Below are 557,456 nucleotides of genomic sequence, written 5' to 3' on the forward strand. Positions count from 1 at the left end.
CGGGAGAAGAGAGGAAACATGGCTGCATCAAACATCTGTTCTAAGAAAAGGGATTTGACTTATTCAGTGTGGCCCAAAATCACACACAAGGAGCAATAAATAGAAATGACAAAAGATGGAGGTTTTGCCATGTGGTACACGGCATACTCTCTTTCCCTATGTTCTCCTGAAATCGTCAGTAAAATTATTTTACTGAATATTGTGTCAGTGCTTCTGGGGTTGTATTTGTGGAGATTGGTAGGAGGGCATGTGATATGGTGACACTTGTCTTAAGGAAGCAGCATATTAGGCCAGAGAGCTGGGTCCCCTCCAGTTGACCCAACCCTTCTGGGTGTGTCCCAGATGCCCGGAGGCCATTCCCATCCTGCCAACCCATCGAAGTCTTTAAAAGCATGATGGCTGAACACGGTTACGTAGTCTAACTAACACTCAATAGGATTCCCAAGGCTCAGCTATTATACGTGTGGGAATATTCCAGGAGGCAAATAATTCCTGAGCTTTGGGATTTTCCTGAGATGGTCCAAATTGGTAAAAACTTCATACAAGTTGTCCACATTTTTGGTAGAGAAACCAAGAGTAAACTGTAATATAGACTATGGATTTGGGGTGACTATGAGGTATCAATGTAGGTTTGTCAATTGTAACAAACGTGCCACTATGATGGGGGGGGGAGTGTCAGTAATTGGGGAGGCATGGAGCTGGGAATTAAGGGAAATCGCTATTCCTTCCTCTTGATTTTGCTGTGAACCTAAAACTGTGTTTAAAAAAAAAAAAAAAAAAAAGTCTTGCAACATTTTTTTCATAGACGTTTCAAACAAAAAAGGACACTGAGGACACAAGCCAGCTCTGGGTTGGATCCTAGGAACTCATGAATCTCCCCCAGATGGGACATGCGCACTGCACATGCTCACCCCCTCGTGGGCTATCTCCATGGCACCCAAAACTGAGGAGCTTTGGCCACAGCAATTTATTATTTCTCATGATTCTACGAGTTGGCTGGGCATTTCCTCTGCCGCCCGCCCCCACCCCGGCACACTTGTGTGGCTACACAGAGCTGAGGGCACAGCTGCACTGGAAGGTCAACGATGCCTCAGGCGTATGCCTGGCAGTGGGTGCTGGCTGTTGGCTGGGGAACCTGATTTTCCTCCATGAGCCTCTTGCCCTCCAGGGGGGCCCCCCTGTCCGCACGGCCCCTGGAACAGGCCAGCCAGGGCTTGCCCAGAGAGCCAAATAAGGGGAGCTACAAGGGCTCGCAAGGCCTAGGGCTGAAACTCGGACACCATCACTCTGACCACATCCATTGGTCAGAGCAAGTCGTCGGCCAGCCCGGAGTTGAGGGGAGAGAAACAAACTCCACCTCTTCATGGAAGGATTCACAGTCACCCTGCAAAGGGCATTTGTGGGATGTTTCACTCATCTTGGAAACTCCCTAACACACACACACACCCCTGTATATGCAACCCTCCATCCAGGTGCATCCACTGCCATCCAGAACCTAAACTTGACAGTAAATGGAAGAAAGAAATTAGAGGATCTGCCTGCCAGTTCTCTTCTTGCTTCAGCGTCATCATAAGCCACCCCGATCAGTTTCATTTCTTGGGAAGCGTTGTCATTGATCTTCGGATCAATCAATAAGTATCAGAATCCATAACAACAGGCTATGCATAGGAAATGTTTGGCTAATTGTAGTTTTTTCCCTTCTGCTAAATCGTGCTGAGAGAACCATCACGAAACTTTATATTCAAAAGAAATGTTTAAGCCCCAGTAACGAACACGCTTCACAGAATGCATCTCCTAATCGTTTCCTTTCATCACAGACATCTATGGTTTTTGTCAGCCTACCACTTCTCCCTTCTGTTGCGAATTGTACCCTTTCCTACTCCAGTCTTGTGGCTCTAGTGGGGCCTACATTTATTCCTACATGACTCCGTGCCCGCTCCAGCCACAGTTGATTGGTCCAGGCATGTGACCCGAACAAGCCAATCAGAGCTCTTCTCTTAGATATTTCTGTCCTAACTAGACTGAAAAAAATATAACCCTTCTCTGTGATAACAGGAACTGTGGAGAGAGAAAAGAAACAGGAGCTTTTGTGACCACATTCCTCACTTTATGGAGAAAACCAGTCCTGAGTGAGAGAAAATGCTGATACGCAGAAAAAGGCAGACATACAGATGCAGAGAGAAATCTGGTGGTGTGTGAGTCCCTGGGCCCTGGAGTCCAGCTTTATCCCTGCCTTTCTGCGGAAGGACTTCAGGTACACTTCCCACAGCTGCGAATACTCATCATTCTAGTTACATGCACCGAAGATGGAAGCACCTTGGTTTGGTCTCCTTCCCTTCCTTGAATCACTTCCCTACTCCCTTATTGGTGCCCCCTGGGATCATCTCCCAAATAAACCACTTGCACGCCCATCCTTGTTTCAGGGTCTGTTTCGGGGGGAAACTAGACCAGAACACGGTCCCTTTTCTTACCTACACTACTAAGATGTAGCTTTCTGTCATTGCAACCAAGAGTCCTGACCATTACCTCCAGCTGGGATGCTCCCTAAAATGCTTGGAATTTCCCCACCTCCACTCCCATGCCTGTGTCATAAATATTTAGACTTCTTAACAAAGGTTAATGGTATTCTTTGACCAATCTTAAATGTCACAAACTCACTGCACTTCTATAACGGATTGATATAGCGGCCTTGCAAACAAAGGTAAGAGTCAGCGAAGGCTCTTCTGGGCTTGCAAGGAAGAGTCTAGTTCAGGATGGCACTATTGGGAGATGCTTTGGGAACTGGGGGACCGTCAAGCCTGCATGCCCCATAGCTGAATACTAGGACAGCTGGAAAACATAGTGGCAGGAAGAGATTTACTCTCCTCCATAGTTCATCCTCCACGCCATCCACACTGCTCAGTCACTATGTGCTAAGCAAACAATGGATTTTTGGCTTCCAAACCAGAACTCACCAAAGAGAACCCAAGACAAACCACAAGGCAGTGACCGTGATAAGCATCGCAGTGACTGTCACGACAATTGTCTCCAGCCAGCTACCTCCATTCAGCTCTGCTGATTACACCAAATGTTGCACTTCAGGGAAGTTCCATTGGGCTTGGCGGATCGTTGCATGATGCCTGCTGTTGTTTCTGTGTTTCCAGAATATAGAGATGTATGTGGATTGTCCCTAAAAAAGACTTGTAACTGATTACTATACAATTCCCAAAGAGCCACATCACATAGTACCAATATTCGTATTCCCTCCGAGAAGCTATGCCCCAGGGATTCGAGGTTCCCTCCAGACCAAAGACCGTTTGGCCTTGGGCAGTCCCAACCCTGGTTTGAACACCAGCTCTCCTCTGGGCCCGGATGTCTCTGAGCAGCACACATTGTTCACTGCCACCAAGGGTACCTAGGGACACAAACTAGAGATAATGAGCCTTCTTTATTGGCCCTCAATCGTCCGTCCCTCCCACGTGCTGGAAGGAGTGCCAAGTCCAATTTGTCCAAGCACAAAAGAGCACCATTGGCCTCATCAGATCAGATAATGACACTATCAGTGGCGATTCATCATCACACTAAAAGTAACGAACATCTGCTGGGCGCTTCCCGTTACGAGGGACCTGTCAGTGTTTCCCACGCTGCACTAGCCAGGACAGACGAGGTTATATCGCAGCAACAAATTAACCCCCAAAACTCAGTGGCTTGGCAACAGAGGTTGACTCCTCACGTTCACGTCCACTGGGGGTTGGCTGGGGACTCTGCTTCATATGGTCACTCAGAGACGCAGAATGATGGAAATTCTCCCGTCTCAACTCAAGGCTTACTGCAGTTACTGCAGATGGGATCAAAGAGTGGGATGGTTATGCACCAGCCCCTGAAAGCTTTGGGCTCAAGTGATGGACGGGGCTTCCAGTCACAGCACATTGGCCATAAATTACCAGGGGGCTAAGAAATAAGGGGGAGCACACAGGTATCTCATGAGCAGTAAGCGTTCCCACTGACATGCATTATCTCATTGGGGCCTCATACCCTCAGGAAATACACCAATTTTCCTTCTTACAGAGAAGGAAACAGAGTCAAAGAGAGGTTCTGGAACTTACCCCCAGGTATCATGGATTCCAAGATGCGAATGCAGGCCTGGCAAGCTTCAAAACAAGCTCCCCCATGATGCTGCATACTCATCACAAAAGTCTATGAAACTCCCTCATATAGCAAAACACAGTGCTAATTAATTATAGCTAAACACCGTGCTAACAAGCCAAGTTATGCAAATACAAAATGGAGCTCCCCTGACATACCACCTCCTCACCCCAAAGATTCAACCTAAGCAAAAGCCTGGAACAGATTTCTCAGGCAATTTCTGCAAGCGGGAAATGGGTCATCTCATCTGAGTCTGATATCCAGCCTTCCGTGCACCATGTCAAGACAAAAACTTTCCAAAAACTTCCCCTGAAAACCTGGGCAGACTATCACCAGAAAACCCACTGGTGACATCTTTATACAATTCACAGAATTTTCTAAAAGTGCAAAGGTAAGTGTCATCCATGCACCCGAAGGAAGAGGCCAACGGCAAGGGGATCTGTTAGGACACTGTTGTCATATCCAAATGAGCGGCTGAGTGAAGGTGCCTCTAAGAGGCTAACTCCTCCCAGCCTGCAAAACTAGCGCCACCTCCTCCAGGAAGCCCTCCCTGCCGAGATTCTCAGGGTTATGACCCACTGTCTCTGCTCCTGCATCACTTCCCACACATTCTTCCAGCAGGACCCTCCCACTGCATGTAACGCTTGTCACCTGGACTCTGAGCTACACACAGGCCACCTCTCTATCTGTACTTCTGTGTCTCCTGCACCTAGCACATAGTATGTGCTCAATACATGTGAAGTGGATGGGCAGATGCTTCTGCTGTTCAAATCAGTTTGTCCCCGTAGGGAATTTAAACCCCTGTGCCCAGCAAACATGCAGCCAAGTATTAAAACTACGGTCCTGACCTCACTTGTGCTGTGTGACCTTGAACTGGTCCCATAGCCTCTAGGAGCTGTTTACTCAGCTAAAAAGTAAAAAACTACCTCATAGGTACACTGCAAAATTTAAGTGGAAAGCAGGAGTTATTCAAACCAAAGCCTGTACACAAACGTTCACAGCAGCATTATTCAAAATAGCCAAAGGCAGAAACAACTCGAGTGTGTATCAGCTGGGGAGTGGGTATACAAAATGTAGATATCCACACGTGGGAATATGAGCCATAAAAAGGCAGGAAGCAGTGAGTCATGCTACGACCTGGATGAACCTTGAAAACATTATGCGGGGGGAGGCTGGATGGCTCAGTTGGTTAGAGCACGAGCTCTGAACAATAGGGTTGCCGGTTCGATTCCCACATGGGCCAGTGAGCTGCACCCTCCACAACTAGATTGAAGGACAGCGACTTGGAGCTGACGGGCCCTGGAGAAACACAATATTCCCCAATAAAATCTTTAAAAAGAAATAAAAATAAAAACATTATACTCGGTGAAAGAAGTCAGGCACAAAAGACTACCTGTTGTATGATTCCACTTATATGAAAAGTCCAAAATAGGTAAATGTGAACAGATAGAAAGCAGATTAGTGGTTGCTTGGGGTGGAGGAGAGAGGAATGAGGAATGACTGCTGACAGGTACAGGGTTTCTTTTCTGGGTGATGAAAATATTCTGGAACTAGATAGTGGTGATGGCTGCACAGTGCTATGAACATACTAAATAGCACTGAATTTGTACACTTGCAAGTGGTTAAAATGGTCAATTTTATCTTAGGTGTATTTGACCACAATCATTTTGTTAAATTCTTATGGCGCATTTTCAACAAATAACCTTCCTAGGTTTTAAAAACTCACAATGAAATGGGGTAAAAAATGTGTATACGGTTCCCAGCCCCCACAGTCACGTAACCCTTGCTGGCTGCTTTCCTAATCGTAACAAATGATCATTTGCTCTCCCTAGAAAAACAGGATCTACTGAGCAAAGGAAAGCAACGATCCCATTTGTTCTCCAAGTCTTCACAACGGTGGAACTAGTATGAGAGTCCAAAATATGTCACACACTTTGATTTTTCTTATTGGGGTAAAACACATATCACATACAATTGACCATTTTGACCATTTTAAAGGGTGCAATTCCATGGCATGAAGTACATTCACAATGTTGGTGAGCCTCTATCCATTCCCAGAACTGTTTCATCACGTAAAACGTGCCGTCTTCTGATACTCCAAGTATTTTGATCCTCAGCGGAGCTGGGGCAGAGAATTATCAATGTGGACTTTGTTCGACCGCAGATAAAAAAGGGAGAAAACGGGAGCGGGCCCGTGAACTCTGCAATGTGTGCGTGGGAGGCACACGCGGCATGAAGGGGTTTGGGGTGCTGGGGCTGCTGCTGCCGGTCCTGCTGAGCTGGGCCAGCAGCCACCCCGTCCCCGGGAGGAAGGGCTTCAACAAGCTGCTGCTGATCTCCTTTGATGGCTTCCGCTGGAACTACGACCAGGATGTGGACACCCCCAACATGGACCGCCTGGCCCGGGAGGGCGTGAAGGCCAAGTACCTCACCCCACCCTTCGTGACAATGACGTCCCCATCCCACTTCACCACCATCTCAGGTAAGCTATGCTCCGGGAGGCTGGTGAAAGCCCCTGGCCTCTGTCATTCCCTGAGACACACTGCATTCTGGGTCAGCTCTGGGGAGACCGGAGCAGCTCAGGTGGCTGGTTTCTCCTGGAAGAAACACTGACTTAGAATTCCCTGGGATCTCAGGGCTATTCCTAGAATCCCGTGGGTCACAGACAGAATCGGGACCGGGACTGTGGCCTCCTAAGGGATCTCCCTGCTCCCCAGGCCCACCCGCCCTCCACGCGTCCTTTCATAGGGTGGGTGGTAATCTTTTGTAAAAGGAAATCATTCAAAAGAATTTTATATAAATAATAGAACCTTAACGATGAAAGCACTCAATTAAATCAAGTAACTCCCTGCTAAACACTGGTGAGTTGGAGGGACAATGACGCTCTTCAAAGAGAATACAAACTCTGTCCTCCTGTGGCCCAGAAGGTCCCCACGGCCTGGCCCGATCTGCTCTCTCCTGGCCTCGCCATCTCTCTTCCCCTCAAGTGTTCTCCTCCTGATCACAAAAGCCTCCCACCTGTGCCTCCACTCAGCCCCCGCCTCCCGCCTCAGGGCCCTTGCTCATGCTGGTCCCCCCAGCTCACTTCAAGTGCGTAGTCCACCAGGGCAGACAGACCTTAGACAAGCAAATACGCTAACAGATCTCAGGACAACTCAGAGGCACCAAGAAGAAAGAGAGTTTCTCCAGAAAGTGGCCAGAGTGAGTTGGTTTGAAATGGAGAGGCGGGGAAGGGGCGAGATGGGCAGCTGAGCTGCGAGTGAGAGAGACCTCAAGCAACAAGAGGCAGAGGGAACAGCATGTGTGAGGTCTCTGTGAAAGGAAGGAACAGGGTTGTTCCAGAATCCCAGGGCAAAGGACTCCACTATAATAACAATTGCTTCCGTTTCTCCGACACGGACACTGTGCTTTGCCTTCATTATCTCTCATAAGATACTGCAAAGCAGTGTTGTCCCCATTCCACAGACAAGAAAACTAAGGCTCAGAAAGGCTGACCAGTAAGTGGGCAGCCAGGCCCGGAACCAGGAATTGGTTCTGCCCAGTTCTGAGCCAAGGATCCTCAGAGCCCTGTCACGGGGTGGGAAGAGGTGGCTGGCAGCCCAAGGTTCACCCCTATCCTGAGAGCCACTCCCTAGGGGTCCAAAGAACCTCTGAAATGACACACACACTGCTGGTGCCTTTTCTCCGGGAGAGGGTTTCATGGCTTCCATCAGCCTCTCAAAGGCGCTGGAGTCAGAAAACTTAAAAAATAAAGCTGAACAACCACTCAGAGGGAGATTTGCTGAGAGAGATTTTCCTACATGTAAACTCTATGAGAGGCGAGTCATTTGGGAACTATTAGCGCCAGGAAGCAGGAACTAAACAGCCCTTTTCTGGAGAAAGCAAAAGCCAGTTCCCTGAGGCTTTAACTCCGTAACACTCAAAAGACCTCCCACGGGCAGATGCTGGATCCCTGGACACCGAGAACGCAATGGGCACAAAATATTATAAGGCTCGCCCACATTTTATTTATTCTCAGAAGGGTTTTGATGAGAAGATATAAACAGTGAAAGCCAATTTTAAAAATTACAAAATCACCCCAATTCCTCTCCTACGTTCACTGTCAGCGGGGAATGGAAAGGGAACAGCTCCAGTGGAGGATAATTTTGCAACTTCCAACACCATCACGAACCACAAACTTTCTTATTTGGTAATTCCACTTGTAGGACTTTATCCTCCTGATACATTATTGGTGTGGTGGAAAGAATGTATGCACAAAGTTACTTGTTGCACTGGTGTTTGTAACTGCAAAAGAAGATACCCATCCAGAGGGGAGTGGCTAAATCTATCTACGCACAGAATGGCCTACTCTGTCACCTTTACAAGAAAGCCGGGAAGGCCTTGGTGCCTGATAGGAACTTATCTCCAAGGTGGATGAAGTGAGACAAAAGTGAGATGCAAAGAATGTGTGTAGCATACATATATATATATATATATGTGCATATATGTATGTGTGTGTGTGCATACAATTGCTTCTAGATGCATAGAGGACTTCTGAACACATAAACAAGGACTTGGGAACACCGGAAAAGGGCGGGGTGGGAGGGAGACTTTGCACTGTACACCCTCTGTACCTTTCAGATCTTGGACCATGTGAACGTATTGAAAAAAAAAAAAAAAGTGTTATAACACAAAATAATCTTTTTAATCCACCCACTGTGGAAAAATCATGTCCCTATGTCCCTCTCATTTATAAGCAGATTTATTGAGCAGGTGAACATTCAGTTTCAACTTTAAAACAGGTCTCTCTACTGACATTTGGGACCAGCTCACTGTCTGTGGGGGGGGTTGTCCTGCCTACGACGGGATGTTGAGCAGCCTCCACCCCCCAGATGTCAGACGCACCCCCTCCGCTCATGGTGAACAACCAAAAATGTCTCCAGATATTGCCCAATGCCCCCCGGGGAAAAGCCACTGCCATCAGTGCTTTGAGCACAGGACCTGGCTTATGAAAACGCCCCGCTGGGACCACACTCCTTCCACTCTCATAACAGTGGCATGAAGTCAGGACAGTTATCCTTTACAGGTGAGACAGCTGAGGCTTGAGGGACACACAAATCTCCCCCGGGGCAGAATCAGAATTCGGACTCAGCCCTGATTGGTTCCAGACACGCTCCTCAATCGCTACCGCCCTCCGAAATCTTTGCCGTAGTTAAGTAACCATTCAAAACCCCTCTAAACATTGCCCATCCTCTGAGCTCCCAGGCAATGGGGATATATCCTGAATATGTCGTATTAATAAGGAAAAGGCCGCCTGGACCCAGAAAACCACTGGTATTCGTCTTCCTGAGCTGGGCTCAAGCCGACCTCTGTCTGACTCCCATGTAGAAAAGAATCATCCATAATAGAAAAAATAATGGATAAAAACTGGTGCTGCCAGCACCACAGACCTCATCAGATCTCAGAGGGTAGGACTGACACAGACTATGAGAAAAGTGGCTCTCGGGGCCCAGTGAGTAATTAACTGGTGTTCTTACGAACCCCTCTGGGCGATTTCACACGGGACAAGGTGATGATGGGGAGCGTGGGCCAACGGCTTCACATCTCAGCTGCGAAGTCGGATGGCACGGCTCTGACAAGGGCTCAGGACCGAGGAGCCACGTGGCTGCCCCTCCGAGCATCTAGACAGAGTCCCAGCAACCGGGGCCAAGTGGTCCCAGCAGAGGGCAAAGCCAGAAAGGCCGTGCAGCAGGCACAGGGCCCGTGAGTGAGCCCTCCTAAGTGCAGCGGACTTGGCTGCCGGGTCAGAGCCCTGGGCCTCCCGGGGCATGTCCACGTCTGGGCAGCAGGATCTCCTTGTGCCTGGGAGCTATCAGGTGTGCAGATATCTCCGCCCTCCCCACCATCCCACCCTCAGCCAGGATCACATAACCCCCATCAGCTTTCCCTGCTGCTGGTGCGGGGAGCCTTCCCAGAGATCTTTTAACTGGCGCCTGCTGTATGCATTCTTTCATTCAAAGGTTATTGTTTGAGCATCTCCATTGGGCCAGACAGAGGGGACGGTGGCAACTAAACACTTATGTCCAGGGTCTTGCCATCTTTCCAGGGCTTGTCCCACAACACGGACTCACGTCCCCTCTGCTCCCAGATCCCATACACCTTTGGGGGGAGGTGTTGCTTCTGTTTCTCTAGTTTCACCAGGGAGGAGAACAAAGAGCCCCTTTCCTGGGGATCCTTCCGCCTCTTTGCTTCCTCTCTCTAACAGCTCGGGGCATCAGACAGGAGAACTTTGTTCTTACTCACCTGTGTCCCCCCAAACCCTTCTCTGCACCTACGCTCCCCTATGGCTCCCATAAGGAGCTGAGCTTGTGACCCTCCAAAGCCAGAGGAGTGTCTGCTTTCTCCACTTTCGCCCGTGGCATCCCTTCCTTGAAGCACAGAGGACAGAAGTCCTGGCTGTTCGAGAAAAAGCCTCCGGGACAGAGGATTTTTTTTTTTTAATTGGATATTTCATCAAAATATACCACCTTACATCTTTCCACTCAAAAAAATGTTCGCATCCATACAAAGAGTGTGTGTGTTTCCGCCAAGTATCTGCCACCCAGCACCGCCTGCCAGATGGGGAAGTGGGACCTCTGTTTAGGATCAAGGTCCCCAAGTCCTCGCTGTGGGGCTATAGTCTCCCTCCAGCTCCCCGAGGCTGGGCCCTGGGCAGGTCTGTGTGTTCGTCAAGCCTCTCCCCTCACTGGAGGGGCCATGACTTCCTCCAGGATAGTTCTCTTCTCCCCACCTGGCTCCATCCTCCCCACCCATCCACCCCCTCACACACAAAAGGGGGGGCTTGGCCACAGCACCTGGAAGCTCCTTAAGATAGAAAGATGCATTCATTTTCTATGGCTGCGTAACTGATTAGCACACACTTCGAACAATCTCTCAGTTTCCATAGGTCAGGAGTCTGAACGTGACTGAGTTTGGTCCTCTGCTCAGGGTCTCACAAGGTGGCCATCAAGGTGTCGGCTGGGCTGGGGTCCTCGCCCAAGCTCCCGTGGTTATTGGAGGAAGTAATTTCCCTGCAGCTGAGTGCTCATGGCAGCTTCCTTCTTCGAGGCCAGCGGGGGAGTGTCTGCCTCCTCTAGACCCGCTTCCGACTGCTCGCCTGACTAGGCCAGGCCCATCTTGGATAATCTCCCTTCTGAGTAACTCAAAGCGAAACTATTAGGGGGCCTCAGTTACAACTGCAAAATCCCTTCCGCTTTCCCATGTTCTATTGGTTAGAAGCAAGCCCAGGTCCCACCCACGCGCAAGGAGACAGAATTAAACAAGATGTGTATATTGGGGGGGCAGGTATCTTGGGGATCGTCTTAGAATTCTGCCTACCACAAATAAGTCCTTGATGGGGCTCTGGATAACCCGGGGGTGAGCATTAGCCTTTGTTTAAAGGCACCAGGTAGCAGGAGATGGTGCCCCGGAGTGGAGCTCCAGAAAACCCCCAGAATTGGGGTCGAACGTCAGAGCCCCAGGGGCCGATGCAAGAGGAGGAAAGAGCAGCCATGGGAGTTGGACTCCCCACATCAGTGTGAGGCTCTTTCTGTAACGTAGGCGGAAATGATGAGGATGAGAAGGATGGTTTTGAAGAAGAGGAAGAAACAGGAGAAAGAGAAGGAAAGGAAGGAGGAGAAAGAATATTATTATCTCAAACTCCTCATGTGCATTTCCCAAGGCAGCCATAACAGAATCCCGCAACCTGCACGGCTTAAAACAACAGGATTTACTGCCTCACAGGCCTGGAGGCCAGAAGTTGGAAATCCAGGTGCTGACAGAGCCACGCTCCACCTGAAGCCTTCTTTGTCTCTTCCTAGCTTCCTGTGGTTCCCTGGCAATCTTGGGGTCCCTTGGCCTGTAGACCCATCACTCTAATCCTCCATTCAATCCATGGTCTTCTCCTTGTGTCTCTGTCTTTGCATCTTCTTCCAAGGACACCAGTCATTTGGATTAGGGACCCACCCTACTCCCGTATAATCTCATCTCCGCACAGGAAACATCTCCTATTTGCAAATGAGGTCACATTCGGAGGTCCACACGGCCCCATCCCACACAACGGATAGCTTCAAGTATGACCACTTCCAGGTCCTCAAATGATGTCATCAGAATAATCGGTCTATCTCTCTCCTTCTCTATTTCTCTTTCCTAAGAGGGACCAAAAAATTCCAAGAATTTTGGTGCTGGGTATTCTCATTGGGCCAGTTTGCTTTTCATAACCAGTTGCGTGGCCAAGGGGGATGGAATGATGCTGAACACCCAAGCTGGGACCACATGCCCACCCTGAGGTTAGGGTGGAGGGGTGGCGAGCCCCACACAAACTATATGGGCTGCAAGTGGTGGGCTGGTGGGCGCCCAGAGGAAAATCAGAGACTGTTATAAGAGGGCGGAGCGATGGAAGGACTGGCAGAAACCACAGAGTCCCGTCACGCCAGCCTGGGGGTCTGTAGTCCAGTGACCCAGTACTCAATCCCAAGACATCACAACTCCATCCACGGGGCTGCCCACAGAGCATGGACTCCCTGAGGACTCAGTGACCACACAAGCAAAGGGCCACCTCCCAGAAGCCGATGGCGATTCCCCTCAGATCTCACCGAAATGAAAAGCCATTCTCTGAGGGTCAGCAGCTCATTCTGCGAACACCTGAAAACACCTGATTCCCTCTCTCCCTCCAGAAGCCTGCACTTACTGCTCCATCGCTGGTAATGACAATGAACATTTCTGCAATCTCAGTTTTTATTGCAAAATGACTGAGGATCAGTAAGAATAATTTATGCCACTGAAATGAAAGAAATCCCGCCAAGCAAATGGTGGGCAGATAGGAAGTCTGATGGTGGCAGCATATATTTTCTCCCCCAAAGGAACTGACTGAAATTAAAAAGTGATCACATGTTTCAGACAAAAGCTATCAAAAGCATAAGCCATAATATCATAATTTGACAATTTTAGATCTAGTCAAATGGACATGGCCCCGGGGTGCAGAGGAGACGCTCCCTAACTAGATGATGGCCAAGGATAATAAAAGTAAGGTCCTCTTTGCTTAATATTTTCTCCTTCCCTGATGGTAGCTTCAGTCCCCTACTGGCCAGAAATTAACTCTCTCCCAGTTCCAGAACCCCACCCCCAGGGCAACCCCAAAACTGGAACAACCACTTACAGCCATGTAGATTGTGTAGAACACAATTCTGCGGAGGGCGGGAGGGGCCCATGAATACCATGTGGGTGGCGCCCCCTGGAGGTGTGCAGGGCACAACTTGCACAAACGATCAGTCACTTACATTCTATCCCGAAAGCAACCTATGGGAGGTAAAAGTTGTCAGCGGTCATCAGTGCACCTCACCTTTGACAGGAGACAGACAGGAGCAAAGGAAGAGACAGGCCAAACGTACTGGGATGAGCGTTAGGACAAAATCAGAATTTCTCAACCGTGGCGTGATCGACTTTTCGGGCCAGATCATGCTTTGTCTCAGGGGGCGCCATCCTGTGCATTGTAGAGCGTTTGCTGCATCCCCGGCCTCTACTCACTAGATGCCAGCAGCATCCCTCCCCAGCTGTGACAACCAAAATTGGCTCCAGACATTGCCAAATGTTCCTTGGGGGGCAAAATCACCCCTTGGTTGAGAACACCCCGGACTACATGAAGAATATGCAAACCACATGTAAATCAGAGCGCCGGAGGTCACGCATGTGACACTCTAGCCAGTGGGGGGGGAAAGTCTGAAAGAGGTAAGGGAGGGAAGGAAAGAGAAAGGAAATGAAATTCCTGCTGGCCGTAACAATATGAGCCCAGCAGATGCTGGAAACCTAGTAAGAAGATGCTGTAAAGCTTAATCAGCTCCCATCCTACTGCCCCAGCAACAGCTCTCTGTTGAAAAGGAAGTCAACAAAGCCCCAAACACAGGCAAACAGAGCAAAGAAAACCACAGAGACAAAAATAGATGTCCCCACCCCCGACGCCAGTCATTTCCACAAAGGGAGAAAAAAGGGATTCGTGAAAAAAAAAAAAAAAGGAAAATAAGGAAGGCTGGGAAACCAGGATATCGCTGAACTTTTCATTATGGAAAAGTCTGCAGGAAAAACAGAGAAGATTGCGCAGTGAACCACCGTGTACCCAGCACTAAGCTGCAAGAATGTGTCTGCATTTGGCCAGTCTTGTTTCACTGTCCCCACCCAACACCCTTTCCTTCCTTTCTTCCTTCTTTCCTTCCTGGAATCTTTTAAAGCAAATTCCAGACATCATGTTGTTGCATCCATAATACATCAGTATGTATTTCTAACCTAAGGGTTTGGTTTGGTTTTTACATAACCTCCCTGCCGCGTTCAACAGATTTAACACGCAGAAAGTAGAATTCTGGCAGGTGGAGGAAAGATCTAATTGTCACCTCAGAGTTTTCCCGACTCGCACTAGTCAAAGGTGAACATGTGTACGAACCACTTGGGGATCTGGGGAAACGTGGATGCTGGTTCAGCAGGTCTGGGCTGAGCCTGAGAATCTGCATTTCTACCAAACTCCCAGGTGACACTGATGCTAAGGGTTCATGCATCACACAAGAGGAAGGGTCAACCCAAAACACCGCAGCAACCAAGCAAAACATGATGACTGCTCTGGATTCCAAGGCCTTGAGGGAGAACAGTTTCCTGTGGCTGCTGTCACAAAGTACCATAAGCCAGTGGCTTAAAGCAACAAAGTGTCTAGAGGCCAGGAGTCCAAACTCCAGGTGCCACCAGGGCCGTGCTCCCTCCAGCGGTCCCAGGGGAGAGTTCTCCTTTGCCTACTCTGGCGGCTGCCAGCACTCCTGGGATTGTGGCAGCATCACTCCAGCCTCTGCGTCCCTGGTCACATTACCTCCTCCTGTCTGTGTCCTCCCTACTTCCTCCTCTTAGGACACTTGTCTTTGGATTTCGAGCCCACACAGATAATCCAGAATGATCTCCTCTCAAGATCCTTAACTTCATGACGTCTGCAAAGACCATTTCTAAATAAGGCAACATTCACAGTATATGGGTGCATCTTTGGCAGGGAGAGGGGCACCATTCAACCCACTACGATAAGAGTTAAAAACGCTGTGAGAAAAACAATGCAGAAGAGAGGACAGATTCTGCTTCTGTGACAGGGTCAGTAAGTCAGGCCAAGGGAGGAAGAACAGTGTGGCAGGAAGGTTCCCAGATGGAGCGCAAGGGCAGCCGTCTGCTTCCAGCTCCTTAAAAAAAGAGCGTTTCTGTTTCTGACAGCAGATTAAAGGAAGAGGTGGGGGGTGAGAAAGCCCATTCTCCCTCGGCCTACTTCCTAAGGAATCCTGTCTCTGCCTGAGGGTCATTCTCAAGTCTTGTTCAAGGATAAAATGATTTATTAATGGCCATAATTAAAAAGCAATGTCAAAAAGAAGCAGCGTCAGCATTTCTCATTTGCATTTGCACAGGAGCAGGAGCAGCTTCATAAAATCGGCACGCCAGGGTTTTATTTTCACGGTCTGGAAAAGGGTTCCCATTATCAGGTGCTGGGGTTGAGTCAAGCCTCGTTTCTATAGCAGGAGTTGATAAGGTGTTGCGTTTCAGTTGGTGCCCTGGGGGACCTGTTTTCATTTCAGTCGCTTTGTTTTGGGTCCAGTGGATTATCAATGGGGTGCAGACTGAACGTGGTTTTGAGCCCCAGTAAGGGCCACCAGTGTCTTGGCTGTACATCCGAATGAGCTTCTGAGTTGACTTAAAGTGATAGGTCGACTTGCTTTGGCAGCTGCTCTTCCTTGCTAATTTCCTACTAGCTGGTTAATAAGACATTTTCTTCTCTGATTGTGGGAATGGGAAGTTAAAGAAGCACTGGACCTCACAAATCGGAAGGAAAGTGAAGATATGTTTATAGCTTATATGGTAGGAATTAGTGAGTGACACATAGTAGGTCCTCAAATTACTGGTTACATAAGTGAATGCATGAAAGTGTATCTATGCCCAAATGGACTATTTGCAAATATATATTGCGCCACCTGAAAATTATTAGTAGGTAGGAACAGAGCAAATGTTTGGGGGGGGGGGTGCTCTTACTGAGTTACTAAATTGTAGCATGGTTTATTTTAATCCCACTAGTGTTTTTTTCCAAATTGACTTTGGATTAAATCAAGTTCTGCTTCCTACCTGTTCAGGTCCTACCTGGCCATCTACAAATGGGGCAGAGTCGGGGGAGTTTGTTCAATGAAAGTCAATAAACCCTTGTTGACTGCCTCCTAAGAGTAAAGCCCTATGCTTTGTGCCACGGAGACACCAAAAGAAATGAGGCACAGCCCTACTCTCAGCCCTGTCAGGGAACAACGGTTGTAAGGAACAGAAATCCACCCATGCTAGCTGACGGAAAAAGACTGCACACAAGGCTCTCACAGGCAAACTCACGCATACGGGAACCAAATTAGACACCATTGGGGAATGGAAAAGTCCTCTTTCTGGCTCTCAGACGCCCTGGGGTCTTTCTTATCAGCCCCATGGGCGTTCTTATCTCTGATTCTCTTACTTGTAACCATCTTCCTCTTTGCACTCATGGGCCCCCCCTGGAAGACAGCCCCACCAGCTGCTTAGCTACTGTGTCTCTCGATTCAAGTCTTGAGAGAGAAAGAGAGAGAGAACTGGGTTTCTCACCAACCAATGAAATAGAGGGAGGAGACATCACATGGTACAAACGTGGTGCCTAGACCTGCATTTCAGCAGGGCGTCTGAGTAGGTGGATTCTAAGAAAAGGTACCTACCTGTAAGCTCTGCAGGGACTCAGAACATGATCTTCCTATTTCTAATTCTCTCGCTCTCCCCTGCCCCCTAAATTGTAAAAACCATGAGACAATCTAGGAGAGCACTTGGCTCAAAATATTTGAGAAAGGGAGGGAGAAAGGACCAGTTGGACCCAACTCTGGCCTTCACAATTTGAAAAAAAATAAAAATCGGATGAAAAAAAAAAAAAAAAAAAGCTGACTCTATCTGGGCTCGATCCTAGACCTGAAATGCTCTGCTGGGTGAATTGACCACCACCTTGCCACTGATGATACGGTGTAGGAGTCACTGCTGCACTCTGATGAAAGCGTAAGCAAGCAGCAGCAGGAGCATCAAGCAGCAGCAGAGCTCATCCTACTTCCTGTCCAACTTAAATTATTACCACCACCACACCACACAATGACATGATGGATGATGACTCATGATGACAGAAGAGAGAGAGAAGGAGGAAGAGAGGGCCCTGGGTTGTTTTACAAGAGAGAGAGAGAGAGAGAGAGAGAGAGAGAGAGAGAGAGAGAGAGAGAGAGAGAGGAGATGAGAGGTGTCCTGCCTCTAAGTCCCCCCCTCCTTATACAGCCCCCTAGTGCAGTGAGGCAGCACCCTGCTGACTGCATTGAAACCAGCTCCTTTACAGCTTCTAGAACTCCCAGCCAGGTCCCTGGTTGTCTCCAGAGTAGAAAATGCAATTAAAAAAAAACCATGAATGCTGCTGCCTGCTGCTGTTCTTCCTTTTTTCCTCTCCTTCTCCTTCCTTCTTCTTTCACATTCCAGCCCTAGCCCAGGAGCAAGAAGAAGAAGCAGCAGCAGCAGCAGAAGGGAATCAAAGGGGTGTGGGACACTGGGCTGTGGTCATAGGTGGGTCCTAGCCGCTGGTTGGATTTAGAATGGGCATGGAAGTGGCATGATGGAAATAAGCCAAACACCACACACACGGTTCCCTTTGTGCAATTACTGGGACCAGCCGTGCCACCGAATGGAAGGGTCATGCTCCCTGAGCTCATTTTAGCTTAGTTGTTTAAAACTTGAGTAATATCACTTTGAGGGAAAATGGATTCCATGGGTGGTTCCCAGGCTAGTCTACTTAACCAAAATAATAACCGAACCGTGGGCCCCAGGGCAAGCGAGCAGCATCCTTAAGGTGTAAGAGGGGAAATCTCTATGTCTATGGCACCCTTTGTTTCTGCCAATCCCTCCTGCCAAGTCCTCCCAGTGGCTCCCCCCCCAAAATTTCCCAGATACCACAGTGATCCAGATTTTGATTGCTACCTGCCCCCCCCCCCCCCCCCCAATCTCTTGGGAGGTCTGCTGTCAACCTGGGTTTTGGAGTCCTGGACAATCTGTTGGAATTAATGTGTGTGTGTTAACAAATAATGTGTGAATGGCTAGCAGTCTCCCAACCAGTGTGCACGGAAACCACTGGAGAGCTTGTTAAAATGCAGGCTCCCACCCCCCCCCCCAGAGGTACAGAATCAGCAAAGGCTAAAATGGGCACCAGGGAATCCGTGTTGGGGGTTTTTTTTTTTAACTTTTATTTATTTTAAGTGTGTTTTCCAGGACCCATCAGCTCCAAGTCAAGTAGTTGTTTCAATCTAGTTGTGGAGGGCGCAGCTCACAGGGGCCCATGGGGATCGAACCAACAAACCTTGTTGTTGTTAGCGTGCTCTAAACAGCTGAGCTAACTGACTATACCCAGAATCTGTGTTTTTACAAGCAACTCAATTGTAATGCTGGTGGTACATAATACCATGGAGAAACACTAGGATAGGTGAAATGGCAGGTGTGGGTAATTCCAGGGTGATTTTCTTTTACATGGGCAGGAAGACAGAACAGAAGCCAGGTATATTGCAGCTTTAAAAAAAAAAAAGGCAAAGTCTAGCTGCTCCCTGGATAAATTATCTCTGGCTTCCATCTCATCTGCTAGGATGTGACATGGCCCAGGCATGGGAAAGCTCAGGCTCTATAACAGGAAGAGTTCTCACTGTAGATTCCAGAAGGCTTCCTTAATTCATTTGTGAAGCTGAAAAGGTTCTTGCCTATTACAGCCTCTACTTACTCGTCCCAGAGTACTCCCACTGGAGGAATGCGCCCCCTGCTCCTGAGAGACAGTGTAGCAGAGAGGTTAAGAACACCAGCTGTACACGTCCCACGTCATCAGACATTGCGAAACGCAAGTCAGAGCCACAACGAGACACCACTTCACACCCACTCAGTTGGCCATAATCAAAAAAAAGAAACTAAAAAGTGATGGCAAGGATGTGGAGAAATTCGAACCCTTGTACATCGCTGGTGGGACTGTAAAATCGTGCAGCCACAGTGGAAAGTAGTTTGGCGGTTCCTCAAAAACTTAAACAGAGTTACCATATGGCCCAGCAATTCTACTCCCAGGTGTGTACCCAAAAGAATTAAAAGCAGAGATTCAAACAGATAGCTATACACAAATTTCATAGCAGCATTACTCACAGTAACCAGAAAAATTGAAATAACCCAAATGTCCATGAGCTGATAAATGGAGAGACAAATTCTGACCTATCCAGATATGGAATATTATTCGACCACACCGGCCTCCCCAGCCCAGAGTACTGGTGCCGGGAAGAGCCCCCACAACATCTGGCTGTGAAAACCAGTGGGGATTCTGACCATCCGGGCGGGACAGACGACAGCAGGAAACCCAGGCGTTCTCTTAAATGGCCCGTGAACAGACTCTCTCGCTCGCAGGCACTCATCTTGGGCTTCAGCGAAGGGACGGTGACTCGTGCTGTCAAACATCTGGAGGGCAGACTCAGTTGTGTTGCTTCGTGTTGAGGGCTGGAGGGCAGTCGACATTTCCCTGTGAGGGTTCCTCCTCCCATGCAGCCAGCAGGTGGCCTCCATCTTTCCTGTGTTGATCCCACCCTCTACACTTGCTGCCAGATCTGAATCTGATTGGCCTGGTGAGCTCTGCAGCTCCGCCCTGCTGACTCACTGAGACCACGCCCCACCCAACTCCCCCAAGACAGGTCTTGGCAGTTCTCTGAGAGCTGCCAGCCCCGCCCACATGTCACTTGTGCTTGGAAAACTATGGGAGTCCATGAGCCCCAGGCGGATGGCAGCTGGCCTCTTTGTGCTCTGAGACTTTTGCTGAGTAGCTCCAGGCTCAGTACTGGCACCAAACCACAGTCTACATTAACCTGTGATCACATCTCTTCCCGCTCTAATTACTCCCTGAGACCCGCCCTCACCCAACTCGTGTACCACGTGAAGCTGAGCCTTAAGGCAACCAGCAGGTGGCAGGTGGCAGCAGGCCTCAGGGTATTCTGGCATTTTGTGGAGCTACCCCAGGCCCGGTACTGGTGGCAAAAGTCCTCATTTCTTAGCGTGGCCTCTCCCACATGCTTCCAGGGTTAACAAGCAGCGAACAACTGCAGATCGCTTTGTAGCTAATACTAGGTAATCCCTGGCTGGTCAGAGGCAGTGGCTGACCTGGGCCTGCACCAGAGCCCCTCCCAAGAAGCCCCAGAACCAACATACTTAGAGGTTGGCTTCAGACCACAGCAGAGCACCACCCAATTAGCCCCGTAAGCAGCACACCCAAAGGGTAGTCTCAACAGGCACCAGAGCCCACTGGGGGAATCCCACTCAGTGGGATAAGCCCCCAATATAGCAGCCCGTAAGCTGTGGATGTGGCCAAACCCCACAGCCAGGCAGCCTGAGGGTAAATCCCACCCATTGATGTGCCAATAGCAATCAAGGCTCAACTATATGTAACAGGAGGGCCCACACAGTCCACATAACGGACACTCCTGGAGCACCCAGAGCAGGTGAACAGGGGGACTGTGCCAGGGCCCCACAGGGTACCTACTATATAATGCCACTCGGCCAAGACTGGCACACATAACAGATCTACCTAATACATAGAAACAAAGAGAGAGGCAGCCAAAATAGGAGACAAAATACATCCCAAATGAAAGAACATAACAAAGCTCCAGAAAAAACTAAACCAAATGGAGGCAAGCAACCTATCACATGAAGAGTTCAAAACAATGGTTATAAGGAAGCATCCTTATAGGAACTTAAATGACAACTTCAACAAAGAGATAACAAGCATAAAAAAGGACATAGAAATCATAAAAAAAGAACCAATTAGAAGTGAAGAGTACAAATACTCAAATGAAGAATGCACTAGAAGAAATTACCAGCCGACTAGATGAAGCAGAGGATCAAATTCACGATTTGGAAGACAAGGTAGCATAAAACACCCAATCGGAACCCCAAAAAGAAAAGAATCCAAAAAATAAGGATGGTTTAAGAGACCCTATTCCAACATCAAACATTCGCATCATAGGGGTACCAGAAGGAGAAGAGAGAAAGCAAGGGATTGAGAAACTATTTGGAGAAATAATGACTGAAAACTTTCCTAACCTGGTGAAGGAAATAGACATACAAGTCCAGGAAGCACAGAGAGTCCCAAACAAGATGAACCCAAACTGGCCCACACCAAGACACACTATAATTAGAATGGCAAAGGTTAAAGACAAAGAGAGAATCATAACAGCAGCAAGAGAAAGGCAAGGAAACTCCCATAAGATTGTCAGCTGATTTCTCAACAGAAACTTCGCAGGCCACAAGGGATTGGTACAAAATATCTAATGTGATGAAAAGCAAGGACCTACAACCAAGATTACTCTACTCAGCAAAGCTATCATTTAGAATTGAAGGACATAGAAGGAATTTCCCAGACAAGAAAAAGCTAAAGGAATTCATCACCCTTAATGAGGGACTTCTTTAAGATAGAAAAAAAAAAAAGAGCAAAATTGTGAACAATAAAATGGCAATAGCTACATATCTATCAACAATTACTTTCAATTACTCCACTCAAAAGACATAGGAGGGCTGAATGGATACGAAAACAAAACCCTTACATACACTGCTTACAAGAGAATCACTTCAGATTGAAAGACACACAGAGACGGAAAGTAGAAGGGATGGAGAAATAGTTCATGAAAGTGGAAACAATTTAAAAAAAAAACTGGGGTAGAAATACTTATACCAGACAAAACAGATTTTAAAACAAAGACTGTAACAAGAGACAAAGAAGGACCCAGTAATCCCACTTCTGGGTATTTATCTGAAGAAACCCAAAACACTACGTAGAGGGTTACGTGTGCATCCGTATGTTCATTGCAGCAGTGTTTACAATAGCCAAGATGTGGAGGCAGCTTGGGTGTTCATCAAGGAATGAATGGATAAAGAGGAGGTTGTACGTATATGCAATGGAATATTGCTCGGCCAGGGAAGGGAATGGGCTCTTGCCATCTGCGGCAGCATGGATGGACCTGGAGGGTATTGTGCTGAGTGGAGTGTCAGACAGAGAAAGACAGAGGCAATGTGATTTCACTTATATGTGAAATCTAAAGAACAAAATTAACAAACAAAAGAGAAACAAACTCAGAGATAGAGAGAACATATGGTTGTCACATGGGAGGGGGGTTGGGGGTGAGTGAGAAAGGGGAAGGGGTTAAGAAGTACAAATTGGTTCTTACACAGTTGTCATGGGGATGTAGGTTATAGCATAAGGAATATAGTCAATAATATTATAATAACTAGGTATGGTGTCATACTGGTACTAGATTTACTGGGGTGATAGATGGGAGAGGGTTGGGGAGCAGGGTGAAAAAGCTGAAGAGATTAAGAAGTACAAACAGGTAATTACAAAATGGTCATGGGGATGTAAAGTAAAGCATAGGAAATATAGTCAATGACACGGTAATAACTGTGTATAGTGCCAGGTGGGTACTAAACTAGTCAGGGGGATCACTTCTTAAATTATACAAATGTCTAACCACTATGCTGTACACCTGAAATTAATATAAAATAATATTGAATGTGCACTGTAATTGAAAATTTTAAAATGGGGGGAAGGTGAAGGGGAATAAGAGGTTCAAATTTCCAGGTATAAAACAAGTAAGTCATAGGGATGTAATGTACAGCACAGGGAATATAGTCAGTGATATCATGACAGCGTGGTACGGTATCAGATGGTTGATGGACTTATCATGGTGATCACTTCTTTAGGTATAAAAATGTTGAATAACTATGGTGTACCCCTGAAACTAATATAATATTTTATGTTAGCTATATTTGAACAAAAGTCTTTAAAAATAAAAAACAAATTGAAAAAAATGTTAACGGTTAAACAAAGAAAAAAATATATATTTTTAAATGTTCATGGTTAACTTTATGTTACATGAATTTTATCTGAATAAAACAACAAAAAAGCACAGGCTGTAATCAAACCTCCCAGGTTCAAAGCCCAGCTCTGCCACGTGACTTGAGCAAACTCTGTGCCTCAATTTCCTGTAACGGGGGAAATCCCTAAAGGGGATTATAATAATACCCACTTGCAGGACTGTTGAAAGGATTACATGAATTAATGTCCCTAAAAGAACTTGGGAGAGGTGTTGGCATGTGGTGTGATGTGCCATGATTTCCTCACACAATCCCTCCCCCTATTACATAGGCAAACCAATGCCAGGAGAATTAGGGGCTAGTTCAAGATCACACAGCAATTTCAGGAGCCAAGTCGGGGTTGGCACCCAGCTCTCGTGGGCTCTAGGTCCCTGCTCTTCTGTCGACCATCTGATTTGATCCCTGACCAGGAATCTTGACACGCCCCAACCCCTGGCAGCAGCACAATGTCTTTCCAGTGACCCACTGTGCGACTGGCTGCCTGTCCTACCCACAAGGTGGAAACAACTGTATAAAGCTTTGCAGAACGACTGTTTTTGCTTCTTCCCAGTTGAAAACCTTGGCCACTCTAAGGGGACTTTACCCACCAGCAGCCTGGTAGCAATTCTGACCCAGCAGAGAGCTTTTCCCATCTCTGTTCCCATGACCATTGGCGTCCTGCCTCGGTTTACCTTGGACATAAGAAAAATCATCACTATCTTATTATAGTCAGTAGGGTCATCCAGAGTCTCTCCTCCCAGGAAGCGGGGGGAGTAGAGGCTCAGCTCTCCCCTGAGACGGACCCCCACACGCACTCCCCTCTGCCCTGCTTCAATGTAAGGTCATAGGGCTTTTTCATATTTGGTTCGACGCCTATGTTTTCGGGAATGATCTAGCGTATTCACATTCCCCAAAATCCACCTTCCACCCTCAAGTAGAGAGAAATAAGTCTACACCCATCTATGTCTAGAGATGCTTCTGGATTCCATTGGTCCCCTCGAGCAGCACAGCCCGTGGGAGTCCTCGGAGAAACCTTGGGAGGTTTGCTGAGAATCGGGCCCACTGGGTGTTCAATAATGAATCAGATCATCACAAGCAGAAGATAAAGAAAGTAATCCCACAGGAAGTACCCAAATCCCAGGCTCTTAGCTTCTGGACACAGAATAACCCACGGAACCCGGCCTCCGTATGCCCTGCCTTTCTTCCTGCTTCATCAGCTTTCATAGCCAACATCAGCTCCCCCCGAGGCTGTGAGGTCTGTTCCAGGGAGCAGATCCAACCTGGCAGGTGTGAGATGTCCTTAGCCCTTCCTTTGTGGCTACCAACACTTGTACTCCAGAGAAACAAGTGAAGCCCCGGGCTGGCCGCCTGGAGTGACCATCCACCAGAAGACCGGGCTACGCAGAAGGGTGTTGGGGGAGGAAGTCTTAGGGCCACATTAATAACCGTGGCAGCATCTGTCCGTAGACTAACCAGTACCTTCCCTCCTGTATCCCCAAGGGCGCTGGATTGAAGATCACGGAGTCATTCACAACATGATGTTTAACACGGAGACGGGCTGGAAGTACTCCTTCAAGACCACCCAGAACAAGACGGAGTGGTGGGACAACGGTGTCCTCCCGCTCTGGATCACAGCCCAGAGACAGGTACTGTCAGAAACCCTGGGCCGGCTTCCGGGGGTGTGGCCTCTCACGCCTAGGCCTGTGCAACGGGGTTAGAAGCTGCGTGACCTTGGGCAAGCGACAGAACCTCTCTAAGCATCTGTTTACATAAATGGGTACTAGGGATCATGGCGGGGGTCTTCATTGATTTGATGTAAGGATTAAACGAGATGCGTGAAAGCCAACGAGCACGGAGGAAATAAATACCTGTTACATTTTCGTGGTTATCTATGGACAAGTGTCCATGAGAGCAGAGCTGGCTTACTCCTGACTGTACCTCCAGGGCTCACCACAGGGTCCGGACCCAGCAGCTCTTTGATAAATATCTGCTTATACTCCTGCCTCAGACTCAGGCATAAAAGCCCTTAGGAAAGAAGCTGACTATTTAATGCATCGTCAGACCCTGAAAAGCTCTGATGAGAACATTTGCTTGAGAGGATTCCAGTAGCCATTCATTAGTGCTTTGAAAAGGCAGAAATCAGAGATGTGTGTTTAACTCCCAGCCCCTAAACCTGTTGCCAGATTTGCATTTTCTTCTCAATGAGCTTCCAAAGTCGTCACTTCAGAATAGGACCTCTTTCGTCTTCCCCAAGACACCAGCCTTTGCTCCCAAGCTGTCCTGGGTGCTGGCATTTTGTCTTTGTGCACCAAGCCCACCCTAGGTGCGTCACGTTGTCAGACCGTGTAATGCAACCACTCAGAACACGGGCTGTGGACTTAGCAGGAGCTCAGCCAACTCCACCCTTCTCCAGCTGCGTGACCTTGGGCAATGACCTCCTCAGAATGAAGATGGTCGAGTCCCTGCTTCATGGGTCATTGGTAGGATTAACTGAGATAAGGCTTGTAAGGTGCTGAGAACTAAATGCTCAAAAATCATCTGTCATGCTTCTCCATGGAGGCTGAATCATTGTAGCACTTCTGCAGCGTGTGTCACTACAGCTCCAGGCCAGAACTGTCCAATGGGACATTCTGGGATGAGGGACGCGTTCAATGGTGCACTGTCCAATATGGAAGTTACTAACTACACACAGTTACTGGGCCTTTGAAATATAGCTAGCGAGACTAAGGAACTGAATTTTAATTGTATTTAATTCCAATTCATTTCCATTTAAATCTAAATACCCCACGTAGCTAGGGGCTACCATATGAGACAATGCAGCAGCTCTAGAAGAATCACAGGGGATGGTCAATGATCCCTTTCAGGTTCATTTTTCCCCTAACTATTGGGCTTTATATCCCTTCCTCGTGTCACATTTTTAAACTCTGAGGCACAGACCACACAAATAAATTCTGCCCTGCCAAGAAAATAACACTGACAACACCTACTATGAGCCAGCCACTGATTTCAGTGCTTTACATATATTAATGTATAACAATTCTGAAGTGGGTGCTATGATTATACCCATTTAACAGATGAGTAAACTGAGGCAGAGAACAGGGCCATAACTTCTCAAAGTCACAAAGCTAGTGAGAGGCAGAACTGGAACTTAATCTCACTCTGGAAATCAGCAACTCTTAACTCTTAACCATGACATACTATTACTTACGCGGCCAAAACAGTCAGCCATGGATTTCACAGTGAATCTTGCATTTGCCTCGCTACTGGCCAGGTCTGGATAGTCTCCCTTCATTCACTATTCAAAACCCACGACCTCTGTGGTCTCTTGCTGTGGTATTTGTCCACTGGCATGAGGCCTCCGGTAGCATTTTCCTTTCCTGTCCTTTCTCTTACTCGTGGTTCTTGTCTCATTGCCAGCTATTTGCAGGACTTTGTTTCCTTCTGCTCAATTCATAATCAGAGTGTTTTTCCCCTTTGCTGAATTCATAAGTGGATGTGCAAAAACGACGAGCTGGTGCCGGGCCAGGTAACTGACAACACGCCACTCATTTGGCAAGTGAATGTCAAAGTGGTGTATTTCGTTCTGCCCCTGGCACTCTGGCCACGGAACAGGGCCATCAGCCAGCTCCCTGGGGGGCTGGCAGAAAAGCTGCAGCAATGAGAGCAAACCCCAGGCCAGCACCCCAGGAACAGCACTGCAGCTGGTCCCAAGGGCCATTCGGGGGCATATTGGCATTGCCAGGCAGGGCTGTGGGAGGGCGGGAACATCCATCCTTCTCCCCAGACTCTTCCAGGTGAGCTTGGTGGAGATGGGTGCATGAACCTGGAATACGACTAAAATGTTTTCCTTCAGGGACACTATGCTGCAGAGTCCATCAGGATATACAGGAATTGACCTGCCTCGGTGGGCAATGCCTAAAAGATGGGGGCCCTGGCCAGCTTGGTGTCTGTTATTCACAGCCCACGAGCATATCCACATTCCAGCAGGTCGTCACTGATGGGCAGGGTATAAACTCAGAGGCTCCATTCAGAGCAGGGTCGGATTGAACAGGATCAAAAGCTAAGGTATTTCACTGAGTTCAGAAGCCCTACTCTCAGGGAAAGGCAAGTAGCCAAGACAGTAAAACCCAGGAAAACCCACAGGCATGCTTTGTCTCTCTCTGGAGAAGGGATAGAACGCATTAAGGAGTGGGATGACAGAGGAAGTGAGATCTTCACGATGCCAAGCGTCTGTGACAGGACCCTAGTAGGCGACTACCAGGAGGGGATTTGGGAAGAGGGTAGGGGAGGCAGCTCCGGTTTTCGAATGTAAGCCAGGTCTCCTAGACAATAACTTCCAAACTCGGAAGAACTGTGAACAAAATGGTGCCAGCATCTGCCTAGAAAAGCATTAATAATAAGATAACGCATCCCAATATTGGCCCAAACATTGTCTTTAAGATGCATCATAAAGGCTCTAAGAATAACAATCTGACCTCTGAAAGAGCTGAGAGGGGGAAAAACAGAACCTTGGACATCTAGCTGCCTTCTGTTCAGTGAATCCCGCTAAGTACTGAGAGCAAGGGAAACACCCTGCACCAACTGTACCTTCTGAATTTCAAATGCAAGGAGTCCATCTCTTTCCACTCAGTCCCTCCCTAGAATGAGTAACTAGCTCTTTTCCCTAAGCCACACAGACTCACCCCCCACCAAAGCACAACCCAATGAGCTATGCACGGGCCTTCCTAAAATGTGTGGCTTATGACATACATTCTGTCACCTAAAGGAAGAGACAAGACAAAATGCAAAACCAAACGGCAACTTTCCCTCCAATGATTGCTTCTGAAGAGGTTGGTGGACGCTGTACAAAACCCAATGGCCAGGATTTGCCCGTAGGAAGTACCAACTCTTGTTTTAAAGAAGCAACTTAAGGGTAATAACCACATTGACGCAACACTACACTAAAGCAGAGTAATGAACCTAATAAAACTAGCGATTTTCCAATTGCTATTGCTACTGGAAACACTGATTATGCTAATTAAAGGGTAGAATAGTAAATACCAACTCTTTTACATCCAATTAAGTCCTCAGATTATTTCTAGGATGTATCTATTGAAAATAGCACTTTTGATTATCATGGGTCCCAAATACAGAGTCAAGTGTGTGTGTGTGTGTGTTGTCACATGTGTGTGTACACATGCCCACACGCCCATTTCTTTCTGGAGCTTATTTCACAGAGCAGCACACATCCTAAAATTCCCATGGGACCAAGTGAGAATAATCATAGTTTCCTAAGACTACCGCTTGGGATATCCTTAAAGAAGGTGTCTGTTGAGAATACAGAACGAGAAAACAATTCAGTTTCAAGTTGGGAACATCTGAGATTTAACGTGCAAACATCATCAGGAGCTCAGCTGGATATGCAAAGCTGCCTAGCTCCCTCAGAATATCAATATCAGCTTCCACTAAATAATAAAATAGCCAAACTACATTCTACAAAATGTTAGACGTCTCATCCTTCTAGTCAATTCCATACTTCAGAGCAAAGTCAATTTATATGTAAGTTAAACAAAGTACCATCGCTGAAACCTGAGAATTATGTCAATTGCCAATCAGAAATGCAATAAATAAATATTAGAGGACGTGGAAGTTAAAGCAACCATAGAAATTCTATTATCAGAAAGGAAAATGTGTTACCTGTGGAGGCTACAAATAAGATGCTAGAATCCAAAAGAGACAGAGTTTCTGTAACTATTTCCATAAGTTAATAAGCAGTGAGAATAGGATGGGTTTTGCACCCACACAAGGAGATATGGCTCATGCATTCATTCAACATGCATTTAATCAGCAGTTAGCACTTACTCTGAACCGGGACTGTCCTAGGTCCCAGGAAGAGTGTAGTCAATAAGATCAATACGGCCCCTGATCTCCTTGAGCGTACATTCTAGAGGAGAGAAACAGACAGTAAATAAGTGAACAAATGAAGATACTTTCAGATTGGACACAGCACTTTAGAGAAAGCAAAACTGGATCATCTAATAGAAAATGAATGCTGGAGGGCAGAAGGGGCAATATTTCACCTCTAGCTATGGATAGCAGAGCTCCTGGAGCCTTCCAAAGTATGTAGCATTAATTAAGGCCAAGTCTTAGGTCAAGTTTACTAAAAGCAGAGCCTGAGGCAGGGATTCCGTGCATGTAATGCACTGAGGGAGAGCTCTCGGGAGATGGAAGTGAGAAAAGCTAACAGGACAGAGGAAAGAGCTAAGGGAAGTGTGGTCCCAGATGGAGACCAGCTTCAGCCTGACCCCTCGGGAGCTCTGGAGCATGAAATGCACCCTGATGTTATCCTACCCAGAGGCCAGAGGGCTGGTCTTTTGTCTTCCCGTCATCAATCGCTGGCCATGGTCAGCTAGGTGTGGAGAAGCAATATGGGACTCTTCCTCAGTGAGGCAGGACTTAGCCACTTAGGTGAGAGTAATGTTCCAGAACATGGGGCAGCTGAGTCATTAGCAGCCACCCTCACAGAAGTGGGTGTAGGTGTATTGGCCAAGTAAGAGGATCTTCCAAAATGCTTTCCTACTTCTCTCTCAAACATACATGGGAAGTTTTGCCGTTACTTTTCGTTATAGTTTTCTGCTCATTTGTTGACCAAATAGCCACAACCCAGGGGCCATTATCCCAAAATCCTCCCAGTTATTTATTCCCCATACAGAATCAACACAGTCACACGACCACCGTGTCTTAGTTCTACTGAAGCCAATGAACTTTAGAGTGTTTTTCAGAACATCCAAATCTTGGACGAGCCAGGAAATATAACAAAACAGCCCTCAAGGTAATAGCTTCGCTGAGACCAAGGAAAGTACTTCCTCCCCAAATAAACAGGCCATTCATTCACTAAACCAAAAATCTACTGAGTACCTACTATGTGCCCATTCCTAGCTGAGGAGCTACTTTATAAAAACAGAACCTACTTAGTGAGATGTGTCCATCTTATTGTGAACTCGTTGGTGAGCATACAGAAAACTATTTTATTTTCCTAACCATTTTACCAACCTTTGTCCAAAACCACCTTTCTGCTGGGAGCAGATCACTTAAGAATAGTTTCATGACTTTGCAGTCACTTGTGTTGTTAAAATAGCCCCATTTCTGAAGGTCAGTCCTGCTCATCTTGTATGCAAGTCCAAGCCCAACTCCCCAGACACCTCCCCTGCCACAGACCCTCCCTGGTGGCCCCAGCAGCCTGGCATCGAAGGAGCATGGCCTGTGGTCTACTCTCTCAGACACACACACCCCTTCCCTAGTTTACCCCCTGGAGACAAAGAGAAGCAAGAGATATCAGGTCAGATTGTATCCCATGACAGATTGTGGGCCAGCCCTGGCTCTTTTCCTGTTGACTATAATTTGTTGTCCTGCCTAGTTGCCTATGGCCTGACACAGAGGTGTGAAGGTCACCAGGCCCCAATGACAAGGGTCTCAGTGTCCAGCAGCAACCCCAGGCCCTGCTGGAGCCTTGCACGACAGCCACATTTCACAGCTGACCCACCCATTCCTCTAATGTAAGAACCCAATGCCCCATGCTGCAGCCATTTCTGGAACCCAGAATCTCATCTTCCCGTTGCAGCCCCCTAGTCAACTTCAGTACCCTGCAGGAGACAAAACCGAGAGGAAATAATCATTGCCCCCTCTTCACCTGACCATGCCACCTTGCCCAATACTCTTTCTCCCTGTCCAGGAAATACATAAGCTCATGAGGAACCTGAGGTGAAAGGCATTTGAGTAACGAGCATCCAAGTCGTAGAGAAAAGATACAACCAGGCAATCCAGCCTCAGAGCACACTTTTAACCGCCATATTGTTCTGCCTCTGGGTAGGTCGTCAGACCCAGTGGTTAAGCAGACATCTACATAGGGGACCAGATGGCAGTCTCCCCTTCTGGCAAACACCCCCAAATTTTATAAACATTAGATATGGAAACAAGAAGGGCAGCGTCTCCCGTCTCCCACAATCCCAGAGGAAGGCCCAAGATTGCCTCTCATTGGCTTTGACATGGGCCCAAGGCTAAACCAATGACAATAGCCAGAGGATGCAGTGTCCTCTGTGACCAGGCTAGAGCTACATCCACCTCTGGAGCCTGATGTGGAGCCAGCCCATCCTGAACCCGACATGGAGCAGCGGCAGAGAGGAGACTCTCCAGGGAAAGTGAGGGGCTCTGAACCAGCAAACAGGGGAGTGGGTGCTGGGCAAACAAACATATTACCTGTCCACTGCACACACTGGGGAAGGCTTGTGGTGGCTTGTTATATCTGGAGGCAAACAGGGCCTACTACGTGCTAACACACAATGCCCAACACTTTATCTTCAAGTTATTGGGCTCAATCCTCACAAAACATCCTGTGAACTTTTTTGGCACTTTACATGTAGAAACACTGAAGCATAAGGGATGAAAGAACTCACTCACCATCACCAACTTAGAAAGTCCCATTTCTCCTCCATTCTAAGGAACTTTTTTCTTTTTTTCCTTTTGCCATCTCTGAATTTGGAGTGCATCTTCCGATCACTGGATTGTTGTGGTCCAATTGGCTGCATCTTCCGTCCTATTAGCCCATAATATAATAGCACACTTTGCAAGTCATGCTGTTTTAGATTCGATGAGATCCCGGTGAAGCCAGGCATGAGACCCAACTCCATCTGACTCCAAAGCCCAAGGGCATGGATGTAAACATGTGGGTCTTTGCTTATTGTGAGAATGGTTATGAAAACTGGCCCTGATGGAATTTTCTTCTTGTGCTTGCAGGGGAGGAAGACGGCGTCATTCCACTATCCCGGGGGAGGCGCTAAGTACAAAGGCGAAGCCGTGCAGAGGTCCCTGGTGGAGTCTTACAGTCACCCAGACAGCAACGAGACGGAGTGGAGGGAGAACATTGATATTGTCATGGACTGGTTCACGAAGGAAAACTTTGACTTTGTGACGCTGTACTATGGAGAGCCAGATAACGTGGGCCACAAATACGGGCCCGAGACGGAAAACAGAAAGGTGATTATTCAGCAAATCGACAGAACCATTGGGTACCTGGTGGAAGCCATCGAGAGGCACAGCTTGACTGAGCATCTTAATGTCATCATCACATCAGACCATGGCATGACCACCATAAAAAAGAAGCCCAATGTCACCGAGATCCTCTTGACCAACTATATCAAGTTCAGAGACTTGGTCAAGTTTCATATTGTGGACTACGGAGGCTTTGGGATGCTCTTGCCCAAACCAGGCCAAAAAGAAGCCCTTTACCAAGCGCTGAAGGACGCACACCCACACCTCCACGTCTACAAGAAAGAGGACTTTCCAGAACGCTTTCATTTTGCTAAGCACGAGCGGGTCCTGCCAATCGTGTTGTACGCTGACCCTGGTTATAACATCAACGCGGTGAGTTGATTCTAAAAGGCATACAGTCATCTTGGATCTGGCAGGCAGCCTCCAGGGAGGAACATTTCTGAAAAACATTGCAACAGAAGCGAATGCACAATGAGTGGTAACCTGATGTTTTCTAAGTGTTCCCCACCCGTACCCCCAATCCTACATCCCACTGAACCACCCCTGCCCCACGTTACCATCATGCAGTAATAATGACAACCATCCCTGGCCAAAGCTAGGTGTCGAGCAGTGCGCTCAAAACTTCACCTGAGTAATTTCATTTTGGTCTTCCCTACAACCCAAAAGATAGATGCTTTTATCTCCCCCATTTTAACAAGGAAGAAACCAGAGTTAGCGAGAAATGATTGGGATTAGAAGAGGAAGGCTGAGGTCTGAACCCAAGTCTGCATGCTTGATTATTTTTGCACAGATCACCAGGAGAGTCACCCAAAAAAAAAAAAAATGTTCTCCTTTGTACATATCAAAAAAAGGCAATCCTGTTCACACAAAAATTTATACACAAATCCTCATAGCAATATTGTTTATAATAACCAAAAGGTAGAAACACCCCAAATGCCCATGAACTTATGGACAAATAAATATGGTATATCTGTACAATGGAGTACTATGTAGCCATTAAAAAGGAATGAAGAATACATTCTACAACTTACATGAACCTTGAGAATGTTATCCCCAGTGAAGTAAGTTAGATACAAAGGACCACATATTGCATGATTCCATTTAAATGAAATGTCCAGAAGAGGCAAAGCTACAGAGGTAGAGCATAATAGTGCCCTCACTGGAAGGGTAAGAGAAGTTCACATCTATGTATAAAGCACTCAGAACAATTCACGGTACCTAATAAGTGCTTGATGTGGGAGCTATTGTCACTATTATCATCTTCCTGCTATTTCTGATGCATATGCTTTCTTTATTCTCTCTTAAAGACCTTTCATTCCTTGCTCTTCTCTCGGCCACGGCAGACAGCAACGTCCTTCTTTGTCGTTTACATTTGCAAAGATTTCACGGATTTGAGAAGCATGAGATTCACTAAGGGGCAGTTTTCTGCCGGTAAGAACCTAACGTGGCTTTTTTTATATTATTCCCTTTCAGCAACTTATCATATATTTCAACAAAGGAGATCATAGCTTCGATAATGTCGACATGGATATGAAGACCATCTTCAGAGCTTTCGGGCCAGATTTCAAGAAGAATCACCTGGCAGAGCCTTTTGACAGCATCCACATCTATCCACTCATGTGTAAGCTCCTGGGGGTTACTCCCGAACCCCACAACGGCTCCCTGGCGGTCACCCAGGAAATGCTTGTGGACTCTTATGACCAGCAGCAAGGTGAGATACAAAAGTAACCACCAGGAAATTGGTGGTGTGGTCTGTTCTGTCCTGAGCTAGAAAAGATTCATAATGGGGGGGCGGGGTCTCCTGGATGGGGGAGGGGCAGGAATCACACAGAATAATCCTGTTTCTCAGCAGCTTCAGCCCTCCCTTCGCCCCCACGCACAAGATATCAGCAGCTCTAAAAAAGATAGCAGAGAAAGTAGGGAACCCCTGGACACGCTGGTGACATTTAATATAGTGCCCCAGGGGCTAAGGGAAGGCTCTCCACACAGGAAGTCAGACAATAATCCTTCTGATTCGCAGCAACAGTGTGCAGTCTGCCCCCAGATGCCCCTTGTAGATACCGACGATCAGACTTCCTTCAGCAACTCCATGCTTGCTGGTACCTGGATAAAAGCTGCTCATAGGGCAATCACAAAGCCTTACCATTCCTCTCATTGTGAAAAAGGGGCAGGGATTCCCACAAATGACATTCCTAATTCTCAAGATTTCAAAATCCTAAATCTGGGCAATATCAAGGAAGAAAGGCATCATGTCGAGAAAGTCAGTCGTTTGCAAACACTGGGCAGCTTTTCTTCTGCCGGGAGAGACTTAGATACTGCCCTGTGATTTATCGAGTGCTGAGAGCAACCACACTCAGTCAAAATGGGGTACAAACAGTTTCCTGCGCCCTTCTTCCAAGCCACTGCCCACAATCTTCTCGGGAACTTACAAGGAAGCCCTCCATTTTACAGAAAACGAACTGAATGACCCACTCACCAAATCATTGAGAATTTTTTTTTTTAAGTTTTAGAGTTTTGCAGCAACTACTTGGGCCCTACTCCTGTCCCCAAAGCACTTTGGGAGTCTGGAGTGAGGTGTATTTGACCATCAGTTATTGATAAGCAGGATATGCCACCAACTGATTTGCAGCGAATTGGCTCTTAGCAGATTGGTCATTTGACAAAGTGGTCATTAGGTAAATGGATCATTTGGCGAATAGGTCGTTTAGTAAATCGGCTTTCAACGACTTGCCCTGCGAGATTTCTCTACAGTGAGCACTTTCTTGGGTTAAATGTGCATTTCATTTCCATAATTAATATTCACTCACGCCTGGATGGGAAACTTCCCAGGGACCCAGGAGCAACCAGCACAGCCTCTTAATAATTGGACAATTAAAAAACTCTCTGATTTTTTTTTACCAGGAGCACAGATGCAGAGGGCTGCTCTCCAAAAAGCAGCGCTGGGTCTCGGGATTGTCACGGGCATTCTTGCAGTTCTGTTTGTCACTATCGTGACATACATAGCTATTCGTCGGAAAAAGAAGTAAGTGGCCTTTGGGTTACCCGGGGTTGATGGGTGCACACTGTAATGATCCATTTCAACCACTTCCTGCAGGCCATGGGGGCGGGGGGTCCAGCACTTTTAAGAACCCAGCAACCAGAGCCAACTTCACAGGCTTGCGACCTGGAAAATCGCACAGGGCCCAGAGCTCAGAAGAACCCTCAGCTTGGTTTAATAACCTACTGTCACTATCTCGAAATACTTGATTTTTTTAACAAGGTCCCTGCATCTTCATTTTGTACCGGATCCCCAAAATTATGCACCAGTTGTAGTGCAGGGTGCCAGATGGGGTCTCATCTTCCACTCCCCACATAAGAATACAGGACACGGTGAGGCCAAAAAGGAACACCCACGGAGCCACAGGCAGGGGAGTCATACTCCTATATTCTCGCTGGCGGCTGGGTTGGAGAAACAGGAAGCAGGAGCCACACTGTTCGCAACCCTCACTGCACCTGTTGCAGGTTCAGCCACCATCTTCTTGCTCGCCCCCATTTTTTCTGCTAGCATAGCCACGGCAGTTATATTAGTGGCCAATGGCTCACTGGTTACAGCTGACGGCCATCCAATCACAGTTGATGGCCATTTACTACCTGAACCACCACCTTTCCATGTGAGGCCGGGAGCCTGGAAACTGCTTTCTGGGGCTCTGTCCCCACACAGTTGTATTAGTTTTCTACAGCTGCCATAACGAACTATACAACAAACAAGGTGGCTTAAGACAGAAATGTATTATCTCACAGGTCTGGAGGCCAGATGTCCAAAATCAAGGAGTCAGCCGGGTCATGCTCCCTCTGAAACCCGAAGGGGAGGATCCTTTCTTGCCTATTCTGGAGGTTGCCAGCAATCCTTGGTGTTCTTTCTCCAGTCTCTGCCTCCACTATCACACAACTGTCTTCTCCATGTGTCTCTGCCTTCACATGGTTTTCTAAGGACACCAACCATGGAATGTAGGGTCCCATAATAAGATGAGTACGACCTCATCTTAATTACATCTGCAAATACCCTACTTCCAAATAAGGCCATATTCCTAGGGACCAGAAGTGAGGGTTTCCAACATGCTTTTTGGGAACACAATTCAACCCATAAGGGTCCTGCCACCAGCCAAAGCGTTACTATAGGAATTTGGTATACAGGGCCCAGAGCTCTGTGCATTATACGAGCCTCTTTCTACATCAAAATAGTTTGTCATTGGACTAAGCCTTCTGTATTCCTTACTACACCCAATTCTGACCATTCTTCTATTTTAACGTAGCACAGGGACCTCCTGAACACCATCAACTAAGGAAAGTCAGAAATTTACTTAACATTAACTCCATTACAAAGCCACATTTAATGTAGTTTATATTTGAATTGTGAAATTTTCCTATAAATTGAAACATGACCTATACAGGTCTCTATACCCTGAAGCAGCATTTTAGAAAGAAATCAATTGGTCCCTTTTTTTACAGAAACCATTAGCCATAGGAGAGATCCAGGAAAATCTTCAATGTACTCACTGAATTGCCAGGCCCACAGCATAACTTCTAAAAAGCAACCATTCCATACGGTTAAAATACATTAGGTTATTGTCGTGCAGGGGACCCGGCGGGGTCTCTGGTCCCGCTCCCCACATAACGCAGGATATGGTAAGGCCAAAAAGGAACACCCATGGAGCCATAGGCAGGGGAGTCATACCATTATATTCTTTCTGGCGGCACTATACTCTCACTGGAGGCTGGATCCACACTGTCCGCAAACCGCCATCCACGCTTGCCAGCCCAGCCGCCATCTTCCTGCTAGCCCCATTCTTTCTCTTCTCCTAGCGTAGCCACAGCAGTTATATTAGTGGCCAATGGCTCACTGGTTACAGCTGACGGCCAACTAGCCACAGCTGATGGCCATCCAATCACATTGATGGCCATTTACTACCTGAGCCAGCACCTGTCTATGTGAGGCCGAGAGCCTGGAAACTGCTTTCTGGGGCTCTGTCCCCACAATAATTATTATTATTAAAGAAAGCCTCAAGTCCAGAAGTTCAATCTTTAATATAGTATGTGCACACCCCCTCTTACCATTGGAAGGACCCCCGTGATATGTCCTAATGCTTCTTTCTACATCAACACCACCTGGAATATTTACTTGATGTGTTCAGCAGTTGTCCTAACCTTCACTTACACCTGAATACATCACACCTGTGAGGTCTGTGGGATGTTAAAAACCCTTCAGTGTCTCGCTCCTTCCAGATTCATTATCTGAGCTGTATGACCTTATGACCTTTGTCCCTCCTGAGAGCCCACACACAACGATAAAGGTTTCTTCTGTGTGCAGATCAACGCCGTGGCCCACTCAGTGTCCTTCCCCAAGCTGCTTCCCATCTATGGCACCAGGAAAGGCTGGACCAGCCTACGTTTCTTAATATCTTAGGATCACGTCATATAGCATTACTATGGCATTGACTGTACATGCCCTTTTGCTCCTCAGAGGAAAGGTAACAGCTATTATGTGTGTTCATAGAACAAGCTCTATATTTATGAGTTTAACCGACCCACTCCCATTGGTTTTGTCTACTGCAGGGAGAGAGCTGAGCAAACCAGCAACAGTGAACCGACTCGCCGGACCCAGTTCTGAAGCATCATTCCTTTAGGACCAAAACACAAACTATAGTTAAGACTCATTGTTGCATCACAGGTGATTCTGTCTTAACACACTGTGACTAAGAGGATTTATGCGACATCTCGGACCCAGAAACCATTAATTCCGTGTAAAAACACAGCAATAACCACAGAGCACTTTATTTAAATCAACAGTGTTCCGGGAATAAAAGATGAACAGTTTTTGTGTCAGAGCCTTTGCTCACTTGGTTGTAGCAGAAGCACAACAGATAGGAGAGAATAAATGCATTCAATTAGAATTAATTCTCCTCTCTTGGTCTCATAGCTGAGCAGGGCTCCAGTGTTCTCATCCGAAAGGGGTAGTAAGATTTAATCTATCCCCTCATCTACCTTCTGGCAAGTATATTTAACAAATTAGTTCTCAAGACGCTTCTAAATGAAGCTTTATGAGAGGTTTGTGAGGGGAACCGTGTTAGACTTTGAACACAGTTCAAACTCCAGAGGCAGCACGGGTGGGTTGGGAACTGTCTGCCCTTCCTTTCACTCAAGACATAATAACGTCGAACAGAAATAATTATTTTTTTTCTCTTCCTCCCCATCCCCACCTCTGTACCACCTCACAACCACCAGGAGCCCTCTTAGTCTTTTTCCCGATTCCTTTTTCCTGCACAGTGAGAACTCCCACTTACAGTTCCACGTGCTCGCCTGCATGGCATATAATGGCAGCATCCTTCCGGCATTTATCTGTGTGACGATTAGTTCAACGTCTCCTTCCCCAGGAGACCCTGAGCTCCGGGAGGGCAGGGACCTCTCCTGCTTTTTTTCACTGCTGCATCACCTGTGCTTGACAGTGTCAAGCACATAGTAGGTGCTTCCCAAGTATTTGGTCAACAAAAGTCCCCATGGGTTCAGGATAGATAGACCCAAAGGCTGCAGGAGTGAGATCTCCGCCTTCTGTTGGAGGAGGTCCGAGGAGGTCCTCGAAAGGACCGACCACAGGGTCACCTGCAATCTGGCCTGGGCGCCTGGAGGCTCCTCACCCCCTCTCCTGCCCTCCATTCCCACAGTGGGAGCTGTTTCTAGGACGCAGCCTTAAGAGCACTATGGTGTTGAGGTCGCCTGGATTGGGTACGTGACTGAGCCGGGTTAAGGCCTCTACAAAAACTTGTAGGATTCTGGCGTGTAGAGCGAGGCCTACTGGTCTTGAAGCGCCCAAGACAGGCCTCCTAAGTAAGAGCCCTTGTTAAACCTGCCACCTACCGATCTGCAGGGGCCTGCGTCTCGGCGGTTTCTCCTTGCCCGCCGTGTACCGACCAGTTTGGGAACCAACTCCTTGACCTGAATGTCCTTTTCCAAGGAGAGAAAGGGCGGCCATGGCCGGAGTCCACGCACGCTGGGCCTGAGGCACCCCCACACCCGCCCTGGGCATGAGGGCGGTCAGGGTCCCTCCTGGCCACTCTCAGAGGGGTGGCGCTGATGAGCAGTGGGGTAGGATAAGGCCGCAGGGGCAGCCCCGAATAAGAACACAGCAATAACCACAGAGCACTTTATTTAAATCAAAAAGGTGCAAAAACAGTGCGAATGGTTACCCGGCCCTGAGCCTCACAGGACGCTCCTAGGGAGCGCTCGCTGCTCTGCGCAGCTCGAATCTGGCGTCAAACCCTGACTCCGCCCCGCCCATGCCTGGCCCCGCCCCCTCCGACCCTGGCCGGTCTCCCAGACCCCAAACTTCGCCCTAAAACCCTCCTCCAGGACCCGCCTCGACCCTTCCTCAAGTCCCGCCACCCAGAACCCCCGGACGCCTCGACTCCCTCCCCAACACCACACCCCCGGACCGAGCACCGCCTGGCCCCGCCTCCATGCCCCAAGCCTCGCCTCCCAGGGCCCGAGCAAGGGCTGATCTCGCCCCAAGCCCCGCCCCCAGAGCCCATGCACCTCCTCCGGCCTGTCTCAAGCCCCGCCCCTCAGCCTGCGCACGGCCTGGGCCCCGCCTCCTCTGGGCCCCGCCCCGCTCCCGCCCCATCTCCGGAGCAACGCCCCGGCCCCGCCCCGCCATGGCGCCCGAGGAGAGCACGGAAACCACGCGCCTTCTGCAGAGTTTCGAGCGCCGCTTCCTGGCGGCGCGTGCACTGCGCTCCTTCCCCTGGCAGGTGGGCGGCGGGGCTCGCGGAGGGCAGGCGAGGGGCGGCTGGGGACGAGTGAGGGCGAGGATCCGGGCTCCCACCCCCGCCCTCCCCGCGGAGTGACGGCCTTGGGTCCCTCGCGCGTCGGGGCAGCGCCTACGCTTCTTGTCCCCAGGTAGCGCCGAGGACCGCGAAGGCTGGTGGTGGGAGGTGCACCTGTGCGCACGTGGGATGCCCGCCCTGCATCAGGCCATCCCTCCTCCCCTGGGCCCTTCCTGGGCTGCCTTTCCGGACTTGACTCCCATGAATTGAAGGACTGCAGGGTTTCCTTCCAACTCCCTTTTCACTCGTGTTTTTAATGTCATGGACAGTTCACAATAATTTTCATGACTTTTTTTATTTAGCCAGTTATCTTCCTGGCCATTGAGTGACAGCTACTGCTGCCCATTTAAACAGTCAACATCCTCAGGACAGCAGGAGACCACATTGTAATGAGCACAGTGACCAGGTCACAGACACACGCCACCACCACCATCCACGCCCAGGCCTGGGTGTTCTCATCTGTATCATCAGCATTGGACAGAATCGTCTCAGAGGCAGCTTGAGGCTCTTAAGCCTCTAATGGAAGAGACAGGAAGTTACAAAGCTGGCCAGAAAAGGGATGAAAGGTTTCACCACCCCTTCCCTGGGGACCTGTCATTGTCACACAGGCCAATGACCATGGCAGCAGTTTTATTCTGCCAACGCAGGGGCTCTAATGACACTGCCTCCTTTATAATTCATGTGTGGTGAGCTCACTGGGGTGACTCAGTTTGGATATGTATTCCTCTTTGGAATGTGAAGGAGGGGTGGTTAGTGGTTAGTCATCTGTATTTCATTGACAGCAACCATTTTGCATTCTGAGAGTTCATTTCTGGACAGAAAAGAATATGTACATTTTTTAACCCAAAATGTAAACTTTCACAACAGCCTCTGTAGGTGCCAATTCCATAATGACTAGAATTGTTCCCATGAAATGAGTGCTTACTCTGTAGCAGGCACATGCTAAGCTGTACTTAGGCTGGCCCACAACAGCCGTGTGGTGGGCACTATTACTATCACTGTGTTTGACCACAAATGTTGTTTGACTAGAAAAGAAGTAGAGTGCAGTAGTGGAGAGCCCAGACCTGAGAGACAGCCTGCCTGCTTGAATCCTGGCTCAATCCCATACAAGCTGTGTGACCTTGGGCAAGTGACTGCACCTCTCTGTGCCCTTGTATTCTTATTAGTAAAACAGGAAATGTAAGGATGCTTACCTCATAGGACTGTTGTCAGGAGTACATAAGTATGAAGCACCTGAGGCAGTGCCTGGCTCGTGGTAAGTTAATGTAAGTGTCAGCTAGTAGTTTTAGTCTGTCACCGAATATTTACTGAATGCTTTTCATGAGCCAGGGTCAGCAGCATACAGATGAGGCTCTGTTCAAATGGGAGAGCCAGAGAATAAACAAGTAAATGAATAAACAAGAAAACACCAGGAGATGACAGTGGCTATAAAGACAATAAAACAGGGACAAGTATCATCAAAGCAGGGGAGTCGGGGAAAGCCTCCCAGAAGGGGATACTTGAGCCAGGACCTGAACAGTGAAGCAGCCAGCAGCCGTGGAAGGTCTTGGAGAGCAGGGAGAGCAAAGGCTCTCCAGTGGGAGGAAGCTGGGGCAAGGAAGCCAGTGTGCCTGGACTGGAATGAGCAGGGATGGGATGGTGGTGGTGGCCGATAAGGTCAGAGAGACAGGCCAGGGCCAGGTAGGTGTTTTATGGCGTAATACGTTACTCTGGAGGAATGAAGTAATTTTTCGGTGTCACGCACCAGCTGGGCAGTCTGCCTGATTCCGGAGCCTGAGCTCACTGCCAGGCTGGAGTCCCGTGCAGGAGAGGACAATTGAGCTGGGCCGGGCAGCTATACATTCTGTATGTCCATTTTAACTCAGATGTCAAGTCCAAGGTGAGCCCATCGGGCACTGATGTCGTCGTAGCTAACTGTAATTCCTAGCTGACCAGTGCAGCCACAGAGCTGGTCTGTGACCCAGGCAAGGCTAAGCAGCCGGGGGTCATGCAAACCAAGAGTCTGTCTCCTGACATTCTTTCTCTGACTCATCCAGGTGTAACCCTGGAATTGTCAAGGTCAGGCTTTCAGCCGCCTGTGACTTCCACTTCCAATTGGCCCAGGTCCCTGGGGAGAGATCACTTAGCGAGTTGCCAACATGTCCTATTGCATGTTTAATGTTCCTGTGAAAATGCCCTTGAGATCTCTCTCTCTCTCTCTCCCCCTCTGTCTCTGAATAGAGCCTCGAAGAGAAATTAAGGGACTCTGGTTCTGAGCTGCTGCTGGATATTTTGCAGAAGGTAAGGATCACAGAAGCACTGAGGTGCATCACCAGCCTTGTGACCTTCCCATGAGGACAGGACGGAAGTGCAGGGGGTGCACTTGTAACCTTTAAAAAGAAAGACACTGCATTTGGTTGGAAGCACCTCAGAGAATTCTGGCTCTTGTTTCCTTAGATGAAGATATCAGAATATACAAAAATCTTCTTGAGAGGAGGGAATCTAGGGGACGTTTTTTAAACTGTCTACAGAGACAACAGAGATGACAGCTGTGGGAACATCTAGCATCTGCTAGCTGTTCAGAGACTTTCTTCTTACATTTAAGGAAAAAATAAGGAGGCGAGTCTTGCCCATTTATATCTCTTCTAGACGTAGACGGGCCCCTGCTTTTTGGAGGTGGGCTTTGGATTGTACGGTGCATGTGAGTAAGGGTATATGTGGAACCACCACTCTGCTTAGCCCGGCTCCACCTGCCCCAGGCCATGTGGATTGAGTGCAGGTCACATTGCATCCTGGCTCGCAACCCTCTGAAGGGTCGTGAAGCCTCAAAACCCACAGCTATGGACTCTCCCCTGCCAAAAAAAAAAAAAAACAAATGCACCAGAATATATTCTGCGTACACGTTCAGAGGAGTCACACACACTCCTCCAACCACAGGGCCCATCCAGGGAGCCCAGGTTAGGAATTGCTGTGTGAGTGTGAACCCGGAGTAGCCATCTGATCCCACGTGGAGAAGGGGTGGCCAGAGCTAGGGAGGCCTCCAGGGCAGCCAGTGTTCAGGACTGTGGGCTCAGAGATGTCCAAGGTCATTGTCTTGCAGCCTGCTCTGATTCTCACCCCACACACCACCGGCCAACTAGGAAGCCCTTGAAGGGCTGTGTGGGTATTTTGTTACCATGAGTAAAATCATGTCCCTCCAGCCAACAGGCCCCATGTGACCGAGTCCCCACCCTCACTGCTGCTGTTGTCCTGCTCTCCTTCCCAAAATGCCAGGCTGTGCCATCTTGGAGCGTACACAACTGCCCCCTCTGCCTGGATCTTGCTCCCCTGCTCGTTGCTCTCTAGGTTTCCATTGAAGTACGGCCCCTGAAAGCCCCCTTCCCTTCACCACATTCCAGGCAGAGCCGTTCATCTTCTGTCCCAGCCATCACAGCACTTAGCACGGTCTGGCTCCCGCCCGTCTCCTCGGCCTGGCCTGTGAGCTCCAGAACAGGTGCCAAACTGCCTCATTCCCACTGAGCTCTTGCTTCTTCCAGGGAGCCAGATGATCCCATCCCACACTTGCCCTCACTGAAAACTAATTCATGCTGACTGCCCTGGGAAGCGGTGTGTCTTCGTCCGTTCCAGCTGCTATAACAGAATAGTATAGACGGGGTGGCTTATAAACAATAGGGATTCATTTCTCACAGTCTGGAGGCGGGAAGTCCAAGGTCAAGGTGCCAGCAGATTCAGTGTCCTGTACGGGTCTGCTTCCTTGTTCAAAGGGCCGTCTTCTCACTGTGTCCTCATATGGTGGAAAGGGCCAGGGAGCTCTGTGCCGTCTTTCTTCTAAGGGCACTAACCCCATTCATGGGGGCTGCACCCTCATCACCTGTTCACCACCTCATAGAATCACACTGGGGCTTAGATTTAACATATCAATTTGGGATGGGGGACACATAGACATTCCGTCTATAGCAGGGTGTTAGTTTGGGTCCATATGCCTCATGTTCCTGCCCAGAAGGGGCGTTAGAAACACTGCCACAGCCTGTTCTACTGTACAGAGAGTTTTGTTTAGGAAAGGGCTTATTCTAAGACTCTTTCAGATGCATGAGCGTCATCTGAGGCCAGACCCTTTGTGTCTGTACGTGTCTGCTGAGGGATTAGGTAACAGGTTTGCCCTGTGTTCAACTAAAGCTCATGGAAGACATGTGTCCTTTGTCCCAGACCGTGAAACATCCTCTGTGCACAAAGCATCCACCGTCGGTAAAGTACACCCGGTGCTTTCTCTCGGAGCTCATCAGAAAGGTAAGTAGTGGGCACTGTCCATCCAGTAGCCAAATAGCATCTGGGACTTGGCTGGCTCTCCAGAGATGCGTCCTCTGCCCAACGTGGCCTGTTGGAGCTCAGACCCATCCCAAACCCTTTGCCTGCCTACAACCCCCCCCCCCCATGGCAGGGGGCCCCTTGGGCAACTGGCTACCAATCAGAGGCCGTGGCGGGCAGAAGGAAAGGAGAGGCCAGGGTACTTCTCCCACTCTGCTTCGAGGGGTCTCTGGCAGCAGCTGCATCTCGTCTGTGGTCCCCCATGAGGGTTCTCATTCCTATTATGTAGCCCTGAGCGCTGGAAACCCTTCTCTTTCTGTCCTGCTAGCCGTAGGGCTTTTGACAGTTTCCTGCTGTTACCAGTCTCTGAATTGCCACACTGTCCCCATTGGAGGTTTGAGGTCTTGCAATGCCTTTATAACTAATTCCCCTTACGGCCTTCTCCTCAGTGAACTAACTACCTGGAGTGGATCTTTTCCTGACTGATACAGGATGGATTTTAAGGACACCCAAACCTGCTCGGTTTCACATTAGACTGGACTTCAGGGTGGCGGGACCTCATGGTCAGCAGCAGGCCGACGTGGTTAGGCCCTGAACATAAGGGCCATGCCTCACCCAGGCTTAGCACATGGAACGATCCCGGCTTCTCCACTATCTTCCTCCCCGGTTCCCACCAACATGGCGCTCCAGCATCACCAGCAGGTTTCCCGGCACTTTCAGGAGAAGTGTGGCCACCTGATGCTACCCCGCCCCACCCCACCCCCAGGTGTATCGCACATGGGACGGGTGCCCCCTGATGAAGCCACACCCTGTGATGTGTAGTGCCCGTCCTTGTGGCTTTTGCCTGCTCCCAGTTCAAAGCGCTGTTTTCTCCATCCAGGATGTCATGAGAGCAGGGTAGAGCTCTCTGTCCCTGCCACATGGCAGCTCTCCCGCAATCCCATTTCTGCTGCCTTAGACTACACCTCTCTGAGATATCCCAGGTCCCCCCACCTGGTGGCCTATATTAAGTCAGTCCATCCCAAACCACTCCTCCAAAAATCCTCCAGGCATTTTTGGAAGTCAGAGTAAAAGCAAATAGGCAGGGGGACCTGTGTTTGATTCATGTGGGTCAGTTTAGTGCTCTTGCTGAAACTCTCGCTCCACCCACCCGCAGCATGAAGCTGTCCACGCAGAGCCATTGGACGAGCTGTACGAGGCACTGGCGGAGGTCCTGACAGCCAGGGAGCCCACCCAGTGCCATCGGAGCTATCTGCTGGTAGGAAATGTGTGCCCTCATCCCCACACAAGCCAGACGGCCCCTCTACACAGAGTTAAAACTCAGGCTCTGCTCAGCCTCCCATGGGCTCAAATCCTGCCTCATCAGTTCTGTGGTCTTACATGGGGTCAGTTAACCTCCATGAGCCTCAGTTTCTCAACCTGTAAACCAAGCACTTCCGCACCTAACAGTACCTATCTTATGGGGTGTCTGGGGGTTAAATTGGGAAATGCACAGTAATTGCACGGAAGGGACCTCATGCTCAGTCCCCAATAAGGAGTAGATGGGTGGGTATCATAGGACGGCAGTCGCTTCCCACTCTCCCCAGCCACCATCCTCACCGGCCTGACCCAATACCTCCGCCTTCGGACTGACCTTCCGGCTTCTTGCCCCACGAAAATCCATTCTGCAAACAACAGCCAGAGGAAGCTTGGATGTTTTTGTTTGTTTGTTTTTAACCTTTTACTATAAAAATAAAATAAGACATAGATACAGAAAAGCACACAAAAGAAATATACAGCTTATTGAATCATCGCAAGGCGGCCATCGTGGTCACCACCACTCCAGTCAAGGGGCAGAATTTGGCAGCCAGCCCACAAGGCCCCCCATCTGACCTATCCCCATCCTAGCCCTCCCTCCCTTTCACTGATACCACTCTAATGTTTTCTTTTTTTTTTTTTAAAGATTTTATTGGAGAAGGGGAACACGACTTTATTGGGGAACAGTGTGTACTTTCAGGCCTTTATTCCAAGTCAAGTTGGTGTCCTTTCAATCTTAGTTGTGGAGGGTGCAGCTCAGCTCCAGGTCCAGTTGCTGTTGCTAGTTGCAGGGGGCAGAGCCCACCATCCCTTGCGGGACTGGAACCAGCAACCTTGTGGTTGAGAGGACGCACTCCAACCAACTGAGCCATCCGGGAGCTCAGTGGCAGCTCAGCTCAAGGTGCCGTGTTCAATCTTAGTTGCAAGGGGTGCTGCCCACCATCCCTTGTGGGACTCGAGGAATCAAACAGGCAGCCTTGTGGTTGAGCGCACACTGGCCCATGTGGGAATCGAACCGGCAGCCTTCGGCGTTAGGAGCACGGAGCTCCAACCGCCTGAGCCACCGGGCCGGCCCCACCACTCTACTGTTTTGTCACTGCCCTGTCCACCTCTGGACACTAGTGTTTTGTCTTGACCATGGACTCGGTCAGGCCTGTGTACATCTCCCTTCATCCGCAGGTACCCCCCACCCCAGCTCTTTCTCTTCCAGGCAATGCTTCTGGTGAACAGCCCTGGTGGTTTGTCCTGCACAGCTTTTCGCACCTGGCTTTTGGTTGCACACACGTGGTGCTGTTCAACGTGTTCCTCCATCCTCTGTTTCCCAACAATTGGTGTCTGGATTCCAAGACCCGCTCAGAGTCATGTCCATTTGATCCCCTTGGCAGGAACACAATATGGGGTCCTAGGCAGTACATCGGATCTGTTTCTCACCCTCTCAATGACAGTGGTTATGGATGCCCACACTTTACGCTCACTAATCCATTGGAGGATGGAAAGGGGTGACTTTCTGACTGTATCCTTTTGTTTTCATTCATGAACTGGAAAAGTTGTATAAGGAGATGCCTTCTTTCATCCACTATTTGGTTGCCCACTGGTACAGCTCACGGAGGAAAGGAGGATACAGGCTTGACCTTTCCTTTTCAACGCAGGGAATTGGTTTCTTATCCGCCCCAGAAGGGGTACATTTCATTGCAAATTGTGTGCTTATTGAACCTCAAAGTGCGCTATTGTCTCTCCTTGAGTCTCTTAAATACGTTTCTCCATTTTCTTCTGCATAAAGCGTTGCTGTGGAAAAGCGGTGATAATCTAATTTTCCTTCCCGTTCATGCCCCACGCCCTTTTCTCTTAGGCGGCTACAGGATTCTTTTCTTGGGGTTGATTGCTCTGGGCCCGTGAGCTCAGGTACAGTGTGTACGCCTTCCATATTTATTTCACATCTCTGCTTTGTCAGGAATGCTTTCCTGAGTTATCATTTTTACTACTTGTTCTTTGCTTTCGTTTTCCATAACAAAGTACCTAAAAAATGGGTGGCTTAAACAAAAGAAAGTTATCATCTCACAGTTTGGGATCTGTAAGTCCAAAATCAAAGCCGTCATTAGAGTCGGTTCCTTCTCGGGGCTGCAGGGAAAGGATGTGTCCCAGGCCTCCCTCCTGGGTCTTCTGTGTCTCTTCACTTGGTCTTCCCTCAGGCTTGTCTGTGTCCTAATTTCCTCTTCTTCTGAGGGCACAGTCATACTGGGTTGGGGCCCACCCTAATGACCTCCTATTAACTTGATTCCCCCTATAAAGACCCCCTTCTCCAAATAAGGTCACATTCAGCAATACTAGGGGTTAGGATTTCGCATATGAATTGGGGGATGGGGGGGGGGGGCACAGGCCATAGCAATCTCTTTCTTAATTTCTTTTTGATTTTTAAAAATCACTCCTTTTCACCTCCTACCGTGTTTCCCTGAAAATAAGACCTCACCGGAAAATGAGCCCTAGCAGGACTTTACAGGATGACACCCACTGAACATAAGCTTTTGGAGCAAAAATTAATGTAAGACCCGGCCTTCTTGTCAGGGAAACACAGTATCTCTCTTGAGTTTATTTTTCGTTTTGTTTCTATTCTCGTGTACCCTCGCGTAGTCTTTTATTTCTGAAATGATGTTTTTTTTCTGTTATCCTCACACATTTCTGAGTGTTTCTAGTTGCCATTCAGCCCTTGCCCGGGGTCCCTCCTTCTCCTCCGGACTGGGATGGGCAGGTTCCTGCCCACGTGTTCTCACTCTTCTTGGCCAGCCCGTGCGTTTCCCGTGAGTGCGTGTTGGCTCTGGGTTCCTCTGTCCGCAGGTCCCCCACGCGCCCCCATGCTTCTCTCTTCTATATCCACAGACAACGTTGAGCATGAGGGTTGTGTCTGTTGGTGGTTTGCTCTCATTGTTGGCATTTTTCAGGTTCCCAGAGTTCCCTGTCACCCAGTTTTGTTGTAACTGTTGTCCATATCTCTCTGCTCTGTCTGTTCTTATGTGAGGATTCAGGAAAATTCAGAACTACACTGCAGCAGTGCCGGCCCGGTGGCTCAGGCAGTTGGAGCTCCATGCTCCTAACTCCGAAGGCTGCCAGTTCGATTCCCACATGGGCCAGTGGGCTCTCAACCACAAGGTTGCCAGTTCAACTAGAGTCCCGCAAGGGGTGGTGGGCTCCGCCCCCTGCAACTAAGATTGAACACGGCACCTTGAGCTGAGCTGCCGCTGAGCTCCCAGATGGCTCCGTTGGTTGGAGCCTGTCCTCTCAACCACACGGTTGCCAGTTCGACTCCCGCAAGGGATGGTGGGCTGTGCCCCCCGCAACTAGAAATGGCAACTGGACCTGGAGCTGAGCTGTGCCCTCCACAACTAAGACTGAAAGTACAACAACTTGACTTGGAAAAAAAGGCCTGGAAGTACACGCTGCTCCCCAATAATAATAAAAAAAAATAAGAATCAAGGAGTGCCATAAATAAAAAAAAAAAAAAAAAAAACTACACTGCAGCCCTCTTCCTCGAGCTCCCTGAAAGGGATCCCCCAGATTTAAGAGGTGAATTGGATCATGTCACTCACCTGCTCAGAACCCACCAATGGCGTCCCTTTGTGCTTAGACACCAATCCTCATTCCTGACGTGGCCCACGAGGCCCCGCGTGCCCTGCCCAGGCCTTTCTGTCTTATCTGGGTCCTCCTGCTCAGCCTGTGCCCCAGCCCCCCAATCTTTCTCTTCCTCGAACTCACCGAGCACAGTGCTGCCTCAGGGCCTATGCACGTGCGCTGCTGGAATCCTCTGCCCCTAGAACCTCACATGCTTCCCTTCTCCTTTCCCCCGGATCTCAGGTCACATGTCACCTCCAAGAAACTGTCCCTGACCCCCCCACACCCCCAATCTCCTACTATCGTGTGGTCCTTTTTATTTTCTTCACAGCACTAGAAAACTGTGTAAAATTATCTCATTTGTGTATTGTGGTTGGCATCCCCGACTGGCATGTAAGTTCCATGAGAACAGGGAATGAGTTCATCTGGTCATGGCTGAATCCCCAGCACCCAGACTGGATGCTCAGGGGTAAAAAATGAGTGAGTGAACAAATGAATACTCACAAACTGCAGAGACCTGAACGCCCTGAGCTCAGAGACAGCCAGGAAACCACCCCTGGGTGATTGCATGTGGGGTTACCATTCTCAGCGGGCCCCAGGTTGGAGAACATTTTTTCAGGACTGCATGTTCCATGGAGCACGTGCCAGCGAGCCAAGTGTGGGGTCCCCCATCTGTTTTGGGAGCAACAGGAAAGTCCAAAGACCAGAGAATCCCCAGCCCCAAATATTGAACTCAGGCCCCACACACGGAGACTTTTCACATATAGTAGTTCATGATACCAGAGTTACGACTTTTTTGTTAATAATTATAGATTCACAGAAAGCTGCAAAAATAGTACAGAGAGGTCCCATGTGGCCGTCCCCAGCTTCCCCCAGTGTGAACATGTGACACTTGTGGAGCATCATAGCCAGGACGCTGACACTGGTACAGTGCATGTGTCATTCGACGTCATGTGTCACACATGGCGATCTGCACAGGGACCACCGCAGTCAAGATACAGAATGGTTCCATCACCACAGGCGCCTCCCCAGGCCACCCCTGTAGAGTCAGACCCACCCACTATCCCTACCATCCCTACGACTGGCAACCGCTGGTTTATTCTCTGTCTCCACAATCTGTCACGTGACATTGTTAGATAAATGGGATCACTCAGTCGGTGACCTTCTGAGACCAGTTTTTTGCGCTCAGCATAACACCCTTGCGATCCATCCAGGCTGGTGCCATGTCACTAGTTTGTTCCTTTTCGTTGCTGTGTAGTATTTCATGCATGGATTTACCGGTTTGTTTAACTGCTGTCTACCTGTTGTGATTTTTTTTTCTTTTTAACACCAGCTCCATATCTTCTGGTAGCTGGATTAATTCTCTGTCCCTGTCTCCATCCAGCCTTCCGGAGACTCGGTCACGCTCTCTGAGAGCACAGCCATCATTTCCCATGGCACCACCGGCCTGGTCACGTGGAACGCAGCTCTCTACCTTGCAGAATGGGCCATAGAGAACCCAGTGGCCTTCACTCACAGGTGACCTTGGGGCACAGGGCAGGGCACCAAGGTGGCTTTGCCCTGGCACAGTTGCAGACACACGTCCCCTCCTCCCACCCAGGACTGTCTTAGAGCTCGGCAGTGGAGCTGGCCTCACAGGCCTGGCCATTTGCAAGATGTGCCGTCCCAGAGCGTATGTCTTCAGCGACTGTCACAGTCGTGTCCTCGAGCAGCTCCGAGGGAATGTCCTTCTCAACCACATCTCATTGGAGCCAGACGCCACCACCCCTGTGGAGCACCCAGGACACGACACCCACCATTCAGAGATCCCCAGGGTGACAGTGGCCCAGCTGGACTGGGACACTGTGACAACCCCTCAGCTCGCTGCCTTCCAACCAGACGTGGTCATTGCAGCAGGTACGACCTTGCCCGGGCCACTGGAGCGAGCAGCGTCCCTGCGGCTCCACCCAGCTCTTAGCTCAGGGGCACAGACAGTGGACAGACACCTCAAGGGGCAGAGGCGGGTCATGATGAGACTTCCAGAAGGGTCATCGTGGGCCTCCAGGTGACATCAAAGCACAGGGTGTTCCTCCTGGGTGCTCTAAAGCCACAGTCCCCCTGTTTGAGAAAATGGTCACACACGCTCCTATTGAAACGGTTCCATCAGGTAAATGAGCCTGGCTCTTCCCAGCAAGGCCTGGAATAAACAGAACAGGCCCCAGGGCTCTAAGCCAGGCTGACCTATTAGCCAGGCCACATCCGAGGACACAGACTTTTATGTCCCTCTCCAGGCTGAGGGCAGCTTCCTGGTTGCCATCTAGAACCGAAATGAAATGGCTAGAGCAGCCCCATCTTCAAACTTGGGGGCGGGAACGGAAATGGCCATGGCAGCCTGGTCTTCAGGGCCACAAAGAACAGCACAATTTCCCCGGGACCATCTCTGATTCCTCTGTGTGTCATGAGAACCCACAAGCCTTGGGTCTGACCATCATGGAGTCAGTCAGGAAAGGAGCCCTGAGTGTCCTCCCACCCACCCCCGTCAGCCCTGGCTTCCCTCACTGCGTGGATACCATATGTCTGTGCATCCGCGAGGAGAAGGGCTCCAGCATGTCTGTCCTTGTGACACTGTGTCCAATGTCTGTCAGACGAGCCCCCCACGGAGGGGACTACCCACTTCTAGTGCAAGAACAGGGTCCTTGAGAAAAGGGGCATCTGCCTTGCTTACCCTGTGCCAAGCTTGCCCAGTCCCGTCTGGCTGATAGCACTGTGCCTCTGGACCACAGCCCTGAGCCCCACAGGCCCACAGTGGCCGGAACACAGAGCCTGAGCAGCACCCCCACGGTAGCACCTCCCCGCAAGCCCGGCTTGTCCCGCCACACCACAGAGAGGAAAGCGGCAAGCTGCTGAAACAAGCAGTCTCAGGCAGAGTCAGGGTTTGCTTTATTAAGTATCTTCTAAATAGGCCATAGGCAAAGAATTGATTTTTTTTTTTTTTTTAAAGAACAGCCGTGATATTTTTCGGTTGTTGCGGTGTCTTTCAGCAGCTTTTTCTTCTCTCCTAAGGATTTTCTTTTTTTACCTGCATGATTTTCTTTCCATCTAATACTAGAATAGCTGCTTTCCAGGCCCTCGCCCTGCTGCCGAAGTTGGCACGACCCAGAGCCCTCCATTCTGGGGTCCCCCATCCTAGAGGGAGTTTCTGTCAGTAACCAGGGGTTTTTCATCGCAGACGTGCTGTATTGCCCAGAAACGGTCCTCTCCCTGGTTGGGGTCCTGCAGAGGCTCTCAGCATGCCGGAAGGACGAGCAAGCTCCTGCCGCCTATGTTGCTTTCACTGTCCGCAACCCAGAGACGTGCCAGCTGTTCACCACGGAGATGGGTGAGCCCCAGGCCCCGGGACGGGCTGCTGGCTCTGAGAGGCCACCCAGCGTGCAGGGCCACTGCCAGCCCCACATGGGACTCCAGGGAGGCAGAAATCAGGGACATAAAAGAATGGGCCCTGAAGACCAACCAGGAAGCCCCAGATCACATGACATGCTGGGCTGACCACCCCCACCCTGGAGGTCAGCAAAGGAGGCAGGATTGGAGAGTGGGTTATGGGGCGGCTCGTACCATGATTCCACAGGTCTGAGACCAGTGGCCCTACTGTGTGTTTATAGCAAGTTTTGCGAGCCTTTGGGCCTGTTACCTTGTCTGTGAAGTAGAAGGGATGGCAGATGCCAGTGGGTGTCAGGGTGGATGAGGTTTGGCCACATGGGTGGGCCCCAGCCTCTAAAGGCAGATCCCATCACCTGTGGGCTGGGCTGTCACTACCTCCAGGTCACCTGTACCGTGGAAACATCCTCCTGGGAGGCGGCACAGGACCTGGCATGCAGAGAGCACTGGGGAAGGCAGTAACTGCTATTATTGGATTAAGCACCCAGTAATTAGAAGAGCAAGGGGTGACTTTAGGAAATGGGGAGGGGTCTGCCACTTACAGCTCTGAATTGGCACTGCCATAGGCCGGGCACTATCCTCAGATCCCCTAGCAGCTGGGAGGGGTGTGCTGTCATCTTGCATCTCACCCATGGAACACTGGGGTACAGGGACGCTAAGTGACTGCCCAGGCTCCAAGGAATGGAGCCAGGCAGCTGGCTCCTGCTCTCCACTCTGCCCCTCACCCCACCAGCACCACCCTGCAATTCCCGCCACATAACAGGAAGCAGTGCAGGACCCTGTTTGCCCCAACCTCCCCCCGCTAAGCGAAGCCCCGCCTACAGCAGCCTCTGCTAACAAACACAGGTACACAGACACCTGAACACCCACCCACGTCTGCCCATGTCCCATTAGGGGAGTGCTATGCAGCCTCAAAGAAAGTAAAGTCTTCCAGATACTTACGGGAAAAAATATCTACAATATATTTTAAGTGAAGAAAACAAAATGTCAAACAGCATGTATAAGCACATTTTTATTTAAAAAAATAATCATCTTCATATTAATATTCATATGGGGGGAAATCTGGAAGACTATACACTGGTTAGCGGTTGTTATACTTGGACAGCAGGGTTGTAGAGGCTTCTACATTTTTGTCTATTTCATATTTTTTCATTCGTAAAAAATTGATGACAAAATGATCCTCTAACAGCTCTTCAGACATCTGTGCTCATGAAGAGGACAGGAGCCCTTTTGGAAGTGCATCCTGCTTTTGCAAGGAGGCCCCAAGCTAAGCAGTCAGGCAGAGCGGGTTCAAATCTTGGCTCTTCCCCAGCGGCTCCCGGTGGCAGGGTGGGGGCGAGTACAGAGAGCAACTGGGAACCCTGACAGGCTGGCACCTTCCAGGGATGGGCATGGCCCGCTGAGCAGAGGCAGGAAACCTGGCTGCCATTTCAAAACTCCATTCCTGGTCCCACCCCTGGAGGCTGAGTCCAGGTGTCTGGATGGGGCCTGGAGACCTGCGTTTTGTACACCCCCCTCACCCCCAGGCTTGTCCTGTAGCCCCACACCGATAGGGGTGGTGTCCTGTCCCCAAACCCCACCATCCTGAGATGTGTGCTCTGTTTCCAGGCCGGGTTGGGATCTCATGGGAAGCACTGCCTCGTCACGACCAGAAACTGTTTCCCTACGAAGAGCATTCAGAGACAGACATTCTGAAACTAATGCTGTAGGTTTACACACGTTTTCAAAGAGTACCATAAAAGTTAAATCGCTATCCTGGAAAGAATTTTTGTGGGAAACTGATAAAACTTTCACCGGACTTGAATGTTTGAAGAATGTTAAATTCAGGGTCAGGAACTACAAACTGTTCTAATAAACTATAAACTGTTCGTGTGTGGAGCCCCTCTTAGCATTTCCGGTTCTGAGGCAAACTACCATCAGAGATGAAAACTTTGGCTCAGAGATAAGCATTTCATTTTTGCAAGTAAAAACACACATATCAAGTATATTTTCCCCCATCCTGGACACACATCCCTCACGAAGCCAAGCCCACGGCACACGTGACACGTCTCTGCTCTGAATACAGTGCAGCGGGCTGGCTGTGTTTAAGGCAGGAATCAAAACAGGGACACAACAGGGCAGATGCTGGGAAAGGCAGATACCAGGAGACAAAAGCGGGTGATGTTGAACGTGCCCAGGCAAATAGAGTAATAAACTGGGGGAAAGAAAGCACTCAAACAAGAGGAGAGGAAAGGAGAGGTGGTTCAGGGCCTCCAAAGAAGAAACCAAGCAGACCAGATTCCTGGGCCAGAGAAACTCCGCCACATTAAATAACTTCATTCCCCAGGCTACATGCGCTGCTGTCCTTTCAGCTGCTGTCCACCGGGAGGCGCTGCTCGAAAGAGTTGGTCCAGGGACTGGGCAGCAGCTGGAAGAGGCTGAAAGGGAAGTGTCCCTGGCTCCTAAAGGGGAGGAGAGGAGAGCAGGGAGGGGTTCGCGTCAGCCTGAGGGGCTTCCTTCCCCGACATCCAGCACCAGGATACGCTCAGTGGGGTTCAGTCTTTGGTCCGAGGGGTCATGTCCATAAGCAAAGGGAGAACCGTCTGCTTCCAGCTCTCGTCCCAACGAAGCTGCCTGGACTCCTGGAGGTTCTTCCGGAACTGGTTCAGTTTGCCAGCAGGATCAGGAAACTTTGAGAAAAGCATCTAGGAAAAAAAAAATGACCAGAACTTCCCTCGTTGCGCTTCCCGCCAGCCTGGACTCCCGCCCCCCCACAAACACCAGCTGCCAGGCCAGTGATTCTCCTGAAACCCTCCCTCACGGCCGCACTACCACCACCAGCGTCCTGGAGCCTCCAGTGGCCTCCCTGCACCTGCACTGGCAGGCCCGGCTTCCACACTCAGCCCGATGAACCGCTCTCAAACAGCTCGGACCCCCAAGTCCCCGACCCAACAAGCCCCCTCACTGGGCAGACGAGAGCCCTCACGGCCAGACATGCTCCATGTCCCGGACAGAGCAGCCAAGCTGCCGTATCCACCACCCACTCACCGTGCCCTGCAACAGCTCCCAGCCTCTGTCATGCTGTTCCTTCCACCCAGAGCACCCACCCCTCAGCCTCTGCCCAGCACCATCCAGCCCACGTGCTAGGAACAAGACAATTCGTGTCCTTTCCAGTTTTGCTAAACTAAGTCACGTGTCTGCAAACTACAGCCTGTGGGCCGCATGCAGCCCTCCATGGGTCTCTGTAAATAAAGTTTTATTGGAATGCAGCCACATCCTGCACTCACAGACACTTCTATCTGGGCCTTTCCACGAAGTGTGCTGCTCTTGGTCTCAACTGTCAAAAATGATGTATTCCTTTTTGTCATAAGAAGTAAGTGCCCCTTGAAGACTCCCACCCATCTTCCAGGAGGCTCCCTTCCCTCCGCACTCTCCTTCCAGTGTGTGGGTGCCCCCTTCTGTCAGCATTTCTGGTTCTTGAGCAAATCACCATAAATCAGAAATGAAAATCACTCCCTCAGTGGCACACACATTCTGCCTGTGCATCAGCTGTACGGTGACAGCTCCATAACCCCCGACTGCAGGTGGGGCATGCCCTAATTCCCCAACTACTGAGGCCTGGCCATGCTCCCTCCCACTGCCCACCACAGGCCCACTGGGCTGCAGAAGGACGGAATTCAGGAGCACGGCTCGGCCAGCCTCCAAACCCCACAAGCCCTAGCATGGGAGCAGACACAGCTACCTGCAGCTGAGCTGCCAGTTCGTCCGAGTCCTTGAAGACCAGGCCGTTTTCCTCATGTTTCACAAGCTCGTGTAAGCTGCAGAGAGAATCGAGGGAGACCTGAAAGGGGCCTGCAGAAGAAACCGAACCCCCGTGGTGCCCAGGCCACCACTGCCCACCCAAAGGGAAAGCTACAGGTCAGGAATAGTCAGTCTGGTTTTAGTGACTCTGTTCTTAGATTTGGCGTCTGAAAAGAAAAACGACCTGGAAAGATACACATCAAAAACCCAAACCAATGCAGGGATGGAGGGACGGTGAACTGGGATTTGGACCTTCTCTGTTACATGGCTCTTTTCAGTGAGAACAGGCTCAGTGGGTTCTGTGGTGTGTTTTTCCCTTAAGTGCACCCCCCACCCCACCCCGGAGGTAGGCCTGGCACATTAAGGGTGACTTTTCTGGGTCACCAGGTGGTTGACCCAACATGCAGAGCTCAGCTCACGAGGGTCTAACATCCAGGATTTCCCCTTCAGAGACTGGCTCCTGAGCCTGTGGCCGGGAAACTGTTTCTAGAACCTGTTCTAACACTGCCCTCTCCAAATGCCTATCTCTGCCAGGAGGAGTGGAGACATAGAATTAAACTCATTTAACTGATTAGAATCCAAGTAAATGAGCTGACAAAAGGGACAGAGAGAGAAAGGGGGGGGGGAAACCCATGTAAATTGTGCAGGCAATTCCAGCCACCATTCTATCCTTTGAGCACAAGGCCCGAGTCGAGATTTTAGGACACGTATTTTTCATCCAACATGAGCTCTAAGTGGAAGCCAACTCCTATAGTGGGACTTGGCCCCCCCACAGGACCATGAGGACTCCTGCTTCCCAGGACCCCCTGGCTGAGCTGCACGGAGGCGGCGCCTTTCCAGGGGTAGGTCTGACCACACTGGGCCCCCCCAGCTGCTGATAGGGGAACCTAACCGCTAACTCCAGGAAGATTCCATTTCCACTCCTACCATTGGAAGGTCACGGCGCACACAGGCAGGCAGCACCCAAACATGTCTACCACCTTCATGGGCAGGTCTAGGCCGCTGGAGGACTTGTGCAGACAGACGCCCAGGTCCGCTGACCCTGCAGGGTGATGGGGCCGTCAGATCGCTGACCACACATCCCATAAGGGCTGTGGATCACGCCTCTGGTGGGGAATGCAAAGTGGAAAGCGCTCCCAACCCCACATCCAATAGCTGAACTTGGCCAAGCAGCCAGGTGAGGGGTGGGGGCACGGCAGGGCTTCCCAGCTGCCCACCACTAACATTTTTAATTAAACTGACCCCCTTTTTCTACTTAACCACGATTTATTTTAAAAGCACCCATCGCAATTACGCTTAACGGTGCAGAGTTTTTGCTCGGGGAGATGAAAATGTTTTAGAAATAGTGGTGATGATTGCAAGACCCTGTGAATGTAATTCATGCCACTGAGTTGCATGTACACTTAAAAATAGAAAAATGGTAAAAATGGCAACCTTTGTTATATGTATTTTATCCCAGTAACTAGGAAAAACCCCCATAGCAGATGCAACAGAAAAGCAGCTGTCACGACGAAAATACAGCCAAATAACTCCCTAACACTCAATACTGGCTGGAAGTGCCTGCCTACCAACAGCTGTCTGCCCAGGACAGCTTACGACTGGCTGCTGGAAGATGAGGCATCAGAACAGTACAGGCAGCAAGCCAGCTGACTCTTCCTGTCTGTCTCCCCAGAGTAATAAGACGAGAAGAGACAGAGGAAGGGAATTCTCAATGGGAGTCAACACTGACTCACTGTGTTTCACCCAACATCGTGTCTGCAACGGCCCTCCCACACTTGGGGAAAGGTGAGCCCCACCCAAGCCCAGGCCCAGCCTCTGCCTGAATCAAAAATCAGGACCAAATGGAGGGCATGGGGGCTGAGAGGACATAACCCTCTCTGAATCCCTCGGCAAACAGATCCCAGGCCCACCAGGCAGGGAGGAGCTGGCACATCAGATGAGGCAATGGCCTCATCTCCTGGAGTTCAGCCAGAGCTCTTCCGACAGGTTCTTGGCAGATGGTATCTCCCTGTCCCAGGTGGCCCCTGGAGCAGGGCCCAAGGCAGGGCCCAGACCAGCCTGAGGCCTGTGTATATGGCCCTTGAGCTGAGAACGGATTTTAATTTTTAAAGGGTTGTAAAAACAAAGACTATGAGATAGAGGCTGGTAAAATATTTACAATCTGGCCCTTTTCAGAAAGTCTGTCCCCTGCCCTAGAGTATTATTCCCTTTTAAACCGCAGCCCTCTCCCTGCAGGCCTCCTGCCAGGCATTCTTACCTAGAAGCAGGGGGTAATCCTCAGCCTCCAGCCATGGGGTACAGACCTGGATGTGCTGGAAATGCTTCTGGCCAATGAGACGGCTGTAATACTCCTTCAGAGGCCCTTTGCCTTGCAGAGAAAATCAGTCACTGCACTGGGCCCATCTCTGGCCCATCCCAGGCCTGAGACACCCCAGCTCCAATCAGATCCCCATTCAGCCCCTTCCAGAAATGACCCCCCAGGGGTATGCAAGCTTCCCCCAAGGGGCTGGGAACGTGGCCAGGACAAACTCTGGCTGGGCACCAGTGTCAACTAGACACAGCTTCTCACATGGACTGCCCCTGTGCCCGGCAGCCGTCTCAGGTGGCACAGCACATCCAGTGGGCTCTGCCACCCCGAGTGCACAAGCTGGGGCAGCTGGCCCAGGCCCCGCCTCCTCCAACCACAGCTTTCTGCTTCTCTCCCCACTGGGCTACTCTGGAAGCAATTTTATGTCAGACAGTGGCCTCTTTCGTTTAAGGGGGGGGGGGGGGGGGGGGAAGGGTGCCTGGAAACCACTGGAAGTGGACAGCTCAGTATCTCTGAAATTATGCTGAGATTCAAATCTAGACTCCATGCCCTGCTGTGAGGACCTTCTGAGCCTCAGTTTCACCCTCTGCCAAGTGGGTGTAGAAAACCCTATGTCAGAGAGCTGCCGTGAGGATTAGCGACAAGGAATGTCACGTGCCTCATGTGGAGAAGGTCACAAGAAAGGCAGGTGACTGCCGCCCCCTCTACTGCCCCCAAGCTAAATACAGGAACATGGAGGGTCCCAGGCGTACCAGTTATCACACAGACCAGAGAGGGAAGGCTTTCTCCATCCAGGATCAGCTGTTCAAACTCTGTGTTTAAGAAAATAAATGTGTTATAACCTGGCTCATCCAGTCAGGTGAAGGAGGAGGTAAAGTAGAGGTGTGGTGACAGACAACTCCCAGACACAAGGTCACTCTCTCAGGTGGCACTTCAGATCTAGGGCCTGGTCACTCAATGACCCAAATGCAGCCTCAGGGCCACCACCTCCACCACCCAGGTGCTCAGGCAGCCCACCCAGCAGCCCTGGGGACAGGAACACTCTGCAGAGGACACCACACAAGGCCAAGCGGGCACCTCGCAATTCAACAGCCCCCAAGTTCAGCTCCTGATCGCAGCCACACACCTACTTTCTAATGCTGCCAGCAAGATGGAGAAGTCTTCGTCCTCTACAAGAAAAGAGAACTGAATGTCACAGGTGGTTTCTAGCTGCCTCCCCGCCCAGCTCAATGCCCTCCCCTTTCCCATCAGGGCCTCGGGGATCCCTGGAGACATGTGGGGCACAGGCCCGGCAGGGATCAGAACGCAGGCTCAGCCAGGCCCTCTTCCAACCCAAGTGCCCAGGAGGGTCGAGACCTGTCCAGCTCGTGCTGCTGACCAACAGGGCCGGCCGCCCGTGAAGACATGTCACCATCCCGCTCCCAGCGTCCCGCTCCGTGAAGGCTGACCTCTCCGTGGCTGGGTCTGAGGGTTCTGAGCTGACGGAGCAGAGACAGAGCCTGTCAGATGCCAGAACGGCGTCTCCCACCAGGGCAAGGTCCCGAAGGTCGGGTGTGGCCACATCAGACCCACTGAGCCCACCCTATTAGCTGACGCCTGGGCCCAGACATGCACTTGCTTTCTTTATCAATAATATTTGTTGCAAGGTGCTGACGTCAAAACAGCAGATAAGACCGCCTCAGCCCTTGCCTTCACCAGCTTACTGTTCTTATTCCCTCAACTTAAGACGAGGATGCTGTGACATCCCAGCTGGCTCCCAGGTGACTGAAAGGAACAAACAACTGGTGTGAAGAGCTGCTCAAAGGACCTTTCCTTAGCCCCAGTGACACCCCAGAGAACACACAGATCCACAGACTCCGCCATGGGGTCAGGAACACTTGGGCAGGAGGGTAAAGATGCCCACAGCCTATCACTTTCCTTAAATGGCCAGAGACTACAATACTTCAGGCTTTGGGGACCATATGATCTCTAGTACAAAATTTGGCTCCACTGTTGCAATGTGAAAGCAGCCATGGACAATACATGAATAAATAAATGGGCTGCGTTCCAGTAAAAGTTTTTTTATGAACAGGCAGTGGGCTGGCAGCCATCATTGGCCAAGCCCTGGATTAGTGGATTCCCAGGTCTGCAGCAAGGAGACGGGGCAGAGGCCAGGACAGCAATAAGCACAAGAGAAGGCAGCTGAAGACGGGAGACGGGAGACAGGGGATGGGAGACGGGGGATGGGGGATGGGATGTGAGTCGGGGGATGGGGGATGAGAGATGGGGGACAGGGGACGGGAGACGGGGGCTGGGGACCTACCTGGCCCTGAACGCAGAGTAGGTGCGGCCCAGCTTCATAAAGAGCTGGTGCTGTAGGTCCAAGGGCGTCTCTTTAAAGAAAGATGCGGGCTTGTCGTAGACAGTCACAGCTCTGCAATGAGATCATTGGGGGGCTCTCAGAGGAGTGGAGAAAGGCCTAAGGAACAGAAGACCCAGGAGAATCCAGAAAAAGAAGGGTGCTTGGGGGATCCAAGTCTCAGACAATAAGAAGCTTTGCAGTGAAGTAGGGGAAAATAGTACATTGCTTTATATTCACACACAAAATATAAAACATTGTTTTATATTCACACACACACACACACACACACACACACACAAGCTTTGAATTACTTGGGAAAGCACAGAGAAAAGTTCTAACATCAGAGCTGCCTGGGCCATCTGGCTGGCTGGAAAAGAAACCCCAGCCTCCCAGTAACTATCTCCCAGGCCCTCGGGATATCCAGATGCCTCGCCAACATGACAGCAGGCACTGCAGCTGGGACCAACTGTGCTGGGACCCCTCGCCTCTCCAGACCCCTACTTGATGCCCCAGTTCTCTGCCAGGTCTTCCCGCATTGCGTTGGTCACACATAGGTTCAGGTGGGACAGGCGGCCGCAGAGCTTCTCGTACCTGAAAAGATGTATCACTGGTCAGCCAGGAGCCCTGGCCAGGCGCCACCACCACAAGCGCCAGGTGACTCAACACCTTCCAACATAAAAGAGGCGGCAACCCTGGGGTCTCCAAAATCGGGAGCACACAGGGTCGCTAACGAGGCACCTACCAGAGTTTGTACTGAATTCCACCTGAACTATTATTTCTTTCACACACCTTTCTTTTCGTCACATTGCTTTTCGGCTTAAATACAATCATCCCCAAGGGAAACTGCCATAAAAAGAAGAACTAAAATAAAGCCCCATTATTAAATTTGAGCCACATTGCGCTGTTCCCTGCAAAGGCTGTGGGGCTGACGTTTGCTCTAAATCAGGGGTGTCCAAACTTTTTTCAACGTTTTTCACCAAGGGCCATATGCGGAAAAATACACAAACAGCCGGGCCACTCACTCGAGGTGAAGTACGTATTGCCTCACCTGGTTTATTTAAGTAAACTAAATATATTTTTGGAATTTGCAGCGGGCCAATTAACAATGGATCGCGGGCCGCAGTTGGCCCGCGGGCCGCAGTACAGACACCCCTGCTCTAAATGTATTACAAAGGGAGTTGTACAAATGTTAGAAAGATGTTAAGAACAAATTAGCTCCAAACTGAGACTTGTGCCCTGATGCCAGGGCAGAACTGAAAAGGGGTAATGAGTGACTGCAGGTTGTTAAACACCGTTGGTGCGTCACGGTCTGCTCCTCACACAGGACACAGAGAAAGCTCCAGAGTTGGACGGCCCTAGAACTGAATTTCGGTCCTCACACTTCTGTGTGGCAAGCGGCAAAATAGCTCTCAGCCTTGTTTTCCTGGCTTGTGAAAGGAGAGCTACTCACAGGGCATCCTCAGCGGGGGGTGGTACAGACTGAATGGGATACTGGCCTTGGCCGGAGCTGGGAATGCAGCAAGCACCCAGATTGCTGCTGCCGCTGCCAACACTGTTACTGCCATCAAGGAATGACCCATCAGGGCAAAGGCCGCAGCTGTCAGTGGCCTGAGGCTGCAAGTCCCCACCAAGGCAGATGTTATATACTTAATGTTATATGCAGAACACGACCAACTCTTCCTGTTCCAAGTCCAACCTGCTCCCACAGGCCCTTCTTCCCTCTCCCTGTCTCATCAGCTGCAGAAGACTGGAACCCGTATCTCCATCTTCCAGCAGCAGCCCCTGGTCTTTACTTGGGGATCTGGTCTGGGTGCACCTGGGACCCCAGCTCTCGCAGTGGAATACCTGTCCCAAGCCTGAGGCAACAGGGTACGGAAGCACCTCAGCCTCTGTGGGGGTCGGAGGATGGCAGGTGAGCAGGAGGCAAGCAGAGGCTCGCTCTCTCCACTGAGTCTGACAGGGTGGGAAGGAGAGCAAGGGGAGCTCCCAAAACCTGAGAAAACCTCCAGGAGGGCGTGTGGAGAGAGAGAGGAGAGGGGTCCTGATGACACCCTTTTTGAGCTCCAAGTCAGCCATTGCTTTGGACGTTTCAGTTTCATGGGCCAACAAATGCCCTCCTTTACTTAGACCTGTTTCCATCACTTGTATCCAGCAGCAGCCCAATTCCCAAGCCTTGCCCTCCCCCCACTGCACACAGGGAACCAACCGGCTTCACCAGGTGTCACACTGGCCCTTCTTCCTACCCCAGTTTGGGGAATAAGGTGTCTGTATCCTCCTCCTGCCAGACCCTCACCACTTGGCCAGCAGAACGAGGCGGTGATTGGGGCCGTGCACCAAACCCATAATGGAGTAGCCATAGTTGTGCCAGTCAATGACGAGCTTGCTCCCACAGAGGCAGCCCACAAACCAGCAGACAGCAATGGCAGGCAGGCCCGGGGGGTTCTGGGAAAGAGAGAAACATGAATAAAGAGGAGGAAACCAGACCATCATCAACAACAGACCGAGTGCAATGTACATGATCGATAAGCAGAAGACCCTCTTCCTCACTAAACAAGGTATAAAAGTCATAAAAGAAGCAAAACCGATCAACCTGAAAAGTCTATCATCGAAAATCAAGGAGACAAAAAATGGAACAGGTGGTGCATTTTTCACCCATCAGAATGGAAACTCTAAAACACTTAACAACAGCCATCCAGGAGCACAGCACATTTATTTTAAAGTGCATGAGTTTGGACCAAGCTCTTCTACCCCCTAGGAATTTATCCCAAGGAAAAAGCTGGATCTGTGCAAATCATGTTCACTGATGCTCTCTGCCACATTATTTGTAAAAGTAGAAAAAATTAGGATGGATCTGAGTGTCCAGTGAGACTAAATAAATCATACATTAATGCACATCACATATTGGGATACAATGCAGCCAATTAAAAGGTGCTTCTACGTGTTAAAAAGCAGTGAATGGGAGCTGAGTGGAGACGCGGCCGGCATCAGCAGCTGCAGAAACGCAGGGGATCCCAGGACAGAACAGAGAACACAAAAGCCAGGAGGTGGGCTCTTTCCCTGCGTCCCACAGCTGATCTCTCCCGCCCAGGAGGCAGCCAGTTGGGCCCTAGGTCGGACAAAGGACACAAACTCCATACCTGGGCCCCTCTCCCCGCTCTTCCAATTCTACCCCCACCCTTCCAGAGATTGAAACTGGCCCCTGAACTGAGGGGTTGTGTCCCATTACAGCGGAGCCTTAGTGCTCAGGCTCTGGGAAGACCGGGCGTGCAGCTCTGACCCAGGGAAGAGGCTGCGAAGAGCGTGATTTTTGCTGGGCTGGGAGAGAACAGACCCCTCCACCCCCAGCCACCACCTTTTCTGGCCTGCCTAGGGCAGGGCAATTACAACTGCGGAGGCACTCCCAGGGATCAGTGGCTGACATAGCTCTGGGCTTTCAGCAGCTCAGAAATCTCCCGCCCGCCACACACACACACACACACACACACACACACACACACACGGAAGAAGTGCCCTAAGACTCAGGAGAACTGGACTCAGGGCTGGTGGTGCTACTCTCAGTGCGCACAGGTGCAGGCAAAGGCAGAAACTGCACTGACTTTGTAGAAACTATCACCCATACCCCTCAGCCCCACGCATCTAAATCTGCAGTCCCAACATCACTCTGGGCAGCAGGTGACCGGCTCTGCCTGCACAATACACAAAGGACTCTTTGGTACAGCAGAGGACAACCTGGAGATTACTTGGTGGGCTTAAGCCAAGACTGGCGCTGCTTTTTGTTTTTTGTTTTGTTTTCTCTTTATATCTTTGATATCTTTGCCTGTGTTGAGTGTGGGTTGTCGGTTGTTTTTACATGTGAATGTATTTGATTTTTTATTTGTTGTTGTTGTGCTTGGTGATTTGCTTTGTTCTGAAATTGCCCTACACCAGAGCCCAGCTTAAGAGGCACAAGATTCAACACACCCAGAGGCCAACTCTAGACCAAACCAGAGTATTACCAGGTTTGACCTACAAGTGACACACCCAGAGGGCATTCTCTACAGGCACAAGAGACCACAGAGGCCAAACCTCATTTAAGTGGTCAACCCTTACGCAGCAGAATATCCTGCAGGGGGAAGAGCCAAGTCTCACAACTAGTCAGCCTAGGAGTTAACCCCACCTACTCACAAGCAAAAAGCAATTAAAGATCTTCTTTAACAGGACAATATACACAACACAAGAATCACCTTTGAGTACATGCAGAGGAGAAGAACGAAGTAGTGCAAGTCAAATATAAAGGACACATACTACATAAGATAACCCAGCAAGAACTAAGAACTCTAGGGGATCTACCTAATACATCGAAGCAAACACAGAGAGTCAGCCAGAATGGGGAAACAAAGAAACATGTCCCAAATAAAAGAACGGAAGAAACCTCCAGAAATGGAACCAAATGAAACAGAGGTAACCAACCTATCAGAGACAGAGTTCAGAACACTGATGATAAGAATGTTTAAGGAGCTTAGAGACGATATAAAGAAGGATAGAGAAATCATAATGAACAACCAGTTAGAACTAAAGAACACAATTACTGAAATAAAGAACACACTTGAAGGAATTAACAGCAGGTTAGATGAAGCAGAGGATCGAATCAGTGACTTAGAAGACAAGTTAGCAGAGATCACCCAAACTGAACAACAGAAAGAAAAAAGAATATAAAACAATGAAGATGGTTTAAGAGACCTCTGGGATAACATCAAGCACAACAACATGCGCATCATAGGAATACCGGAAGGTGAAGAGAGGGAGCAAGGGATTGAGAGCATATTTGAAGTAATAATGTCCGAAAACTTCCCTAACCTGATGAAGGAAACCAACGTACAAGCCCAGGAAGTGTAGAGAGTTCCAACCAGGATAAACCTAAACAGGTCCACACTAAGACACATTATAGTTAAAATGGCAAAGGTTAAAGACAAAGAGAGAATCCTAAAAGCAGCAAGAGAAAGACAAAGGGTGACATACAAGGGAATTCCTATAAGTCTATCAAATGACTTTTCTACATTGAAGGCCAGGAGGGAGTGACAGGACATACTCAAAGGAATGCAAAAACCCGCCTACAACCTAGATTGTTTATCCAGCAAGGCTATTATTTAAAGTTGATGGAGAGATAAATATCTTCCCAGGAAAGAATAAGCTAAAGGAATGTATTCCCACCAAGCCTGCATTGCAAGAAATACTAAAAGGACTTCTGTAAATAGAAGAAAGATGAAAACAATCTAACTACAAATTTAAAAATGGCAATAACTGTGTACCTATCAATAATCACTTTAAATGTAAACGGATTAAATGCTCCAATCAAGAGACATAGGGTGGCTGAGTGGATAAGAAAGCAAGACCCTTGTATATGCTGTATACAAGAGACTCACCTCAGATCAAAAGACACACACAGGCTGAAAGTGAAGGGTTGGAGTAAGATATTTCATGCAAATGGAAATGAGAAAAAAGCTGGAGTTGCAATACTTATATCTGACAAAATAGACTTTAAAATGAAGAATATATTAAAAGACAAAAATGGGCACTATATAATAATAAAGGGATCGATTCGAAAAGAGGACATAACCCTAGTAAACATTTATGCACCCAACATAGGAGCATCTAAATATATAAAACAGATATTGACTGACATAAAGACAGAGATCAACAGTAACACTATCATAGTAGGGGACTTCAACACACCTCTGACAACAAGGGACAGGTCTTCCAGACAGAAAATCAATATGAAAACAACAGCCTTAAATGACACATTGGACCACTTGGATTTAATCGATATTTTCAGAGCATTTCACCCCAAAGCTGCAGAATACACGTTCTTCTCAAGTGCACAAGGAACATTTTCCAAGATAGACCATATGTTAGGCCACAAAACAAGTCTTGATAAATTTAAGAAAATTGAAATCATACCAGTTGTCTTCTCCGACCACAGTGCTATGAAATTAGAAATGGACTACAGGAAAAAAACTGGAAGACACACCAATTCATGGAGGCTGAATAACCTGTTACTAAATTATGAATGGGTCAACCAGAAGATCAAGGAAGAAATCAAAAGATATCTCGAGACAAATGAAAATGAAAACACGACGACCCAAAATCTATGGGATGCTGCAAAAGCAGTCCTAAGAGGGAAATTCATAGCATTGCAGGCCTACCTAAAGAAACAAGAAAAATCACTAATCAACAGTTTATCTTCACACTTAAGGGATCTGGAAAAAGAACAGCAAAATAAGCCCAAAGGGAGTACAAGGAAGGAGATAATAAAGATCAGAGTGGAAATAAATGAAATAGAAACCAGAAAAATACAAAAGATCAATGAACCCAAGAGTTGGTTCTTAGAGAAGATAAACAAAATCGACAAACCTTTAGCCAGACTCATTTAAAAAAAGAGAGAGAGGACCCAAATTAATAAAATCAGAAATGAAAGAGGAGAAGTGACAACAGACACCACAGAAATACAAAAAATTTTAAGAAACTACTATGAGCAACTATATGTCAACAAATTTGACAATCTGTGAGAAATGGACAACCTTCCAAGGCTAACTCAAGAAGAAAAAGAAAACCTGAATAGACTGATTACCACCAGGGAAATTGAATCAGTAGTCAACAATCTCCCAACAAACAAAAGCCCTGGACCAGATGGCTTTACAGGTGAATTTTACAAAACGTTCAAAAAAGAATTATCACCTATTCTCCTCAAGCTCTTCCAAAAAAATCTAGAACGAGGGAAGACTCCCAAACACTTTTTATGAAGCCACTATCACCCTGATCCCAAAATCAGACAAAGACACCACAAAAAAAGAAAACTACAGGCCGATATCTCTAATGAACATAAATGCAAAAATCCTCAACAAAATATTAGCAAACAGAATTCAGCAATACATTAAAAAGATCATACACCATGATCAAGTGGGATTCATCCCTGGTGTGCAAAGGTGGTTCAACATCCGCAAATCAATTAATGTGATAACCACACTAACAAAATGAAAAATAAAAATTACATGATCATATCGATAGATGCAGAAAAAGCATTTGATAAAATCCAGCAGCCATTTATGATAAAAACCCTTAAGAAAGTGGGAATAGAGGGATCATATCTCAACATAATAAAGGCCATATATGATAAACCCACAGCTAACATCATACTCAATGGGGAAAAGCTAAAACCATTCCCCTTAAGATCAGGAACAAGGCAAGGTTGCCCACTTTCTCCACTTCTATTCAACATAGTGCTGGAAGTTCTAGCCACAGCAATCAGACAAGAAAAAGAAATAAAAGGCATCCAAATCGGTAAGGAGGAAGTAAAATTGTCATTATATGCAGATGACATACTATATATAGAGAACCCTAAAGACTCCACCAAGAAACTATTAGAGCTGATAGATGAATTTAGTAAAGTAGCAGGATACAAAATTAATATTCAGAAATCAGTTGCATTTGTATATACCAATAATAAAACATCAGAAGGAGAAATTTAAAAAAAAATCCCATTTACAATTGCTTCAAAGACTATAAAATACCTGGGAATAAATTTAACCAAAGAAGTAAAAGATCTGTACTCAGAAAATTATAAGACACTGAAGAAAGAAATGAAAGAAGACAGAAATAGATGGAAACACATACCATGTTCATGGATAGGAAGAATTAATATAGTTAAAATGTCCATACTGCCTAAGACAATATACATATTCAGCGCAATTCCTATCAAACTACCAACGACGTTTTTCACAGTAACAGAATATATAACCTAAAATTTATATGGGACCATAAAAGACCCCAGATAGCCTCAGCAATCTTGAGAAATAAGAACAAAGTGGGAGGTATAACGATACCTGACATCAAATTATACTACAAGGCTACAGTAATCAAAACAGCATGGTACTAGCATAAAAACAGACACATAGATCAATGGAACAGAATAGAAAGTCCAGAAATAAATCCATGCCTATATGGCCATTTAATCTACGACAATGGAAGCAAGAATGTACGGTGGGGTAAAGACAGTCTATTCAATAAATGGTGCTGGGAGACCTGGACAGACACATGCAAAAAAATGAAGTTGGACCACCTCCTTACACCATATACAAAAATAAATTCAAAATGTCTTAAAGACTTAAATGTAAGATCTGAAACCATAAAATTCCTAGAAGAAAATACAGGAAGAAACTTCACTGACATTGCCCAGAGTAAGATTTTTACTGATATATCTCCTCGCGCAAGGGAAGTAAGAAAAAAAATAAACATGTGGGATTACATCAAACTAAAAAGTTTTTTCACAGCAAAGGAAACCATCAATAAAACAAAAAGGGACCCTACTGAATGGGAAAAGATATTTGCCAATGATATATCTGATAAGGGGCCAGTATCACAAATTTATAAAAAACTCACTCAACTCAACTCCAAGAAAGCAAACAACCCAATTAAAAAATGGGCAGAGAACATGAAGAGACATTTTTCTAAAAAGTACATACAGGGCCAGCCCAGTGGCTCAGGCGGTTAGAGCTCCATGCTCCTAACTCCGAAGGCTGCCGGTTCGATTCCCACATGGGCCAGTGGGCTCTCAACCACAAGGTTGCCAGTTCAATTCCTTGAGTCCCGCAAGGGATGGTGGGCTCTGCCCCCTGCAACTAAGATTGAACACGGCACCTTGAGCTGAGCTGCCTCCCGGATGGCTCAGTTGGTTGGAGTGCGGGCTCTCAACCACAAGGTTGCCAGTTCAATTCCTTGACTCCCACAAGGGATGGTGGGCTGTGCCCCCTGCAACTAGCAATAGCAACTGGACCTGGAGCTGAGCTGTGCCTTCCACAACTAAGACTGAAAGAACAACAACTTGAAGCTGAACAGCACCCTCCACAACTGAGATTGAAAGGACAACAACTTGACTTGGAAAAAAGGCCTGGACGTACACACTGTTCCCCAATAAAGTCCTGTTCCCCTTCCCCAATAAAATCTTTAAAAAAAGAAAAAAAACGTACATACAGATGGCAAACAGTCATATGAAAAAATGCTCAAACTCACTAATCATTAGAGAAATGCAAATAAAAACCACAATGAGATACCACCTCACCCCAGTCAAATGGCTATCGTCAATAAATCAACAAACAACAAGTGTTGGCACGGATGTGGAGAAAAGGGAACCCTTGTGCACTGTTGGTGGGATTGCAGATTGGTGCAGCCACTATGGAAAACAGTATGGAGGTATCTGAAAATGGAACAACCTTATGATCTTGCAATTCCACTCCTAGGTATCTATCCGGAGAAATCCAAAACTCTAATTCAAAAAACTTTATGCACTCCCATGTTTATTGCAGCACTATACACAATAGCCAAGACATAGAAACAACCATGGAAACAATGCCCATCGGTAGACGACTGGATTAAGAAACTGTGGTACATTTATACAATGGAGTATTACTCAGCCATAAAGAAGAAAGAAATCTTACCATTTGCAACAACATGGATGGACCTAGAGAACATTATATTAAGTGAAATAAGTCAGACAGAGAAAGACAAATACCATATGATCTCACTTATATGTGGAATCTAAAGAAAAGAATAAGTGAATGAACTAATCAGAAACAGTTTTGGAGACATAGAGGAAAAACTGAGGGTTGCTAGATGGGTGGGGGGGTGGGGATAAGGGGGAAGGTGAGGGGATTAGAAAACAGTCGGTAACCACAAGATGGTCATGGGATTCTGAAAATTAATATGGGGAACGTAATCAATAATGTAAAGATTTTGTAGGGTATCTGATGGACACTTGTCTTGTTAGGGAGACCACCTCAGGGATGATGTAGATGCCTGATCACTGCACTGTACACCTGAAGCTGAAGTTGAACAGTAGTGAATGTCAACTACAAGTTTGTATGTATATGTATGTATGTATGTATATATATGTATATGATGTATGTATGTATATATATGTATATGTATATATATGTACATGTATATATGTGTATATGTATGTACTTAATACAAGAAGTGGAGTATAGCATTAGGAATAGAGACAGTGGAAATGTAATGGCTCTGTGTGATTTCAGAGGGTTAGTGGATGGGGGGAGGGGGGTTCACACAATGTGAAGGATATAAAAGATAAACATCTAAGTATTACTTTGTCTTCTGCACCTGAAACTAATAAAAAAAAAAAAAGCAGTGAATGGATGAGGATAAGAGTATTAACTCCAGAACCAGAGTGACTACCTAGTTCAAATCCTGCCTCCAGCACTTCCTTGCTGTGTGACAATGGGCTACTTCCACAACCTCTCTGAATCTAGGTCTCCTCAACTCTAAAATATAGGAAATACAAGAACCTACTCCTTAGGATTGTTGTGAGGGATTAAATGAGTTAATACATGTAAAACACTTAGATACGTAATAAGCACAATGTAAGACTTATCTGTGATGACATAGAAAAACAGGCTGGATGGGTACCATACCATAAATAGAATGGACACACACAATATAGGCTACCACTCATGTCCTCGAAAGTTTATACACACATCATATGCAATTTATTTTCCAACTTGTGCATTTTTAAAAGGCCGGACCAATATATGGTGATGGAAGGAGAACTGACTCTGGGTGGTGAACACACAATGGGATTTATAGATGATGTAATACAGAATTGTACACCTGAAATCTATGTAACTTTACTAACAATTGTCATCCCAATAAACTTTAATGTAAAAAAAAAAATCTTTCCATGGGAATAAGATATACTTTTATAGTGTTCAAAAAAAAAAAAAAGGGCTGGAAAGTAAACAGTTAACAGTGGTTCTCCCAGAAGGAAGCAGGGCTGAACATACCTGGAGAAAGATGTAGGCTGCCGACTCCCTGCACATTAACTTCCACAGCAAGTGCACGGCCTGAAATACAACTTTGACTCCATACTGAAGAATGTGCGGCCCAACTGCAAGTCAGAAAACGGCCGTCACTACCAAAGGAGTTTTTGACAATTTGCAGATTCTTCCCAACACACAGATTCAGAGAAATCTGGAGTTGACTATCCTACCTGCAAGTCTCTGGAGTTCTGTCAAACGCACAATCCGAATTCTGTCGTTTTGCAAGAGTTCATCGTGGGGTTTGGAGTCTGAAAAGAATGTCCCCTTTAATGTACCGGACAGGGCAATCTAATTTAAAGTCAGATGGTCCTCCAGCTCAGCCTGAAGAGTGGAGAGTGTTTTGGAAAAGAAGATTTTTCCAAACTGCTCTCTGTTCCTCAACAGCCAGAACAGAGAATGAGGGCAATTCCTGTCCAGATTCCACCAGACTGTCCACAGAGAGAGGGCCTGAATCTTACTCATCCTTACTTAACACAATGCCTGGCACATAGTAGGCCCTCAAACTTATCTAGATTCCCTGGATGGTGGAATTACCCCACCACAGAAAGACCCCTAGGAAGTCCCACTCCACCCACTCACCCCGGGATAGCAGACTTCAAATAGGGACCAAAGGCAACCAATGCTCTTCTTGCTTTTCCTTGATAGGGAGTTGAGCTGCCCTTCAGCTAAAGATGTCAACACCACAAGCTGCCTCCCTCCTCAGACACACCCTGGCAAGAGGAGCCTCAGAGACGTGGTTACCAGTACTGGCCGTGGAATCACACACACGTGGGTTCCAGTTCCTCTTTCCACTTACTAAGAGGATTAACTGAAAACTATGCAATGAGTTCGTTTGGCTTAGCACTGTCTTGGCATATGGCAGGCGCTCGATGAACCGCGGGCTGTTCCTAGAGACCCACTCGGCGGAGCGTGGGCAGAAACCTGGCAACCGCTGTCCAGGCCACAACTGGGCTCGCCCAGTCTCCGAAAGCTGCCCCAGGGAGGAAGAAGGAAAGGGGCGTCCTCGCCCCGGCCCCTCTGGGGCGATCCAAGCCTCAGGTGAAAGGCTCAGCCTCCCTCCCAGACCCCGGGGCACTCACTACAGAAGCCCAGGAGGGTCACGGAGAAGCCGCGCTTGGCCAACGACAGCGCGTGGTACTGCATTCGGGGGCTGCGGCCCACATCGCCCAGCACCACGACGAGCACGTGCCGGGCCGTGCGCCCCCGCTGCCTGCGCTTCCACGCGAGCAGCAGCAGCAGCGGCAGGGCTACGAGCAGCGCCAGCAGCACCACGTAGGGGGAAGCCATCTTGGCGCACTGGCTACAGTCACGTGACCGCGCTCCGCCGGCCGGGCGCGCTTTGCGCAGCCGCATATTGAGCCCCCTCACGTGGGTGGGGAGACGGAAGGCGCGGGCGTGGTTTTCTCAGTGGCCACACGGCCCACTTACAGGTGTGCCTGAGGGCCAAGAATTGATGGCATTTAAGGTAAAGCTGTTACACTATGTGTGGGTCTAAGAACATTTTATTTCAAAGTTTAAGATGATTTCAAAATATAGTGAGACAACAATTTGGGTGAATCTCATCAGCATAATGTTGAGAAAAGCGGCCAGGTGCCAAGTACCTACTGGCTGGTCCCATCTATATAAAATCAAAGCTAATCTTGGCTGTTAGAAGTCAGGGGAATGACTTGTTTGGAGGATTGGGGAGTGAGTGGGAGGGGCCACTGGGAGGTAGGAGTTAGGGGCCATCGATCCGGGTGCTGGTAACGTAGTATGTTCCCACTTGGGAGAATTCATCCAGCAGAAAACTTATTCATTTTTTCAGGGTATGTTTTGTGCTTGAGTAACACATTTAAGGGCCGGCCTGGTGGCTCAGGCGGTTGGAGCTCCATGCTCCTAACTGCAAAGGCTGCCTGTTCGATTCCCACATGGGCCAGTGGGCTCTCAACCACAAGGTTGCTGGTTCAATTCCTCGAGTCCCGCAGGGATGGTGGGCAGTGCCCCCTGCAACTAAGATTGAACACGGCACCTTGAGCTGAGCTGCCGCTGAGCTCCCGGATGGCTCAGTTGGTTGGAGTGCATCCTCTCAACCACAAGGTTGCCAGTTCGACTCCTGCAAGGGATGGTGGGCTCTGCCCCCTGCAACTGGCAACTGGACCTGGAGCTGAGCTGCGCCCTCCACAACTAAGACTGAAAGGACAACAACTTGACTTGGAAAAAAGGCCTGGAAGTACACACTGTTCCCCAATAAAGTCCTAAAAATAATAATAATAAATAAATAAATAAATAAATAAATAAATAAATAAATAAATAAAACATTTAAAAGAGAAAGGGAAGAGAAGAGGACAAAGAAGTATCCATAGTAGTGACGGACCGTTTCCCCCCTGACCCTCCAATTTCACTTCCCAAAGTAGCCACACTACAGTGTACTGTGTGTCCATGTGGCAGCCTTTTGACTTGGACAGGTGTCCCCTTGCTGAGAAACACTCCCACCTTTGTTGCTGCCCCAGAACCTGCAGAGCACCAGCCACCACCTGCCCTCGGACCTGCCTCACCCACTTATACATTTGACAAAGAAATGAACAGCACCACCCAGGATGAGAGCCAACGCCTTGGTGATTTGGCCTTATTGCTTAAGCAAGAGCCTCACTCAACACGGGGTTGCCCAATTGCCACATGGGCCAGTGAGCTGTACCTGTGGGCTTGTATTTGTCTCCTAGGGGTTTATGATCAGTGGACCTGGGCGGTCCAGATGGCGGCCTGGGTGCCCGGATGTGGAACCGGAGGGCTTGGTCATGCCCCAAAACCCTTTGCTGCGAGAGGCAATGCAGCAAAAAACCCCTGAAGCATTGAAGGGGGAACTCTCTTAAAACTCCATACCCGCTTTGTGCTCAGGGAGGTTATGGTCTTTTCTAACCTGACTTCCCACAGCTCAAACACACCAAATAAATTCTAATAGACCAATTTTAGTCTCCCGCAACGCATTCACTGGCGGGAATGTAAAATGGTGCAACCACTGTGGGAAATAGTTTGACAGTTCCTCAATAGTGAAACATAGATCATACCACATTGCCCAGCAATTGCATCCTAGGTGTATATATCCTAGAGAATTGAAGACAGGTTTTGAAACAAAAGTTTACGTCAGTATTATTCACAATAGCAGAAAGGTAGACCAACTCAAATGTCCATCAACTGATAATAAAATGTGATCCATCCACATAGGGAATATTATTCAGCCATAAAAAGGAATGAAGTACTGATGGCTTCAGCAGGAATGAACCTTGAAAATATTATGCTAAATGAAGTCAGACACAAAAGGTCACATAGTGTATGATTCTATTTCTGTGAAATGTCCAGAATAGGCTAATCCATAGAAATGGAAAGTACATGAGTGGTTGTGGGGGGTTGAAGGGCTGAGAGGAGTGGGGAGAGTGGGGAGTGACTGCTAATAAGCATGGGTTTCCTTTTGGGGTGATGAAAATATTCCCAAATCAGACAGTGGTGCTGGCTGCGCAACTTTGTGAATATACTTTAAAAGACACTGCCTGTACACTTTAAAAGGACAAACTTTATGGTATGTGAATTATATCTCAATAAAGCTGTTCTTTTTCAGTGTTCAGGGGGAAAAAATGTCTAAAAAGTCTGGGAGGTGTGAGGGCAGAGGTGCAGGGAAAGGCAAGAATGAAATTTAAAGGTTGAGAAACCTTAACCTAGAGCCTGCTGACAAGGAACGTCACGTGTACATTTCGGTGGTGGCATTTTTATTATTTTTATTATTCTCACAGATCTGTAGTCTGTTAACTGAAGCCCTGGGGCCAGGTATGTTTCTGAATTCAGAACTAGGAGCAAAATATTAGAAAGGAAATATGATGTGCATGCATATGACGGTCAGGCAAGGTTCAGGATAGAACCCAATAAACCAACACAGCTATTTCTGCCAGGAAACAGATGTACTGCACCCAAAGCGAGCTACTTGGGCTAACTCCTCACCATCCGATACAGAAGCACAAGTGGCCATCGGGCTCTTCTTGAAATGTGCCCTGAGTGTAAACACCCCTTACATTTCAAAGAGGAAATGTAAGGTATGAGAAAACTATTCCTTGGTATGAGGAACCTGTTTTTTAAAAGATGTGAAAATATAACCATTTTTTGACAAGTTGAAAAGGTAATTTTTTGGATCTACTGGTTCAAATAAAATAGGTCATTAAAATTCAGCTCACCTGCTTCTCTTCACTTTTTATTTTCACGTGGCTGCTAGAAAATTTGTAAGTTGTCCACATGGCTTATCTTTGTGGCTCATGTTCTGTTTTTTTATTTATTTATTTATTTTTTTTTACAGTTAGTAGGAATTTTTATTTTTTTATTTTCTTTTAGGAACTGGCTATTTATACATTTTGTTCATTTTTCTCTTTTCTCTATAAATTTGCATATTTTTCTTTTCCTGATTGATTTTTTTAAATTAAAGTTTATTGGGGTGACAATTGTTAGTAAAGTTACATAGATTTCAGGTGTACAATTCTGTAATACATCGTCTATAAATCCCATTGCATGTTCACCACCCAGAGTCAGTTCTCCTTCCATCACCATATATTTGATTCATGTTCTGTTTCTACTGGATGGGCACTGCTCTAAGAAATCTTCTGTCAGTTCAGGGCAAGTGTGCCCTCAAATGAGTGTATTCCAAACTTATTTTTAAAAAAAACAAAAAACTTTGCATTTCAATGCTTTTGGATTTCTGCATTGTAATTGCAATTGCTAGATGAGGGAAGGGAGGGCGCCCCTCTCCCCAGCCCCAGCTCCAAGGCCAGGCTGGGCCTGACCCTGGTCCCCCTGTAGTGAGTCCTCTGCAGGTGCCCTTCCTGGATCCCTCTGCCCAGGTCACCCCAGCTGCTGAGTCAGCCCTGCCCAGCCACTTGTGGCAGCTCTGCTGGAAGAAGGGGAGCAGGCAGGAGGTAGTGTGAGGGCGGTACCATAGCGGGTGTGGACTAAAGCGCCCAGGCCAGTTTAAACAGAAGCCAGCATGTCCAGCACGGGGCTCCTGCTTCTGCTTTTGCTCCTGGCACCACCGCTATGGCCCTTCTCGTTGCCACCGCCAGACACGCCAGAGGGCAAAGCCACCGTCTCAGACCTCATCCTCCCGGTGCTGGAGAGAGCCACCTCCTTCCTGAAGAAGAGGCTGCCTGAAATCAACCTGGATGGCGTGGTGGGCTTCCGGGTGTTGGAAGGTGGGTGCTCTTGTTCCGCTGGACCGGCCACTGGGAAAACGTTCTCAGCCTGTCCCCTGCCTTGCTCTCCACCTCTGGGACCTGGTCACCTTCTGGCCCCAAATAATCTGCTTTGACTATAAGGAAAGAGAGGTGGGGGTGGCTTGCTCCTTTTGGGTGTCTGAGGGCCCTGCTGTTATCCAATTTTTTAAACGTAGGAAGGATTCAAAAGCCACACGAGAAAAGATTTGGAAATTGTTATTTTCCCTGAAGGAAATGATCCCTTTGACAGTCCCTCCCTCCTGACATGCCACAAACAAGGTGGACAGAGGGAGTGTGCCCTTTGAAAGGGTATTTATGGGAGGGTGGCCATGGACAAAACCAGGGACCCCCAAGGTCAGTTGCAGCCTTGGCTCCCCCCACTTCCAGTCAAAGCTGGCTGGAGATTCCGAGAAAAGAGCCAAGTGTTTACTTGTTCCACTTTGAGAAATATAAGATCCCCAAAGAGGGGGTTGGAAACAGGCCAAGGCAAACAGGGAGCCCCCCCTCCACACACCGCTAGTTGCACAAAACCCGTCCCTTCAGGCACCTTAAGAACAGAAAACCGGTTTGGTGTGAGCCTGCGGCTCTAGCTGGCCCCCCTCCTCCACTACCCCTTCCCCCGGTCAGTGCAGCTTCTGGCCCACCAGGACTCCAGGTCCCAGCGGGAGGAGGCCCTCCCGGGACAGAGACATCTGCTTTCTCTCCAGCGCCACTATTCTCTCTCACCCCTGCAGGGCCGGCTGTAGGGTGCCTTTGTGAGAATTAGAAAGAAAAAAGGCAGCCCCTTCCTCAAGTCACTTGACTGCCATCTGCTGGAAAATTGTCTTAATACATATAAAAACCAATAATAGGAACCTGTGTGGCCATTGTGGTATGTAGTTTGTTCAGCTGTCACGGGAGTCTCTCCACCCAATCTGAATCCCTCCCTCATTTTTCTCTCCTGTGTAACAACCCTACGTATAACTACTAACAGCCATTTATTAAATGCTAACTTTGCACTATTGCCAAATATGCTAAGTCTTCTCTATGCATTAGCTCAACTAGTCCTTATGACCCCCTCCTCCAAGAAGTAAGGACAATCATTATCCCTGTATTACAGATGAAGAAAGGGAAGTGGAGAGAAATTACATGGCTTTCTGGTCACCCAGCAAGAAAGCCTTAGAGTCAGGATTTGAACCCAGGCCCACCTCCAGAAATCAAGCTCTTAGCCACCACCTTCCATCACTCCGGCCACACCCCCATCACCCAGCTGAGCCCCACACAGGCCTCCTTTCCAATAAGCTCAGCAAATTCTTTCCCCTCGGGAGCTGGAGGAGGCAGAGATTAATCATTGTATCTTGGGATTTTGTTTCCTGTCCACGTGACTTGTCAAATATGGTGGAGTGAGTGATCTCTGTCCCCTCCCAGTGAACCTACAAGGCGTTCAGAAGGAGTGGGCCCAGGACCCCCAGCTGCAGCCACAGAGCCTACGTGTGGGGAAGCTGCTGCAAAAGCTGGCGCCTCTCCTCCACGGATCCATTTTCTACCTCAAGCTGAACGACCCCCAGTACCTAAGAGGTAATGGCAGGGGGTGGAGTCCCATTTCTCCAGGAACACAGCCTCTAGGGACATTTACTAAAATAACCTCGTGTGGCCATCTGGTGCAAGGCAGGGTGCAGGACGGCCTATAACTGCATCCTGTGGGCCAAGCGTGCCACAGGCTGACCCTGGGGAATGTCTGCTCTTCCTTGACTTCAAATTGAGATGACTTCTCCCACCCACACAGAGGGGGTGGAAAGTAGGGAATGTGTCACCCCCCACGTGTTCAGCTCATGCCCAGTCTTGGGGACCTTCATCGTAGACAGGGAGAGGGGAGGAGAGGGTCTGTCCCAGATGGTGGGAATCTAAATGGTGGTTCAGCCCTTTTCACAGCAAATATTATGTATTGCTGCATCTTTTTTGTGCCTTATAAAGCTGAGTCTCTTCTTGTCAGCCCTGAGTTACCCTACCGAGGGCCCCATCCTATAAGCCTGGCCTGAGGTATTCCCAGGAGCGGGGAGGGATTTTAAACCATATCATCATGGTCACCTGACCCTGGCTCCCAGGCTCACCGCTCACATCAGGCCCCACTACATGCGACCACAGCCCCGCTGTCCCTAGCCCTGGCCTCCCTCTCTGCAGGGCAGGTCCACCCTCTCCCAGGCCTGGTCCCTAAGACCCTCCCAGCCCAATGTCGTCCTAAAGAAGCCCCTTGGCTGGACATCTCTGTTGTAGGAGCTCCACTTTCTAACTGAACCAAAGGAGTCAACTCACCCTTTTCATAAGTCTCAAGCTTCCACAGGTGCAGTAGATGTAGCCAAAGCCTGTCCCAACACTATTCTAGTGATTCTTTTAAAGGGTTTTTGTTTTTTTTTAGAAAAAGAGCCTCCTGAGTGTTTCAAACACAGTGCCCAACCAGCAGGCGAGGCTTAGAGCCCTGAGCAGACAGCAGTATGTGGTCAGGGCCGCCAGGGGAGGGACACCCATTTCCCAGGCTCTGAGCCACAGGAGCCTGGGGGGCCGGTAAGCACTGTGTGACCCACTGTGTGGCCCACTGCTCCTGGGTCTCTTCCCCACCCCCTCCTCTCTGCCAGAGTTCCAGCCAACCATCCAGCCCGGGTTTTGGAAGCTGCCACACGTCTGGACTCACATCAATGCCTCCATGGTGTACCCCACGTTTGAGCCCCAGGACTGCTTCTCAGAGGAACAGAGTGACTTGTGCCTGGTGCAGCTGCTGGGAACCGGGTGGGCGCCCTGCACGTGCCTCGCTTCCCAAAAATCCCCAAGTGCTTGCCCTCTGCCTGTCCTCCTGTTCCACTCACTCTCCGAGTCCACAAGGGTTTGTACAAAACCAGGAGCAGCTCCCCCAGAGCCACCCCGACCCGGCCCTCTCCCACCCCCATCACGTGTGAGTCTGCCCCACTCTCCACTCAAGGCCGCCACCCCCCCATAATGCCACCCCCACCTCCTGACTGGTGTCCCCACATCAGAGAGATCTTGTCCAAACCACAGCTAACACCCCACCCCCAGAGCGAAGCTGCCTGTTGTTCTGAGGAGATAGCCCTTCCCCAGGTTCCTCAGACCCTCAAAGGTACCATCTTCCTTCCACTCTAAGCCTTTTCCTCTGTGGGGCCCCCTGTCACCACCACCCCCGCCCCAGCCCTGGGCCTAAGTAACTGCTCACACTTCAGGGCCAGCTCCAGCATCCTTCCTCCAGAACCTTCCCTGACTCTACTACACGAGGCTGACCTCCCAGGGTGGGCTGCCTCTCCTGGCACCACCGGCAGCCACAGATGCAATAGTCATATACCTTTGTTTTATGGTTCCGTCTGGTCCACTGGGCTGTAGGTCTAGAAAGCAGGGCCAAGCCTAGTTTAGCTCCCCATTTTATCCTGCTGAGTGCTGGGCTCGGAGCACATCCCCTGGGGCAGTCCTGGATGCAGGGCACCCGTGGGCAAAGGGGCAGCAGGTGCTCGGGCCCCCACCTTCTCAGCATCTTTCGGAGAGGTGTTCGGAGAGGACACAGCTGGGCTCACAGAGGGTCTGTGCTCCAGCGAGGGACCCACACCCTGTTGCCCAATCACTTTTATGGGCCAGGCCTGACATCGGCAGAATTGGCACGCAGGGTCCACACCCACGATAACTCCAAGTCTCCTCCCTGTGCTGGGGTTCTGATTTAGCAATGAAACACGTGACTCCTGGTGCCCAGCTGGGTACCGGGGACCTATGGGGTTCTAATAACTAGTGGGGGGATCAGGACCAGGGAATCCTCCAGGCCTTTGGGCTTCCTTCCTAAAGGAACCCTTAGCAGCCTGGACCACCTCTCCCCCAGGACGGACAGCAGCCAGCCCTGCCAGCCCTCAGGCTTCTGCAAGACCCTCATGACCAAGCTCGGCTGCTCAGGCTACTGCCTGTCCCACCAGCTGCTCTTCTTCCTCTCTGCCAGGATGGTGAGTGCCAGTGCGGGCCCAGCCATGACCCTCCGAGGAGAAAAAGGGACCCATGGCCGTGTGGTTTTCTGTGCTACACACCGGGAAAAGAAGCAAGGTTTTGGACTTGGGCTTCGGACATCAGGAAAAAGTGAGAGTAGCCTGCCATCCATTGGCTGTGAAATCCAAGCAAACCAGTAAGAGTGGGGAGAACTGGGATTCTGTTGGACAGAGAGCTTTGCATCCTGAGTGGAGTAAGAGGGCATCAGAAAAACAAAAAGAGAGAGTCAAAGAGAAGCAGCAGGAAGAACTCAGTAAACAACAAATAGAAAAGGGCTTAGAACAAAGTCAGTGGATGGCCGCTTCCTGGAGACCAAACCAGGACCAAACCAACCCCACTCCCACCTTACCAGTGCTCGATGCTCTTCCAAGCCCAAGAGCTCACCTTTGCTAAATAATCTTTTTTTTTTTTTAAGATTTTTTTTTTTATTGGAGAAGGGGAACAGGACTTTATTGGGGAACAGTGTGTACTTCCAGGACTTTTTTCCAAGTTAAGTTGTCCTTTCAATCTTAGTTGTGGAGGGTGCAGCTCAGCTCCAGGTCCAGTTGCCATTGCTAGTTGCAGGGGGCACAGCCCACCATCCCTTGCGGGAGTCGAGGAATTGAACTGGCAACCTTGTGGTTGAGAGGACGCGCTCCAACAAACTGAGCCATCCGGAGGCAGCTCAGCTCAAGGTGCCGTGTTCAATTTTAGTTGCAGGAGGCAGAGCCCACCATCCCTTGCAGGACTCGAGGAATTGAACTGGCAACCTTGTGGTTGAGAGCCCACTGGCCCATGTGGGAATCGAATCAGCAGCCTTAGGAGTTAGGAGCATGGAGCTCTAACCGCCTGATCCACGGGGTCGGCCCTAAATAATCATTTTTAAACATATATTTCTTTATATAGAAAGGTAGGGCTTGTTATTTCTATTCAAAAATGTTCAGTGTCCAGAAATTCTTAGCCCAGAAGGGCCTTACTGGTTTTAACAATCTCTTATTATTTATTTGCAAGCCAACACAGTCCAATACTTTTGTAAATACAGGTAGAAAGTTACCCTGATACATTGCTATAGAAGTTTCTAAAGCCAAGTCTCATTCCCTGTCCTTCTCTCCACGGCCACCGGTCCTCAGCCCACACTTGGAGCAGTTCCGTTGCGGCCAGCCCTGTTAGTCTAGAATCAGAATGTGGTGGCTGCAGCTAGCGGCTATAGATCGCCCCCTAGTGTCAGGTACTGCCTAGTTACCGGTATCACCCACCTACAGCAGTACGCCTCTGCGCAGCTCCCAGTATTACCGCCCTTTCCCTGTGAAGACCTTGGAGGCGTAAAAAAGTGAATTTAGTGGGCCAAGGTCAACAGAGCTCCTAAATGGCAGAGCCGCGACTCAAAACCCAGCTCTCTCTGATGCCCCAGCAGGCTGGGAGCGTGGATGGGGAAGAAATTCTGGGAAAGGGGGAAAGACCTGGCCTAAAGGTAGGCCCCTTGCATTACCATCTCAGAACTGCAAGTCTTTTCCTGTAACCATACCATCAACTTCTTTTGTCCCCCTAGAAGGGATGCACAAGGGGGCTGTTCCACCAGAGCCAACGCTATATGAACCTCTTCTGTGCCAACATGATGAATCTGAACCGGAGAGCTGAGGCCATCGGATATGCCTACCCCACCCGGGATATCTTCATGGAAAACAGTGGGCATTCGCTCTAGGGACAAAGCAGCAGTGTGTCCCTGATTCTGATACACACACACACACACACACACACACACACACACTAGAGCTGCCAGATTTAGTAAATAAAAATACAGGATCCCCAGGTAAATTTAAACTTCACAAAAGCAATGAATACATTTTTGGTATAAATATGTCCCAAACATTGTATGAGCTATACTTGTACTTAAAATATTTTATTTGTGATTTATTGGAAACTCAAATTTAGTTGGGCATCCTGTATTTTATCTGCCACTGTTTTGACTGCTTCCTGCTCCCAGTGAGAGCTCTGCGTGGACTTACTGACTAGCTGGCTGGCAAAGAGACACGCAAAGCCTTACAAATGAGACCGAAAGGGGGTCCCTGGGTGGCTGCTCCTTGGCGTGGGTGTCCAGACCCCTCTCCTGACCACTCCTCTTGAGGGGCCCAGACCAAGGCCCTAAGTGGGAGCCCCTGCTCACTGAGGCAGAGCTCAGAGCTGCCTCCTTCCAGCCACTGCCTTGAGCGCCCACCTTCAGGTGCTGCCTGGAGGACACAAGTGGCACTCTGGTGGCCTTGGGAGTGGGAGGACGGGACCTGTGGGGGCAGGGCTACACAGGGTCCCCTGTCTTTGCTTCTAGTCATGTTCTGTGGAATTGGCGGGTTCTCCGACTTCTACAAGCTCCGGTGGCTGGAGGCCATTCTCAGTTGGCAGAAGCCACAGGAAGGATGCTTCGGGAAGCCTGGTGAGCTGCCCTTCCACGCTGGTGGGGCCTGTGTTCTCTAAGCCAGGAGGGGAAACGATACAGTGGTGTTAGGGGCACAGAGAGATTTGCAGCACCCCTGTGCATGCACATACATGAACACACACACACACACACACACACACACACACACACACACGTGGAAATGGGCTCAGAACTTTGGAAGCCAAAACTTGACAGGACGGGAGGCAGTCTTGTTGGAAGGTACATCTGCGTTTAACAAATTCATTCTTTCAACGACTATTCCCTGGGCGCCTACTGTATGCCAGACACTGCTCTAGGCTCCAGGTAAACTAGGGCACTGAGAAAAAGAGGCAGGAACCACCTAAACAAACCAATAAGTGAAATAATAGTGAGTTCTGAAAGGACTGAGAAGGTGACACAGGCTGAGAAAGAAAAGAACCACTGGGGGAGGTTCTTAGGCGGAGTGGTCAGGGGAGATGTCTGGGGGGGGGGGGGGCGCACAGAAGCAAGGGCGGAGGATGCAGCCCCTTCCCAGCTGTGGGACACCGGACAGCTGATCCTCATTGGAGTAAGTTGCTTCACCGTTCTGACTGCTGATTTCCCCATCTGTAAATAAATGGGCATAACAATCTCCTTCCTACACTGTGAGGAGCAGACATAATACCTGTGAAATCACCTGTCCTGTCCTGGGTACAGAGGAGGCTCCCAGTAAATGCTGGCACCCTAAATGAGAACGTTGGGATGCTCAAAGAGGCAAAGCTTTTTCTTCCCCCTTCCCCACTCCCAGCTCTGATTCACGTCGTTGTTCTCGGTCTAGTTGTGTAGGACGCAGCTCCCTGGCCCACGCTGGTATTATGAGCCTTGCGCTCCACCCGGCTGAGGCAGTTGGTCTCTGGCCATCGGTCAGCCACTCACAGCAGCTCATGGCAGCTCTCACCAGCTGTCAGCCGCTCACACTGGCCACCAGGCAGCTCACAGCAGCGCGTGTCAACTCATGGGGTCCTCTGCCTGCTGGTAGCAGCCCAGCTCCAGGTCGAGCCGTTGTTCACAATCTTAGCTGTAGAGGGCACAGCTCACTGGCCCACGTGGGAATCGAACCGGCGACCTTAGGAGCACAGTGCTCCAAGCACCTGAGCCACGAGGTCGCCCGAGGCAAAACTTTTTAAATAAGAGCGTCTGTTTTTGAAACAGAGAAGTTTATAAAAATAAAGGTTCTCAGGCCCCCAGACCTAGAGATTCAGCAGGTGGAGAGTGGGGCTGTGGAACCTGCATTTTTTTTTAAATTTATTTTTCAATTACAAGTTGACATACAATATCGTATTAGTTTCATGAACCTGCATTTTTAATGAGCTCCTCTGGCCATTCAGATGTGGGTGGTTGGGGGATCACAACTGGAGAAATATCAGTAGATGACAGATTTAGGCCGTGTGGAAGGCTCTGCAGCAGGGGCTGAAGGAAACTTCTGGAAGAGGCTACAGATTCAAGAGAAGACCAGAATTATTAGAGGTGTTGTGAAGGGGAGGTTTAGCAAATAACGTTTAACACTCCATCTTGAGAGTGTTCACTCTTCTTCCAGATGCTGAAGATGAAAAATTACCTGAAGACAGTCAACACCAACAGCATTATTTGAGAAGAGTAAGGAGGAGAGAAAAACAATTTACAGGTAATGAAAATGCCCAAGGGACCTTCTTGGAATGAAACCAAGACGCCCAAGAAAGACTATACACAGATCACCGTCAATTCATAACAGACCCCAGCATCACTGAAGGGCTGGAACAGAGGGCCCTTGTGTTGTGGGGGGGAGGGAAGGGTAGAGTCCCTGATATTCTCTTCTTAGAAAGTGGGGAGTCTGGAGATAATGTCTCCAGTGAAAGGAACACAAAAGAGAAGTTTCAGTGTATTATGGAAAATCACAGAAATAACCCCACTCTATCAAGTCTAGTCTGGAGAACAGAACCTCTGTGGAAGAATCAGGAAACGCCACAGAGGGCACTGAGTATACGGAACTCATCTCAGAATTGTTGCCCTCCCCGGAAGCAGAGCTGGAGGGACCAGGGGAGGAGGTGGTGTTAGCAGAATCTTCAGGGATGGACACAGAGGAGACAGAGAAGACCCCCGGCTTCTCCCCTTGCTCCACCTGTGCCTACTGTGGGCAAGACAGTCTGGGAAATGTAATTTGGAGGGGTCAGTGCACTGGGGTTTGGGGCAAAGAAGGTCAGGGAGGGGATATGAGAGCCAACAGGCAAATGACCAGTGCAATCCCAGTGGCCACACGTCCTGGGTCCCCAGCATAGTCCTATAGTCCTGGTGCCATTATGAATAGTGCCCCTTTTTCTCCCAAATATGTCCTGGTTGAAATGATAAATTATGTGGTCAGCGCACCCAGGCAGAGAGACTGAGAATAGGATAAAAGTATATTGGGATGGAAAGAAACGCAAGACATAATATGAGAGGAAAGAACGGAGGGAGAAAGAAGGAAGAGGGGAGTTGATTTCAATCTTTCTATTAATAAAAAATAAGTAACTGCAAGACGAAAGCAGGAAGGAGGGTAGAATAGCCAGCTCAGAGTAGATGTCCAACTTACGTGGGGGATGATTCCAGTAACTAAACATCTCACCATCAACCCCACCATGGCCTCATCATCTACCTGCAGAGAGGTGAGAGGAAGCACAAGAGAGGGGAGTGGAAGCACAGATCCAATGGGTCCATTTTGTAGCTGCCACCAGGGGCGGGGAAGGGGAAGGGAGAGACTTTCTCAGGCAACTCCTAGAGATCCCCTGCCCTGGAGAGGCCTGCCTTCCCCAGAATGGGCTGGGACTGTCATGGTGGGCGGTAGGGGGCCCGGTGTGCATACCATGGGAGACTGACAGCTGGAGAGGGAGCTGCAGAAATTCAGAAGTCAAGGCCCTTCCTGGGGCCCTGCAGGTTAACCAACAGCCTAGAAAAGTGCCCAGGATGGAGCAGCACGCACCTTCCTTCACTTATGACATGCACCCATGGATACTAAGAGCACAGGATTTGAAGCCAGGCTGTCTGAATTAGCATCTGCTTCTGCCCTTACTATGGGAGTCCCTCAACCCATCTGAGCCTCAGTTTTCTCATCTGTAAAATGGGAACCAAACAGTGCCTCCTTCATAGGGCTGTTGGGGTTAATATCTGATCATTGTGCCACGTGCTCCCCGTGGCATTTGGCATATGGTAGGCATAGACTGCCAGGGTGAGCAATTATGGTCCTTGAAATCTGCATTCTCTCTCCCTCCAAGGGGCCTGACTGGGGTCCTTCTCTTCTCCAAGTCTGTGAGGGGAGAGGAAAGTCTTGGCTCCCTCTACCTGCCCAGAGACTTTGACTTCAGAGAACTAAAAATCATCTAAGGGGTTCCTGTCTCAGGCAGGTGATCAGGGTCACATGGGACTGACAGACCCTGAGAGAGGTGTCAGGGTCAAGAAATGTGGAGTCATCAGGGCCTCAGTTTCCCCATCTATAAAATGGGGCAATGAGGTGCTTCCTAGAAGGTCTCACCACCTGCCCCTGAAAGCAGGGGAAACTGGGAGGAGCTAGACAAGGGTGTGGCCTCAGGTCAGATCCCTTGGGAGGGGGCCCCAGCGTGACAATCACCACATAGTCACCCTCCTGAGACAGGGGCCGGCTTCTATGGTGCTGTATGTGTTCCTGTAAATCATTGGGACGACATATCTCTGGAGAAGGGGACATTATCAGCCAACATCACGGCGGCTAGGGGATGGGTGTCTGGCCCAGCAAAGTGGATCCACCAGGCTGCCTGGGGGAATATCTGAAAAGCACTGATGATAAACTGTGGCCACCACCCAGCACTCACAGGGGAACTCTGTCTCTCCCCAGATGGCTGCTCCTCCCACAACACAGCCGTGGCTGTGGCGGCCCTGGGCGGCTTCCTGTATGCCCTGACACAGTACCCCCCAGCACACGGACAGCTGCGGCATGCCACACTGGCACCACCAATGGCCACTCACATGAATGGTTCCATGCCTGCCATCCACCAGGAAGATAAAACCCACGCCTTTGGTCCCTCCTTCTGAAATCCTGGGTCACACCCTGAGAAGGAGACACCCAGCTCCATCCCCTTGGGGAGCAGGGCCCAGGAAGCGGGGCTGGGATGGACCCAGGTGTGGCAGCAAATAAATTCAGAGTGCAGTTGAGTGGATTTGAGCCTTGTTTCTGAAAACTTTGGACAACTTCTAGGGCTTGTATTCCAAATCTTGAACCCCACTCAACACACATTCTGGAGAGACCTGTAAACTTGTGTCTTGAAGCTGATTTGTTCAGCTGTCAACTGTTGCATCTTCCCCAGTGGGAGAAATAAGGAACTTGAAAATAATAGTTTAGGTCACGACCTAGAACTTGAGAGAGGAACATGAACGGCAGCCCTTAAAATCTTTACAACCTCTCCAAAGAGCTCTATGTTATCATGAAGTCACATCAGGTCACGGTTATTTCATTTTACAAAAGACAATGCAGCATAATGGCAAACAGTGTGTTCTGTGCCCTGACGACCTGAGTCCAAATCCCAGTTACCCCACTAATTAGCTCAGTGTGCCTGGGCCAAGTCAGGTAGCCTTTCTGTGACTCCACTTCCTCATCAGTACAGTTGGGATAATTGGGATAATTAATTGGGGTAATTACAGCACCTACATCAGTATTAGCTCCACTGCTGTGAGAGTTATGTTTGTTGAGTACTGAGACTCGTACCTGTGATGTAGTAAGTGCCAGGTAAGTGTCATCTGCTACGATGGCAATGACGTCGAATTACATGGGGTCTTGTCCAGAAGCAGCAGGAAGGGGCAGCTGACTTGTCAATGTCCCTCTAATGCCCAGCTTGAGGTTCTTCCCTTGTGTTCTGTCTCAGTGTGCGTGTATCTTAATGTGTCCGCTGGAGCTCTAATCTAGTGTTTAAGACAAAACCTTCTGGAACCTTGTTATGGGTCCAGGTCCTGTCCGTGGTGCTGGTTTCAAGCTGCATACAGACCAGGCATCAAAATTAGACTCCAGGGTAGAAAAACCCAGTCCTGGGTCTGGAAGGCTCTTTAAGTCCATTATCTTGCTTTGCTTCCATGCAGAAAGTGGGAAATCACTACTGATCTTCCTTATGTGACAATCTAGTTGTATTTGAGAATGTGAATTAAAATACTCGGTGTGGGGAGAGGAGGGTCTTCTAAATCTTTCCTTTAGGAGTTAGTCTCCTATGTCTAATCCTCTTTGCCACTGCTCCTGGATGCTTTCCCAAAATTGCTCTTAGATTGTCAGACCCACAGGAACGTTCCTGGATTCTGTTGATGGATTTGACTTGCTTTTGAGATTATAGTTTTCTTGGGGAACCAGGGCCAGAACTTAATACCCACTTGGCACTCTTTACGTGTCAGGATGTCTTTCACATTGCCTCGCAAACAAAAGCTTACCAAGACAAACATACAACCGGATGAGGGGGGAGTTCTGCCTCTTACCCACCCCCGTCCCCTTCCTTCCTGAATTCGGTATAGATTAGCCACTGGAACCGAACACTGAATCTTTGTAGAAGGTTTAAGTTACCAAACCAGGGGGGGAAATGACTCTAGGAGAAACCTGAGCTTACAAGTCACTTTCCAGAAAAGGGGACATGAAAGACAGTTCAGGAAATGTAATCAATAATGTTGTAAAGATTTTGTAGGGTGTCAGATGGGCACATGTCTTATTAGGGAGACCACTTCAGAGACAGTGTAGCTCCGTGACCACTGCACTGTACACCTGACACTGAAGCTGAATAATATTTTATGTCAACTATAATTTAATATATATATATACTCACAAAATATGGAGTACAGCATAGGGAATAGTCAATGGAATTGTAATAGATACATACCATGCCAGAGGGCAATAGATTAGGGGATGGGGGTTATCACTTTGTGAGAGGTGAAATGTGTAACTATTACATTGTTTTGTACACCTGAAACTAATAATAAAAAAAAGAAAAGAAAAGGGAATCCCGATGCAAAATGGGAAAAGTCATGAGTTAAGACTTTCTCTGTCAAGTCAACTTAGTATGAATCAGTTTGTGGGAACAAGTCCTGCAGGACAGTTGCATGAGACCAGATATGAGAGAAGAGGGAAGGGAAGAAAAATCACAATTAGCAAGAGTCAAGGCGAGCTCAAGTGTCCAGTCTCCCGTTCTCTGTCTCAGCAATGAGGTGCCTTGACTTCCCTCTCACACACCACTGGGCAGGGAGACTGGACCAAACAGCATTTCACCAGGACCCCCTGCATCTCCCAGGTCTTAACTTATTCTCTTTCTTCCACTTGGATTACCTGTTCTGCTCCCAGCCCCCAATCCAGTTAAGAGTTTATTTGTCCTTTAAGATTCAACTGGGAGGGCCAGCCGAGTGGCTCTGGTGGTTGGAGCGCCCGTGCTCCTAACCGCGGAGGTCACCGGTTAGATTCCCACATGGGCCAGTGAGCTGCGCCCTCTACAGCTAAGATTGTGAACAACAGCTCTCCCTGGAGGGGCGTTGCTGTGAGCAGCCAGAGGTTGGCGTGAGCTGCTGAGGGCTGCTGTGGGCTGCTGTGGGCTACCGTGTGCTGCCATGAGCGGCTGGTGGCGAGCGAGAGCTGCTGTGAGCGGCTGACCGACGACCAGCACCGACTGCCTCAGCCAGAGGCGGAGCGCAAGGCTCGTAATACCAGCATGGGCCAGGGAGCTGCGCCCTACACAACCAGACTGAGACACGATTTGAACTGGAGGGGTGGGTGGAGACAGAAGGCGGGGAAAAAAGATTCAACTGGAATGTCACTTGTCCTATGAAATATTCTCCCATCCTCCCACCTGCCTCTCCTTCTATACATGGCCCTTTGGCACCTTCTTCTGGCAGTTATGTGTGTACTTCTTGATTCTATCATTAGACTGTAAACTGTACTGTAAACTAACTGCCTTAGGCATGGACGTGCCCAGCTCCTGCTAAACTTCCTGGAATATACAGGTAGAAGTGCTTAACTGTTTGCAGAATTAAATAGAGAGGGGTGGGTGTGAGGAAAGAAAAACCAGCCTCCTTGGATTGTTGTGTCCAAATCTTAGCTGGTGGAAGAGACCTTGGCCTGTGGGCACTGTTGAGTCCGGTCTGGCCAGCCGCCAACCCCCCAAGTCCACGCAGCATGAGGGAAGCCCCTAATGTCACCCCCCAGACATGGAGGGTACAACAGAACCTCTTGCCTCTCAAAACCTCAAAACCAGTTCTAGGCTATTGTAAATACCCTCACAGCAGTTTATATAATGGAAAGAGAACACAGCACAAACAGAAGAAAATGGACTTGGTTTATAATTTCTAAAAAGGTTTTATAAAAAGCAACTTTGATTTTCCAGACTCCAACATAAACATGCCTCCCCACTTGAGACAGAAGTTACTTCTAGGCAGGAAAGCAGAGCTCCTGCTTCAAAAACCAGCTGTCTCCCCCGCTTCCAGCTGTGTGACTGTGGGCCAGAGCCTGCCCTCTCTGTGCCTCCATTTCCTGTTCTATATGAGGGATAATTTAACACCCGCCTTGTAGGATTCATGAGGGCAGAGTAAAATGGTGCAGAGCAAGCCCCTTGAACAGTGCCTGAGGCTTAGCTCGTGGTTATCAGTGTTAGTTTTCTTAGAAAACCCAGCATCCATACCACCTCTGGGGTTTTATCAGTCACCTATTATTTACTAGCAAGTGACATCATCCCCATCCATTCATTCAATAAATATTGAATGAAGTAACAGTAAAATGCTTGGTCTCTGACTCCATCCTATACCCATGGCCTTCAGGCTAATAATTCCTGCTTTAGACATGTAATCATCAGAGAAATTCTGCTCAGGGCTTGAGATTTTACAAAAATCAGCCCCTCCCATTTCCCTTCCCTTGACATAAAAGAACCCTGAGCTCGGTACTTTCTTAAGATGGATTTGAGAAACCGTTCGGGCTCCCATCTTCTCTGTTGGCGCTTTCTAGATCGGAAAACCTTTTCTTACTCCAAACTCTGACGTTTGAGTTTCGGCCTTTCTGAGCGACGGGCACCCAGACTTGGCATTAGTCATACAGCCTGCTGCGTGCCACGCTTTGCTCTGGAATGGGCGACAGAGCAGAGAACACAAACAAGGACCCCATTCCCATCCATTTATTCAAGAAACATCCGGAAGCACCTACAAGCACATCCGGAAGTGCCTGTGTGCCAGGCACTGTGCAAAGTGCTGGGGGAAAGCAGTGAAAGGCAGACATTGGCTCTATCCTCCTAGAGATGGCAGTCAAGGCGGGAGGTGCACATCGGGAAAGTTATAATCAAGCAGATCAAGCTTATGGTAGGGAAAGATTGGGTGCACTGCTTAGCCATTTTACTCTTTTCCTCAATTGATAATTGATACCGATGCATAAACGTGGGTCAAGTTCTAGGTTCGTGGAGGAAACAGATATTTGCTACATTCCATGCCTAGTCAGAAAGCCTGCTAAATGCATGAAAAAGCTACACAGCAACAGAAGAGGTGTCTTCAGGAAATGTGTGCTCCACAGCTGAAGAGGACGGGTGAACTCTCAGAGGCTCCAAGAGGAGGCCACACCCCCAAAGCCCTAGCTGTCAGCCTCAGGCTTAAAACCCCTCTGGCGGTTTGCAATCACTCCGTTCCCACCCCCAGCCCCAGGCAGCCACTAATCTGCTTTCTGTCTCTGCAGATTTGCCTTTTCCTGACATTCAATACAAATAAAATGACTCCACAAAATTTTTTTTTTTTGGGGGGTGACTAAAATGTCCGGACAGTGGACTAAGGTGATGCTGAGATGTCTCTATACAGCCAAGTGTACACTTAAAACAGGTAAAGTTTATAGTATGTAAATTATACCTCAATAACATTGGGGTGTTGTTTTTTTTTGGGGGGAGGGGTTTGTTTGCTTTTAAACCTTCTAGTGGCTTCTTGTTTCCCTTGGGCTGAAATCCTAACTCATTTGCCTGGAGCCCTGAGGCCTCTGGCTTTGGCCTGGCCCTCCCACCCTCATCCTCTGCTCACTCTCGCTCTCCTCCCTGGCTGATTTCCTCCTCTCCTCAAGCTCTGCCTGCAAGGCTCTGGCCCCCATCTCCCCATAGCTGTCCCTTCCTAACTATCCTTTATGTCTTTGTCTAAATGGGCTTACAGAGGCCTTCCCTCCTACCCCCATGACACCATTCTCCCTCCATCCTGCTTCTTCCTGGCTCTCACCACACTTGGCCTATTTCGCCATTAAAATCTAAGTTCCAGGAAGGCAGGGCAGGTCTGTCTGTTTCATCAGTATTTAGCACATAGGAGGCCGTTCAAGCTGTTGAATCCACATATGATAGGGAAACCTGGATGAGGATACTAAGAGGGGCCCAAGGTCTTCCAAATGAAGAGTATGTGTGAGCGAAGCGGAAAGAAACCCTGAATCTAAGTTGGCTGGTTTTGACTGAAACGGTGGATTTGGGCTGTGAAAAGAAAACTGAGGCTTATTTAACAGTTTAAGAGTTTATTTGAGCAAAAATGTATTCAAATCAGGCAGCACCCAACTGGAAGTGGCTACCGTGTTTCCCCGAAAATAAGACCTAGTCAGACAACCAGCTCTAACGCATCTTTTGGAGCAAAAATTAATATAAGACCCAGTCTTATTTTACTATAAGACCAGGTATAATATAATATAATATATACCGGGTCTTATATTAATTTTTGCTTCAAAAGACGCATCAGAGCTGATTGTCCGGATAGGTCTATATTTTCTGGGAAACAGGGTAGAAGCACTCCCCCAAGAGCCAGAGGAAAGACTCCTATACAGACAGTGGGGAAGAAAAGAGAGAAAACTGATTGGCTATAGCTTAAAGCCTAGTTAGCTGTTTATGATTGGTTGTCCTTAGCATCTTGATTTCGCAACCTTGTGGCATTTACAGGTTAAGTTCTGGTTTGCTGACTTTACAGGCAGCCACAGCATTAGAGCCACATCAGTCGAAAGACTTCCTTGTTTAATTAACATAATAGGCTGCTCGGTTCAAATGAAGACCTTCCATGACACTTAACGTACTTAGAACAACTTGGCAAAGGAGTGACAAACATCGAAGTAGGGAAAAGACCAAATGTCAGAACTGGCCAAAGATAACTGCCTGCCACCCGCCAACTCCTTGCTGACAAAAAGGACTTCAGAAGCAGGGAAGGCAGGCCTTGGCTTGTTTGCTGGGTTTTGGCAGCATGAATATAAAAATCAAAAAGACATAATCCCTTCTCCTCATCATATTTGCGTCAGGCGGGGTTATTTAATCCCCAAGAGAAACAATCATTTTGAATGTGGTTAACTGAAGTGAACTAACTTCCCTCACAGGCCACAGAGCCACTCTTGGGGGCCCCATTTGAGGTCCCTGATGATATTAACTCAGAAATTAAGGCGTCAACGGGGCTGTGCGCTCTCTGAAGCCTTGAGGGAAGAATCTGTCCATGTCTTTCTCCTCGCTTCTGGTGTTTGCCAGCAAGCCCGGTGTTCCTTGGCATGTACATGCATCACTCTAGGCTCCGCCTCTGTCTACACATGGCTGTCTCCATCTGTATCTCTCTGTGTGTCTCTTCTCCAGTCAGACTGGATTTAGGACCCACCCTCTATCACCTCATCTTAACTAATCACATCTGCAAAGATCGTGTTGCAGAAAACGGCGAGGACCAAGAAACTCAAGCGGCACGCAGAGATCAGGGAGAACACAGCTTTAGTTCGCCGGCGGGCTCAGCGGGATTGTTCCCAAAGGCTAAGCACTCGCCGGGATTGGGCGTTTGGTTATATAGCATCGGACTTTCGGGTTTGGGAGGGTTTGTGTCATTGTTATTGCGGCGCTAGCTGGCCGGGGTGCTGGGAAGGTCTCTAACGGCGGTGATTGCCAGATACTGCTCTAACAATCATACTTCCAAAGGTCACATTCTGAGGTTCTGGAAAGGATGTGAATTTGGGGGGACACTATCCAACCCAGTAAGTATACTGACCGACTGGCTCTTAGGAACAATGGCTCAAAGGGAGACCCGAGTTCAAGCACTCATCATACTGACTGTGGACAGGAAGGTTCTGGCTTGGTCCCAAGTATCCATGGTACCAAAGGTCAATCAGACTCGTGCTGGCACTGGCACCAACAGGCTGCCTAACCCTGGACACTGGACCAGAGGCCAGAGAGGAAGTATCCTCTCAAAGGAAGGTTGAGCACGTGCTACAAAATAACAGGCCAGCTTTTTGGTCTTCCAAAGTGTGCAGGTACCCAGGGCCTGTGCACAGAGGGGACCCATGCTTGCTTTCACACTCTGCTCTCCCCATCTTTCAATTCTTAACATTTTAACAAGGATCCCTGCAAATTATGTAGCTGACCTGCCTGTCCACTTCCAAAATGTCAAGCTCATTAAAGACAAAGAAAGGCTGGGCAACTCTTCCAGATTCAGGGAGACCAAAGAGACGTGACAACTAAATGGAACTCCTGGATTGGCTCCTGAGTGTGGGGGAAATAGCTACAAAGGACTCTTAAAACCCAAAAGTCAACTGCCTACATTTGAGGGTCTCATTGGCTTTATTCAATGAGTCACGAATTGGGCAGCAGCCCATCTAGCAAAGTTGAAAGGAACTTGAGGAGCTGTGTAAAGTGGGAAGCTTTCAGAGGGAGAAAGGGGAAAAGAGTGCATCGTTTTAGGCACGATCACCTCAAGAGACGAAGGGGGTCTGTCAGGCACATGTCTATGTAAGAACGTCCAAACCTGTACAGGATGTTTATAGTAACTTATTTGAGCCCACGTTTATTTGAGGATATGCCTGGAAGCAAGATCCCAACAGACTGAGAAAAATGCTTCGGAGAATATCAGTTTGCAGTTTCTTTTATGCATTTGAGATTAAGAAGAGAACATAAGGAAGATTACATAAAAATGGGAGAAAGCAAGGTGGGAATTGTAGTACAGAATAGTTAAGATTCTGTAACAATGGATGGGGCTTGCTTAAGGCAAACATACGCCTTTTTACTAAAGGAGTTATATGCCTGGGGCATGACTGCTCACCACCCGTTAGGACTCAGATCACCCTGCGAGGTTACTTTCTGTAGGACCCGTTTTTGTCCACCCACCTCAGTAGTGCTAACCAGGAAATTCCAGACTGACTGGTTAAGATTACCTTCCTGGGAGATGCTGAAACTGCAACTAGGTTAGATATTAAATCTCCATTTGGTGACATAGGGCTTAGCACAAGTGACCCATTTGGGACCTGTTGTCTCTTTTTTAATGAGGGACAACTGGCAAAATTCAAATGTGAACTGTAGATTAATAGGACACTACCAATATGAAATGTCCTGATTTTACTTGGCTGTGGTTCCGTAAGAAAATGTCCTTGTTGGTAAATACATAGGGAAGTACTGAGGGGAAGACGCCTAACGTCTGCAACTTGGCAGCAAACAGTTCAGGAAAAATAAAATTGTATATGAATAAAGCACACACAATGGAGGAAATGCGGCAAACCTTAGCAACTGGTAAAGAGAAGTAAAAGGTACACAGGAGTTCTGGATGCTACACTTGCAACTTCTGTAGGTTTGAAATCACATCAACACAAAAAGTTCCCGCCACCTCCCCAGCACCTCGCCCCCCTCTCAAAAAACCCCAGTAACTTACAGGACCAGATCCCGCCTATCAGATTTCCGAAGGAAGGCAGCAATTCTGTCAGAACCGGAAGCGGCCACCAGAGGTCTCGAGTCACGTGGGTGAGGCCCACGTGACCGGAGGCCCACTCCAACATGGCGGCCTCCATGGGTCGCTGGCTTCTGTTTTTCCTTGCGTTGCTCAGCTTCTTCTGGGAGGCGTCCGGCGGCTTCGGTTGGGGGTGAGTACAACTCCCGGGGTGTGAGGTTGGTTTGGGGGTCCCTCCGCCCGGGACACAGCCCTCGGAGCTGACGGCCGCCCCCACCCCGCAGGGCCTCCCTGGACGACGACTTGCTGCTGCCCTACTCCCGCCTGCGCGCGCGGCCCGCCCGGGACTGCGCACGGGTGCGCGCCGGCAGCCGCGAGCACGAGAGCTGGCCGCCTTCCCCCGCGACCCCCGGCGCTGGCGGCCCGGCCGTGCGCACCTTCGTGTCGCACTTCGCGGGCCGCGCGGTGGCGGGCCACCTGACACGCGCCGCCCAGCCCCTGCGCACCTTCTCCGTGTTGGAGCCCGGCGGCCCGGGGGGCTGCGCCTCGAGGCGCCGCGCCACGGTGGAGGAGACGGCGCGGCCGGCCGGTTGCAGGGTCGCCCAGAACGGCGGCTTCTTCCGCATGGCCACCGGCGAGTGCCTGGGCAACGTGGTGAGCGACCGGCGGCGGGTGAGCAGCGCCGGGGGGCTGCAGAACGCGCAGTTCGGGATCCGCCGCGACGGGACCCTGGTCACCGGGTGAGGAGGCAGGGAGCCCCGTGGCTGTCGAGGGCAGCGGGCCTGAGCTTTGGGTCGGAGCTGTGCGGCTGTGTTCGAGTCACCTCCCCAAGCTGAGCCTCCGCTTCCTCTGCAGAATGAGGATAGTATAGGTTGGTACAAAAGTAATTGTGGTTTTTGCAAATTTTTTTTTTTTTTTTGGCCTTTTAAACCGCAGTTACTTTTGCACCAACCTAATAATACCCAGTTTATTGGTCATTCACTATCATTATTGGTCATTCACTATCATACTTTGTGTCAGGCAGTGTGCCACTGACTGGGGGTGTGTATAGCAGTGAACAGGCGCACACAGCCTCTACTTTCCCGGACCTTTCCCATTACTAGGAAAACTAACGAAAACCAGGGAAATACTTAAGATAAATTCAGATTGTGTATGTGCAGCGAATCAATGAACAGGGTGAACCGATTATAGAGTTCATCTTAGGGAGGGTGATCAGGAAAGGTTTGTTTGAGAAGGTGACCTTTGAGTTGAGACCTGAAGTTTAATCACAAGTCAGCCAGGGTCAGAACGGAAGGAAGAGCATTGCAGTCAGAAGGAACAGCGCGTGCTAAGGCTCAGAGGTGCATAGGGGCTTGGCGTGTGAGAGGGGCTGCAGGAAGGAGCGGTTTATCAGATGAGAGGACTGGCTTTGGTTATTTAAAAGCTTGCACTAACATTAGCTGGAGGCGCCTTACGTAGTAGAAGCAAGGAGGCCAGTTAAGGGCTGTTATGAACATCAGGTGGTAGGTAGTTTGGTCAGGATGACAACCTGGGAAATTGAGGGCCATAGATGAACTGGAGATCTGTTGGGGGTGGTGGTTTCTATTAAATGAAGTGTAGTCTGGACCTTGTAGACTGTTCATAAGGCTGCTCTCAGGATCAGGACCAGGCCGGTTCCTCGGGCAGGAGGAAGAATCAAGCAACCAGGCTGTTGGGGGTGGGGTGGGGAAGGAACCCCACTACCGGCAGCTGCCCCCTCACACCTCCCCTGTGTCCAGGTACCTGTCTGAAGAGGAGGTGCTGGACACTGAGAATCCATTCGTGCAGCTGCTGAGCGGGGTCGTGTGGCTTATTCGCAATGGAAGTGTCTACATCAACGAGAGCCAGGCAGCCGAGTGTGATGAGACACAGGAGACAGGTGGGGTGGGGTGGCAGCAGCCCTTCTGAGAACCAGGACCGGTGGGGTCATGTGGGAAGTCTTTCAGCAAGTGCACTGTAGGTCCTGGGATCGGGGATTAAGACACATCAAGTGCCTGCTCGAGATATAAGAGAGATAGGTATATAATGTGCTAAAAAGAAGGGGTAAGGGCTAAGAAAGAAAAATGAAGTTGAGGGATGGGGTAGGTGGAGGAAAGAAGCTACAGCAAAGGAATCGAGAAACGCTGCTAAACTGTTCGTGGATGAGCAGCATCTGTGTCACCCAGTAGCTTGACATAAATGCAGAGCTTGAGGCTCACCTCAAACCTGCAAGATCAGAATCTGGGGGGGTGAGGCCCACGCTTGTGTGTTTTAACGAGCCCCCTGGGTGATTTTGAGGGACACTCAAGTTTGAGAACCACTGGGATGTGGAATACTGGGGCGGGGAAGGGATACCATGGCCCTCCTGCTCATGGAAACAGGCTGTTTTAGAATGAGCAGTCAGGGATGGTCTCACGGAGGAAGTGACTTAGATGGGAAGGAGCAAGCCACAGGAAGAGCTGGAGTAAGCGCAGTCCACCCAGAGGAAACAGGAAGTGGCTGCAGGGTGGTGAGAGGGGAACCCAGGAGATGAGCCAGGAGGAGCGGGCCAGGATTGTCACGCCGGGCCTAGGGAAGGTGTCTGGATTGTGTTCTAAGAACAGTGGCAATCCTAAGAGGCTTTTCACCTGGAGGCTGACATTACTGGATTTAACACTTAAGAAGAACCCTTTGGCTGTTACATGGAGACTGACTGGTGGGGCAGTGGGGATGCAGGGAAACTCGGGGTCCTCTGGACTGGGAGGTGGTGCTGGACTGGCAGGAAGTGGTAGGCAGAGCCCAGAAGGCCTCCCGAAGGGCCAGTGATCAACCAGACTGCTTCTCCTTCAGGTTCCTTCAGCAAATTTGTGAACGTGATATCGGCCAGGACAGCTGTCGGCCATGACCGGAAGGGGCAGCTGGTGCTCTTCCATGCAGACGGGCAGACGGAGCAGCGGGGGTGAGTGCTGGAAACCAGGGCCTCGGCCTGGCCTGAGTCCTGCTGTGAAGAACTGGAACCCACCGACGGCTGCTCTTCTGACTCAACTGTCCCCTGAGGATGTTTACACCCATCTGTCCCCTGCCTTCCCACAGGAAGAGAGTCCCTAGATCTGTCCCACTTCCAAGAACTCACCATCCTCCCCATCCAACCTCTCAGCCTCCCCAACTTAGGTCTCTTCCTCCTGAGCCCCAGTTGGGGCAAAAGGACATGACCACAAAGTTAGCAGAGAGACAATCTCAGTTCCAGTCCCAGCTCGGCTAGCTGCTAGCTCTGTAGCCATAGAAAAGTCACTCAACCTTTCTGAGCCACAGTTGCCTCTATAAAGAGAATGTATTAACTTGCTATTGCTGTGTAACAAATTAGCATCCATTTGTTAGGTCATAGTTCTGTAGATCAGGAGTTTGGAGGGCTCACTGGGCTCTGCATTCAGGGAATCCCGTGGACAAATTCAAGCTGTTGTCCAGGCAGGGTGCTTAGCTGGAGCTTCTGGGAAAGAACCCTCTTCCCAGCTCGTTCAGGTTGCTAGCAGAAGGCAGATCCTTGCGGTTGTAGGACTGAGGTTCGTGTGTCCTTGTTGGTTGCCAGCTGTGCCATGTAATGTAACGTAATCACAGGAGTGACCTCATTCTAGTCACAGCTTCTAGGGATTGGAACAGGACGTCTTTGGGGGGCCATTTAGAAATTGGCCTGCCCCTGTGGGCATGATACCATCCACCCTGGAAAGTAAGAAGAACTAAACCGGAAGCAGTGGTAGGCACGGTCCACAGCCTTGCTCTTTTGCTGCAGCATCAACCTGTGGGAGATGGCAGAGTTCCTGCTGAAACAGGACGTGGTGAACGCCATCAACCTGGACGGAGGGGGCTCCGCCACCTTTGTGCTCAATGGGACCTTGGCCAGTTACCCATCAGATCACTGGTAAGCACACCAGAGCTCCCTTCCTGAGGTCCAAGTCCAGGCATGTCCCCGACGGTCTCATTCAACAAATATTGAGTACTTACTATGTGCCAGGCCCGGGGGATTCAGCAGTGGGCAGGAAGAGCTGAGATCCATGCTCGCACTGCTCACAGGAAGCGTCCAAGGTGTATCGACACTACCTACGCTGGTGAAAGGGAGTTGATAGGTCAGGAAAAACCTCTGAGGTTAATGAAGCATGAGTTGAGATCTGAAGGAAGAGAAAGTGGCTCAAGCAGGGAGGTGGGAGAGCCTTCTGGGCGGAAAGAGCAGGATGTGCAAAGGCCCTGGGTAGGAGGGATTGTGGGGTTGGGAAGAACCTGTAAAAGTCTGGAGATGGGACAATGGACAGAGAGGCGGCTCTCATGGGCTGCAGTAGTGGGGCTGGAGGGGCTGGCTGAGGGTGGCCAGCACCTCATCCTGTCTTCAAACATTGTCCCCTTGCAGCCAGGACAACATGTGGCGCTGTCCCCGAAGTGTGTCCACTGTGGTGTGTGTGCATGAGCCCCGCTGCCAGCCTCCTGACTGCAGCGGCCATGGGACCTGTGTGGAGGGGCGCTGCCAGTGCACGGGGCACTACTGGCAGGGCGCTGCCTGCGACAAGCTGGACTGTGGCCCCTCCAACTGCAGCCAGCATGGACTCTGCACAGAGAGTGAGTGAAGGCTCTGGGGAGTCAGCTCTGACCTGGGCTCACAGCTCTCCCTGCCCAGCCCTGCCTGGCCCCTCACCTGACCTTCTCGGTCTTGTCTTGGCAGCCGGCTGCCGCTGCGAAGCTGGATGGACAGGGTCCAACTGCAGTGAAGGTAAAAGCCACCAGGCCAGTCCCTCCCCAGCCCCTGGGCACACGGGGAGAGGGTGAGTGTGGCAGCTGCCTTCATCCTCGCCTCCTGGTCTGCACGTTGCTTGCCTCTCGTCTCTCGCTCTCACCGCACGTGTAAATCACTGCGTTAGTGTCCTGGGGCTGCTGCAACAAATTCCACAAACTCGGTGGCTTAAAGCAACGTCTTCTCTCACAGTTCTGGAAGCCAGAACTCCAAAGTCCAGTTGTCGACAGAGTCATGCTCCCTCTGAAACGTCTAGGGGAGGCTCCTTCCTGCATCTTCCAGCTCCTGGTGGCTCCCTGCATTCCTTGGCTTGTGGCCACATCACTCCAATCTCTGCCTCCATCTTTACATATCCTCCCTGTGTGTTTGGTCTCCCTCTCTGTTCTCTTAGAACAGGGGTGTCCAAACTTTTTTCAACATTTTTTACCATATGCGGTAAAATACACAAACAGCCGGGCCACTCACTCAAGGTGAAGTACGTATTGCCTCACCTGGTTTATTTAAGTAAACTAAATATATCTTTGGAATTTGCCGCGGGCAAATTAACAATGGATTGCGGACCACAGTTGGCCAGCAGGCCGCAGTTTGGACACCCCTGTCTTAGAAGAACCCCTGGTCACTGGACTTAGGGCCCATCTTAAATCCAAGATGATCTCATCTTGAGATCCTAACTTAATTGCATCTGCAAAGACCCTATTTCCAATTAAGGTTTCATTCACAGGTCCTAGGCATTGGGACGTATCTTTTGGGGGGGACACAATTCAACCCACTACAACCCAACTCACTGTAGTGGGTTCTCACAGCTTAAACCCTTGAGTGGCTTTCACATTTAGTGAAAAACCTGAGCTCCTCCCCAGTGTGACCTGCGGGCCCCATGTCTCTGGCCCTGCTCTGCTCCCCTCTGCAGTCTCTGCCTAATGTCACATCCTCAGAGACCTCCATGCTGCCACCCCCCACCCCCTCAGTGGTTTGCTGCTGCCATGAGGTCCCTGCGTGCTTGTCCTGACTTGTACTTTGACATTTGCTTTCCGGCTTGCTGGTCGCCTGCCCTCCTAGACTGGAAGCTCCATGAGGGCACAGCCTCAGGGCCTGGCACATTCTCAGTAACAATCTGTTGGGAGAATATGTGAGCCTAAAGGCTACTCAAGGTGACTGAGGTCCATTTGTAGCCCTGTTGGCCCCAGCCTGGGAGGGCCAGGGCCAGATTTTGCAAAGACCTCCCTTCCCCCATCCCAGCTTGCACCAATGGCTCCTTTGGGGAGAACTGTGCCAAGAAGTGCCAGTGTCAGAACGGAGCTGCCTGTGACCCGGCTCAGGGGACCTGCACCTGTCCCCCTGGCTTTACTGGAGACACCTGTGTGCAGGGTAAGCTGGATGGGCCCCTGGGTGCACCACCCAGGGCACCCCCAGGGTCTGGACTGGGGGAGCATGAGGGGGTTGCTTTTCCTTCAGCTGGGCTCTGCACATAGCTAGGGCCTATCCTGTCAGTGCAGAGAAGCCCTGCCACCGAGGGCCTCCACCTCTGTCTTCCTGCCTCCTTTCTACAGAGTGTCCCCTCGGCTGGCATGGGCCAGGCTGCCAGAGGCCTTGCGAATGTGAGCACCAGTGTCCCTGCGACCCTCAGACTGGCAACTGCAACCTCACCCAGGCGCCCACCCTGAACAACATCTTCTCCCGAGGTATAGCCCCTCCCAAGCTCCCTGGGGCAGGAGAGGGCATACCTGTGCCCTCCCGGCCCTCAGCCTCGCCCTGGTGTCTTGCAGTGAAGCAGTGTCTCCAGCCACCCGAGGTCACCCTGCGGACAGGAGAATTCTCCCTTCTCACCGGGTAGGTGCTTCGGTGTGACCTGGGGCAGGTCCCAGGACTCCCCCTTGCCTCCCCCTTTGAAGCATGGCCTCTGCTCAGGGACTGGGCAAGCCTAGCAGGTGGCAGCCGGGCACCCAGGTGACATCTCTTGGACGTCAGCACAAGGAGAGTCACAGCTGCTGCTCTCAGGGAGGTGGTAAGAAGGAGCCAGGTTACCACCCCAGCAGGAGTCCAGAAGGCCGTGTGTGGGCTTGACATTCATGACCTGCTTTCTCCTCCTGGTGCAGAGGCGGCAGGTCCTGAGGAACGCACGTCATTTCCCAGGCACCTCTGCGCTCAGGCCTTATGTTGAGGCTTCATTTTCTAATGCAGTGGGCTCAGACCTGACCTTTGAGAGGAGGGTGTATTGAAAGAGAGGGCTGGGCCCCACCCCAGGAGTTTCTGCCTCTGTAGGTCTGGGGTGGAGCCGAGCGTCTGCATTCCAGGTGGTGCAGACACTGATGGTCGGGGACCCGGCTTTGAGAGCCTCGCTTCTTGTGGTTCTCACCTCCCATAGCCCAGCCCTGGGTGCCCGGCCCGGCCTGCCCTACCCCAGCTCAGCCCCTCTGCAGGTGGCAACCAGGTGTGGGTGTGAATAAAGAGCCCCCCAGCCCTGTCCTAGAGGCAGCACTTGGGAGCTCAGTAATGCAGGTGCCAGGTCTTTCATGGAGGTCCTGACTCGGTGAGACCTAGAGAAAACTGGAAATGTGCTTTGGAAATGTACAGAGCAGAGATAGCGGCTCCGACACCCCCGCAGCCCTGAATCGGCCCAACGACCCCGTTGGGGGTTTCTCTCCTGCCCGCAGGACCTCCTGGCTGGCCCTCACCCTGGCCCTGGTTTTCCTTCTGCTGGTCAGCATGGTGGCGAACGTTTTCTTGTTCCTGGGCTCCAGAGCGGAGTGGAGCCGGCACCTGGACGGGGCTTACGTGTACCACCCGCTGCAGGAGATGAACGGGGAGCTGCTGGCCCCTGAGAAGGAGCAGCCGGGCGACGCCCGCAGCCCCTTCAAGGACTGAAGCCTCCAGCTGCCCGTCGTGGCCTGTTCAGGAAGCTTGTTTCGACATGGGCTGTCTTCTGCAGGGAAAAGTCCGAGGCACTGCCCATCCGGGTGGTGTCGGCCCTGCTGCCAAGCCGAGCTTCTGATAGCAGCTGTGCCTCAGCCCCCACGGCCTTCGGCCCTCACCTGGCTGCCTGCTGTGGCACGTGCACCTGAGCAATACAGTGCTCCCCGGAGAGAGACTGGCTCCTTCCACGCCTGCCTGTGTCTGCTGCCCACAAGGCCTGGCCCCCAAGGGGCCTGCACACCTGCCAAAGAGCCTCCAGCCTCCTGGGGCAGGGGCTGCTAGTGAGTGGAACTCACTGCATTTGGGCCAAGTGGCAGGGTCCGGCCGCCCCTTTGGACAGGAGTGGATGGAAGAGATGATGCCACCTCACGGACCCTTTTCTACAGACCTCGTCACTGCCTTTGCCAACTAGAATTCTATTTCCTGTTGCAGGAAGCTCCTTAGACGGGATGGGAGATGGAATCATGTTTACAGGCTGTCTATTTTGTCGTCCTGCCGCTGCGAGGGTTTTTCTACCACTTGAATAAATTGATATAATTACAGGAGCCCCCAGGTGGTGTCTGAATTCTGAATTGTGGGCTTCAGGGCGCTCCTGGGTCTTAACATAAGGTGGGGTCGCTTAACGTGAGTCGATTCTTGAATAGGCCGCCCAGGGCACCTCCAGCTCCCTGATGTGTTTTTAATCCGGGGCTTCTCACTTTAATGTGTACACGAGTCACCGGGAAATCTTATTAAAATACAGATTCTGGCCCTGGGCTGAGAGTTTAACGAGCTCCCAGGTGGGGCAGAGGCGGCAGGTGCCCGCAGCATGCTTGGAATGGGAAAGGGTGAGTGCTCACCACATTTTAATAGAATTCAAATTAGTTACCAGTGTTTAAAAGGCAAGAGATTCATTCTAGGTTTCTGGTTTCTCTTTAAAAGAGAGGTAGTGGCCCCAGCTGCCGCCCTCACCGGGCAATGACTTGCCAAAGCTGAGCATCTACGACCCCCGTCTGGCCCTCTCCCGTTCATCACTGCCCCAGCAACCTGCTCCCCTCCCGTGACCTGCCAGTCCTGTGAGTATCAGACTTGGTAACTTGGGGCCACCAAGGGTCTTCAGGAAGAGCCTGGCAGCTGTCCCGCTATAATAATGTCACACTGTGTGCTTAGCAGTTTTGGGAGGTGAGGTGGGGAGATGCCACAGCTTTTAACAGGTCCTCAAATAGACCAATGCATGTGAGAGACTGTTTATGTCCCCCTAAATCCATATGTTGAATCTGTCACCCTCAGTGTGGTGGTATTAGGAGGTGGGGGCCTTTGGTTTAGTTAAGTTGGGATTAGATGAAGTCATGGGGGTGGTACCCTCGTGATGGGATTAGCACCCTAATAACGAGAAAGACGAGGGCACCCTGTCCACGTACTCACTCAAAGAAGGGGCCATGAGAGCACATGGCGAGATGGCCGCTATCAGCACCCCTCACCAAGAACTGAAGGTGCCAGCACCTTGATCTTGTACTTCCAGCCTCCAGAACTGTGACAACTAAGTGCCAGCTATGTATAAGCCAAGCCACTCAGTTGGAGGTATTTGTCACAGCGGCCCAGGCAGACTAAGACATGGTGAACTGTAGTAGTCACCTAGTGCCGCCTAACAAACCAGCCCAAAACTTGGTGGCTTCAAACAACCACCAGTTATTGCTTCTCGTGAAGATTCTGTTGGTCTGGGCTGGCATCAGTGATGTCAGCGGGCTCACCTGTGTACCTGCCATCAGCTAACGTGCCAGCTGGGGACTGGGCTGGGACGGCCACGCCTGAGGAAGCAACTGTGTGTCACATGGTGTCGTCCTCCAGGAAGCTGGCTCAGGTGGGCTCCAGCTGGAGACAGGGATCCCCCGAGAGAAGCATGCAAAGCCTTTTGAAACCTCAGCTCAGAACTGGCGTAACCTTGCTTCCACCACGTTCTGTCAGCTAAAGTCCTCAGCCTGCTGGATTCAAGGAGAAAGGCAGGCAACAGTGTCCACTCCTTGATGAGAGGGGCTGTTGAGGAGGCTAAGCCAGCCCATCACTGCACTCGAGCTGCTACTGTAAAGCGAGTCGAGTTTCACTTTACAAAGGAGGAATTCGGTTCCGAGAAGTGCAATATCACAGGCCAGTTCCCGGCCCACAGTTCCTGCAAGGACGTGTCTCTGGGTCTGCGTGTCTTGCTGTCTGTCTCTGAAGATGAGGGTAGACACGTGGGGAGCCATTGTGCCAGCCTGTGATGTTCCCTCCTGGGTGCGACATTTCAGTCCTCCAGCTGGTGCCACAGGCCCAAGTCTGCCAGTGCCCGGTGAATGAGGAGGCCACAGCCCACGGCCCGCCAGGCCGCTAAAGGCTCCAGCTCCTCACTCAGCCCCTCCCCGGGTTTGTGACCCAGGTGGGAGGGAGGAGAGGGATGGCAGCAGGGTATTCTCAGCATGTCTGGGAGCTTAAGGGCAGCCACTTGTTCAAGGAACCAGCAAATGCTGCAAGTGTTATCTCCTCCTTTCGGCAATGGAAGCGACCAAGTTCACGTGTTCTCCCAGGGAGCTTGTGTTCAGTTCCACCTGGAAGGTTCAGTTTGTATTTTGCTCTTCGGATGTACCAAGAGGCCCCGGGCTGCCAGTGTTCAAGGGCAGGACGTACTCACAGAGCTTAGACAAGTTCCCAGGCAGCTGACCATCACTTTGGCATATTCCCAAGACAGTTCCTGAGCCTGGTGGCAGGTCAGGTGTATTCCCCAGGAATGTTCTATGATTGCAGACTTCCGGACCCCATCCCAGAGCCACGGAATCAGAATCTCAGGGTCAGAGGGGTCCAGGAACTAACAGGGAGGCCCCCGACCCAGGGGCTCTGAGACAACAGGCTGTGAAAACCCTTGTCCTGAAAGCCCCGACCTCTGCAGAGGACGTCTCTGAGCTGCAAGGTTGCAGTTCTGCACACGGGATTGCTGGATTCCAGGCCTGCCGAGCACGGCAGTGCCTGGAGAGGGCCTGTCATGGTGTCCAGAGGGGACCCTGGTTCAGCAACTGGGACACATTCGTCTTCCCTGTGATCCCAACCATTTTTTCTTTCTTTTTTTTTCTGGTTTGTCATAGAAGTATCTATGATCTTTTCCCAACATCCAGTCCTTTTAGTAACCACCCGTCTGAAACGGCTCTTCCCAGCAGCAGAACTGTTTCTGCAATCCTGTGCGCAGAACTGCGACCTTCCAGCTCAGAGACGTCCTCTGCAGAGGTCGGGGCTTTCAGGACAAGGGTTTTCTCAGAGTCCCTGGGTCAGGGGCCTCCCTGTTAGTTCCTTGTTTCCAGCAGAAACAAGGAAGGGAGGGCAAGTAGTATATTTGGGAGGTGACCCCAAGAAGCCCTGGATGGGGGACAGGGAAGAAGGGAAGGCGACCTGTACACGGGGCATTATTGAGCAGCTCCCCACTGTGGGCAGCCAGGCTTACCTGGCTGAGAACACCTGTGCCGCTGGGTGGGGAAGCTGGTGTGTTGATCAGCCTACACCCACTTCACCCTGGGTTGAGGGAGGCTCTGGGGCTTAAGTCTCTGGCACTTCCACCCTGCCCTACACAGGCCAGGTGTGCTCCAGGTAGCCATCGAGAGAAAAATTTCAGTTTCTTGCCTCCAGATGCCCTCCGTGGTAATGAGAGTGCCCAGGGAAGGTGGGCAGGGTCTCAAGGGCCTCAACCACGAGCCTCCATCGAGTTGCTTTTGGGGCACTGCCTCCTCCATCCTCCATCCTGGTGGTTTGGCTGGCACTATGCCCTCCCTCCAAGTCCAGGTGGTATCAGCGAATGGTTCAGAGATAGGCACGTGTCCCAGTTGGCCAGTCGGAGCCCCCTTGGAACTTCTGCTGGAACCGGGAGGAACTTGCCACTGGGATTGTCCAGCTTCCAGCATGAGGGCCACGTGGAGGAGGAGAGTGAAGCCACCATGGCAGATAACTGAACCAAGAGAGAAAGGGGGTATCATTTGATCCCCTGGATCGTTACCTGAAGCCAGCAGCATTCTTGGAGTTCCCAATTATGTGGACCAATAAATCCCCGTTCTTTGCGTGAGGCAGATCGTGTTGGATTTTGCGGTCTCGTGCAGCCCAGAGTCTGACACTCATAACGTGCCATTCTAGGACTCATGTTTTGGACTCAGGCATTTGCTGAGCTTAGATGGTACATACAACAGGAGGCAGAAAAATGTCCGAGATTCCAGTACCTACCTTTGGTGGTGGGACACATGTGACACAAATATACAAGAGCTAAAGTCATCAAACTTCAGTACTGTGGGTCAGAGATCAACGTGAGCCAGTTATGGCAGAGCAAGGGTCCCCTCCGCACCTCATGGTCATGATGGAAGACCCCCGGACACAGAATGTGGACCAGAAGTCGTGATGGCCTGACTTGGAACCCGGAGAGTTCTGTGTACTGGGCAGTTACCATGGCGACACATCGCAGCGGCTGGGATGCTTCTTTATAAAACTTTCAGAAAAAAATTCCAGTGTTGGGGTCGATGTGTGGGCTCTCAAGGGCTCTCAGGAGCCCTGAAGGGGAAACAATTCAAGTGTGATACCGACAGCTTTCGCCTCAAAGGAGTCTGTCTCAGAAAAATCTGGGCTCCAGAAAACTCTTCAGTCAGAGGTTTCAAACTGTGCTTTCTGGGGACTCATGTTCCTTAGAAATGCGTTGCCAGGGTCGGGGACACTGAAGGGGGCAGGGAAAATGGACTGAGGAAAAAGCCACAGCTGCCCCTGAGAGCTACTCAGCGCCTTTCCTTCTGGTTCTTTCCCTCTTTCCAGGCCCTGTCCATACGCCCCCTGCCAATGCCCTGAGACCCGCCTCCATGGGGGCCCACAGGTGTCTGCCTTGGACACGGCCCTGGCCTCAGAGTAAGAAGTGGTCCCACAGGCAGCTTCTGGGCCACAGGGAGCCCCGGTGTGTTCTGTTCTCTCCAGGCCCAAACCCCAGAGGGGCTTCCGGGGAGGTAGTTCTGCCGAGACAGACGTCAGCAGTGACCTAAGGGGCAGACCTGATCCCAGCTCGCTACCCCAGGGAACTCTTATCTTTCTCAACACCTGCCACACCCACGAGTCAGATGGCTATTCCTTTGGGAGTCTTCGCCCACAGTTCCAGAGAAACGCGTGGAACGGCCTTAGAGTGAGTGAGTGCACCGTACCAAGGCAGCCTCTCCTCAGTCAGATGTGTTGGGCAGGGCTGGGTAACAAGCTGGTGTAGACAGGTGGCTTTAACGCTGTCACACAAAGGAACCCCACCTCTTCTGCTCCCCGGGTGACAGCCTTTGGCCTCCTGCTCCAAAACCAGGTAGACTTTTCAGAAGCGTGTGGCAGCCAACACCCCTGCTGTGTCCGAAGGGAGCTTGCAGGAAGGGCAGGTGTTTCCCTGAACGAGACTTCTACCCTCTTGACTTCAGAATGGTGGCTGTCCTCTGACGCAACACTGGGACTTGGGGGGAAAACCCCGTGGGACAGGACAGAGTGGCCAGCAAGATGGACAGCAGGGCCCTCCTCACCTGGATACCTGGCAAGTAGAAGTCAGGAAGTCGTCCCCAAGATAATGGGTGGGCAGCACTAAGAGGGCCCCAGGTGTCTGGGTCTGATACCACCAAAAAAGTGCACACCCATCTGTGTACACGCTGTGTGCATATGCAGCAGGTTGGATAGTGTCCCCCAAAATCCACGTCCACCCAGAACCTCCTAATTTGGCCTTATTTGGAAGTAGGTCTTTGCAGATGTCATTAGTTAAGGACCTCGAGATGAAATCATCCTGGACTTGGGCTGGGCCCTAACTCCAATGAATGGCGTCTGAATAAAAAGGAGACACACGGGAGAGAAGGCTATGGGAAGATGGAGGCAGAGACAGCAGTCATGCAGCCACGAGCCCAGAATGCCAGGAGCCCCTGGAAGCTGGAAGGGGCAGGACGGATCCTCCCCTGAGCCTGCCACACCTTGACTTCAGGCATCTGGCCTCCAGAACTGGCAGAGAATGAATGTCTGTTGTGTTAAGCCACCACAATAAGTTTGTGGTATTTTGTTACGACAGCCCCAGGAAGCTGATACAGTATACCTGTGTTTTATATATACAAAAGTGTAATTTTTGTGTGTGTCCCTGTGGGGACAGAGCCAGGAGTGCAGTTTCCAGGCTCTTGGCCTCACGTGGAAAGGTGCTGGCTCGGGTAGTAGATGGCCATCAGCTGTGACTAGTTGGCCATCAGCTGTTACCGTTAGCCATTGGCCACTAATATAACTGCCGTGGCTGAGCTAGCAAGCGTGGATTGCAGTTAGCAAGTGGGGTCGGTTGGCAAAGAAGCGGAGGGTGGGTTGTGGACCATGTGGCTCCTGCTTCCTGTGTCTCCAACCCAGCCGCCAGCGAGACTATAGTGGTATGACTCCCTATCCATGGCTCCGTGGGTGTTCCTTTTTGGTCTCACCATGTCCTGCGTCATGTGGGGAGCGGGAGCTGAGACCCCACATGACACCCTGCATGACAGCCCCCAAGAGCCAATTTGCAACCCCTGAGGCTGATATCAGCCCTGTTGAGGAGGCTCTGGAGTCTTAGAAACAATAGCTGGGTGATTCTTGAACAAGCTGAGGGAAACCCCCAGGGTTTTAGGAAGTAGACCACAGAGGTGTGTCCAAATATAAAACGTTTAATGCTTCTGATTGGAGCAAACCATCAGGCTCACGGGAAACGCTGTGTTTTACTGACTGAAACAGACTGTGGAAAAGAATTACACTCTTTCATTGAACGAGTCATGTGATGGGCAGAAATTCCAGAGAGTGCAGGGTAGGAAAAGTCTCACACTCCCTTAATTTCAGCCTGTGGAGAGAACATTCTCTAGCGGTTTGAGGGAGACCCCACGCTGAATGGTGCGCTTCAGGTGAGTGGATTTGCCCAGAAAACAAGCAGTTTCAAAAAGAGAGTCAGAGGGAAGCAATATACTGACACCCACTTTTCTCCAGATGCATGCTGCGCCAAGCCTTCTGTCCCATGAAAAACAGTGACAGGCGTCCTCAAGGAGTCTGCAGTCTTTGAATGAGAAGCATTAAGCAACCGGAATAACTGCTGACTTATCCCATGCTTTCTGGGAGCTGGGTGCTGGGCTGCGGACTCTACAGCCGCTACGACCCAATGAATGAGGTAGGCACCGCTGTCCCCATTTCACAGATGAGGGAACTGAGGCACAGAGAGGCTAAGTCACTTGCTGGAGGTTACACAGCTAGGGAAAAGATGGCTGGGGTTTGAACCCCACCCCATCTAAAGTTTAAGACCCAGGCTCCTAAACCCAGGGCCTGGGCAGGCAGGTCCTGTTGCGAGTGGGTTGTTTCTGTCCTGGTCACAACAGGTGAATGAACAAGATGGAGAAAGAAGCCAAGCCAAGGAGCTTCCAGCCCTTGGGGTCCAGGGAAATTTAGAAGGCAAGAGCTCGGCAGCCCTTCCTTGGATTTTTAATTCCAAGCCTCACAGGTAAGAAGAATGGCATACTGATTGGTGATGTTCTAACACAGGCCCCCAAGACCCCCAGCACAGGAAGAGAACCATAGTAGATGCCACCGTGGCCATCCGCTGCGTCTGTGGCCCAGCTTCCCTCGTCCTTGGATGACTGACTGGCTCTCCTCCATCCCACTGTGGCTTCTGGAGGGGATGTTGATCACAGGGCCCTCAGCCCCTGGGCTAATATAGCCACAGGAGTGAGCATGTGACTTGTGCAGGGCCAATCAAAGCCTTCTATGGGATTTAAAATGGAAACGAGTCTCTCTCGGCCTTAGAGATGGTGAGCCCTGCGGTTGTAGGTAGAGGGTGCTGGCAGCCACTTCCCACTGGTTGGAGGAGAGGATGAGGCCAGTGTGCAAAGAGATACAGAGCCAAGAGGCCTGGGTGAGGCTGTGAGGATGAGCACATGAGGCTGAGGACACTGGGTTCCTGGATCCAGCCTTACCTGAAGAAAGCCCCAGTGACAGGAGTCAGGGAATTCCCTTTGTTGCTTAAGCCAGTTTGAGCTGGGGCTTTCCTGAGAAAGGGAGGGAGAGAGGGATATTGAGAGAGAGAGAGACAGAGAGAGAGAGAGAGATCTCAAGGAAAGAGCTGAGTAAGCCTGAGGCCCCTCATTCCTCCTGTAAAAGTGGGACTACTGATGGCAGACCCTCCTCTCTGGAATCAGCGGATCCAAGTTCCAGTTGTCAAAACGCATTTCTAACCCCAAATCAAGCAAAGGCTTCACTGGGTGCTAGTCCTAGACAATAAGAAAATTCTTCTAGGATAACATGTAGTTTTTAGAGGCAAAGTTAGAAATTCATCTAAAGCTAGTTGCCACGATTGCAAATTGCTCTCAGCAGTAAATGCCTGCTGACATGAGAGCAATTCATTTTGAGGATGTCTCCAATCTCCCTCTCCCTCTCTCTCTCCCCCTCACATGCATGTACACACACCTTGTTACAGGATGCACTTTGGGATTTTGTGCCTATACCTGAGAAGCCAAATGAAAACCACAGAGGTGGATGGGGCTCCATCCCTGCAGGAAGAAGGATATCTCCTTCCCGTGGCTCCGGGTTGGGGGTTGAGGCTGGTAGGAAAGTAAGCTTCCTCTCCTTGCCTCGTCATGACAAGCCTGAAGGTGGTGATCCCTGCGGTTGTAAACCCAGCCCTGGTGCAAGGCCCAGTGACTCGGTGTGAGCCAGAGACCACCCCCAACTGTAAGCGAGGCTATGAGATAAAAGTCATGCTGAGCCTCTCGGCCCCAGACTGAACTCAGGCTGCCTGCCAAACCATTTCAGTGTCGTCCCTCCCAGGCAGACAAGGCAGTGAGTGACATGGACCACGGATGGGTCCATAGAGAGGGGTGGGGCCTGGCATGGCCCCCATCCAGGGTGACAGCTGTGTTGGTAGCATTTATATGACATAGCCCTGTTTTGCCAACACTCCCAACTATCTAAGGGGAGCCAGAAATCTTGATTTCTGGATGAAATGCCCCAATTTTAAAATCCCTCTATAGGCAAAAAAAAAAAAAAAAAAAAAAAAAAACCTGAAAGGCAGGCCAGATCAAACTGCAGGCTGCAACTTGGTAACCTCTGGCCTATTACCTTTTTGGAGGCTCAGGGAAGGAAAAGAGAGAAATGTCCTCAGGCCCCAAGGAGACCCCAAATTCTCCCATGCAGGAACTCAGGGAAAGTCTGTCAGTATTGGAGCTGGTTCCGGAGATCAGATTGGACTCAGGGCAGATGCAACAAAGTGACAGCCTCCACCCCACAGGGGTGTCCTGATGCCATGTTGAGATCCTGGATCCAGCCTTACCTGAAGCAAGCCCTCCTAAACTGGCCAATTACGTGCACCCATGAATGGCTATCCTTTTATGTGGGTCTCTATGACTTAACAACCAAAAACGTCATAATGAAAGAGCTCCCAGGAGAGAAAGAGACCTCCAGAGGAGCATAAAGACAGCTGGAGCTTCATCATTGCCTGGAACTTAGCAGAAACCCTGTGTCTTCCCACCCTTTTCAAGTCAGGGGTGGTTAGGGTCAGACCTTCCCAGGCAAACGCTAGGAACCTGGATGTCAAGTCCAGGCCAGGCTGCTCCCTACAGAAAGCAGAGCCTGTAAATCATAGAAGTGTTCACCGTACCTGTCCTGGGACACAGGGCATCACTATAGAATCAGACGCTATGGTGAATTCCCCTCATTTCCGCCTGCCCAGTATTCTTTCCCCCTTCTTCGCGGGAGACCCCAATATTCCTGGAGACCCTTTGTGCTTTTCAGACCAGGTGGTTGGCGCCAGGGACAAGCATGTGGTCCTGGCTGGCCAATCACTGCATCCCCCTCCCTGCACAGTGATTGGTCCAAATTGGACGCCCTGCTAGCCAATCAGTGTTCTTTGTTCCCCTGACAACCGTGATTGGGTCAGGGACAGGCATGGGATCCAGGCAGGCTGATTTGACTCAGTTCTGGGAGGTTGGAGGAAATTTGGGACAAAGAAGTTCCCTTCTGCAGCTGAGCTGGGAGGAGAGAAAGAAGGAACCGCATGGCAATGCAGAAGGCACCTGAGAAGGAGGCCGTCACAGGGAGAGCAGGGGCTGAAGTGAAGGGGTGAGCCTGAGCCTGGTGAGACCCCTGAGTCCCCAGACGAGGCAGACCTGAGGTGGGCCACCCATTCCTGGGCTGTTCATTACAGGAAGCCCAAAGGCGATGGTTCTGACTGAGGTTCCCGCCACACAGGCCACGAGCTGGATCACTGCCCTCAGCTCCAGACATCCCGCCTTTGGGAGCGTCTGGACCCAGGCTGCAGCCCACACTGTCCAGGTCTCACGGCCAAGCTGGCTTCTGGTTCTAGACGCTTGTGGATGCGGGGGCACGCGGGCTGCCCTGCAGGGCCCAGTCCTGGCTATCTGGAGACCAGGGAGCTGCTGTGGGACTGGCCAGAGGAGGACGAGGTGGCCGCACTGAGCTGGGAGAAGCCACTGGTGCAGGATTCCAGGCTGGACATGGAGCCCCTGGGGAGGAAGGGTGCCACACAAACGTTACCCTCTGGAGGAGACCCAGCCCTGGGGCCCATGCACAGTGGTGGGAAAGCTGGCAGTGCTGTAAAGGAGGCCCCAGGGCTCTTTCCGTAAGGCTGGTAAACGCCCCGGGCTCAGGGGCAAGTGCAGAGAGCAAAGCAAGTGAGGCCATGATGAGAAATGAAGCTCTACCCATTTGCCTGCACCCCTGTCCCCCTAAGCAGAGCCCAGCCTGCCACAAACCATTCAGGGGCTTCCCTGACCTGGGACCTAGCATGGCCCAGAGGGCACCCCACAGCCCGTGAGTGCCCACCCCATCTCCAGCCTCACCTCAGCCACCTCCTTTTAACTCTCCGACACCCACCTCCCCTGTCCTGGGAGCCTTGCACGTCTGCGCTTCCTGCCAGAAACCTTTCTCCTGCCCGCTCCGTCTAGTTAACTAACTCCTACTCCAGACTTCAGAGCAGCACCATCCAGGGGAACTCTGCGATGGTGGACGCGTTCTCTGTCTGCGCTGTCCCTTGCAGCAGCCACTGGCCACGTGGGGCACTGGGCACTCCAGATGTGGCTAGTGCGACCGAAGAACGGAATTTTAAACTCGATTTAGTTCTAATAGCTAAGTTGAAAGCGCCACCTGTGGCTAGCAGCTACTGGGTTGGGCAGTGCGGCTTTAGGGCCTGGCTATTCAGAATGTGTTTCAGGGACCAGCACCACCAGCGTTTCCTGGAGCTTGTCAGAGCTGCACACTCTCGGGCTGCATTTTCATGAGCCCCTCCAGATGATCTGGGGTGCTCGAGTGCCCCTTCCCAGACACCTCCCCTGGGCTTCCCCTGCCCACCCTGTGCCAGGGCCGTTCTGTGTTCTGACACAGCTCCCTGTGTTAAGGCCTCTGGCACCTACCTCTTGTCTGTGTGCCATGCCTTTGATCAAGGGTGTCAGGCTGGAATACCTGCAGGGAAGCCATCACTGCCCATAATTACACACGGGTGTGACTCTGTGGTCTCCTGCTCCATGACAGGAAACGCTGTCTGTGATCCCCTCAGGGCCCAGCCTAGTGCCTGCCCACTGAAGGTGGCCCAGAAACAGCCCTTGAACTGGTTCTCTCACAAGGCTAGTGAAGGGCAGGGCAGCCTGGTTCCCCCATGCTGACCAGACCAGACATGCTGGCAAGCAGCCTCCAGCCCACCCCCCGGCCTCCACCTGCCTTCCCAGGAGCAGCAGCATCCAGATGTCTGAGGGCCTCAGCCTCTCCCCTGCACTGAGGCTAATGGCTCAAACTGGCTACCTCCCAATGAGGGGATCGCCAGCCCTCCAACATGCTACAGGGACTCTCTTTGGAGGAAAGATGCCAGCCCAGTATTTCTCACTCTAGGCAGCTCGTGCCCCTAGGATCATTGGAGCTCCGCCTGGGATGTGGGTCCAGATGCAACACCCTCCTGGAGCATCAATTTTACTCCACAGTAAGGAATTTAAAGCATTCTTTTTAATTTGATGTAGTGTCCCATTTATTTTTGCTTTTGTTTCCCTTGCCAGAGGTGACACATCCAAAAAGATTGGTAAAACCGACATCAAGGAGTTTACAATCTATGTTTTTTTATAGGAGTTTTATGGTTTCAGTCTTATATTTAAGTGTTTAATCCATTTTGAGTTTATTTTTGCATATAGTGTAAGAGAGTGGTCTTTTTTTTTTTTTTTTTTTTTTTTTTGCAGATATCTCTAATTTTCCCAATACCAATTATTGAAGAGACTGTCACTTTTCCATTTATATTCTTGCCTCTTTTGTCATAGATTAATTAACCATATAACTGAGTGTTTATTTCTGGGCTCTCTATTCTGTTCCATTGATCTATGGTATGTTTTTGTCCCAGTAACATCCTGTTTTGATTATTATAGACTTCAGTATAGTTTGAAATCAGGGAGTGTGATACCTCCAACTTTGTTCTTCTTTCTCAAGATTGCTTTGGCTATCCGGGGCCTTTTGTGGTTCCATGTAAATTTTAAGATGATTTGTTCTAGTTCTGAGGAGAATGCCATTGGCATTTTGATGGAGACTGCACTGAATCTGTAGATTACTTTGGGTGGTGTGGACATTTTAACAACCTATGAGCATGGTTATCGTCCCATTTATTTGTATCTTATTCAATGTCTTACAGTTTTCAGCATACACGTCTTTCACCTCCTTGGCTAAATTTATTCCCAGGTATTTTATACTCTTTGACACAATTGTAAATGGGATTGTTTTCTAATTTCTCCTTCTGATCGCTCGTTATTGTGTATAGACAGGCAATAGATTATTGTCTGTTAATTTTGTACCCTGCAACTTTACTGAATTCATTGACTCTCATAATTTTTTGGTGGCGTCTTTAGGGTTTTCTATATATAGTATCATGTCATCTGCAAATAGTGACAGTTTTACCTCTTCCTTTCTAATTGGGATGCCTTTTACTTCTTTGTCTTTTCTGATTGCCGTGGCTAGAACTTGTAATACTACACTGAATAAAAGTGGTGCGTATGGACCTTTTTGTCTTATTCCTGATATTAGAAGAAAGGCTTTCAGCTTTGCACCATCGAATATGACATTAGCTATGGGTTTGTCATATATAACCTTTATTATGTTGGACTGTATTACTTCTACACTCACTTTGTTGAGAGTTTTCATCATAAATATATGTTGAATTTTGACAAATGCTTTTTCTGCATCTATTGAGGTGATCATATGATTTTTTTCCTTGATTTTATTGATGTGGTGTATCACATTGATTGATTTGTGGATATTGAACCATCCTTGCTTCCCTGGAGTAAATCCCTCTTGATCATGGTGTATAACCCTTTTAATGTATTGTTGAATTTGGTTTGCTGATATTTTGTTGAGAATGTTTGTATTTTGGTCCATCAGGGATACTGGCTTGTAATTTTCTTCTTCTTGTCGTGTCTTTGTCTAGTTTTGGTATCAAGGTAATGCTGGCCTCGTAAGATGAGTTTGGAAGTATTCCTTCCTCTTCAATTTTTGGAATATTTTGAGAAAGACAGGTATTAATTCTTCTTTAAATGTTTGATAGAATTTACCTGTGAAGCTGTCTGGTCCTGGACTTTTGTTTGTTGGGAGTTTATCATTATTATTATTATTACTGCTTCAATTTGGTTGCTAGTAATTGGTCTATTGAGATTTTCTGTTTCTTCCTGGTTCAGTCTTGGCCTGGCAGCACCCTACTGATCCTGTTGTCCACAGCTGGAGTGGGGTCCAGGCTGGGCAGCCCAGTGCATGCGTGTCAAAGCCTCCTGTTCCTGCTTGAGCTAGCTCTGGGCGGGGTGGCCCAGTGTGCATGTAGCAGTGCCCTGTTAATCTGGTCGTGCATGCGTGCCACAGCACCCTGTTGGTCCTGTGGGAGGGAGCTCCAGGGCAGGGTGAGCCAGAATGCACTGCCTTGCAAGTCGGCTAGAGGACCTGGCTAGAACTCCCACCTGTGCTATCTAGATGGAGGGGGGACATAAACAATGGCGCTCACCAGAACCTCTGATCCCAAAGAGTTCCCTCAGATCCCAGACAGTTCTTGTGGTTCCCCAAACTTCTCTATGCAGCCTCTCTCTCTCTCTCTCTCTCTCTCTCTCTCTCTCTCTCTCTCTCTCTCTCTCATCGTGCAGAAGCTGTTCAATCAGCCTTCACTTTTCTCTTAGGAGGAATTGCTCTAAAGGTAGGTGATTTTCCACTGTGTTCATTGAGGGGGTGAGTTCAGCATCCTCCTACACTGTCATCTTGCACCCGCCTCTAAAACATTATTTTTAGATGGAGACTAACAGATACGCCACAAAGCAGAATGCAAAAATCACATTCATTTTTAAAAGATAAAATGCAAAACCTTAAAGAAACTGCCTGCTCCATCTCCTCACCTTCTGCTCTATTTCTGCTCTTGAGCACTTACTGTATGCCCAGGTGAAGGGCCAGCTTCCCCTAACCATTTCATCCTCGTGACAATCCCGCAACTTTGGGGCTCCAGTGGTCCCCATTGAACAGAGAGGAAGTCTGAGGCTCAGAGAGGTGAAGCGACTTGGCCAAGGTCACACAGCAACCAGGAAGTGCTGGAAGTCTTAGCCACTGTATTTTCCTGTCTCTCTGAAAGCATCATGTGGGAGAGTTGTCTGTGAGGCAGTATTCTAGACTGTTCTAGAACAGTCCAAACCCTGTTTTATGGAATTCTAGGAGGAGGGGAGGTCCAAACAGGAGGGCCTCAGGCTTCCCCCAACCAATCCATCTGGTATGTTGGGCTTCTGTCCAGGGTTTCATTTGAGGGGAAGTTTCTGCAGCTGCGGCAGAGTTTGGACATAGTGTCCGATTTCTCACACTAAAGTGCTGAGCCACTGGAAATTTTTAACAGTACCAGTGCCCCACCCTAGAGAAGCTCAGAGGCTGGTAGGGGAGATGAATGCCAGGCCCCCAGCCCGGCCTGGCCTGGCGGGAGCTGGGGGCCCTTCCTGCCCAGGCCCCCTCCCCAAACCCCCTACCTGAAGTCCTCCGATGCCAGCACCTCGTAGTAATACAGGAGTTTGCACCTGGGGCCAGGGCTGTGCAGGGCGGTCAGGACGTCCTCCACCACATTGCCGGGGGGGCTGTGCATTTGCCACTGGAGCAGGTAGGTGCCAGGCCACCGGGTCACGTGGGAGCCCTGAAACAGCGGGCACACCTGAGGCTCTGGGCCTCCTGGGGATGGCACCCCCTTCTCAACCAGCCCCCAGCAAGTCCTTCCTCTAAGCTTCCTGAAGCCATCCTTGCTTCCCATCTGCTGTCACCCCCATATCCCTGGCAGCTGAGAGCCTCCTTCTGAATCTGGGAGGGGTCAAGGCCTGGGGGGGTGGCTGCAGGACAGCGTGGGTGTGGTTTGGGTAACCGCCTGGCTTTTGTTGGGCTCTTGTTCCGCTGACCAGGCTTTGCACACTGAGGAGTTCTGGAGAGCGACTTGGGAGGGGGACCTCGCAGGTGGGTAGAGTTTGTTGAGAACAGAGAACGAGACGGGGGTGTGTTAGCTGTTATAAGAACAGCAACTGCTGGGAAGGGCTGGGCTGTGCAGGGGGACCCCGGGGGCGTTGCCGGTGTATAATGTGACAGCCATCTGCTCGACTTGCCATGGAACCTTCAGTAAGATCTGTAGTGCCCGCCAGCACTTGTGTGTGTGTGTGTGTGTGTGTGTGAGTGTGTGTGTGTGTGTGTGTGTGTGTGTGTGTTTGGGGCCAGTGATGTCCCACTTGCAAGCCCTGGCCTCCTGGAGGATGTGAAGGTCAGCACAGGGGCTCATGTTTGGCGTCCTGTCCGTGTTCCGTTCCCAGCCCTATAGTTTCTGTGCTGCGTGGGTTCTGGGACTTCACTGTGTATGAGAAATCAGCAGGAGAGGGTTGCCCATTCCAGGCCCCACACCCAGAGGTTCTGAATCCGCTGCTGTGCCTGGGGCCTGGAAACCTGCATCTTTGACACACGTCCAGGGGATTCTGAGGTTGGGGTCCTGAGGTCCCGGTCCTGGACCAGTCTTTGTCCCCCACTGTCCTGCAGGGTCCCGTTTGTCCACTGCTTGCCCCTCAATTCTGTCACCTACTGGACACTCAGTCCTGTGTGACGGATGCATAAATGAGCCAAGGAATTCGAACCTGGATGCTCTCCCCTTCCCGGCAGACGAGGGGGGCCTCCACACGACTGTAATCTGTGACTGGGGCCCAGCCTTTGTCCGTCAGCTGCCCGCCGGGCCTGGCCCCAGGCTCCCGTGGGCCCTTCTTGGGCATCTGTTTAGTGTGGTACAGGCTGAACACCACGTCCCCTCGCAGGATGTCGAAATCCCAGGTAATGACTGACTCCCCCTCCAGAATCTCCACTGTGACCTACGTGGGGACAGATGGGGTCTGAGAATGGACCCTCCCCCATCCCTCCATGCGAAATGCCTGGGAGATCCCACCATGCTGTGAGGGCTGCCTCACAGTCACTGACTGACTGACATGAGGGTACAAAACGCCAGCAGAGCCGCTCTACAGGGCTCTGCACATCCAGCGACCCCCAAGGGTCAGACAGGGCTAGACCGTGGCTGAAATGGCCCCTTAGCTTAGATTCTTGCCCACGTCCATCCTGCCCCGCCCCTGCTTACGGGTTTCTCCTGAGAGCTTGCCCTCAGCAAATCGCTGGTATGAGAACCCTCATTTCAGGCTGTGCTCTGGGGGACCCTAACCTATAATGACACCCCGTCCCTGTGGGCCCTCCCAGGCCGGGACCCCAGCACCTCGTGGGGGGCCCCGCGGAGCACGCTGGCCGACTGGTACGTCTCTCTCCACTGGTGCATCTGGTCTGCGTGCTCTTGCTGCTCTTCTGTCAGATAGAGTGACTTGGGGACCAGTCCTCCTTCGGGGACATTACACTGGGGCACAAAGACAAAGGTGGCAGGTCAGAGCCCAGCCAGGTTTCTGTGACCCCTGAAACCACACTTACAACAGCAACCCCTTAGTGAGCTGGGCACTGAGCTTTTATAGCACCATTTCACCCCCAGAACTACAACAAAATGCAGTGTGGACTATTATTCTTCCCATGTCACAGAGGAGGGAAATAGAGGCTCAGAGAGGTCAGGCAGGAGAGATCACAGAGTGGAAAGTGGCTGAGTCAGGGCATAGACCCGTGTTGTCAGGCCCCAGGCTCACGTCCCTTACCCTTATGCTTGGTCTAGTAGGCCCATTTGCTAAATATAAGTCATATATACATATCGCAACAAGTGGAGGAAACAAGCAAACTTGGCAAAATTCCTACAAAATGTTGTTTTTTCCCCCCCAAATTAGGCAAGGATACTGTTTGGTATTTCTGTTAGAGAAGAGAAAGGGTCCTGCCTTCCCACAGCCAGATGAGATAAGACAGCTGTGACAGCGTCACCCCTATCATCTCACCCCCCCGGGGGGGGTGGGCAGGTCAACAAAAGGGGGCTGGGACTGCCTCTCCTGGAAGCAGTTGCTCTGTCATCCCATGCCCTGTGGTTGTGGGTTAGGGATAAATCCTTTTGGGTACACCAGCTCCAGGCCTCTGGGACATTGGGGTCACCTCCCTCTACAGAAAAGGGTGCAAAGCCAACAGGTACACTCTGACTGTATTCTAGCGACCTACTCTTAGGTGGGGAATACAGGAGGGGCAAACCTTTGACTGGCCTGGTCTCTGGACTTCTGGAAACTTCTGTCTCGCTTACTATGTTTGAAAGAACCAAGGAAAGGCCCCTCCTTCTGAGAGGAGTCACCTGTCTTGGGGGCAGCTTCTAAAACCAGCCCAGCACTCCCCGGCTCCTCCCCTCCTGGCGCCCAAACCCCAGCGCCCTCACCACGCACTCTCCCCCAAGGAAGTCGGGGATCACGTCTTTATCCAGGTAGTCGGTGAGGCCTCCAGGGCCCTGGTAATGGCTGCCACTGCAGATGAGGAACTTCTGCCTGGTGTTCTCATTGATGAACGGGCTGATCTGAAATCGGGGCGAGGAGGCGAGGAGAAAAGCTGTTTTTTAATTGAGATGTAATTCACATAACGCAGAATTATAAGCATTTTAAAGTGAACGATTTCGTGGCTTTCAGTTATTCACCATGTTGTGCAACCATCACCTCTGTCTAATTCCAAGACATTTTCATCCTCCCAACAGGAAGCCCCACGCTCATTAGCACTCACTGCCCCTCCCCTCTCCTCTGGCAATCACTAATCTGCTTTCTGTCGCTATAGATTTGCCTATTCTGGACATTCCACATAAAGGGAATCATACGATATGTGTGGCCTTTCCTGTGTAGCGTTATCAGTGCTTCCTTTTTTATGGCTGAATAATGTTCCACTGTATGGATGACCATGGTTTGTTTCTCTGCAGCAAGTATTTCAACAGCAAGCTCTAAGATGCATGTCGATCTGATTTTTCAAGGCATCCTCAATACTGGAGTGGTGTCTGACTCAATAAATAGGTGGGGAGGGATGGAAGGGAGGAAGGAAAGAAGGGAGGAAGGGAGGGAGAGACTGAGGCACTTAACATGGCAGGGCACAAGCCAATTCAGCAAGGACTGCCACCAGCAAAAGGCAGACTGGGAACTGGGATCCCACTTGTGTAGTCACTCTTCTTCAGTCCGCACCCCGGGAGGCAGTCCCCTGCTCCATCAGGTGTGGCCACTGGTGGGGGGGGCAGCAGGAGACAGGAGGTGGTACTTCCCCATCTGCATGCCCTCCCCACCTGGAAGCTGCGGCCCCCACTGGCAGCCCTGCCCCCACTCCTGCCCCAGCTGTCACAGGCTCCACACCAAAGGCTATGCCCTCCTCTTGTCCCTCCAGCCCTGGGGTGGTCATGGCTTTACTGCAGCAACTACTCCCCGGGGCCTCTCCATCCCACCTACATCTCTGCAAGCAATTCCTTCCTGTCACCCCACCCCTCCACTTGTGCCATCAGAGTGAAGCCTCCTTCCAGCCCCATTGACGGGCGCCCACCCCCACCCAATGTATATCATAGGAAATTTCCAAACAGCAAAGGAACATAATGTTTGCAAAGATGAGGCTATTTCGGGATAAAAAGCTTCCGTGGCACATCCTGCCTGTCGCTCCTGCAGCTCCTGCTTCCCCGCCCAGCCTTGACGTCGCCACAGAAGCCAGAGAACGCCCTGCCCCCAGTCTACCCACGTCCTCTCCCGCTGGCGTCCTCCAGGGCCCCAGCAAGTGTCCGTCATCGCCACAGCCTGAGCTGTGTCCTGAGCATCTACCAGCTTCCTCGGGGCAGCCATCCTTTCCCCCCGTTTTCCTCCAGCCCCTGGATTGGTTTCGATGGTCCTGTAAAGTGGTCCTTCCTCTAGTCCTTTGCCCACGTCCAGGTCGCCTGCCAAGCCCTTCCCTGTGTGACTCTTGTGCCGTCCTCAGGTCTCAGTCACAAGCCACCTCCTAGGGGGACCTGCCTCAGTTCCCTCATGTAGATTCCCCCTTGCAACACCCCCTGCCTGGCTTAGTCGCTCCAAGAACCCTGAACGTCCTCATGCCATTGTCACAGGAAACCATGAAGCCTTTACTGGTGCCCCACTGTCATGGAGAGAGACACAGTGGCTGGCTTTGCACTCCAAATCCCCAGGGCCTGGAAAGGTGCCTGGCACATAGTAGGTGCTTAGTAAAACACTGAATCCATTTAAGCTTCAACTCTTAAATCTCTGTCTCGATTGACCCTCTACTTCCAGCAGCACTTCTCAGGCATTCGTGGACACCGATGACACCCCCGCCCCCCCAGGCCCTGAGTCTGAGTCTGTAGGACTGGGAGGGGCCTGACACTGCCCTGGCCTGAGGACCTCAGCAAGGCCGCAGGGCAGTGGTTTGCAACTGCGAATGACAACCTGTCGATGGTTTTGAAATCAATTTAGCACACCATGACCAGCCTATGTGTGTGTGTGTGTATGCCTGTGTGTGTACACACATGCGTGTGCCGGGTTGCAGCCTACAGTGTGTTTCTTACTATGGGTCATGGGCAAAATGTTTTAAAATCCCAATAGCACAGGACCCCAGCCGTCCTCAGAACCAGCTCACAGGAGTCCCAGGAGGCCTGTACAGTTCCGAGTGTGACTCTCGTGTGCACGAAGCAGGACAAAGGATACATAAAATGTGCTCCATCCATAGAGTGAAATATTACTCAGACATAAAAGGAGTGAAGTACTGACACGTGCTACAGAGTGGATGGATGAACCTGGAATCACGACGCTCAGGGAGAGAAGTCAGACGCAAAAAGACTCATTGTAGGATTCCATTTCTATGAAACCTGTCTAAGAGGCAAATCCACAGAGACACAAAGTAGGTTCACGGTTGCCAGGAGCTGAGGGGAGGGGGAAGGGAGGCCTGTTAGTAGGCACGGGGTTTCCTTTCAGAGTAATGGCAATGTTCTAGAATTAGGTGTGGTGATGGCGGCACAGCTCTGTGACTGTACTAAAAACCATGGACTTGTGCACTTTAAAAAGGGTGACCTTATGGTGTGTGAGTTAGAGGAAAGGACGCAGGACAAGCGGGCAGGACAGCTCACAGAGAGACCCCCTGCCATGTCAGGCTTGGGCTCTTACCAGCGTCCAGAGCACAGGGAAGACGCGGGGGGCACGCACGATGAGCAGCCGGCCCAGGGTCTCGGGGTAGTTGGCCTCCACCACCTCGATCATGCGCAGAAGGGCCTTCACCCCCGGCCGCCACAGGTGCCGCATGTTAAGCCCTTCCAGGTCCACCAGGCAGGTCCAGGAGCTGCGGAGGACATGGGCCCCCTCACTCCACACTCGGCCACCTCCCAGGGCCCCCAACACCCTCCGTGTGGACCCTGGTGCGGTGGGGAGGCCGACAGACAGGGATGGATGGAGCGGCTCAGTGAGGCAGGGCTGGGAACAGCAGGGGCAGGGGCCACAAGACACTCGTGGATCCTACCACCACGGAGAAACCACATGGCAAAGAGGCTCAGAGCATGGACTCTGAGGCTGAGTGCCTGAATTCAAGAGTCACCTTCACCCCTGAGAGTAGTGTGACATGGGCAATTTCCTCATCAGGGCAGCAGCAATGACAGTAAACAGGCCCCATCTCAAGCAATTGTTAGGGTGAAATGAGATAGTATATGTAAAGTTCTCTGCAAGAACAGGTACATAGCACACACTCAATAAAAGCTACGTATTCCTACTGATTGTTGAAAAGATGCTGAGGACGGAATAGAGTGTAAGTGCTAAGAGCACATGCTCCAGAGACAGATGCCCCGAGTTCAAATCCCAGCTCTGCCACCTGCTGTGTGGCCTCAACCAAGTTACTTAACCTCTCTGTGCCTCTATTTCAGTCATACTAATTCCTTAGGCAAAGCAATGCTGTTTTACTGCAGCGGCTCGCCCCTGGGAGCCTGTCCATCCCAGCCCAGCCTTGTTCCCTTCACACTGCCCACATCGCTGTAAGGAGCCCCTGTGTGACACCCTGTCATCTGAGCCATCTGCGGTGAATTCCACTTCTGGCCAGGACTCTGATTGATTGACTGATTCCCCACCTCGACCCCAGTGTATGTCCCTTTAGGAAAGCACCAAACAGCGAAGGAACATAATTTTCATAAAGATCGGGATATTTTGGGATAAAAAGCTTCCGTAGCAGACCCTGCCTCTTTTTCCTTTCTAGGGCTGTGAAAAGGACGTGAATCTTCTGAGCACCTATATATATGTTTGCATTATCTCTTATACAGTTACTGTTTTTGGTAATCCATAAAGAAACCCTGGGACTAGTGATATTATTCCCACTTTACAGAAGAGCTTGGAAGTTGCAGTGTCTTTGGGGGCGATGGCACGCTGAGTACTGGTGAGCTCAGGCATAGACGTTTGGGGAAGTCAGAGGGGGACAGTGGGTTACTGTATATTCTGTGACACCTGCGAGGTCCCCTGGCTGGAAGACAGAGTCAAGGTGGAACTTGGGGCGGGAGAGCTGGTCTGAAAAAGCCAATGCCAGGAGGCTATGTGGCCTGGCAGATAAAGTCCTTGAGCAACCTCGGATGAGCATCACCTCTCTGAGCCTCGGGGTCCCCCTCCATTCAGAACAGGGACAACCCAGTCCCTGCTTCATAGGCTCACTGTGAGAACTAGTGAGGACATTTGTGAGGCCCCTAGCACGCGCCTGGCACAGCGTCCATGCTCAGTGAACCTTGGCTGTTTTTACTGTTTGAAGGAATTCGTCCCCGGCGGGGTTCTTGCCTGATGGGGCGGCCAAACTGTTTGGTGTTCCCTTCACACCTCTTCTGTCCCTCCTCGCTGACAGAAAGAACCTGGAAGGTAGAGAATGGTGCTGGTGAACGTTCCTTTGGCTTCTCCACCTGCAGGCAGCCCTGGGGGTTCGGGAAGTGGGGACCCTGACTCACGTGCTGCAGCAGTGCCTCCTCCCCCACAGCCTTCATCAAGCCTTTGGTATCCATGTGGCCCAGGCGCAGGATGTACAGCGGGCGGCCATCTTGACAAAGACAGGGGGTGTTATGTAGGGGATGCCGGAAAGGGGGCAGGTCAGAGCCGCGATGAGGACTTAGCCTCCTCGGAGAAGGAGGTGCCGGGCTGCCGTTCACGGAGGCCCAGTGGGTCCATTATCTGCTGATACCCTGCCTCCTCCCCAGAGGGGCTGACACCATTCATGGTGAAAGAAACAACGCAAGTGTTAAAAAATACCGGTTTATACCATAAAGGAAACTGAGTGAGGGGCATATGGGAATGCTCTGTCTGCATGACCTTAGCAACTTTTCCGAAAACCTAAAACTGTTCTAACATTACAAGTTGATTTTTAAATGGTTTTGTAAAGAGGATATAGGCCAGGGGTGTCAAAACTGCAGCCCACGGGCCATCTGTGGTCCGCAATCCATTGTTAATTGGCCCGCAGCAAATTCCAAAAATATATTGAGTTTACTTAAATAAACCAGGTGAGGCAATACGTACTTCACCTCGAGTGAGTGGCCTGGCTGTTTGTGTATTTTACCGCATATGGCCCTTGGTAAAAAACGTTGAAAAAAGTTTGGACACCCCTGCTATACACCATGTGATGAAAGAATGTGGAGAGAGTGGATCAACGTTGGCTCTTAGCTTTCTGTCAGCCAAAGCAGAAAAGGAAAAATAAGGGATTCTGTACAATTACAGGTGGTTCTTTCAAGTCACCTCAAACATTGAATTGACAAATACTGAACCTCTACTTCTGGGAAAAATACGGGGTTTGTTAGGTTCTTGCAAGCCACTAGTCATACCATTTTTGGCTACCAGTCAATACAGAACCTTGTTTTATGTGTGTTGCTTTTTAAGGACACCTCAGTTAATATATATTGTTGATTGCTTAACACTGAACTCAGGGCCAGCGGCACCATATAACACGTACCCAAAGGAAACGGATGTAACACAGACATTTTCTGTGTGAGGCACATCACAGCCTTCTGGCATGTAGGAACATTAGGTCGTGATTCTGTACTACGCTTGCGAGGAGAGGGGCAGGCATTTTAAACTGCAGAATCACCAACAAAAAGCACAAAAAATGCGGCACTATGGAGACTGCAAAAAGGACACTTGTGTACAGTGCGAGAGCTGAAACTCGCTCAACCTCAGCGGGGCCGCTCAGGTTTTTTTGCCCCTCTGCACATGTCCGTGAATGATCGCAGAAGCATCCTGAGTTTTGATTTGGGCGCTATAAATAAATTTTAGTGAGTAAGCAAATTCTCAGATATGCAACATATGAATAATGAGGGTCAACTGTCTAGTAAAAGTGTCCCAACACTTGAGGGGTCAAGCATTTGCCCTGATCAATATACAGTTGGCCCTTGAACAACACGGTTTGAACTGTACGGGTCCACGTACATGTGGGTTTTTTTCAATCACTAGACAGTCGGCCCTCCATACCCCTGGGTTTCGCATCCGTGGATTCAACCAACCGCGGATCAGGATTGGCCGTTGAGAATCTGTGATGCAGAAGGCTGACTGCACCATTTTACATAAGGGACTTATGGGTTTTCCATGGGTTTTCAATCATGGGGGGTCCTGGAACCAATGCCCCGCAGATCCCAAGGGACTAGTGCAGTTAAGGTTTTGGGGAGTCAAAAGTTGTATGCAGGTTTTCCACTGCGTGGGGTGTCAGCACCCCTAACCCCCGCATTGTTCAAGGGTCAACCGCGTATGAAGTTTTACATAAAGGACGTTGAAAATCATAACAGGCATTGGCTTCAGTGGCCGTTTAATTTTTAAAAAAATCCAAAGATATTTGTAGTGGGTTGAATGACATTCCCCCCAAATTCCTGTCCCCCGATAACTTCAAAATGTGGCCTTATTTGGAAGTAGGGTCTTTGCAGGTGTTATCAGTTGAGGATCTCGAGGTGAGACCCTCCTAGATCAGTGTGGCCCTACATCCAATGCCCTGGGGTCTTTGTAAGAGGAGATGGGAACACAGAGAGGAAGGCCACGTGAAGACAGAGGCAGCCACTGAAGGGGTGCTGCCACGCCACGGCACCCTGGGGCCACCGGAAGCTGGGAAGCAAGGGGGGCCTCCCCTCCCATAGCCTTCAGGGGCATCACGGCCTTGCCGACACCTTCATTTCAGACTCCTGGCCTCCAAAACTGGGACAGAATAAAACTTACGTGGCTTTAAGCCACCCAGCTTGTGGTGGTTTGCTATGGCAGCCCCAGGACCCCGTTGCAGTATCCGCGGGAAGCCCAGCTCTGCCTTCATGGCTGGGCTGTCACCTCATGGGCATCTCCAGGTGCCCAGAAGGGTCAAAAGGAAACATAAGGGTGAAAGGTAGTGTCCAAAGCACGTTTGGCAGTGACCGAAGTGTGCCCTGTACGTTATGGAGGGCAAGGGACATACCTATGTCCTGGTAGTGCCAGCCCCCCGCATAGAACTCCTCCAGGAGGGCAGGGGGCCGCCAGGTCTGAAGCAGGAGGTCCACCTGGTGTTGCTCCCGCCAGCTCAAGGACTGGCACAGCATCTCACGGGCCTTGTCCAGATGGAAGTCACGAGCCCGCAGGAACCGAAGGAGGTGCTCATCTTTGGGAATCTGAGAAGAAGGAAGAGGAGAAGCCCCACAGAATGGGATTCCCTAACTCAGTAGATAAAATTATGGCAAAGGAGTCTGCGGTCTCCTCTAAAACTAGTTAGCTGGGGAAAGGACCATAGGTGTCCACAAGTCAAGGATTTCCGGCGGCCACCGGAAACCGAGGAGACAGACATGGAACAGATTCTGCCCTGGAGATTCCAGAAGGAACCGACCCTGCCAGCACCTCAACCTCAGACTTCTGGCCCCCAGAACTGGGAGAGAATAAAGTTCTGTTGTTTTAAGCCACCCAATTTGTGGCCTTTTGTTTCAACGACCCCAAGAAATGAATACACCCCCTCTTAACAGATTGTTATATGAGCTGATAAGTCACCCCCGTTTTTGTTTTCTGCCTTGTTGATTCAAGCTACGTTCCTGCCACATGCAACCCAAAGAGTCTAACTAATAGCTGAGGGGACAGGCTAAGGTCCCACCAGCTCTCCTTCTTTTCCTCAGGCAAATATCGACAGTTGAGAGAAAGCCAGCCCCAATCAAAAGCACCCTTTCTTGAATACTCATGCTGAGCCAGCTACGCTCTCAGCACCATATATGGACTGTCCCTTTAATTTGCTCTGGGAGGTCTATGGTAACATTATTTCCATTTTATAGATGAAGAAACAGGAGCAGAGACAGGTTATGTATGTCACAACCCAGTACTAACTCCCTTGTTTGCACAATGTGCAGAGGGGGTGCTGGGAAGGAAGGGCCAGCAACTCATGATGAAGCAGGAAATTCTTATTCAAGAGGATTGAAGGTCAAGTTCACAGTTGGGACCTACATGCTCGGTGGACATTCATGTTATGGGGCTTACAGTCTAAAGGCAAAATCCACGGGCACTCAAAAAATCAACCTGCTCAAGGCATTAAATCTCTTAGAAAAGAACCTGGTTTTGTGAACATAGGGCTATACAGCGGTAGTTCTCAACTGGGGATGACTGTGCCCCACAGGGGACATTTGGTGATGTCCAAACGTCTGGAGCCCTTTTTAGTTGTCACAACTAGGGGAGAACAGCTCATTGCATCTAGTGGGTAGAGGCCAGGAATGCTGCTCAGCACCCCAAGTGCACCGGACAGCCCCCACCATAAAGAATTGTCGGGACTCAAATGTCAATAGTGCCGACTCAGTGATATAGATACACGAGACAGTAGATGATGAAAGGAAGGCGAAATCTAAGTGTCTAGCATGCTAATTACACCATTATTGCCCTGGCGCATCCCCCAGTGCCTGAGGCTGGGCGGCGATGGCTGTGCGTCTGCGCCAGCAGGCCGCAGCCCGGCACCCACCTTGCCTTTGTGTGTCTCCTGCAACCAGTGCCGAAGCTGGATCAGGCAGCTCTCCTGCATAGGTGTGAGACGGCCCAGGCACCTCTCAATGTAGTCTGCATCCAGCTTGTCCCCTGGAGGAGGAGAAGCAGGCCTTCAGAACGAGAGTGAGATGCCGCGTCTCTTTACCACGTGGTCTACCCTTTCTGGGACCCTCACCTTACTGGCCACCTCGGATCTGAAATGTAGTTCCAAGCCACCTGGTGGCCCTTTCACCAGATGACAGCCACGTGAGCTCCAGATTCTCTCATCTTTCCAACCCATTTCCAGGATAGTTCTGAAAACTTGTGCCGGGGCAAACCTGGATCTCACGGTGACAAGTGATGTGTCCCCACTGACCCTCGGAAATGGAGGTAATCCCTACCCTCTGCAGCTGTCCCACCCTCTGAAGGATTTTTTCCATCCCTCACCCTCTCGCCTTTGGCAACCATCAGCTTGTTCTCTATATCTATGGGTCTGTTTCTGTTTAATATTGTTCATTTGTTTTTAGATTTCACATGTAAGTGAAATCATGCGATATTTGTCTTTCTCTGGCTTATTTCACTTAGCATGATACCCTCTAGGTCCATTCATAATGTCACAAATGGCAAGATTTCGTTCTTTTTTATTGCTGAATAACATGCCACTGTGTGTGTGTGTGTGTGTGTGTGTGTGTGTGTGTGTGTGTATACAGAGGGTGCCAAAAAAATGTACCCACATTTTAAGAAAGGAAAAAACTGTATTAAAATTGTAATACTCTGCACAGCAAAAGAAACCATCGACAAAATAAAGAGGCAACCAACCGAACGGGAGAAGATTTTTGCAAACAGTGCCTCCGATAAGGGGCTAATATCCAAAATATAGGTATAAGGAACTCATACAACTCAACAACAAAAAACAAACAAACAACCCAATTAAAAAATGGGCAAGGATCTGAACAGATATTTCTCCAAAGAAGACATACAAATGGCCAATAGACATGAAAAAATGTTCAACATCACTAATCATCAGAGAAATGCAAATAAAAACCACAATGAGGGATCACCTCACCCCAGTTAGAATGGCTATCATCAACAAGACAAATAGTAACAAGTGTTGGAGAGGCTGTGGAGAAAAAGGAACCCTCATACACTGTTGGTGGGAATGCAGACTGGTGCAGCCACTATGGAAGGCAGTGTGGGGGTTCCTCAAAAAATTAAGAATATAATTACCATGTGACCCAGCAATCCCTCTCCTGGGTATCTACCCAAAAACATTTATCCGTAAAGATATATGTGCTCCAAGGTTCATTGCACCTTTATTTATGGTGGCCAACACATGGAAACAACCAAAGTGTCCTTTGATAGATAAATGGATAAAGAAGTTGTGGTATATATACCCAATGGAATACTATTCAGTCATAAGAAAAGATGAAATAGTACCATTTGCAACAAATGGATGGATCTTGAGATTATTATGCTGAGCGAAATAAGTCAGACAGAAAAAGTTGAGAACCATATGATTTAACTGATATGTGGTATATAAAACAGAAAACAACAAAAAACAAATGCAGAAACGAAAACTCATAGACTCAGACAATAGTTTAGTGGTTACCAGAGGGTAAGTGGGGAGAGGGGTGGTAGATGAGGGTAAAGGGGATCCAATATACAGTGATGGAAAGAGAACTGACTCTGGGTGGTGAACACACAGCGTGATATATAGATAATGTATTACAGAATTGTACACCTGAAATCTGTGTAATTTTACTAACAATTGTCACCCCAATAAACTTTAATTTGAAAAAAATTATAATACTCAATATATACCAATAACAAAAGATAAATACAAGTCATGTGTATACATTTTTTGGCACCCTCAGTATATATCTATAGATACAGATGCAGATATAGATGTAGATATAGATATAGGTATAATCATATCTTTACCTACTCATCTGTTGGAGGAGATCTGGGTTACCTCCATATCTTGGCCATTGTAAATAATGCTGCAGTGAACATAGGGATGCATATATCTTTTCAAATTATATGCATCCAAATATATAAATAAATAGCCAGAAGTAGAATTGCTGGATCATATGGCAGCTCTTTTTTTAAATTTTTGAGGAAGCTCCATACTGTTTTCCATAGTGGCTGCACCAATTTACGTTCCCACCAACAGTGTACAAGGGTTCCCTTTTCTCCACATCCTTGCTAACACTTGTTATTTGTTGATTTATTGATGACAGGTGTGAGGTGGTGTCTCCTTAGGGTTTTAATTTGCATTTTTCTGATGATTAGTGATGTTGAGCATCTTTTCGTATGTCCATTGGCCATTTGTATGTCCTCTTGGGAGAAATGTCTATTTAGGTCCTTTGCCCATTGTTTCATTGGATTGTTTGGGGGTTTTTTGGCATTGAGTTGTATAAGTTCCTTATGTATTTTGGATATTAACCCCTTATCAGATGTATCACTGGCGAATATTTTGTCCCATTTAGTAGGTTTTCTCTGTGTTGTTGATGGTTTTCCTCACTGTGCCAGAACATTTTAGTTTGATATAATCCCATTTGTTTATTTTTTCTTTTGTTTCCTTTGCCTAAGGAGACATATCCAAAAAGGTATTGCTAAGATTGATGTCCATGAGTTTACTGCCTGTGTTTTCCTCCAGGAGTTTTATGGTTTCAGATCTTACGTTTAAGTCTTTAATCCATTTAGAGTGTATTTTGTGTATGGTGTAAAAAAATGGCCCAATTTCATTTTTTTGCATGTTATCTTTCCAGTTTTCCCACCGTCACTTATTGAGGAGACTGTCTTTACCCCATTGTATATCTTTGCCTCCTTTGTCAGAGTTGCCTGTATACGCAAGGATTAATTTCTGGTCTCTCTCTATTCTGTTCCATTGCTCTGTGTCTGTTTTTATGCCAGTATCATGCCGTTTTGATTATTGTAGCTTTGTAGTATAGTTTGATGTCATGGAGCATGATACCTCCTACTTTGTTCTTTCTCAATTTTTTTTCTGGGGTGGGGGCAATATTTGGGGTCTTTTGCGGTTCCATATAAATTTCAGGATTAGTTGTTCTAATTCTGAGAAGAATACCATTGGTATTTTAGTAGGGATTGCTTTGAATCTATATTACTTTAGGTAATAAGGACATTTTAACACTATTAATCCTTCCAATCCACGAGCAAGGTATATCCTTCCATTTATTTGTATCTTCTTCAATTTCTTTCTTCAGCATCGTACAGTTTTCAGAGTACAGGTCTTTCACCTCTTTGGTTAAATTTATTCCTAGGCATTTTATGCTTTTTGATGCACTTGTAAATGGTATTGTTTTCTTAATTTCTTCTTCTGATCATTCATTATTGGTGTCAAGATTATTTACAATATAACATGCGTCATCTCAGTGAGTTCTCCCAACACCCCTGTGAGGCAGGCATCACTATTGTTCCCACTTTAGAGAAGACACTACTGAGGCCAAGACTGGTTAAGTAACTCAAATAAGTAAATGTATGTAGTGTGCCCAGCATAATGGAGTCAGGTGATAAATACCAGTTCCTTTTGCCTTCCTACCTCCCCAGTCCCCTTTGGGGATGTGGGGCTTTGAGTAGACAGAGCCCCAAAATACAGCCTGAAGCTACCAGGATCATTCCCACTGTTCAATCCCATCTCCCACAATTGGGCTGTCCGGGGCCAGCATATGACGGCATTTAGAGGCTGGGCTCTAACCTGAGGTCCTGTTGCTGCCTACTCTTAACTGTTGGGGTAGCAGATGCTGGCATGGTGAGGCCTCTCAGCGTGTTAGCCTCTCCGCAGTGGGTGGAGACCCTCCACAGAGAGCAGCCTCCATGGGCATAACCCATTCTTTGCGTGCAGCTGGCACAGTAAGAAAACAAATGGAATGTCTGCATGTCCAGCAGGAGGATCCAGTGGTTCTCTCCAAAACAAACAAGAAAAGCCAGGGCTAGCGGTCATGCCAACTATGCCAGGAGGCATCTGGGTAAATAGAGGCAGGGGAGATGCTATGGGGGGGGGCGTCCAGACCCAGACATACTGCAGAGTGGTCAGAGGCGGAGATGCTGGGGACAGGGAGGGAGTGAGGAGGGGCTGAGGGGGAAACACAAGGGAGGCAGGAGATACCAGCATCCTTCCGGCCTCCGGGCAGCTGTGAAGGCCCCTTTCTCCTCTGAGAACAAAGGCTCAGTGATTCGGAGCAGAGTGGAAGGGGCAAGATTGTGCCTCCCACCAGCCACCCTGAGTACCAACCCTGCTAGTGGACGGCACAGACAGAGAAGGAAGGAAAGACCTGTGCAAAATGGGGAGGGCACAGGGCATGACCGGCAGAGTCTGTGCAGAAGTGCAGTGTTGTCAAAAGAATTTTTTTTAATATTTTAAAAGTGCATGTATAACGGCAGCCAGCTAGTGCACACAGTTGGTGCAGAATGAATATTTGCTGAACAGATAAATTTTGTTCTTCCTAAACACGGCCCCAGACGTATTAGGTTGGTGCAAAAGTAATTGCAGTTTTTGCTATTATTTTTAACCTTTTAAACCACAATTACTTTTGCACCAACCTAATATTTGTGGTTACTCGGTGTATCTCTGAGTCAGGCAAGTCCTGACTCAGTGGCCCCAAAGGGAAAACTGAATCGTCGTGAGCACAAGTACACGTGGTTTAAAACTGGATTCATGGGGTATGTGCAGTTTTATATACTTTTTTTCCCTTTAATGTCATATTCTGAACATTTCCCGTGTCAATAAAAGTCTGAAATATGACAAAGCGCTAATTGCCTTAATATGCAAAGAGCTCTTACAAAGCAATAAGAAATCGATGGGCAAATAGGAAAATGGACAAACGGACAAGAACAGAGAGATTCACAAAAATGTTAAATAGAGTCACTAGCGTGAAAAATTAATAGTTGACTTCACTCATCAGGAAAGGAGTGATAACTAATCTACCAATGGTCATTCTTTACCTTTCATAAGTTTAAAATGTTTCATAATAGTCTTGTGGGGAGCTGGGGTGAAGTCAGCTATAGATGCAGCTACACACTTTTGGTGGGAACATTGATTAGTCCAACCTCTGTGTAGGCCTAATTGGTAAATCTACCAAAATTTTAATTGCACATAACCTTTGACCCAGCGATTCAACTTTTAAAATTATATGATATATATATTCTCATGCAAATATTTTTTTAAAATTTAAGTACAAAGATTTACCACATCATTTATATTTTTTTTAAATGGAAATGACCGAAATGTCTATCAATAGGGCACTAGCTGAATAAGTTACTTAAAAATAAGTAATAAATGTTTATTAATAAGTTATGGTACAACCGCACCATGAAATACTGCAAAGTAATAAGACACATGCACTGATACAGAAAGCTGTTGAAGCAAAATATCAAATAGAATGTATAATATGCTCTCATAAGTATGTTCAACATAGGCTGTACATATATGTATGTGTGTATAAGCATATGTGTGTGTATACATATGACGTATGTATATATGCCTAGATAGTTGCAGCAAATATAAACACAAAACTATTGTTGCTTCCAGGGAGAGGAAAGGAGTCTTACTTCCTACGTGACATCTGAGCAATTGGAATGGTTTTTTTTCTACCGTGATCATCCATTATTCATAAAATTAAAAATAGTAATAAAACCAGAGAAAAGAGCCGCCCTGAGGCATCAGATCAGGTCCATTCCTTATCTAGAAAGAGACCAGTTTTGGGTCTTGGGCCTGAAGGGAGAGAAAGTGAAGCAGCTGAGAGAGGGAGGAGGCTGAGTCAGTCCAGGACCCAGACCTGTCCCCAAGGGGACCTGTGGCAATTCTCCCCCCACAAGTGGGCAAACCCACGCAGGTTTCCTAGGACTTTGGGCCTTGACCACAGTGACCTACCGTCAGTACCGACCATCTCAGAAGCGGGATCCTGGGCGCTGCTGGGCCTGTCAACCTCGGAGGAGCCGGAACCCCCCAGCACAGCCTGGGTGCAGGCATCGTCATCTCGGACCAGAGCAGGAGTCCACCGGGGAATGTGGGAGGTACCCTGGGAGATGAGCTCGTTCAGGTAATGCTCGATCACCTCCTTGCCCTGGAAGAAGCCAGAGAGCGCCGAGACATCAGCACGGGGGCAGGACCTCGCCAGCCTGGGAGTCACCCCCACCTGGTTCTGGTCCCAGCCCTGACGCGTGGTTGTTGAGCAGCTGAAGTGTGGCCAGGCTCAATGGAAATGTGCTGTGAGCATTAAATATGCACCGGATTTCCCAGACTGGGTACCAAACGAAGAGTATAAAATAGCTCCCGAGTAAGTTTTATATTGATAACACACTGGATAAAATATATTCAAATGGATTTCGTCTGTTTCATTACACGCAAAGGGCTCTACTCAGTGATGGGTCTGAGATCTTTACACCAAGCAGCAATAACTTGAACCAGGAAAAAGCACGGCACAGTGCCCCTCCTCTGTCCACAGAGTTCACAGGCCTGGGAGCATCAGGACAGTGATTACGGTGCCCCCATTATGGACTTGCTTTCCATCCATTACCTCCTGTGATATGGCCATTGTTAGCATACCCATTCTATGGATGAGGAAAGTTAAGGATCTTGCCCGAAGTCACATGGATTATCAGGTGGCAGAGCAGGCTTTGAACCAGGACTGGTGGCCCCCCGAGCTCTGTGTACTTTCCTCCCTGTGACCGACGGAGTTCCCTCTTACCCTGTTGACGTTGGCTGTGTATTGCTTCATGGCGATCTTCTCCAAGGCACTTTCGAAGCCAAAGAAGGACCGGATGTCGAGGGAGGCGGATTGCTCAAAGCAAGTCCACTCTTCATTCTCTGGATGGACCTGAAAGCCAGGTAGGGGTGATGATATGATCTCAGGGTGGGGGATGCCATGCCCTCCCCCGGCGACCTGGGCCCAGTCAGAGCATAAGGTGGACAGCATGTCACAGCTGGCAAAACCCTAGGGGGACAGCAGTGCCAAGGGGCCCCACCCAAAGCAAGGTCTGAAGTGTTAGCAAACAAAAAGCCTTTTCAGGAGGGGCCAGAAGAAAGTGGGCCTGATATCTGCACGCCTGTCCCTTAAAAATTATATGTGATAAATTATAATCATATATTATAGATTATATATGATAAAAAATTATAATGATATATAGAAATTGGTAATATATTTAATATAATGCATCATTATATGTAAGTAAATTATACATAAATATACATTTTAGTTACATATATTTAAAATATACAGAGGGTGCCAAAAAATTTTATACACATTTTAAGAAAGAAAAAAAACTGTATTAAAATTATAATACAATAGGGGCCAGCCCAGTGGCTCAGGCAGTTAGAACTCCGTGCTCCTAACTCCGAAGGCTGCCGGTTCAATTCCCACATGGGCCAGTGGGCTCTCAACCACAAGGTTGCCAGTTCAACTCCTCGAGTCCCGCAAGGGATGGTGGGCTCCGCCCCCTGCAACTAAGATTGAACAGGGTACCTTGAGCTGAGCTGCCGCTGAGCTCCTGGATGGCTCAATTGGTTGGAGTCGTCCTCTCAACCACAAGGTTGTCGGTTTGACTCCCGCAAGGGATGGTGGGCTGTGCCCCCTGCAACTAGCAACGGCAACTAGACCTGGAGCTGAGCTGCGCCCTCCACAACTAAGATTGAAAGGACAACAACTTGACTTGGAAAAAAGGCCTGGAAGTACACACTGTTCCCCAATAAAGTCCTGTTCCCCTTCCCCAATAAAATCTTTTAAAAAAAATTGTAATACAATGAATGACACTAGCATTCATTTGATTAACGCCATCTTTTGAGGGAACCTGATACCACACATCGCTACTGTAATTCAATTCAGCTTCGAAAAATAATACATAGATAACATCCCTTAAAATGTGTATTTTTGGCACCCCTGGTATATGTTATGTGTTTATATATAAATATATATATTTATTGTAAATAAATATTTATGTATACTTGTGAGCAAAGACAACTTCGTTGATAGAACTACCATGTCCACCCAGGCTTAGTCCCTCTCAAACTTCTGTGGGCAGAAGCATGACCAGGAGTCTGTTAAATATGCAGATGCCTGGGTAGAATAGGTCGAGGCAGAGGCCCAGGGATCTGCATTTCACCGGCAGCCTCCGTGATGCTGATTCAGCTGTTGGAGGAACTCACTGCGAGAAACAGGGATTTATAAAAACTTTTATAAAAGGGATTTATAAAAACTCTCACCCATACCTCCCCAGAGGTAAACATCTAAACATCCTAGGCCCAGTTTCCAGGAGGCCCCAAGAGGAGCTGGAGGTGTGCAAAGAAAACGCGATCAGCATTTATTGGACGCCTGCTGTATGAGGCACCACCAGATAGATGAACAAAGCGAGGTCCCTCCCTGGTGGGTCTGGGTGAAGACACACGCAAAACACCTGTAATCCGCCAACATAGCCACACAGAGTTATCATGAAAAATACCATTTGGGGTCTAGCGCAGCGACATTATCTCATTTGCTGCTCTAGCACCCAATGAGGTACGTGCTGCTGGCGGAAGTTCCCTCTTACAGATATGGGAGGATGGCCCGGGGAGGGGAAGCAACTTGCCCAGCGTCACTCAGCAAGAAAGTGGCAGAGCTGAGTTCCAAATGACTCCAGTTTCTTCACTGCAGCCTCGAGGCCAGCAGGGCCCGACCCCTGCCGCCCCTATTCCCATCCTCGGCCATCCACCTTGGAGTCTTTCACACACACACACACACACACACACGCACGCACACACACCGTTTCCTCCCCCCAGAACTCTGTTCCCAGCCCTCACATTCTTCAGCTCTCAGCTTCAATGGCACCTCCTCAGAGAGGCCCCAGGGGACACTCTTACCCAAGACAGCACCTCTCCTTTTACTCTCTGTAAGTCTCTATCTGCTGGGTCCCTTCTTAGCACTTGTGACAAGGTTGTAAATCTATACTGATTTGTTTGTTTTCTCATCTGTGCCTCCCACTGAATGGAAATACCATGAGGGCAATGGTCAGGCCAGTTGGTCCACTGCTAGGTCTTCAGCACTTGTCAGGGTGCCTGGCACATAGTTGGTGCTCAATCAGTATGTACTGGAGAATAATAATAATTATCCTTAATTATATTAAAAGGTCCAACACATATACAGGCCTTAGTGTGTGCCAGGCACTGGGCTAAGGGTTTGGGGATTTTATTTCCTTTAGTCTTCACAATAAACTACGTGGTAAGTAGGCTTCATTAACCCCATTTTACAGATAGATAAACTGAGGCACAATTTCATGAAGGCAGGAAAGAAGGCAAGTTGAAGGGTTAGCCAATAAAATGCAGGATGCCCAATCACATGTGAATTTAAGATAAACAGCAAATAACATTTTATAATAGTACGTCTCAAGCAATATTTGAGACGTACTTACTCTTAAAAAGAAAAGGTATTAGCTGTGTATTTGCACTGCAGGTGTGAGGAGCGTCCTGCGTCTTATCTGACCGGGTCCTGGGAGGGAAGGAGTTGGCAGCATGACCCAGACCTCAGGGCACAGCCCACGGGGCCCGGCGTGGAGGCCGGGTGGCGCCCAGCCTGCCTCACCGTGTAGCTGCAGTTTTCCTTGACCACCACGCGGCTGGCGAAGGTTTCATTGTGCGCTTCGATGTGCAGCGTTCTCTCTTTCCAGTTCAAGACGTTTCTCTGCAGGAAGACCACGTGCTCCACGCCGGCGATCTGCACGGGATAGGGCAGCCAGGGTGAGCAAGGGGCGAGGGGCTGGGGGTCCGAGCCCCGGGGCTGGCCCTGGTCACCCCTGGACACCAGGACCATACTTCCTACCAACCCCTTACCTGCCTAGGCCAGGATCCCGGACTCCATCCTGCCATTCCCGGACCCCGGCACCTCCCCAACCCCGCTAGTCCCAGCCCAGCCAGTCCCAGCCCAGCCTCGGTCCCCAGTTCCTCCAGGACCCTGTGGGCACTTCGACCTAGACCCCACCACCCACCCACCCCCATGCACCAACACACACACACATTGGCCCCTGCCTGGCCCTGACCCTGATCCCGCCCCTCCGCCATTCCCCACCACCCTGCCGAGTTCCCTGGGTTCCCACCTTCCGCAGCAGCCTCGGGGCCTCCACGCGCAGACGGCAGCTCCGCTCCACCACATGCACCGCGCCATCGGCGCTGCGGGACTCACGGAGGACCTCGCTGCCAAGGAAGACCGGGATCTGCGGGCAGGTAGGGAAGCGCTTCTCGTAGGCCTGGGGGCAGAGGGGTGTGAGCTGGAGGCGCTGGCGGCCAAGGTCCACTGGGCACAGCCATCCTCCTGCGGGGCTGTGGTCTCATTTACCAGAGGGCTTTGCAAGGCCAGAAGAGCCATCCCGGCCCAAGGGCAACTGCTGTTTTACCAACAAGACCATCACTTAACACCTGCTTTAGAGCAGTGACCCCTTGGCAGATCACTTTTTGGCTTTCCATTTGCGCTTTCCCCTCAGAAGAAAGAGTGGGCTTGCCTGGGACATTTTATTTGTTTTTATTTTTATCTCCAAGAAGGCCCCACTTTATTCAGATCACCAAAAATAACGCTTTACAGAATGGAAACCACAACATTACACAACCAAGTATTGCTGTAAAATCGCAAACAAGTCAGGCGACACTTTTTTTTTGCTTTTTTTTAGATCACCAAAAATAAGATTTTACAGAAAAGGAACTATAACAAGCAAATGTATAGCGGCAAATTTTCTTTTACCGTCAGTATCAATTTTGGGACTGCTTTGCAGTTTCCAAGCAAAACTAAAATTTGTTGGCTAGAGTTGGCTCAGTCTCATCGTAAGAATGAAAACAGTTTGCAGAATATTGCTTAGTGCTAACAAACAACTAAGAAATGTGGTTATTGCTAATAACTCCAACACCTACTGAAACAGCCTAACCTGCGCACGGTTCCATGAACTGGGAACACAGCTGTTCTTCTCCCGCCATCACAGATGACGTGTATAGTGGCTAGGGTCAGATGCTGGAGGCCCTTCAGGCACCAAGGAAGTACTCCTTAAGGAAGGACTGTAGTTATTACATACTGTAGCAATAACTACAGTATGTAACTCAAATAAAGGGGCCCGCCTCTGCCCACCTGGGCATCGCATCTGCTCTGTCTGTAAAGAAGGCCCCCCATCTCCCCAGTTCTCCACTGGGAACCTAGAGCGCAAAGCTAAAGAAGCTGTTCTTTTGGAGCCATCAAAACGTTAATAAATCTCCCTGGGGCTCTTACTGTGCCTCCCAGGTGGCGACATAGGCAGACTCTGGGAAGAAGTCAACATGGTATTTTGCTAAAAAACTAAGAAAGACATCAAAGTGCTTCAATAAAGCCTTCAGATTCTTATCAGAAAAGGACACTTTCCAAGGATTTCTGGAAGCTTCACAAACAGCTGCAGCAAGTGTTGTGCCCCGTAAATGTAAGAGGGTGGAGGTGGCTGGTTACCTGGGGGGTAACTGTCAAGTACAAGTTTCCAGGAGAACACCTCACTTATGTCATTAGTTCTTCTGCCTCCAAAGCCGGCAAACACCACACTCCCTTCCTTGCAAGGGGTCAGAGGAACAGGTGAGGATGACGTGCTATGCACAGGTGTCTTCTTTTCCAGGTGTAGGAACAGCTTGGGCATGTTGGCAGACGTGTCCGGCTGCCAGCGCTTGGACTGAGGTGAGGCGCTGCGCTCAGCCAGCCTGTCACAGTTGGCAGAGTGACGGGTGGACCGCCTTAGACACTGCAAGGCTTCTGGCTCAGCTTTGCATCTTTTGGGGGTGGCCGGTTCACCTGTGGTCAGCTGACTCTCCGTAGACAGCTGGATGGATGGAGTCAACAAAGGGGGACAGAAAGAGCTCACCCTGGTTCCTGTTAGTGCTTGTGGCACTTTCCTTAATCTGAAGAAAAAAATTGGATGAAGTCACCTTTTTATACTGAACTTGTTCATATGGGTAGAGCAAAACCAGTGGGAGAGTGTAACCAAAGGTGATTCTTAATCCATCCACTGTCTCCTTATAAAGGTCAACGTTCTTTTCTGCTGGGATGTAATGTGCATGCATGTTGGTGTGTGGCATAGCGTGATGATGACGAGACCTCTCATTGGCTGAAAAATCTGCATGGATAGCAAAATGCTTCGTGTGGGATTCCAAAATAGTTATTATGCTGATGGTCTGGCATGGAAGTTTCACTAACCGTTTCCTCCTGTTGATATAATAACAATCGTCTTCAAGCTTCTTTTTCAGAACTTTGGGGATTTCTACAGTTATTCTTTCTTCCATCTCCCTTTTTCTGTGCAGCTCTCATAATTTTCGTCCTTTTCTTCAGCGGAGAGGCTTTTTAAGATCGAGTCGCCACCAGGCAACCCACAGCACTTCTTTCTTCCTATGCTTCTCAGGCGAGCTACAGATTTTCTTGCCAGTTTATGCCCGGAATCTGCAATTTTCATCCGTGTCTCAGAGGACCGGATCTTCAGCTGCCCATCTATCCCTGCTTCTGTTCCAACCATTAAAATGGATCAAATATTCTGGGGGCTTTCTACCTTTTTCGTCTTTCCCAGCAATAACACCGACAATCTGAAGAGCTGCAGAGGTGACTCAGTCTCCCCGTGAGCCCTGGAAATATAGGTAGACCGGCAGAGGACGTGACTCCGGGATTGAAAAATGCCACCAGGCTCTGTGGTCAACCTTGCCCTCAGGCCTACCAGAGTGGTCGGGCTCAAACACAACTGGTGCCCCAGGAAAAGACATCTAAGTCCATGGCTAGTACTCTGGTGCGATGGATTAGGACCCGGGTTGGTCGGTCAGGGCACACGCAAGCCCACGTGACGTTGGACCACGCTGGGGGAGAAGAGATTTAACCCAAGGAAGAGGCGGTCAGTGAGTGGCCTCTGGGATGTGTGGCCCTCACTGAGGTTGCGTGTGCAAAAAAAAACAAAAGAACGACACCGTGGCCACAGCCTCGGGACACCGCAGGTGCAACGTTTCGGATGGTGCCTTGCCTGGGGCATTTTAAAAGAAGACGTCTTTCAGGAAAAAAAAAAAAACATTGAACAAAATCCACCATCTCCTCATGATAAAAAACATTCAGCAGAGAACTAGAAGAGAACTACCTCAGCCTGCAAAGGGCATCTACAGAAAGCCACAGCACACCTCACACTCAATGGCGAGAGACAACGCTTGCCGCAGGCTCTCGCTGCGTCTATTCAAAGTCCTGGAGGTTCTAGCTAAGGCAGGTAGGCAAGTAAATAAAAGGCACCCCATTGGAGGGTGAGTCTGTGCCCAGTTCCAGACGTGCAGGGTCAGAGCCACTGGGGGGCGTGCGGGCCTCCGTGGCTGGCGGCATTCAGGCCATGCACTCCGAGCGCCTGTTACAGCCCACATGCCCTGGAATCAGGATCAAAGCAAGCTCCAAAAATAGCGCAGGCAGCTGAGGACACACACCTCCTCCCCCATCCCTCAGCAGAGCCAGCACCCACCCAGCTCAGAGGGGCAGAGGTGGGGGAGGGCGAAGGAAGAAATGGAATCATGCCTGTTGCCCTTGGTGTCATCCTGTGCCCCACAAGGCCAGCCCAGCGCGTCTTCCGCCAGGGTCAGGAGGACAGGGCTGCCTCCCGCCGTATGGGAAGCAGGTTGCTTTGTACAAACATATCAGCATTAGAACATGGATTGTTCATCCCCCAGGGGAGAGTGCACTGGGGGGATCCTGGGCGTCTGGCTTTGGACGGCTGGCAAGGGAGGCCCCCTTGAATCTTCTTTCAAAAGAAGGTATTTCTTCACTGAGGAGGGAGCTGCACAGCCAAAGTGGGTGAGAGTTTGGGTGGAGTCAGACCACCTGGTTTGAAGCCCATCTCCATGGCCTCCCAGCAGAGAGGCAAGTCCCTTCCTTCTCGAAGCCTGTGTCATCACCTGGAAAAGGGGTGTATACCAAGCTTGTCTCCCAGAGGACGAAACCAGGTTGAATATCTAATGCAGACCCTGTCACATCGCAGGCACCCAGCATTTTCCTTCTCCAGGCAACAAGACTCAGATGGTGGCGCAGCACAGGCTCCCTCCCAGCCCTTTCTCAGAGCACTCTACTGGCATCAGATGCAGGAGGGAGCCTGCTGGGCCCCACCACTGTCATCGACAGACAGGTGCTGACATTTTTTAAAGCATAAGGAGGGAAAGGAGTACATGTTTCAGAACTGGTCAGGCTCAGTTTGAATCTCTGCTGCTTTCTCACTGGGTGACCTTGGGCAAATCACTTGCTTTCTCTGAGCCTCTGTTTCCTCATCTGTGAAATGGGGTGGTGGTGAGGATGTCACCAGATGGTGTCTCAGAGAAGTTGGCATACAGCAATCCTTGGCTCTGCTCCTCCAGTTGTTTGCTTTCTTCCATTTAATCCTCTGAATGGCACCCTCATTTGACAGTGAGGAAACCTGGGCCCAGAGAGGCTAAGTAACTTACCTAAGGTCACACAGTACAAAATGGTAAATCTGAATTTGAATCCCAGGCCGGCCCAGCCCCCACTCCCTCAGGAACCCCTTGCTCAGCAGCTGGGCTTGTTCTCATGAGCAACTCAGAAACAGAGTCAGGCATTGTCCTGTGTGGCCGCGTCGTCACGATTTCTCCTTTCTCCCTCAGTCCTTCAACTCTTGCCAGGCAGTGGCCACACTGCACCGGAGTATCTCCATTTCCTCTGACTGTTCTTCAGTCTCTCTCCTGTTCTCCAGATGAAACGACATGCTCAGAACAGGCCTGGATGCCCAGGACAAATCCCACACGCCAACATGTGGCCCCACCAAGCCCTGGGCAATCTGTCCCAATAGCCCACCTCCCACCTCCTTCACTCCGTTCCAGCCACTCCAGCCTCACTGTTTCTAGAATACATTATTATGAGTTGAATTGTGCCTCCCACCCCCCCAATAAAACTCAGGTGCTGAAGTCTTCACCACCACCACCACCCACCCCCGCAGGAGCTATGCATATGACCTTATTTGGAAACAGGGTCATTGCAGAGGCAATTAGTTAATATGAGGTCATACTGGAGTGGGGTGGCCCAATATGACTGTGTCCTTATAAAAGGGGAAATTTGGCCACAGACATGCACACAAGGAGAACGCCATGTGAAGATGAAGACACCGGTCGGGGTGATTCCTCTACAAGCCAAGGAACACCAGGGATTCTTGGAAACACCAGAAGCCAGGAGAGAGGCCTGGAACAGCTTGTCCCTCGTGGCCCTCAGAAGGACCCAACCCTCTCAACACCTTGATCTCAGACTTAATAGCCTCCAGACTGAGAGAAAGAATTTCTGCTGTCTAAGCTCCCCAGTTTGTGGTACTTTGTGATGTCAGCCACAGGAACAGGAAATGCACCCACCAAACTTGTTCCTTGCCCAGGGCCTTGGCACTGGCTGTTTCCTCTGCTTAAACACTTGACAGTGAAAGAGAAGGGAGCAGAAGTCACTAGGTCTCCCAGGCAGGTAGGAGACCTGGATGGGGGTGGGGGACTTGTCTGTCCCTGCTGGTCCTTTTTCCTAGGACATCCTCCCCCACCTTCTTCCCATCCTCTATCCTTTGGCCCATTCATTTCCATGCTAGCACTTAGGGCACCTTTTAACCACATACTTGCTTGCACAAGGCATGCTGAAGGCCTGGGCTACATGCTTTTCTGCAGTGCTGACTTCACATTTACATCCATCTCAGTTCTTGGCACACACTAGAAATGCCAACGAGCAGAGAAAGAAACAATATAAACGTGCTGAAGTCCCAAATAGCCCCAAGAAAGGTATCCAGGGAGGGGAAGGACAGGCCGTGGGCTTAGCACACAGCCAGCTGAGGTCACTGAGTTCCACGGGCTAACTTCCTGTCATAACAAATCTCTTGTTAGAAGAGCCCCGTCTGGAGCCCCCAGATAAGGGGTGAGGGTGGCCGGGGATGGGGTTGGGGGAGGGTGGTTGGTCAGCAGTTGATGGGTACTTGGGCACAACTTTCCCTGACTCCACAAGGGAAGGAAAGCTCTGACTTCTTCAAGTAAACAGTGGCTGCCCCGATGCATTCACCCCAGGCATTGGGGGGATCCTGGAGCTCAGGCTCCATCTGAAAAGCAGGGGCCCCAAAATAAAGAGTCCATCCCTGGGCCCATTCTCCAGTGTCAGAGGACTGCCATCTGGAGATTCCTTAAGTTGTGAGGTCTCATGTCCAATACTGTTGTTACTGACATTTACAGACTGTGAACTGCATCATTTCATCCCCAAACGCCCTGATGAGATGGGAACCAGTAGTTCCCCATTTTACAGATGAGCAAGTTGAGGCTTGGGAAGACATCATATGGACAGTAAATGGCAGGGTTGGAGCCAGGCCGGTCTGACCCAGACCCCAGCCCCAAACCACCCAGCCTTGCCTCTGGGGGGACATTGGCTACCTCACGAGTATCTGTGGTTGGGAAATGCTGAGTCTTGCTGACCGAAACCCACAAATCAGGGGCCTTTTGCCTTCAGCACGGTCACAGGGCCTATGGGATCAAAGAGTTCACAGGACCCTCCCTGTGTTGGAGACTAGCTCACACATAGCTAGTTTTGTCCCTGCCTAAAAGCCTCAGATGTTGACTACTCTCCACAAATCAGCTCTGATGGGCAAACACGTGGTTTGGCCACCTAAGGGATACAAGGCAGCAGAAGGATTGGGTTACAGCCCTTCTGCCAGGCAGCTGGAAAGGGACACTTTAGCCTGCCAGCTTAGAAAGGGAGCTGGTCCAAGTCCCAGAACCTGCCCATGCAGGGTCGAGGCTGGGGCAGGCAGGGGCCGATGGAAACTTCCTAGGATTGCCTCCCACATGGCCCCCGTTTCTTGCAAAAATCCACGTTGACACACTGAACATGTGGAGATGGGCTGGAGTTAGATAGCCATGGACTTCTAGTTAGGCTGGGTAACCTTGAGCACAGCGCGTCCTCGCTCCCCCTACAGGCCCATCTGGAAGGGAATAGTCATAGACACGCCCAATGAAGTCTCTCTTGTACCTTTTTCCTTCCTTTGTGCATCCCAACTGCTGAAGTAACACTCATTATTAGCACCCCTACAGTAGGTTGGTTCTCCTCCGAATCCCCAGTACTTGACAAAACGCCTAGTACATGGTAGATACTCTAAATAGACAATTATATGATGAATGTGTGAATGACAGCATAACATAGCTATGAAGGGAATGGACTCTGGGGCTTGGGTTCAAATCTCTGCATTGCCTCTGACCAGCTCTGTGGCCCTGACCAAGCCATCAAGCTCTCAAATTCCTTAAGTCATTCATTTGTTAAAAGGAGAATAAGGAAAGTAGCTACCTTGCTGGGTGGGGGGAGGGGAAGGATAAAGGAGTCTGGCTGAAGCGCTGAGAACAGAGCCTGGCACATGGTTTGTTCTCCAGAAGCATTTGTTAAATAAATTTCAATTTTAAAAAAGTGAGATTCTATAAAGTACAGGAAAGCTATTTCTGCTAATCACTTGACAGCTGCTCCCTCCTCCTCTCCCTCCTTCCTTCCTGCTCTTCCTCATGCAAATTCAAAGGAAGCTGGAACCAGTAGCCCAAACCTTCCACCACAAGTGTGGAAAGAATATCGCAACTGTACTAACGTATTCTAGCCCAATATCTCTTTCCCTCTTTGTGCTGCAGGCTGGATTCGGGGCAGTGACCACCATGTGACCACCTCAGGAGCCGGCCGTGTCCACCCCCAGCTTCCCCCTGCAAACCTGGAAGACCCCAGGACAGACAGGTATCAATCCTCTAGCTTTCCCAACTCTCCTTTTTCAGTTGATATGTAATTCTCAAACCATAAAATGCACCCTGAAAGTGTACAGTTCAGTGGGTTTTAGTACATTCACAAAGTTATACAACCATCACACTATCTAATTCCAGAACATTTCATCACCCCAAAAAGAAACCCTATACCTTATTCCCCCCACTCCAGCCCTAGGCAACCACTAATCTGCTTTCTATGGATTTGCTTTGTCTGGACATTTCATACAACTGGAATCATACAATATGCTGCTTTCACTTAGTGAGGTTCATATTTTTGAGGTTCACCCACGTTGTAGTAGCTGTAAGTGCGTCATCCCTTTTCAGGGCCGACTAATATGCCATTGGGCAGATCCCCCAACTCTTAGCCGAGCTGCTCAATCAGGGCACCGACGGCAGCAGTGTCATCCCGCTGATGAAGGGCATGGCAGAACCCCGGGTGGCGTTATTCTGAAGCCTTCTGAAAGACTGTTGTATACAATCTATAAAGACAGTTATACCCAGGTGACCGTATAGCTGAAAAAGCTCCTGCTATGCTAATCAAAGCCAGCTCAGGAGACACGAGGACAGGGTCAGACGGACCCTGCGGCCAGGGCACCTGGACAGGGTGAGTGGGCGAGCCTGGGGTGCGGTGGAGCAGCAGAGACAAAACACAGGGCTTAGACACTGCCTCCACCTCTTGCCACCTGTATGACCTTGACTTATCCTCTCTGAGACTCAGTTTCCTCAGAAAAAAGAGGCTGATGAGCGTGCTGATGACCTACTTCGTGATCATTGCTGTGAAGATTTCAGGGAGATCATATGTGTAAGGCATTTAGCACAGGGTCAGACACTACCTAGCAAACTGTTTAATGGACATAGGAGGGTCTTTTTAGGGCTGTAAACCAACAGGGACTTGAATGGGTATTTGTACACTCAAGTTCATAGCATTATTCAAGAGCCAAAAAGCAGAAACAAACCAAATGTTCATTGATGGACGACTGGATAAGTAAACAAAATGTGGCCTATCCATGCGGTGGAATATTCTTCAACCGTCAAAAAGGATGCAGTTCTGGGGCCGGCCTGGTGGCTCAGGAGGTTGGAGCTCTGTGCTGCTAAAGGCGAAGGCTGCCGGTTCGATTCCCACATGGGCCAGTGGGCTCTCAACCACAAGGTTGCCGGTTCAAGTCCCGCAAGGGATGGTGGGCTGCGCCCCCTGCAACTAGCAATAACTGGCCCTGGAGCTGAGCTGCACCCTCCACAACTAAGACTGAAAGGACAACAACTTGACCTGGAAAAAGTCCTGGAAGTACACACTGTTCCCCAATAAAAGTCCTGTTCCCCCTCCCCAATAAAATCTTTAAAAATAAAAAAAAAAGATGCAGTTCTGACACACGCTGCACATGGATGAAGCTCAAAAACGTGATGCTCAGTGAGAGCAGCCGGACACAAAGGCCCAGTATTGTATGATCCCACTTTACATGAGGTTCCTCGAGTTGTCAGACTCATAGAGACAGAAAGTAGAAAGTTGACTATCAGAGGGTGGGTGGGGAGGGAGGAACAGGGAATTAGGATCGAATGGGGACGGAGTTTCAATTTGGGAAGATGAAAAGGTTATGGAGGTGGACGGTGGGGATTTTTGCAAAACAATGTGGACATTCTTAATGCTGAGCTGAACTGTATACTGAACAGTACACTTAAAAGTGGTTTGAAATGGGACATTTTGTATTAAGTATTTTACCACAATTTTTAAGAAAGTAAACCATCTCCTGGGTGGTTTATTGTCCTGCCAGAAGCATTGATTGTGATTTGGGATCGGATATCACGTCTGTGTTTATTTGTTTATAGTCGATGCCTCTGTCTCTATGTCTGTTTTCTTCACCACTGGATTCCCCAGTGCCCTGTGCAACATCTGGACACTGTAGACACCCAGCCAGTATCTGTGGAAGGAAGGAAGGAAGGAGAGAGAGCGGGAAGGAAGGAAGAGAGGAAGGAAGGAAGGAAGGAAGGAAGGAAGGAAGGAAGGGAGGGAGGGAGGGAGGGAGGGAGGGAGGGAGGGAGGGAGGGAGGGAGGGAGGGAGGGGCAGGGCTAAGTTCTGGAAGGTGCTTCGTGCACAGGTGAATATGTAAATACCTGAGTAGTTCCGCTCTGGCCATGATATCAGTGCACCGCTGCCACTGTCCCGTGAATTATCCCAAACAATGCAGAGGAAGCTTCTGCCTGTTTTTCACAGGTTCTCAGGCCCTAGGCTGCAGCATGGGGCACAGTTAGTACAGCCCAGTGATTATTTGTTTCTGCTTCTGTCTCCTCCTCACATGATGGGACCTCCCTTTGCCTGGCTGGCACCGTGTCTCCTTCTGAGGTCATGCCATCAGAATGCCTGGTCTCTCCGGCATTGGGGGAGCATACAGCCCACCCCAGCAACTGCACAAAATCCTGCTGCGGATTCTCACCCACGGGTGGGGAGCGGGGCGGGGAATTCTCCTCTGAACACGCTCCCTGCCCACGGACTTCCAGAATCAGCTGGTCCCTCTGGTGGTTCAGGGAGGGACAAGGTGGTGGCAAGGCCAGCCCAGCACATCTTGACATTTAGCAGCATGTCAGGATCTTGATGGGAGGGAAATGCTATTTTAGACTTTCCAAGTGTCTGGAGAATGTGCCTGGCCTCCATCACCTCTGCTTCCCACCACCAGCACCCCCACACTGGCACACTTTTTGGTAGCCAGGGGACCCTCCTAAACCCCAAATCTGATCACGTCACTCCCCTGCTTAAAAGCCCCCAATGTCCTTGAAGAGACAAACTAACCCACCAGTCACTTTCTAACTCTCACTGGGTCCTGACTGAGCCACATCCATTGCTTCAGAGAGACAAGTGCTACCCCCAGGGGGCCTGCGCACAGCTGGCCCTCCTCTCCTCAGCTGTGCTCAACCTGGTGCCTTAAAGGCCCTATAGATTGGGGACCTGTTCTTCCACCTTTACAGGTCATTGGACAGGGCATTTGCCTGGCTTCTGTTGCTCATTCTCTCTCTCTCTCTCTCTCTCTCTCTCTCTCTCTCTCTCTCTCTCAATCACACACACACACACACACACACACACACACACACACGCACATCCCACACACACACGGCAAGCTCTATGCATGCAAGAAGGGATCACATCAGGAAAGCAAGGTCACAACAGAGCCAGAACAATACAGACATGGTCCCTCCCTTCCGAAAGCTTACATTCATGAAAAAGACCCATATAAACAAGTAAACAAGCAAATTCCGTATAAAATTCACGGAATAAGGATGCCTTCCAAAAAGAGCTAGGAATCAACCCTTTATCGCCCCTGCACCTAGCCCGGTGTTTGGCACACAGTGGACACTCAATAAATATTTGTGGAATGCATGCCCGCATGGATTAATGCATGCCTAAACTAATGAATGGGGACCTCAAGTTCATTTCCAGGGCCCTCTGAAATCAGAAGATCGCCTTGCTGGGTAGTGGACTGCCTCTGTTCTCTCAGCCTAAATCAGAGCGTGTCAGGGCCTTCTGTAACCAATCCAGGGTGGAAAATATTATTGCTTCTCTTAATCTGTTAGCAACGGGATCAGATGACACAGGCTCCAGGGAACTAATTTAAACTCATTTAAATAAGGCCCCTGCTGCTTTATTAAAACTACGTCCATAACAACAATTCCAGCTGGAACTGCCCCTAACCTAGGCTGCAAGGATTTACCTTCAGAGGCTGTTCCTTATTAATAACCCATTTGCTAAATTACAAGCTGTTTATCAATACAAAAGGACAGGTCTTTAAATATTTTAACACTTAATTGCTGACGACAGCCCTCACCTCCATAACCCTTCCGCCACATGAAAAGCTTATTGCCTTGGAAATTCTACTCCGTGCCCTGTACCTTCTTTAGGTTTGTAGAATCTGAGATGACCTGAAGACGTAGGGTTTTTGAACACCACAGGGGCCCCTGGGCAGGACAAGAGGTAGCCAGGTCATTCCTGAAGCCGCAGAGGCCACTAGTGCACAGCTATTTACTGAATATCAGAGCCAGAAGCTGGCTGTGAGCTCAGGCTATGGGGTCAGATTCCCTAAGTTCGAATCTCTGCCATTTACCAGTGATGCCATTCACTTCGTGTTATGGGCTGACTTGTGCCCCCCCACAAAAAAAGGTATGTTGGAGTCCTAACCCCAGGTACCTCAAGATGGGACCTTCTATGGAAATAGGGTCTTTACAGAGGGAATCAAGTTAAAATGAGGTCACTAGGGTGTCCTTATAAATCCAATACGACTGGCATCCTTCTAAGAGGGGAAATGTGGACACAGAGGCACACACACAGGGAAATGCCACGTGAAGATTGGAGTTATGCTGCCACAAGCCAAGAAACTACCAGAAGCCAGGAGAGAAGCCTGGAATAGGTCCTTCCTAGCACCTTAGAGGGAGCAAAGGGCTGCTGGCACCTTGAACTTGGACTTCTGTCCTCTAGGACCAAGACACTGAGCTACCCAGTTTAGTACTCTGTTGTTCTAAGCTACCCAGTTTAGTACTCTGATGTTCTAAGCTACCCAGTTGTAGTACTCTGTTACATAGCCCTAACAAATGAGGACCCTGACTAAGGACAGTCTCCTTAACCTCTCAAAGCCCCAGTTTCCTCTTCTGTGGCAGCTAGGGCTGCTATAATAGTACCTGCCTCTGAGCTGGCTTAAAGGGCTGGGGGCACAGAGGGCTCAGGAAATGCTCCCAGGCTCTGTGGGCATCAGCTGCCCATCGAGAGGCCCAGCTCTGCTGGTTTGGGCTGTGTTCCCCTTTGCTGGATCCTGATAAGATGCAGGCATTCTGGATATAGTCCTGAAGGTAACTGCCCCAGGGGGACCACTCACTTGGTCCAGATGCCACCCACATATCTTCAGATCCTCAGCTCTGAGAAAAGGCAGAGCTCATGGTTGGCAATGTAAATTCTAGAGCCGACTGCCTGCAGTTATATCCCCACCTGCCACATATTCGCTTTGTGGCCTTGGGTAATCCATCCATCCTTTCTGTGCCTCAGTCTCCTCACCTGTAGAATGGGACTACCCACCAAACCTATCTCATGGGGTGGTTGTAAGAAGTACATAAGTTAATATTTGAATGGGATCAGAACAGTGCCTGGGACGTAGAAAGTGCTGTGTACATATTTGTTCAATAAAATTTAAAATAGAATCTGCCGAATAATCATCACCATTCACAACAAGGATTTTTCTGGAAGAAATGTGTCCACACAAAAACCTGTGCATAAATGTTCATAGCCCAAACTTGGAAATACAATGTAAATGGTCCATCAACTGATGAATGGACAAACAAATGTGGTTTATCTATACGATGGAATATTGTTCAGCCATAAAAAGGAATGAAACACTGACACGTGCTACAACCTGGATCAACCTTGAAAATACTATTCTAAGTGAGAGAAGCCAGTCACAAAAGGCCACCTATTGTATGATTCCATTTATATAGAATTTCCAAAATAGGAGAATCCATAAAGACAAAGTAGATTATTGGTTGTCTACGACTGGGCAGAGTGAGCGAGATTAGGGGATGATGGCAGGGTTGCTTTTGGGGGTGACGCAAACATTTTTAAACATATGGTAGTGATGGCTGCACAACTCTAGGAATATACTAAAAACCACTGACTTTTACCCTCTATGTGGGTAAACTGGTATGGCATGTGAGTTATAGCTCAGTAAAGCTGTTGAAACAATAAATAACAATAATAAACCTAAGTAATATTTCACAAGCATTAACAATGTGCCAGGCCCCATCCAGGCATCTATGCCTCTTCATTGAATCCTCACTTCAACTCTCTGAGGAGCTGGGTCTTTATTATCTCCATTTTCCTAGTGAGAAACAGGAGCAGGGACCCAGCTGGTGGGTGTGGGCTCGTAAGCATTACCCTTTCGGGAGCAGAGCCCAGATGACCTGGAATCCATTCACGAAGGGCTGTAGGCTGACTACACTTAAATGGCCACAGTCCACAGTCCAAGGCAAGACCTTTGTGTTCTACACACGGAGATCTCTACAAAGAACCCCCCCCACCCCACACACACTTCCTGGTACCCACATTCAAAGGGACCAAGGACCCTCTCCAACCTTTGATAAGACAGCTATCTTCATTGTCTTAATTATTTTCCTCTGTTTACCAATATAATCCAAGCTCATTGTTTTGAACCAAACAATAAAGAGTGCTATCAAGAAAGAAGAAAGCGAAATTCCCCTGGAAACCCACCCCTCAGCAACAGAATTCATGTCAAAAGATTTGACCCAAAGAGAGAGATGCCCATTCATTGGATTAGTTACATTTCTGAAGCAAAAGAGAAAAAAATTTTTTTTTTTAATTTTAACCTGGGTCTTGACAGGTTGCCTCAGTGCTATTTTATAGACAATTCCACGAGCCCAATTTCAGTCTTTTGTGCATTCACTGGGGACTTTTGAAGAAGCAAGGGAGGCTTTGATTCTCAAGTCAGTTTTGTTAAACAGAAAAACCAAAAGGCCAGTTTGTCTGGACTCTCGGATGCGGTGAAAACAGCTGATTTCATCTGAAACTTCCCTGGCATCTGACCCCAACTGAGGGCAAGTGTTTAGCTGAGAAACAAAGATGGACATTAAGGACAGAGAACCCCTTTTGTGCCCAAGCAGCACACAAGTTATGTTGAGTTATGCAGCTATTTTGGGGACAATGGTGTTTTGTAAACAGTCGGCAAAGTGGCTTTGTCAGGGATGTTACAGCGGTTTAGAGCCCTTTCACTGACAAGGACTGTTTGGAAGATAAGGCCACATGGTATTTGAAAAATATGAATAACTTAAATTAGAGAAGATACAGACGCTAAGTAGCTGAAAAACCGTTGTCTCCTACTGTACCCACAAGCATCTATACATCAACACCCAGAGACTCTTAACAGCCAGGAGAGTAAATTGAGTCCTGCCTTCATTTATGGACTGTGAAGCTTACAAAATATATTTAACATATTCCAATCAAGGCAGCACAAGTACGTTACTAGGCCTATTATTACAGTCTTAAGTGCTACAGACACGTTTTATTTTAAAGTGCAATGATTGTAAATATTTTTGAGAATCTTAAACATGCTAAATTAAATTTATTAAGCTCATGCAATAATAAAAATTATTAGTTTTTCCATCTTATTGTTATTTGTCTCAGCTTTATGGCAGGAAACCACGGGTCCCTGCATTGTCCCAGTGGGGTAGGGACAGTGTCTCTTTTCTACCGAACGAATGAATGAATGAATGAGTCCTGGGGTTTTAGAATATGTAAACTGCCTGGAGCCTTAGATGGAGGATAATTATTTATATTTAGTTGCCATTTATTGTCTGCTTAGTATGGACCAGGCTCTGTACTGGGTCATACACGCACACACTTACCACCTTCAGTCCTCATGACAGCCTTCTGAGGTGTGTATAACCATCCCCATTTTACAAAGGAAGAAACCGAGACTCAGAAAAAGTCAGTGACTTCCTGAAGACACACAGCCAGAGCATGGTGGAGCAGCGACAGGGACCCAGGGCTTCTGACTGCTCGTCCCCAGATCTCTTCATCACATCCCGGTGTCCCACCCCCATAACAAATATAGGAGAGTCACATTGCCACAGGCAACAGACAGTAGCATTTGATCTGTGCCAGACCCTACACCTGGAGCTTTACATATATTGACTCATTTAATCCTCAGCACAATGTCTGGGTTTGGAAACCATGTAATCCTCATTTTAGAGATGACGAGTGAAGGCTCAGAGAGGCTCAGTAACTTGCTCAAGGTCCCCCAGTCAATCATTATGATCCCTGCTTCTTTCCTGACCTGGAACCATCCGCATGTAACAGCACAACATGGAAGGATGACGCAGGTCATGCTGCTTTTAATCCTTTATGTCACTATAAACACACATGTAGGTAGAATCATAGAATAAGATGGGGCAGGACATACACAGAGCAGGACACACACACACACACACACGGAGGGGGGTATATGAGTAGAAAGGGGATTCTGGGAGGTGTTGTGGTTAAAAATCACAGCTCTGAAAACCCCCTGTGTGGATCTGAGCTCTCCCTCTTCCGAGCCACAGAACTTGGGGCCCTCCTGTCACCTGTCCAAGCTTCAGTTTAGTAAAGATAAAATGAGCATAATGAGAGCTATTGGGGGTTAAATGCAAGAATGTGTGTAAAGATTTCGCACTGTACATCCTCAGTGAGTGGCTGCAATTATCATCCCCATTAGTGTATTTACTATTATCATTATTATCATTACATAAAATGACAGCAGTGGCTAAGCCCCTGGAATCCTTGTTTTCTGTCAGGACAGACGGACAAGAGAACAGGTAAACTTCAACAAGGCAAAGAAAGACTTTGTGTTTTGGTCAGTGGGCAAGGATTCCAGAAGTTGTGGTGAAACGTGGGATGGCCGGGAGAAGGGGTCACTGGTTAGAAGCTGGACCCACCAGGTCAGCAGAGTAGCTGAATAATTCCTTCTGATCCGGGGTCTGAGGGGCTCCCTTTCCTTTCCGTCATAACTGACCTCCTGTATCCCTCCAACTGTCACACAGGGGATGGAGAATCAGGGGGCACTCACCGCCATGACCAACTCGAATGGGTACTTGTAGATTCGGACAGGAGACTGGTACTTCTGCACCATGTTCTCGAAGGAGCGCCAGCAGAAGCCACCTAGGCAGGAGTGAGCACAGAGCCTTTGTGACAAGCGACTGGTGAGGTAGCACCTTCCACATGAAGCAAAAGCCCTGCCCACTGGTCCCCCATGCCCTCTGGCCCCACTCACACAGCTCCCCAGCCCTCAAAACAAGGGGGCAAATATGATCCCCAAATTACTCCAGGCCAGGCCCCAATACCTTCCCTGTCCATTACCCACTGCCCCAGGCCACACTCACCTCTTCAAGTACCATCAGTACCCCCAAACTTTCCCCACCCCATCACGTGGAGGCCCCCAGAAGCACCCCTCACTGCCACTCACATGGAAACACACATTCGCAATTCTTACACTCCCACAATTCACCCACGCACCCCACAGCTCACCACAAATGTTCTGACCCTATAGTACCCCCCTAAGAATCATTGCACCTGCCCTCCCATTTCCTCCAAGATATAAACACACACACACACACACAGTCTTCACCAAATTTCACATGCACTGTCTCTGTCAAGCACACACGCACGATTCTCCTCCCACATGGGACCGCCCTTGCACATGCACGGAACTTTGCACACATACTCAGCTCCCTGGAGCATGCACTTACCCAACTCCACGCACACACACAATTCCCCTGGTGCGCACAGACGTCCACACACACGCACACACACACATGCACATATGCACACACAAACACAGGCACGCACAGGCCCCCCCGCAATTTCCACTCACCCTCGCCCTAGGAGTCTTCGGGGACGCAACCCCGGGTCAGTGAGCAGCAGAGCCCTCCGGGGACCCCGTGGCCGCCTGGCCCGGAGCACAGCGCCTGAAGCGAGGTCTGACAGTAGCCGCCGAGCCTGGGGCGTCCGGTCCTGCGCACCCTGGGGCCCGGCGGGCCAGGTTGGGGCTTGCGGGTCTGGAGTAAGACCTCTCCCGCGGGAGCGCTCCAGGACCCGGGACAGCGGAGATCCCAGCCCTGCCCCGCCCCTGAACTGGCCCCGCCCAACGCGTCCCGCCATGGCCCCGCCTAGATTTTCCCTGCCCCCTGACTGGTCCTGCCCCGGCCTGGCCCCGCCCCATTTTAGCCCCCATCCCTTCATTTTGTCTTCTTGACCACGTCCCCAGCCTGGCTCTTCCCCCAGATTGGCCCCGCCTCATGTAGGTTCCTAACCCCTACTGGTTCCATCCCTAAAGCTCGCAGCCTCGAGAATGGCCCCGCCCCGCTCCAAGGCTCCACCCCCAGTCTAGTTCTGCCCCGCCCAACCCCGCCCTTCCTAGTACGGTTTACACTTGGCCTCTTCCCTAACTCGGATCAACCTGCTCCTCCTGGGCTCTGAGACCCCGCACTTCCCACTGGCCACGCCCCAGAGCTTCATGGCCCTGCCCCAAGTCCCGCCCATTCGTTCATTCACTTGACAAAAATTCACAGAGCACCTGCTAAGTGTCAAGTCCTTCCAGGCTCTGGAAAGTCATCAGTGAACAAAATACACAAAAACCCTTGTTCTCGTGGACTTTACATTCCGGGTGGGGGGAGACAGATGTTAAATAAATAAAGTAAATATATACTATGTGAGATGGCGGAAAATGCCAAGTTGAAAAAAATAAGTGGGGAAGGGGTTCAAGAAGCAAGTGGAGTGAGGGTACAATTTAAAACAGGGTGGACTGGGGCCTCCATGGGAGGGTGATATTTGCCCATCATCCTCATTTTAGCTGGCACCCAAACCCTTCCAGCCCTAACAGGATCCCCAGGGACCCAGGCTCCCTTCCATAAGCCCTCCCTTCCCGTTCCCCATCTGTTCGGCCTGGAGGAGCCAAGAAGCTCTGTCATCCGTGTATTCATTCATTCGACATTTACTGAACACGTACTTTGTGCCAGCACTGGGTGACTTCACCCATTTACAAGGGGGAATCAGACAGATGCGCGTGCCCTTGCGTGGCCCACAGTCCTGGGCAGGAGAGGACGTACAGGGAAACAGACAAGGCTCCATTTATCAGATGTATCTTTGCAGCCTGTAATACCCAGCCCGTTTCCTTCCCAGAGTGCATCAAACTCTATTATCATCTTATTTACTCATTAATTTTTTTGTGGGTTGTTGACTGCCTCTCCCAGGAAATGGTGAGCTCCACGAGGTCAGGGACCGTGTCTGTCTTGTTCACCTGCCCTCAGGTCCGCAGGATCTTACCTGGCACACAGTAGGTGTTAAATACGTTTTCTTGATTATCAAGGATGGAAGTGGAGTACAAAGTTCCCATCCAGGCCACAAGGTGGCAGCAAACGACAGTCCATTGCTCCAGAGTCTCCACACGAAGGGGAATTGTAGGGGGGAGGGGTCCAGGGGTGTTTTGCTGCACTCTGGGCTCATCCAGGAAACTAGCACGCTTTTCTTGACTGTCAGTGCTGTTGGTGCAGGTGCGTAGTGAGCATTAACACTTCGCTGTTGTTACAGCACAGAAGGCGTTAAGTTGGCACAAAGTAACCACAGAGAGGGATGTTTACACTTGGAAGGATGCGGCGGAAGTAGTCTGTCCCAAACTTTCCAACTCCTAAGACTCCCTTCAGCAGGGAGAATATTCAAATACAGATTCCCGGGGATCTCGGGAATGGATGCAGGGGATCCCAGGATGCTCGGAGTAAATGCCGGACCTGAAAAGGGAGGTGGTGCGCTCATAAGAGCGCCTCCCAGATGTGGGCGTGCTTCCGCTCCCATTCACTCTCTTCCGCCCAGGCAGAATCTTCCTGGCCACCGCAGCTCACACGTGCTTCCTTTGTCACAGGAGGTGACAGCTTGAGGGAGCAGCCGCGAGCGTGGGAGAGGCAGGGAGTGGACCAAGAAGAGCCAAAAGGAGTCGAGGAGAAGCCCTGAGACTGCGGAAGAAGGTCCAAATTTCCTGGTTCCATCAGCGCCAGCTCCCTACCCCAGCTGGTGAGGACGTGACTGCGGGTGAGGGGAGGGGTCTTACAGCGGGTGGGTAGAGAGCTCCAAGTGGAAAACGGGGCCCAGAGGAGAGTGAGAACCTAACTCCGCCTCCTCCAGCTCAAAGGCAGCGAATTAATACCACCACCCACCACGTGTTACCTGTATGGCCACTGTTGTAATTAGTTCTACCGTTTATTGAGCACTTATTGGCACTTGCTGTACCAAGCATCATTCCAAGCATTCACACATTTAATCCTCAAAAAAAAAAAAACCCTTGTAGTGATTAAAATGTACTCCATAGAGGTAGGTGGTGGTGGCACAATGTTGTGAATGCACTAAATGCCACCAAATTGCACACATCAAAATGGTTCATTTTATGTTACATGACTATCACCTAAATTTAAAAAAAACTAAGATCAAAACTATTTTAATCTTCATTTTAAAGACAAGGAAACTAAGGCACAGAGATGTTGAGTAACTTGCTCAAGGTCACACAGCTAATATGGAACTCAAACCAGGGCTCTGGTTCTCCAAAGCCTTCTTCCTCCAGGGCTGCAGCTGAACTACCCCAAAAATATGATTTCCTAGTCTGAGCTGAAATGATAGCCAGGCATCCTGGCCCCAGACTAAGAAGGTACCAGAAGGATGGGGTGATTCAATGGGAATGCTAGAGGCATGAAGTCGGTCCCAGGGGCAGGACCTCCAGCCTCTTCCTACTTGCTGCTTCCTACTTGCCCTGTGGGAATGACCAAGTCAAAGCTGCCGTTTGGTGATATAGATTTTGAAGACTCCAGAAATCACCCCAGGTCTTTGAATATCTCCCTACAGATAGGCCAACTGCTGCAGGAAATTCAACCATTAGTGATGCATTTATTTGAGTAAAACCCTGGGCCCAGTCCAAACACAGATGCCCCTGAAAGGGGTCCTGCAGGGAAATGTCCACAGTTGGGTAACTCAGTGTGACACCAAGAACAGGTGGGATGAAGAGAGGGGTGGAGTGAGAGGGCCCAGGGTCCAGACCTTTGTGGGCATAAATGGTCCTCCATCCCGGCCCTAGAATACATAATGGCTCTGCGATAGTACTGAAACTGGAGAGAGGAGGGCATTTTTTTATTGTGGTAAAATACACATAATACAAAAGTTACAATTTTAAGCATTTTTAAGTATACAATTCAGTAGCTGTTAGTACATTCACAGGGTTGTGCAACCAGCACCACTATCTAGTTCCAGGGCATTCCAAAAGGAAACTCAGTCCCATCAAGCAGTTACTCGTCCTTCCTCCCTCCCCCAGCCTCTGGCAACCCCCAGTCTGCTTTCTGCACCACATCTCATTTGTCCCAGGGGCTGCCTCTGGTTCCTTTTGCTCCCTTCTCAGATGGAGCTCAGAGGCCTCCAGGGGTTGGAAACCTGAAGGGAACCTGGAGGGCCCTAGGGGTCATTGGCAGGGCAGCTGTGTACAGGTGTGCAGGTTGTAGCCTGCACAATTCTATGCAAAGGTCCTGATCATTGGGCGGCTTTGATTGAACAGAGCTGGAGTCTGGGGGAGTCTGACCCAAGGGCTGCACAGCCAGACCCTGCCCATCTCCAAGTCTAGTCACTTCCACAAATGCTTTTCCGCTGTTTCCGGACTCCACCTGGAGCTGCATGTTCGGTCGGGGTCCAAAGGTGAGTAAAAGAGCCTCTGAGCCCTAGGAGCACTCAGTGAGGAGGGAAGGGGGCAGGAACAAAGGTAGGGTGGTGCAGGGGAGTCAGCATGGTGCTCAGGAGGTGGCTGGGTGCAGAGTGGTGAGCGGTGGGTGCTGGAGTCACACTGGCCTGGGTATGTGTTCTGGTCCTTCCACCTCCCAGTGTCTCTGCAGTGTATGTGGCCACAATGTACCCTTCTTTAAAATGGGGGCAACATGGAAATTTTTCAGCCTTAAAAAGGAAGGAAATTCTGACACCTGCTACAACATAGATGAACCTTGAGGACATTATGGTAAGTGAAAGAAGCCAGACACCACAGGACAAATATTGTACGGTTTCATTTATATGAGGTCCCTATGTCAAACTCATAGAAACAGAAAGTAGAAGGATGGTTGCCAGGAGCGGAAGAGGGGGAACAGGAGTTAATATTTAATGGGCCCTGAATTTCAGTTTTGCAAGATAAGATAGTGGTGGAGATGGATAGTGGTGCTGGTTGCACAACAATGTGAGTGTACTTAATGCCCCCGAATTGTACACCTAAAATGGTAAGTTTTATGTTATGTATATTTTACCACAATAATATTTAAAAATCACATTGGAAAAGTAAAGAAAAAAGAGTAAATAGGGCCACCTTGGAGGGAGGGACCAGCTCCCATGGGACTTTGTTGAGGGGTGGCATTTGAGATGGTACAGTGTAGGAAAGTGGTAACTCTGCTTTACTTATTTATTTTTTATTTTTTTTAAATATTTTATTGGGGAATGGGAATAGGACTTTACTGGGGAACAGTGTATATTTGCAGGACTTTTTCCAGGTCAAGTTGTTGTCCTTTCAGTCTTAATTGTGGAGGGCGCAGTTCAGCTCCAGGTCCAGTTGCTGTTGTTAGTTGCAGGAGGCACAGCCCACTATCCCTTGCGGGAGTCAAGGAATCGAACCGGCAACCTTGTGGTTGAGAGCCCGCGCTCCAACTGAGCCATCCGGGAGCTCAGCAGCAGCTCAGCTCAAGGTGCCGTGTTCAATCTTAGTTGCAGGGGGTGGAGCCCACCATCTCTTGCAGGACTCAAGGAATCAAACTGGCAACCTTGTGGTTGAGAGCCCAGTGGTCCATGTGGGAATCGAACCGGCAGCCTTTGGAGTTAGGAGCATGGAACTCCAACTGCCTGAGCCACCGGCCGGCCCAACTCTGCTTTATTAAAAGGTGATTTTGACACCATGCAGTCCACCCATTTATAGGGTACAAGTCTGTGATTTTCACTGTATTCACAGAACGCTGCAATCATTCCTGGGCTATGGCCTCTTCCTGGACCCTCAAACCGAGTCCCTCAAGATCTCTACCTCAGTCAATGGTCGCACCGCCTTCTCTTCTCCGTGTGTCTCAATTCTCCCTCAGCCTTTCTCTTACAAGGACACCTGTCATGGGATGCGGGGTCTACCCTAAATCCAGAAATCTCATCTTGAGATTCCTAACTTGATTACATCTGTAAAGACCTTTTTCCCAAATAAGGTCATATTCCCAGGTTGCAGGGAGGTCAGGACTTGGATTTATCTTTTGGGGGCCACCACCAGCCCACTGCAGGGCCCAGCTTGCAACTGCAGAGTTGGCTAGCCTACTCCCTCCCCACCCTGCTCTCTCTCCTGTGCCCCACTCCTGTGCCCTGGGCTTACTTCACAAGCCAAGTCCCTGTACCCAAGCTCATTCAGGAACAGCCTAGGGCAGCTGCAGACTCTGACTCCTGATTGGAAGGAGAATGTATCACCATTGCCTTGCAACAGATTAGATGTGCCACCAACCCCCACCCTCGGTCAGGTCTTCTGGGAGCTTTTGGAGTGGGGAGCAGCATCAGGGGAGTGGGAACCAGCAGAGGGAGAGGCAGGGCTGTAATCTAATCAGTCAGAGACCCGGGAAAATGAAGGAGGCTGTGTATAGTGCTGGAGCTGGGCATTCTAACAATAAGCGGTCAGCTCAGGCCATGATTCTGCCCACCAAACGGGTCAGACTAAGGGGCTGGGAAGGTCAGAATCTTGGGCACCCAAAGCTAAGCTTCGCCCCATCAACAGTGCTGACCCCAAGGGATCCCCCCCAGTCAGTCCCTGAGGCCTGAACTGTCCTACCAGCTCTCCGAGCTGCCTCTGCCCTGGGGCAGAGGCAAGGGTCCCAGGCTGCCCACTTGTCTTTCAAGCCTGGACCCAGGCTGACTTTCTGGAGCCTCTAGTACAATAGCCACCAACCACATGCAACAGTTTCAATTGATTAAATGAATTTGAACATATCATATATTTATGTAAACAATAGTAAATATAATACAGACAATAAAGTTAAAAATTCAGTTGCATGAGCCACAGTTTGTTGCTCAATAGCCATATGTGGGTAGTGGCTCCCAGATATATGCGGAATATTTCCATCGTCGCAGGAAGTTCCCTGGACAGGGCTGCTCTGGCGTTCCCTGGACCAGCAGAAGCTGGGCCCTTTGAGGGAACAGGATGGACTGGGAAGGGCCGGGGTGGAACAGGGACCTCAGGCCAGGAGGAGGGGTTGTTTCTCCAGAGCCAACTGGTGTTGACTCATCAGTCCCAGAGGCTGGGCCCAGGCCTGGGCGGGATTAAGCCTGAGCCAGTGACCAGAGAATGGCCTGGCAGGGCAGCCTGTGGGGGCTTGGCCACCCAGGTCCTAGGCAGGAATGTTTGACTTCAGCAGAGCGAGTGGACAAAGGGCCTGGGTAGACCGAGGCAGACAGTCATAGAGGGCAAAGTCACCGAGATACGGGGGCAGCTCTCTTTTAAATCACAAATGGCGAAAATACAGAGGGTGCCAAAAAATGTATACACATTTTAAGAAAGGAAAACTATTAAAATTGTAATACTCAATATATACCAATAACAAAAGATGAATACAAGTCACGTTTGACTTCTGCAATTACAAGAGATACTCACAGTGGTTACCATCAGCATCCAGATACTTCTGATTACGGCAAACTACTGCTTGAGCAACGTTGACTGAAGTGTCCACTTTTATACATTTTTTTGGCACCCCCAGTATAACACCCAATGCTGGGCTACTTTTATTTGCTACACCCCAGGCTTCCTTGCTTGTGAGGCCTACAGGTCCTCCTCACGTTCCTGACCCCTGTCCACCCTTCCAGACTATGGTGTTTCATCATTTATCAGTCACTCCCCCATTGATGGGCACTTAGGTTATTTCATTTCTTAAAAATGTGGTTGCTTGATTTTCTCTCCCCTTCCCAGACTGGGAATATGCAGCTGTAACTTGTTAGCTGCTGTATCCCCCAGGGTTAGGTATACAGTAAGTGCTCCATAAATGGATGAGTGAATGTGTGGGAGGCACTGTGGGGGCGAGAGGTGGAGATCCTCCCCTAGGGTGGTCAAGGAGCCTGATTCCCATGGAAATGTCAGTGATACTCAGGAGGGAGGATGATGAGGGAACTGGGGGTCCTTCTTTCCTTACCAGGGCGACAACCACCATCATCCTTGGATCTGGCTCCTTTCCTCAGTGTCCCTGGGCCCCTAGTCCACGACTTTTGTCTGCCTGCTCCATGACTCTGTCGTTGGGGACAGAGGTCAGGTGCCATTATCCATCCATAGGTGGCCTCAAACTTACACTGTCCCCCCATCCCTATCCCAGTCCTATACAGTAAGCTCCCTGAGGGCAGGAACCTGTGTCTCATACTCAACCTGTATCCCAAGTACCTAGAACAAGACTTGTCACATAGTAGGTGCTTAGTAAAGATCTGATGAATGAATGAATGAACCCCTTCTCTTCTACTGTAGTTCTGAGTCAGGACCTACTAACCCGTGGCTGGTTCTCCCCTGGAGACGTTCCCTGCGACCACCACTATATACTGACCCTCTCATTCATTCATTCATTAATTCATTCACTCATTCATTCATTTAACAATGACAGTAAGCACCTACTCTGTGCCAGGCACCCTGATGAATGGTGGCGAGGGTAGGGACAAGGGCACTGGCTCAGATGGTAGGGTTTAAATCTTGAGTCTCCTCCTGACTGCCTTGAGCAAACACGTAATGTCTTTTTGGTTTCCACATCTGAAAAATGGGGAGAGGAAGATGGCGAGTTCATTCATCTCCATTGTGGTAATGCTTTCACTCTTGGTTGCTTATGTCAAAACTCATCAGATGGTACACTTTAAATACATACACTTTATTGTATATCCATCATAGTTCAGTGCAGCTTGAAAACATAGTACCAACCCCCAAGCCAAGCACTTAGCACAGGGCCTAGCATGTAGTAAATGTTCAGTAAAAGTGGTTGAAGTCATTATTGCATGTCTGACTTCACTGAATCCTTTCAAGACCCTATTGAGCAGGTGCCAGAGTGTTCCCATTTTGCTGGAGGAGAAACCAAGGTTCTGAGAGGTGAAGACATTTCCCTAGGGTCACAGCCAGGAAATCTAGGAGCTGGGATTTGACATCATAGCTCCCTTGCTTTTCCCCAATTGACAGATGGAGAAACTGAGGTTCAGAGAGGTTAAGCCACCTGCCTAAGGTCACACAGCAGGATGCACAGCAGAGTCAGTATTCAAACCCATGTGGGCTTCAAGCTAAAACCTGATTTGATTGTGTGTTTTGCCCCTTGTCACCAGCTTTGTCCATCACTCAGGCCCCCAGGCTCAGGAAGGATTGGGATCCTGACCTCCTGACCTGGGCCATCCCCATGAGCTGTCACATCCTGGACACTGGCCCCAGAAATGCAGCCCCACTGGTCTGGGCAGACCTGGGGAGACGTGAGCCCTGGCAGGGCCCTGTGAGGTAGGCGGGGGTGGGAGGAAGTAGGCTTGGGCGTTGAGGGGAGCACAGAATTTTTGGGGTTGGGTTGGGCAGCCTGTCCTTGGGGAATCCCAGGCCTGGCAGAGCCTGTCTGGCTCCACTCTCTGCCCTTACAGTGTGACCTCCTTGCTGGGTGGCCCTCCCAGCCTGGTCTGAGAGGCCCAGGGACAGGCTTGAAATGAGGTGTCCAGAGATGTGGGACAGGTTGTGCTAGAAAGCAGTCCAGGGTTCGTGAGGCCTGGATCTACAAGATAGACTGATGGGGCAGTGTGGCTGGATCAGAGTGGGCGCCAGCCTGTGGGTGAGGCAGGGCTGGAGAGGCCCCCTGCTGAGCTGAGGCTTAACCCCTCAGGGGCTGGGTTCCGGGGAAAAGGCCAGGGCAGCCAGGGGCACCAGAGGCTGGGAGCAGCCACTGTTCAACCACTGGTGAGGAGCTGTTTCAGTATTTTGACAACAGACACAGCACTACAGGTGTACACCTGCATCCAAGAAGGGCTGGCAGGGCGTCATCAGAGTAGGGGCTGGGGCGGGGGGGAGGGGGGGGAGAAGGCTGCCTGGCAGGCAGTGGGAAAGTGGCCAAGATGGGGCAACCTGCCAAGGGCCCCCCCAGAGGGTAAACCTGGGGCACATTCTTGGGGCATGACTCAGGGGCAGGCAGAGTGATGACTCACCCTGGACCCTCTCCCTGCTGCCAGAGCCCAGCCTTCCCTCTGGCCCCAGGGAGGGCTGTGGGGAGCTCACCAGGCCCCCAGCCCAGGACTGTGAGTCAGCCCATCTGGGCTGGAGGGCCAGCATGATTTTCCATCCCTTGCATTGTTTTGCTAGAGAAGTAAACAAATGTTACAAAACTCGGGCTGAAGTTGGGCCAGGCCCCTGCTGTCTCCTTGGAGTGCAGGGAGGAGAGGGGCCTCCATGCCAGGTGTACTGGCTTGTCCCCATTTTACAGATGAGGAAACCAAGCTTCACAGAGGTTAAGCCACCCACCCAAGGCCACATAACTGGATGCATGGGAGAGCCAGGATTCAAACCAGGTTGCCTTCAAGTTATAGCCAATGGGCTCTTCCCAGGGGCCTGTATACCAGGGCCTGAGCTTGTGCCATATCTCTTCATGTTCACAACTGCTTCTCAGAGTGACCCAGAAACCACCAGTTTTAGCATCCAGGGGAGGGGGTTATGTGCTTGTTAATACGCAGATTCCTGGGCCCTACACAGACCTACCCACCGTCATCTCGGAGCAGGGACCCGGAATCTGCATTTGTAAATGCTCCCCAGGTAGGGTTGAGGCCATGCATTTGGAGTCAGGAGAATGGCTGTCCACAGGAGAGTAGGCCAGGCCTCCACCCTGGGAGGAGAAGGCTCTTTGGGAAAGGAACAGGCCACCCAGTCCTGCACACTCCCCTCTCTCCAGGGCTGGGGGAATGCTGCCCTTCTTGTTTCAAACTGGTTCACGGAAACACCCTAGCCAGCCCACGAGTGGGTGAGCAACTCTCCAGCTGCTGGGGAAACAATGACAGCAAACAAGGAGAGTGTGGGTGACCCTTCGGGAAAGTGGTAGCCTCCTGGGAGCCAGAATCCTGGCCCAGCTACAGAGAGAGGACAGGGTTCAGGGGCCCAGGCTGGCCTGGTTGCTAGGGAAACCGGATGGCTCTGGAGGTGCCATCTCCTTGGGGTTAAGCATCAAGCAAACACCAGGAAAGCAAACACCCTCCCTAAACCCCCATCCCAGGTCGGCAGAGGGATGAGTCACTTGGCATAAGAGGGGAACCAAACAAATCCCATCTGCCCAGAGGAGGATGCACAGGGCCAGAACACAGCTCCCACCCATCCTGCCTGCCCAGAGACGAGTGTCGTGCACACGTATGTATACATGTATGCACACAGCCACGCCAGCTCAAAGCCCAGCTTTTAAAGAATGAGGGAGGAGGGATGATGAGGCACAACTAGAATTCCTCCCTAAACCTGCTAATTCTCCCCTAAGCTCCTGGGCGGGGGCCCAGCTGAGTCAGCAGAGCCTGGCAGGGTGGAGAGGGTGGGGGCTCTGAGAGCTCCAGCTCTGGAGCAGGCTGACCAGGCTGATGGGGCACCAGCCCAGCTGACACAGACCTCTCAGGACCTCAGTGCCCTTCCCTGGAACATGAGATAAGAGCTCTTCCCCCCCCCCCCGTGGGGGGTTCTTTGGGGTCAATCAATCAGTTTAGGTGTGTCAAACACATGCCATGTTGCCTGGCACAGAATCACCTTCAATAAATGAGAAATGGCATTAATATCATCAATGTTATGGCTATTACTGAGCAGCTGAGCTATGAGCCTGCCAACCTGGAAGTCCCTGGTCTAATTCCTTCCCGTAAGCTGAACTTCAAGTTCCTAGGAGGTGGGGGAAAAGGAGATTTAGAAAGTTCTTGTAATTGCTTGTACCCCTCAACCCCCTAAGCATCGAACTTCCACCTACAGATGTAACCCTCTCCCCATTTGTTGGACTCTCACTAACTGCCAAGGGGGCATGCCAAGTGCTGAACAAATGGGAGCTCACCCTGTGACGGGGAGTGGGGGGGAAATGCTACAGTTGTGTCCATTTCACAGATGAGGAAAACTGAGGCTCTGGCAAAATGACTTGCCCACATTCACACAGCTGAAAGGGACTAAGTGAGGGCTCCGATCTAGGGCTCTCCCTCCCCATCTCTGGAGCCCTAACAAGGCTCTTCTTCCCAGACTTATCCCAGGGGACTCTGTAGTTGTATCTTTGTCTCAGGCTCTCAGCAACTGGACAATAGAGTGGCTTCCTTCCCCAGCGTGGGTTCTAGTTCCCCCAAATTTCATATCTTCCATAATCCTTATCCACCAGTATCTCCCAATACCTCTTCCAACAAGGATGGAAGTTACTAGCACCACAGAGTGTGGTGGGTACTGACAGAGGGGCACGAAGTTGAGGGGTGGCAGGGGAGGGAGCAGCAGGGAAGGCTCTGGGAAGAGGGAATGTCAGACTTGGGTCATTGTAAACTTTTAGTTATTTAAGTGTGTTTTTCCAGGACCCATCAGCTCCAAGTCAAGTAGTTGTTTCAATCTAGGTGTGAAGGGCACAGCTCACAGTGGCCCATGTGGGGATCGAACCGGCAACCTTGTTGTTAAAAGCGCCGTACTCTAACCAACTGACCTAACCAGCCACCATCAGACTTGGATCATTTTTAAGCGAGTTTTTTTAAGTAACTGTAAGAAGCCATTAAAAAAGCAATTCAAGCACATACCAAAAAAAAAAAAAAATAAATCCAAAAGAAATGTTTAAAAAATTCAAATAAATAAAAAATTAAATCCAAACAACTATAAAAAGGTGTGCAATGAAAAGTCAGATTTTTCTCGTCCCTCCCGAGGGGACTCCCGGCTAACAGTTTCTTGTGGATCCTTCCAGAAGTTTTCTGTGCATGTACACACGTATCTTCTCTCCCTCACCGTCTGTGTCCCTTGCACTTTGCTTCTGACGCCTGACTACAAGTGCCTCAGCAGTATTGCACAGCACCTCTCCTTTGCCACCGACAGGGTCTTCCCCGGGGTGGATGTGCCCTGCTGTTGTTTTTAAACCATCCTCTCCCATTGGCCATCACATAGCTTCCTCCTCAGCAACAGTGCTGCCCTGAGCATCCCCTGAGAGCCGATTAGCCCCACATGAGGAAAAGGTAATGGGAGTAAGGAAAGGGTTTCCAGGCAGAGTTGCCACAAGGGCAAAAGCAGAGGGGCCAACAAGTTTCCTTCCTGAGCCCCTGTCTGGAGCCCACATGAGGTGTGGGGCAGGGGTTCTGGGTACAAGCTCTCTGCTGAGTTGAGGCTTCTGCGGGTCCCAGGTGGGCCCCCCACCTGTGCTCTGAAACCTTGGCTCTTCCCTGACATCTGCCTTCAGTGTCAGCTAGCTGGAGGCTGACACTGAGGCCTGTCCTAACCTCAGACCTGGGAAAGGAATTCACTGCTGGATGGAGGCAATTGCTCAAGCCGTTCGCTGTCGGGTGGTTTAATTCCACGCCTGGGGATGAGGTGGGGGGGGGGGGGAGGGAGGAGCACCTGAGAGAGGAGCCAGGCACAGCCAAGTTCACGGGAAATGGCAGGGTTAGATCTGGCAGAAAGGTCTGTTAGGGCTCCCCACCTGAGCAGCTGGCGGGGAGGGGCTGCAGGCAGGATGCCTCCATGCTGGCTTCTCAGAGAGGGACTTGCCAAAAGTTCAGATTCCTGACCCCCCCACCCCCCACACTCTCTAGTTAGGAGCTCAGAGCCCTCGAATCTGCATTTTCACAAACTCCCCTGGGGATTCTGATGCACACCTCAGAGCCACTGGGTCTTGCAGGGCCCTGTATCCTTTTTAGTTTCCCAGACACTTGAAAAGTTAATTTAAGGGTCGTCAATTTTTAAAAATTATTAGTATGGCTGAATCTCCCTCCCCCTCCCCCAAGAGAAAGGCCCTTTGCTGTTTATGGGGTTTTCCCTTTTCTCATCAATGTAGCAGAACCAGGCAGCCAAGGCTGGGAGAGTGTTAGCAAGTATATGTTGGATTAGTAAATGAATGAATGAATCCATTGGGAGTGATAGACCCTCCCCCAGACAAGCGCACATATGGACACACACTTTGAAAGCAACTGTAGGGGATTCACAGACCCCCTTAAGCCCACCCACAGATGCCCCATTAAGAATAAGGTTTCCTAGAGTCTCTGTAACACTGAAACTGCAGTCCTTTGGTGGCAGAAATAAGAGAAGGCCCAAAGGACATTAGGTGTTTTCAAATGCTGCTGGGTCTGGGCAGGGTAAGCTCTTGGGAATCTACTTCCCCACCAACCTCCTTATTTTATCATTAAAAAACAGGTGGTGAAGGGACTGGCCTGAGGACTGTGGGTGCTCAGTGGGAGTTCCTGCCTCCCTCCCCCACAGACCTCCTTGCGCCCCTCTACGTCCTAATAGCTCCTTGGCCGTGATGTCTCGCTGCTTTCTGACATCTCCTTCTCAGAGGGTCTCAGAATTCCCAGTGCCCTCCAGCTGTCGGGGCCTCTTTCCGGCTCACAGTCGGACTGGGTTTAGTGTCTGTCCAACTGCAGCCTTCTCCACTGCACACACTGTGCCCTGGGTACACACTGGTTCCCCATCTACCCCAGGCGCACAGCAACACACAGTGTCACCCGGGCACATGCTGGCAGAATTGTGCAATGTGGCTATTCTGAACCGGAATCCAGCAGCTTTTATGACCAGCCATGAAATAGTTCTAGCCTGCCAGGGCCTGGAGTTATTAAAGTTTCAAAGGATTTTTTTGTCTGCCCTAGATGGCTCAATAATAATGATGGCAAAGCTTCCTGCAGACTTGGGCCAAGCACTGTGCTAAGTGCTTTGTGTGAGTTATCTACAAGAATCTCTTAATAACCCTGTGGGATGGGGGCGGTTGTCACTGTTTGACAAATAAGGAGACTGAGGCTGGGAGTGCTAAAGAAGACTTGCCAAGGAGTCAGCAGACCGTTTGTGGCGGCAGCATCTGAAGTTGGGCGGCACACTCCAAAGCCCTCTTTTCTCAATTGCCATCAACACGGCTACCACCTGAGTGTAATAATTCACTAGCTATCCGGGGCACAGAGACCCGTGTCCCGACTCTGCCACACCGATCTGGGCAGCCCACCTGAGTGTTAGCCAACAAGACGCAGCAGAGAGGCAGGTGATGTCCCTCAGCCAGGGGGCGCGCCAGGCCCTGGGGGAGAGGGTGGGGCTGAGAGTGCTAGGAAAAGCGGCCTGTGCGACCCCGCCCGGTGCCCAGCCATTGGAGTGCCCGGGCTGGGAACGGGGTGTCCGGACAAGACCCCGTATCCCCACCCCCGGCCCAGGCCGGGCACCCCACTCGCTCCCGCCGAACGCGCCTGGAAGCACCGCCCGTCCGGTGGCCCCTCCTCCGGGAAGGTAAGCACCACCTTCCCGGGAGCGCCCAGAGAGCCGGTGGCTGGCGGGCGCCCCGCCCCCCGCGAGTAGTGACTGGGTGCCGCAGTCGCGCCGCAGTCGGGCTCCGGAGCCGCCACTCACTCACCTGCGCCCGCTGCCGCCCCTGGGTGCGCGCAGGGCCTTCCCGCCGCCTACTGCCCAGCTGCCTGACCGCCCGCGCACCCCGACTGCCACCATGAACTCGCTCTTCAAGAAGAGAAACAAAGGCAAATACAGCCCCACGGTGCACACCCGGAGGTGAGGAGGCTGCGCCCAGACGTCCTCGCCAAACCCGCGAGCTGGGGGCGCACTGGGCCGGGATGCGCCGCCGGGGGACGTGGAGGGAACGGCCAGGCCCTGAGGGCTGCAGGGAGCCCCGCAAGCACGGTCCTGGGAGGCCCGGGGGCGCAGAACTGAGCCAGGAGTGCGCGACGCGCGGGAACGCGGGAACTGAACTGGGAAACCCCGCCGCGGTGGGGATGGGGATGGGCTGGGGTCGCCCGAGGGAACACCGCGTTTCTGGCATCTGAGAGTTCTAGAAACCCGAAGAGCACTGGCTTAGCGCCTAGAGGCTGGGGAACTGAGCTGGGGGCATAGGGGAGCACCTTGCCCTAGGGTCGCCCTTGCGCCGGGGGTGCTCTTGGGCAGGAACGAACCACCAGGGTGGGGAGCGGTGTATGCGGACAATACTACACATAAGGCGGGGGTAGAGGGTGGGCGCAGGGGCCCTAGGAAGCACCTTCTAGAAGGGAAAGGGGCGGGGAAATTGAGCTGGGGCGTGGCGGGGGGGCGTTCACCTGGCTTCTTGGAGAACGCGCGGGTGCTCCTGGTATTGGGGAGGCTGGAGGTGGGGAAGGCGCCTTGGGTGAGGGGATGCCACCTGCCACCCTGCCCTCGAGCCTCGCCAGAAGGAACCGGTGGGTGCGAGGTCGATTGGGTGTAGGGGCACAGGCTGAGGTACCTCCTGTTCCCACCTCCCGGGAATAGCAATGAGTGGGCGGTTCAGGACCTTTTCTGGCTGCACGATTTCTCAGGGGCGTGGCCCTCCCCCCACCAGCCCCGAAACTGGAAGCTTCTCTGAGCCCAGGGTTCCCAGGGCGGCCTGGGAAGGGAATGACATGTCTTGATGTGTTTGCGTTGAGAGGGCAGCCCACGTCCGTTTTGATAAGCCTAATGTAATCACTTAATAACCGGTTTAGGGGAGCCTCGTGGAGATGCTGAGATTGAGGCAGGGGATGGGACTTTGGCCCCTGTCATGTCCCCTCTCTAGGGAAAATGGGGTGGGACCTCCCATTTAGGAGGGAGCACTTGACCAAATTTCTCCTGACAAGGGGCTTCAGGCAGGCAGGGGACTTAGAGAATTGGACAGCCCACCTGCTTGAGTATCCACCCCAGGGCACCCTCACTCTGAGCTGGCGCCCCGTGCCCCTGAGCAGCTCCTAACTCCCTCCCAGGCCCCAGATGAAGGCGAGAAGACTCTGGCCAGGGCTCCCACCCCACCCGTGTGGTCCAGCCCAGGCCAACCTGTCCGACAGGTGCTTCGGGGCCTGGGTGCTGGCGCAGGGCGTGTGGGCACTCCATTCCCTTGAGTTCCAGCCCTTTCAGAAATTCCACTGTCGGGTCCCACCCGCCCCCACCTCTCCTTTGGGCTGTTTCTTGCTCAGTCATTTCTTCCTCTTCCCTCAGAGCCCCCCCCCCCCACCTCCTTGGTCTTTCACAATCCCAGAGATGGGGCAGGGCTCTGCATACTGTTCCTTTGTGGCTGGGTCCAGCTGGCTCTCAAACCCAGCTGGGGTCCTGTCCAGTCCCTGTGCTGTTCTCTCAGGCATTGCACAATTCCATGTTCTGTGCCAGCCACAGAAGACTGTACTGTTCTCCCCCCCATCAAAACTCCGGCCCCTCCAGTCCTTCACTCAGGCACACACCCACACACCAGGAGATGGGCCAGACCTCGCCCTGCGTCCAGTCCCCCAAGGCCTGGGCTTGGACCTAACAGAAGGTTATAATAAACCCAGAGAAGCTGAGAGGGACTCAGCCTTCCCAGCAGAGGGTAGGAAGGATTCCCGTCCTTTCTAGTTGCCTAGACTCTGAGGGCCTGGGATGGCAAGGACATGAGGTCCCGCCCCGTCCATACTCCTGGCCCAGGGCGGCCACCCTTGGCTGACTGATTGATATAATGGATCCCAGATCTCAGCTTAGAGGTGTCTTTCTCCAGGAAGCCTTCCCGATTCTCTCCCCAGCATAGAGTGAGACATCCTTCCTTTCAGCTCCCATGGCCTCACACAGTTACAGCCCTGAGTAGGCTCCAGATGCTCCCCTGTGTGTTCTCACCAGCCCAGTGCACCGCTCTGTTCCTAACCCTCCAGGGGGTCAAGTTCATGGACCAGATTGTGCGTGGAGGACAAGTGGGAGACAGGTTCTTGCCCCATTATCTAAACAAGAATCGTTTGTGTGTTACCTACTAGCCCTGTACTTGTAGCTCTGAGATGTGGTCATAAGTCATAGGACACTGAGCCAAGTTATTCTTTCACCCCGAGTTTCTGGGGGTCTCTCTCTGTTTTCTAGGGGAGGGTGGGGTTGTCACTGAGATTCAGCATGGTGTGGTGGACAGGAGCTCTGGCCCTGGGGCAGAATGCCTCGTTTCTGATCCTGGCTTTGCCACATCTGCTGTGGGCAAGTCAGGGAACCTCTCTGAGCCTCAGTTTCCTTGTCTTCAGAGCAGGGACGCTGTTCCTAGCTCCTGCATGGGGATGCTGGGAGGAGCAAATATGACAGTGGAGAGAATACCCCAGGCACATAGGAGGTACCCAGGCAGCATCACCGCCCCAGCTGAGGGTCCCCAGGAGCCAGGAGTTGTGACCATCACACCCAGACAGTCGCAGCTTTGACCTGCACAAACGTAAATTAGTGAACGGAGCACCCCCACAGAGAAAACTGCCCCTCCCTGTTTGTCAGCCTTTAGCAGCTGAAACTGGGGAGGGCTGGACAGGGTGTGAACCTCACTGCTCCTGTCGCCCTGGTTTCTAATGACACGTGTGGGAGCTGATGTTCACACCTGAGCTAATGACAGTGTCTGATGGTGCAGGTCACGGAGGACAGTGTCCAGCCCAGCGCGGGGGGGGGGGGGGGGCCTGCCCCCACCCTCCTGCTCTGTGGCTAAGAGTGCAGCCCCAGCCAGCCCTTACTTCCTGTGTGCAACCCGGGGTGAGCTGCTGGGCCTCTCTGTGCCTCTGTTTTCTCACCTGTAGATTGGGCACAGACATAGCACCTGCCTGGTAATATAGTTGGCTGAGGATTTAATGAAATAATGTAGGAAAGGGTTAAGAATTATAGGAGGTCTCAGTCCATGGCAGCTATAATGAATATAACTATTGAACGAATGCAGATAAGGCGCCTACTGTGTGCCTGAACTGGATGCCAATGGACAGGCTATGCACTGCATGACTCCAGGGTGCGATTCCTGGATATGGAAGAGGCATGGACAAGCTCCCTGCACTTGATGGCGTTCTGCTTAATTACGTCTCGGGGGTGGTTACGTCTCGGGGGTGGTTGTCGCCAGCGGGATGGAACTGGACAGAAGTCTCCAGCCCAGTGGCTCTGGTCCCTAACTGGTCTGAAGTGAGAGCTGTCAGGGTGGAGACCTGGGAGACCAGGGAGGACTTGCTGGGGAAGGTGTCCAACCTGTCGTGGGGAGGAGTGGAGTGGTTAAGATCCAGCTCTGGAGTTAGACTGAATTCTACCTGTTAGATTTTGGCAAAGAAATTTGGCCTCCCTGAGCCTCAGCCTTCCCATCTGTAAAATGGGACTAGTCTTGCTCTTCTACCCAAACCTGGGTCCCAGTAAGCACCCAGCAGCCTAGACTGGCCTCCCGACCTTGCATGGGCAGGGTGCTGTGAGAATGGCCCAGTTGTAATTGGGGAACTGGCGTGGGAGGTGGGCCCGAGGCTTTGGAGGCTAGTGTAAGGGACATGTACCCTCCTCAGGGTACCCTGAACCTCTTGGTGGCTAAGAGCATAGAGCTTGATGTAGCCAGGTGTGAGTTCAAGCCCCAGCTCTGCCTCTCTTAAGCTGTGTGGCCTTGGACAGGTCATTTAATATCTCTTGAGTCTCAGTTTCCTCATCTGTGAAATGGGAGTGTGATAGCAACTCCCCAGCTGGCGAGGTCGCTGAGTGGATCAAGCGAGAAAATGTGCGTGATGGGCCCAGCCCTAGGCCTGGTCCGTGGTGAGTGCTCGGTACACCATAGCGGCCAGTATTCGTAATCACACATGCTCTTAAAGATTGGGCTAAGCCCAGAGCTGACAAGGTAGCTGGTCTCCTTCCAGCTGTGGAGGCTGCAGCCTGGGTGGGGCATGGGATCAGCTGACTTGCATCCATCCATCCCAACATTCATGTGGATCACCTCCCCCATCCTTAGGTAGACACATGGAAACACACATGCACACGTCAATGACAGCTGGAAAGCCTGAACTGCTACCACGCTAGCCCACATCAGTGACAGCTGGAAAGGCTGAACAATTTGACAAGGAGGCTTTCCCTGTCAGCAAAGCCTACCTCTAACTATATGGGTGATTAGACTTCAGTAACCTGCCTAGCCATTTCTCAAGCACCTACTATGTGCCTGGCACAGCCTGGGTGTTACAGCATCTCATTCTGACACTGTGCCTGTCATTGGTATCCTATTTCACAGAGGGTAACGTTGAGACCAAGAGTAAAGGCACTCACCTCGGGCCCACAGCTCACAAATGGCTGATTCTGGGGGCCCTGGGGAGGGAAACTAGGTCTCCCCACCAGGACCTGGGGCTGGTGGCAGCTGTCTAGGGACTGGCCAGGGCCAGATGGTGGAGGCTTTGGCTTTTGTATTCACTGACTCCGCCCCAGAAACACTTTCTGCCTCCCCTCTCTCTGCCTTCGCCCTCACTTGCCCAGTCCTCTTGGCAGAGGGAATGAGACCTGATAAATTAGATTCAGAACAGAAACAGCTGAACCTTTAAGGATGGCTGCTAATGGTGGCATTTCAGGCCTTGTCAGGGGCAATCATCGGGGGACAGGGAGTTTTGGGGGAGAGGTTTAGTTCAATTCACACCACTTAGGCATTACCCTAAGTAGGGGGAGGGGAATCAGGAGGGTCCTGGGGGCTGGGGGAGAAGCTACCTTTGAGAGCGTTTCCAAGATTCCTTGTCAAGGGAGGACCCAGGATTCCCAGCGTGTCACCACAACCTGCCACCCTCCCAGTCTGCCTGCCCCGGCCTGCTGCAGCCTGTCTCAGAAGCAGGAAGAGGGAAATAGCCTCTGGTCTTCGCTCTCTCTGCTTTTGGTTGGTCTTCTGTGTTGCAGCCTCCTGAGCCTGGGAGGGAGGCCCCTGGCACCGCTCTCTGCCTCTAGGTAGGCTGGATCTATCTGCAGGTCGAGCCCTGCCCTTTCCCCAACTTCTCCCTGTCTCCAGAGCTAGCAGCCCTGGCTGGGCCACCAGCCCCTCTCACCAGGGCACTGCAGTAGCCTCATCACAGTTCCTGCTTCCACCCTAACACCCGAGTCCCTTCTCCCCATGGCAGCCAGGGAGCTCTTTGCAAGATGCAAATCTGATTCTGCCCCTGCTGCTTTATCCCTGCCCCAGGCTGCCCTTTGCTCTCAGGTCCTGGGAGCTGCTCCCTGCCCAGCATGGATGCAGACCATTCACCCTCGCCAGTCCCAATATATCCAGCCACTCGGCCTTTGCCCACTGTTCCCTGCCTGGAATGCTCTTTCTACCCCTCCTCACTTGCTTGCTTTTCCTTTTCCTCTTCCTCTTCCATGGTTCACTGCTGCTCCTCAAGGAATCCCTCCCTAACTTCACTGCTGGAGACTCCCGTCTCCTTTGTGGCTCTTATCTCAGCCATAGGACTGTGTGTGGTGGCCAGATCAGGATGAGTATCTGTCTCCCCCAGAGACTGGCTGCTGTGGCCCATGTGCTGAGTGAGTGAATGAGGGTAAGCCCTGGGGACTGCTTGCTAAGAGTCTCTCCATCCCTAAACATCTCCCAGTAACAAACACACTGGTGCGTGCTCACACACCCCGGCCAAGAAGCGGGGGCTGGGTTTTACCTGTAGACAGGAATGCGAGGGCCAGAGCAGAGGGTGCCCACTGACCCCCACCCCTGTCCGTTCACCTTCTGTGAGCTCAGTAAACAGACGGCAACTACCGTGTTTCCCCAAAAATAAGACCTAGCCGGACCATCAGCTCTAATGCGTCTTTTGGAGCAAAAATTAATATAAGACTGGGTCTTATATAGTTATATATATTATAATATAATATTACATATATTATATGTAATATTATATTACATATAATATAATATTGTGTATATTATATTATATCTTACATAAGACCTAGTCTTATATTAAATTTTGCTCCAAAAGACGCACTAGAGCTAATGGTCTGGCTAGGTCTTATTTTCGGGGAAACACAGTATGCAAGGTGACAAGCTGAGATAGTGGAGGCTAAGGGGCCCTGAGCCAGCCCGGTGGGCTTCTGGAGGAGGGGGCATCTAGGAGCAGAAGCGAAAGAGCACTGAAGAGCATGAGACGGCAAGGTGTGCATCCATGTGCATGAACCTGAGAAGGCATCATGTTGCAAGACCAAAGCAAGTTGATGGAGGGTGCAAAGAGCATGTTCGTGTACATTTTTAAAAACATACACACCATGCAATTCCATATAATGTTTCTAGATGCACGTACCGATACGTATTGAAAGTATAAAACAGGCTTAGGAAGAAACCAGTAGCTCCAAAATTACACTACCCCCAAGGAGGGGGTGAAGGGATAATGTACGATAGCATTTTATTTCTTTGTAAACAAAATCTGAAGTGCGTGCTCACACACCCTGGCCAAGAAGCGGGGGCTGGGTTCATATGGCAACATGGGAACATCAGCTAAATCGTGGTGGTAGGATTCTTTTCAGGTGGTAGGATGCTTCTCTGCATATTCGAGTTAGGTCATGCGTTTTCAATTTTTTTAAAGTGAGGGGTAGGATGGACAAGCAGAGCTGGCAGTGGGAGCTGGGAGGGTGCCCTGAATCTCAGCATCCAGTCAACAGGAAGATACAGGAAATGGGGGAGGAGCAGGAGGTAGCCTCAGGAGCGGAGGGTTACCCAAGGCCTGGGGAGCAAGAATGGAGCGCAGGTAGGAAGGTTGTGGAATGGGGAGACACAAATGGAAATTCTGGGTGTGAGGAAAGGACCTGGGGAAGGTGTAAACACGCAAGAGGCTCTGAGGCTGAGTCCTAGCTTGGAACGACTGCCCTAAATTATACTTAGGTTGTGTTCCTTAGATAGTACCCCCCTCGTTTCTCTTCCAGGTGAGGCTCGGAGTTTCAGTAACCTGCCCGAGGACTCTTAGGTGGTCTGACCTGGGCATTCTGAGCTGGGAGCAGGCAAGCTGGCTGGCAGGGTGTCCCAGCTTGCTGCCAGTCGTCCTTTTCCTGGGCAGAGGGGTTTTGTGAGATAAACACACGCCAGGCGGCTCGCTGGCTGGCAGCTCCACCCATGGCCTGCTGACCCTGGAAGAGTGTGGAGCTGCAGGAAACAGTTGTGTGCAGAATTCTTTGTTGTCCCAGCTGCCTGGGCTCAGATTTCAGACCCATACCTTTTAAGGTTTTCTCTGTCCAGGGCGTGGGGACTTCTGGTTTCCAGCTGAAGGTGGAAGAAGGTTTCTGAGTCTGTGCCACCGAAAACAGGGCTCCAGTTACTGTTGCTCCGGAAAAGGAATTTGACTTCCCAAGTATAAAATGGGCAGCCAAACCTCTATGTTACTGAGGCAGAAGCTCAGGCCCATGGGTAGCGATGGAGGGCAAGGTGGGGAGAGTAGGAAGAGCCTGGGTTTGGGAACTGAGAACCCACCCTCCAGGCCCAGTTGTGCCATTTGTCAACTGTGCCATGACCACATTCATGCCCCTTTTTGGGCTTTGTTCTTCATCACTAGAGTATAAGCTTCATGAAAGCAGGGACTTTGCATGCTGTGTGGTCGTTCCCGAACCCCCAGAATGGTGCTTAGCATGTAGTAGGTGCTCAGTAAACAGTGGTGGAAAATCTGTTTTGAATTTGTGAATTGGAGCATGTGGGATTGTGGAGAAGACTAGAGATGACGTGTGTATTTTATCAGGCACGTAGTGGGGGCTTGATAAACAGAGGCTAGTGCTCTTGGTTCAGGGATCTTAAACGTGGAATGCTGTCCTAACACCCAGGGTTCCGAGATCAGCTTGAGCCCCGTTTAAGCGTTGCAACAATCTTCAAGACGTGCCCTGGTGTCACCCAAAATGGCTTGGATGTCTGTGTGTGTCTGTAACAAGAGCCCAAAAGCACACACCTGACACGAGCCAGAGGCGGGGTGGCCTTCTCTAAGCGGAAACACATTAGGCCGTGAAAGGGAGCCATAGTTCCCATACCAACAACCCTCTCCGTTTAAGGACCTACTTCCCCAGGACTAATGCCTGGGTGTGGAGGAATTTACTACCTAATTACCGTGGAAGTTTCTGGTAGGGAGAGTATCAGTCAATTGACCAATCAATCTGGTATTTATTGGGTGCTTTCTCACACGACTTCCTTCCTGTAGAAATCTGGGCTCCTTCCTCAGTCTGCTTCCCCTAGTCCTGTAACTCATTGCCGTGGTTTGTTTCCTCATTCCCAGCCCTGGCTGCTGGTCAGTCATCTGAGGAGCTTTAAAATCACGGGCCAGGCCCTGTTGGAGACCAGTTAAGTCAGAATCTCTGAGGCGGGGCCCTGCCATCGGTCTTTTGTTGTGCAGCCACATAGCTACACTGATTGCCTCATTCCATCTTGTCTTAGAGTTACGTGCATCTCATTTTCCCCTTTCAGTAGCAGTTGCTCAGTCTGTCTCACTCTAGTCTTTCATTCTGAACCTTCCCATATCATTTCCTTTCAGGTATGTGTCTTATAAAATGGCCTAGAACTAGCTTTGGTTTTATTTTCGTATTCTTCTCTGGGTCTTTATCTTTTAACAGGCAAGTATAACTCATTCATATTTATTGTAATGACGGATGTGTTTGGACCTACTCCCGCTGTGTTGTTTTGTATTTCCTATTTATCATGCCGCTTTCTCTGTGTTTCCTTTGTGCTCTTTTCCTGCATTTTAGTGGACTGAGCTATAGGCTCACGATTAAAATTAAGACATAAGGCCTGAATGAACGGAGTAAATGAAAATACCCTGAGCCCGGTGATCTGCGTCTTTGTAATAATAGCTGTTGGGGTGCTGTTCTTAATCCTGCCTATTAAGCTGTAAACCTTTGGACAGTAAGGACTTACTCATCTTTTGGGGGAGCCCCTCTATAGCCCTTAATTCCGGGCCTTGCATAGGCTTCGGGCTCAGTAAAGAGGTTTTAAATTGAACAGATGTTTTATAGCACGTCTTCAGTAACTCCTGTCTATAGGAGTTTGGTAATGGACAAGGGCCTATCCCCAGGGGCTGTAAGAGGGGCAGAGATATTACAGGGAGTTAGGAGGTGAACATGAAAATTTATTCAGCAATATTGAATATCTAAAAATATCGGCCATCTAGAAAGCCAGCTGGGGTGGCAGCAGTCCCCAGCATAGGCGTTTGCTAACCCTGTGGCCCCTCCTCCCTGAGCTCAGTTTCTTCATCTGCAATGGGCACAATTATAGACCTGCCCTCAAGGGTTGTTGTGAGATCAAAGTGTGAACGTGTGTCAGGCACTGGGTAGGGTGTGACCCAGAGAGGTGTGCCTTCCCCCCTCCCCAAGGCTTGCTCAGAGGGAGGGACAGGCTGGGAGCCCCTTTTGGTGGCATCTTAGGAGAATGACTCCACCTCAGTTGCCATCACTGGTTGTTACCCAACCACTAGGAATAATGGTACCGACGAAGAGGTCAACAGGATGCAAATCGCTATGCCTTCCCTGGGCGGTGAACACCTTACTACACTATTCTCTCTCCCCTAGTCTCTCTGTTCATGGATCCGTATTGATGTTTCCTTGTTCTAAGGAGGTGACTCTGGAGCCTGTACAAATCCCGGCACCACTCCTTCCCAGCTGTGTGACCTTGGGCAGGTTTCTTAACCCCTCTGAGCCTCAGTTAGCTTCATCGAGAAAATGGGGAGACAGGAGTTGTGGATGTGCTATAAAATGTCTGCTCAATTCAGCACCTATTGATTGAGCCCCGAGCCTATGCAAGACCTGGAATTAAGGGCTAAAGACAGGCCCCCCCCAAATACAAGTACGTCCTTATTGTCCAAAAGTTTATAGCCTAATAGGCAGGATTAAGAAAGCACCCCAGTAACTATAAGGGTGCCTACCTCCTAGGGCTGCAAGATTTCAATGGGTGATGCATGAAAGGACTGAACAGGCGATAGGCACCTAGTAGGTGCTCTCTGTGTTGAGTTGTTCATATTCAGTAGTCATTTCCTGAGTGCCTACTGTGTGTGCCTTTGTGTTGGGGACAGGACAAATGTCCAAGAGTGAGAAGCCTTCGCAATCTCAGCCAGGTAGTGTTTAAAGAAGGTGGAGGTGAAGACCACCCAGCACCCAAGGTGAGCCTCCCACCAGGTCTGGAGGTTTCTACAATGCTGCTCAGGCTTGACTGGTCCTGGAGGCAGGTGGGACCCAGAAGAGGATGACGCTTGCCAGCGGAAGGCCAGGCCCCTTGTCTGGGCTCTGGGAGAGGCTTGGCTTGTTCTGGGAGAGGTGTGCCCTCCTATACATTCCAGACATTCCACGGCTGATGCCTTCTGGTCCTGCCTGCTTGTGCACACCCATTAGAGCAGAATTAACCCCCAAAGGGAAGAACTGTAGAAGTGATCAAGGGACAGAACATGGGGACTGACTCAGGCCGGGAAGGTGAGGTGGCTTTGACCACGGATGGAGGGCTGACCCCAGCAGAATGCCCTGGCTCTGCCAGTTCCCATCTCTTCACGCAGAAAAAGAGAGCAGGTTGGGCTGTGACCGACAGAGAAACAGAACAGTTTGGGGCACGAAGGAATAGCTGGGGCAGTCATTGGGGTGTGACCTGTTCCCCAGAGTGGCGGTTCAGGAAAGAGGCCATTCTCCCAGCCTGGAGGGAAGGATGGCTGGGGAGCAAGCCAAATGCCCCCGGCTCTGCCGCATGGCCTGTGGGTAAGGATGCTACAGCTCTGGGGCCCTGGCATAGGGTGTTAGGCCGTGGTCTGCGTGCCCTGGCACACCATACCCAGGCACCACGCTCTACTGGGCGCATTTGGGAGCCCTGGAGTGTTTTGAAGTCAGGCAGCCAGGGACCCATAGACAAGACCTGGTCATGGGCAGGTGTCTGGCCAGTCTGTGTGGGTCTGGTGGGAAAGTGGCCGGGAGCAGAGGGAATGATCATTTATTACGTGTCCCCAGGTACAGTGTTTCCCCGAAAATAGGACCTAGCCAGACCATCAGTTCTAAGGCGTCTTTTGGAGCAAAAATTAACATAAGACCCAGTATTGCATTATATTATGTTATGTTATATTATATTATATATTATGTTAAGACCCGGTCTTATGTTATAGTAAAATAAGACTGGGCCTTATATTAATTTTTGCTCCAAAAGACGCATTAGAGCTGATTGTCTGGATAGGTCTTATTTTTGGGGAAACACGGTACCAGGCACTGAGCAAGGCAGATAGATGTGCCAAACATCTGTCAGCTTCATTAGCGCAGAACTGATAGTCTCTATGGGCTCAGAGCAAAGTGGTCCAGAGGCCCCAGAATCACCCTGAGTTGCACCATCCTGCACAGTAACCACTAGCCACGTGACATGTGCTTAGAACACACTAGACGTGCTGCAAGTGAAAACTACATGCCAGGCTTTGAAGATTTCGTATGAGAAAAGGAATCTAAAATATCTCATGAATAATGTTGTTCTATTGCCTACCTGTCAAAATCATGTTTAGATAAGTTACGTTAAATAGAAAAATATATAAATATTAAGTTCACCTGTTTCTTTTGACTTTTTTATGTGGCAACTAGCAAAGTTTAAGCTGAAAATATGGGTCACATTCTATTTCTGTTGGACAGCGGGGCCTTAAACTGAAAATGACTTAATCCCCAAGCCCCCTCGGGGATGTTTCCCACCTGTTGAAGGTGTCTTTCTCTTTGCTACTTGGCTAGCAGACGCCATAACCCCATTGTATGGACGAGGACATTAAGGCCAGGCAGGTGAAATCATGTGCATCGTTACTCTGAATGCCAGCTTCAGCTCATGCTCCTGTTGCCGGGACGAGCTCTGTGCTGGGTGCTGTGGACATGGCAGTGAACAAAATAGACAAAAGCCCCAGCAATCCTGAGCCTTCGTGGTGTGACAGCCATGTCCGAAGTGCTTTATAAGGATCATCTCCTTGAATTGTCACAATCCTCTGAGGTGTGATCAGTTCTTATCCCCATTTCACAGACAAGAAAACTGAGGCACAGAGAGGCTAAGGAACCTGTCCAAGCCCACACTCAGGTTGGGGTGATACTGTCGTCTGTGTTCTTTCCCCATGCCAGGTTGACTCAGTTTCCCTCCCTGCAGGCAGGATAGAGAGGAGAATGGGCCAGTTGGTGAAACATGACTTGGATGGGGAGAGCTGATGGCAGCAAGCAAGGGAGGCTCTGTTGCGGGCTGGAGGGTTGGCCATGCATGGTGTCCTTGGAGGGCCTAGGTCTCTCCTGGGGCAGGGGGCTGGGAAGCAGATACTTCCCAGCTGGGAAGCTGCTGAGCCTGGGAAGGACATGGAGAGACCACGTGGGATAATTGAGCTTGTGGTCAGGAGACTGAGTCTCGGCCAGGGTGGTCCTAGAGGTGATCTATGAACAGACACACACAGAGGGCATGGCCAGTGCAAAGGCCCTGAGGCAGGAAAGAGCTCTGCCCAGCCGGGGATGAGGGCTGGGGATGGGGGTGGCGCTCTTCCTGGGGTGACTTGTGGGCCTGGGTGGCCCACTATTCTGAGAGCATTTGGGGGCACCAGCAAGTTTGAAGCCAGACAGTGGCGTGATCTGGTTGCATCGTTGAAAGGTCCCCCTCACAAATGTGCAGAAGTTGGCTCAGGAGGCAAGAGTTGGGTGCAGGGAGACAGCTGGGGTGGCCATTGCTTTGGTCCAGGTGAGAGCTGGTGACTGATGAGGTGGAGACCATACGGGCAGAGGGAGGATGGAAGCTCGGGGAGCAGTTCCCCGGTGGAACCAAGGGAGGGAGGGAGAGGCGGGGATCAGGGTGGGTCTTGGGGTTCTTGAACAACCAGGTAGACGGGTCCTTGCCACCCTCCCTTCTGCAGTTCCCTCCTGCAGACAGGAGAGAGTTCTCAGAGCAGCAGACGCCCCGTGGTGGAAACACTCCATACCTCTCAAATCCCCAAACCTACCGACACGATCCTGAGCCCAAACCCAAGATGGTTCAGCCTGGGCCAAGCCTGGGATCTGCCTCCCACCGGCAGACTCATTACCCGTATCTGTGCACCAGCCTCTCCCTGCAGGAGTTGGAGGAGACATTTCCAAATACTGAGGGTACCTGTGAATTCCCCACGCCCAGGTGAGGCAGTAGCCACGAGACAGAACCAGAGCGTGTCTGGGTTGGCACAAGCACCAGTGTGAATGGCGTGGGTGGCCCGGAGTCTTTTTTTAGCTCCCCGGTGGGCTCTGATGTCCGGCCTCAGCTGCCGGCTTTTATCAGCTCCTTAAAAGGAACACACATCCCTGGATCATGACCCCAGGTAGAAGTGGAGAGCTGGGCTCCCCCCCCGAGGCAGCACTTTGTATCTACTCTCTCAATTAACCCCACGTCAGTCCTGTGGTATGCATAGTGCCATGACCCCCATTGACAGATGGAGAAACTGAGGCTCCCCCAGGCTAAGTAATTTATAGCTTAAAAGGACTGAGCCAGGATTCAAGTTCAGGACATTTGCCTTCCGTCCGGGTGCTTCACCACTAGGTTATACTGCATGGAGCTATACTGCGAGAGAGGGCGAGGGCACCTGCACAAAACGGAAGCAAGAAGTGGGGCTGACTGGGGTGGGTGGCAAGGGTCCCCTGAGATGCCTGTGTTCTCTTTCTTTGCCCATGTGATGCACCCATGGTGACCTCGGTGCCATCTCTGTCCCTGCATCCCTGCTGGCCCACTGACCAGGCCGTGGGCCATCCTGGGCCACACCGGGCATCACATGGCCCTGGGTTCCCATCCCCGCTGTCCATTTTGCAGCTGACCTCCTCCGCTGTGAGTGGCCATCTGTAAAGCAGGTCGGACTGTAGTTATTGAGTTTCTAACTCCTGGGGACAGAGCGGGGGTACCTGATGCCACGTGAGGCTCCCAGGCCCTCTCCCCACGGTGCCAGCCTCTAAGTACATCTTGGGGCACAAAGAAGTGCCTGTTCCAGGCTGGCGCCTGCAGGCTCAGACCCGAAAAGCCCTTGTTTGTGTCTGAGTGTGTTCTCAAACCCATCCCCAGGGCTCTGAGGCGGCGCCAGGCAGCCCCCAGCTGGCCTGTCCCCCGTTTTTCCCTGGAGTCTCCCATGCAGGCCAAGCAAAATAAACGGGGCTACCTGACGTGCCTTGGACAGAACCTGGGGCTTCCTGGGCTTGCACCAGAATCTGGCTTCCTTAGCCCCGGAGAAGAAAACCAGGGCCCGTTCTCTGGAGAAACAGCCTGAATATGCTGGTGTGAACATCACCTTGTTTCTGAAACCCACTTGCAGCCCCTGACACAGCCTGGACTGGGCTGGGCAGGCCATTTCTGGGGACAGCCACCTCCTGGGTCCCATCAGCTTTACCAGGTGGGGTCTCGGGCCACAGCATCCCACCTCCTCCCTGTCTGTCCACAGGTGGGCATCCTGGATGCCCCGTCACCCAGAAGCCTCCGTTCCTATAGGGTTTTGCCAGCAAAGCCAGAAATCTATAATAGAAGGAACCTTTAAAAAACAAAACTAAACTATAAACATTTTTCTAATTCCCGTTTCCCCTATTAACCTTTTTCTGTGCCAGGGTCCCACATCGCGTTTAGTTGTCATCTCTCCTTCGTCTCCTCCCATCAGACAGTTTCCCAGTCTTGTCTTCTGTGACCTTGACACTTTTGGAGAAGTCTGGTCAGCTGTTTTGTAGACCAGCCCCAAATCTGGGTTTGTCTGCTGGCCCCTGGTGATGAGATGGAGGTTATGCGTTATCGGGAAGGAGTCTGTAAGTGTGATCTGGTGTCGTCCTCGGTGCTGGGAGTCCCACCCTGCGGATGGCGCCTTCTCCCTGGTGGCGTTACCCTGGCAGTCATCACTGTGAAATTACTGTTTTTCAAAAGGAAACTATTTCACAGGACCTAATGCCACTGGCAAGTGGGGGTCCCTAGGAGAGAATGAGGGTCCCTGGGTAGGACCTCATGCATAGTTTAGGGAGCAATGTAAGGGTTCCCTTTCGTTGCCAATGGCAACAACCTCTGCAGGGAATAAAAACGCAATGAATACATATTGTGTGAATCAATGTCATTGTCCCCATTTTGGAGCCTGTGCAAGGTGCTAGGCGATCGGCATTCCTTCATTTAGCGCTTCCAGTGTGCCAGGCACTGTTTAGGCACTGATGAAACAGCAGTGACACCCCACTTGTGAGCTTAAATCTCAAGACTGCGTTGGGGCCCCCAGATGCTGCTCTGAACCTCCAGCTCAGTCCTCAAACCCCAAAGTGGTCTTTGAAACTCAATTCTGGTGTTTCCAGAGGTGACCCCCGCCCTCCCCCACCCACCTCACCTAACTATTAATAAGTAGGATATACCACCCTCATTTTCCAGGTGACAAAACCAAGGCTCAGAAACATCAGGCAGCCCCTCCAAAGTTACACCACTGGTTGGTGCAGTCAGGATTTGAACCCTGTGTGGCTCCAGACACCAGCTGCCCCTCTTGTGACCCGGGGCAGGTGCCTTCGATTCTAAGGGCCTCGGTTTGCTCATCTGTGTAATGAGCAGGTGAGGCTGGAAGCCTTCCAGGGCTCCCGGCCACTGCCCTCAGCACGTGTGTCTGTGTTAAACTTCTGAGTAAGTGGAGGGAGGGCTGGGCGTGTCCCTCTCCCAGCATGTCACTCAGACCCGCTTCCTCCCTCCCCTCCCCTCTTCTCCCCTCCCCTCCACTCCCCTCCCCTCCCTTCCCATCCTGGGTAGGTAGAGGTGCCAGGTGAGTGCCATCTGCGTGGGTGAGACAGGACTGGGATGAGGATGATGGGGAAGGGCTGTATCTTGGCCTCCATCAGCCGGGCTGATGGCCCCCGGGTGCCACGTCTGGCTGCCCCTGTGGTTTAATAATGAGATGAAAAGCTGGACCTGCCCAGCCAGTTCCCAGCCCTCCTGGGATCTTCACCCCCTCCCTGTGGGTTCCCTAAGTGCCTGTATTCCTGCACTCTGGCACAGGGCTCTCACAGGGATATATATCGGCTCCTGTGGCCAGCTGGATGGTGGGATGAATGCAGGACCCTTTGGGGTCACTCATTAGGGACCCCAAACCCAAAGGTGGAAGTGCTGGAACCATGCTACAGAGGTCTGGATGCAAATCCCAGCTCTGTCCTGCTTTCTGGCTGTGGGACTTCAGGCCAAGTTATCTAATCGTGCCTCTGTGCCTCAGTTTCCCCATCTATAAAATGGAAGAATGGTGCTACTTCAGAGGGTGGTAGGAGTAAATGAGCTAATCTGTATTTTACATGCTTAGCACCGACGGGGCACCTGGTCAACCCTCTGTTAGCTACCATCTTCCAGGCACCGGGACGTAACCTGGAGCTGGCCCAGCCTCCACAGAAAACAGCATAAAAGGTGGTACTGACTCAAGAGGGTGAAGGAAGGGGAAAAAAACCCTTATCACTTATAAATGGCACTTGCCAATTTGGGGGGCAATGGCCTTCTTGAGATACAACTCATATACCATACAGTTCACTCATTTAAAGTGTACAGTGCAACAGGTTTTAGTGTATTCACAGAATTGTGCAGTCATCACCGTAATCGATTTGAGAACATTTTCGTCACTTCTGAAAGAAACCTCGTACCCTTCGCATTTCATATCAATGGAATTATACAATATGTGAGCTTCTGAGTCTGGCGTAATGGTTTCAGGGTTTCTCAATATTGTAGCAGGTGTCAGCATGTCCTTTTTTGGCTGAATTGTATTCCATTGTGTGGCTGGACCACATTTTGTCATTCTTTGGTTGATGAACGTTCGGCTGGTTTCCACTTTTTTGGCTATTGTAGGCAGCGCTGCTGTGAATATTTGTGTACAAGTTTAGGTGTGGACCTATGTTTTCATTTCTCTTGGGTACGTAGCAAGGAGTGGAATTGCTGGGTCATACAGCAACTTTATGTTTAACTTTCTGAGGAACTTCCAGTCTGTTTTCCAAAGCAGTTGCACCATTTTACATCCCCACCGTCAGTGGGTGAGGGTTCTGATTTCTCCACATCCTGTCAACAATTGTTATTGTCTGTCTGTTTTTTTCTTTTTTAGCAGGACTTTATTGGGGAACAGTGTGTACTTCCAGGACTTTTTCCAAGTTAAGTTGTTGTCCTTTCAGTCTTAGTTGTGGAGGGCGCAGTTCAGCTCCAGATCTAGTTGCTGTTGTTAGTTGCAGGGGGCGCAGCCCACCATCCCTTGCGGGAGTCTAACCAGCAACCTTGTGGTTGAGAGGACGCACTCCAACCAACTGAGCCATCTGGCACTGGCCCATGTGGGAATCGAACCAGCAGCCTTCGGAGTTAGGAACACAGAGCTCCAACCACCTGAGCTACCCGGGTTGGCCTTATTGTCTGTCTTTTTTATTCTAGCCATCCTAGTGGGTGAGAAGTGGTATCCCATTGTGGTTTGGGGCTCTTGGTATTTTAAGTTAATCTGTTAAGTGCCTACTGTGTGCTGGGAACTCTGCAGGATTGTCACAGGGGCTTGTTATCAGCCTGGACTTGGGACCTGCCTGGGTTGGAATTCTGGTTCTGACATTTAATTACTGTTTGACTTTGGGAAGGTTACTGAACCTCGCTGGTCCTAGTTTCCACATCTGTAAAGTGGGGATGATAAATAATGATTACCCACTGAGCCAACACTTACCTCGAAGGCTTGTAATGAAGATTAAGTATGACGTGGGTGGAGAGTCTGACATATAGAAAGTAAATATGAGCTCATACTTTATGGTGATTGTGGTTGTTGTTGTATGTTGGCTTATGTAATTTTCCCTAACATCCCTGTGAGTAGCTCTTAGCCCAGTGTTTGATCATGCGGCCTCTAGAGCAAGACTCCCCAAGGAGATAATCCTGGCTCCACATTCACAAGCTGGGTGACCCTGGGCAAGTGCCTTGACATCTCTGAGCCTTGTTTTCCTCATCTGTAAAGGGGCATACAAACCTCTCCCTGGGACTTAGGGTGGGGATGCTATTGGGATGCGAACCTGTCTGATGTCTGTAAGTGTCAAATTACCGTGATGCCTCTGTGGTCATCCTCAGTTGACAGATGGAGAAGCTGAGGCAGGCACCTTAAGAGTAAGGTGCTAGGCCGGCCCGGTGGCTCAGGCGGTTAGAGCTCCATGCTCCTAACTCAGAAGGCTGCCAGTTCGATTCCCACATGGGCCAGTGGGCTCTCAACCACAAGGTTGCCAGTTCAATTCCTCGAGTCTCGCAAGGGATGGTGGGCTCCGCCCCCTGCAACTAAGATTGAACACGGCACCTTGAGCTGAGCTGCCTCCCGGATGGCTCAGTTGGTTGGAGTCCGTCATCTCAACCACAAGGTTGCTGGTTCGACTCCTGCAAGGGATGGTGGACTGCGCCCCCCTGCAACTAGTAACGGCAACGGGACCTGGAGCTGAGCTGCGCCCTCCACAACTAAGATTGAAAGGACAACAACTTGACTTGGAGAAAAAAAAAAAAATCCTGGAAGTACACACTGTTCCTCAATAAAGTCCTGTTCCCCTTCCCCAATAAAATCTTAAAAAAAAAAAAAAAGAGTAAGATGCTTGCCTGAGATGGTCCAAATAGTAAACAGCCCAACAGGACTTGGAACCCACACCTATCTGACAGCAAGCTCATGCTGCTTTGTTTTCCACTAGGTCCCTGGGGCTGGCTGTCTCTGCCCAAACCCCCGCCTCCCTTTCCAGTGCTGGGCTTTGACTGGAGTAATGGGCCAGCCAAGGTGGGATGCAGAAGGCCCTTTCTTCGCACCTGCTGCAACCAGCAAAGGGGCTGGTTTGGGAGCTGGCCTGGGTCGGGAGTGGGCTGGGCTTGGCCTGAGAGGGACAAAGCTTCCCCCACCTAACCCACACTGCGGGTTCCCATGGGTGGCCCGAATAGTCATGGGTTAAATATTTGGGTTGAGACTCACCACGTCTGGGTGCAGCAGGCGGATGGAGAGTCACTGGCTGGCGTGGGCTGAGGGCCTGGAAGTGCTCCCATTGCCCAGCTGATTTGCCCAGCCAGGGGGTGGTAGCAGTGGGGGTTGGCCCATGACCTGGAAACCCAGTCCTTACCCGTCCCTACGCAGATCCTCTATCTACAGTCCCCTCTTCTGAACCTTCCTGGCCGCTATACCGAATACCAGCTTTCTCCACTGCAGGACTTCTCAGAGCCTTTGCTGGCCTATGAACTTACCAAGCGGTTGGGTTTTCCTAACTGCCTTGACTGACAACGGCTTCACTCCGAGAGTGACTTAAGGACTGGAACTCCTGGAACCCCACTTTGGGAAGGATGCCACCTTAGTTGACTTTGCAGAGGGTATGGCTTGGGTCTTGTCTTTCCCTTGCCCCCCCCCCCCAGCCCCGCCTTAGTTCCTCTGTGTCCAGGCCTCGTACAGAGCAGGCCCTCAGGTAAGGTTTGGGACATGGATGGACAGACTCACAGCTTCTGTTTGCTGCACCCGTTTCTGTCCCCTACCTCAACTTCCCCCAACACCAGCAGAACCAGCAGTGTTGGACCTCAAACTCTGGAGGCCATTATGGTCCCCTGGGGAACCTGGGGACAACAGCCATAAGAATACAGCTTCCTGGCCCAGCTCCGGAGACCTGGATTCCGAGAGCCTGGGTAATAGCTGGGAATCTGAAGGTTTCATGCCACAGGAGGTGGGGCCCAGGCCTGGATTTGAGGAATTCCACTCTGTAAAGCTGGCGGCCCCCTCTGCTCCCCGGGCTCACCCCAAGGGACACACCGAGGACCTGTCTCCTTCGTGGCCCGTCCTCACTGGAACCCAGCCACCACCACCATCTTCTGGAAGCCTTTGCTGCTCATCCCCCGCCCCACCCAGCGGTCAGGAGGGTCCTCTGGCCATCCCCAGCCCCTAATAGTCTCATGACTATTTCTATAAATGCTGATTTCCTCCCGGTGTAGGCAGTGAACTCTCAGAGGGTGAGGCTATGTCTGTATGTGGTGCTGGGCCTGGCACACAGCAGGTTGCAGGTAGAATGAAACTTCTGGGTGCTTGGCTGCCGAGGCCCCACTGTGGAGTTGGTACAGAAGGGTTTTCGATGGAGATTGGGGGACTAAGCATTAATCTTGACCATCTGGCTGGCTGGGTGACATTGCCAACTTGCTTCCCCTCTCTGGTCTTTGTTTCTTCCTTTGTTTAAAGAAGGCAACACAAAAGGTGCGGCTGGACACCAATCTGTAAGGCTCCCTAACAACACTAATCACAGCCTTTGTGAGACTTACTAGAGGCCCGGCTCTTTGCCAGTATAACCTCACTCCCATTCGTAACAAACACCCTTCCGGGAAAGTTACAGTCATTCCACTGACAGCAGACACAGAGGCACAGAGAGGTACAGCAACTTGGCCAAGTCACACAGCCAGAACCCACATCTGACTCCACGGCTAAGGTCTTCGCTGCCACGATGGTGTTTGCCGGAGTCGTCTGTGATGTCATTTCTGGGGCGGCCATCTGTGACAAGCGAGAACACAGAAACACTGAATGAGAAAGCTGTTCTCTCAGAGATGCTCTGAGAACATCCGAGAGAAAGTTTCGGTTTGGTGCTAACATGGCTCTGACCTGGCTGTGCTACGTGCCAAGCTCTGCTTTTAAGCGAGAGAAGGCAGAGCTTGGTCTGCAGGTGATGTGTGCGGGCAACCAAGCGTCCAGCTAGAACCTAATGCCATCATTTTATTTCCGTGGCATTTATTTCGGTGGTTACTTCCATTTATGGCAAGGGTTTCTGGTTTTCTGTTTACAGTGGGGAGCTCAAGTTCTCTTTTTGAGTAAATTTAAATATAAAGAGTGTGTAGATTGAAAGAAAAGTATCAGGTATTTAACAACAAGGGTGCTTGCACAAAAACGTGTACACAAATGTTCACGGGAGCGTGATTCGTCATGGCCAAAGGGTGGAAACAACCCAAATGTCCACCCACTGATGACTGAATAAACAAAATGTGGTTTATCTGTACAATGGAATACTATTCAGCCATAAAAAGGAATGAAGCACTGACACGTGCTACAACCTGGATGAACCTTGAATGCATTATGCGCAGTGAAAGAAGCCAGGCACGAAGGACCACGGAGTGTATGATGCCATTTCTATGAAATGTCCAGAGTGTGCAAATCCATAGAGACAGGAAGTACAGTGATGATTGCCAGGGGCTGGACGGAGGAATAATGGGGGGTGGCTGATAAAGGTACTGGGTTTCTTCTTGGAGTGATGAGTGTTCTGGAATTAAATCATGATGATGGTTGTATAGCCCTGTGAACATACTAAAAAGCACTGAATTATATACTTTAAATGGTGAATTTTGTTGTGTGTAAATTACATCTCAAGAAATACGGAAAAAAGAATAAAGAATAAGGGTACTCCGCCAGCATGGCAGAATAGAAGCATTAGAGTGAGTGACCGAAGTGGGGCTGATTTCCCCGAGCCAGGTGCTGTCTTGTTTCGGTGGCTTTACTAATGTCGCCCAGGGAGTGAGGGGACCGCCAAGTTCCATCTGAGGCTCACTGGGCAGTTGCTGCTCAGAGCCTGGGGCTGGGGACAGCCTGGGAGGCCGGGGCGCTGGTGGGGACACGGCCCCCGCCCTCCAGGCCCTCGGCTCACCTCCCTGTCTCCTGCCTGCAGCATCTCTAACAAGGAGCTGTCAGAGCTGATTGACCAGCTGCAGAAGAATGCCGACCAGGTGGAGAAGAACATCGTGGACACAGACGCCAAGATGCAAAGCGTGAGTGCCTCCCACTTCCCCCTTCAGGGGCCCTCCTGAACCGCCAACCACCCCCTCAGGACCCCGGGGCTTGTCTGACCCCACGGTTCTCACCTGGGTCATTCTGCCTCTAGGGGACATGTGGCCACATCTAGAGACATTTTTAACTGTCACAATTGGGGGAGTGCGGTGGACAGGTATCTAGTGGGTGGAGGACAGGGAGGCTGCTACACACCTGGTGATGCACAGGTCGCCCCCCCACATACACACACACAGATTAATCCAGCCCCAGATGTCCCCAGTGCTGAGGTGGAGAAACTGCAGGGGAACCAGCCCCCCACGCCAGGAGCTAAGGTCCTTGCAGTTTATGGGCCCCGTCTGGAGAAGAACCGCGGTCTCAGGAGCCAGGCCCTCGTTAGGATCCCAGCTTTGCCACTTACTGTGTGACTTTTGGCAAGTCACCTTACCTCTCTGGGCTTGTGATTCCCGTTAGCTGGGCTGCTGTAGAGTGGATGAGATTATACAGGTGCCTGCCTGGATATTATCATCAGTATAATGACTCTTCCCATACAACCGCTGCCACTACTCAGACATGTGCGATCCTCCTTTTTAAGAGAAGAGAGGAAAAGTAGCTGGGCAAATCACTTTCCCTCTCTGTGCCTCAGTTTCCTTTTCCTCTTCTGTAACATGGGGATAGCAACCGCTCTGAGCTGTAGGTTCTCCTGCGGATTCTGAACCATGAGGGACACTGAAGCTGTGCTCACACTGAACCACAAAGATAATTTTCTTCTCTTTGAACCCTCCACCAGCCCAGTGTGTTTGAGTTTATACCCATTTTATAGCTGGAGAAACTGAGGTTCAGAGAGGGCCAGGGTGACTGACTAGTCAGTGACACAGCTGGCCCCAGAAGCGTCCCGGAGGTGAGGTTGCCAGATTTAGTCAATAAAAATACAGAATATCCAGTTACATTTGAATGTCAGAACACAAATAAAATTTTGTAGGGGGGTGGTATCACTATGTCCCGTGTATAATCTGGGATATACTTGTACTACAAATTACCCATTGTCTCTCTGAAATTCGCATTTAACTGGCCAGTCTGTATTTTATCTGCCTTCCTACCCAGGGGTGACTGACACGAGTGGGAGATTGCGTGTGGACAGGTCACAGGGAGTTCAGGATCTGGCTGGTGCCAGTGTGGTCCCAGGCCCAGCCGAGGCTGTCCCTCCCTCTGACTGCCCAGGTGTCCACCCATCCGAAGGCCAGTCCACAGGCAGCCCAGCGACCTGAGGGGGAGGGTGGGCTGGGGATGGCTCAGCTGGGGGTGAGAAATAGGGCAGGAAAGGCAAGTGTTCCCAGCCAGGGGCCCTCTCCTCTACTTCTTCCTGCCTGCCTGCCTGGCTACCTCCTGGGCTACCTCCTAGCTTTCCTGCCTCCGCACCCACCCACCAGCCCCTTTTCCCTCCAGCCACACCTCTTCTGATTTTTACCCTCCACCCCCCGACGTGGCCTCTGGGGTAGTGTGTTCTTTCGTAAATGAAAACAGCTTTTTGGGGTGTGTCCTTTTTTTCTCCTAATAAAAGTAATATGTATTCATTACGAACATTTCAGGACTAATAAACAAGTATAATTAAGCAAATTAAAATCATGCATAATTCTGCCACCAGAGAGGTCTATCCACTATTAACATTTTGGTGTATCTGACCTTTTCTTCTGTGCGTGGGAGAGAGAGAATAGGGTCTCGCTCTCTCATTTTATTTGCTCGGAGTAATGACTCAAAAGTAAAAGGATGTATTTGGGAGATAATTTTGAACTGGTTTTTTTTTTTAACTTCAAATGAATAAACTCGACAAAAGAGACCACGCTCTGAAGACTTCATGGACTAGTCTTTTTTTTTCTTTTCTCTTCCTCCCTTTCTTTTTTTCAGAAGAAAATTTTATTTTATGACCCAAAAGTTCTCTAGAATTTTCCTATTGAAGTGATATTCGCATAATGTAAAATTACCCATTTAAAGGGAACATTTTAGTACATTTAGTGCATTCACAGTGTCGTGCATCCACCACCTCTGTTTAGTTTTGAGGCACGTTCATCCCCCCACAGGGAACCCCACACCATTAGCACTCCCCGTCCCCCCTCCTCTCAGCCCCAGCAAATCACCAACCTGCTTTCTTTCTCTATGGATTTTCTTATTCTGGACATTTCATATAAACGGAATCACACAATATGTGACCTTTTGTGTCTATCCAAAATTCTAAACGTGCAGAAAAGTTGAAAGAATCGCACAGCGTCCAGCCATCTCCCGACTACCCAGATCCCCCCAGTAACGTCTGCTAGATTTGCTGTCACTCACCTGTCCACCAATGTCTGTGTAATTTAGTAGATATCGGTCCCTATGACCTTTTTTGTTTTTCCTTTTGAAAGCCTTTTCATCGAGGTGTAACTTACATAAGATATATAGAAAGCATCCACATTTTGAGTTCAGCCCGGTGTTTTTGCATCGGTAGGTACCCATGTGACCACTGCTCAGGTCGCGATAGAGGACATTTCCCAGAAAGCTTTCTTGTGACCTTCCCAATCAGTATTTCCGAGAGTTCACCACCATGCCGACCTCTATCACCGTGGATCAGTTCTGTCTGACTTGGAACTCTTGAATATCTACATAGCATCTCTCAGCTAGATGTCCCTTTCTTGTCTTGGCTAGCATGTTTTTTTGTGGGGTTTTTTTTTTAAGATTTTATTGGGGAAGGGGAACACGACTTTATTGGGGAACAGTGTGTACTTTCAGGCCTTTTTTCCAAGTCAAGTTGTTGTCCTTTCAGTCTTAGTTGTGGAGGGCACAGCTCAGCTCCAGGTCCAGTTGCCATTGCTAGTTGCAGGGGGCACAGCCCACCATCCCTTGCGGGAGTCAAACCGGCAACCTAGTGGTTGAGAGGATGCTCTCCAACCAACTGAGCCATCTGGGAGCTCAGCGGCAGCTCAGCTCAAGGTGCCGTGTTCAATTTTAGTTGCAGGGGGCGCTGCCCACCATCCCTTGCGGGACTCGAGGAATTGAACCGGCAACCTTGTGGTTGAGAGCCCACTGGCCCATGTGGGAATCGAACCGGCAGCCTTCGGAGTTAGGAGCATGGAGCTCTAACCGCCTGAGCCACCAGGCCGGCCCCTTGGCTAGCATGTTTTGAGAAGCCTTGCATGAATTAGATAATGATTAATTTACTTCCTCCTTTTGCAGAATTAATCTTTGACACTATAACTGCCAGGAGAGCTTCAGATTAGCTGGTGATGAGGGTGCAGATAAAATTCTACCCTAGCTAACGACTGTATGTTTTGTTGTAGTTTTCTAACTGGCCAGACCCACCCGGGATGGGGGGAGATGGCCCAGCCCCACTGGCCTTCTGACACCTGGGCCTCACCATCGAGCCCCATTTGCCCCTTGCAGTCTGGGAGTTGGCCAGGAAAGATGGCTGGATACCTTGTTTTCCTCTGAGAGGAAGCTATGTTTTTACTCCATTCACTTCTTTTTTCTTTTGCCATTTCTTCCTTTCTTTTCCTTTTTTAATAGCTTCGTCAAGGCTTGTTTTAGCTGTCAGAAAATGCTCCCACATCAAGTGTACAAGGCAGTGATTTTGAGTAGCTTTAGCGAGTAGTGCAGCCGTTTCTGTAAATTGGCTTCCGAACGTTTTCATCCCCTAGTGAGATCTCTTGGGCCCATTTACTGTTGATGCCAGATCCCACCCCAGCCGCTCATCTTTCTGTCTCTATGGATTAGTCGACTCAGGACTGTTCACATACATGGAATCCTATATGACGTGGCCTTTTGTATCTGGTTTTCTCACTTCACTTAGTTTTCGAAGCTCTTCCCATGACGTGTGTCAGTGGTTCCATATTTTTACTACGGTGTGAGATTTCTCAGTTCAGTGTGAAACCTCTCGGAAGCAGGTGTTTTTCTTATTCCCATTGCAGAGATGGGGACACTGAGACCCAGCAATGGGAGGGAACTGGCCCCCTCTAAGCCTCCATGTTACCCAGTCCCTGATTTGTCATCGCCTCCCTGCTGGCCTGGGGTCCACGGGGCCTGGCACAGTGCCCAGCCGGGCTTCCTGAGTGTTGACTAAGTGAATGAATGGGCTATGGTTAGACACCTGCTAGCCCGACTGCCACGTCATTCTTCTTCCCTAAACAAGGGGAGACCCTGGACTCAGCGACTTATCAATTGTTCCTCCCAGATGTCCGTCCACTCTGTTCATTTTCATCCTTTCCACTGGCACCGCCCCAGCACGGGACACCTTCAGCTCTCACCCAGGCGCCGTCACAGCTGCTGACAGCCTTCCCAGCTTGTACCTTCTCCCCACAGATCTGGAGGCATCACCTTAAGGATGGGGGGGCACGTCACTTCCCTTGGTAGAGCCATCCCGTGCTCTGGTCCCTGCCTCATAGCCCACAGGTCTTTCGTGCTCTGACCTGCCCACCTCTCCCACTTCCACCCTCCATCCCGTCTTCCAGCCATGGTGGCTTTATCACAGCCTGCCCTTTCCTGCCTCAGGGCCTTTGCACAGGCTGTACCCTCTGCCTGGTACACTCTTCTCTTTTGTCCTTTATTCTTACTTTGTGTCACTGTCTCAGAGGGGCCTCACTGACCCCCGGAGCTAAAGTAGGTCCCCGTCTTTCCACTTTGGGTACATTTCCTTGGTACACACTGACTTCTATAAACTTAAAATCACCTTTGTGGGGCTTATCTGTTGACATGCCTTTCCAGTGGTCTCCCTGCTGGGCTGAACTGTGTCCCAGAGCCTCCATAGGTCGGCTGTTGGGCTCTGTTTGCTGAGTGGCTGGAGGAGGGGGTAGGCAGGGCCAGGGAGCCCCGCACGGGCCCCTCCCGTCCCTGCAGTGCCCACTGAGGCCTGTCTAAGTCTCCCCTCTCTCGTGACTCTCACAGGACGTGGCCCGGCTGCAGGAGGGCCGGCAGCCCGAGCACCGGGACGTGGCCCTGCGCAAGGTGTCAGACTCGGAGAAGCTGCTGTATGTGCTGGAGGCGGACGCGGCCATCGCCAAGCATATGAAGCACCCTCAGGGGGATATGATTGCTGAGGAGTAGGTCCCCTCTGCTTCGGGTCCCGGGGGAGCCGCTCTGGGTCAGGGCAGAAGGGCCACAGCCCGCTCAGCATTCAGGATACTGAGTTAGGGTTCATTGAGAGCTAACTAGATGCCAAGCACATGCCAAATGCTGTATGTTATTCTCGGGACAACCCATTTTGCAGTCAGGGAGACTGAGGTTTAGAGCACTGGCGTCCCCTGTTCTGGTCATGGTGTACCCACAGCTGTCTGACCACCATGTGGTCTGGCCTCCAGGCTTTTGCGCACGGCCTAGAGCCCTGCTGGCTTCCTGTGCTCCTGGTTCTCGCCTTAGCTCTGATGTGAATAAACACAAGACCCCCAAGACACTTCCCTTGCTCCCCCCGCCCTCCAGCAGGGGCGAGCGTCTGTTGGTGTCTCCTCTGTGCTTGTCCCCTGTCATGGCCCACACCACCCCTGTGGCTCCCACTGGGTGGTTGGCTCCAGAGAGCAGTGGACCTGCCTGTTTCTTTCCAAACTTTCTATGGTTTTAGGCACACAGTGAGCCTGGGGAAATGTTGATGGATGAAGGAAACTGGACAGGAGGAGGGTGCGAGTGTTTGGCTGGAACCCAAGGCCCTGGCCACCCTGTCCTTCCAGGACTCTGGGCAGAAAGCCCGAGGCTGGGTGTGGGCAGTGCCCCTGCCAACTAGCCCGCTAACCAGGGTGGCTGCTCTCCCCACTCAGCATCCGTCAGCTGAAGGAGCGTGTGAGCAACCTCCGAGGGAAACACAAGCAGATCTACAACCTGGCGGTGAAGGAAGTGGACCCACAAGTGAACTGGGCGGCGCTGGTGGAGGAAAAGCTGGTACGGCCCAGGCTTCAGCTGGGGAGGGTGCCATGTGGGCAGGGAGAACCCCGCCATTGAATGTCACCGCAGACCTTCCAGGAAGGCCATGATCCCGATGTTTTCTGATGTTTGTGTCAGTGAGAAGAGTGAGACTCGGAGCTTCTCAGCTCCTAACACAGCACACAGCAGAAGTGGTGGAGATTGGGACCCTCCTGGGATCACCCCTCGACCCTGGCTTGTTGGGGTCCTGGCAGGCTGGGGGGAGCAGCCAGATTTCTGGCTGGTCACTGCTCTTTCCATGCCCTCTCTAGCCCGTTTCCAGGGCAGAGAGGCGCAACCCCTGGAGCCTAGAGTCTTCTTTTAGTGGTGTGACCCTGGGCAAGTGACACTCCCCCGAGAGCCTTTGTTTCCCCATCTGTGAAATGGACATGGGAACCGTGTGGGCCTCTGAGGTTGCTGTGAGATTAAATGAGATGACGTGTAGATTAAGGTGACAGCCTCTCCCCACGTGCCTCATGGGTCCCAGTGAGGAGAGCCGAGGCCCCCGCCCCCGCCCACCCCTTCCCTGCACGCGTTGTCTCTGTCCACCCTCCCAGGACAAGCTGAGCAGCCAGGGCTTCGGGACGGACCTGCCGCTGGTGGACCACCAGGTGGAAGAGCACAACATCTTCCACAACGAGGTCAAGGCCATTGGGTCCCACCTGGCCAAGGATGGGGGCAAGGTAGGCGCTGGTGGTGGGGGGCCTGGAGGAGGAGGGCTCACGTGCACCCCGCCCTAATCCATGCCCTCTGCTCTGTCCTCAGGAACAGAACAGCGAACTCCAGGCCAAGTACCAGCAACTGCTGGTGAGAACTCGGAGGGAGGGAGGGGCAGGGGAGCCAGGCCAAGGGGACAGGAAGCCTGTTGTCATGCGGGAGACCCTGCTCGCTGTGCCATGTGTCGTGCAGGGAGGCCTGCGGGGTCTCTGCTCCCGCTCCCCACACAAGAACGCAGGATATGGTGAGGCCAAAAAGGAACACCCACGGAGCCATAGATGGGGGAGTCATACCACTATATTCTCTCTGGCGGCACTATACTCTCACTGGAGGCTGGATCCACACTGTCCGCAAACCGCCATCCACGCTTGCCAGCCCAGCCACCATCTTCTTGCTAGCCCCCGTTCTTCTCTCTGCCAGCGTAGCCACAGCAGTTATATTAGTGGCCAATGGCTCACTGGTTACAGCTGACGGCCAACTAGCCACAGCTGATGGCCATCCAATCACAGTTGATGGCCATTTACTACCTGAGCCAGCACCTGTCTATGTGAGGCCGAGAGCCTGGAAACTACTTTGTGGGGCTCTGCCCCCACACCTGTGCTGTCAACATTTCAAACAGAACAGAGGGGGATGAAGTGGGGAGACATGGAACCCCAAGCCCCCGCCTGAGAGACACCCGTTTGTCCTGTGCTCACAGAAAACCCCAGTAGACCCCATCTGTTTGTCGGGATATCGCCTGCCCTATAGTTTGTTTCGTATTTATTAAGCACCTTCTGTATTCCAAGGGCAATCACGTGCCTGATAAGCAATTTTTCTGTTTCCCTTTGTTAAACCTTTGAAAACTGCGTTTTGTTTTGTTTTTTAAACTGCACAAGTGATGCATAAATAAGTGCTTTGTTGTTGCCCACGTCTCAGACACCTCAGATTGGGGAATGAGGGGCAGTAGAGCACAGCCGTTAGCAGGCTCTGGAGCCAGACCGCCTCCACCCCTGGTTGGTGGGGAGACCTAGAATGAGCTGTTTTGCTTCTGGGAGCCTCAGTTTCCTCATCTGTAAAATGGAGTTACTGCGAGTCCCTGTCTCATAGGATTGCTTTGTGCACTGCGTTAAATAATGTTGGAGACGTCCTGAGCACGGTCCTGGCACGTGGTGGCGCCGTGCGTGTTAGCTGCTGTGCTCATTTGCAGAGCAAAATGCAGACAGCCGTCCTCCTCCTGCGTCCTGCCTGCCCACCTCCCCTCGCCCGCCTCTTCTCAGATGGAAAGCCCTAGCAGTTAGCTCCTGTCCTTCTAGCCATCTATACAACGACACGACAGAGATAAAAGGGGGCGCTACAGTCGCTGACGCTTACTGAGCACCAGCTGTGTGCACTGTGAGATGAGTCCTGTCGCCGTCCCCCATGTGCAGAGGAGGAAACTGAGGCGCCACAAAAATGCCAGTTCCATGAGGGTTCTGTCTGTTTTGTTCACTGCTGTGGCCCCAGTATTAGGAGCAAGGCCCAGCACTTAGTAGGTGCTTGGTAAACGTTTGCTGAACAAATGCGTGAATTTGTCTGGAAGGTCGGTGCCTTATCCACAGCGGCGTGCAGACGGGCCAGAGCCTGCCGCTGTGCGGGGTGTGGAGGGAGGCCTCACCCTGTCCCCGCCCACAGGCAGCATCGCAGGCTCGGCAGCAGCACCTGAGCTCCCTGCAGGACTACATGCAGCGCTGCACCAACGAGCTGTACTGGCTGGACCAGCAGGCCAAGGGCCGCATGCAGTACGACTGGAGTGACCGAAACCTCGACTACCCCAGCCGCAGGCGCCAGTACGAGGTGGGCGCTGGGGCCTGGGGACTTGGGGTGGGGACCCGGGAGGGAGCATGGGGCTGCCAAGTGGGGTGCTGATCCCCTCCACTGTCCCTCCCCCCCCCCCACCGTCCCTCCCCCCCCACCTGCAGAATTTCATCAACCGGAACCTGGAGGCCAAAGAGGAGAGAATCAACAAGCTGCACAGTGAGGGTGACCAGCTGCTAGCCGCCGAGCACCCTGGGAAGAACTCCATTGAGGTGCGTGTGCAGCGGGAGGGGACGCCTCCTCCAGGGCGGCCTCAGGGTGGCCTCTGCAGTGGGCCCCCTGGACTCGGGCAGTCCCCCAGGTGGGGGGTCCTGCATCCTGTGTTCGTCTGTCTCCATTTGGCCTCTCATCTTGCTCTGACCCTGCCTCCTGTCATTATCGTGATCCTTTGCCACGTCCTGCCCTCAGCCCCCCAACTTCTGAAGCCCAGTGGTACCTGAATCAGTGTTCTCAGGCTGCTGTAACAAATGACCACAAGCTGGGTGGCCTTAGACAACAGGAATTTATTCTCTCCTAGTTCTGGAGGCTGGAAGTGTAAAATCAAGGTGTCGGCAGGCTTGTTGCCTCTGACGGCTCTAGGGAAAGAACCCTCCCTGCTTCTGGTTGCCGGCAGACCTTGGCATTCCTTGGCTTGGGGCTGCATCACTGCCTCTGTCTTCATATGGACTCGGCCCTGTGTGTCTCCTCTTCTTATAAGGACACCAGTCATTGGGGTTAGGACCCACCCTAAATCCAGGATTACGTTATCCTGAGATCCTAAACCAATTCCATCTGCAAAGACACAATTTCCAAATAAAGTCCCATTCTGAGTGGACATGAATGTGGGGACGGAGGGATACCATTCAACTCCCTACAGTGCCTTTGTGACAATGTTTTAAAAGCACCTCTTTGGGCAGACACAGCCCCTACTTGTCCCTTGTGCAGTGCACAACCCAAGCACCTGTACGTGGCATCCCTGCTTGGCTCCTCGACATGTCCCCTCCCTCCTCTTCCCACCCCCGGGCAGGAGATGGCTGCCACACCCAGGCAGATGCCAGATGCCCTCTACCCCACCATCCTCTGGTCTGGAATCCCGCCATCCCTCCCTTGGTGTCCCGGGCACCAGCACAGCAGTGACCTGCCCCCTCTTCTCCTGGCAGGCTCACATGGAGGCCGTGCACGCGGATTGGAAGGAGTACCTAAACCTGCTCATCTGCGAGGAGAGCCACCTGAAGTACATGGAAGACTTTCACCAGGTGCCTGCTGGCCCCGGGGCCCCATCAGCGGGAGCGCTCAGTGCCTGGTACCGCGTTTCCCCGAAAAGAAGATCCAGCCGGACCATCAGCTCCAATGTGTCTTTGGGAGCAAAAATTATATGAAATTTTTGACCCGGTCTCATATTAAAATAAGACCGGGTCTTATATAATGTAATATAAGACCGGGTATAATATAATAAATGTAATACCGGGTCTTATATAATATAAGACCGGGTCTATAATATAAGACCAGGCCTTACATTAATTTTTGCACCAAAAGACGCATTAGAGCTGATGGTCTGCCTCGGTCTTATTTTTGGGGAAACATGGTACTTGGCTCACTTGTGGCCCCAGTGCCACTTCCTCCAGGAGTCTCGCCAGGACTGCCTTCTTGGGCCTCCCACTGCCCATGCTTCCGATGGCATACATGGGTGTGCCCCGAGCTTGCCCAGCCCTTGTCCATCTTCCCTGGGGCTGCAGAGTCTCATTGATCAGGTCAGCGTGGGGTGCAGGAATGAGTCTGGGGGGTGTTTATTTTGGTAAAATGTATGTAATATGCAATTTGCCATTTTAGCCATTTTTAAGCATACAGTCCCGTGACAGTCGTTATATTCACAGTGTTGTGCAACCACTGTCTTTCCAAAACTTTTTCATCACCCCGAATAGCAAGTCTGAACCCACTAAACAATTACACCTCATTCCTCCCTCCCCTGCCCCTGGTAACACCTTATATACTATTTGTTTCTTTGGCTTTGCCTAGTCTAGACCTTTCATGTAAGTGGAATCATATGCTATATGGCCTTTTGTGTCTGGCTTCTTTCGCTGAACACGTTTTCGAGGTTCATTCACGTTGTGGCGTGAATCAGAACTCCATTCCTTTTTATGGCTGCATAATATTCCATTGTATGGATGGCCCACGCTTATCCATCCATGTGTTGATGGACACTGGGTTGTTTCCATAGGCATGTGTGTTTTTAACAAGAGCTACAGGTGATTTTTATGAGTGGGCAGTTTCGAGGACACTTGAACTCAGATGACACTTATGTCACTCATGGTTTCCTGTCTGAAACCCGCTGGACTGTGAGCGTCACAGGGATCCCATAGTCCCACTCGTGGTTGCAGCCTAGGGGACAGCTGACAGCTGACAGTGAATGATTCCAAAGTTGATGGACTGAAGAATGGGCGAGAGAATGTTCTAGAACCAAGTGGGGAGGCTTCTCTTCTGTGTATCAAGACTTAGAATGAAAGTATAGCATTAAGTAAGGGTGTCCCTGGCGCAAAGAGAGGAATGGAATTTAAGAGAACCCAAGGCTTACTGGGGTGTGTGTACATGAAAATTAATATGTCTTAGAGGTGGCATCATGTAGACTGGTGGGAAGGGACCAATTGGTGGTTTCTTTCCCGTGCGGCCTCCCCCAAGGAGCCGGGCCGGGGAGGGCTGGGGGTGTCTCGAACCAGCAGCGCCTGTAGACTCAGGGTGAGTGGGAGGCACAGCCCTGCCTGGGATCGGACTGGAAGCCACAGCCAGGGTTAGCCCCAGGTGCCCTAGTGTTTTCGTATCTGTAATCGGGCCACCTGGGTCTCCCCTAGTTCCACAAAGATATGAAGGACGCTCAGGAGCTGCTTCGCAAGGTGGACTCAGACCTGAACCAGAAATACAGCCCTGATTTCAAGGACCGATACCAGATCGAGCTGCTGCTGCGGGAGCTGGATGTGAGTGATGGGCCCAGTGAGGGCCTCTCTGTGTCCCCGCCCCGCCCTCAGCCCTGAGCAGGGCCCCCACCCCCCGGGGAGGCTGCGTGGTCTCACCCAGGCACTCCTCCTGCGTTCAGGACCAGGAGAAGGCTCTGGACAAGTACGAGCAGGTGGTACGCGGCCTGCAGAAGCGAGGGCAGCAGGTGGTACCCCTCAAGTACCGCCGGGAGACGCCGCTCAAGCCCATCCCCGTGGAGGCACTCTGTGACTTTGAGGGTGACCAGGTGAGCTGCTGCCCAGGTGCCCCAGACAGGCCAGGCCCAAGTCTGGCTCTTTGTGTCACTGAAAGGTCCCAGGGGTGACATGGCTGGATGCAGGGCCTCAAACATTTTCAGGAATCTGTCCCCATCTGTCATTGGAGTCACTCTCTGCCAGTCCCCACCACTGCCGCACCAGCTGCCCTTACCGTCTGTGATACCAGCTTAGTAACCCCAGTCATTTCAGCAAAAATCCTAGGGAGGGTTCTCACTGGCCCAATTTGAGTCACATGTCCAGCGTAAACCAATCACTGGCAGGGGGATGATGCCATTCTCTCATTGGCCAGGCCTGAGTCACATGTCCACCCGGAGTAGTCAGGGACTGGGAATGGGGGAAGGGGAGTGCCCCAAAGGGAAATCCAGGTGGGTGGTGGGCCAGCAGACCCAACATATGTCCCCTGGTCCTTTCCAACTCTATGGCACAATGTCTTGGGAAGGGTCTGAGAGATGGGCTAAGACTCCCCAGGTCCCAGATTTCGGGGGTGGGGGTGAGATGGCTTTTGGGTTCCTGGGTCACTGGCGGAGGCAAGTCTCTCTGTGCCCTCTCACTGTTTGGCCTCCCCTGCCAGGGCCTGATCTCGAGGGGCTACAGCTACACTCTGCAGAGGAACAACGGGGAAAGCTGGGACCTCACTGACAGTGCAGGGAACAAGCTGAGCGCCCCAGCCGTCTGCTTCATGATCCCCCCCACTGACCCCGAGGCCCTGGCTCTGGCGGACAGGTACGGGCAAAGGAGAAGCCAGCATGGACTGGCCCCACCCCCTGGGCCCTGCAGACCCCATTCCCGGCCCTGAGTAACACCTGTACCCACTTGGAGACTCAACTGGGACAGGGGCCGATCCTGTTGGCCATGCTGACCTGCTTTGTGTGAATGTCCAGCTTTGGGCACAGTCCAGCAGTTTCTCCGCAAGTCCCTCTGGGCCTTTGCACATGCTATTCCCTCTATCTGGCTACCTACTCACTGCCTGGTTGGCTCAGACTTCTTGGCTTAAGACTCAGCTCTAGGGTCACCTCCTCTGGGAAGCCTTCCCTGACTGCCCTGCCTTCCACCCTGGCTCAGGAGTGCTGCTGCCTCTCTCCTCTCAAGCACCTCTCCCACTGCACGTCCTGCTGTCTATCAGGATGCTGTATATATGCGTTGGTCTCAATGGCAGGGGCTCCTTGATGAGATTTACTGTCTCTAGGGCCTTGTTCAGTGCCTGGTACAAAGTAAGGACCCAAGAACTCTGTTGAATGAGTGACTCAAGAAATGCCTTCATTTATTCATTCAGCAAGTATTTATTGAGCACTTACTATGTACTGCTCCCTCAGGGATAACATCTTGGTGGGAAAGACAAAAGAACAAGATCATTTTAGGTAATACGACTTGCTAGGAAGAAAAGAGAGAAAGGAGGGAAGGAGGGGAGAGAGGGGAGGGAGGAAGGGAAGGAGGGAGGAGGAGCGAGGGGGAGGACAGACCAGTGTTTCCGCAGACCCCTTCTGTGTGTGTCATGATGTAACTTTTCAAAGCCTCTGGATGAGCTGCCCAACTCCTCGGGGCTGTTTGTCCAGCCAGTCCAGGGTCCTGTGTCTGTGGGGGGAGGGCTGGAGGGCTGTCCTGGGCCCCAGCCCATGTTTGCTCTCACAGCCTGGGCAGCCAGTACCGCGGTGTGCGACAGAAGGCAGCTGGGAGCAGGAGTGCACTCCAGCAGCGGCACGCGATGCTCCAGGCAGAGAACCCTGGAGGTGGGTTCCAGGGCCACTGCCCAAAGCTGTGGGGGGACAGGAAGGAGGTGCTGGACCCATGGTCTGTGCTGCGGGTGGGACATCAGGGTCAGCCATGGCAGGGGTGGGGCAGGCTGGGCTGGCACTGGAGGCCCTCCCTGGGCCTCATGCCCCCAACTGCTACCTGACTGATTGCCCTCTGGCAGATGCCTCTGACCTGCAGGGGCGGCAGTTGCTGGCTGGCTTGGACAAGGTGGCCAGTGACCTAGACCGGCAGGAGAAGGCCATCACCGGGCTCCTGCGGCCCCCGCTGGAGCAGGGCCGGGCTGTGCAGGACAGTGCCGAGCGGGCCAAGGAGCTCAAGGTACCGCCAGGCTTGGGGCCCGGCTGCACTCCCTGGCGCTCTGGGGCACCTGCTCAAGGTCTCAGCCACACGGGGCTCTTGGTGCTTGATGGGGACCACTTGCCACGTTTAACACGAATTCCTTAGTCGTGGGGGTGGGGCTGTGCTAGGTCTAAAACCAAGGAGGTACCTGAGCCCTAGCGTACCCCCCAAAACAACCCCGGGAGAGGGCTCTGGCGAGGCTCGTGCTGCCTCTGCATGGCTTGAGCCAGGCAAGGGCTGCGTGTGAACGCCATCCGTTCACAGACACACACACACACACACACACAGACACGGTCTGCTGAGTCCTCAGGTGCCCTCCGTGATGGGGGTGACCATTCCTGGTTTAGAGGAGGAACTGGGCTCAGACAAGTGAGTGGCCTCACACCGCAGCTGGTAGGAGCTGAGTCAAGGCCCAGAGGACCCCCGGTACACAGGCGGGAGCAGAGGCTGGGCCCCACCACCACATGCCTGCTGCTTGGAGTCTAGGGTCCCCACCTATGAGTGGGGAGAGAAAAAGTACCTGCCTCATAGGGTGGCCCCCAAAGATGAGAGAAATCGTGTGCGGTGCTTGGCACAGTGCGAGCTTGGTAACTGCCTGTCGTTTCATCCCTGTGTGAGGCACAGCCCCCTGCTTCCAAATCCCCAGGATACAGCTTCCCGTCCCCTGAAGCTTGCTAGCCCCGGGGGAGGGGGCCGCCCCACTGTGACCCACACAGGGCCTCTGGTCCCCACAGAACATCACCACCGAGCTACTCCAGATTGAGCCAGAGAAGGAGCGTGGCACGGCCGAGTGTGAGGCCTTCGTGCAGGCCCTCCCCGGCAGCGGCAGTGCCCCCTTGCTGAGAAGCCGGGTGGAGGACACCAACCGCAGATACGAGCACCTGGTGCAGCTGCTGGCATTGGCCCAGGAGAAGTGGGTGACAGGGGAGCCCCGGGGAGGCCGGGTGGGGCCCAGGGGCCAGGCAAGTACCCCCTCAACCCCCTCACTCCTGGCTTGTGTCCCCAGGGTCGATGTTGCCAACCGCCTGGAGAAGAGCCTGCAGCAGGGCAGGGAGGTGCTGGCCACGTACGAGAACCAGCTGACCCAGGATGACGCGGTGCCCGAGACTGGCCGCGCCCTGGACACCAAGAGGCAGGAGCTGGCGGTGAGTCTGGGGACCCGGGTCTCCAGAGCCATTCTCTCAGGTGCTCCCACCACACCACCTCTGGGCAGGTGAGGGACGAGGCCCTGAGGCCCACGGCAGCACCTCTCTCCAGGCTTGGATGCCTGCAGGGTGCCCAACTGGAAGTTGCAAATGGAGGCCCATGGCACAAATCCCATGGCCAGCTGCTCAGGGGGTTTGTGTGGCTTGTGGAAATCAGGTGCTAGTATTTTAAAATCAAAGATCTACATAAGCCGTACCCCCCCGACCCCCGATTTCCAGTATCTTTGGAGCAGCTGCCCCAGTGCCCACAATTGCCTGCCTGACCACTGCAGGTGTTCAAATCTGTGAGCCCGAGGAAGGCTCCTTATTCACACACCAGTTCACAAAATCCTGGCTATGGGCTGAGACCCTCACCTCCCAGCGAGGGACTGGGCTCTGAGAGCAAAGCCTGCGCTGAGTTCTCACGGTGGGGGAGAGCAGCCAGCCACTGTAGTCCCCGGTGCAGCACCACAGGGCACATGCTGCCTGCTGTAGGGTTTTTAGAAGTTAGTTTTTCCAGGTTTTGTTCATTGTAACGAAATGAAACACTGCAGAAATGGCCACCAGATTTGAGCAGAAGCTCAGAGGCAAGGCCCCCAGCCCTTCCCACGCCCAGGCTTCCTCCTCCTCCCCAAAGCGCCTGGAACAGTGCTGGGAGCTCTGGCCACAGCGCCTGCGGTTTGCCTCTCCTTCCCACAGGCCATGGCCTCTGAGCTGCAGGCCCAGCAGGCCCTCCTCCAGGAGGTAGAGCAGAACCTGCAGGCAGCCAAGCGGTGCTCCGGCTTGCTGGCCAGCCGCTTCCAGGAGCACTGCCCGGACCTGGAGCGCCAGGAGGCTGAGGTCCACAAGCTGGACCAGCGTTTCGACAACCTCTGCCTGCAGGCTGAGCTCAGGTGAGCTAATCTGCCTTGAGGCCACAGGAGTGGGACCTCCACTGATGCCACCAAAGGCTGTGTAAATAATTCCCACTTTTTTTAAAAAAAGCAATACATACACAAAGTAAAATACTCAAAGTGATCGTAATGACCAGCCCCTTTCCCCCAAGGTAAGCACTGCTACCACTTGCTTGTGAATCCTTCCAAAAAGGTTCTGTACAAGCCAGGGTAGGTGGTAACACACGCATGACAACAGACCATGGACCCTGTAGCTTGCAATTTTTCCTTTCCCTCCACCTGTTTTCTGGGAGAGTGTGTATAGAACTGATATTACTTCTTTAAATACTTGGGGCAGAATTCACCAGTGAGGCCGTCTGGGCCTGCAGTTTGTTTTTCGTGGGTGAGGATTTTGGCTCCAACTCCAACCTCTTTGATAGATTTTGGACTATTTGGGTCATCTCATTCTTAACTTCAGTAGTTTGTATCCTTCAGGAAAGCTGTCTCTCTCATCAAGTTGCTGAATTTACTGGCATAATATTTTCTTATCCTTTTAATGACTGCAGATCTGAAGGGATGGCCGCGCTCATTCCTAATGTTACATCTTTCGATCATTGTATTTGTATATTCTCTTTTTCCCTGATCATTCTGAGGTTTATCAATTTAATGACCATTTCAAAGAACTAGGTAGCTATGGTTTCAATGATCTTTCTCCTGATTTCTTATTTCCTGTTGCACTGACATCTGCTTTTTAATTATTTCTTTGTTGCTGCTTATATTAGGTTTACTTTGCTCTTTTTCTTTATAGACTGTTGATTTGAGAGCATTCTTCTTTTCTGATACAAACATTTAATCCCACGTATTTCCCTCTCAGCACTGCTTTTGCTGTGTCCCACACATTTTGATGTTTTCCTTTTTGTTGAGTTCAGCTTTCCTAAGCCCCCTTAGAACGTCTCCTTGGACTCGTGGTTATTTAGGTCCTGTGTGCACAGTGGGTATCTCTGTCTGTCAGTACGTAGGACCTACCCGTTCTTCACACAGGCCAGGGACTGCTCCAACTTAATGTTCCATAATTTATTCCCTTTCTAGTGAATGTTTAGGTTGTTTCCAGTTAAACTACACTTGGTCTCCCCCCTTTAAAAACTGAACAGAGATGACTTCTTTAAGAAGGGGGTGGGTGGCTTCCAGTGAGGCAGCTGCTCACCGTGGCAGAGGCTGACGGGCTCACCCCACAGGGCGCAGAGCCTGCGCAGTGCCAGGGCCGCTTACGAGGACTACCGCCACGGCCACGACCACCTGCTCCAGTTCTTGTCCAGTATCACCAGCTACGAGCCCCAGGAGACAGACAGCCTCAGCCAAATGGAGACCAAGCTGAAGAATCAGAAGGTAAGGCAGCTGCTTCTGCGTTCACAGACATTTGGTCACAAGAGGGTGGGAGGTCAGAGGTCAGCCAGCCCCTTCTGTGGGGGGAGCCAGGTAGCGGCTGCCACTTGCCCTGACAGAGCTGTGTCCTCACGGGACCGCGTCCCTGCCCACTCCCAGCACCTGACTCTCTGAGAACAAGAACGGTTTTGCTCACTTCTCCCTCCTCAAGGCCCAGCAAGGGGCCTGGGCCAGAGTGGACACTCTGGACGGCACAGGCTGACGCCGTCATAGGGACAAATCCCATTTCCAAAGTCCAGAGTCCTGGCTCCTCAGATGGCAGCAGTGCCATGGGGTGAGGGACAAGGAACATGGGGACCCAATCGCCAGTTCACCCCTACCCGCTGTGTCCCCTCGGGCAAGTCACTGAAGCTCCTGTGCCTTGCTTTCCCCACTCATTAACTGGATAATGATGGTGCTTGCCTCACCAGATGGTCGGAAGATTAAATGAGATAATCTAAGTAAGATATCAGAACAGTGCCTGACACTGCAAAGCACTCAGTAAACATCCATTTCCTGGCAAAGATAATTGTCTTCTTGGCCCTTCTTCACAGGACCTTAGAATTGCCTTTTGTAACAAACACATGTATACAAAGAAGCCATTCACTGTCCTTTGTACTATGGAGCAAGACTTTCAGATTTAAGGAATGCAGCTAATTTATCAGGTGGTGTGTTTTTTTTCCAATTTTGATTTTTAAAGTCTCTGTTGTTTTCCAGAACCTGCTAGATGAAATAGCAAGAAGGGAACAGGAAGTACAGGAAGTTTGTGCTCACTCCCAGCTGTACCAGCAAGCTGTCAAGGTGAGCCGTGAAATCGCGCCCCGGGTATGAAACAGCAGGGCCTCTTTCCACCAGGTCCACTGGGAAGACAAGCCCTGGGCCTGGCGGGGTCAGCCTCGGGCCTTGCTGGCAGCCGTGCAAACTGGCACAGCCCTTGGGGGAGACAGTATGTATGGTACTAGGCATCGAATACCAGAAAAGGTTTTGCTACTGTTTGAAGCTGTAAACTGGGGGGAAATTTATCCTGAAGGAAAAAATATAGAATACGGGATAAACAAAATCATCGTTAACAGCATTATTTATAATAGAAAAATGGCCGCACTGGAAGTCACTTAAATGTCCAGTAGCAGAGGAAACGGCCACGTAAATGATCACTCATCCACCTGATGGGTCATGTAGTCGTCGACCTGATACAGCAGAGGATTGGGAGGTGGCAACGTGAGTCACGTGCAGGGGAAGCCTGGAGGGACCTCTCTGGGTGTAGGGGAGCTGTGAGCATACGTTTTCTTATCTTGCCGTGTACTATTGATGTATTAAGGGTGCAGCTGAGCAGAGGACTTTTGCAGTCAGCTGGAAGGGCTGGAAGCACATTTCAGTCTCAGGTGCCCTTGTCTGCCCTCTGCCATGTCTCTCTCACCCAGGACTACGAGTTAGAAGCAGAGAAGCTGAGGTCGCTTCTTGACTTGGAGCACGGAAGGAGCAGCCATGTGAGCAAGAGGGCCAGGCTCCAGTCCCCTGCTGCCAAAGTGAGGGAAGAGGTGAGTCCTGTGGTTGGGCCATGCTGGAGTGGCCGGCCTCCCAGGGAGCGCGGCACACAGGCCCCAGAGACACACATGCGGTTGGGAAACTGGGCCGAGAGCTCTCCTGGGTGCAAACAGGTTTGGTAAGAGAAGACAATGAACTTGTTCTGGGCCAGCGACATTGATAGGCCTAGAGCGAGTGCCTGCTGGCGGTATCTGGGCCAGAGCCATGAATCTGGGAGGGGCCCACTTTGTTCCCCTTCGGTACGTACACAGGAGGGCTGAGGTTATTAGTTCTGCTACACGAGAACATTCACGCTCCGTCAGACAGAGACCTGCTCAGGCCACTGAGATTTAGACTTCTGACTAAACCCAGTTTTCTCTCCACCGGATGAGAGTGCAGTACAACTCCAGGCAGGAAGGGGCAGGAAGCTACCCTCTATCCCCAAATGCCAGACTTTCCAAAACCTGTCCTAGCTCTTTCTCAGCCTGCTGACTGCTGACTGCTCTCTTGTAGGAAGCGGCTCTCACTGCCAAGTTCACCGAAGTTAACGCCGTCAACAGACAGAGGCTGCAGAACCTGGAGTTTGCTCTGAATCTCCTGAGACAGGTAATACATCTCAGTGTAAGACATTCTATTCAAAACTATCCCAACAGGTGAGACAGAAGATTCATTCGGCCTCAAAGAAACAGGCTGTGAACTGGTAAGGATGTCCCTTGCTAACATGGCTGGGCAGCACCAGTGCCAATTCTGGCCCAAGACAATGCCGACATTGACACGCGTGTCACTTATGTATTCTGTCCCCAAACATTCGCTGAGTACCCAGTAAAAGGTAACTTATTTTTAAAAGTCCATAATGTTTATGACAGCACTGTACTAGCAACTCAGCACTCATCAGCAATGGGTGATTAAATTACGGTCTGTCCATGTGTAGCTGTCAGACAACAAAGCAGAGCTGTGTGCCACTGTGGCATATATTCTCTCTCTATATATAGACAGACAGATAGGGACAGATACAGATATGTATATCTACATAAAGTGTAATAAGCAGGGTGCGGAACAGGGCATTTACCATGTGGCACACACTAAAAATGTGTGTCATAAGATGACAGCCTTCTGCAAACAGGACCACAGCGGGGAGACTGTGTGCTTTCACAATACTTTACCAGACGCATTTAAAAAATCTAAACTAGCTGTTTTTACCATTTTTAAAAGTAACCCCAGAACTCCTGTGAGCCCAGTCTGACCTTTTCGCAGGTCCAGGTGGCCACAGGCTGTGCGGAGAGTCCGGCTTTAACATGCACTGTCTTCTCCTTCCCAGCAGCCAGAAGGAGTGACCCATGAGACCCTGCAAGGGAGCGAGCTGCGCCCCAACGCGGAGGAGACATGGAAGATTCAGAAGGAGCTGGACGAGCAGACCGAGCGGAGGCAGCAGCTGGAGAATGAGGTCAAAAGCGCCCAGGAGGAAATTCGGATTCTGCAGAACCAGCGCCCCCAGGAGGCGGTGGTGAGGAAGGAGGTGCTGAAGAGGGTGCCGGACCCCGCGCTGGAGGAGAGCTTCCAGCGGATGCAGCGGACGCTGGTGGAGGAGCAGCACAAGAACCAGCTGCTGCAGGAGGAGCTGGAGGCCCTGCAGCTGCGGCTGCGCACCCTGGAGCGAGAGACCAGGAACGGGGGGCAGGAGTACGTGGTCAAGGAGGTCCTGCGCATCGAGCCGGACCGAGCCCAGGCCGACGAGGTCCTGAGGCTCAGGGAGGAGCTGGAGGAGCTGAGACGGCAGAAGGGCACCCGGGAAGCGGAGGCGGTCCTCTTGCAGCAGCGCATCACGGCCCTGGCTGAGGAGAAGAGCCGGGCGCGGGAGAAGGTCACCGAGAAGGAGGTGGTCAAAGTGCAGAACGACCCCCAGCTGGAGGCAGAGTACCGGCAGCTGCAGGAGCAGCAGCAGCGGGAGGGCAAGGGCAGGGAGAAGCAGGAGGAGGAGCTGAGCTTCCTGCAGGACAAGCTCAAGAGGCTGGAGAAGGAGAGGGCCATGGCCGAGGGCAAGGTCACCGTCAAGGAGGTGCTCAAGGTGGAAAAGGACGCGGCAGCCGAGAAGGAGGCTGGCGACCTCAAACGCCAGTACGAGGACGAGGCCGCCAAGGCCCGCGCCCACCAGAGGGAGAAGAGCGAGCTGCTCCGCAAGATCTGGGCCTTAGAAGAGGAAAACGCCAGGGTGGTGGTGCAGGAGAAGGTGCGGGAGATCGTCCGGCCGGACCCCAAGGCAGAGAGCGAAGTGGCCAACCTGCGCCTGGAGCTCGTGGAGCAGGAGCGCAAGTACCGGGCCGCCGAGGAGCAGCTGAAGAGCTACCAGGACGAGCTGGAGGCGCTCAGGAGGCGGGGCCCCCAGGTGGAAGTCAAAGAGGTGACGAAGGAAGTCATTAAGTACAAGACCGACCCTGAGATGGAGAAAGAGCTGCAGAGGCTGCGGGAGGAGATCGTGGACAAGACCAGGCTCATCGAAAGGTGCGATTTAGAGATCTACCAGCTGAAGCAGGAGATTCAAGCCCTGAAAGACACCAAGCCCCAGGTGCAGACCAAAGAGGTGGTCCAGGAGATCCTCCAGTTCCAGGAAGACCCCCAAACCAAAGAGGAAGTGGAGTCTTTGAGGGCCAGACTCTCGGAGGAGCAGAAGAAGCAAGTGGATCTGGAAAGGGAGAGGGCGTCCCAGGAGGAGAAAATCAAACAGAAGGAAGCGGAGCTCTCCCGGGTGAAGGAAAAGGTGGTCCACCAGGAGGTGGTGAGGTACGAGGAGGAGCCGGGCCTGCGGGCGGATGTGGACGCCTTCACCGAGAGCATCGACGTGGAGCTCCGGCAGATTGACCACCTCCGCGGGGAGCTGCGGCGGCTGCAGCGCAGGCGGGCGGAGCTGGAGCGGCAGCTGGAGGAGCTGGACCGCGAGCGGCAGGCGCGCAGGGAGGCCGAGCTGGAGGTGCAGCGCCTGAAGCAACGGCTGGCTGACCTGGAGAAGGAGGAGGGAGAAGCCCGAGAGAAGGTGACCCTGAAGCAGAAAGTGGTGCTGCAGCAGGACCCCCAGCAGGCCCGGGAGCACTCCCTGCTCCAACTGCAGCTGGAGGAAGAAAGGCACCGGCGGCAGGTCCTGGAGAGCGAGCTCGAAACCCTGAAGAAGCAGCTCATCAACCTGGAGAACATGGAGGTCAAGGAGAAGGTGGTCTTCTCTGAAAGCATCCAGGTGGAGAAAGGTGACACCGAACAGGAGATTCAGAAACTCAAGAGCAGCCTGGAGGAGGAGAGCCGGAGCAAGAGGGAACTGGACGCGGAGGTGAGCCGGCTGGAAGCCAAGCTGTCGGAGCTGGAGTTCTACAACTCCAAGTCGTCCAAGGAGCTGGACTTCCTCAGGGAAGAAAACCACAGGCTACAGCTGGAGCGGCAAAACCTGGAGCTCGAGACCCGGAGGCTCCAATCGGAAATTGAAATGGCAGCGACGGAAACACGAGACCTGAGAAACATGACCACAGTGGACTCTGGGACCAACCTCAACTCCAGACTGTGGTCCCTGGAGAGAGAACTGGATGACCTCAAGAGGCTCTCCAAAGAGAAAGACCTGGAGATCGACGAGCTGCAGAAGCGCCTGGGCTCCGTGGCTGTCAAGAGGGAGCAGAGGGAGAACCACCTGCGGCGCTCCATCGTGGTCATCGACCCTGACACCGGCCGGGAGCTGTCCCCAGAGGAAGCCCACCGGGCCGGCCTCATCGACTGGAACATGTTTGTAAAGCTCAGGAGCCAGGAGTGCGACTGGGAGGAAATATCGGTCAAGGGTCCCAACGGGGAGTCCTCTGTGATCCACGACAGGAAGTCTGGCAAGAAGTTCTCCATTGAAGAGGCCCTGCAGAAAGGAAGGCTGACCCCTGCTCAGTACGACCGCTATGTCAACAAGGATATGTCCATCCAGGAGCTGGCCGTCCTGGTGTCTGGACAGAAGTAGGCACAGCCCTGCCCTCAGGCTTCTTGGAAGCAGACACTGGCTCTCTCCTGCCCCATAACCTCCTGGTGTCTTCTCCCTGGCCCTGTGCAGGCTCCGAATCCGTGTGGAGCCGAGCATGTCAGCCACGACCCAGCTGCCAGGCTACTCAGAGCACAGCTCACATACAAGCCGGACAGGCACTGGCTGCACCATCATTCAACCCAGCTGAATGACCTGCCTCGTCCTCCAATGGTTCAAAATCATGAAGCCCTTCTCTCTCCCTTTTCCTACAAACTCCCATCATTAGACTCCTTGGGCGACACTTGGAAGCAATCCCAACACTAAAGCACAAGACAACCGAGGCCGACAAGCCCACTCCACGCAGGACCGGCCTTTGCACACCAGATGGGGAAACTCCAGGGCAGAAAGGCCTCCTTTTCACGCGCCCTTCCATTCATCAAAGGACTGGGCCCTCGGGGTTGCTGACCTGCAGTCACCTCACACCTCTGCAGGAGTCTGGCTGAGGGCCCACTTTCCGTCGGACTTCTGGTGCGACACATCTGGGATCTGTGCCAGAAAAGGCACAAAGAAACCAGCACAGTGTCTGGCCCTCTGTCGGCCAGATTGTCCCAGGAAAACGCACCATCAGAGACCATTTTCCATTTCTGAAATTAAAGTGTTTTCCTAATGGACTGTGTTGCTGTCGGCCTCAGCTTCAGTGCCTTACAAGTGTTGCTTTATTCTCTAACTGGTATTTAGGTGTACTACACAGTTGATTTTTCACCAAATGAGTTTTGGGTTCTCTGTATCTCATGTATTACGTTAAGAAAATGGGAAATAATAGGGAGCTCCATTTCGAGTGCGAAAATAAACACCTGGTGGCTTGATTCTAATTTCATGCGAAGTGTGTTTCTTCCTCTTTTGCATGTGCAGCTTACTGCCCCCACTCCCTAAAAGGAGATCCCATATATACCAGCTCCTCTGGGAGGAAGAATTACTTGCAAATACGGTAAAAAGAATGAGAAAATGTTTTGGAAACCTTGAAACAATTTATTAAGTTGCTTTATACAAGATTAACAATTTCCACACCACCCCCTAACCCATCCTAGTGGCTGCACCAAAGCCACAGCCCCTTTCACACCTCAGAACGGCCGCGCCAAGGAAAGCCCTGCAGCGCCGCAGCCCCCAGGCCCGGAGCCCGCTCTGCCTGTCGATCCGCCTTGCCATGGCTGTTTAAATCATTCACTCCTGCGTTACCACAAATAAAGCATAAACGAGAAAAAGAAATCTCCCCATCAAAGAAACATTTCCCTGAGGCAAGAGGCATCACTAGATTCCTACAAATGAGGGTATTCTGCTCCAGCTGCACACTCAGTGGTACATGGAGAGGAGGGGGCCTGTAGGGGGGAACCGGGTGTCTCGGGCAGAGAAGGCGCTCACAGGCGGTCTCTGCACAGCTCTGAGCTCAGCAATACAAATCTCTTCTTTGGCTCTTTTGCTACTTCCTAAGACTATTCTGTAAACAAACTGGAAACCCAAGTTGCAAAAAATATATATAATAAAGGGATAAGGAATCCATGTAGCCCCATGTGAAACATGTTGGTTGTTACGTAAAAAGGAGTCGGAGTAGAGGCCTGGCTGACCTGCTGACAGAGGCCTTGCTCCCTGGACACCAGGCAAACCTCGGCATGAAGCACAAGTTACTGAGCGCTGGACCCTGGGCATCAGGAACCAAAAGAGCTGCCTGTGTCTCCACACAGGTGTACATTCTGAGGAGGCTGTTTACTCTCAAAATATTTGCAATCGCTTAGCTGGAGCAGTCAGTTCAGACCCGCCTGGCGGCACAGACTTCCACTGGCGAAGTGGGAACAGCACTGCCTCGGGAGCTCCGGGGCTAACTGCTCTCGTCTGTCTCTGATGCATCTCCAAGCTCCGCGGCCTCAGCCTTCACAGCCCCGCTGCCCTGCCCGGAGAGCCCAGGACTTCAAGGTCTGTTTCTACACCGCAGCTGCTTCCCCGGGCCTATTCCTGCAGCTCTGCCTGAGAATGATTTCTAAGGAAAACAAACTGGAATGTCTATCTGTGACTTGGAACCCCTGATATCCTCACCCTCCAAGAGATGAAGAAGGCCTTTGGGGCTCTGCAGTCCTCCTGTGTGAACTCTGGGAAAACAAAATGGGGGTGGAGGGGGGTGGGGGGGTGGCTGGATTGGGATTTGGGGACCCAGATGATCTTTAAGTCAGGACAGCACAGATTATGATGTGCAACCACAAAAAACTTAGTTAAATAAAACTGGCTATGTCTTAAGTACAGACATCTTTAAAAAAGGTCTTCATCTGAGATCCACTCAGAGGGAGGGCCAGATGGACATGTGTCTAATTCTGCTCCACCATAAAGGCACTGGAATTATGTCTTCCTATAATAAGACGTGCGAAGAACAGTCCCATTCTATCCAATGCATTTAATGGTAATGATGAAAACTGAGCCAAAAATAAGTCTTTAAAAATCCTATCACAACTGTTGAATCTACAAAGGTCTTTTCTCTAAAAGAGCTCCATTGTCATATTTAGCGGAGAAACTGGCCCCCACGATGAGCACACACTAGGTGTTCTGAATATTTTTCAAAGAGACAAGGTAAGTCTCCCAGCTGTGGCGTTAGCCTGGGTTTTTGTCCACTGACACACAGCCTGAGGCCTGGATGGACCTCATGACCATCCAGGAATCCTACTGTGGCCAGAAGGAGCCCCTGACCAGTAGGGCGCCATGAGGTACTCTGACCAAATGCCAGGGTTGGGCAGATTTACAACAGGTGTGTCAAGGGTTCAGTGCTGCCACCAGAGCCCCGGACATGACCCAGTGCGCTCCCCAGCTGAGCGCTGCCCCTCCAACGATTGTCCACGACAAAGCCACGAGGCCTGGAGCACCAGGCCAAGTCAGTACCTCCGGAGAAGCACGAGGCTGCTCCCCTAACTGAAGGCACATCACAAGTGCCAAGAGACGCTCCACTTAGCACTCACGCCTTCTCCAGAAGAAAACCAATCAGCAGAAAGAGTATAGTGATTATCCAATTTCAGAGACGTACTCGTTCAGCTTCCAGCTTTTCCTCTGAAGAGGTCACAATTTCCGTGGTACACCGGGCCCTTTCCCATGAAGCTGAGAAGCATCTGGAAAGGAACAAGCAAAACAGAACATAAATCTGTCAGGATCTCTCATTCCCTTAAGTCAGCAGTAACCAAACTTCAAGGAGATCTCTTCTCACTTAATAGCAAAAGCTTCTGTATGCTGGGACTGCTGAGGCTCAAATGAGCCACACACACTTGACAGAGGTGATCTGAGCGTGTTGCTACGTGCAGCAGCTTGCAGCACGCCTGGCCCTCTGAGCGCCGTGGAGGCAGCTGCTCACTGGGCGCTGTGTTCACACACATGCAGTGTGGGCCACTTCAGTTCTCGGCCATAACTGCCATCCTGTGGCAGACTGGGGTTCCATGACAGGGGTTTGACAGCCACACTGAGCTCAAGGAGCAATCAGCATTCTCACCCTCAAAAGACCCTCAGGTTCTATACAGACAAGCTCAAAGGCACTGGCACTCTGAGTCCACATAGGAAAGAAAGCAAAGCAGACACAAGTCACACAGCTAAAATGTCCAGACAGCTTCTCATTTAACCCCTCAATGGAATCCTATAGCCTGAAGAATGTCTACAGAAGACAAGAGCCCATTCAGCCTGTTAGAGCACAGATGCTTTTCTGATAGCCTCTTAATACCCAGAGGAAAAACAGGAAAGAAACTGTGTAAGAAAGAACTTTTCCCTTTTTTGATGAAAATACCATAGCCCAACAGTCATGCTTCCAATGGCTCTTCAATTGCTGTCTCTATTTGACAGGGTGACCTTCTGAAAGCAAGCAGAGGCAGTGCAATCTCTGAAAAACCACAAGCTCTCACCCAGCTCGCTCTGGGACCCCTACATCATCATCTCAACTATAGCTGCAGCCACCAGTTGGCGAGTGAGTCCACTATACTTTACTGCTTCTCTGGGGGGAAATGGAGTAACTGCTGATACAGACCCCTCAGTTTCTTTCTCTAAGAAACAACATTTCCACCTTGGAGATTTACAATCCATTCTTGTACCCCAATGGTCTCTGGCATTCAGTACAAATGCATCAGCCTAGGGACACGGGGGCCAGGGCCCCACAGCAAGTCTGGAACGGACTGACTTGGGCAGTGTCGGGGCCAGCACTCAGTGTAGCAGGTCCCGGCATGCCCAGCCCGGCGGGCCCCCGTCTTACTCCCACCAGGTACCAGCGTGCCAGGGCTGCCCCAGGCTCAGCTTCCGGGAGGAGTGACTCTCTCTGACCAGTGTAGCCCTCTGGTCTTTTCTGATGCAGGTCTAAAGTAGAAGAGCAACAGTCCCTGAATAGCAAGATCCCGGAGGCTCTACACCAGCTTTCCATGAGCTGGACCTAAGAATCAGGACCCAGGACAGGGCGAGGCCAACTACTGATGACGAAGGTGACTGCTTCTCACACCTGTAAACCTGGGGTTTATCGAGGATCCCTTTCTGAAAGCCACTGCTCTCTGGAGAGGAAAAGCAGAAGAAAGGGAAAAGGGCCCCAAATCCTCTGTGCCCCAATCACTGCTTCTACATCCGAAATGAATTGCGAGCTGCCCGTCTCCTGGATACATGCTGCATCAGAGGGAGGGTCCCTCCTGAAGCCTTGCCACTGTGACCTCTCGCTGCCACTTGGACGTCCCCTCTCACTTAAGCTTACAGAGCCTGGTCTTAGCTGCCGCCACCTGGAAGGTGCAGCAGCTTGAACTCAAAGGTCTGGCAGCCCCCCAACTAGCCCTGGGAAATCAGCACCATTACCCTTCTTTGTTTTTTTAATTAGAGAGGAAAAGGGGAGCTAAGGGCTGGGGACTCCTCTGCCTCCCACACGCCACGCTGACTTCCGGTGACCACACCGGGTAAGGCTGACCCAGTGGCAGGGGACCAGGGGAAATCTCAAAGCAGAAGACGCCTGTGTCATTCTGACTGCCACAGAGCCAGAGCCTCGAAGGACAAACCAAGACCACACAGTGACGAGGTGAAGACACTGAAATCTTCGGCAGCAGACAAGTCATCTATTGTGTGGAGAGAGGAATGGCGCACAGTGTGCGTGGCACTCTGACCGCCTGGCAATTACCTGGCAGACTCTGCGAGATGTGGGTGGACATGGCAGCGTGTGGGAGAGGCGCTGCGTGGGGCGGGCTGGAGTGCAAGCCAGCCAGGAGACCTGAGAGAAACAGGAGGGGAGAAAAGAACAAAACACACACATTGAAGACGGGAACGAGAAAGCAGCCTCGCTGGTCCAGAGCCCCCAGATGGCCTAGTGGCCGGTCCTGGGTGAGAGCCCCCGGGGAGGGCTCAGCACGGTCCCCGGGACTACTGCCCATGGCCACACACCAGACACACAAAGGAACCCAGTACATGACAACAGAAGTCGGTCACAGCAGACCTCCCGGGGCACGAGGAGAGGAAGGGGAGCAGCACTTACTGTGGCTGAGGCCGTGGTGGAACGTCCCAGGGGCAGGGCCTGTGACGATGGCGTCCTTGGAGACCCCTGCTTTGGCAGAGGAGTCGGCACTAAATGAGAGCACACGGAGAGGAAACGGGGAGATTATCCCCAGGGAGTTCGAGTTCACGGCCCCGGGCAGCTTCGGGCTGCCTGCCTTATAGGATGAGGACAGCAGATTTAAGGGCGAGGAGCTGGTCAGCAGCACAGCCCCGCTTGTTCCTTTCTGGGGAGGAAACACACACAAAGGGGTCAGAGCTCCTGCCTGTCCACAGCTCGCTCACAAACCAAACCTGCTGACACCCAGGGTGGGGACATGCACATGGACACCGGCTGCCCCTTACACAGGGACTCTGCTCTGCAGTCCCACAGGAGGGAAAAGGACAGTCCCTGAACGGCATGGAACACCCCCGCCCCGGACACAATGTTCACTTTAAAAGCAGGGTATTAAATATGCCTCCTTTATGCAAGAAAGAAAGGGAAGATGATTATCTACAGACATCCACAAAATGTGTTTACTAACGTGTATGTGCACCTTTATATGCATAACACACACACACACACATTTGTATGTATTAATCTTTGCTTTTAGAATGAAATGGAAAACCCCTGGAAAACCGTTACCTTGCAGGGCAAAAGCAGGTGAGACCTCACTGAACATACCTTTCTCTAGTTTTGTCTTTGCAACCACACTGTTGTTTCACATATTGGGAAAAATGCTCTCCCATTTCCCCAACCTGCTCCACCCTTCCTGTAATTCCTGCGGGCAGAGCGCCTTTGCTGACCTGCAGGGCCCTTCAAAACCCAACCCAGAGAATCACTCTTAAAAGGTCCCCATCTTCCCGGGGCAAGAGCATCTGCACCTAATGATCTGCTACGTAGCAGTATTTTCACTGACTTATTTAGAGAGATGGACAGGTGGGAGGCTATGAAAGGCAAGTTTTGCAGTTCATTCTACACTGTACCCCCAGAATCACAGCCTCCCTGCAAACACAGTGCTGGCCAGTCCTTCCCCTCCACTTGCCCTAAGAAGTTTCAGGCTTTCCTGGGATTCCTGCCAACAGAAAAGGTGCGACTTGAGAACAGGAAGCCGGGCCCTCCTCCTGCTTGCTGGGCCCACTGTTCCACCCTGTCCTGCAGTGTCAGGTCTCACTACCTGACCAGGGCAAGGCAGGCAGCCTTGTCCCTGAGACCCATGAGGACGGCTGCCGTGGCAGGATACTCACTGGCAAGGAGGTAGACGATGTCACGCTGCTAACCGCACTGGGCTTGAGGGAGGAGGTCAGTAATTTGGCCACTCCCTGGGTCCCACCACTAGAATCTCCATTTGGACCACCCGGAGGGGCCACTAGGGTCAGCTTCTGGGAAACAGACGGTTTTTTCACCGTGGAGCCTGGGACAGGTCGGCTGGCAGGCTGTCCTGTGGAGGGAGGCTGTGTGCTGGGGAGCAGGTTTCCGGAAGTGGAGCTCTGGACTGGTGTTCCTCCAGAGGAAGAGCTGCCAGGAGAAACCCCGTGTTTGGAGCTAGCACTGGCAAAGGGGCTATTCTTGTAAGATGGCCCTGCAGAGCTCGCTGCGTGCTGCTTTGCCACATGGCTCAGGGCAGCAGAGGACGAAGCTGGGGTCTTATGAGAGCTGCTGCTAGAGGCTGGTGTGCCTCCTGAAGAGGCTGACGTGGACGGATGGAAGCTCTGGCCTTTGGCTGCCGTCTTCACAAGCTGCAGGAAGGAGCGATGACACTGTGAGGAGGAAGGCTTTGGGCCCTGGAGCTTATTGACAAATGGAGCTGGGGCGGTAAAGCTCTTTTGCTGTTGAGTGCCTGCCTGAAAGACTTTGACCGAGGAGCCGGGCACGGGAGCTGCCGCCGGGGGCGCGTGAGATGTCCGTGGCAAGCCATGGTGCTTTGCTTTGGACTGGTGCGCTTCCGGCAGGCCCTTACTGAGGGCGGCCTGAGAGGGCAGCTCTTTGTAGCTAGAACTCTCTGGTTTTTTCTCCTGAGAGGACTGCCCCAATGCCAGAGCCTGTTCCGCCAGAAAACTGAGTGGTGACTGCAGAGAGCTAGAAGGTGGTGGGGCAGAAGGGCCAGGCTTCGGAAAGGTCCTTTTTTCTTCCGTACATAAAACACCTGCAACTTTCTCCGCAACCGCTTTTGAGGGTGCAGGCAATGTGAACTCGGAGCTCCCACTTGCTCTGCTGTTCAGCGCAGCCAGTTCCTTGGACACAGCCTCCAAGGATGCTGAATTACGGATCAGGTCTCCATCCAGTGAGTCCTCCAGGTTGACGGGAGCAGGATTTGTAAGGCTGCCCAACGCTTGGGATGACAGCTCCCGGTTTGCAGCTCCACTGCTCGGGCCTCCACCCGGGTGTTCTGAAGGCAAAGCCAGGGGGCCGCCAATCTGGCCTAACGGGACAGACACCTTTTTATCAGGCTTAGTAGAGGATTCCTAAAGGAAAGCAGAAATGCTGATGTTTAGAAATGTCCAAAGATGCCCACGCTGGCCCTGTAGTGAGGACGCAAGCATGAGAACACCAAGAATCAGGCCTTCCTGTGTAATCACAAAACAAAGGGGAAGACAGTAGGTGACAGGCGTGTGTGGACTTGAACACGCCCAGCCGGCTGGGGCTGTGTCCCCAGACATGCTCTGTTGCTAAGCATACACACACCCACAGGAAACTCTTCGCTGCTTCTGAAAAAGTACAAGACTTGAGCAAAGAGACACTCTCCCTATTGGCAACTCACACCATCTCAGAGCGTTGCCGGCTGCAATCAGAAAAGGATGCGTGGCATGAGAACTGCCTTGAATTAGTTTTCTGTTCCTCCTTGGTTTTTCCCAACACCTCAGTGGGGTTCAAAAGAAAAGTCCTTCCATGGGAGCAGGAATGGGGTCTATCTCGTTACTCCTGCATCCCAAGTGACTGAAGCAGCGAGTCTTAGACACTGGAGGAGCTCGAGATACTTAGGAACAAACCATTTGCACGGCTTTTTCTCCCGGACAGCTCAGGGATGGTTAGGGCCCTATAAAGCCTCAGGGAGTGGTAGAAATCTAGTAAAATAGCAATTTCTACTACATTGAAAGCCTTCTGCATCATCTAAGATCTTTTTCCCAGTCTCTGTTCTCCGACCACTGTTATTTCCTGTCCTTCCCACTGTGCTCCAGGCTAAGCTGCACATTGCTAGGAGTCTGTCCTTCCATAAAAAGATCATCGTCAGTGTAATCCCTTCACATCTGCAGGGGCTTTCCACTCCTCAGAGCGCTGTCAGGAAGACCTCATTTAATCCCCAAACAAGGGAACTGGCCAGGTGGGTACTGTTTCCTAGCACTGAGGCTGGAGGGTACTAAGTGGCCTAGCTCAGGTCTCTGTCCTGCCAACCCCAGGCCCCTCTGGTGGGCCAGCCTGCCTCTTGGTACAACTGCAAAAGAGCTGTCCCCAGACCAGCAAAGCTCAATGAGCTGCCATGGTCACTCAAGAGGTTTCCTGAGCATGGATAAAGATAAGAACAGATGGCATGTGACCTGAGCAGGCTGACTCACCTTCACCTTGATTTTGGAAGGGGCCATTACTTTCTTCTTAGCCCTGTTCAAAGGAATGAACATAGAAAAGGTTTAGAGGAGATCCACCAAGGACATAAACATGCCAGTTGTCTTGAGAAGTGAAAACACTGAGACACTCACAGGATTGATGTCAGGTGCCCGTGGCCTCGTCTGCTCTCCTTAAACAGAGTCCTGAAACAGAGAACACTGGGCAGTTTGCGTAAGCCTCCCGAAAGCAGAGACTCTGCTTCTAGAGCTGCCTACTACCTCTGGTACTCAGTACCTATTACTCACGAAATGGCAGAGGACTAGTGACGTCATTGCTGTGAGAGGATCCAGACGGGCTGTACTGGCCACTTGAAAGCCAAGAGTCTAGGATTTCCCAAAAAGGGCTAGGGATCTGCCCCCAAAACTTCTCATAGCGGTCTCTCCCCTAAAGGCTTTTCTTATTGCCCATTCTCATCCTTTCCAAGAGTAAAACGTGGAGTGACGCACAGCATGTCTCTTTCCAAAGAAACTCAACACAATTTTCTTTATGCCCTTTCCTATGTACCTTAAGGAGTCCAATCTTTAGGGAGAGAAGAGCAATTCCATTTACAGAACGGACACTCAGACAAGAAAAGGCTCCATGATTTGTCCAACCCACAGAAGAATCAGGCCCAATCAAGAACACTAGTTCCAGGAGGAGAGGATTCTGGGAAGATGGTCAAGAATTAAATAGCAGAATTAATCTTCTCCCCACCTGGACAACAACTTCACTGGCAGAGTGTCTCATGTAACTATACTGGAACTCTCGACTCTGTTCAAAGCTGGCAACTTCCAGGGAAAGCCTTGGATGGGTAAACTAGATGAATTTCAGCTGTGAGTACAGCAGCAGCTACCCATGCCCAAGCCCCAGGCAGACAGCTGTGCACCTGTTCCCAGAGGGGCTTGCAACAGCTTCTGGGAACCAGGGTGGGCATAAAGGATCCAGTCCTTCAAATACCACGGATCTGTGCTCTGACAGTTGATTGCTGCTTCTGAACACAGAGGGGCAGACAAAGAGGTGGGCAGCCATTGTTGTTCCTCCTCCCCCCATTGTTGCAAACTCTTGCACCTCTGGTTAAAGTAACTTCCGGGAGACTTAAAAGGCCAGTGCCCTTTTTTAACCCCCCTTTATTTCTTTCAATTTTCCCCTTTGGGGAGCCAGACATTAAAGACTAAGACATTCAAAACAACTGCATACATAGGTAAAATTAGAAAGTGATTTCGTATGCCCTAAGAAAGGCTCAGAAAAGAGCTAAGAAAACATTAAGTTTACACCTCACGTTGATCCTTGGCATACAGACAGCCTACAATATACAAAAGAACAAAAACAATAACTGAAAAAAAAGGGAAACCCTGAGGAAGTGGAGGAGAGAAGGAATGTGATTTCCAGAGTTACCACATTAGATTTAAATGTCCAGTGTTCAGGCATACAAAGGAACAAGAAAATATGGCCTATTCAAAGAAAAAAAATTAACAGAAAGTGACACTGAAAAAGACTAAATGGCAGATATATTAGACAAAGACTTTGAAACAGCTAAGATACTCAAAGAACTAAAGGAGGATGTGGGGAAAGTCAAGAAAATGATGTGTGAACAATGAACAATGAAAATATCAATAAAGAGATAGAAAACCTAACAAGAAACCAAAAAAAAGAATTCTGGACCTGAAAACTACAGTAACTGATATGAAAAATTCACTGGAGGGTTTTAAAAGCAAATCTGAGTGGGCAGAAAAAAGAATCAGTGAACTTAGGACAATAGAAATGATCAAGTCTGAGGAAAAGAAAGAAAAAAGGCTGAAGAAAAGCAAACAGAGCCTAACGGACCTGGGGACACCATCAAGCAGAACAATATACGCACCACACACCGGAGAAGTCCCAGGAGGAGAGAGACAGAAAGGGGCAGAGAGAATAGAAGAAATAATGGCTGAAAACTACCCAAATGTGAAAAAAGACAAGAATACAAACATCCAAGAAGTCAAAGGACTCCAAGTAAGGTGAACTCAAGAGAACTGCACCAAGACACATTATAATCAAACTTTCAAAGGACAAAGATAAAAAGGGAATCTTGAAAGCATCAAGAGAGAAGCAGACTGTCCCATACAAGGGCTCGTCAATAAAATTATTAGCAGATTTACCATCAGAAACTCTGGAGGCCAGAAGACAGTGGGCTGACATAACCAATGTACTAAAATACTGTTAACCAAGAATCCTGTATCTGCCAAAACTGTTCTTCAAGAGTGAGGGAGAAATGAAGACATTTCCAGGTAAATAAAAGCTTAAGGAGTTCATGACTAAAAAACTTGCCCTGCAAGAAATGCTCAAAGGAGTTCTGCAAGGTGAAAAGGAAGGACACTAGACAATAACTCAAAACATACGGAGAAATAAAGATCTCAAAGAGGTAAATACATGAGCTTAAAAAGCTACTATTATTGTAATAATGACTTGTAACTGCACCTTTTTTTGTTTTCTACATGATTTAAGAGACGAATACATTTAAAGAAGAAAAAACAATTAATGTAAAAGCTAGTATTACTTAAACTTTGGTTTGTAACTCCAAATCTTGTTTTCTACATCATTTAAAAGACTAATGTAGTTTTTAAAAATTATTAGTTTATGTTTTGGGGCACACAATGCATAAAAATGTAATTTTGTGACATCAACAATCAATTGGGGTATAGCTGGAGCTGTAAGAGAGCAGAGTTTTTGTGTGTTATTGAACTTACAGAAGTGAGTCCCTCCTTATCAATAATTACTTTAAATGTAAATGGATTCAACTCCCCAATCAAAAGACAGAGATCGGCAGAATGGATAAAAACACACGATCAAATTATATGTGTCTACAAGGGACTCACCTGAGATAGACAAAAACAGATTGAAAGTGAAAGGAAAAAGATATTCCATGCAAACAGTAACCAAAAGAGACCAGGTGTGGCTATACTAACACCAAAAGACTTTTTGTTTGTTTGTTTATTTATTTATTTATTTATTTTTAAGGGGGGCGCAGCTCACAGTGGCCCATGCGGGGTTCAAACCGACAACCTTAGTGTTATTAGCACCGCATTCTAACCAACTGAGCTAACTGGCCACCCCCTGAAAGGACTTTAAATCAAGAAAGATTACAAAAAAGAAAGGCTATATATATTAACAAAAGGTTTAATACAGCAAGAAGACACAACGATAATAAATATTCATGCACCTGACAGACCATCAAAATATATGAAACAAAAACTGACAGAACTGAAGGGACAAATAGACAATTCTATAATATTAGTTGGAGACTTCAATACCCCTCTCACAAAAATGGATAGAATAATCCATACAGAAGAGGACTTAACACAATAAACCACCTAGTTTTAACAGGCATATATAGAACATTCTATCCAACAACAGACTATACATTCTTCTCTAGTGCACACAGGGCATTTTCCAGGACAGAACATATGTTAGGCCACAAAATAAGTCTCAGTAGATCTTATAAAACAAGAAACATACAAAATATCTTCTTTGACCACAACAGGATGAAGTTAGAAATAAGCAACTAAAGGGAAACTGGAAAATTAACAAAACTAGAAATTAAACAACACGCTTTTAAACAATCAATGGATCAAAGAAGAAATCACAAGGGAAATTAGAAAATAGTTAAAAGAGAATGAAAATAAAAGTGCAATATACCAAAACATGGGCTGTAGTGGAAGTGTGCTAAGGAGGAAATACATAGTTAAATATGCTTACATTAAAAAACAAAAGCGATATTGAGGCCTTGTGGTCAAGATGGTGGAGTGGTAAATGCTATGCTCATCTCCTCCCATGATCACATCAAAATTACAACTTTTGATTACAAATTATAGAACCACCATCGTTAAGAACCACTTGAAGACTAGCTGGACAGAATTCCTGTAAACAAGGATCTAAAGAAGCCACAAGGAAACTGGGGGGAGCGGTGGAGACTTGGAAGGGGCAAGTCACACACCCACAGTGGGGTGATTAAGAATTTGGAGGGACAGCCATGCACTCCACGCCGCGCTCTGCTCCTCTTGCCCTGCACGCCACCTGCGCCCACCGTGGCCACCATTCAGCAGCTGGTAGGAAGACGGCACTTAGTGGAGAGCAAGGCTTTGATGAGTGTATGAAGGACATAGGAGTACGGATGGCTCAAGGAAAAACGGGTGCCATGCCCAAACCAGACTGTGTCATCACTTCTGAAGGCAAAAACTCACCATAAAAACTGAGAGCACGTGGAAAACAAAGTAGTTTTCATGTAACCCAGGAGAAAGGTTAAAGAAACTACAGCTGATGGCAGAAAAACAGATTGTCTGCAACTTTATAGACTGTGCACTGAGTCAACATCAAGAATGGGATGGGAAGGAGAGCATAATAAGAAAACTGGAAGATGGGAAACACGGGGAATGCGTCATGAACAATGTCACCTGTACTCAGGTCTATGAAAAAGTAAAAATTATATCATCCTTCTGAAAAGGAATTAGCTGTGAGGATAAACAGGCTCAGTTCAATGAGCAAATCTCTATGCTTTTTTGTTACCATATTCTGTTATCTTTATCACAAACATTTTACTTGCAACTATTTCCGAGTGTTGTTTTAATTAGGATCATCCCTTTGGTTAGTAAATAAATGCATTTATACTTAAAAAAAAAAAAAAAAGAAACATAGAAATATCTCGGCTATGAAAACCAGAGGGGATTGGTTCCAAAAGGACAAAGGGCTGCAGGAGACCCAGACACGCTGCTTTTAAAGGGCCAGCGCACAAACTCACTCACGCTAAGCTTCAGCACAGGGGCAGCAGCTCAAAAAGCACCAGGGACATATGGGGAGGAACTAAATTGACTAACTTCAGGGTGAGTGCTGGAAGGACAGGGGTTGGGGTAACTCTCCCCGGGAATGAAAGTGCTGGCAGCCACCACTGTTCCTTTGTGGAACTCTCTTCCTACCTAGCCGGCCCGTCACAGGCAGGTGCCAAATCTGTGCTCTCCGTTAATCTAGCTAATACTGTTCTCACTGCCCTGGTAATTCCCTGAGACCCTGCCCAACCCAACTCGCTAAACCAGCCCAAGACTCTTCCAACAGCTCCCCAACACAGAAGGCCTGCCTCGACTCTCGCTGTGGACTTGCTCAAGATCTCTCAAAGGTCCACAAACCCCAAACCAGCAGTGGGCAGCCTTGGCATGCCTTGTAGCTCTCGCTAAGCAGTTCTAAGACCACCACAAGCAGCAACCGGTCTCAATTTCCATTGTACCTCTCATCAGGTGATGCCAAGCCTGGCATAAGCAGCAGCCAGACGTGGCCTGGAGCGTAGCTTCAACTAAGTAGCCACAAGCCTGGCACAAGTGGTGGCTCGCCACAGCTCGTATCGTGCTGTCAACTAAAGGGTCCCAAGCCCTGCACAAGTGGCAGGTGGCATCGGTTCACAGTGTAGCCTCTCCCAAGCATCTCCAAGCCCAGCACAAGTTGTGGCTGACCTTGGCCTGCACTGGATTGCCTCCCAAGAGGGGAATCTTCAGACCAATCTTCCAGTGACTATCTTCAGACCATACCAGAGCACCACCCAACCAGCTCAATAAATGACACACCCAAAGGGCTCGAATAGCAGTAGAGCCATCCTAAAGTGAATCCTGCTGCGTGGGCTCAGCCCCCACACAACAGCTCATCTGCTGTACTCATAACCAGTCCTCACAGCCAGTCAGCCGGAGGGTCAACCCCACCCACTGACGTTGTCAATAGCAACCGAGACCCAACTACAACAGGAGGGCACACACAACCCACACAGGAGATACCACTCGAGTCCCAGTTCTATGGGGCGCAGGTGACCATGGGGACTGCGCCACTGAGCCCCATAGAACACCTTCTACCTAAGGCCACTCTGCCAAGACCGGGAGACATAGCATCTCTACCTAATACATAGAACAAACACAGGGAGCCAGTCAAAATAGGAGACTAAGAAACATGTCCCAAACTAAAGAAAAGGAAAAAACTCCAGAAAAAGGAATAAAAGAAATGGAGACTATCTATCAGATGCAGAGTTCAAAACACTGGTTATAAGGGTGACTGATGAACTCAGGGGAAGAATAGATGAACTAAATGAGACCATCAACAAAGAGATAGAAAACATCAGAGGAGAGAGAAAAAGAACCAGTCAGAAATGAAGAATACGGTAACTGAAATGAAGACCACACTAAAGGGAATTAACAGCAGGTTAGATGAAGCAGAAGATCCAATCAGTGATCTGGAAGACAAAGTACCAGAAAACACCCAACTGGAACAGCAAAAAGACAAAAGAATCCAAAAAAATTAGGATAGTTTAAGAGACCTCTGGGACAACACTGTGTAACAACATTCACATCACAGGGGTACCAGAAAGAGAAGAGAGAGAACAAGGAATTGCAAACCTATTTGTAGAAGTAACGACTGAAAACTTCCCTCACCTGGTGAAGGAAATAGACATGCAAGTCCAGGAAGTGCACAGTCCCAAACAAAATGAACCCAAAGAGGCCCACACCAAGACACAACATAATGAAAATGCCAAAAGTTAAATAGAAAGTCTTAAAAGTAACAAGAGAAAAGCAGTTAGTCATGTACAAGGGAGCTCCTTTAAGACTGTCAGCTAATTTCTCAACAGAAACTTTGCAGGCCAGACAGGAATGGCAAGAAATATTCAGGGCCGGCCCGGTGGCTCAGGTGGTTGGAGCGCCGGGCTCCTAATGCCGAGGTCGCCGGTTCCCACATGGGCCAGTGAGCTGTGCCCTCTACAGCTAAGATTGTGAACAACGGCTCTCCCTGGAGTTAGGCTGCTGTGTGCTGCCCCGGCTAACATGTGCTGCCCTGAGCTGCCAGTGGCCAGCGTGAGTGGCCAGCATCCGGCAAGAGTTGTCGTGAGCTGCTGTGAGCGGCTGACCAATGACTGGCGACCGACTGCCTGGGGGGGGGGGGGCAGCGCAAGGCTCATAATACCAGTAAGGGGCAGGGAGCTGTGTCCTACACAACTAGACCGAGAAACAACGGCTTGAACCGGAATGGGGGGGGGGGAGGCGGAAGAAGGGGAAAAAACAAACAAACAATCCCATTACAAAATAGGCAGAGGACCTGAATAGACATTTCTCCCAAGAGGATATACAGATGGCTAACAGACATATGAAAAGATGCTCAATGTCACTAATCATCAGGGAAATGCAAATTAAAACCACAATGGGATATCACCTCCCACCTGTCACAATGACTATCATAATAAATCAACAAACAACAAGTCCTGGCAAAGCTGTGGAGAAAAGGAAACCCTCATGCACTGTTGGTGGGATTGTAAATTGGTGCAGCCACTATGGAAAACAGTATGGATGAGCCTCAAAAAATTACAAGTAGAGCTACCATATGGAAAAAGATATTTCATGAAAACGGAAACAAACAAAAAAGCTGGGCTGGCAATACTTACACCAGACAAAATAGACTTTACAACAAAGGCTATATAACAAGAGACAAAGAAGGACCCAATAATCCCCCTTCTGGGTATTTGTCTGAAGAACCCCAAACGCTCCTTTGAGGGGACATGTGCATCCATATGTTCACTCCATATGTTTACAATGGCCAAGATGTGGAGGCAGCCTGGGTGTCCACTGATGGATGGGTAGGTAAACAGGAGGTGGTACACACATACGACAGAATATTGCTTGGCCATGGAAGGGAATGGATTCCTGCCATGTGCGGTGGCAGGAATGGACCTGGAGGGTATTGTGCTGAGTCAAGTATGTGAGACAGAGAAAGACAGATGCAATGTGATTTCACTTATATGTGAAATCTAAAGTACAAAATAAACAAACAAAACAGAAACAAACTCAGAGATACAGAGAACATTTTGATGGCTGCCAGATGGGGGAGTGGTTGGGGAGTGGGTGAAAAAGAGGAAGGGGTTAAGAAGTACAAATTGACAGGGCAGCTGGATGGCTCAGTTGATTAGAGCACAAGCTCTGAACAACAGGACTGCCGGTTCGATTCCCACATGGGCCAGTGAGCTGCGCCCTCCACAACTAGACTGAAGATAACGAGCTTCCGCTGAGCTTCCGGAGGGGGGGGCCGGGTGGCTCAGCTGGTTAGAGCGCGAGCTCTTAACAAGGCTGCCAGTTCAATTCCCACATCGGATGGTGGGCTGCGCCCCCTGCAACTAAAGATTGAAAATGGCAACAGGACTTGGAGCTGAGCTGCGCCCTCCACAACTAGACTGAAAGACAACTACTTGGAGCTGATGGGCCCTGGAGAAACACACTGTTCCCCAATGTTCCCCAATAAAATTTATTTTTAAAAAAGTACAAATTGGCTGTTACACAGTAATCAGGGGGATGTGAGGTACAGCATAAGGAATATAGTCAATAATATTGTAATAACTACGTGTGGTGTCAGAGGAGCACTAGACTAGATTTATCGGAGTGATAGATGGGAGGGAGCCTGGGGACAGAGTGAAAAGGTTGAATGGATTAAGACGTACAAACTGATAGTTATAAAACAGTCACGGGGATGGAAAGTGACACATAGGGAATGTAGTCAATGATATGGTAATAACCAAGTATAGTGCCAGGTGGGTACCGGACTAGTCAGGGGCTCACTTCTTAAATTATATAAATGTCTAACCACGATGCTGCACATCTGAAATATAAATAATATGGAATATCAACTGTACTTGAAAAACTTAAAAAGGGGGAAAAGGTGAAGGGGAATAAGAGGTCCAAATTTCCAGGTATAAAACAAGTAAGTCAGGGGGATGTAACGTACAGCACAGGGAATGTAGTCAGTAACAGTGTGATACCGTGGGACGGTGTCAGGTGGCTGCTGGACTTATGGTGGTGACCACTTCTTTAGGTGTATAAATGTTGAATAACTAGGGGTACACCTGAAACTGATATAAGATTATCTGTTAGCTATACTTTAATAAAAATCTTTTCAAAAAAATTAGGAATGGACTTCACTAAGGACATGCAAAGCTTACACAATGCTAGCTATAAAACATCGCTGAAAGAAACTGAAGACGACATAAATAAATGGAAACACATGCCACTTGCAAATGAGGCTTCTGTTCCGAACATTAAGATGTTCCCCCGATTAATCCACCTCTCAACTTCTAGATGTCATTTTCTCAAAACAGGAAAGGGCAGATTGAGGTGGGACGTGCACACAGTGAACTTTGAGTTGAAGTGGGACAAAGAATGACAAGGATAAAGCCCCACAGGGAAGACCGAGAAGACCCCTTCATAGAGACCAGTACGCCCCCAAATCCTCAGGTGAGGTCAGTCCAGTCAACAGGACAGTGGGTCCCTGACAGAAGGGACCCTGTTGGCCTGGCACAAAAAAACCACTCGATCTTTCCTTCCCACAAGAACACTCCGCCTCATGGTACACCGACCCACAATGGCTCCTCGTGGGCCCTCACCTGGCCTGCATCCAGCCTTTGGGCCAGAGAGGTCTGACCTCAGCATCTAGAAAGGCCTTCACGTAGTCCTCCCAGGAATGGGCCTTGTTGTTCCTCTCCAGATCATAGCTCTCCAGTTTTATCTTCACCACGTGGCAGAGCAGCTCTCTGAGGGGTAGGCAGAAGTCAGAAACTTCAAAACCATCCCAAACACTTCTTTCAAGGTTTTAATCATGTGCTTTCAGCAGCCCTGATTAAAGTAAATGATTCTAACCTTCATTAGAAATACGGGCACATGCTCAGACATTGGCCCCACAAACCCTCCAAGGAGGCAAGGTCCCAGTTTGGGCACACCTGATTTCATCACTCCACTGGAATTTCTTCCGGGGTCCCATTATCCTCCTGCCCCCCTTTTCTTCATCTTCTTCCTCATCAGAACAAATCCGTTCTCTCTGCTCCTTGTCTTTCTCCTCTTCCAGCATCCTACCAGATGAACAGGATTAAAGGGGACCCTAAGGTCACCACAGGAGAACTGCTTCCTCCAGCCTACCAACTCCCCCTCACCCGCCCCTGGGGTTTCTAAGATAAGAGGATGGGAATGCTGATGAGAGCAATCAGACACTTACTTAGCAACCTTGGCTTGTGTGTGTGCCTGGCATTCATCCTGGTACTTGGCCATCTGCTCTGGCATTGCCCTTCCAATAGCTTCCTTAAGCTTCTGGAGAGGCTCCTTCAGACGCCCCCCCTGCAGAGAGCAGGACATATCCTAAGTCTGTTTTACGCATTTCTTCTTATACTGAGGACACACTACAGGAAATAATCGCCCAGAGACAGCGCAGCAGCAGATGTGGCATCTGTGGAGACTTAGTCACCCCTTCCCACTGAGCCCCAAAGCCAAGGGACCCCACTCCCGAGTCACTCACCTGTTCATGGAGGTAAAGTTTTCGAGCACGTTTGAGCAGGGTGTCCTTGCTGCAGGGCAGTAAAGAAGCAAGATAGGCGTACACCCCAGAACGGACCTGGCTACTCAGCTCCCGAGTCTGCACCTCTATGCTGAAGAACACAACAGGGTTATCAGTGGGCTGCAGCGCACGGCATCTTCTCTCATTAGGTCACCCTACATGGGCAGGAAAGCTGGGAGCCACGAGCAGGTCAAACCTTATCGCATCAGTCACACAATGTAACTGAGTGACCAGCACAGCAGATCACCAACAGTCACCAAACAAGAACTTCCAAATCTGAAGAACTTGGCTCGTAGGTAAAGTGGGTTCCGGCTCTTAGGCCAAAGGCCAGACCAAGTCAAAGGGAGTCAAGAGAACAGAGCCAGAGAGAACAAGCTGACGTATTAAATGGCATAATACAAAGAGAACATAAAAGCTTTCAAACTGGAAAGTAATTGAGCTACTTGGAGTCAACAGGAAACGCTTTCCAGTAGCATTTCCTTATTTTTTTCAGTTCTCAGTTCTATCCCTGGTCAGGAAGTCAGGGAAATCCTCATGCCTCGTGTCCCCATACAGATGAGCAGAACAGTACTTGTCTTCGATCCCTTGAGCTCTCTGTGGTTGGCACGCTCCAGCAGGCATTGTGGGCACAAAGCTCTCATCTGACCCTCAGGTGCTCTCTACAGCCCAGGCTTCCTGACCCAAGTGGCCAATTCCCATCCTGGCCAGGCAAGGTCCTTTGCTAGAATATTCCCAAGTCTTGACAACTGTTTTTACATGGGCAAAATCCTCAGCTGTTGAGCAACAAACTTCCTCAACTACATAATGCAACCAGGAGAGAAGCTGGCAAAGCGGGAAGGCCAGATACAAAGAATATGGTTTGGATTTATATGTGTGGATTTCAGTTTTTCCTTTTTTACTTTTTAATCCAATTCATACAATACGGCGTCTTAGAGGTTCGGGCATTCGGGAGAAGTGTTATGGGATGGTGCACCCCGGCCCTGGGAGCAGAAGTGAGAGCAAGAGAATGACCAGGTACGCTATGGAGCACCCAGGAGAGAAGCCCCTGGAATGTACCAAGTCATCTCTTACTTTTCCCAGCGGCAGGAGGAAGGCAACACCTTCTCTCTCATCTCATCTCGTTCTTGGCCGCAAAGCCCTCTTCCAACAGGCTATGATTATATACAGTGCTCTAATAATGCTTGCTGCCTAAGACTAAGGTCTATCATTTCCTAGAAACAAATGTGTGGTGTCCTCCCCTTTAAAAAAGAACAATAAGACAAACACTAATTTTGTTTCATCTCGGCGGTGCTTACCTTTATGTACTTTAATCATACTCCCATTTCTTCTGGCCTGCTCAACCCAGGCATAGTAACAGCAGATACAAAGAAACAAAAGATACTCACTCTAAGAGGATGCCATTAATATCCTGGGTGAAGAACTTCTGTCTGCTCTCTCCCTCAGCAGCTCTGGCAGCCTGGTTCATAGCAGACAGTAACATCCATTAGTGCCTTTTCCCCACACGGCCTTCACATTCACCCACAGGTAAAGGGCACTCAGCCCCTACAGAACACCTGTCAATAAAATCCTGACCATGCCTTTCCCTACATGGCCCTGAGCTCAGGTTAAGTTCACCTATGATCACATATGCTCTAGAAATGCTGCATCTAGCTCTTTTCAAATGCTGCAGAAGCATCTGTAGACTGTTCATTCTTCCCAGGATTTCAAAAAACAGTCACATGAGAAAAATCTTAGTTGTGGAGGGTGCCGTTCAGCACCCTCAAAGCAATCACGTCAAAGCAATCACGACACATTTGATTTGAGGCATTTGAGTGGTCCACCCTGACCACTGAATAAACTGATCAATCCGAGATTAACTAGAAAGTGAAGTTAAACCAAATCGCCCAATCATGCTGATTTACAATAGTTCCAATAGCCTTTTAATGAGCTCTCTTATTTATTATATGAAAAGCCACTTGGGGCCGGCCCAGTGCCTCAGGCCGTTGGAGCTCCGTGCTCCTAACTCCGAAGGCTGCCGGTTCGATTCCCACATGGGCCAGTGGGCTCTCAACCACAAGGTTGCCAGTTCAATTCCTCGAGTCCCACAAGGCATGGTGGGCAGCGCCCCCTGCAACTAAGATTGATCATGGCACCTTGAGCTGAGCTCCCAGATGGCTCAGTTGGTTGGAGCGCATCCTCTCAACCACACGGTTGCCGGTTCGACTCCCGCAAGGGATGGTGGGCTGCGCCCCCTGCAACTAGCAACGGCAACTGGACCTGGAGCTGAGCTGCGCCCTCCACAACTAAGACTGAAAGAACAACAACTTGAAGCTGAGCTGCACCCTCCACAACTAAGATTGAAAGGACAACAACTTGACTTGGAAAAAAGGCCTGGAAGTACACACTGTTCCCCAATAAAGTCCTGTTCCCCTTCCCCAATAAAATCTTAAAAAAAAAAAAAAAAAGAAAAGCCACTTGCAGTCTTCCAGTACCAGTTCAGAGCCTTATATACTATGTATACCTGTTTTTGCTAAACAAAATAAAAGCTGGCATGATTTTCTTTGTTAAAAAAGACCAAGCAGGTCAGCTTCTTGCCAACCTTACTCTCCTTGGATCCGTGTCTCCCTACATTTGCGATGCAGGGCTTCTAACTGGAGGACAGCAAGCAGTGAGCAGGTAGAACAGAACAGAGAAGTGGCTCACATGAGGTCTCTGTTTTTCTATTTTTAGTATTGTTCCCATTTTACGCTTGAGTGAAGACCAAAACAGATCTGGGTCATCTGTATGGTCCAGGCTGAAGAGCTGCCAAACTACAAGACAGTAAGCTACGGGGGCAGGACATGTCTAAGCTTTCCAAAACAAAACAAAAGACACAATCAACACGTATTAAGTGAAGACAGGGAAAGGCCATTGAACCAAATCAGTGAAATCCCTGGGGCCCATAAAAACATACAGTAAGTACAGGGAGTAAGAAAAGAGAAATAGGCAAGCGTGAGAAGAAAACAGTGAATAACTGCTTGGGCACTCACCAAGGTCACCCTCTTGGATTACCTCTTTAACATACACAAGTATTCAAATGTATTTTTTAAAGTTTTAAGTACCCTATCTAGTTAGAAGATAAATCTTAATGTTGTTTCCCCAGCAAAATGTTTTCCCTGAGGGATCAATATACATCGTATTAGACTATTTTTATATACTGTGGTAGACTGCAAACAGGACCACAGATTCCTCCCCTCCCAGCCTATGCCTTGCCCCGCGGAAGGTGGCCTCTACTTCCCCAGCCCTCCAATCTGATGTGCACTTGTGACTCGCTTTACCAATACAGTGAGCAGAAGTGAGGTGGTACATATAACTGATTTACCCACACCCTCTTAAAATGTACCCCGAGACTGCCATGCCCTAAAAAAGCCCAGGATGAAAGACCAGAGGAGAGAAGTCCCGCTGTCCCAGTGCCCATTCATCTTGCCAGCTGAATGCAGCCGCAAGAGAGCACCCAGGTAAAACAAGAGGAACCGCCCAGCCATCCCACAGAAGTCAGGAGAAACGAATCGCTGTTTGAAGCCACTAAGTTTTGGGGTAGTTTTTCAGGTAACAGTAGAAACTGATACATGTATCATCTAGGGCTAAGATTCAAAAAGCTAAACAAATTATTGTGGAAATAAAGGAAATAAGAGGAAAAAATAATAAGAGTGGAAAAGTGAGAAACACATAACACTGCTATAGTTATATACATCAAGTTTAATTTAAATTTTAAAAATGCAATGTCCAGTTCAAGATCTAGGACAGGCCTCCTTATTGAGGATCCAAATATCCATGTATGGCTTTTGAAATGATATGCAACTTTTGTGTACATAAGCAGTTTTTCCCTGGGAAGAGTATCTTTGCCAGCAAATTCTCAGGAGGGTCTGAGTCTAGAGCACTCGTGCACACGTGCAGGAGGCGCCAAGGGGCCTGAGCACAGGGCCCTGGTGGGATCCTTAGAAGTGGCATTCCGTAACTTTCTAAAAGCAGCCTTCTTTTTCCTGCAACCTTTAAAAGTAATGAGGGCTTTATCATAATATTTATTAAGTAAGGAAATCAGGAAACAATTATTCACAACTATAATTACAACTGCATAAAAACATACACATAGAGGCTAGAAATATGTAAATTAAATATAGTAAATATGTAAATTAAAAAGTTTTCAGATTGTCGGGATAATGGGTGATTCCCATTTTCCATAGCTTCTTAATGCTGTTATTGAAGGGTCAGGAGATGATGGAAGTATCAATTTCACATTTGAACATTATATTTTCAAGCCAGTACATCAATCTCTCTTGGTCACTGCCGCCCCACCAGGACTCAAGCCTCCCTTATCTATGGGATCTTGAACCCTGTCTCCATCGTGCCCAAGAGAGAACCACTGAGGAAGGACAGCTCGCTCAGTGTCCATCCAGCGCACTCCAGAAAATGAGGCTTTCTTGAACCACAGCCCAATGCTCTTTCATGTTATGCCACTTTGTTTCCACTAAATTAGTCCATCTTTCCCAAGAAAGGGAAATAAGTTATCAGACTAGAACACAACCTACGATGGGAGTAGCAACACATCCAAGAATTGTCTTGACTTTTCTGTAAAAAACAACAGGCTACTGCCACACATACCTTACCCAACTTACTAAACAAAACTTCAGAAGCTACAAAACAATTTGATTACAAAAGGGAGGATTGAAAAGAACAAGGAATAATGTTTAACACAAATTCTGAGCGCAAATATAGGATAGTATGCTCTGACATGCCAAGTTCAGATTCAACTACGTCGCCCTTAACATCCTGTTAAGATGTACTCTGAATCCCTGACGTGGTATAATTTAAATCGTTACATTCAAATAGAATACTTATGTCCAACACTGAACACGGTCTAGCGAGGATGATCTCGAGACTTACTTTGTATGTTGTGTTCAAGTATTTTTGGAAGTGAGGAAATCATTAGTAGCCGTGGTTAACATTTAGCCTGCTCTAAAACTCAAGGGGTATTATATTATACGTAACAGTGATTCTGAAAACTCTGAGAATCACTGGTTTAAAACTTACAGCTACAGAATCTAAATGCCATCAAAGCTGCGTGACAAGCCATGATGCCCAAGGTAAAAGGTTATTTTAACTAAAGGGAAAATGTCATCATGACTAACAACCCATGCTTGGTTTACAGGCAGGAATACATTACTGAATTGACAGTTTTGGAACTCCCCTCCCAGTCGCCAGGGGACAACAGCAATGGCTGCTTTTCTAACGGTTGTCACTGTTTTGTATGGGGCACGCACAGCATTTAAGATTCAGGTCCTTTTTATTTCTCACCACCTAAGCATTCCTGTGATCAGTACCTAACACTGATGACACGCAAGTCTAGGGCGCAGCTGCAACCCCGTGGCAATTTAGCATATACTCTGTGCAACATATGTCTGCAAACTTCTGTGAATTTCCAAAAGCTTCAACAGAATACTGAAAAGATGAGTTGCTGCCTGCCACCAACAGCAGTGTTAGTCTATCACACAAAAGGAAAGACACTCTGTGGGAAAGGAACTGACAGGCAGGAAACAGAAAGAGAAAATCTCCCCAGAAGAAAGTAAACTTTCTAGGAGTGAAGGAACCACGAAAGGCCTAAAAATGACGCCTGACAGGCAGAGCTCACACTATTTCTTCACTTGGGATGAGAAGAGCGCTCGGAAAAACTTACACTGAAACTGCCAATTCACTAAGGGTGGCCCTGGGAGGCGAGCTTCACGCGGTGCGGAACTAGTGTCAATCTGCCCAAACGGCTTCCAGGAAAGCCCGGCCACTCTGTGTCACCGTACCTGAGCCAGCTCCTTAACGCGCTTCTCCAGGGGTGCAGGCAGGCCTTCGGGGAGGGAGGAGGGCTGCTTGAATTCCTGGTCCAGTCCCACCCCAAGGGAATCGCTTTCATCATCCATATCACGGAAGGGGCTTCCATCTGGAGACTCACTGAGCAGCTGCTCCAAGTCTAAATCAGTCAGTGAGTCCATGGCAGTGGCCGCCTGGAGCAAGTCATTGTCCGAGGTGGAGCCAAACAGCGTGAGCAAGGGGTCAGAGGGCCCTTCCACTTCCCGCAGGCCCTGAGTTTCTGCTGACGAGGCCGGTACAGGCTTATGCTCTTCGTCCCTCTTTCTCTGAGCCTCTTTCTCCTTCTGAAACTTCTTTAGCATCTCTTTAACGCTCAAGGCCCCAGAATATTTCTTTTTTTTCTTCTCCTTACTGGCATTGAGGGCTGTGAAGCTGCAAGTGAGGGGGAAACTGGTTACCAAGGCTGCAGTGCACCTCAGAAGGGAAATTCACAGAGGGACTTCACCCCTGCTCCCAGAGCAATGGTCTCCAGGAACCTGTCACAAGCCCACCCTGTTTTTCCTCCTCCCTCCTCTTGGCACATGGAGCTCCTTCTTGCTGGGACCAAAGCTTGAGATTTAATACAGGTTAGCAAAACAGTGTCACAAAGTGCTAAATATCCGATGGGTTTTTAAAAACCACTGCCAGTCTGAAATAAAAGGTTGTGGTGGGGGGGGAGCAAGAAAAATATTTAAAGGGAGAAAGCAGGAGCAGCAGCAACTTGAAGGGCAGCTGAGGTGACACTGAGTGAGGCAAAGAAAGCAGGAGTAGAGGAGACAAAGGGAAACGGCAGGGACAGAAGGAGAACTGGGGCAAAGGAGGGTGCCCAAGAGAAGAGAGACAGCAGCAATCATACAGTGACAGAAATAGCCGCCAACACTGACAGTGGGACAGAGAGAACTCTGGCTGTCTGACACACAGGGATGTGAGAGCTCTGACTACGCCCACAGTGGTGCTGTGGGCGGCCAGAAGGGGACGGAAGGCCAGGCCCTGCGGCCTCTTCTGAAGCTAAGCTGCGAGGAGGAGGAGGGCGAGTCAGCTCCCAGGGGTCCTGCCCTAATAGTTCAGATTTGATCCTAGCAAACAAGCTGCTGCCTCTCACCCGGCTTTGGAAAACTTGGACTTTTTCGATTTCTTCTCCTTGTCATAAGTGTCATCTTTTTTCTTCTTCTTTATCTTCTCACCACCTTCCTTCAACTTCCGCTTCTGAGAATTAAAGACAAGGCACAGTTACACGGCTCCCTCACTCAGGGACACAGCACTGGCCTTGCTCTGCCCGGGGCACATCCTGAGAGCTGTCCTACTTCCTTCGTGGACAAAAGCTTTCAGATTGGTGCCCGGGCCACAAACCTGTGGCAGATCAATACCGCATTCCCAGTGACAGTGTCTCCTGGAAGCACCCAGGGCGGAGACCACAGAGGCCATTGCACAGCCAGAAACCTTTCTAGTTTGAAATGAGTTGTACATGGGCCCTGCCTCTCATTTTAAATACACAGGCAGTGGTAGACAGATTTCAAAATAAACTTATCTTAATGCTAACTTGTTTCTATTGGGGTGATGGCCCTGAGAACTGAAGTCCTCTCCATGTCCACAGAAGAGACACAGCAAGGTCGGTGCAGACTCCCCACACTTCATACCCTTCCTTCACTGCCCTTGTCTCCACCCTGAGACCACCTTGAGAAATGAATCCCAGCCGAGCCTGTGGGACTCAGGGCACCTCGCCACGGCACGGGTGAGAGAGGTGAACTGTCAACTTGGTGCAGCTCATGCCTTTCCGCCGATCTCCTGAGCCATCCTAAACCGGCACATATTCTGGCAAGTCACCTACTGGCCTAAGGTTCATAAAACAGCATTTCTGAAATCCAAAAGTGAATAGCATTCTAACCTTTGGAGATTTTTTCTTCTTTTCTTTAATGAAGTCATCCTCGGATTCTGATGCTTGTCTGAACTGCAGGGTTCCCGAGTTAATGTAAAATCCTCCATACTTTGTAGTCAAAGAAGCAGGAACAAGCTCATCATACTGAAAGGGGGAAGCAGACAGTTAGCTCTGAGTTCCAGTATTCCAGTCCAAAGATGCAGCTCAGGTCTGCACAGAGCAGATGGGACTATGTCTCTCTGTCACTTTTCAAACCGCACGCCTCTGGTCAATCATGAATGCCCAGAAGGTGTTTTGGACAGATCTGGTCATGCTTTTCAGAGAGGGACCCAAGCCCCAGATCAGGGAGTCACCTCCTCTCTTCCTCATACTGAGAGCAGGCCCACTCTGAACCAACCCCCAGCCTCTGGGCCGTCACCAGCGGGAACTTGAGTGTGGTGGTTCCCATGGGGCACTTTCATTAAGTACTTACCGCCTCGGAGTTATCGATGAAGGAATCAGATTCATCGTAACCATACCCCATATCAACCAAGTCCTGTGCTCGGTCTTTTCTACGTTTCTTTCCACCCTAAAATTTAGAATAGGTCATATGCTTTTTTTGTAATTGTGATAAGAACACATGAGATCTATCCTCTTAACAAATTTTTAAGTCTAAGGTCACATGCTTTTTTTAACACACAGAACTAACTGTTGCCTTGAACTCCACCAGCTAGTGACTAAAGGCTGCAAAGCGATGCAAGTTACTTTCACACACACACCCCAAAGGTCTCCTTCCCTAAAGACCTTTCAAAATAGGACAGACGTGTATCTGCATAAAATGACCAAAGACAGAAGGACAAACTAAATGGCTTCGTATGCTTTCTATCCAAACATTTATTCTAAGGGTTAATTCTTGGGGGAAAAGGCCCTTCTTGTTCACCCGTCAATTTAGATCCACACTAGCCTTGCCACTTGCATTTTCTGTACCTTCATGCATTTGCTTAATAACGGCATTTTGTTCTCTCCCAGCTCTACACGTGTTTCCACATCAGTGTTGACTAGATGATAATCCACTAAAGGAATGCTGAAATGTCTAAAAACTTTTCCCACCCAACGAGGTTGTTTTATTGCCCAAGAGAGAAACCTTACATATTTTTCTTCAAATTTCCGGGCAAGGGCCTCCACTTTATGCCTTTCCTTTTCTTCTTCATTGAAAGGATCCGAGAGATCTTTCTTCTGTAAAGAGACCATTCCACAAAATAAGAGTCACAAAAAATTTCCATAACCCTACTCCTAGTACACTCACTGACTACTCAACACCTATAAAGTACATAATAAAAACAACTGTTTTCAGAAAAGACAAGGTAGAAATACATGCTACCTTCTCCTCGGTGTTTACCTTTGTTGTTTAAGAAAGAAAAATTGCCATTCATGTAATTCAACAAAACTTGACCGAAGACCTACAATTGCCTGTCGTAGCACTAAGTCCTGTCGGGCTCCGAATATGGCAAAGAGCCTTCAGTCGGGGAAGCTCAACCTGTACAGACTTGTGTTTTAACGTAGCTGGTTTCCTTCGTCACCCTAAAAATTATTTCATGCATTTAAAAACATCCTTCTAAGAAAGGCTTCACAAGACTTGCAAAGCAGTCAGTGGCTCAAAAAGGTTAAGAACCCACTGAATGCAGCACAGATTTGTGAGAGCTGTTTTGTCTAACTGGTTAGAAGAGTGGTATGAATTTGTTCTCTCAGTGCTACCAAAAGTCAAACCCAGGTTCACGGCAGTCCCTTTCCTTGGACACCTATCTTGAAGGATCAGGAATTTCCTCTTTTCTCCTAACCTCAATACTCACTCCAAATATTTTCATGCAGTTTTACAGCTTATTTCTATTCCATAAACTTACTCTTGCATTTCTTCCATGAAGATTTTCCAGAACTGGACCTTGAACTTCTTTGCAAGAAATTTTAATTTTAATAATAAAAGACTCCTGTACTAAACACGCTTAAGACTTCAGAGTAGGCCCAAAACACTAAAGATTAGAGTCTTGTTTGAAAACAAAACTCTCTTATCCCACCCGCTCATCTCTGCCTACTGAAACCCCACTCACCCATTAGGGATCAGTTAAATGATTCAGGGTATAATATATGTAGAATGAGATATTACAGAACATACATACAATGTATGTACCACAAATGGGTGGTCTTTAAAACATGTGCTTATCTGTATCTTCTAATTTTTCTACAATGATCACATATAACTTTAAGTGGTTCAAATAATTTTAAGAAATCCCACTAATCTGGAGCAGCGTTGGATGTGATGTGTACTCCTTAGTGCCTTACAAAGAGCAGTATTCCCGTAACTCCTACCTCCTGAACGTCTGAAGGTCCAGCTCTGTCCAAACACAGTATCTGGGACATAAGCTCTCCTCTGCCCAAGCTCTCCAGGGCTTGCACTTATGTCCATCTTAAACCATTACCACATTGTGGCTCCTGTTACTGTGTTGGTATAATTCTCCTAAAACATCTACAAGATTGCAAGTTCCTTTAAGGCTGGGACAGCAGCTTCTCTACCTTTATATAGTCCTCAGCATCTAGCAGTGCCTTCACATCATAAGAAATATATGCCAAATGAATGAATACATGAATGTGTCAGATTACATTGTGCTTTGAACACTACAGAATAAACACAACGATTCCGAAGTTCTCAATCTGAAGGAGTGAATCCCCTGAAACTGAATCCAAAGTTCTCTGTGTGTGCTACATGCATTTTTCTACCATGCAGAAGAACATCTGGAGTCCCCCAAAAAGGTGAAATCGGAGCACGAGAGTTCCAATTTCATTTGGCCTACTGATCTGGTTTGAGCCCCCAAATAAATACCTTAACCAAACCCTGCTACTGTCTCCTCCTCTCAAGGAAGAGGATGTTATCCCTACTTTGGAAAAGGGATTATCAATACATTTGAAATTCCATTTTCTCATCCTGTCCACTGACGTCATACAGCAGGTTAACCCTTGGCACAGATTCAGTTGGCTTCCATTCAGCCAACAAGATCTTAATCAAGGAAACACATTTTTATCTGAGCAAGACAATTGGATAATCCTTCTACCCAAAGGCACTCCGCCCAAACAGCACAATCATGACTCAGACTAAAGGTGCACTGGCCACCGAAACACTCCGCTACAAACTGTCCCTGTACGAGCTCATCCCCCCTGACAGCCTGTGAGCCAGGTACTAGCCTAACCCTCATCTGACTAAGAGCCTTTCTAGAGAACAAAATGCTGTAGTGTGGGACTCAACTAACCTTCCCTCGGAGCCTCGTCTAGTGAACAGGTATACAGTAGGTGCTTATAAATACTCTCCACCTAGCTCCTGCTCATACTGTATGATCCCATCTAAATAAAATACAAGAACATGCAAAACTAATGTAAGCTGTTAGAAATCAGGCCAAGTGTTACCCTGCAGGGCAGGGTAGTATTTTGGGAAGGCAGGAGGAAAGTTTCTCATGCCCTGGAAAATGTACTTTGTGATCCAGCATAAAGGTTGCACGAGTGTGCTGAGTTTGTGAAAATCCATCACGCTGGGCATTTATCATGTGGGCACTTCTCTTATGTATGTAATTCAATAAAAACTTCATACAAATTTTTTAATGTTAATGAATGGCCAAAACATCAGTAATAGTTGAAGCCGGGTGATGGGTACATGGGGCTTATTATACTATTCTCTCTACTTTGTGCACGTTTGAGAAGTGCCATACTAAAAAGTAATATAAATCTGCCAGGAAAATAAATAGACCATTTAAAAAACATTTGAGAAATCAAACTGATTCTCAAAAGCCCAGAAGGCTACAACCTAATTCTTGCCAAAAAAAAACAAAAAAACAAAGTAACTTGGAAAAACCCCACAAAAATGGGTTTCCATCCCTCCAGGTAAAGAAACTATCCAGTGTATTACTGTGTTGAGAAGACGAGCAGTTATGTGTCTTATCTCATCTACCCAGACACGAGGCAAAGTGAGAGTCCCTTGGAAAAGAAAAATGTCCAGCATGAAATCCAGCACTGGAACAGCCACAGACTGTTCACATTTACCTGTAATATTTGTAGACTTGGCATAAAAAAAATTGTTGTTTCTCTCATTTAATTAACCATAATTCAAATTAGCCTTGGATACACCATACATTTTCTCCAGCATAAATCAGAAGAATGGTTCTAGAAAGAATTTTATCCCTTCATGCCCAGAGGCAAAACCAGCAAACCTGGCGCTTGCTTTGGGCTGGGTGCTGTGATCTTGGGACAGCCAAAGCCTCTCTATCTTGCTTCCACCCTCCGGAAGTCCCATTTGCACAGGTGCCTGAGATTACACCTGCAGGGGTCTGGAGCCACTGGGGGGTACCTTGTCTCCGGGTTGAAGGCCTTTCACCTTCCCGCGTATGTTCTTCACCAGCTCTGGGTAGAAGAACTCTGGGCAGCGCTTGTGATCTGGCTCAAAGAGGGTGAGTGTGATCCGAACAGCTGCTGCAGCAGGCTCGGGGTCCTGATGCTGCTCTGCTCCCCCAACCTCCTCCTTCCGGGATTTCTTCAAAAATGCAGGATTCAGAGAACCTGGTAGAGAGGTGAACTGGACCCTGTGGGGCTCCGACATGGCTACCAACAAGTCTTAGCAGGTGTCACTGCATGGCTTCTGTTAACATTGAAAAGAAGGGCCAGGTCAAACCAAGATGATAAAAATGATCATTTTTCCCGTTCAGTTATACAGATTTAAGTTTAAAAGAATTTCAGTGTCAATAAGAATCCACTGTTCAATTTACCTTGCCATAGATATATATATAAATGAAAAGCACCCAAATCCTTTCAGATAATCACTGTTTAGCATACTTCCCTGCAGTGTTTTTTCTGTATTCACTAAAGCCTTGACATTAGAGAATCCATGCTGACAGACCCTTAAAGAATCCTCAAAATTGCGCAGAACCCTAGAAAATACTATTTTTCATTTAATCTATCCAATCGTTTTTATTTTCTAGCTAAGAATTATGACCTCTTTTTTAAGGCCTCCTTATTTTCTTCACTAGAAGTTTACTTTCATTCAGGGCCATTCTTCAGAATCACAAAGTTTACACCAGCTCAGCGTAATGCCTACCCTGGGCATTGTCTTAGGAGTGATGTGCTAGGGCTCACTTCCTAATGCACCAGCCTCTCACCACGCAAACTTGGGCCTCGACCAGGCGACAAATTATCACATGCCAAAGACCTTCAAAGTTGCTTGGAAATGGTCAGATTATATTGTAAACTCCAGAATTCCAAGGGTTTACAGAACATAAATATGCAAATATATTACATATAGACATGCATATGTACTTTGTGATTCATGTATGATTTGTGTCCTGCTTTTTAAAACTGACATTCTAGTGTGAACGTCTTAGCAGGTAAAGTTTGCATGAGGTAAAGGTTGCATGAGTGTACTGAGTTTGTGAAAACCCATCACGCTGTGCACTTATCATATGGATTCAATAAGGATACTCATTGCATCCTTGTTTGTATAGGAAAAATGATAAAAACAACTTCAAAGTCCAGCATTAAGGGAATGGTTGGAAAAAATTAAGTCTTTTTGTTCATTTTTAAGGGCTTCTGATATATTATAGATGTATAATATATATTACATATGTAATGTTTGTCATATCTCTTACAAACACATTTCTTCATTGTTATTTACGGTTTAAGTTTGCTCAGAGGTATGATGAAAGAAATTTTACCTTTTTATACAGTAAACTAGGCTCTTTTCCCTTATGATTTCTCCCATTTCTTTTGTGCCTAAACTGTCCTTCTCCAAACAGGTAATTCGTATGTAAGAATTTACCTATCCAGTCTTTTATACATATAACTTTCACGTTGAATTTACTCTGCTTATAAGGAGAGAGGTAAGGCTCTAACTTGGTTTCTTCCCAGCACCAGTCACTAAATAATTCTTCTTTACCCTGATTTGGCATATATTTTGTATAACGTCTTAGGTATCTTAACTCTTTTGCTGTGACGTTCGGATGTGTTTTCCTGTGGCTTGCACTATCAACAACAAAGATGTTTTGTATACCATATTGTGTAACATTTTGTAATAAATTTTTATGTCATCAATGCCATTAGATTCTAATATATCTATACTTATATCTAATTGATACCACTTAGTATATTTTGAGTGTTTTTTGCTAAAATTAAATGTAATGGTAAATCTATTACCATATAACAAAGGTTTAAAATGAAAATGTCACTTATGTACAAAGCAGCTCAAAATGTTATTAAGTGCCTAAAATAGTCAAAATATCAACTTTTTATTTTTTGTGGATTTTTGACACATTTTGAAAAAAAGAACCTTGAAATCAACACAGTGAAAGAGTTAAGGTCTATTTCTGAAATCCATCCTATCTTATTGATGTAGTATCTAGACATTCCTTAACCAGTACCACATTGTTTTAAGAAATTGTATGGTATATTTTAACATCTTGATTTTAACAGTCATCTTTATTATTCTTCTTTTAAAATACTTCGCTATTCCAGCCTATTTATTATTTCAGATCAATTTTAGAATCATTTTGACAAGTTCCCAAAAAACTCACTGCATTTTAACTGTAAATGAATCATAAATATGAATTCAAAAAGATTTATATCATATGTACCCATACATATGTAAAGATATTTATATAGTACATGCAATACTCACCTTTTATTGTGACCATAAAATTGTGATCTATAATACCAGACAAAGGAGTAAAATATCTAAAAATAGTTAAAATAATTCTAATGAGGCAGCAAAGTGATTAGCAGCAAAACAGGTTGGTGGTGCAAAAGACCATCAGGCATTAAGACGTTGAAAGAAATTCCTCTAAAGGAAACTTTCAAGGCCCCCAGGACATTTGTGATACACTTGGGTTGTGAAAATAAATTTCAGCTAAATGTTGAAGGCTTGAAAGTTACCCTCATTGATAAGACAGGCAGTCTCACTATAAAAAGAGAATCTGCAAGTAACCGATGGGATGCAGGAAGGTCATCCTAGAAGTGACAACCAGGTTCCTGCCCCAATCCAGGCAGTAATTTTAAAATGTAACCTTATCCTGGCCCAAATTTTACACTTGATCTTAGCCAAAAGGCCGAGAAGCGACCTGGCCCAAATTTTAGACATTGTAACTTCAATCTACCTAGATGGTAAAACTGCTTCCCTTAGTTGTTTAAGTGACTTTGCAGGCCTGAGAAGTTATAGATATAATACTAGAGAATAATGTAAGTCAAACCTATAGCATAACACTTAGATTTTAGATTTTTAGTCATGATAACTGCTATTGCTTGTTACTAAGTCATTAGAAACATTTAAGAGATTCAGACATATTGTCTGACGTCAGACTTACAATTTTAATTTGAAACCCTTAAGAAAATATAACTAAGTTCAAAAATATTCTTTTAAAAGAATCTTACCATTATACATTTATCAGCCTTACAAAAGCTAAGTCCTTGGAAAGATTTTACTATTTGGTTTATAAGTTCCCTGTTTTAGAAGTTTGAAGTATTTGAGAGAACAAGCATTTAAAACTTCAAATGCAGTTTTAACACATTTAAGGGAATTTAACTTTGTAAAAAGCTTATTGTTTAGGAAAATTTAATGTTAGACTGGTGCCTTAATTGAAGCTCTGTCAAAGATGAAGTATTTTTGTCTTTACAAAAACATTCTTAGATTTGCAAATGAAACAAGATTTGTCAGCAAAATTTAAAGCCTTAAGAAAACCTAAGGGGGCGCCTGGATGGCTCAGTCGGTTAGAGCACAAGGTTGCCAGTTCAATTCCCACAGGGGAATGGTGAGCTGTGCCCCCTGCAACTAAAGATTGAAAACAGCGACTGGACTTGGAGCTGAGCTGCGTCCTCCACAACTTGACTGAAGGACAACAACTTGACTTGGAGCTGATGGGCCCTGGAAAAACACACTGTTCCCCAACGTTAAAAAAAAAAATTATTGAAAAAAAGAAAACCTACGTATTTAAATACAGGCATACCTCAGAGATACTGCAGGTTCCGTTCCAGACAACCGCAATAAAGCAAGTTGTAATCTTTTTGCTGGTGGAGGGTCTTGCCTTCAATTTGTAAAAAACGCAACATCTGTGAAGGGCAACAAAGGTAAGTGCAATAAAACGAGGTATGCCTGTACTCACCTTTAACAAGTTAAACCTTATTCTAAGCACAGTATTCTACAAACAACATCCCTCTTAAAAACCCTCAATTGATATTACCCAAGAAATGCTAGCTTCTTTTTGTATCTCAGGTTATTCCCAGGAGTGATATGTTTTTGTGTTGAACGTCCTCTCAATCACTGTATTTTCAAGCTGATTACTGGTGAAACATAGAAAAACTGAATTTTGTATGCTGAGTTTCTAATTAGTGTCTTTACTGAATTCATTTAATGGTTTTCCCTTTTTTTCAAAATAGGCTGTCCTATCATCCACAGAAATGAGAATTTTGTCTCCTTTCTGAAAAATGGTGTCTCGTTTTTGTTTCAGGTCTTACTGCATTGGCTAGAACTTACAGGATAATATTAGACAATATATTCTTTGCCATGTTCCTGACTGTAACCAGAATGCCTCTAGGCCAAGTGTGAAGTTAATTTGAAATTCACATTTTTTAGCAAGTCATTAAAATATCCCTCAATCCTCAAAATTTAAGAGTTTTAAAATCAGAAACATATGTTGAATTTTATGAAATTATCTCCTGGCATCACAAATGTGCTTTAAATTATCGGTTTGTCTTTAAAACAAGTCAGAATGGTAAATGACAGTTCCTAAAACTGACAGTACTTTAGGGAAACTGAACTCCAACGAAAAACCAGCTGTGGACAAGCCAGTTCGCTAAAAAACGAAAACAAAAAAAACCCCACATACAACCAAAGTCTCCGTACAACAAAACGCCTAAGGGAGATAGATGTGTGTTGACCTGCAGTCTTTTCAAGCAGGCGGCGACTCAAGAAAAGTCCGGTTCTAAGTGAAGTCAACACTTAACTTAAGAGTCCTTGAGGTCTGTAACTGGGAGTGGGACCTTTGGAAAAATGTTTATTTTCTAGCAGGAATCTGACGTTTGGGCGGTCTCTGGGAACGGTTCTTAGTTCCTCATTCAACGGCTTGTTTTCACGTATTGAAACTACGCCTGGCATCCGTCTCCCTGTTGTCACAACAACCTGCTCCTAACTTCTCCAAAAGTGTCAAACTACAACTCGGCTTAAGTGAGAGCCCGGTCCCGACAAAGACACGCACCTTTGTCCCCAGCGCGACGCAAGCTACGGCCCCGCGGGCCGCACTTGTCCCCCCGCGACCGTCCTCATGCCGGCCCGGGAGCCCGGGCTGCGGCGCTGCTAGCGGCCGGCCCCGGAGCCATGCCTCCCGGCGGGCGGCCAACCCGCGCCACGGCCCATGGCTGGGTCCCCGCGGGCCCGGGGGAGCCTCGCTGGCCGTGCCGTCTGCCGGCCCAGGAGGAAGTGGAGAGACTCTGGCTCCACGTCGGCCGATCAACTCGGAACCTCGAGGCGGGCTGCACTGGCGCCCCGGGAGAACTTGAGGCGCGGACACGGGCTCCGGCTCGGAGCCGCTCCCCGGACGCAGCCGGCAAAAAGCGCGCTCTGAAGGACCCGTTCGCCCCAGGCGCGGCAACGCAGAGCCCGCCGGGCGCGGGACCCCGCGTGCGGGGCCCCGGTCACGGGCGGAGGCTGGCTTCCAGGCCGCGCCGAGGTCCGTCAGGGTAGCTGCCCGCGAGGCGACGCGGCCGGCCCCGGGGCCCGCGCGGAACTAACGGCCGTAACGGAAGCGCCGTGGGGGAGGGGAATGGAGGCCAGGGACCGGAGGCGGGGCGGATCGCAAGGCCGGCTCCTTTGCGCGCTGGACCGGCCGCACAGCCGCCGTCGCCGCCGCCTCAGACCCCGGGCGCTTCGTTGTCACGAGCCGGAGGGAGGGGAAAGGAGCCGGGAGTCTTTGGGCTCCGGCGCGCGGAGACCGCGGCTCCCGCGTCACGTGCCGCCTGGCCGGCCAATAAGCACCGGCGGGCGCGGTGACGTCAGAGCAGCGGCGTGGCCGATGACAGCCGGCCCCCGTCACGTGGCCGGACTCAAGCCAATGGGCGGCGCCGGGGCGACCTGAAGTTCCCGGCGGCCTGTGCGTCGGTGGTGGTTGGGTGGTAAGATGGCGGCTGTGAGTCTGCGGCTCGGCGATTTGGTGTGGTGAGTCCGGGCGTCCGGGGCCAAGCGAGGTGCGACGGGAAACTGCTCCTTTGGGCGCGGGGTTGGCGGACAGCCCCGGAGCTGCCTTTCTGGGCGCTCCAGGGCGCGGAGAGAGGGCGAGACGAGGTGCCGGTGCTGGGAGCGACGCCGGGCGGAAGGGGCAGCCCTGCCCCGGGGGACCGAGGCCGAGGGTGGCCGCGGCGGGCCGGGCTCCGAGGCCGCCCGGGAGAGAACTGAGCTCCGGACCCGGACGCCGACGGCTACTGTGAGGGGCGTCTCTGGAGCCACTCGCGGTGCGGGTTCCTCGGGGTCTTGCTGGGGTTCCCTGTAAAGCGGGGGAGCCCTCAAGGCCATCTCGCCCCGGCAAGCCCGTTAAAACCAGCGTTGCAATGGAACCGAACTCTGCGGGCGGCTTGGCCAAGGGTGTCGAAACCGGACTGATGGCGCTGCCCGGTGAAGAAATGGAGGGGAGACTTCTTCTTTACCACCGAAGGCTTGGCAGTGATCAGTGCCTTTTGGGGTGCCTCTTGTGGTCTGCTTCTGGGTCCCAGACAACCGCCCGAACCAAGACTGACTGTCGCCGCCTCGGTCGAGCTGCGTAGCTTATTTCTCGACCCAGAGGAAGGCTTCCATTAGCATTTGGCAAAGCCAGCTGGTCTCGCGGTGAATTAAACCAGACTTTGTAAGGGGAAGTCTGTGTTTACAGAGCACACTGGCCCCCACCCCCGTCACGGGGAGGCTCTAGACAAGTGACTCTTGGCGGTTTTGTTGTTCTGTGTATCCCTTGTCACCAGAAGAATGTACATACTTTATGCACATACGTATACCATTTTGCATTCCATTTCTGAGGAGTTTGGGCCTGTTGAGTCCAACTGGGGAAGCCAGATTAAGAACGCCTGTGTGCCAGGCTTTTGTTCTGGCACTTGAGGATGCAAGTGGAGATTTAGGAGAATAAATTGCATGTTGAGTGGGTTGAAGAAGATGGACTGGCTTTTCCAGGGCAAGTGCTGACTCTCTGTGTTTTCTCTAGGGGGAAACTCGGCAGGTATCCTCCTTGGCCAGGAAAGGTGAGTCTCTTGCTACTGAACTAAAGAAAGACATCTGAAGTTGGGTTTGAACAGGTGGAGAATGTAAGACGCATTCCCCTCAGTTTCTAGCATTCAGTTAAACTGTCTGTTTTAAGTAACAGAATTTTTCCTTCTCTAATATCAGTTCATTTAGAAAAGGCAATATAATATAAACCAGATCCCTTAATCTTCAGTAAATGCTTATTTCTTGACTCAGAGATGGTTTTTGTGGAGGTTTTTAACCCTGGAAATCAATTCTAATTTGAATTTAGCTTTACACTTAAATCTAACGAAAGGAGAAGAAAATAAATTCTCCAGGAAGATAGAAATCTAAATGTAGATTAGTGAAAAGTCAAAGTATTTTTGTCCCAACTAAGTTTAAATCTTCTATGTTACCATATGTGCTGCTCCAGTGCATCTTTGCAGAAGTTGGCATTTCAAATTTTGCATGAGGCGATCCGTCATAGCTTTCCAAATGTTCTGTTTTTATATTCTTGCTAGGAGCCCAGGAAATGTCTTTAGACTGTCTCTTTGCAATATGGTATTTTCAGTGCTTTACTTATGTTTCCTTGTCACTATTACCTGTCTCAACTCTTCCTTCACAGAAGTATTTTTAAAAGTGTCCTCTACGTTTCTTCAGTGATGACAGGGTCACATGGGGCGAGGGGATGATATTTGTCTTAGTTTTAACTGCTTTTAAAACGGGCATTGCAGTAAAGGAATACTGTATCTACTGAACGATGTGCCACATGTTAGATGTAGAGAACTTTGGAATATTTGTACATCTCCACACGTCTCAGTAGAAAAGTGCCAAATTTGGAAACATACTGGGCCCTGGGTTTTTTTCTTTTTAAGACATTCCTTTTGTTTTATTTCTTTTTTTTTGTTACCAACTTAGAACGGTGGGAAAAAACCTTTTTTTCCCTTTTATCCCCCAGATTGTTAATCCACCCAAGGACTTGAAGAAACCTCGTGGAAAGAAATGCTTCTTTGTGAAGTTTTTTGGAACAGAGGATCAGTGAGTAGTGCTCACCAAGAGTTTCACTTTCCCTTTGTTTACACATTGGCCTGGGTCTGAGCTGCTTTGAGAGTATTCTGCGGACCCTAGTTCAGTCCTACTATATAGTCTACAAAATGGCATCATTCTGGCTTCATACCTAAATAAAAGGTGCTATTCTTACCCTGCAGAAATTGTCCTGGAGCCAATAACAGTCAGTCAGGTGAGAACTAGGGCTCACCACCTTCTAAATATAATAATCACATTGAGAGTTTCTCACACCTCACTTGCCAATTCCATAGGCAGTTCCTCCTATAGCACCAATTTGGTTTCTCATTTAATGGTTATTTATCAGTGTGACTCATGCATGAGCTATAGAGTGAAAACTAAAATTTTATTTACCTTAATAAAAGTAATTGTTTAATCTATTTTCTTTTAGAAAACTAAATGACTTGCACTAACGTTGTAACATTTAGCTAGCTCTGTCCTAGAGTTGAAATCAGAACCATAAATATGAGATTCTTTGATAGGCCATATAAGAAATCACAGTGTGAGGAAGAATGTATTTGCTTGAGATTCTGATGATGTGTTTCGCTTTCCCATCACTACATCAAGTTGATTACCTAGTTCTAGCTAGATGGTTTGATTTCTTTAAGTAATTGTATTTCTGTTTATGATTCTTATAGGAAAATGTGATTTTGGGTTAGGAAAATGTGACTTTTCTGATGAAGCTAATACCAATGGTTAAAATATACATTCCTAGAAAGCGATATATAATATTCCATAGGAAAATCTCATAAACTGTTCTTCACTCACTCAGGAGTTTATGTGTCAGGGTGCTTACTCATCTTGGTTTAGAGTTTGCCTGGCACCATACAGATGTACTGATATACCCAGGCCCAGTTCTCTGTCACAAGCCAACTTAGCAGCCTTTTGATGGCAGTATCTCAAAGGAATCACTATCCTGGAGCTGTGAGAGCCAGAGACACTCTGGAAGAGGGAATGTTCTGGTATGCCATGGATTTCACAAGAAAGATTGTCCCGATGCATAAAACAAGTGCTGATTGTGCAACCACACTCCGCATTGCTTGACACCGAAGGGAACTTCAGGAAAGCGAATGTTGTGGTCCCCCGTCTTCCAGGAACTCAGGTGATAAAGACATAAATATTTCAGATGGGATTAAGTGCAGAATGAGTGATGCGGGTAATTGTTAAAGGGCTTGAGAACAAAGAGATCAGTGGAAAACAGCAGGTCAGAGGCTAATGTAAGAGATGGAATTGAAATCAAACTCTGGGGATGGATAGCATTTGGACCAGTAGTGGCATTCCAGGCAGTGGGGATACTATAAGCAGCTGGAACAGCTGGATGTTGAGTTGGATGTGTGGGCAGAGAGAGGCTCCTTGCTTGGGGTGAAGAACTTGTGCTTAGGAATAACAGACAGTATGGTTGGCCCAACTTGTGTACTTCCTGCTTTAGCTAACCAATTCTGAAACGAAAATGGGAACTCATAGAAAGTGGGTACTTAATCAGATTACAACAGTCCTGAAAGCCATTGTGTTCTTAGGATAATTTTTAAAAAGTGCTGAAACGTTAGAAAAATAAACTGGGTCCCTGTGTATAAGAAATAGAGCAGACAGAGAAAATTGGAGTTGCGTGAATGTGAGAGCTCAGCCAGTCCCCCGGATGAAGCCAGTGAAAAGGAGGTACTTCCTGAACACAAGGAACCTGCTGGTGTCGGGGGTGGTGATGCTGTGATTTCTAACGGAAGTGTTTTTGAGGGAATTCATAAGCCAGTGGGTGCAGGGCAACTACTAGATATGATGTCTTTAAGCCTTTTTAATTTTCTTGGTAGAGTTCCACGTAAAAAGCTATTTAAAAACGAAGTCACTATGCTTATGTTGGCTAGGCAGTTGACTCGCTGGAAGGGAGCGAAGGGTAAGGGTCTGCAGCACTTCTCTGAAGGGAGAGTGGTTCTCACTGATCAGTGTTAAGGCAGATTTTATTTAGTATCTTTATATTATCTGAAGGTAAAATCTCCAGATTGTTGGGTAGCAGTTACTTTGGGTAAAGAGCTCTGGATTTGTACCAGCCTAACGTGCATTCAGGTACCACTTCCACCTGCTTTCTTATTTGGGCAAGTTCTTACACCTTTCTAGGATATATATCCACGTCCACATGTGGGAATAATACTCCCAACCTTGTAGTTACGAAGAAGTAGCGTCACTTACTCATAGTGTGGTTTGGTGTACAGCAGGTGTTCGGCAAACTTTAGGTTAGGGTATAGATCTGTTATGAGAGGAAAAAAAGCTGGTAAGCAGGTGGCTTTCAGTAAGGAAAATGTGAGAGAGACACAGACTGCCCATGAGAGAGAGAATCTGTGTTTGAAAAGAAAGGCACCTGAGAGTTAGAGGTTCCTAAGGACATCAGCCAAAGCCTTTTGGTCAAAAAGGCTTTGAACACAAAACAATACACTCTTCCCTCGTTTTTTTTCTTTTCTTTTTTTTAAGTCATTCCACCTTTGTGTAAAAACTACAGTGTGCCTCTTCAGGAGCACATGCGCAGTCTAGTCTGTGATCCCAAAGGGGTCTGGTGGAACTAGTCAAGACTGGGAAAGGGGATCGAGTCAGACGAAGGAGTAGGACTCTTTATGTGAAAAAGCAAAGACTGAAAAAAGCACAATCAGAACTGATGAAATAATGAATGGCCTTAAGGAGAGAAACACTGACTTGTTCATAAATTCCCAGATGTTTCGACAAGGAGAACTGAGTAGAAGAAATACTATATGAAACATATTTAAGAGGTGATTTAGACAGGAAATGCAAGTGGACTTTTTAGGTATGAGAACTACTTCGTGAAGGGCAAAGCCATAAGTGGCTGCAGAAAAAGTTGGGCTCTACCTCACCTTTAATGCTTGATGTCAGGGAGAGGGGCATGTGTCCCGGCACATCCTGGGCTGGAGGCACCTCTGGTGACTGGGTCCTGACCTCGCTGGACAGGGTCTGACCCAGTGAGGCTGTTCCTGTATTCCTGAGGAATATAGGATACAGTCAGAGATGTTCAGTTTCAAACCTGACATACTGCTTATGCAGAAGGAAAAAAGATGGGATGTTTTACATTAGGAAGGGCCTTTATTAAAAAGGCTTGTTCCTTAAGATCAATGCTAGTTTCAGTCTTTTAGAAACCTAATGTTTCCTTTCCCTTCCTCTGCCAAAACATCTAACAAATTGTGTTGACATCCCACTGTTAGGAAGACAGGACCAGACCTTCCCAACCAGCCTCCCCTGTCAAGGGAAAGACTTAGTAAGATGTCTGGATTCAACTCTACAAGCCTGCATGGCCACAACGGGAATTGCCCAGAGCTGTTTTCTATTTCATGGAAATACAACTTCAGCATAACTTTGCCAACTCCACCAGGTGACCACAACCAAAGATGAAGTCTCAGGTGCATGAGGGTCCACTTTGGACACATGGCTGCCCATCAGGGTAGAAACTGAGCTCAGAGTTTAAAAGTTTGGTCAGTGCCAGTGAATGGCAGAATGGAGGAAGTTCATTTAGTTTGCAGGTGCCCGGAACCACCAGAAACAAACCAGAGAAGACTGTGGGCAAACAATGGTAGGTGTAGAAACTAGGAGGCAGGAGAGTTGTGGATTTTAAGTCATAAAAGGTCAGCCTGAGGTATTTTTACATCAAGCCAGATAGAAGGTGGGACAGGCCGGGTGTAAGGTGTCTGAGTAGTAAAGTAACTTCTAGAAAAATCTGCTCGTAATTAGAAACGTAGCCATTTGGAACTATCTGAGCATGCCTTTTTCTTTTCACCTGGCATCTGATTGACACACTTTCTCCACATCCGACACCATGTTATCGTTGGAGAATGGAGCCAACTGGGTAGTGAGGGCCACTGCTCCAGGTATTTAGACTGAGCGACCAGTGTCCCCTCTGCCAGGGCTGGACAATAGCTATCCTAGAGAGTGCTGAGTGGATTCTCCTCTCCCAGTGCCAGCAGCAGCTCCTGTCCTATAGGTGACTCCCGTGGTGGCTGAGGCAGTGGACTCCAGGAGCAGGTGTCATGCCAGAATTAGAGAAAGTGACACAGAAAGAAGCAGCTGGCCAGTTTGGCGTAGGCAGCACATCCGGAAAGCCTTATGCAGCATTTGGGAATGTTCAAGTTTCAGAAACAAAGTCTATAGCATATCTGCAAGTCTTTGTTGATGTCTGCATGATTATCATTGCTTGAAATTAACTGAGAAATGCTTCATTCTTTGTGGTTTCTTTTGTTTTTTGATTTGTAGATTTGTTTGTTTTTGGGGGGTGTCTTGATTTCTGAATGGCTTAGACTTGGAGCTGTAGCACTTCAGGAATATCAGCGCCTTTCAGTGGTTTGCGGTGGGGAGCCTAGAAATTATTTACTAAGTACTACTGACCAATTCCAGGTGGAAAAGTGAAGCCACATCTTCTGACCCTGTTCTTGTCCTCACCTTTGGACTATGCTCACGTGTGTTCTCTCTCTTTCGCCCTCTAGGTCAGTGTGTACGAAGTCTGAGACACACATGTGAGGGTTTTGGAGATTGTTCATAGACTCGTGTCTTGAATAGGATATCTACATGATATAATTTTAATTTAAGGGGAAACAGGTCAGAATTATGGAAGTTTTTGAAAACGTGAGGTTTTTAAATTCATTTTGAGTGGAGTGTGTATTCTGAGGGTGGCTAAGTAGAAGGTTTATACTCGCAAATGAAAAGAATTGGTAGGAGGTGTGTCAGAACCCCAAGGTAAGTTTGCTGCTCTTGGCCGTGTTACAGGTGCAGACACACACCGTCAGCCAAACAGTAGCTACCCACCTGAGCAAACCTTGCAAACAAACAAGGAAGTCATGGGGAAAATCCTTTGGGCAGTCAGAATAGCCCTCGTTCTACAGCAGAGGCCTTTATTATTGATTTTTTTTTTTTTTTAAGATAATACATGTTTATGGCACCGCCCCACAAAAGAAAATATGAAGCTATAAACCGTGAAAGGGTTCCCGTTCATCCCTCTCCCTCAGCCACCCAGTTCCTGGCCCACGGTCATCTAATTATACTAGTTTCTTACGGTGTGGCCCTCCGAAGATGCTGTGTGTGGAATCAAGAAGTTACATGTTCCTTTCCCCTCGTTTTTATGCAAGTGGTAGCATGCTGCAAACTGCTCTGCATCTTGCTTTTTTCCATTTAGCCAAATATCTTAAGGAACCTTCCATTTCATAGTTACATTGACCTCACTGATTGCCAATCTCCTTGTTCTCAGGTGTTCACTTCTACAAAAATTATGTAATTCACTTTCTTGTACATGAAATCAAAGGCATGTACTTTAGACACAGTTTGAATAAGCTTGATTTTTCTGACTTCCCAGCCTTCAGCAAACTGGGTGGGAAAGGTCCAGCTCCATCGAGGCATAGGAAGAATGACAGGAGGGAACTAACAGGTTACACCTTATACAAGAAAAGAAACAGCAGTCACTGAAAAAATAGACGAAAAACAAGTACAACCACAAAAAACCACTAAAACATTACAAGATTTAACCCAGCGTCGGCCTGAATGCGCCTGGTGCGCGTCTTACCCCTGATCATTTATTGAGCACCAGTTGTATGCCAGGCCTGCCTCATGGGCCTCAGGGATAGGAGGGTGGGGGATTATTGAAACTCTGGCTGAAAAGCGTGCTCTCTTAAAGGAGACAGGGTTTTGCGATGCTGCAGCCTTTAGAGAAAAAGTTCTATTCAGATTGCCAACGGGATTTCGTGTCGCTTGCTTTCAAGAGGTACTCCTCCCAGGGTTCTGGTGGGCTGGCTTTTTATTTACTGTTCTTCCGATGCGACAGGATGCTTCTCCAACAATAGGTTGATTTCTTAAGTAAATTAACATTTCTTGCATTTATCCTCTTGAAGTCATACTTATGCTGTCAGTTCATTTAGCAAACCACTTTCACTTTTCAAAGATGGTCATAGAGGAAAATTTCGTTTTAGTATTTCAAATGCCCGTCTTCAGGATGAATAGAATTTTGACTACTCTTCTCCTGGCAGAAATCAGTACAATGCTTCAATGAAAACATAGGTGTGGATTTATTGGTGCTTCCTCCACAGATGTTCTTACCTTTTCACTTCCTCTGAATCACAGGTTAACATGGAGAGGAGGGAGGCAGGGATTAGGATTCTTAGTGTGTTTCCCATCTCAAGGGCTCCATAAAAACCACCCCATTGATCTTAGATGAGCTTGTGCCCGTCTCAGCTTCTGACCTGAAATTCGGAAAAGGAAAAGGCCTGTCTCGAGGGCTGTGGCTCTTTAAGCTTCCCTACTGATGCTTGTGTCATATCCGAGCTGCCAGTCAGTATGACAGCTTAACTTGCTTTTCAGGCTGTGTCTGGCTTTGCCTCTGATTGCTCTGGTGGTCTGTCCTTAGAAACACGATAAATGCAAGGAGAGGCAAGAGGGTCAGTTCAGTGCTTATACTTGCCAGACAATGTGGGGTCGAAATTTAATTCCATTTTGCTTCCCTGTAGTTTGGACCAATTGGCTCTATTGTGTCAAATCTCAAAGTTTAAGATGAATTGGTCACAAGGGAGGTACCTGCTTACCTCATCCGGTGGGAGCTCTGTGCAGGGAGGCCAGTGTCTGAGTCCCCACTTATCATTTGTTCTCTCCATTTTGTTTACCCATAGATAGTATACCCAGGTGTGCTGTCGCATTTGCTGTCGGATGGTCCCAGGGCTACTGTGTGTGTACAGACCCATCGTCACAACCATTAACACTCAAAGGGGTCTGTTGGTGTTTCTTATAGACACAGTTTAGCACTTTTACTATTATTAGTGAATATTGTCTAGCTTTCTCTAAAGGAGAGAACCCTAAGTTAGTGCGATAGCCCAGTTGCTGTATCTTGAACCTGACCCACTTTTTCTGAAGGTTATACTATGAAACCTGTGAGTGTTACGGGGTAAGACATAAATTAACTGTCACCTTGCCAAACCTATAAACTTCTCTCCTTTTTACTGGGAAACTGAACGTCATTCAGGGAAACCACGGGAAGCCAGCTGGGGCAGATTGTTTCAGATCAGTATGGTCGCCAAGATATTTCAGAATTGACAACTGATGGCTTTTTTCACTTTCATGTGTTATACACTGAAGTTAGGAACTAAAAATTAAATATCAGAAGAGTATATTTTTGTACTTTTAATCTCAAGCAGAATCTTGTTTTTAAAGGCTTCCCTTTGTGACTGCTGCCCTCATTCCAAACCATGTGTCACGTTTTATGTGGCCGAGTAGCCATGGATACAGTCATTTATGAACAAATATAGGCTCCGTAGCTGCAGATATTTATAAGAGCAGCAGATTTTAGGTGTTGCATTTCTTTAGCATCCCTGATTCTCTGTTGATTGACAGGTCATCAGTCTGGCTCAGGTTGTTGCTGAGCGCTGATGCTTCCAGTTGCCCCGATTCCCTGGGATCCGTGTGTGGCCATCTGTACTGTGTGGTGAGAATGGGAGGGCATCTCCAGGTTTGCTCTGCCCTGAGCATGTGGCAGGGTGTGTGTGGTTCGCTGTGGAAGGCCGGTGAACGAGTAGAAATAACCTGCAACACAGTGATTTCATTTCAGGGAAATTCTGATTTTGTTTATTGTTGTTCTGCTTGACTTGTTCCAAGAAAACATACTCTTAGGCTCAAGCATTTGAGGTAGTTGATAGCATGTTTTGAAAAAATCGCAGGCCTGTTTCCAAGGCCAGTTAAAGCAAATGGGTATTTGCATTGCATCCTGCTGGGGTGAGGTCTTTGATACTTTCTGGTGCAGGCAGTGTGGATCATACCCTTTCCCTGTGTGTTTTCTGCTAGTGCGTGGATCAAAGTGGAACAGCTAAAGCCATATCATGCGCATAAGGAGGAAATGATAAAGATTAACAAGGGAAAACGATTCCAGCAAGCTGTGGATGCCGTGGAAGAGTTCCTCAGGAGAGCCAAAGGGAAAGACCAGGTGAGGTACCCCACGGTTATTTCTGCATAGGAACTAACAGATTAAATATCACCCAAACCTGAAACTCTATTCTTATGAAATGCCAATGGAGAGAGAGCTACTTCAGTTCTAAGGTATCAGCGTTTTGCTAATCAGCTTGAAACTCCATGCATGCGGCTGACCTTTCTGGAATAGACTGTTGCTCTTAGGAAAGTCACTTAGACCCAGGAGAAGTATCTGACTATAGCACAGGTTGATTCTCCCTTTTATAGCACAGAGATCAGGAGCGCAGCCCTGGGATAGCTCCACTGCCCGGGTGTAAATCCCACTTCTTAGCTCTGGGACTGTGGGCGAGACTTGATTTTCTTTTTCTTTTTAATCTGCTTTGCCCCATGTAAGTGGGGATGACAGCAGAGCCTGTTTCACTTAGCTGTGCAGACAGTGCATGTGACGCGCTTGTCACAGGGTGTGGCTCTTGTAAATGGTGGTGGCAATGGCAGCAGCTATTGTGGTGGTTATCATCATTATTATTAAACTTTCAGACCTCATCCCACAATTCTGCTGATGACAAGAGTCGGCGTAATTCCAGTGAGGAGAGAAGTAGGCCAAACTCAGGTGATGAAAAGCGCAAGCTTAGCCTGTCTGAAGGGAAGGTGAAGAAGAACATGGGAGAAGGAAAGAAGAGGGTGTCTTCAGGCTCTTCAGAGAGAGGCTCCAAGTCCCCTCTGAAAAGAGCCCAAGAGCAGAGTCCCCGGAAGCGGGGTCGGCCCCCAAAGGATGAGAAGGTTTGTTTTATCTATGCAGCTTCGGGGATTAGTGACTCCCTTTTGCATGTGGCAGAGATGAAGTCTGTAGTATGCTGCAGCTCACTCCATGGATGTAGAGTCCTGTGCTGAGTGCTGCTCTAAAGAATCCCACGGACCAACAGAGGGGTACGGCCTGAATGCCTGGGCAGGAAATAGGAACCAGGCAGCAAAGGCTCGTGCATTCTACTGGGTGGTCGAGTCAGGAGAGCCCGTCGGAGCAGCATGCAAGGCCTGCAGCGGAAGGGGCTTGGCAAGAAAGAAGGGAAGGCATTAGGAATCGGAGGGCACAGCCACATGGGGCCTGATGGTGGTGTGGATATTCTCAGTATAGGGAGAGACGGGAAGGAGAGTGAAGAGATAAAAGTAGGTTGTCACTAGATTGTGGAGAGGTCTACTTAAGCAGTGCTGTACTGTCATGGAGTTATTAAGGGGCCGTGAAGGTGTTTGAGCTGGGTGTGGAGGCACCAGTGTGCTCCAAGCTGTGCGTTAGTAATAAGGGGGTGGTAACCAGTACTGAAAGGAACTGTGTGACAGGCATTTCCGAGGAAGCGTTCATACATAAGATTTGGCACCTGGTTATACAGTGGATAAATGAGAAAAAGGAGAGGGAAACAATTTCAAGTTTATGCCTGGGAAGTGGTGGTAACTTTTCTCAAGAGCAGAGGAGTCGGGAGAAGAGCAGGCTTACAGGGCAAGAGGAGCAGTTCTGAGTTTCATGCCTTTGGGGTGGTGCCTAGACCACCAGGGAGACTTGGAGTAACACGATGGAGATGGAAATGTGGGAGGCAAATGTGGAGGAAGGATGTTGGATCCGTGAGGCGGGATGGGGTTTGTGTTTGGATAAAGTAAAGAGGGAGAAGAGGGACGGGCAAAGTCAGCTTTGCAGTGAGAGTGCCTGTAGTTCAGGGTGGGAAGGAGTCAGAAGAGCCAGCAAAATGAAATAACATACTTCCTGCCTTCCTGAAAAGATGTGTGTCGAGTCCTAGAGGCCCAGGGAGGAGAATTCGAGATGAAGGAGGTAGTCTGTCTAACACAGGGGAGATTGTGAGAACACGATCAAGGAGCGGGGCTAGAAGCCAGATGGCTGGCAGAAGCAGCTGGGTGATGAGGCCATGATGAAACATTAGACATCGCATCAAGACTTGCAAATTCAGACACCAGCAAGACCAGGCAGGCCGTGGAAGCAAGTGGAGCCAACCGATGCAAGGAGAAATGGCTCAGGTAGGAGGCGCCACGGCCCTGCCTCCATGCTGAGAGCGTGGGGTGCAGCGGCTGGGCCTGGGCAGGTCATGCTCTGTCCATGGAGTTCCAGCCAACTTTTGCCACATGCTGTGGTTTTTCTCAAGAGAAGCTGGAAATGAAGATTTTTAGGTGAAATGTTCCCATTTTAAATGTTGGAAGATAACTCAAAAATTTACCATCTCTGGGCTAGAGTCAGCCTGTGGGCTGCCACGCGCAGCCTGTGAGACCTCTGCGTTAGAAAAGGTCCTTCGTGCTGTTAAATGACCAAAGACCAACAATAGATGAGAGCAGCTGTAGCATGGGGACAGCCCTGGGTGACCATGAGCACAGGGAAGTGCCAGCCAGGGGTGGAGAAGGTTCAGAAAACTCAGCTGCTGTGCATGAAGAGCTTTTCAGGGGTATGACCCAGTTTCGTCCAGTTGAATTTATTTCCAGGGATCCAGAGGAATCTGGGCTGTCAGGTTTTGTACTCTTCTCCAAATTCACATTGTCTGGTGTCTTACGCCATGGATCTCACCAACTCCTGCTGGCCCTGGAGAAAAACGACTTCTTTTTGGGTAAAGGGAAGTATAAAGGAGGTGTTAGGAAGAGGGCCTTGAATTTGGATTGTGACTCCGTGACTTGCCATAGCTGTGTGACCGTGGCCACCTACCTTTGTCTCAGTTTCCTCATCTGACCATTGAGAGGAAGAAAGATACAGGCGTATCTTTGTGAGTAACAGGAGCAAAGCACCTAGGGCAGTGCCTGCAACGCATTAGGCATTTGATGAATGTCGTTCCTGTGTTACTTTTCGGCAGGAGCACAGTGTTGTGTGAGCGCCACCCCGGAGGCCGCTGCCGGGCTTCCTGCTGCTAGGGACTGAGAGTTCACGCGCCCAGTAAAAAGCAATTTGCTCTTTGGTCTGAATTATTAATCAGAGGGTAGTAACATTTCTATTGCTGTTCTGGGAGCCAGGTTTCCACCCAGGGGCTCTACCTGCCATTGATCCTCAGGGGTTCCTTTCTACGAGGTCTGCATGCGTGGCCTGGCCTCTAATGACGGATTTGTCAGCAGAAGAGGAAGGAGCTTAGCTAGTGATGAAACACCTTCAGGGATGTAGGGAATCTGTGCCTGGGCTTGGGATTCTGGTGCGTCTTATGATCTGCTACATCCTGTGGTCTAAAAAGAGTATGTGTGTTGCTATAGTAATTGCCATTTGGCTGGCGAACTCCTCTCTGAAACAGAGCAGCCTAAGCTGATAACTGGGCAGAGCCCCAGGTGATTGCCGTTCTAGGCCATAATCCCCTGTCCCACGAGGATTAATGGAAAAGGCTGACCTTGGTGGCGGAGGTGTCAGTTACATGCAGACAGACCGAGGCTGCGTGTCTAGACTTTCGTGTGGGAGCCGTGCTGAGAGGTATGCTCTCACCCTCTCTCCGGAGCTCTTATTTCTGAGGCCTGGGCTAAGAACTACAACTCTGGGAACAAAGCACCCCGACAATAGAACTGTCAGCCTGTGTCTCCTAAAATCCCAGCCTGGTGCAGAGAGCAGCGATGTAGGAGTTTGGGGCCTTTGATTCGTGCTAGATGGAGAACTGTGTTCTCCACCTTCCTCGTTCTGTCGTCGTATTCTTAGGCAGATCACTGGAGCTGGGCTGCCTCCAGTCACAGGTGGCCTTTGACATTTCAGTGCAATGGAAATGTAGTTGCTCACTCAAATGAGCCACCTGTGGCATGTGACGATTGGTGACAGTGTTAGTGTAGGTACAGAGCGTGGCCGTCATGGCAGAAGATTGTTTTGGGCAGTACTGCACTGGGCCTCTTTTTTTCCCCAAACCTCTTTATTCAACAAATGTTTATTGAGCATCTACCATAGACCAGAGCTAAGCAGCGTGAAAGATAGACAGGGCCCCTCTTGTGTTCATTTCTTCAGTAAATGCTAAACACCTAGTATATGCCAGGAATGGTCCCAGCGTGGTATATAGAGTAAACAAAATTGGTAAAGTTCTTACATGGATGGAACTCACTTATGATAACACAGACCCTGAAGCCAAACTCCCCGGGTTTCAGTTGCATCTGCCACACTCAGTTCGGTGACCGTAGGCAAAGCTACTTGAGCTTGCTGTGCCTCAGTTTTCTCTTCTGTGAAATGGAGACGATAATAGTTCTATTTCATGAGGTTGTGAGGATTACATGAGAATATACATAGAAAAGAGCATTTACACTAATGTCTGACACGTGGTAAGCCCTGTAAAAACATTTGCTGTCATTATAATCAAAAGCAGCATCTTGTTCCAATGGGGGAAGATACAGAGGGGTCAGGGAAAGCACTCTGCTAAGGTGACATTTCAACAGAGACCTGAAGTGAGTGTGTGAACCAAGTAGATAATTGTTGGAAGAGCGTTCCCACCAGTGCAAAGGCACTGAGGCAGTTGCAGGTTTGGTGTGTTGGGGAGTGGGGAGGGAGGGCCAAGGAGGGTGAGCTGGAGAGTTGGGAGGGGAGAGAAAGTTACAGGACATGATGTCAGAGATTAGCATGGAGTGGGGGTTGCAGCACATGTGGGACCCTGTAAGCCATGACAACAAAGCTTCTAGCTTGATTGTGTGAGAAAGAAAGTCGTTTTCGGCAGAGAACTGACAAGCTTCACTATGGCTGCTGAGTACAGACTAGACTGTAGGAGTCAGAAGCAAGGAGATTCCTTTTGTTAGAGTCCAAGTAACAGTTGGTGGTGGCCTGAGCTTGAGTGTTAGTAGCAGGGGGGGGCCAAAGGAAAGAGTTACAAATTCCCAATTGTAAAGCCATAATTATTGCCCTTGTATTCGAGGAGAGAGGAGGGTAGAATTAAGAAGGACTTGAAGGGTCTCGGCCTGGTAGAATGAAATTGCTGTTTTCTGAGAGTGTGGAGACTGCAGCAGGAGCACTTGGGGCAGGGAAGTCAAGAGTTCAGTGGGACGTGTTGAGATTCCCATAGGACATCAGGTAGAACTGTCGGTGGGGCCACCGTGGCGGGAAGATGGCAGGTGGAGAAAGGGAGCAGGAGGTAGTCAGTGGTGGAGGGGACGAGAACAGACCAGTTGGAAAGCTGGAACAGTGAGTGCCCCTTTGCCCAGCACAGGTGTGGGCCAGTCCGTTGGTGAAGAAGAGCAGCCCGTTCTGCTGGGGCTTCTCTGCACAGTCTGGGGAGAGAGCGGGGCTCTTGGCTCCTGACCACCCCAAGTTCTAATTCTAGCTTTGTCACTTAGTAGCTGAAAAATGTTGGGCCGATTTCCTCATCGGCACCACGTGGCTTTTTTTTTTCTTCCCAGTTTTTCTTGAGATCTGGTGGATTCCTTCTGAAGCTAGTACTGTTTTCTTCGTGTTCATTATTTGCCATAAGGAATTTTCTGTGACCTGCTGACAACACTGCAGACCATAGCTGGGCATTCCAGTTACCTCTGTTCTTGTGAAATTTAGACACACGAACATATTTTATTTCAAGGACAGACAAGAGAGGCTCATTCCGTGTTGATGAGAACTTGCCATTTCTTCCGACGGGGGGTCATCAGATCCAGGGCTGGGGACTTGGGCTTGAACTGACACCGAGACACGGAGCTGGCTCGGGGTTTAGTCTGGGTGGGATGTGACCCAGGGAAGCAGAGCAGTGAGGAGGTGGAGGTGCTCCCGGCTGTGGGGCAGGAGGACGTCTGCTCCTGAGGTGGCCGCAGCAGCTAGATGACCTGCCTTCCTCTGCAGGATCTCACCATTCCCGAGTCCAGTACCGTGAAGGGGATGATGGCTGGGCCCATGGCCGCGTTTAAATGGCAGCCGACCGTGAGCGAGGTAAGGAGCGCGCCCTCGGGTCAGCGATTTTCCTGACTTGGCTGTGATGCACCTTTCCTTTCCCCCTTTTCTTATGTAGGAGGCTTTTTTTTTTTTTTAATCTCCAAACAGTACAGAGAAGTATGAGATAAGGAATGCAAGTCTCCACCCTCACGGGTGCTCACTGTGAAGTCTGATGTGACCTGTTCTGGCCCTTTTGGTACACTCGCCAGCCATCATTTATATAATGATGTACCCATGTGTCGTTTGTGTTGTGGGGACTAGCATTATTTTCCACAAAAGTGGGATCATTACACAAATTTGTTTTCACCTGATGCTTTTATAAACACCCTTCACTGTCTGTATATACAACTTGGATGTTTAGTAGCCACATGTTACTCTGTTGTTGGTGTAGATGCACCCTTTCCCTGTTACTGGGCCTAATTGTGAAAAGCCCTTAAAAGTCTTTCAGTCGTCACCGCTCTATTAATACTGAGTCTCAATGAGATAAGACACTCAAGGGTCTGGTATCAGACACAAGTAGGTCAAAACCCTAAAGTTGAGAGAAAGTCCTCGGAATTGATTTGGCTTAGTCTGCTCGGTTATCCAACGTGACTGATGATTGTTGGACTTCAAAAATACTAGTATGAGTTGGTCCGAAGGGTGTGGGTTATTGTTAAAAAAAAAAAAAATACTAGTATGCCTTTTAATTTTTTCCCACACAGTTATTGGAATAATTTGTATACCAGCCTGGCAGAAAGGCCTAGTGTTTCCCACTTGAAGCCAGTTTTTCTCTAGCTGGAACAGAGGTGATTTATAAAAGGCTTAGACTAACAACGGGAAGAGTTTCCAGACAGTTATAAAATCGAGACCAGCTCCCAGGGGTGTTTCAGCCAGAGGAGAGTCCAGGTACCAGGCAGAAGGAAGTGACCTCTGGTGGAAGATAACGTGTTTTATTTACTCCTTTTCTGGTTTCAGCCTGTTAAAGATGCAGACCCTCATTTCCATCACTTCCTACTCAGCCAGACCGAGAAGGTGAGTTGTTCTCTGAAGTTCTTGATCCTCGGTCCAGGGCTGGCCTGAGGGAGAGTGTTGTTCCATTGAACCTCACCTTGCTAATCTGAAAACTTAGCTCTGCCTGTACCCTGCCCAGAGCAGCTAGGCAAAAAGTCACATAGAAACCCGCTCGTGAATCATATGTTGTCAAGATTAAAAATAAACCCCCTAAAAAAGCTTTTAAAGCTCAGCAGCAGTGTGCTTGAGACATCTGTGGTTGCCTTTAAAGTCTAGGGCAGAAACTAAACCTCGTGAGCTGTCGGCCACCCGCGAGACAGCCTGTGCAGCCGGGTGGCACCTTCCTAGGCTCGCTGGCTGAGACGCTCCGTAGTCCTCAGTGTGTGGAGGGAAAGGACCCAAAGTGTCTGCAAAGCCATGGCTTAGGCCGAGCCTTGATAGGCTCCACATGGGGGTAGAATGTGGCTTTGCAGTTGGACAGAACTGGGTTCCAAGCCTGGTTACACTGACCAGCTCTGTAATTCTGGACGCGTGATTTAACGCCTCTCATTCTGTGCCATCGTGGCATGGAGACCTGAATGAGGGAATGTGTGTTAGCTTTCTAATGTGTCATCTGGAAGTTCAGTAACATTGGACACCAAATCAGATGTTGATGTTAACATCCCCCGTTAGGCCTAACTTTTCAGGTACATCATAATGAAAACTGGTTACGCGTTCAGTTTAATGAATGGTCTTTTTCCTCCCTCTTTATTAGCCAGCTGTCTGTTACCAGGCAATCACAAAGAAGTTGAAAATATGTGAAGAGGTACGTCGGTTCCATGCCTCCCCATTTGTATCTTCCCCCGGGGCCTCCCTAGGCAGACCGACCTGACGGTTTGTGCTTCCTTCCGCAGGAGACCGGGTCCACCTCCATCCAGGCAGCAGACAGCACAGCTGTGAACGGCAGCATCACACCCACAGACAAAAAGTAGGACCTGTGACAAAACGGCTTCCTGTGGCTCTGGTTCTGCTGGGGAGTGGGGGGGTGACCCTGAGGGGACTGTCTAAGGATTATGCCCCAGCTATTGCCGAGACTGAGTGGAAGGAGAGGAAGAAAGTTGTAATTCTTACTGATGATTTGCCTACGAGTAAATTGACTTGCAGAAGACAGAAGTTGTCCTGAAATGTGCAGATGTCCAAATGAGCAGGGACCACTCTGTTCCACGGTTCTCAGACTTTGCTGAGCTTCCGAATCACCTGGAAGGCCACTAGTAAAGCACCAATTGCTGTGCCCACCCCTCCGGGTTTCTCTGTCATTAGGTCCCAGGTAGAGCCTGAGAATTTGTATTTTGGACAAGTTCCCAGATATGCTGCTGTTGCTACTGGCTAAGTGGAACTGTGATGAAAACCCTGAATTTGGCTGTGAGTGGCAAGAGGTGAAGATACTAATATTTGGAATAAAGCCTGTCTTCCTGCATCCCCTGGCCCTCCCTGCTGTCTCCTCCCAGCCCTCCCTGTGTACCTGCCTGCTACTCTCTGTCCCACCCAGGCAGGTCAGAGAGCCCTGACTGTGGTCCCACACCTTAGCTTGCACCCACACTCACTCTCTTGGCCAGTGTGTTTCCAGAGTTGTGCTGATGAAAAGAATTCTTTGCTAACAAGGAGCATTCTCCTGAGCAAGGTAGCCAAGTCTGAATTTCTCGTCTGTGTCTTCCAAAAGGTTATTTCTCAGACTAAAAGCAGTGCGTTTTTTACTTCATTCACAATTTTTTGTGCTGTTGATATCATTGATTTTACCAGTTATTTTGGGTGAACTTCCTTTTATAGAGGGAAGGAGATAGAGACGTGTTATGTGCTAATAAAAAGGGAGCTGGGTGTCACCCATTCGTTTAATGAGGTTTGTGTTGGTTTTAAAAAAAAAAAGCTAGGACGGGCTGAGGACAGAGTCCCAGTGCTTCACCCAAGGCCTCTATTGCCCCTTCGTCAAACCCTTTCCTAACACGAATGTGAAACCAACTATAAAACAAACCAGCCATCTTCTTAGTCCACATTCGCCACCTGGTCTCAAGGACACCATGGGGGACTGTCAGTTGCCATGTTAAAAATCTAGAAGCTTCATCCCCAGGTCTCCTGGTGTCCCGGAACACCAAGAAATGGTAGCAGAATTAGTCCTCATGATTTAGAATCATAGGGGAAACTTGCACTACCCAGAAAGCTGTGAATGACCAAAGATCTCATTGTTTTTAAGCTTTGGCTTAAAACTTAGTGGGCAAGGTTGCCATTTGGTGAAGAAGGTGGTGGGCTCCATTTTTAGCATTTGAGTCAAATGACTTAGCACACTGGGCCAGAGAGTGTGAGAAGCGCATATTCCGGCAGGGATTCGAAGAAACTGAGTACAAGGGCCAGTTTGCAGAGTTGGCTGCAGCTGTGACTCCCAGGAGACCGGAGCTACTGAAAGGATCACGTGGGTCTAAGTGCAGAAGCCGCAGAGGCTGTCTAGAGCGGAAAAAAGCCCGTGGTGAAAACTAGAACATGATGTAAGAAGAAATGAAGAAAGGCATTATTAAGCCCTGTCACGTGCCCGGAGAGATAAAGAAGTACAGGAATCAAGCAAAGATTGGGCAAGATAAAGTCATCTAAAAAAGCAGCAGTAGCTAATAGTCCTCAAGTTTTGGGGGTTGCAGGAAAGTGAAGGGAAGCATAGTGTGTCCACCTAAGGACTTAAGTCTCAGAAGGGTTGTAATGGGCCTGCAGTTAGAAGGGCGTGGTGGAGAGCGAAAGATGGGCCAGCGGGCAGTGGCGAGGAGCCGGACAAGACAGGCGTGGGAAGAACTCATGCTACTGGGAGGGTTGGCTCCAAAGCTCAGGCAAAGCTTTGAAGAAGAGGGCAAGGCCCGTCTGCTAATAAGAATGTGAAAAGTGGTGCAGCTTTGGAGCCGGGAAAGGGCAGGGAAGACTGGGAACTGCTTGCTGCAGGGGAGGAAGGCGGCTGGCTCTGACACAGCACTTCAGTTACTTGTCACGGGTCCTGATGTGCTTTAAAGTGGCATCTGAAGGCCTAGCACTTGAAAGCCTTGCAAGAGCCGGAGACAGATGTCTGCTTTCTCGCTGTCGTGGAATAAGAAGTTCATACCCTCTATCATAGCAACAAGGAAATGATTTGGAGGACTTACCCTAAGCCACATGAGTCATGCTTCTTACTGTGGCAGTCGAGGGTTTAGAAATGCCCGTTTAAATGTAGGGACACTTTTAAACAATGGCATAATAAAAGTCACAGTCTGCCATGTGCTACCACTGGCCCTGCGGGCGTGTGTCAGCACACAGCTGAGGGGTGTTAGTGGTGGTCTGAGGTCCCTCCCCCTCCACCCTGAACTAATCTGTCTCTCTCTTTCTCAGGATAGGATTTTTGGGCCTCGGCCTCATGGGAAGTGGCATCGTCTCCAATTTGCTAAAAATGGGTCACACGGTGACTGTCTGGAACCGGACTGCAGAGAAAGTAAGCACTGATGGGTGGGGCCTATTGGGGCGGGGCCGAGCCTGGACTCACGCGTTGGGCAACTAAGGATGGGAATGTCTCCTGTTGTCTCTGTTCAGCGTTCTGCACGCGGTAGAGTAGGAGAAGCCAAGTTCTTAGTTCAGACAGGTAGAGATGTAGATAAATAAGCTTAGGGTGTTAGTGTGAAAACTAAACTTTGAGAAACAGCCAGGGGCATAAAATGAAGTGAAAACGCCCCCCTTTCTATACCATTACCTGAGCTAGCTCATGTGTTTTTGCACCCTTTTTCCCATGCCCATGGAAGTTGTGTGTGTGTGTGTGTGTGTGTGTGTGTGTGTGTGAGGAATTCACTGATAAGTGCATACAGATGGATCTGCTTCGTCCTTTTCAGTGGCTACAGTGCACCCTGTCGTTTGGCTGGTGTCAACAGCATTCGGCAGTGACAGTGGTCTGTACCTGCACTGTCCGGTGTGGCAGCCACAAGTCACACATGGCTCCTGAACACTTGAATCAAAGATAGTATGACTGAAGTATTGAAGTTTTTTTGTTTGTTTTTTTTAAAAGATTTTATTGGGGAAAGGGAACAGGACTTTATTGGGGAACAGTGTACTTCCAGGACTTTTTTTTTTCCAAGTCAAGTTGTTGTCCCTTCAGTCTTAGCTGTGGAGGGCGCCGCTCAGCTCCAGGTCCAGTTGCCGTTGTTAGTTGCAGGGGGCACAGCCCACCATCCCTTGCAGGAGTCGAACCGGCAACCTTGTGGTTGAGAGGATGCGCTCCAACCAACTGAGCCATCTGGGAGCTCAGCTCAAGGTGCCGTGTTCAATCTTAGTTGCAGGGGGCGCTGCCCACTATCCCTTGCGGGACTTGAGGAGTTAAAATGGCAACCTTGTGGTTGAGAGCCCACTGGCCCATGTGGGAATCGAACCGGCAGCCTTCGGAGTTAGGAGCATGGAGCTCCAACCACCTGAGCCACCGGGCCGGCCCTGAAGTTTTAATTTTGTTCCACTGAAATTTAAATAGTCCTCTCTGGCTAATGGCTACCATCTTGGGCAGGACAGGTTTAGAAGTTCCCAGCCTAAGGTGGCAGTCCACAGCTTCCCGGGGTCTGTACGTGCCCCGACATGGAATTCCAGGGCTGTGAATATGCACCTTTTGTAATGGAGAGAGGCCCTGACTCCCATCAAGTTCTCCAAGAAAGGGTGAAGAGCTATAGTCTGACCCAGTAAAGTACAGCACTGGACTTGCCAGGAGCAAAGGAAGAGCGACTGAGAGGACCAGGCTCTTGCAGAACAAGGTGGGGCTCAGCATGTATTTGTGAGATGACTGGGTGCGAGGCCCCTGGTGTGCAGTGAGGTGAGAGCTGAAATGAGCGGTGATTGCTGAAGGAGGTAGTGGAGCTGATGGGTTTGAATTAACAGAAATGTTCTAGGCAAAATGAAAAATTCCTTTTCAGCAATAACAAGGAACTAGTTGGAGAGTTAAAGGGGCCCTGGGGAAAAGGGCACTGAAGGCCATGCTAAGGGATTTGGGGCTTCAGGTGCTGGGCATTGACTGGGCACTGCAGGGAGCTGAGTCAGGAGTGAGACCTCAGAGGCCCCATGGGCAGGATAGCTGGGATTCAAGGCGAGTTCCCAGGAAATCCAGAGGTGCACAGCTGCAGAACGTCAGATCCAGAGGGTTTCCTTATGAGTACGGTTAACCCCTCGGTCATCCTGTTTTCCTGATTAGAAAGCCAAACTAATAAGCCATTCTTTCCAGATTAATGTACAGGAAGGCAATAGAGCAACGCAGGTAGAACTTGGGTTGAGAATTGGGCAGATCTACGAGTAAGTACCGGTCACACCCTGCTGCTGGCCCTCTTCAGCAAGCTAGTTAACAGCCCTAGGTCTCGGAGTCCTCACCTGTAAAATGATGGCCGTGAAAGCCCCTGCTTCATGGGGTGGAAGGTTAAATGAGATGTGTGAAGTACTCAGCACAATGCCTGTGCATTTACTACAAATTACATAGCAAATGTCATCTTCAAAAAGCTTTCTAGTGTAGCCGGTTAGCTCAGTCGGTTAGAGCACGGTGCTAATAACACCAAGGTTGCCAGGTCGATCCCCACATGGGCCACTGTGAGCTGCACCCTCTTTTAAAGATAAAAAAATATATAAAGCCATTTAATCGTTATGAAAATCCCCACGGAATTTTTATAAAAATCATTTGAAAAATGATTCTCTGGTTCTTCTGGAAAAAGAAGTAACATATTTTTTCAGTTTTCAGAAAAGGAAGAGTACTAAAGAGATCTCTCCTAAGCAAAGTTTAAAACGGGATGTAATGCCCAGATGCATTTTAGTGCTGTAGTAAAGACGCAGACCTGCCAGGTAGACCGCAAAGCCTAGGACTTCCTCTGATAGTGGTGGCCTGCTGTGAGTCAGACAGAAAGAAGGGGGGGTAAGTTATGTTTAGGACAGCTGGTTAGAAATTTGAGGAAACACTAATCTCACTTCCTACCGCATAGTAAAATATATTCCAAATAGATTACGAAATATTATTTTCAAAGGGATAAAAACAGAAGAAAACAAAATTAACTATTAACAGATCTTTCTAAGCCTAGGTATAAATAAACAGAATTGAAAGGTATACCAACTAAAAGTGCTTATAGCAAATATGATAGGAAAAGGGAAATATGTTGATTTTATGAAACACATAGTTTGATAACTCTAAGATTTTAAAAAGTTCACGAAAGAGTAAATAATAAGTGTGTTAAAAAGGTTTAGTAATCAAAATATATCCCCCCAAAAAAAGCTATTTTTGGCTGGTTAAATCATCAAGTAGGATAAAATTTCCGTGTATGGGTGCTTGTTTGTTTGTAAATGACATACTCAGTGCTACTTGCTGGTGGTCGTTAATACATTGACTCAACCCCATCGGAAAGCCATTTGTCTGCATTTATTAGGAGCTTTAAAACCTGTTTTATTCTACATACAGAGACCTAGATTCAAAACATGGAGAAGTAGTATATGTAAAGCTATTTGTTGGAGTCATTTATAATTAAAAGCAGGCCAGATATTGAACTGCAGGGGAGCTATTAAGAAAATCCAGATGTATCTCTTGATGGAATATTCTGCAGCCATCGTTATAAATGATAATTATGAAAGACTACGGTATGGGTAAATGGAAATCATATAAAATATTAAAAATTGGATACAAAATATAAAATAGTAGGTTCAAGTTATTCTAATTCTTTTTTAAATGGCTGTGGAAAAAAAATACACCGAAATAATAATGATGTGTTTTGTTAGATGTTCTGGGTGATTTTAATTTTCAGAAAAGAAAAGTTAGTATGTATAGACCCACACTTGCCCCTCGCCCCAGAAGTATCTCAGTAAACATCCCAGCGTCCCCTGCTTCTCCAACACAGTGCCGTTAGCACAGGGAGCTGGGTGACGTTGCCAAGGCCAGGACAACCACAGGGCTATGGACGGGTACTGCTCACATCCAGTTCTTCAAACAGGAATCCTTCCGCAGACACTTGTGCTTACTGTGAAGTAGAACACCGTTGTACAAAAACACCGGGTGTGCAAAAACACGAGACAGTCCGTAAGAGGCCCCATCTACTTCCCTCAAGACGTCGGGCCTCCCAGCCTCAGCTTCCGACGCTGCCATGGGAGGCCCGCCAGGAGGACGGGGCACTGTCTCTGGCCTGGCTGGCATGTTTGTTGTGCAGTGCCTGCGGCTCACGTTAGGATCTGTGACTTTTGCAGTGTGATTTGTTCATCCAGGAGGGGGCCCGCCTAGGAAGAACCCCCGCTGAAGTTGTTTCAACTTGTGACATCACCTTCGCCTGTGTGTCGGATCCAAAGGCGGCCAAGGACGTAAGGATCCCCTCCCTCCCCTCAGCGCCTCAGGTTGCGGCCAGGAAAACTGGCTGGCCTCCTCCCCTTCTCCCCGCGCGCACGGAGTGAGTGAGTGCATGTGGGGCGGGGGTTTGAGTTTCCCATCTGGGGGGCCATCACCCATTGTGAAGGGTGTTTGCATAAATTCAATACAGACTTCCTTTAATTCAGAACAAAGCATGAAAACGGCCAGGGTCCCTGAGGTCTGTGCTAAAACGGATCTGACCATTCCCATGTATTCTTGTTGAGCTGGAAGCTTTGGGGCTGAGAGCTTTTGGTCCATGTGCCAAGTTCCTATGTTGAGCTATTGCTGTATTTGTCTGTTGTGAGACTTCAAGTGCAATAGTCGTCTTGTTAAACTGGTGACCAGTCCAAGTAAATCCAAAGAAGCCCCAAAACATAAGCACCGAGGTTCCATCTTTTAAATGGGAGGTTTTTAATAAAAAGAAACATGTTCTTTTTAAAGATAAATGGGAACATACCAGACATACTTTCCTTTCCCTTGCTTGTTTACTTGCTCTTCCCTTTTCAGCCTTAATATTGATTAGCTCCTAATCAGGAAATAAGCCAAAAAAGGAAAAGGTCTAAGGGGCTCCTGGGTGTCTTGCTGGGGGCCTGGGCTATTGCTTCTCCCGTGTGTCCCCACAGCTGGTGCTGGGCCCCAGTGGCGTCCTGCAAGGAATCCGCCCTGGCAAGTGCTACGTGGACATGTCAACAGTGGACGCCGACACCGTCACCGAGCTGGCCCAGGTAGCGGCCTTGTACACGCTAGCCTCCAGCATCCTTTTGGATGGATCCTAAAACTCAGGCTGACCATGCCCAAGTGTGGGCAACAGGGTTCCTCTAGAGCCAAAGCCAGAGAAGAGCAAGGCCTTGGCACGAGCCTGTCTTCACTCTCTACCTTCAAAGCTGCAGCTAGTTTGAGTGGCCATGAAAGGAGAGGTGCTGCCCAGCTGGGCTAGGCTGCAGGTCCTATAGCTGCCACCCTCGCAATGATAAGCAATGCAGGCTGCCAGCACAGCCTTCTTGGTTTAAACGTCTGTCTGCATTTGATACTAGCAGAGTATTTCTGCTCCCTGAGATGCTGGGCCCAAGTGAGGGGGGCAGTGGCTTCTGGCCCATCTGTATTCTGAGGATGGCTGAAGTCAGGGAGCGGTGGTTGGCCAAGCAGTTGGCACGGCCGTGTTTGGTTATAGTCTTTGGTCTTTGAAAGAACTTCCGAGTAAATGGGAGCTCATGAAGGAGAGCCCAGCCTTGTTCTGTCCACTGCCTGTGATTCAGGCGTCTGTTGAAGGACAGTCTGCTGACCCTCGCACGGCATTAGGCCAGCGCCTGGTACAGATGTCGGCTTGGGGGCTCAGTGTGGAGGGCCAAGTCTCCCACCTGAGGACGCTCCTTGCTCCCTGCCCGAGATCCTGGGGAGAGGCAAGGCCTCCAGAAGCTGTGACTTTCCTTTCCAGGTGATTGTGTCCAGGGGGGGCCGCTTTCTGGAAGCCCCGGTCTCAGGGAATCAGCAGCTGTCTAATGATGGGATGTTGGTGATCTTAGCAGCCGGAGACAGGGGCTTATATGAGGACTGCAGCAGCTGCTTCCAGGCAATGGGGAAGACCTCCTTCTTCCTAGGTAACATATCTGCCCACCTGTCGGGCCACATCCCCTCTAGACCGCACTGATGACAGCGTCAGTCCCGCACGGCCTCTCTGCCTGGGGCCCCCGTGGGAAGGTTTCCTTTGACTTGCACAGTCAGTGCCTGGAAGGAGGAAGAGCCAGAAGGGTCAGAGCCAGTTCTGTCGGGGGCAGGTGAATGGGGCCTTCCCTGGGCCTAGAGGTGGGTCCGAGCAGGGATGAGGGTGGGCAGAAAACCCCTGCCTTCAGATCCTTGGGCAGTGACCCTGACTCTTTGTCCTGGGCAGGTGAGGTTGGCAATGCAGCCAAGATGATGCTCATCGTGAACATGGTCCAGGGGAGCTTCATGGCTACCATTGCTGAGGGGCTGACCCTGGCCCAAGTGACAGGCCAGTCGCAGCAGACACTCTTGGACATCCTCAATCAAGGGCAGTTGGCCAGCATCTTCCTGGACCAGAAGTGCCAAAGTACGTTGCCTTTGGACTCCCTTGCATTTTATTTTTGACTGGAGCTGGGTTGGGCAGCTGTCACAAGTCTTTTCTCCAGGGGCTCATTGGTATGAAAGATGAACCCTCTCCAGTCAGTCCATGCCCCCAGTCAGAGGGGGTCCAGAGACACCATGGATGGGATTTGGGGGTACCAGCTGGGAACTTGTCTCTGGGTATCTGAGGGGAAAGAAATGCTAGGTGTTGAGCCCTGACAGTACTGCCCAATCCTTTCAGTTCTTCTGATAAGTGGCTTCCCTCTTCAGATATCCTGCAAGGAAACTTTAAGCCTGATTTCTACCTGAAATACATTCAGAAAGATCTCCGCTTAGCCATTGCACTGGGCGACGCCGTCAACCATCCAACTCCTATGGCAGCTGCAGCCAATGAGGTAACTAACCAAGAGGCAGTGGCACAAGTCCCAGCAGCCTTCCCTTTGTTTTTCTTCGATTATTATTTCCTTCTACTTATTTTGGCTTTTCTTTGCTCCTTGTATAACCTCTCAAGGTGGAATCCTAGGTCACTGATTTTACACATGCCTCTTCTAACAGGAGCATTTAAAGCTGGACACTTCTTCTGAGCTGTGCTTACTTATTAATACTTCCCTTATGATTTCTTCTTTGACCTGTAGATTACTTAAAAGTTGATCAAATATTTAGGGCTTTCCTAGATGTCTAATGGTTATTGATTTCTAATGTATCTCTTTTGTGGTCAAAGAATACACCCTGTATGATTTTTAACTCTTTAAATCTATTCAGACTTGTTTTGTGGCCCAGCAGATGGTCTGTTTCGTTGGCTGTGCCACATGCACCTAAGAAAACTGTTCGGTAGTAGTTGGGTGCTGTGTTCTGCAGATATCGATTAGATCAAGATGGTTGGTGATGTTTTTCAGATCATCTTTACTGACCTTTCTCTCTGGTTCTTTCAGTTGCTGAAAGGGGTGTTAAAGTCTCCAACTATGATTGTGGGATTGTCTGTTTCTCGCTTTAACTTGGTGCATTTTGCTTAATGCCTTTGAATCTCTTGTTATTAGGCTCTGAGCCATTTATGCGCATGTTTTCTGGATGAATTTGCCCTGTCATTATTATGAAATGTCCCTCTTAATCTTTGTCTTCAAGCTTGTTGTCTGATTTTACTACAGCCGCTATAGCCTTCTCATGCTTACTCTTTTCATGGCATATCTTTTCCATCCATTTACTTTCAACCTGTGTTTTTATGTTTAATCCTTTGCACAGACTATACTTGGTGCTTGCATTTTTATCCATTCTGACAATAACTGCCTGTTAATTGGAGCGTTTAGTTATTAACATTTTTGAGTAATGTATTAAGCACCTAGACATGCACTTTCTGAAAATAGTTTTTTAGAAGTACAGCTTGCTTATCTCAACCTGATAGAAATGTAATCTTAAAAAAAAATCCACCTGAGCAGTATTTGTCTTTACCATAGAGTTACAATAAAAACATTTTATGAAACACACAGATTCATTTATTTTAAAGCTGTAGCTTCTAGTACTATAAGCTCACACACATTTCCATTCAAGTTAAATACTTACAGGTCTTAAGTGGCTTATGCCAGCAAAGAAAAAGTTAAAGAAAAAAAAACAAAAAACCACAGTACTGCTCTTTCCAGACCTGCCTTTTCATAGTGCATAATCTTTTGTCCCTGAATTCTGTCTTCTGTCCCTTCCTTGTCAGAGTATTTATTTCACTCTTTCAGATTGCAGTACACTTTCAGGTTCTTCCTGTTGGTTTTACCTGTGGGTTCTCTTGGCAGTAGATTTCCTTGTGTATTTTATCTTTTTTATTGTTGACGAGCTTGTCTTGAACTGTCGTTACTTCTGAAAGGTTCCATGTGTGACTAGTGTTGAGGTGCTTTCCTCAACACTTCTCTATGAGGTGATTTCCAACTTGCCTTCACTGTGATTCGTTAGCTTGGAAACAGATTTTGGTCGATTTCTCAGTGGAGCATGGCACTTTCTGGCCATTTGGATGGTGTGACTTTAGGCTGTCTGTTTGCATCTTAAGGTTAACAAGTCCGTTAATATGTAGTGTGTCTTGAAATCTATTGATGTGTGGTTGGGTTCGGAGTTCGCATTTTATCATTTGATTGCTGTTTGTCCCCTCTGGCTTTTGTTTGTCATTGCTTCCTTTCTTGCCTTCTTTTGTGTTACCTGAATATTTTCTAGGATTCCATTTTATCTATTGGCTTTTTAACGATGCAGTCTTCTTCTGTCTTTAGGAATTGCACTATGCATCCTTAACTTCACAGCCCACTTAGAGTAAATATTGTACCTCCCACCTAAAATGTAGCTCCATTTACCTCTCTCCCTCATCCTTTAGGTCAGGCTTTCTCAACCTGGGTACTACTGACATTTTGTGGTGGGAACTGTCCTGTACGTTGCAGGATGTTTAGCAACATCTCTGTCCTCTACCCACTAGATGCCAGCAGCACCCTTTCAGTTGATAGAAAATGTCTCCAGACATTACCAAATGGTCCCCTGGGAGGCAGAATCCCCCCAGGTTGAGAACCCCTGCTTTAGGGTACAGATGTCCTATGTGAATGGTTTGCTTTAAGTAGTCATATGTACTTTAAAGAAATTAAGAGGAAAAAGAACTATTTTTCTAATTTGCCATTTCCAGTGCTCTGTTCCTTTCTGAAGAATTGAATTTCTCTTTGGTATTATTTCCTTTCAGCTCGGAGAACCTGCTCTAGCATTTCCTGTAATGCAGGTCTGGTAGTGACGATTGGTTTTCTTTTATCTGAAAAGGTCTTTATTTAGCCTTCATTCTGAGTTGACAGCTAGCTACACCTGAGCTGTAATGGACACTCAGTTATGGCTCCAACTGGACTATGTTTAAAGAAAAAAAATGCAGCTGGTCACATGGGAGGAACCTTATGTCCCGCGGCATTTCCTCAGCATGACTGGATGCCATAGTGCCCTTGGTGAACAGTGGCTTTTAATTCTTTCCATATTTTTATAACATTCACCTAGTATCTCTGGGATGGCCATTAATTACCAAGCACCGCACTAGGCTCTTGGGGCCATGTTGGGGTGTAGCCCCTTCCCTTCCTGTGGAGCTTACGTTTTAATGGAAGGAGGCACAAAATGAGCACATAAGTATTTAAACAAGTAAGAATTTCACATGGTCAGAAATGTGATTAAATAGAATAGAGAGGTGACCAGGGTAAAGTGGTGCTTTAGATGAGGGGGCAGGGAAGGCCTTGGAGCTGGCGGGGAAGGAGCCAGGCTTTGCTGAAAGGGTATCCTGTGCAGAGAAAAGGGCGAGGAAAGTGGCCCAGAGAAGAACATGGAAGTCCTCGGAGGGTCTTTGGCAGGAAGGGACGTGGCTATAATGATTAACACTGAGCCCCGCCTCTGTGCTGACACTCGGAACATGTTGCATCCCTCACTCCATTTAATACTCACCATAACCCTGTTACCTTTCCGTAATATCAAGAAGCAGTGGCTGAGGCACTTTTTCCAGTTAGTGAAGGAACCAGGAGTCACACCCCGACAGCCTGGACTCCAGAACTTACCTGCCTAATCACATCTAGAACTACCTCCAGGAAGCAGATCCGTGTCTTTTAGTTGTGTGGCCAGAGGCTGAGCCCATCTTATTTTTTTCCAGGTGTACAAAAGAGCCAAGGCACTGGACCAGTCTGACAACGACATGTCTGCCGTGTACCGGGCCTACATACACTAAGCCCCTGCCCCCCTAATCTTCCCTCTGACCCCCTCTTCCTCATATGGGGTTGGGGTCCTGGGACTTCACTCTGGACCAGTCCACCTGTCTCCATCTCCTTTTATACAGACTTTGAGACTTGGCATCAGCACAGAACACAGCATTACTTCTCCCCTGGAGGTCCTGTGGAGGGAAGGGATGTCAGCAGGATTGGCCTGTGGGAAAGCTCTTGAGCTGGGCACTGGCCCTCGGACCAGGTGGCTGTGTGTTCACACATACACACACACACACACACACACCACACACCACACCCACCACACACGCACACAGGCTCTAGCCCCAGGATAGAAGCTGCCCAGAAACTGCTGCTTGGCTTTGTTTTTTTTCCTCCTTCCGAGCCTGTCTTATTTCAGACCCCCTTCTAGTCAAGGAACTAGAATCAGCAGGCGAGCTGGAAGCCTTCCCACTGCTTCCGTCAGAGCGAAGAGGCTGTGGTCAGGTCCACATCCCCCACTGGATCCCCTGCAGAGAGAGGCTCTGGGCCAACGTGAACCAGCACAGACTAAATGGAGAGTCCCGTGGGCCCTCCAACCTCAGGTGACCAGCTGATGAGGATTGTCATGTTTAAGCTACCAGTGTGTAACCAACTCTCCAGAAATGCCTTTGTGAACTGAAAAGAGATTGGCCAAGTCAAGCGAAGACAGGCCTCTGGCTTCCAGGGAGAGCAGCAAATAGCCAGCCTGTAAGTGCGCCTCACAGAAGCCTGCTCTCCTCGCTGCTCTTCAGTACCTGTCCCTGAAGTCACCGTCACTGCGGAGCCCTGGGCTGGGATCAGACTTCCTTACTTTGGTGTAAGGGGAGCTCATGCCTCACCAGGCTGTTTTAGTATTTAGGTTTGCATTCCAGCCCTTGGGAAGGGGGATCTGAGGGCCACTGAGTGAGGAGGGAAGGAGATGGGCTCTTTCCGGTTTCCGTTACGTCACAGACGCTCCACCTAGTTCTGAAGATCCACTCTGAGGCGGTCCCCTCAAAATGGCCCCCCTTTCTCCCACCTGTCCCTGCACAAGTCTTCCGCATGCCCACCTCTCCATTCTTTCCCTTCCCCTTTTCCTCCCATGGAGACAGTACTTCTTCCTGTCTGTCCCTTTGGCCCAGACCCAGCCTGAACGATGACCATTTCTTAGGCTCAGCTCTTGAAACAGGAATGTGTCTTCACTTCAGTCAGCAGCATGGTCTTCGGTGCTTCTAGGGCCCTGGGGTCTGTCGGGAGGGAAGAGGAGAGCTGGGCCTGACCAAACCTGAACTAACTGACCCTCAGATGGATCCAAGACATCCTCAAGGCCCTAGCATTTCTCCTTGGATAGGGGACCAGAGAGGCTTGAAATGTGGCATAAAAGCAAGGAGAAGTCACCTAAAGGATGTCAGTGTTGTCTCCCTCTGCGTGGGTTGCATTTTTCAAAGTCATACTTGTCAGAAGGTCAGCATTTATAGTGAATATATAATGAGGTGGCCACACTGGTGTGGGTCCTTCCCTCTCACAACCTTGGCCCTTTTCCACTCATCAGAACCCAGGTTAAGGGATCTCAGAAGACATGGGGAGGAGGGCAGGGGGGCAAGGAAGATGCCTGTGGGTTTTTAGCACAGTTGATTTCACTGGGATTTTGAATTCTTTTCTGTCTGAACACAAAGCCTGTTATAGTCCTAGCTGGACACTGGGGGGAGGGGGGGAAGTGGGGGAAGATGCTGTAATGAAACTGGTTAGTCAATGTTGTCTTAATATTGTTGACAGTTCTGTAAAGTTCCTTTTTATGAATATTTCTGTTTAAGCTATTTCACCTTTGTTTTGAAATCCTTCCCTTTTAAGGAGAAAATGTGACACTTGTGAAAAGCTTGTAAGAAAGCCCCTCTGCTGCCCCTTTTTTTCCTTTAAATGACAAATCTAGGTAATTAAGGTTGTGAATTTTTATTTTGCTTTGTTTTTAATGAACAATTGTCTTTCAGAATAGGATTGTGTGATAATGTTTAAATGGCAAAAACAAAACATGATTTTGTGCAATTAACAAAAAGCTACTGCAAGCAAAATAAAACGTTTCTTGGTAACACAACTGTGACTGATTACCTTGGCGGTGACCTGCCCCCGGGACACCGACCGCTGTGCGGTGGAGGGAGGTGTTGGATGGAAGAAGGGTCGGTGGGCTGCGCGCGGGGCGGCGGCCTCCTCGAGTCCTCCCCTGGCTTCTCCTGGACCAACCGAACCAGAGGGACGATGGCGAGACCGAGCGAGAGCAGAATGCCCCATTGGCCAATCGCCAGGCGCTACGAAAGCAAGCCATCCCGCCGGCCAATCGATGAGTGCAAGCGGGGCAGGACGCCCTATCAGGGCCGCGAAGGGGCGGGACAAGGGCCGCAGCTCACCGACCGGAGAGCACGGCGCCGGCGGCTGGTGCGGACCGCATCCCGCAGCCGGCGCGAACGGGTTTGCGTATCCACCAGCCTCGTTCCATTCCGCTGTGTCGTGACCGGGGGCGGGGCGGGTGCCCTCTCAGCCAATCGGTGGTAGGAGTTGGTGTTTTGGGGCGGGGCGGGTCCCTGCTCAGCCAATCGGCGGCGGGGGGTGGGCCCCAGCCCCACGAACGGTCGAAGCGGCGGGCGGCTGGCCGGAGACTGTCGCTGGGCGGCGAGCGGCGACTATGGCGACCGCAATGGCAGCGACGGCGGTGGAGCGGGCGGTGCTGGTGAGGCGCGTGGGCAGGCGGCCGGGACGGGTCGGGGCGGTGGGCCCGAGCGGCTGACAGCGGCCTCTCCCCGCAGGAGGAGGAATTTCGCTGGCTGCTGCACGACGAAGTCCACGCCGTGCTGAGGCAGCTGCAGGACATCCTCAAGGTAACACGTCGCGGATGGCCGCGGGCCTTTGCGTGCGCCCGCCTTCCCCAGCCTCCCCTGGCGCGGCTCCTTGCCCCCGGCCGGCCGCGCCTGCCCCCCGAGCGCCCGCTGCGTCCCCGAACGCGCGATGTTCAGACGGGGCCCTGCCTTCAGTGGACTTGTCCAGTCGGAGGCACGAGTCGATAGTTACCCTATTCCACAAGCAGCCGTGAGCTCGGTGGGCCTGGATTGAGCCCCAGGGTGGGGCGCGGTAGGCCTCCTTTGAAGCAGTGACATTTAACCTGAGACCTGAAGGACCCCAGCATTGTGACATTAGCCAAGGACTTATCCTCTCTTGGCCTCCCAATCATCATTTGTAAAAAGGAGATACCAGGACAGGCCTCACAGGGCTGCCGTGAAGATAAGCCAGGCAGTCAACTCACAGATGTCCGGGCATTGCCTAGTATGGCCAGAATTGCGGGTTGCCATGCCTACTGTGGTTCCCTGATTCTGTTCCCCACACCCCAGCACCTTAACCAAGCTGGGACGGTACCTGTTCTATATCCTCGTGTTGGGCATAGTCGGCTAGGCGACCAGAGAAAGTGGAAGAAACTGGTATCCGCTCACGTAGGACATGAAACTCAGGCCGTGGGGGAGGGGCCGGGGCAGCGGGAAGGTTCCAGTGAGGCCAGCCCACCTTGTTCGTGGTCCCCTAGCCGACCTGGGAATGGGGCTTCTGGAAAGAGTGCTGGGCTGGATTAACACCACTCCCCTCTGTCCCCCAGGAGGCCGCTCTCCGCTTTACTCTGCCAGGTTCAGGCACCGAGGGGCCCGCCAAGCAAGAGAATTTCATTTTGGGCAGCTGTGGGTGAGCTGGGGCTGGGGCAGAAATCGGGGGAGGAGGGGGCTGGATGGGCTCCTTAGGAGGGGTGACGCCTGGGATACCCTCTAGGAGAGGTGGCACGGCCGAGGCCCTGCCCTGCAGACTGATTTCAGCTCCAATATGCAAAGGGTGTGCGGTAAGGCAGATGGTGGGACAAATCGGATCCATGCTGTGACAGCCAGGAACAGCCCTTCTGGATGGTCTGGGTGGTAGGAAGGGGCAGCTGCAGGCACTGTTCTGACCCCTATGTGTTGCAGCACAGACCAGGTGAAGGGCGTGCTGACTCTGCAAGGGGACGCACTGAGCCAGGCGGTGAGTCCCTGGCCCCTCTCCCCTTCCTATGTTGCTGGAGAAGCCAGTGGGAAAGAGTATGGGGGCCTCCTGCTTATTTCAGCTCTGCCACTAGCTGGCTGTGTGACTCTGGGCAGGATCCTTGACCTCTCTGGGCCTCAGTTTCCTCATCTGTAAAATGACAAGCCCCCCACCCCCAACATCCTCACGGGACTGGTGTGGGGCTTCGGTGAGAGGTGCAAGAAGGGTATGCTTTGCACACGGCCTAGCCCAGAGTCTGGGCCCAGTGAAGCATGGGCATTGGTGGGTAAGGCTGGCCCCAGATCAAAGTGGAATCAGCCAACCGCTGATCTCCATCTGCACCCGACCCTGTGCCAGGCGCCAAAACATGGGAGAAGGTCCCTCTCCTTCACGGGTGGGCGTTCAGTCTGTTGGCCTGTGTAAATATTCCCTGTCTGCCCACAGTCACACGCCTGCTCTCAGCCAAGGCCACCTTCCTATTTCTTGGCCTCTTTTCCCTTTCATTTGTTTGTTGTTCCTCTTGGGCCTGAGTTCCTGTTTCCTGACCTCCCTGTTCACTCCCCCCACACCCTGAAATGGCCTCGGTGTTGGGAGTCCCCCCCACCACAGAGTGGCTGGAGCCTAAGCCAGCACACACACCCCGTTTCTACCCCCGGCGCAAGAGCTCAGAGTGGCCAAAAGCAGGAGGGCAGCCCTCTGCACGCTTATCCCACTCTTGCCCATCAGGACGTGAACCTGAAGATGCCCCGGAACAACCAGCTGCTACATTTCGCCTTCCGGGAGGACAAGCAGTGGAAGCTGCAGCAGGTAACTAGACCCTTCCCTGGCCAAGGTGCAGGCTACCAGGGCAGGCAGGGGCAGGCCTGCAGGCCTCCAGGGACTGGTCACCCTGGGGATTTGTGGCCACAGCAAGCCTGAGAGGGTGTTTCCTAGCAGCGAAGCTGGAGTGGGTGGGGCCTGGGGCTCTAGAGCCTTATGGGAAGTGGGACCTGTCCTTCTGTAGGCCCTCAGGCCCCAGCAGGAACCACAGGGATCCCCCTGAACAAGTCACTCCCTGCGTAGTCTCCAGGGCCTTCCCGTGGCTTCGGGGGACCAAGTACATGCTCCCTACCAACTCCTAGGTGACGGCTCTAGCCTCTGTCCCCACCACCCCAGCTGGCCGTGATTAGTCTCTAGCTCCTGGCACTTGCTCGTGCTTGCCCTCTGCCTGAAGTCCTCTCCCCCAGCTTTTCTCATCACACGGTGTCAGCTCAAAAGTCACCTCCCGAAGGCTTCCTCTGACCTCCTCCCCTGTTTAGTTCCTTGTGGGAGTCATGTGTGCAGTCTATTACCGTGTGGCTTTACCCTGTTACCATCTGTTCTCCTTTAGAAGGTGAGCTGCATGAGGCCAGGGACCGAGGCTGCCTCAGTCTGGGCCATATGCCCAGCACCCAGCGAGGCCACATCTATAGGGGAGGGGTCAGGCAGGCAGCACCCACCACCCCTCCAAGGATGACAGCCCCGTAGAGTGGGCTGGCCCCTGGAGACTGTGGCTGCTCTGAAGCTGGCACTTCTCCTTGCTGGGACCCAGCCCCCTGACGGCTCAGTGGGCGCTGTTTTCAGATCCAGGACGCCAGGAACCATGTGAGCCAAGCCATTTACCTCCTGGACAACCGGGATGAGAACTACCAGTTCAGGACCGGTGCAGAGGTCCTCAAGGTGAGCTGCCTGCAGGGAGAGGGGAGCCAGGTTCCCCAGCCCTGGCCACTGCCCAGGCCCCTGAGAGTGCTGTCCCCATTCCTCTAGTGTAGCTGACGGTTGACCCTTCACCTCTCAGTGTACACGGTGAGCCATAGTCAAATGGCTCACAGCCCAAACTCCAGAATCAGACCTCGGTTCTGCTCCGAGGGGCTCCACTAAATGCTGTGCAACCTCAAGTCACTTACTTAGCCTCTCTGTGCCTCCATAGCCTCTCCTCCCCCGTAAAACGGGGACAAGATGTAGTGATTACCAATTGTGATAATGTAGGTAAAGCGGCCCCTAGTTGGTGCTCTGTAAATAGTAGCTGCTAGTAGTAGTACTAACAATAGGGAAACCTTCCTAATTAACAAAGTCAATTCATAAAGCATGGAGGGAAGAGCTGAGCCTCAGAGAGCAAGTCAGGGCGTTGCTCTGCAGCAAAGGGAAGGGATGAGTTCCAGATGGTTCTACTGTTTATTAGCTATGTGACCTTATCCCTTCAGAGCCTCAGTTTCCTCACCTGTGAAAATGGGGCTGGTGCCTGACTTAAGTCCTCAACTCAGCTGTCACACTGCGTCCTCCAGGAAGCCCTCCTTGCCCCTTGCACCCTAATTGGATTAGAGCCCCTTCGAAACTCCTTAATTGCCTTCCCCCCCATCCACCAAGTTCTTATACCCCTGAGACTAACTCCTGGGATCTTCCATTCCCCTCTGGAGCAGCACCCAAGATCCTGTGCAGTAGAACCTCCTGGACCAGTGGTCCACAGTGCAGACGTCCTGCCCCCTCCCCCAGCTGGAGCCCAATGTCCTGCATCTTTAACAAGCCCTCCATTTTGGGGGGTTCAGGCCCTGAGACCAGGACCACCAAGGCAGAGCTGGGGGCCCCCATAACTCGCTCCGTGATGCTGGGGTTGGTGGGGGCGGGATGAGGACCAGGCCCTGCTGCCCTCACAGCAGCTGTGACCAGCCCCCTCCCCCCAGCTGATGGATGCTGTGATGCTCCAGCTGACCAGAGCTCGCAACCGGCTCACCACCCCCGCCACCCTCACTCTGCCTGAGATCGCCGCCAGTGGCCTCACGGTCAGTGCCTCAGTCCAGGAGACAGGGTCCTCTGGGAGGGACACGGGTGCCAACGGGTCCTGGAAGCCCAAAATTGTCATCAGTCAGAGTTCTATGTCTATGGCTATGCATAGTTTTATGGGATAGGGTCCTCGGCTTCGATCCTGTGTCCCCCAAATATATCACCCCTGATCTGAGTCAGTAGTTTCCAAGCCCGGTGGAACAGGAAGTTACCCGGGGTGCCTAGGAAGAGTCTGGAAACCCCAGTGCATAGGATGGGGACTGGGGTTCGCACCAGGTGGTTCCTGGGGGTCCTGTGCCTGCCCAGCCCTCATCCTGCCTGCCTGCCTGCCCACAGCGGATGTTTGCCCCCGCCCTGCCCTCTGATGTGCTGGTCAACGTCTATATCAACCTCAACAAGCTCTGCCTCACTGTGTACCAGCTGCACGCCCTGCAGCCCAATTCCACCAAGGTGAGCAGGCCCCGCCCACCTTCTCACCTCCCACCTGTCCACCTGTCCAGCGCTGCCCTGACAGGCCCATGCCCTGCAGCCCTGAGGCCTGACGTGTCTGGTGCTCTTCTGCCTAGAACTTCCGCCCATCTGGAGGTTCCGTGCTTCACAGCCCTGGGGCCATGTTGTAAGTACACTGCTGGGAGGGGTGCCCAGGAGCGCCTTCCACACCCCAACCCTCTGCACCTCAGGGGCTGGGGTGCTCAGGGCCCTCCCCTTTCCCCACAGCGAGTGGGGTTCCCAGCGCCTGGAGGTGAGCCATGTCCACAAGGTGGAGTCTGTGATCCCGTGGCTCAATGATGCCCTCGTCTTCTTCACCGTCTCCCTGCAGCTCTGCCAGCAGCTCAAGGATAAGGTGGGGGCACCGGGGCGGCGGGTTGAGGCTGGGCCACACTCTCAGACAGACTGGGCCAGCCATGCAGCAGGCTGCTAAGCCCTTTCATTTTGGGGGGATTCCGAGGGCTCTTGTCACACCTCCAAAGCACCCCAAATCTTAAGGTCCAGTGTACCCTCCGCACACACCAGGCAGATGGGCCATGGTGTTGCTGGGCAATAGTACCATCTCCGATACACTGACCTAGGATGACCTTGAAATCTCACCTGGGTCACCGGGTACAGCAGGGGCCAGGCCTCCCAGCACCACCACTCACCACGTCACCTGACTTTTCTCCCTCCCCAGATCTCCGTGTTCTCCAGCTACTGGAGCTACAGGCCGTTCTAAGCAGAGCGCCCAACAGCCTGTTCCCCTGGGAAGTGGCCCCTGCCCAGGGGTTCCCTGTCCCCACCGGACACAGCCCTTGGTGTGTGGGCCAGAGCCAGAGCCACCACTACCAGCAATGTACTTCCCTCTTTGTCCGTCTTGCCCATCACATTTGCACAGATGGGAGTGAACACTGGAACCTTGCGGGGGAAGGGACGCTGGCTTGCTTTTTGTTTTGGATGGGGGTGGGTCAGGAAGGTAGGGCCAGAGGTGGCCCACATTCCTAGTTCTGCCCTTTGGACTCAAGGTGGGGCCTGGTCCAGGGCTCTTCCCCGCTTCGCTGCTTGCCTGCTGAGCTGACCCCAGCATGGCAGCTGCCCCCTGGATAGTGAGGTGCAGCCACACCCCGCTTCCCGCTGGAAGGTGAGGGGTGGGTGGTGACCCGAAGCTGTGAGTTGGGAAGGAAGGAGGTGGAAAATGGCAGACAGAAGCCACTCACCATGAGCTGGAGAGCCCTTGACTGTGTTTGCTTGGCAATACCACTAGGGCCTCCAAGAAATAAAGACCGTCCGACTTTGCCTGGAACCCCTCTGTCTACATGTCTGTCTGCGTGGGGACAGGTTGGGGGTCCCTGTTGGTGAGAGCTGGGTGGACGACCCAGTGACTGAGCCCCTGCCTCCTCACACCACCTTTAAGCAGGTCCCCCCAGCTGCCGAGGGGATGAGTCGGGTGATGACAGGGGCTTTGCCTGTGGGGTTGGGCCCCAAGTCTGACCCCAGCTTCCCCTCCCATAGGGGGGGCGGTTACTTAAGGTCTCCTGGTGACAGCCAGGCCACCGAAGGCTGTGAGGGACCAGGTGGGCATTGAGATGGAGCAGTGAGTGCCCGCACTGCCTACCCCTTGAGGGGAGGTCCAAACACACTTCAGACTCAGGCTCTGGGCAAACAAGGCCGTTACTGTTACCCAGCAGGACACATAGACAGGGACAGGGGACTCCGTGTTAAGGATCCAGGGCCAGGTTATCCACACCCATGGAGGTTTCCTGCAAGAGAGGCACAGAGGGGCCCCGGTGGGCTTCACTCCTTCCCTGCTCGCCCCCTCCAGGGGAGGCCCAGCAGCCTCCCCACCAGCGCCTCCTGCATCCCGGTGCCGTTCCTACCTGCCAGCGGCCAGCAGGACTCACCTGCTTGGCTCTCACCTTCCGGGATCTGGAGCTCTGGTGGCAGCAGCAGCGGCAGCAGCAGTGGCAGCAGCAGTGCATGCAGGCCAGCAGGAACAGGAGCAGCACGGTGCCTGGGGGCGGGGTGGGTGTCCAGACATGGCCCTCGGCCTGGGACCTGGCACGGGGGGCTGAGGGGCCAGACACAGAGACCACACTCACCCACGAAGATGAGGAAGATGACGAAGGCAGCAGTGTCCCACTGGGACTGGAACAGGTGTCGGGACTTCAGTCTCCCCAGCACTTCCTGGGCCGTGCTCTCCAGCTCCTCCAGGTTGTCCATCTCAGCTGGGTCCTGGGTGCCACCTGCCCCAGCGCCCAGAGGGAGCCCCTCAGAACCCTGGGCTCCTCTGGGACCAGGCTACTAGAGGCCTCCCAGTCCAGCCCTGCCCCTTTCACACCACCCCTCCAGGCCCCAGCCTCACTTCCCTCCTCTCCTTGCTCAGTCCTTCTGATCCTGCTCCTGACCTTGGCCTGGGCAGCCCACTCCCCAGAGCAGCCCACCCCCAGACCCCAACCTGCCTCGGAGCACCCCCAGCCAGGCAGGTTCTAGCTCCTGGAAGCACAGACTACTTCCTGCTTCCGTATCCACACTACCTGAGGCCTTGGCAACCAGCCCCACCCTCCCCAGAGCCAGCCTGGGGCTGCTGAGCTCAGCGGGCAGGGCCGAGGCCCCAGCAGGCACTTCTCCCCTCCTCACCACCGCAGGTGCTGGGGGACCCTGGAGGAGGCTCCAGGCCTGTCCGCCGCCTCATTCCAGGGCTTTTGAACTTTGTCTCCACAGAACAGACAAGCAGCCTGGAACGACTGGGTACTCATGTGCTGTTGACTTCATGAATGAAGAAAACACAAAGAGAAAGAGAAGAGAGGCAGGGAGGAGGGTAAAAAGAAGAAAGGAGGGGAAAGGAGGTAGGGAGAAGTTGAGTCTGTCCCACCCCCTTTCTTGGGCCGCTGGGATGTGCCCGGCATCATAATAAGAGTCTGGACCCTGATTTTCTCTGTTCTGATCCTCGCAATAACCCATGGTTATCGTCTCTCAAATGATCTCTTTCCCCAGAACTGGGGGCCTGGGGCCCCTGACCCTGTCCAGCAAGGCAGCTGTCACTCCTGCCTCCTCACAGAGAGCACAGACATGCGTCCAGGCCCCCCAGAGGCCAGAGACTGCTCAGCACTGTAAACCGTGTGGTCCCAATTTCTTGTTTGTGTGGTGCTTATGTGGTCTAGCAGGAAAGAACACACCAGCTAATGTGAGGCTATGCATACATTCTCTAGTTTACTCCCCATGGCAATCCCAAAGTGGGTATCATTGCTATTCCCGTTTTACAGATGTGAAAGCTGAGGCCTTGAGGAGCTCAGCAACCAGCTCCAGACACACATCTAAAGGATTCATTTCCTATTGTTGCTGTAACATACTACCACAAACTTAGTGGCTTAAAAGAATAAAATTTATTACCTCACAGCTGTGGAGGTCAGAGTCTAAAAGGGTTTGCAGGGCTGTGTTCCTTCCAGAGGCTCTAGGGCAGAACCCATTCCTTGCCTTTCCCAGCTTCTAGAGGCCACATTCCTTGGTTCATGCCCAGCCCCATCACTTCAGTTTCTGCTTCTATCCTCACATCTCTGACTCTACCTTCCTGCCTCCCTCTTATAAGGAACCCTGTGATGACATTGGCCCCAGGGATGATCTCCCCACCAAAATCCTTACTCACATCTGCAGAATCCCTTTGTCACGTAAGGTGATGTATTCACAGGTGACAGGGATAAGGGTGGAGATATCTTTAGGAGCCATGATTCTGCCAACACTCCCAGTGAGCAGAGAAGTCAGAATTGGGACACAGGCATTCAGATCCCAGAGCCCTTGACCAACATGTTATGGGGTCTTCTGTGCTGGGATCCCCATCTTACTACCTACATCCCCTCCGTCGCATTCTGAGATCTCAGATTCCTGCTGCAGAGGGAGAGTAGTTTTGAAATGACTGGAATGTACTATTGCAAAAGGAGGGGGGTGCAGCCCCTGTGGAAAACAGTCTGGCAGTTCCTTAAAAGTTATACATAGTGTTATCATATGACCCCGCAATTCCACTCCTTGGTGTATACCAAAGAGAATTGGAAACAAGTACTCAAAAGACTTGTACACAACTGTTGACAGCAGCTCTAATCACAACAGCCAAGGTGGAAGCCACCCCAGTGTCCATCAACTTAATGAATGGATAAAACGTGGTCTATCCATACAGTGGAATATTATGCAGCCGTAAAAAGGAATGAAGCACCGGTACAGGCCACAACATGGATGAACCTGGAAAACATCATGCTCAGTGAAAGAGGCCAGCCACAAAAGGCCACGGATTGTATGATTCCATTTATATGAAATGTCTAGAACAGGCATATTCATGAGAGACAGAAGTTAGTGGTCGCCAGGGGATGGGGCAGGGGGATGGGGAATGAGTGCTTAGTGGTTATGGGGTTTCCTTTAGGGGTGATGAACATATCTGAGAACTAGATAGAGGTGGTTTTGCAACATTGTGAACGTACTAAATGCCTCTGATCTACTCACGTTAAAATGGCTAACGGTTAATGTTATGTGACTTTTATCTCAGTTGGAAGAAAAACCGGGGAGGGAGGCTGATGACTGTGGCCCCGCCCCCCCCACCACACTTGGCCTGCCTGGGTGGACAGAGGCCCATGGTTCCTTCCTCTCCCCACTGGCCCTCAGTCTTTCAGTTCAGACCTCTGAGCGCCTCTTTTCCTGTTTGTCATTTCCATTATGAAAGTAAGATTTTCTCATTAAAGAAAATCTGTGAAACTCTGAGGTGTTCAAAGCCAAAAACCAGCTGTAGAGCCTCCAGACCCAAACAGAACAATGACGGGTTTGAGGGGGGTGGTTTCGGGTGGATGAGAGCCCCAGACTTGGACCCTGGCCCCAGCCCTTAACACCCACAGTGTGTGACCTGGGGCACAGTTCCTGACCCCTCTCTGCCTCAGTTTCCTCATCTGTAAAATGGGTGTGTGAATAGTGTCCCCCCCCTCCTCAGGTTGTTGTGAGGATTGACTGTAATAATTGATGTGGAAGCTCCCTTGGCACAATGACGGGACTAGAAAACAAGCACTCAGCAACCGTGGGTTACTCTCACCCCGCTTGTGGCTGTGCTTCCCTCTGGTCCTTTGTCGTGGGTATACATTCGGGCTCACCCGCCATCCTCACACTTGAACCTCCACCTCTCCCAATCAGCATAGCCAAAAGTGTCTTGCAAATAACTGCTGCTTTCTTTCGGCAAACCTGATCCTTCAGTGCGCAAGCCCTGTGAGCACCCAACGAGTCCTGCTTCCCCCCAGTTTTTCAGAATCCCGCATCACTCACATGGGATGGTTTTCCTGGAGAAAGTGCTTTCTCTGCAGAGGAGTTTATTTCCTGAGGGGACATTCCCGAGGCGGAATCTGCACTGGCTCAAGGTCGATCCATGCGGCACTCTTTGGTCATTGCACATAAAGTTCTCATTGGCTATGAGGAGGCAGCCAGCCTCGCTGAATCCCTCAAGAGCTGTGGAGTTGTAGCCTGAAAGATTTCTCTGCTGGGAATGCAACCAAGTTCATTCAGGTCAGACCCTACGGCTCCTCCCACCCAGAGCCCTGCCCAGCCCACTCCCATCTTCCAAGCCTTGAGAGTGAAGGTTAAGTGTGGGGACAGAGCCAGGAGTGCAGTTTCCAGGCTCTCGCCCTCACGTGGAAAAGTGCTCATTCGGGTAATAAATGGCCATCAGCGTGGCTAGTCGGCCATCAGCTGTAACCAGTGAGCCATTGGCCACTAATATAACTGCTGTGGCTATGCTAGTGGCAAATGGGGGCTAGCAAGAAGATGGTGGCTGAGCTAGCAAACGTGGATTTCAGTTAGCAGGGCGGAGTGTGGATTGTGCATTGCAGAGAGGCAGATTGCAGTTAGCAAGTGAGGTTGGTTGGCAGAGACAAGTGGACAGCTGGTTGCGGATAGTGTGGCTCCTGCTTCCTGTATCTCCAACCCAGCCACCAGCGAGAATATAGAGATATGACTCCCCTATCTATGGCTCCATGGGTGTTCCTTTTTGGCCTCACCGTGTCCTGCATTCTTATGTGGGGAGTGGGAGCTGAGACCCCGCATGACACCCAGCATGACAGTAAGCCTCTGTTGTCAGGTGTAGAAGGTGAGGAGGTAGAAGAACGTGGGCGGGGGGACAGAAGGCTGGGTGGAGCCCAGCACAGTTGAGGTGAGTGGATTGGGGCAGTTAGTGAGCCCCAGTGGACATGGCAGGGCCAGTAAATAGTTTTACTGGCACACAGACATGCCCATCCCTTATCTGCTGTCACACGACAACGGCAGAGCTGAAGAATAATCGCAACAGAGATTTTAGAATCTGCAAAGCCTAAAACCTGTACTATCTGAGAACTATTTGCCAACACCTGAGACAGAGGATTGCTTAGGGCTGGCAAAATCAGGTGCCAGGAAACAGGTGAGAAAGAACTGGGTGAGATGGACTTGGTAGAAGAACCATCAGCGAGGGGAGGCCGGCTGGCTTAGTGGGTTAGGGCACAGTACTCATAACACCAATGTCGCCGGTTCAATTCCCACATGGGCCAGTGAGCTGCGCCCTCCACAACTGGATTGAAAACAATGAGTTGACTTGGAGCTGATGGGTCCTGAAAAAATACACTGGTCCCTAATATTCCCCAATAAAATTAAAAAAAAATCAGGGAGACATTAGGGAGCAAACGAGAGCACATGGCCCAACTAAAGAGGGCAGTTGGAGGCAGCTGTGGGCTGGGCCCATGCTTGCCAGGGCTTACAACCTCTAAGCTACGTTGGAAATCTAGATGTTCATGTGAATAAGAAAAGAGGGACGAGAGAGTGAGCACATGGCGTCAGATCCCATCTCTGCCACTTCCTCAGTATGTGACCTTGAACGACTTTGACTCTTATCTATAAACGAGGGGAGCTAGGGGTAGTAGCAGCACTTATTTCATAGGACTGTGATGATGATTAAACAAGTTCCCAACCTAAGGCTCCGAGAACAATGCCATGCTCAGACTACAGGGTAGATACAGAGGGTGCCAAAAAAGTATACACATTTTAAGAAAGGAAAAAAACTAATAAAATTGTAATACTCTATATATACTGGTAACAAAAGATGAATACAAGTCACATTTGACTTCTGCAATTACAAGAGGTGCTCAAAGTGGTTACCATCAGCGTCCAGATACTTCTGATTACAGCAAACTATTGATTGAGTAACGTGTCTAACACGTTGACTAATGTGTCCATTTGTATACATTTTTTTGGCACCCCCGGTATTTGCTAATTAATATGTTGATGTTTCAACGCCGACAATTTAAAACACTGTGGTGCCAGCAATGGACAGACTAAAGAAAACCCACTATGTTCTGCTTTCCGGCCATGGGTCACAAGTTTGCTTCCCCTGGCATAGTGATTAAGGGACATGAATTTGGAAGTCGGAGAAACTGGCTGAATGAAGCCCTGCTCTGCCACTCATGCCAGCTAAGTGACATTGGGCAAGGGAGCTGCCCTGGGCACCTCGGGTTACTGCGTATAGTATTAAGTCGGGGTTGTTGTGACGGTTATAGGGTAGTGTCCAGAAAGGGCCTGGCAGAGCAGCTTACCTGTCCCTGCCCTGGGCTCCCTGCTGCAGAGGAGCCCCCAGATGGGATCACAGAGAGGGGGTGGGGCTCAGATTCTTCAGTTAACTGTCACCTCCCCTCCCCCTCACCACACAAACCAGGGTCTGCCAAGACAGGGCAGCCCCTAAAGCGTCCACAGGAACCCAGAGCCACCAGGTGCCACAGGACGCTACTTCTCTCTCTCTCTCTGTCCCCCATGGGTCTGGCCCCTGGGCTTTGCTGGGGGAGAGTCTAAGCAGAGAGCCAGCCTGGGCCATGGGTGGGGCAGGAGTGGAAGCTGGGGTCTGGGAGGAACAGACCCCTCGGGCTGGTGCATCTCAGGGTAGGGTTCAGCCTCCCCCTTAAGGCAGTTCCCCCAGGCACCAAACTCCTTGGGCCATGGGGACTTGGGGGCTAGATCAGAAGGCATAATGTGTAGGAGTGGGTGGAAGCAGAACGCAGGAGTCAGGGTTCAGGAATGAGAATGCAGGTGGCCCCCCTCTGGAGCCCCAGTGACCCCCTTCTCCCCACCCTACCTGGATGGCAGGCATCGGTCCCATGGACCCCCTGAGGCGGTCCCCCTCCCCCGACTCATCTCAGCCCTCCAGCCCCAGGAGCCCACCCTGCGAGATGCTTGGTTACGTGGGCATCGAGGCTGTGCTAGACCAACTGAAGATCAAGGCCATGAAAATGGGGTTTGAGTTCAACATCATGATGGTGGGTGAGTGAAGGGCAGGGGCTCCTAGGAGGACAGACCAATGGACATGACCCCCCTGGGCCAGGGCATGTCGCCTCACCTCTTGGGACCTCAGTCTCCCCATCTGTTAAGTGGGCCTATAAAAGTACCTCACAGGGGTGTTGTAGTTAAAAATCTGGGAAACACCGAGTCATTAAAGGACAAAAATCACCCATGAAACCCCAACCAAACCCAAACAGAACAATAAAAGTAGAGGCCGAGGCAGGAAGTGGTGAACACCTACTATATTGACATGCTGGTCCCAGCTCTAAACCCACCAAGCAGTATGTGATATCAGGCATGGTCCCTGACCCCTCTCTAACTCAGTTTCCTCATCTGGCTCAGCACAGTGTTTAGCATTTAGTAAGTTCTCCATGGATCAGTTTATCTGGAATTGCATTTTGATTCATGCAAAATTAATTTCGTAGGTCAAAACTACTAACAAACTAAATACAATAGGACACAAAATATTGGAGTGTGTAGCACCAATTAAAGGTATTATTCTAAGGCAGCTCTGTCCGATAGATACACAACGTGAGCCACATCTGTCTTTTTTTTTTTAATTGGGGAAGGGGAACAGGACTTTATTGGGGAACAGTGTGTACTTCCAGGATTTTTTTCCAAGTCTAGTTGTTGTCCTTTCAATCTTAGTTGTGGAGGGCGCAGCTCAGGTGCAGGTCCAGTTGCCATTGCTAGTTGCAGGGGGCGCAGCCCACCATCCCTTGCGGGAGTCGAGGAATTGAACCGGCAACCTTGTGGTTGAGAGCCCACTGGCCCATGTGGGAATCGAACCGGCAGCCTTCGGCATTAGGAGCATGGAGCTTCCAACGCCTGAGAAACTGGGCCGGCCCCACAGCTGTCATTTTTAAATTTCCCAGTAGCCACCTTTGAAAAAGGGAAACTGGTGAAATTAATTTTGATCTTCCATTTTCCTTAACCCAATATACTCTCAAATGCTATCATCTCAACATGTAATCCATATAAAAAATTCATGAGATTTTTACGTTCTTTTCGTCGTACCAAATCTCCAAAACCTGGTTCGCATTTTCCACCGAGGGCACATCTCAATCCACACTTTCCATATTGCCAGTGGCAATAGCCAGGTATGGCTCTCGTATTAGTACAGCCCAAGGATAATTTCAGTTTTATGCAAAAGGTGTGTCCTGTGTTGTGACATGGGATGTTTCTTACTGGGGGACACGGTCCTCAGAGCTTGAGAAGCACCCCACAACACAGGCAGGAGGGGTGACTCTCACCATGCAGCGAAAGAAGTCAGACACGAAAAAGCACATGCTGCGTCCTTCCCTCAGCCAATGGCGGGCAGAACTGCTCCCTGCTCATAGAAGCCGGGAGTGGGGGTCCCTGGGGGACTGGGAGAATGGCCCCCCATGAGTGGGGCACGAATGGGTGTGGGGGGAGCTGTGTGTTCTGTCTCTAGATCCGGTGCTGCGTACACAGGTTGTTTAGTTTGTAAAAACGTGTTGAACTGCCCATCAACAGATGAATGGATAAACACAGTGGGATCAGTTCATCCAACGGAATAGTATTCAGCCACGCAAAAGAAACAAGTGGTGCTACATAGCGCAACGCAGAGGAACTTGGGAAATAGTGAGCTGAGTGAAAGAAGCCAGACACACAAGGCCAAATATTTCATGATTCCATTTCTATGAAATATCCAGAATAGGTATCCAAAGAGCCAGGAAGTAGATGAGAGGTGGTGGGGGGCTGGAGGATGGAGAACGGGGAGTGACTGCTAATGGGCACAGGGTTTCTTTTGGGGAGGTGGGTGGAAATGTTTTGGCGCTAAATAGAGGTGGTGGCTGCTCAACACTATGAATGTACTAACATGCCACTGAACTGTTCACTTGAAATGGTTACTAATTTTTGTTTTTGAATTGGGGGCTATTGGGGAACAGTGTGTTTCTCCAAGGCCCATCTGCTCCAAGTCGTTGGACTTCAGTCTAGTTGTGGAGGGCGCAGCTCAGCTCCAGGTCCAGTCGCCATTTTCAATCTTTAGTTGCAGAGGGAACAGCCCACCGCCCATGTGGGAATTGAACCAGCAACCTTGTTGTTAAGAGCTCGCGCTCTAACCAACTGAGCCATCCGGCCCCCCCTCCGGAAGCTCAGCGGCAGCTTGTTCTCTTCAATCTAGTTGTCGAGGGCGCAGCTCCCTGGCCCATGTGGGAATCGAACCGGCAACCTTGTTGTTCAGAGCTCGTGCTCTAACCAACTGAGCCATCTGGCCACCCGTGGCTAATTTTTTATCACATGAATTTTGCCTCAGTGAGAAAGGGAGAATACGCATTGAGGTGGACCCTTAGGATAGTATGCACTTTTCTGTATTTATGTTATACTTAGGAATGAGTTTACTTTCTAAAGGGATTTATTTAAGAGTTTGAGAAGCACTGCCTAAAATGTGCACCAACATTGCTTGCATCTGGTTACTCCCAGGGCAGAGCGGGCTGGGCAAGTCCACGATGGTGAACACACTGTTCAAGTCCAAGGTGTGGAAGACCACCCCCCCGAGCCTGGGGGGGCCCATGCTCCAGACACTGCAGCTGCACTCTGTGACCCATGGTAAGTGAACCCCCACCCTCACCTTTTCCCCCACCTGCCCCATCTGAGTCCAATCTCTGCCCCCACCGCTCTCCACAGTCATCGAGGAGAATGGTGTGAAACTCAAGCTGACATTGACGGACACACCCGGCTTCGGGGACCAGATCAACAACGACAAGTGGTGGGTCTTCTGGAGTGGGGCCGAACCCTAGTTGCCCCTGCCCCTGCCCCTCCAGCCTCTGGGAAACATCCCAGCCCTGGAACAACTTGGCTGTGGTATCTCTGAGCCTCAGTTTATTCATCTGTATAATGGGTTTACGCTACTCTCCCTCCAAGATTGAAGGGCGTCAAGTACGTAAAGGTCTTACCTTGCTGCCTGAGACACATTAAGCACTCAATAAAGGCTATGGTGTAGCAGGGGTCTCAAGCCCACACTCTAGAGTCAGGACCCCTGGGTTAGACCCTTTTCTAGCTGCATAAACTGGGACTGGTCATGGAAGCTCTCTGAGCCTTGGTTTCCTTCTTTATAGCTTGGGGATGATGACACCCACCGTGCAGAGTTGTTCTAGGCTCTCAATGAGACAGACACCACACAAAAATAAAATCAGGAGTGGCTGAATAATTTGTAGGACCCAGTGTGATGACAATGTGGGGCCCCTTGTTCAAAAATGATCAAGAAATATAAGACCACAACCGCAGAACATTCAGCCAAGTGTGGGCCCTTCTAAGCACAGAGCCCTGTGCTCCATTTGCAGTCTTGTGCAGCCGGCCCTGCACATGGTGCTTGTTTGAGCACTTACTATGTGCAAGCTCTGTTCTAGACCTCGGGACACAGCAACTAACAAAACAGGAGAACATCGTTGCCTACATGGAATTTACATTGTCACAGGGGTGAGGGACAGGCAATGAAGAGTGAGTCCAAACTCTGTCATCCAAACGGCACCTTCCACAGACCTAAAGGGGTACGAAGCTGTAGGGAGTTGCAATTTTAAGCCGAGTGATCAAGAAAGACCTCCCAGAAAAGGCAGCATTGGGACACAGACTTCCAGGAGATGAGAGAATGAGCTATGTAGACATGTGGGGAAGAGGGGGTATGTGCAAAGGCCCTGAGGTGGGCAGGCTGGTGTGGCTGGAAGGGCAGGAGCCATAGGGAGAGGAGGCGAGGGCAGGCAGGAAGCAGCGGTGGGTGGTGTAGGGCTTTGCAGGGCAATGAAAGGGCTTTTCTTCAGCCCGGGAGGCTGAGCAGAAAAGGGATGTGATCTGAGTCCTGCATTTAGAAGGATCTTCTTGGCTGCTGTTGACAATAGCGCACAGAGGGAAGGGGCCCAGGGACAGGAGTGAGGACATCCTTGCCACAATCGGGCAAGTCCATGGTGGTCTGAACCAGGCCAGCAGCAATTTCTCTCGTTTAATGCTCCACCCAACTCCCCAGCAAAGTCAGTGCGCTTATTGCCCCACTTCCCAGACAAGATGAGGCCTCAGCTCGAGAATGGCAGGGGGCTGGGGGCTGGGAGGGAGCATACTCGAGTGCCCCTCAGGTTCTGCAAGACCAGAGGTCCTGCTTCCCAGGTGAACCAGAGCGACTGGTCATCCCCAAGGAAGACCACCCAAAGGACCCAGGAGGCAGGTGGGGCCTCCGGGCACGGTCCTGAGGCCAGGTCCCTCTTCCACCCCAGCTGGGACCCCATCCTGGGCTACATCAATGAACAGTACGAGCGGTACCTGCAGGAGGAGATTCTTATCACCCGCAAGCGTCATATCCCCGACACCCGGGTGCACTGCTGTGTGTACTTCGTGCCGCCCACCGGGCACTGGTGAGGTGGCTGGGCTGGCAGGGGCCGAGAGGAGGAGGAAGAGGCAGGAGGGGTCCCCGGCATGGGTGGTGGGCTGGCACCCCCTCACTCACACTTGCTACTGCTGCCACTGCCGTCACTGCCCCACCTGAGCAGCCTGAGGCCCTTGGACATTGAGTTCCTGCAGCGGCTGAGCCAGACCGTGAACGTGGTGCCTGTGATCGCCCGCGCCGACAGCCTGACCATCGAGGAGCGAGAGGCCTTCAGGCACAGGGTGATCTGGGTGCCCAGGGCAAGGCTGGGGTCGGCGGGGGTGGGGAGGGGGCAGAGTGCCGACAGTAAGCTGAGGTCACCTGCATGTGGTCCCCAGATCCAGCACAACCTGAAGGCTCACTGCATCGATGTGTACCCACAGCAGTGCTTTGATGAGGACGTCAACGACAGGATTCTCAACAGCAAGATCCGGGTAGGAGACCACGGGGGGCGGGGCGGCTAGTGGGACCAAGGCTGGCTGACTGTCTCTCCACGCGTCCTGTCCGTCTGAAGGTTACAACTAGGGGCTAGTTCATATATTTCTAGCAGGTATGAATCTCACCATCCCAAATCTCAAGGTGAGCAAGAAATAAGTCACATCAACAGCCCACAGAAGGGGAGAAAATGTTTCCAAATGATATATCTGATAAGGGACTTGTATCCTGATCATATAAAGAACCCTTACAAGTCAACAATAAAAGACAACCCAATTTAAAAACGGACAAAGGATCTTGAATAGACATGTCCCCAAAGAATTGACATGAATGGCCAATAAGCACATGAAAAGCTCTTCCACATCATCAGTCCTCAGGGACACGCAAATCCAAACCACGGGGACACCACTTCACACCCACTAGGATGGCGATTTATCAGAATGACCAGTGTTAGTGAGGATGTGGAGAAACTTAAACTTTCACCCACCGCGGCTGGGAATGTCAAATGGTGCAGTCACTTTGGAAAACAGTCTGACAGTTCTTCCAAAAGTTAAACACTGAGTTACGATAGGACCCAGTAATTCCACTCCCCAAAGAAATGAAAACCTATGTCCACATAAAAACCTGTACACAAATGTTCATAGCAGAATTATTCCTAGTAGCTGAAAAGTGGAAACAATCCAAACGCCCATTAACTCATGAGTGGATAAACAAGGGCTGTCTCCCCATACGATGGAATTTTATGGTCATAAAAGAGAATGACGTTCTGACAGAGGCTGGAACATGGATAAACCTTGAAAACATGATGCTCAGTGAAGGAAGCCAGACATAAAAGGCCACATGTTGAGTGATTCCATTATATGAAATGTCCAGAACAGGCAAATCTATCAAGATAGAAAGTAGATTCATGGTTGCCAGGGGCTGGGGGTCAGAACGAATGGGCAGTGACTTTTAAAGGGCACAGGCTTTCTTTTTGGAGTGATGGAAAGGTTCTGGAATTAGATTGTGGTAATGGTTGCACAATCTTGTGAATATACTACAAAACACTGAACTGTACCTCTAAAAGGGTGAATTTTGCAGTATGTGATTTATATCTCAATAAAACTGTTACAGAAAAGGAGGGAACTAGCTCACATCTTCATTTTCTTTGAATTAACTGAATTCCAACTGCAAGCCCCCATCTTGCTGTCCCTGTGGTGCATTCAATGTCTGTCCTTCTGGATCCTGCAAAGCATGTGGGCGAGGCCTGGGGCTCATCATCCATAGACACCAGGTCTCAATTCCCTCCCCCCTGATAACCTACCCAGAAATTTTGCTTGATTTAGAAAAAGGCAGCACCTTCCTTAACAGTTGGGGGCCTACACAGCCTCATGGCCAGTTGCCTTTGTGCAGTGCACAACCTGCACATCTGTATGTGGAGACCATGCTTCCCCTTTGCCACCCAGTTTCTCTACACAGTCCCTCTTTCCCCTCCCCACTGGAGGAATGAACAGGATTTCCTGTGTAAGATTCAAAGAGCCCTGACTTTCACCAACTTCTGCTTTCTGTCCTGAAGCAGGCAGATAGCAGCCTGGACACAGCTGGAACAGAGCTAGGGAAATACAAGGAGCACATTCTCAAATTAATATCTCAATAAATCATCCAGACACATAACATTTAATGAGGGTTTACTACGGGCTGGCGCATAATAAGTGTGCAACAAACAGTTGTTACTATCAGGATCAATTTTAATCCCTGTCACAAATTAAGTCTTCAAAATAAAAACAAACCCATATACAGCACTTAGGAGTTTACAAGTTTGAATCTCCACTTCCGACAAGGAGCCAGTAAACAACTAAAATTTACGACAGGGTTTGGCAAACTTTTTCTGTGACAGGCCAGATGATGGCAAATGTTTTTTAGACTTTCTGAGCCAAGCGGTCTCGGTTGCAATTACTCACCTCCACTGTGGTAGTGTGAAAGCCACACAGACAACAGTAAATGAATGGGTGGGGCTGTGTGCCAATAAATTTTACAGAGGAAAACGGGAGGTACGCCCAGGTTGGCCTGTGAGCCATAGGTGACCAACCCCTGGTTTACAAAGTTATGGTAACAATCGAAGGTGATTACTGTTCCCGTTTCATAGGTGAGAGATTTGACGTTAGCAAGATTGTATTAGTAACATGGCCTTTAGTAAGGACTCAGTTTCCAAGGGTTACCTGCTAACCCTTAATTATGCAAAGCACTTCCCAAACAGTCACAAAGCCCTAAGTCAGCACTATTAGGACTCTCACTTTACAGATGAGGAAACTGAGGCACTGATTTGACTTTGCATCTTCTGACTCGTTAGATACCTTATGTTTCTATCACTTTCTGTTCCCACAAAGGACCATGCCCCCCCTTCCTACCTGGGGGTCTTATCGCTCCACCTGCCCTGTGGGGCCAACCCTCCCATCTTGTCCCCACCCCACAGGAACGGATCCCCTTTGCTGTGGTCGGGTCCGACCGAGAGCATTTCGTGAACGGGAGGTGTGTGCTGGGCCGGAAGACAAAGTGGGGCATCATTGAAGGTCAGTGCAGGCGTTTGGGGAGAACACAAGGGACAATGGGTTGGAAACCCGTCATGCCCGATGGCCTTTGGACCCTTAGTACCTGTCACAGGGCCCCAGTTGGTTGAGCCCACAGCCAGAACACAGACAGACCTGGGAGCAAGTCCCTCTGCAGCTGGGAGGGCTCGGGCAAGTTACTGACTCTCTGGGCCTCAGTGTCCTCACAGGAAATGGGCATCGTGGTAACACCAAGCTCACAAAGCATGGAGCCACTGCTTTGCACAATGCCCGACACCCAGAAGGTGCCCTATTTGTGTGCCAGAATTTATTGTGGGCCTACTGTGTGCCGGGCATACTATGTGCAGTTCCTGAGGGAGGACAGTGAAAGCAGAACCAACAGGATGCCTGTCCCCATAGAGCTGATAAGACAAGGACAGGTGGGAGAAGTGCAATGAAGGAAATATGTGGGGTGGGAGGGGGGGCTCCCTGAGTAAGGAGGGCCCTGTTAAGGGGAAGGAACAGCGGCCAGGGCCTGAGCCCCCTATTTATCAATATAATTATTCAAAGGAGAATATAATATACATCGTATATGGTATAATAGACAGAATATACTACAGTCATTATTAAGTGTGTAACAAATGATCGGTGGAGTCACTGATTCAACAACCATTTTTAGGAGCCACCTGTACTGGGTGCCAGGGACACAGCAATGGATGCACGAATGAGTGAATGAATGCATGCACGAATGACTCAAGAATAGGAGGTGGGATCAGACAGAAGTGTGGGAAAAGGGCGGTGGTGGGTATCAGGTGTTGTGCAGCATACAGTGGGCGCTTCCTTCATGCTCAGTGTCCTGTCTTGCAGTGGAGAACATGGCTCATTGTGAGTTTCCCCTCCTGAGAGACCTGCTCATCCGGTGAGGGTGCGGGGAGCCCGGGGGGCTGCCGGGGCCTGGGGTTCGCCACGGCCGTCCCAGGCTGACCTGCTGCCTGTCTCCCAGCTCCCACTTACAAGACCTGAAGGACATCACCCACAACGTCCACTACGAGAACTACCGTGTCTGCAGACTCAACAGTAGCCACGTGCTGCCCCGTGGGCCCGGCTGGGTGAACCTGGCCCCGACCCCCACCAGCCCCCCAGCCACCCCTGGGCCCTCGAAGTGCTGCCGGCGGCGGCGGACCCATGACAATACCACAGAGGAAAACTGAGTATGGTTGTACCCCAGGCCTGTGGGGCTCACCCAGTGCACAGCAGCCCCCCAACATACACCTGTGTACGAGAGCATGTATTAAACGTGGACGTTGCTTTGTAGAAAAAGCTGTGCTTTCAAAACAAAAGGCATTTTGTAAATGACTTCTTTGAGCTATCCTCAATAAAAGTATGGTTCTTTTTTAAGTAACAGCGTGAGACCCCTGGCCCTGGGGAGTCATGGAGACCTGGGAGGGCGTGCCTTGATGACCAGCGCCTTCTGCCCCAGAACCGGAGTCAAGTTCCCAGTCAGGCTGAGCCCTCGATCCCAACCCTCCCTCCAGCCCTACAGCATCATAAACACTCCCATCTTGGCCATCTGCCCCAAACTCTTCGCTCTTCCCCCCAAACCCCCCACCCCCTGCCCCAGCCTTCCTTTTTCCCCTGCCCTGGCTGAGGAGAGCATGGTGAGAAACAGTTCCGGGTTGAGAACCAGTGATAGTGGTACTCAGTGTAGTAAAAGACAAGAAACAGCCTACCTGGGGCCGGCCCGGTGGCTCAGGCTGTTGGAGCTCCGTGCTCCTAACTCCGAAGGCTGCTGGTTCGATTCCCACATGGGCCAGTGGGCTCTCAACAATAAGGTTGCCAGTTTGATTCATCGACTCCCACAAGGGATGGTGGGCAGCGCCCCCTTCAACTAAGATTGAACACGGCACCTCAGGCTGAGCTGCCACTGAGCTCCCGGATGGCTCAGTTGGTTGGAGTGTGTCCTCTCAACCACAAGGTTGCCGGTTCAACTCCCGCAAGGGATGGTGGGCTGCGCCCCCTGCAACTAGCAACGGCAACTGGACCTGGAGCTGAGCTGCGCCCTCCACAACTAAGATTGAAAGGACAACAACTTGAAGCTGAACAGCACCCTCCACAACTAAGATTGAAAGGTCAACAACTTGACTTGGAAAAAAGGCCTGGAAGTACACACTGTTCCCCAATAAAGTCCTGTTCCCCTTCCCCAATTAAAAAAAAAATTTATAGACAAATGTTTAAAGGTTAAAATAGAAACAGTATACAGCCAATAAGTCCTGCTTAAAAATTAGTACTACAATTATTTTAAAATATTTATGAAAACATTTGCTAGGTTTCAATACTTCAAGAATGCAAATTCCCAAGAATGGCTATTTTGTTGCTGTTGTTGTTAAAAAAACATATTAAGGGGTGGCCGGATGGCTCAGTTGGTTAGAGTGCAAGCTCTGAACAACAGGGTTGTGGGTTCGATTCCCACATGGGCCAGTGAGCTGCGCCCCCTGCAACTAAGATTGAAAACAGCGACAGAACTTGGAGCTGAGCTGCGCCCTCCACAACTAAGATTGAAAGGACAACAACTTGAAGCTGAACAGCACCCTCCACAACTAAGATTGAAAGGTCAACAACTTGACTAGGAAAAAAGGCCTGGAAGTACACACTGTTCCCCAATAAAGTCCTGTTCCCCTTCCCCAATTAAAAAAAAAAAATTTATAGACAAATGTTTAAAGGTTAAAATAGAAACAGTATACAGCCAATAAGTCCTGCTTAAAAATTAGTACTACAATTATTTTAAAATATTTATGAAAACATTTGCTAGGTTTCAATACTTCAAGAATGCAAATTCCCAAGAATGGCTATTTTGTTGCTGTTGTTGTTAAAAAAACATATTAAGGGGTGGCCGGATGGCTCAGTTGGTTAGAGTGCAAGCTCTGAACAACAGGGTTGTGGGTTCGATTCCCACATGGGCCAGTGAGCTGCGCCCCCTGCAACTAAGATTGAAAACAGCGACAGAACTTGGAGCTGAGCTGCGCCCTCCACAACTAGATTGAAGGACAACAACTTGCAGCTGATGGGCCCTGGAGAAACACGCTATTCCCCAATATTCCCCAATAAAATACAATTTAAAAAGCATATTAAAACTTGCAATCCCCTATCACATCTCTCTCCAACCCCTGCCCCGACCAAAAACCCCAAGCATTTCTGCACATTTTTAATACATAAGTACACACACCTAAATCATATGTAGTATTGTTTCGCATGTTTTTATAATCGATGGAAATGATATCGTGCTGCCACCTGCTTTTTTTGCTCAACATCATCTCTGTGAGATTTATCCATCACTGTTGATTGACACCTGGATTGCTTTTAGGTTTTGCCATTACAAGTACTGCTCTGAACACAGAGGTAGGTTTTTGTTTTGTGTTGTTTACAAAATTAGCATATCTTAAGTCTTTTTTATGTGTCAGGGATTGTTTCAACTCTTTTAATCACCGTGGTGCCTATCACAGATGTTATCCCTATTTTATTAGAGTTATTCTTGACTCTCCTTCAGCCCAACCAAATCAACCACCAGCCCCTGTTGATTCTGCTTCAGGAATCTGGGTCAGCTATGGCCCTCGTGACTAGCACCATTGCTAGTATTACCTCAACTCTGGAACACTCCAGAAGCTTCCAGATGATCTCACTATTCCCCTCTGGTCTCCCTGATATCGGTTCTCAGCCAAACTTCCTAATCCTATTCCCACATTATCCTGTTTAAAACCCCAAATTCTATTGGCTTCCCATTGCTCTGAGGATAAAATTCACGATCCTCACCAGAACCTCCTTGGCCCTCCTGCATGATCCAACCTCTCGGGCCTCCTCTCCCAATCCTCGCCCCTGGCACCCGGCCACACCCGTGTCCTCTTCTGTCTCCCAAACGCATCCCGCATCCCAATCTCTCAGGCCTTAGGACCTGCACACTTGCGGTTCTTTCTCCAACTCCCCACGTTAACTCTATGCTGTCTTCACACCTCCGCTCAACTGTCACTTCTACCCTGAGGGAGTCAAGTCCCCTTTTCTATACCCTTTGGCGGCATTTATCAAAGAAGTAACTAAATTATTTGGGCAATTATTTTGTCCACTGTATGCCTCACTTGGTAGAATCTAAGTTCCATGAAAGCAAGCACCTGCTCACCACTGCGGTATCACCAGCTCCTAGAGGAGCTGGCAGATAGGAGGACTCAATATGCGGCTTTAAAAAATGTATACATGAGGTCTGACAATTAAGTTCGCGAACTTTGTCGCAATGACATTGCTCACCTTTTGGCATCAGAGGGATTATTCATTATGAATTTGTACCAGCTGGACAAACAGTGAACCAAGTTTACTATTTGGAAGTACTAAAAAGGCTGCGTGAAAAAGTTAGACAACCTGAACTTTTCACCAATTCACGGCTCTTACATCACGACAATGCACCAGCTCACACGACACTGCAAGGGAAGGTTTAGCCAGGAAACAAATAACTGTACTGGAACATCCTTCCTACTCACCTGATCCGGTCCCCAGTGACTTCTTTCTTCACCCGAACATAAAGGAAATATTGAAAGGAAGACATTTTGTTGACATTCAGGACATCAAGGGGTAATACTAGGACAGCGTTGATGGCCATTCCAGAAAGAGTTCCAAAATTGCTTTGAAGGGTGGACTAGGCGCTGGCAACGGTGCATAGCTCTCCAAAGGGAGTACTATGAAGGAGACCATAGTGATATTCAGCAATGAGTTATGTAGCACTTTTTCTAGGATGAGTTCTCGAACTTAATTGTCTGACCTGTATGAATGGTTTTGAATGAGTTAATGTGCCCCATTCACAGATGTGGAAGCCGAGGCTCAGAGCACATGGAATCACACCCTCAGCACAAGGCCGCCACAACCTTGAGGCTGAAGCCCCTTCCTCCCAGCCTCCACGCAGAGCCGCCTCCCCAGCAGACCTTCAAGGCAGCGAAGCACCCTCCACCGCAGACCCCAGGAAGTAGCGCCTCCGGGGCGGGGCGGGGCGCTCTGGGAAATGTAGTCCTGCCTGCTCCGCGGCTCTGGCGCAGGTAATTTCTGCTTCCCGCGGGCACGGCCCTCGCGCGAGTTTTTGGGAAAGACGCGCGAGATAATCGAGGTGACTGTGCGGGGACTGTTGGCAGCAGGGAATCCGAGCTAGGTTTGCGCTGGGGCTCTTTCCCCGTGGCAGACATTGAAGCTCCGGGAGGGGAGGCGACTCGCGCGCGGTCGCAGCCACCGGGGCAGTGGAGGGACTCGAACCGACACTGCCTCCCCTTCCTGGCCTGTTGGCTGTGGGGTCCCGGGCATGCCCCAGACAGGCAGACTCGACGGAGCGAGTTAGACAAGGAGAATCGGGTATAGCCACTGAGTCCCGCCTTCCAATACCTGGGTTATTGTTATCACGGGCTGGGGTGCTTTAACCTGGTACTTAGGAGCTGGGGTTCTGGCATCAAAGATGTGGGTTCCAGCCCCATATCTGTCACTTCCTAACTATGTGACCCTCCTTGGGTTCAGTACTTAAAACTCAGAGCTTCAGGTTTTGTGTTTTTAACCTGTAGAGATCATCACAGTACCTCTGTTATTACTAAATTAGGAACAAACGGAGTGCAAATGTCTGTTGCCTGGCGCTTAGGAATTGGTGGCTGTTATTATTTAGAAAGAAGCAGCCAGAACAAGGACTGTTTGGGGCTGGAGGTTGTTGGGGGCCTGGGGAGAGAGGGCTACACCTTGGCCTGGGAGGCTTTAGCACCTAGACAGAAGGTACCGTGTTTCCCTGAAAATAAGACCTAGCCGGACAATCAGCTCTAATGCGTCTTTGGAGCAAAAATTAATATAATACCCAGTCTTATTTTACTATAAGACCGGGTCTTATACTATATTATATTGGACCGGGTCTTATAGTAAAATAAGACTGGGTCTTACATTAATTTTTGCTCCAAAGGATGCTTTAAAGCTGATGGTCCGGCTAGGTCTTATTTTTGGGGAAACACGGTAGGCAAAGGCACTTGGCATGTCTTTTGCAGCCTTACCCTGAACAACTTCTGCCTTTAGAAATGAGAACTCCACAGGGCACTTCCGTCTTCTCCAGAACAGTTTTCCTGTCAGGGATAGGGAGCCTGTTTATCCTGGAAGTGGTCGCAAAGATTATCTTCTTGACCAAACGCTACGCAGGCTCCTCTGAACTCTCTTCTCTACTAGGCCCTGACTTTTGGGCTTCCAGGTTCATGTCTACATTGTCCAATTTTAGCAAGCATCAGTTTAGCCGAAACACCCCACCCTGAATATTGGATTGGGTTCCTCAACCTCCGGCACCCCTCAGGTGATGTCTAATGACCGTGGCCTGCCTTCAGCAAGAATCCCCTCTGCCCCCTGATGTTTCCTCTTACGAATCCTTACTCCCTCCCCTGCGATAAATGTAGGCTTTTCCTTGGTCTCAGAATTGAACCCGATCTCTCCACTGCAAAATCCCATTGCAGTGGTCCCTACACCTATGTCTGTGGTCGTGGACAAATCATTCTTTAACAAGTGGCATGAATAATTTTTTCTTCTTTAGCAGTGGTTGAGAAGCCTATTCCTCAGTTGTACCTCTCTCTCTGTCGATCTGTCTCTGTCTCTCTCACAGGCTGGCTCTCTGCATGTTGGCTTCAGCCCGCAGCAGATTTTTTTAAGGGGGAAGCTGGTCATTTTACCTGTGACTATTTCTCATCGCGTATCTCTGGCCTCCTGGGCTGCCGAAGCAAGCCTTTGAAGAAAGTATTGAAGCCAAGAATATGCTGCCTTCCCTCTGTGAGGCAGAGCCCAGGTGAATGAATGGTCCTTTTGTCGAAATAGTCTCCAGCTAAAAGAGCAAGTGCATCACTCTCTCTCCTCGCCCTGCTGAGTTTTGCGTCATTGCATTGTCACCACCTGTATCATTTTTTATGTCTGTGTATAAACCCTTGTCTGTGTGTGCCAGACTCAGCCCAGAAATGTGTTGATGTATTTTGTTTATCTGAAACAGGATTAACACCAATTTTTTTTAACACTTTTATTTATTTAAGGGTGTTTTTCTGGGACCCGTCAGCTCCAAGTCAAGTAGTTGTTTCAATCTAGTTGTGGAGGGCACAGCTCACAGTGGCCCATGTGGGGATCGAACTGGCAACCTTGTTGTTAAGATCGCGCTCTAACCAACTGAGCTAACCGGCCACCCTGAATTAACAACATTTTAAATCTACATTCAAAAGTTTTCACCTAAACATCCAGATATATGGTTTCTGGGGAACAATCAGACTGGCTGGTAGTGTGGGGCCTGCATCCCCCACTACTTCCTGTGTCCCTGACACAGGTCTTGCATCAGCAGCTATCTGTCATTATGCTGGCACTGCTGTGTTTCTTGAGGTAGAAGTTCTCCATACTCACTTCACTCTCATGTGGTAACACAAAAGAATAACCGAGAGGGACACGTGTTTCAAGAAAAATGGGAAGAGAGCATGTCTTTATGGAAAGCGAGACTATGCCAGAATGTTCGGTGTACAAACAAAGTGTGTCTGTGTCGAAAGCCCAGTCTTGCCTTCCTCCCTGGTCCTTGTGGGTGTGTGAGCACACGACCCCAGGTTTGGAGTACGTGGTGGTCTGAGGAGAATTTTGTGTCATTCCAGGGACTGGTGGTATTTGTGGGTCTGGCTATGTGCTATGGACTGAATCGTGTCCCTCCAAAACTCATGTTGAAGCCCTATCCTGCAATGTGACTATATCTGGAGGTAGGGTCTGTAGGAGGTGATTAAGGTGAAAAGAGGTGATACAGGTGGGGACCCAAGCCAATAGGTCTGTGGCCTTACTAGGAAGAGGAAGAGAGACATTACTGTATCTTTCCACCATGTGAGGACACAGTGAAAGTGGCCATCTACAAACCAGGAAGGGAGATCTCACCAGGAGGAACCAAATCCACTGGCACCTTGATCTGGGACTTCCAGCCTCCGTAACTGTAAGAAATAAATGTCTGTTGGTTCAGCACCCCGTCTGTGGTATTTCGTTATGGCAGCCCAAGCCAATTAAGACACTGTTTTGTTCCCAAGAGAAGTGTGTGAATCTTTACCCCAATCTGAGCTATGTCTGGACTGACAGCAAGCAAGAGAGTTTAGCAGATGTCATGCCCACAGAGAAGAATTTCCAAGCATGTCTCGTGGTCCTTGAATCCCCTTCTCCCTCCAGACTCCAGTCTTTCTCCACAGTGTTTTCATCCTGGAGGCCATTCTTCCTTGGAGGAATTGTCCGGCTTTGTAAGTCTGTCCTTACCCATCTGCTTCTCATTTGACTTGCTGGCTGTAGGAAAAAGACAGATAAAGTTTCAAATGCTGGGTGGTTCAAGGTGTAAACAATGGGTATCTCCTGCCTCCCTATTAATTGATGTATCCTCTCATCCGTCTAAATTTTAATAGTGGGACCAAACCACATCAGACACCAAGGCTATTTCACAGCATTGCACAGCAAATGCCCTTATCCCGCATTCTTTCTGTTAATGGAAATAATATTAATAGCAAAACAACTAATGTTTACTGAGTGCATCTATGTTTCATCCTAGAGCAAAGTATTTTAATGTACTGTATCATTTAATCCTGGTAAGTATCCTTTGGGGCGTAGGTACTATTTATCCCCGTTTATGTTATTATCAGAATCAAGTGTGTCATAATGTCAGGCAGCAGAGTTCAGTGCCTGAACAAATTCCAGCTATTCATTTATTCAGTCACTCAGCACATATTTACTGAGCACCTCCTATGTGCCAAGCAAATTTACCTACTGTCTAGAAAATCAGAGGGGGGCATGATGGCCCTGAGTGGCCACCTCACAGGAGAATCTTGGGACAGGACTAGAGTCTTCTGAGAAACAGTTTGGATGTTTATGCCAAGGCCGGACATCAGTTACCTGGCGAGTGTTCAGGTGTGCCTTTAGGAGACTACTTGGGACAGCAGGCTCTGGAGTGGGCCTGCCTGAGTTGGTCTTGGCTCTCCCACTTTTCTAGCTGTGTGGCCTTGGGCAGGGCTATGTACCTCTCTGAGCCGGTTTACTCATCTAAAACGTGGGTCATGATACCTACACGAGAGAGTCATTGTAAGGATTTAAATAGCCCAGTAAAAACACAATCCCATGGACTTAGGAAATGCTTTAAAAACATTAGCTTTTATTAGCTCATGGAGGCTTTAGACAAAGTGTAATAAAACACCCACATATATCCGTTTTGGGTCATGGTAGCTCTCTGATGACTCTCCTAGATAACTTCATCGATTAGCTAAACTATTTGACTCTTAATGAAAAGTTGGTAGTCAGCCATTTGGACATTGGGAAGTTGCTACCAAAATGAGTCAGATTTTTAGAGTGCTTGATCTCAGACCATTTTTTCCCCAGCCATAATTAAATAAGAGTGAATGTGAGCTGAATCAACGCCTAGTATGTATCATGGAACTTCACCATCAGTGAGAATTGTCCCCTCTGTCTTCAGAGGAGGATATATGTGTGCTGCTGCCTAGTTGTTTACAAACTTCCGTGAGTATGAAGCTGCCCCTTTCATTCAAACTGTTTTGTGGACTCCATAAACACTGAAAACAAACTACATTTATAAGTATAAATATAAATAGTGATATGTGTGTATAACTGTAAATACTTTTCATTCAGACTATAAACAATGCTTGGGGCCTTAATGGAGCTGTGGACCTCTTACAGGAACTCCACGGAGTCCAAGATCTACAAACTGAGACCCGCAGACTTCATCCCAGTGAGGTTGCAAGTCAGGAAGCTAGAGCCGATGTTTAGGGAGCATCTGTTACATGCTGGACATTGTCACAGGTGCTTTGCAAACAGAATCTTATCTAATCCTATCTGTCAGCTCTAAAGTTGGAGCTGTGACAGTCACCACTTTACCGATGAGGCAAAGGTAAGGCTTACCCAGTTAATGGTGGAGCCAGGATTTGAAACACTGGTTTGGATGCGCATTGATGGAAGCCCAAATTCATCCTGGTTTATATTTGTTATGGACTGAATGTTTGTGTCCCCCTCCCCCAAATAGAATTAAGATGGAAATCCTGGGCAAAGTAGAAATTTAGCCTTTAAATCCCTGTTGGTTGTAGTCTCTGAAAACTGCCCCAATAGTAAAGGACCAAAATTGTAAATTAGCCAGGGCATGGTCACTACATAGACTTGCTAACTTGTGTACATCCAGCTTTGAAGAGAAGATGGCAAGAGATGGAAGGCAGGAGCCCCACAGCTAACCAGGAGGCAGTTAGAAATGGAAAAGTGTGGGGCAGTTTTGAAAATGCTGGTGTTCCCACACCTGTCTGTCCCTGTAGACAGAGCCCAGCATGTCCTGCAATCAGATCTTGGTCGTCCAGTCCTATAGAACCTGCTGTTCCCTCAGAGCAGGTTCAACCTCTTCCATTTTCCTCCTTTTCCCACCCCCACTTTTGTCCATGCTCTCATCTTCCTCCCACACATACCTATCTGTGACTTGTCCAAATGATCTCTTTCCACACCCTTCTGAAGCAGATGGAACGGCAGGCCTCTTGTATTGGACTTCAGCACCAGTCCTCTGAACAGCTCCACCCCTTGGTCCGCCGCCAGCAGCAAGCACACCCACAACCAGGGGGAGTGAGTTCATTCTAAGATTCCAACTTTCCTGACCCGCAGTTGGGTGTTCTAAGGAGAAACTGAGGCATACATGGGCCAGCCTTTCTTCAGGTCCCACCACAAGGCTGTAGGGGCTTGGGGCAGTCCCCAAATCTGACGTCTACTCTTAAAGATGCCTCCCACACAGGGAGATGCAGTCTCTAGAAATCTGTCATTGGCAACCTAGTGTCTGTTCTGCCTCACAGTAAAAATTAGATATCAGCTGTGTGTGCGGGGGGAGGGGCAGGGATGAAACATGAGAGAATGGAGAGTAGGAGTGGAAGAAAAGAAAGCAGGCTGGTGGGAAGGTGGAGAAAGGCACTAGGTCTGGGGATGCCACAGCTGAAGGACTCAGGAATAGCCTGGGTCAGTGATGATGTTTAGGGACACTGACCACATGCTAGACACACAAGCCTCATGGAGACCCTTTACCTGCTTGCCTCCAGGTGCAGACCCCTCCCCCAGGCTCCATCGAGACACCAGGGAACATTAAGTCACCACCTGTTCATAGTGCCTGCTTGGCACAAACTGGAGCCCAATAAATATTTGTTGGTTAATAAATGAAAGAAATAAGCAATTGATAATCAAGAAGCCCCAGCAAGTAACTTTCTGGGTCGTCATTTTCCAGTCTCTAAAATTAAGGGGTTGGACTAGGATAGATGCCTGGCTTCCAACTTCACCCAGCTCTGCACTTACTTCAATGTGTGACCTTGGGCAGGTCACTGAACTTCTCTGTGCCTCCGTTTCCGAGTCTATAAAATAGGAATAACAGTACCTACCTCCTAGGGTGGTTTCAACGGGTGAACCCGATTATAATTGCCAAGCGCTTAGAACAGAGCCTGGCACATACAAAGTGCTATGTAAGTAAAAAAGTAAATTTCCAAGATCCCTTCACCGTGGATTTTCTCAAGCCGAGAGAGCGTGGGTATGGAAAGGCGGCAGGAAAACTGGCCCAGAATCTGCGGAGCCTCCGAGCGTTCGCGCATGCTCACTGCAGGTACGTGTGGGGGAGGACTACGTTACCCACAATGCTTCCCGCGGGCCCACCTTCGCGGCCTCGCTCCCACACTCTTAGCGGGTCAGTCGGGGGTTCCGTACTACGTGACACAAAGTGCATCTCGGGGGCCCGCCTACGTGGCCTCATCGCCACCGACAGCCCGCTCAGCCAATGGCCTGCCCGCACCCGTCTTCGGCCTGCGTCCTGGGGTCCTCTGCCTGCTGACCAGCGTCCGGGGCCGGCCAGCCCGCCGAAGCCCCTGCGCCGCGGTCACGCTCTCATCCCGGCCGGTCCCGGCTGCGCCCGGAGCATCCCCGGGCCCGCAGCGCCACGGGTGAGTGCGGGGGCGCGGGGGCGTGTTCAGGCTTCCTGCCCACGGCGCGTTTCCAAAGCCCGGGTTCGTGCCCCGGCCCCAGCCACCCCTCATTCTCTGAGCCCTGAAGGGAAGAGCCCGAAAAGCATCCCGCCCGCGGAGTCCCAACCCTCCCAGGACCATGGAGCTGGAGGGACCGCCCTGGTGACTATCTACTCGGGGGCCCACGAAGGGGCTTGCTCCCCAAGCTCGAAATCGGGGGGTCAGGTTGACACAGAATCTAAGTCGTCCTGGGCTGGCGGGGCTCTGCTTCTCACCATCTTTCCGAAGGGCCAATTGTACTGAAAAGTTTCTGGAGCTCTGACCGGTGCCAGGCACTGCGCTGAATTTCTAACGGTGGCACTATGTTTTCTATTTTGAGATTTAAACCTTTACTGTAATTCGATTAACAGTGTAGTTTATCTTGGGGTGTTTTCAAAGTTGTTCTTTGCTTTGCTTCCCTCTCCTCCCGCCAAACCTTAATGACTCTGTTTACTATGCGTACCAAGTTTCAAAGGCTCTGTTGACTTCAGACGGTGTGCATACCTGGCTCGAAAGACTTGAAAGAAGTTTTTACATCTGCATAATCCACTCTCATCCCGAAACCAACCAGTCTCTGGGAAGCGCCTTTTTGGCAGGAATTGCCTGACCAAATTCTTTCCCTTAGTTCAGCCTCTCCTTAACTCCCTGTAAAACATTTTGGCCATGCTGGAAGGAAGGGGACAGTGTTTGGACAGGGGGCCACCATCCTCCCAGAAAGCTGGCGTTTTGAATACACCTGCTTTTTTTCCACCCACCTGGCTTCTCCAGTTTTGGTTTTTGTGGGGCGAGCAGCTGGACCGTTTTCGCACGGTAACAAACTATTTCCAAACATCCTTCTCGTTTCGTTCTCTCAGCAGCCTGTGTATGGATGATATCACCATCTTTTTAAATGAGGAAACTGAAGCCTAGAGAGGTTAAGTGGTTTGCCTGGGAATTAGCAGGGAGTTAGTAGCAGAGATAAATTAATCGACTTCAATCCTTTCTTTTTGCCAATGAGGGTGAGTTGGCCCTGGGGCCAAGGCGGTGGCTTATGGATGTAGAAGCTTATCCAGCTCCAGTGCTGCACCCAAAATGATGTTATCATCTGTCCACAGATCCCTGAAGAACTCCTCAGTGTCTGGCCAGGGGTATAAGGAAAGACAGAGTTGACCCCTAAGGTCTGAGAAGGAACAAGGCCCACTTGGAACAATGGCAACCGCCCCGGGCCTCCAGCCCCCACCACCCTTGGAGCAGGATGAGATCCTGATTGTGAAGGTGGAAAACGACTTCCACTGGGAAGAGGAACCCTCCCCGGAGGCAGAAAACCCCAGCCCTGAGACCTGCCGCCAGCGCTTCCGGCTCTTCTGCTACCAGGAGGTGGCTGGACCCCGGGAGGCCCTGAGCCGGCTCCGGGAGCTCTGCTGCCACTGGCTGCGGCCGGAGCTGCGCACCAAGGAGCAGATCCTGGAGCTGCTGGTGCTGGAGCAGTTCCTGAGCGTGCTGCCCGGGGAGATGCAGGCCCGGGTGCGGGAGCGGCAGCCCGAGAGCGGTGAGGAGGCCGTGGTCCTCGTGGAAGGGCTGCAGCGGGAGCCCAGGAAACAGAGGGTGAGGTGGGGGGCGTTTCGGCCCTGAGGTGAGGAAATGAGCCCTGCATTTGGAGATTCTTTGGGCTCTAGAGCCGTGGCCAGCCGTGGTCATCTGGAGGACGTGGGGCCGCCTGGACTCTGCATGGAAGAAGGCAACTGAAGAGTTTCTCAGCCTTGGCCAGTGGGTGTCCCCTGTTGATTAACCATATATAGCCCGCTAGCCCTTTCTAAGTAGCGTGGACTGATTTGTTTACACCATTCCAGTATACATGTATGGATGTTCCAGTATACAGGTGTTTTTGTTTTGTTTTAAAGATTTTTTTTATTGGGGAAGGGGAACAGGACTTTTTATTGGGGAACAGTGTGTACTTCCAGGATTTTTTTCCAAGTCAAGTTGTCCTTTCAGTCTTAGTTGTGGAGGGCGCAGCTCAGCTCCAGGGCCAGTTGCCGTTTTCCAGTTGCAGGGGGCAACTCCTTGCGGGAGTCGAACCGGCAACCTTGTGGTTGAGAGGATGCGCTCCAACCAACTGAGCCATCCGGGAGCTCAGCGGCTGCTCAGCTCAAGGTGCCGTGTTCAATCTTAGTTGCAGGGGGCGCTCCCCACCATCACTTGCGGGACTCGAGGAATTGAACTGGCAACCTTGTGGTTGAGAGCCCACTGGCCCATGTGGGAATCGAACCGGCAGCCTTTGGAGTTAGGAGCATGGAGCTTTAACCACCTGAGCCACCAGGCCGGCCCCAGACACAGGTTGTGATGGGAGGGAGGTTGGAGACCTTCCCAGGCAGCACCTCGAGAGTTGAAGAGATCCCGACAGAGAGGGGGGCGCTGGGAAGAAAGACCAGGGGCTTGTGGGTGCCCTGGTGAGCGCCCCCAGATGTTGCCCAGTCTCTCTCGATCTGTACTGTCCAAAACAGTAGCTCCCAGACACATGTGACCTATGAAATAAAATTGAAAGTGTAGTTCCCAGGTCATACCTGCCACATTCCAAGAGCTCGGTCATCACATACGTGGCTAGTGGCCAGAGTGGATATAGGACACTTCCATCATCTGAAACGTTCTATAGACAGTGTCACTCTAGAGCACGCTCCAACTCCTAACAAGATTTGGGGAGTAGGAAGTCTGCTACAAATTTCTCCTGCTTTTACTCACAAAACTAATTAAGATGGGGGGGAGGTCATTTTATCTGCTATTTTAATTCATTTTTCAGGGCCATGCCCAGATTAGATATTTGGCAAATGCTGACAGGTCACCTTTCTTCCTGTGGCAGTGCCTTGGCCACCCACTGCTGTTCTTTTGCATCCAGCAGGACAGACACATCCCCCCAAAACTTGACTGTGGGTTGAGTGCAGTAACCAACTCCTGCTATCATGGTGACCAATAAGAACACAAGCTCCCTTCCCAGCCCCTCCAGCCTGGGTGTTTGGGGTTCCTGGCATGCTTTCCCTCCGTCACTGTGTACCCCTGGAACCTCTGGGGACTGTCTCCTGTCAGAGTTGTGGAATGTTGGACAAGAGTGAGCGTAGGATAGGGTCCCCAGCGCTGGTTTTACAGTTCGCTGGGAATGTCTCATATCCTATGGACTGTTTCAGAGCTCGGTGAACTCTGAGACTCAAGTTCGTCCAGTTTAACCTCCTCTGGAATTAGGAATTAGGTTATCCTAGAGCTCCTGTAGATGATTTTTAAAATTTAGCAAATGCAGAAATGCCAACTTCCAAAATAAGCTCAGATTCAGGGCCCTTCTGGCCCTGGGGTCTGTTGGGAGCACCAGGGTATGAGGGTAGTCGTGTGGTGGGGAGACACCATGGAATGTCACTCGGGGAAGCAGACCTCCCTTTGTCCTGGCTCATACTCCTTCTCTCTGGGAGCTGGCTGGAGGGGGGGCTGTGTGGCATGTGGAGGGCCCAGGGTACAATTAGTCACAGTGGGGCTGCCCTGTTGGTGAGGATGGCCAGGGGTGCCCACGACAAGAGGGGTTGGGAACGCTTTGGGTCTCCCCGACTTGGGAGCTAATTGGCAGTGCTCCGTCTGTGTGCAGGGCCCTGAGATGCTCTCTGATGACGCAGTGCCCCACCGGACGGGGGGACAGTCTTTGAAATGCCAGGCAGAGGCCCAGCCGGAGGAGCTGTCCCTAGAGGAAGGGGCTCGGTGCTCCAGGCAGCAGCCCCCAGCCCAGCTGAGCCACAGACCCAAGAGAGGACCCCTGCTCTGGCCAAAGAGAGGTGAGTAGCCTCCCCTCCTGAGGAAAGCAGCCCTGCAGGGGAGGGTGGAGGGAAAGGCGTGTCACAGGCGGTTGAGGCCTGTGTGCGTGCAGCAGGGACAGGCTTCCAGGGGGAGCGGAGCACAGGTGGGGAGCAGCTGCTCCTGGCCCGGCCTTCGCAGTGGGCCGTGCGCGTCGCTGGTGACTGTGCTCTTTCTCTAGGCCCAGTGGCCTTCCAGCACCAGGAGCCAGCAGCACCGGCCACGTCCTTCCTTTCAGCTGGTCCCAGGTGAGCTGGCATTCCTGGGGACACTTCTCTCCCATGGCCAGGTCCTCGGGTTTCACAGGTGCTTTCCCCTGGAGTGACCCTTGTCTCCTGGGAACCATCTTGCTATTTCTCAGATGCCACCTGAGTACTAGGCCTGTCCTGGAGGATTCTGGGGTCCAATAGAGAGCTAGGGCAATTGCTGACGCCCAGCTGGGTGTTAGAGTCTCTTGGGACTCTAAGTAAAAATACAGATTCCTCTCCCAGCCCTGAGCTGGAGTAGTATTTAAATAACAGCATTATTGAAATATAATTCGAAGATACACAATTCACCCATTTAAAGTGTGCAGCATTTAGTATATTTACAGAGTTGTACGGTCGTCATTACAATTTTAGAACGTTTTTATCACTCCCCAAAATACTCCCCACCCCCACCCTCCTCCCTTGGCAACCACAGATCCTCTGTCTATGGACTTATTGCTTCTGGACATTGTTTGCTTGGGTTTTACTTCATTTTTTTTGTAAAGCATGTATTTTTGCTTGGGTTGTAGTCATGCTCCCCAGAGCAGTCTGGTGCTAGCTTTGGGAACCGCTGGCCTAGAGCCATCCCGAAGTCTTCCAGTCACCCCGTTTGCGTCCCAGGGATGCTTGAGCTGAGGTAGGGCGTGCTAACCCCTGTCCCCGAGGGGCGTGGGCCCCAGTGGCTGCTCTGTCCACACTGCCTGCGGCCCTGCGGCAACGGGCAGAGTGCTGGGCGACAGTGCTGTCCCGGAGGGGGGGTCCCTGGACCCGGCTCAGTTGGACCGTAGCTGGGATGTACTGCCTGAGAGTGAGGGTAACGTGGGGAGACCCTGGCCGCTCCCCACCAGAAACCATGAGGTGTCTGGTGTGGGCCAGTCCCAGGGAGGGTGGCTCCTTGCGTGAGGCTGGCTGTGGCTGGCCTAGCATTTCCCCAAAGGTGTGTGTTGGCCTCCAGGACCTGAGACCCAGGCCACCTCCCCACTCAGCACCTTCCCTGGCTCCCCACAGCCTACAGGAGCCAGTCCAGCAGTTCTCAAACTAGTGGCACAAGGAATCAATGGGGAGCGTGTTAAAAATAGGAACTCATGCCCAGGGGATGGTTCAGTGGGCCAGGGGCCCTCCCTTGGCAGCCAGCTGCATACAACCTGCAAAGCCAGGGCTGCTGATGTGTCGTCGTCAGTGACGCAGCTGCAGTGGGGGGAGTGTGGCTGCTCGCCACGTCCCGGGCAGATGACCAGAGCTGTCCTGGATTTCTTCTTTTGCGCCTTCACCCACACAGTTGGTCCAGTTTCCCTTCATCTTCTGTGCCACCTTCAGCCCCCACGGGCAGAGCTGCTCTTGGCACGGCCATGGCCATCCACGGCCTGTCCTTACCCACCCAGCCCACCACCCACCACTGTCTCTTCTGCTCTTCCCACTCGGCTCATCCTGCGACTGTCACCCACTCACTCCCTAAAACGTTTTCTAAAGGAATTGAGGTGCTGTTTTGTATCACTTGGGGTTCTGCAGAGAAACAGAACTAATAGGGTACGTGTGTCTGTGTGTGTAAAGAGATGTATTTTAAGGAATTGGCTCACGTGATTATAGAGGCTGGCAAGTCCGAAATCTGCAGGGCGGGCCAGCTGGCTGGAAACCCCGGGGGGGGATTTCTATGTTGCAGTCTTGAGGCCGAATTCCTTCTCTGGAAAACCTCATTTTGCTCTTAAGGCCTTCACCTCATTACATGAGGCCCATCCCAGTATGGAGAGTAACCGGGTTTACTCGCCAGCCAACTGATCGTAGATGTTAATCTACAAAGTAACCTCCACAGCGGTGTCTAGATGGGTGTTTAAACCAAACAACCGCACCATAGCCTGGCCACACTGAAACAGAAAAGTAACCATCACATACTTTCCTTTACAGCCTCGTTTTTTCTAAACTAAGTGTGTGGAAGGAATGAAAATGAAACCTTTCTACTGCCATGTATAAGGAGAACACTCATTTGCTGTGCGCGCTGTGGCGGGACCATCGCTCCGTGCTTTCTGTTCTGTGTCTGTCTCCCACGGTGGTTGTAACTCTTGGCCACCAAGAGTTGTGATGAAACTCTGCACCATTGGGGTTGGATCTCCGGGGCATTAGGGTTTCCCTCCCAGAGCCAGTGAAAGCCTTGGGCCCTGTTTCCTTGCTTTTTCCCTCCTCAGAGGAACCAGTCTCTGCACAGAAGCAAAATAACCACCCACCTCGGTCTTTCAGAGCATCATGCTTTTCTGACGCCCTTTTGCTCTCACAGAGAAAAGGACGTTGCAGTCCCCTGGTTCTCACCGGGCCTACATTACATCCTCTCTCCTCTTTCCCCGTAAGCAGGACTCTCCGCTCCCACGCCCCATCTGGACGCCCGGCAGGGTCAAGGAGGAGACCTTCAGTACCCACCTCGTGCTGCCTTGGGGCCGAGGGACGTGTGTGGCAGGTGCTGGTTCCGGTGAGGGAGTCCTGAAGGAAACGGAAGTGCCAGATTAGATTCTCCCCTCTTCTGGGGTTTAGACGTTGACGGTGATGTTTGTGGAGTTCAATCTCAGGGCCTTAGAGCAGGAGTCGGCAGACTTTTTCTGTAAAGGGCTAGATAGTAAATAGGTTCGTGGGCTCTGCAGTCTGTGGTGTGACTACTCAGTCTGTGGTGTGACTACTCATCTTGGTGTGAAGGCAGCCATGGAGAGCAGAAAGTACAAAGAATGTGGGCAGAAAGATAGGCATTGGCCCTTGGGCCCCAGTGTGCTGACCCCTGCCTAAGGGAAAGGCACGCGGAGACAGGGGACCTTAAGAAAGGTTTGGGACTCAAAAAGGAACCCCTCAATGGAGGAGAGTCGTACCAGATCAGGCTGGGTCCATGTACTGCTCGCAGGCACACAAGTGAAACTAGTCTCCGAGGTGGATATGAGGGCAAGGAGCCTAGGCCGAGCGTGGGACAGATGAGAGACACACTCCCCCCTGGGTCACCCTGTCAGCAGCTGTCTCGCGCCTACACCTGGGGATGGAATTGCCGGGTCCTGTGGTGACTGTGTGTAACCTCCTCGGTCAGACTCGGTTCTTTTTTAAAATTCTGACAGCAGGTCAGGGAGGTGGTTCCATCATCCTAATTGTGCACATATAGGAATTGAGGCTCAGTAAACGTGAGCTGAAGCCCACGTTTGCTTTCTGGAAGTGGAGACAAGAGGGGCCTGCCCGGGGGTCTGCGGTAGACGGTTTCAGCATGGACGTGTCCCAGGGTGACAGGAGGTTCTGTCCCTTCTCGCTGGGTCAGTGTCTGCCCACTGAGCTTTTCAGGGTGCTCTGCTCCCCAGCCCCCCAGTATGCCTCATGCCCCAAGGTCCCCAGGTGGGGTTTGCCTTGGGCTGCAGAGTAGCAGACAAGGAAGGAAAGTAGGACATTTGCCCAACGTCACACCGCCTGGAGGGACAGCCCGGGTCCACTCCAGGGCCCACTTGCTCTGTGCTCTTGTCACCATGGTAGTGGCTCTTGAACTTGGATCTGCAAAGGGGCCTCAGCGGCTGCCCCCAAGCATATGAGTGGGAGGCCAAGCAGCTGGCACCCCAGGCCTGCGGGTCCTGCTCCAACCAGAACAGCCTAGAGCAGGGTCTTTGCCTGGGCACCGCTGGCATCAGGGCTGGATCATTCTCTGCTCTAGGGGCCATCTGGGCACCCGGGGTGCTCACCAGCATCCCTGGCCTCACCCACTAAATGCCACTGGCAACACTCCTGCCCCAAGCCTGACACTAAGAATGTCTCCAGGCATTGCTGAGTGTGGCCTGAGGGGCACCACTGCCCTCCGTCAGTGAGAGTCCCTGGCCTAGAGGTCACAAGCCCAGACGATGGGCTCTTACCAGCTGAGTGACTCAGGGTAAGTTCCCTAACCTCCCTAATGTCTCGTTTTCCTTGTCTGTAAAATGGAACAGTAACAGCACCCACCTCACAGGCATTTCCAGAATTAAATGAGTTTCCTGCCCTGTGTTTATGGCAGCCTCTGGCCGTGGTGTTAGCACCGCACATCAGGGTCTGGCTGACACTCCCTGCTCCGTGTTTTCAGGGGGGATTTGAAGAGCATGGCTCTCTGACATTTTTCTCAGATGGGACGCCACCCTCCTGCCCACCCCCTTGCCTTCTTTCTTATCAGAAGCTCCCCTTTCCTATCCCCTCCCCATGCGTAGCCCTCAGGGATTCTGCTTTCTCTGTCTCAGGCCTTGGGATGCAGTTTGAGGACGGAGAGGACACGAGGGAGGACACACCCACAAGAACAGAGTGGGACCGAGTGCTGTCGGCGCAATCCAGGGGGCCCGGACCCCCACTCACCCGTCAGGGGCAGGCCCCAGTCAGGGGCTTGACCAGGCCCAAGTGGCCTCTGGAAAGAGGGGGTCCTCGAAGGGTGGCAAAGCCGCACATGTGCCCTGAATGTGGCAAAGGCTTTAGCAAAAAGTCCCACTTGACCAAGCACCAGCGCACACACACCGGGGAGCGGCCGTACCAGTGCCTGGTGTGCGGGAAGGGCTTCAGCGACCGCTCCAACTTCGGCGCCCACCAGCGGATCCACACAGGCGAGAAGCCCTACCGCTGCGCCGAGTGCGGGAAGCGCTTCAGCCAGAGCTCCAGCCTGGTCACCCACCGCCGCGTGCACACGGGGGAGCGGCCCTACGAGTGTGCCGAGTGCGGGAAGCGCTTCAGCAACAGCTCGCACTTAAGTACCCACCGCAGGACACACACAGGAGAGAGGCCCTACACGTGTCCCGCCTGTGGCCGGGGCTTCCGCCAGGGCACTGACCTCCACAGACACCAGCGGACCCACAGTGGCGAGATGTGCCCGCTGAGCCACGCCACAGGGGTGCAACTGCCTCCCAGACCCTCGAGGCTCCAGGAGGCCCCCGAGGCTAAAGCCTGACCACCATGCACGGAAGTCAGTCACAGTTCATGAAGCTGCCCGAGCCGTTTCTGTTCCAGAACCAGAAACCCTGACCTTCAGGCATCTTCAGACCGACTCCGTTTGCTCCCCTGGGCCCAGTGTGAGAACACGGCAATGGGACATTTCAGGTGGAGTGCTGGGCACCCAGCAGGTGTATTAGGGTCCTGGGGCTGCCATATAACTGACAACCGCTGGGCGGCTTACAACAGAAATTCTTTCAGTTCCAGAGACCACAAGTCCAAAATCAAGGTGTCTGCAGTGCGGTTCCTTCTGAAAGTTCTAATAGAGAACCATCCTGTGCCTCTTCCAGCTTCTGGTGTTGTCAGAAGTCCTTGCTCTTGGGCTTGTGGCAGCATCACTCCTGTCTCTGCCTCTGTTGTCACATGGCCATCTCCTTCTGTGCCCTCTTCTCTTGTAAGGACAGTCGTTCGATTTAAGGACCCCCCCCCCCAGAATGACCTAGTTACTAATTACATCTGCAATGACCCTATTTCCAAACAAGGTTACATTCTGAGGTGAATTTGGGGCACACTCTTCAACCACTGCAGGGGAAGCCGCTGCAGGGGAAACAGTAGCCTGTGGCATTCGGTACCCCAGCTTTCCCCTGCAACCTTGCCACACTTTCAAAATGGAGCCTGTGGGGGCTTTTCCTATATTCCAGTGGTGTCAACAAAGACATGGGGTTACCTTCGGAGATCCCCAGCAGTTCTGTAGGATGCATGCCTGGTGTGGGGATGCTTCCTGGAGACTCCTGAGCTCCCCAACCTGAGGAAGCCTGGGGATTTGACTGCCCTCTTCTCAGGGCAGGGGTCCAGGCTGCCTCTGCTCCAGCCCCAGGGGGCCATGTTCCAGGCCACAGGCCAGCCTTGGTTGTCCCCACTCTATTTTCTGAGGTGGACGTGCCTCTGATTTGTTCACATCCATGATCTTCTGAGGGGCTGGGGGGATAGGTATAGAGTCCTTATTCAGTTTGGTCATCACTGGCATCATGAGGCAGCTGCTGAAACCACTGGATTCCAGAACATCCCATTCAGAAGTGTGGCCGGTCCTCATGGCTGGCCCGGTGGCTTTGGCCCTCAGGCCAGCTCCTGGCGCTCCATTCTATTGTGTCACCCAATCACTATTTTCACCTTTTCATACAACTCAGGTTCCAGGGTGTGTGACATGCTTTTCTCCCTTAATAAATGTCAGCCCTTCTGGACCTGTATGCTCTGTCCTGTGTGTTCTCTGGAGAATGGGGCCACCTGGTTTAAGGAGGGTTTTACCTTCTAGGCCAGCTTTGCCAACCACCCGCCTCCCCCACGCAGCCGTGAGCCCCCCGGCTCACTTCTCAGGTCCAGGTTGGTGGCTGCGTCTTCCTGGCCTGATAGCTGGGCCCATCAACTGCCTGTTCCGTGATATTCTGTCACGCAGTCCTATGACATTAGGATTTTATAGATGGGGGAAACTCACGCCCCAAGGGCTTTGAGCACCTGTCCAGGTGGCAGAACCCAGGTCTGAGCTCCCACTGCCTCATCCTGGCTTGCTTTGACTAATTCACAGAGTTGAACTTGGTACAAAGTTTATTTTCTAAAACTATCATCCTAAATGAAAACTGGCATTAAGAGGGGTAGATACGGGGGAATTGAGGTTAAAGGGGAAAAAATGGCCTTTGCTCTTGACAGGCTGGCAGCACGGGTGGAGGTGTGCCACATGTAGGCTGCCCAGCACCTGAGCCCTGACCACACTGCGTGTGCCCTAGTACTAAGGGTGTGGGACCTCTGCAGGTAGAACGGCCTGGGAACTCCAAGCAACAGCAGCCTGGCCACATCTCCTGCGGGAAGGCCTCCCGTGGCCTTGGTGGAAGCCCCCATTGCTTCTGGCTTCTAATGAAAACACCATTGTTGGGAGTGGGGCTGGTGGTGGGGCCCCTGTGGCCAGGTCAGGTGGAGTCTTGGCCTGGATCTTGGTTTCCTGAGGCCAGGCAGGGTCTGTCTTGCCTGGTGCAGGGCTGGATAGGAAGACACCCTTGCCCATCTTCAATGCATGGCAGCCAGTGATGACCTCAGCTGAATGCTGGAACAGGTGCCCAAGTGCCAAGGACCCTGCTGGGCTGCCTGAGCCTACAATATGCGAGGACCACAGGTGATTTTTCTACTCTTTTCATGGGGCAGGCAGGACAGAGCGGAGGGGCGCCGAGACTCTGAGAAGCAAAATCTTGGAAACAAATTGGGAAGAGAACAGGTGCCACCGATGAGGGCTTCATCTTGTTGGCAGCGGCAAGGCTGAGAACAGTTATGAAAGGATTGTGAAAGTGGGGGTGGGGTGGGGGATAATGCTTGCAAAGTAACAGGGTGAGAGATGGGAGTGCCTTCTGTGGGCTGATTATCTACAAGGATAACCTTGTGAAACAGTTTCAGGTGTTGGAACATTCAGTATTCTATTTTAAAGGTCAAGTCCACCTTTAGTTTGGAAGGAACTTAGAATATATATGTGCCTTTGTGTCTTGGCTAAAGAAAAAAATCAAATTTCAATCAAAAATCCATTTGGGGGCCGGCCCGGTGGCTCAGGTGGTTAGAGCTCCGTGCTCCTAACACCGATGGCTGCCGGTTCGATTCCCACATGGGCCAGTGGGCTCTCAACCACAGGGTTGCCTGTTCGACTCAACTCCCATAAGGGAAGGTGGGCTCCGCCCCCTGCAACTAAGATTGAACACGGCATCTTGAGCTGAGCTGCCGCTGAGCTCCTGGATGGCTCAGTTGGTTGAAGCGCGTCCTCTCAACCACAAGGTTGCTTGTTCAACTCCCGCAAGGGATGGTGGGCTGCACCCCTGCAACTAACAATGGGAACTGGACCTAGAGCTGAGCTGTGCCCTCCACAACTAAGATTGAAAGGACAACAACTTGACTTGGGGGAAAAAAAAGTCCTGGAAATACACACTGTTCCCCAATAAAGTCTTCTTCCCCTTCCATGCCCCCCAAAAATATTAAAAAACTTTAAAAAGTCCATTTGGTGTGTGACTGTGTGTGGTGTGTTAATTTAAATACCCTTTCACCCCTAAATTCTCTAAATATGCTTTACTTAAATTTTATTTAAAAAAAAAGACCTTGTATGATGGAAATAACAGATGCACATTAAAGGGGAAAAAATGAAGAAACGGATGAAGATTAAAAAGCCTCTCAGTCCCACGATCGTAACAAAATTATTCTCTTCATAGGCTTTCCTTCCGGGCCCATTCAGAGGACTGGGGCCACTTGAGTTGTCACACTGTGTGCACAAGTTTTTGCTGGCATCTTTTTGCTCTAAGTGCACGTAAATGTTCTGACCAAATTCTAACAGAGGGCTAAGTGATGCACCCACAGTCAGGGTCCCTGTGCTGCAAAAGCACCTGCTGATGGGAACGTGGGAGAGCAGGGGACCATCAGGGCAGGGCGTTTCAATGGAGAGTCACACCATCCTGCTAACCCCCTTCTCATATCTAGTCCTGGAGGCATCTATCGTTGGCCCAGAGGCGGCACCAGCAGCTCCCTGGCTGTCCCTGGCCCAACAGGGTCCCCCAGGGCCCTGGGACTTCCTCCTGAAGGTCTAGCATGGGCGCTGGGCCATTCAGTTACGTGGTGCTTTCTCCCAATCCCAGATCCGACCATATCTTGAGGGGCCTGAGCCTTCTGGCTGTTGGGACCCTCACTGGCAGGCAACTGGAGCTGAGCCATCCCCTTCCGAAATGCCCTGAGCTGCTGGAGAAGCTGACTTTTCCCAGTACAGTCCCTGTGACACAAGAGAAGCAATCTCAGTCAATACCAAGTGCAGGCCAAACCTCCCAACGCTTCGCCACTGAGACAGGACACAAACACACAAAAGCCAAAGTGCTCCCAGAAGCAGGTCCCCTGGTTCTCGAGAGGCTAAATCGATCAGGATGGCAGCCTCTGCCCTTGCTGAGTCACAATGCAAGTCATGATGTTACAGGCTTCTGGGATGGCAGCTGTGTGACTCAACCCCAATTTTTCTTCCCTCTTCCTTCCTATAATGCCTAATCACGGATTGCCTTAGGGGAAAAGTTGTATTGGACTCTGACATTCCCAAGGGTAGGAACTCTAAGCTTTGCAGCTCCAATAATGATGGACATGGCCACAGCATGATTCTAACGGACCCCGAGACCACGGGCGGCCTCTCCACATCAGAGACCTGAGCCTTCTCTGCACTCATGTCTTAAATCACCCAAGCCTTGTATTTCTGGCTAAAACCATCACTTTCCTCCATTCCTATACTTCCTCTTCACTTTCACTGCCATCACTAATTGGGAGCAAGATCAATTGGGGAGCTCTTTTTCAGAAAGAAAATGTACTGATCCCTTCTCAGGGGCAGGATAAGGTGTCCTTAGTGATGTCTGGGGACAGCAGGCCAGGCTGAGACGATGTTGGCCCCAGGGGGCTCCCAAGGGTTCGCTCCCCACCTCCCAGACCACCTCCCCCCACCCTCACGTGCTGGCCCTATGGGTACAAGACATAGCGCTGAAAGCACAAATGTTAAGTGTGCCCTGCCAAGGGCTTGTGTGGAAAGCAGACAGGGAGCAGCCCCAGGCTGCAGGAGCCCATGCGGTTACCGTAGCCCTCCTGGGCCCTGCTGGTCTGTCACAGCCACTGTCCCCGCTTCCTCAGCCTCCTCGCTGTCAGAGGAGCTGGAGCTGGAGCTGGGGGAGAGGAAGTGAGGGTTCGCTGGACATGCCCCAGTCCACCCAGCCAGGCCGGGTTCCCAGCAGGAACTTAGAGTGCCTGGGGCCTCCCTAGTGACCCAAGGCAGGTGGACAGGCCGGCCAAGCCAGAGCTCAGCCAGCTGAAACCAAAGGGCCACTGGGCTTCCTGCCAAGTGGTGGAGGGACGCACCCCAGGGCGATGTACCCCATCTAGATGTTTGCTTAGGCCTCCGCCCGAGCAAGACTGCTGTCTGGCCCTGGCCCTGCAGGGAGAGCCTGCTAATGGAACCAAGTGGGGCTGTTGGCCAGGCTCAGCTCCCGGCTAAGAGCACTTCTCAAATGCATGGTGCTCCCAGGACTCGCCCACGCCTGAGTCTCTAGGCCAATGTGGCATCTGCCAAGCAGTGGGGTTGCTTCAGGGCTGTCACCGCTCCCCGTACCTTTCCAATGGCCCCTGGTCTGATGGCTCCGCGGGCCTCAGGTCGATGAAGGTGGTGGGAGGCTCCGCTGGGCTCCTTAGCCAATAGTGGCCCAGCTCAGCCTGGAAGCCCAGCTCCGTCAAAGCACATCTGAGATGAACAGAGCAAGGGGGCTGAATCACTTCTCAGTGATTGTAAGTGACCCGTGCTGGGCTCATGGCTGCCACCGACTGAGCTCCCGCTGTCTGTGGGCCTCCGAGGTTGGCCCTATCAATGCATCTGCTCTTTTTTTCTTCAAAACAACCCTCACGATTTAGGTCTGCACCGTCCAATTGAACTTTCCAGGATGACTAAAATGTCCTATATCTGCACTTCCCTCATGGTAGCCATTTGCCACAAGTAGCTATTTAAATGTACATTTAAGCTAAATTAAATTAATACAATAAAATTAAAAATTCAGTTCCTCAGTTGCACTAGCCACTTTTCAAGGGTTCAGTAGCCACACATAGCCAGTGGCTACGACTGGACAGTGCAGGTCTAGACATTTCTGATGGACAATTTGTGTTGCCAGGAACAGAGGCCACTCCAAATAGCTTAAGCAAAAAGGGAATTCATTGGCTCTCAGATTCCTAAAAAGAGTGGAATAACCAAAGTGTGGGAAGGGCAGGATTCAGCTGGGCCTTAAGGAGCCCCAGAGCCCTGTCCCCACTTCTGTCCCCACAGCTTCAGTCTTTTTTACCACAGCTGGCCTTTCTCTGCCCTCCCACCCCTACCCAGAAACACAGAGAGTGGAAATTCCCAGGGAAAGGCTCTGATTGGCCGGGCTGGAGTCAGATGCCCAGGGCTGGCCCAATCAACAGTGACCAGAGGGCCAGAGCCCTACTCCTGGGGAGGCCATGTGGATGGTGAAGGGAGGAGGGTTCCCGTGGGGTGGGGGAAAGAGCAGGTGCTTTGGGGCTTAAGTCCCAGCTCTGCCACCTATGGCCTGGGCAAGTCAACCTCTCTGAGCCTCAGTTTTTCCATCTATAAAATGAAGACAACCGTAGCACCTACCTGATCAGATTCTTGAGATGAAATTAGAAATACAGGTCAAGCGCCCCACCCACAGTAGGCCTAATAAACGCTGCAAAGCCATGGGCCTGGTCTAGAGAGGACAGGGCCATGGCTGGCAAGAAGTCCCACCTGCTCCCAGCCTCTTGCTGCTTGGTGTCCTGGGGCGTGTCTGCAGGCACCTTCCAGGCAGAGGAAGAGGCCCCGGACCGCGTGGCACAGAGGCGGGTGAGCCGTTCCATGAGCCTGTCCTGGGCGCTCTGCTTGGCGTGATCTGATGGGAGAGCAGGGGAGACTGCTCAGTAGGGACGCAGTCCCTGGTTGGCCTGACCCCCTCCCCGCACCCCACCCCTGCAATTCCCTCCCTCCCCTCGGCATGGCTGGGAGCGGTATCTTTATGAGTAGGGAGCTGTGTTCGAGCCTCATGAAGTAGGGCTGCCTTCTTAATAACAGTTTATCCTACTTCCTCACCCCCAAGTTTCACTTGTCAGAGGGAACCGTAAGTAACAGTCTGTGTGTTCACTGTTTTAAAAATATCAACGGGATCATCCTCTAGATTTTTTTCGCTGAATATATTATGTCTTTCCACATTAGTGCGTATATAGATTCTCCCATTGAGCTGTGGTGTTCTGTGCTGTCACTGAGTTATCTAGACTCCTACTGAGTACTGAATATGGGTCATTTCCAATTTTCCACAGTTGTAAACATTGCTGCAACAGGTATGAACAGCCCTGAATACACATCTTACCCACCTGGGTGAGTGTGTGTTAGGACAGAGTTTTTAGACGTGGAATAGCTTAATCAAAGGCTTATATGCTTTTACAATAGAAAACAGGTTCTGCCACATTGCCAGTCCAAAAAGGGGGGTACCAATGACAGCCCCCCATCCCTGTCCCACCTTATAGGAGGGTGGGTTTCTCCACATCCTGCTACCAGGGGTTAAATTACAAACAAATGAAACCCTGTTGAAAACAGCCTGGCGCTGTCAGGCCCAGAGGCAGCTTCACTTGGGAGGCCCTTTTTGGGACAGGCTGGAAGGGGACGAGGCAGCTGTTGTTTTAGATACAGCATTGCCCAGAGCAAGGCCACAAGTATAATGACTGGGAGGCAGTGGAAGCAGGATTGTGCTCAGAAGCACAAAAGGCAGGATTACTTTGCTCCCAGAAAGAAAGAGAGGGAGGCCTGAGAAGGTGGGGAGGAGGAAAAGGTGAGGGTAGAAGACAGGAACCATGTCAAGAGGGTTCCCTCTCATGTCCCCAGGGCCTGGTTCATACCCAGCACATGGCAGCCAGTCATATAGATAATGAATGAGGGAGGGAGGGAGGGAGGGAATGAGTGAATGAATGAATGAGTGAATGAATGAAGTCTTTCAAGGGCTGGGTCTGAATGTTCAGGACAGTGAGGGCCGAGCAGCAGGGAGTACATGGTGGGTGGCAGGGCTGACAGTGCCCAGCCCACGGCCCTATTATACTGAGAGGCTCTGGAAGGAGCTGCTTATGTGGATGCACTTAAGCCCTGGCGGTCAAAGTCAGACCTCGGCACTGGAGGCGGTCAGCTGCCCACCACACTGTTCCAGGTGCTCGACCTCCCGGGTTGTCTTCGTTGTCTTGTCCTGCCAGACTCTGAAGGATGTGATCCAAATCCCGCTCTTCAAGGTGCTGAAATGATGAAAGTGGTGATCACCAGGCTGCTGCAGGGTCCGGAGGCACAGCTGCTGTGACCAGCGGAGGCTGTCGTGGGGTAGGAGTCAGGGTTCGCAGAAGGGCTTGCTCACCCACCCTGAGTGGGTTGCAGAATTAACCACCCGGGGTCTGCACCTCCTTCCTTTGCCTTTTTTGGGACAATACTTGTTTCTGGCACAAAGGCATTGTTTGACCTGGAGGAAATTTAGGGTCATTTTAAAGCTGTTCAGGTTCATGCAGATTTAAAATATTGGGAGGTTAAAAAGTTTTGCTTTTGTAAGAAACAGGTTGTTCTAGGCTGGTGCTGAAAACTGGAGGACTTACAAGAGAGTGCTATGTGGGCAGAGTGGCTGTATGTAGAGGAGGGAAGTTCATCAGGAATTAACGTTTCTTATGTATGACCTTGCAGCTCCTTGCAGCCCTGTCGGTGAGTGAAAATACAGGTGTTTAGGGGCAAACAGAAAGAATGGAATTGTTACTGGGAAAATGACATTGAAACCTTGATTCTTGTCTTCTTGAAGGAAAGACTTCAATCAAGAGACAGAATTTTGTGCAGAATAAAACAGCCAGAAATTTATTAGTACAAGAAAGTGCACTCCGAGATATGGAGTCTGCTGACCCCAGAGAGGGAAGCAGCCTCGCCTTGTATTGCATGAAGGCTTTTATTTCTGTGGGTAGAACTGCCTCCCCTCTCCCTTCTCTTATCTCTCTTTCTTCCCGGGGGTGGGGGTGGGGGGGTGCCTAGTCCTCTGGTCTGGCATTTAGCAATGCATTTCTTTGATTTAGGGGCATGTGTAAACACACCCCTTTGATTTAGGGGCATGTGTAAACACATCCCTTTGGGGGGGGTGAAAACCTGGAATCCTGTTGGGCTAGTAAGGTACTAGTGGTGCTGACAAACAGGATTTGTTGATAAGCAGGATTCTCTCTTATCAATACATTTCTTTGATTTAGGAGCATGGGTAAACACACCTCTTTGAGGTATGTGAAAACCTGGAATCCTGCTGGGCAGCTGCAAGGGGGTCTTGACCCAAGTAGGAGCTGCAGCAAGGGGCTTTCTTTTTTTATTTTAGTAAGGGGTTTTCTAAACAGAGCTAAATTTCTCCTCCTGTTCATTTCTGTCTATCTACCCTAATCAGAATTGATAAGAATGGAATTGGTGAAAATGACCTCCATGTACACCTTGACGCCAGTTTTCTCTAAATTGTTAAGAAAATTATCCAGGTGGGGGGTGGGAGATGAGGGCAAGGGGGATCAAATATATGGTGATGGAAGGAGAACTGACTCTGCGTGCTGAAGACACAATGAGATTTATAGATGATGTAATACAGATTTGTACACCTGAAATCTATGTAATTTTACTAACAATTGTCACCCCAATAAATTTTAAAAATAAATAAATAAATAAGAAAAAAAGGAAATTATCCAAAATTTATAAATAAGGCAAAAAAAGAGAATTATATGACCTTTCAAGGTCATGCTGGAGCTTTTCTAACAAAGCCCATCTTTCTAGGGGAGGTCGGTTTGCACAACGCAGGAGGGCCCACCTGTTTTACAACTTTGTAAACCTGAGAAGGTGCAATGGTTTTCTTTTCCATCCAGAAGAGATGATACCCCCACAGGGAATAGTTCTGTGGCCCTGGAGGACGGGGACAGGTTTTGCACCCAATGTAGCAATTTTATCTTGGCTCATTTCTTTTTCCCCAGTGTCTTACAAAATCCTAGTTTCTCATAATCTCTTTGAACCGGTTTTATCATCATGCTGGTTCCCTCATTCATAAGCTAAACCCAACATTAACAGGAGCTCACTACTTGTATGAGAACCGGGGCTTCAACGTTTTGAGAATTTTGCTTTGACAGAGTCTGTTCTCTACCTTATATATAGTTGTTTGTCTTTATAAACATGCTTGAGATTAGCACTTTTTTTTGTTTGAAGGTTAGCGTCTCCTTGCTGTTCCTTGTTCATGCTAACTACCTGAGGATGGTCTGTCTGCCAGGACTACACAACCACTGAGACAGGTATGACGGGCTGTCTGCTGGTGGAGCGGGGACCATGGGCCTAAGGTCAATGCCGCACACTGAATGTCTGTGCCCCTGCCTACGTTACCTGTTGGAATCCTAACCCGCAATGTGATGGGTTTGCAGGTGGTGCCTTTGGCAGGTGATTAGCTCATAGGGGGAGCCTCATGAATGGAACTTGCACAAGAGCCCTTATAAAAGGGGCCCCACAGAGTCTCCAACCCCTTCCACTGAATAAGGACACAATGAGAGGAGGGTGGGCCCTCACCAGACACTGAATGTGCCAGCACCTTAATCTTGGACTTCCAGCCTCCAGAACTGCGAGAAACGAATTTGTTTTTCAGCCTCCCAGTCTGTGGGATTTTGTTACAGCAGGACCCACTAGTGGGCCAGGTTTCAAGTTGGCCTGGAGAGGACCAGCCAGGGACCACGTGTAGGGCATGTGCCAAGGACCTGAAGGGAAGAGGAACCACCCACCTGGAGGGAGAGCAGGGCCACGCCTTCCCGGGGCCCCTGTGGTGGTGTTCCTGGTCTTGGACGTGCTGCTGCAGCTTCACAGGGCGTCTTCTTCACTGGACTTTGGTCACTGCAGACGGGGTTCCGGGCACCCCAGGTGACTTTATGGAGTAGGTCTCTCTCGATCATCTTCCTTCTCTCTTTCCGGAGGGCTCTCCGGTTTGCAGAGTCTGAGCCCTGCAGAGTCCGGGAGGCAGCACTTGGGGTCTCCGTCCGTAGGTCTCCTTCCTGGGGACAAAGCGTGGCCTCTCCCTGTGGCTCCCAGGGAGGACATGGGCATCTTTTGGTGTTGAAGGACATGCCCCCAAGGTCACCTTCCTGACACGTGGGCGCCTCCTTAGGCGCCCTAAGAAGAGAGCTGCTCTCACCACCGCTCCCCAAGTTCTGGCCAGGGTCCCTTCCTTCCTTTATCCTTGCAGTCCCTTCACCCCAGGCTTCTGCTGCGAACTCCACAGGCACTGCCAGTGGCTGCCAAGAAAACAGGTGTCCTGGGTTAGCAGCCTCAAAAACATCCTTCAAGGGAAGGTTTTTTTAGTGTGCTAAAATATGTATATAACATACACTTTGCCATGTTAACCATTTGTACATGGATATTCATAATGCTGTGTACCTATCACCACCGTCCATTTGCAAAGCTCTTTCATCCCCCAAACAGAAACTCTGTACCTCTCCCTACCCCCAACCCCTGGGAAACTCTAATCTATTTTCCGTCTCTCTGACTTGCCTTTTCTAGATGTTTCCCAGAAGTGGAACCATATACTATCTGTCCTTTTGTGCCCTTTCACTTAGCTCTGCGTTTCCAGGGTTCATCACGTGTCAGTACTTCATTCCTTTTTGTGGAGTGAATAATATTCCACTGTATGGCCAGACCACATTTTGTTTACCCACTTTGTTTGTGGGTGGACACTTTGGTTGCTTCTACCTTTTAGTTGCCGTGAGTCAGCCATACAGTTATTATGGGGGGAACACGATGGAACCCAGGCCCTCTGACTCCAGAGCAAGCTCATGGCTCTACCCCAAAGAGTTGGTACAGACTTTGCCTTCTTGGATTACAAAAAAAAAAGAGTCATCCAGAAGAATTGTGGAAATGAAGAAAACAAAATAAAGTCATCATTCTGCCTGAAGTAACCAGGGGTCTTGGCAGCCCTGATTGGGGGTCTTTCAGACATACTTCTAGGCATGGCTGAGTGAGTGGGTGACTTCTGTCCCAGTGATGGGGAGGGGACACGCCCTGGCTCTGTAAGATGACTCTGTGTTAGTGCTAGCACTGAGCACTGAGTATGGCTGGGGGTCAAGATGAATAGCAGGGGCAAAATCAGACAGAAAATAAGCCCCCGCCCCTGGTCCCACATGTGCTGGGCTCCTGGAGAGTGCTGTGTACCAGGCGGGTAGACATTTGGTGTCTGACCTCCTTGGGTTGTACCTGGAGAAAGGCCTAGGTGTGCAGAGATGCTGGACCAGGGGTTTTAACCTCTGACTCATAGTGCTGTTAAGAGGCCAATGAGAGCCATGGACGCCCGCTGCTATACCCCATTCTGCCCGCAGGGTCCCAGTGTCATGAGCCTGCATCCCACAGACCTCAGGAGGAGACTCGGCAGCTGCAGGGACCCAGGCCGCCTCAGGGTCTTCAGCCAGCTCCTCTGACAAGTCTGGAATCACGGCAGTTTGATTTCGCTGGAAGATGAACAGCTGCTCTTCCCCGCAGTCTGACTGTGGACAGATAAGAAAGCTTGGGAATTACTTAGCCAGGAGGGCTTTGGGCCCCGCCTACCCTTGCTCTGCCCTTCCCCACCCGGCTGCTGGGCAGCACTGTGGAATATTTGTTCTCTCCTACAGGGCCTTGCCCTGCACTGGTGCCCACCACTGATTTAGAAATTGGCTTTCCAGCACCACTTTGTGGAGGTGAAATGGGGCTCCCGGTTCTGCACGGACCTGCGACCCTTCAGACTTTGCATTAACAGGTGCTCAGTTAATGCCTGGTGTTGAATAACTTGGACACCGCCGAGGTGGTAGCTGCAAGAGCAGGGTCCAATCCTCTCCCTCCCCCATGACCTTCAGCCATCATTTAATGACATGGAACCTTGGTTTCTCGCTTCTAGTCACCAGCCCACCTCACAGGGATAGACGGAAGATGACAGCAAATGAAACTGAAGACGTGAAAAGGCACTGGGGTCACATTATTTACTCCCCATTAGCCTCGCCGTGCACTGGAAGCTCCCTGAAGTCCAGGAAGCTCTGTTGCATTCATCTTTGCAGGTGCCCCAGGTAGGGCCCACACCTGATGTGTTACTTCTAAAACCCTTGTCCTTTCTCTAAATGCCCAGCTCCAGCCTATGTGTTTGTCACTCATTACTGAGGAGCTCCTGCCTGACACATTGCTCAGCTTGCTCTGTCCCTATGGTCACTGTCACGCCTAATTTCTACTACGTGGAGAAGGTAGTACAGCTCATTTAAGCCTGAATTCAGAGTCATTTTTGTGACCCAACATTCTCTTAGTGAGTAGAAACTAGAAACACAATTACCATGATGGTGAGACAAAGGGTTCCTGGTCCTTGAAGAGGCTGAGTAGGCTCCTTAAATGTTTGTTGCATGAATGTATGTGATCAATAACAAAATGACTATGTATTAGACGTTCACCACGTGTCAGGCACTGTGCTCTAATGCTTAATTCTTACAATAATGTACATCACAGCTGGGATTTGAACCTCAGGCAAAGGGGAGCCTCTGTCCTTAATTCTCTTATATGATGTGCTTCTCTGTTTGTTATTGTCCTCCATAGAGCATCCTGGGGTGTTTGCCCAAATGAGAAAAATGCCAGGATATGGATGATTCCGTTAACTGTATTAGCTGAGCACCCGCTCTGGGCCAGGCCAGGCACTTTACATACAGAATCCCAAATTTGTACCGGTAATAACTATCTGTGTTTTGCAGCAAGGAAACTGAGGCTGACCCAGGTGTGGCAAATGCCCACAGGTTACATGCGTGGGGATGGGGACCCAGGTCTGCTCGATGCTGAAGCCCCTGCTATTCCTGCTCTGCTGCAGTCCTGTTCTTGACCCTGTTGGGCCAGGAGGTACCCAGGACCACCACCGAGAGTGGCTAGCATTTCAGCGCATAGTGATAAGCCCTCAGAGGAATTCTCCAGTCGTAGTCTGGGGTCACTGGTATGGCCGGGCGGATGCTGAGCACCCATAAATGTATTCAGATACCGTGATGAACGCAGAGCTGGTACGCTCCAGAGCTGCTCGTGGGTCAGCATCACGTTTGTCATGGGAAGGAAGGGCAGTCAGGGACGAGAATGTAGGAAGAAGGTGCTTGCTTACCAAGGAGGAATCGGAGTCCAGAGATGGGAGCTGCTCCCTGACAGCCTCGAGGATGGCATTCCAGGGCCCCATGTGGGAGGCCCAGGGAGAGGGGAGTGAGGGCCCCACATCTTCGTCTTGGGAGGTCATGGGGGCCCAGGCTCAGGGGAAGCTTCTCAGTGTGCCATCATTCAAGGAGCCCTGTAGAGGATGCAGGTGAAGAAACAAGGTCCAGACGCCAACGCTCAAGAGCTGGGGGCAGGGTTGCCTTTTCAAAGCATCTACCACCCTGTGGGGCACGAAAACTGACTCACAGACCTCCCACCCAGTTTCCCTTCTGGTTCTGCAGACTCCTGTTCCTGAGTACTATGCCTTGCACTGTGTGTGTGTGTGTGTGTGTGTGTGTGTGTGTAGTGAAGTATGGAATCTGCAGATCTATGCATATGATGTACGTATAAAATATAGATATATGTGTTGATATATAATAATATATGTCCATAGGTACATGATACACAGAATGACACATGTATATGATATAGATACATGTAATATATATATATATATATGTGTATATTCCATATAACATAGATACTATTATCTACATTTTATAGGCTCAGAGAAGTTATATTGTTAGTAAGTGGCAAAGAAAACTTGTAGAGGGGATTTCAAGCCACACTACCCTTTACTGCCCTCTTACAAAGAATAGATTAGAGACATTTTGGAGTTCCCAGGAGACTTTTTTTTTGGAGTCACCACTCAAATTAATCTTATACCCAGGCACTGAACCAGCTCCCCTTTTGTATCCCAGAGTCAAAACGGAAAAGGCCTGGCCCCTCAAGAGTCAAGGGGGCTTTAAGAATGTGGGATGATGGTACTTCAGAGCCAGGGCCTGGAGAATCCTTGCAGCCTGAGAGGCAGCGATGCCTATAAAATGTTAAGAGACCACTCCTGCTACCACTCTGTCAGGGCCCCTATCAGGGTAGCAGCAGAAGGAAGTGGGGGGCTTTTTGCTGCTTCTGTGCTTATGGGAGCAGGGACAGGAGCTTGATGCACCCTGAACTGGGGAAAGCAGGGTGGGGATGCGTCTGGTACATATATCGTGGTATGTTCTCTGGCTCGTAGGGCAGATCAAAGGACAGCAGAATCACGTAGGTGAAGGGCGCTACCAGAGACTCTTATTCTCTTATAAGTTATTCAGGGGGACAGCCAATAAGGGAGGGAAAGGCGTTACAGGCTCGGGGAGGAACATGTACAGTGCCTCAGAGGAGTGAAAATTGCCCAACATGTTGGGGGGGAGGTGTCAGTTGCTGGACTATGCAGTGAAAACGGACCAGCTCGTGAAGGGTCCTGAACGCCAAGCTGAGAAGCTGGGCTCATCCAGCAGAGCAGGGTTAAGCCAACTGCTACACGAACCCGCAGATCTAGTCTCTGAATCCGGATTTCCAGGTCCGTTTCTTGGCTGCAGCCCGTTAGCCCCGCCCCCTGCTCCCTCCTGCCAAGGGTGGACGGTTGTTATGACAACTAGACGCCAACCGTCTCCCTGGTCAGGCTTTTACATTCTGAAGCTCAGAAACAGGAATACCCATCGCCCGACCTTCCACGCACCCCCAGCCTATATCCCCCCCCTTCTCGCTCATCTCCTAACATTTATCTTTGCAGCTTCGGCAGGCTCGACGCCCCTCACCTCAGGCCTCCGCCTCCACCTCCCCTCCTCGCACGGTCCTGACAGGGCTATAAACAGTCTCCAGCGCGTCCTTCCGGTCGCGTTTGCCCCCTTGGGCCACAGCGCAACTACCGAGGCTGTCACCGTCTTGGGACTCCCCTCTCAGCAGAGTCGTACTTTACTGAACTGCCAACCGCTTTCCACACCCCGCCCCCCGCGCCTCTTTCGGGACTTGGCGCGTCCTTCCTATCTTGCAACAGGATTGGTTCCCCTGGCCCGTGAAGGCGGGGCAGGCGAATTCCCCCTGCTTATTGGCTGTCTCGGGTGTCGCACAGCGAGCCGGGCGAGCTGACCGGAAGGTCCGGGTGCGGGACGGGCGAATTCCTCTGCGCCGGGAGCTGCCCCGCGGACCCGCGAGCGTCCCGGCGTGCTCCGCGCCTCCCGCAACCACTTCCGGGGCGGGAGCCGAGCCTCGGGGTTCAGGCGCTTCGGAGGCGGGTGCTGAGGGGGCCCGGGAGGGCGCGGCGTAGATCGGGCCCCGCGGAGCGGAGGTAGCGTGGCGACGGCGGCCGTACGGCGGCTCGGGGCCCGTGGCACAGCGCAGGTAGGCTCCGCAGCGGCCCTGCCCCGCCTGGTGCCGGCACCTGCTGCCCACCTGTGCGGCCGGGAGCGGGGAGTCCCAGCCCTGCCTCTTGCTCGTGTTGTGAGTTTGGGTCTCCGAGCTTCCGTTCTGCAGTTGTGGGGCGGGGAGGATAAAGCCACGTGCCGTGTAGAGCTACTCGGGGGAGGCGTCCCGGGACGTCAGTGCTGTCGGTGCGCGGGTTCCGCCCGAGGGACCCTCCTAGAGCCCGAGAACGCGGGTGGACACCGGCCCCACGGAAGGCCCACGCGCAGGGGACGGGGGTGCCCTGGGGCTTTACAGCTCTCTTCCCTGTGGGCGTGCCGGTCGACCAGCAACGTCACTTTTTTTTTTAAAAGTTAAGTTCTTTTGTTTAATTTGAAAGTAATGGATACTTAGTGTTTCACAAATGGACAGAACCAAAAGGGGGAGTAAAATGTAAAGCACCCCGTCCCCTGAACTTGTCCTGGAGGTGAGTTCTGGAAGCTGTATCCAAAAGACGTTTTTACGAGTATACAAATATAATCATGTTATACGGAACAAATACCACATCGTGTAGGGTGAAAAGGAAGTAATGGTGCTTCTGTGGTCCCTTGGCATCCAGCTTCTCTGTAAGCTCCCCGAGTAGGGTCTGGTGCTGCTTGTCCCTCCGCACTCGGCAGGGGCGTCAGACATGTGAGCACCCAGTAAGAGGAGAGAGAACGTGGCCTCCATCCCAGAGGAGGCATTTGGAGAAGAGACACACCCACAGGAGGCTGGAGGGGGTTTTGAAAGGGGCTCTGAATTGACTCTCAGCTTATCTGGCTTCTTACCAGGCTCTGTGGGCCAGGACTGTTCATTCACGTTCCCACCTGTGAAGCGAGAGCTGCTTGCTCCCAGTCCCTGCCAGTGTGAAAAGCAGGGATGCCAGGAAGCAGGGCTTTGCTCTGAATTTTGTTGCCTGCAGGCCCCATCCCATGGACACATATTCTTGCAAAGGGCCCACAGATTTTTTTGTTCCCCAAATGGGTGGCTTGTTTGTTGTTTGGCCATCTTGGCTGTCACCTGGAGCTTGGAAGTTCATAGAGACGGAGGTCCTAGTGGCATCTGTGAACTGCTGTGGTACCTTTAGGCCATCTGAACAGTATGTGGCCTGTCGTTGTTTTCTTTCTCTCTCTTTTCTACACTTGCTTCCTTGTTCTTTCCCACCCAGGCTAGAATAGGAGACAAATGTCACTCCGTAACCTAAGTGTTCTGCTAGGAAGCTAGGGCCTTGGCCTTGATTGGAGTAGGAGTCCCTGAATAAAGGGTTCTCAAAATCACAGACGCTTCACCCCGGTGCTGTCCTATCTCAGGGAAAGTGTCACTCCACAAATGGATCACAACTGCCCCCCATCTCCCCCACTTTCAAGGATTGCATAGGTAGACTCCTAGTCAGTTAACATTTGCTGGTTTCTGTGCTAGGGGCTCTCAGTGTTTTTCAAAATGTATTTGTCTAAGAAATTTACATGCAATAAAATTCACTCGTTTGGTGTTCAGGTCTATGAGTTTTGATAAATGCATAGAGTCACATCCCCACCAATCAAAATGTAGAACAGGTCCATCACCCCCAAATTCTCTCTTGCTGTCCCTTTGTGGTCACCCCACCCCTAACCCCTGGTACCACTGACCTGTCCTCCAACCCTTTAGTTTTAGCTTCTCTAGAAAGACATATGAATGGAATCATACAGTAGGTAGCCTTTTGAGTCTGGCTTTTAGCACAGTGTGTTTGCGATTGGTTCATGTGTGGCGTGTGTCAGCTGTTCGTTCCTTCTGCTTGTTGCCCAGTAGCATTCCATTTTATGAATGTGCCACTTTGTTTACCCATTCTTCCATGTGTCTTTAACAGCAGCCCTTGGAGATATTATGTCCCCATTAGACAGTGAGGAGCTAGGGATCGCAGGTGTAAGTAGCAGAGCTAAATTTTGATCTAGCTCCAAGTCCAGGGTTCTTCCCCACCATCCCCAAGAGCTGATTTGGTCCACTGACGCAGCCAGCATTTCTTTACTGCCCATCCAGGAGGTTGTCAGGCCTTGAGTTCCTGGAGAATTCCCTTCCTAGAATGTGGGGCCTGAGGATCGATGAGGGAAAATATATGCACTGTAGTCTATGACTCACCATACAGGCTCCTCTTATTCTGTCTGGTGACAAGCTCACAAAGCCACACAGTATTTAATGAAAGAAAGGTGTCCAAGTCAGTCCCAGGAGTCGGCCGCATTGGGGAGCAGTCTGCTAGGATAGAGACATAGCCGCCTACTGCATGCAGGTAGGAGTGTGACTCTCCTGTTTCATCCCCTGAAACCACCAGGAAGGGAAGACCTAAGCCCTGGGCCTTACTCCACAGCGATGTCGGAGCTCAGCGATGAAGCCAGTGAACCAGAACTCCTGACCCGCAGCTTGTCCATGTGGCATGGGCTGGGTACGCAGGTCAGCCGGGAGGAGCTGGCCGTCCCCTTGGATCTCCACACAGCTGCTTCCATCGGCCAGTATGAAGTGGTGAAGGAATGTGTGCAGCGGTAAGAGATCTTGTTAAATGTTCCTTCTTAGATGCTGAGAACCGTCTCAATGGCTTCAGCTCCCACATGGGGACACCAGTAAGCTAAAAGGGACTTGCACGCAGCTGGAGACATTTAGGACACATGGCCTGGATTAACCCTGCCTTTCGGGCAGTTGTCAGTAATGAATTATGCTGGACTCTACTAAGAAAGGCAGTTTTTACTCCTAGGAAGAAAAAGTTGGTTTAAACTTTTTTCATAGGCTTGGAAACATTTCTGTCTTGAACTGGAGTAATTTTATGGTTTTCACTAATTTTAGAAATGCTCAAACAAAAATAAAGCTAGAAAGTGATGCCCTGTGGCCCTCTTTTCCTAAGGGTTTATTTTACTCCCTCGTGCCTTCCTTTCCCCTCCAGCTTCTGCCATAGAGGAGGAGGAGGCAGCAGGGTCTGTCTGCCCGTCTGGAGGACTGCCACCTGCACCAACTGCCCACGTACTGGTTTTACTAATTTTATATCTAGATTAAGTCCTCATACAACAGCAGTGGCTCGGCTGTGTCTTGTTTATAGTACCGCATGGTACCTACTGTAACTTTTGGGAAAGAATCCATCTTCTCGCCTCCACCCCCTTATGTCTGCCACACTTGGTGCTTACATTGCCATTTCTCGTCGATAACCCAGAGAAACGATCTACATCTGTACCTCCTTGTGCCTTTTCCAGTTCCTGGGGCACCAAAGCCAAGCCTCATTGAAGCCCCAGGTTTCCAGTTCTCAAGTCATAGCCATCACTTATAAATACCTGGCCAGCTGGGTGCCAGTGCGCTCTAGTGAGGGATGACCCGTCGTACGCCTGCACCAGGCGGCCTTGGGAACGGGAAGCGGGGTACGCAGGCAGCACACCCCCTCGCAGGGTCACCAAGACTCCAGTTATAACTCTGCTCCTTTGGCATTCTCGGACTTTTAAGCCTTTGGGTGTGCTGATAAAATGCACAGTCCGGAACAGCTCCACAGAGGAGAAGAGGGAAGTATTTGTGTTCTGATTGGGCTTGTGGCACTAGCTGAGCCCGAGGCTTGCTCATAGTAAGACAGGCTGGGGACCTGAGGAGTGGGAGGCTTCAGAAAGGGCGATTGGGCTGACGGGAGGTGCGAGGGCCTTAGAGATGCTTGGCTAAGGGTAAGGCTCCTCCCTCCTCATTCGGAATTGACCTCCATCAGTGAAGGTCGTGTGCTGAAGATGAACCGGTCTCCAGGCGGCTCTCCCAGCCAGCAGCTGCCACTGCGTTCTGGGGGTCAGGACCTTCTGGAATGGCTGGGTGGGCTTCCCCGAGTCCAGAGATGCTAGTGAATGGAAAGTCAGTGTGTGGTATGGCTTGTGCAAGCCTCCACAAAGCGCAGACTGTGGATCGATTGGCAGTTGTTCACTCCACTGGAGGCAAGGACTGTGGAAGAGGAGGGCTGGGAGGTCCGAACTGTGCAGTATGTTTCTGGAAGGCGGTGTTATGTCCATACCCCAACCCCAAAGTCTGGTTTGGAAACCCCACATTTTTTTTTTTCTGTGGGAAACACTTTTCTATACTTGTGATGGAAATCAGAAAGATGGGATTATTTGGTCATAGATTTTCCAAGAATGTTTGTGTAGGGTGAGGTGACAGGAGAAATCAGTTGCGGTGGGACTCTGTTGTCTGAGTCCCTTCCTCTCCCCTCTCCCCCGAGCACTAGACAGCAGACTGGTGTGTTGGTGGGAGGTCGGCAGGGCTCCAGGTCAGGGTTTCCCGACCTTGACACTGCTGACAGTCCGCACTGCCCCTGGCCTCGACGCTGGCCTGATGTGTGAGACACGCCCCACCTGTGAGCCGGCCGGGAGTGCCTAGCACTTGTTGCGTTTGTTTAGGAGAGAGCTCGATTTGAATAAGAAGAATGGTGGTGGCTGGACCCCGCTGATGTACGCCTCCTACATTGGACACGACACCATCGTGCACCTGCTCCTCGAGGCGGGAGTGAGTGTGAACGTGCCGACCCCAGAAGGGCAGACTCCACTCATGCTGGCTTCCAGCTGTGGCAACGAGAGCATCGCCTACTTTCTCCTCCAGGTGAGCTAGGACGGCACGCAGGCCCAGAACCCTGCGGGCCCCTTGGCCGCTCTGGCAGAAGTGTGAACCGCTGTAGGCCATGGTGTGTGTGCGTGTGTGATCACTTGGATTGTTTCAGCGTGGGGGCCTGCGGGGCTCCAGCCCCACGCAGGGGAGATGAGGCAGTAACGAGCACTCTGTGTTCTCTTGAAGCAAGGTGCGGAGCTAGAAATGAAGGACATTCAAGGCTGGACAGCCCTCTTCCACTGCACCAGCGCTGGGCATCAGCAGATGGTCAAGTTCCTTTTGGACAGTGGAGCGAATGCCAACGTGAGGTGAGTACCACTTCTTAAGTGGCCACAGGAGTGGGTGTGGTCACATCTTACTCTGAGGAGGACAGCTTCAGAGGCAGCTACGGGCCAGCGTCAGGGAAGCCCCTGCCTCGGTACGAGAGGCCCGCCCAGGTGCAGAAGGCCTAGGGATAATCTCGGCCTTGTCACGCCTCAGACAGTGACATTGAGTGCAGTACTTTAAGCTCTCTGAGCCTCACTTTATGCCTGAAAACGGGGATAGCAATACCTGTGTCATAGAGTTGTTAGAAGAATTAGGTGTTCTGTCATACGCCAGAGGCCTAACATAGTGAACGGCACTTAATTGACATGCGTTAAATGCTAGTTCCTTTCTCTTTATCGCCTTTTGTAGACCTCAGGTGAGGAGATACTTTGAAAACAGTCATGAGTTTTATAAGCTGCAATGGGTATTGTCTAAAGTGTGTCATGATAATAATCCCTTTTCAACACTGCATGCCCCTTGGCTGATGTCATCCATTGTGACACACACCATAGCTTTATATGCCATTAAAAAAGAAAAAAATGCTACTAATTAAAATGCAACGCACCTGTGGATCTTAAGACACAGTCTGATTTCAGAGACGTTAAAATACAGAAACGGTGTGTCTTGGCATAACTGAAACCCAGTATTCTGCTGGGTCCCTGTCTTCTAGACCAGCATGAAAGAAGTGAGGTGTAGGGGTTCTCTGAAGACAGTGCCAAGTTAACCCTTAACCAAGCGCAAAAACTAAGCATCAGGTACCTGGCGTAATAAGGACCAGGTAGATTATTAGCCCTGGTCCTTTTGGAAGGGATCCTGGATAGGATACTGAACTCAAAAGATAGGGTCTCAGTAGGTGGATGGGAGACATTAGCCTTCTGTGAGCAGGGAGTGGCAGCCGCTGCCTTTTGAAGTGAAGATGTAAGAGATGGTAGGTGCAGACAGCTATGTAGGAGGGAAGAGAGCGAGACAGTTTGTCTTTAGGACAAAAGACCAGAGCTGGGGGAGAAACCAGAAGAGTTCACGAAACTGATGTGTTGAGAACTTTTCTGCTCTCTCCCCGGTAATGTAGGGGCGACCTCTACACTTAGGGGTGGGTGACTTGGCATCAGCTTGTTTTTGTCTGCAGCGGGGAAGCGGCTCCCTGGCACTGCTTCTCTCCACGAATCATCAGACTGTGGCCTCTGTCTTGCAGGGAGCCGATATATGGATTCACGCCTTTGATGGAAGCAGCTGCTGCTGGCCATGAAATAATCGTGCAGTATTTTCTGAATCATGTAAGTGACCCTCTTTATTAGCTTTTAATTTAGTCACAGCAAGTGAGGAATCCTATCACTGAAGTATAAACTGTAATAGAATTTTCTGCTGCGTAGAAATAACTGCTCTTCATCTACTTATTCAACATATTTTCATTGAGTATCTGTTGATGCCAAGTGTTGAGTGGCGCTTAGGCATTTCGGGGTACCGTGGTGAGTAAAAATAGACGCCCATTCCTGTAAGAATGTTGGAAATACTATTATTTGAAAAGGATGGAAAATCTATTTTAAAAAGTAAATAGCACTCATTATCCCATTCCTTAAAACAATTAAATAGAGTGAGAAGGCAGAGATCTTCCTCCCTTTCACGCACACCCTGTTCCTCCCCCAGATGCCCCCTTCGTTTGACAGAGAGACACCCCAGGACTTTTCCTCTGCTTAGAAGATAGGTCTGTAGACACCGGCAAACATACTGCTTTTCGTTCTGGACAAAGTGAGGTTCTACTGTGTGTTTGCTCTGCAGCTTTTTAAACAACCACTTAATATGCCATAGCCGTCTTATACAGTATTCCATGTTCAATCCGTGTCACAATTTAATCAGTTCCTTGTCAGTAGAAATTTAGGTTTCCAGCATTTTGCAGTTATAACCAGTGCTCCAGGGAGGCTCTGTATACACAGCTTTAGCGTGCATGCAGTTGTTTCTTTGTACTGTATTTCTACAAGAGGGGTTGCTGGTGTTCACATGGTAAGTTTAATAGGGCCTAATAAAAACAATGAAAAGATGGGCAAAGCATCCGAATAGGCATTTCTCCAAAGAAAATATACTGATGGCCAATAAACGCGTGAAAAAATGCTTGACATCATTAGTTATCAGAGACATGCAAAACTACTAGCAAGTCTATAATAAACATAAGATGGACAATAACAGGAGTTGGTGAGGATGTGGAGAAAATGGAACCCCATACACTGCCAGTGGGAATGTAAGTGATGCAACCAGTCTGCCAGTTTCTCAGTTAAATACAGAGTTACCAGGTGACCCCGCAGTTCTACTCCTAGGCATATACCCAAGAGAATTGCAAACAGGTTCATGCAAAACTTAAACACAAATGCCCACAGCAGTGTTAGTCATGCTGATCAAAAGGTGGAAGCAAGCAACCTAAATGTCCATCACTGATAAATGGAAAAATAAAATGTGTTCTATATCCATGCAATGGACTATTAATCAGGCACAAAAAGGAATCAAATCTTTTCCAGATTTCTGGTGAGACTGAGCATCTTTTCATGTGTTATTGGCCATTTGGGCTTCCTTTTCTGTATATAATTATTCTCTGAAGGTAAGTCCGCTCACAGGGTCCTTCAGACATAGCCTAGGTTCAAGAAGAGATGGGTAAACTAAACAAAACAAAACAAAACAAAAAAAGAATAGGTGGGTAGACACCCAGAAGAGGGATTGCTGGGTCATTTGGTAGCTCTATTAGTTTTTTGAGGAACCTCCAGACTGTTTTCCATAGAGACTGTACCAATTTACATTTCCACCTGCAGTGACAGAGGATTCCTTTTTCTCCGCAGCCTCTCCAACAGTTGTTGTTACTTGTCTTGTTGATGATAGCCATTCTAACAGGTGTGAGGTGATAGCTCATTGTGGTTTTGATTTGCATTTCCCTAATAGCTAGTGAAGTTGAGCATTTTTTCATATATCTGTTGGCAGTTTATGTATCTTCTTGGGAGAAATGTCTGTTCAGGTCCTCTGCCCATTGTTTAATTGGATTATTTTTTGTTTATGTGGGATATAAAACAGAAAGCAATAAATGAAGAAACAAAACAAAAAAAGCCTCATAGACACAGACAAGAGAAAACATATGGGAAAATCAGAGACTTTAGCTAATTTCTGTACTGTGCAGACTATGCCCTCATTTGGTGCCTTTACTTCCCTGCTGGGCCTGAGATTGTGTGTGGGCAGCTCGTATTGAGAGAAAACAGTAAAGATGGTGTTTGTTCTGGTTGAAACCTTTGGGTTTCTTCTATCAAACAGATTATAATTATCTTCCCCACACCCTAGTTTTAGTGAGACATAATTGACATACGTCACTGTGTAAGTGTAGGATGCAGTACAACATAGCAACTTGACTTACGTGTGTCGTGAAATGATGCCGTGGTTAATTCAGTTAGCACCCATCACCTCCTGGGTAATAGGGGTGTATGTAGTTTTTTCCTTGTGATGAGAACTCAGGATTTCATCTCTTAACAACTCTCCTATATACCACACAGCAGTGCTAACTATATCATCACATACAGTAGGTGCCTAGTACTTACTTATCTTACGACTGAAAGGTTGTGCCTTTTGCCCACCCTCACCCAATTCCCCTTCCATCTCCCCACTAAAAAAAAAGCCTTAGAAATTTTCTTTTAAGGCTAAAGGTTTCATAGCTGATTTCTAACCAGAGCTCTGGAAAGTGGGGGATTGTAGAAAGTGAAGCTCAGTTAGGTGCTTGTAAAAATGCAGTTTTTTTCCTACCACATGATAGTATGATAATCACCTCTGTATTAGTTTAGGTTCAACCAAGATTGTCAGTTGATCACAGTTTTTCAAAATTGGGGAAAAGAGTACATCTATAGATAATTATTATACAAGTGATATATACTTGCTATAAAAGAATTAGTACAGTTGAGCAACAACAAAAAAAAGCAAAAGTCACTCATAATCTCACCAACTAGAAATAACACGTTAACACGTTGTCAAGTGTCCTAGTTCTTTAAAAGATACGTATTTTAAGTCAGAGTGGGATCCTGTTACACAAAATGTTTTGTAGTTTTTTTTCTCTTAATGATATCTTGTGCACACCTGTCCATGTTACTAATACACTTGGACCAGTCATATAAATGGGTGGGTAGTGGTCCACATAAGATGTGTTCTCACATATTTCACTAAATCCCTATTTTAGGTTCTTTCCGATTCTCACTATGCGAAATGCTGCAGGCAAGATCCTAAATGTTAGTGTATGTCCTTTATTTCCTGAGGTTAAATTCCTAGAAGTGGAACTGCTGGGTCAAGGGTATGTGCACTTTTAATGTTTGAACTGCCTCTTGCTGATTTGCCATCCGGAGCATTGAGCTCCAATAGTCCCACCTTCAGATACGAGACCACATGGTTGAAGCTTTGAAAATGGAAAACTTATTGGGCTTTTTCAGTTTCAAAAGTAAACATGCTCATAGTAGTAGATTTAGAAAATATAGAAGGAAGATGGGAAAAGTCCCCATTATCTCACTGCTTAAAAATAATATTAACGGTTTGGGGCAGCCGGATGGCTCAGTTGGTTAGAGTGAGAGCTCTTAACAACTAGGTTGCTGGTTCAATTCCCGCCTGGGATGGTGGTTGCGCCCCCTGCAACTACAATTGAAAACGGTGACTGGACTTGGAGCTGAGCTGCGCCCTCCACAAACAGAAGGACAACGACTTGACTTGAAGCTGATGGGCCCTGGAGAAACACACTGTTCCCCAATATTCCCCAATTAAAAAAAAATATTTTAACAGTTTTGGTATATTTCCTCCCAGTAGTGCTTTCTGTACACTTTTTTGTTTTGTTTTGCCACAATTATAATGTGTATCATGGTCCTTTTGAAAACTTGGTTATCCAATTATTTGTAAATCCCAGCATCTGTGACAGTAACATGGCGGACTCTCCACTCCTGAGCATTTAAGTTGTCTCCAGGTTTTCATTATTGCAAATGTGTTATGTTAAACATCTTTGTGCATAAAAGCTTTCTCTGTATTTGGGGTTATTTCCCTAGGATAGAGTTGCAGAAGTGGAATTAGTGTGTTGGAGACTATAAGTACTTTTTAGGTGTAGGATAAAAGTGCCCAAATTCTCTTTCAGAAGGGTGGGGCTCTCGTTCTCATTATGATTTTTAAAGGCAGCAACTCTAGTGAAGCTGTTCTGTATGAAGAGAAATGAGGCGAGGCAGACACACGCCCAGGTGCCGGGGTGAAGCCGGGCTCTGCCGCACAGCACAGTGGCCTGAGTCTAACCTTCCTCACCTCCAGTACCTGACTGCCTCTGTCCTTTAAGTCTCTGCCTGCCCCAGGGTGGTTAAAAGCTAAGAGGGAATGAACCTGGAGAGCTGCTGCAGGTGTGAGATGGCTGGATTACTGCCTTGTTTGACGAGCCAGCCAGCCCCTCCCATGCCCCCCACTTACTCTGAGCATTAAGAAGAGAGTGAGAGACCACACAGGGCTGTACCTCTTTCTCCCGAAGTTGTGGGGTTTTAGAGGACCCTGGGCAGACCTTTCCAGGGTGGTGGTCAGAAGCCAGTGCACTTCTCATCTGGGTCTGCAGCCTGGGAAGTGAGGGTGCTTTACAGAGGAGTTTCCTGACTCTTGTTCTCTTTCCAACTTGCACAGGGAGTCAAAGTGGACACGAGAGACAACAGTGGGGCCACAGCCCGAATGCTGGCCAAGCAGTATGGACACATGAAGATAGTGGGATTGATAGATGCTCACTCTCCTTCGCTCCCCAAGAGCCTCTATCGGAACCCAGGTACTTACACCCAGGTGCTTGCGTCTGAGCCTCTCCCTCTGCTGTAGTCCTGCCCCTTGCTCCCAGCTGCTCCAGGAGATTTGGCACCAGACCTTCTCTGCCTCCCTCCCCACCCCTCAGACCCCACTGTGCAGTCAGGGTTGAAGCCTGCTTGTCTGAGGACAAGCTGGGGTGCAGAGTGGTACCTGCCAGGCTGAATGCCAGCACCCAGCATGCGGGCATGTGGCGCCCACCCCGAGGTAGGGCAGCCTCACGAGGGGCCTGCTTCTGGGTTTGGTTTCTTTCTTTCTTTCTTTTTTTTTTTTTTAAGAACTTTTATTTAAAGTGTGTTTTTCCAGGACCCATCAGCTCCAGGTCAAGTAGTTTCAGTCTAGTCGTGGAGGGCGCAGCTCACAGTGGCCCATGTGGGAATCGAACCGGCAGCCTTGTTGTTAAGAGCACTGCGCTCTAACCAACTGAGCTAACCGGCCGCCCTAGGTTTTTGCTTCTTGACTTTGCTTGTGGTGTTGGTTGCCATAAAAGTGTTTTAATTTTATATCGTCAAATTCATCAATCTTTTATTGCCTCTAGATTTTGAGTCACAGAAAATCTTTCCCTGTGCCCTGGTTGTACAAGAATTCATCCATGTTTCCTTCTAGTAGTGACATGGTTTCACTTTTTACATTTTGGTCTCTGATCCATTTACACTTGACTTTCATGTATAGTGTGAGGTATGGTGTTTTTCAGATGGCTACCTGGTTGTCGTAGCGTCGTTTATTTAAAAGCTCAGCTTTGACCTAGTGATCTGAGAGGTAGTCTTGGTCACACATACGAAGTTTGTTCCTATTCTATTCCTGGTCTGTCTATTCACACACCACAACCACACTACTTTAATTATAGAGGCTTTTTGTAGATTATACAAAATTATAGAGCTACTTTCATTTCCAGTGTTCTATGGAAGTTGTGCCATTTTAACTTCATTTACTATAGAATATCTTTGGGTCCAGGTTTCAGTCAAATAACCAAATAAAGAGTTAGGGTCAGTCACCCTTGCCACTCAAGCTGACTTATTAAACATGGAATCTTTATTTAATGAGACCATATCAATAAATTTGGCCCAATGCAACATATTTTTTATCCTGATCCAACAATTTTAGATCTAGTTCTACACATTTCCCAGATTTCCATTAATGTAAGAGGACAAAACCATGTTTTACTGTGGAGTAGGGCTAGTCTCCCTTGCAGCCTTCCTTTTTCAGTGTTTTCCTAGCTATTGCTTTTTTTTTTTTTTTGTCTGAACTTGAATACAGCTTGTCTAGCTCCTGAAAAACAGCATTTTGATGTTGAGATTGCAGCAGATTTATAAATGAACTACTCCTTTATGCTGCTGAGTCGTCCTGTCTAACGATAAGCAGTGTGCTTTTATTCAAGTATACTTTTGTGTCTTACCGGGGGGTTGAAATTTTTCCTCATTATGTTTTGCATGTAACTTAAGTATGTTTGATTGTCTTTGTTGGTCTTGTAAATGGGGTTTCACTACCGTTATATCCTCCACTTGCTTATTGTCTGTGAATATGAAGGCTGTTGATGTCTGTATACCAATTTTATATTCTGCTTTATTGAATTCTTTCTCTGTTAGAATTAGTTTTATTTATTGACTCTCTAGGGATTTTCCAGGTATACTCCCATATAATCTGCATATAGAGATAGATTTACTTCTTTTTTTCTCAATCACAGAATACTTTTTACATTTTTATTTTTAAAATAAATTTTCAACTGCAGTTGACATACAATATTATGTGAGTTTCAGGTGTACACCATAGTGATTAGACATTTATATATGATTTACGAAGCGGTCACCCTGATAAATCTGGTACCCACCTGACACCATACATAGCTCTTACAATATTATTGACTATACTCCTTAAGCTATACTTTACATCCCCATGACTGTTCTGTAACTACCAATTTGTACTTCTTATTCCCTTCCGCTTTTTCACCCATCTCCTCAAGCCCCCTCCCATCTAGCAACAAAATGTTCTCGGTATCTATGAGTTTTTTTCTGTTTTGTGTGTTCATTTATTTTGGTTATAGTGGAGTTAGAGGGCATTCACTAGGTCCTGACCTTAACGGAAAAGCCACATTAAGTAAGGTGCTGGCTTTAAGAGTAAGGTGTGCATATATTTTATCATGTTGAGAAAATATCTGTCATTTCCTATATTTTTGAGTGTTTTCTATAGAAATAAGTGTTGAATTTTTTCAAAGGCTTTTTTAACATCTATGGAAATGATTGTGAATATTCTCCTTAGAGCTATTAATATATATTATTATATTAAATGAATTCCCTAATAATGAATCAACTCTACATTCTTGGCATAAATCCAACTTGGTGCATTTATTATTTTCTTTTTAAAAAATATTTTATTGATTGATTGATTGATTCCCCCCCCTTCTTCTGCCTCCTCCCCACCCCCACTCCGGTTCAAGCCGTTGTTTCTCAGTCTACCTGTGTAGGACACAGCTCCCTGGCCCGTGCTGGTAGTATGAGCCTTTCGCTCCCCCCGGCTGAGGCAGTTGGTCGCCAGTCGTCAGTCAGCCGCTCACAGCCGCTCATGGCAGCTCTTGCCGGCTGCTGGCCACTCTCGGCGGCACACGGCAGCCCACAGCAGCTCACAGCAGCTCACAGCAGCTCACACTGACCTCCGGCTGCTCATGACAGCCCAGCTCCAGGAAGAGCTGTTGTTTGCAATCTTAGCCGTAGAGGGTACAGCTCACTGGCCCATGCGGGAATCGAACCGGCGACCTCGGCATTAGGAGCGTGGCGCTCCAACCACCTGAGCCACTGGGCCGGCCCTATTATTTTCTTAATGTGGTGTTGGATTCTGTTTTAGTGTTTATATGGCTATTCATTCATAAATGATGTGAGTCTGTGATTTTTTTTTCTTCTGTCTTCATTAGGAATAGCTGTCAGTATTATACTTGCTTCATAAAGAGAATTTGGAAGTTTTCCTTCCTTTTTGTGCTCAAAAACAATATTTGCAGCATTGTTGCCCCATGGCCTCTAAAGGTTTGGTAGGATTATCCTGTGAAACCATCTACGCCTGGTCTTTTTTTATGGGTGGTTCCTTGAAAGGTTCTTTTGTTTCTTCTATAGAAATTGGTCTGCTTAAGCTTTTTTATTTCACTGGGGTCAATTTTAGTAAATTGTGTTTTCCTAAGAAATTATTTCATCCAGGATTTCAAATTTACACAGAAGTCAACAAAATAGTATTTTTCTCTTTCCTTTTAAAACGTTTTTGTTTCAGTGGTTATTTTCCCATTTTTCATTTTGCCAGCCTTCCATCTCCATCATTTCTCTGACCCTTTTTACTTTTTTCTTGATGTCATTCATTCTTTGGTTGTCTTGTACTTTTCTTCAACACTTCTGGTTCAGTTTTCATTCAAATCTGTTCTTTCTTGGGCACCTCATAATTTAGTCTTCATTTTTAAATTTTGACTTTTTTTCTCTTTCCTTCCTGAGTTCAGTCAGTTTTCTCACCATTCCTTGTGTGTGTGTGTGTGTCTTTGTTCTCGGTTTTAAATTTCTGATTCAGGGTGCTTTTTCCTGTCTCAGGTTCTATTGAAGGATCTGTCAATTCAGAGAGTTGTGTCAGTTTTCCTGTTTACCCCTTGTTGGTTGAGGTTTGGAGGGAGCGGCGTTTTCACTTGGTGTGTATTCGGTTCCGTTGTATTGTGTGCTCCCTGTAGTGTTTGCATGTAGATGAGTAGCTGGTGCCTCTGCGTTTCTGCATTTCACACCCGGGGCTTGGTGGCCTGGCTGCTGTGTGAGTTCTTGTCCCAGAGCTCCGTCCTCCCCAGTGTGCAAGGGCAGCCTCCTTACTGGATGGCCGTTTTTCTTTTTTCTTTTTTGAAGTGAGGTGTAGTTAGGCTAAGCATCATGTGTCCTCTGATACAGCTTTGTCTTGTCCGATCCTTAACTTCCCCTGCTTACTTTTTTCCCCTTCACTGCCCAGTTTCCAGAATGTGTCTGTCCCCAAAAGGCCCGCTGCTCCTCTGACTGCCCCCTCAGGTCCCATGTTTATTCTTAAGTCACTTCCCTATGGACACGCTCTGCTCCAGCAGGATATTTTTTCAGGACCTTTGCCCATAGAATGGATTGTGTCTTTCTCGGGGTGACACTGGCACTTCTTTCCCCTCGTGTCTCTCCTGTGTGGTTTTTGCTAGACCTGCCTTGTTCCCTGCAGAGACTAGTGGTGAGCGAGCCGGCTGTTTCTCTGTTAGAGGGGCTTTTGTCTGCTCCTCACAGAAACAGGAACTTGGAAGTGTGTGACGCTCTCCGCCATCTGGGTCATGCTGAAGGTGTGGGGTTCGTGAGGGTCTGTCAGGGGTTCCTGCCGACCATGCAGGTTGGAGAGGACGTGCTGGGAGATTCAGATTCATGGAGCTGCCTTTTCCTTGGTTCCCCCACCTTGTACATTGATTTCTTATGACTCCATCATCTGCTTGGACGAGACCGTGGGCTCCTCTTGGTGACGTAGATCCTGGAGAGGATGGGAGTGAGTTGAATGGGGAAAGGAGGGAGTGGTCCACTCAGGTCACTGGTCCACGTTTGGAACCTGGGTCACTAAGCGCCTGGCTTGCCCGGCAGTCACTAAGAGTTCTAGTTCATACCCGAGTGAGCTGGTTCCCCTTCCGCAGCCGGGCTCGGCCCAGCTCCCTTCCCGGCCTCAGGACTGTTTTGTAATAAACACCAGCTCACATGGAGCACAGTGGTAATGAGGGACTTCTCCGTGTCTCCAGTCCAGTTTACCAACTCCAAAGTGAGACCTTACCGGATGGGAGCCTTGTACAAATATGTCCATGAATTTTGCCTTTTAGGTGTGATGAAATATGGGAAACCATGAAAAGCTATGAAACAGTAGTGGCTGTGGGCATGCGGAGCATTTAAGCCCAGATGAGCACCGAGTGTGCAGTGCTTCCTACCACAGCACACAGAGCCTCATGTGGCACTTGTTTCCCAAGAAGTTGTTCACATTGAGAATATAGCATTGCTAAGCTGTGAGTGATGTCGCCATGCATTTATGAAGAGATGGGGCTTACGTATCACTTCAACTTAGAACAGAATGTATTAGGTTGGTGCAAGAGTAATTGCGGTTTAAAAGGTTAAAAATATTGCAAAGACCGCAATTATTTTTGTACCAACCTAATATTTCTGATTGTAAGCATAACACATGCTTGTTATAAAAATTTTGGCAAACTCAGACAACGAAAGGAATAAGAAATAAGAATTAGACTGCCCCATCGTGACAAACCTTTTCAGTCCAGCTCATGTTCAGCAAGCTTGCTGTCCCCTCAGATGTCGCTGTGGCCCGTCTCAGCAGCAGAGTGGCCCGTTGTGGCATTTCTTACAAGGGGAGTCCTTTACTTGTTCTTCTTTTTTCAGGTTTTAAAACTTTATTTGCATACTTAAAAAAATGCTGTCTTCCTATAATTAAAATCATTTGAACACAAAAAATTGGCACTCTGATGAAACTGCACTTTACAGCCTGCAGGACACCTCAGACTGGCTTGGTTTTTCCTCTCGATTTCGCTGTTGTCCCATCCAGCTTCTGCCTTCACCAACCTGCAGGTTCTTTTCCTTCCCTGCCAGCCAGGCAGATGGGAGAGGCAGGTGTGGCCTTTGTTGTCAGTAGTTCTGATGTGAGAAGGGGCAGCACAGTCATTTAAACTGGATCTAACCTCTCTGTGTCCTACAAGTTAAGCAGCTAAAAGCAGGAAAATCAGAAGGCAATGCTTGTGGACCGTGCAGTGCATACTGGCGGTGCGGGCCTCGTTACCATTCGCCTGCTCATTTCTCCTGTTCAGCCGTTCCTTTCGAAGGCAGTGGGTTTTTCTTCCGTGTTTCTGTCTTCAATTGCGACTGATCGAATTTCTCAGTCTCGGCCATGTCGGGTTTGTCAGACATGGTTGCAGAGGAAGCGGAGCGAGGCTCACGAATGAGTGGCGTCTGATCTCAGTGGAGGTCACGGAGACACGTCTCTTCTTCATTTAATAAAACCAGTTACGATTTTCTTCCAGTTTACTATGAGGTTTAGTAAGTTAGTCTATCACTGGACAAACTGTCTTCATTTTGGTTTTGACCCACAGAAAAATATGAAGATCTGAGCTCTTCGGATGAATCCTACCCTGCTCCGCAGAGACAGAGGCCCTGTCGGAAGAAGGGCCTCAGCATCCATGATGGGCCTCGGGCCTTGGCCAGGATCACAGCTATTGGACTGGGAGGCAAGACTCAGCAGCCCTGCTATGGTGAGCGTTCCACATTCCTGACGGCTCTCCAACAGTGCATTCGAAGACGCTGTCTGGCTGAGAACCAGCACGTCCTAGTCTCCTGAAATGTGGGCCAGTGGGTGGGAGCAGCCCCTTAAAGACTCAAAATTGAGTACATTGGCTCGCTCTCAGGTTTGGGTTCATCCTTTGATTTTCCTTTTCACTGGTTAAAATTACAAATAGTACTTTCTCTCCAGCGGCAGAAATGTAGCGAGGCTCAGATTTCATTCCATCATAGTGCAGCTAGTGCAGGGACAGCGTGACGTTTGAGCCCCACTTCCTGTCTCTGGCCCTAACAGCTGGGCACAATACGGAGCACATTTGTTGACCTGAGATGGATGTGCCTCTGGGCCAGGCCAAGGGACGAGTCTGCTCTTGCTCTTTTCTCCAGGTGATGGATTTGCTGCTCAGACCCTTCTGAGAATTGTCACATGGTACACTTGGGCTAGATTCCTCGGGCCCGAGATTCCCGATCTCCTGAGCTTATTCTCAAGTTGTCAGCTCCTGAATGTTGAGTGCAATGCTTTTGGGGAGTGTGGGGGGTGCAGACAGTTCTTGGGATGAGTTGGGGTTGATGCTCACTCACTCTCTAGCTCTGGCCTAAGTGATCAGACTTAGGAGTGAGTGACATCTGCCTTTGATACCTGTCACCCATCCGCGGCCAGGCTGAGGCTGCTGGTCAGACAGGCTGGTTAGATGGGCCCTGCTCATAAGCAAGCACCTCTGAAGACTGGCTGTGGAAGAAACCAACTTTCCCAGTCAGAGGAGACTGTGTTTCAGTCAAGAGTATATGAGTAACCTGATTCCCTTCTAAGACGCTTGGAAAGAGTCCTGGGTTGGGAACTTGAGGCCCACCTTCTCCCGTGGTCCTTGGGGGGTGGGTTGCCTGGGCCACTGCAGAAGGCCGTCTTCCAGCTGCTGGCAAGCTCCTGCCGCGGGGAGGGTGCGGCTCATCTGACGTGCTTGTAAACATATGGCTCTGGGACGTTTGGCTGAGTTGTTCTCTTTTTGAGTGGCAGAGTCTGTTCCTTCTAGGGAGTCCATGCTACCTGTCCCACCCACCCTGAGGTGGGACCATAGGAACGATAGTTCTTACCCCTGCGGGGGGAGGAGTAATTAATCTGTGTGCAACAGTTGCTTTTTTTAAATGGAATTCTTTCAAGTTACCGAAATAATCTGTGGCTGAAACCCATTTGTACACAATTCTTTTCATGTACCCACAGAAAAGGCTGGAAGAACATTCACTGAAGTAATGATGGTAGTTGACTGTTGGTTTTGGCATCTCAGGAGTTTTGTTTTTTCCTCTTACACCTTGTGCTATTTAAATTTTCTGTAAGTGCATATATTCTTTGCCGACAGTTAAAAAAACATTTTTGAATGATAAATGTGCTGGTTGTAAAAAGTCTCAGTTTCACTACAGAAAGGTATAAAGAGGAAAATAAGTTAGGCATGGCCCCATCAGCCAGTGTTTCACGCAAATATATGTACTTCCTGTGGGGAGAGGGCGGGGGAAATGGGAATGAAACTCTACGGTTTGTGTTCTGCCTTTGCTCCTTGTTTTCTTGCCAGTAGATACGCTCAGAAGTTGCATAATTTGGTATTTCTGTGGTTAATTTTTAGCCCAGGGCCTCCTGCCTTCCTGCTCAGCCAGATCTTTTTGGTTAGGGTTGACTGGCCTGAGGAGGAAACCCCTGCAGGCCTGTGTTGAGAACTCACAGGGACCACGAAGGCTGGTGTGTGAGAAGAGATGCCTCCAACTAAAAGGGCCCCCTAGTGGTAGAGTTTTTCCTTGGCTTAGGAGTCTGTAAACACAGCTTACCATTTCCTACTCTTCACATTTAGAAAAGAAATAGCATGGTGTGTGATGGAGAGGGCTCAGGGCTTGACTGGGTGCCATGGGACAGGAGCCTGTCCCCTCACCTGCAAACTGCACATAACAGTGTGTCCCAGTCACTGTGGTGAGTGGATGAGGTCATGGCCGGGAAGATACCCATTTCCTTCTTTCCTGCCTGAGTCCTGGGTCTTCCTTCACGCGGAGGCCCCTCTGAGGAGGAGGTCGCATTTGGAAGGACCTTGTCTCCCCTTTTGTGTTTGTGTGGGTTTACATGCTCAATTCTGTTCACAGAGCAGGTGCCTCCACGGGGCTATGTCACCTTCAACAGCAGTGACGAAAACCCGCTGGAAGGGCGGGGCCTCTGCTACAGGGATGTCACCTCCCCCATCAATGACCGGGACGTGGAGAGCAGCAGCAGCAGCAGCCGGGGTATGTACTCACCCCACCCCGTTGGGGCACTGCCATGCGTCCGTCTGTGGAGAATGAACGAGAGGGCGAGAGGCAGAGGCTCTGGCTCTTGTGAGAATGCGAAGAACTGGGCATGGGGACGGTGTTTCCAGGCAGCACGTGGGGGATTCGTCCCAGACAGGTTTAGCTCCTCGATCGGTGAGCCCTCTGGGACGTGTCTTTGTTATAGGACATGTGTCATTCATTCAGCAGCTGTTTACTGAGGGCCCTGTGTGCCAAGCACTGTTCTAGATGCTTGGATTTGCCAGTGAACAGAACAGACAAAAACCCTGCCCATGTGTGGAGGGGAGGGCTCGGGCCAGGCAGTTGGCATGAAACAGAAGAACATAGTAACTGTTGAAGGAGTTGGTGAGAGCTGTGGATGAAACAGCCCAGACGCGCGGAGTCACCACGAGTGAGACCTGTACTCCGCATCCTTTCCCCACCATTGTCAGAAGAGCAGGCCTTCTGTGCCCACCTGGGGGCCGTGCGGAGCAGCAGCAGCAGCGAGGGCCTGGCCAGAGCCCCGGGAGTCAGCAGCGAGGCCTCTCTGGAGAGCAACGAGGTGAGGCCTCTCCTTCTTTATCTCCCACCTCCCTTCCCTTTCTTGGTGTCAGGGGCGATGCTAACAGCTCGTGTGAGGTGGGCGAATCTCCTAACAAAGACAGTGTCTGCGCTGTGCTAGGCTACAAGGTCCGGGGCGCCCTCTAGGGGCAGCACTTGGGGGTGGGTGGCACAGACCAAGGTGGAAGCCTCTGTGTGGCAGGTGGGGGATTTCAGATCTTCCCCACCCTGTGAGGGACTGGCACAGATTGAGAAGCTGGAATCGTGGGGCAGAGAGCAGTTTGGATGCAGCCATGTCAGCTGTGAGCCCTTCAGTATTCACTCATGTTTTGAGTTCATTTATTTTTTGAGTTTTGGGGGTGTTTTGTTTTGTTTTGTTTTTGAGGGATTTGTCCAGGGTCCCACAACTAGTTAGTAACAAAGCTGGAATATGAACCTAGGTCTGGCTGACTTCAAAGCTCATGGACTTTTTCTTTTTTCTTTTAATCCTGTCTTCCCCAAGCCCCTCTCCTTTGGCAGCCATCGCCTGTTCTCTGTATGTATAAGTCTGTTTCTGTTCTGTTTAGTCATTTGTTTTGTTTACCTAGAGTCCACATGTAAGTGCAATCATATGGTATTTGTCTTTCTCTGACTTATTTCACTTAGCGTAATACCTCTAGGTCCTTCCATGTTGTCACAAACGGCAAGATTTCATTCTTTATTTTATTGCTGAATAATACTCCATTGTACACAGAGGGTGCCAAAAAATGTATACACATTTTAAGAAAGGAAAAAACTGTATTAAAATTGTAATACTCGGGCAGCCAGTTAGCTCAGTTGGTTAGAGCGCGATGGTCGTAACACCAAGGCTGCTGGTTCGATCCCCACATGGGCCACTGTGAGCTGCGCCCTCCACACTGGATTGAAGCAACTACTTGACTTGGAGCTGATGGGTCCTGGAAAAACACACTTAAAATAAATGTTTTAAAAATACAATAAAAATAAAAAATAAAAAAAGTAATGTTTTAAAAAAATCGTAATACTCAGTATATACTGATAACAAAAGATGAATACAAGTCACGTTTGACTTCTGCTATACAAGAGGTGCTCAAAATGGTTACCGTCAGTGTAATTTTAATAGTTTTTCCTTTCTTAAAACGTGTATACATTTTTTTGGCACCCTCTGTATATGGACCACATCTTCTTTATCCATTCATCTATTGATGGACATCTGGGTTGCTTCCGTATATGGGCTACTGTTGAGTTATGCTGCAATGAACATAGGGGTGTGTATATATATCTTTTTGAATTAGTGTTTTTGTCTTCTTGGGGTAAATATCCAGAAGCGGATTGTATAGCAGCTCCATTTTTAATTTTTGAGGAACCTCCATACTGTTTTCCATAGCGGCTGCACCAATTTACAATCCCGCCAACAGTGTACGGGGGTTCCCTTTTCTCCACATCCTTGCCAACACTTATTTGTTGATTTATTGATGGTGGCTATTCTGACAGGTGTGAGGTGATAGCTCATTGTGGTTTTAATTTGCATTTCCTTGGTAAATAGTCCTTCAGTGTTACTTTAAACACACACCTCTTCTCACAGGATTCAGATCATACACGTAAAAGTTCGGTTCGCAAACAAACTAAAAGTTATATGAAGACCAAGAATCGTTACAGCAACAGTGACAACCAGTGGCCTCCCAGCACTGGGACTTCTGGGGCAGCCTGTCCCCCAGGGTCTGTCCCCCACCCTGAGAGGGCCACCTATTCAGGACCCCAGGTAAGACCATCTGTGAAACTGGCGGTTACACTGGTAGCAAGATGGCACTTTTTGTGATTTGTGAGGCAGTTACCGTGTACTCATGGTGGACCAGGTCCTGTTGAGAGAGAGCGAGGTGGTGGTTTTCCACCAAATGACCCATAAAGCTTCTTGGGCTGAGAGGGTTCCTAAGGTGGGAGGCTAGTTGCAGGCTTTGTGTCCGTCTCTTTCCACAGGAGGGCTCTGTCTCTCCCCTCATTTCCGTATTCGACTCCGCGTCCCTGCGCCTGGGGAGGAGAAAAATAGGCTCCATCGCATAGAGCTGCGTTCAGGGGTCAGTGACAAGATGCATGTGAAGCAGACAGGGGTGGCACGTAGTAAGCACTCAGAGAAAAGTGGTATTTCTGCCCTCCTCGTTGTGGGTCTCACTGGCTAAGCAGTTTCTTAGGGCTCACAGGTGCGACACAGCAGCTCAGTTATCTAGTGTATGTTTACTGAATTCTCCTGCTCTCTGGGGGCGTAGGTGGTACTAAGATGAATGACAGAGAGGTACTGTTTGCCATTTGTTTGTTCAAGCCACAGCTCTGCTGCTCACTAGAACCCTGGGATTTGGCTGGCGTCTCCTTGCAGCCCCTCCAGGGAGCTCTCTCCGCGGTCTGTGTTCCCCAGGCTCAGCAAGCAGCTGCACCTCTCGATTCCTTAAAGGCATGTTGACTGGAGAGCTGCTGGTGATGGTGGCATCTTAAGGCTGTTTCAGAGAGTAGTTGAGGGCAGCTGTAATAGCCACTGGAGCGGGTAGAGCAGAGCTGGAATGCTTTTAGGGTTTCATTTTCAAAGAATTGGCGTCGCTGGACCTGATGGTTCCCTAGAAGACCATAATTACAAGGTTATATTTGACTTGACTTTGACTCAGAGCTTGTCTATCCAACACCAAAAGCCCTCTCCTTGGAGGACATGTGTTGAAAATAATCACAGAGAAATGTTTTAACTTTGCAGCTGTCTGAGGTAAAAAGATTAATCACAAAGCTTAAAAGGCAAAGCTGGGGAAGGTGCTGTCCATAGGAGTTTTGAAAAGCTCGGACTTATTCCCGGGCACCTAGAAGGCCACATACATGCTCAAGGCTGTGTGTGTGGTCAGGAAGGACCTGAGGATTCCTCTGACGACCTTGAGGCTCCGTGCAGGCGAGATGGAAAGGCTAAGGTAGATTGTCGTGCCTGGCGGAGTGTGGAAGACGTGCCCCCACAATAGACAGAGCTACTCAGCAAAGAATCAGCTCTAAAAAAATATGTTCAAAGAGCTAAGGAAACCACATCTAAATAGAGAATGTCAAGAAAGTGACAGAAATAAAAATGAACTAAATAGAAATTCTGGAGGTGAAAAATACAACTCAAGTGAAAATTTCACCAGAGGGACTCAACAAGCAGATTTGAGTGTACAGAAAAAAAAATTAGAAAACTTGACATCGACCAATTGAGATTGTCCAATTTGAGAAAGAGAAAGAAGAATGAAGAAAAATGAATAGAAACCTGTGAGACACCATCAAGCATCCAACACACACCAGAAGGAGAAGAGGGAACAGAAAGCAGAAAATGTTTTGAAAATAGCCAAACCTTCCCAAATTTGATCAAAACCATGAATCTGCACATTCCGGAAGCTAAATGAACTCTAAGTGGGTTAAACTTGGATCCACACCTAGACCCGTCATAATGCAACTGGCAAAAAGAGAATCTTGAAGCGAGAGAGAACTCATCACCTACAAGGGAATCTCAGTAAGATTAACAGCTAGTTTTTCATCAGAAACCATGGAGCCCAAAGACATTTGATGACATATTCAAAGTAATGAAAGAAAAACAACTCAACCAAGAATCGTACGTCCAGCACAAACTACCCTTCAGAAGTGAAGGAGAAATTAAGATAGTCCCAGGTACGCAAAGACTAAGAGACTTTGGTGTTAGCAGCCCTGCCCTATAGGAAATACTAACGGTGTCCTTAAGGCTGCAATGCAAAGACACTGGATTCAAAGACACAAGTAGGTGGAAAGTGTTTCTGGACTTGCTGCTCTACTTGAGGGCGCAAGAGAAGGGGCAGCTTGGGCTGCTCCACTGCTGACCTTGGGGGGTCAGCAGGGCTCAGATCTCCCCCTTCTAAGCGACCTCACAAATTCGTGCTTAGCAGGACAAGAGTGGCTCTGCGCTGCATCGTATGCTCTTCTTGTCCCCATGCCTTTGTGGCCCGCTGGCCTCTGACCTGTCCCGGCCTCTGGCCTCTAGGACCTTGCCACTCTGCTGGAGCAGATCGGGTGTCTGAAGTACCTGCAGCTGTTTGAGGAGCAGGACGTGGACCTCCGCATCTTCCTGACCCTCACCGAGAGCGACCTGAAGGAGATCGGCATCACGTGAGTGCAGAGGGGCCATCTGTGGCTGCCTGTCCCTCGTTTCAGCCACAGTTCTGGGGCCAGCTGAGGTGGTGGCTTCCCAGCAGTGAGGTGGAAAGAGCTGCCCTGTGTAGAGGTCGGCTTTCTTCCTGCGGTCACCTGTCCTCTCTCCATTCCTACAGCAGCTTCTGGCTTAGATGCAGGTGACCTGGGCTCTGTGGCTCAAGGCCCCCAAGCTGGCCCGGCTGACAGTGCTGCATTGAGGACACCCAGACATTTTTCTGCCCGCTCACTTCTGAGAACTTCCCCAGTTGGCGGATGGTTGTCCACAGGCTGAAATCCCTGTTTAGTAAAAGCAGCATTCGGCTGGGGAGGGGATTAGGGAGGGGAGACCAGCCTTCGGTGGGGTCGCCACTTCCTACAACCCTTTCTGTCCTCTGCTGCAGGCTCCCAGGGCCACTCTTTCCTGAAGGGAAGGGACCGTCTTGATGGAAGGACGGCCAGTGCTGATCTGAGTCCTCTTGTCCCCCCGCAGGTTGTTTGGGCCCAAGAGGAAGATGACCTCTGCCATTGCCCGCTGGCACAGCAGTGCCCGCCCCCCCAGTGACGCCCTGGAGCTGGCCTATGCTGACCGGCTGGAAGCCGAGATGCAGGAGCTGGCCATCCAGCTGCACAAAGTAAATGGGGAGAGCAGGGAGGGGATGTCAGAAATGGTGAGAGGCTTCTGGAGACAAAGACCTGCAGAGAAGGACACAGCCGGATAGGACAGTGAGGGCAGATAGCATGACGGCTCCTCCTTGAGGGGGAGACACACAGGCAGGTACCCAGGAAGAAGGCACAGAAAGCGACGGGACGTTAGGCGGGGACGAGCAGGGAGACAGAACGAGGGCAGAGAACAGGCATCCAGTGTGGACACCAGGAAGGGACCCAAAGCAGGGGAGCTCCGATGTAGAGTCAGCACCCCCTCCAGTCCAGGAGGGTCAGGACGGCAGAGATGGAGGGTGGCCTTGTGTCCCCTGCGTCCCCTGGCCCACCTGCCCGCCCGCGCCACCTCTCCCCCTGCAGCGCTGTGAGGAGGTGGAGACCATGCGGGGCCAGGTGTCCCAGGAGCAGGAGCTGCGCGCTGTGGTAGAGAGCTGCCTCCTGGAGCAGGATGGTGCCCGCAAGGACGTGCTTGCCCAGCTGCAGGAGACCTGGGCCCTGGCCCGGGACGCTGTTCTTGTCCTCGACCAGCTGCGGTGAGTGGGAGTGGGTGCCTGCACTGGCCCTGGGCCGGGCCCTACGTTTCCTTTTCTCCAGATTCTTCAATGAAGGACTTGCTTTCAGGGCCTCCTAGGGTGGCTCACTGCCACCCCCATTTCATTGTCTCTTGCTTCCTGCAGGCAGCAATGGGGCCCTGAAAACCTGTACACCCCGTGCAGGTTCTCTGCCCGGTCTCGGGTCACGAGCTTGTCAGTACGGCTGCTGCACAGGGTGCTGCCAAGCTCAGGAAGGCAGGCTGCAGGGACAGGGCAGAGCCCCACCTTAACACTCAGGGAGGTGGGGGGTCTGCCATCCCGCCTTCTGGGGCCATGGAAAGCATCCCCAGGCCTCTCCCCTCACCAGCACTTGGTCTTGTGTCCGGCAGAGCCTGTCAGGCCGAGCTGTCAGCCCGACTGAAGCGGGACGAGTCCCCTCTCGGGGCCACCCTGGGCCCTGCCCTCCCCACAGCTGGTAAGGAGAGCAGCGTCCTGGCCCCAGACCGGGCAGGCAGAGGGCAAGGACGCCTCCTCGGGCTGGGTTTTCCACTTGTCTTAGCAGTTATCACACAGGTCCCCGCACACACAATCCCAGACCAAGGTGAGGGCACCCTGTCTGCCATAGCCCATTTCCTCACCGTCCCTCTTGGTGGTGGGTAGGCAGAGCCCATGAGCCAACAAAGATCTCAAGTGACTTCTGCAGCCTCCAGTTGGAGGGCAGGGTCCCCCACCGACCCCCCATTTTAATTCCTGGGGCCGGGCCCTGGCTAGTAGTACTTTGGTCAACAAGCAAGAGAAGACATTTTGAAATAAGGGGCTGCGCGGGCACTGACCATTGGGTGGGTCTCCTGCTCACAGTGGCTCAGGACAGAGGCAGAGCCTGTGAACACAGACCCAGACTCACCCAGCGCTCTGCCCCACAGACTCCAAAGGCTGGCAGGCCTCCCTGCAGGCCCTGAGCCTCCCGGAGCTATCGGGAGCACTGGAGGATCGAGTCCATGAGATGGGTGAGTCTCGGGGACAGAAGCCAGTGGCTCTTGGCCCCGCCCAGGGACCAGACATGGGGTAACAGGGAGAGCCCTGTCAGCTCAGACCCCAGGTCATCCATTCCCAGTGCCCGCCCAGGGTGTCTCTTCCTCCCATTGCTGCCCACACTTGCAAAGCAGTGACTGTCTGCTCCTATCCTCAGGGCGAGTGCTGTGCTCAGTGACCCAGGGCCTGGAGAAGCTGCAGGTGCTGAATGGGAAAGAGAACTGGCGGGAGCCCTAGCCGGAGGGACGGTGAGTGTCAGCCGCTCAGGCCCAGGCCCGGACAGCAGGGTCTGCTGGCAGCTGCGTGAGCGCCCACCTCAGTCTCCTCTTTCCCTTCTCAGAATCTGACGTTGGGTGACTGATCCACCCTGAAGCTGTGTGCCCGGAAAACAGGAGGGCAGTGAGTGGGCAGTTGCAGCAGCCCAGGCCCCAAGTGGGGCCAGAGGATCGGCCCCCGGGAGCAGCTGGCAGAGAGGCGGGACCGGGCTGTGGCCGGTGCCAGGCAGTGAGGCCCCCACGGAGGCAGGACGAAGGCCTCTTGCCCAGAACCTGGCGGTGAGGCCAAGAGCAGACAGGGCCTTGGGGAGAGCGTGTCCCCGTACAGCGCAGGCGCCACACTCAGGCTTGCCCTGATGGGAGAGGGCTGGGGCGCCTGGGCAGCATGGTATTTGCTGGAAAATAAAACTGAAGATCTGGTGATGGGCTCAGTTGTGGTCTCACAACATGCAGTGCTGGCTGACATAGCAAAGCAGGGGAAAGCCGCAGCGCCAGTGACCCACTGGGGCCCAGGCCCCTCTGCCAGGACCAGGAGCACTGCTCATAGTGGGCTGACTTGGTGACCCCTCTTGCCCCATCTGCAGTTAGCGCCACCTTTGCTCAGAGCCCCCATGATTAATAGAAGCTACCTGGAGAGCCAAGCATGTCCCCGTGCCCCAGGAACTCAGAGAGGAACAAGGTACAGGTCTTTTATTTACAGTGAAGTGCCTATGCCCAGTGTGGCTGCTTCATCAAGGCTCTAAGGTAGACCAGACGCCAGGCTGGCCTGGGAGCACTGCTTTCCTCCCCAGGCCGGGCAGGCACTGTGGAAACTTTCCAGTAGCTTCACTGAGGAGTCTTGCCAGGCACAGGGCCACAGACCGCCAGTAGTGACCTTCCTGCCTGTGGTGGCTCTACTGTTGTTTCTGCACACTTGGCCAGTGTTTCCAGACCATTCCGGGGAGCTGCCTGCAGACCGTACTGAGAATGGAGAAAAGGAGGCTTTCAAAGCACAGGAGAGAGCAGCAGGCTCAGACCAGCTACAGCCAGAGCCACAGGGCTCAGGAACGGGGACGGCCCGAGCACAGAGGCCCCAGGCCAAGCTGATGGCCCAGGGAGGTGGGAGGCACGTGGCCTGAGGCAGCTCCACTCTAACAGTGCCCAGCACACTTGGGGCCTGGCCTTGTCCTTAAGGCCCCAGGTAGTTGGAACCAAAAAAAGCAAAGGAGCCACTTAACTGTCCCTGTCCAACAACTCCCACCTACAGCTGCGCCCATGGCCCTGGCTATCCTCGGGCATCAAGCCCCAGTGGGGGAAAGCTGTGCTGAAGCCTCACCCAGTTCACAGACCACAGGAAAGGAAATCTAACGAAGTCAAGCTAACAACAGCCAAAGTGAACAATACAACCCCCTACCCACGCTAGGATGGGGCTGGGGCAGGACGCAGGAGGCAGCCCAGGTCAAGGCATCCTCCACAAGATCAAACCACCTTCTCACTGCGTGTGCACCTACCCACTTGGAAAATCGGGGGGTACCTGGGCCTCCGGGAGCCCGAGACTTGAAGATGTGGGTGAAAATGTCCTGAGCTTGAGAGCCAGGCCCAGCACCCCCAGGCCACCCACTGACCAACCTGAGGTCCCAGCGGGCCCCGTGACTGCTCGGAGCAGTGGAGATGATGCGATGCCCACGTGCCCCAGGCAGAAAGGGGTACAAACACAGACACACTCGAGAAGAGACATTCCCACAGGAATTCAGGGCCCAGTCTCAGCCCACGGGCCCAGACAGAGCCAGGGGAGGGCGACAGACAGGCAGCACAGCAACCTCAGGAAGAAGATGGGAGCAGCTTCTCCAGGGCCTTCTTCTGCTTCTCCGTGGCCGCAGCCACGGCCTCAGCCAGCTTCTCCTCGGGCATCATGTTGAGCACCTTGAGGGCGAAGAGGAGCTGGTACTTGGCCGTGCTGATGAAGGCGTTGCTCAGGAAGTTGGGGAAGCCACCAACGCGGTCCTTCTGGGTGTACAGCGGGACCCGCACGAGCCCCAGCACCTGCACAGAGGAGACCAGGGTTGGGGCCAGGCCCCACACTGATGGCCCAGACCAGGCAGGAGGGGCGTCTGAGCTGCCAGGCCAGGGGAGTCCGGTGGCCAAGGACAATGGGAAACCCAAGAAGGGTCTGGTAAGGCAGAAGCCAGCTCCTTGGAGCAGTGCAGCCCCTCACCTCCCCAAGCAGGTTTCAAGGCCACCCACCCCATGCACTTCTCAAAATTCTGCACCCCCAAGTCCCAGCCCCAATCCACTGGCAGTCCGTACCCCATGCTCCCCTTCCAGCCAGTGAAGCCCAAACGAACCAAGTGTCACTTGCAGCCCTTCCAGACCATAAAACCCACAAGAGCCCTCAACCTCCCCACCATGAGATACCAGCCTCCTTCCCTCCCAGCACAAGTTCCCTTCTGCTCTGCAATTTCCCACCTCCTCGCGCAGGTCCCGCTCCGTCCCATCCCCCAACCAATCCCACTCCCCACTCCCAGGATTGGCAATGGCAGGCAGCAAGGCAGATGGAACACAGCCCCGAGGGAGCCCCAGCCCCACCCGCACCCTAGGTCACTCCCCACCCCGCTGCTGCAGGTAGTGACACCCCACCCATCCCCGCCAGAGGACCCTCAGGGGGACGTGTTACCCATCGGTGCCTTCCGCGTGGCCAGAGCCAAACCCCGGGGTGGGGGGCGGGGCCCGGGCGGCGGCCCCACCTCCAGGCCATGGTCGCGCGAGTGCACCGCGCTAATCTCCACGGCGTGCAGCTGCTCCAGCGTCAGCTGCCGCGCGTACAGGTGCGCCACGACGCGGTGCGGGCCCTCGGTCAGGTGCGAGCTCAGGTAGTCGGCCTCGGTGAGGCGAAGGCAGCCCAGGCCCAGGCCAAGCACCCGGTTCAGTCCGTCCTCCAGCGACCAGAAGCGCCGGTCCACAAAGCCCCCGGGGAAGCCCAGCAGCCCGTCGAAGCGCATCTGCATCTGCAAGGGAGCTCCGGGTCACGGGCGCGGGTCCGAGCGGCGCCCGGCCCCGCCCGCCCTCCCGCGTCCTCACCAGCACAGAGAAGCGCATGGGGATGCGGCCGAAGAGCTGCCCGGGGTTGGCGGCGTACAGCATGGCGTGGCACGAGTGGCTCCAGCCCGGCCCCAGGCGCATCGCCTCCACCCGGCTGATCTGCTTCAGCTCCGGGACCGCTGCCGACATCTTGGCACTGCCCCTGCGGTCCCAGCACCGCCCCCTAAGTGCGTGCGCGGGCAAGACCCTGCTGCGCCCAGCCAATACGCGGGCAGCTGCGCCCCTGGGCCCTACCCACCCGCCAATCGCTGACCCGCATCGGGGCGGGGCCCATCGCGGCGCTCCAATGCCTCGTTGAGAGGCGCAAAGGGCGTGTGCAAAGGCAGAAGCCGCACGCGCCCCATCCAGCACCCAATAGCCGCGCACCCCGAGCGGCGGCCCCGCCCATGACCCTCGAGAACCACAACGTCCAGGATGCAGCGCGCCAGCCCTGCTCGACTTCTGGGGCTTCAGGCGTGCGGCCCGCGGGATGCCCAACGATCACGTTGCCCCCGGCTGGACCTAGTCGCATGCCTTGCCCCAGGGCCTCCCTGGGCGCGCGGGAACCTCTTGCCTTCCCCAAGAGGACTCATTTGAGCCCTGCGACCAGAGGGCACAACCCTTGCCTGCATGCACGCCTGCCCCACCGTCCTGGGCGCCCATCACCTATTAAGCACTCGAGTCCACCACGCTCAGCCTTAGACTGGGGGTGAATGGCAAGGCTTCCTTCACCGAGTCAGCTAGGGCCAAAGTAACTTAAGTCCTCGGCTGGGAGCTACCCAGCTAAGCGCCCCAAGTATCCTCTAAGTCAGGCAACATATATATCAGGTACTGGGGCCTCCCCAATTTCCCAAAGAGGACCCTGGGCTCAGAGGAGCAGACTTGCCTAAAGGCACTCCATAGTTGGTGACAGAGCCAGAATCCTACCCTAGATTCCCACCGTCTCCTACCCAGTGTCCACAGCAAAAAACTGCCGCCCTCTGCCTCAGGTACTTACTCTGTTTGTGCAGAAGGCAGTTGCTGGGTCTCCCGAGTCCTGGTGCCACTCACTCCACCAGCTGGCCCAAGCTCCATTTTCCTTCCCATGGTGGGCATGGATTTGCTGAGTGAAGGAACTCAGGATGGGTGCCCTGGGCATAGCCTCAAGAGAGCCATGCGGTGAGGGCAAACTGTGGCATCGGGAAGGAGAGTAGGGGCAGAGGGCAGGCAATGTTTGGTGGGAACCACCAGAAACTCATACATTTTGCTTTAGTGTGTTCTGCCCGGCAATGTGAGGAATAAGGACCCAAAGAGAAAGGCTCTCTCCCCGTGGCCCTCTGCCAGGGCTCAGGGCTCAGAGGGGCAGCTGCAGCTGGCAGGGAGAGGACAGATCCCAGCACTAGTAACTATCTAAAGGGGAGATGTTAGCGAGGGAAAGGGCCCATCCAGAGAAGGCCCTGTCTCCAGGTTGCAAGGCATGCATGACCCAAGCCCAGGGCCAGTGAGGGTCAGGGGTCACGGAGAAATGGCACCCTACGACCAACCCCTCCCTGACACCAGACATTAATAAAGGTGGTGGGTCTGTTTGGGGGAAGTAAGGAGGGAGATCCAGTATAGCCCATGCAAGAACCCATCAGACACTGACCCTTCTACTCACACTGAGACCATGACAAACCCAAGTACAACAGAGGGTGGCAGGCCTCCTTGGCCAGCCGAAAACAGCGGTTCCACTCTTGAGCAAATGAATCAAAGAAGGGGCCCATGGAAGCAAACTGGAACTGTGTTTGCAAAGGAGCTGGGCATTCTGGGACACCAGCTTTTCCCTACTGCCCCTCTAATCCACTCTCCACATGACAGCTGGCGTGAGTCACTCCCCTGCTTAAAAACCGCTGATTGTTCTTTGAATAAAACTCTGACTGCCCTACAAGGTCTTGCGGTGTCTGCACGACATCCTCGAATTCCAACACTCCAGCCACTCGCATTTCTTTCCACTCAGTGGACACAACTAGGGTCACTCCTGTCCCTTGGGCCTTTCACTTGCTGTGCCAGCTGCCTGGGGCGCTCTTTCAGGGCCAGCTCCTTCGCATCCTTCAGGATGCAGCTGACATGTCTCCTCAGAATAGCCCTCCCTGACTACGGGTTAAATTAAGTCCCCCATGTGACTCCATCTTGTCACCTGCTGACTCTCTTCCTAATGGTAACCAAACCTGGGAAGACGTGGATTTACTTGTGCAGTGTAACTGGCCTGGACCTTGCCTTCTGCTGGCACACAGTAGGTGCTCTGGAAACATCTGTGCGATGCATCAGCAATGCAGACTGCAGCAGCATCTCGCACACCTGGGGGCCCTGGGCTCCTCCTCCACCTGCTCAGAAGATTGAGCAGAGTCCCTAGGGACCCTTCGTTCCAACCCAAGAATCAGCACGAGGGCCAAACCCAGCAGCATCACACATGGTGGCTCATGTGGTCCTCGCCCCTTCCTGGAGTCAGACCTCACTGTCTTACACGTGAGGACACAGGCTGCGGCCACAAACCCGCACCGCACTGCCGTCAAGGTGTCGAAGCCACCACTAGCTACTCAGCGTCCTGCCTGCGGACCAAGAAACAGATGCGGTTCCTCCATGCTGTGTGAAGAGAAAGGAGTGGACAGGATATTGCTGCATGATTTTATTACTATAAATATACAGTAAAAATGAACAAAAACCAGCCAATCAGAATACATTAAATGATAGCACATGTAAGTCCGAGCCAGAGCAGTCTGCAATCCCGTCCTTCAGAATACTGGCACCAACACCAATGGCGAGAGGCCAGGACGTTGGCAGGTGACGAGGGCGAGGGGAGGGAGAGGCCAGCCTGTGTGTGTGGGTGCAGTGGCACGTCTGCACCCACGAGCACACGGATAGTAGGGGAGGTGAGGCAGGGATGCAAGCAGCCGGGGCAGGTGGCCTGAGCATGGCTGACAGTTGTACAAAAGAAGCGCTCTGCTGGTAGGCCCAACCGGAGGGAGACCGAGGACCCCACTGGACGAAGCCCCTGGCTATGCAGATGCTCTGGGGATGGCTGCAGGCCACCCCAGAACCATCCTTCCCAGGACAGATGGTCATAAAGCGGCTCCTCTGCATACCTCCAACCCCGGGCCCAAAAGTGGTGGCCCCACAGGCTGCCGCACACACCTACCCACCAGGCTAGGAGCAGCTCATGCCCAGTTACACAAGGGTTGGCACCCCATCTGTCTTTCTGTTCCCCAGGAAGTTTGGTCCCATAAAAAAGATGAGGTCACCTCAGATGGGACCCTCCTCCCCAAGGCAGGTCCTACCACGAGTCCCAGACAGAAAAAACCAAACAGAAACACAAAGTGATGTTTAAAATGGCAAAGAGGGAGCAGAGAAGTCATTTAGGCCCCTCCCGGGTCAGGTGGACGGCAGCGCCGCTGGCCAGGCGGAAGCCTCTCCGCCTGAGGGAGTCTGAGAACGTGGGCAAAGCCATCTCTGAGAAGATGCAGAGCTTGGAGAGGGACCAGCAGGCCAACCACTGCCAACAGGCTGCGCACCTGCTCCCTTGGGCAGACGCAGACCCAGCCCCTGGCCTCATGTGTGGACGCCAGGGCTGCCCAGAGGGCAGGGCCATGGGGAAGGGCTGCGAGCTGTGGGAGGTGGCCCTGCACCAAAAGGCCTGAGCAGGGCAGGGGAAGCAACCGAGGGCACAAAGCAGCAGCGCCAGCCAGGCCACGCACATGGGGGTGGGGAGAGGCACTGTTTCTTTCCTTCATCAACCTGACTCCGACACCTGCCTTTCCTCCCCCGACAACAAGCCCCCCAATGACACCTCAGGTGAAGACAGCACTTCACCCACCAATAAATCCTCTCCTACCAGTTTGCTGAGTTCCAGGGTGTCAACCCCCGACTGGCTGGGGGGCTGGGCGAGGCCAGTCCGGGCACGTGTGGGTGGGTGGCCAGCCCCAGCTCGAGCTGCTCAGACAACAAGGCATTTGGGGAAACCCCAGAGCTCAGTGCCTGGGACAGAAAGGAGCTGTCCTTCATCTTGTACCATTTACAAATACAGCGACCATAGAAAAAGGGATGTGTCAGAGGGGACAGTCCACTGTGCTCTTCTGTCAAGGGTCGCACAGCCCCTTGGAGTAGTGGCTACGAAGGGCGTGCAGACAGGAGGGCCTGGAGTCCGGGTGGCCCCTCGGCAAAGTCTGGGGAGCTGAGGGCTCCGTGCTGCCGGCTTGGCCACGCTCTCAGAGTGGGGTCAGCTCGGTAACCCTGGGGCTGGGACTGGGGCCACCAAGTGGAGGCCAGGTGGGACCCGTGGTGAGGAGGCTGCGGGGCGTCTCCATGGAGGTGGACCATCCTGCAGGTGGGAGCAGAGGGAGGAGGGTCAGGTTGCACAAAGTCTCCAGCTTCATCTGCTCCCTTCACCCGCCAGGCTCTGGGTTCCCACCAATGGTGAGGCCCAGGGGGCAGGGCCACCCAGCTCTGCGTAAGCGTGTCTGTGGCGGGCTGCACAGCGGGCCTGGGGACTCCAGCCTAGGCACACGAGCCAGGCTAGACTATCCCTGTAGGACATCACCCCAGGATGTCAGCCAGCAGAGCTTTGGCCCCAGGACAGAACAGGGCACCTTGGGCTCCTGCCCTCGCACCACCCATGCTCCTGGGACCTCAGCAAACACTGTCCGCAGAGCTTCCTGACTGGATGCGGTTGGGGCGTGGTCAGCCCCAGGAGGAGGCCAATGGACTCAGAGCAGCTCCAGGAGCCGCCCGCCCTTCTCAGAGGCCTGCTCTGCTCTTTCCACACTGTCACCTCCCCAGTGCTGTGAGGTATCTGTCCCTGGCCCGGGCCTGCCCCCCAGGTGCCGGTGTGGGGAGCCCTGAGCCAGCACTGCAGCAGGGAAGGACCCGCACACGGCCGCCTGCTGCCTACCCGATGTGGGCTCTACGGGGCGTCTTCTAATAGCAAACCAAGCAGCGCTTCGGCCTCCAGTCACCTGTGACACAGACCCTCAGGAGAGGGGACTATTTTCTTAGTAGCTGTGGCTACGTGCAGGACACCAGCTCTGCCATGCAGCCCGCAATATACAGCTCTCTGCAGCTCCGCCTGACCGGTGTTTCCTACTGCTGGAAATTTTACCTGAATCACAACATTCAACGTCTCTTCCACTGCAGAGGCCAGGGCCAACTTTATAAACGTGTTGGGCCCCATTTCAATAGAGGGTAAGATTTATCAGAGGAGACGTGTGATGGGGACAAGAGAGGTTTACGTGGGAACATCAGAGCAGCCAGTGGACAGACACTGCAGCCTGGCTTAGGACAGCTGACCAGGAGGAAGGCTGGATTCCAGCCCAGGGCGCGTCCAGGAAGGGCCGGGGGTCCTGCTGGATCGCTCCACACCACACACGTCTGGGAAACCCTGGGCTACCAAAGCCACCAGTTTCTCTCTCACCAGCCTGCCCAGAGCCGCTAACGTCACATGAAGGAGGGGGAAGGGGTCTCCAACACGTATGGCCTAACTGCCTCCTGTGAAGCAACCGCTTGGGCACCTCCCTGTCAGGTGGGGAGTCAACCTCACATGGCCGCCTCACGACTGCCACCAGAGTCCTGGCATTGGGAAGGTTCCAGAGGTGGGTGGGGGACAGGTTAGTAGCAGCAATGGTGGGGTCTCCTGGGACCCTCCAGGCTGGAAGAGCCTAACAAGGCCACCTGGTCCTGATACAAGAAACCTGTGGCCCCGAAGGCAGCGTCAGAACCCCAGGACCCCCTCTTCAGGGCAAAGGTGTGGCAGTGTTGGGAGAGCTCTGGATTCGGAACCCAGGCCCCGGGGGGAAACACGGATGTGGAAGAGGCCCGGGAGTTGGAAAGGAACCCCCATGGAGGGAGCAGGAGAGGGAGAGGCAGCAGGGAGGTCTCTCTCCAGCCCCCTGCAAGGATGCACCTCGGAGCCACCCCGCCACGCGAATGAGGGTGATCACATACCAGCTTACTCCTCTATACCAACAGAGCAGGAGTCGGGCCCCCGGCCTGTGCAGAGGGGGAGAGAGACGGAAGCTTGGTTAGCAAGGCTCAGACAGACCAGCACATTCCACAGCAGATGCACTGGCTTTAGGACAAGCTGCCCTGAGGGGGGACGGGGCTGGAAAGGAAATGCCCACACAAACGAATGTGCTGGAACAAAGGAGGGACAGGCTGAAAATGTTTCCTGAGAAACAGCACTAGGCCCAATTCTAGCGCATGCGGGGATGGGGGCCAACGGGGCTGGGCCCAGGGGGAAGGTGGAGCCCAGGAAGGGCCCACAGGGCTGCCAGGACGCCTGGAATCTAGGTTTCCACCATTTATAGATTTCTCCCCAATGTCCTTTTTTCCCATCGACACGGGATACTCAGGTTCACTAAATCTGGCTCCATCCATCTGGGGAACGGCTGTGCAGTTGTTATAAAGAATGAAGACACCCGTGTGTGCGTGCTCACGTTCTGAAACACGCACAGGTATGAAAGATGTTCAGGGTCTCCACTAAGTGAAAAAGCCAGGAGCAGAACAGAAGGTGACGGCACATGACTGGAAGACGACACGTACACGCTCACAAAGGCGTGCACATCCGTGAGGACCCCTGCCCACCCCCGGCTACAATCAGAGGTGTTGTGCAGGAGCTAACACAGGACGCTAACAGCGCCCACCTCCCCTCTGCAGAACGGGCCGGGTGCAGAGCCACGCTTGGGCCTGGGCCCAGGAGCAGGATGCCGCCCACCCTGCTGTCTGTCAGGCCCGGATGCAGACGCCGGCCTCTCTTCTCCCACCTCCACAGCCGACTGCCTCCCACTCCACATGTGGAGCTACGGCCCAACACTCGCCTGGGGGGTTGGGGGCTCAACAGCCAAAGGTCCTAGTCTCACTCGTGGGCCAAGCCCAGAGGCTGTGGCCTGTCCTGACCTTACAGACCCCTAGGCACTCTGTGGGCCACTCAGGGTGAAGGGCGGCACTGCAGAGGCTGTGTGGGGACACTGTGCCCCTTACTGCCCCAGGGGACCAGTGCGTGGCCACCCTGCGGGGTCAGGACTCGGACTCCAGGGAGCAGAGTCCCTCTCCTGGGCCCTCTCCCCCAGTTTTAATAATGAAATACCTAAAGTCCTCTGAAAGAATTTACTAGAATTCTGTTACTTGAAGGTGCACATGGCTTTTGCCCGTACGTGTCTCTATGGGCAGGCCCTATGTGCCAGTGAACCAGTGGCTGCCCTGCTTCCTCACACCTGGTGACCCTGTCTGCACAGGCCGCTGCTCGTCCAGAGGCTGGGGTAGGGGACGAGAGGCCCTTTCCAAACCAAAGCATGTCACAGCCCCCAATGCCCAGGCCAGGTCACGATGGACCAGACAACGGTGGCCTCAGGGGCAGGCAGGGGGTGAAGGGACTCCAGCAGGAGCCGGGCTCTCTGAGGGGCAGCGGGACTATTCATCTTGATTCCAGAACCTCAGATGGAGCCCTCGCAGGCGCCCGCCGCACGAGCGTCGGAGAACCCCCCCTCCCACCCCGTCGGGAGCCCAGGACTTGAAGCTGAGGATCTCGGCCCAGAGGCGCAGAGCAGCTGAGGCCACAGGACCCTGGGTGGAGGCCTCGGAAATGGGGGGGAGGAGAACTAGGACCCCTCCTGCTGCCTGTGCCTTGTTGACACCCGGCACCCCAGCCTGCCCTCCCACACGCTGGCCTGGGATGCACTGCTTCACCTGGGACCTCGGCCAGGTGGTGGTGGAGAGCTGGTGGCCACATCAGGCCTGAGGCAGGCCGGTGGTTTTGTTCCTAACTCCCTGGGGCAGAGACCCAAGCCTGCCAGGGCCAGGGATGAAGGAAGATATGGCAATGGCAGTGGGACCAGACCTGCCTGGCCCCAAGCAGGAGACGGATGGGGAGGAGGACCATGTCCCCAAACACACAGCCCTTCCCGCCTTCCTGAGGCTGAGCTGGCTCTGGGGTGCACAGGGGTCTCAGGCACAGGCCAAAGAGCCAGCTGCCGTAGCAGAGGGGACTGTGGACCCTGCACTTGGCCGTGCTTTGGGGTCAATGAAAGGGGTGTGGACTCAGAGCCAGGGGCGGGGGAGGCTCCCGACAGCTCAGTGAGAGCGGGCCCCAGCTTCATGCGGACAACCACGGCACCGCCCCAGGCCCAGCAGGTCCCCAGCTCCTTGGGGACAGTCACGACACCGCCCCAGGCCCAGCAGGTCCCCAGCTCCTTAGGGACAGCCATGGCACCGCCCCAGGCTCGGAATGCCCCCAGAGCCCACTGGGGGCTGAGTGCTGTTACCTGGCAGGTAGATGTCGGCAGGTGGGCCAGGGTGGCTGCAGCCGCAGGGCTCAGGGCTGCCATCCTGCAGGACATTCTCGATGGAGGGCACTCGGCTTCCTGCAGAGGAAAGGGCAGGTCAGGGACCCAGAGGCAGGGGTGGATCCAGCTGTACCTCTGGCAGAGAGCCCCAGGAACCCATCTTTTGTCCCTGAGGGTGCTGCAGCCACTGTGGGCCCGGGCTCTGGCCAGAACCCACCCGACTCCCCCACGCGCTCCCCGGGCCCCAGAGGCAGACGTTTCCTGTGCTTCCTCTCTCTCCTTCTCTCCCACCCCCCAGCATGGGGCTTTTGTTTTATTTTTACCATAAAAACATTACATGCCCACATTTAAAGAACAAGGTGGAATGGAAATAGATGTAAGTGTCTCCTGTTTATCTTTCCGGATGAGCAGGTGGGGCAACAGCCCTTGGCCCATATGCACCCGCAGTGGGCCCTGCAGACACTCCAGTGGGGGGGCCCCTGCGTGTGGCCGTCCCTCTCACACATCAGCTCTCAGTCCTGGACCCACACTATTCTCGGTGCTGCCAAGGGTGTCGTCCCCTCTGCAGAAAGGGGCCTGCAGAGGGCCAGCTGGTCCCAACATGCACTGTGCACAGGCAGGAAGAGACCAACGCCGAGGGGGTGGGGGAGCCAAGGCCCGACAGGCAAGGGGCTTGCCCTGCACCACACTGGCCAGGAAGGGATGGCACCATGCTTGCAGGGACAAACGGCCCTAACCCAGGCACCCGGCCCTGAGCACCCACACTCATACCCAAGCCCAAGAGCCTCAGCACAGCAGCCGACAGATGGGCCCCACCCGTGTGCAGGGAGGGCTGCTCCTGGGAGGAACATGGGTCCCCACAATACAATACTGGCCAGAGGACACCCAGCAAGGAAGGGTCACAGCAACAGAGCAGCTGCAGGTTATTTGGGGGCCGTTACCACACTGCAGGCTTGGGAGCCAGCCAGCGAGGGCCATCTCCTGGCTCTGTTACCTCTAAATGAAAGGGCCTTGGCCTCCCCCAACACCAACCCTGAGCCTCATCCATCTAACACTGGGGAGTAATGACCAGGACAGCAGAGGGACATTATGTCTCACAACCACTGTGAGGTCAGGCGGGTCACCCCCAACTCAGAGCCCAGTGCATCTGAGTGGCAGCTGGGACCTGACCCCCGCGGGCTGCTACGTGCTGGACCAACCAGTCAAGAGAGGCACAGGTCTCCCCACCAACGGGAGACTTGGACATACAGAGGCAGGGCTGGCTGCGCCCTGAGCCCACACGCTGGCCATCAGCTGTGCCAACCCTGGGGCCCACACAGAGATCTTCGGCCAGGCACCGGAAAGAGTCCAACCCCAAGGGATGGGCAGAGCCCAAGGCCAGGATGGGCGGCTGTATAGGACATGCGTGGAGAGCTGATGGCGTGCAGAGTGATCTAGGAGGGAAATAAAATGACTGCTACCGCCCGCACTGGAGGGAGGAAAACCAGGAGTGGCTCAGGGCTGTCCTCTGGGACATCGGGTAGTAAACCTGTGTGTGGTTCCCAGGAGGGCACCGAACGTGCTCTGAGAAAACCTCTAGGAGAGCCGAGCTGGAGGCCTCCAGCCCTCCCAGGCAGAGAGTGCCAGAACCGCACCTCTCAGGAAAGAGAGGGCTTACCTTGCTTGAGTGACGACGTCTCGTCAACCTCCTCTGTGAGGAAACTCTAGGAAACAAGGGAAAATGAGCCTAGAGCTGCGGTGCTGACCCAGGGCAGGTGCTGGCTGCAGGTGGCCAGGGGGAGCACAGGGCGAGCTGGAGCGCCAGGCCAGGCCAGGCCACGCCAGCGTCTGCGGGTCCCTCATACACAGCCCCTTTGCCAGCGCCCACCCACACACGAGGAAACTGAGGCTGGGGGAAGTCACAGCTGGGCCAAGGCCACCGAGTGGGGCGTGGCAGAGTGGCCTGGGCCACAGGTCTGGGAGGCCAACAGGTGGGCAGTGGGCACTCGGATCTCAGGTGGGACCTCACCTCTGGGGAGCTGCTCAGCACCAGCCCGGCTCCGCTTGGCAGGGGCGGGGCTTCTGAGTCTTGGGAGACCTTCTCCTCATCCTCTTCGTGGATGGGGGATGATGGGGACCGCAGGGTGCTGGGGACAGAGGAGAGGGGGTGGAGGACTAGTGGACAAGGAACGCCAAGCCCACGTGGGGGTGAGCTTGCAGACGTGTGCCAGAGTCCGTGGAGCAGACACACCTGGGGAGGTGTGCATGGCAGCAGAATGCCAGCCAGTGCCAACGGCCAGCCGGACCGCAGGCTAGCCACCTGCGCACTGGCACAGGCCTGAACACAGCCTTTTATTTCCAGGACAGGCCCGTGATGGTCTGTCCGTGGGGTAGAGAGCTGGGCGTGGGAAGCAGGAGAGACCCCATGTTTCTTGCTGTATCTCTGAAGTGATTCTGCCACATGCGTAAGTCACAGGGGCTGCAGCTTTACAGAATCTGTGTCTTTACACTTTTCTAGTAAAAAACCAGCACACGTGGGAACAAAGCCAGCACAGCAGGGCTGGTTGCCTGGGCCTCGCAAATGTCCAAGGGAACCACGATGGACCCTGGGCCAGCCCCTGGGTTCCCGGCTGAGCCTGGGGTGATGCTGTGACGGTCCCCAAGGAGCTGGGGACCCGAAGGTTCCTCATGTCGGTGGGGATGATCCTCTCTTTGATCGCCCGGAGCGTGGGCCCTGCCCTCCCGCTCCTCCGGCATAAACAAGGTGGGAGATGTCGCCTGGTTTTGGGGCCGTCACAGGTCACACAGCAGGAAGGGCCCACATGACTGATTCCCAAACAGTCCTGGAACCCTGGAGCTCGAATGGCTCCCCTGGGCCGAGACACTGCACACACCCCTGTGGTTTGCTGCTCCCCTGTGGCCTGGGACAGGAAGGATCCTGGTGTCTCTGGCCTCCGCTGATGCATTTTTCTCCTGCTGCGATCAACCTTAGCCATGAGCCTAACCCGCTACTGGTCTTGGGAGTCTTCCTGGCAAACCACCAAACAAAACGTGTTCCAATTATTTAAAGCTACAAATAAACCTGCTTTGTACTTCTTGCCACTGGAATACATCTCCCCCATCTTGGGCCACAGAGCAGGCAGCGTGGGTTTCCCGACTCCCTGCCCTGGAAGGAACCCTGGCGCCGGCCTTACCTGTCAGGGGATTTGCTCCGAGGAGTGCCCTTCTGGTGGCTGCTTTCCATGATTCGATCGAGCCCAGCAAGTGGACAGCTGGCCTGCGACAGGCCGTCGGAGATGCCGGAGTAGGTGATCTCTTCATAAAGGGGGGCCGAGGGGATGGCCGGGGAGATGGCTCGAAGGCCGTTGAGGGCCTCGAGCAGGGAGATGGGCTCGTAGCCAGGTGGGATGCTGTCAGAGCTCTGCAGGGACGAGAGCAGGTGAGGGACGGGCTGGCCAGACTCCCCGCCCCCTGCGCACTGCCCTGGGCATGTGCCCCAGCGACGTTCTGCTCCCCAGAACCTGCTTTCTGACCATCTCCTGTCCAACCCCCCTTCCAGGGACTTAAATGCCCCCTCCCTCAGAGGGGCGCCGAGAACGCCACAGCAGCGTCAGACGTCCTGCCCAGGGCTCCCTCGGTCATCAGCTACTGCCCACAGCCTTGGACACCCAAACGCCCCACTCAATGCCCAGGATGAAGGTAGAAAGGGCATCTGGAAGAGCCACCCCACCCCCAGCCTCGGCCAGCCCCTACCTGGCTTTCTGTTCCTGCCTGGCAGGGGGTGGAGAGTGAGAAAGGGGTTAGTGAGACAGGAGAACTCCGGAGCAGGCGGAGAGCAAAGCCATGCCAGAGGCGAGAGAAACCAGTGGGAACCACGTGTGTTCTGGACCAGGAAGGCCCTGGGTCCCCAGGGAGCCCTGCCCGACACAGGCACCTGGCCCAATGCAAGATCCTCTGTGGACCTGGAGTGGGCGGCCAGCCAAGCGGTGACGTGTGCTCTGGGGGCTTGTAATGGGCCCCCTGGTTCAGAACCACTGTTTCCCCCTTGCTGGGAGCAGATTACATCAACAGGCTGAGTCTTGCTTTAGGGTTAAAAGTGAAGGGAGAAGGGAGATGCCCAGGTGCTGGAGGGTGTCACTGCTGGGCCCCTCCAGGGCGAGGCGGCCACCTGCCCTCACTCTCATTAGATGACGGGAAGGGCAAATGCTCCACGTGCTCCCTGCGTGACCCCCCTGCACCTGCCCATCAGATCTGCTGGAAGGAGGGGCTGCATTTCAGGGAGAGGCAGAGCGACCCTGGGACCACAGGGGAGGCAGAGGAGCCGAGATGGGGGCCTCCTGCCCTCAGCAAGCACCCGCGGGTTTCTGGTGGTGCCCTGTATGTACTCCCGACCTGCCTTCTATTTAAAGGTAATTATTCTGAACCCCCTCGTCCCTCTAAAAGGAAAACACCTCTCTCTAGGCTGACTGTCCAGTGACTTCCACCTCTCTATGCTTTACCAAGGAGACCCGGGCTTCAGCAGAGACCCAGCCACACACTGTCTGGCACCCAGCCTGCTTCCTGAGATGTAGGGAAAATGCAAGAAAACCAAGTCCTCGGCCAAACCCCAGGGGCAGAGGGCAGGGGGGCAGGACGACAAGCAAGCGCCAGGAGTGCTGTTTGCAAAGTCTAGCAGCCACATGAGTTCCACCTCCAACATCATTCCACTGCCAGCAAGAAAAAAAAGGGAAACGAGGGCAATGGGGACCATGGGCGGAAGCAGAGCTGGCGGGAAGGGGCGGCCGGAGGCCATATGTCGCCCAGCAGCAGGACCCGCGAGACTGGCTTTTTGCCGACAGACCTTGAGCTTTGCTTGTTCCACAAAACTCCCTTCCTGGGCAGGGACGCCGGGACTGGGGAGAGTGGATTTGACAGATTAAATTAACCAAACGCGTCAGCCTGGGGTAAAAATGACTTCCCGTACTTGGCATTGGTTTAATAATCAGGGCAAAGGGCAGAGATGTGGCCACAGGGCCAAACACACTTACAGTTTCCCTTTTAGGTTTCTTGCTGGCCAGTGAGGCGGGGTGCGACTTTGATTTTTTAAAGGGACACTGTCAAGATAAAAATCAGACATTTTACAACTACCACCCCCTGTACGGCCCTGGAGCTGCCGGGATGGGGCCTGCCTGGTCTGCTGGCTTCTATGAGCACCGTGAGCCGGTGCTTCGAGAACCGAAAGTGTACACGTGAGTGGCAGGGACCTTGCCAAGTGCAGGTCTGGCCTCGGGGCCTGGCTGGGTGGGGCCTGTACACCGATGCAGCTCCCAGGAGCCCATCCCCATCCCCAGAGTCCACCCACGGTCTGGGTCACCTTGGGCAGCAGGTCCTGGCAGGGCGGTGTGTGATGGCCAGCTACTCCCCACAAGTGGGTCAGACTGGACATAGGGAAGGGACCCCAAGGCCCCAGGTACCTCCATGAGGCTTGGCCTGGTCTCATACACTCACCACCACCATCTAATCCTAACAGTGGTTGGGGAGAAAAATGAGCCCCAAATCACCCCACTCTGCAGTGATCTTAACGGGCTCAGTGGAGAAAATGCCTAAATTGGGCTCTCTCTGGCACTACGTGGAAATTGCTTGCACAGAGAATGTGGTAGAGAACAAGAACCCATTTATTTGATGATCTTAACCCTCTGGAGAGGAAGGCACTGGGTTACCATCCAAGCCCCAGCCTGCCCTGCGCTGTGGGCGGCGTCTCGGTTCTCAGGATGAGAGGGACAAACGGGAGGGACAAACAGAGCCTGCCCCTCAGACACCAGGGCAAAAAACGGGGAGGCGAACAAGCGACACTAAAACCCCACAACCTGAGCAGCCACCCCTCTGGGAAGTAGTCAGACTCCTTTCTTCCCGGGGCAAATCACACCTAAGTGCTGTTCCCCTCCCCACAAAAGTGCATAGTTGGGGAAAGTATGCAGTGCTCCTAATTGAGCCCGATGTTAAAAACACCAGGGGGCCTAGTTTCCGAGCCATAAGCCCTGATGCTGACAGGGCCAGGCACGCAAAACAGACAGTGTGGCTGCCCGGGGTGCCAGGGACCCACCCCTGCCCCCCAGGGGCAGCCTTGCCTCTGCTCCAGCTGCGAGACCACATCATCAGATTTTGAAAGAGAAGCCAGAAATCTGAGTTTTAAGGGAAATTTACAGACTTTTAAATGTTGGCCCAATTTTCAGAAACACCGTGTGGGCTGAACACATCACACCCACCGGCCCAGGGCAGAAGCCCATCTTGTGGGTGTACCAACCAGAGGGCTTGGGTCCTTTCTTCTTTCAGAGAGTTGGCCAGACCTCTAAGAATCTCTGGGTCCAAAAACCCTCAGTGGAGAGCCCAGAAAACAGACTCACAGCTGACGACACTCGCAGCCAGCTGGGACCTGGGAGCTCGAGGCCTGCCTGCGTGCTTCCTGTTTCCTCCTCTCCCATCTGTCCACCTCACTCTGTCCTTTCTACCTCCATCGCTGTCTCTGTCTGTTATCTGTCTCTCCTTATCTCTTTCCATCTCTTGCTCCCTGTCTGTCCATCTCCAAGTAGCTGCCTTTCACCTGCATCCCCCTGTGTCTCTCCTCTGTGTCGGCCTCTCACTCTCTATGTCTCCTGACCTCTCTGTCTCTCCACGTCTCTCTACATTTGTGTCTCTCCCTCCCTGTCTGTGTCTCTGTGTCACTCTGTCTCTGCGTATACATCTCTCTGTCTCTCTATCTCTCCATGTCTCGGCCCATCTCTCTCTTGAGGTCCCTAAAGCCAGAGATAAGATTCCCCTCGTCTGCCTGCAGCAAGGTCCACCTCACGGTTTCTCAGGGAGCAAGGGCAGTGGACAATTGCTGAGGTGCCCTCCTGGGCACCCAGGCTGGGGAGAGGTGGCCAGGGAACATGCAGAGGGTGTGTCCCAGCCACCCTTTGAAAGAGACCTTACTTCCCAAGACCCACGGAGTGCCCCTGGCTTCCTGGCTCGGTGGGACAATGGTGACAGACACCGTGGCTCAAATTCAGCGATGGGGCACCTGACATGGCCAGCAATCCTGCAGCCGGAGCTCACTGGGCCCGGCCTGGACCACCTCGCTCAGCCTCACAGCCACCTGTGGGGCCCTGCTGGGCAGAGGAGGACAGAAGCCCAGAGAGCCAGCAGGTAGAGGTGCTGGCCGGACGTCTGGGTGCTGGCCGGCTACTGCCCCAAGTACAGGGCCCAGGTGGTCTCCTTCTGGCCACCTGATGAACCCAGCCCCGCCAGGAGCCGGACACTGTCCTAACAGGAAGGCAGGCCCTGCACAGTGGGCAGGGGCTCCCCCCAGACCCCTGCGTCTGTCCGCCACCCAGCACAGGAGGAAAGAGGCGCTTACGGAGTGTTCATCGTGATCCATGCTCTGGGCCAGCACGGGGCTGAAGGACACAGGGGACAAGGCTCCTGGCTTCTTCCTCACCGCCCGGATCTGCAGAAGAGCCCGGAAAGCTGTGGCAGGAGGGAGGGGCTGATGTCAGGCAAGGGGCGGTCGGTTCCAGCACCACTGAGACCCTCCAAGCTCTAGGGACACTGCCCACGCACCCACCCACACTGCGACGGTCCTGGTACAAGCCTCGTTTCCGTATCAGGCAGAAGAGTCGTAACAAAACATCCCCAGGAGGGAGACAGACAGGCCAGGATGGCGCTGCCCAAACTCAGACAAAGCTTCAAGGGGTGACGAGCAGGGAGTAACCGGCCTCTCACCTGCCACACACCAGACTGTACACTAGACAGTGAACGTGGCTTCAAGTTACACCTGCCAACCAGCTAAAAGCACACAGTGTGACCTGGGCACCACAGGTCTCTTCCTGGAAGTTATACCACTGAAGGAAGTGACTGACGGGCAGGCAGACATATGCACGTGAAGGTGCGTGATGGTACAATGCCCCTGCTGGGAAAACTAGGAGCAGCACAAGAACTTGGGAAAATAAATTAGGACATGAGCTACCCGTCACCCTATAGCAGCAGTTCCATTAACAAATGTATATTTGTGAGACACGGTTAGGTGAAAAGTACAGGTCATACATGACCAACGGCCGCAAATATACCAGTCACATCCCCCCAAAAGATGAGAGACCACTGAGTCCCCAGTGTTGACAGCAGCTGCCCCAGGCTGCAGACCTCAGGGACAGGGGCCCTGGCCCAACTTGCCAGCCCAAGTGCTACACATGCCCCGGGGCCCTGCTGCACCCTGAGAATGCCCAGGAGCCAGAGCAAGCTGGGGAGGCTGCAGGTCAGCTCTAGCTTAGGAGCCTGCCACCACCACAGCCCCCCGCTGCTACTTCCTGCTCCTCTGCTCCCAGCCTGTCCCTCAGTCAGGCGAGACTACTGCCCCCCATGCGACAGTCTGAGTACACTGGGCAGAGCCTGTCTCTCCAGGCCCAGCACACAGCCCCCAGGTCCCATCAAGGCTGGGGCTTCCTTCCAGGCCCTGGACGTCCCAGACCACATGGCCTCGTCCTCCATTTCCACCTGCCCTGTGGTCCCTCTGAACGCATACCCTTTCCACTGCCACCTGGCTATCCTGGGGGGACAACCCTGGGATGTGCTGGTGCAGCCAGTTCTGGTCAGCAGGGGCGAGAGTGTGGCTCTGGGCCAGACCCGTTTAAACCCCACCTCTGCCCCTTATTAGCCATGACCTTCGGCAGGTTCCCTCTGAGCCCCAAGAGGCAAGCGTGGCAGCTCGGGCCACATGTCCTGTCTCAGAGCTTGGGGTCAGAACCTCAGTAGTCAAGGTGTGAAACAGCAGAACTCTTTTTTAAAAAGCTATCATTTACCTACTAAATGAAAATGTCCCACAGCAGCCCCCCCCCCCAGGTATATGCTCTCCCCACCCACTTAACACTCATGTTGACCCTCAAGTGGGACTTGTACCCCGAGAATATTCAGATTCCTTTTACCGGAAGACAAATATTTTATTCAGAATTACGCCCAACGTGATGAGTTTTGACTGAAGAAACTGCCTGGCGTGCCCCAGAAAACTGAACTGAATCCCGTGATCAGCACCCTTTTTACTTCACTGTAATTTCTATCAAAATATTACGTTGGTGCAAAAGTAATTGCAGTTTTTGCAATTGTTTTTAACCTGTTAAACCACACTTACTTTTGTACCAACCTAGTATTTTTCCACATAATCTTTAACATAAGGATTTGATTCACTGATCAGTGTCTGTCCAGTTCCAAGGTCACGGGAGCACCCTTGCCGGCCATTTGTTGTGAGTCTCATTTTCCTGCAGGCAGACGCTTGAGGCTCTGAACCACCCCCGTCCCTGTAGTTGCTGGGTGCTCACCAGCTCCATTAGCCACTATGTCCCCCCCGCCGTGCACCTGGCGGGAGACTGGCCACCTCTGCCACCCTCAGCCCCCCGCTCCCTGGGCGGCAGTCCCCACTCACGCAGCCGGCAGATGGGACAGTTGCTGGCCTGGTAGCGCAGCGTGTCAGCGCAGGAGTTGCACAGGCACAGGTGGCGGCAGGGCAGGATCAGCGTGTCCCGCAGGTCCGACAGGCACACCACACACTCATTGCTGTTGTCACTGTTCTCCTCGTCCGAGGGCTGCAGGGACATCAAGGGTCCGAGGGTCGGTCAGAGGATGGTGGCCAGCTAAGGGGCAGGGAGGGGCCTTCTGGCCCCGGCCGCCCCACTGGCCGTCCTCCACATCCCCAGGGGAAAGGGAAGCCCAAGAGGGCAGAGGAAGGTCACCGAGGCTCAGGCCTCCTCAGGAGACGTGGCCCCGAGTCGAGCTTCCTGGGCACCACATCCAGCCCCCGCCCACCCCACAGCAAAGAGAAGTTGTGGCCCCACCCCAAACACACTCCCCAAATCAAAGAATTCAGGTCTCTTTCTAGTCCTCAGAACCAAAGACAAAATGTGGAAAAGACGCCACACCGTGGAACACGCCTTTTAAAAGGCACTCATTTATTTGGTTAAAACAAACAAACAAAAAATCAGACAAGTCTAACTTGTTTGAAATGTTTTCGTCAAGTTAATGGCAGCTTCTGGAAAACAAAATGAGTATCTGGATTGAGAGACAGCAACATCTCAGAACAGGGTTCAGCAAGCTGCGGCCTGCGCCTATTTCTCTACATAAAGTTTTATTGAAACAAGGTCTTGCCCACTTGTTTCCATATCGCGTGTGGTTGCTTCTGCGTGATAAAGGCAGCGCTGAATAGATGCAACAGGCAGCACAGAGCCAGTAAGGTTGGAAACATTTACTATCTGGCCCTTTTCAGAAAGTCAACCGACCTGTGGTGCAAAAAATGTGAATGGGGCAGAGAGTGGTCGTCTGAGGCTCAGGGCCTGGCCAAACTGCCCTGTCCTGCTTCTGGTCTGTTCCAGCCGGTGTGTGAGGCGTCTGGGGATTTTTTAAAAGACACGGCCGTTTCATTCATACCATGTGCCTTTAAAAACAGTACCGAAGGCACCAGTTGATTCCCTGCTATCCATCCCTGGCTGTGCCAGACCCGGCTGTCAGCCACCAAGTTTCTGTCACAGGCAGGAAGGCACATCCCTCTCCATCCACATAACGGCAGGGGCGTGAATCTGGAGAGGAGACCGCCAGCAGGGGGCAGTGAACCCCGGCGGTGAGAACTGAAAAGCCAAGGCAGCAGCCCAGCAATGGTAACAAGCCAGTGAATGTGCTGGAAAGGGGATAAAATGTCAACAGATGCTATTAACTCTTAAAATTAAGGAAAACGATGGAGTGTGGGGTCTCAGGGCCCCCAGGGGAAGGTAACAAAAGGGAACTGGCTCATGTACCATCAACCCGTAGGGCCCTGGCCAGGGCTGGGGCACCTGCAAGTCACGCCCATGAGTCTGCTTCTGTGCAAGTGGAAGGAAAGCTCGGGAGCGAGGCTGGCCTGGAGGCCCAGCGTGTGCTCACCACAAGCACATACCTTCGTCTCCTGGTTGGTCTTGTTCTCAATGCCATAGATCTCCTGCAGCAAGTAGCTGACCCGGTCCACCTGGAGAGCGGAAAGGCAGCTGTGCACTTGCCAGCCCCCACTCAGGCCTTCTCTGCCCCCACCTGGCCTAACACCACCTCCCAGGTGCCAGGCTCAGGTCCCGGGAGCAGGCCCAGTTGAGAATTCTGTCCTGCCCCACCCCAGGAGAGGGGTCAGAAGAAACTGCTACCTGCCCAGGCCACTAGCAGCAAGGGCAGTGGGGCTGGGAGCCCGGTGGTCCTGCCCACCACAGAGGCGGGCCTGGAGCCAAGCTCCACACAGGCCCAGCAACCACTCCTGTGCCCACCTTACCGTCCCCAACCTGGAGAAAAACCACTTTAGACCCACCCATCACCAGTCCCACAAGCGTGCCCAGGGTCCGATCTTACGTTGTCCATATTCAGAAGTGGTGGGCACTGCTGTGTTTCCCACAGGACCACAAACAGCCCTCCTGAGAGCCATTGTCCTGCTGGTCAGCTCTCCCGCGACAAGTGTCCCAACCACTGCTGAGGTCTCCAGCCCTCCTGCCTACAGCGGCTGGATCTGCCAGAGTTCTCCCTACCTCCCTTTCCCGGGTTGTGGCTTCCACACCTGAGCAGCTACACACGAGGGTAACCTTCACCACAGCTTTGGAAACAGACCCCACCGTGGCCATTGTTAAACTCAACCTCAATATCAAGATCCAACACACCGTGTTCCCCGAAAATCAGACTTAACCGGAATACAAACCCCAGCATGATTTTTCAGGAGGACGTCCCCTGAACATAAGCCCGAATGCATCTTTTGGAGCAAAAATTAAGACCTGGTCTTATTTTCAGGAAAACACGGTAAGGCGGTTCTGGGGGCTCCATCGTCTAAATTTTCACAGCGTGGGAGGCCACCAGGAATAATTCTTCCTGGTGTAGGACCACGGCACTACTAACCCCAAAGAAAAGCTGTACTGCTCCATAGCTCCCATTTGTTCCAGAATCTTACATCTTCCCTCACATATTGATTCAGTCAATCCGTCTTTGCCCAATACTGCAATATTTTCCACAGTTTGTGAAGAGGAGGAGGAGGAGAGGCTGCAGTCTTAGTTTGCTGTTTCCTTCCACCCTCCGTCCATTCACTCCATCCATTCATTCATTCAGCAAACATTTACTGAAAGCTTCCTATGTTCATGCTGGACATGGCTCAGGGCTACAACGGTCAATGCCTGTAGGTGGGGGGTGGGCAGGACACATGTATGTGCCTGGTGACCCTGAGCCTGACTTCCCAGAGCCCACAGCGATGACAGATAAGTCAACAGGCCTGTTGCCAGCTACCTCAATAGCAGCTGTGGTGGGCAGGGAGACTAATCCATAGAGACAACGGGATTGTGTATATGTGTGTGTCTTTTAAACCAAGAGGGCTCACAACGTTTCCTCTGATAGACTTACGATCTGCTTCTGCTTTAACGGCTTCACAGAAAAGCTGCCATCGACATGCTGCAGAGAGAAAGACAGAGGTTAACTCAGCCATGCCAGCACTGCTCAGCCAGCTGAAGGTCTTCCTTGGAAAGAGGAGGGACCGCATGGAGACTGAAGAGCCAAGCCAGGGTTTCTCAAATGTAGCCTCTGACCTGGACTTGACACCACCCGGAGAACCTTCTAAAGATACCACCTCCTGGGTGCCACCCTGACCTATGAAACCCAACTGCCTCCCAGGAAGTCTCAAGCACACCCAAGTTTACTACAACCACAGTCAAGTTCTGATGATGGAGAAGAGCCTCCCCAGTGGCAAGAAGCAGGATCCGGGCAGCAAGAATCAGACCCCAGTTCTAGCCCTCAAAGGGCTTGGTCTAGTCTCAAAGATGGCACAAGAACACGCACACTCATGTGAACACGGAAATGCCCAGAGCTCTAAAAACTGTAGAACAAACCACAGCAAATGCATTCAGGGGTATCTGGGGAGACTTACTGCTCAGAGTCGACACGGTTAATTAAGGTATGAGATCTGAGATTGGGCGACAACACCAATTATCCTACTGAGTTAACCGAGAGCACTTGGCGATTTTCTGATAAGGCTAATAGGTTCCTACAGAAGTTTCTAGTATGTTGGACTCCAAAAATGAGGCAGTTCCTCACTGGGCTCTACCCCGGAAACACAGAATGGAATGTTTGTGCATCAATGGCCCATCCGCCTCAGCCAGAGAAGTGATGGGTAGTTACTGTCTCTCCTGAAAGGTGGGGCTTGGGAGAGGACCAACCTGTGCCCGGGGCACCCGGCATCACCATGGCTCCAAGAGGGGAGAGCACTGGACAAACGGGCCAGAGAGGCCTCAGGCCGGGCTCTCCTGACTCCTGGGGTGTCAGGAGAAGGCGAGTCTCTGCACTTAGGGCTCTCGGTGCTGCAGACACAGACCCAGCTAAGGAAGCTGGGGGTCAGCAGGATGCCCAGGCATGGTGGGAATTTCAGAACAAGCAGTCTGAGCCTGGTTTCCTCACTCATGCAGGCCACAGGTTGCTGCTGAAAACACTGTACAACCGAAGAATGCAAACCAATGTCAGAGAACACTAGGGGTGGGACGTGTCAGCCGTGGCATTTTCAACCAGGGGACGTACCTACGACCTCCAGAAAGGTGAGCAAGGACCCTGTCCCAACACAGCCAGGCACTCAATCCCTGCATGGACACACACAGCTGCCTGGCCCCCAGGACCAGCAGTCTGGCGAGCGGGACTGTCCCCAGAACCTGCAATGTGCTAATGAGGCAGTGGGAAGGCACACCATCCTCACCATCAAAGCCCAATCACCACTGCACCCCGTAAATGTGGTCACAAAATGCAAGCAGTTGGGGAGCCTGGGGACTCGGGTCTGTGTGGAGGTAAGGGGCAAACCCCTAAGTTCAAAAACAAGAAATGCTGGCGGTAGCATTAAGTGAATCCTTCCACGTAAATGGCCTCTTTATACGTAGGGTGTCCCCAGCTCGGGACCATCAGAGGAGTCTGGGTGTCTTTGGCCTCCGCCACCTACAGAAGGTCTAGGGCTGTGCGAGGCGGGTGGCAGACCCTCGTCCACAGCACCAGCATTCACACTGCCTGCTGCGTGCTGAGGATACGGCAAACAGGCCAGTTCTGCCCCCACGACATCAGATGAGTGTGTACAACAAACGCCTGCCCGGACGTCAGGGAAGCCCCAATGGGGAGGGAGGTCTGCCCAGCCCAGAGGGACGGGGGGTGCAGCCTCCTGAAGGCGGGACAAGGCCACCTGCAAACATGCAAGGACCAGGCGAGGACTGATGTGCCCAGGACACCCAGGACCCTGGGCCTGGTGGGAAAGCCCACAGCCCTGGATGACCCCTCCACATCCCAGAGGAAAGCTAGCCTGACTGCACCCCACGTGGGCGTCCCAGCCCCTGTGCTCCTAGAGGGCGCCTCCCCGGAACACGCCCTCACCACACCCCACATGCCCCTGGAAAAGCCTGCAGATGGTGACACTCGACTTCAAGGCCCCGCCTCCTGAGATGCGTCATCTCCCTGGGGCCTGGAATGATGGGGAACCTTCCATCTGCCCTGGGCCTCTGACACTAAGCCCTTCGGCCAGGCATGATCCCCAAGTTCAGTCTTCTAGTCTCAAGCACCACCCCTCTTCCCTCCCCAGGCCAAGGGCACGACAGCACTTACCTTTTCAAAAGCAGCCAAGAGCACATGGGCATGGCCAGTGACCTCCACAACTGTCCGGAGAGAAAGGAGAGTGCTTAGAGCGCTGACCTGCCCCTGCCCCAGCTTCTCTCCCTCTTCCCTAAAGGCGCAGTCCAGAACCTTCGGGGGGCTGGTCCTCCTCTCCTCCCGCTGCCTGGGGGGCCCTGCCTCCTCTGGCCCACACCTCACCCCTCCTCCAAAGCAGCCATTCCGAACTGCCTGAGGCTGGCTCGGTCCCTGCTGTCTCACTGCACATGGGAGAACATTTCAGGCATGGCTGAGGAGCTGGACTCAGCCAGTGGGCCTGGAGACAAGCCCTGCCCTGGCAGGGCTCCAATGTCCACACCCTAGGCTGGGGACCCACCGCCCACAGCAGTCAAAGGGAGACCTGGCAGGACCGGCTGGACGGGTTGGGAAAGCAGCCTGGCCTGAGGAAGGCCCTTCCGCTTGCTGCTAACTGTCTCCATCATGCCACTGCGGGGTGGGTACCAGAATCGGAGCCTGTCTAGCTGCTGGTACCACCGCGAGAGCCAGGCTCTGCCACGGGGCCTTGCCACTGGGGGAGGGGGACGGGCTGGGAAGCCTGAGCTGGAGAGAAGCTCCACAGCCCCAGGTGGGGAGGCACCAAGGGGGCTCCTGAGAGGAGATGGAGAGCTGGGTGCTGGAGCCCCACAGCCCTAAACCTGCTAAGTGGGCTGAGCCCACGTTCTTCATCACTTTTGAATAAACTCGTCCCTGCTGACTGAGGGGAGAAGGGCCTGGAGAGGTGGCTTCCTCCCACAGGGGCCACACGCTGGAAGGAAGAACAGAAAAGGAAAGGCGGCTCACCGTCTCCTTCGTCCACCATGGCCTGGATGACCACTGGAAACAACCCCCGGTCCAGGTCAAAGTTCAACTGAGAAAAGGAGGCAAGAACAGTCAGACTGAGCTGGAGGGAGAAGGAGGGGTGGGCGTATTGGGGCTGCGGCAGAGCTCGAGAGGACAGACAAAACGGACAGGAGGACAGAGGCCTGGCTGCACCTTTGTTTTTCTGTGGTGAGCGATAAAAATGATTCAAATGGCAAATTTGTGTTCAACTGTGTGGCATTAAATACAGTCACAATAAGGTCATGCAACCATGGCCACCATTCATTTCCAGAATGTTTTCATCGTCCCAATCAGGAACTCTGTCTCCACTGAGCAATCACTCCCACCCGCCTCCCTCAGCCCCCGGTGACCCCACTCTACTCTATGGACTTGCTGTCCTGGACATTGAACAGAAACGGAACCAGAGTCTCTGTCTTCTGTGCCTGGCTTCCTTCACTCAACGTGGTTTCCAGGCTCACACGTGTGACAGCGTGTCAGTACTTCCTTCCTTCTGAAGGCCACTCTCCTCCCCACACATGCCTGCTCGGCCGTGGTCTCCACACTGGCTCACCAGTGGGGGCCTCGGGTCAGGTCACGCTGAGCCCATAGGACAGGCGGCCAGCTGAGGACATCTGCAGCAGGAGCCGGTCCCAGGCTGTTTGAGGAGGAGGCAGGACTGGGAAGGGACGGGGCGAAGAGGGTCTGGGTGCCCGGCAGGGTCAGACTCAGAACTGGCAGGTTCAAGTCTAGCTCCACGTCCCAAGCCTGTTTCCCCATCTGTAAAAACGGGGTAAAAGCTGTGCCTAATGCAAAGGCCCTGAGCATGGTACCTGGGCGAGCCATCTGAAGCTCTGCATGTTTAGGCAGTGGGAGCCGAGGGAGGTAGGCCAGGAGGGGCTCCCAGAAAGACGCCAGGCTTGGACCCCAGGAATGCAAGCCTTTGGGAGGATGTGAGTGTGCCCCCGACGCATGCAGGGAGGTGGGCAGCGGGGCGTATGGGATGTGTCCGGGCCCGCCCAGGGCCCAGCCAGGCCGCAAGCTCCCCACAGCCGCAGGGTGGAAGGGCTGCACCACAGCAAGCTGAACTTGCCGGAGGGAGGGACACCCTGTCTGCATTCCTGCCTTGTTCTGAGATGACACTGGGGAGGTGATCACCCAAGACAGGAGTTACATGTCACCCAGCTATCCAGGGCACAGTGGCCCTCTGCAAGCCTGTTCCTGCCCTCGCCACCCTGAGTCAGGGCAGGGGCGATCTCGCTGACGACCACCCCAGTTACCCAGGTGATGACCATGCTGGGTGTGCTGCCCTTCCAAGGGTTGTAATTAAGACCAGAAGGGGTTTGTCCAGGTGACAGCGCCGGAAGGGAGCAGAGCTTTGTGCTTCCGGCCAGCTGCTGGGATATAATCCTCAGAGCTGATGGGACTGCCCTGGTGCTCTAAGGGCCGCCAAGTGATTTGCACTGTCTGTCTCCCTTGCACGCTAAGCTGAGCGCTGCCTTCGCGTGGCAGACCGTCGTGCTCTGCTGGTATTGGAATAACAGACAGCAGTCTGGGGTGTGTGTGTGAGGGGGCTCCGCCAGCAGGCAGAGACCCTAGCCCGTCTCTCCTCCTGTCTCCTGGCAGACAGGGCTCACGATGGAGAGCCCAAGCTAAGTAAGCACTCTGTATGCCTGACCTCACGAAACCCTGACAGCCAGAGCAAGGGGCTGTTTCTACCTCCAGGTGAGAGATGAGAAACCCAGGCTCGCAGAGAGAGCGAAACGTGCCCAGTACATCCTGGACAGAGAGCAGAGCCAGGGTCGCCTCCAGGCCTCGCCCACCTGTGTCCTCCCTGTTCCTGGGACAAGCCACCACTGTAGCCCCAGACACCCCTGGTACTTCTGTCCTTGAGACTCTGCTGTCCAGCCTGACCCCCCTGCGGTCTCCTGCCCAGATCTGTCCAAACCCTACAGAAAAGTTGCAGACAGCTACTGTCCACCTGCCCAGCATCCGAGCGCTCTTTTCATGGGGCAGCAGCCCAATTTTCTTTGGTGAAATTTGGGAGCAACCTCTCTTCTACCTTGGGTTTATATGGTCTGGCCAGAGATGGCACGTGCCTGCCTCAAATGGGGGCCTAGGGTGGTCCATCCAAGTACGGCAGGACCCAGGCTGCTGATCTGCAGAGCGCCAGCCTGAGAACGGGGCAGGCTCAGCCGGAGCAGACCCGTCCTGATGACATGGGCCCTAAAGGAAACCTCAAGCCATGCAGCCTTTTCAGAATCTAAGCCAGCAAGTTCCCGCTTTTCTTTTCCTGAGCCAGACTGAGGTGTGTTTCTGTTGCTAACAACCGAAACAGTCCTGGCACAGACACCATTTGGAGGCTGTTGCGGCCGCCTTCCTGGCACCTCCCGCTAATACTCAGACTGGAAATCATGCGCTGTCAACAGAGCCCATGGCAGCACCCTACATGCAGCCTTCACTCAACTGACTCAGCGAACTCCCACAGAAGACCTACACTGGCCGCCCAGTGCTGGGCCAGGGGACGGAGATGGAGATGATGGGGACACTGCGACCTTAGCTCCCCCCAGCCACCAGGGCCTGGGTGCTATGCCACCCTTGGGATGCCCAGCCAGGACAGCCTCCACACATGGGCTGGCACCCCATCCCAGCCATATCACATGGGAGGGCGAGTCTCCCTGGAGGCCCGGGCGGAGGGGGGGACCTTAGGTGTGTGAGGACCCGGGGAGCAAGAACCACCTCCCCTACATGGCTGCTCCACAGAAGTCTCACACCAGAGCTAAGCCCTCTGGGAGAGGGCAGAGGCTTCCACCCACACCAGAGAGGCTGAGGGAAACGTTTATTTTTAATGCAGGAAGAGAGACTTTCTTAGGGAAAAGTGGCCCCCCAGGTCAGGAGAAAGAGCCAGGCAGCTGACGCCAGCATGAGTCACTCTTAGGCTTTCTGGCTCACGCTTCGCTCTTCCCCTCCACGGCCCTGGTGAGGGCCTCGAACCCTGGCACCCTCAGGTTCTCCCTTGATCTCTCCCGGTACAGAGAAGCCCACCCGACGGGGTCTTTGCAAACCCCAGGCCAAATGGATACAAGGAAATAGGGACAATGCAAAGGGCAGAGGAGGAAAGGGACGTGGTTTTGACCAAAATAAATGGAAAGCCATGAGGGGGCTGGTAAGAAAAACTAGTCAAGAAGCCACTCCAGCTTCGAGGAGATCTGTCAGTACTGACCTGGAAAGATGTTCACCATATGATTCCGTAAAAAAGTAAAAACCATATACATGTGGGGGCAGGTAAGAAAAATCTCTATACTTTCCTCTTAATTTTGTGGTGACCCGGAAACTACTCTAAAAAAATTAAGCCTGAAAAAAAATAAAATTGAAAAGCAAACTGTAACCAGGAGAAATGGAAACATGTATTCACACAAAAACTCGTACACAAATGGTCGTCACAGCACCATTATTCATAATCGTCAGTTGCCAAAAGAAGACATGACGCTCCGTGAAAGGAGCCAGATACAAAAGGTGACTTAGCGTATGATTCTGTTTCTATGAAATGACCAGAACAGGCAAACCCAGAGACAGAAAGTAGATGAGTGTTTGCCAGGGGCTGGAGGTGGGGGTCATGGGGGGTAACTGTTAATGGGTTAAGGAGTTTCTTTTTGGGGTGATGAAAATATTTTGGAATTAGAGTGCCAACAGTTGCCCAACTCTGCGAGTCTAGGAAATACCACTGAACTGCACACTTTAAAAGAGTGAATTGTATAGTATGTGAATTATATTTCAATAAGCTGTTTTTAGAAAACAAGCTAAAGAATATGTATACAGTATGACTGCATTTTTATAAAAAAATGCACAAGTGCACACAGGTAAAAATTCTGGAATGCACCCCCAAAAAGGTCAGAAATGGCCCCCTCTGGAGGAAGTGATTCACTCGGGAGGCTTTTGCGTTACCAATTCTGTATAATTTGCACAGTTTACGATACACATTGATTATTGTTATAATCTTTAAATAGGCAAACCTGGGGAGAATGGCTAGCGGATGGCCAAACCTCCAATGGCATGACGCCCACAGCTGCGGGGACAGCGTGGCCATGTCTGCAGACATCTTTGATTGTTATAATTACAGCGAAGGGTGTTCCTGCCACCTAGCAGGTGGAGGCCAGGGATGCTGCTCAATGTCCTACAGTGCACGGGACGGGACAGCCCCCATCACAGGGAATGACCTGGGCCCAAGTGTCAACAGCACCGAAGGTGAGACACCCTGGCGGAAAGGAGAAACCCGAGCTTGGGGCCAGAGGGTTAGTCACGTCTCTAACACTTGCCAGCATCCCCTTCAGCGCCTTCCGCAGGCAATGACATCATGCTAGGACGTAATAACACTGGTTGTTCTCTATACAGTTTAACTTCTGGAACTTTCTATTTATAGCAAGGCTTAGCAGTTCCCCAGCTACTAAGGGGGTGCCCTTATGTGGCACTCGAGGCTGGTTTATGACCCAGGTGTGCCCCAGGACAAGTGACCTCAGTGAGATTCTTGAACCCAAACCGCTGGCCTGACTCAGCACATCTGCAAACACACAGGGGATCTGCTTTGAGCCAGTAGTGAACACAAGGGCGTGGCCTCGACCATCTGATTCATGGTGATCCAGAACCTTCCTGGCCAATTCCCACACCACACCAGGCCCTGCTGCCTCCTCTCCTTCCCCTTATCCCCTATGTGTCTTAGTAACATAATACATGATGACCTTCTAGAGACTTCAGCTAAGTGAAAGAAGCCAGACACAAAAGACCACATATTATACGATCCCATTTGTATGAAATGTCCAGAACAGGCAAATCCACAGGAACAGAAAGCAGGTTAGTGGTTGCCACCAGCTGGGCAAGGGAACAGGAGTAAACTGTAATAGGTAAGAGGGGAGGATGGAAACATTCTACAACTGGATTGTGGTGATGGCTGTGATCATAGCTTCACTACAATCACTGAACTGAACACTCAAGATGGGTGAGTTTTACAGTATGTAAATTATACTTGAATAAATAGGTAAAAAAACGAAACAAAATCATTCAGAAGCGTATGTAGTACCAACACACATGCTGTACAGTCTGTCCCTCGGAATCTGCGAGGCATTGGTTCCAGGACCCTTGGATGCCAAAATCCTCGGATACTCAAGTCCCTTGTGTAAAATGGTGTAGTATTTGCATATAACCTCCACACATCCTCCTGCACACTTTCCATCATCTCTAGATTACTGACAAAACCTACTACAGTGTATGCTGCACACGACGTACATAAATGTTAGGTACGTAGTTGTTTTCCGTATTGTTTAGGGAATAAAGACAAAGTAAAGCCTATATGTGTTCAGTACAGAGGCAACCATCTTATCACGGACCTAACACAGGACACGTCAGCAACAATGTGACATTTTCCCCAAAACGTTTTGATCCGCCTGGAATCCGTGAGTGCAGAATCTGCAGACACAGAGGGCCAGCTATTCATGTCGAGTGTGTATATTACCTAACTCTCTTCCTTACACCAAGACCCTCTGCAGAAATAACCACTGTTTTCAGCTTGATGGGTATGTTTTCTGGTTTTTCCTCAAGCACTGTATACACATACATGTACCTGCAGAAATGACTTTGTGCATTTCTGTGGTGGCCACATACATGAGACTATACTCTATTTGGTTGCCACTTACTATTCTCCGAGCCCAGAGGGGCTTTTCACATCAGTATGTACAGTGGACACAGATCTCTTCCATCTGCTTGAAGGCCACACAGCATCCCATAACAGATGTGAACAAGGGTGTCCACGTTATACATACACAGAGGTGCCAAAAAATGTATACACGTTTTAAGCAAAAAAAAACTGTATTAAAATTGTAATAATATATACCGATAACAAAAGATGAACACAAGTCACGTTTGACTTCTGCAATTACACGAGGTGCTCAAAGTGGTTACCGTCACTGTAATTTTAATACAGTTTTTTCCTTTTTTTAAAATGTGTGGGGCCGGCCCGGTGGCTCAGGCTGTTGGAGCTCCGTGCTCCTAACTCCGGAGGCTGTCAGTTCGATTCCCACATGGGCTAGTGGGCTCTCACTAGGGGTGGTGGGCTCCACCCCTGCAACTAAGATTGAACACGGCACCTTGAACACCGGATGGCTCAGTTGGTTGGAATGTGCCCTCTCAAGCACAAGGTTGCCGGTTTGACTCCCGCAAGGCATGGTGGGCTGCACCCCCTGCAACTAGAAACGGCAACTGGACCTGGAGCTGAGCCGCGCCCTCCACAACTAAGACTGAAAGAACAACTTGAAGCTGAACGGCACCCTCCACAACTAAGATTGAAAGGACAACTGAACTTGGAAAAAAGGCCTGGAAGTACACACTGTTCCCCAATAAAGTCCTGTTCCCCTTCCAAAAAAAAAAAAAATGTGTATACATTTTTTGGCCTCCTGTATATATACGGGTGGTTCCCATAACATCAGTGAACTAAGCAATCCCCTCGTGATAGGCATGTAAGTTGTTTCCAGTTTCTACTATTACAGACAGAGCTGCAATGAACATCCAGCAGGTCCTGCAAATTACCGTCCCTAGCTGAGAAACCACTAGGTGGAAGGGATCCTGCCACGCTGCAGTCTCGTGGCTCCCACAACTGCACCAAAACCCGGTACCGCAGCCTCTACCTGCTGCTGCTCCATCCCGCCTCGCGCATCCAGTCCAGCCAACACGTGGACAGAACACGCTCCACAGTCCAGCACACGTGCGACTGAACACACAGACCATAGTCAGCAGCCACTCGTGATGCTTATCAACCATACAGGAATGTAAGCAAACAGGCCCCAGGGTGCCGGCCCCCCCACAGAGGGGAGGGAATTCAGGAAAGGGGCTAGGGGCCAGGGAAGGCCCAGCCAGGAGGTTACCTCATCGTCCTTCCACTCTGAGAAGTCGATCTTGAAGGAGGGCAGGGAGAAATGCTGGCTCACCCCCCTCTTATAGTGGACCGTCTCAGACTGCAGGGCGGGGCTCTTGGGGCTGTACCTGAAGGGGCAGCAGCGAGAAAGGACGGTGAGACTCTGCCACGAACAAACGCTCTGCTGCATCCCATTCTCAGGGTGAGCTGCCCCTGTCCCCCCGCGGGACCTTGAGGCAGGGGCTGGCAGGTGTTGGTCTTTTGGGACCTAGGACAAACCTGACTTGTAGGTCCCACCCTGCCCGTCCCAGCCCTTCTCTGGGCGGAAGCCAGCCTACGCAGCCATGTGGCCCTTACCCTCCCAAGGGCCACCACAGCCTCATTCTGCTCGCCACCAGCTCTCCCCAGGTTGGGCCTGGTGAGTCTTCCAGAGCCCACACCTGCCAGTCAACGTGGCTGCCTTTCCAGATATGGCTACGTCTTTCCATTTGGCTTTTACAGTTTGTTGACATTTTTGAATAACATGGTACAAAAATGTACATAGTGCAAAGTGCCTTCTCCTACCCCCGAACCTGCACCCACCTTTGCTCCCTGCCACCTGCTTCTCTGCCCATCCACAACCCAGGCATCACGCCCGGGAGAGCTGAGGCAGCCACACGTGTATGCGCGGGCGTCTCTTCTTGAAGAACAGCCCACCTACACTCTGCTTCTTCATTACTCATGCACCCCGAAGCGGCCCCTAACCACCACATACATGTAGGGGCGTCGTGTTCTCTGAACACTGTATTGGCTCCACTGCGGTTGTATTCTGACTGACTCAGTCAGGCCCTCACTGCTGTACACCAGGTGGTCTCCAGGATCCTGCTTTTCCAAACGCTTCCAGGATCCCTCTCTGCCCACATCTTAGCCACACACGCAAGCATATCTCCAACATAAATTCCCAGAAAAGGAATGGCTGGATCAAAGAGTTACATGCATTTTCTGATAAACTCTGGCATCTCCCCATTCAGGAATCCAACACACAAACCTCGCCTACCTCCCTCTGCCCTCCCCATACCTGCTGTCCCTGGGGCCTCTCAGTCTCTAGGACAAAGGACACTCTTGAGGGCCTTGGCACGTCTGGCCTGAGAAACTGGGAAGGGGGTTGCTTATGTGCAAGACTCAAAGCCCAACTCTCAACACCGCTCCATCCCCAGACCAAATCTGGCCCCCGAGTGGTTTTGTCCCCCAGATGGAAACTGGTGCGTTTCTGCCTGGCCCCGCAGACGGGAGGCAGGCCTGCCGTGGTCACGCTGCAGTTGCACATTTCCCACGTTGGGGCCCACAGGATCCTCACTACAAGTAAAACCTCTGCACGTTCAATTATATGAGCCGCGCCCCACCACCCCAGGCCTGCCAGGTGCCACAGGGACTCACACAGCCATGCCGTTCAGGAACTCCTCCACTGCCTGGCAGTAGATGGTGATGGCCACCCGGGCATCGGCATCAAAGGTGAATTCCAGGCTGTAGAGGACGCGGGGCTTCTCGCTGTCCTCAGTGGGGCTGTCAGCACCATCTTTGTACCTGCCGGGGAGGCAGAGGGACAGACGGCAGGTCAGGGGCCACACCTGCAAGAGCGTGCCCACCCTGCACAGGGCACACCGTGCCCCGAGGGGCCCCCGAGTCGGCTGCCTGGCTGCGTCCCACCTTCCTAGAAATGTGGGGGCCTGCTCCCCGTTGACATACGGCCCAACAACACAGGGCCTCCTTCCCTTCCTGCCTCCTGCCCACAGAAAGGAAACCCCAGACGCCTCCAGGTTTAAGGCAGGTTCTCGGCCCCGATGGTCGGGGCGGCACCATGAACGGCTACTGAGGTGCCCTGTGCACTGTGGGGTGTTCAATGGCCTCGCTGGTCTCTGCCCACCAGATGCCACGAGCACCACCCCTCTAGCTGTGAAAACCGAAAATGTCTCCAGACACGGCCCAACGTCCCTGGGCTATAGCTGCCCTGTTGAGAACCCCTAGATTAAAGGGCGGGGTGGGGTCAAAGTTTACCTCACAAGCCGCAGCGAGTCTTTTCGGATGTTCACCAGGCTCCTCAGTGTCTTTACAGGTTCATGGGGGGCAGGAGTGACGTAAGGAAACTAGGAGGGAAAAACAGAGCAATCCCAGATGACTCCCTGGTGTGGCAGGGGACAGAAATCAGGGACAATCAGAGAAATGGTCACATCCCCGCCTGGTGCTCCAGGGCCTTCGTGCCGACCAGGGGACCTTATTTTCATTCACATCAAAGGAAACTGCAGACAACATGTCCGCACTTCGAAGAGCTAGGACCAGACCACCCTGAAAGAGTCCAGCCACATGGCTATGGTCCCCCAATTCCAGGAAGGGCTCTGAGCAACCATAATCTGGCCTGAGGGATCCGGGCGGAGCAATCAGGGTTGGGGTCTCAGGCCTCATCCCAGGGAAGGGACCCAACATCCTGCTGCCCTGAACAAGGCGGGCTTTCCCTACAAGGACGATGGTCAATAAAGATTCCGGAAGGGATGTACGTGCGCGCACGCACGCGTGCTGGAAAGCTGGTGGCATCTGGAAAACGTGGAGGCATCAATGTCACTTTCCTGCTTGTGATAAGAGCACTGGAGTTTTACAAGACGCCATCACTGGGGAAAACCAGGTGAAGAGCATCTGGGTACTCTCTGCACCATTTTGTACAACTGCAGGTGAATCTACGGTGGTCTCAGAGTAAAGGTTGAAAAAACCAACAGATTTATGGGAGGCCTGTATGAGCCAGGCCCTAAGTCCCAGACGAGGCCCCAAAGATGTGAACAGCAAGGTTCTGTTCTCGCCCTCAGGACATGGGAGGGAATCAGAGGCCCCGCTGGTCCCTCAGGTGGGGGAGGGCAGCACTCGGCCCCAGCCCCTCCCGCCCATTAAAGGATCAAGATTTTGTATCAATCAGTTGCTCCAGGGTGAAAACAGCCCCGGAGACCCCTGATCCAGAGGATTCCCGCACCCCAGGCCCAGGGAGGCCCCAGGACCCATTAGCCTTAGGGGACAGAGTCCAGTGTCTGCTGAGAGGACCTGCGCCTGTCCCCTGGCCCACACTGGGGATCTAATACCCCACTCAACATCCCCCCTCAAGAGCCCTCTCTCATCCCTCTCTCTTTTTAGTCCCCATTCGTTAAATGTTCTCTTCTTTACAGTCTGCACTCCCCCCACCCCACCCCAGGGAACAGGGCAGGATCTGTCCTCCGCCCCTGCACCCCTGGAAGTGTCCCAGGTACACAGCAAGTGCCAAATGTGCACCAAATGAATGAACAGCAGTGCATGAACGTGCCTTCTCTGGTGACTGGTGAAGGCGACTTGCAAAAAATGTTCACCGGCCATCTGCGTTTCTCCTTTGGATCACCTCTGTTGCCCATATAGAACGTGGATGTTCTTTTTTCTTCTTAAAGGAAGTCATCCAAAGGGCATAGGATCAAAACCATAACCTTCCATAACCCCGTAGCCTGGATGCACCAGGTTCAGTAGCAGCTGCTCGGTGCCCCAGTGACCCAACCTCGGTCCCCCGGCCTCTAAGGGGGCATCACCAGGACACGCCCCAAGCACATGTCATGTGCACACGTTCAGCTGGTAGCGCTGCTGTGTTTGGGTCATGCCCACTCATCCTTGCAGCTGGGACACGGATGGCTGAGGGCAAGGGCCACCCAGCCCTGCTGAGACCCACCTGGACCGGGCGGTTGCCCAGGAAGTTCAGATCCATGTTCTCACCAAAGAGGTAACCTTCAGGGTGGGGGGTGTCGAACTTCTCGCCTCCCATGAAAAAGTGTGAAGCAAAGTAGTTTCCTGGTTAAACAAAACAAAAACAGTTGTAGATTAAGGCTTGACACAACCAGGGGGAACATCTGATGGCCGAAGTGGCGCGGCCCCGAGAAAGACTCCTTCTGGAGAGAAGCCAGCACAGGCCGTCCCTCCAGCTCTCGCCCTAGCACAGACCTCAGCCCTTCCACCCGCCCGTTCCACCCCTGCACCCGCCCTGACACCCTCCTCCCGACCTCTCCTCCCTTCTCAGGGACATCACTTCCTCCTGCAGCAGGTTGAGCTGTGTCCCCACATGGAGAGTCCCCGTCCTAACCCGCCGGACCTGTGGCCTTATTCAAAACCAGGGTCTTTGTAGGTGCAATCAAGGTAAGAGGATGTCAGACTAGACTGGGGAGACCAGTCTTCACGAGAGAAAGAGGGAGGTTTGGACACAGACACGCAGAGGGAAGGAGGAGGTGCGACGACGGAGGCCGAGACCGCAGTGATGTGGCCAGAAGCCCAGGAACAGCTGGCGCCACCAGAACCTGGAAGGAGCAAGGAAAGGTCCTCCCCCACAGCCCTCAGAAGGAACCAGCCCTGCCGACATCTTGATTCTGGACTTCAGCTTCCAGAACTGGGAGAATAAATTCTGTGGCTTTAAGGCACCCAGTTCGTAGCACTTTGCACATTCCCTGATCCCAGACTAAGTCAGCTCCCCCACCCCCAAATCGGAGCCCCAAGTACTTTTTTGTACCTCGGCACTGGGCACAGTTCAAAACTCTACTGGCTCTGAGTTACTATTTCATTCATATCTGACTCCCTGCCCCCTTCCGCGCCCCTCCCCCCCATGAGGACTGAGGCTGGAACAGGTCTGGAGGGAAGGTCAGGAAAAGGCGGAATCAAGCCCGTAGCCAGGCCGTCCCTGCTTCACAGTGGGAGACAGGTCCCTGGCTGCGAACGGCCTGCTCCAACCTCCTGGTTATATCCACATTATGTCCCACAAGTTCCCAGAGTTTCCTCTCCACAGGCAGAAAACGGGTGAGGCAGCCCTCCTCCAAGAAGGCGGCGGCGCTCACCTCCTGGTATCCGTCTCTGGGTAGACGCTTCCTACATGAACAGGGCTGACCTGTGTAAGCAGCAGGGCACTGTGAGAGGAGGAGCAGGACTTTGGAGGCTCAGGGGGAAACGGGCCTCCCTGTCGTCAGGACACGCAGCCAGCCCTGTGGAGAGGTCCACGGTGAGGAACCGAGGCCTCCAGCCTCCAGCCGGCGCCAACTCGCCAGCCCCGTGAGGGAGCCGCCCGGGAAGCAGACCCTGCAGCCCAGCTGACAGCCTGACTGCAACCTCGTGGGAGCCCCAAATTCCTGACCCACAGAAACTGTGAGATGATATGCATTCATTGTTGTAAAGGGCTAAATTTTTAATTTGTTACTTGGCAAAAAATAATGAACACAACAGGCTTCACTCTTCTTTCTCCTCTCTGGGCTCCTGATCCTAACACGTTTCTGTGGCTACCACCCTGGTCATAGCCACAGTATCTCCTGCCTGGTTTACTGTAATCTACTCCTCCCGTCTCCCCACTCTCACCTCGCCCCAAAGTTTGTTTCCCACATCGCACCGCTCACAAACTTCCGATGACCTCCTAATCACGCTAAAATAGGTCCCAAACTCCTCCGCATGGCCTGCAAGGCCCTGTACAATGCAGACCCTGCCAACCCCATTCATACCCCAGGGCCTTTACACTTGCTGTTTCTTGTACTGATGAAGTTCCTCCCCAAGAGTTCTGCCTTGATCCTTCACGTCATGTTTCCTTCTAAACAAGGCCTTTTCTGATCATTCCTTTTTATGTTTATAACCTCCACGCCTCCAGTTTGCTGACCAACCACCCCCATTCCCCTTCTCTGCTTTGTTCTTCTCGAGAACACTTTTAACAACCTGATGTACTATATACAGGAGGCCTCCACGTCTCAGTGCAGTTTTAAGCTTTAATAACTTCAGAGATATAAATGTTACAAACTAAAACCTCTGGATTAACAGGCAGTGGATGACTATTACTTTTTTTGGCTTTAATTGTATTTTATACATTTTCTATAACTAACCTGTATTACTTTAAAACAAGAAAAATTATTTTTAAAAGATTAGAGACATGGGTCAAGGATGTGTGTTACAGCAGTGGTTGTAATATCACAAAACTGGAACCACGTTCTGGAAAAACCATGGAGTTGTAGACTCTAAAAGGGTGGGTTTCAAAGTATGTGAATTATACCACAATAAAGCTGTTATTAGGAGCTGGAGGGAATTACTTGCTCAAGCTGTCAGCTGGGAAATTATCAACAATTTTTTTTTTTAGGTATTAGATCTTTATGTGATCTTTGTATCTTTTTTGCAAATAACTTGAAATTACATGCTATTGCTGTGCCAAACCCCTATTGATTCCCATCTACTGATTTACTTGTATATGAACAAGGTTTCTCAACTTAAAATGAAAAATAGAAGAACTGAGGCTCACCTGTCTCATTCCAACAACAGGATATTGTCAACTGTGAGAACATGAATTAATTGGGGGGAAAGGAACCCATCCACTTAAAAGGTATGTGTTCAATGTTTTTTCAGTATTTGTTTATTACTTATAAAAACTGTAATATTTGTGTTGTTTTGATCAATTGGGTATTTGTAATGCCTACTCAAATCAGAAGAAAAATCCTTTTTTAAAAGTCCCATTTCAATTTATGTACATATTGTGGTTGTAGAGGCATACAATGTGGTGAACAAGAAAAGACTTTCAAGCATAAAAAGCTGCAACCACCTTCCCTGTCCCTCAAGACAAGTCACTATGGCAGTGACAAAATGGGACCACACACCAGTTAAAAGGAGTGGGCCAGGTCTCCGCCTGTCAGCACGGAGCAGTCGCAAAGCAACCAAGACTCACACAGAAGCGTGTGAAAGCAGCCCCACAGCTCGGACGTGGACACCTACACAGGCAGGAGGATGAACGAGACACGGGAAGGAAGTGCCCGGGTTCAAGACGGGGTCGGAGAAGTGGGAAAGAAAGAGACAATATGAAAAACGCTACCGTGAATTCTGAACGAGGGCGTTCGCTGTGTCACTCTCTATACTTTCCGGTACGTATTTTAAATGTTCACATTTTTAAAAAAGGAACTTTTAAAGGAGGAATGTGTGCATCAGAGAGAACTGGTAGCAGCTCCCAGGTGGACATGCGTGGGTGCGTGCATGTGTGTATACATGTGGGTAGGCATGCTGTGCTTGCATGGGCACGTCTGTATGTACGTGTGCCTGGTGTGTGTTGTGTACATATCGTGCATCTATGGGTGTGTGCACACTTTAGGACCCAGAGGCACAGACAGGGCTATGAAGAGGGAGGAAGGAGAAAAAGAAATGGTGACTGAGGGGAGAAACAGAAAGACGTGAAGATGAAAAGAGAACAAAAGCCACCACACCACTGGCTTCCTCCATGTCGCCAAGGCAGTGCCCCAGTCTGGTTTGCCCACGGAACCCTCAAAGGGGAACAAAGCCTGCCCCCTTTCCATGCAGGAATCTGCACGCAGAGGTCACCGAGCTGGTGATGGTGGAGCTGGGCTCAAACCTGCTGACTCTAAATCCACTGTGTGTCTCCGCCCCACGGGAGCCTCCACTCCCGCAGCTCGGGGACAGCAGTCAATGGTCAGCAGTGTCATCTCTGGTCACAAAGGGCGGCTATTCCCACACAATGTTCCCAGTCAGAAAATCCTTCTGTGGCGACTCTTGGAGGGCCTGCCAGCGGCCACGATTTTAGCCCAGAGCCCCAACTACGTGGCAACGACGCACTGGAGGACCCCACAGCGTCAGCCTCAACAGGGCGGTCCTCAGACAGGCCGGCTTAAACAGATTCATGGCCCTTGTCCCCTCCTTCACGTCACACTGGTCAAGAGCACTGGAGCTCAGGCAGTTTGCCTCCTCTCTGCCCAGGGATTCAGACTCTGTCCTATTTACAGGTGTCCAGGCAACCTGGATGACAAAGAGGTGAATAGTCACTGAGACAAAGGCCGGACGCCCCTCCTGGGAGTCTTCCCCGTGTTCCCACACACGGCCCTGTCTTCCCTCGTACACGGCAGGGGCAGGACACATATTCATCATCTTCCACAGATGAGGAAAATCAAAGCCACGAGCTAGGTGACGGCCGGAGGAGGTGGGCAGGTACCGTCCCTTCCTCACGGGCTGCAGAGCGAGCCAAGGGGACTTATGGGTTCTCTTCTGCTTTGTCCATTCTGCTTTCAAAGCTGTGTAGTACACATGTGCGCAATGACCACGATTTACAACAGAAAAATGGAAAGATTCTAAATTACTTAAATGAACCAACCTTTCTGAGGGAGGCACCAGGACTCGCAAAGATCTCAGAGGATCAGAGTGAAGGCAAAACAGACCAGCACGGAGCACAGATGGATCCCATTAAACAAAGGGTCTCGAAGGATCCACACCAAACTGCTGGCGGGAACCTTCGAGGAGGTGGGGAGAGAGCTGGGGAAAGTGGGGATCTCCACGTTCTCCCTAAAAACATCCGCACTGCTTGAATCCTTAGCCACCCAGAGACTTTGTTTTAAAACCCAAGTTTATCAAGAGACCAGGGCTTGGGACCCCGCTACAGATTGAATGTCTGTGCCCGCCCCTTTCACATGTTGAAACCTAACCCCAATGTGATGGTATTTGGAAGTGAGGCCGCCAGGGGGTGATTAGGTCACGAGGATGGAGGTCTGCTGAATGGGACCCGCATCTCACCATGACCCGTGGAGCAGGGCTGTGTGTCTTGGTCTCAGGACGCTCGAGTCCCCTGACCCCTGAGGGCTGCTTGCCTGGGGAACGTGGGCTCCAAGTGCCTGACGTGATGTCTTTCCAGCACAGTTCCTGGTAACCCAGCCTCCCTCCTCATACCCATGATGCTCCAGCCCCAGGATAGTGCTGTCTCCAGCAACGGACGTTACCATGCGTCCACCTCAGGGCTGGCGCCCATGCACCACTCTGCCCACTAGTGGTTCTGCTGCACTGCCCACCTTGCCTCGTACCACCTTTCTGGCCAGGATCCCGGAGCTTTCTCCATTCCCTCTGGCCCAATGGGCTGCTCCCACCTTTCAACTGTGAGGTGAGGCTTCCCATGACCTCCACGCAGGCCATCAGCTCCCTGTCCAGCAAATCCTATTGGTTCTTATCTGTTGGCTGGTTTACACTCTGTCCTCTCCTTGCCAAGACCAGGGTCACATGTTTGTTCACTGTCCCATACCCCCGGTGGCCACCACCATGGCCTGCACACAGTAGGAGCTCGATAAAAATCCACCAAATAAATGAAGGTGGATGACATTATTATTACTATTTGACAGTCGAAGAAACTGAGGCACAGAGAGGCCGAGTAACCCGCTCAAGCCACACACCAGTGACAGGTGGCATCCTCACTGAAAACCCATGCTGACCCAAGAGCCCACACTGCATTCTCAACCGCGCCAACCCCAATATGTGTTTTTTCACCACCACCAAGCAATTCTCCAATTCTTAGCAGACTCCGATGGGGTGGCCTACAAATTGAGCTCAGTTCTGCCACTACCTACCTGCAGACAGCGTCAGGTCCCTCAGGTTAAGGGCTCCGTCCCACATGACTGTCCCTCCCCCTCAGATGCCAATCACAAGTCCAGGTTGTCACCTGTGCTTCTGACCAATGGGCCATAGATTAGAGGGTCCCATGACCTCCTCTGTGGGTTCAATGATTTGCTACAGCAGCTCCCAGAACTCAGGAAAACAGTTCACTCACCAATTACCAGTCTATTACAAAAGGACACAGTCCAGCAACAGCCAGAGGAAAGAGACACACAGGGCGATGTGTGGGGAAGGGGTGCAAAGCTCCGTGCACTCAGCCGCCTGCCCAGAACCTCCCGTGCTCACCAACCTAAAAGCTCTGCAAAGCGGCCCCTTTGGCTTTTGTGGGGGACTCATGACTTAGGCACAATTGATTAAATCATGGGCCTTAGGCGGTCATCTCAAACTCCAGCCCTCAAATCACACCATTGGCTCCCCCGACAACCAGCCCCCATTCTTAGGCATTTTCCAAAAATCACCTCATTGGCATAAACTCAGGTGTGCTTGAAAGGGGTTTGTTACAAATACCAAAAAACACCCATTTCACTTTTATCATTCATCACTGAGGACATTTCAGGGGTTTTAGAAGTTCTGTGCTAGAACCGGATCAAGACCAAATCTTATTTTTTATTATAAATCACAATAGCCCTGCCAGGTAAACCGTGACATTAATAAAGACACCCTCCACGCCCTCCTCCTAAGAAACACAACTGGCCCAGGAACCTGGGACACTGGTGCTGACATGCTTATCCTCATTCCCACTCCAGTGAACAGGCGAGAAGGCGTCTGCAAAGGCTGGGAACAGTTCATTGATTCCACAGGCTGAAAACATTTCTCATCCTGTAAGAGGGGGGACATTCCCATTACCAGCTTCCTGAGATGTGCGCTGCTAAGCCCCCGCCGCCCTGACCAGAGGGAGGTCAGAACCTCTCAGGGAAGCATCTGTAGGCCTCGGAGAACAGCCCGCCCAGGGGGAGGCCAGCAGCCCCCACAGCCTTTGAGCCTGTTTCCAAACAATGGGAGAGAAGAGATTGACCCCAGGGGGTCCCACCCACCTCGAATGTCCCTGCTCATGGACTCGCCTTGGCCAAATCACACACGTGCACAGAACAGCACTTCTCTGCCTGCCACACGCAGGCTGGTGACTCGGTGGCCCTAACCTCTCTGGGCCTCAGTGTTCTCATCTGTAACATGGGAGGCCTCAGTGAAGTACACTGGCTGCAGACTGGAGATGAGGGGAAGCTCAGGAAGACGTAAGGATAAAAGGAGCCAATTATGCAAAGGACCTTGCACCATGAAAAGACACCTGATAAATGAATAGACACCTGATAAATGTTTGTTTCCCAGCCTCCCTCCAAGGTGAACGGCCTATTTATTACAGCGGGGCCATCTTAAAGCTCTCAGCCCCCAGCAAGGAGGGAAGACTAAGCAAAGATTCTGGCTCACACTGGGTTTCCCAAAAATTGTTGTAGCCGCCTTTTTTTTTTGGTGGTGGGGGGGGGTGTCATGCAGGGTCTCAGCTCCTGCTCCCCGCACAAGAATGCAGGACATGGTGAGGTCAAATAGGAACACCCACGGGGCCATAGATAGTCTCGCTGGCGGCCGGTGGGGACACAGGAAGCAGGAGCCGCAATCTGCCATCAGCTTCTTTGCCAACCAACCAACCAACAACCCCTTTGCCAGCGTAGCCACGACAGTTATATTAGTGGCCAATGGCTAACTGGTTACAGCTGATGGCCATCTGATTACAGCTGATGGCCATCTAATAACTGAGTCAGCACCTTTCCACGTGAGGCCGTGAGGCCGATAGCCTGGAAACTGCTCTCTGGGACTCTGTCCCCACAGGGGGCAGGAGGGGTCCTCCCCAGTTTATACCCCTTTTCTGAAAACAATCTCCACCACCGCACAGGGGTGCGCCCCAGCCACCATCAAAGCCCACAGTTCCCACCTCCTGGACACAGCTGGCTAGCCAAGGTGGACAGTTCCCACCCCCTGGACACCTGACCGTGCTGGGCCAATAACCAGATTCTCTCGCCCGTGGAGATGGGCTGGGGATCACCACCCCACTTGGTCCTTGAGGGCCCTGGTGGGCAGCAGTTGGCTTTACACAGCTCACAGCAGCATCAGGCTGACATCAGAGCGGAGCAGGGGCTCTGCATTCCCACAGCTCCCCTTCTCGGTTTCCCCTCCCTCGGGGTCCAGAGAACCCTGCCCCCAGCCTTCCAATGCATTCCATTTCTTGCCTAACCTAAATGCCACAGCCATAGCCAATTTCCAAAGAATTCCAAATGTAATAAAAAGCACTTCAGAAAGAACTCTTGTAAATCAGAGAGAAAAAAGAGACAATCCAATATTAAAAATATGCCAAAGATGTCACCAGACCCCTCACAAAAGGAGGAGGAGAGATGAATGGCAATCTACATCCAACAAGGTGTCCAATCCCTTTGGTCATCAGGGAAAGTAAATTACAACTACAACGAGCTATCCTTGGCTAAAACTTCGCTGAAACGAAAAAGAAAGGCAACAAAATACACACTCCTGACACTATGCAGTTGTTGATGAGAATGCAGAGCAAACAGAACTCTTCGCACTCCGCGGTGAGGGTGCAAATTAGTTCAACTGCTCCAGAAAACTGTAAAACCTGCTGACGCCCCACACACGCCCCCGAGGTCCCCACCACCCACTCCTAGGTATGAAAAGGACCCAGAGGCGAGTAACTTAGTCAAAATCACAGTCGGAAAGGACAGTGGTGCTTGCCAGGGACTGGGCGGGAGCAATGGAGAGTTAGTGTTTAACGGGGACAGAGTTTCAGTTTCACAAGATGAAAAGAGTCCTGGGGCTGATGGTGGTGATGGCTGCACAACACTGAATGTCACACCACTGAGCTGTGCATTTAAAAATGGTTAAGGTAGTAATTACGTTATATGTGTTTCACCACAATTAACAAACCTGGGGGAAAAAAAAAAAACAGACCCAAAGAAATGGGAGTCATAGACACCAAAGCCAGTCACAAGTGTCAATGGCAGCATTTTGCGTTAAGACCCAAACCGGAAATTCCTCCAACGCCCGTCCATGTGAACAAAGGAACACACTGGGGCATCAACAGACACTGGAGTATCACGTGGCAAAGGAAGGCAACCAGCTACTGCTCCATGGACTGTGCCAGGGCCCTCATCACTAAATGTGGAGGGAAAGAGTGTCTGCTTCCATTTATAGCAAGTTCAAAGACAGGCAACACTCCCCTCCAGTGGGGTCTGCAGGGGGTTTCTCAGGGAGGAAGGAGATTGGGCAGGGGCTTCAGGGGGCTGCTCCTGTTCTATTTCTTCAACACTCACTTCCTGCTCATGCACCAAGCTGCATGCTTACGCTTTGTACATTTTCTACGCTGTGTACATTTTCTACGGGTTACACTTTGATTTTAAATATATGTGTATATACACACTTTGTTTGTTTTGAGACATTTTACTTCAAAATACTACGTCCACGTGGCATGCTTTAGAGTTTAACTAAAGCCAGACACAAATCTTCAATTGAAAAGACTCTAGAAACTGGTATTATCTAACATACAAGGTCTAAGTTAAATTGATTTCCATTATTATTCATAGAAGGAATAGAGTAAGCCATCAATCAAAATGACACACACATTTTATAAAACACTGACCTGAGTACAAGTTCTTTCCATCCCCCCAAAGGCTCCCCAGGGAGTCTGGTGACTCAGGGACATCACAGTGACCATGAGATCCATGGAGCAGGACATCTAGATTGTAGAAAGCTCCAGACAGGAGGGAGCCAGCATGCCCACCCTGGGAGGTCGGCCCAGGAGTGCCCAGGACCGAGGGACAGGGCCCAAGCCAACAGGATGCAAGGCCTGAGAAAACGGTGTTCTTTGTAACCAGCCTCAGGCCTTACAGACACAGAAGTGGACAGAAGGTCCAATGTCAGGATCATTCCTGAGGCCTCCAGCCTCTCATTTAGCTCTGTGAGAAAGCAAGCCATGCTATTTCTCGATAGACAGCAAGTGGCCACTCGCCCACGCTGTTCCTCTATTTCGGCTTTTCTGCAAATGGCAGAGGGACTGGGCCTCACCCCTCCTCCGATCCTGTCCTGGTGACACAGGCAGAGCTAAGCCCGGTTCCTGCAGCTCTGAGAAGCCAGGTAGAGGCAGTTGGCAGAACTGAACGATTCTACAGTTAGTTACTGAGCCCTGGAGTAGGTGCTGGAGGGTTGGTGTATGTGACATCATCCGCTATTATTTTACGGGACAATATGAGGCAGCACGACATGCCCGGAAACGCATATGGGAAATGCCAAGTGGAACACGGCCCCAAGCGAATGTCTGGCCTGGGCAGCACTGGGTCTGGGAAGTGTCAGTGAGGTCATCCAGGAAGTGCAGGATGTCCTCCAGGAAACTTCCAGGCCCACAGCAAAACACAGCACCAGGGCATGGTCCCAACCTGTCGCCTCACACACAGTGGCAGAGTAGGCACTACAAGAGGCCTAGGGAACCAGAGGTTACCCCGGTGAGTCGCGGAGCCCGAGGCCTGGCTCAGGACTCCGAATCACCCACCATGTTTGTGGAAGGGTGTGTTGTAAACACAGCAAAGGCCCCCACCTGTGAGGAGCACGCACGCACATACACGCCTTTTCTCCTGGGTAGCCAAGCCCTCCGTCACAGCCAATGATGGGATGGCAGTAGCCACCTTCCCGCCATGGGCTCAAAGGCTCCCTGGCCACCTGGCCAGCCCAGCACCAGCTCAGGCCAACTGCAATGCCAGGCGGTGCGGGTCTGCGGGGAGCAGCGTTTCAAAGGGCCAAGAAAGGGCGCTGTTAGGTTTCAGCATGAAACATGGCGGGATCAATGAGAAAGTTCAACAAAGCCCAGGGAGGGCGCGGCTGGCAAGAGCTCGTACACAGGCAGGTTATTGTAGTCAACGGGAAGCGACAGTTTCTCAACAATTCCCAGAGAAACTACGGAAGGTCCCCTGACACATGCACGGAACTGAGTGAGGGATGTGGGACCTACAGACAAACACACAAAGCTCCAGGGCTCTCTCAAAACCCCGAGGGAGGGCAGGTGACACCCCAACGTCAAGACTCCACAAATCTCAGCCCCAAGGCCAAAGGGCCCAAGTGCCAAGGGCATGCTGCTAAACCCACACCACTTTCTTCTTTTTTTTTTTTAAAGAGCATTTATTTATTTATTTTTCAGCTTTTATTTATTGTAAGTGTGTTTTTCCAGGACCCATCAGCTCCAAGTCAAGTAGTTGTTTTCAGCTACCTGTGGAGGGCGCAGCTCCCAGTGGCCCATGTGGGGATCGAACCCGCAACCTTGTTGTTAAGAGCACGGCGCTCTAACCAACTAAGCTAACCGGCCGCCCCCTCCTTCTTCTTCTTTAGGGAAACAGGTTCTCAGATACCTAGCCCCCATGGCCAACTGAAAAGTTTTTTGTTGCTGTTGTTTTGTTGTTGTTTTGACCTAAAATATAGCAACGGAAACCCAGAAAATGCAGCTTGTGTATACAAGTCTTACAACAATAAACTCCAAACAAAGCTGACACAAGCAGGAGTGCAGAATTAGTTCTCGTGTGAACGGCACAGGTGACACTTGGGGAAGGGGGACGTCTGCTCACGATGCTCCTGATGATGGTGCAGGTCTTTGCGCGGGGAGGAAACCCCGTGTGCGTGTGGAGCCCCCTCTCCCCACCCCCATCCCACGACATGTGCGTCTCAGAGTGGAAGCTCACTCCCTCGGGACAGAGATGGTCCACGGACTCAGAATGCCCCCGTGACAGAGGACACCCGTGGTGATACGGAAGGTCCTCTCTGCTCTAGAATACCTGCCTCGGCTCTTTCCTTCAGGCACCAAGTACATGAGACTTGGCGAGGCCCTCCTCTGGAAAGGGCAAACCCAATGCCAGCGTGGACTGTGGGCGCAGGCAGCGCTCAAGCAGCTGTTTCTAGACCGCCCTCAACACACAAGCACACACCGCAAGTCTCCTCTCACCCACCTGGGGCCCCTCCATCAGACGGGAGACACCCAGGAATCTTCGGTCCTCGCCTGACACCACACGGGATAAGAGGCAGCCTAGTCTGAGCAGCGCGCACACTGGGGAGACTGGCGTCATTTTCTGTCATAACGCTGCACAAGCATTTATTAAACGCCTGTGTGTGCCAGGCCCAGGTGCTGTGCTACAAAGGGCTCAATCTGATTTCTAGTTCCTCTGCCAAAGAGGACAAAAGTCTGGTATCACAGGGACATGGCAAAGCTCCAATAAGATAACAGAGGTGAAATGCTCTGAAAGTACACACACCTCATGCACAAAAGGTGTAGGTCTGGGGCGTATCCCCCACTGCTCTGGGGCTGGTGGGTCACAGGGCTGATTGTCCCTCCTTCTGACGCTTGTCTGAGGTGACCTGTCCCAGCATGACTTCCCTTAAACTCCATGGCAGGGCAGGAGGCATTCCTCTGAGACACACAATTAACAGGAACAACAGCAGTAGGAGAAGTAAGCGTGGCAGCAGACGCCCATGGCAGCAGCCACCCGTGGCCAGGTACTCTGTGCGGGTACCGACAGTCCTCCAGGCTCTCTTCCACCTGCTTTGACCCTTGGCTGGGGACCAGCCAGCTGTGTGAGGGGCAAGGAAGTGCAGAAATAAATTCTCACATTTATGGTCAACTGATTTTTGACAAAGGTGCAAAGGCAATTTGATAGGAAAAGAACAGCCTTTTCAACAAAGAATGCTGAAATAACTGAATATCCACTTGCAAAACAATGACCTTAGATCTCTACCTCAACTATACATGAAAAAAATAACTTCAAATGGATCACATACCTAAATGTATGAGCTAAAACCATAAAACTTCTAGGGAAAAAAAAAGGAGAAAAATCTTTGTGATCTTGGGCTAGGCAAAGATCTCTTAGATATAACTGCAAAAACATTAACCTTTTAAAAACATTGATAAATGGAACTTGACCAAGATTTAAAACTTTTACTCCTCAAAAGACACCATTAAGAAAATGGGGGGCGGGGCGGGGGGTCAGCCCGGTGGCTCAGGCGGTTAGAGCTCCATGCTCCTAACTCCGAAGGCTGCTGGTTCGACTCCCACATGGGCCAGTGGGCTCTCAACCACAAGGTTGCCAGTTCAATTCCTCGAGTCCCGCAAGGGATGGTGGGCAGCGCCCCCTGCAATTAAGATTGAACTCGCACCTTGAGCTGAGCTGCCGCTGAGCTCCCGGATGGCTCAGTTGGTTGGAGGGTGTCCTCTCAACCACAAGGTTGCCGGTTCGACTCCCGCAAGAGATGGTGGGCTGCGTCCCCTGCAACTAGCAATGGCAACTGGACCTGGAGCTGAGCTGCGCCCTCCACAACTAAGACTGAAAGAACAACAACTTGACTTGGAAAAAAGTCCTGGAAGTACACACTGTTCCCCGATAAAGTCCTGTTCCCCTTCCCCAATAAAATCTTTAAAAAAAAAAAAAAAATGGGGGGGAGGGACACAAAAAACAAAAAAAACAAGCCATACACTGGGAGAAAATATTTGCAAATCCCAGAGCTGATAAAGGAATTTGTATCATTGCATCTAGAATACATAAAGAAATGTCACAACTCAGTAAGAAAACAAACAATACAATTTTTAAAAACTGAACAAAAGACTAAAACACATTTCTCTCTCTCTCTCTCTCTCTCTCTCTCTCACACACACACACAGAATATGTTCAACATCATCAGTCATCAGGTAAATGTAAATCGAAGCCACAATGACATCACTTCACACCTACTACGGTGGCTATAATTAAGACAGACAATAACAAGTGTTGGCAAGGATGTGGATACACTGGAACCTTCATACACTACTGGTGGGAGACAATGTAAAATGGAGCAGACACTATGGAAAACAGTCTGGCAGTTCCTCAAAAGGATAAACATAGAGTTACCTATGACCTAGCAAGCTCATTCCTAGGTACTTACCAAAGAGAAAGGAACAGGGGCATACAAACGTTCACAAATGTTCACAGCAGCTTCATTCATTAATAGCCAAAAAGGGGAAACAACCCAAATGTTATTACCTGGTGAATAGGTAAAATGTACTGTATCCATACAATAAAATACACATACACTACAATATGGAAGAAGCTCAAAAAAATTATGCTAAGGGACAGAAGCCAGACACAAAAAAAGACTACATGTTGCTTGATTTCACTTATGTGAAATGTTCAGAAAGACCACATTTTAAAGACAGGCGGCAGATTAGTGATGGGGTAGGGGCAGAAACTGACGGCAAATAGACACGAGGAAACTGGGGGGTGATGGAAATGTCTAAAACGGATTATGGTGGCAGTTGCACAATTTTATAAATTTACTAAAACATCACCAAATCGTGTGTTTACAATGGATGAGTTGTATGGTACACAAATTATACCTCAATAAAGTTAAAAAGTAAAATAACTACAATAAAAACAAAGCAAATGCTATTAATATTAAATTCGAGCTAAGTACTGTTGCAATACGTGCTGAAAGTCCCATAAGCAAAAGAAAACTGGACAAGAGGTCTTAAAAGTTCTCACTACACACACACAAAGTAACTGTGAGGTTATGGATGTGTTAACTAACCTTACTGCGGATATCACTTCCCAATATACACATGTATCAAATCGTTACACTATATACCTTAAACGTCCACGGTGCTAATTAGATCTCAAAGCTGGGGTAGACATTGGACAGGGTTAGGTGTTAAAAAAAATATTAGCACCCAAGGATTCTTTCTCCTTGATATAATCAACACAATTGACAGAGACCTGAAAAGATAACAACTTTCCCATAAAAGCAATTGAATGGTCCATGGGAGTTCCCCCTAAAGTCACTTCAAACCCCCCACCCCCCGTGGTCCCCAGTCTACCATTGGAGAAGACAAACAATCTAATTTTTAAAAACTCCGAATGTCCCTTCTGTCTCCGACTGACCCTCCCTGAACAAGGCGACCTGAGGGACGAGGAAGCAGAAAGGACAGCCTTTGGACTGACCAAGCCCAAAACACTGCATGCAGTAAAGCCAAGGTGGCACCTGGATGTCGGCCCCAATCGATTAGTTGTGGCTGACTGGGGTGTGGGTGGTGGATTCTGAAACCAACTCCAGTCTCCGTGGGAAAGAGTCCTCACTGGTTAGCAAGGTCTGCCACTCTGAAAATGCCTTGTATTTGTGGTTTTGCTCAAAGGCCCAAGCAAAGGGACATCAAGTGCTCTGGTGCCAGGTGACAGGACATGCCACATTAACTCTTTGCTATCTCTGCCACACCAGTGCTAACTGTTCTTAGGATCTGAGCCGGTCACCCGATTTCCTTCTTAAGCCATGATAGCAGCTCATACTTTGTTAATACTTTACTCTTAGGTGCCAGGCACTGTTCTGAGCACTGAGCAAGGATCAACCTATTTTACAGATGAGGAAAATGCGACCCAGGGGACTAAGCAACTTGCCAAGGTCACTCAGCTAAAGAAAAGCTGGAAGAACATCAGCGATGGAAGAGGCTGACTTCATAACAACTGCTCCATCAGATCTGGGGAAGTCAGCGCCCAGAGCCCCAGGGAATCCCCACATCACAACGGGCTGCCCTGCTCTTGTGCCTGGGGCTCAAGTAGGCATGGAGATCTCCCCGACTAGTAGGCAACAGGGCCTTCTGCCCAGTTCTGACTTCATCCCCTTCCGGCTGCTCTAAAACCAGCTCCACCCCCTTTATTTCCAGTAGCCCCAGGCACTTCCCTTCTTTCATCTTCTAAAATCAGGGCAGAGCAGTTCTCAAACTTGAGTGGACATCAGACTCACCTGGGGAATGGGTTTTAAATGCAGATTTCTAGGCCCCCAGCAGGTCTGAGGCAGGTACCTGGGAAATGCATGTTTCACAAGCTTCCCCACTGGTGGGAGCAAGTGGTCCTGAGCCACGCTCAGAGGAAACCTGGTCCGGCTGGATGCCCACAGGCCAACCGCCAGGCCTGGAAGACCACATTGGATCAGATGCTTCAGAAGCCGGGATCAGAGCCCCCAATCTGAAAACCCCCATGATGTCCACACTCCCTGTCCTCTTTCTTCTCTTCCTTCTATGGCAACTGACCACATGGAGAGTGAGGAGCTGGAGCTACAGTCGAGCCACACTCATCATTAGAGGCAGAAGAGAGTGGGAACTACTCTGGGAGTCAGACTCCTGGTCCTGGTCCCAGACGTGCTTCCATCCAGCTCTGACACCGTGGGAAAGCCACTTCCTCCCTGGTGGCTCAGGTTTCTCCACCACAAAAAAAAAAAGAGACCAGAGAACCAGGTAGCTCCCCCCAGACATTCTCCTGTTCCCCAGGTAGGACTCCCAGCCTCTCCCCCATCAACTGCAATCATCTCCTAGGGTCCAGCCCCACTCCATCCACCATCCACACGCGCCAGGAGAGCTAAGACTCTGACCAGACAGGACGGAGTGTCCAGAACCATTGTCTGGGTCTTCACACCAAATCACCAAAGAAAGCTAAAACCGACGATGGTGTGATGTCAATCCTCATGACAATGACCACTCTGTAAGCACAAGCGAAGCGCCGGGCACTGGACGAACTCGTCGCCAGCGAAGTTCCGCGCACCTCACCGCGGCCCTAGGACTTTCTCGAGGGTCTCCCCAGTGTGCAGACGAGGAAGCTGGGGCGCTCAGGGGCGAAGTGACTGACCCAAGGTCACCCAGCCTGGATGAGACCGTCACCCCAGGGTCCCACGCGTGCCCCGGGGTCCAGGTTGAGGGCGCGCAGAGCTCCGGCCAGTGAGACTGCGGTGGGGACGCGGGCCGAGCGGAACCCCCCACCCACTCCTGCGCGGAGGCCCCCGGGCGGGAGGGCCTTGCCCGCCCTACCCGCCGCCCAGCACGCGCCTCGCCGTCTGCTCCCGGGGTCGGGGCCGGCCTCTCACCGGACTTCGGGGGGTAGCGATAGGCCGAGTTCGCCTGAATGTCGATGTCCTCCACGCCCGCGATGCGGCGGCTCAGGATGGAGCCCATGGTGCGCGGCGGGCCGGGGTGGGACGCGGGCGGCGACAACGGCGTCCTCACGCGGACATGGCCAGGACCAGGCCACACGGACGCTTGTCCACGGCCTCGGAAGCCTTGGCCTCCAAGCCCCCACCTCCGGTTAGGCCCGGGGCCCGACGCCACGGCGGCCCTCCCCCCCACGAGTCCGAGGCATGTCGGGAAACGAAGTCCCCTCGCCGCCGAAGGCGCCGGCTGCGGCGCTGGAAGCCCGCTTAGGAACTACATTTCCCAGCAGGCTCCTCGTCCGGACCCTCTGAAGTTGTTGACAAGCGCTCCAGGACAAACCAAATGGACCTGAATCCAGAGGGGAGGAACCATCAACCGCAAAGCAAATCGTCCTTTCCTCTGCATTCCAGCCACAGCAGCAACACCGCAATTCTTTAGCATCCTAATAATCTGTTCATATATAGACCCTTCTATTTACCCACTTCCATTTACCCACTCTGAAATATTTCCCTGAGCCACCAGGTTTGTCCCCACTTCCCAGGGTTTATCTCCTGCCCTGGCCAGCAGGGGGCACACATTTACCTGACACCTGAAAAGAGCTGGGGTGGAACCCAAGCTTACCTGGAGCAGTGCTCACAGGGGAAGCAAAGCGCTGCTTTATTTAGCCTTTTCCAGAATTCAGGGAATCTCTCTGGCTCCACGTCCAGAACAATTACTTTGAAGACATAATTTTACAGCCTGCTACAGAGGCAGTAGACCTCTCCCCATTTTATTGATAGGGAAACTGAGGCACAAAGAATGTAAGGTCAGGATTAAAGCCTCTCAAGTTGCAATGAACTTTTCCTGGCTTTTGACTTAAACACAAAACTCTGTAAGCAGGCCACATGAGGATCTGTTTTCAGTTGAGAAACTGGGGTTCCTAAAGAAAGTGACTTTCCAAGTCTGGCCTGCTGTATCAAGAAAGCAACCAGGGAGGGCGGGGCTGGCTAAGAATCTTAAATGGGAAGTTCACCACATCCACATTAAAATGAGTCCTATACCTTTCTAGAGGCCAGAATCCAGAATACAACTTTCTGTTGTCAGGGAACCAGGAAGCCAAAACTAATAAAGGAAGTGGGGGACCTGTAGGATTATGAGGGAGAGGCCATGTCTTGAAAGAGTCTCATTAAATCTCTCTGCTCCACAACCAAGATCCCTATTTACTGAGCACCTACTATGTGCCAGGCATCATGTTGAGGGCTTTGCACATATTCTCATTTAATTCTCTGATGTCAATTCTATTTTCATTCCCAACATACAGAAGAGGAAAGTCAGGCTGAGAGAGCTTAAGTACCCCACTCAGATTGTATAGTACTTAAGTGGTAAAGCTGGAATTCGAACCAAGCCTCTCCTTTTATCACAGCACTCCTCTGCTACTCCTGAGACAGCAGTGGTCCAAAGTGCCATATTTTATATCTCTTGCCCCCAGGTGGTCCTAAAGACACTCCCCACATGTGATCTTCTGTTACTTTAAATTTCTTTCTGTTGAATTACATAACACTTGTATATACCAGGGGTGCCAAAAAAATGTATACAAGTGGCCTCTTTGGTCAACGTTACTCATGCAGTAGTTTGCCGTAATCAGAAGTGTCTGGACGCTGATGGTAACCACTTTGAGCACCTCTTGTAATTGCAGAAGTTGAACGTGACTTGTATCCATCTTTTGTTATCAGTATATATTGAGTATTACAATTTTAATAGTTTTTTCCTTTCTTAAATGTGTATACTTTTTTTGGCTCTCTCTCTCTCTCTCTCTCTCTCTACACACACACACACACACACACACACACACACACACACACAGATATACCAATACTGCATTCAATTTACCAGCCTTTCTCTTTAGGGGGAGGAAGGGAGGGTACTGAAGACCCTGATGTTCCCACTGAAAAATAACCCTAAGAGCATATCCTCCGTATGGATCTTGGGCTAGGACAGTCTTTTCCATGGGCTGGATGTTTAATTAATTCAACAGTCCTCTTAATAGAGCTTTGGATTTGCCGTGTATTTTTCTGTGCTTACTCATGCCCCGCTGGGAGACAGGCCCTTTCTGATTTGGTACTAGTTCTACTATCAACATCTTGACTGATTCATTTATTTATTCAACAAATATTTATCATGCAGCTACTATGCGACAGGCAACGAGCTGGGCAAAGAGCCAGCCAATAGGGATCAAATAGTGGAACTGCCAGATATGGAGCCTGCAGGTTAGTGAGGAAACAGACACTAAAAAAGTTAAAAAGTGTATAAATACAAAACATGGTGGGTGCTATGGGGGAATGGGTTGAGATGCAATGAGATAATAGGAGAGACCTACTATTGATAGAGGGGTCAGGAAAGGCATCTCTGAGGAGATGACATTTAAGCCAGGACTTGAAATACAAGTAAAAGCCAACCAGGCAAACTCTGAGGGGACAGGCCAAGTGCCAGGCAGGGGGAACAGGCAGCAGAGCTGAGTATGACCCAGGAGCTCAAAGGCCAGTGTGGCTAGAATCAAGTAAGGGGAAGAGCATGGGAACAGAGATCAGGAGCCAGGCAGTGGCCAGACCTCAAAGCCCCCTCCGTCAGCCACCATTGGTCATTTGAAACAAAAAAAGACACTAGACAGAGTTCACAGCCTCCTGGTCTGAGTCTCTCAAGTCTACACTTCTTTTCCAGTGTCTCGAGGGGGCAGGATCCTCACCTATTCCTTCTTGTTGTGTTCTCAGAGCCATGCATCCAGTATCTGTCTCATAAACACACATCTGATTGAAAGAATGGAGGTGTGGAGGATGCCAGAGGATGCTGACAAGGCCAGTGCCCTGAGCCTCCGTGGACGGGCTATACCAACTCTGACAAGGCTCTCAACCTTCCTGGATCGCAGGTTAAGATAAGGGCACTGTCTGAAATGCTTTTTATTCTCCCCTCCCCCAGCTACCGGCCCCAGCTGTCAGGCCCCATCTGAGCCTGCTAAGAAATCCAAAGTCCACTCTCTAGCCATGCTGATCCTGGCTAAAAACAAGGTTGTTTTTTCCTTCCCTGCTGTTCCTGGGAAAACAATCCGGCTGGGGGGCCATGGGGGCCAGAGGGGTGACCTTTGCTCCTGCCTGTCCCACCTGCCACACCACGGCTGGCCTGGTCTGGAAATGCTGTCTGGGCTGGGCAAGCCTCAGCAGGTACCTGAGTGATGCCTGGATGAGGGTGGGGGCGGGGGAGGGTACTTCCTGCCTCCCTCAACAAGGAAAGCCCCCAGTGGGTCTTGCCAGCATCCACCCTCCCTTGCCAGAAACACACCATGCTGGCCCACTGGGTGCCTGTTCTTCTACACTGGCAAAAGTGTAAGGAGGCCTGAATTCCAGCCTCAGTTTTCTTATCTGTAAAATGGAGCTTTGGGCTCCCTAGAGTGGTGCAGATAGAGGTAAAGAAGTGAGTGCTAGAAATGGTGCACTGAATGTCACGCCCATGCTGAGCACCTCACTGGCATTACGCTTCCCTAGCCGTCCTGGGAGAGCTCCTTGCTCCCATGTTCGGTTCTACAGATGAGAAAACTGAAGCTCAGAGCGGGAGTACCTTGGCCAACACTAGAGTCATTAAATGGCTGTGAATACTGACACGCAGGGCTCTCTGGCTCACCTCCCACCGTGCCCTGTTGAGGTCCCAGTGGTAACAGTAACCATATTCATAGCTGCTTACCCTGGGCTGAGCAGCTCTGCCCACATTCATTTGTGCTTATGATGGTTTGCAAAGGCGAAGGGACATTCTTAATGAGAGTGGAGATCTCCTTGGCACCAGCAGGGTTTGCAAAAAATGGTGGAGACTGAGTAATCCCCACAAGGCAAATACCTTATTTCCCAAGTGGACAGGTGACTTCAGCCAGGCTGGAAGGGGACACTGAGTCCTCTTTCTGCCAATGGGCCAAGCTCCCAACTTCAGCTGGTCTCCTCCATCCCCTCCCTGACCTATGCCGGTGTCCCAACCTCCCCCTACCCCTCACAACCCAGGGACCTTTCAGGCCCTGTTCACATGTTCCCCATCCTCCCCCTGCCACTATCCAAAGCCAGAACACCTGAAGAGTTGAGGGATCCAGAGAAAGCTCCCCAGAGAGCACTGCAGGAACCCACTCCATTCAATCCAATTCTGCGGTCAAGGCGCTGGGCAGGGGCAGACTCCTCTGGAACCAGACTCACCCAGAACATCACCTGAACCGGCTGGATTCCACACCCCCCACCCCACCACCATCTGGTTCCTGCACTGCTGGGCCAGTGATCCTAAATATGGATAACTAATGGATCAGACCTGTTAAAAACCCCTCAGTGGGGATGTGGGGGTGTGGGGACAGAGTCCCAGAGAGCTGTTTCCAGGCTCTCGGCCTCATGTGGAAAGGTGCTGGCTCAGGTAGTGGATGGCCACCAGCTGTGGCTAGTTGGCTGTCAGCTGTTATCAGTTAGCCATTGGCCACCAATATAACTGCCGGGGCTGCTCGGGTTGGAGAGTTGAGAGTGGAGTTGGTCGGTTGGCAGGCAGAAGAGCAGATGGCGGGTTGCGGGTCGTGTGACTCCAGACTCCAGTGAGACTATGGTGGTATGACTCCCCTACCTATGGATCCGTGGGTGTTCCTTTTCGGCCTCAGCATATCCTGTGTTCTTATGCGGGGAGCAGGACCAGAGACACTGCAGTCCGCCCCACATGATGGGGCTGGGGGTGGGGTGGGGTGGCCAGATGGCGCAATTGGTTAAAGCGGGAGCTGTTAACAAGGTTGCAGGTTCAATTCCCGCATGGGATGGTGGGCTGCGCCCCCTGCAACTAAAGATTGAAAACAGCAACTGGACTTAGAGCTGAGCTGCGCCCTCCCCAAGTAGATGGAAGAACAACAGACTTGGAGCTGATGGTCCCTGGAGAAACACACTGTTCCCCAATAAAACAAAACAAAAAAATCCCTCAATGGCCTTTAACCCACCAGCTGGAGGGCTTGTGTATGCTTCTTGAGGGCACTTTCTATACTTTAAATTCTACATCAGCCCTTGGGATTTTGACACACGCCCCAGCCGCCCACCCATCTCGGATTTCCTCTCTGCTGTAGCGGGTCAGGTACGGAGTGAGGGCCCAATACATAGTTGCTCAATAAATGAAACTGGGGCCCAGCCCAGAGAGAGGAACTGGGACAAGGTCATTAAGCGCGGAGGTGACCCAGTCAAACCTCGGACCAGAGCTTCTCCCCAACTCCCCGGCGGGATCCCACTTCCGAGCCCAAACGGGCTCCACACACTAGACCGTGAACGTCAAACGGAAGAGATGCGTGCGGAGCTGTAAACACAGCCCGCAATGTCCCACCCCCGCGCTCTCCAGCACCGCCCCCGCCCGCCACGTGACACGCCCCCGTCCGTCCCGACCCAGCGCCCGCCCCCACCGCCGCCTCATTGGGCGGCCAGCTTTGTTTACCTTATATGGCCAGGTCCTAACACCCCGCGGACGTCCATTGGCTGAGGCGCGGCCTCACTCACTTGACGTCACTTTCGACGGAACGATGCAAATAAACTGGGGCATTCTGGGAATAGAAGTTCGGGGCCTTTCCGGAACTGGCTCCGCGCGGTCCTTGCGCCCGCTCGCTTAAGACCGAGATTTCCGGCAAAGTGCACGAGATTTTGCGTGGGAAAGTGGAGCACCGCGGGGAGGGAACCCCGAGGCACCAGAGGCTGGCGACCTCGCCTGCCTATCCCAGGCGCCATCCCTAACTCCAGACGTTACTCGTGCCTACTGTGTACTCTGCCGAACTCCAGCCCGGAGAGGGACCCGCTTCCCAAGTGCGCGATGCGCTCGGGACATTGGGGAGACTCGGAAGGCTTCCTGGAGGCGGTGACTTTGAGCAGAGCCCTAAAAAGGAGATCCCTTCATTCACTGAACGAATATAGGCACCTACTGTGTACCAGATCTTCGGGGCCTTGCGGCCTCTTACTGCCGACTTGTACCAAAATTGCTAGGGCCTCCCTCCCCAAGGGTGCGCCCACTCAACAGAGGGATGCCAACCACATCGGGGTCCAGGGTCTTTACAAAGATCCCTGTGGCCTCCGCCTGCTGACTCCCGTCAGTACCAGGACAGGGGCGCGGGTGCCCAGCTCTCGTCAAGGCCCGCTTCTGCACACAAGGTGCCCAGAAGGCGACAGCTCAGCCCGCAGCCCCAGCTGGAGCGCGGGCGGGCGCGGACTACATCTCCCAGCATGCCCCCCGCGGCCCCGGAGCGAGGCGAGGCTCAGTGAGTCAGAGCCGCACAGTAAATATTTGTATTAGCCGGAGCCGGCTCGCTAATGGTGGACGCGTGAAGCGGAGGAGCGCGCGGCGGCAGAAGGCCGAGCGGGCAGCGCAGGGGCGCCATGTCCGTGAACATGGACGAGCTCAAGCACCAGGTCATGATCAACCAGTTCGTGCTGACGGCGGGCTGCGCTGCCGACCAGGCGAAGCAGCTACTGCAGGCGGCCCACTGGCAGTTCGAGGTGCGCGGCCAGGGACTGGGGATGGGGGCCCCGTCCCGCGTGGCAGCGCGTACCACAGGGCGTGTGAGGTGTGGACACGTGCGGGTGCGCGCTCCACCGGGGCCGGCCCGGCGGTCGGCGGTCGCGCGCCGGGGACCCGACCCCTGCGCGCACACGCGGCGTGCGGGTCAGGCCCGGCGGCGCGGCGGTGTCTACGCGGCCCCCGGAAACACCGCCCGCGTGGGGTGAGCGGGAGGGGTGGCCCGCCCCCGCCGGGACACCGAATCCCCGCCCCCAAGTCCCGGGGCAGGGGGGATGCGGGGGGCCCCACTTTTGTTCAGGCAGCGGCCAGGGCGGGGCGGCACCGTGGCCCTGACGGACAGTCGGGCGGGCGGCCGGAAGGAGGACGCCCCAGGCCTGCTCCGAGCTGGGCACGCGCTGTCCTCCTCCCTCTGGAGCCGCGGGGTTGGGACGGGAGAGCCCTGGAGCCCGCGGGCGGAGCTGTCCCGTTTGTGTGGGTATACAGGTCTGCGTGCCCGGTGGGCAGCCCGCGGCGTGTGTGTCCACGTACATATGCATTTGTATTTACGCACGCGCCACGCTGCGTGCGGGCATCTCGGCGTGCGTAAACACGCAGTCCACCTGGGGCGCGGGTGCGGGGGGTGTGCTCTGTGTACATAAACGTGGCCGTTTTGCAGGTGGTGCCCACGCGTGTACACCCGAGTGTACGGCGTCGTGTTGGGGACCTCTTTGCTGGCAGGGGAATCGACCTGCTTGTTGCAGGCTTGGTGTGCCAGTTGAGTGAGTAGTTTTCAGCCAGCTGGGCAGGAGGCGGGGCGGTCTCACTCGGGTCCCCACCCCCCCAGGCCTCCCTGACACAGAGCACTAATGCCCACGGCTTGTGCTGCCAAGAGGCCACCTGGCCTTCCCTAACTCAGCCGCCCCAGAAACAACCCAAGGTGGTCGCTAGCGATGAGGCCAGAGCCCCTTGAGCTCCGTTCCTCACAGGTGTAAGTGAGGTCACAGCTCCAACCAGTTGTAGTGTCTTTGCTCATCAGGGGCCTAAGAGCCTGGTTTCCTGCTCTGGGCCTTCAGGAGGGACCAGGAGCCAGGGGAGCTTCTTGAGGGTTGGAAGGGATGGGAATTCCCACCTGCAGGTTGGGACAGTCCGGGGGAGACAGTGGCTTAGCCCCCCAGAGGATCCTTGCTCACCTCCTTTCTACCAGAGATGTGCTGTGTGGTCTTCACACCAGGACATGGGAGGCTGCTCTCTCTGGGCAGGTCCCGTCCCTCCTCGTGCCTCAGTTTCTTCCTCTGTACCTTGCAGGGTGTGAATTGACCTCTAAGAGGTGAATGCTCTCCCACCCCAGGGCTGGCAGCCCCGCCCTGCAGGAAGCTCCCTAATCAGCCCATTTGTCTCTGGGGCTGGATGTGGCAAAACTTGCAAAACCACATTCATGGCAGTTTGCTTGAGTTCCACATCTGCATACATGGCTCCCTCCCTCCCTGGGGCTGGGCAGGCAGGTGTCTGGTGGGCAGGCACTCTCAGCCTAGCCCACATAGCCTGGCTCCAGCTGGGCGGTCACTCAGGCAGTACAGGTTGGTGTTACTAGATCACAGGAATTGGAAATGTAGCTTTGAGGATTGACATGCCTGGGGAAGGACTCTGATTCCAGCAAGGGCAGGAACAGCTTGCAGACTGGGGGGCTCTAGGGGTAGGAGCCCTGTGCCCCAGGCTCCCTGAGTCTCAGTTTCGCCATCTGTAAAATGGGGATATAGATATTAGGGAAATTCACTTAAGGTGAAACGGGTCATGAACCCCTAAATCTTAGGAGCGAGTGAGGGGGTCCTTATGGCTAATTTCCCCCTGTTCCCTCCCAGCATACTGGCTAAGGGTGACACAGCCAGCTGGAGGCCTCTTTTTGGATCATAGTCTCTGTGATTCAGGTATTAATGGGGACAGGCTGCAGAGGGAGGGGACCTCTGTCAGCTTTAAGGGGTAGGGCAGATGTTTCTCTCTGGAATCCTCACATTCCCAGACCTTTAGAGCTGCTGTTGGGACAGGAATGGTTTGGGTGTGTCCCTGGGGCTCCAGGGATGGGGGTGGGGAGGTCACAAGAATGTGCTTAGAGACCAGGCCCCCATCTCCCACATCCCTGTTTGGGGACACTGGGGTAGGGTGTGTTCAGGAAAACACAGAATAATTTGATTTTACTTTAAGAAAATTGCAAAAACCCCAGGGCAGCCCTGGGAGCCAGGCTGGGTTTCTGGGTACTTAGGCGCAGGGAGGGAATTGCACATTGCAGGGCAGTGGAGGGCCAGGCTGAGGGGGTGGTGACGGTGGGCAGAGTGGCAGGGGCTGCTCAGATCTGAGCCTGGGACTTGGCAGGGCCTGGTAGACCCTTCACACACTAGATGGGTTCTCTCACCCAGCACTTTCGCAAGAGCAGCCGGTTCCCTTATTTTCTTTGACACCCTCCTGCAGGGGTTGAGCCAGGACATACCAAATGCCAGCACCTCTCTGGGGGGTCCCAGAGGCCACCCTGGAGCTCCCCACCCCCTCGCCCCTATCCCCCAGGACCTTCAGATGAGCTGGTCTGATCCAGGCCAGCTCTCGTCCCCCTTTCCTCGCTCTCGTCCCCCTTTCCTCACAGTTCTGGGTGCAGACCCCTCTGCCATCCTCCTGTTTTGCCATCTTGAGAACATTCTGCCGGAGGCTCAGGTGAGCAGGGCAGCGAGTACAAAACCCAGACCATCCTGCTTAATTCCAGTTCTCCCAGCTGGAACATGGATCTTTGGAGGTCCCTGCTGTGAGGGAGGGGAACCTGGAAGCCACCGAGTTCAGTTCCTTTATGGTGCAGATGGAGAAACAGGCCCAGACCAGGACACAGTCCCTTGGTCAGCCAAGGAGGGGGCTGGCGGGTCACTGACGACACCTGGAGCCTTTCCTATCCTTGGCTCAGAGACAAGGAAACTGAGGCCCAGAGAAGAGTAGGGACTTACCACTCATGGAGTTGGTGATGGTTGGGCCTGAGGTCTGCTGGAGGCCTTTCCCCGAGACGGGTGAGGGTGCTAGCTGCTCCCCAGGTCATGTGATGACACAGGTATATGCAAAGTGGAGGCACCTGGTGTCCAGGTAGCAGGCAGTGTTGTGAGGGTCTTCACCACCCACCAGATGTGCCCGGAAGTCCAAGGTGCCTCCTCGGGCGGTGCTGAGGGGCTTGTGACAGACACGGTGCTTCAACTCGCTCCTCCCACTTGGTCCAGGCCCAGGGCCACACCAAGTCCCAGAGAGCCTAGGAAGGAGGGCAGCGGCAGGGTCAGGCAGAATGCTGAGGGTCAGCTTGGGCTTTTCTTCCCGCAGACGGCCCTCAGCGCCTTTTTCCAGGAGACCAACATCCCCTACAGCCACCACCACCACCAGATGGTAAGTGTCCCCTGCGGCCTCAGGGGCAGCTCTACAGGGTCCCCTGGGTCAAGCTGCGGTGGCTCTTGGCTGTGAAGGGATTACTGGGATGGGACCTCATTGGTGGGCCTGCCTAGCTCAGAATCCCACCTTTCTTCCGTGAGCCCCTGGCTGGTGGACCATGTGGGGGGCCTGGTACATCCATGGGAGGGGGCACAATGCTCCTCACAGCTGGGCATGTTCCTCCAACTCGGAGCCAGTGGGAGGCTGGGGGCCTCCCAGAAAGGGTGCTCACCCCTTCCTCTCTGCTCTCACCCCCCACAGATGTGCACTCCTGCCAACACCCCAGCCACGCCCCCCAACTTCCCTGACGCCCTCACCATGTTCTCCCGTCTCAAGGCCTCGGAGAGTTTTCACGGTGGTGGCAGCGGCAGCCCAATGGCCACCACGGCCACGTCGCCCCCCCCACACTTCCCCCACGCCTCCACCGGCAGCTTTGCAGCGCCCAGCTGGCCCATGGTGGCCTCGCCCCCAGGTGGGCCACAGTATCACCAGCCGCAGCAGCCACCCCTGTGGACTCCAGCACCCCCTTCACCGGCGTCAGACTGGCCACCCCTGGCGCCCCAACAGGCTGCCTCAGAACCAAGGGCCCACCCTGCCATGGAGGCTGAGAGATAAGGCAGGCCCCTCCCCCCTCCCGGAGGCCAGGACCCCGTGGGGTGGGGAGAGGACGTCTCTGTGGGCCCCTTCACCCTCCTCTGTCTGCACCCCCATTCCCTGGAGCCCTGGAGGGGAGAGACGGGCCCCTCCTGCCAGCACACAGGCGGCCTGCGCGTACACAGAAGCGCAGGCGCGGCACCGGCTTGCATGGGTTTGGTTCAGTCGTCTGGGTGCTGGTGGACAGAACTGCAGAGCCCAAGCAGTCTTCCCCAGAGGACTCACCCCACCCCAGGGGGCTGCGGAGACGGCTGGCTCCTGCCTTGGAGCTCCTGGGGCCGGCAGGTCTAGATCCCCACCCTTGGGAATGCAGAGCCTTCTCCGCATGTGTGCGTGTAGCTGTGTCTGTGTATTTATACGTGTGTCACTCTTCAAAAAGCAACCTAGTTTATGGGGCAGCTGGATTTTGCATGTTAGAGTGAACCCCCCCAGTCCCTTGCCCGCCGCCCCTCTCCCCACGGCCTTCCCTTCCCCCCCTCTCCTCCCCCCCCCCCCAGCAGCCAGCCTTGCTGTTCCCTGCAGAGAAAAGGATTGTGGGAAACTCCAGGACTCTTCCCACCCATCCCCCAGCTCCTGCCTGCTGGGGCTGTCTGCATGCCTCCCCCAGAGCCCCGGGGTACCCCATACCCATTTCCTTTCCCCCTTTCAACAAAGGAGAAGAAAGAGTTCCAAACCACCACCAGGCTCTGTGGTCTTGCCTCGTATCCTAAGCTTTGCTGCCAGCTGGCTCCGTGTAGGGGGAGGGTGCCGATGGAGCCCAGAACTGAGGGCTACCCCCCAGTCCTGCCTGGCTCCACACTGCTCCTGTCTGTCGCTGTCTTTTCAACCACAACATGCTCTGGAATCTTCCTGCCCACCCGAGGCTTTTCCCATGAAGTTAGTTTCTGGCCTGTGTTCCAAGAATCCCAGCCTCCGTCTGCCCACCCTTCCCCCTGCCTGGCTGGATGGATCCCGACCTCCAGGGCTAACAACTGCCTTCCGGTCTGCCTGGGTTTCACAAGGACCTTTTTTTCCTGTCTCAGGCCCCAGTGGCTGGCTGTGGGCTGGACCCTCCAAGCCCAACCTCCAGCAAACATGCTGGGTGGGGCAGGGCCGTCCCTTGGGAAGTTGCAGGTCACAGCCCTATAGTCAGCAGGCTTGAATGCAGAGCCAGTGGGGGCTAGGGCCAGGACCAGGGCAGGGCAGGTCCAACCAGTGCTCAAACCATTGGTCACTAAGGAGATGGACCACCAAGGGGTAACAGACTGGATCCAACCTGCTTCCAAGCTGGGCTGGGGCAGGCACCTACTCTAGCCCCAAGGGAGAAGCCAGACACCCCAATCGGCTCTGGGCTGCCCACACGGGTGGGAGGTCCCTGGGGCAGCTTTGGGAGAAGACAGCCTCGGCCTTGCATCCCTTGTGATGGGCCGGGACTTGGGGAAAGAGGGAGGCCAGGGCCTCTACCGTTCCTTACCAGCAGACCTCACTCCCTAATCCTGGAGAGCCTGCCAAGCACCCAGCCCCGCCTCAGTTGGCATCTAAACCCTCTGGATGGCGGTTGGGTTGGAGAGTTTCTTCTGTTTCGGAAAGTCACCTGCCTGACACGTCTCAGCACTCACCACTACAATCCGCTCTCGCTCCCAGGGATGGGGCTGTGCTTTCTGACAAGGCTGCCACTGCTCAGCTTTGTCTCCACCCTGCTGCAACTTGGACAGGCTCTTGACGCAGCCCACCTGGGACGACTGTTTACACTCTGGTTGTCATTGAAGACTGGTCGCTGTTGCTTACATCTCAGAAGTGTGTCCTCCCCTTGAAAACCACCATCCAACGGCCTCTCAGAGTCCAGAGAGGGCACGGCTCCCTCGGGGGTGCATATGCGGAGGCGAAGAAGGGGTATCTCAGGCTTCCTGAATCTTCACTGCAGCTTCGCCATTATTTTGGATGGAAGAAAATTCTCAGGAAACTGGCACATCCCTTCTTCAAGTGGTAGGAAAATGCTTTGCAGAGGCGAGCATTTCTGGGTTATCAGCCTTGTGGGATGAGTGTGCCTGGGCTCTTCCAGCGAGCTGATTCCTGGGGCAGCTGTACATTTTTGGAACCACAGGAGACGGTGCACTGTCTAGAATTTGCATTCCTGAAGACAATGGGGACGTGACCTTGGGCAGGCCCCTGGGTGGCCTGTAGGTGACCCACACCCTTGCTGCTCACTGTGGTCCCCAGACCAGCAGCAGCATCTGGAGCTTGTTAGAGATGGGACCTCAGGCCTGTTTGAGAAATGTCCCTGCTCTGCTGCTCTGTTGGAAGTGAAGCCCATTTCTGCTTCTGGGAGCCCTGTGGGCTGGGTCTGGAGGTCCCAGGGAGTCATGTTAGGCTGGGAGGGACTTGAGGTTCCTATAGGTCCAGTTTTCCCAACTTGGCACCGGACATTGGGGCTGGATCACTGTCCGCCGTGGGGCATCCTGTGCACTGCGGGATGTTGGCCAGCATCCCAGCCCCTACCCACTAGATGCCAGTGGCTCCCCTCAGTTGTGACAACCAAAAAAGTCTGCAGATAAGGCAGAATGTACCCTGGAGGCAAAAATCACCACCACCCCCCATCACTGGAGAGCTCATGACCATGGTCCCCTAGCAGAGCCTCCTGAGGGTTCTATGAAAAGACAAGCAAAGTACCCCAAGACTCCTGGGCCCAGTGCCAGCATCTGGGGGGGAGGCCCTGACAGTATAGTTTTAAACACCCCCAGGATATTGGTGACCGACTTGTGGACAAACTAAAAACCTTTCAACTGCAAACTTGAAAAGGGTAGACTTTGTACCATGTCAGTTCTGTGGAAAGTTGTTATTAAAGGGAAGAGGGCTCCCAGGGGCTTCCGACCCAGCCCATGCCTCTCACAGCCCCCAAACTTGAGCATAAGGTCCCCCGGGTGCTTGAAGCAGCTGTTCTGGAGGAGGACCCAACAATCTGATTTTTAATAAGTGCCCCAGGCAAAGTGGGACCCAGAGCAGGAGGCAGTGGAGGGCAGGACTGGCGCTGGACCGGGGGACTCGGCTACTTGCCAGCAGTGCAGAGGCCCTGCCAGGTGTGCTGGGAGCCCCCATCTGAGCATCTCAGCAAGGGCACGGATGCAGAAGTGGGCCCGACTAACAAGGGGAGGGAACCACAGGTGGGCCCACACAGATGCCACGTGCCCCAGAATCGAGTGTGACACAGAACCTGGGACATTCCTTCCCTTCTCCAATCCTGGAAGCTCAGGAGCAAGCCCGAAGGCGTCAGGAACCATCTACACATTCGAGTGTAAACTGGCTGCAAAGCAAAGGTGCTGGTGTACAAACAGAACAGGCTCACATTCACAGCCAGGCTCAGGGCCTTCATCTTGGGCACCTCCTGAGAAAACCGGACTTGTTACCTCAAAGTCCAGCCTCTTCTGGGCTTGGTCACCTCCTACCTGACTGCCAGACTTGAGCTCCAAATGACTGTTTCCAAAATTCCACTCTAGAAAACACCATTTGCTTTGAAAGAATGTGATTTGAGCTCTGCGTGTCTCATTTCTAAAGGGGATGTGGCAGTATGTGGGAATGAGATTCTGGCCTCCCGAGGTGGCTGTGCCCTCCGGTCGCTGTTGGAAGACGGGGGCATGGTTATCTCAGGGGCTTGCAAACTCAGTCCCCTGATGTGTGCCGTTTGGCTTGCATTGTGGTTTACGCCTTTTTGATTTGTCGGCCAACATTTTCACATCAGGAGCGTTTACACGAGAAGCCTCACTTCTGGCTTATCTTGGAAATTTGTAATATTGCCCAAGTTTCCTCAAGGCCACGACTGGCTGAAACTGATGATGGTGGGGACATAGGCAGCCTGCCCCTGAATGGCCAGCCCACTCCACTGGCCACCACGGATGTGTGTGTCCACCTCCTGTCTCAGAGGCTGGAATCTCTGCAGGGCATCTTGCATTCCCAGGAGCAGTTTTGGAAGTAAACGGCCTGCTCCATGGGCGGAGGGGCACCTGGTGATGTGAAGGGTGACCCTAAAGTGCTTTCTGCAGGCACGCAGGGCTTCCCCTTCAGGCAGCTTTAAAAGGAGAAGGGCTTGTTCTGTGAGAGTCTCTGGATGGTGGGGACACTTCCAGGGCTGTTGAGGGTCCCCAGGGTGTCTCTAGGGTTCTCTGAGAAGACACTGTGGGCTGCAGAAAACCACAGTTCCCGAGGCTGGCCCCCAAATCCAGTGGTGGGCGGGGCTGCTGTGGCCCTGGAGGTCTCTGAGGGGCTTTTCATAGCAGGACTCATCTGAGGACAGACAGGATTTGACTCGTTACTTCCTGGTGTCAGCGTCCGGGAGGCTTGGATTGGCCAAAAGGAGGTCTTTTAGGGCAAAGCTATTTCCAGTTCCTGCATTTGGAAAGGTCTCTGGTTGAGGCACAGCTTATGTCTGGGCGATTTATGTATTTCAAATGGGCCTTAAAACTCTCTTACAGGTGGGAGGATGCTGGGTCCTCCTGGGGAGGGTGTGGGAAGACCCACTTCCAGGGGGGCTGAGGCTTTGTTGGTGGCACCGCATAAGGTGCTGGGAGCCTGTTGGCAGAGTTCTGCTCTGCTTTCTGGGGCCATTGCTCATCTCCTGGGGAGTAGCAGCTGCAAATACTGGTGGGGACATTTTCTATGGAGGCTGGTGTGCCCTTCTCTGGCAGTTGTGTGAGGGTTTGGAGGGTCTCTTATCTAGAGCCCCTAAATCCACGCAAAGTTAGGGGTCAAGCCAGCCAAGATGGTCGTGACCGGGGAACCAGTGTGCTGATTCCAGTGTCCCTAAGAAGTCCCTGCACAAAAGGCCCTCCGTCCAGGGCCTCACCTGTCACCTTCTGAAGGCTGCTTTGGGGCACTGCTGGTGCCTCTTTCCAAAGCACGTCATCTTGTCTGGGACACACATTTGCTGCTATTGTTTGTTTCTACCTTAGGGTTAATGAGTTCCTAGTCACTGCAAGAGAGAGTGTTCAGTGACCTGATTTGCATCAGTGGGTTGTGGGGCTGGGTTTGGGGTGCAGGGTGGTCACCACACAGCATCTCCATTCTAGCAGCACCTGGAGGCAGGACCCTCTGCTTGGCAAGAGGCACCTTCTTCCTGCATGGCTCGTTTGTGCAACCCCACATACCTGGCCAGCCCACATGCCTCCCTCCCCATATGACCAACTCATCTCAGTCTTAAAACTGCATGTTCCAGGGACCCCCCCGCCCCGACTCCGGGGTCGACCAGGACAGTTGTCACCCTACTCCCTGTCCAGCCTGGCCCTGCTGCTGAGTCCCAGGCCAGGATCCATGGTCCCCCTTGCAGAGGAGGCAGCTGGCCCCAGTGCCTTCCAAAATTCTCCCTCTGCTGACTCCACCCCTGGTTCTGTCCATTCTCCAGTCACCTTCCCCTGCTGGGATGGGGTGGGCCACCTTCTGGAGGCAGCTGCCCTGGGAGTGGGCACAGCACCTCCCTCCCAGCTTCTAAGACCTGCAGGCCCCACCCCCTGGGGCTGAGATGGGGAGGGGAGTTCTGCCACTGTCCTTGGTGAGGATTCTGCCAAAGGGCGGCTTCCCCACCCCCATAGAGGACGAGACTGCCATGTTCCGGGATTGCTCCGCCTGACTGCAGTTGGGACTGTGGTTCCCTCCCTTCCAGAGCACCAAGAAGGCCTATCAGAATGGAAACGGTGACCTACCTGGGTCTCACTCCTCACAACCTTGGCTGCAGGAACCAACTCAGGCATTGAGTCTGATGTAAACCTGCGAAATGGCTGGGAAGACCGCTTTGAAGGCTCAACGAGGATTGATTATGAGGGGCAGCGTTGCACCCTGTGCCTGTGGGTGCCCACGTGTCGGGGCTTCGGGAGACGAGGCTGGCAGCGAGTGCTTCCCCTGGAGACCACAGCAACCTGTTTGCCCGAGCCCGGCCATACCTCCCTTTCCTGCCTCTGGGGAAGTGATGGTGGTTGGGGCCCTCGTACTTGTGTACAGCACCCAAGAAGTACAGCCTCCTGGGTGGGGAGCCAGAGAGTTGAGGCGTCAGTGTAACACTGGGCAAGTCACGACCCCACCCACAGACCCCGACCTGCCCGCCACACAGCCCTGGGGCAGCTCAGGGCACTGGCGAGTGTGATGGAGAAGGGAAGGCTGGTTCAATTCTCTGCTGAGGGTTGGCCAGGGTGGCTCTGGGCAGTGGCTCTGGGAGGCTGACCTTGGGGTGGTGGCCCAAGGAAGGACCAGGAGGCCCCCTACCCAAGTGGGGCAGGCAAGGCCACCCTCCAGAGAGGACACCAAGCTAGTCACCCTCATCCACAGTCAGGAAAATGAAAGGTGGAAGGTTTTATTCTCGGGAAAGGTTGTCAAAAATACTCATCTGTGATGTGGGGGTGGGGGCAGGGGCTTGGGCTGCACCACCAGTGCCCCCCAAAGTGGCGTGGACCTGGGTCAGGAAGAGCTTGGAAACAGTCCCTGGAGAAAGAACAGAGGAGTCAGGGCTGGGAGTGGCTGCCGGTAAGCTGGGGGAAGGGCTGGGGGACCTTAGGAAGGGGCAGGCACACCCTGTCCCCAGCCTCCGATGGCCTTCAGGTCCAGCAAATCCTCCTCCACGCCAGTTCCCTGGCAGAGCCTGGAGCCCCTGTCCTCCCCCAGGGCAGACCCTGGGGCAGCTCACCCCCACCCCACTCCCTCACTCACTCTGCCATCCCAGGGCCTCTAGTGGATGTTGGGGGGGGGGGGTCATGCCCTGAAACTGAACAGAGGGAAATTTTCCGTAGTCTTTGTGAAATGTGATAGAAGTGTCAGAAGTACACAAAGGACAGAGAGCACAACTGGACAAGCCAGGGAGTGGAGAGGGAGAGGGAGTGACACAGAGAGAGAAGAAAGGGACAGATAAACTATCCAAGGGGGAAATCAAGCTACGCATGCAGGATGCCGGACGGCAGGTATGAGCTCTGCTCTGCGATCCGAGGATGCTCTGACCTGCTGGTTTACTCTGTTCCACCAGGCACATGGGCAGTTAGCAAGGGAGCCACATGTCACACACACGTGCAGGACCCCAGCCCTGGATGGGACAGAGCAGTCCTGGAGTATTCCAGGGGCATTGCCCCAAGTTCCTCAGGGATTAGCCAGAAGTAAATATAAACAATCAGCTTCTTTAAATATCCAATTCATAACAGTAATTGCTGGTGGAAATTATCAACACAAACTTGTAAGAAATGTAAAATTAAAAACAATAAAATTAGGTTCCCATGAGAAAATTCGTCCTGGTAGAAATAATGGCCTCCAAAGAAAATGGACATCGGCAAGAGCTGGAACTGGAACGGATTCTGATGCAATCACTTCAGCAAGATAAAAAGGAAGTGATTGTTTTGAAAACAGCTTTAACTGTGTTGTATTGAAAATTGGTCAAGGAATTAAATTGGCTTAGTGGAAAATTTAACCTAGAAAGCTGTGTTCTCCATGAAACGTAGGATAAGAAGGACTGAAAACAGTCACTGGGTCAAAATGAGTCCCTGGCGGAGCCTTGTCCCCTATGTCCAGGGCCCCTGCACCTCCCCCATGCCGGGCTCAGGGCCTGGTCTTGGCCAGTGGGGGAGTAGAGGGGACGATGGGGACGCAGGGCTCACGGGCTGGCGGGCTCCTAGGTGGGCTGCGTGCTGGCTCAGGACTCGAGGCGCTGAGGCCTTGGGTGCCTGGTGGACCCTGGGGCCTGCTTGGGGTCCCGCAGGGGTGGCAGCAGCGGTGGCAGCAGTGGCAGGGGAGGCAGAGATGGAGGCTGCGTTGGCATCATTGGGTGGGGGCCCAAAGCGGCCGGGCGGACGCTGGCATGAGGGCGCAAGGCTGGAAGGGCAGTAGAGACCTGTGATTGGTCTCAAGCACGTTATTGGTAGAGGCTGATGGGTTCTTCCCCACTAAGGAGAGGAGAAGCCCCAAGATGGAAGTGCTTCACTGAGGCTCACCCAGTCTCAGCCTCCCTAAACTTCCTGGGTGGGGAGGGAGCAACCCAAGATAAAGCTCATTCCCAGCTCAGGTCACTGTGCCTCAGTTCTCCTCTCTTTGAACTGGGCTAGCAATACCCACCTCCTCCAGCTCGGATAAACACTGGATGAAATAAGAAGGGAGTGTTTTGTACACTGTGAAGCGCCCACAGAGGCCTAGCACATGGCGGTATGAATCAGGGGCGCTCAGTCCCCCCAGCCTGGCTCATGGTGCCCCCCAGCAAAGAGACCTAGAGGAAGGAATGGGCTCCCTTATTCCACCCCTGCAGCCAAATGGACACCTGGGGACAGATGCTCTGCCTGGGCCCCTGGGATGGCGCCTGGGCCCAGAAACCCGGCTGAAGGGTGAAGCTGGAGCCTCGGATGGCAGGATGCCTGGCCAGGGAGCTGGCTGCTGGGGGGGTGGGGGCACTCAAGGGCCCTTTTTGGGCCCTGGCACTGACAGAGCAGCCGAGAGATAGACGAGGTTGGCTGGGCCAGGGAGTCGGGGAGGCAGGTACTCACGGGGGTAGATGGCATCAAAACGTTCATACAGGTTTTGAGTCGGGGGACGCGGAATCTTCACAGCTTAATGGAAAAGAGAAGGGAAGAGACAGGAATGGGTGGCAGCTCTTCCAAACTTCCGCCCCTAACTTCCCCGAAGCCTAACTCCTGCAAAAGCCCTTCCACTCTGGTGGGACTGCCTCCCACCAATACACCTAACCCTTCCCCTTTGTGGATGGAAGGACCTACTTCCCTTTTCGCCTTCTCGAGCTTCTCAAAGGTAAGATATTAGAAAAAGGCTTTTTGAAAGTAACTTAGGCCAGGGAGGAGACACTACTTTAATACAAGGTACAGGTGAAATGCTGTCAGAACTAGTTACAGGTTAGATGTTGCAGTTCTTCAGATCTTCAGGGGCAAGACCACCGTAGTGCCTCCATCCCCATTTCCCATCCTTCATCTTTTGTGTACGCACATTTTTTTGGATGCAAAATTCATATAATATTAACCATTTAAAGTGGGGAAAGAATGGGCTCCTTTATTCCACCCTTAATTCCATGGCATTAAGTTCATCCATCCAGTTCCAGAACATTTTCATTACCTCAAAAGGAAATCCGTACCCATGAGGCACTCACTCCCCATTCTCCCCTCCCCCAGCCGCTGGCAATCGCTAATCTGCCTTCTGTCTCTGTGATTTGCCTGTTCTGGACATTTCATAGAAGGGAGTATCATACACTATAGGGCCTTTTGGGTTTGGCTCCATCCTTCACATTTGAACCCAAGGTATCCCCTTCTCCCTGTCCCGCCAAGAACCACTATGACCAGCCACCAGGACGAAAGGCATGAGATGAGATGGCAACATGTGGTGGGGTGGAGGGAAGGGGTCATGAGAGCAAAGATGGAGAGTGGAGGCAGGGGGGACTCACAGGTGGCTGAGGGCACAGGGGTCTGCAGGTAAGGGCCCGAGCCGGGTACCCGGCGCGAGTCACGAGGTCACCAAGCTCCTTCCCATGCAGGACACCAACTGTTTCTTCTGCCTGGATGGATATGTCCTTCCCTGGATGTCCCCTGGTGATTCCCGCCTCCAATGTCCTTTCTCAGAGAGTCCTTTGACCACCCGCTCGCCAGGGACCTCTCCCTTGCCATCCTCACCCCCATTTCCAAGTTTCATCTTATTCACTCGCTGAACTTGCATTTCACCCTCTCTCATGGAGCAAAAACTTGAAGGGAGCAGTAACTCTATTTTGATTACCTTGGGTTTCCCCAGTGGCTTCTAAAACACACCTGGCACCAAAGAGGGCTCAGGACTGACCAGTGCCATGTGGCAGCGGGAGGTGCTGCATGGATCTTCCTTCAAGAAAGAACTTGCTGTTTAGCTGCAGGAAGCACAGGGAGCTGACAGCCTCCACCTGTTGGCACCTCAGGGTCTGTTAGCACCTCAGGGTCTGTTAGCACCTCCGTCCAGTGACAGGAGCACGGCCTGGCCATGTGCTGGGCAGTGTTAGCTTGGAAGCTCCCCTCTGGGCTTGGCTGGACCTTATCAGGCCTGTGCACTGTGTGAGGGTCTCTGCCTGCACCCTCCCTTTCCTTCCTCCTCTTTAATGCTCTCCCCCCTCCAAACCTCTTGCATTCCTAACTCTGTCGCAGAGTCTATGACCTCAAGAACCCGAACGGCACCACCTTGATTCCCCATGAGCCTCTGAGAGCCATACAGCTTGGGTCATGTCTCTTGAACCTGAGTTAAGAACCACCGCCTGTGTGCTTCATGGGTTCTCTGCAAGAGCAAATGCCTGGCTGGAGGTTGCTGCCTGGCTCCCACTCTGACCCCCAGTTGGCACCTGCATCCCTTCACAGATCAGAGGTGGGATCTGCCAACCAGCCAACCAGTGAGACTGTCACATTGCTTCCCTCTAAGGTAAGGAACATGGGCCCAGGGTATAGGTTCAAAATGGAGACCCAGCGAGGACTGGGACCCCATCTGCTGACCCAGCAGTCTCCTTCATGTTCCCCTCCGCCTTGGACTCTACATGTCCAAACTCAGCACCTGACCCCAATACCTGCTCCTTCTGGGCTCTCCTCTTAGCTTTCCCACCTCTGCATAAGGCAGGAGGTTCCCACGGGGAGGGCACGCCTGAGCCCTGGCAGAGAGGAAAGGTTCTCCAGGGTTTCCAGGCTGAGCACACAGCAGGCGCAGAAGCCCAGAGGTGAGAAAGGCTGGCTCCTTGAGAGCGAGTGAGCGAGCAGGTCTATGAGGCTGGGGCGGGGGGCACAGACGAGGCCGGGGGCCGAGGAGCCCTGTACATCAGCCAGAGTCTGGACTCTGAGTGTGACGCCCCCGCAGATGTCCATGATCTAATCCCCAGAGCCTGTGACTACGTCACTTAACTTACATGGCAAAGGGGACTTTGCAGATGTGATTCAATTAAGGTTTTTCCAGACTGAGCGATAACCCTGGACTATCCAGGTGGGCCCAATGTAACCCCAGGGTCCTTATGAGGGAGGCTGGCGGGACAGAGTCAAAGAAGATGTGAGGATGGAAGCTGAGGTCAGAGTGAGGCCTTTTGAAGATGGAGGGAGGGGCACAAGCCAAGAAGGCCTCTGGAAGGTGGGACCAGCAAGGAAACATTTTCCTCCAGAGCCTCAGAAGGAAGCAGCCTTGCTGACACCTCAAATTTAGCTCATAAAACTCGTTTTAGATTTTTGACTTCCAGAACCAAAACAAAGTAAGTTTGGGTTATTTGAAGCCTCTTGGTTCGTGGTAATTCCTCACAGCAGCCACAGGAAAGCTGACGGGTTCTGAACTGCACAGGGGCCTGGTTAGGGGTGTGTTAGGCAGTTCACCCAGAGCTGGTGGGAGGGCCCAGGCTGGAGAAGCATCTCCTTTCTCAGCTCTGCCTCCTGCCCTAGTCCTGCCCAGACTCAGCCTTCCTCCCGTGGACATTCTCTGAAAGCCCGGGCCTGCTGCCCACCCACCTCGGCGCGTCCACCTGCCCTCCTGCTGGGGCATTGCTCACTGGGGAGCAGGTGTTTGTCTGCCCTGGCCTGAGTGCAGGCATCTGGAGACCAGAGGCTTGGCTGACACCCCGTGGGGCTGGCAAAGGGCTGCATGCACAGCAGGGCACTGTGGACAGGGGTGGGGGTGGGGGATGAACAGATGAATGCATCTGGGACCAGGCTGGGCCTGGGCGAGCCCACCAGCTAGCTTAGGTTTAGATAGTGATTCTGTTCTTTTGAGTAAATAAATGAGCGCCAAGAGCATAGTTGTCAACAAATCTGGCCACAGGCAGGCTTCTAATTCATTTCTAATGCTAGTTAGACTTTGTCGCCCCCAGGCAGGATAAAGCAGTTGAGGTGTCATGACTCAGTCCTGCTTTGCTGCTGGGGATCTTGAGAATGAATGAGCCCTGGGGAGAAAAGCCCTTCCCTCTGAGGGGAGAGGGGGGCTGTCAGGTGAGTGACTGGCGATGAGGGCCAGGTGTGTAACATCAGCCTGGCCCCTCTGCCAAGGGCGCCCTCACCGGCTCATGTGTGCAATGCCTCCCCACATTGTAGGGCCTGGCAAGAAGTCAGGCTCATTCAATACGATCCTGTCTGGTGGTCCCTGAAACCCAGCCTGAGTCCCCTCCCAACAGCATCCACTGTCGGGGGGCCTGGAGAGGAGCTGTTAGTACTGCAGGTCACATCCTTGCCCCAGGGGGATGCAGGCTTCCAGATGGGGTCCTGCCCTCCGGGACAGGGAGGACCTGTAGTCGGTTGAGTGGTGGCCCCCAAAAAGACGTCCTCTGGAATCTGTTAACGTATTATTTGGAGGAAAGGTCTTTGCAGGTGTAATTAAGTGAAGGATTCTGAGATAAGAGCATCCTGGGTTATGTTGGGTCTTCAATCCAATGACAAGTGTTCTTAAGAGACAGACTCCTTAAGAGAGGAAAAGACACAGGGAGAAGGCCATGCGAAGACCGAGGCAGACACTGGCGTAATGCAGCCACAAGCCCAGGAAAAGAAGGTGCCCCTTTTGGCCTTTTGAGCAAATGTTCTTTTACGCAAAAGAGTAAAAGAGGCCCAATGCTGGAGCTGAGTCCTGGGGTCCCTGGTGGGAGCCAGCTGCAGCCAGGGTCTTGACAGTGTAGCCACCAGAGTGACTGATTCCACATGTGCACGTGACAGACTCCCCTGGCCCAACCCTCACCTGCCCTTGACATTAGGACGTAGGACTGCAGGGTCTGCCCACGTGTCCTCCTCATCACTGCAGGTGCACTCACCTTCCTGAGTGCCCGGCTGTGCCTGGCTTCCACCCACCCCAGGGCTTTTGCACCTGCTGTTCCTTCCACCCGGACCACTCTCCTCTCACCTGACCCCTTCGTCCAGCAACCTCCAGTCCCTCTTCAGAGCCCTCAGGGCAATGTCCAGTCCCTCTCCTTGGACGACCGTCCGTTGTCCAACTCTCCCATCATCAGCCCAGCATCTCATCTTTGGGGGAGGCACTGGCGCCCCTCCCGAGGCCCACATCCTCTGTTACAAGATGACCGAGCACCAAGGCCCTCCCTTCGGGTCAGCTATTCGTCCGCACCTTCAGTTATCTGCTTACAGTCTGCTTCTCCCCCTCATGTGGAGACCCCAGGGGATCAGCCCCTATTTTGTACTCCCCTCTGTCTCCTTGGCAACTGGTGAAGTGCCTGTCATACAGCAGGACCCCATTTTTGCAAGTGGCTGTATGAGGACCCCCAGTCAGGGATGGTGCTGGTTCTGGGCCCTGCCTCCACCCATCCCCTCATGCTGCCCAGCAAAGCCAGGACCCAGGGCAGGGGTCCCCAGGAAGGCCTGATGCTCCTCACCAGCCAGCTCCTTCTCCATGCTGGTTGGTGGCTGCACACCGCCCCGGCTGGTCATTCGGCCTTTGTACAGGACCCCGTCCACTCCCAGGATGTCCACCTCGGTCTGTTGGATGGCCCGGGTCCCAGGTCAGGGAGTGTCCTCGAGCCTCTGTAGGACACATGGAGGCCCAGCAGACAGAGCACGGCCTCCCTGGGGTCACCCACCGCCCAGGCTGTGGCCCGACTCACGGTGTCATAGTCTAACATCTCAGGGTCCCCGTAGGGGTAGAGGGTCGCCAAGTTATGTGACTTGAACTTGCGGTTGGTGTCATTCCCAGGGCCGTCGCCCCCGTCCTCCTGGTCTCCAAGGTCCTGGAGCTGCTGTAGCTGGTGCTGTTCCCTGGGGCAGGGCAGTGGGGTCAGCAGCCACCTGGAGACCCCTCTGCCCTGAGGGAGGGAAGACTGGAGTTTCTTCCAGTTGAGTCTGAGTGGTGCAGCGGGCAGGCCTGGGGCCTGGTGGGTGACTAGACAGGCAGCACGGGGCAGAGGGAAAATAAATCAAGGCCCTCGTTCCCCGGAACCTAGCGCCCCCTGGAGGCCTGGTCTGGCCCGCCAAGTGCATGCTCTTAGCGTCCTGGTCTCCAGGAGTCGGGCAAGGGAAGTGAAGGCGTTTGGGGCACAGGTCCCCACGCCCCGCCCCTTCATGCCGCCGTGGTTACGATTTTGCCATTTATTCCCTCACTTGGCCAGATGTACCCACAGGCCTGGAAGCCGCGGGATGTCAGGAGGGTGAGGGGTGGGGCTGGGACCCAGGGTGCCAGCTGGGTCCAGTAGAAACTCTCAGGTTTAGGTACCAGCTTGCCACTACCTGTGACCTTGGGCAGGTTACTTAAATTCTCTGAGCCTCAAAATCTTCAACTGTGAAGTGGGATGATAACAGAATACGCCTCACAGGGCAGGTGTAAGGATTTAATGAGGTCAGGTACGGCAAGGTGCTTAGCGCAGTGTTTGCCCAGCCATAGGAAGCCTGGAGGGCCCACTGTCACTACTTACGTCCTCCAGCGGGAAGCAGGCATATTAATCCTAGCTCGTAGAGGGTCATGAGATTTAAATGAGAAACCCTCCCCTAACAGTGCCTGACCCATAATAGATGCCCAATAAAAACGGCCGTGCCCCTCCACCATGATCATCTCGTGTGCCCGTCTGCTGCCCCAGCCACCTCCCGGCACGTCTCCCTTGCAGATGTCTGGGACAGTCTTTGGCTCCCGGGGCTGGAGTTGACATCTCTGTAGGTCTCCAGGGCCTGAGTGACCACGGTGGGGCAGCCCCCCCAGCCTGCTCACCTCAGTTGTTGCCGCTGCAGGTACTCGTAGCTGTTGGCACTGGCGGGCCGCAGCCGAGACAGAAGGTGTGCTTTGCGGATGGTGATGAGGTGCCTGTGGGTGGACACGAGCTCAGTGGGAGGCATACGTGGCGAGCGGAGAGTGCTAGGCTCCCACCTCCTCCAGGAAGCCGCCCTCCAACGGGGTGGGAACAGGGCCTCCCTGCAAGGGCTCTGGGGAGCCCCAGTAATCTTTGTATGTAATAAAAAACAACTGTTCTGATTATAAAAGGAAAAGCCAGAATAGGTACATCCTAGAAACAGGACACAGACTAAAGGCTGCCAGGGCCCGGGGAGAAAGGGAATCGGAGTGACAGGTAACGGGTAAGGGGCTTCCTTCTGGGGTGATGGAAATGTTCTAGAAGTGGCGTCTGCACCACATCGTCAATGTACAAAATGCCACCGAACTGTTTGCTTTCAAATGGCTAATTTATGTTGTGTGTATTTTCTCTCAACGAAAAAATAACAATAAAGTAAAAACAGCAGCCTTCTGAGGAGCTGGAACTGTTCTGCTTCTTGACCTGTGTGGTGCTTACGAAGGTGCACACACGTGTGAAAACTCATCAAGCTGTAAACGCTCACATACTTCATGTATTTAAGGCACAGTACAATTTTAAGGTAACATGCATCGATTACCAGCATTTTAGAAAGCATAGAAAAGCACAACTAAACAAAAAAAAAGGACTATGACTACGGGACACATATTTTGATGTGTTCTTCCAGGATTTTTCCATGTTTGTGTATTTTTTTAAAACAAAACTATGACCACAACACACCTACTACTTGATTTTCTCATTTAAGTTATTGCAAACATCCTTCCAGGGCATTCATATTCTTCCACAACTGTGCTATCCAGTATGGCAGCCACTGGCCACATGTGACTATTTACACTTGCATTGAATAAAATTTAAATCACATTTCAAATTCAGTTTCTCAGGCACATTAGCCATCTTTCAGGTGCGCTATAGGCATGTGTGGCCCGTGGCTACTGCGCTGGACAGCAGATGTAGAACATTTCTGTATCTCAGACAGTTGTATCGTATGGTGTTCATCTACCATGTTCCCCCGAAAATAAGCCCCAGTTAAGATTGTCAGCCAGACGGATGCATTTAGTACGTTATGACGATGTTCCAGAAGATGACCTGACTGTATTTGAATAAATGTAGATTGAAAAAATAAGACATCCCCTGAAAATATGCCCTAATGCGTCTTTTGGAGCAAAAATCAATATAAGACCCGGTCTTATTTTCGGGGAAACACGGTACAACATGATCTCTACTGGCTGACAGGATTGTGCTGCAACTCATTTACCACTTCAGGTTTCCTTTTTCCTTTCTTTTTTTTACTATTAGAAACAATGCTGCAACTAGATATCTGTTGTTTGAAAGAAAAACTCTGGATATAGCTCCACAGCCCCTCCATGAACACGGACTGGCATGGCAGCGCTTCATGGGTCACCAGGGCCAGGCCAGCACCGAAGAGGCCGTGGGTCCTGCAAGATCCTGCTCTTAAGCCATAGGAGCGTATTGTTTGGCGGCTCCTCGGAAAGTTCACCAGAGTTACCATATGACCCAGCACTTCCACTGCCAGGTTTACACCCAAAAGAATTGGAAACAGGTGTTCAAACAAATGTATGGACATGCGTGCTCATAGCAGCACTATTCACAAAGGCTAAAAGGAGGAGACAACCTAAATGGCCATCAATGTATTAATGGACCAATAAAGTGTAGTCTATCCATACATGAGACATTATGCTCAGTGAAAGAAGCTAGACACAAGAGACAACATATTGCGTGATTCCATTTCTATGAAATGTCCAGAACAGGCAAACCTATAGACAGAAAGTAGATTCGAGGTTGTCAAGGGCTGAAGGGGGTGGGGCATAGAAGTGACTGTTTCATGAGTCTGGGGTTTCCTTTTGGGACAAAAAATATGTTATGGTATTAGAGGTGCTGGTTGCACATCATGGTAAATAAATTAAATGCTGCTGAATTGTTCACTTTAAAATGGTTAATTTTATGTTAATTTCACCTCAAAGTCTGCTGTTCCCCAGTTTCCTTCCATCCTTCCTCTTTTGGAGTTGGCTCAGTCCCTGCTACAGTGGGTACCAGACAGGGCTGGTGAAAGAAGGGATGATGGTGGCCCGCCCAGGGACAGGGAGCAAATGAAATAACATCTACAGAACATGTATGTGGATGTGCATATAACTGAACCCCACAGGCACATGGGGGGTATGTGGAGCTGGTGGTGATGGTGGTGTATGTCCAGCAGACAGAGGGCGCCCCCTGGAGGCTGTACTCACGGGCCAGTCATCATCTCCACAGGCCGGTCACAGGAAATGCATTTCACCCGCTCAAACAGTTTCCTGGAAGACATCCAGTCGTCAGCTCTGGCACCCCAGCCAGGCCCTGTGAGGCCGCTCCTTCCACAGACAATGCCTGGGGGAGGCTGCAGGCAGGTCTGTCTGTGCCTCAGGGCCAGGACTTCCTCCCACATCCTACGCCTACTGGCCTGGGCCAGCTCAGCTCAGCTGTGCAGCCTCCTAGGGCAGAGGTGGGAAGTACAAGTGTGCGTAGTTTATCTCCCTGCCCCAAACAGAATGGAGGATTTAAAAATCAGGGACCTTCTGGAAAGCTACCCTTCATGGTGGATATCCGGGGCATGAGGGGTGATCGAAGGGCAGGAGCCCCCAGGGCCACTGAGTCCCTCTGCCTGGGGTACTGTCCGGATGCGGGAAGGGGGCCTGGCTCTGGTCCCAGATCCATCCAGGCTCCCTCTGCATGGCCCCTTATCTCTTTGAACCTTGGTGTCCTCCTTTGTGGCGAACGGGTTTTGGAGCAGATATACTCCTAGAGCCCCCTCTGCCAGCCAAAGCCAGAGCTGCCCACCACTGAGTGCCTGGGTGCCCTCAGCTCCATCCTAACCCCTTTCCACACCCAGCTGGAAAGCCCCACCCCCTCTCCCTGTGCCCACAGGTCTGGAATTCTTGCTCCCAGAATCCTCTGGGATCCCCTTCTTGTTTTCTCCTTGGAGAGAGGGTCTCCCAGCCTCCGTGAGCTCTACCCCCCGCCCCCCACCAGAGGGGCTCACTTCCTAAAGCCAGCAGCGCTGTCGGGGTCAAACCGGAGACCTTTGATCAGCAGTTTCATGACGATTCGATAGACCTCATCTATGTCTGCCTTTAGATTGTTCAAATCCCTGTGGACCAGCTAGAGCAGCCAAAGGGAAGAAAAGAATATTTAGTCAATTAATTCACACCCTGCCTCAATCCAGAAAAAGATTTGTAGCAACGTGCAAAGTTACATAGAGTATAACAAAATTAAACAGAAAAAGTGAGGTGGTTAAGGAAAGGGAATCTACAAAAGCCTGGGTTAAGGTTCGTTCCCCTAATGCACGCTGTTGCTAGAGAGGAGCTGCCAAGTGAGCTTCCCAGCAGCCAAGGCAAAGAAACAGCATCAGTTACTGCCTCCAAATGATAAAACCAACCCTATGGTCAATTGCAGGCCTGCAGGCCCAAGAAACATTTCTTCCAATGGTCCCCAGACACCTGACATTCACACATTTAACACATATTTACTCAGTATAAAATATACTGACTTTTATGATATTCACAGAGTTGTGCAACCATCACCACAGTCAATTTTAGACCATTTTCATCACTCCCAAAAGAAACCTCATAGTCACTAGCAGTGACCCCTCATTTCCCCCTACCCGCCAGGAGGAGGCAACCACCAATCTACTTTCTGTCTCTATAGATTTGCCTATTCCGAACAGTCTTTGTTCAGAATAGTTTTTTTAAGGAGGGCGCAGCTCACAGTGGCCCATGTGGGGAATTGAACCAGCAACCGTGGTGCTACCATCACCACGCTCTAACCAACGGGCCACTCCCAGAATAGATTTCTTAATGGAATCACACAACCCGTAGCCTTTTCTGTCTGGTTCTTCCACTTAGCGTAATGTTTTGAAGGTTCATCCATGTTGTAGCCTGTGTCAGTACTTCATTCCTTTTTATGGCTGAATAATATTTGATTTTATGGCTAGACTACATTTTGTTTATCCACTCATCAGTTGATGGACATTTGGGTTGTTTCCACTTTAGGGCTATTATGAATAATGCTGCTATGAACGTTCTTGTACAAGTTTTTACATGGACCTAAGTCTTCATTTCTCTTTGGCATATACCTAGAAGTGGAAATGCTGGGTCCAGTGGTAACTCTCTGTCTAACTTTTTGAGAAACTGCCAGACTGTTTTCCACAGTGGGACTTCTGACTTTTTAAAGTTCCTTCCAGTGCCCCGATTTTGGTCTCTAAACATCATTCCCTCTAAAAAGAACCAGGACTCCATAGAGATATGGCCAATTCAGGTCTGAGGAAGGGAATGTTGACAATAAGACTGGAACATGTTGTTGTTTAAGAAAACAAAACAACTATTTAATGACAGAAGTGCAAATCAAAGGGCTCAGAAGCCAGCTCACAGGCCAACGCGGAGACCACGTGAGTGACAAAATAAATATACAAAATAAATAGTAACTTAATGGATTAAACAAATTAAATATATCAAAATCCATGACTTATGGTGATACTGATAAAAATAGAAACCCTCATTTGCTACCATGTATTGGATGTGGCTATTCCATCAATATCTTACCATGAAAAATGGTCATTAAAGGAAATAATTCATCACTGTTCTTGTCTTTCCTGAAAGAACCATATTTCAGGGTAATTAACTCAAGTTAATGAGGGAAAGCTCTTCTTTACAGATTTCTAGCTAATAAATGGAGAAGCTACATCTGTCTTGCTCTCTTGGGTCACTCGCGCTGGGGGAAGTCAGCTGCCATGTCGTGAGGCCCCTCAAGCTGTCCTATGAAGGAGTCATGTGATGAGGAAGAGTCTGCCCACAGCCACGTGAGGGCACCATCTTGGAAGTGGTTCCTCCCGCCCCAGTCAAACCTTCAGATGACAGCAGCTCCAGAGGACATCTTGACTGAAATATCAGGGAAGACCCTGAGCCACCCAGCTAAGCCGCTCCCAAACTCTTGACCCTCAGCAACCGAATGTTTGTTGTTTTAAGCTGCTAAATTTGGGGGTAATTTGTTATGCAGCAAGTGATAAATTATACATGGGAACTCGCCTTGGTGCCCAGGTCCTTGCTGAGCTGCTCCATAACCTTCTTCAAGTCATTTTCATTGGACAGGACCCTGACTAGTACGCCCTGAATCATCTCGTTCAGCTCCATTGCCACCGTCTCCAGGTCAACCCGGCTTGCCTTGCCTGCCACAGAGCTCTTGTCGGCTTTCTAGAGAGAGAACGAACTCAGGAAGGCAGGGCTGCTGGGGTGAGAGCAGGAGGAAGGTGGGGAAGATCAAACCACTTTGGTCAATTGCTTCTCGTTTGGGTCCCTGGACATCTAGCCTTGGCTTAAATTCAACCCTGGTGTCTATGGTGGCTCAAACGCAATCGTCAGATCTAAGCCAAGGCTTTCCTGTGACAGAGCAGTTGGTGCATGATTTTTAAGTTCACGTAACAAATTGTCATGAATCCTGAGTCACTGAAAATAGGAGTTGAGGGGACAACTTTTGAGAAGCTTCCCCAGCTTTTCAATATGAATAAAGGTGGAAGGACACGCCAAAGTCCCCCTGCCAGGTTTTGTCTTGGCCGGACGGTTCCATTTCCCTGGGCAGGGGAGCCGGGGCTCAGGATGGGGGAACAGGAGGGGAGGAATCTGCTCACTCACCTTCTTTAACTCCTGGTCCATCACACTTTTGTCCACCTTTTGCATTTCTAGGTCTTTTATTTGAGCCTGGAGAATCTAAGAACAGAAGCAAAGGGCATGTCAGCCATCCTTGGAAGCCCTAAGGATAACATCTACCCCCTTACCTCCACCCTTGCTGTGTGCCAGAAAGGGACAATGAGGCCAGGTAGACAGCAGATAGGGTGGGTACGTGGGAAGGCGTGGGCTCCAGGGCTCCAGGTGCCCAGATCAGAAAGGGAGGAACGTGGGACTTGGGACAAGCTGTCCTCTTGGAGATGGCATCATAGGAACTTGGCTGTACAGGAGGCAGACCTGAGGAAGGAAAGTACAAACCAATGCTGATAATTTGGCTCCATAGATGTTTAAGGCAAGTTCATCTCTTCCGATCTGTAATGGGGTCCCAGTAAGAACTGCAATCTATTCATCAGCCAAGCACTTACATGCCACATACACTGTACCCCATTGCCAGGGGAACACCCTTATATCCCCCCCCACAACTCCACAGAGAACCAACTCCCTCCATTAATTCTACCCTCTCTCCACTTACTGGACCGTCCCTATGACATCCCTGCTTGGGAAGAGCCTCACACCCACTGGGCCATGTCCCCAGGGGCGAGATCCCTTTTCCTCCAAAGCTGAAAACAGGCCTCTACTTCTCCCTTCATATCTGGTCTCCCTCTCGCCCTCAGCAACCAAACCCCCAACTTGTAGCTGGCATTTGACCTTCCAGCATCATGACTACATTTCACAGCCTCCCTTATAGCTCAGCATGACCACTGGGGTATAAATGAAAGGGGGCAGGCATCTTCTTCACTGTTGGCTTGAATTCAGAGTTAATAACCAGAGCACCAGCAGCCATCCTTGACCTTGAGGTGACCTTGTGAATGGAAGTCTAGACCAGCTCTAGACCAACCATCTCTGACCTTGTTTCTCTGAGTTACCTTGTTTCAGTCAGTTATTTGGGGGTTTATGTTATTCAAAGTGGAACCAAATTCTAATTAATGCAAAGCTCCAACACATCCACTTGCAAAGGGAAAATAATGTTTTCCAGAGTCATTAAGAAAGAGTTCTGTCCTCACCTACTTTCCTGCTGTGTTCTTAGTGGGAAACACTCTAAGGTGACGGATGTTTCCATCTTGACTAGGTGGTGGTGACATGGGTGCCTACATAGGCAATTAATCCACCTCTTACACTTAAGACTTGGGCATTTTACTGCACACAAATCATACTTGGATTAAAAACGCAAATACCACTGCTCAGCCCCAAACACAGAAGAGGCTGGATGGTGTCTGTCTTGTTGACCACTATATCGCCAGAACCTAAAGGTGCTTGGTGAAAAGCGAAGGCGCAGTAACGTTGGCTGAATGATTGAATGAATGAATAAGTGGATTTTCTGCACCACCTGTTACATTCTCAGACATCCAGGTGAAGAAGTAACAGCTATTCCAGATGTGTCTGCACACCCTCATTTCTCTCCCAAAAGGGCTAGGTGGGAACGCTGGTCTCTTGCACATGTTCATTTAAGAAATATTTAATAAAAGCCCCGTTCCAGGGTTAACTTTTATAAGCAATTAATTCTTGTTAGCACAGGGGCAGGAAGAGACAAAGCCGGCCTTGCTGCATTTGGTGCTGTTGGTCTGGCCTTGTCCTCTCGAGTTTCTCTCAATGAGCCCTGACTACTTGAAGACAGATACTGTGACCCTTCCTCCCCCATGCAGGGCAGGGGTGATGCTGGGCACACATCAGATGTGCTGAATGGACTGGCTTCTATCTCCATGGAGGAAGGGCACCGATATATCCCTAGGACACGGCAACCCAGCCTCTCTGAAGCAAAGATTGAAAAGGGCCCCATGTTACCTGGACATGTTTCCCGATCGTGGTACTCACAAAGGTCTGAGCTTGTAACCCTAGTCTCCTCCACCCACACGTGGTCCAGAAGCTCTCCCTTCCACCCGCACTTAGGCTGAGAACTGGTTCCCCTTGTAGGAGTTCTTTCCCTGCCCGAGTTGCCCTGTGTGGGTTCTGGCCTGACTAGTGTGTGACCATCTTGGGAGGGGAGATACGCCAAGGGCTTGCCTTGGTCTTTCCCTTTTGCCCCCCCACATCCTAATGCATCCCATCAATAGCCCCCTGGGAATCAGAACCGCCCATGGAAGCCACCTCAGGTGGTTCTGTTTGAGATTTCATCTGTTTCTACTCTGGGGGCAGGTCATGTCCTACTGGGAATGACCTTGATCCCTTCTCCAAAGGTCTGCGACACCTCTGGGACAAAGCACAGACCGAATGGGTCCTGAGGTCCAGCTCAGCAATCAGAACCCCTCAGGCTCACGGGAGAAGGTATAGGTGGAGTGAGTCCCTGGTCTGTGCTCTGGACACGCCTCCACAGTTCTCGGGTCAGTAATTACGCTGTTCCAGAAAGGTCCTGCGGTGCTGGTAGCTCAGAAACGAGCCAGTTTAGGGGAAAAGGTACGAACGTCACAGTTGGTGCAGGAAATCCTCAGTCATTCACTGATACATTCAGCATATGTTGAGCCTTCACTCTGTGCCGGGCACCTCTGTAGGTGCAGGTGATCCAGCGGTCAACAAAATGGACACTATCCAATACCCTTCTATTTATGTGTGTGCACGCACGTGTTGGGGGTGGTGGGATTTGTTTCTAACTGAAGTGTAATTTAGGTACAAGCAATTGCCAGTAAAACAGCCACTGGGGCCCTTGCCTTCCATGCATCTGGGAAAGCTTGGGGAGGGCCTGAATTTCCCAACAAGGAAAGTGCCCTTAGCGGCCCTTCCCGGGCCCAGCCAGCCCTCCGGACCTTTAACTCATCCAGGCGGATGTGGACCTTCTCCACCGCCCTGTCCAGCACGATGTGGTGATCCTTCATCATCGCTATTTGGTGGCCCCAAATCCTCTGGAGTTCCTCCTCCTGAAATGGGGAAACACAGACATTCAAGGTCTCTGCTTCTGAGGTCCCCATGGCTGGGATGGGGTTTAAAGATGTACCAAACCAGTGTGTCTCCAACCTGCCACCCAGCACACTCGCCCACCCACTGGGACCTGGCGCCAGCGGGAGTTGCTACGCCTTCTCAGGGCTGCCGCTGCTTTCTCGGCCGACTCACTGCCCCAGCCCTCCTTTCAGTGACAGGACAAACGCTTCATCTTGTTCTGGGTCATGGAGTCTGCCATCAGCTTGCCTCATGCCATCATCTTCTTAATAAAAGCTCTTTCTGCCCGGGACACTGACCTGCATCCTGGATTTCTGGAGCCTGACAATCTTTTCTTGCAAAGCGCCCACTGTTGTCCCAATCTTGGAAGTAATTCCCATATTAACTGAAAGCAAAGGAAGGGGTGGCTGTTGGGGGCAGGGATGAGGGAAGACGTTCTGTCTAAAACCCCACCGGCTTTTGTTACGAGAAGGCAGCACTGCCCAATAGAGAGATACTGTGAGCCAGGGGGTCTCTGAGGTCATTTAAATTTTTCTAGTACTCACATTTTTTAAAAAAATCTAAAAAGAAGCAGGTGACATTAATTTTAATAAAATATTTAACCCAATGTATCTAAAATAGTATTGTTTAAATGTGTAATAAAAAATTATTGAGATATTTTATATTCTTGTTTCCGTACCAAGCCTTCAATATCCACTGTATGATTCCCACTTAGAGCACATCTGAACTTGAACTTGCCCCATTTCAAGTGCTCAACAGCCACGAGTATGTCCTGGTTATCATAATATACAGAGCAGGCCTAGGGAAACCTCTCCGGAATTTATACCCTTCCCCAAAATGACCCTGAGCAAAACTATGAAGTACCTTATTTACAGGTACATTATCTCACCACAAAATAGAAAGGGAGATTTAACAAAAAAGGAGAGGCATTAAAAATAAATAAATAAATAAAAAAGCACACTATATCCAGTTCCGGACAGAGGCCAAAAAGTAATGTACAGGAGCTAGGAGTGTATGAAAAATCGCAGCCTAGATATGTTTACAACCTAACTATAGTTTTCTTAACAAAAAATGGCAGCAGGTCAGAAGTAGAATTTGGGCTATTAAGGCTTTATGTTTTCAATTTAAATTCATGACTGTCAGACTCTTACCTGTGCCCCAGTATTCACTGAGATCAATGTAGTTCTTTGTAGCTATGCTAAGTTCTACTTTCTCTTTTCAAAGTTTGTGGACAGCACTGCCCATCAGGGGAGGTGCCGCGCATGGGTTTGACTTAGGTTAATTCCACTATTGTACTTGGCGGAGGGTAAAACAGCAAGATAATGATTTAAAGAGAGCAGGGCAGTAGATCTCAGGGTGGGTTCCCAGGCCAGTAGCGTCAGCAGCATTTCCCCAGGAAGGGTTAGAAATGCACATTCTTGCACCACCTCCCCCAAACACTGGAGTCAGAAACTCTGGGGGCACTGAGGCGAGGTCAAGGTTGAAAACCACTAGGGTAGGCCACGCTGCCCTCCACTCCTCAGTGAGCATGTGCCCATCATGGGCCTGAGATGGGAGCATAAATCTACTGGTGCCACTGCCACCCAGAATGTGACTGCGGTCTTTATGGATCTGTACGTTGGCCTGGCAGCGGTTCCTAATCCCAAACTGACTGCTTCATCTGGGGTCTGTTCAGGGCACTCTTGAGGATCTGGACTTATCAAAGCGCTGAACAGTGGTCCTGTGTTTCATGGGCTATTGAAAAGGAGATTTTCAAGAGTAATTTTGACGTGTGATTTTCCTCTTTAAGTACCAACGTTAGACTCTTAACTGCCCGTCACCCCTGAGATAAGACCTCACTATACATTCATGGTAATGAACAGACTAGACTAGTACGAGGCTAATGCTTACGCCAAAGGAATGAATGGCGAATGGGAGAATGTAGATTTTGTTGGGGCACCTAAAGAAGAAGTGCTTCTCGAAGGCTGCAGGAGGGCCTGCGCCCTTGCCACCCTCCCGGAGCCAGGCTGGGCCTACCTAGATAAGTCAAGCGCTGTTGCAGGTTGTTTGACAGCTGGGCAAACTCTTCTTTCAGGGTGTCGTGCCTAATGGGCATCTGGGCTATGTGGCTGATGGCCTTCTTCTTGTCTGCAGGGGTCACAGCCTGTTTGGCGGCCAGCATGGCCTGGGACAGGGCCATATCAGCGGCACGCGAAGAAAAGTCAATCTCCTGTGATAAGTCTTCCTTCTCGATGTCATCGGTGAAGGCCATGGGGGCTGTGGCCCCACGGAAAGAACCTGCACCCACAACGTCTGCAGAGACCCCTAACGGGCCGGATGCAGCCATGGTCATTGCTAAGGTAGCCAATTTGGTGGCAGGCGCGTCCTTGACAGCCCTGGCGGCAATCTCGGCTGCCCGGGCTGCTGAGATCGTGGCAGATTCATAGGCGGCAGCAGCAGCGGGGGCAACGACAGCAATGGTTTTCATCCGCTGAAGGGCAGACTGGGGCTTGGCGGGGACTTCCCTGGAGGCCTCAGCCCTGGGGGCTCTGTCCTGAAGGATTTTCATGTTTCGTAAATATTCTTCCCCGTTTTGGTACATCTCTTCCTGGCGAGACCATGACTGCAGTAGATTAGGCCAGGCCGAGTCGAGCTCTGTAGCCGGCTGTGTGTCTCTGAAGCCCTGGAGCTGAGCAGGCAGGGGGCCCAGTTGGCCTGGGCCACGCTGTAAGTACTCTAAGCCCCAGGAAGGCCTAGTGCCAGGTGTGGGCCAGCCTCTGGGAGGAGGCCAGCCTCCTGGAGGCAGAGGCCAGACTCCTGGTGGTATGGGCTGGAGGCCTGGGCCAGCCCCAGCTCCGTACACAGGTCCAGGTCCAGGGGCAGGCCCAAGGTCAGGCCCAGGTCCGGGGACAGGCCCAAGGTCAGGCCCAGGTCCGGGGACAGGTCCAAGGTCAGGTCCAGGTCCGGGGGCAGGCCCAAGGTCAGATCCAGGTCCGGGGGCAGGCCCAAGGTCAGGCCCAGGTCCGGGGGCAGGTCCAAGGTCAGATCCAGGTCCAGGGGCAGGCCCAGGTACAGCGGCAGGCCCAGGTTGGAACATAGGCCCAGATGCTAGCGTGAGCCCAGGTGTCAGACTGGGTCCCAGCCTGGGCCCCAATGCAGGCATGGGCTTAGGCTTTGGCCGTGGCAGGGAACCAGGCCCAGGTCCAGGCTCAGGCTCCGGCTTGGGTTCTGACCCAGGCTCAAGCACCTGAGGCTGGCCCAGCCCCTGTGCCCCTGTGAGTGGAACTGCGTGGGCAGACTCCTCCTGCTGCAGTTGTTTTGGGACATGGTATTGCCAGACAATCTCCAAGGGCTTGAGGAACTGGACAGCCTCTGAGACCGGGCCAACACTTTCAAGGTACTTGGTGGTCTGGGGAAGGTCAGTCTCTGGGAGCTGCTCTTTAAACCGCTCAGATTCCTTCAACTGTAGTGGAACAGCTCCCCGTGGAACAGTTCCCTGCAGGAAAGGGGGCTGGGCTGGCCAGGGCTGCTCCAGGCCATCTCAGTGGTCACCCTACCTGCTCCCTCACCCTTACTGTCCCTCTATCCCTCGCCCCCCCCCCTCGCTCCCTCTATCCTCCTTCACTTACCGGGGTGGACGTGGCCTCGTGGAGGCTGCTCCAGAGTACCAGGTCCTCAACTCTGGGGAAGGCGAGAATCTGTGTCTGGAGATTAAGCTGGGGGATGAAGAAGGGGGTTGGGAACGAGGGGCGTGAACTTGGAGGAAGTGACGCCCTTGGGTGGCTCCCTCGCCCCCACTGCCCTCCACACTTGCAAATAAATGGGTCTTTCCAGACTGTGTTGCCCTCCTTACCCATCCCCATGCCCAGCACCCCTGGGACTGGAGGTCGGGGAATCAGGGATGGAGGACGGGGCCGAGGCCCTCACCACTTCCTGCTGCAGCTCATCCATCTTCCGGTTCTGCCTTTTCACATCTTCAAAGAAAGAGCCTCTTTTTTCCAGCTGTATCTGTCAAGCGAGGCAAATGCATGGTCAGAGGTGCAAGTTCTGGTCCCGGCCCTGCTTCTCCCACTGCTCAAATACAAGGACTTAGTGCTAAGTGACTAAGGCTTAGAGAAGGGAGAACAGATTCCAAAGCAAGTGCTTCCCAGAGAGTGAGAAAGGGGTAGAAAAGGGTTCCCTTGGCAAACACATTTGGGAAATGTTGGGCTTAAAAAGCACTCAATGGGTTTTTGTCCTGCAGGACTTCTCAGAGCCTTTAACAGGCAAAAGTACATTAAGAATCTCCAAGAGGTGAGCTGAGGAGGCACTGTCTCTCAAACAGATTTGTCCGATGGTCCCTTTTAGTGTTTCATGACACAGTTTCCTAACAGTATCCTTTCTGCTCAGATGCGAGCTACCCAGCCCGAGACTGAAGTTCTCACATGACAATCAAATGCATACACGGACCTGTGCAATGGGGACGATACATTAAATTGTGCTATTTGGAGCCAAGCTGCAAAACCTCCGCCGCGACAGCAGCCTGGGCGTGTGGAGAGCTGGCTTTTGAGCCCAGCTCTGACTCCCCAGCTGTGGCCTCACGCTGCAGGGAGTCCATGTCCTTCCACATCGTGGTAACGACTTAGAACATGTCCTTGTGGCTACGAAGGGAGCTAGAACGTAGGCCTGTGTGGGGTTTACTCTACTTCTCAGTGTGGGTAGAACTTTATAGAAGAGGAAGAGGTGTTTTCTTTCTCCAAAGGTGATGGAAATGTAAGCCTGGAGTTGCCAAGACCTGGGGAGCACCTGCCTGCGTATGAAGCCAACCCGAGGAAAATGATCTCTGGGAGAGAGAAGCTGGTGTGGTAAGAGCACCTAGATCCAGCTGTACCTAAAGGCAGCCCTGCACTTCTGAGTGAATGAGACAATACATTCTCTGATTTTGCCTGCACCAGAATGAAGTAGGCTGTCACTTACAAAGGTGTCCTAACATAGGATGGTGAGCGGCACAGCATGGTGGAAGCCATGGAGAGTTCAGTGGGACGAGCCAGGTGGCTGGGCCACATCAGCCCCCGTCTCCTGCCCCCACGGCTGTGTTCTTTGACTAAGAATGGGCTTCCCATATTACCCTGTTACCCCAACCACCAGAGGCCCGAGCAGCATGGCCAGCTTGGAGGATGCTGGGCAGGGTCTACCTTATCAAACATTTTCTTCAGAATGTCTACATCCTTCCTGAGAGTTTCAACGCTGACCTTGAGTGCGTAAATGTCAGTGAGCAAATCCTGCAGGGTCTTCATAGACTGAAGAGGAAGAGAGGAGGGAAAAACATGAAGTTGAGTGTGGCTGGGAGAGGAGGCAAGTAAAGTGTGGAAGTTCTCTGATGACTGCCTGCCATGGTCCAAAAAGTCCTCTTGGCTCCCCCCAGGCCTAGGCTGGACCATATTCAGAGGCCAGCAAATGCCACTAAAGTCAACAGTGCTTTGAGCTATGAGGTGGCCTCTGTCAGAGGGTATTCAGTCACCAGGAGTCACTCATCATGAGGCATCTCATGCCCTGTGGTGGGAGCCACTGGAGGACAGGTAAGGGAGTTACGCTTGGATTTACATTTTTAAAGTGTCCTTCTGACTGCATGTACAGATTGGCCCTGGGAGGGTAACGGGGAGCCGCAGGACCAGTGAGGAAACTTCCAGGCAAGAGCTGAAGAATGCAATCCTGGGCTCATAGCTCGGTTCCACCACTGACTGGGGCTGTCATTGCATCTTTCTAAGTTTTCAATTCCTCAACGTAAAATGGGTATGAAAAAAATATGTGATAATGTATATAAAAGGCCTAGTGCATAGTTAGGCATTCAGCTAACAACAATAATAAATAGCAAAATGGCAGAAGTCCTTCTTATCAGTAATTATATTAAACAGATTAAACTTTCCATTAAGAAGCAGAGATCGACAGAATGGATAAGAAAACATGATCCAAACTCATGGTGTCTATAAGAGACATAGTTGGGCCGGCCCGGTGGCTCAGGCGGTTAGAGCTCCATGTTCCTAACTCCGAAGGCTGCTGGTTCAATTCCCACATGGGCCAGTGGGCTCTCAACCACAAAGTTGCCGGTTCAATTCCTCGAGTCCCGCAAGGGATGGTGGGCAGCGCCCCCTGCAACTAAAATTGAACACGGCACCTTGAGCTGAGCTGCCGCTGAGCTCCCGGATGGCTCAGTTGGTTGGAGCGCATCCTCTCAACCACAAGGTTGCCGGTTCCAGTCCCGCAAGGGATGGTGGGCTGTGCCCCCTTGCAACAAGCAACGGCAACTGGACCTGGAGCTGAGCTGCGCCCTCCAGAACTAAGACTGAAAGAACAACAACTTGAAGCTGAGCTGTGCCCTCCACAACTAAAATCGAAAGAACAACAACTTGACTCGGAAAAAAGTCCTGGAAGTACACACTGTTCCCCAATAAAGTCCTGTTCCTCTTCCCCAATAAAATCTTTAAAAAAAGAGAGACATAGTTTAGGTTCAAAGAAGTTGAAAGTAAAAAGATATAAAAAGATGTATCATGCAAGTAGTAACTGAAAGAGAACTGGAGTGGATATACTAATATCAGATAAAATTGACTTTAAGAAAAAAACTGTTACTAGAAACACAGAGGGACAATTATAATGATAAAATGTTCAATCCATCAGGAAGATATAATAAATATAAACATATATGCACTTAACAATGGAGCCCCAAAATACATGAAGCAAAAATTGACAGAACTGAAAGGAGAAACAGATAATTCAACAAGAATAGTTGAAGACTTCAATACCCCATTTTTGATAATGGGTAAAACAACTACACAGATCAGCAAGGAAACAGAAGATCTGAACAATGCTATAAACCAGGTAGACATAATAGACACTTATAGAACACTCCACTCAACAATGGCAGAATACACATTCTTCTCAAGCACACGTAGAACATTCTATAAGACAGACCATATGCTAGGCTGTAAAACCAGTCTCAATAAATTTTTTTTTGGGGGGAAGGGGAACAGGACTTTATTGGGGTACAGTGTGTACTTCCAGGACTTTTTTCCGAGTCAAGTTGTTGTCCTTTCAATCTTAGTTGTGGGGGGCGCAGCTCAGCTCCAGGTTCAGTTGCTGTTGCTAGTTGCAGGGGGTACAGCCCACCATCCCTTGCGGGAGTCGAGGAATTGAACTGGCAATCTTGTGGTTGAGAGCCTACTGGCCCATGTGGGAATCGAACTGGCAGCCTTCAGAGTTAGGAGCATGGAGCTCTAACTGCCTAAGCCACCGGGTCGGCCCCCTCGATAAATTTTTTGTTGTTGAAGATTTTATTGGGGAAGGGGAACAGGACTTTATTGGGGAACAGTGTGTATTTCCAGGACTTTTTTCCAAGTCAAGTTGTTGTCCTTTCAATTTTAGCTGTAAAGGGTGCCGTTCAGCTTCAAGTTGTCCTTTCAGTCTTAGTTGTGGAGGGCTCAGCTCAGCTCCAGGTCCAGTTGCCATTGCTAGATGCAGGGGGTGCAGCCCACCATCCTTTGCGAGAGTCGAACTGGCAACCTTGTGTTGAGAGGATGCGCTCCAACCAACTGAGCCATCCGGGAGCTCAGCGGCAGCTCAGCTCAAGGTGCCGTGTTCAATCTTAGTTGCAGGGGGCAGAGCCCACCATCCCTTGTGGGACTCGAGGAGTTGAACCAGCAACCTTGTTGTTGAGAGCCCACTGACCCATGTGGGAATCGAACCAGCAGCCTTTGGAGGTAGGAGCATGGAGCTCTAACCGCCTGAGCCACCAGCCGGCCCCAATAAATTTAAAAAGGACTGAAGTAATACAAAACGTGTACTCTGATTCCAATGAAATTAAATTTGAAATCAATAACAGAAAGTACTATTAGAAATTCTCAAATATGTGGAAATTAAACAACTGTCTCCTAAGTAACCAATGGGTCAAAGAATAAATCACAAAGGAAACTAGAAAACCCTTCAAGATAAATTAGAATGAAAACACAACACACCAAAATTTATGGGATGCAGCTGAAGCAGCACTTAGTAATTTTAGCTGGATGTGACTATATTAACAAAGAAGAAAGATCTCAAATCAATAGCCTAAACTTCCACCTTAAGACACTGGGGAAAAAACAGAGTAAACTACACCTAAAGCTAGTAAAAAAAAAAAATAAAAAAAAATAAAGATTAGAGTGGAAATTAATAAAATAGAGAATAGAAAAATAATAGAGGAAAGCAATGAAACTAAAAGCTGGTAGCAAACCTTTAGCTAGATTGACCAAGAATAAAAAAGATGACTCAAATTACTAGAATTAGAAATGAAAGAGGGAACTATTGAACCTGGAGAAATAAAAACAATTATAAAGGGATACCAGGAACAATTGTATGCCAACAACTTAGATCTAAGTTGGAGGAAACGGATAAATTCCTAGAAAAACATAAACTACCAAAATTGACTCAAGGAGAAATAGATAATCTGCAAGACCTAAAACAGGTCAAGAGATTGTAGTAGTAATAATAATAATAACAATACCACTGACTTCTATCAAATATTTAAAGGAGAATACCAATTCTTCACAAATTTTTCCAAAAAATAGAAGAATTCCAAAGTCAGTCTGCGAAGCTGTTCCCGGTTCTCTTCAGAGCACGTGCCTCAGTGTTCCCTCTGTGTGATGGGTGGCCTCCAGTCGCCCCTGCCCATCCGTCCTCTGTCCCTGCCAGCCCTCAGTGCCCTGAAGGTTGACCCACAGGCACTGCATTCACCATAACCACTGGCCCTCCAATTTAGCCAATAGGAGAATGGGAGGCGAGAGGAGGCAGGGTATTTATTCCCCAAGAACCAAAGTCTTCCAAGGCCCTAATGCATCACCAGCTGCTGGGTGGGGAGACAGGAGAGTCTGTGGTCCAAGGCAGGCCCTGCGTCTGAGGCCTTGGTTCCCTTCCTGCTCCCGCACTAATGAACATTTCTCACCTATAAAGTTGGGATAATGCTTTCTCCCACTCTTCCCATGGCTACTTCATGTAGGTTTTTATTCACTTGCTTTTTGTCTCCCTTGCTAGAACATGAACTATTATTCGCCTTAACTACCATGATGCCTCCCCCATGGGAGGGCCACAATTATCATTTTTTATTGAGGTGAGAGTCCTGTAACATACAATGAACTATTTTAAAGTGAACAATTCAATGGCATTTAGTGCATTCACAGTATTGTGCAATCACTGCCTCCATCTAGTGCCAGAACACTTCCATCACCCCCAAAAGGAGACCCTGCAACCACTTAGCAGCCCCTTTCCTTTCCCCCCTCCGTCCAGCCCCTGGCGACCACCAATCTGCTTTCTGTCTCTATGGATGTGCCCATTCTGGACATTTCACATCAATGGAATCACACAATATGTGACCTTTTGTGTCTGCTTGGCTTCTTTCCTCAACACTTGATGACGGGTACAAGCTTAGAGCTTTGCTTCTGCCCAAACGAGGAGGGCCCATCACAAGGGGACACAAGGAAATAGGGGGTGACATGGCTGGGAGGAGAGCAAAGGCGGCAGGAAGCTTCTGGAGGCAGGACGGGTTACCTTTTCCATGGCTTCTTCGTTGCCCTCTACCACCTTCCGGAGCTTTATCAGCTGCCACAGTTCCTGGGCGGGCCGGCTGGTCCCCTGGCTGGCCTGCAGCAGCTGGGAGGTGGAGGGCGGTTCCTGCAGCGCAGCCAGCTGGCTCTCCATCTTGTCGATGCGGCTCACCACGTGGTCAAAGACGTTGTTCAGCCTCTTCATGGGGCTGGGGGTGGGTTGGGCGTCTGCCTCCCGCGGCATGGACATGGTCTGCGAGGACTGGAGGAAGTCCTCGTCCCCCGAGAGGACCTTCTTGAGCTCGGCCATGTGGATATGCTCCAGGATGCCGTGCAACAGGAGGTGCAGGGCCTTGAAGTTCAACATGCCACACTGCGGGATGGCGACGTTGACCAGCTCGGAGAAGGTGAGCGAGAAGCTCATTTTGTCAGGGCGTCGGCTGGACTGGGGTTCTGGGCGGCCCTGGGCTCAAGTGGTGGCTTGCAGTGCACCCACAAGCTGCATGAACAGGGGCTCAGAGAGCCAGAGAGGCTGCAAGGCACAGCAGTTGGGAGAATGCGGCCTCTGTGCTGGTCACAGAGCTCAGAGGAGAGTTTCTGGTTGCTAGGACACCAAAGAACATGGCAGTGGGCGTGCTTCCAAGGGCCTGCGGTGGGGCAGAGTAGGTGCTCAGTTAATAGTTGGTGAACGTTTGAACAAAGAGCCGGCCTTTTAATTCAAGCCCTTCAGTTACATAGCACCCATGACCCTTTCTAAGAAGCATGTAGGGAAGGTGACGGAGAGGCAGCTTGCTCTTTGGAAATCTCTAGAATCAGGACAGGAGACAGAGTTCTTGGGAGTTAGGAAAGCACAGGTGTTGGGAACAGAGTCTGAAGAGCTAAGCTGGTTTCTGGACAGTGGCCAAACGCTGCACAAGTGCTTCTGGAGGATGGAGGCGAAAAGGGCATGAGACACTGGCTTTCACCAGGTCTGAATCCTGCCTGTCCCTGCCCTCCCGAGGGCACGAGTGACCTTCCTGAACCTTGCTGTGCTCCTGCTTTGTGCTGGGGCTCACCAAGACCCCAGTGCTCAGAAAGCTTAAGAACATGGCCGTAAGCCAGCTGCCACAGTCACAGTCAGGCCCTGCTTCTGTCAATTCTCAGGCATGACGATGGCAGCCTGCTGGTCCTGGCTTCCTAGGGAAGTTTGCAGGGAAGGCCCCCGACTCAGTCCCTGAGAGCCCCATGTCCTGGCCCACCCGTGTTCCTGGCATACAGTACACACTGCTTATATACAGCACATGGCATGAGTCTTTCGCCCATTTTTAAATCACATTGTTTTTTGTTGCTGAGTTGTAGGAATTCTTTATATGTTTTGGAAATTAACCACTAATCAGACATATAATTTTCAAATGAACTCTTTTAGTCCTTTTGTCCTTGTTATTTTCCCTCCTGCCACAGGCCCTTGGCACATGTAGTCTCTCTGGCAGAAACGTTTTTCCTTCTCATCTGTATTTGGGAAAGGAAACTCCTTACTCATCATTCAGGTCAGCCATCACTTTCCAAGGGAAGCCTTCCCCACATTCTTGATTAGGTTAAATGCCCCCTACTCTGGGATCTTAATATTTCTCATGTCTTTCCTTTACATGCTTCTCATGGTTGTTTGTGGAGCTCTTTGATTAGTGCCATTCACTCCAAATACTCTGGGAGTTCCTAGCGGTAGATTATATCTTCCCTCCAATAGGCAATGGCTCCATAGTAGGTGCTCAATAAATACCAAATGACTGGATGAATAAAACAGAGTAATTTGTAGAGAGCCTTTTCTCCAGGAAGAACCATAAATGGAGATGTTTGCTTCTTTTGGTTAAACCTCTAGACGAGCACAGGAAGGCTGATTTTAACCTTCTGCCATAACAATATTGAGCTGCCCCAGTTCGACTCACATAGGGTGGATTAAATGACACAAAGAAGTTGAAGATAAGCTGAAGCCACACTGTGCGATCCTTAATAACGTGTTCAGGGACCCACTGTGGTGAGACTGAATTTACAGTTGCTTTAATCCAAACAATAAGACTACAAGGCAGGGATTACTCTTATTTTTCTTTCAGCTCTTTGATGTATTATCCCATTGCCTTCTAGCCTCCATTGTTTCTATTGATAATTAGCTCTTAATCTTTAGGTTCCTTTGTAGGTGATGAGTCATTTTTTTCTTGCGCTTTTTAAAACTTTTTTCTTGTCTTGTAACTGATGTGTCTGTGTGGATCTCTTTGCATTTTTCCTACTTGGATTGGTTGAGATGCTTAGATGTAGAGGTTAATGGTCTTTTGAAAGTACATTTGGGAAGTTTTCAGTCCTTATTTCTTCGAATACTTTTTCTGCTCCTTTCTCTTTCTCCTCTCCTCTGATACCCCTATTACACGTATGTTGGTGCACTTAAAGGTGTCCCACATTTCTCTGGTGCTTTGTTTATTTTCCTTCATTCTATTTTCTCTGTTTTTCAGATTGCATAATCTCTATCAACCTAGCTTCAAACTGGCTAGTTCTTTCTTCTGCCAGTTCAAGCACTATTGTTTTGTAGATGAGGAAACAAAGATCAGAAAACTTAAGTCATTTACTGAAGGTCACTTAGTAACTTACTAAGTGGCAGGGCCAGGACTTGAATCTAAGATCTCAGCTCTCATCCTGCCAATCACTTATTCGTTCATTTGTTCACTCAACAAATATTTCCTGACTGTTGACCATCTGCCAGAAACTATTCTAGGGGCTAGAGAACATCAAACAGATAAGATCCCTGCCCTCATGAAGACCTCAAACCATTAAACAAACATAAATAATGTACCTCAAAGGATGGTAAATGCTATGAAGTGAAGCTGGCAATAAGATAATGGGGCCAGGTGCTCGGGTGTCTGTGCAGGTGACATCTGAGCTGAGACCTGAAGAGAAGGCATTCCTGGAGCTCCTTCAGGACTCAGATCTTTTACCTTCTTCTCTGTCTCTCTAGCACCAGAACACCGAGACCGGCACACAGCAGGTGTTCAGTAAACATTTGCTCCACGGGTGATAGGTGCAAATGCTCATGAGCCATGTGAATGATAGAAATATTACAAAATTGACGTTAACATTGAAATCATTCATGTTTCTGCTTAGAGTCATTTCACATTAAAATTGGAAGGTCTGGCAATACCAAGGGTTGGCGAGGATATGACCAGCAGAATACTCACATGCTCTGGTGGAGTGTAAATTGGTAGAAGCATTTTGGAGAAACAATGGGGCAGCTGAATATATGCACAGGCCATGACCCAGCCATGCCCCCCCTCAAGGGGCACCTGACAGAAATATACTCATGGGATGCACTAGCATGTCTGTAAAAGCAATATCATAATAGCCAGAAATTCCCATCTGGGAATTACCCAGAAGTCTATAAACGGCAAAACAGACAAACTGGTCATATATTCACATAATGGGCTATCATACTGCGATGGGAACGAATACTGACAACTTTGTGTAACAATATGGAGGACTTTCCTAGATATACAACTGAGCAAAAGAAACTGTATACAAGAGCTATCCTGTATGAACCCATTTCCATAAAAAGTGCACAAATGGAGAAAATTAATCTTTGCCGTTAGAAGTCAAGAGCGTGGCGACCCTGGAGTGACCTCATCCGTACTTGGAAGGGCGCGTGACGCAGAGTTGCTGGGAGTGGGCACAGCCGTGGGCTCCGTTTGTGAAAATACGCCACACTGCAGGCTTCCGATCAGATCAACGACCCAACAGTGTGGATTCCACAGGGGTGGCGGGCTCCCTTCCCGTCCTGTGCTGGCTGTGAAGACAGAGTTTTGCAAAGATGGGTCCGAGTAGGACAGCTTCCTCTCTCACCGGTGTGGGCTGGCTCACACGGGCTCTGCAGAGCAGCTCGCGGGGTGAGGAGACCATCCGTCTAGGATCACGAGAGCGGGGGTCTGCCAGCCGCTGGCTTTGCAGCTCTGCGCGTGTTACTCTTAGGTAAATGTGCACAGGCTCCTTGTGGGAATGAAGAGAGGTGTGTGTATAAAGTGCTCACCCGGGGGCACAAAGGAAGTGCTCAGAGATGTTCACTGCAGCTCCCAAAACGATTGCATTATTATTGTGTTTGGGGTTTTCAAGCCAATGATGAATCAGCCTGATGGAAGGAAGGGCTAAGGAGGAGGCAAAGAATTGTGGAAGGAGAGCAGCATCTTCATGGTGCTCCAGCTGTGCTGCAATGGACAGACCCCCTTCGGTCACGTGGAAAGCTGCATGACAAAAACTGTATACCAAACGCTCCAACTTGTAAGAGAAGACAGAAAGACATGTGAAACGAATCTGTTCTTAGGAGCTGGCCTAGTGACTCCTTGTGGGAGGGGGGACAGTGAGTGGGAAGGGGGCACAGAGGAGGTTGCTGGGGGGCTGCTCATTGTTCTGTGTCTTCACCTGGTGCTGGCTGCACTAACAAGTTGAGGTTCGTGAAAATGCATTAAGCTCAATACTTAAGATTATGTGCCCTTTCCTTATGGATCTCAATGTAGGAATCAGGCCTGATTTTAACTCTGGCCCAAGAGAACGAAACTAGAGGGATGAACATCTCCCCCCACTCCCCGCACCCCCATCCTCCCTACCCGCCCCAGCCCTGTCAGGCAGGCTCCAAGTCAGGAAGGTAAAAACAGAAGACTTCAACACGTCCCCTGCGCCACTGTTTTGCCAGCAGATGGCACTGGTTGTAGAGAGGATGGAGGAACACACTCTTTCTGTGCCTTTGGGCTGTTTCCTGCACAACCTGGGAGGCAAACAGCTCTCAGGAACACAGTGGGCTGGACCCACTGAAGGCCAACAGGTGTTTACCCAGTGGCAGGAGGATAATCTGGTGGCAGGGGCCACCAGGTGCAAAAGAACCTGTCACTGAAGGTGTGCTGGGCCGAAGGCGCTCGCTGCCCTACTTGTGATAAAATCTGGACTGAAAATAAAGGGTGGCTGGCTTTGCAGTTACAGGTGTGAGTCTTGGAGGCCAGAAGGGACGAAGGTGACATAGAGAGAGCCAAGGGGGTGTGTTGGTATGGAGGGCAGGTGTCTGCAGAAAGCATTCACCAGGAAAAGGTGAGGCAAGCACCTGTACTGCAAGACTGCCGACGACACCTCCTAACACCCCCTGGGACAGTTGTGGGCTCCTGGTCTCAGATATGCCCAGGAGGCTCCCAGAGCAAACTAGATAACACGGTAAGATCACACCATCTCGGCACAGAGGTGCCTGCCTTTACTCTGTTGTTTCATCATGCGCCTGAATTCTTCCGAGTTGCTACCTATTTTTTTTTTTTTTTTGGTAACTGCTTTATTAAGATATAATTCACATTCACCCATTTAAGCACACAATTCAAGGCTTTTAGCCTATTTGCAGAGTTGTGCAACCACCATGAGAATCAATTTTAGAACATTTTCATCATCCAAAAAGAAAAACCCTGTACCCATTAGCAGTTGCCCCTCCCCCACTTCCCACCCCCCACCCCCCGATTTTCCTCAGTCCTAGGCAACAACTAATCTTTCTGTCTCTATGGATCTGCCTATTCTGAACATTTCATACAGATGGAATCACACAACACGTGGTTTTACGTGACTGGCTTCTTTCGTTGAGCATCATGTTTCCCAGGCTGATTGATCCATGTCGTGGCATAAAATCAGAACTTCATTCCTTTTTACGGCTGAAGAATAGTCCACTGTGTGGATGGACCACACTTTGTTGATCTATTAGCTGGTGGGGTGTTTCCACTTTCTTGGCATTAGTGAACGTGGACATTCACTCTGTGAATATGAACAAATGCTGCGGACATTTGTGAACAGATTTCCGTGTGGCCATGTTTCCATTCTCTTGGGAATATTCCTAAGAGCAGAATACCTGGTGAGTCATGTTTGCTGTTTCCAGGGACATGTGCCTTTGGCTTTACATGCAAATACAATCTAATCGTCTCATTTATTCCTTGTTTCCTGTTACCAGCAAGTGGGAGATGGCAGATCCATTTTTGTAAGTGAGGGAAGTGAAGCCCAGAGCACTCAAAGGACAGCAAATAACAATAAAGCCACCACTTGTACTGAGTGCCAGCACATGCCAAACACCAGGCCAAGTGACCTAACTGCAGTAAGCCATTCCATCCTCACAACAGCCTATGAAGCTGGCATTATATTTACTCCCACTTTAGGGTTAGAAAATTTGTATTCTGAACAACTGAGGTGGCCCAAGACTTGAGCCCAGTTCCAGCTCAGTAAATTTTAGGTTCTCGCCGGCTCCCAAACCCTCTGCTAGTCAGTGGACTCAGGAGGGTCAGCAAATTTCCACCCAGCCTCTGGAATGGTAAGGGTTGCATGTCCGTTCTACTTGAGCTCTACTGCATGGGACACTGTGGACCACCAAAGCCCTCCTTCCTCTCTGACTCTCTTCTTAGTCTCCAAGAATCTTTCTTGGATACACCCTAGAGTCCCTTTCCGTCCTTAATGGGTCTCCCTGCCTCCTATTTCCACCCTTTTCACACTGCCAGAATGACTTGCCTAAAACACAGATCTAGTCAGATCACTCAGCTTCAAATTTGCAACATTCCCCATCACTGCTGAACAGGTAAGTGCTACATTCCATATACTGGTCTGTAAGACCCTCATCTTTCCCCACCCAACACCCTCCCATTCATACTGTCATGTGGGGTCTCCTGTCCCGCTCCCCACAAGAGAATGCAGGACATGGTGAGGCCAAAAAGGAACACCCACGGAGCCATGGATAAGGGATTCATACCACTATAATCTCGCTGGCGGCTGAGTTGGAGACACATGAAGTAAGAGCCACACGATCCGCAGCCTGCCGTCCACTTCTCTGCCAACCAATCTCACTTGCTAACTGCAATCCGCCTCTCTGCAATGCACAACCCACAATCCACGCTTGCTTGCTTGGCCACGGCAGTTATGTCAGTGGCTAATGGCTCACTGGTTACAGCTGATGGCCAACTAGTCACAGCTGATGACCATCTACTACCCCAGCCAGCACCTTTCCACGTGAGGCTGACAGCCTGGAAACTGCTCTTTGGGACTTTGTCCCCACAATACCCTATAATCCAGCCATAAAGAACTGCTTGCAGTTTCCCAGAGACACTCATGTCATTTCTGTGGGACTTTGCATTAGCAGTTCTCACTGCCAGAGTGCCCTTCCCCAGGGAACTTCAATGTCCCTCTCCTCTCTGAGGCTTCCCTCCTCTGGGTACTACATCCTCCACCTCTCAAAGCACTTTGTTTTGAAGTCTTCCACACAAGCTGTTTTATTAGCTTCCTTAGTTGGCTGCGCGCACTTTGAGAACAGAGATTGGGCTTTATTCCATTCTGTATATTTCCAGACCTAGAACAAGATCTTGTTTGGTTGAAGGAGCAATTAGGCTCTCACTAGCTCCCCAACATTTATAGAATAAATATTCTATATCTACATTGTCCAAATAGGGTAGCCATGAGCCATATGTGGCTACTGAGTTCTTGAAAGGCAGCCGGTTCAAATTAAGATGTGCTGTAAGTTTTTGCACACTGGATTTCAAAGACTTAGTGTGGAAAAAGAATGTAAAATATCTTTGATATTTTTTACATTGATTAAACAGTAAAGCAATATTTTGCATATATTGGGTTAAATTAAATATATTAGTTTCTCTTAAATTTTTAAAACACAGTTAGCAGAAAAAATTTAAATTACATATGTGGTGGTCTCCCAGCTTCCTAATTGCTTCTCTTGATCTAAACTACTCTCCACACGGCCATCAGAATGATTCTTTAAAATGTCAATTGAATTGCATACAGTTGAGTCTCATTATTCGTGGTTACGGTCCATAAATTTGCCACAAACACTGAATGAGTGAATATTGAACCACCGCTCTTGGGGAAGGAAATACAGGGTAAGCTTCCTGACAGCCTCTGGTCACACTCACATCAACCGATCAATACATAACCGTTTCATCAGTGTTTCTATCCAAAGACACCTGTTAAATACATGATACTGATTTAGTAGTATTGAACTCAATATAACTCATGTCTGGACAAGGTTCATCTAACACACGCATTTTCTCTGTAAGGCACATCCCAGCCTCCTCGCACTCAGGAACACTAGACAGCGCTCGAGCAGTGCTTGGGAGCCATTTTAAACAGCAAAACCACCAACCAAAAAGCCTAAGAATGAGAAAAACAGGGCACTAAACATTTATAAAAAGGACATTTGTTTCCAGCATTAGAGCTGAAACAAAAAGTGAGAGTGTTGCCTTATTAATCTCATCAGGCACACCAGGCGACAAAAATTTTTCCCATTCTGTGCACGTCTTACAGAATGAATATACAGCCCCTAAACTCAAATGCAGCCGGGAGGGAGGAAGGAAGGTGCGCATTCTCGGATGGATGCACTGGTGCTGGCCTGGGCGGCAGGGAGAACTAACAGGGTCCTTCCTCGTCTCCCAGCCACTCCCTCAACTTGACTAACCGGGCCCTCAGGCCTCCCACGTGCCTCCTCTGGGCGAAGTTCCTCCGCTTGTCGTGACGTCACCAGGGCTCGGCACGTGCCAACCCCGAGCTGACCTCATGGCCCCGCCCCTCCCCGTGACGCCACAAGCCTCGGCCCCGCTCCAAAGCCTACCTGCCTCTTTCTGACAGACGCGCGACTCCGAATTGCGGAGGTGGCCGTTTCTGCCGCTGCGGGTGCCGCGGAAACGTGAGTCACCTCGAAAACGGTGAGTCGCCTCGGCCATTCGAGTCGGCTTCCCCTAGAGGCCCCCGGGAGCAGGGCTAGGCGTTCGCGCCCCTCGGACGGAGGGAATGACCTAGGACCGCAGAGCCCCCTCCCCGCCCGCGGCGCTCGCGCGGTGCATGGTAGGCACTGTAGTCCCCATGGCCGGCCGACTGCGCCTAGGGCGCACGGACGGACTACACCTCCCAGAGGCCTTTGGGCCGGTGGGGTGGGCGGTGTGCGCGTAAGCCCCGCGGGGCTGAGGGTCTTGTCCTCCGAGCGGCTGGACCCCGGCCAGTCTCGGCGATCGCTGGACCTCTGGCCCCTGGCCTTTCAAGGTAAAGAGACCCCGGGGCGGCGCAGCGGGCCCGTCGCATGTTCCCAGGACGCTGATGCGATCCAGAGCGGCCCTCGGGATTTTGACGTTGTATCGTCGCTGGTTTGGCTGGTCACCCGCGGGGCTGCAGTAACAGCTTAGCCAGGCCCGGGCGGGCGGGCGCTGGGGCTCGGTGCCTCGGGGGCTGCTGGCCCTTTCCTCGAGGTCCCGCTTATCACAGCTCCCACATCCTCTGTAGAGAAGGTTGGTTCAATATCATGTCCGGTTTTCCGCTTTTTTTTTTTTTTTTTTTTTAAGGAAAGGGGGTTGGAAGGAGGGTCTCAGCGACAAAGAAGCCCCTGCTGAGCTCCATGGTGACCTTGGCAAGCCTGAGGGGCCCCCGCGCGGCTCGCCCTCCCCCGCCTGGCCCAGCTCGCCAATATCAGTAAATCCCTGCGCCCGCTCTTGGCCGCACGCGCTAGGGCCAGGTGGGGTGGCGGTGACCTGGCCTGGCTTTGGGCGCAGCCCCGTGCTCTACAGAGCCTTGATGTAGTTGAACGCATAGCGTCATGCGAGCCCAGGTTTGGGCACTTGACTTATTTATGGGTGTGTGTGTGTGCTTCTATATTTGTCTAAATGTTCCTAGGAGGCCTCTCAACAGGTGTCAGGTAAGGAGCAAGCAGCTCTAAGTTTCTCCAAGTGTGGGCCTAGGAGCTTCTGCATCAGAATCACAGGGGACTTTTTGAAAAGGGCCAGTTTCTGAGGGCCACTCCTAGGGGTTCTGATTCAGCAGTTACGGATGTGGACCAGGACTCTATATAATAAGCTCCCCAGATAATCCCCAGGCCCACCTGGGGCTGAGAACCTGTCCTAGAGTGAGGGGGATGGAGAACCTGGGGCATAGTATTTAAACGGACTTTGTATGCTGGGTCCTACTGCTGGGCAGGCCAGTGCATAGGCAAGTGTGTGTTGGTACTTGGTTTCTTAGCTCTGACCTAAGAGTTGGGTGGGGAGAGGCCTGCCAGCTCTGCCTTGCCCTCTGCCCCCACATTTAAGTACGAAAAATTTCAAACATACAGAGAAGTTGAAGAAATTTTACAGTGAATACCCATAGAACACCACCTAGAATGCACCACATTTTGCCATGTTTCATCATAAATCTAACCATTCAACAATCCATCTTATGTTTTGTTTATGTCTGTCAAAGTAAGTTCCAAACATCAGTCTAGTTTCCTCCCAAATAGTTAATCATGCATGTTAGTAAGCAGCGTCTTAGAATTATTCTTGCGTATTGTTTTTTAGCTAATAGAAGCCCTGAGTCTTTGAAAGTCTGTCTCCCATCCCTGAAGAAATGGAGGTTTTTCTGTAGGATGGGCCTCTGGAACCAGGAAGGAGCTTTACATGGGCTCTTACAGAGATTTGAAAACAGCAGACCATGGTTCTAGAATTACCTGAAGAGCAGTGACATAGCGTAGTACTTCAGGGACCAAATTGTTTTGAGGGGCAGCTAATGGACTGTGTGTGCCCTGTGACCAGGTTACCCCAGCAGAGCACGTTGGTTATAATTGATTTAGGTCATCACCTTGTATGCTGTTTCTCCTCTTTACCCTATAAGCTTGCCCGGCTTGAACTGGATGTTTCTAAAACATTGAACTGAATGTTTTCTAAAGCTCTAGGGCTGCAAAGCCCAGTTGACAAGCTTTGAGTCCTTGGGTACCAACCCCTAACCCTGAGAGGGAGAGAAGAAATGGGTCCTGTGAAAAATCATCTCCATTTTCAGAAATACATATTTTCACTCAATGTGATCCTTAGGGAGAGGAGAGCCAGGCCAGCAGTGGTGGCGTGATGTTTATTGTCTCCCCACGAGGGCACTTGGAAATGGAATGCACAGGATGGAAATGCGCCAGTTTCTAGGACTCCACAAAGGGCTCTGTCTCCATCTCTACACAGTCAGGATTCTCCCAGGCATGTCTCCCTGGGAAATAGTAGCGGCTGCATTGCAATTTAGTGCTCCAGAGGAGAGGGGGCGCCAGGCCTGGGCCTGGGGCAGAGCCCCTCCCCCTGAGAAGGCCACCCGCGCAGGGATTTGCCAGTCTGGTCATTCCTGAGCCTGCGGACCCACTATCTGTCCTACTCTGTGAGTCAGCAGCCTCTGGTGATAACAGTGGGGTGCTGGGACCCAAACTGCCCAGATTTGGCAGACCACACTGTGGTCTGTCCAAGTGTGGTCTGCCGAGCCTGGGCAGTTTGTCTGTCCAAGCTATGTGACAGACATTTGCCCTCTCAGACCATCACTTGCTACATGTGATAGGTGAAAAGCAACAGCCGGGCCAGATGAAGACCTATATCCCTGTGAGTGCTGAAAAGATTAAGGTCCCCTAATGTTACACAAACTGTGAAACCATGCGGTGCCGGGTAAAGAGGTCTAGTGACATTTTGATTCTTTCCATGAAAGCAGTTGTGATGTATTCTTGGTAACGTTGGATAATTTTTCCAGAAGACATTTCTCATCACCTTTTTGGTGCTCCTGACCTGTGGGTGCTGGGAGCCCCTGAGTGGTCTATCTACTGGGTGATCTAGTACCATCTATTTTTACCACAAGGAGGTGTCATGAGGGTCCAGTAAAAACAATGTGCTGGATACGTAATGTGTTCAGTAGGTGTTGATTCAGCCTGAGTTCAGATCTATTCCAGTGTCTGTGTTTTTCCTTCCAGGAGAAATAGAGGCCAGGGAAAGTGGAAAGCGATAGGGAAGCATGGAAGGGTTTCCCTGGGTGGTGTCTCAGGAGAATCCTAACTGCATATTAATTCAGGAAGAAGTGAAACGGTCGTCTTAGTTCTAACATTAAGAGCAGTGGCCTTCCAAGTTGGGGAAGCAGCAGGGGATTAAATTTCGTTTGCCGTGTGTTCCCTTTGTATGTGCTTTGTACCCACCTGGCAGCGCTCCCCTGGGTTCTGTCACCACAGCGCCCTGGGAGGTAGCACAGGCAGGAAGCAGCCAGAGCTCCCAAGTGACTTGCCCAAGGCTGCCAAACAATGGGGACAGGGCTCCAGACCCAGCTCTCCCGAAACAGCGGGCGCTGAGGGAAAGGTGGGCTCTCCCAGCCCATCGTGCAAACTGCTCCGTGCAGTTGACTGTGACTCAAGAAACGGGTTTTTTTCTTGTCTGGTTTTTTGGCGTAAACAAAGGCACTTTCATTAGGAAGCATGGACTACATCTCAGCCGAGGCTGTGTTCCGGCCCAGGGGCCGTGGGGCTTTTGCATTAGGAATAGCATAGGATGTCTAGTTAATTTAACCCCAAACCTCACGGACTCGCTTGTTCAACAGACCTGTGCCGGGTGCTGCAGGGCCCAGGGGATACGAGTGGGAGAGTCCCAGTGTTCTCTGATTGGGGAGAAGAGGGAGGGACCAAAGAGTCCCTGGCGGGGAATTACAGGAAAGGCCCTCAGGTTTGCTGGAAAGAGGGTGGGAGAGTGTTTGGAGGCGGAGGGAAAGATCTGTGGAGAGGTCCATCGGTGGAGGTGGGGCAGGGTTTGGTTTGTTTGGAGAAGGGCGAGTTACAGTCTGGGGGTGGCTAGAGTGTAGTGTGGTAGAGAGGTCTGGAACACAGGGCCAAGTCCAGACTTTTCTCCTTAAACCTGACCAGTAGAGGAGATAGTGGATTTGAGAGCTTTTTGAACAATGGTGTTAACAGTGCTTGCTGACAGGTCAAGGTGTAAGGTGCAGAGAAAAGCCTGGAAGACCTCTCAGACATCCATCTTGGTGCCTGGGGTACTGCTAACAGGGCCTGCAGGATGGGAAAGCGAGCTACTGCCCAGAGTAGCCAGGCTGTGTTCCTCGTGATGTGCTCCCTGGGGCTATGGAGAGACTGGCCCCAAACACCATCCCTGCCCTCCGGGAGCCGCTGGCCTGGCCGGGGTTGCTGAGCCCTTGACCACAGCTGTCTATGTCCCCCCTGCTCTTAGTGACTCTGTTGGCACAGGCGTGGAACCTGTGCCTGCCTCCCTGCAGGGCCTAAGCAGGGCCCACGCGTCCCTGAGGCCTCCTCAGTGTCCCCCGCACGGACAGCCCCTTCGCTTACCTGGAGCAAGCACCTACTGTCACACGGATTCTCATTAGGGTTTTGCTGAGTATCTTTTGTCAGTTCTTAAGTGTGAGCTGGCTTCCCTGCTGGATCTGCAGCAAACAGACCTGGGGTCACAGGGGAATGACCTCCATGGGATGTCTGCAGAGGTAATGAGTCAGGGATATTAAGTCTTTTCAAATGGTAACCACTTGGGGAAAAACACACCACACAGACTTGGGTAGTGATGACTCTGCTGAATAAAACTGGTTTATCCTAGAACTGGAAGAATTCTGCCCCGATCCAGGCAGAGGCCTCACGTGATCATGTGAGCACCTCAGTGCCCAGACCTGCCCCTCCCCCCCACGTGCTGTGCTGCCTGAGGCTCAGGCTGCAGTGTCTGTCCTGTGTAGATAAGGTCATGTTACGTGTGTTTACGTGCTTTGCCTGGGGAGCATGGCGGCCACCCTGTGACCCATCTGTGGCTCCAAACTGGCCGAAAAGAAGCCATGCCTGCTGCAGATGGGGGCCACGCACTGTAGGGTTCCCCACCTCCATCGGTCGTCTATTGATATCAGGACCTTTGGGGATCCATGGTAGTGCACCAGGCACAGTGCAGGAAGCAAAGAGCCCAGGCCATCATCTCGCCCAGAGTAAAGGTGAACCTCCTTCCGTAGCTGCGAACCTGGCCCAGCTCCCCGTGCCGCCTGCTAAGCCTCCCTGACCTCAGCCTCTGACCCTCGCGGCACCCACTCTGCCCTGTCCCCAGCCCCCGGGCTCTGTGGGTGCATTCTGTGCCTCTGCCCTTAGCCTCGCTTTGCCTGGACCTTTCCACAGCTGTGCACATGGCTTGTTCCTCACCTCCATCCCACCTTTGCCTGAATGGTCCCTGCTCAGAGAAACCTCTCTGCTTAAAACAGCAGCCCACAGCCCTCGCTTCCCTGCTCTTTGTTCCTCCACGGCAAGCCTCACTGTCTGACGGACTGTGGATTTGACCTCTTGCCGTGTTTTACAGCCCCCACCACACCCCCCATGTAAGCTCCCCATGAAGACAGATGTTGGTGAAGTCCGAAGGTGTGGGGACCATGTGTGGCCCGTCACTCCCCCAAGTGACTCCCCCAAGTACAGTTTTGAATATAGAGTTGCATTCCCAAGTGAACATTCAGTGATTAGATTCTTTTTTCTTTCCCCTTCTTCAGTCTCCCCTTCCCCCACACTCCAGTTCAAGCCGTTGTTTCTCAGTCTAGTTGTGTAGGACACAGCTCCCTGGCCCATGCTGGTATTATGAGCCTTGCGCTCCTCCCAGATGAGGCCATCGGTTTGCCAGTCATGAATCGGCCAGCTTTCACAGGCTGCTGGCCACTCACGCTGGCCGCTGGCCATGCATGGCGGCACACGGTAGCCCACGGCAGCACACAGCAGCCCTCCAGCAGCCTAGCTCCAGGGAGAGCCATTGTTCACGATCTTAGCTGTAGAAGGCACAGCTCACTGGCCCATGTGGGAATCGAACCAGCGACCCTGGTGTTAGGAGCACGGTGCCCCAACTACCTGAGCCACCAGGCCGGCCGTGATTAGGTTCTAAAGTCAGCTGGTCCTACCCTGTAAAGTCCTCGAGTAGCTTGTGAGCTCAGAGATGCTGACATTTCCCCTGAGGAGACAGCATGTTCACTTCAGTGTTTCTCTTTTTGTTCTGGGTGCGTGAAATCCATGTAAATTCACACAATGGAATTCCACTGTGTGACGCACTTTGTTGGGAGTGTAAAATCATCCTTCTCAAGATATTCTGAAAAACACTTTGGCAAACATGTGAGAAAAGAGACAGGGCGGAGACTGGTGCAGTGGAAGGGGCACTGAGCGTGAGTCAGGGCTGCGTCTTGCTCACCGTTATCTCCAGTCCTGCACCCAGTCCTACCTTTGGAAGGTGCTTAGTAAATGTTTGATGACTAAATGGATGTCAGCTGGGGCTGTGGACTTTGTGATCTCTAATGACGTGTCCAGCGTGAAAGGTGGTCTCCTGATGTATGAGGCAGAGAGAAATAGACACATGGTCAAAAACAAGGCAGCCCCAGACACAATGTGTGCTCTCATTTTGTCAAGATCCAAAATAATTCTTCTGTCCCAACTGGCAGGAGGAAACTCTTCAGGTCAGATGTCCATTTAGAGTGATGTGACTTTAGTTCGACTTCCGTATATTATTTCGTGTAATGTGATTTAAAATACTGACTAGATTTGTTCTCCACTCATATTTCCCAGAGCACTTTTGTTCCCACTCTTCCCTCTCGCCTTTGTGGACATCGTGTCCTTGGGAACGTAGAGCTTTGCTCTCCCCCATGGACTGGGGAGACTTGGGCAAGACCTAGCGTGAGCTCCTCCCCTGGGCCAGCCAGGCCCACGAGCATTTGTGTCTGAAATAAGTCTTCCAGATGGGTGGCTGGGACAGTGGTGGCCATGTGGCTTGGCTGCACTTCAGGGCCTTGCACTTTTCCCTGGATCAGGATGGTATGTCTTGATCTCAGATAACGGATTAAAGTAGAGACTTGCATTTTGTGAGTGCGGCGAGGGCAGGAGTAAGGACTTTTTCTTTTCAGGGCTCCGTTTTCATCGCCTAAGTGATGGTTCTTGAGACTCATTGCGTTTCTAAAATTAGTTGGCCTTTTAGTTACCAATTCCTGCCTGTCCAACAGGTGCAAATGACTTGTTTATTCGCTGCTGGATGTAGCTATGTCTGTTTTTCCAGCCTTTGTTCCTCATTCCCTCCTGTATGTACTTCCTTCTGGGCCCACAGTAGAACGTGCAGCTCCTGAGCCCGTCCTGCCTGGGAGGCAGCCCTGAGGGCTGGAGGAGACCGCTGGGTGACAGGTCGGAGGCCTGGGCTGTACTCCCGGTGCTGGCTCCATCGGGAAAGCCCTGTAACCTCATCAGTCTCCGTTTTATCATGTGTCTCTTGGGATTTTCTTACCCCCCTCCACCCTTCTCCTCTGCCAGGTGACCTCCCACGGGTCCCGTGGCTAAGATGGCCTTTACGTTCCACCTTAACAGGTCTAGCCCCTCAGTTTTCCTGGAACACTGGGCGGTGACCTGGCATGGACAACTGACGCATGCTGTCAAACTCACAGTGTCAACTTAGAGGAAAACTAGCGAACAGCCAGTGCGCCTTGGCACGTTTCTTCTCCTAGAGGCAAAGGCTGATTATACTCAAAGGCACCTTTCTGGGCTCGGGGGCAATACAGCACAGTTAGAAGGAGCACTTTGAGGAAGAAACCAGTCAAAGGAGCTGCCCATCCTAGAAAAACTAGAAACTGCACGTAAATAAAAAGATTCTGGATGTGTGCTTATATATAAACAAGTTGTCATGCAAGGTGTCATGTGGGGTCTCAGCTCTCACTCCCCGCACAGGAACGCAGGATATGGTGAGGCCTGCGGGGACAGAGCCAGGAGTGTAGTTTCCAGGCTCTTGGCCTCACGTGGAAAGGTGCTGGCTCAGGTAGTAAATGGCCATCAACTGGGACTGCATGGCCATCAGCTGCGGCTAGTTGGCCATCAGCTGTAACCAGTGAGCCATTGGCCACTAATATAACTTCCGTGGCTACACTAGCAGCAAATGGGGCCTAGCAAGGAGATGGTAGCTGAGCTAGCAAGCGCGGATTGCAGAGAGGCTCGAGGTACAGAGATATGACTCCCCTATCTGTGGCTCCGTGGGTGTTCCTTTTTGGCCTCACCATGTCCTGCGTTCTTATGTGGGGAGCAGGACCAGAGACCCTGCATGACAGGCCAAAAAGGAACACCAACAGAGCCATAGATAGGGGAGTCAGACCACTATATTCTCGTTGGTGGCTGGGTTGGAGACACAGGAAGCAGGAGCCATATGATCTGCAACCCACCGTCTGCTTCTCTGCCAACCAATGCCACTTGCTAATTGCAATCTGCAGCTTGCTAGCTTTGCGATGGCAGTTATATCAGTGGCTAATGGCTAACTGGTCAAAGCTGATGGCCCACTAGTCACAGCTGATGACCATCTACTACCCGAGCCAGCACCTTTCCACGTGAGGCCGAGAGCCTGGAAACTGCTCTCTGGGACTCTGTCCCCACACAAGTCATCCAAAAATCCCACTACCCAGAGAAAAATCTCTCTTAACATTTGGTGTGTAATATACAGGTGACCCTGGAACAATGTAGGGTTAGGGGTGCCGACCAGCTGCACAGTCAAAAATGCACGTGTAACTTGACTCCCCCAAAACTTAGCTACTCACAGCCTTCTGGTGACCTGAAGAAGCCTTATCGACAATAAAGTCAGTTAACACATATTTTGTATGTTTTATGTATTCTATACTGTGTTCTTAACAATAAAGTCATCTAGAGAAAATGGTAAGAAAATCCTAAGAGAAAACACTTTTATAGTACTTATTGAAAAAAATCTGAGTAAATGGATCCTTGCAGTTCAAACCCATTCAAGGGTCAACTGTATATATAAATACACATTTTTAAAGTAGAATCATACTACGTATATTGCTTTTACATTCTTCCTTCACTCAGTGTAACATCAAGACCATCTTTCTATGTCAATAAAAATACATCTGTATTATTTTGGGGGGCGAATACAATTACACTGTATAGGTAAACCAGACAGGTAACCAGTCCCCTTGGTTCAGCATCAAGACATTGATACAGAAAAACATTTGCACATGACCCTTTGCTCACGTGTTCATTTAGCTCTAGGATAAATACCTCAAAAGGGAATTGAGTCAAAAAGAATGGACAGGTACCATGTTTCCCTGAAAATAAGACCTAGCCAGACAGTCAGCTCTAATGTGTCTTTTGGAGCAAAAATTAGTATAAGACCTGGTGTTATGTTATTTTATATAAGACCCGATCATATATTATAGTAAAATAAGATGGGGTCTGTGGGGGCAGAGCCCCAGAAAGTAGTTTCCAGGCTCTCGGCCTCACATAGACAGGTGCTGGCTCGGGTAGTAAATGGCCATCAACTGTGATTGCATGGCCATCAGCTGTGGCTAGTTGGCTGTCAGCTGTAACCAGTGAGCCATTGGCCACTAATATAACTGCTGTGGCTATGCTAGCAGAGAAGAGAGAGAAAGAATGGGGGCTAGCAAGAAGATGGCGGCTGGGCTGGCAAGCGTGGATGGCGGTTTGCGGACAGTGTGGATCCAGCCTCCAGTGAGAGTATAGTGCCGCCAGAGAGAATATAGTGGTGTGACTCCCCTACCTGTGGCTCCGTGGGTGTTCCTTTTTGGCCTCACCATATCCTGCGTTATGTGGGGAGCGGGAGCAGAGACCCCGCAGGCCTCCCTGCACGACAGGGTCTTATATTAATTTTCACTCCAAAAGACGCATTAGAGCTGACTGTCCAGTTAGGTCTTATTTTCGGGGAAACACGGTAACAGCTGTGCTCTGGAAAAGCTGTACTAACCTGCTCTGCTGTGGCCCACGTGCTGTTGACGCTGTGTCACAGGAAGTCAGAGTGGTTTGCCCAAGCTTTGACAGGATTCAGCATGGTATAAATGGTACAGTTATTACTGTCATCGTCATCACAGTTCCTAGGAATCTTACGACAGTGTACGCAGTTTAGACCCATTCTTTGAGTCCTATCTGCCTTTTTATTTCGCTTCAGATTAAGAGCAACCAATGTATTCTCTCTCTTTTTTCTTTTTTCTTGTGTACTTCTTTCTCATGCTCTGCTGTGTCTCCATAAATGCAAGTAATACAAACAGGTATTTGTGTTTATTGAACACTGTGTGACAGGCTCTGAGCTACGTGCTCTTCATACACGACCTCGTTTATGCCTCATCACAAGTCTGTGGGTCGGCTGCTGCTGCCATTTCACAGATGAGAAAACAGACTAGAAAGTCAGGTGGCCAGATGGCTGGCGTGGGACGTAGTGCCTGGGCCCTTCCAGCTTAGCCGTGCAATCAGGGGCAGGGCACAGGTGATGGTATTTGAGGCCATTGGCTTAGGCCAAGGTATTAGCTCTGTTGCACTGTGATACTGATCAGGGAGGAATGTGCGGTGGGCGGAGAACAGGATGGAAAAACCAGATCTGCTTCCCGGTCCTTTCCGTGTCTTGTTTTGAAGTATTTAGAATTCCCAAGGCATCAGATACACCCTTGTTCGAGTGTAAAAATAAATGGCTCACAGCCATCAGCGCTGCTGTCTCAGGGAGGGACTGTCTCTCATCCGGCCTCCCTCGGGACGGACAATGGCAAATGGGCTGCGTTCAGGATTTCCCAGTCCTGCCAGTGCTAGAACTTGGCAGCCCGAGGGCCTGCTCAGTGAGCCCCGGGCCTCCACCCAGGCGGAGGTGGTGTGAGCTAGGGAAACCAAGTCATCAGGAAGTCTGTAAGGGGAGCTTTTCAGTTACGACCACTTGTTTATACACCCGTCCCCTGTCCCTTCCTTTGCCTGCTGGTCTCATTAACTCCACCTCCTCCTCCTGGCTTGCTCGGAGAGACGTACCCTGACCGCTGGGATGGGGCCGATCTTTCTGTACTTTCACAGTCCCTTAGACTTTTCTGTACACCATTGGTCACACTTTGTAATGTGGTTTGGGGTTTTTGGTGTGATTATTAACACCTGGCTCCACCACTTGACTGGAAGCTTCTGGAAGTCAGGGACCGCACCTCTCACTCCCTGCCTCTTCCCCAGCCTGTCCCCAGCATAAATTCAGTGCTACACAGCTAGGTATCAGCGTGAACAGACGGTTGTTGTAACTAGAGGAAGCACCATTCCCACTCTGAGGGCCGTCACACAGACTGTCCCTGAGCCCAGCCCGGGGGACTTGGGGAGCAGGACAGTATGTGGCGTTGCCCACGGAGTTAGCAGCCTTTCTTGGCAAATAAGTGTCTCAGTTGTGAGGACGCTTCACACTGCGTGGTGTCCACATCCGTGTCTCAGTTCTCACGCAGCCTCCAAGGTAGGCAGGTGGGCTGTGGATGAAGTGCTGTGTGGGCCAAGCCTCCCAGGAAGGGCTGTGTCCACTCGGGCCTGCACACTCGGCAGGGGCTGAGTGTACCCCCTTACCCTGTCCTCTGAGTGGACCCAGGGGACACAGCAGGGTTTGGGGGTTTCCTTGGGCCTCTGCTCCTGCCAGGGCAGTGGGCACCTCCTTTGTTCAGGAGATGGGAGCTGCCTTTCAGTTTGCCCAGCAAAGCCCAAAGCCCTGCTCCTGGCCAGACGCCTGGAACCTGCCTCCTGGGGACAGAGGAACCCCTCTAAGGCCAGCTGGCATCCTGGTGCCATGGCTGCAGGGAGGGTGAGACCCTCTGGGAGAGGCAGGAGCAGGCCAATCCAGCTCTGGGAAACGCAGCCCTGTAGCTGCCACTGCCAGCACCTCGGGTGGATGGCCAGGGTCTCTGGGCACAGTGCCGTTCCTGGGGCATTACTGACCATGGAGCTCCAAGGCAGCCATCTGAAAGGAGCAATGGTCCTGGTAGGATTGCTCGTGTCTCTTCCTTTCCAAGAGTTGTCTTGGGAGCCCCTCAGAACACGTGGCCTCCACTCGGCTGTGCTGCGGATAACGTGTGCTGGGCCAGCCAGGCTGTTTGATTACAAATCCCCCGGGATCCTGTGGGACGTGCACACCAGGATCCCCACTGTTGTGCGAGCAGAAGCTGCCCTGGCAGAGGTGCCAGTACCTGTTTTCCTTCCTGTTGGAAGTTGTTCTCCATAAATGATGACGATAGCAGGTGCTGTTTATTCAGTGTTCCCGTGTTCTAGGCTCTGAGCTCCTGTTCTAGGCATTTTGCATACACTGTTTATTGTACACCTTGCTCTAGCCCTGAGGTAGGCATGATCTCCCATTTGCAAATGAGGAAACTCAGGCTCAAGAGGTCACAGCTAGAAAGTGGTAGAGCTGGGTCTGAGGCATTCTTTAAAGCTTCGCACTTTGCAGCGAGCTTCCCCGGGGCAGGGCCTTGGTGTGACAGCAGCAAGCTCACGGACTCACAGGACAGTCCACTCTCGGTCTCAGGGCTCTGTCTGCAGGCACCCCCTATGGTCTGTTGGGGGTTCCTCTAGCACAGGGGTTCTCGAAAAGTAGGGTGCAGTCTCCTGGAGGCTTCCTGAGAGACCTTCCAGAGGCTGAACGTCAGAACTATTTTTTACAACAACATTAAGACATTGTTCTGTTTCCTTTTTTCATTGTGTCAGTGTTCACACTGCTGTGTAAATGCAGCTGAGAGTGAAACTCCTGCCAGGCTGAGCTCCACTCACGGCGGTGGCACCAAACCGTGCTAGTCATGGTAGTTGTATCCACCACACACAGACGCACACACCAGACGCCAGTTTCATTTAAGAAAAAGCAGTAAAAATTAACTTGGTTGCATCTTGCCCCTCAAGTGCACGTTTTTAATATTTCGTGTAATCCAATGTGAGGCACTCAGGTGAAGTATGATGGCTGCCTGGAGGAAAGGCACACGCAGTTTTGAGTTGTGAGCTGAACTAGCTTTTTTGTGGCACTCCATATTTACTTAAAAGAACAACTGACATATATCTACCACGGTTATTCAAACTTGGGGATTTAGCAGACATTTTCTTGAAAATGAACAAAGTGTGCCTGCTACTTCAAGGAAAACAACTGGCCTTTTGTTTTTGTATATGTTGCCAATGATAAAGTTTGAGCTTTCAAATGAAAATCAGTTAGAATTTTGGAAAACTTGTATCTGCCACTGTGAGCTTGACAGCTTCCTGATAAAGACTTTTCTGATGAGATCGAGTTTACTAACTCAGTCTAACAATGTGAGTTTTTTGAGGGGAGGCTGTTACATATGAGATGTGTCAGCGTTGCTAGATCTGCATGATCCGGGCTCATCATTGTGAACCAGTATTTTCCAATGACCCATGTCATACATGCTGCTACAAAATCATGCATGTGTAAAAGATCCGTTACAGTGCAAGGTAGACCAATGATTTTTCACGTCACAGAGTAGGAAACATTCATTGTTAAGGAGGCAGATTCCATATTGCAGCTAACTTGAAGAAACTACCATTTGTCAAGTTTGTGGCTGTGAAGTAAGTGAAGACTGTGCACAATTACCTGAAAAGACTCTTCAAATGCTGCTCCCTTTTCTAACTACTGATCTGTGGGAGGCTGGCTTTTCCTCGCCTGCTTCAACCACAACCACACATCACAGCAGATCGGCTAGAGAAGCGGAGTCCAGCTGTCTTCTCTTAAGCCAGGTATTAAAGAGGTTTGCAAAAATATAAAACAAGACATTCTTCTATTAAATCTGCTTCAGAAAGTAGTTATTTAAAAGTTATTTATGTTAACATATAATGAGTTTATCATTTTTAATGAATGCTTTTAAAAATTCCTCATTTTTGGTTTCTAACATGGTAAGTACTGATAGCTAGAACCCACGAAACAAATTCTTCCTGGAGTCCTCCATAATTGAGTGTGAAGGAGGTCTTGAGACCAAAAGGTTTGAACACGGCTGCCCTAGCAGCCCCTGGGGGAGACTTGTCAGAAAGTCGCAGGCCTCCAGTAGCACCCACGCATGCGCAGATGAGTCTCAGCGTCAAACTGCCCCTCCCGCCCTCGGACTGGTCCTTCCTCCCGAATGGGGTGTTGGTCTATGTCGGGGGCGAAAGAGACCTGGGACAGGGTTGGCACCCGCCTGGCAGTGTGCAGGACAGTTCAGACTGCAGAATTGAACTGGCAGCAGTGGCTGTAGCCAGTGAGAAGCGTATCCTGCTGGCCCGGGCCCAGGCCCTTCAGCTCCCACGGGGAGCCTGCCGGGGCTGCCTTGAGCTGCCAGTTGGCCTGGCGTTGGCCCTGGATCAACAGCGGCACTCTCTGCAGTGAGTGATGAATAGTTGGAGGCAGAGCAGAACGCCAGAGGCGTTTCCCAGGGCCCAGAGGTCCTGTACTTTGAACTCTCTGGGAAATGGGGAGACCCAGAGGCGGAGACTCTGTCACCAGGAATCAAAGCTGCCCACCACTGACCTGTCCTAAAATTGGATTCTTTTCAAAATTTTATTTCTAGTTATGCAAGTAATATACAAATACTTTCTCATTAAAAAATATATATATAATGAAGGAAAGCCTCCCTTCTCTTGACTGTGACCGCTGAGCTTCAATCCCAGAGGCGATGGTTTTGGTCTGAGATGTTTCTTCCCTGTCTCTTTCATTTATATTGTGTATAAACACTACTGTCTAGACCTGAGTGGGGTTTTTTTTTTTGAGATAGAATTCACACATCATACAATTCACCCTTTCAAAGTGTGCACACAACTCCCTGGTTTTAGTGTGTTCACAGACTCGTGCAGCCATCACCACTGTCTGATTCAAGAGCATTTTCTTCACCCTAATGTGTGTTTGGACCCTAAAGCATTTTCCTCCCCTGCACAGCAAGTCTGGCAGGTAATGGGCACATACCTGGACAAGAGGCAGGGGTGCCAGTCCCAGGTCCCCAGGAAGACCGAGGCTCAGGGAAGGTCCGTGACCCACAGAATTTAAGGCCAGGGCTGTCTGACTCCAGAGCTCCACTCTCCTTGCTCACCCGGTTTTCTCATTAACTAGCAGACTGACAGGGGGCAAAGCCTTGCTCCTTGTGAATGGGAGAGGGAGGTGGGGTCTTGGGTTCTTGCTGACTGTCCTGACCCCACATTGGAAGCTGTCACATTCCTCAGTAGCTGCTTAGAGTAGTGTGTTGGATACAGCTGGCCTGGGATTGGTGGGGTTGGAGTTGGGTGGGTGGGGATAATGAGGCAGTTTTGTTTGCTTTCATGGCCCCATAGACTAAAACCCACAGCAGGCGTCTCAGAACATGACTTTCATCCACCTGGGAGAACTGTCATCGGGGCCACTCCTATTCAGAGAAGACGCAAGAGCCGCTCTGTGTATGTTGAGACCTGGTTAGTCTCTGTGACGTGGCTGATGTTGGAGTTGTGTGAGGGGAAGAGGGAGGGGCTGCAATATTGGGGTACAGAGCAGAAGTTCCCACTGTGGAACACACTGGCATTGAGCACTGAGCAGGCCCGGGCTCTGCGGTGGCTGCTGATCCAGCCCAAACAGCAGGTGGCACTCAGGGTTCCACCGTGGGTCCAGACAGGCATGAGACAGGCTTCATCTCATTTCAGGGTGACTGGAATAATTCCGTCCTGCGTACAAGCACAGTGGGTGCTAGGCTGTTGGTTGTGGGCACAGGGGCCAAATGACCTCACATGACCCCTATTCTATCCCCCCGTGGACCGAGGGGCATGTGCAGGCCCTTCCTCTCCCTGCACCATAAGGGTCCCAGAGACTACTCATGTCCTCCCCTTCTGTCCCTTGGGGCTCCCCTAAGCCCACCCCCAGTGCCCCTTGGCCTCACCCTGCGGCCCTCTCCATCCTAAGGGTGATCTTGCCGCTGCCCTCAAGGACTCAGGCCTGTGATGGGAATTACAGTGACCAGCACGGGGAAGCTGCAGGCTCATGGTGTGTGCTCCAGCGCCCACAGCACCATCTTAAGCGCCTTCTGACTCATCAGCCACCTGCCCCACGCAGCCTCCCGACCCTGCGACAGGTCAGGGTTGTTCCTTCCAGGCCAGGCCTCAACCTGGAAATGCAGTCAAGGGGACACTGATCTCTGTTAGATCCTCAAGGCCCCTGTGACATGGTGCCACCCAGGAACCCAGCGTCTGCCCTGCACACATTTCTGGAGCAGTTCTGTCTCCCAAGGGCCAGCGGCTCCTAAGGAGGTGCTGTCGGGGCTGGGGCAGCAGCACATCACGCTTACGCTGCGCTACGTGGGAAATTCCCCAGCCCTGTAGAACTGAACCTGAAAACAAGGTGAACAGGAATTGAAGGCTCAAAGGAATTCCCTGGAAACACCTGAAACTGACTGCAAGGCCGTGTGACCCTGGACATGTAACTGAGCCAGGTTGACTTTCTCTGAACTGGAGATGCCAATGGGGCTGCCCGTCGGCTGGTCTGAGGACGGTTTGTACCTGTCCAGTGTCGCACCCGTAGCAGCACCCAGGGACTGTCCCCTGATTCTGACCGTGGTGTCAGGATTACCACTCTAGGTCCTTCCTCGGTAATGTGTCTTGAGCTTCTGCAATCCTGCAAGGCTAGGAAGCGTGCGCCTGGAATACACTGTCCTCTCGGCCTGTATCAGGTGTGACTGCTGCTCCACCTCGTTGGGCCGCAGCTGTGCCAGGGCTGTTACGCGAGGACTTCATCTAAGACTTTGCATTCCATGTGCTTCGGCTCACTGAGAACACCTCCGCTCCGACGCTCATGGATGAGTCAGGACACGCTAGGGGCTCATGAAACCTGCAGGGTGGGGTCTCTGCCCTCACACCTGTACAGGTGACCCATCTGGGATGGCCTCTGGGGGGTCAGCACTGCACTGGCTGGTCAGCTGCTGAGCAGTCAGCTGGATCTCTACTCTGTTCTGAGAGGATTTTTTGTGTTATTATTTGGACTGGATAATACCTTCACATTCACAAAATCCAGAGGGTGTAAAGAGCTGTCCTAAAGTCCTCCGGGCCCCCAGAAGAACCCCTGTTCTGTTTAGTGATAAATTGTGAAGGTTTTCAGATAGCCCTCTATTTCTTCACAGTTCACAGCTACAAGATGTAAATGGAGGCTGAGGCCCGTCTCGGGCTTCTGTGGCTGCAGGCTGACTTCACTGGCTCCCAGGACCCCAGGCCTCACTCTTGTCTGCCGGGAGCTGCACAGCCGCTGGTCTTGCGGCCCCTTCCTTAGCCTCTGGTAACCCACAGTCCGGCCCCTGCCCAGCAGCGAAGTTCCCGGGGCTGAGACCTTGATGCTACGTTTGTAGCTTAATTTGTGTAGTGTGCATTTTTATTGGAAAACTGGCTTTTGGACATGTGACTTTTAAAAGATTGCATTTCTGTAGTTTTTATTACACCTTAGACAATCGCATTTTGTGGGACTGCACATTTGGTTTTATATTGGGAGGCGCTGGGGGAACTGGGGTTTGAATTCTGGAAATCTTCACGAGCCGTTTTTTGGAAACCTCCGTCCTTCATATTGAAGAGTGTGCCCCCCACCCCACAGTTCAGGAGGGCGGCTGCGGGGTGGGTGTGGGTGTGGATGGGAGGGGAGAGAGAGGAGCAGCAGGGCCCCGCTGCCCAAGGGGAGGGGCTGGAGAAGGGGCTCTGGTGTGTGCGGTCAGTGCCTGGAGTGCACGTGTCCCTGTGTGTTTCGGGCACCTGTGTGGCCTGCAGTCGTGCCTGCTGTAGGTCCAGAGGGCGGCTCCATGTGCAGGGCTTGTACCCTCATGATGGTGGAATTCCACAAGTAGATTTTTTGTACTCTGGGAGACTGCAGAATTAGATCGAATGATTTGGATGACAAGGCAGGCCATGCCTGCATCCTCAGAGGTGGTGCCTGGTGTGCGCACGCACGTGTGTGCACATGTGCCCCTGCTCCCTGGATGTGGAGGGGCTTGGAGGACCCAGGCACCTTCCTCCCTCCTAGAACCTGAACGTGCTCCAGTGACTCTCCAGGTGCGGTGTAGCCTTTATTCCTTGCTCAGAGCCTCCTAGGGGTGAGCCAGGGCTGCGTGGTGGACAGTGGTGCCACCCTAGGGCCATCCCAGATGGTTGGAGGATGGGATTTTGTGGCAGATGCCCCCCCATGGTCTAATAGACTTGGCGTACTACAGATTTCTGCAGACACAAGTCAAGCTTCTTAAGGAGGCTCCTTTTTCTCTCACTAGGAGGATACCTAATGGGCTGGCGGTGGCTCCCGCCTGGAAGGGGACCTCCTGTGACATCCTCTAGAGGCTCTGCTGCTCCCTGTTCTTGATCCTGTGCTGTTAGAATTCACCTGCGGTGGGGTGGGAGAGTCACTTAGGGTCCTAGACTCAGCTCTGTCTCTAATACACCACGTGACCTGGGACAAGTACCCTCCTTTCTTGGCCCCCATGTCTTCAAAGGATAATTATAAGCAGGAACTCATAAGAGCGGGCGTATACGTTATAAAGACTTGGGAAGATGTCCCGCCTCACGGTGGTCAAAGCAATAAAAGTGACCAGTGTCATAACACTCCAGATTGTGATGCCAGTATCCAAAGTCTGCACTATAAGTTGGCATCGTCCTGCACCGAAGGCATCAAGTGGCCTTACCCTGTGACCTCATAATCGCACTTCTGGCAAATTTAGTCCAAGGAAATAATCCAAGAAAGAGAAAGAGCATTAGCCAGAGGTATTCCCTTTTTAACTACCTTAATAGGGGTCGGTCAAGTAAACAGTGATGGGCCCATTTTAGGGAATATCAAAATTGATGGTCATAGGGTCTTGCAAGATGGAAATATATGTCACACAATGTTAAAAGGGTTTAAAACTGTCACAACAACTACATAAAAATAATAGGTGCCTGTGCATGCAGAACGGCAGAACATGCAGAGACTGGCTGCATTAGGATGGTAAGATTGGGCAATTTTGTTTTCCTTTAGTTTTTGCAGTAAGTGTTATTGACATAATCTACATACCATACAATTTCGCCCATTTAAAGTGTGCAATTCAGTGTTTTTTAGTATAGTCACAGAATTGTGCAACCATCAGTACTGTTTTAGAACATTTTCATCACCCCAAAAGGAAACTCTGCTTGCCATTCTCTCCCCCGCCCCTCCCCCGCAAGTCTCTGGCGACACATATGCTTTGTGTCTCAAATGATGTGCCTGTTCTGGACATTTTGTATAAGGAATCATAAAATATGTGCTCCTTCGTGCCTGGCTTCTTTCACTGAGCATGTTTTCACGGTTCAGCCACATTGTCAGTCCCTCATTACTTCTCATGGCAAATAATATTCCATCGTTTGTTTATCCATTTCAGTTGGGGGACATGACTTATGTATACTCTCTGGCCATTATGAATAATACTTCTATGAACATTCCTGGGCAAGGGTTTGTGTGGCACAAGTTTTCAGTTCTCTTGTATATATCTAGGAGTGGAATTACTGGGTCATGTGCAACTTTTTGAATGTTTTGGGGAACTGCCAGACATTTTGCACAGCAGGTGCACCATTTTTACACCCTCAGCAGTGTGTGACGTTTCCATTTTCTCTACATAATACTTTTGTCTTTTTTCGTTTTCGTCATCCTAGTGGAGCTGATGTGTATGAAATGGTACCTTGTTGTGGTTTTGATTTGCATTTCCCTTTTGGCTCTCTTCATGTGCTTATTGGGCATTTGTTTATCTTTGGAGAAATGTCTACTCAGATCCTTTGCCCATTTTTTGTCTTTTTGTAAATGAGTTAGAAGAGTTCTTTATATATTCTAAATGCAAATCCCTTAGTAGATATATGATTTGTAAAAATTTTCTTCCATTCTTGTGGATTGTTTTTATACTTTCTTGATAGTGTCCTTTGAAGCAGTTTTAAATTCTGATTAAATCGAATTTATCTTTGTCTTTTGTTGCTTGGACTTGGTGCCTCTGGCCCTGCCACTGATTTGTTAATTTTAATATTTACTGTTTCCAGGCTCCGTCTCCCCTGGCAGGATTATTTGGGGCCCTCCATCTCTGTATGTATGGTTCTGAACTTAACCCTGGTGGGCTCTAGGGGACAGGGACACTACGGGAGTTGCTTTCACTGTGTCTTTTGTACTGTTTAGAATCTAAACAGGTGCTCAGTGAACCTTGTGAAGGAAATGAGGGAAAGTTTCACTTGACAGACACCATCAGCTTCCTCCCCACCCCACCCACTCCCCAACAGAGACACCACCGTGCACAGCTGGCTCTGAAAGCTGCTGCTCTGGGGGTTGTCTGGGCCTGGCGGGGAGGATGCAGAGGACCAGCCAAGCATGGCCCCGGGAGAAAGCAGCAGTGAGAGGGGAAGGGGGAGCTAGGAGAGGGTAGGTACGGGCCCTAGGGGGTGGGGGAGGCCAGACAATGAGGGAGTGTGGCTTCCCAGAGGGTGCACACATCCCTCCCAGTCCTGTGCTGAGGGAGCTGCCTGTCGTTCTCCCCCCGAAACAGCGCCCCAGAGCCCTCCTGGCAGCCCAGGCCAGCACTGGAAGGAGTATCACCAGCCTACCAACTCGAGTGCCTGGGATTTGAGGTAAAAAAAGTCTCTTAGATCCCCTCCCACCGCAGGCCATGCCGCCACGGGGAGCCCTAGATTAGGTTCCCAAGCTACTGGGGGGCTCGCTCACCTCACTGGCTGGTTCTGTCTTTCTTGCTGACTGGGTTGTGTCCTTTGGGTCACCCTCACTCTCTAGCTTTCACACAGGAAGTGTGTGTGACCACTGAGGTTAGCAGCTTCTTGAGAAATGTGGAAGGTGGTGGCTCTGGGCCAGGTAACACCTGGTGACACTGGACATCTTCAGGACCTAGAGGGAGCCTGGTGACCGTTCTCCTGAAGGAAATCGGTCTGGACCCATCAGCCCTGCTCTGTCCAGTGGGGAGACTTACCTGAAAGGGAGTACAAGGTGACCTGAGCCCTGCGGGCAGGGACACCTGCAGGAGCTCCAGGAGGCTCTGTATGCTTGGGCTCATTGAGGGTGGTGCTCTGAGGACTGTCACACACCTTGTGCAGCAGCCTCCTGTCACAGAGCAGTGCCCAACTGGCTATAGTGGGGGCTGGGAGCATAGTTCACTTCTGGGTTTTCCCTCCAGGTCTAGGAGAAGCCTTGAAGATGTCTAACGACCCACCCCCTCCTTATCCTGGAGGCCCCACAGCCCCACTTCTGGAGGAGAAAAGTGGAGCCCCGCCCACCCCAGGTAGGGTTCAGTGCGCCCTGGTCCCGGCCCTGGCCCATCCCAGCTGCTAGAAGCTGGTGCCTGGAACAGCCCTCCCACCAGCAGTGTGGCTGGGTCCCTCCGAGCTTCCTCTCCCTGCCTCTCTGTCCAGGCCGAACCTCCCCAGCTGTGATGCAGCCCCCACCGGGCATGTCACTGCCCCCTGCAGACATTGGACCGCCACCCTATGAGCCACCAGGCCACCCCGTGCCCCAGCCTGGCTTCATCCCCCCACATGTGAATGCAGATGGCGCCTACATGCCTCCAGGTAAGTTGGAAAGGGATCCCAGGGGCACACAGGCGTTTGCCTAGCCCAGCAGGGCTGCCAGCCAAGCCTTTGCTGCAGGCAGGTGCATGTTCTGTCTGTAAGAGTGTTTAATTGTAGGGGCAGGGGGCTGATTGTGGGCATGGAAGGTGGACATGGGAAGGTATCACAGAAGCAGGTGCTGTGGACAAGCCAGAGGAGCCCAGGGCCCTGCCAGGAGGGCTGGCTCCTAGCAGGCCCCTCAGGCACAGTGGCGGGTGCTGTGGACTCATGGGTGCGAGGGGGGCCACTCCCTGCCAGAGACCTGAGTCCATGGTGCAGGCCTGCCTCCTGCTCACCCAGCAGCACTTCAGACAGACTGCTCAGGCCAGAGAAGGGCCCAGGGCTCCTGCTCAAATGGTTAGGGCAGGTGGGGCAGGTGGCTCTGCCGTGTAGGACCTGACACTGGTGGGGAGCAGAGCCCTAGGTGCAAGAGGGGCTGTGAGCAGCAAGGCTTTCCCTCCTGTGCTTGAGGTCCTTGGGCACAGCGCCCAGCCCCATGTGTCAAAGGCAAAGGAGCAAACGATTGAGCTGACTGACGGGAGGAGAGGGAGGGCCTTGTTCCCAGCTCCCTGCCACATCTGGCTGGGCCAGGTCTCTTGTTCTGGTCCCCATGGGGCGGGGACCAGGAAAGGCTGGAAGAATGTGCATGGTCACCTTGGCCCAGGGCCTGGTCCCTGACGCCTCAGCTGTGTCCTGGGTGCTGGAGGCCTTGGGGCTGTGTGCTCACCTGACCTGTGGGTAAGTGGCAAGCCAGTGACATATCTGCTCCATCTTCTGTGCCGTTCTAGGTTTCTACCCTCCTCCAGGCCCCCACCCACCCATGGGCTACTACCCGCCAGGGCCCTACCCACCAGGGCCCTACCCTGGCCCTGGGGGCCACACAGCCACGGTCCTGGTCCCTTCAGGGGCTGCCACCACGGTGACAGTGCTGCAGGGAGAGATCTTTGAGGGGGCACCCGTACAGACGGTGTGTCCCCACTGCCAGCAGGCCATCACCACCAAGATCTCCTACGAGATTGGCCTAATGAACTTCGTGCTGGGTTTCTTCTGCTGCTTCATGGGGTAGGTGGGGCAGGTGCTCCTGGGTGGGGGCTGCGCGTGCCCACCGTCCAGCAGCTGGAGTGGGCCCAGTGTCCTCGGCACCTCCTTCAGGCCCCCCGCCCCCCGTCTCTCCCCATCTCTGATTCAGGTGTGATCTGGGCTGCTGCTTGATCCCCTGCCTCATCAATGATTTCAAGGATGTGACGCACACGTGCCCCAGCTGCAAAGCCTACATCTACACGTACAAGCGCCTGTGCTAACGGAGCCGGACTGGACTCCCTGCCGTCAGTCTGGCCCCCTGTGCTTTGTTCCCCACGCTCAGTGGCTCGTGTCCCCACTCCCATTTCGGGGTGGAAGCCATTCCAGGCCCCCTGGAGTCTTGTCCTTTCCGCCATGCCCTTCCCTGAGCATCTGACTCTTCCGGCAAAAATTCTGTTGGATTGAAGGCCAAGGGTCAGCGAGTATTGTCAGGGAGCTGGCACTGAGCTCGTGTGCCGCTGGTCTGCTTGGTGTTTGGCATCAGAAAGATCAGTTGGGAAGGGTCTCCCTGCTGAGGTCTCACTTCTCCGTTTCTGTACAAAGTACCAGTTTGGTCCCGATTCTCCCTGACACCAAAAGCAGCCAGAGCAGCGGCTGGTTCCCCAGACCTGGGCCTGCAGTGGGCTGTGCTTGTAGCCACAGTTGTTTCTGACCTGCTGGCTGGGAGCAGGGGAGTGGTCTGAAGCAGGACAGGGTCATAAGGCCAGGGTTTGTCCTGGGGTGCTAGAGGCGGGCATGATGGTCAGAAGGAATGACTCTGGCCCTCAGAATTCTCAGGAACTCAACACCTTGTCCAAGTGCCAGGAGCCACCTGGAGTAAGGTAGATAGGTCAGCACAACTGCAGATCAGGGGTAAGTGACTGGCTCACCACGAAGGGCCTCGCCTCTGACCCCTGCCTGGCTCCCTTTCTGGTCATGGCTCTCTGAACCCATCTTTGCTAGGGCCAGAAGGAATGCTCAGGAACCCATCCCTCTGTCTGTACCACTTCCTTGCTGTGTGTGGGTATGACCTCTGCCGGGTGGTTGGAAGTGGCACACAGGGCCCCCCCCGTGGGCACTCAGGTTTGCAGTGCTCTCTCCATGGAGCCTCTTCCCAGTGAATGCTGGGCCCCTCGCCCTGGCTGACTCGCGTCGCTACGCTTGCTCCAGGCACTGCGGTAGGAGCAGCTGCAGCACTGGACTGGGGACAAGGAAGGAGCAGCCACAAGTGGCGGACGTGCCCTGGTGGATGCTAGCCCTACCCTGGGCCTGAAGCCACACTGTATCTTCTGATTGATTTGTCTGTGAACTTGCTCGCGTGGACCGCTGTACCCTGCCACCACCCCTCTCTCCTGGTGCCACTGCATGGCCTCCTGTCACTGTGAATCGTGGCCGGTCTGTTTGTAGTTTCTCATTAAATGGGCCCTTCCACTCCCCTGCCCTGGGCCTCTGCTCTCTTGCCTGGCTTCCTTCTTTTGCAAGGGAACGGGTGGCACTACAGGTAGGTTAAGGGTCGCGTCCTCAGGGTCCCGGTGCTTCTGCTGCACTGACTGCCTAGGGACGACACTGACTTTTAAGTAGCTACTTAAACCAATGCAGAGTCTGTATTCCAGCTGTGCCTGGGCCGGGACATGTGAAGCTGTCACAGCGCTGTACGGTCAGCTTACTCTCTCTGATACTTTCACCCATCCACACCACAGCGTGCGCCCGCGGAAATCTGTCAGCTGGAGCCCCCAGCTCGAGTTCAGGGGGGCAGCAGGTACCTTCGCTCCCTTAGACAACACAGAGCCACTGGGGATAAGGCTTTTGGGGGGCAGGTAGTCTGGGTCCCCAGGTTATAGGCTGGCCTTGCCCCTACCCCTCATCGTAATTGTGAAGGTGGGCAGGCTCAATCAGTAGTTGAAAAAAGATTCCCCACCGTTTAACCCCTTTGTGAATAAAACTTGCGCAGATCCTTAATGTATGAAACAGGTAATAGAATCCTAGTGATAAAAATATGTAAGTTCGCATTTCTATTTTAGACAATGAATTGTTATATATAATACAAGTACATGGTTTTTTATCCTTATGTGTAAGGTAAGCAGCAGTGTTGGGAGCTCAGGAACAGCAGGAGGGGGCTGTCAGGGACCAGTGAGAAAGAGGACATCTGTGCCAGGAAGGAGGGAGGCAGCTGTCAGTCTACTTTATTAAGTGCCGTAGCATCAACACAGGTCAGAGGAAGCGACAGGCCACATCTGGACACGGCCGTCTCGGGGGTTTCTGCTGAACAGGGATGACTGGCTGCCCAGGACAGAGCTCGCAGGGCCTCAGAGGCAGGGGGCCAGCCTGGCTTCTGTTCCCCACCCCCAGGAGATGCCCCAAAGTAGAGCAGGAGCCTTTGGGGAGGCCCCCTCCCTCCCACAGAGCTACAGCAGCCTGGCCTTGCGGGCCGCTCCACTCGCAGCGGGGAGAAGACACCCACCTAAACGAAGACAGTGAGCCTCGGGGCGAGAGGTGTGGGCGCCCGGAGCGGAGCTGCTTCCACAGGCCCAGGCCAGCAGCCCTGAGCAATACTGGCTGCTCCCAGTGCTATAGCCTGGGGGCTGCAGGGAGTAGGGGGGCCTGCACCCAGCTCAGCATCTGACCCGCACAGGATGCCAACAGGTAGAGGCTTTAGCATCTGGTTTTTATTGGTTGGTTGGTTGTTTTCTCAAACCCAGCATTTTAAAAAAAGTCACCTGAGGTGGTAGTTTCCTCACAGGTGGAGTTGGGGACAGGCCAGCAGTCACTGGGGAGGAGGGCGCCCATGTGGTGTGATGGGTCCTTCACACATAGTACCAGGCCAGGAGGCCAGCAGCCAGGGCCACAGTGGTGGCCAGAATGAACTGGAGGCCCGGCCTGCTCAGCACAGACAGGGCTGTTCGGAAGGGGCAGCCGCTGCCGTCCAGGGCACCTGCATGGCAGCAACAACAGGACACGGCATCAGCGGGGGCGCCGACACGCCTGCCCTGGGAGGGGAGCTCGCGGCAGACACGACCTACCTTTGTCCTGTCCAGCAGCATAGTAGGGGCATTTACGCACATCTCCTTTCCCATTGTGCATGGGGAGCCCGTCCTCCAGGGTCTCTTTGGCCAGCAAAGAGCCAGCCTGGTCCAGCTCATTGAACACCTGCAGGAGCAGAAGACCAACACCATCACTGGACTGCGTACACCCTGCTTTCCAAGCAAAGCCTGTGCAGGGAAGCTGGGGCAGGTCCAGTCAGGGCTGGCCACACTGGCCTGGCACTCTCCCTAGCACGAGCTCTGGGGGGTGTTGGCTGCTGACTGTAGTGGGTCTTCCCTAGGCACTGACCACACAGCCCACGACTGAAAACTCTCAGGGCGCACACATGAGCGCCAGAGCGCTGCCCAAAACCACTCTGAGCACTGGTAGTTACTTCCAGCCACTGGGTATTTTTAGCAAAAACCATAGGAAAAAGAATGTGGGAGAATGAGCCCCAGCAGGGCTCCTCCATCCAGAGTGGCCCCTGGAGGCCCAGACATCAGACAAGAGGGCTGACGGGCCTGTGGTCAGGCTGGTGCTTCACTCCCCTCGTGGCTGCTGTCCTGGCGCTGAGGGCTGGCCTGGGCTTGGGACAGAATCCGCCTCTACAGCCTCGGCCCCCATCTAAAGGGCACTTGTAAACTGAGTTATGCTCCTTGCTCTCCTTAATTCTCTCCTGAACTTTCCAAGCAGGACTTTTCATCGCAACCCTTGCTGAAAAGGAAGGGCTCCGTTCCTCAAGAGCAGAACTCTGGGATGAGAGGAAGGGAGACAGCGCTGGTCTCCGCCAGCCCACTCCTGCTGGGGCCGTGCCCGTCCCAAAACACCACACACAGGCTGTCGAGCAAACAAGGCGGAGCCAGCACTGGGCTCCCGACCGCAGACCTACGTGGCCCGGTGCCTCAGGCAGGCGGCAGCGCGTGTGTCCCCACGAGCAATGCCCGTCAGCAGCCCCGCGCGGCCCCCAGCGGTACCTGCATGTTGTACTCGAAGGCCTTGTTAGCCTCCTGCACGATCTTCTCCTTGGTCTTCAGGGTCAGGTCCAGGGCGTTCAGCCTGGCCCGGTAGAGCTGCTTGAACTGCTGTGCGTTGTCCACGTTCTCAAACAGGTAGAAGTGGGTCCCCTCCCCCGTGCTGGGGAGTTTCAGGGCCCGCTGGGCCACCTTCCTCAGTACCTGGCCCCCGGACAGGTCCCCCATGTAGCGGGTGTAGGCGTGGGCCACCAGCAGCTCCGGCTCTTTCTGGCCCACGTAGTGGATCCGCTCCACGTACTTCCGCGTGGCCTCCGAGCACTGCACCTGCGTCTTCCAGTCCTCACCGAAGAAGTAGAGCAGGTCCTTGGCGAGCGCTTCCTTCCGGTGCAGCTCCACAGGGAAGTACAAGGCGGCGAAGGCTGGGTGGTCCCGGTTGCGGTCCATCTCCTCCTCAAGGGCTGAGTATGTGAAGTAAAGTGCAGTCGTGGCCAGCTGTTGAGGGTGATGGAGGAGCCCATGGTCAAGGGCTGTGGGTCTGGCTGGCAGCTCACGAGCCCACTGCCCACCGCGTCCCAGCAGCTGGAGTCACAGACTCGAGCAGCACCCCCTTCCAATTCCCAAAGGCCCATTTTTATCAATTATTTCACACACCCAGGAAACGCTTACGTTTCTTAAAAGAAGGACAAGGTGAAGTCTTTGGCATGTGGATACTTTGCTTCCTGGACACCACTGTGTTACCCACTTCAGCCCTGAATACCACAGCCTGATGTCAAGAGAGTGCAGCGTACTGAAGGCCTAGCCTCCCCCTCGGAGCAGCTCCCGGGACTGAGGCCACCAACCCAACCCCGTCCGTGACCAAGGCACAAACCTTAAACAGCTCCTTCCTGATGTTGCCTTTCAAGAAATCCTTGACAAACTGGGTGTTTTCTGCCCGGTCATGTGCTTCCTTGGTCCCTTCCTTCAGGAGCTCCGAGAGGTCGGCCATTCTGCGGAGAGACGGGGCGTGTGTGTGTCTGCCTGCTGCTGGCGGCAGGGGCTGCTCAGACACGCAACTCCAGCACAGATGCAGGGTCTTGCTAGGGAACAGCGCAGGCACATACAAGTCTGCCCCCGAGGGCCTTCAGCGACACTGTGGTTGGATGACTGTGGATGACTGTGGGCTACTCCTCAACAGCACTGTCTCTCTGAACCACCCAAGTGAAGGAGGCTTTGCTTCTGTGGCCACCCAGTGCCTGCAGAGACACACCTCTAATGCCAGCACAGTATCTGCTGGCTTCTCCAGGAAGACCAAGCGCTGGGCACGTGTCTCCCAGAATCCATGCCGTGGTAAAGGACTGGCTGTGGCTCTCCGAGGGTGGCCTGGCTACCTTCCTCCCTCCCACCATGGATCCACAGCCTCTTCAGGACTACATGTGGCTGAGCCCACACGTGGGATGAAAATGAGACAAAGGCCAAAGAGGTTGGAGCCACGTGTGCTACTAACAAAGTTACACAGGATGGTCTTGTGCTAAAAGGTGCCAATACCAGACAAGGCAAAGACTGCATGGCCCTAAGGAGGGTGGCACTGGGCATGGGCTCACGTGTATCCACACAATACATCCACTAGAGAGAGAAAAACTTGGCCTCTCACAGCCCAGCCTCTGCTGGCTTCTTTAGATTAGCTCGTATCACCCATGTGCTGAGAAGTCATTTAATACTAGCAACTATTTCAAGGTATAAAAAAGAACTTGGCCAATGTCAAGGTTATAACGCGTGGATAATAATGAAGAACAGGCCCCAGTAACTTGAGGCTTAGAATGAACTGGCCCCACCCAATAAGCAAACCCCCTGGAGCTGGAGTTGCTCCCACCTTCTAAGGGTGGAAGGCACTGGAAAAGGTGCCAGCTTTGCCTCTGATTACCCTTTCTCACCCCAGATGATGAAACGCTTATGGTTTTCAGACGAAAGGAGGACCAGGAATACCATCCAATTGTCCTGCCTCCGTGGTGGACGCAAGGAGAATGCTGAGAGTCCACAGTGCGTCTGAGGCCCCTGCTGTGCCAGCCAGGCGTTCCGGGGGCCACAGCAGCACAGCTCCTGACTGCACCCTAGTGCCTGAAGCACATACAGCCAAGTGTGCTGGGCACGGCAGGCCCTGGGCCCCCCTGACTCAACACGGCCAGCCCCCATCACTCACCTGGTGTGGTTTTCTCTTTCTGGGGCCCCGGAGCTCTTTTTCTCGGACTCGTCCACCCCCTCTGAGGTCTCCAGTTCCACTGACATCGTTGCCGTGTGCTTCTTGCTGCCTTTATTCCTCTGGTCCTATACAGACACAAGGAACCAGTGACGTGGCGCCCACAACACTCACTTCCCCAAACACCTGCCGGCTCTGCCCTCTTCTGAGTCATGTAACTGAGGAGTCACCCACATGCCTCTGGGGTGTTTTCTTTAGAAATCAAGCTCTGCTGTTACTAGGACTGTATCTGAATAGGGACAGAATTGGTGGATTAGGTAATAGCACTGTATCGATGTTGAACTTGCTGTTTTTTATAATTGTACTGTGATTATGTAAGAGAATGTCCTGTTTCAGCAAGTACATACCGAGGAATTCAAAAGTAAAGGGGCACACCATCTGTAATTTAGTCTCAAATAGTTCAGAAAGTGTGTGTGTGCGTGTGAATATTCACGGGGGGAGGGAGGACATGCGCAAGTAAAGCAAATGAGGCAAAATGCTGATGGCGAATCTGGATAAAAGGTACACAAAGCTGTATTCTTACAATTTTTCTGTACGTTCAAAATCATATCAAAATTAAAAGTTACCGAAAACATAAAATAACAAAGAAAACATCATAAAGCTTAAAAACAAACAAACTGAAAACAACAGTGCAGCAGCTCTGCTTTGGCAGCAAGCGCATCTGTGTGGCCTGTCGTACCATGAAAGGCGGGGTGGCCCCATGCAGGGGGCAGCAGAGCAGGGCACTAACTGGACCATTAAGCCAGGCCGTTGGGATTAGCTCCACTTTAAAGCAGGGCAGCTCAAAAGGCGCCCGACAACCTACACTGAGTCACCAAGCAAGCCGGCTCCAGACTCTGCTGGGCTGAAGGAAATAACACGAGTTGGCCAATCAGTTCCCGCTGCCTGCTGCCAGGACTAAGCCTCCGTCAGCCAGGGAACTACGGTCCCACAACACGATAAGCTCATCCTCTACCCCTGGAGGCCTCCGCTCCGCCAGCACAGACGGGCAGCCCTTCTGGGGACTTGCCAGATGAACAGCAGCACAGTTGCACCAACAACTAATAAAGCAGCTCCAAAATCAGAGCTCCCAACACTGGGACCAAATCAAGTCACGTACCTCCACCAGTGGCTATTTACTGAGCATTTTCTATGTGTTCCACCCAGAAACAGGTATCAGTGGGGACAAAGAAGTATAAGAAATGTTGCTTCAAAGGTATATAAAGAAAATAAAAAGCAACCTCTGTCTCACCCCGCAGATATAACCACTGTTAATGTGTTGATACACATCCTTCCTGAGTCTTCTCTAGGCATATAGGTCCATCTGTGTTATCTTTTGGATGCTACAATGATTTGCTCAGCATGATCTTGCAGAACCTTCTCTTCTTGCCTTTAGATTTTGCATTTATACAATGGGATTAATGATAGAAAGGATTAAGTGAGAACACAGAAGGTAAGGCTTTTAGCACAGTGCCCGCCACGTGGTAAGCACTCAGTAAATATTAGATAGGATTGTTTGTACTTGGATTTTGATTGAGGCTTACTGACGTTCTCCAAGAACTCTTAGAAAATGAATAGCAAAAAGCAAAATAAGCCACAGAGAAAGTATCACTTATATGTGGAACAGAAAAAAAAAAAAAAAAAAGGTTGACGTTATAAAAACAGAGTAAATAGAACAGTGGTTGCCAGGGGCGGAGGAGGGGGCAATGAGAAGAGGTTGATAAAAGGGTACAAATTTTCAGTTATAAGACAAATAAGGTCTGAGGATCTAATGAATAGCACGGTGACTAATAGCTGATAATACTGTATTGCATAATTGAAATTTGCGGAGAGAACAGATCTTAAACATTCTCACCAAAAAAAAAAAGTAAACATGAGGTGACAGATGTGTTAATTAACCTGATTGTGGGAATCCTTTCAAAACATGTGTATAGCAAATTATCACATTGTAAAAACAAACAAAAAACAACAAAAAATACAACAACAAAAAAATGAAAAACAAACAACAAACACAAAAAAAAAAAAAGAAAAAAATTATCACATTGTATACTTTAAATATATTTTTATTTGTCAATGATACCTAAATAAAGCTGAAAAATAGGAAAGAAATAGAATATATAGACCGTATGACCCAGCAATCCCTCTCCTGGGTATCTACCCAAAAAATCTGAAAACATTTATCCATAAAGACATGCGTGCTCCAATGTTCATTGCAGCCTTATTTACAGTGGCCAAGACATGGAAACAACCAAAATGTCCTTCGATAGATGAATGGATAAAGAAGTTGTGGTATATATACACAGTGGAATACTATTTGGCCATAAGAAAAGATGAAATAGGACCATTTGTGACAACATGGATGGCTCTTGAGAATATAATGCTAAGCGAAATAAGTCAGACAGAAAAAGCAGAGAACCATATTTCACTGATATGTGGTATAGAAACCAAAAACAACAAAAAAACAAGACAAACAAATGAGAAACAAAAACTCATAGACACAGACAATAGTTTAGTGGTTACCAGAGGGCAAGGGGGTGGTAGATGAGGGTAAGGGGGATCAAATATATGGTGATGGAAAGAACTGATTCTGGGTGATGAACACACAATGGGATTTATAGATGATGTAATACAGAATTGTACACCTGAAATCTATGTAACTTTACTAACAATTGCCACCCCAATAAATTTTAAATAATATATATATATATATATATATATATATATATATATATGGAAAATGGGACCTTCTCTTGACTCCAAGTCAGATACACTCCCCTCTCCCATAATGCTGCTGAACTGGATGGAGCATGGCGTCCAGAATGCAAAGGCAGGCAGTCATCACGTGGAGAGAAGAGCATTTAGAGAGGCTTCCTGGAGAAGAGAAAGCTTACCGAGGACCCTCAACGACAGACAGGATTTGGCGTGAGTGAGAGGAAGGCGTCCAGATCAAGGAACAATGTGAACAAAATTGAAATGGGACAGACCACAGAGATGGCGTAAGGCTGCCCACCTATGCATCCTTTCATCGAGAGAGCAGCTGCAGAACAAGCCCACACCAGCTTGTCCACTCTGACCTTGTTTGACAGACTCTTTTAAGAAAGAACATCTTAAAAAAAGAAAAAGAACATCTGAGCTCCACATCCTTGGGGACCCCGAGAGCCAAGATCTGTCCCCAGCTGCTCAGCACTCAGACGGCAGAGGAGCGTGTACTGGGATAGGAGCTCCGGGCGGCCCAGAGGAGGAGAGGATGCAGTGAAAGGGCCCAGAGCCTCTATAAACAAGTGGCAGCTACGCTTGGCCGTGCTGAGGACACACCCCAGGCACCTAAGGACTGCTTACAGGTGAAATTGAAAATAGGCAAAGGCAAGAACAAGTGCACTCTGGTGGCCTAGATTATCAACTGTAACTTAAGTGAATTCCTGCATCTAATTACCAGGCTACACAATAGTAACTGTGTATGTGATTCAATCTGATCATTAGTTTTGTGATGGTAACTGCACGTAGTCTTGCTCAAGCAACAAGCCTTGTACTTCTCTTAAAAATACAAAAAGGGGAAGGGAAAGCAGCTTCCATGTGTGCCACTTTGGCATTTCGTTTTTCTCAGCAGCACTTTGTGCCAGAGACACCTCAGGCACAGCCTCTGCCCACCCCCTTCAACCTCAGTCCTGCCTGAGAGCTCTTAATTCCATCCTTCCAGCTCACAGGGGACCCAACTCTGGCCCCAGGGGCAGGGCCACAGCTGTTTCACTGCTGTAGCTCCACAGCCCAGAAAATAATCCGTTCTCAACAAACACCTGTTGGTTAAAAAATCCAAAGGAAAGAAGGCAGGCAGGCAATGGTCTCATGCATACTGACAACAATATGCAGTTTTTTTCCTGTGGAGTTTTCTGCAGAATTGCATGGTTTTATTAACACAAATACAATGTGCACACAGCTGTCTATATTCATTTTCTTTGCTGCGCAGCCTGGCACTGGGGTTGGTGACTCTGATGGCCAGCTGGGCTGCTCTTTGCACAATGGCTTTATGGCTCTTTGAGGAGCCGTCTGACGATCTCAGCACAGTACGAGTTTTGCTCCTGATGCTGAGGACCAGGCCCTTCCGAAAGCCCCTGGCAGCACGTGCGCTTTCCGGCTGCTGCCATCACCAGTGCTGGGCAGAGGTCCGGCCCCGGGATCTTCTGCGCACCCACTCTCAGTGCCTCTGGGCTTCCACCAGCGATGCTTAATTTTGATATGTGTGTCTGACTGTGCCGGACGGACTTCTTGGTCCTCTTTCTGATGATCTTGGGCTTCACGAGGAGTCTGAGGGCGGCGGCCATGATAGCGAGCGGGAGATGGCTGCCACCTCTGTAGGCAGCGCCAAGGAAGAGCAACAATATGCACTTTTTAAAAACCACACTGAAAAGCAGTCTGCTGTCCACTACACTTCAACAGTTTTCTCAACTCAAAACATGAGGTAACAGTTTTGCTTTGAAAGCAAGATACCAGCTTATCCCACCCCGGCAGCAAGAATACTGAGTCCTTAACATGGGCTAAAAGCAGAGGGTGAAAAACATTCTTGAGAAGGCTCAGCACACTCAGCCCACACAGGCTGGTGCCAGGGAAGGCACCCTCTGTCCATCCCTGTGGCCTGGTTACTGTTCCTCAAGGAGTGGCCACCTAGTGTGGCATTCAGAAGCCACCTTGCAACGTCAGAAACAATTCACTTCATTCCCCGAAAAGCTACATGTCCACACTTAGTCTAGCTGACATCTACACTTGAATCTTTTTTTCTCTTTGCAGGAACCACTGGAACCTCTTGAAAATCGAAGGCTAAATCATAAACGTAGAAACTTTCTAGACTTCAACCTCTCATTATCAACAAGAAGCTCCCCTGCCCCCCTAATGCCCCCCCACCAAAAACAACACAAAAGATTTCACTCTGGGAAATACACTTACAGAAGTATTAATAGTACTCTGCACCAAAATGATCAGAAGCCATACGTAAGTTAGACAACAACACAGGGCAGGACTGCTCAAGTGACAATAAACAATGGAATCCTGGCACAGCTATGACAAATTGATGACAGGCTGCATCCACACAAGAAAAAGCCTACATCAACTTACGTGGTTTAAAAAAGGACCCAAAATGCTGGCGACAACTATGTGCAAAAGTATGTAAGTGCACTGACGACAGAAAGGGAATTTGGAAAGCCATGAATGTTATTTGTTGTACTTTTTAGCCAACTGGCTCCTCCTTTTACATCAAGTGGCTCAATTATCTTGATAAGGAGGGGAAGCAAGGGAGCTCTGTCTCCCCTCCCCCACTTCCCCTCCTTATTAAGAGAAGCTGGACCAAGCAAACCAGCTAAGCCCCTGCACTGCACTAACTAATCAACAGGAAGTCCCCTGGGCCCTTTCCCTGGCTCCTGCTCTTCCAAGTTCCAGAAAATTTGATCTGCACGGTCTCTCTCTCTCTTCCCGAAAACGGTGAGCCTCTTTATAAAACCTGCCTCCACAAGTCCATAATTCCTGTGCTCCTAGCTATTCGCCGGACCACTACTGGCTTTCACTCCCACACCTGAGCCGCTAGAAGTGGCAACAGCCCCCTAACCACCAATGTTCCTTCCAGCAGACCCAGAACACTCATTTGAAAGCCTTTGCCTCTGGTAAACTGCACATCCAGCAAATCTCAGACAGTCAACTTAGTGTACTGTTGCCAGATGGAAACAATCTGCAAGGAGGACATTATCACTCATCTGGTGATCCAAAAAGGTGCAATAAAGACTTCACCTGTAATAATTCTTTTTTTTAATTCGTATTCTTTTTCTTTGCCCTGGAAAATTGAAGGAAGGGAGCAGATTGCTGAGTTCCGGCAGCACTAAAGAAGCGGAAGGAAAGGCAGGGAGCTCCCTGGAGTTAGAACAATTATCCGACGCTTCAGTGACCAGCTACTGTGCCTCCACCCTCACCAGATGCCCCTCAACATGGGCCAGTGTTGTTATCCCACATGCGCACAGGAGGAAACAGCCAGAGGGAAAATAAGTGGCTGCTTCGACTCCTGCACTGGGTCCCCGCAGCTCCCGTCCCCAGCAAATGGCTGCGGTTTGACATCAGGAGTCCCAGCCTGCTTCCTAGAAGGCTGTTAGCTGCTCAGAGTTCACTCCTGTATAGAACTGGCATCACATTAATAAAAGGCAATTATTCTTTGGCTTCCACAAGTGCCCTTGTCCTGTTTCCCCAGTTAAAACAGAAGCTTCCTATGGGAAGGATCTCAGATTGTTTCTAAGTCCAATACCATGTTCCAAATCATAGCCCAGCACCCTGGGGAGTCACCAACCTGAGTTATAATTGTTACAGATGCACAGATGGAATGCTTATTGAGAACTTGCTAAAGGAAGGGAGGAGTGTGTGGATAAGAAAATATTGGTTGAATTCTAAAATACCAAGTAAAATAATTAAAATTTTAATTGGGTACTGTCTCTAAATTAACTGGTATGAAAGCTGGTTTTATCTTTCTTCAAATCTGACTCCCTTCTTTCCTCCCTCCCTCCCTCCCTCCCCTTCTTTCTCCTCCCTCTCCACCCCCTGACTCTTTCTTATGGTCTGGATTTTCTAACTAATGACTTGTTTATATTTCTCAGGCCTCTGAGCTGCTCAGGCCATTCTCACCCCTCAGGGACCAGCTAGGCTAGCCCCCCATTTATCCACCTATGCTGTGTTTTCTGTTACTCCCTGGAGTCTACCGCTCCCCTCTCTGGGCTCCAGAAGGCCCAGGGTCTCCCCTGAAGTCCGTGGCCTGGCTGCTCTCTCAGCATCAGAGCTGTGTCCCCCAGCACCTTTCTGAGCCCTCCACACAGGCCCAGATCCACAAGAGCTCAGCCTGGCCCAGCAGGCTGCTTCGCACCAGGCCTGTGAAGGCTGGGGCTCCTTTTCTTAGCCAGGGTTGGAGGTAATGAGCCCTCTGGTTTCTCCATCTGAACGCAGGCCTCTAGTCATTGGTGCAGCTTCCTTCCCACAACGTGCATGCGTGCGTGTATGTGTATGTGTGTACGTGTGTGTTTTCTCCACTCTTGAGGCTTAACAAATACCTTTCAATTGTATGTCTTTGTTTATGATCTCACCCCACCCACTTATATTGTAATATTCAGGATGGTCGCAGTGCAAAAGTGATGTATTACTTCTCACAGAAACCATTTGTAATATGTGCCCCATAAATGTTTTTAGTGATAAAACAAGACTACAAGAATCCCAGACTCCCTCTTTTCTGGATTATAGGCTCTGTTCCTTCTCTTTCTAGCACCTAAAGGCTTGTCACCTTTAAGTGAGACTATGTTTCTGTGTAACAAGACCATAACCAGGCCAAGGCAATTCTTAATGGTGCCACATACTCCCATCAGGCCTCAGCAGATACAAACAGCAGGTGGGTTGTTTACCCATCACTGAAGTTCTGTTCTGAATGTCTGTCTACAGAAAGAGTAAATTCTAACATCCTACTTATGACACTACATGTGATCTAGGGAACAAAGAATGCTGGGGCTACTGTGGAGGGAGGAAGCCAGGGGCAGGAAGGTGCATCTCTTCAGAGCCTCCAAATCTCTCTGGCTCTCTCCATTTTTCACCTGTAAAATGGAACAAATACCTGCCCTGTGCTCTGATGCTGATGCTGCAAGAATACTGGGAGGATCAAATAAGAATAACCGTGAAACCACTTTATAACAAATGTCAAGCTATACAAACATTACAAAAGGAAATGAGAATGAATCCAGAGCTGTTTACTTGCTGGTCTTATCCTAGGAGACACTCCCGGCAAGCTTTGCAGTCCTTGCGACAGATCCTGGCAATGGGGGAAGAAGCCCTGTTCCAAGATGCAGCATGAAGATGAACTTCTCCTTAGCACTGTTTAAATTCCAGCACTTTTAAGGGTATACTCCATACCAAGGGCCAGTTTTACATCTTTCCAGCAAACGGATGTGCTGAGGTGTGGGGACAGAGCCAGGAGTGGTTTCCAGGCTCTCGGTCTCATGTGGAAAGGTGCTGGCTCAGGTAGTAAATGGCCATCAACTGGGACTGCATGGCCATCAGCTGTGGCTAGTTGGCCGTCAGCTGTAACCAGTGAGCCATTGGCCACTAATGTAACTGCCGTGGCTACACTAGCAGCAAATGGGGGCTAGCAAGAAGATGGTGGCTGAGCTAGCAAGCGCGGATTGCAGAGAGGCGCGGGGTACAGAGATATGACTCCCCTATCTGTGGCTCCGTGGGTATTCCTTTTTGGTCTCACCACATCCTGCGTTCCTATGTGGGGAGCGGGAGCTGAGACCCCGCATGACACCTGCATGACAGGAGGTGCAACCTGTTTTCTGCTTTAGGTAAACAGCCACTTGACTGGCCCTGGCCTGCTCCCCGACCTGATCCCAGGGAGGTCACTTCTGGGCTCCAACTTACTGTTGATTATTGCTCTAGACCCAGCTCTCCTTTGGGAATGGAAAGGCAGCTGGGCCCTGCACAAAGGGCATGGTCTTTAGAGCTAGAAACATATGGGTTTGAGATCTCGAGTCCCAGTGTGTAGGAGCTCCACGGCTGGAAGTAAGCCATACTTCTGGAAAGGCTATGTTTCCTCATCTATAAAACAGTAACAAAATTCTCTCCGCTCCACATTCTCAAGAGTGCTGTGTGGACTGAGCTAATGTGTGCAGTAGTGTCTCATAAAATGTAACGCTTCCTCAAATGCTATGACCTCTTACTAAGAAAGTTGTTGGCAAAAATGAGCAGCTGGGTGATTATGAGACTGGGGAGGAATGTGACATCCAGTGACTCCACAGATGATTCTGAGCAGGTCACACCTGAGGACTTCTGACTCAGCGCTCATCCTCTGGCAGCATTAGGAAATGGGAACACCTGTTCTTTCCAAGGGCAGACACGTGACCACTGCGGCTAGAAAATCCACATTACAAATGCTGTTTGATGCTGGGAGCAGCAAATAGAGTGAATCAGCTCTAACTTAACAAGGCACTTGGTAAGAGGGGCCTCCCAAACCCATAGCATCTAGGTCAACAGCTTCTGATTTGACAGAATAAACCGCCTGAGGTCTCCTCTGCAGTCTGGCGCTGCCACTCCTCAGGAAATCTTACACACAAGCTTCACCCCTTCCTTTTAACCACGGGCTGAATTCAGTCCCACAGTTCACTGAATGGAGGACTACTGACCTCTTGATGAAGAGCAGTACAGACGAGGAGTCCTGGAAAAGTGGGGACTTGAGGGATACAAAGCTCTTGCATCGGATTTTACTAAACACAAACTTGCACATTTGGACAACAAGTGACCAGAAAGCAAAACCACTGATAACTAGTCTAAGGGCACTAACCTCTTAGTAACCTCAAAAACTGACACTGCCCAGGAAATCTAAGACTTCTCCGCAGGCTTTTCCTCCTGGGGAGGGCGCATGCTCATCCCTCGCTCAAACATGATCAAAGCAGACACCAGGACAAAACCTGAACAACAAAAGGGCTCAGAGAAGGGGCGAGAGTCTGCTGGTGCTGGTGGGGACGATGCGTCCTTGTAAAGAGCACTTTCTACTTCGAATGAAATAGATACAAGACGTGACCAGTTCCCCGAGTGCCACCCCACCTTACATGAGAGGGCTGGGTCTCAGGGCTGAGAAGAGGAAGACTCTGTAGTCCCATGAAAACCACCGGGGGCGTGGAGGCTGAAGCCCTGACTGAACTCTAAAGTGGCCAGGCTGGGATTTTATAAGAACAAAGCCTGGGCACCAGACATCTCACAAGCCTGGTTGTTAACAAAGGGGAGACCGCGGGTCATCCCGAAGTACCACCAGCAAAAATTATTCCAAATTTGGAACAACCTTAGAAGAATGTGTCCTGTGGACTAACTAGAGTCAGTCTCATTTCCTTTCACTCAAAGTGCAACAATTGTCAGCTTCTCTCACAAACGACAACTAGGAACAGCATTTGAGGGTAGAAGGAGAGAGAGGGTGATTAAGATGCTTCTGCTAAATTTCCATCTTGGAAAACCTAGAAGTGCTATGAGCTCCCAGGAGCTTTCCTCTTTACAGCCTTGCAAAGCTCGATGGAGCCCGATGGAGCCTTAGCAGTGTCCCCACACGGACGGAAGGCTGTCAAGTTCACCCAGGAGCGGGCAGTGCCCAGGAAGAGCACAGACAGGTCTAACAGACCTGGGCACGCCACGCCAAGTCACTTTCAAGCAGCGACCTACTGACTATGAAGAAACTAAGATAAAGAGAATTAAGTAATATGGCCAAGGTCACTCAGAGTTAGCTGTCAAGGAGGGACCAAGCCTGAGTCCTTCTGAATGCAAGGTGACGCTTCTCATGTCCCCAGCTAACATGCACGTGAGATGAACATGATGTCACCACAGACTCCTAGCAACATGGCGATGCTCCACTGCATTTACACATGCAGTGGAGGGGTTTTCTAAACCCGAGTGTCACTGTGAGTGTTTTTCATGAAAAGTGGGCTTAATCCTATGATTCTAAGACGTACCTGCTTAGCCTCCCATTTGAAGATTCACAAGCTGCTGCTGCCCATTCCTGCAACACTCACCTTGGCTCGCTCAGGTTACACAGCAACTGGAGAAGGCTGTTTCCTGGCGAGCCTGCTTTTGTTAACTAGCAGGGCAGGCCAAGGCTGGAGACGTTGGTCTCAAAGGGGGGGATGGCACCCCCCCACACCACTCAGCGTCTGAAGGGAAGCGGCCAGACCTGGGGGACTTTGGTAGACAATAAGGCCAGAGGCTCGGGGACACCCCTACATCAGGGGAGGTCACAATTGGGTCTGCATATCTCTATAGCACCCATTGCCATAGCAACTACAGGAAAACTAAAGATCTGGTTTCAAGAATTTGAAAGCGTGTCCTCCATGTATTGAGTGTTTAAAATCTCTTCAGTCCTGTCTGTCTACTGAAAATGTATTGTCTTGAAAACAGTAGTGTGATGGATAGGAAGTTTGTCACCACAAACATCTTATAAGATTAGCAACTCCACAGGCCAAGGCACTGGTCAATTTAACGAGGTGGCTCCTACTGTGTTTCCCTGAAAATAAGACCTAGCCGGACCATCAGCTCTAATGCATCTTTTGGAGCAAAAATTAACATAAGACCCGGTCTTGTTTTACTATAATATAAGACTGGCTATAACTTAATATAATACCAGGTATAATACCAGATATAATGATACAATACAATATAATATAATATAATGTAATGTAATATAATAAGAGCGGGTCTTATATTAATTTTTGCTCCAAAAGACGCATTAGAGCTGATTGTCCGGCTAGGTCTTATTTTCGGGGAAACAGTATATCTCAGTGGACCAGTCGGGGCTCTTAATGTGTTTCCACAGGCCTACAAAGTAAGGTTATTATTCCCAGGCTTTCTCACAATGACTGCGTAGATTCTGGCAATGGGGGAGGGGTGGGTGGGTGGACGGGTGGAGTGGGGGCAAGGAAACAAGCCCAGACCAAGAACCAAGAACCGGTAACTCCAAGAGGCTGGCCCCATCCTGCACAGGCTCATGTCTATGGCAGCAGCAGCTACTGGACTTTCTCAGAGCAACAAGCTCAGCTTTTTTTTTTTTTTTTTAACAAATTACATACTTGCAACACTCCTCAACACCACACTTAAAAGGCAGAAAAATCAAAGTGGCACAGTGATTACTTAGCAAAAAACGCCCTTAAACTCTCTCCAGATACTCAAGCTCTTCCACCAAGCCTTCTAAGATGGAAGGGAAGACATAGCAGATCCAGTGTTACTCTGCCTGGCCTATCTGTGAAGTTTCCACATCCACGTACGTGCTTTACTTTCTTGATCAGTATGAAATTCCCAGGACACAGCCTCCCCATGCAACAGCTGCTGGCAGTAACTCAGTGTCTGTGTAAGTGCCATATGTGACTGTTACTTTAGATACAAATGAAAGTCTTTGTATTTCAGTATATATCCTATGACATGGAGACTGAACCCCTCTATCTGAAAGTTTCTAGAAGATGGGTTCGATAAGATGGGTTCCAATGAGTCTAACAGCAGGCCCGTGCAGACGTCCTTTCTGCACAGCACACTGCCAAGGAGCTGATGTGACACCAAAGGAGTTAAGGCAATGACGGGACTGCGTGATGCTCTCCAGAGCCACCCTGCAGTAGGCAGCCAGCAAACACCGTGTTTCCCCCAAAATCAGACCGGGTCTTACATTAATGTTTGCTCCAAAAGACGCATGAGGGCTTATGTTCAGGGGACGTCCTCCTGAAAAATCCTGTGGGCTGATTTTCCGGTGAGGTCTTATTTTCGGGGAAACACGCTATTACCTGAACTGAGCCCAGCCAAAAGAAAACCCACTGGCCACACAGGCTGCGAGGCAGCTCGGAGATGTGGTGAAGGCACAGGCTTTTGTCAGGCACAACTCTGGTTCTTCCACGTCCCAGGTGGGTGGCCTTGGACCAGCTACCTAACCTCTCAGAGTCTGTTTCTTCATCTGTAAGGATAGTGATAAATGTGCAAAGTTCGGTATGAGAATTAAATGACATAAATTACTAATAAAACTGACATCATATGATGCTAATTAATACACTAAAGAAAATGTCACTTAAAGTTTAAAGTTAACAAACGTTCCCATATACTTTTAGACAAGAAATGGAAATACCCCTGTCTCTATGAAAAGCCATTTATAGGGGCGGCTGGGTGACTCTAACGAGTGCGAGCTCTCAACAAGGTTGCCGGTTCAATTCCTGTGGGAGGGTGGGCTGTGCCCCGGGCAACTAAGATTGAAAACGAGGACTGGACTTGGAGCTGAGCTGCGCCCTCCACAACGAGATTAAAGGACAACGACTTGAAGCTGATGGGCCCGGGGGAAGCACACTGTTCCCCAATAAAAAAATAAAATAAAAATAAAAATAAATTTAAAAAAAGAAAAGCCATTTATAGGCAATCAAATCTGTGCTGGGGCACAGACTTTGAGCTGAAGCCTCACTATGAAAAACCTCTGTTTTCTTTCTTAAAACAAGAAAGGAACAGGAAAACCTTGGAATTTCTAGCAAAATAAATTTTGCAAAAGACCTAAAAGATGATCACCATAGTTCACGCTCTTTCAAGGAATCTCTGAACATGAGTTAGGTGAAGGTTCCTTTATGCTACAGACGTCAGGATGGGGGACAGCACATTACTGTTTTTCTGTAGAGCAGCTCATCACTATAAACAAAGGTTGACATAACTGAAATTGTTACTTGATACTGTGATACACCTAATTTCGTTGGTATCTCATGACAATAACCCCCAACCCAGTGGTTCTCAACTGCGGACATTTTGCACCCCAGGGGACATTTGGCAATGTCTAGAGGTAGGGAGTGGGGCGTGCTCGTGGCATCTAGTGTGGGTCGAGGCCAGGGGTACTGCCCAACATCTCCCACTGCACAGAAAGCACAAGCACAAGTGCACATATCCCCACCACCACCACAAACAACTATCCAGCCCAAAACATCAATAGCACTGAGGCTGAGAAACCCTGCTCGCAGGTCAGAAGCAGTGCTAAGGTAGCTCAGAAAAGGACAGGAGTCTAATACTCTTCTCATCCCTTTGTTCGCTTACAGAGAGAAAAGGTGAGATTTGTTTGGGCAGGATGCTTCACACTGCCCGGCACACCTTTTGCAAACATACTTTACAGAGATTTCGGGGGAAACTGAATTTCCACCAGAAAACAGAAGAAGCTGTTAGAAGGTGGGGCTACTTGGCACTGTCCACAGATGACAATGAAAAGGGTCACAGTACCTTCCTGGGAACAGGACTGATTTGTATTTGGGTCCTTCAGAGGCAAAACCTTTAAAGCAAGGTCCATAATGAAGCCTCTGACTTTCTGTATTTACTAACTTCTTTGTGGAATGAAACAAAAAACTGGGAAAAATCTCATTATCATGTATTAGTCTGATATCTAACTGACAAGTAGGCTAAGTATCAGGAGAACTAAGTTCTACTACCAGGTCTGCACTAGCTGGCTATATTACATGACTTCCCTGCAACTCCACGGTTCTCATTTATAAAACGAGAGGCATTTCTCAGTGAGCTGCAGGCAGCATGGCATTTGACAAAAGGCAGAACAGGAAAAGCTGTGGGCTTCCCCCACCCATTTCAGCCCCAGCCGCTGTCCTATTCCTTGCTATAGTTCCTCTGAAAATGAGGTTGTGCTGCTTCTAAAAATAAGGCCTAGAAAACAATGAGGTTGATGATGTTGGAAGCCTGGTTATTACATCAAGAGCTACCTAAGGAAGCCTTTTATGATCTATTATAACACGTGTGTCCTGTCATAGTATAATATTTATTTGTTTACATGTCCGTTTTCCAGATAACAACTCATTTATCTTTGTCACCTACGGCCCAACACAGGACACCCACTTAATCAGGGTTTGCTGAGTGACTGGATGATTTTCATAACGCAAGGTATTCTCAAAATCAAGGTATTCTCAAAGAGCAGATGACAAGTTAAAAGTGAATCCTAGAAATAAGAAAAATGGCTGGCTAGTGAGTAAGCATTTTTGAGCACCATTGTTATTGCAAACATTACTGCTGACAGGGGTGGGGGCGAGAGACTGGTCTTATGGGGGGGGGAGGAACCAAGCATGTGATGCTTTGTGCTCAAATAACTCAGTTTCATATTTGAAGAAGAAATGTTGCATTGCATTGGTTTTAAACTGGCTTCCTTACATTCCACAGATACAGCTACCAAGAACACACCTTTTAGATTTAATTTTAAGGATTTTGAAAGCCTGTATAAGAGCAGAACTGCTTCCCCCACCCCCACCCCCTTTTTTAAAGAAATGGATAGGCAAAAGTTTAATAGTCAGTAACAAACGCTTGCCAGCGCTCCTCCACCTACCCAGGCACAAGCCATCTGTTCCTTCCCTCACCTCTATGAAAAACCTTTATCCCCAGTTGGCTTTAAAGAAGAGATTCCCAACGTTTTCTTCTTGTTTGTTACTCTAGGGGAGGGGTCAGGCAATAGCTGTAGAATCTCATAACAAGCCCACATCCTGCCTCTAAAGCACATTTTGGAGGAAATACATCAATGTATTAGGTTGTCATTATCTCAAGGGGAAAAAGCAAAATGCTACAGTGATGATTTATTAAAAACAAAGAAAAAACGAAACAGCGGTTTGCCGCTGTAAAAATGAATAACTTCCTATGTCAGGGGGCAGCCCCCACAAACTACATGAATTAAACATACATGAAATGGGTGCTTCTAACTCCCAAGAGGTCCCCGGAACTGGTTAAACGTCATTGTCTCTATTAAGTGACAATAGAAACAATCAATAATCATTATCAAGAAGAAATTCAAATAGCCCAGAACACCTACTGTTGACTAAGGACATAATTAGGCAATAATGAATGAAAAACTTAGGAAAAAAGAAGGTACACAAGACAGGGAGGGCAACTGTGGAACAGCTAGCTGAGAGGCTCAGAAAGGCAGAGAATCCTACGCTTCCAGGGCTCTTAGGGCTCAACCAAACCCCACACAGAAGGCCAACGCAAAAGCCAAGTGCAGTGCTTGGAGCGTCCATAGTTAAAGTGGTGGGGGAGGGCTGGGGACTCAGGAGCTCAGCTCACCCAGCAGCCTCGGGAACTCTGAGCTCGGCCTAGTTTGACGGCTGTGGCCCAGGGGAGCTAGGACACTTGCTTTGAAACAGACAGCTTCCATTTCCCATGGCACGTGCTAAGTGACGACAGCTCTAGGACAGTCTCTTCGGCCTGGTGTGTCCAAAGCAGCAGAGTGAAGCGGGTACTGGATTTGCCATGGTTCCCAAACCTGCCCAGGGTTTTCTAGCTACTGGGCGAGGGCCCCATGTACTCTTTCACACCTTGTTTCCAATAGTCCAGCAGCTTCTTGAAAATGTCCTGACCTTCCAAAAAGCCTGTGGTTTCTGCGTCTTCAACTCGCCCCATTCCCAATACTCCTTCTTAGCCCAAACTCTGTATCAGTCACAAGTGACTGTAAGGTCCCTGAGGACAGACCTGGAGCCTCACCCCTACTAGTCAGGGAGGGTGTTTAGTTGCCCCGTTTCTGGGAACCAGATTAGAACACCGTGTGTATGTGGGAACATGCTGTCCTTTGCACAAGCACTCAAGCAAGTCTCATGACAGTTGGTGTTCAGTGAAAGACTGTTTACAAAGGAATCCTGGGGTTTCTGTCTCACATCTTCCACCCAAATACCTCCTCATCTAAAGATACAATGCAGAGAAGTGTACTTCAGAAGATGGGTAGGAACGGTATTTGCCAGAATAGAATAATCATTAGCTTTTTTTTTCGGTTGCAAATCCCTTTGAAGGCTTCAGACTCTCTCCCCAGGACAATCACACACACACAAGTGTTGCCTATGCCATTCCAGAGCAACCAGGCCCCTACAGTTCACCTGTGGGCCCCAAATTCAGGTTAAGAATCCCTATTCTAGAAGAGTCTCTTTATGAGAGACAGTCTCTGTGGGTACCATCTTGTAGGTCAGACCCTTCCCTGAGTGCTTATTAAAGAGAGGAATCCCCTTTCTTTGGCCTCCTTCCCTCTTTTCTCTTCCGACTCTTTAACCTAACCCCAGTGGGTTCAAGATCGCCTGTCTTTTCCATTTCTCAGCTACTCACTTTCCGGACCTCCAAGAAGACTGAGTGTCAGAATGGTAATCATAAACCTTACGAAGTAATTTTACTGTTTCCCGTCCCCAAGGTGACTGCCAACTCCTAGTGAGCAAGGACACGCTGGGTTTGTTGCTGTTTTTGCACACCCCCTCACTGCCAATACTCTGCACACCATAGAGGCAATCCATGCCTGCCAAATGGGCACATAGCAGTGCTTCTTTAGCCTTCTACGTTTAGGCATTTGCACTTGAAAATTAGCTTCTTTAAAATCTGGGCTGATGCCCTGGAAAAGCCAACTGTAAAGGCAAGAAAACATAACGTACAGCAGCTAGTCACCGCACTTTTGACTTAGCAAACACAAAAAGGCTTACCAACAGGACAAACATGACATTGAGCACAAACACTTGGAAATTTTGCTGAGGTTGACAGAAACCCAAGTGTGTGGTAGAGGAATGGAGTGTTTCAAAAGTTATCTTCTGATTCGTGGGATACATGCTATCACTAAGCAAAAAGAAGGCCCGACTCTCCCCTTGCCTTCCTGTAGAAAAAAACCCAAGGAGGGAAAGTTTAAGGCCACTTCAGTATGGCTGCTTTTCTCATTTGCCTTCAAATACTACTACCTAGATCACTCTCCCAGCCCACACTCAATTTTGCTTACTAATTCTTTCTCTTTGCCTGCCTGCCCTCCTCCAGACTGCCCTGGAAATAGTTCCAGGTGATAACAGTTCCTCTGCAGCAGCCTGTAGTGGTCTTGCCAGAAAAAACAGCAGGTCCAGTGTCTAATGAAGGGGATGGCTACGTTTAGGCATGTGACATGCCATATTCTCATCAACAAATATTTATATTGTTTATGGGCCCTGTGACTACAATAAGGCATAAGACCATGTAGCTTCAAGTAGCTTTCAATCTAGAGAGAGAGAGAAAGAGAAACAACACAATAGGTGTATGTACCATAGTAGAAATATAATTTTGTGCAACACAGACAACAGTGCTGAAGATACAGCCTTGTGTTCCAGATTTTCCAGGACAGTTCTGATTCAAATATGCTGTCCCAGCAATCAAGTCCCTCAGTGTTACCTGTATGCTCCAACTATGGATACGAGTGTTTGGCATAAAAAACATTATCATCACAGTGACCGATGAGGCAGGCCAGCCAACTGGCTTAGCGAAAAGCATGATTGCAGATTGTTTACTCATGTTAGTGCCTTCCCACAGCCTTCAAGCAATTTTGAGATTGAATACAAGACAGTGAAACTTGAGTTTTCCGAGACTGAGATAACTCATCAGGAGAAAGGCAGGAAGCTGGGAGTATTTAGAAATACGCAGGTGGAGTGCAAGACACCTGTCTCTGTTACACCATTCTTCTCCAAAGCCCTTATAAAGTTACTGAGAACTATAACAATAATTAGGCCTATGATACTCCTGGGAAGGAAACAAATCTATTCGTGTGACAAAAATTAATTTTTTCGCCTAAACAGAGAGAAGAGAGTATCTTCTTTGTTGGCCTCTGGTGTATAAGCTGACAGCAGTTATTGCCAAGGAACAATCACCCCTTTCTTTCCCTTCTGCTCTCCCTTTCCTCATGTATCATACTCCTCTACCCTCCTGCCAGTCCACTCTCTCACTGGACAGCCTGCACATTAGACAACGGCGCTCCAAACAAGAATCACATGAGAAACTGTAAAAACACAGATTTCTAAGCCCAATCCTAAACTTAGCGAAACAGAAATGTTTGGGAACCCGTCTCGTATCAATAAGCAGCACTCAAAGCACCAAAGACTTTAAGTCTCATCTAGTGCTAACCTAATTTTTCAGATGCAGAAACTACAGCTCAAAGGGTTTCAATGTTTTTCCTATGGTCAGAAATATACCACCACAACTTCCTTTTTTGGGAGAAGCAAACTATTTGTTTTTCACTCTAATGTAAATGAATATATATGTATTTGGATACATACACATACCTGTGAAACAAAATTGTCTAGGGTTGAATAGCTTAATTTTTGTGAGAGAAAACAGGTTTTCCTCTTCACATCTCCAGTTTGATGAGGTCACTTAAACAGTGTGTGTTTCCAAGGCCCCTCAAATTCCCACACTCTCACCAGTGTTCTGGCTTAGGCACTGTATTTGAAAACTTTGTCCAATTTCACCAAGTAAGCTTGTAAATGCCCAATTAAGCTGTGAGCTCCTGGTAAGCTTGTGATGTTTTGTCTTGCGATGTTTCTTGAAAAAAAAACTAATGAATAAAGCACAGATTTACTAATTTCCTTATCCCCCTCCTCCTAGAAGAAAAACTAAAATATGGGAGTTAAAATTTTAATCAAAACACACTGGTAAAAGCCATACCAGAAACTCATCTACGTACACAAAATCAGTAAGCTCTTGTTTCTTCCTACTTGGGAGGACAGGCTAGAGGGGTGGGAAAGACAGTTTAAATCACATAATCCATCTCCAAATTCTCTACAACGCTGTTTAGGAAAGAGCATCCCATCTGGTCAGAGACCACCAAGTTCAAGACCAACTGTGCCATCTTCTTGGTTGCGGGAGGCAGATCAATTCACTTAACCCCCGTCTCATCACTAACCCCACTGACAAACGGGGAAACGATCACAGGGTTTTGAAAGGGGCTGAGAGTGAGAGGGCTTCCTGAATTGTAGAGGACTATACGATTTTTTTTTTTTAAATCATGCTCCGCCTTGTCTGGTTCACAGAGCCATAAACAACACAATAACGATGACGGCCACAGGCCACAACAACACGTTCCTCAGAACCAATTTAAATGGCACGGCAGACAGGCCTTGTGCAACGACTGTGCAAGGCGGTCATGGCAGCTCCTACCGGGCCATTAATAGACCCAGACCCCTGTGCTTATGAGGTGACAGGTAAACTCCCCGCCCAGGCTAACCGGCTGCCCCTGGCGTTGATCCCTCCCAATCCGACCTGCACCAGGGCGGCCGCGGGTCACTCATGAAGTCATCAGAGGGGCTGAAAGGGCCCTTCTGACTAAGGTGAGTCAGGAGGAGGAAAGGCAGCGCCACGGCCCAGCACGAGCCGCCACGCCGGGTACCATCTCCGGCGCTGGGGCAGTCCGACTTCTCGCAGGCCCGAGATGGACAGACGTGTCGGCTAGGCCGTCAGAAGCTACAACGTCCGCCGAGAACGGCAGGTCACCGGCTGCGACCTCGGGGTCACCGCACCCAGCGCAGTCACGACGCCGGGAGGGGGGTACCCAACGGGGCCCAACGCCAAGGGGCCTCAAGGGTCTCCCCGGCCCTGGAAAACTTTGTCTACGAAGCGGGGTTCCCCCCCGCCCGACTCCCTCCCCGCTCACCCCACTTCCGCCGCCCCCCGCCCGGGCCCGCCGGGTCTCCCTGAGGCCGGCGCCGGGGGCGCAGCGGGCTGCGGCCGGAGAAAGCCAGCTCCCGAAGGCCCAGGCCGCTCGGGGCCCGCCGAGGAGCCCGAGGGAAGCCCCGGGATGGCGGGGGCCACTCACCAGCCGCGGGTCAGTTCGGCCGTCCGTCCGTACTGCGTTCTCCGGTCAGGCTGTGACTCCCTCAGGCGCCACCGCTGCAGCTCAGCGCGCAGGAGGGCGCGAGGGCGGCCCGACGTGCCCACGCAGCGGGGGCGGGGCCTGCGGAGGCCACGCCTCTGCGGCGGGCACGTGGCTCCTCTCCCGATGCCGAGGTCTGCGAGTTAAGTCGGGGTGCATCTCAATGTTGTCAACAATAAGAGCAGATGTTTCTGAGGACGCCTCTGGGCTACGCGCCTTTCTTGCCCAATGTCACCACCTCTTCAGGCTCATCTCCCGCAGGGCTCCGCCTGCCCTTTCTGTTCCAGCCATAATGGCTTCTCGTCGTTTCCTTAACCATCGGACTGGCTACCGATTGAATGACTGGTAACGCCGGTGTTGGCAAAAGTGTGGGAAATCTGTGGTGTTTGTGGGAGTTATTGGGTGTCCACAAAAGAAATTCCAAACCTAAAGAAAGGTTTAAAGAGTTTATTAGAGGCAAGGTTTTGGAGCTAGTCCCTGAAGCAAACTCGCAAAGGGTCGAGATAATGCTCTGAGGAATAGCAGCAGTTTTGCAGTTTATTTTGCACGTTAGACTCAAAGGAGAAAACCTAACAAAGGTTACATGAAATCCACTGGTGGCAGATTAAGGAGATGGGAGAAAGTAAAGCGGGAAATTTTATGGGACTGGAAAAAAGGTAAAGTGGAGATACATGTTTCTTTTACATTGGTGGGTGCAGGATAGTGAGCGGTTAACATCCGTAGTTTACAGAGGTACTGTCATGCGGGGTGTCATGCAGGGTGTCATGCGGTGTCTCAGCTCCCGTTCCCCACTTAACAACGCAGGACATGGTGAGGCCAAAAAGGAACACCAAGGGAGCTATGGATAGGGGGTTCATACCACTATATTCTCACTGGCAGCTGGGTTGGAAACACAGGAAGTGGGATCCACATGATCTGCAATCCGCCATCTGCTTCTCTGCCAACCCACCAATGAACATAGGGGTGGATATATCTTTTTAAATTAGTGTTTTGGATTTCTTCGGATAAATACCTAGAAGTGGAATTGCAGGGTCATAAGGGAGCTCTATTTTTAATTTTTTGAGGAACCTCCATACTGTTGTCCATAGTGGCTTCACCAATTTGCAATCCCACCCCAGGCATAAGGGTTCCTTTTTCTGCACATCCTCGCCAACGCTTGTTTGTTGATCTAATGATGACAGCCCTTCTGACAGGTGTGAGGTGCTATCTCATTGTGGTTTTAATTTGCATTTCTCTGATATGAGTGATGTTGTGCATCTTTGCATATGTCCATTGGCCATCTGTGTGTCCTCTTGGGATAAAATATCTGTTCAGTTCCTCTGCCCATTTTTTAATTGGATTGTTTGCGTGTGTTTTTTTTTGGTGTTAAGTTGTATGAATTCTTTATAAATTTTTGATAGTAACCCTTCTCCCAATCAGTAGGTTGTCATTTTATTTTGTTGATGGTTTCTTTTGCTGTGCAAAAATTTTTTAGTTTGATATAGCACTTAGGTATTTATTTTTATGATCAAAACATCTTGTGTAATTACTTTCAGTTATTGAGCTTGTCAGGCTTGCCAAGGTAGCCCCCTTTTTATTCACATGGCTTGGAAGGAGGGACAATTTGGCAAGATCTGTTAAAATTTACAATGGGCATCCTCTTTGATCCAACACTTCCACTTCTGGGTAGCTATGCTAGAAAAACACTTGCAAGAACCCAAAGAGGCACAAGCAAGGAATGTCACTGCAACACGTACCAGGATACACCATTTTGGTGAAAACCTTGAAATAACATAAATGTCCACCAAAAGAAGATGGAATCGGGATTGACAGGGGCACATCCATTCAATAGAATTGTGTCCGATTAAAAAGGAAGGATAGACACCACTTGTCAGAGGACATTATGGAAAGGAGGAAAAGCAAATTGTAGGAAAATACCAAAAAACAGAGGGTGCCAAAAAAATGTATACACATTTTAAGACGGAAATAACTGTATTAAAACTGTAATACTCAATATATACCAATAACAAAAGATGAATACAAGTCATGTGTATACATTTTTTTGGCACCCCCGGTATATAGTTTCTAAGTAAAAAACAAACAAATATTGAACCCTAAATAATATGTGTGCTCAAGTTTTTAGGGGTGAAGCGTACTGATATCTGCAATTTACTTGAAATGCATTAAAAAAATAAGACAGTTGATAGGCTAAATGGATATCTGATAAAGCAAGAATAGCAAAATGTTAAGAATTGAAGAATCGGGGTGGTTAAGTATATGGGTGTTCACTACACAGTTCTTTCAACACATCTGTAGGTTTACAAACTTTCATCATAAAATTTGGGGGAAAATATTCAGTATGACTCCTTTTATCTTTATAACTACAAAATGTTATCTTTCTTCATGTTCATGTTTAGGTATGCAAATGCATCCCAAAGCAGGGAAGGTTTACACACGAGAATGACAGCAGGTCCAGGGTCACTTGTGCTGTATCTGTACTAAGGATTCTAATATCGTAATTTTGTGGCCAAATATCTGAACACTTCTGCAATTTAGTCTCTGACCCTGCTCGAGTGAGTTGGCCATTTTGCAGTTTAAACTTTGATTCTGTCTACCTGATGATCTGCATTCTTTGCATTGTCCATTTCACTACAAAACTTGTTTTACTATTTTATTTTGCAGACTCCAAGGGAAACTAAGGCATTGGCCTCTGCCTTGTGACCCCCCTCCCCTGATGACCGTGTCTTATGACTCCAACTGTTGGGCATATCCATGACTGTACCTGCTGGCCTTGAGTCAATTGAAACTACCCATTGTTCTTATCTTCCCACGTGCTTCAGCAGACCTCTGAAAATCCAGTTTCCCACACCAATCAAAAAATGCATGATGTAAGTTTATGGTATTGTTTCCCTAGCAACCCATCCCTTTTTGATCAGCAACTCTTCACAACTCTCACCTTTAAAACCCTTGCCGTCTTCCCACCCTAGACTGTGTCTTCAGTTCATGCTGAAGTCTACATTCTCTGATTTGCAAATCGTATCAGAATAAAACTCTCTGTTATCCCTTAGAAAGAGTCTTGTGGAACTTTCATTTACAGTACCATTTAAATTTTTTATAAAATGCATAAATGCATTATACATTACTTGGCTCTCAAAATCAAATGAAAACAAATGAATTTTAAGAAAGGACTAATGGGAAGTACACACTGTACTGCTCCCTGCCCCAAACACACACACACACACTTGAATTAAACTGATTGAAGAAGGAGGGGTTGCTTTGAAGTTTCACATGAGATAATGTGGGGCTTATCCTGTGCTCTGACACATAGGAGGAGCCCCGAAAAGGGTTCCCACTATTCTCATTAGTACATGTCACTGGGCTGGGTGAACTGGCAAGTGCTTTGTAGGAGGTCCTTTGTCAGATATAAAAGTCCCACAGAAAGGAACCAGTCAGTAGCTAAATCTCTCCATTCAGGTCTCAGGGGACCACAGAGTGGATAAGGTTTCAAAAGACAAGACTTTTGCCCAGGATACCAATCTGCCCACCTACTTCAGACAGCCCCCTGGCACTGGCACCACTGACCAGAAGCCCAGGGGCAGAGGTGCTATTCCCTGCAACTCATTGCCTGTACTGATTTCCCAAGCTGCAAGTTCAGCAAAGCCAAAAGGCACTGGAGTTGCTTGGGTCCCAATGTGGCCCTTGGATGCTACTCTCTGTTAAACCTGGGCACCAAGGCCAGCTTCATGGGCTTATGACCCGAGCAGTCACACGGGTTCCCACCTTCAGAAGGAGCCTACACTTGGTTTAATGTTCAGCTGTCATTGTCTTGAAATCCTTGAAAGATTTTGAACAAGGTACCCTGCATTTTCCTTTTGCACCAGGCCTAGCAAATTATCCAGATGATCCTGCAGGGAACCTTGTTGTTTGGATTTATTTCCTGAAAGTGCAGACTTCAGCACATCTAGTTTTGTGTTTTAACCCCAGACAATTAAACAAAAACTTCAACTTTCATCAGAGTAATATGTACTTGGGTTCCATTTACTAGGTATTTATTGAGTTCCTACTACGTGCTGGACATTTTGCCAGGAGGAAGAGCTACGGAGACAAACAAGACATGGGGCCAGCTCTCAGGAAGCCCTTGGTCTAATATGGTAGAAACAATTTTGCCAGTGGGATAGAGTTGGGGATGGAATAGGAGTAGTTAACCTAGCTTAGGAGACAGGGAGGGCTTCCTGGAGGAAGTGGTGGTTATGTGGAATCTTATGGAATGAGTAGGAGTCAACCCTATCTAAGGAGGTGGGAGGAAGGTATTCCAGGCAAACATTACAGTCTAAGCACAGAGGCATAACACAACAAGGTGTGGAGGACATTACAAGATATTTATGCAAGATGAACACATAGATGATACCTTCATTTATAAATGAAGTAAACATAAGTGTGTATTTATTAACATAAATATATGCATCTTATAAATAAAGACCAGTATTTTACATAAATGAAATAGACATTACCTTGTGGGGTATCTCCACCACTAGATTCAGGAAAACAGCATCAAGTTTTAGCTTGATTTCCTTGTAACTCCAGTGCCTCGCAGATGTTTACACAAGTCAATCAGCCTACTTTATGCCAGGTACTATGTTAGATGCTGGAAATTCAGCAGAGAACAGACAAGTGACTGCTGTCCCCAAGGGGTCATTCCTGGATGGGTCTACACAGATTTTGGAATGAATGAAAAAACGAATGTTTTCATCCAATCAGCAGTAAGTGTTCAAAAGAGGCGAGAGAGCATCATTTGTGAGTTTTAGTTGAAAACAAAGAAATCTCACTTTTCTGTTAAAAAGAATTCAAATCTGTGCAAGTAGTAGCAGCCACAACCGTGAGTCAGGCATATAAGAACTCAACCTTAGGGGGTTAAGACTCAAGGATACAGATTATCTTTAGGGGACACCCCATATCTACAAATTCATATGTTCACTCAAGACAAAGAGGTTTTCTCCCCCCCGCCCCCCGCCCTGCTTCGTGCATTCATGAATCGCCTGCTAAGCAGCCTCAGTACATGCATTTCTGCCAAACCCGATTTACGCAAATTCGGTTTACGCATGCTTGGGGCTGACAGGCTGACAGGTCCTGAAATTCCGCGGAGTCCCGCGCGAGCCGGGACGAACCATCTGTGCCCGTGGGCGAGGGTGACGGATCAACTCCGCGCGGAGTCAGGGCCTGGACAGCGGGGGTTAAGAAGCAGCGCGGCCTGAGGGCCCTTCCCGCAGGGCGGCGGAGAAGGGGTGGCTTTGCCAGGTAGGGCTGAAGCTGCGGCAGGGGATCGGCGCCCCTTGTGGTGTTAGATTCCCCCCCTGCGCGGTAGACTCGGCTGCAAAAATGGGGGTCCCCAATTCCCCGGAGCGTTTCGCTCCCAGGCGGCTGTGAGGAGGTAGAGCTGGCCGCGGTGACCAGGGCGGGGTGTGGGGGTGAGGGCCCAGGGGACGGGCCGGGTAGGGGGCGTCAGGCCCAAGGGTGGCGCCCGGGGTCGCGGAGCCCAGACCTCCGCCGGCTGGTTGTCCCCTCCGGCCTACGCGGTGCACGCCGGGATTGTTCCACGCGGTGGTCCTTGGCGGGGTGGCCCACTCCGCGTCTCCCTCGGTCCCCAGACTTCTCGGCACTGAATTCCCTGCTCCGGAAGTCATGGCGGACAGGAAACTAGTGGTGGTGTTTGGTGCCACAGGTAAGCAGAACACCAGTGGGAGGCTCGGAAGCGCAGGACCCTCGTGGAGGCCAGCCAGGCACAGCCAGGGCGCTCCCCCCTCTGTCCCCAGCGCCAGGAGAGTGTGTATGTGGGGGGCGGGGGGTTGAGGGAAGCAGAAATGGCTCAGACTCCTGAGGAGGTGGCTCTGTCATGTAGGGTGGCCTGCGGGGTCTCTAGTCCCGCTCCCCACATAAGAACGAGGACATGGTGAGGCCAAAAAGGAACACCCACGGAGCCATGGGTAGGGGAGTCATACCACTATAGCAGGGGTGTCCAAACTTTTTTCAGCGTTTTTCACCGAGGGCCATATGCTGTAAAATACACAAACAGCTGGGCCACTCACTTGAGGTGAAGTACATATTGCCTCACCTGGTTTATTTAAGTATACTAAATATATTTTTGGAATTTGCTATGGGCCAACTAACAATGGATCATGGGCCGCAGTTGGCCCTTGTGCGGCAGTTTGGACACCCCTGGTCTATAGTCTCGCTGGCAGCTGGGTTGGAGACACCCAGCAGGAGCAGGATCCACAACCCGCCATCCGCTTCTTTGCCAACCAACCTCACTTGCTAACTGCAATCCGCCTCTCTGCAATGCACTATCCGCAAGCCACGCTTGCTAGCTTAGCCACAGCAGTTATATTAGTGGCCAATGGCTAACCCGTAACAGCTGATGGCCAACTAGTCACAGCTGATGACCATCTACCACCCGAGCCAGCACCTTTCCACGTGAGGCTGAGAGCCTGGAAACTGCTGTCTGGGACTCTGTCCCCATACGCTCCCACTCCTGATACGAGGTGGAGCCGTGGGGATGGGACTTGAGTGCAGATGCCCTTTGAATTTTTAAAAAATACTTACTCTCATCGTACTAGAATTAAATCTCCCTCCCACCTCTTCCCTCCACCCCGTCCATCACTGTTGCCTAGTTTGAGTATCCTACTAGATTAGGTATCTCTAAATAGGTATTATTTTTAAACGGTAGTGTTTTATTTTGCTCCCACCTGTTTTTCTTTCTTATATATATTTTAAAAACATGTAACAGCTTTATTGAGGTACAATTCACATACCATACCATTTGCCCATTTAAAGTGTGCAGTTCACTGGTTTCCAGTATATTTGCAGAGTTCTGTGTCCATCACCACAATCAGTTTTAGAACATTTCATCACCCCATACCTATGTGGACGAAAAAAGGGTCATATATTAAACCTGACAAGCTCAAGGGAAGCCTGTAAGGTGGGCCTTGCAAACTCAAAAGACCAACAGTAACCACACGATGGTCTGAACATACAAATTCCTAACTAAAAGCGGGTCATAGCAGGTAGTCATGGTCCTAGGACTGTAGCTTCCTTGACAGATTTACCTTAAGGGAGCCTGTCTAGTGTCTTTTTGCATCTACAAGAACATACGTTTGAAATGTCAGAGTAATCTTCTTTTCCAAACCCCTCAAGGCACAACCCCTGGCATCAGTGTAAGACCACAGAATCCCTCAGTGTTATCTTATTGCCAGCATACTGTCTCTGTGTACTGTAAATGTTAACTATCCTGTACCCACCAGTGTAAAAGAAGTATGTGTTTATCCAGTCCCAGAGATTTCTCTGCTTTGCTTTCGCCTGCTCCCTTAATCTGCCACCCATGGATTTCATGTAACCCTTTTTATGTCTCCTCCTTTGATTCTAATGTATAAAATAATCTGCAAACCTGCCATTCTCTGGAGCATTTTCTCAATCTGTTGAGGTTTTGCATCCTGGCACATGTCAATTTGGCTGAAATAAACTCATAAAAATTCTCTACCAATCTGGACATTTCTTACGTTGACACCTCCTAGCTGTCATTCCCCATTTCTCCCCATTTCCCCAGACCCTGACAGCCACCAATCTTTTGGCCTATAGATTTGCCTGTTCTGGACATTTGATTTATTTCACTTTTGGCGATTGTCAGTAATGCTGCTACGAACAATCATATAGAAGTTTTGTGTGCATGTGTGTTTTCAGTTTTCCTGGGTATTGCTGGATCAGATGGTAACTGCATTTAGCAGGTTGAGAAACTCAAACATTCCCATCAGAACTGTATGATGGCAGTTCTGCAATCTGCCTTTTCCACTCCAGAATCATGTTCACTTATCCAAGCCTTACATACAGATCTGCCACATTCTTTCTAATTACCTTATATAGATTTATCACTTACTTAACCAGATTCCTACCAAACTCCTATAAATTTCCACTGTTGCAAATAGTGCTGCAGTTATGTTCTTGTACACATACGTATAGGTAATTTTTATTTTCTTCCTTTTGATTAATTTTTGTAATTTTCTTGATATTTTTTTGGGAAAAGATGTAGGTAATTTATTTTTTAAGCTAAGGGTGTTGGTATCCCTTTTTGTATCTGTTAAATATTTCATGATACATTTGTTAAATTTTATAAAAGGTATAAGTGTGATGCCTGCTAAAACATGGATGAAACTTTGAAAACATGCTGAGTGGAAAAAGCCAGAAATAAAGGGCTACATAGTGCAGGATTCCATTTACAGGAAACGTTCAGAACAGACAAATGCATAGAGACAGAAAACAGATTAGTGGCTGCCGGGGACGGGGGGGAGGAGAGAATGGGGAATGACTGATGATGGTTACGATTGTCTTTCTGGGGCATGAAAATGTTTTAAATTGACTGTGATGATGGTTGCACAACTCTAAATACGCTAAAAGCCACTACACTGTTAAAAAGTGCACATTATGGTAAGTGAATTCTATTTCAATAAAGCTGTTATTTAAAAATGGTGTGAGATGGTTTAATGGGAATGGCAAGTCAAAGTGTCTTGGGTGTCTTGCTGTGGTGGAGCATTCCCTTCAGGGTTTCACCCTTAGCAGGACTCCCAGGCAGGTCCAATCCTGCAGGGCTTTTTGAATCTTCAAAGGTGCCCAAGGGGGCTCAGTGGCCCGGACGCTCCTGGAAGATGGAACGTTCAGGGTTCGGGCTGTGACCCGGGACCCTGGGCAGAAGACAGCAAAGGAGCTGAAGCTGCAAGGTGCAGAAGTAGTGCAGGGAGACCAGGATGATGAGGCCAGCATGGAACTGGCTCTGACCGGGGCTCATGCCACCTTCATCGTGACCGACTACTGGGAAAACTGCAGCCAGGAGCAGGAGGTCAAGCAGGTGAGGGCAGGTGGGAGGGTGTGGGGAGGCCAGGGCTAATTGCAGGGCTTCCCTGCTGGTTCCTGGGAGGCAGCTCTGACTGGCAAGAGGGACCTACCCTGCCCTACCCTACATTGACCCCTGCAGGCCTTTCCTCTTCCATGCAGCCCTCCTAGACTTTGATGAGGGTGCTTTCTCATCCAGTGCATTTTTTGTTTTTTTGTATTATTCATGTACCATACAGTTCACCCTTTTAAAGAGTACAATTCATTGGTTTTTAACATATTCAGAAAGTTGGGCAACCATCACAACTACCTAATTCCAGAACATTTTCATCCTCCCCAAAAGAAACCCTATACTTGTTAGCATTCACTCCCCACTCCCCCCGCCCCCCAGCCCCAGAAAACCACTAATCTACTTTATGTCATCCAATGACATTACACTTTCTAAAAAACTAACTCTGTTGAGCCAGGATTTTCTTATAAAATGCACACATTTTAATTGTATAGTTTGGGGAAATTTGAAGATATATATACCCATAAATTGCCATCTGATCAAAATATATTTGTCATTCCAGAAAGTCCCCCATGTCCCCTTTCCCATGTTGTATGTTTCCCTTTATTCTGTTTTCCACCCAGATTCTCTCTAGTTAGGTGGTTATGGAACCCAGGTGGCGGGAGGGCTAGGAGAGGAACCGTAAGACGTCTGTTTGTCTCATTGACGATCAGGACATTTGCACAGTGTGGACTGTATACTTGGTACTAGAGGAAAGGCGTCAGGCTGAGAGTCACACACTTCATCTTTCAGTCCTGCCTCGTGTGCCCCTAGCCACAGTTGTGGCTTTGGCCACGTAACTTCCCTGCTCTGCTCTTTGTTTTCTTCTTCTAAAATAAAGGGAGACTAGACTGAACCTCCGGTCTCTAAACTTATGTTTAGCCTTGATCCTTGCTTCAGTTACATCTTACGTGGAAGCTCATTCCATGGAGTGGACAAAGATAGCTTCTCTGGTTGAAGCAGATCTCATTATCCTGACACCTGTATTAGTGTCCCATGGCTGCGGTAACAAATGACCACAACCTGGAGGCTTAAAACAACAGGAATTTATTCTCTCCCGGTTCTGGAGGCCAGAAGTCCAAAATCAAGGTGTTGGCAGGGCCACACACCCTCCAAAGGCTCTAAGGGAGATTCCGGTCCTCGCCTCTTCCAGCTTCTGGTGGGAGGTTTTCCTTGTGGCCACAGCACGCCGGTCTCTGCCTCTGCCTCATATGGCCTTCTCTGTCTTCTGTCTCTTACAAGGACACTTGTCATTGGGTTAAGAGCCCACCTGGGTAATCCAGGATGATCCCTCAAGTTCCTTAATTATATCTGCAGAGAACTTTTTTCCCAAATGAGGTCCCATTCACGGGTGCTGGGGGTTAGGATGTGGACACACCTTTTTGGAAGCCACCATTCAACCCCCTACACAACCTCATGCATCAAGTATTGTTGTCCCCATTTCACCAGAACTGTTAGACCACTTGTGCTGCATCACACAGTGCAGTGCAGAGCCGGGTCTAAAACCCGAGCACCAGTGTGCTCCACCGCTGAGCTGTAGCTTGTCCCCTGGGGACTCCAGGGCTCTCCAAGGAACATGAGTTAGCAGCAGATTGCACCTGGGCAGGCTGCAATCAAGCACGTCAGAAAGTAGAACAGCCCAAATGATCTAGAGAAGTGACGGGCAGGTTCGGTGGGTGGTGGAGGCTTATCCCATGTTAAAGGATGTGGTTCTGGAAGAGGGGTCTTATCCCAGGGTAAGTGGCTTTTAGCATCAGGCACTGTGGCAACTCTGGGTTAGAGAGCCGCGGCCGTGATTTGGGACACATCCTCCTAGCTTTGTGGTTCCTCTTTTCCTGCCCACCAGGGAAAGCTGCTGGCCGATTTGGCCAAGCGTCTGGGCCTTTGCTATGTGGTCTATAGCGGCCTGGAGAATATCAAGCAGCTGACGGCGGGGAAACTGGCGGCAGGCCACTTTGATGGCAAAGGGGAGGTGGAGGAATATTTCCGAGACATCGGCGTTCCCATGACCAGTGTGCGGCTGCCCTGCTATTTCGAGAACCTTCTCTCCTACTTCCTGCCCCAGAAAGCACCGGATGGAAAGAGCTACTTGCTGAGTGAGCACCCTTCCTCTTTCCTCAAGCGTCTGCTCTCTCTGTGGAGCTGGGGATGTCGTAGAAAGTGGTTTGTCCTCAAATGGTTCTGGGTCCAAGTCCTGGCTCTCTCACAGTAGGCCTGTGACTGAGCACGGCATGTAACCTCACTGGGCCTCTGCTTCCTGCTCTGTGAAATGAGCATAACACTGACTTTTGAAGGGGCGATGAGACAATCTACCAAGGTGTGGTGACGTAGCTTTGTCCGGTGGAAAGCTTTAGAGACAGGTGCAGTTATTGTTACTTCTGCAAAAGTAAGGAGAGGATTTGGAAGACGAGGCCCATTACAGATTTCACAAAGTGGAAAGCACTTTCTTCTCAGTACCCGTTTGCAAATCTGGTTGCACTGGATCCTGCCTTGGAGGGAACCGTATATACTTGTGTCCTGCTGGTCAGCAAGTGGATTAGAGCAGGATGCTCAAGAGGCCAGAGTGGGAGGGGTGAGTGCCCTCGGCTGGCCACCCTTACCCTGTGTGTGAACACAAGCTCCCCTTGCTCCCGTCTGCCCCAACAGTGAGCACTCTGGTCCTGGTGTTGACACATGGGCACTGCCCTTTATAGTTTGCAAAGTTGTGTTCTGAGTTGGAGCTCCATCCCTGGGTGATATGAATGGGCAGCTGTGGTGGCCCCTTTTTATAGGTGAGGAGATGGCAGGACCCAAACACCACTGTCTTTCATCTACAAAACCGCGACTTGGCAGGCGTTAATGAACATCTGTCACACGCTGCTCTGGGCCAGCCCCTGGTATTCCTGTCAGTAGAGTTGGTGTTTGGAATCCCCACCCACGGTTTTCTACATCAGGAATTCGGGATGTGACAAAGTACACTGAGGCTGGAGCCTTGGGAGCAACGGGGCCCCACGGCACCAGCTTGTTCTCGGGGGACCTTTTGAAACCCCTTCTTTTCCTGTCTCTTGTCCCCATCTCAGCCCTGGGAGCGGTGCAGGTCCAGGGTTCTTCTGCCCCTCTAAGAGTGGAATAACCCAGGATCAGGTTTAAACAGGGTGGCAAGGGGGCAGAGCGAGGCTCGCATCCCGTTTCCTGACTCAGCGCCTCTGCTGCTTCTGCTCTGACACAGACATCAGGTGACCGAGTCGTGCCAGGTGATCTGTGCAGATGCCTGGTCATTGGCTGGTGAGAACACCAGCTTCTTCCCCTCAGCAAACGGCACTCTGTCCACGCAGGGACATGCCCCGTGCCAGCATGTGCCTCTCCCCCCCCACCCCCAGGCTTGCCCATGGGGGACATACCCATGGATGGCATGTCTGTTGCCGACCTGGGCCCTGTGGTGCTCAGCCTGCTGAAGATGCCAGAAGAATATGTCGGCCAGAACCTCGGGCTCAGTACCTGCCGGCACACAGTGGAAGAGTACGCGGCTCTGCTCTCCAAGCACACGGGGAAGGCTGTGCGCGACGCCCAGGTGGGCCCCTGCACCCCGGGCAGGTCGTTCCAACCCCCGGGAGGGCTCTGTGCATGGCAGGTAGGGGGATCTAGGGCCAGATAAATCTGAATTCATCACAACTGGAAACAGTCGTGTCGTGCTGTTGGTGGAAGCCAAGGGTGGCTGCTGAGTGAAATTTCTGGCTTAGGCAGTTGACCAAGTGAGGGCAGTTTCCAGGAAGAGAGGACAGTAGGGGCCAGGACCAGGAGTGCAAATGCAGGGCTGCTGGGCTTCTCTGGGATGCGACTTGACGGAAGGGAAGGGGGAGGAGGTCAGAGAGCTAGGCCCCCTCCCGCGCCCTCCTACACACTTGGTCTGGATGGGTGGGCAGAAGGCCCTCGGTCCCCTCCTCTCCCTGCTGACCCTCAGTCTTCTGTCCAGACCTCTGGGTGCTTCATTTCTGGTCTTTCCCATTATGAAAGTAAGACCTCCTCATTAAAGAAAATCTGGGAAACTCCGAGGTAGTAAAAGACAAAAGCCACATGTAGATCCCCTGGACCCAAACAGAGCAATGATGGGGGTGGTTTCGGGTGGGTCAGACCCCTGGACTTGGATCCTGGTCCCAGCCCTTAACACCCACCAGTGTGTGACCTGGGGCCCAGTTCCTGACCCCTCTTTGCCTCAGTTTCCTCATCTGTAAAATGGGTGTGTGAAGGATTGACTGGAATAATCGATGTGGAAGCTCCCTTAGCACAGGATGGGACTAGAGGCACTAAGTGGCTGTATGTCACTGTCCACACAAAGAAAGGCCGGCCGGGGGCGGGCGGTGGAGGATTTGAGTAGCTGAGACGTTCAAATCCAATTCTGTTGGAAAGCAGAACAGCTTTAGTGTTTGGCAAGAAAGTTATGGAAGAAGAGTTCTGATTTGGAAGGAACTGAGAAGTTTTCATCTCAAGATCTTGAAAGAACAGGATTTAAATTGACCTAGCACAGTGGTTTCTGAACTTTCATCTTTTTTAGAATGGTTTTCAGACAAACTTAGCGAGGACCACGGTAGGGACTGAGGTGCCCCTCCCACCCCAGGTCCCACTGCCTCAGCCAGGTACTGAGCTGCTGACGGACCCTCACACATTCCCTTCTGCTTCCAGACAACCCCTGAGGACTACGAGAAGCTCGGCTTTCCCGGCGCCCAAGACCTGGCCAACATGTTCCGTTTCTATGCCCTGAAACCCGACCGCAACATTGAACTGACCCTGAGGCTCAACCCCAAGGCCAGGACGCTGGATCAGTGGCTGGAGCAACACAAAGGGGACTTCGCCAGGCTGTGACCCTGCCCACCTCTCAACCCCATCTTGGAGGACGGGAGGCAGTCAGTGATCCTTTTTGCGTTACAGAATTTGTTTTTAATAAAGACCATTGTTTTCACAGATGGCTTCCAACAGAAAGGGGCTTTGTTCCTGGGCTTGGGCCCCGGTGGCCCTGCTGGGGCACAAATTCCGACAGGATCCCGCAGTGAGGGGGTGTGAGGATGGAAGAGGCAGTGGGTAACTGAACACACAGGACTTCAATGCAGTTTTTAGTCCAACAGGTGTGAAAGGAGCGCTGTGACCACAGCCCAGGTTGCAGCTTGGCCACCCTGTTCTACATTGGAAATTCACTCAAGTGTGGGCAGAGTCCAGGACCCAGAGGGCCCCCCCATGCCAGCCGGGAGCCACGCCTTTTGACATCCCTGTACACACACCCTTCATCTCCAGAAAGCTAGCAAGGTCACCAGTGTATTCCTTCTTTTGAGTCTGAGACTGGTCCTTTCTCCCTTTCTCTTTCCTTACCCTCTTTTTGGGTGGGGCCTGCCCTGGGGTACAGCCTCAAGATGTGGTGAACTTTAAAACAGGCTGGGAAAACAATACATGAAAGAATGTGGCAGATCTGCCGACCACAGGTCACCATAATTTGACACTTGAGGAGAAAAGGTGACTGCTTTCAGCAAAGGCTTGTAATGTCCACCAGGCATTCGGATGGCAGGGGTGGTTCAGCCTTCTCTTTCCCCCGCTCACTTGAGAGAAAAGGAACCAAGGCCCAGAGGACACAGGCCACTCGCTCGAGGTTCCATGGCCCGAGGTCCCATGGCAGGCTTCTTTTTTTCTTCTGTGGATTTGTGTAACCTCCATCATGGTTCTTTTTACTATTCTACTCTGGCCTCAGAACCCGCAGAGTCATGCAAAGAGGTGGCAGTTCTATCAAATTCATTCAATCTGTTCATTAATTGATTTAATTAAAAGGCATTTGATAGCTTACAGTGTAAGCTGCCAGATCTTCTGGTGCTTTCCAAGAGAAACTGGGCATCCAGATTTTTATGTGGAGATTTTAGTTACCGTTAACAGCTTTAGTGACATAGCACGGGGTCTGAATGGTCTGAATTCCTGCATAGCAGCCCCCCTCCCACACCTTGGGTGGAGCTGAAGAGCACGTCCCCTTTACACGGGGCAGCCACAACCTCTGCCACATCCTACTGACTCGGCACTGAGGCTGCAGGTCAGGACACACTTTGTTTCTTAACGTAAAGTTCCTGACTAGCCCGTGTGTGACGCTTCACAAGGATTAGGCCAAATAAGTAGAACTTCTGGTTAAAAGATATAAAGTGCAGGGTTCAGTGTTTATTAACAAACAAGAGTGCTAAACATGCCTTCTACAAAAGCCACCGCTGCTCATACAATTCAGTATTCACTCATGGGCTCCAGTGTTACAGAACAGAGGGAAGGGCAGGGACAGTCCCTAGACACAGGGGAGCCAAGAGGCTTGAGGGACTGAAGAGATGCTTGCACTGAGTGGGGAGTTCCTGGCAGGGAAGGAAGCATCCAAGTCCACCAGAACCCAAAGGCCTGAGGCGCAGGATGGCTCAGGTGGGAAACCGATCAGCCCAGGGCCTGCCGGTGGGGATAGAGACGAGGTCCATTGCCCAAGTCCTCATCCCCACGTGACTGCCTTCCCTCCTCGCTCTTCCTAACATTTCAGCAAATGCTAAAACACGTCTACCTTCCCCCTCCTCTCAATCCCCAAAGTCTTAGAGATACTTCTTTGTAGTTTAACATGCCTCATCTCACGCTCCAGCCCCAATTCAGAGGCTTCAAATTTGTCTGGTGACAAATGTCTCAGGAGCCAGCCGTGGGAATAAGCCCAAGCCGAGCCTTGAGAGGGACTTGATGCTACAGATTTGCACTGCCACCTTCCAAAGTCCAAAGGAAAGACGCCTCAGTACAGCAGTGACAGTGTCTGGCTAGCAAGAAAACCCACCTATCGCTTTTAAAGTCTCCCTCTAGGACTTCTTCTTTCAACAGACAAGACATGAGTGGGACTCAGCTGACTTCTCCAGGAAGAAACCTGAGCTATCACAAGAGACCCTGCCTAGTTCCCTGCCGCTCTACCCAGGTTTGGGATGGTGCTGGGCCCAGGCTGAGACCACAGCAGGCACTCAATAAATGTCCGCTGAAACTGGCAGGTGGTCACTGCTGAGCCCCTTCCTTGCCCGTCGGTTCTTTCCCAGCCTCTTCACCCAACCCAGCGAGTGCGCTCACACCTCAAGCTGCTCGGCCCAGAACCTGGGGCCCACTGCAGCCATGCCGGGATCGGGGATTTTCTGAGACGGTCTCTGCTGGGAGCCCAGACTAGTCAAACTACAATGAGTAAAAATTTTAACACAAAGAATATTATTTCTCTGAAAATAATGGAGGGGGGGAATCTAGTAAGGGAGACAGTGACCTGTGGGAACCTAAGGAGGCTGCACTGCACACCCATCCCAGTGTGTGCTTCCAAAGAAGCTACATACCAACTTCTAGAACATTCATTCAAATCAGCACGTCGCCTTATGCAGGCTCCCTGCTCTGGGATCTGGGCGGGAGAAGGTCAGCGCCTGTGAGCACCACCCAGCCACCAGTGTGCGTGTGCTCTTAGGTGGGTGTGACTCCACGGACAAGGCCACCACCTCTCTGTCTGGCCCCAGGACAGCCAGAGCGACATGGGATGGCCCATCTATGGGTGAACGTCATAAGTCCCTGCTAAGCCGCTCGTAGAAAGCTGCTTGAACTTTCAAAGAAGAAGTGACCACAATGTAGGTTTTAAATATCTTTTTGTAGTAGATAATCTTATTTACATTGATACAGAATCATTTTACATTCTTAGATCAGACACTAATAGATGCTTTATTTTAGTAAATTAGGAACGAAAACAAAAAGGAAACTATTTGTAAGTGTTCTCCATTAACCTCTTACCACAGCGGGAGGGTCTGAAAACACAGGAAACCCACACATCCTGCAAGCCAAGGCTGGAGTAACCGTGTTTTGCTCTGGCTGGATGGTGGAGAGCCTTCAACTGCTTAGACTGCTTTGTTTTTCTGAACATTTATACAGAAAAAGACAATGATTCTTAGCACTGAATAATTTAAACACACTTCTGAAAACAGGTGTCAACAGTGTAAGTGGTAAGAGCCAAGCCCTGGCAGGAGGCGGGGGCAGGGCTCCGGGTCAAGGAAGCCGGCAGTCTGGCCCAGGCCGTGGCCAGGGAAGGCTGTGGGCCAGCAGAAGGGCAGCGGCCCCACTCACGCTGGCCTCAGAACAACAGAACTCAATACCCCACCCTGATGGGGCGGGCAGGGGGACTGTGTCCCAGCAAAGGTGACAGCCACGTAACGAGCAGCATCTCCAGGGGCCCAGACAAGCAGAGGCCCCCACGTTCCAGCTGCTTGGTACCTTTGGGAATTAAAACAAACTCCAAGAAAAGCAAGGAACAGATGCCCCTGCTGAGGGGTGGATGATGCTGGTGGGGCTTGCAGGCCCCAAATTCCTGGAAAAGACAACCTGTCAGGAAAGTCTCATTTCAGGGCCTCCCAGAGGTTTGATGAGGGGAAAATTAACCACTTCACTACTTGGTGCAGCTTAAAGCTTTGTTTTTAAGCTGTAAGCATGGCCTTTAATTCTTTACTAAGATTTCCACCACATTTGATTCCAAATTAGAGTTTTGGCTCTGCAAGAAGTGTGCAGCTGTCTTACTTTCTGAGCCAGAAGAAGCCAAGTTACTACCTACCAGTGGGCAGGAAACTTCTACAAGCCCTTGGGTATGCCACGCCTTACTGCCCAGGGGCTGTCCACCATGACCATTCTGTGGAGAGCTGTGTTGTCGCATGGTTTTGCTGTTGCCAAGACGGTCCAGAGGCCTCTGCAGGCAGGGCTCGGTGCTGCTGTTCTGGAATTCTCCTGTCTCTGAGGTGCTCTGGCCATGAGGAGGGGCCGCTGCTCCTGGCCTAGTTTCCAGTGGACCGTTTTCCTGAGCCAAGACACAAGCGGTTACGGTTCATTGACACAGCAAGAGCAGCACACCCTATGGGTGAGCTTCTATCATCCCTGTGAAGGGCTATGCCAGGAGCGCCAGCCACTAGGAACACACACAAGTAAAAAGTGGGTCCCAAGACCCCACAGTGAGCAAGCATGACTCCCGGCATCCTCCCTGAGTTACACAGCCCTATGCCCCCGGGGCAGGACAGGTGCTATGAGACAGGCAGGGATGGGGCAATCTGAGTTCTAAGCCTGGCTCTGCTATGACTCACGCTCTGTGACCGTGGGCAACCTGGTTCCCGCCTCTGCGGGACGCAACACCCTTGGGAGCTGGTGGAGGGAGGGCTGGGAGGCAGCCCCCAGTGCAGCCTCTCACTGCAGCCTGGTTCAGCCCGGCACTGCCACTGCCATGTTACCTAATGCAGGTGTCTCCATGGGCCGAGCGGCATGGCTCCAAGGGGAGCCAGACACACCGTGCCTGAGACTGGTACCTCTTCCAACTGCAGGGGCGTGGGGCTGGGGTTAGATTGGTTAAAGTGAGGGAAAACGGGATTAGTTCACAGAGGGAAACAAAGGGGAGAAACCTCAAGGGCAGTTTTCCTACCTCGGCTGGGTGTCAGGAGGTAAACATTTTCTTAAGTTTGGAAAGGAATCCCTCCTTGTTCTCCCCAGCCTCAGGCCTAGCCTTGCTGCCTGCGGAGCTATCCATGGTGCTGCCACCTGGGCACAAACAGCAGAAAGAACTGGGGTCAGGGTGCACACCTCCACGTGGCCCATCCCAGGCCCCGCCAACCCCCACCTGGCCACCCAGGGGCTCATCACTCAAGGAGCCACCACACATCACCCTGAGAGGAGAGGGGACCACCTGCAGCTTGGCCGGGGCTGCCTCACCTTTTCACATGACTGAAGCAAACAAGCCACTCTGCACCTTAGTGTACCCCAACAGCTCCCCAAGTCACCGACCCACGCAAGGGAAATAAGAAACAGAGCCAGACAACCACCAGCTGCCTCAGTGCCAGATGCCTTCCATGCCAGGCCACAAAGCTTCCACATTAGCTCATTCAATTCTTAAGATAATCTGACAGGTAAATTTCACAGATTAAAAAAACAAAAACAAAAAACGAAGGTTTTTGTTAGGTGGTTTGCACAAGGTAAGTGGGAGGGGAGAACTAAGTTCAAACCTGAGCAGTCGGACCCCAAAGCCCAGGCTCTTCACCAATTCACCACTATGCCAACAGCTCTAAGAAGGTGAAGAATACACGTGGAGACCAACCAACCAGCTTCCATACTTCGTACGTGTGCACGTCTCTGGGATACTCAGGGAGGGACTCAGTGCCTCTCAGAATCCCAGCACACGTGCAGTTCTTACCTGTAATGTTGGCAGCGGAGGACCCTGTCTGTCACTGGACAAGCTGTCCCTAGCTGGGGGCATCTACCTCTAAGTGCTCCAGATAAAGGGAGGCTGCTCCTTGTCTCTTTAGGACCCAGGCTAAGACTACCGAGAGCAACTCTGATCCATAAACGCATCATTGTAAAGATCTGCCAACCACGAGGCACGGAGGGCAAACTTTCGTTATGAGTTAGACTACAGGCCTGTGCTCTTAATTGTAGGGCACGTTTTTAAATGCTAAGAGAGGTATGCCAAGTATAGTGGGTAGCAGAGGAAAAATTGGTCATGGTCCCCAAGATCTGTCTCAGACACCTTCCTCAGTGAGAGGCCAGGGCAACAGGCCCCCAGCAGGGTGAGCTGAGGTCGTCCTGTCCAGCCGCCTGGGCAGTCCTCTGGACTGGCCTGCTCTCGGAGCACAGGAATGTCCTCAGAGAGTGGTGGCCCGGAACAAGCAGGTGCTAACAGAAGTCTGAGCAATCACCAGAGCCAAGGTGACTGACTGACCCCCCATTCCCAGGGCTCTCCAGTCGAGGACCCAGGCACCGCACAATCAGCACAGCAGGCCCCTGTGAGAGGCCATTGCCAAGTGTGCTCTCCCCTCAGTCCCTCACGTCGCCTTTCCTTACATAAAGGCTTAAGTAACAAAAAGGACTCTCCAAACACAAAGGGATCCATAAACCAGAGATTTCCCATCACTCCTGGGCCTCCTAGAACAAAGAAGAGCAAGAGTATTGGATTTCATTATGCCCTTGGTAAGGGGATGGCAAATCTTCATGTGTGCGCACGCACGTGTGAATATGTGAATTTGCATGTATCACACTAAGGAGTTACAGCTGATGGAGCTTTCAACATGTGCCATGTACTGTGTTAAAAGCTCTACCTCCGTGATCTCATTTAATCCCGTAGAACCCTATGAAGTACTGTGTTTCTGCGAAAATAAGACCTAGCCAGACAATCAGCTCTAATGCGTCTTTTGGAGCAAAAATTAATGTAAAACCTAGTCTTATATTATAGTAAAATAAGACCGGGTCTTATATTAATTTTTGCTCCAAAAGACGCATTAGAGCTGATTGTCTGGCTAGGTCTTATTTTTGGGGAAACACCGTAGGTGCTATTATTATCCCCAATTTCAGATGAAGAAACTGAGGCTTGGAGAGATGAAGTAATTTCCCTAAGGCTTCACTGCTGATAATGGCAGAGGTGGGATGTGAATCTTCTGAGATCAGAACCCAATTTCTTTTTTCTTTTTTTTTTAATTGGGGAACAGTGTGCTTCTCCAGGGCCCATCAGCTCCAAGTCGTTGTCCTTCAATCTAATTGTGGAGGGTGCAGCTCAGCTCCAAGTCCAGTCGCCATTTTCAATCTTTAGTTGCATGGGGCGCAGCCCACCATCCCATGTGGGAATTGAACCGGCAACCTTGTTGTTGAGAGCTCGCGCTCTAACTACTGAGCCATCTGCCCACCCCAGAACCCAAGCTCTTAACCATAGTCACAAGGGGGCACAAAAACACTCAGCGGGGGCGGCCGGATGGCTCAGCTGGTTAGAGCGCGAGCTCTCAACAACAAGGTTGCCGGTTCGATTCCCACATGGGCCAGTGAACTGCGGCCCTCCACAACTAGACTGAAAACAACGGCTTGAGCTTGGAGCTGAGCCCCTGGTGGGTGGGCTTAGTGGTTGGAGCATGGTGCTCATAACACCAAGGTCGCCTGTTCAATTCCCACATGGACCAGTGAGAAGCAACGGCATGAGCTTGGAGCTGGGCGGCAGGTGGACAGCCGGTTGGCTCAGTGGTTAGAGTGAGGTGCTCATAACACCAAGGTCGCCTGTTCGAGATCCACATGGACCAGTGAGCTACACCCTCCACAACTAGATTGAACACAACGACTTGACTTGGAGCTGAGCTGCACCCCCGCCCCACAACTAGACTGAAAAAACGACTTGACATCCTAGAAAAACATATTGTTCCCTAATATTCCCAAATAAAAAAATTTTAAAAACCACTCAGCTAGCGCCATCATGCTCTTGCCCCAACACTGCTAAACTAGTCACCCCGAGGGCAGGTGGAAAGCGGTTGTGCCTCACGACCATGGTGGCATTTGAGCCATGGCAGCCAGTGTGGCAGAGCCAGAAGAAGCACCTGGTGAGCTGGCTGGCTCATCACTCACAACAGAAACATAAACAACCAGACAGACATGCACCCAGAAATACTCCTCATCCGTTACCACCAGGAGCACAGTCTTAACTCTTTCTAGTTTAAATCTGCCTAAAAGGGGTATGGGCTCCTTCAGGAATAGTTACTGGCCAGGACATCGAAGGCTATAAGTACTGAATTTAAAATTCTGAACCAACTGTTAGAAATAAACTGTGTGCTTCTGCACATAAAGTCTATAAATACGTATATGGCGCCCTCGTGCTCTCTCTCTCTGTCTCCCGATTTCTCTGAGGACTAGCCTGGGATGAGAGGAGCGACGTGTCCTTACGGGATGTCATGGGCACTTGGGCGCATTCTCGTCTCATAAGATACCACCACTAGCGCTGTATTCCCAAAGCTGCTTTCAACAGTGCTGGTACACGAGCTCTGCACTTGAGAATCAACAGGAAGTGCCCCCGGGTGAAAGTCCGCCTCAGCGGAACAGGCACTGCTAGCCTGTACTTTCAGGTGACTGCGGCCAGAGGACCTGCTCAGCCAACCACAGACAGAGGTGGCACCTGAGGCCACGGGACTCTATCAGACCACACACGGCTTTCCTCAGAAGGGGTGATGCTTCTCTCTCCCTCAGAGCATTTCCCAGCCAAGGGTTGGGGACATTAATTCAGATGAACTCAGCCAACATTTACCATGAACCAGATCCTATGCAAGGCGCTGAGGACTCGGAGGAGAAGCACTGTACTTACTACACTCAACGATTCCAAGTCAGAACTGTTGGATGGCTATTCACAAGGGATGCCAGGGGAAGAATAAGCAGATAACATTAATTCCATGAATCTGTGCCACTGTTTTGGGTCAAACTCTTAGTATTATAAGAAAGGTCTGGCACTTCTTTGGGGGTTCAATGCTTGCCCTGTCTTCCCCAGTTATACTGTAGCTGGATGAGGGCAGAGACCCTGTCTCTCTGTGCATCACGTCTTAGCACACAGTAGGTGCTAGATGAACACTGGTTTGAAGGAAGAGGCCAATGAGACTCCAGGATCTGACTTTTGAGGACGGGACCCACCATACAGGTGGAGCTGTAGGTCTATACTCACAGCCTCCCTCCCGGAGCCGTCTACACACACAGGCGGAGCCAGCAGGACACCTCTCATTCTACTAACGTGTCTCTTCCCTCATCTTCCTCCTGGCTCCGCCCTGCATAAAGGGAGTCTGTGGTCAACGCTGTCAGCCAAATCAGAGAAGAGCAACAACAGGAAGAATTCCCAAATACTGAGCTCAGGAATGGGTTTCTACCGTTAAAGCTAAATGTAGCATGTGCTGTCACGAGAATTAATGATGACCCAGAAACACAAACAATAAGTCTCTAACTCAAAAGGTCACGCAAGTGACCTCAGAGTGCCCCAATTCCCTGTGTCTTTTTGCTTAAACGCAGATTGGGAAAGAAGCTAGGGTCAGCCATTAAGGTTTTCAGCAGCTGCATTAGGGAACAAAAATAAACAAAGGATACTAAACCCACCAAAAACTTTAGGTTTTCTACGTAATTGTATCCATTGCAAATGCCTTCCAGGGACCCTTTCCTGTCATGAAAGCAAAGACACCCAGGAATCAATCTGTATTTGCAACGACTCTCCTGGGTCTGGAACAACACTCTAACTCCCGTGTACTTAGAGGATATTGAAAAGAGTACATTTTATCCCAGGTACCACTGAACTGAATGCAGCTGCTTCGAGTTTAACCTTAGTTAATACGTTTTGTTCAATGCTTGAAATACAGGAGACTGAGGCTCCACTTAAATACACAGGACCCACTGTAAGTGAAGGTGTCAGAAAACAGAAATTGTATGTACTGTCCTATTTGCCTATGTGAACTGCCAAACTAACTTTCTTCACAGTGCAAAGAGAGACTTAACCAAATCCAGGCAGCAGACAGACAGCGCATTCTTTGAAAGCAATTCTAAGATTCTTAAATGCCATTTCAAAAATTATGTCTTAGATCCGTATTTCCCACTGGAATACAACACTGCAATGATAATGGGAATAAAAAAACCAATTTGGCATATCCACTTCACTTTATAAACAACTTTTCAGAACGTATCCAATGCATATATTAAAGTTGAACTATACTCAGCATAATTATAGCAATAAAAATTTCAAAGAAAGAACTGGTAAAGTGTCAGGCACACAAGAGGCTCCCAATAAATCCTGGCTGAACGAGGCAAGAGGGAATTAGCCACCAGGACCAGGACCTATGAAAATACTGAGGGTCCTAAGGACACTCATGAGCTGACTGTATGAGCAACTCTCAACTGAAGCTGTCAGCAAGGAGGTTAAGAAAATGACAGCTGGTGACCACTGACACCCAGCTTTCTACTACAGTGAACGCGGCCCATGTCCTTGCGCAGGGCTCAGCTCAGGCGGACCTCAAGTTCCCGGTGGGTGGGGAGAGGAGGATGGCTGAGAGCTGCCTGCAGAACAAATCGCACATGCTACGTGACTGTGGGAACATTTGGAATTCAGGAAGGAGAGGGGGACGTGCACAATTAAGAGTTATGTGGAATAACTATCCCCACTTCTTTTTAGTTCAAGGATAGAACAAGAAAATAAGGGGAAAGTCTGTGTATCAAACTACTTGAAACAAGTGCCCAATCCATGCGTGGTCAGGCTACAGACAGGATTTGTGGCAGCTGCTTTTTCACAGATGACTTGGTGCCCTGGACTCAATAGGAACTCAGCAAAGTCCATGCAAAGGCTGCTATGGAGGGGACCCCCACATCCCAAGGCGGGGGGGTCCAGGACCAAACCCTCCACTTCACTGGGAAACCTACCCACCCCCAGCTCCAATCGCCTGCTCTGAATGACCCTTTACTAATCTGTCATTCAAGTTCTGAGAAAGCCAGAGGAGCACCCAGAACGCAGACAAAAACAAAATGATGCAACAAGGAGGAAACATGCTGTGCAGCTGAAACCAATTATACCCTTGGCACAGCCTGTCCTGACCGAGCAGGAGCCAAACCAGCAGAGAACCAGCATCAACACACAGAGCACCCCCCTCCCATGGGAACATGGGAAGAGGGCTGAGGCCACCGTTCCCAGGGGCAAAGCTTCTGCCTACAAGCATTTTGGTCTCAAATCATTAATATTTAACTACACTCTGCCGACAGAGCATGACATTTGAGCTCAGGGTAAATAAGGCATTTGCTCACTGCCAGAGGGATTCAAAGTTAGACCTGCAGGGAACAGGCATATTTGGAGTCACGTGACCATGGTTTCTTATTGCTGTGGTAGCTGTTGTTTACAAGACACTCTGAAATCTTGGTGAAGCATTCTGGGTCAGGAATGCATAAAGCTTTCCAATCAATCCATCTTCTCCCTAAGCTGCTACAAGGAGCTCTCATGTGGGGATGTGCCCAAGGTCACAAGACGAGTGGCAGAACCAAGGCTAGAACTCAGAAGAGCAGCTGAGACAGCGCTGCGGCTGGCAGGAAGCAGTCCCGTACTCCACAGAGGGGGGAGGAGTGGGACTGCACACGGCTGCTCTGAGCCCTCAGCTCCCCTCGTTCTCCTGAGCTCTCTGAGGCTCCATGAAGACCCGTAAGTGGTAACCCCGTCCTGAGGGACGAGAGGACGCCCAGGGGGCCAGGCCGCCTTACCAGTGCTCGTGTTGGTGACCCCGTTGACTGTCCCCTCCACGTCGGTCTCGTCCTCGGCGTAGCTCAGGATCAGGCTGTGTTGCCGGCTTGTCAGTCTCCTGTGGAACAAGCAGTCAGTGTTCGAGTGTTCCCGGGGCAGCTCTTTAAAGAATGAGGACGTGGCCAGTTCCCCCAGAGTGGGAAATGTGGGAGCCCCCCGACCCAGGCAGAGTGCAACCCCTGACCCTACGAGCCATGCCCTCCAAGCTTCTGTAAAGAAAATCTCCTAAAATACCCTAAGCTGTTTTAAACAACTGTCACTGTAGCTGTGCTAAATAATTTACGGGGGCGGGGGGAGCTTTTCTAAGTTTGTGTTGTGTCTGTGGCACACGCGCATACACACGTGGGTGCACGTGTGCAGACAATTATCTCATCCAAAGGAGTGCTGGAAACCCAGTTGTCCCGAGCAGCGTGGGCACGCCTGGTGTGCACGTCCCACCCTCTGCCGGGACCTTGCTCCGAGAGGACACACACGGCCTGCCCCACGATCCGGTTATAAATGTGTCTCTCCCCAGGCTATGAGCACCCTGAGAACAGTAACAAAATCAACAGCACAGCAATCGGTAAGCATCCCCTCCGTACTCCTCATCCGATCCTCCAAGTCACGGGCAACCTCTTTCATGATGTCCACTTTGCAGGCGGAGGACTTGGGCAGGACACACTTGACTCAAAGGGAGGAGGACGCTGCCTCCGCCTCAGCGCTTCCCGGGGCAGAGCCACAGTCGTGGCAGGCAGTCTGGGGTGCGGGGCCACCACGCTGCCATGCTCGGCACAGGCCCTGGCAGGTAAAAGTCCCTCCACTGGCCCCTGCTCGGCGGGGAAAGCACAGAGAGGTGGCGGGCCCGTGGCTCAGGGGGCGCTTACTTTGGAACTCTTATCTTGACATGAATGTAGTGGTCTCCGTAGCCGTAACTGTTAATCCGGGGGATGCCTTTCCCACTCAACCGAATCTTCTGGTCTGTCTGGATCCCAGGAGGGATCTGAAAGAAAAGGAAACCTGTGGTTTTCCTTGGTTTCCAGTTGCTCAAATGAAAACATTTCATTACATGAAGACAATCGTACTCCTTGAAAAGGACTCCCATTTGGGTTTCTAGACAGAGCCTGCCAACAACCACATGGAAACTGGCTAAGCTGGGGTCCACCCTGAGCTGACCCAGTGATGAAGGTGTGGTGGCAGGTGGTCTGGGGAGATGAACCGAGGGAGGGAGCTTGGAGAGCCAGACCTGGGAAGAGGCAAAGCCAACACAGGCTGTGTGGCCGAGGCTGCTCCCAGGCCCGGTAGAGGATGTGACCCAGGGCTGCCATTCCTGGTGACGACACACCATGGTTTGTGACTCACACCCAAGGAAAGGCCAGACATTTCTCCTGCCTCCCCCAACCTCATCTCCCCTGAACCCCCTACATGCTGGTTGTTCACAGGTTCTAGCCACTTGTCAGCTATTTTCCATTTTAGGGGAAAAAATAAAGCAATGGAGAAGGTGGCAAGCACATTTATTCTGGCCCTCTTACCGTCACGTTGATTGTCTCGTACAGGCCCTGAGCTCGGGCTGTCCCCCCGAGAATTGCCTGAGCTATAGAAATGAAGAGGTCAGAGTGGATGTCCGCGCCGTCCCTCCGGAACACAGGGCTTTTCTCCACCTAGGGCCAAGCACGAGACGGGCATTACGCAGAGAGGTCCTTCAGGAGACGACGGCAGCCCTGAGTCTCAGCCGCCCAAGCCCAGGGCCTGACACGTGTCGTGCTGCTCCTGTGTTTGGAGTGCAGCACTGAGGGAAAGAACGCACTTTCACCAAAGCAGAACACGGCCAGCCCCGGGAGTTACACGTCAGAGTCACGTCTACACGGCAATGCAGGAGTGCCTAGATTTCCTCAAGCTCAGATCAAACCGTTCCATGGCGAAGGGAAATAAAGTAACATTGGCTTTCTGAACATAAAAAGAAAATCTCGCTTTACTAGAAAGTAAAGAGAAATACACACAATACAGCTACGAAGGCAAAGACAGTTTGCCAAGTGTTCATTTGCCACAAACTGCCTTTGAGACAGACTGACAGCAGTAGAATTATTTTGATTTTACAAGCAATTTGTTATGTATCAAAGACATTCCTTGCTTCCAGTGATTTCTTCTCTGTCAATTTCTTCTGTTATTAGATGGAAACAGAGTCTGAATTCTCTACCAAACTTTTCTCATCAATTGGCTTCAGCTTGCTGCCTTTGTCTGTGATTTCTCAGTCTAGAAGATTCACTCTTCAGATTTTTTAAATTATGAAAAGTTTCACATGCATATAAACAGCAAAGTAGATAATATAACTCCACAAATACAATGTCACGGATGCGGGTAAACTCGCCTTGCCCCCTCCTCAGCCCTTCAGAGTTCACTACTATGCTGAATGTAGTATTTATCATTCCTACAAGCATCTTTTTACTTTTATTATATATTTGCATGTCCCTAAATAATATAACACCAAATTGCGTGGTTTAAAACTTTGTACCGATGATCTTCCCTGCATCCTCCTGCAACCTGCTTCCTTTCCCTCCTCTTTATAACTGAGAAGTCTCGTGACACATGTGGTCCAGTTTCTTCCCACTGCTCTGCGGTCCCCTGTGACCACAGCCAAGTTCACCTGGCCATTCATTCTCTTTTCCAAGGACAGCAGGCTGTTGCCAGTGTCTTGCTATGAACGAGGCTGCCACACACACCTTGTGCCTGCCACGTGCTGCACCCGCGTGGGTTTTTCGCAGGTATATATATAGCTAGTGGAACTGGCAGCAGAAGGCGTTATCTCCTTTAAGGTTTCCCTTATCTCAGAAAACCAGATTCGCCCTGGTATATACTCGGTAAAACTGTACATTTGGCACTTACTGTTTCTACCACCAATTTGATACGCAAATAAAAACACAGGGAGATGTTTTCTGTATTCTTATGTGTCCTATGTTTCCAACTTATAAACATCTTGAGGCAGCTTTGTGCTCTCCACTCCCCCACAAAAGCTAGCTGGTAACACATTTGATTGCTCCCCTTGGAAACGTGGATGGCAGGACGTGCCCGTGAAGCTCCCGCCTCTTCCCTGAGGAGCCCCAGCCGGCCCCTCTCCAGGGGGCTGTGCAAGCAGAGCACCTACCCTGAACGTGACGAAAATCTCCCGTTTTCCCACAGGCATCCTCACAGTCTGGCCATCCTCCACTCCTGTGAGAACAAAAGTTCCAAAGAAAACAATTATGTGGGGACCTCCCAGGGAATGCTCTTCCCTAGATCCCTTTACAACCCACCGAATTCCTTGCTCCTTCCTGTTCTTTATTAACAGGGAACACCACAGTTATCCAACATGGCAACAAGTACGACTGTCAAAGGTGCACCACACAGTAATTCATAACCCACCAAGAGCACCTTCTTTTCATTATTCAAGTTTGCAGAACACCTGTCTGCTGGCCGGGCTACATAACACCGCCGGGAGCGCACAGTCCAGTAGAGGAGACGGGTATTAATCGAATAACATTAATAATGTGTCATTACAAACGGAGCCGTGTTCTTACGGAAAAGGTCACACCTCACGCAAGGTGTATCTAAGGCACGGGGAGGATTCCAGAAGGGACAGCACTTGAGTTGGGAGCTCCAAGACAACAGTTAACCGCTGAAAAGGTGGAAGGTGAGTTTCAGACACAGGGAATGGCATACTCAAAGGCTCTGTTCTGGGAGGCATTACGGCTCGTTCGAGGAGCTGCATGAAAGTCAGGAAGGCTGCAGGACAGGCAACAGGGCAGAGGTTAATAAAAGGGGAGGTTGGAGAGGCCAGCAGGGGCCGAGATAGGAGGTCATTTGTCGGCCCTTAGAAGTCACTGAAGGGTCTTCAACAGGGAGAGTGATGTGATCACACTGCCCTGTGGAAAGAGCACCCTGGGATCGAGAGCCGCTTGGCGAGAGCAGTCACAGGCGCCCCGGGGTCCAGGAGGCGGGGTGCTGGTGGAGACTGGGCTGGCCGTGGGCAATGCTGGCCTCACGCACTGAAAACGAAGGTGATGGAGGAGCCCCTGCACCGTGCATGGGGAGCAGCGCGCACGTCAGGCCCTTCTCCCCTGCGTGACATGGAAGTGCAGATTTTAAGGATAACTGGGGCGAAGAGGAAAATGCAAGGTGGTTATGCTTCTTCCTCCCGTTGGGGGCTCCAGGGCCTTAACCACGGCTTTCACAACAGCCGAATCACAAGGAAACAATGGCTCAGCTCTCAGCCCCCTGTGCAGGAGCCCAGAACCCACCGGCAGGCACGGGGATCACCACTTTCTTCTTCTGCTTGGCCTGTCCCGTCCCTCTGCACACCACACAGGGGGATGTGATGATGGTGCCTCGGCCACCACACCTCCGACACGTGGAGCGCATCACAAAAGGACCCGTGTTAATGGTTTCCTGATGAAAAGGAGAAAAACGGGACCCTTAAGGACACCGGGAAATTCTGACGGCCGAGGCTCCGGGACCACAACATGCACAGGAGTAACATTCCATTAAAGACTTGTGTGTTGGGTGGATATGCACGACAACATGCTGCCCAAGAACCCAGGTGCACGGGCTCAAACTGCTCATCTGACCTCAGAACCCACCGACTGCGGAATTCCAAATCACCCAGTTGATGACACGAGACTGAAAAGTGAGATACTGCCTCTCTATACAAGTTCTTGAAACCCCCTGGGAGCTGAGCAAGTGCCAGTCTGGTCACTGAGCTTGCTACTGCCCCCTCTGTCCCCTTAGGGCCACATGGAAAGAAAGAGCTGGACTGAGTTTACCAGTTCACCCCCCAGGGTCCCCTCCCACTGTCCCCACCCGCCAGCACGGGTACCCAGGAGCAGTAAGGCCAGCGGCTCCTTCAGTAGTCACGGTGCCTCCTCCTGGAGTGTCTTCTGCCTTAACCCCCTCCAACCCATCTAAACCCCCCCAATCCTTCAGAAGCCTCCCCAGCCCTCCCAGAGCTGCTGGGGCCTTAGGATTTGTGGCCACGCCCATCAACTCCTCCCTCACTTGGCATTTTATTTAACCTTAACGTCTCTGGATTTTTTTTTTTAATTATCAAATACACTCTTGTGGCAAATCAAAGGACAGAGATATATAAGGAAAAAAGTTATGAATCTCCCCACCTTGACTCCCAAGGTAACCGATTCTATTAAGTTCATAATTTGAAGTATTCTTTCCACAACTCACTCTCTCTCCATAAAAAAAGGTCTTTTTTTTAAAAAGTAAAAATGTTATATGGGCCGGCCCAGGGCTCAGGTGGTTGGAGCTCCATGCTCCTAAAACCGAAGGCTGCCAGTTTGATTCCCACATGGGCCAGTGGGCTCTCAACCACAAGGTTGCCAGTTCAATTCCTCGAGTCCCGCAAGGGATGGTGGGCTGCGCCCCCTGCAACTAAGACTGAAAGGACAACAACTTGAAGCTGAACGGCACCCTCCACAACTAAGATTGAAAGGACAACAACTTGACTTGGAAAAAAGTCCTGGACGTACACACTGTTCCCCAATAAAGTCCTGTTCCCTTCCCCAAACAAATCTTAAAAAAAAAAACAAACAAAAAAAACTGGGGAAAAAAAAAAATGTTATAAAGAGAGTATATTATACATATTGCCCGGCAACTTGCTTTTCTTCTTATCTTTATGATACACCATGAACATTCTTCCAGGCCAACATATAGAGATTTTGTTGTCCATTTTAATATTTATGTTTCAATGCTGCAGAAAAAAAATCTCTAATATACATCCTTCTGTTCTGATACCTTTATTTTTTGTAAGACAGATTCCCAAAAGTGAAATTGCTAGGACAAATAATTATATTTAAAATTTTGCATGTTATATTTATTTGAAAAAGCTAATATGTGTGCCTGGTACAAAATTCTACACTAAAAAAAAGGTACATTGAAAAGTTAAGTGTCAAAAAAAAAAAAAAAAAGAAAAAAGAAAAGTTAAGTGTCTTCCTCCATCTCTAACCCCTAATTATTCCAGGTACCTTGTTTGGAGGCACAGCTATTGTGATATTCTTGTGTATCCTACTTTATATGGAGACACACTTCAAGCCTTCTATGTGCATTACAAGTTGTCAATAAGCCAAGGTAACATACTATGCACATGTTTCTGCAGCTTTTGTTCTGTTTCTACAATTTAATGACCTCAGAAAGCATTTCCCATCAGTGTAGTTTTCCATTATGTGGATGCACCACGGTTTTTCTCCTCCTGTTGGTCACTGAGATTGTCCAGTCCTTTACTATTATACACAGGCTGAAAGGGACACCCTCTATGTGTATTGGTTTTACAAGTATGATCTGTAGGATACAATCCCACAGAGAGACACACACGTAAAGTTTTAATAGTTACTGCAGCTTCCACTGCCAAAAGCCAGGGTGGTTTCCACTTCCATTATCAGGTACGTGAACACTCATGGCACACAGGCTTGTCAGCATGGCATAAGAGCTGATCTCCGTATGCCAATCTGGAGGGGGAACCAAAGGCATATCCTTGTTTCCCTCTTCTTTTCATCTTGACCAGTTTTTCTGAAGGGTTGTTGTCTTTTTCTCATTATTCTGAAGGAGTCTTTTACATATTAGGAATACTAATCCTTCAGCAAATGTGCCGCAAATATTTTTTTCTCAGTGTCAAACATTACATTTTGAGGGAAATAGACTTCGGCTTTACTATCTTACTTTAATGGTCACTTCAGAAATGTTTGTCAAAAATTCAGAAAAATTCAG

The 557,456-nt window shown here is 50.7% G+C and overlaps 24 protein-coding genes, 3 long non-coding RNA genes and 2 pseudogenes across 86 annotated transcripts in view; 16 read left to right on the forward strand and 13 right to left on the reverse strand.

Annotated features, from left to right (window-relative positions):
- The first annotated feature begins 6,317 nt into the window (after positions 1-6,317).
- On the forward strand, positions 6,318-38,054 carry LOC109460730 (ectonucleotide pyrophosphatase/phosphodiesterase family member 7). The gene is made up of 6 exons (XM_074322674.1): positions 6,318-6,607; positions 24,598-24,743; positions 31,870-32,496; positions 33,598-33,835; positions 35,026-35,146; positions 37,717-38,054. The coding sequence occupies exons 1-6, from the start codon at positions 6,358-6,360 to the stop codon at positions 37,769-37,771; spliced, it is 1,437 nt and encodes a 478-aa protein (XP_074178775.1). The 5' UTR covers positions 6,318-6,357; the 3' UTR covers positions 37,772-38,054.
- A 1,741-nt stretch (positions 38,055-39,795) lies between these two features.
- Positions 39,796-54,445, forward strand: EEF2KMT (eukaryotic elongation factor 2 lysine methyltransferase). Of its 2 annotated transcripts, XM_019756463.2 has the most exons (8): positions 39,796-39,905; positions 42,201-42,260; positions 44,166-44,246; positions 45,421-45,522; positions 50,548-50,681; positions 50,764-51,059; positions 52,372-52,521; positions 54,186-54,445. In XM_019756463.2, exons 1-8 carry the CDS (start codon positions 39,810-39,812, stop codon positions 54,284-54,286), a joined length of 1,020 nt encoding a protein of 339 aa, XP_019612022.2. In that variant the 5' UTR covers positions 39,796-39,809; the 3' UTR covers positions 54,287-54,445. The 2 variants fall into 2 exon arrangements, with proteins under 2 accessions (XP_019612022.2, XP_074179211.1); XM_074323110.1 differs by lacking the exon at positions 45,421-45,522.
- Positions 53,572-96,265, reverse strand: ALG1 (ALG1 chitobiosyldiphosphodolichol beta-mannosyltransferase). 3 transcript variants are annotated; one of them, XM_074323107.1, is made up of 13 exons: positions 96,130-96,265; positions 72,045-72,122; positions 71,839-71,942; positions 63,300-63,448; positions 61,508-61,597; positions 60,968-61,078; positions 60,022-60,143; positions 59,796-59,834; positions 59,418-59,477; positions 58,615-58,725; positions 57,285-57,399; positions 56,299-56,374; positions 53,572-55,261 (listed from the first exon to the last, which is right to left on the reverse strand). In XM_074323107.1, the coding sequence occupies exons 1-13, from the start codon at positions 96,263-96,265 to the stop codon at positions 55,112-55,114; spliced, it is 1,341 nt and encodes a 446-aa protein (XP_074179208.1). In that variant the 3' UTR covers positions 53,572-55,111. The 3 variants fall into 3 exon arrangements, with proteins under 3 accessions (XP_074179208.1, XP_019612018.2, XP_074179209.1); XM_019756459.2 differs by lacking the exon at positions 96,130-96,265 and adding an exon at positions 72,954-73,185; XM_074323108.1 differs by lacking the exon at positions 96,130-96,265 and adding an exon at positions 72,671-72,689.
- Positions 76,801-87,672, forward strand: LG18H16orf89 (linkage group 18 C16orf89 homolog). Of its 2 annotated transcripts, none has more exons than XM_019756462.2 (8): positions 76,801-77,078; positions 78,507-78,656; positions 79,712-79,862; positions 80,950-81,067; positions 82,639-82,771; positions 83,410-83,514; positions 85,073-85,159; positions 87,356-87,672. In XM_019756462.2, the coding sequence occupies exons 1-8, from the start codon at positions 76,874-76,876 to the stop codon at positions 87,550-87,552; spliced, it is 1,146 nt and encodes a 381-aa protein (XP_019612021.2). In that variant the 5' UTR covers positions 76,801-76,873; the 3' UTR covers positions 87,553-87,672. The 2 variants fall into 2 exon arrangements, with proteins under 2 accessions (XP_019612021.2, XP_019612020.2); XM_019756461.2 differs by having other exon boundaries at positions 76,803-77,078; positions 82,636-82,771.
- Positions 96,223-104,352, forward strand: NAGPA (N-acetylglucosamine-1-phosphodiester alpha-N-acetylglucosaminidase). Its single transcript, XM_019756458.2, has 11 exons — positions 96,223-96,337; positions 96,429-96,884; positions 97,902-98,041; positions 98,971-99,079; positions 99,908-100,036; positions 100,520-100,725; positions 100,829-100,876; positions 102,134-102,262; positions 102,445-102,576; positions 102,661-102,724; positions 103,549-104,352. The coding sequence occupies exons 1-11, from the start codon at positions 96,252-96,254 to the stop codon at positions 103,757-103,759; spliced, it is 1,710 nt and encodes a 569-aa protein (XP_019612017.2). The 5' UTR covers positions 96,223-96,251; the 3' UTR covers positions 103,760-104,352.
- A 6,095-nt stretch (positions 104,353-110,447) lies between these two features.
- Positions 110,448-157,547, reverse strand: SEC14L5 (SEC14 like lipid binding 5). The gene is made up of 16 exons (XM_019756468.2): positions 157,283-157,547; positions 156,479-156,570; positions 140,224-140,373; positions 139,713-139,844; positions 136,851-136,979; positions 136,034-136,226; positions 130,139-130,251; positions 128,630-128,819; positions 126,162-126,250; positions 125,998-126,068; positions 124,360-124,531; positions 121,632-121,766; positions 120,558-120,692; positions 119,938-120,165; positions 118,804-118,964; positions 110,448-114,297 (listed from the first exon to the last, which is right to left on the reverse strand). The coding sequence occupies exons 2-16, from the start codon at positions 156,539-156,541 to the stop codon at positions 114,189-114,191; spliced, it is 2,070 nt and encodes a 689-aa protein (XP_019612027.2). The 5' UTR covers positions 156,542-156,570; positions 157,283-157,547; the 3' UTR covers positions 110,448-114,188.
- Positions 140,380-144,233, reverse strand: LOC109460763 (MSL complex subunit 3; annotated as a pseudogene).
- Positions 157,548-171,687: 14,140 nt separating the features above from the next.
- PPL (periplakin) lies at positions 171,688-217,644 on the forward strand. The gene is made up of 22 exons (XM_019756411.2): positions 171,688-172,144; positions 193,892-193,991; positions 198,901-199,055; positions 199,764-199,884; positions 200,463-200,588; positions 200,671-200,712; positions 202,273-202,434; positions 202,560-202,667; positions 203,595-203,690; positions 205,281-205,403; positions 205,523-205,669; positions 206,272-206,423; positions 207,330-207,427; positions 207,613-207,770; positions 208,526-208,704; positions 208,798-208,936; positions 209,675-209,868; positions 211,083-211,233; positions 211,987-212,070; positions 212,691-212,807; positions 213,307-213,399; positions 214,112-217,644. Exons 1-22 carry the CDS (start codon positions 172,083-172,085, stop codon positions 216,770-216,772), a joined length of 5,268 nt encoding a protein of 1,755 aa, XP_019611970.2. The 5' UTR covers positions 171,688-172,082; the 3' UTR covers positions 216,773-217,644.
- A 136-nt stretch (positions 217,645-217,780) lies between these two features.
- On the reverse strand, positions 217,781-253,951 carry UBN1 (ubinuclein 1). 4 transcript variants are annotated; one of them, XM_074323149.1, is made up of 19 exons: positions 253,212-253,951; positions 251,964-252,066; positions 248,327-248,614; positions 245,089-245,175; positions 244,433-244,528; positions 243,970-244,104; positions 243,187-243,290; positions 242,039-242,477; positions 237,614-237,684; positions 236,190-236,319; positions 235,893-236,011; positions 235,621-235,749; positions 235,288-235,434; positions 225,977-226,027; positions 225,836-225,878; positions 223,529-224,746; positions 222,285-222,528; positions 221,934-222,023; positions 217,781-219,915 (listed from the first exon to the last, which is right to left on the reverse strand). In XM_074323149.1, the coding sequence occupies exons 3-19, from the start codon at positions 248,573-248,575 to the stop codon at positions 219,866-219,868; spliced, it is 3,402 nt and encodes a 1,133-aa protein (XP_074179250.1). In that variant the 5' UTR covers positions 248,576-248,614; positions 251,964-252,066; positions 253,212-253,951; the 3' UTR covers positions 217,781-219,865. The 4 variants fall into 4 exon arrangements, with proteins under 4 accessions (XP_074179250.1, XP_074179251.1, XP_019611973.2 ...); XM_074323150.1 differs by lacking the exon at positions 235,288-235,434; XM_019756414.2 differs by lacking the exon at positions 221,934-222,023.
- LOC141569472 (fatty acid-binding protein 5 pseudogene) lies at positions 229,635-230,336 on the forward strand (annotated as a pseudogene).
- A 94-nt stretch (positions 253,952-254,045) lies between the features above and the next one.
- On the forward strand, positions 254,046-286,293 carry GLYR1 (glyoxylate reductase 1 homolog). 7 transcript variants are annotated; one of them, XR_012493239.1, is made up of 16 exons: positions 254,046-254,167; positions 255,198-255,234; positions 256,173-256,252; positions 264,083-264,221; positions 264,743-264,985; positions 269,961-270,047; positions 271,005-271,061; positions 271,795-271,845; positions 271,934-272,007; positions 274,416-274,515; positions 278,262-278,372; positions 279,042-279,143; positions 279,854-280,193; positions 280,307-280,486; positions 280,771-280,895; positions 284,135-286,293. XR_012493239.1 is itself a non-coding variant. In XM_019756415.2 (16 exons), the coding sequence occupies exons 1-16, from the start codon at positions 254,130-254,132 to the stop codon at positions 284,207-284,209; spliced, it is 1,662 nt and encodes a 553-aa protein (XP_019611974.1). In that variant the 5' UTR covers positions 254,046-254,129; the 3' UTR covers positions 284,210-286,293. The 7 variants fall into 7 exon arrangements, 6 of the variants coding, with proteins under 6 accessions (XP_019611974.1, XP_074179252.1, XP_074179254.1 ...); XM_019756415.2 differs by having other exon boundaries at positions 279,854-280,016; XM_074323151.1 differs by having other exon boundaries at positions 279,045-279,143; positions 279,854-280,016.
- LOC141569510 (uncharacterized) lies at positions 286,127-287,805 on the reverse strand. Its single transcript, XR_012493241.1, has 2 exons — positions 287,604-287,805; positions 286,127-287,359 (listed from the first exon to the last, which is right to left on the reverse strand). It is a non-coding gene; the product is annotated as an uncharacterized LOC141569510 (long non-coding RNA).
- On the forward strand, positions 286,797-292,818 carry ROGDI (rogdi atypical leucine zipper). Its single transcript, XM_019756417.2, has 11 exons — positions 286,797-286,923; positions 287,000-287,071; positions 287,836-287,918; positions 288,191-288,245; positions 288,972-289,052; positions 289,848-289,943; positions 290,945-291,043; positions 291,381-291,494; positions 291,611-291,660; positions 291,762-291,888; positions 292,213-292,818. The coding sequence occupies exons 1-11, from the start codon at positions 286,879-286,881 to the stop codon at positions 292,252-292,254; spliced, it is 864 nt and encodes a 287-aa protein (XP_019611976.1). The 5' UTR covers positions 286,797-286,878; the 3' UTR covers positions 292,255-292,818.
- A 350-nt stretch (positions 292,819-293,168) lies between these two features.
- SMIM22 (small integral membrane protein 22) lies at positions 293,169-312,177 on the reverse strand. Of its 3 annotated transcripts, none has more exons than XM_074323159.1 (6): positions 311,693-312,177; positions 308,900-309,057; positions 296,808-297,018; positions 293,615-293,758; positions 293,432-293,526; positions 293,169-293,275 (listed from the first exon to the last, which is right to left on the reverse strand). In XM_074323159.1, exons 2-6 carry the CDS (start codon positions 309,017-309,019, stop codon positions 293,234-293,236), a joined length of 612 nt encoding a protein of 203 aa, XP_074179260.1. In that variant the 5' UTR covers positions 309,020-309,057; positions 311,693-312,177; the 3' UTR covers positions 293,169-293,233. The 3 variants fall into 3 exon arrangements, with proteins under 3 accessions (XP_074179260.1, XP_074179259.1, XP_074179258.1); XM_074323158.1 differs by having other exon boundaries at positions 293,417-293,526; XM_074323157.1 differs by having other exon boundaries at positions 293,393-293,526.
- On the forward strand, positions 299,180-308,603 carry SEPTIN12 (septin 12). Of its 2 annotated transcripts, none has more exons than XM_074323160.1 (9): positions 299,180-299,813; positions 302,280-302,405; positions 302,484-302,565; positions 304,061-304,198; positions 304,334-304,451; positions 304,548-304,643; positions 307,097-307,193; positions 308,037-308,088; positions 308,173-308,603. In XM_074323160.1, the coding sequence occupies exons 1-9, from the start codon at positions 299,633-299,635 to the stop codon at positions 308,378-308,380; spliced, it is 1,098 nt and encodes a 365-aa protein (XP_074179261.1). In that variant the 5' UTR covers positions 299,180-299,632; the 3' UTR covers positions 308,381-308,603. The 2 variants fall into 2 exon arrangements, with proteins under 2 accessions (XP_074179261.1, XP_074179262.1); XM_074323161.1 differs by lacking the exon at positions 299,180-299,813 and adding an exon at positions 304,757-304,759 and having other exon boundaries at positions 302,027-302,405.
- Positions 312,178-312,241: 64 nt separating the features above from the next.
- ZNF500 (zinc finger protein 500) lies at positions 312,242-329,400 on the forward strand. Of its 10 annotated transcripts, XM_074322699.1 has the most exons (6): positions 312,242-312,309; positions 313,816-313,995; positions 317,706-317,810; positions 320,314-320,803; positions 322,821-323,004; positions 327,480-329,400. In XM_074322699.1, exons 4-6 carry the CDS (start codon positions 320,408-320,410, stop codon positions 328,172-328,174), a joined length of 1,275 nt encoding a protein of 424 aa, XP_074178800.1. In that variant the 5' UTR covers positions 312,242-312,309; positions 313,816-313,995; positions 317,706-317,810; positions 320,314-320,407; the 3' UTR covers positions 328,175-329,400. The 10 variants fall into 10 exon arrangements, with proteins under 10 accessions (XP_074178800.1, XP_074178801.1, XP_019612023.2 ...); XM_074322700.1 differs by lacking the exon at positions 317,706-317,810 and having other exon boundaries at positions 312,242-312,351; XM_019756464.2 differs by lacking the exon at positions 317,706-317,810.
- Positions 329,401-330,749: 1,349 nt separating this feature from the next.
- On the reverse strand, positions 330,750-344,007 carry DNAAF8 (dynein axonemal assembly factor 8). 3 transcript variants are annotated; one of them, XM_074322694.1, is made up of 9 exons: positions 343,872-344,007; positions 341,877-342,056; positions 340,132-340,263; positions 338,515-339,021; positions 335,871-335,994; positions 334,469-334,610; positions 333,308-333,436; positions 332,778-332,864; positions 330,750-331,942 (listed from the first exon to the last, which is right to left on the reverse strand). In XM_074322694.1, exons 2-9 carry the CDS (start codon positions 342,003-342,005, stop codon positions 331,669-331,671), a joined length of 1,524 nt encoding a protein of 507 aa, XP_074178795.1. In that variant the 5' UTR covers positions 342,006-342,056; positions 343,872-344,007; the 3' UTR covers positions 330,750-331,668. The 3 variants fall into 3 exon arrangements, with proteins under 3 accessions (XP_074178795.1, XP_019612016.2, XP_074178796.1); XM_019756457.2 differs by lacking the exon at positions 343,872-344,007 and adding an exon at positions 343,540-343,783; XM_074322695.1 differs by lacking the exons at positions 332,778-332,864; positions 333,308-333,436; positions 343,872-344,007 and adding an exon at positions 343,540-343,783.
- ANKS3 (ankyrin repeat and sterile alpha motif domain containing 3) lies at positions 343,869-371,068 on the forward strand. 7 transcript variants are annotated; one of them, XM_019756436.2, is made up of 18 exons: positions 343,894-344,122; positions 346,464-346,671; positions 348,541-348,739; positions 348,932-349,053; positions 350,244-350,325; positions 354,704-354,839; positions 360,966-361,124; positions 363,271-363,408; positions 363,882-363,991; positions 364,493-364,525; positions 365,573-365,749; positions 368,000-368,124; positions 368,639-368,780; positions 369,169-369,341; positions 369,731-369,816; positions 370,265-370,348; positions 370,531-370,621; positions 370,694-371,068. In XM_019756436.2, the coding sequence occupies exons 2-17, from the start codon at positions 346,502-346,504 to the stop codon at positions 370,608-370,610; spliced, it is 2,016 nt and encodes a 671-aa protein (XP_019611995.1). In that variant the 5' UTR covers positions 343,894-344,122; positions 346,464-346,501; the 3' UTR covers positions 370,611-370,621; positions 370,694-371,068. The 7 variants fall into 7 exon arrangements, with proteins under 7 accessions (XP_074178792.1, XP_019611995.1, XP_019611996.1 ...); XM_019756437.2 differs by having other exon boundaries at positions 370,714-371,068; XM_019756438.2 differs by having other exon boundaries at positions 363,885-363,991.
- Positions 357,512-360,969, reverse strand: LOC141569451 (thymosin beta-4-like). Its single transcript, XM_074322704.1, has one exon. It carries the CDS (start codon positions 360,781-360,783, stop codon positions 360,667-360,669), a length of 117 nt encoding a protein of 38 aa, XP_074178805.1. The 5' UTR covers positions 360,784-360,969; the 3' UTR covers positions 357,512-360,666.
- A 255-nt stretch (positions 371,069-371,323) lies between the features above and the next one.
- On the reverse strand, positions 371,324-376,187 carry NUDT16L1 (nudix hydrolase 16 like 1). Of its 4 annotated transcripts, none has more exons than XR_002139558.2 (5): positions 374,703-376,187; positions 373,706-373,868; positions 373,302-373,632; positions 372,448-372,670; positions 371,324-371,608 (listed from the first exon to the last, which is right to left on the reverse strand). XR_002139558.2 is itself a non-coding variant. In XM_019756451.2 (5 exons), exons 1-4 carry the CDS (start codon positions 374,798-374,800, stop codon positions 372,449-372,451), a joined length of 744 nt encoding a protein of 247 aa, XP_019612010.1. In that variant the 5' UTR covers positions 374,801-376,187; the 3' UTR covers positions 371,324-371,608; position 372,448. The 4 variants fall into 4 exon arrangements, 3 of the variants coding, with proteins under 3 accessions (XP_019612010.1, XP_019612009.1, XP_074178804.1); XM_019756451.2 differs by having other exon boundaries at positions 373,372-373,632; XM_019756450.2 differs by having other exon boundaries at positions 371,324-372,670; positions 373,372-373,632.
- Positions 376,188-376,334: 147 nt separating this feature from the next.
- On the reverse strand, positions 376,335-424,947 carry MGRN1 (mahogunin ring finger 1). 4 transcript variants are annotated; one of them, XM_019756446.2, is made up of 18 exons: positions 424,688-424,947; positions 408,063-408,181; positions 406,388-406,476; positions 405,770-405,916; positions 404,364-404,481; positions 397,438-397,504; positions 396,592-396,641; positions 394,369-394,416; positions 392,903-392,971; positions 391,403-391,562; positions 389,348-389,457; positions 387,000-387,065; positions 385,167-385,393; positions 384,002-384,119; positions 383,651-383,696; positions 381,973-382,071; positions 379,658-379,702; positions 376,335-378,038 (listed from the first exon to the last, which is right to left on the reverse strand). In XM_019756446.2, the coding sequence occupies exons 1-17, from the start codon at positions 424,773-424,775 to the stop codon at positions 379,662-379,664; spliced, it is 1,662 nt and encodes a 553-aa protein (XP_019612005.2). In that variant the 5' UTR covers positions 424,776-424,947; the 3' UTR covers positions 376,335-378,038; positions 379,658-379,661. The 4 variants fall into 4 exon arrangements, with proteins under 4 accessions (XP_019612005.2, XP_019612002.2, XP_019612006.2 ...); XM_019756443.2 differs by lacking the exon at positions 379,658-379,702; XM_019756447.2 differs by lacking the exon at positions 387,000-387,065 and having other exon boundaries at positions 424,688-424,946.
- A 6,052-nt stretch (positions 424,948-430,999) lies between these two features.
- On the forward strand, positions 431,000-438,848 carry UBALD1 (UBA like domain containing 1). 3 transcript variants are annotated; one of them, XM_074322631.1, is made up of 6 exons: positions 431,000-431,257; positions 431,935-432,037; positions 433,118-433,183; positions 433,891-433,958; positions 434,601-434,663; positions 434,967-438,848. In XM_074322631.1, exons 1-6 carry the CDS (start codon positions 431,138-431,140, stop codon positions 435,318-435,320), a joined length of 774 nt encoding a protein of 257 aa, XP_074178732.1. In that variant the 5' UTR covers positions 431,000-431,137; the 3' UTR covers positions 435,321-438,848. The 3 variants fall into 3 exon arrangements, with proteins under 3 accessions (XP_074178732.1, XP_074178733.1, XP_019611994.1); XM_074322632.1 differs by lacking the exon at positions 433,118-433,183 and having other exon boundaries at positions 431,001-431,257; XM_019756435.2 differs by lacking the exons at positions 431,935-432,037; positions 433,118-433,183; positions 433,891-433,958 and having other exon boundaries at positions 431,011-431,257.
- A 2,799-nt stretch (positions 438,849-441,647) lies between these two features.
- On the reverse strand, positions 441,648-472,769 carry LG18H16orf96 (linkage group 18 C16orf96 homolog). 5 transcript variants are annotated; one of them, XM_074322615.1, is made up of 17 exons: positions 468,228-472,769; positions 463,850-463,954; positions 462,603-462,683; positions 462,305-462,391; positions 460,713-462,171; positions 458,996-459,081; positions 458,567-458,677; positions 455,736-455,810; positions 455,133-455,297; positions 453,092-453,210; positions 452,304-452,366; positions 449,964-450,056; positions 448,870-449,020; positions 448,642-448,744; positions 443,834-443,896; positions 442,958-443,171; positions 441,648-441,800 (listed from the first exon to the last, which is right to left on the reverse strand). In XM_074322615.1, the coding sequence occupies exons 1-16, from the start codon at positions 468,645-468,647 to the stop codon at positions 442,993-442,995; spliced, it is 3,360 nt and encodes a 1,119-aa protein (XP_074178716.1). In that variant the 5' UTR covers positions 468,648-472,769; the 3' UTR covers positions 441,648-441,800; positions 442,958-442,992. The 5 variants fall into 5 exon arrangements, 3 of the variants coding, with proteins under 3 accessions (XP_074178716.1, XP_074178717.1, XP_074178718.1); XR_012493080.1 differs by lacking the exon at positions 442,958-443,171 and adding an exon at positions 444,736-447,724 and having other exon boundaries at positions 441,763-441,800; XR_012493079.1 differs by lacking the exon at positions 441,648-441,800 and adding an exon at positions 444,736-447,724 and having other exon boundaries at positions 443,101-443,171.
- A 4,044-nt stretch (positions 472,770-476,813) lies between these two features.
- CDIP1 (cell death inducing p53 target 1) lies at positions 476,814-500,856 on the forward strand. 8 transcript variants are annotated; one of them, XM_019756430.2, is made up of 7 exons: positions 476,831-476,949; positions 496,773-496,815; positions 497,270-497,351; positions 497,909-498,013; positions 498,144-498,299; positions 499,127-499,400; positions 499,528-500,856. In XM_019756430.2, the coding sequence occupies exons 4-7, from the start codon at positions 497,929-497,931 to the stop codon at positions 499,637-499,639; spliced, it is 627 nt and encodes a 208-aa protein (XP_019611989.1). In that variant the 5' UTR covers positions 476,831-476,949; positions 496,773-496,815; positions 497,270-497,351; positions 497,909-497,928; the 3' UTR covers positions 499,640-500,856. The 8 variants fall into 8 exon arrangements, with proteins under 8 accessions (XP_019611992.1, XP_019611988.1, XP_019611989.1 ...); XM_019756428.2 differs by lacking the exon at positions 476,831-476,949 and adding an exon at positions 477,128-477,283; XM_019756429.2 differs by lacking the exon at positions 496,773-496,815 and having other exon boundaries at positions 476,815-476,949.
- Positions 500,857-501,556: 700 nt separating this feature from the next.
- Positions 501,557-525,860, reverse strand: HMOX2 (heme oxygenase 2). The gene is made up of 6 exons (XM_019756426.2): positions 525,712-525,860; positions 505,569-505,693; positions 504,261-504,378; positions 503,393-503,884; positions 502,418-502,544; positions 501,557-502,329 (listed from the first exon to the last, which is right to left on the reverse strand). Exons 2-6 carry the CDS (start codon positions 505,652-505,654, stop codon positions 502,202-502,204), a joined length of 951 nt encoding a protein of 316 aa, XP_019611985.2. The 5' UTR covers positions 505,655-505,693; positions 525,712-525,860; the 3' UTR covers positions 501,557-502,201.
- A 114-nt stretch (positions 525,861-525,974) lies between these two features.
- LOC109460750 (uncharacterized) lies at positions 525,975-528,639 on the forward strand. The gene is made up of 2 exons (XR_002139556.2): positions 525,975-526,113; positions 528,430-528,639. It is a non-coding gene; the product is annotated as an uncharacterized LOC109460750 (long non-coding RNA).
- A 2,236-nt stretch (positions 528,640-530,875) lies between these two features.
- On the forward strand, positions 530,876-539,608 carry NMRAL1 (NmrA like redox sensor 1). 7 transcript variants are annotated; one of them, XM_019756409.2, is made up of 6 exons: positions 530,876-531,042; positions 531,393-531,466; positions 534,399-534,637; positions 536,517-536,766; positions 538,030-538,280; positions 539,330-539,608. In XM_019756409.2, exons 2-6 carry the CDS (start codon positions 531,427-531,429, stop codon positions 539,507-539,509), a joined length of 960 nt encoding a protein of 319 aa, XP_019611968.2. In that variant the 5' UTR covers positions 530,876-531,042; positions 531,393-531,426; the 3' UTR covers positions 539,510-539,608. The 7 variants fall into 7 exon arrangements, with proteins under 7 accessions (XP_019611968.2, XP_074178729.1, XP_074178730.1 ...); XM_074322628.1 differs by having other exon boundaries at positions 538,030-538,220; XM_074322627.1 differs by lacking the exon at positions 530,876-531,042 and adding an exon at positions 531,077-531,175.
- Positions 539,609-542,287: 2,679 nt separating this feature from the next.
- DNAJA3 (DnaJ heat shock protein family (Hsp40) member A3) overlaps positions 542,288-557,456 on the reverse strand; it is a 27,688-nt gene continuing 12,519 nt past the window's right edge. The window contains exons 6-12 of one of the 2 annotated variants that reach the window (XM_019756405.2): positions 554,987-555,134; positions 553,855-553,919; positions 552,245-552,373; positions 551,600-551,715; positions 550,697-550,794; positions 544,110-544,225; positions 542,288-543,497 (exon numbers count right to left, since the gene is read on the reverse strand). In XM_019756405.2, the coding sequence (XP_019611964.1) occupies positions 544,122-544,225; positions 550,697-550,794; positions 551,600-551,715; positions 552,245-552,373; positions 553,855-553,919; positions 554,987-555,134 (660 nt within the window). In that variant the 3' untranslated portion in view covers positions 542,288-543,497; positions 544,110-544,121. The remainder of the gene's footprint in view (positions 543,498-544,109; positions 544,226-550,696; positions 550,795-551,599; positions 551,716-552,244; positions 552,374-553,854; positions 553,920-554,986; positions 555,135-557,456) is intronic. The other variant, XM_019756406.2, reaches the window with a different exon arrangement.
- Positions 549,878-552,633, forward strand: LOC109460738 (uncharacterized). Its single transcript, XR_002139555.2, has 4 exons — positions 549,878-550,637; positions 551,251-551,298; positions 551,374-551,520; positions 552,378-552,633. It is a non-coding gene; the product is annotated as an uncharacterized LOC109460738 (long non-coding RNA).

This window comes from Rhinolophus sinicus, linkage group LG18, assembly GCF_036562045.2.
Source record: "Rhinolophus sinicus isolate RSC01 linkage group LG18, ASM3656204v1, whole genome shotgun sequence".
In the NCBI taxonomy this organism is placed as follows: Eukaryota; Metazoa; Chordata; class Mammalia; order Chiroptera; family Rhinolophidae; genus Rhinolophus; species Rhinolophus sinicus.

What these genes read in the sequence shown, in the direction of transcription:
- GLYR1 (XM_019756415.2), top strand. Translation starts at nt 254,130, where the DNA reads ATGGCGGCTGTGAGTCTGCGGCTCGGCGATTTGGTGTG. An exon ending in ATCCTCCTTGGCCAGGAAAG is followed by an intron (nt 255,235 to 256,172) that starts GTGAGTCTCTTG and finishes TTTATCCCCCAG; the next exon opens with ATTGTTAATCCACCCAAGGA. An exon ending in TGGCAGCTGCAGCCAATGAG is followed by an intron (nt 280,896 to 284,134) that starts GTAACTAACCAA and finishes ATTTTTTTCCAG; the next exon opens with GTGTACAAAAGAGCCAAGGC.
- SMIM22 (XM_074323157.1), bottom strand. Translation starts at nt 309,019, where the DNA reads ATGAATCAAACTGGCAACCTTATTGTTGAGAGCCCACTGGCCCATGTG. An exon ending in AGCCACCGGGCCGGCCCCAG is followed by an intron (nt 297,019 to 308,899) that starts GTAGGCTGTTTC and finishes TTGCATTCCCAG; the next exon opens with CAGAGAAATCTTTCAGGCTA. An exon ending in GTCCTGCTGGCCGCTGGCAG is followed by an intron (nt 293,276 to 293,392) that starts GTAGGAACGGCA and finishes CCTCTCTTGCAG; the next exon opens with GAAACCTCCATGGGTGTGGA.
- SEPTIN12 (XM_074323160.1), top strand. Translation starts at nt 299,633, where the DNA reads ATGGCAGGCATCGGTCCCATGGACCCCCTGAGGCGGTCCCCCTCCCCC. An exon ending in GTTCAACATCATGATGGTGG is followed by an intron (nt 299,814 to 302,279) that starts GTGAGTGAAGGG and finishes GGTTACTCCCAG; the next exon opens with GGCAGAGCGGGCTGGGCAAG. An exon ending in GCTGCACTCTGTGACCCATG is followed by an intron (nt 302,406 to 302,483) that starts GTAAGTGAACCC and finishes CGCTCTCCACAG; the next exon opens with TCATCGAGGAGAATGGTGTG.
- EEF2KMT (XM_019756463.2), top strand. Translation starts at nt 39,810, where the DNA reads ATGGCGCCCGAGGAGAGCACGGAAACCACGCGCCTTCTGCAGAGTTTC. An exon ending in TCTCGGAGCTCATCAGAAAG is followed by an intron (nt 44,247 to 45,420) that starts GTAAGTAGTGGG and finishes ACCCACCCGCAG; the next exon opens with CATGAAGCTGTCCACGCAGA. An exon ending in AGACGTGGTCATTGCAGCAG is followed by an intron (nt 51,060 to 52,371) that starts GTACGACCTTGC and finishes TTTTCATCGCAG; the next exon opens with ACGTGCTGTATTGCCCAGAA.
- PPL (XM_019756411.2), top strand. Translation starts at nt 172,083, where the DNA reads ATGAACTCGCTCTTCAAGAAGAGAAACAAAGGCAAATACAGCCCCACG. An exon ending in TGCTGCTGCGGGAGCTGGAT is followed by an intron (nt 205,404 to 205,522) that starts GTGAGTGATGGG and finishes TCCTGCGTTCAG; the next exon opens with GACCAGGAGAAGGCTCTGGA. An exon ending in GTGACTTTGAGGGTGACCAG is followed by an intron (nt 205,670 to 206,271) that starts GTGAGCTGCTGC and finishes CTCCCCTGCCAG; the next exon opens with GGCCTGATCTCGAGGGGCTA.
- MGRN1 (XM_019756443.2), bottom strand. Translation starts at nt 424,775, where the DNA reads ATGGGCTCCATCCTGAGCCGCCGCATCGCGGGCGTGGAGGACATCGAC. An exon ending in GACTCGCTGCGGCTTGTGAG is followed by an intron (nt 405,917 to 406,387) that starts GTAAACTTTGAC and finishes CCTCCCCGGCAG; the next exon opens with GTACAAAGATGGTGCTGACA. An exon ending in TTCCTGAACGGCATGGCTGT is followed by an intron (nt 404,482 to 405,769) that starts GTGAGTCCCTGT and finishes CTGCCCCTTCAG; the next exon opens with GTACAGCCCCAAGAGCCCCG.
- UBALD1 (XM_074322631.1), top strand. Translation starts at nt 431,138, where the DNA reads ATGTCCGTGAACATGGACGAGCTCAAGCACCAGGTCATGATCAACCAG. An exon ending in ACATTCTGCCGGAGGCTCAG is followed by an intron (nt 433,959 to 434,600) that starts GTGAGCAGGGCA and finishes TTCTTCCCGCAG; the next exon opens with ACGGCCCTCAGCGCCTTTTT. An exon ending in GCCACCACCACCACCAGATG is followed by an intron (nt 434,664 to 434,966) that starts GTAAGTGTCCCC and finishes CACCCCCCACAG; the next exon opens with ATGTGCACTCCTGCCAACAC.
- ANKS3 (XM_019756436.2), top strand. Translation starts at nt 346,502, where the DNA reads ATGTCGGAGCTCAGCGATGAAGCCAGTGAACCAGAACTCCTGACCCGC. An exon ending in TGCAGTATTTTCTGAATCAT is followed by an intron (nt 350,326 to 354,703) that starts GTAAGTGACCCT and finishes CAACTTGCACAG; the next exon opens with GGAGTCAAAGTGGACACGAG. An exon ending in GAGCCTCTATCGGAACCCAG is followed by an intron (nt 354,840 to 360,965) that starts GTACTTACACCC and finishes TTTGACCCACAG; the next exon opens with AAAAATATGAAGATCTGAGC.
- ROGDI (XM_019756417.2), top strand. Translation starts at nt 286,879, where the DNA reads ATGGCGACCGCAATGGCAGCGACGGCGGTGGAGCGGGCGGTGCTG. An exon ending in CGGTGGAGCGGGCGGTGCTG is followed by an intron (nt 286,924 to 286,999) that starts GTGAGGCGCGTG and finishes CTCTCCCCGCAG; the next exon opens with GAGGAGGAATTTCGCTGGCT. An exon ending in TTCATTTTGGGCAGCTGTGG is followed by an intron (nt 287,919 to 288,190) that starts GTGAGCTGGGGC and finishes TATGTGTTGCAG; the next exon opens with CACAGACCAGGTGAAGGGCG.
- LOC109460730 (XM_074322674.1), top strand. Translation starts at nt 6,358, where the DNA reads ATGAAGGGGTTTGGGGTGCTGGGGCTGCTGCTGCCGGTCCTGCTGAGC. An exon ending in CCACTTCACCACCATCTCAG is followed by an intron (nt 6,608 to 24,597) that starts GTAAGCTATGCT and finishes TGTATCCCCAAG; the next exon opens with GGCGCTGGATTGAAGATCAC. An exon ending in CTCTTATGACCAGCAGCAAG is followed by an intron (nt 33,836 to 35,025) that starts GTGAGATACAAA and finishes TTTTTTTACCAG; the next exon opens with GAGCACAGATGCAGAGGGCT.
- ZNF500 (XM_074322702.1), top strand. Translation starts at nt 320,408, where the DNA reads ATGGCAACCGCCCCGGGCCTCCAGCCCCCACCACCCTTGGAGCAGGAT. An exon ending in TTCCTTTCAGCTGGTCCCAG is followed by an intron (nt 323,272 to 323,993) that starts GTGAGCTGGCAT and finishes GGCAACGGGCAG; the next exon opens with AGTGCTGGGCGACAGTGCTG. An exon ending in TGTACTGCCTGAGAGTGAGG is followed by an intron (nt 324,083 to 327,479) that starts GTAACGTGGGGA and finishes TCTCTGTCTCAG; the next exon opens with GCCTTGGGATGCAGTTTGAG.
- SEC14L5 (XM_019756468.2), bottom strand. Translation starts at nt 156,541, where the DNA reads ATGGTGCAGAAGTACCAGTCTCCTGTCCGAATCTACAAGTACCCATTC. An exon ending in CATTCGAGTTGGTCATGGCG is followed by an intron (nt 140,374 to 156,478) that starts GTGAGTGCCCCC and finishes CTCTGCCCCCAG; the next exon opens with GCCTACGAGAAGCGCTTCCC. An exon ending in AGGAGACACACAAAGGCAAG is followed by an intron (nt 128,820 to 130,138) that starts GTGGGTGCCGGG and finishes CCTTCTTCTCAG; the next exon opens with ATTCCCAAAGATGAGCACCT.
- UBN1 (XM_074323149.1), bottom strand. Translation starts at nt 248,575, where the DNA reads ATGTCGGAGCCCCACAGGGTCCAGTTCACCTCTCTACCAGGTTCTCTG. An exon ending in TCATCGATAACTCCGAGGCG is followed by an intron (nt 244,105 to 244,432) that starts GTAAGTACTTAA and finishes TCCCCCTTTCAG; the next exon opens with TATGATGAGCTTGTTCCTGC. An exon ending in CATCGTCTACCTCCTTGCCA is followed by an intron (nt 222,529 to 223,528) that starts GTGAGTATCCTG and finishes TTTCCTCCCCAG; the next exon opens with AAAGGAACAAGCGGGGCTGT.
- ALG1 (XM_019756459.2), bottom strand. Translation starts at nt 73,161, where the DNA reads ATGGCTTCCCCCTACGTGGTGCTGCTGGCGCTGCTCGTAGCCCTGCCG. An exon ending in AGAACTCCAGAGACTTGCAG is followed by an intron (nt 71,943 to 72,044) that starts GTAGGATAGTCA and finishes TCTGACTTGCAG; the next exon opens with TTGGGCCGCACATTCTTCAG. An exon ending in AACTGGCAGCTCAGCTGCAG is followed by an intron (nt 55,262 to 56,298) that starts GTAGCTGTGTCT and finishes TTTTTTTCCTAG; the next exon opens with ATGCTTTTCTCAAAGTTTCC.
- DNAAF8 (XM_074322694.1), bottom strand. Translation starts at nt 342,005, where the DNA reads ATGACCTCCCAAGACGAAGATGTGGGGCCCTCACTCCCCTCTCCCTGG. An exon ending in CTGCCGAGTCTCCTCCTGAG is followed by an intron (nt 339,022 to 340,131) that starts GTCTGTGGGATG and finishes TTTTCTTGGCAG; the next exon opens with CCACTGGCAGTGCCTGTGGA. An exon ending in GACCAGGGGCCATTGGAAAG is followed by an intron (nt 332,865 to 333,307) that starts GTACGGGGAGCG and finishes CCTCTCCCCCAG; the next exon opens with CTCCAGCTCCAGCTCCTCTG.
- NMRAL1 (XM_019756409.2), top strand. Translation starts at nt 531,427, where the DNA reads ATGGCGGACAGGAAACTAGTGGTGGTGTTTGGTGCCACAG. An exon ending in GGTGGTGTTTGGTGCCACAG is followed by an intron (nt 531,467 to 534,398) that starts GTAAGCAGAACA and finishes GAATCTTCAAAG; the next exon opens with GTGCCCAAGGGGGCTCAGTG. An exon ending in AGGAGCAGGAGGTCAAGCAG is followed by an intron (nt 534,638 to 536,516) that starts GTGAGGGCAGGT and finishes CCTGCCCACCAG; the next exon opens with GGAAAGCTGCTGGCCGATTT.
- LG18H16orf89 (XM_019756461.2), top strand. Translation starts at nt 76,874, where the DNA reads ATGTCCAGCACGGGGCTCCTGCTTCTGCTTTTGCTCCTGGCACCACCG. An exon ending in CGACCCCCAGTACCTAAGAG is followed by an intron (nt 78,657 to 79,711) that starts GTAATGGCAGGG and finishes CCTCTCTGCCAG; the next exon opens with AGTTCCAGCCAACCATCCAG. An exon ending in GTGCAGCTGCTGGGAACCGG is followed by an intron (nt 79,863 to 80,949) that starts GTGGGCGCCCTG and finishes CCTCTCCCCCAG; the next exon opens with GACGGACAGCAGCCAGCCCT.
- HMOX2 (XM_019756426.2), bottom strand. Translation starts at nt 505,654, where the DNA reads ATGTCAGTGGAACTGGAGACCTCAGAGGGGGTGGACGAGTCCGAGAAA. An exon ending in GAAAGAGAAAACCACACCAG is followed by an intron (nt 504,379 to 505,568) that starts GTGAGTGATGGG and finishes GTCTCTCCGCAG; the next exon opens with AATGGCCGACCTCTCGGAGC. An exon ending in CCTTCGAGTACAACATGCAG is followed by an intron (nt 502,545 to 503,392) that starts GTACCGCTGGGG and finishes CTGCTCCTGCAG; the next exon opens with GTGTTCAATGAGCTGGACCA.
- LG18H16orf96 (XM_074322615.1), bottom strand. Translation starts at nt 468,647, where the DNA reads ATGAGCTTCTCGCTCACCTTCTCCGAGCTGGTCAACGTCGCCATCCCG. An exon ending in TGAAGAAAATGTTTGATAAG is followed by an intron (nt 462,684 to 463,849) that starts GTAGACCCTGCC and finishes CTCGCTTGACAG; the next exon opens with ATACAGCTGGAAAAAAGAGG. An exon ending in TCCAGAAATCCAGGATGCAG is followed by an intron (nt 458,678 to 458,995) that starts GTCAGTGTCCCG and finishes TCCCCATTTCAG; the next exon opens with GAGGAGGAACTCCAGAGGAT.
- CDIP1 (XM_019756433.2), top strand. Translation starts at nt 497,929, where the DNA reads ATGTCTAACGACCCACCCCCTCCTTATCCTGGAGGCCCCACAGCCCCA. An exon ending in TGGCGCCTACATGCCTCCAG is followed by an intron (nt 498,300 to 499,126) that starts GTAAGTTGGAAA and finishes GTGCCGTTCTAG; the next exon opens with GTTTCTACCCTCCTCCAGGC. An exon ending in TTCTTCTGCTGCTTCATGGG is followed by an intron (nt 499,401 to 499,527) that starts GTAGGTGGGGCA and finishes TCTCTGATTCAG; the next exon opens with GTGTGATCTGGGCTGCTGCT.
- NAGPA (XM_019756458.2), top strand. Translation starts at nt 96,252, where the DNA reads ATGGCGGCCTCCATGGGTCGCTGGCTTCTGTTTTTCCTTGCGTTGCTC. An exon ending in GGGCAGACGGAGCAGCGGGG is followed by an intron (nt 99,080 to 99,907) that starts GTGAGTGCTGGA and finishes CTTTTGCTGCAG; the next exon opens with CATCAACCTGTGGGAGATGG. An exon ending in AGGGTCCAACTGCAGTGAAG is followed by an intron (nt 100,877 to 102,133) that starts GTAAAAGCCACC and finishes CCCCCATCCCAG; the next exon opens with CTTGCACCAATGGCTCCTTT.
- NUDT16L1 (XM_074322703.1), bottom strand. Translation starts at nt 374,800, where the DNA reads ATGCCCACCATGGGAAGGAAAATGGAGCTTGGGCCAGCTGGTGGAGTG. An exon ending in CCATGCGCTTCTCTGTGCTG is followed by an intron (nt 373,633 to 373,705) that starts GTGAGGACGCGG and finishes GCTCCCTTGCAG; the next exon opens with ATGCAGATGCGCTTCGACGG. An exon ending in CACGCGGAAGGCACCGATGG is followed by an intron (nt 372,671 to 373,301) that starts GTAACACGTCCC and finishes TCCTCTGTGCAG; the next exon opens with GTGCTGGGGCTCGTGCGGGT.
- LOC141569451 (XM_074322704.1), bottom strand. Translation starts at nt 360,783, where the DNA reads ATGTCTGACAAACCCGACATGGCCGAGACTGAGAAATTCGATCAGTCG.